Genomic DNA, 564070 nt, shown 5'->3' with positions numbered 1-564070 from the left:
CACTAATAAGGCTTCTCTCCTCATGATACTTCAAAAACTATGTGTCAGTATGCCAAACCTATCTAATGGTTGGGGGTGAGGGCAGCTTTTAAGTTTCTAATCATGACAGCCAGAGTTTATAAGAATGTAAGAGCACTACAAGATAGAATACTGTAGTTTAAAGAAAAACAGACTCCACAGGAAGATTTATCCTTCATTGAGGTAGGTCACAATAACAGAATCTTGCAAGTCTGTCTGAATTTTTCACTTCTTAATAGTCCAGGGAATCGAGCCAGTCAGGTTTTTTTACCCTAACATATTTTCATTTCCATGGGCTTAGCACATTTCTCAGTACCTGTTGTTATCCTAATAACTTCTGCCTTCACCAACATCATTTCCAAAAGCTCCCTGCAGAATTATAACTGACTTCCCAGAGTGGAGATATATTCATCTCAAGCAGAAACAAACTTGGCGAAGGCATGAAATACTGTCACAGAAAGCAAAGGCAGATGCCTTAGCTCATCCCTCTCTTGGGGTAGGAAAAAGATTTTTCTTTTAAAATCAGAAGCGGAACTGTAGGGAAACACAGTTGTGTGTTGGTTGTTTCCCCACCCATACACTTCAGTTTTACCATCTCCTATATTATAGATGAGGACGCAAGAGCCTAGCAAACATTACTTTGATTCCTGAGCAGCATGCAATAATCTAGATCAGTGCAGGCTGAGGAATTCTGGAAATGGAAGTCTACACATCTTAAACTTGCTGAAGTTGAGAAACACTGATCTAGAGGTAAGCGAAAGAGCACTCAGGTTGCCAAGCTTCCCAGCTTAGACTTGGCAGAAGCCACCAAGATACTTGACGTGGCACAGCTAGAGAAAAATCTTTATTACATAGTAGGATAAAGACACTTAAAGCAATTGGTTGCCCTCTGTCAACACGAGAGAGCAATTTCTCTATACCTCTGCAGTTTAAATCTGGTACTTTTTGTCTCTTTTTCTTTCCCATAGCTTAACAAACATTTGTTCTGTATTTCTCAACTTGGTGCCAAGTGCCAGTTGTTTAACTGGCATTCCTTCTTTGGGAAATTCTAAATCTTACTGTAATTCCATAAAGAGGAAAGTATAACACTGGCAGGAAAAGCATGCCAAATAAGGGAGGTGAGAGATATTGAGCTTCTCGTCTCTTCTGGTTACTTCCTCACCAAAATGACCTCATATTGGTCGGCCGTTGGCCTGAAGGTATTGCCAGATTGGTAGATAAAAAGATCTTTCTCATCTAAGATTTGATTGTGCATGAAAGGACCACTCTACTATGTTTCACAGACACCTGAATTGGATAACTAGGGAATGTTCAATACAGCATCAAAAAAAGAGCAAATGGTCAGGGAAGGGTAATTTTTGGAATGTGTATATATATATATCTTTCTCTCTCCAGGCTTACTGTCCACTTAAGTATCAGTCTAAAATTTCGATATCTTGTTTTGGTTATTCAGAAGAAAATGTGGATTCTTCTGGTATACCATCCAGTCAGCTACCCATCTGAGTTGATGGAAGTGGTCTCAGATGTAGCTCAGAACTCCTAGAGGATGAATTATAATTTGAACTTCCATACTAGGACTGCTTTGATTGGGGCTGTCCAGGAATTCATAGCTGCCATGCCAACCATGGATTTCTGTCACCTTGTTTCTGGCCTAGCAGATATGGCAGATCACACTGTGAATTTAATATTATATAATTTAATTAATATAATTTAATTAATATTTTAATTTTTAATTTTATATTGGGTAGAAGGATAGCGGTCTGACAGATTTCACATCTAGTCCTGTCATTGTTGAATCAACTCCTACTGAGATTTAGATTGGTAGCAAGTATTTCCCACCACAGAGGTGCAGAAGCTATTAGAATGATGCCCATGGAAGCTGATGAATTGGCAATTCTTTGGTATTTTCTGGTTGGTATGTTTTGTACGTCTGTCAGAGATTTGAGTTCTCTGAATTCAACATATATGCATTCTTTCATATATTGCAGATCTTATTCAGGTCCTTATCAGCTGAGAATAGTGAAGTATATTGGTAACTACAATGTAGGTTAAAATTCATATATTCATATAGAATTATGTCATAATTGATACAACTTTATGGCAGTAATGGAGGCAAAAAAGTGTTTCTTTTCCATTACTGCATCCTTACAGTGTCACCCAGTAGATCCCGGGCCTTAGGGATCTGTTCAGTTAGAAACCATACACTGTAAATCCTTTGGTAGTTCATTTTAACAACTGGGCTAGCAACTTTAAAAGCAATCAAATTCATAATGACTTAGATCCTAAAATTCCAGCAAACCTATCTATAGAAATATACTCAAATTTGTCCGGTCAAATTTCTTTGCATAAGCTTCATTGTTTAAAGCAGAGGTCTCCAACCTTGGGAACTTTAAGACTTGTGGACTTCAACTCCCAGAGTTCCTCAGCCAGCAGGTTGGAGACCCCTGGTTTAAGGCACCACATTGGTGGTGGGGAAACTGTGCTTTGAGCATCAATACAAGTTTAACTGGTGCCAGACCTGTCCAAATGTGATACCTGAATGTGAGGTGACCTTGATGGTGAGAAAAGCCCCGGATGCTGCTGCACAATGCCATCAAGTCTTATGACAATGGACCTAGTCCGCTCCCTGTGGGGCACTGTGAATAGTGCATGAGCATGCACAGATCTGACTGTCAATCATCAACAGCCAAACAACCTATGTATTAACTTTGTATTAACATGGTAGTCTCCTGGATAAATAAATGTTAAATAAAAGAAGTTTAACTATATATGCTTGTCTAGCATTATAATTTTTTCACTTTCCAGAATTGTGATTCTATTGTGAAAATCTTTTGCTTGAATATTATCATATTATTAATGTGAATTTATTTACTGTACTTATAATGCATTATATGTCTGAGATTGTTAGATGCTTTATTCAAATACAACAGTTAGGAATCACATACTTATAATCTAAAAGGTACAAAAAAAAATATAGTAGGGGAACAGGCACACTTATATGCACTTTTATGACATTTGATTTGTCCTGTTAAAGGAATTTACGTGGCAACGTATTTTGGGGCTTTTTCATGTGGACTAAAACAATGATTGTATTTTATTTCAATTTCTGATTAGTCTCAAGAGAAAAAGCACCTTTGGAATAACCATGACCTGGATGACTGAGAGCCTCTATAGAAATCAATTGCTGATACTTTCTCATAATGATCAAGAAATAGAAACCATGTTTTTTGGTATAGTAATATCCCTTTCAGAGATGTATGAAAATTAACTTATTAAAATTAAGTTATGAAACTAATTTCATGATATTAAGACATCTCCTTTGACTCATATTTATTTTTATATAATAACAGCATCATGTGCTTCTAGGTCTTCTCCATAATTGGGTAGTTCTTCATAATATTAGCATTTTGATAAGAGTTGTGCTCTTTCCTTCTTGAATACCTGTCATCTGAATAAAATCAATGCAGATGTGATGTTCAAACATTCTCAATAGCTGAACAAGTGTTAGTAAACAGTATACCAAAATGTTAGCAGTCCTGGGCATATTCAACACCACACTTGATGGCATTCTATGTGGATAGCAGCTATATTAGAATGAGTGAGATCATCATAACAAGAATAAAAAAAATGCTAAAGTACTTAATGGCCTCAGATAAAACCATAACTTAATGGCCTCAGGTAGATGACACTAGAATCACCAACCCAAGTTGACACTAATTCTGTAAAAATTAGTAAGATTAATTTTGATATTAAGAAAACCTAAGAGTTCTAAATTACAACTCATCATCAAATAAGTATCCCGAGACAACATTCACTCATAGTAGCTTACTTTACAATGGCACAGAGCTGTGAGAAAGGGTCACATAGAAAGTTTGGTAATATCCTCCCGCCTTTTAATTTAATTAATTTTTAACATTGCTTGCCACTTTTTAAATTTTATATATGATTTTTAATGTTTTTAATGACAGGATTCTGGCACTTAACCCCATTTAAATCATGAGTCTTGAAACAGACTTCCAAAACTTCAAAATGATTTATTGGGAGTTAAAAGTTTCATCATTGCCTGAGTGTAGCTGACTCTGAGACACATCATTCATTGTCAGCCTTGACCCAGGTTTTGCCACACCCCCTGGATGTATCATAATTCATATTCTCCAATGGGACACATCCATATCCAAGAGTCATCAATCATGCTCTCCAGTTACAATTTTGCCAACAGAAACTTCAGTCACCGAGTTACTATCTTGAAAACATTTATGGAATGCAGTTTCGGTTGCAAGCTGTCGCATTGCTCCCCCCTCCCTTTCTGCTGGCAACTCTAAAAAGATCACAGAGTTATTTTATGAACTGACATTTAATATATTATTTATACACTGCCCAGAGTTCCTGTGTGGAGATGGGTCATTTTAAAATTTGGTGAATAAATATGTCATCATCAATTACTATACTTTGAAATTATTTCTTACAGCTCTACTCTGTACACTGCATATAAAAATAAGTTTCTTCACTGAGTTCAGTGGGATTTATTCAGAGCTATTAAAAGGGAAAATTTAAAGTACTGTTTAAAAAATGTGTTGAGTAAGCTTTAAAAATGCCCCAATCATCTGTGTTTCATGTAATAAAACTACTCTAATTCTTACTGTCTAATGCCTTTGGGTCCTGTTTCCTTTCAAAAATTAGCAGCTTATCATCCCCCACTAAGAACATTGTGCCTCCTTTGCTATTTCTACTTTTATTCATATTGCAGGACCTCTAGCAGAATCTCAAGTAGAGATTGGAGAAAACAAAAACTAGAATAGATCTTGTGGGAGATAATTGATTAATGAGCACTTCAATGTATCTCCTTATGGTACTGTGTATTACCTCAGACAGAAAAACATTCACTGACATATAATTAAATTAAACAATTATATTTAATTAGGCACCACTTTTTATCCTATTTTATCTTCACTTTCCATTATTTGATGAGTCCAAGCAATAAGACACATATTAATAGCTCCTTTGTGATCTACACCAAAGCACACAACTTAAGACTTCTGATCAGGAAATAATTCTGCTGTACTGTTACTGAATGGGATGCAATATGCAGTTATGCTAAAAATAGTATAGTCTGCATTTGTAGACTCAGTCATTTTCTATGAGCTGATTGAAACAAAAAATGCAGTTTTTCTCTTGGTGACAACAAATATCATTTCTCAAAATCTGGTCACTAAATCAATTTGCTGGAGGAAAAATTCAAAAAAGTCCACTACCACTAATAGTGCATGTAGGACAGGTAGAAACCGGATCTAATATGATAAGATGCAGCATTTGGAAAGGCTGAATCAGGCTGCTAATTAGATTGTTTTCCATAACTTGGCATTCTAGTGTTTTTTTTTAAGACAAACTGTTACTAACAATGTGGGGAATTTTCTCAGACTAATACAGATACTTGAAAAGGAGGATAACATTTGCAGACTTATCTTCAAAAGAATGTAAATAATCACAATTGTGCAAAAATTGTTTGGAATGAACTGATATTCCTCAGGGTTAATAAATTGTTGGAATACATGAGGCTGAAATGAACCTGTACGAGTAAATGTTTTCTTAATTGTGTTGCACCCACAGATCTAATGCCAGCAGTCTTGAACAGAAGGAAAAAGGAAGGCTTTTTTCCCCTCCAACTAGTGACCCCATCGCAGCCCTCTATTCCTTACTGCCATTAGCATTGGGTAATCAACAACATACTGGGAAGAGAGATGGATAACAGATCTCTCTGCATCCTTGCAATTTTAGTCAGCTATAGGGAATATTTGAATGAAATGACAGCTCTCAAGACCACAAAAAGTTGTTCAGTTTTATTGCAAACAAACATGTATTATGATTCAAGAGCATTTATAAAAAATATGAGACTTACTGGACTCAAAATGAACTACTGAAGGCCTTTCCTTGCTTATCCCTAACGATGACACAAAAACTTATTGGCAACATTTTTATTTATTCTTCATTATATTGTTTTCTTTTATTCCCCAGACCATAGGAAAGTCTTAGCTGTATTGCCAGTTTTAAATAAATGCTTTATCCATTAAGCTGAGAACTTTCACTGATAACAGCAAGGTTAAGACAAGGAAAAGTCCTTTGACCCCTGTAGTGTCTATGAAGGAATCAGAAAAGGCAAAATGTTAGGAGAAGTGTCACAATTCAAGTTCCATCCTTTTGTATCTGCCTATGACATTGATTTGTGGACTTGCATCCCAATACTGTCTTGACATTTTTGCCTCCACTCCAGTCTATTTGCCACCCATTGAATCAGATATGAAATCAGAATACTAGTAATGTGGCATTTATTGGCCCTTTTAGGTTAATGCAAGCCTGTTTCAAACTCTGATCCCTTGATAACCATTCTGCTCTTATCTTGGTAAGAGATGGACACTGCGACACTATGCAGATGATCTCGTAATTACTCAGTAGTGTCAAACTGGCTGCTAGTACTGTAAGCATCTTAATTCTGTAACCCCTGTTCGTTTAACACAAGTTGAAGTAGTAAACAAACCAACCAACCAATCTTACTGTCTATAAAAATAACACAAAGGAACTTAGAACTTGGCATGCGTTTCCTATATAGAGAAGACAAAGAAAAAAAGCATAAATTCTAAGTAAACTGACTGCTTGTGAGTCAGCTCCCTTCATGACTCAAAGCTGTTTATTTTTTAGCTTTTTTCAACTTGGTTACAACAGAATGTAGTTTAGGATAGGCACCGGAAAGGAGCTTAGAGATGATGCACAGGATCCCTTTTGAAAGCAAATTCAAAGTGTTGTACAACATTTTTCAAGAAAACCTGGAGATTTTCATGCTTGCTTTGTCCACTAAACTATGGAATTATCACAATAGTATTTCTGCTTATTTTACAAATATAGATATCCTAGTGCTGACCAGATAATTTCCGATCGATCCACATCAGTCAGGTCAATAGTCTAAGAATTCAAAGATATGGAGGGCATCATGCCATTTTCCTCAAGGATAATATATATATTTTCTTTACAAATGAGTGATTTCATACAGTGACTTACTGTATACACTTGTCTGTAGGGAATCGATTTCTATTGATACAATATCTTTTAATGGAATCTTCTTCATATTGGATTCACCATAATGATCTAACTAGAGGAACACATTATGCCTCCTAGTTGTGTTATGTTACCTTTCTATATATATTAATTGGATATCATGGTTATCTAATTCTCAAGTGATGATGGGTTCCTTCCATGTAGAGCTAATATGGGGAACAATAGCATTCAACAATACTGTTGCCATGGTCACTCCAGGAATGCTGGAATGTTTATATGTTTTCTTTTCCTTAAAAAATAGCATTGATGCACGAAGTATATAGGTTCTTTAAAATGAAGGCGCACTCCATCCCACACATACATATATTATACCCACCCACACAGTTACTATTTGGGTGGCAAATCAGAGTGTTGCTAATTTCTACAATAATGACTATAAATCAACAAAAGGACTTCTGGGAGGGAAGATGTTCTAATCAGCCATCCCCTTCTTTGCCAATTTATTCTACTTCTTCTCATATATAACTTTGGAAGCAGTTCTCTTGAAAAGTGGAAAATAAGAATAATAAATCAAATATGTGATAAGTAGATATAGATATATAAGTAACCACAAAATCATTTAGCTATTTAGTTCATTAGGAAGAAACAATAATTGAAAGCCCATAGCAGGATGTAACCATCATCAGACTGAATTATCACAAAATTGTGAACAGATGGCTGCCTCTATCTGAAGGAGCAATCTGATGAAACCCAGAGGTAACCTCTGAAGAAAGAAGCATAGGATGAACTTATGTATCCAGTGGCTACAAGAGGGCACAGGGCCAGGACTCTGCAGCACATTTACAAGAAATTGGCACAGGAGACAGCAGCAGAAAGCAAATGCATCATCACTAGCATGCAGAGGCTCAGAAACAAGGTGGCATATATGGCTCCAGCTTTGGCAGCAGGTTTTTATTAAATAGCCCCTACAGTCAATTAAGCATCTAAAAAGAAAAAGAAAAAACTGAAAGCACTCCCCAATGTCCAGAAGCTGGAGAGAAAGAGAATAGGAAAGAGGGTGGAGGTGGACATTGAAAAGCTGGGGAAATCAGAACTACAACAGGAACACAATAGGAGAAAGTGGGGTGACATGTGAAGCAAAAACAATTTTCTGCAAAAAGTTAGAAAATGTAGGGTTTGGCTTTTTTAATCATTCCTCCCCTTCTGCCAGCTTTTTAATTTAATTTAACTTAACTGAAACTGGAGAATTTGGAGAGAGCAAAAACTTGTTAGGTATCTCTATCATAGCGAAACTAAGTTCCAAGTACAAGGCACAATATAAAAATAAATAAGCAAAGTAATATGAATGACAATTTATTCAAAATTATGTATATTTGTTATCTGTAGGTGCATAATCCTTCCATTTCTTATTTGGGAAGGAAACTACTAAAAACTTTAATACAATTCTGATTTATTATTCTGGATAAAGCAAGCTTCTCGGTATTTAGGGGAAACGTGGAGATTTCCATGTAAATTATTTACTGGATTAATAAAAACAGGCAATCTAGATAGGAACTAATAATCAATTTCAGACATTAATACTGAACTTCATTTCACATACTACATTTGGATGCCACCATTCTCAACAGCTTTTTACATATGCTTCACCAAAGAGGGATCCAGAAATACTGCCCACATATCCCCATTTCTTAAGAGTTTGTGCAGAAGGTTATACATCATTATGCTCTGTTAACTGAGGAGGTATTGTGTAAAACCTTTGTTCTTCTGAGACCTTGACAATAAAAATTTTAATGAATAAACTTCATCCAGTGAAGGCAAAATGACAAATTCTTCACTAAGAATTTACAACATCTTACAGGATCACCCAAGAATCACAATGCTGTTGTTTCAGTAATAAAGACAGTCTTTTTTTTATTTCCACAGATTTTGGGGTAACTCTAGTCTAGGAGGTAAAACAGAGGTGAAAAAATGGTCAATAAGGTCCAAGTTGAGAAGCAGTGTTTAGCAGCAGTATTGCCTAGTAAACATATTCTGCTAGAAAAGTGGCTCTCCCACCTAATTGTGACAACAGGCACTAAAAAGACACTCTGACAAGCCTGAAAAGTTGTACCAAAGTTACACATGAACCTGATTGTTCTTTTAATATCACTATTTAGTTTTTCAATCACCAGATACCATAATATCACAGGTGAATACTACAAGTGATGGTGGAAGAGGGAAGTTCCCCAAAGGCTTAATTTTATCCCTATCCAATCCAAGTCATGCTCCGTTTGTTGACAGACGCATTTCTTCCTTTCTGGAACGGCAGAATCTCGAAGCATCAAGGCCAACCTGGGAGGAGTGGACCCCATCGCTTCTGCGAGTAGAAGGCAGGCTAGGGCTACGAAAATACGGACGACCTAGGCTCCGAGTCCTTATTCACTTACCCCAAATCCCTTTACGCGGCGTGCACTTGCGATTTCAGTCCGATTTCCAGCCGACAGACGAGGGTTGGGGGGAGACCCGGAGCGTCAAAGCAGAGTATCTCAGCTTTTCCACCGGCCCCGAGGAGCAGGAAGTGCCCGGCCATTGCGGTTTGCGACTTCGTTCCCAAGACAGCTTTCCTCCTCGCCTCTTCTGATAGGCTAATCCTGGTTGAAGAAAGAAGAAATGCCCCTCAAACCAAGCCAGGCATTAAAACCAGGGACTTGTTGGAAAAGTTGCTTTCTGGTTCCGATGGTAAACCGCGGTTAGAAACGACGGGAGGAAAAACCTCCCTCCCCGGCCCTTCTCTCCCAGGTAAGCCATTCGGGCGCTTCGGAACAGTTCGCCACACAGGAAAGTAAAGGAAATCTCGAGGTTTGCGATTTTGAGCCACACGCGCCCCCAAAAAGATTTGCCCAGAAAAACCGCCGCCCTTCGCTCTCCTGTACCCTCCGGTCGCCTGGCCACCCCGCAGCAGAGGTGCAAGAGAGAGCCATCGCTTTCAGGCATCCGGTGGCGCGGACCTTGGTGTGGGAGAGGGCTTCCTGACACGTGCGAGTGTCCGAGAGTTACTCCAGCTAAAAAGTGAGAAAGGAGAGGGTTAAAAAAAATAGCGGTAAGAATTGCCGCGCGAGCTTCGGAAGAGCCTTCAGGCGCAGGGTGGGCGCGAAGCAAACCCCAATCGAGCACGTGCCTACGTGTTTCTGGCTAAGAGGAAAGGAAAAGATAGGTGGGGCTTGCTTGGCCGTAGCGCCGCTCGTCCATCTCTCTCGCGCGCTCTCTCTTCCTCGTGTGTGTGTGTGTGTGTGTCGTGAACCGGCCGAGTCTCTGCAGGATAACTGCTGCCCCAACCGCCGCCCCCTATCCGTCCCGGGCGAGACAGGCGGGACTGAGGACCCGGAGAGCTGGAGGGAGGGCTTGTGCGGGGCTGGGCTCGGCTCCGCCCGTTCGCTTACTCGCTGCCCGCCCAGCTGCGGGGCGCTGTTGTAAGCAGCTAGGAGGAGCGGCTAAGCTGGGTTGGGCCGGCCGACGGCGGGGAGGTGCTGGGTCTCGAGCTTCACTAGGTGGGTGGGTGGTAGGAAAGCAGGAGGGGGTGGCCGCGGCGGCCTTGGCTTCCCTCCGACTCTTCCCCCTCCTGATAGGCGGACGATGAAGAAGCTATACATCGGCAACCTGAGCCCGGCCGTGACTGCCGAGGAGCTCCGGCAGCTCTTCGGGGACAGGAAGTTGCCTCTCACCGGGCAGGTCCTGCTCAAGTCTGGCTACGCTTTCGTGGACTACCCGGACCAGAACTGGGCCATCCGCGCCATCGAAACTCTCTCCGGTAAGCCACGAAGCGCGGCGCTCAGGACTAAGGAGAGGGCGTGCGGAGATACCTCTTTGCCTTGACCTCCGCCCGCTTTCCCCCTGCTGGCTCCTGGCCACTATTCCGCCTTCCGTCTGGACCAGGCCCCTTGGAGCCGGCAGGGCAGCGAATGTCTCGGGAAGAATCTCTGCTTGGGCGAGATGTTGACACAGCGGGTGGGGGACTTTCCCTTATTTACTAAGCTCCCCCGCAAGAGACGGAGAAAGGGGGCCCGGTGCCCCCCTCCTGACCAAACCGAAGCGATCCCTGGTGCCTCTCAGAGGGTGGTGGTGCTGCTGCCAGAGCCTCTGAGCCGGTGCCCGCGCCTGGGCGCCCTTTCCCGTTCGCCCTGAGCGCGCTGCGCTTCAGCAGGCGGCCCGGCGGGCGAGGGAGGGATTTTTCGCTGATTTTTTTCTCCGATTTTATTGAGCGGCTCCCGAGTGCGGGGTACCGATCCCTTTAGTTTTCCCGGCTTCCGCTAGATCTGGGGCACCTTTCTACGAGGTGCCCTGTCCCAACTCGCCGGGAGCCCGGAGCAAAGAGCCCCAAATCTGCCCGGGGGCCCGGAGTGACGCGCAGCCCTGAGGCCGGCTAGTCATACCGGGCACGAGCAGAGCGCGGCTTGAATTGACGAAAGGGGACGTTTGGGCCAGCCCCAGGAGGCAGACAGTCCATCGGGTTTGAGCGGGCCGGCCTGGAGCCGCTACGAAGAACCGCTTGGAGTAGTTGGCCCTTCGCTCACAGACGCGCGCCTCGTCGCTTCGTTCCGGAGGCTGAATGTTAGCCGGAGCCCAGCTTGTTTAAGCACCAGCCCTTTAATATGGCCATTTATCTGCCGATTCCTCGGTCGGTTGTTCGCAGTCCTAGGAATAGTTTGGCCAGAAGAAATGTACCTGAATGGGCCGCGGGGGAGGGGTCAGCGTACGCACCAACGGAGCAGGCTCCGAGTCTTGGGCTGAACCGCGGTGCTGGCACAAGAATGCGTGTGAACGGTCCCAGTTGTAGATCCTGACGGGCAGAAGGGCACCCCCACCCCCGTCAAATGTTTCCAGGGGCAGGGGATGAAGTAGTTTCTTTGGCCAAATAGTTCACTTGAGGAAACAAAGACGGCTCTCCCCCCACCGCATGCCTGAAATGCTTTCAAAGCCCATTTCTGCTTAAGGGAGTTTTACTCCCAAAGGATGACTTTTTGCTATTTTTCCCCATCAAACTTCTCTCATTTTCCATTCTCTAACATCATCTCTGGGTAATCAAAAAATGAGATGCCCACAGTCAGTTGCAACAGAGTTTGGATGCTTAGCAATCAGAACTCTCACTCTTAGAAATGGATTCTTTTATGTTTACTTTTAAGGTAAAGCAGAGTTGCATGGCAAAGTCATGGAAGTGGATTATTCAGTCCCCAAAAAACTAAGGTAAACTATTTGTTCTTACTGTTATTACAAATTATTAGTAAGTTGGAGAAAAATAAGTAGCAGAAAGTTGCATCTTGAAGTTTAAACTGCAGTTCTGAAAATACTTTTAATAGTTACATTTTTGCTTTTGTTGTGTGAGTTGTTTTTGTTTCTTGGAAATCATGAGAGTTTCCTCCTGTATGGTGGTTGTGACATACACTTTTTTTAAATAAACCTGATTATTCTTTTTAAGAGTCTCGATGCTGTAAAGCAAAATTTCCTCTTATGTTAAAAAAAAAACTTTTTCAGGATTCTCAATTGAGACCCTGATTTTCACAAGGATTAAGTCCTATAAGCTTTTTAGTATCCACTCAGCCAGAAGTAAAGATATGGCCAGGGACATATATATTAGCTCTTAGGTCAATAAAATAAATATAAAAACAATTTTGGCTGAAGATGATGGGAACTGTAATTCAGCATATCTAGGAGAAGTTGTACAACTGCTTCATTGCTTCCAAGCCTCAACTATGTGGGGAAGCTTTATTTCTAAAAGCTTCTTTTATGTGACTTGTATAAACCATGTCTTATTTGTGGTACTTTTTCAAAAAGTAGTAATCAGTGGCAGAAATGCGAGTTACATGGGATGATACTAGTGTTTTTTAATTTGCTGTTCTCATTTTCCGATATTCTATGTTGGCATGATATTTTCCACTGTTCAAAGTGATGCGTATTCTAAAAAGTTGTATTTTTGATGAGAGGGTAGTGAAATTGTAATGTTTTTAAATAATCATTTTTAAAGTATTTTATTGATATTGTTAGATAATTGTTTCATCATTATAGCTGTCTACACAATTTTGAAATGCTCTCACATTTAAAGTTCTGCAGTTTATTTCCAAATTACTAAAACAGTGGAATGAATGAAGTGTTATTGGTCTTTTTTTACTTCTTTTTGTATATATAAATTATTTAAAATTGTAAGTTTTGTACTAGTCCTTCTATAGCAAATTGGAAAACTGACTACATCTCTGTTGCTCTGGAAAATTCTGCCTTTATAGTGCTTTGTAATGAAATCAACAATTTTTTGCACTTGGGAGTGTCAGATGATTTCCAATTTTCTGAAGATCTTAATTTGCTGGTCTATAACTGAATAAAAATTTGATTTGATCTGATTTAAAGATCTTAAGAGGATTCTTTGTTCAGTTAGAAAACACCAAATATTTCAACAGTATGTTTGCGCTTCTGTTTAAGGAAAAGTTTTAGTGTTTAAAAGTGGAATATTAAAATTTAAATTCCAAAAGTATGTGGTACCTGAATATGGTTTTTTTTTTAAATTGTCTTAAATCTCAATATAGTATAAAAAGTTGATTTCTGAATTACATGTGTAAACATGATGGAGTTTTTCTTTGTTTCAAAGTATTATCAAATCACAAGCATAAAATGTGTAATGTGATTCAGAACTTATCTGTTCATCAGTGTGGCTTTTCCAAAATACGTTCAATCTATTAGAACTTTTGTTTGAAAACCCTTGCTCCTGTGTCCCATGATATGATCCTGGCCTTCATAATTACTTTTCTAAAGGAAGTTCAAAAAGTTATTGAAGTTTTATACTCACAAAAGTAAGATTCACTGTACTTATTAGGACTTAGGCAACAATGATTAGGGTTTTAGATTTAGTTGAATCATTTTTAATGCAGAAGTAACATGCTTGATGCTATATGGTTAGATTCTAGCATGATGTTTTGTATACAATGCAATAAAATATAATTGCATATAGCTGGAAATATTTTGAATTATATAAATTATATGATAAAAATATTGCATCTAATTATACAAACATTTTTGTGCTACAATGTGATCTAACATGATAGAGTACAAAAATATGGGAATTGGAGAATCATAGTTATTGCTACATTAATTGTTGTAGTGACAACTGTTCAATGCTGATTTTATGGGGAAAATGTTGATAATTATACAATTTGTCTTGTTTTATGTTCTTTATGTGGTACTTAAATTCTTAAATTCACTCTTATCAGTTGCCCCAAAATTGTAATAATTTTCAATTATATTTTTTGATTACTCCAGTCAGAATTATTTTTTTCCATCTAACCATATAGATACATGGTGTGTCTTTGTCTAAACTTCTTCCATGCTTCAAAATTGAAGAATAGAATCTTTTCAATGGGAATATTATCATGCTTTTTGAGTTAAGTTAGAAGTTCAGAAGTCCTTGAAGTTTGCATTAACTTTCATGAGGTGCTCAAAATCTAAATTACTGTCCTTTGCTTTAGATGATTTTTTTTTTAAAAAAAGAGTTAAGTTGATTGCAAGGCAACTTTTTTGATCAGATGCAAATATTGCCAAATTTAACTAGGTTAGAAATATTCTATTCTTCAATAGATTACTTTCATGCTGTGAAGTTAATATAAATTAATCCTTTTAAACAAAGATAAATTTTGTATTTGGGGTTTATTTTAACATTGTTGATATTTGACTAAGTATGGCATCAGAATGTAAAATTTATAATTTTGTGTATTGAGCTTGATTATTTAAATCTGACCAGAGAAATAAAAGTGATGTATATTGCAGTGTTGTCTGGAAATAACTTGAAATACGCATTCTGTAATTAAAATGCCTACACAAAGCACCCTCTGAAAACCAGAATTCTACTTAATTTTTAATGAGCCCCAAATACTCAACATTTCTGTTTCAATACCTATTTCATTAAAACAGAAATCATCAAGTACCTTTATAGGCAGATGGGTGTATTGTACACAAGACAGTTTTGAACTTGAGTACATTCAGGCAGATTATCTGTCAAAATGTTGCCATGATCAGAATTATGGGTTTTGATCAGCATAGCTTATTTCACAATACAGTAGCATAGCTAGTCTTTTAGATGCTGCTGGATCCTAATTTCACAGCTGCTCACTCCTGTTGCATATTTCCCATTCAACACATTAGATGGGATTTATAAGTTAGCAAATATATATTTATTGCATTAAATGAATTATAAAGAGAAGTCTTGTAAAGTATCATTTTTCTTGGTGTTGCAGGTATGAATTAAGTTTGAATGTTCACTTTCCATTTTTTTATTAACTTTGGCACTGTTTTTTTTTATAAGAATCACCTAAGCTTTGAAAACAGTGACAGCAACATGACAATACTGAAGATAAGGTCAAACAGACAAGAGACCAAAGACCATATTACAAATTTTTAAAAATGACAAATTTTCTATCTTGTAGTTTAAAAAATAATTTAGATAATATAAATTCATGTCTTTGCCTTCACTATATATTACATTTGTGGAGAAGACAAGTAGTATGCAGTATATCAATTCTCAATATCTGTTTTAAAATAAAATGAAGAACATTTAATTAGGTGAAGAAATAATTTGTTCAGTAACTCTATGAATTAAAATCTGTATATGTAGAATAATTATTGGAATGGGACAATCTATAGAATGATTGTGTTTCTAATTTTGATTTCATATTTTTTATGGAAATTTCATATATATTCTGATGTATTGATATATTCTGAATATATTCTGAAGGTGCTGTTATAGAGAGTTTTTGTAGAAACTAAAATGTATGCATTTTAAAAATACTTTCAAAATTGAAAAATATTAAAACAGCTTATTCAACATGTAAAAACTTAATGAATTATTTACTTTAAAAATAATATTAAAAATTAGAGAATAGTTTTATAGTCTCTATCCTAAAAAGCCATCAGGTGTAATTTATTGAAATATTTGAAAGAGAATTAGTCATATTTGGTTTCTAGTTAATTTATATGAATGGGAAAATACTTTTAATCAATTACAAAAGAAAAGAATACTAATATTTTTTATCTCTTAAAAAGATTCCTCCAAATCTTCTAATTTTACACAAAGAGAAGAGCAAAGTAACCTCTGTGTAAAGCAAAATACATGAATTACTGAAATACTTTTTGTGGTGTGTGTGCTGTGAGGAGGAAACAGTTATTCAACTGATGTGGCAGGAGTTGGGTACCATCAACTGATCTTTACATTATGAATGGTTTTGTATACTTAAAATATTGAAGACGGTAGACTTTAATAATATAATATAATATAAACTGTTATAAACTATAAACTATATAATATAAACTAATATAAACTATTATGTCATTACTCACCTCTTCATCTTGTCAGATAGGTCGTAATAGTTTTTAAAGTAGCTACTTTCCATTTAATTTATTTTCTGTTCAGAATAATTTGCCAAAACTGTTTTTAGTATTTTCAAAGAATTACAGCAGGATAATTATACTTTATTGCACAAAACTAAAGTTTTTCTTTAAAAGGGAAATAATACACATATTAGAACAACTTTTGTTTAATAATTATTGAATTAACTATCATTTCTATCTGACATACTATTAAAAAATTATTAAATTGTTTCCCCAATAATCACTTTAGTGATACATCTGGATTTTGCTGCTTCTATGAATCACTTTCATAGTAGCTTCTGAATGAAAAATAACTAGCATCTTAAAAAGAGTGTGAGAAATATAGATCTAGATCTTTCATGGTAATTTTCAGGATTGTAAACATGATGTCCCTGTTCTTGAGCTTTTTAAATGCAAGGTAAATGAAGAAGCAATAATGTATACTGGGAAAAGAATTAGAAAGAACAAGTTAGTGATCTTAAAATTCTGTGGGAATTGTGGAAAAGAGTGTTGTATAACACTTTAGTTGAAAAATGTGTGGAATGAAATGAGTTTTTTTCATCCTTATTTCTAAGAAAGACTTGCTGAATGTACTGAGAATGACCACATTATTTATATACTGTTTCAAATGATTTGATATAAATAATTGTTATCAATTTTGAAATGCCTGTTATGCATATAAATTCTTCAATTTCCTAAAGATACCATTGATATGCCTTCTAAGGTTATAAATCACTATATAGACCCAAGGGATATTTTTCAGAAATATTAGGTTTGCTGTATACAAATATTCATAACACCCTTAAAGTCATTAGACTCCCTATATTTCTCTCAGTAAAGATGGGAAGAATTTTTGTGTGTGTCTGGATGGAACTTCAACCAAGTGATAGAAGATGGAACAGAAGATGTTTATGCATAGCCTCTAGTAGGAAGAAAAAGAAGCTGCCAGGAATGGTTTTATTTAATCCAAATGAAAAGTCAGTCTATTGATTATAGGAGTCAACAAGTGAACATGGAAAAAGAAAACTAGAAGTAGAAAAAAAATGCAGAATAACATTTGCCCACAATTGAAAGAGAAATTGGGAGAGAAAGGGACCATTTCCGTTTCGGCATGATTAAACATTTTTAGTCTAACATCTTAGATATAATTGTAACTGATGCTGTACCTGAAATTAATATACTAATGAAATGTGTTTCTTCCAGTCAAAAGGAAGTGTATGGAAGGAAGAAATTTCTGCTTCTGAATGGATACAAACTATTTAGATTTTTCTAAACTGACAGTATCCATTAGGTATAGAGAGGGAGCTATTTTAGACCTTATTATAGACAGCCATTTTTTTTTTACAAACATCTATTATCTGGGGTTTTTGTGTGTGTGTGTGAAATGCAGTCCTGCTTTTCAATGTCCTGTGTTTCATTTTTGTATTTACCTGTAACGTAGTGCTGATGGAGTTTCTTGCTTTATAAAAGAATGTTTGTATAGGTAACTGATGACATAAAATTTGTATATGCCAATTACTCCTATAAGCATCTACATCAAAGGCAACTGTATGATTTTGTTTTGTTTTTGACCAATTCAAAACTGAATTTTCTGGGGGGAAAAAGATGCTACCCTTTGAAGTCTAATATTAAGCTAGGTTTTAGAATATCTTCTCAGCAGGTTTATCACCAGTCATCAGAAACACATTGGAATTCTTTCTCTCTCTCTTTTAATTTTTACTGAAGTGATTTGTTATTCATACTATCTTAATATGAACTTGCATCATATTTCCTATATTATATAAATATGGTTCACCCTGAAAAAGATCAAGGTCTTTCACTGATCTCTGTGACTGAATTCATGTCATCCAGTCAAGATTTAGCCTGTCCTTTGCCTGAGCTAATGAAAGTGACCCTGTCTTTTATCTGAAATACCGTCTCTTGTGTTTCCCTTTGACATCATATCTTTTGCAATGGCAGTCACCCTTGTAATAGTGCTCTCTTTGAGGATTTAAATGGCATGACTCAGGTTTGTCCAGAATCATGAGACTGCTTTGCTCATTACATTTTACTGTAATCTACTTGGGGTACTTATTGTTCTGTAAGAAATCATGCTAGCCTTTTCTTTGAAAGTACGCAGACTATCCACAAAAGGCTATTCTTTTGAATGTAAATCAAATGCCGTATCATTTTTCAAATGCTAAAGCTGACTCTGAGTGCTGATAAAATTGTTTGTTATTCAAGTGTGAATTATTCATTCAGCCATATTTCTAATCGTGGACAATCCAAGTCCAGTCCCCAGCAAACCATACTTAGGGATGAGTTAAAATGGAATACTTCATCAAAAAAGGGTCACATTGAAAAGTCTCACGCTTAATCTTCCAAGATTCCTCTGGTAATGAATAAAAAAGGATTCAAAATATTTTGCCTATTTAAGTTATTTTATGTGCCCCCAGGATATTATCTCTCTCACATATAAGATAAAGGTAAGATAAATGCTGGTTAAGAATATAATCAGTGTCCTGTTGGATAAGACTCCTGACCAATCTAGTACAGCAGGGAATTAACCAAACACATGAAGAATTTAATCTCTCAACAATGACTTTCATTGAAGTCACACTGCCATCAAGACTAATAATCATTGATCCACACAATTTCAATTAATTGTTCCAAGCCAGCCAACCATGTCTTATAGCAAATTCTAAAGCTTGACTATGCATTGTGTAAAAAAAAAAATCTTTTTGACTGTCCTTATTCTTCCAGGATTCGGTTTCATTGGATGACACAATTCACTAACACAGTTCATAATTTAATCAGAAGTTCTTTTCCTCTGGTCAGACCCTAAAACTTAATCGCATCATACAATATCAAAAGATGCTTAAATTACTGGATAATGTTTCAGTGTTGAAACTCACACTGAGGTTTTCAATTAAGTATAGGTAGATCTCATTTAGTGACCAAATTGGGATTCGCAACTTGGTCATTAAGAAAACTGTTTGCTAAGTGAAACCAGGACTGTGCTTTTGATCTTGCTTCAGCTTTCTTTTGGTTTACTGACCTACAAAGGTCATAAATGTGAGGATTGGTTATAAAGTTACATTATTGTCACAATTGTGAGCGGTTGCTGAATGAGATACTTACTAAATAAAGACTACCTGTAACTTCAGGCTCTGGATTGCCATCACCTACCCAGGTAGGTGTTGATCCTATGAGACAGAAATAATAGAAGATGGCTTCCTGTATTTGCTGACATCTGTAAGGAAATTCAATCAGATCATTAACTACACTCTTCATAGTTTTTTTTAAAAAATAGTCAGTCCTAACTATTTCCTAGATTGGGGTCGCCAACCTTTTGTACCTCAGGGACCACCAAACTCATAATTTTAAATCCCACGGACCACTAATATGAATTTTGACTGATGGTGGCTTGCTGACGTTGGTGGGAAAGTCAGTCCCATATTCCGGAGCTGCAGTAGTCACAGGACTGGCCCTTTGGTCATTCCGTAGCAGTTCCTCCTCCACCCAGGTGCACTGGCCTACCATGGACAGGAGGAGCTGCTCCGGGATGACCAAAGGGCCAGTCCTGTGACTACTGCAGCTCTGGAATATGGGACCGATTTTCCCACCAACATCAGCAAGCCACCCCGGGGCGGATTTCCCTCCCCTGCCATTAAGTCTTACCTTCCAGTTCCAGCTTGCATGGCTCTACTCAAGGTAAGGTTTGTGCTCAGCCGAAGGGTGGGGGCCAGAGGGTGGGCGGGCCATGTGGGCAGTGCAGATTTGTGTTCCCACGCACCCTGGATTAATTGCTTTGGGGGAAGTGTTTTGGGAGAGACATTTCTCTGCAGACCACCAAAATTTTCTTGTAGACCACCAGTGGTCCCTGGCCCACTGGTTGGTGACCACTGTCCTAGATTATATGGAGAAATTGCTTTAGCATTCTTCCCTGCTAGTCTGGATTATTCTGCACAAGAATCACCAGAGATAAACAATCTGTAATTCTGCCACCCAAATAAAATATTTTAGCTCCAACCATGAAAAAACTGGTCTCTAAAAACTGGAGTTAATAATTTCCTGGTTAACTCCAGAGGTGCACATAAACTACAATCACAACACAATATCCATTCAAGCTATTTCTCTCAGGCAGCCTTTTGGCACCTTTCAATCCCTTTCAATTTCACTCCCGTTGGTAAAAATGTTCTTCCTTAATACCTGATAAATATGGTAATTAATATGTATCCAGAATTGAAATGATCTGAGGTAAAGTTCAGTTCTAGTACCCTGAATTAGATATTTCTTTAGGACAATTCCTATGACTGGTAGTTTTATAAATAGATAATTTTGCCGCCTTGCATATTTGAAAATCTATCCCAGCTTCATATTTTAAGATGAAGAATAGAGAGAGCATTTTGCCATATCAAGCACATAGCATTACAAAAAAGACATTTCAGTTCAGCTTTATGTTGATTTTGTTCAGTAAAAGAAATGACTTTTAGCTAGTTAGTTCCATGAAGACCCAATTTATCCTGTAGCAATAGCTGAGAAAAATCTATATTCTTCCTTATTCCTTCTCCCCAATGAGACAAGATTATATAAATTCTGAAAGTGTCAATCCAGAGCTATTCTTAAAGATAAATTATTTGAGGTAGGCTTTTGATACCCACAGTGTACATAGAATATTGGATTCTGAACACCACTGAGGCATCCTTGGCTGGCATGCCAGCAAAAATGAACAAAGAGGGAACAAGTTGAACCTTGAATGAAATATTTTTCTACATTTTTATTTTTTAAAAGAATGGGATTGTAAATTGTTTCAGGTAAATTGTAGGTAAAATTTTCATACATTTATTTAAAACTTTTATATAGCCACCTATCTTCTAACCAGCTCTGGGCGGCTCCTAATCAAAAGTTAAAACAACACATAAAATTACATTAAAACTATAAAATTAAACATTAACACATTAAAACATTGAGAATAACCAAGTCACTTCAAATTTGGAATTATCCAATCTTATCCCAATGCCTGGGTGGGAAAAAACCCAGGTCTTCAAAGCTTTATATGGAAGGCTAAGAGAGTAGAGGCCTGCCAAACTTTTTGGGGGAAGGGGGCAGAATGTTCTAGATCAGGGATCTCCAACCTTGGCAACTTTTAAGACTTGTGGGCAAGTCTTAAATGGGACTGTTTAATATACAAATGTAGGACATATAAAGAATATTGACCATTCAAGTCAAAAATTGATTTCCGTCACAACTCAAAAACCAGTAGGCCAGGGATGGGGAACCTTTTATAGCTCACTCAGAAATTCTGGGAGTTGAAGTCCATAAGTGATAGAAGAGCCAAGTTTCCCTACCCCTGTACTATACATCTATTAAAACATTGAAGTTTGCAGATGATACAACAATGTTTGGTCTCATTCGAGATGAGGAATCCGCATTCAGACAGGAGGTTGTTCAACTTGCCTTGTGGTTTAACCGGGACAATCTGGAACTGAACACACTCAAAACCATAGAAAATAGTGGTAGAATTTAGAAGAAACACTCCCATACTACCACTTCTTACAATACTAGACAATACAGTATCAACAGTAGAGACCTTCAAATTTCTAGGTTCTATTATATCACAAGACCTAAAATGGACACCTAACATCAAACATCATCAAAAAAGCACAACAAAGAATATTCTCTCTGTGCCAACCAGTGGTGGGATTCAAAAAATTTTACTACCGGTTCTGTGGGCATGGCTTAGTGGGTGTGGCAGGGGAAGGATATTGTAAAATCTCCAGTCAGAGGTGGTATTTGCCGGTTCTCTGAACTACTCAAAATTTCCACTAGTGGTTCTCTAGAACTGGTCAGAACCTGCTGAATACCACTTCTGGCGCCAACTCAGAAAGCTCAAACTGCCCAAGGAGCTGTTGATACAGTTCTACAGAGGAATTATTGAGTCTATCATCTGCACCTGTATAACTGTCTGGTTTGGTTCTGCAACCCAACAGGACAGACACAGACTTCAGAGGATAATTAGGACTGCAGAAAAAACAATTACTAGCAACCTGCCTTCAATCGAGGACCTATAGGTCAAAAAGAGGGCTGTGAAAATATTTACAGACCCCTCACGTCCTGGACATAAACTGTTTCAACTCCTTCCCTCAAAACGATGCTATAGAGCACTGCACACCAGAACAACTAGACACAAGGACAGTTTTTCCCTGAACGCCATCACTTTGCTAAACAAAGAATTCCCTCAACACTGTCAAAGTATTTACAAAGTCTGCACTACTATTATTATTAATCTTCTCATCACTCCTTATCACCTTCCTCTCCCACTTGTGACTGTATGATTAACTTTGTCGCTTGTATCCTTATGATTTATATTGACTGTTTCCTAGTATGATTTGATTGCTTATTGTACCCCATTAACCTTATGATTCTTGACAAATGTATCTTTTATGTACACTGAGAGCATTTGCACCAAGACAAATTGTGTGTCCAATCACACTTGGTCAATGAAGAATTCTATCTATCTATCTATCTATCTATCTATCTATCTATCTATCTATCTATCTACATAATTAGGTAAAGTAATAAGTAGCAACAAGATTTACACTTCAGAAAAAAAGCTTCTAAATAATATGCACAGTGCTAATTTCTTCCATGAATTTTGTCTATAAATATCTGAGTCTTGGTCATTTTTCATAACTCTGATTAATATATGTGTGTCTTCATATCAAACCTTCCCACCATACATATTGGTATTACAAACATAAACTTAATGGCAGAGAACAGAGAAGAAGAGAACTTGGAGTCCAGTAACACATGGTAGAACCAGGAAAAAGTGTCCAACTCATCATAGTGAGATGTTGTACTACTTAACATTGATGCATTTAGCATTTGTTCCACATTAGTTCATTACTGCATTGTGAATAGAATAGAATATGCTTTATTGCCCAGGTGTGATTGGACACACAAGGAATTTGTCTTGGTGTAAATATTCTCAGTATACATAAAAGAAAAGATACATTCGTCAGGAGTCGAGAATCATAAGGTATGATACTTAATGATAATCAAAGCGCACAAAAAGCAATCAATCATACTAGGAAACAGTCCATATAAATCGTAAGTATACAAGCGACAAAGTTACAGTCATACAGTCACAAGTGGGAGGGGATGGGTGATAAGGAACGATGACAAGATTTAACAGTTATAGTAGCGCAAACTTTGTAATAGTTGAACAGGGTTGAGGGAATTATTTGTTTAGCAGAGTGATGGCTTTTGGGAAAAAAACTGCTTAAAAGGGAAGCCTCTGTATATAGAATGAGTAAATTAAATGTCACTATAGTTGCAGCATATTTATGAGAATTCCCCTCTTCTTTCAGCTTTCCCCTAAAAATGTATCGTAATGGAAATGGCTTGAAGGGCTTGTTGAGAATGCAGGGAGCATTTTTTCAATATTTGAACTTAGTTTCAAGTATAGAAGATCACCAAAGTCGGGGATTCTCAGTGTGGTTGCTGGCAGTGTATTTTGGAACTTTTCCAGGGGAATCCTTGCTCCTGCAGCAGTGCATCCATTGATATTCAGGACACTGAGATAATATGAGGCTGTGAATCAAATGGTTTATTTCTTTCCAATTGGCAGCCATCTAGAAATTGAACTTTGAGGCATGCCACTCCCCCACAGATCTTTCTGACAGCATGTAAAAAGAGGTTCTCCCCCCCCCCGGGGGGGGGGTCATTTAACTGCATTTGATATGTGAGTGGGCTAGAGATAATATGCAGGCAGCTCTGGGAGGCTGACTAAAATGATGTTTAAGCATTTAATGTAGAGAAACTAAGCACATTATACTACCTATTGATCTAGTTTCTTTTTGCACACATGGAGTTCTTTATGCAGAAATGGATAAGAGGAATTTAAGATTAATTTTTGAGACCTGGTGGCAGACATTCACAAAACTGTAGGATTTAGATATGGAATATGAGGTTCTCAAAATGTTGCTGCTCCATACTTCACAATAGCCCCAGCCAGTATAGCCACTGATGAGGAATGTTGAGAGCTGTCATTCAGAAATGTTGAGAGGGCAAAATCCCACTCCTTCTCCTCAGATATCTAATCCATTAAGAAGGAGGCTATATAATTAGGGGGACAGATGGTACCATGACAACAATAGGCATTTCTGTTCACATGGTTCATATGAGACATAGCTGGGTTAATGGAAAATTGCAATAATCCTGAGTGTATAATATGTCTTTTCATATTTCAGATTCTAAAGTCCAGGAAATCTAACTTTTGCTCTCCAAAAAAGGTACATTGGACATATTATAAAAGTTATATATTTCCAGATTCAAGAATGGCAAGTTCAGGTTCTAGTAGATCAGGCTTTTTATCTATTCATCATAAAATTGTCTGCCTGTGGCTAGATTAGACAATATTAGGGTAGATAGGCAAATAGTTTGATCTAATAAAAGCCTTTAAAAAGTTACTATGATGTTAAATGTACATAGACAATGTATTTGGATCCAAGCCTCAAGCCAAATCATGTATTTGCCAACAAAATACTGTGCAGAAAACAAAACCATCTCACTGAGATTTGGAGAAATAAGAATGTACTTACAGAAATAACATACATATGCATACAAGCCCTCAGGCAAAAAACATATAATTTTAAAAAGAAAAAAGCCCTCCTTATTTAACTCAGTATACATACACTGTAGTGCACAGTGTATGTGTATACACTGATATCCCAATGATCAACCTCTTTGGATCTTAAACACTCAACTATCTGCTATTTCCAGTTTGTTTGATTGTTTCAACTGGTCACACACTTTAAAATGAAAATAGGTTTTAACATTCTTCTCCTTTGAGGAAATTCTGGGTAGTAGAAGTTGAAATTCTTTGAAATAAGAAACGTGCTGAAAAGGCTGGTTCTTTGCTTTATAACAAGTTGATCTTATAGTTTAAGCCCAAAGCTAATCTCTTGTGGCACCTTACTTAATGTTTCTGACTAATTTCATGAAGAACCTATTCAACCAATACTGACTGGAAGTTCATATTATTAATAATACATGCCAAATGGCCGACTTTTGATCATGTGGATGCTGCAATGGTTATAAGTGTGAAAAAAATTATTGTTTTCAGTACCTTTGTAACTTCAAACGGTCACTAAATGAATGGAAATTTGAAGACTACTATAGTGTTAACAAATGACAGAACCAACATCTAAGGCTGCTGTCGGCTATGGCGCTAAGTTTTATAAGCTGACAAAATAGACTCTTTGCAAACATGTATAGAGGTCTAACACTAATGGCCCCTGAAATGGAATTTTAAATTTCTGGATTATTAATCTCTATCCAGCATCTCTGAATAGATATTACTTCATTGAAAAGCTTGGCTGTGGGTAATAACTTTATGAAAGCCATAAGCATATAAATACATACAAAACTAACTAGGATTCCAGTTTAAGGTTGTACTTATTTATCCATTATGTAGAGGTACACATGTATTTCCTGAAGTCTTCTGTTGAAATTGCAGTGAAAGTTACTACAATCTTGATGGAACTTCACCAGGGCCTTCTGCCATTAACCCGGATAATAAAGATGTCATCAATGTTCTTCAAGTAGTGAAAAGAGCTTTTGGAACCAGAACTGAGAGAATATTGTTTGCTGAATAATTATTGTTCCAAGCCACCACAAAGATGTTAGTGTATTATGGGGATGTATGAGTTCCTGTGGCAATGCCAGTGATTTAGGGATGTACATACAGTCCAGACCTGAATTAATTCTGAATGGATAAATGTGATATGACAGAATTTGCTGGTTCTGTATTCTATAATCAATTATTACATTTCAGGTATTTTTTATTTCATCTGCATAAAAGACATTGGTATAAACCGCTTCAGTGCCATTGATATTCAGGGTGATTCTTATGGAATATTGACAATGAATATTATTTTTTCCAAAAAGTGTTTTTTCATATATGACTTGGAATATTGATGCCATAAGACTGAAGAATGAATTCTATGTAATTAGATACCCTCATTTCTTTCCAGAAGCCAGTATTACATAGAGTTTTGTTTCGGGAGTGATTTTATCTCCCAATTTTCTATCTATTGTAAAAAATGGTGGTGGGAGTGTTTGTACAACCTCCCAATTGTGCCCTAACTTGGTGACTTTCTAGTTGATTTAACTCCTTTGCCTCCACTGCATTTCAGTGCAAATTAACTTACAAATTATTTGATATCAACTTACTGCCCTATGTGGAAGAATTTGTAAATAGCAGCTGGATCAAGATTCTTGCATCCATGTCTTTAATAGCAATAGCGCGTAGATTTATATACTGCTTCCTAGTATATTACAGCCCTTTCTAGGTGATTTATAGAGTCAGCGTATTGCCTCCAACAATCTGGGTCCTCATTTTACCGATCTCGGAAGGATTGACGGCTGAATCAACCTTGAGTCAGTAAGACTTGGTAAAAACTTTATAGTCTTGCTTTGTTTGTGAACTGTAAAGAAATAATGTTTTGTAACTCTTATTAGTTTAAAATAACTAATCTTGCTTTATATAAAAGTTCACAGTATGTTTAACATATAATAGGGGCTTGAAAGTGGTTTCTGAACATAATTGCTATGAAAATTACATTTCTTTCACTTGAAAGAAGTGCGCCTGACTCTGAAAACCCATTACTATAAAGATATTTATAGAATAACAGCTATTCCAAGACCAAACAATCTTTAACTTTGCTAGTTATTTATTTATTTTGTTTTCTTAAAAACATTGGAGCATTGTTTGTAATGTTCTTATGTATTGCTTTTAAATGATGTTGGCTTTATTAATTTTCTGAAGATCAACACCCACCACCATTACTCTGATGTCAGTATAAAACAGACAAACAAATAAAGCAAATTGTGGCCTTGAAATATATTTTAGTAAGCAAAGCAGCAGCTTATAGAGGCAATATTTAGTATAGATCTTATTAGATAGTTTCATATTTGGCAACTCACATATATTCATAGAGCATACGGATGATTTTTTGTTTATTTAGGATAGGACCAAACCTTCCATTCTAACGATCTCTTTTCACCTCATTTCAAATCAAATTTGGAATCTTCCCAACAACTGATTTTAAATTTAAATAAAAACATTGCATGCTATGACCAGAAATGTTCTACATGGTATATAGTTTGGTCCCATAGGAATTTATTGTATTATTTTGTCAGTCATGTATTTAACTTAAGCAAACCAGCCCTAGAACTCAGGGGGAGCTTTTGGGTATTTTCCTAGTAGGAGACAAGAAGCTGCCTCAAAGAAAGAGGGAAAATTAGTACTGAAATTGGACAGAAAGATTTAGTGACCAGACTCAGCTATTGCACTAAGCTATGGTATACTTAACCATGTTTTATTGAATGAACAATGAAATGTCTTATTTCTGCTGCAATTAAATTTGGGGTGTGATATATTGTGGAACTGTGCCCTCTGAGTGAATATCAGGGAAACCCCGGGGATTTTCTGTATGCAACTTTCTGTATGCAAACATGAAATTCAATGTAGAGAAAACTAAAGCCTTACACTTAGGCAAGAAAAACCAAAAGTACACATATAGACTGGGTGAAACCAGGCTCAATAGCAGTAACTGTGAGAGGGATCTTGGAGTCTTAGTGGACAACCAGCTAAATATGAGCCAGCAGTGTGCAGCAGCAGCCAAAAAAGCTAATGCAATCCTAAATTGCATTAACAGAGGGATACAATCGAGATCAATTGAGGTATTAATACCACTCTATAAAGCCTTAGTAAGACCAAACCTAGAGTACTGTATCCAGTTTTGGCCACCACATTATAAAAAAGATGTTGAGACTCTAGAAAAAGTGCAGAGAAGAGCAACCAGAAGGATTAGGGGACTGGAGGCTAAAACATACAACGAACAGTTGCAGGAACTGGGCTTGGCTAATCTAGTAAAGAGAAAGACCGGGGAGACATGATAGCAGTCTTCCAATATTGAGGGGCTGCCACAGAGAGGAGAAAGGAGTCAAGCTGTTTTCTAAATCACCTATAGGCCAGACAAGGAATAATGGATGAAACTGAACAAGGAGAGATTTAACCTGGAAATAAGGAGAAACTTTCTGACAGTGAGAACAATCAACCAATGGAACAGCTTGTCCTCAGAAGTTGTTATCAAGAAGAGATTTGACTGCCATTTGTCAGAAATGATGTAGGGTCTCCCACTTGGGTGGGGGGTTGGACTAGATGCCCTATAAGGTCCCTTCCAACTCTTGATTATCTGTTATCTGCAACTCTGTCATGTATTGACTATATAAATAGAATAAATATTTTCACATCCATATAATTGTGATGTGCTTTTGAACGTTTTTGCCATATGCGAAGGAAAGAAAGGTGTGACTGTTTTTAAGCTTTCTGAAAATATATGTAGCTGAGTTTAAAGGTGTGCTTACATTTTGGTACATTGTTTTTCCCATCATTTTGGAAGCCTGCACAGCCCCTACCTATGATGCTTGCTTGTAAAGTAATACTATATGGACTCAGGTGCATTGTGGAAAATTGTGGTGGTTCCACCTTTTCAAACATGGTATTCCTCTTAAGTCTCCATCACCTCAAATCAGTATTCTTAGGGCAACCAGTCCTTGGCATTTATAAAATAAAATGCCATGTGCTGGCATATATGGGTATAATTGTTACAATGAGATAACACAAATAGCCCAGATGTTCAATTAAGCTACAGGTATATTGTGCCAAGTGTTACAACCATCCTCAAATCTGCAAAGATCAAAACCCAGGATTAATTGTCAGGGTATGTTATTCACTTGGCTCTCCGCTTTTCTTGCCTTGCACTGATGAAGCAGAAGATACGTGGCACATTCAGCCAGCTTATTTAATATGGTTTACTCCAAGATTTGTCTTAATGTGGCTGATCAGAATTCAAATCAGGAAATATGGATGTTTCAGCAGATCAAAGGGGCGATTTGTAAATGATCCTATAAGCACTGCAATAATATAAATATTTACTAACAATGCTGTTGTTGCCAATCATTACTATTTTAGATCACTTAGTTTCTATTACCGTTTAGTGTGCTGGATATTATACATATCAGAAGTAATGTATTTTAGTAATTTTCACTCTTCTTCATTAGTATTCTCATGAAAATTTGAAAGTATTTCACTGCTTTTGACTTTTGACTTACTGAATTGAATTAAATACTATAAGTGCCCACATTGATAAATAAATTTAAACTGTTGCTTAACCTACTGGTTTTTTAAAATAAAAAATACATGGAGGAAGAAGAAGAAAAGCTTATTCTGCTTATGAGACCTGTTCCTAAGCAGTATGTTAAACAAAAACCTGCCCCATCCTCAAATAATTACAAGTTGCATCTCGGTGTTTTTAAACTTGGCCACTTTAAGATGTTTGACGATTTGTAGTATTATAACATGCTTATAGCAGAGTGGAGAAAAGGCTTAAAGAGAGATAACCTGCAGTCTGGCTGTGCTTCCAATGAAATTTTTGTCTGAGTTTCTATTCTGGCATGTGCCAGGATCTTCCCAAGTACTGCTGATAAAGGCTTGCTGAACTTACGTCCAAGTTAGATTTCAATATATATGTGCTGCTTTTCAGGGGAAATTCTATTCAGCAAATTGAAGGGAATGGTGTGTGTGTGTGTGTGTGTGTGTGTGTGTGTACATACACGTACTATTGGAGTACTTCCAGAAAAAAAGTCCTGAAAAAGCATGAATTATGCTGATGCATCAGAAACATCATATTTTAAAGCGCGCTATGCAGCTTTTCAAATGTATTAACATCTACTGCAGCACACCATTGCAGTTGATGTCAATATGTAAGTTGCACCTTGGTACTAATTTATATAATTGTAATTAGCATATGTAATGACCTTATAATTTATATAATTGGGGATATTGTATATCTCCAATGCTCTCCCCCCCACCCTTTTTTTTTTTTGCTTGAATATCTATCCAGAAATGCATGGCTTCCACAAATTAGGTTTGTAATGCTTTAGTGCGTCTTTGAAACAACTGCTAGACTATGATATATACTTCTTGGTCTCTGTTTTTAGTTACATGACCATTACTTTTTCATTATAGAATTGTAATTTGGTTTAATAGTTGTATTAAATCAAAACTTTAATCCAAGATTTTCAGAATCATGAAATACAATCTCCCTGACATTTACAGATAGTCTTCAACTTACGATCACAATTGAGACCAAAATTTATGTTTCTAAGTGAGAAATTTATTGAGTTTTGCTCCATTTTGCAACTTTTCTCACCACATTTAATCAGTGAATCACTGCAGTTCTTAAATTAGTAACATGGTTGTTAAGTAAATCTGGTTTCCCCATTGGTTTGGCTTGTCAGAAGTCACAACAGGTGATCACATCACCCTAGGACACTGCAACTGTCATAAATATGAGTCAGTTGTCAAGCATCCCTTATTCCAGTCAGTCCCTGCTGGTGCCCAGGGGTATCACAGTGCACTCCACTCGTAGTGTGGCAACTACGGCGGCCTGGGCTACGCAGGCGTCGATGGAAGAGGTTTGCAGAGCAGTCACGTGGACTTCGACTTTGCCTTTCATCCATCACTACCATCTGGACTCCTTCACTTCAGTGGATGCGACATTTGGACGGGTCTTTCAAAGGGTCGTTTGGACCATGAAAGCCAGGACTAGTCTTAACCCTCCCGAGGACAACCCTGCTTTGGTATGTCCCATCCTGACCTGTCGCAGCCTTACAAGGGAAAATGGGCGTGGTTTACCTGAACGCCACCTTTCCTTGTTAGGCAAGACAGGTCGGCCCCACCCTGAGGGTAGGTTCCCTTTGAGGGACCCATGGGGGGTGGGGTCCTGATAATGTTTTTGTTCTTCCTTTCTTAGAGGCAATCTGGTTTGCCACACTGACTTCGCAGAAACTGGGAGGAGTCATCCAGAGTGGGCGGGGCTAGGTTAATAAGCCTTTTGCACAGATTCAGTCCTAAGCAGCTAAAGAAGAGTATCACCCATTCTGACCTGTCTTGCTTAACAAGGAAAAGTGGTGTTCAGGTAAACCACGCCCATTTTGATCACATGGCCATGGGGATGCTACAACAGTTGTTAGTGTAAAAAATTATCATAAGTCACATTCTTTTCAGTGCTGTTGTAATTTCGAATGGTCACTAAACGAACTCATAAGTTGTAAGTTGAGGACTACCTGTATCACTATGAAAAATGCCCTTAAGTGTAACGAATGCATGACATTCAATTGCAAGAGCATAAAGAGAAAGGTAGATTGGGCTGATATACTGTACTAAACTATTACCTACCGTAGTGCCATTCAGGATCATTTTTTAAAACCATGACTTATGATCAGTTGTGATTTACACCATAAACTGTGCTTATGTACCATGGCTTAATACAATGTACAAGCCTGATACAATTGTAGTTGATAGGGGATTGTAGATAATCACCAACTTAGTTGCATTTTCATCACAACGGATACCCATACTTAATATAATCACTGTTCTGTTAAATTTTACTAGTGCTATTGGGTTTATATGTTACCTTTCAGCCTGAGAGTTCAGGAGAATTTATAGAAGAGCTGACCTTAATTTTATCTCCACAGCAAAATCATATAAGGTACATTGGATTAGTCTGAGACAGAGTTATTGACCCAAAGTTACATAGTCGTATGGAACTTGAACATAGGTCTCCCTGATCTAAATACATTATCTTTATTTAATTACATTATTTTGAAGCTATTCCTCTTCTCATTCCTCTGAAGGAAGTGTTCAGTTCAGGAACCTGAAAGTAAGCATCCTGGCAATTTGTTTTCTGTAGCAAAGAAATTAACTCTACAGTAATTCTTGTATTAATCTCATAGTTATGAAAACTCTTGATGTTCTAGCTGCAATTATACTGTAACTGTTCTCCCATTTGTTTCTGGTTGTTACTACAAGATTTGTAACCTACTACTTCTCTTAAATATCTAGTGCTAAAATCCTACTTCGAATAAAATGAGAAGGTATGAAGAAACCTATTATCTGTGCTAAAATGGATCAGATACTGAAACTGAGAAGCCAGGCTCAAGTCATTATTTAGCATTGGCAAAGGTTCACCATGGGATCAATTACAAGACCCATGAAATGTCATGTGTCAAAGCTTTGATTTTGAACATCTACAAATTTGACCACTTCAAGAGAGCAGAGGCATGCAGAAGAATCTGGTCACACATCTTAATTTTATTTTCTATTTCTGATATATTAAAGTAATCTGTAAAAAAAAAAAAAGAGTGTGAGCTGGATAAAGGAAAAGGCACTTTCTATAGTGAAAAAATGCAAGCAAAATTAAGAGAGAAAGGGAGAGAAATATTACATGCTTTACTGATACTGTGTATGTCAGATAATAGCATGGAAAATGTAAAAGCTAGCAAGTATCTTATTATTGATACTTGCTATATTGATACCTACCAGGGATATTGATTTCAGCCTACTGATCCAGTGAAAGTAAAATTAAAACCACTGATTTGTGTAATTTGTTTATCCTATTCCTCCTTTTGCCGTTTGGTCTCATTTGTTTGTGAATGCTCCCACTGTGTGTTGCCTGCTTCTGCAGATCATGTGTTAGAGGTTGGTTCTTTTTCTCAACAGCATTATCCTGCAACTGGACAACATGTCCTGCTATGTTGTCAAATTCCTCCTCCTTTCACTGCTAGCAAGCAGATTTAGGCCCAACAGCCATAGGTTTTTCTGCAGAGAGTTACATCTCATTACCTGAAACCATCCCTTCAAATGTTATGACATGTTCCTATCAACTTAACTTTAATTAACCCAATTTTCTGTCTTTGCATAGTATATTGAACTACAAGATAAATAAGATACAACGTGCACTGATTATACTCTAAGATATGATTGACAATAACCTCTACTCAATCCAAACCATCTCTTCCCATCCATCCATGACAATAATTCTATGAAGCTGAGGGGGAGGGAAGGAGAGAGGGGGGAGGGAAGTAGGGAAGAGGAGAGAGAGAGAGAGACTGTCCTCAGTGGCTGAGGATAGATTAATCACTATACCATACTGACTTTCTTCTGTCACAGACATTAAAATTGGAGTTGACATTTTTCATAGCAGTGAGAGTGTCTAAATTTCTCACAATAACATAAGATAGGGAGTTTTTTAAAGAAGAGATTGGAACTACATAAACCACAGATTGATCTTAGAACCGAGTGGCAGAGATTGATTCATACATCACACTAAGTCTTAATGTGGTTGTTTGCTTTCAGTTCGTGGGGCCCAGTCATTGTTACTTGTAAACTCTAGTTTATGGCTGCATTCAATGTGTGAACTCAATGATTGTAGCTTATTCATTAAATCACTGTTTAAACAGACCATGTCTTCTTATGATATGTGAGCCCATTGAATCCTGTGATTGAGAAAAAGAAGGAAACGGACTAGATCTAACTCAAACTCCAGGGCTATTTATGTGTAGAGGTCAAAACCAACACAAGAGTCAGTCGCTCTGGGGATAAAATCAGCACAGGGTAGGACAAAAGATTTGGTTGTTTTGAGAAATAGCAGGAACTTCAGTGAGCTTTTCTGCTATTGAACCAAATTAAAATTAGTTAACTGAGCATCCCAGTAACTGGGAAACAGGTGGAGCTATACAGAACAAAATCCAGATTGTACTCTAGTCTAATCTGGAGTGGGAATGCTTTTGAATTGGGCTCTACTACTTCTTAATGTTGTGGATCCGCTGTACTATAAGTGACTATAAGGATAGTAGGAATTTGTGTCACTAGAAGATGCACATTTGAGCAGTAGATATTGGCTCCTTTGTTATCAACTGATGTACTCCTGTACCTTGCAGCTTTTTAAGCTTCTCACTCATTGACATTTGAAAAAGGCAAAAATCCAGGGGTGGGATTCTACCAGTTCGCACCTATTCGCTAGAACCAGTTGTTAACACTCCAAGCAGTTCGGAGAAATGGTTGTTAGAAGAAATTACTGGCCTAATCCTGCAAGGAAGGCAGGAACGAAACATTCTTACAGAAACTGCCTCTCCGTTAACCCTTATTACATTATAGGCAGGACTAGACTTCCTGTCTCAGGAATGTTTCTGGAGTTTTTTCCCCCTCCTTTGTTGGTACTTTGCTTGTGTAGAGTGACCGCTCAAAGTTACAATGGCACTGAAAAAAGTGACTTATGACCATTTTTCACACTTACGACTGTTGCAGCATCCCCACAGACATGAGAGGCCAGGTGAGGAGATGCGTGCCTCAATGTGAGTGATGTTGAGTTAGCCACACCCAGCCAGTCACATGACCAAGCTGTGCCGACCAGCTAAGCCACGCCCACAGAACCAGTTGTTAAAAAATTTGAATCCCACCCCTGCAAAAAACTAAAATTCTCAGCTGCTGCATTAAAACATGATTGCTTTGTGCCCAGAAATCTGTAGTTTTGAGTTTCTTCTATGGCAAGTAATCTGGATTATTTTTTTTCTTGTGAGAAAAAAAGAGGGCTAACAGTGAAGAGGTATTACTAATTTATTTATTTATTGCTTTTATGTTAGATATTATTTGTGAAGACTTATGCATCTTAGGTATAAATGCTATAGTAAAGAGGTATTACTAATTTATTTATTTATTGCTTTTATGTGAGATGCTATTTGTGAAAACTCATGCATCTTAGATATAAATGCTAAATTACAGTTGCCATTATCTTTTATTGTAAATGACTCATTCTGAAACAAATAACTAAAGACCTAATACTATGTTTATATCTCAGTAATGCACATAAGTAATGTGTAGCATCAATTTTAAATCTGTTTTGTACTATTTTCTTTGAAGAGTTCTCCAGACTAGGAACAGAAACTGAAACAGAAAGGAAATTTATTCATGTTTGTCAATGCCTGTGTGTCTGCATATTCAAATTAACTATTGAAGTCTGTTAACCACATTAGTTTCCACAGGAAAACCCTTCACTTTTCTAGAGCTTGTATTTTTGTTTCAGTAAGATTTGTAACACAACTCTTGCTCTTCATCTATCTTTTGAATTTGAAGAAAAATGGTTTTTTAATTATTTATGTTTTGGGTTATTTATCGGGGAAAGGAAAATAGCTCATTCTCCTGAAGTGACCGTCAGATATTCCAAGAAAACTGCTGGTCAACAATTAAACCATCGTAGGACAATTACTTCCTCGGAAAAGCAGTATTAAATTGCTAGTCTAAATGAACTTTTTAAAGAAGCATATGTGTTATTAAAGAATTGCATAGGGTATAATCAGTGAAGAAATTTGTGTGAGCAAGCTGGTGTTCATATGCCACACACTGGTCTGCTAATTGTAGTTTAACTAACTGCTTTGCACTAATCAGCATGCATGATGAATGTTCAGTCTGTTACATAAACTAAAAAAAAATTGTTGATTGACTAAACCATGGTTGAATTAGACAAGAACAAACATATACAGACATTTGCAGAAGAGGACCTTATAATAGTAACCATCACCTATTTGGACTACTACTTTGTGGAAAGCTGTCTAAAGGCACACAATTTTGAAACTGCGATTGGAATAAAATGTAATGGCTCATATCCTAACTGATATTAATAGATCTATATTGCAGGTCCTTTAACACCATATTTCCAGATTCAATTTAAAGAGTTGGTTTTAATCCATAAAGTTCTGTATGATTTTACATAGAGGCGTTGTCAGCCATCCTCCTTAAACTCTTTTGATATAAATAACATGGGTAAAAATGCTGGTGTTTTTCTGCCATCATGAAATCAAGGAGTCTCAGATTTGGAAGAGGTACTTTTCTACTATGTTGTGGAATAGTCTTCCATTGGACATCAAAGCAGGTCAAAGAGGAGCCATTCTGGAGGTTTTTTTTTTTTTAAAAAAATAGGATAATTTCTTAAGAAAAACTCTAGCTTTTAAATGAGGGATGTTTATTCTGATTTATAATTATTACATAAGTGTACAATGGCTGTTTTATTTTTATTTTTTTTGAACTGCTACGGGTCCCATGACTGTGAAGGTCTTAAAGCTCAATAAGTAAATAATTTTATAAATAAATCCAGCCATTTGTTTGTATTTAAAGCATTTATATCCTGCTTTCCTGTTCCTAAAAACATCAGTAACAAATAACGTAATTGTTAAACATGATTTTCAACATAATATCAAGCTAAGTAAGATATCCCCATAGAAACATCTGAGATTACATTTGTCTTCTAGTATAAAGTGTTTTGCATTAACCTAAAGGAACACTTTATTTTTAATTGAGTTGATTTTTTAAATAAAAAGATGAGGCAAATTTTTCAGATGTAAAAAATGAGAAAAGTCTTGTTCGGAGTTGTATAGCAGAGAATAACCCAGTAGCGTAGTTTCTTATGCAAGATGTAGCCTGACCTCTTCCCCATCTAGGCTGTTTTGTGTGCTCATGATAAAACAAAAACATTTGCTTTATTTGCTCCCCAAGAAGTTCCATTATATGTAAACTTCTTCACAAAATTAAAAATCATGCTAAAAATGATTTTTAAGAATGGGATATGAATCAGATTAAGTGAAACTGAAATAAAATATCCCCTTCAGTTTATTTTCCTTTGTTTAAAGATTACTATATAGTTCTTAGCAAATTGGACAGCATGCTATTACTGGAACCTTCACAACTGCTAATCTAGTTCTACAGACAATAATTTGTCTGTCATCTGCACCTCTATAACTCTCTGGTTTGGTTCTGCAACCCAACAAGACAGATACAGGCTTCAGAGGATAATTGGAACTGCAGGAAAAACAATTACTACCAGCCTACCTTCCATTGAGGACCTGTATACTGCATGTGTCAAAAAGAGGGCTGTGAAAATATTTACACACCCCTCACATCCCGGACATAAACTGTTTCAACTCCTTCCCTCAAAAAGATGCTAGAGCACTGCAAACCATAGCAACTAGACACAAGAACAGTTTTTTCCTGAAAGCCATCACTCTGCTAAACAAATAATTCCCTCAACACTGTCCCAACTATTTACAAAGTCTGCATTACTATTAGTGTTCTCATCACTCCTTATCACCCATCCCCTCCCACTTGTGACTGTATGACTAACTTTGTTGCTTGTATTCTTACGATTTATATTGACTGTTTCCTAGTATGATTTGATTGCTTATTATATCCTATAACTATCATTAAGTGTTGTACCTTATGATTCTTGACTCTTCGACGAATGTATCTTTTATGTACACTGAGAGCATTTGCACCAAGACAGATTCCTTGTGTGTCCCATCATTCTGTTCTCTTCTATTCATGAACTAGTGAAAGTGTTCGTAACACTTCGATATTATCAGTATTGCCAGGCATAATGCCTTGAAAAGAAAGATTAGCTGTATCTATGGGGCTAATAAGAACATGTGATTCTTATCCACGCGCCGAGAGTCCAGGATGGGTTAGACTCCTCCCTGTGATGTCATAGAGCTGAGTCTGCCACTTTATAAAAAGCCAGCCCCTAGCTGGCTCCCCAGTTTTGACTCAGCCCCTTGTCTGTTGACCTAGTGTCTTGGAAGTAGTCAGAGTGTTAACAGCAAGGACAGCTAGGAAGAAAAGAAGGAAAATAAATTTTTCTCTACAGCTCCCGGGGCTCTGGTGGAGCTTTGCCATGAGCTGCAGCGTTGAGGATTCAGCGCTGCTCTCGAGAGGCTGTAAGTACGGGAAATGCTCAGGGATCCTCCCATGCAGCTTTCCCTAGTGAAATTGGGCTGCCACTCCTCAGCGATTCAAAGCAGTTTTTTTCAGCGCCTCTCACCTGATTTGCTTGATGAAGCTGTTCTTTTGCTTTGTTTCTTCGCTCGGGGCTCGCAGAAGCCTAAAGAGCGATTGAGGCTAGGTGGCCATTCTCCTGGGATCAGAGCACATGCAAGTGGCCATTTTGAAAGCAATCAGCCATAATGCATGTGGAGATCAGCCATTTTTAATTGGCCCAGCTACAGGAATGACCATTCCCGAGGTGTTTTTCAGCTGATCCAGATCACCTTGCCCAGACAATAGGCAGCACATACACGAGGGTTGCTCCCAGCACCTCTTGTATCGTTCCTATTTACAACATGGAAGGAGACAGGGCCAGGCAGAACTTTCAGGCCTAGAAGACCATGTTTAGGCCACAAAGAAAAAGAGAAAGAGGCAACAAGGCCATTCTGTGCAGAGAGAAGCTGCAGCAAAGGTCAGAGCCAAGGCATTGGTGCCCAAGAAAACTTCTAAGGCTGAACTCAGGGCTGAGAAGAGAAGGCATGTTGCTTTGGAAAGGCAGTTTGAAAAAACCCGGGAGCAGATGAGAGGGCAATTGCAACAGGCTTCCCAACCAGGGGAATTGCAGGTTTGCCCAGTGGTTGTCTCCAGGGAGGGGGAGGCTGAAGCTGGCACCATCGGTCACCTCCAAACTTGGTCCCCTGAAAGAGTAGAGGAAGAATTCTGTCTCCAAGACTTGACTGGACCTAACTTTAAGCAGGCTCCTTGGGGTCCCCCTCAAGGTCAGATCATCCAGGGTGGACCTGAGGCCCAGGGTTGAGGTCAGGTCTCCGGCTGGAGTTCCTCTCGCCGCCTCTACATTTTTTTGTGTGCTGTCCTGTTTCTCAGCATAGTTCCAAACAGGTCCTTATGGAATCGGCCATTCATCACCTTGTGGACATAAGGGCCATACAGCCAGTTCCAGTGGATCAACGTGGGTTAGGCTTCTACTCTCGGCTCTTCAAAGGCCTCGATGGGAGGGGTGGCGAGCCATTCTTGACCTCAAGTTTTTGAACAGATTCATCACATACAGGCATTTTAAGATGCAGACTCTGCATTTAATCCTAGACAGCGTTTGGGATGGCAATCTCCTCTCTTCCATAGACCTCACAGAGGTGTACCTCCATATTCCCATCTGGCCCCATCACCACCAGTTTCTTCGTTTCTGTTACCAGAACGAGCATTTCCAATATCAAGCCCTTCCCTTCAGGCTCTTGTCGGCCCCCAGAATCTTCACCAAAGTGTTAGCGGCATTGGTGGCTTCTGCACATTGAGACCTCTACACTACATTGCAGTTCCTACAGGACCACAGTTCTATCAACTTCAAGAAAAGCCATCTCTCTCCCACGACCAGATTACTTCATTTGGATGCGATAATTGATATGTCCCTCTGCAAGGTATTTTCCCAGATCGTGGGGAAAGCCTCAATGAGATCATCCTTCAGATTCACCAGCATCGCACAGTCCCCTTGTCACATCTGTCCAAACTCCTTGGGAAAATGATTTCCTGCATTGGCATCATCCCGTGGGCATGGCTCCATTAGCAGGCTCTTCAAGAGTTCCTATTGCCATTTCAATGGGCAGGAACCAGCCACACTTCCTCCAAGGTTCAGGTTCCACCAAAGATCCTTCGCTCATTCAGGTGGTGGCGATCTCCGGCAGTCTGGAGGGGACATCCATTCAAGGAACTGGACAGAATCCTGCTCACCACAGATGCTGATCTTTAGGGTTGGGGGGTCCCATCTGGCCAGCGAGAAAGCCCAAGGGAGTTGGTCTCAGGTAGACAGGGCCTGCCCCGTAAATTGGCTAGAGCTCAGGGCACTGAAACATTTCTGGACCAGGATTGCAGGGTCCCACGTGTTGGTGATGACAGACAATGTGGCCGTGAAGGCACATGTCAACTGTTGGGACAAGGTCCAGGGTGTTGATGAGGGAAGCCAAATGCCTGGGGCGGTGGGCAGAGAGGCACCTTTTGTCCACCAGGGCAGACCACATCTCAGGGGTTGACAACACCCAGGACAATTGGCTGAGTCAGAGCAAGGTTGACCATTCGGAGTGGAGTCTCCACTCTTCCCTCTTCAGGGGCTCTCTCAGGTTCGGAGCACCAGCAATAGACCTTTTTGCCACTCCCCTAAATGCTCAGGTAAGCAGATTTTTCACCAGATTTCCTTTTCAGGAAGCGGAGGGGACCAATGCGCTTAGGAACAGATGGCCCCTGGGTCTCCTCTATGCCTTTCCCCCTCTTCCTATCATTCTGGTGGTCATTTGGAAGATGTTGGAGGAAAAGGTGGAGCTGATTCTCCTGGCACCACATTGTTCCAGAAAACCTTGGTTTGTCGATCTGATGAACCTGTCTGTAGCCCAACCGTGGAGGATCCTGGCCAACAGGATCACCCTCCATCAAGGAGCCTTGTTTCATCCGCACCCCCATTGGTTTTACTTGACCATGTGGTGCTTGAGTGGCAACATCTGAGGGACTCTAGCTTTCCTGATAGAGTGATCCACACTATCCACACTTCCTGTAAACCTTCAACGATTCACATTTACGATGCCATCTGGAAGATTTTCTGCAATTGGTGCTTGAAGGAAAACTGTGATCCCACCTCAGCATCTATAGCTGATGTGTTACTGTTTCTTCAGGATGGGTTGGATAAGGGGCTCTCACCTAACACCCTCTACTGTCAGGTGGCAGACCTTTCATCCATGCTGTCCTGGGAAAAATATTCTTCCCTGTCCCATCATCCATCAGTTTGTAGGATTTTAAAAGGGGCTTCCAATCTCCTTCCCCCAGTTGTCCATAGGTATCCCACCATAGGGACCTCCCTAAGATGTTGCAGGCCCTTACAGGGCCTCTGTTTGAACCCTTCAGATTGGTGTCACTTCAATTCATGACCTTTAAGGTGGTTTTTCTAGTGGCTATTACATCAGCCAGGAGAGTGTCAGAACTGGTGGCACTCACAGTCAGACAAGATCTGTTAGGAATGATAGTCACCTAACAGTTGGGTTGGAAATATATAAACCAGGATAGTAATTTAATACTATATCTTTAAGAGAATGCTGAAATTGTAATTGGCTGAGGTTCCTCCAATGGCCATAAGATGGAGCCAGAAACCTGGTTTGCATTTCCTGTTTTGCCGTGTTGCCTGATCATCGTTCTGCTCAGATTGCTGTGAGTTTTGCAACTGTTAGCAAACTCCGTTTACTGAACTCTGTTTATGATACTTGACTTCATTTCTGGATTATTCCTGGACTGATACTAACTGCTTTGACTGTGTATGATTTAGACTGTTTGTTGGACTTTATTTACCCATTTACTGGAAGTAAAACCTACATTTTACTATTCAGTGTATCTGTATGCTGGTTGTGCGTTATTCAACATCACTCTAACTACGTTTCCCTGAGTGCACTCATTCTCCTAATGGGCAATACCTCAACAGGATCTCTGTATTTTTCATGAGAACAGGGTTGTCCTACGTTTAGATCCTATCTTTATCCCAAAAATTAATACCTGTTTCCATCGGGCCCAAGACATTGTGTTGCCAGATTTCTGCCCTCAGCCACACCATGAGTTGGAGCGAAAGTGGCATACGTTGGATGTAAAGAGAGCCCTACATATCTACATCAAATGTACTGAGGCTATGTTTGTGTCCTTCTCTCCAAACTCCTTGGGGAGCAAGGCCCCTTCTCCTACTCTTAAGTAGATGGATCAGGGCATGTATTTCTAATGCCTACCAGACCTTGTCTCTTCCGGTGCCCAAGAACCTAATAGCTCACTCCACCAGAAGCTCCACGACCTCTGCCGCCTGCACCACTCGGGCCTTGCTTGAAGACATCTGCAGGACGGCTACCTGGGCATCTCCGTCACCCTTCATCTGGCACTATCATCTGCACTCATTTGCCTCAGCAAATGCAGCGTTCGGCAGATGGGTGCTCCAGAGGGTTGTACCGCAATCGGAGTAAGCTGACCAGACGATGACCCTCCCGTAGACATGCAGGCTTTAGTATGTCCCATCCTGGACTTTCAGCACAGCGTGGATGAGAATGGGCATTGGTATAATTACCTGAGAATGCCCTTTCTATCTACGCTGCAAGAGAGTCCAGCCCCACCCTTGTTACGTCTGATTCTGGTAAGGGGTAGTTGTTTCTAATTGGTTTTTTTTTTTTTTTTTGCTTCCAGAGACACTCTACATCTGTCAAGTATCTTCGCCTAAAGCTGGGGAGCCAGCTAGGGGGCTGTCTTTTTATATAGTGGCAGACTCAGCTCTATGACATCACAGGGAGGAGTCTAACCCATCCTGGACTCTTTTTGCAGCGTAGATAGAAAGGGCATTTTCAGGTAATTATACCAACGCCCATTTAGTTTATTCCGACTTGTTTAATTCAAATGTATTCCTAAGTACTACTTTAGAATTATGTTTTGTAATCAGTGATAATTACAGTCCATGCATTTAGGTCCCGCATATTTCCTAACCCTTCCTGCCTTCCTCGCTAACTCCAAAACTTGTGTTCATTCACAAATAAAGTAACACAATCCACAATGAGTTTTCCTTTACTGTACGCTGTTTGACCATTGTTCTCAAATATTAGCAATAAACCAAGAGGTTTTGCCACTTCAAGCCCTGGGGCAAGATTGAATCTAATGATTGATGTCAAGACAAAGGTTATAGTAAAAGCAGCATTTGTAGGACCATCCTGATCCTGAACCAAAGGGCTGTATGCCCCCTTGTGGCCAGCCAGAAAATAGTTTTAGATTCCAGCTACAGTACCTAAGAATCTTCTGTGCCACACAGCAAACATTACTAAGGATTTTGCTAAATAAGACTTTAATTTTCTTTGAAACATAAATCTTACCAAACAGGTGCCCACATTGACAGGCCTGTTAAGATTTTGCATTGATGTCCTACTATTCTTGAACCTCTCTTCACTTTCTCCTGAGATGCATATCTAACCAGTTTCCAAGAGAACGGAATACAATATTTCTCTCTCCAGTTTGGCATTCCCTCTTTGAGGCCATTGTGAATTAGATAGCACTAGAACTTAGATGTGTATTCCACAGACAGGATAGAAAAGCAGATTAATTTGTAAGCATTCAGGTTTGCGTTGATGCATTTGTATGTCCGAACTAGAGATACACCCACAAATAATTTAATAAATCTGATTCTCCTTATCCTTAAAAAGTAACACAACTATTCTACTGAAAAATGTTTTAATGACTGGCACAAAATATAGCCAATTAGAATGGCAATTGATCACATATACCCGTCAAGCAAAATAATTTCTATTCCATGAAATTTTACATGATAATAAATCAATCTTTGCAGAGATACAATTGACCAAGATAGCTACTCTAGAAAATTGTCAGGGAGAACTAATTCTGGAATATGCTTGCCAGACAAGGAAAGAAGCATCCGTTTCTCAGATTAATAAATGTACACATTTTGCTTTGGAAAAAGCCAGGAACTTCTTCTATAGATTGTTTATGTTCTATTAGGCTATAGCTAATTGCACAAAACTTAAATATTGCTATCGTCTTTGACTTACGACCTTTTTGGAAAAGCAGAGTTATAACCTGGTTCTGAAGTTCTGACAGTTGGCAGCCTCCTCTCAGTCAATTCAGGTGCTTGGCAACACAGCTGCATTTATGCTACTACTAAGGCTTCTGTCTAATATTTCTTGTGGCTATATAAGCAAGAAGTCCTGATAAAATTTTAATTCATTTTGTATTGGAAATGCAAAGAATTAACTAAACATTTACCAAAAATTTTGAACACATTGGAAACAACATGGAAGTTATCAATCATTGTCATCTTCATGCCTTACTACCTGATAAAAACTGGAGCATTAAGTCAAGTAAAAAGATCCAAGAAATGCTCCCTTACAAAGAAAAAATGCAGTGCTTGGATTTAACTTAGAAGGCCAAGTATAGGAAACATGATTCATAAAATTATTGCATAGGAAAGTTAGTGGGAACACACACTCTCTCTCTGTCTCAAAAGTATAGAATTATGGGCCAATAAATCTATCTGAAGGGTGAGAGATTCAATACAGACAAATTAAATATTCAACTCTGCACATATTTATACCTATGAATTCACTATTGTAAGATATAGTACTGCCCAACATGAATTGGATTAAAGCCCAAATTAGACAATTCATGAAGGATAAGTCTACTAATGGCTTCTAATTATAGAATTGTTTGATTTCCCTTGAATCTATTGCTACTTCAATTGACTTGGGGTGAAATACAATTATGAGATATTATTGGACTCTAGAAATTAATTTTCCGGTAGAATCATAAGAGCGGTAAATATAATTAACCAGAGTATCACAGGTGCTTTGTACTAACTGGAGAGAAAATACACTTAAGTATATGGGAGTCCTTTGCTAAAACGCATAACAAGAAAACACTAATAGAAGTTTTCACAAAGAAGCTTCTTATGAAAATGAAAGTATCGGAAGTACTTAATAAAGAGAGAAGATTCTTGAGTGACACAAGCTGAAACTACTGTACACAAATCATGCATTGCTGCTTGTGTGTCTGGTGGTAACCCAAGGCTGACTGTGTGTTGCTTTATCAAATACAAATTAGCGTATGTGACATTTCCTATTTGGATACATTTGAATACATATATAGAAGTGACCATGAAGATTTTATTACAACTTAAAAAGAGCTAAAATGTGTGTCAGAGAATGAATTGTTACCTAAATTGTCAGCATGTGTATGAAAGATCATGGAATAATAGTGGCATATTATGCTTCAGTGGTTGATGAAAAAGAAAGATTCCCAGATGAGTGTTGGCAAAATTGCACAACATTCTGAATAAATGTGTTCTGAGGGAAAATATAGATGGGTAAATGAATGGATGGACGGGAATGAAACAAAGAAGTATTTAAACAGTGAGTCAACCATTCAGAGATCTAAGAATGAATCAGCAGTGTGACTGGCATCTGCTTAGGAAAAGATACTATTTGTTTCACTAAGTGGTTTAAGTAAGTCTATTCCTGCGTACACATGGCAAAAACTAAAGGCATGCTTGATTTGATTGGTTATGATAAAAGATTAAGAGGATAAGTGAAGAATGCAAAAGTGATAAGAGCCTTGGTTAGGCAAGTAATTTTTTTGATAGTGTCAAGAATGGATCTTGATATAACAGGGAAAATGAAACAAATACCAGAAGTGAAAATAGTGTACATGTTTTGTGTGAACAATGTTAAATGTTAAAAAATAAATTAATCCACTGACTGAATGGAAAATGATGATAAGGCAATGATTCTCAGACTGTGACCCACCCACCCCAAAGCAGGGGTACAAGGCGGTCCACTATAATCTCACTGTGTGTGCCACCAGTCACCCTTATCAACAGTTAAATGAGTTGCAGAAGTAGATCAGTGACTGAAATATGGTTCATTGAAGCCTACACATGAAGATTAAGTGTATTCGTATAAAAATTCAAAAAATTAACAGCAGCGAATAACACTTGAGTGCAGGTAATATCCCATACTAAATGGAATTGAACATCTACAAAGGAAAAATAAGGGGTGAATGCAATATGGTTACACATTTGTGAGATGTTTGGCAAAATCTGATTGAAAAGGTACATGAGGTGACAGTGTCCACAAGTTTTGAAGCACAGTTATGTAAAGTATGTGGTGTCCATATTTTTGCTTTGTGGAGTCCTCTCTGAACTTGGTTGTTTGCTTGCAGACATTTTCTTTCCCAACTAGATAATATATTTTATGTTAAAAGGGAGTGGAGTTTTTTCTCTGTTTTTATAACTTGCCCCCCAGTTTTTGGTTTTCAGAAGATCATTGAGAAATGTATGAAAGTGAGGAAAAAAAGGTTTATTGTATCTTTATTCATTTAAAGATAGCATGTAATAAATAGGCTTGAATTACCAAGTGTTTTGAATGATTATTTTTAATGTATAAAGTATGGTTATGATTATGTTAGGTATATTAGTCATTGGCGTCAATGTATATGCATTTTTGTATGCAGATGATACCGTGATATTAGCTGACAGTGAGGAACATAGATCTGTTTCAAAGAACAAAGTACTTTAGTTTGACAGGGAAAATGGAATGTTTACAAATTATACGCATATGGTGAAAAATTAGAATACGAAGATGTATGTATGTATGTATGTATATACATACGTACCTTGGCAGAAAGTTTCCCAAAAGAGAAAAATTGAGACATTTTAAAACATGCAAATATTGGTAGTAAGATAATATACATTTTTTGTGAGCAATAATGTTGAGAAAAGCAAAAATAGCAATGTATAAGCATGCTTCTTGTCATCGAGTTACGTGGAATGAGAATTGGTATAATGCAAACTAAATAATGCGGTGGGAATTGGCTATGTGTAAGTAAATACATGTATCAAACAAGGAAAGGCGGGGTAAGAAAAGCAAGGGGGTGAAGGAATGGAGACTTAATACAAAAGTGAGTGACCAGTGTGAAAGAACTACACTGAAGTAGCTTGGTCAGATAAAGAGAAAGACCAAACACAAAATAAATATATAAAGAAAGGATGAATGGATCAAGAGAAAAGGGGAAAACCAAGCAAACTGTGTTTGAATTAAATTGATGAAATTCTCAGGAACAAACAAAAAAAATTGTTATGAAGCTGCATGTGTAGTCAGAGCAGGCAAAGGGTGCTGTGGAAAGAGAGAGTTGATTCATGTAAGTAATTGTATTTTGTTCAAATTAGGTTTTTGAAAAAACCTTATTGACTATCTTTCATTTCTGTTGCCTGTTACTTCTCTTTCTTTTTTTCTAGCTTTGCATAATATAGTTTGCCCCAAAAGGGAAATATGACATATATGAATGAATATGCACACATACACATGCACACACACATACATTTTTCTCATCAACTCTTTCATATTAATCTGACCAAATGTATCTCCAACAAAAGAGGCACACCAAGTACCAAGATGGTCAATATATTCAAACAAATAAATAAATAAATAGGCTTTAAATTGCAAATAAACCATAGCACATTGAATTTTGGAGGAACTATGGCCAGAAATGTAACTGCCTCTGTTCATGTATCTAATTATATGACAGACATTACTATGCATTTGCTTTTTTGGATGTACTAAGAAATGTAGTTTCTAAATCTGAATTTATGCTGTATTGCCATATAAAAGAATTCATAGGCAAATATAATTTTTTTACCCTTCCGCAGGAAATTTGTCATACATGAAATCCTCCTAAAGTTTGATGTTTCTGCACTTAAACAATATAGGTTTTTATCCTTGAAAGTATTGAGTCAGAGAGTTAGCTTACATTAATATAGGGCCAGAGCTTCTTTCCACCATTGGTCAAGAGCAAAAGATAGCATTGCACAGAAAATCAGAGGAGGACAAGTCTCACCCTGGATGATGTGCCATTATTGCCCTCTGCCTGCTATATATCCTTTGCCACTGAGGAGAGCAAGTCACAATTATGAATGAGCAATGCCACAATTCCCATGCTTCACTTGCACAATAAATATCAATACATTTATACCCCATATTTCTGGGATTTTTAATCCAATACTCAAAACAGCTTACAATAAACATATGAAATAGAAAGCAAAATTAATTCAATTAAAATTATTAAAATTATTCACAATTACATTTTATAGAATATAGAAGAAAACCCCCCAACATATTTCTTTTTAAAATTTAATAACCAGAGGATTCCAAGGAATAGCAATCATGTGATCTGAAATGCAAGAATGAGAACTACATTTTCTTGGGGGGAAAGATAAAGTAGAAAAACGCTTGTTTAGAAACTTGCTGATAACTGAGATTTGTTTTAGCTTTATTATCAGTTCAACTTATGGTTCTTCTAAATGCAATCCAAAATTAACAGTTCAGATTCTAAATCCTCTGTAATTTAAAGTTCCTCACAGTTCAAATCTATTATATTCTAGAGTATTATGCCCATTTTTTTTTGGTAACGATTATAATCTATCCTGGGATTTTTTTGTGTTAAAATAACGTTCAGCTGTTAATGAAGGAAAATGATTTTTATTTGTTTGTTTTTTTCATCCAACTTGAGACAGGATAATTAAAGTTGAATATAGCATGCATTTATCTGGAAACAATTTTTAGTGAACTGAGTGGGACTTTATTATATGTAGATAAATATGAAACTTGAAACTTTAATACAGCCAAAGACCAGCATTGTACAATGCCATATGTATGTTCAAGATGTTAACGCTGTACTGTCATATTTGAATGCATCCTACATTTTAGACTGCACACCTGAAACATTAAAAACCTCATTTTTAAAAAATGTCAATAAAATGCTTTGATGTTGATATCTTGGATTATATATTTTATATTGATTTATTATATGTTACTTGCTAAGAAAGGATTGCTTGTAATTCCAAAATGTATTGAATTTGGCATATATTTCTTAATCAGGAAGCGGGAGAAGGGTGTAGAATTATATTCTGGACTGCTTCTGTTTTTTGTCTATTGTGATTAAAAAACAACTAGAGGTTAGAGGTACTTTGCAGGAACCAAAATGCATGAGGTATTTCTGTGTTATCTTAGTTTGGTTCATTGCATTCAATTAGAGTTGCTCGAATTTTATGTAACACTAAATAGACCATATTCTGTTGGACTATACTAATCTGATCTTGCTTTGTGGACTTTTTCTTCACAGAAGCAGGAAGATTCAAATCCGGAATATTCCTCCACATTTACAGTGGGAGGTAAGATTAAACAAGATTAATTATTTTCTGCTGTCTATTTCCCCCAAATTTTGTATAAGAATTAGTTTTACTATTTCTCGATAACATTACCCAGGATATTATAGTAGGCATACAGAGGATGAAGTATTTATTGTAATTTGAATTGAGATTCAATGCTAGTAGTATATGCAAAAAATTATGAATTTGAAGCCTTTAAACTGAAATGATCCATTGTGGTCAACTCAGAAGTATTCTGATTTCAGAAACTTCTGGAAAGATCAGAACAGCTTTGGGACTTTTCTGTAAGGTCAAAGTAGCCCATGAAAAATTTGAAACATTGTATATGCCTCTATTTTATGTCCAATAGGTAAGCTTTAAATGATACTATTCTAGTTTGCATATCAACATAGGTGTTATGAGCATACCTTGTCAAATTATCTCTATAACTTTTGCTGCTTCTATTTTTTTATATGAATGAGTTAATTCAATCTGTCATGGTTAAAGCTGTATGAAACTATTTACTGCGATTTAGTACATTTGAACCCGTGTTCTTGTTCTCTTTTAGTTTTGTTTCATATAGTAGGGTAACAAAGTGTAACTTAACAGTTGACATTTATATATGATGAATGCTACTTCCAAATGTACCTCAGCTACAGTGAGGTCTTAAATCCATCGATTTCCATTGAGGTATCAAGTAGAGGAATTATAGTTCAATGTTAGAGCACATACCTTGCATATAAAAGATCCCAGATTGTATTTGTGTCATCTCTAGGTTTTTCTAAAATTTAAGGGAACTGCAACACCAAACTAGATGGAACAATTATTTAACTGGAGAGAAGGCCACTTGTTGCAGGAATTCTGTCACCAAATTTCCAGGCTTTTAAAAAGCTGTCCATAAGTGCAGTTATGAAACACAGAGCAGTTTATAGATTAACCAGGTTGATTGTCTTGGTCTGCTTTCTTAAATTGGCTGGGGTAATAAGGGCAGTGGATCATGTTTGGCCAGCCATAGTTTGAGAATGAAGTTATCTGGAAAGCATCAGTTTTTGGAAAATGGATCTGTAGAGAGATTGTGAGTGTAATTTGTGGCTTATTGTTTCCTTAGTATTGTATATTGAAAGACTTAATTAAACCAAAGGATGAGCCAGTATGATTAATTTCCATAGTATTGGAGTCCTAAAATTATAAAAAGATACCTTCAGAACACAGGTTGATAGAGGAACATTTAGTGATGGAACCGTTTGTATCAATTGTCTCAGTTGCAAGACTAGATTATTTTTCCACTCTGGACACAGGAGTTGGCTGCAGGGATGACTACACATGAGTATTTGCTTTTCTTAGTCACCATTATCACAGATATGATGATGTTACTCATTAGAAGGACTGCTGTGCTGCTTTTATATAGAGGCTATTGTGCTAGTAAAATGACTCGCTGGCAATAAAAATCAGGTGATTGAATTTCTGCTTTCGGGTATTGGCTGAAGGGGACAGCTTAAATGTTCAATTCTGGGAAAGGGGGTTGCCTGGCAATCTGTGTCAGGCAATTGGGAAAGAATGAAGCATCTGTAATTGTGTCTTGCCAAGGTGACTATAGATGTATCTTTATTGAGCCACATCGCCTCTAATATTTGTTAGTATCTATTCCTCCTTAATATCCCCTATGCCATGAGTAAGTTTGATTTTATGCATCAGGAGCCCCAGTTGTAAAATATGTTGCCACTAAACTACCAAAAATATGTCATATTGGGATTGGAAGTTGTTTCAGCATAACTTGTGTGGCTGACTTAAAGTAGAAAGCTGCATGTTTCTTTACTAAGTCATTGAAATATCCCAGTTACCTGAAAATGTGAACTCCTTTGGTGGTTGCTTTGTTTGCTGTAAATTTCTGTACCTTACTTCCAAAGCATTCATTGTTCAGTGTGGCTGTAGAAAATATGTTGGGTCTTAATTGAGGAATATCTTGACACTGCCTGGCAGATTTTCTGTCACTACTTTTTGTAATATAGAACAGCTTCTCTCAATTTGATGCCCTTCTAATAAATTGGAATATGATTCCCACAAATACTCAGTTTACAGTAATTGAACTCTAATGCATCTGAAGAGCCAGTTTGGGGAAAATAATTCAGACAGTTCATATGTTCAGACATATAGACAATTCTATATTTCTAGAGCTAAGGGAAGGCGTACCTTTGATTTTTATGTTCTGTGGAAGACTAGAAATTAGATTGGTTTGTTAGCCTAGCGTAGGGATTGCATTATATTTTTCAGCTCAAAGGCTGCACTAACTTCATGTGGAAGAGAAAGACTGATATACTAAACTGAGGTGTGTGCAAGGCCAATTTTTAAAGAAGACTCATAGATTTTATGGAGTGAAATAGGTATCTTTCATAAACTTCAATTCCTTCCCCTCCCCAGCAAAGAAAGAGGTCAAATCACTGTTTCTGCTCATTATAGGGCAGTCACATATTGACCACCCCCCAGTCCTCTTTGTACCCATATAACTTCTGTACCTGAGCTGTACCTTAATTTTAATTCTCTTCAATATGAATATAGGTTGGGAATTCTAAACATTTATAAAATCCCTTAGAGCCATTATTTTATGAAAGTCTTTTTTTTTTTTTACTATATGAAACTAACGGGAAAACAAAGAGGAACAGAAAAGTTTGGAAAATGATATCCTAAAAAATATTTCAAAATATTTTTATCACATTCCTCCTATTCCTTATCATTCATTAAAAATAGGCTGTTTCTAAAGCTGATTTCAATCATCTTAATCAAACAAGTATCGCTTTCCATTCTGACTGCTAATAAAGTTAAGTTGGAGTGAATTGAAGAGAGTGCTAATTTGTGCTTTATTACCTTAATTTGAATGACAAGTTTTCAAGATTTTGTTACCTATATTTTATGTCTGATTTCTACTTCAGGTGCTAGATGGTCTTTTAGCTCAACATGGGACAGTAGAGAATGTAGAACAAGGTAAAGATATTTCCTATTGCGTTTTGTTTTTATATAATTAAAAATGCTTTATTAACATTAAACTTTCTTCAGAGACCAAAGTTTGTATTGAATATCTGCTTTATAGTACTTGAAGATAATTTACTGTTTACTGTTTACTGTTGACCTTGTGATGTTTAAGGAGATTTTTAGTGAAGTATAAATGCTTAAACATTAACAAAAAGCTTTTCTTGAAGTTAGGACTATTTATTCACCTCAGCATAACCATTCAAAGGAAGACGATCTAGGGCTACTTCCTGGATGGTTCATATCTCTTTAATCAGATCAAAGGCTTACTTGCTGTGACTTCAATAAAGCAAACATATTCCTTAATCATGTTCATTTTGTTACCAAATTCAATATATAAACTTCAAAAATGACTTAATTCAAGTAATCAAATCTGGGACTCCAGCTATGATATATCACAGGAGAAGATCTGAATATCATAATGTATGAAGACATAGGTGCTATGTGGGCACTTGAAAATATTTGATTAGCAGGGGATTCGCAGTAGTTGTCTCCAGATTTTCTACATATATCTCAAAAGAACCAGGATATTTTATATTATTCTGAAATATGTTGCTTTGTCTTTCCAAGAGTCAGAAATCCTGTTAGCCTATAATAAAACTATGGATTAAGCAATTTTTAGGTCACCTTAAAGAATTCTAGCATACCTTTTATAAAAAGTATTTTAAAAAATGCTTAAATGGGAATTTTCTTATAGATGTTTTGATGACTGATAGGTGCATGAGGTGGTAGCCAAGTTATTTCCATATTTCTGACATTTCTCTCTGTGATTCTAAACCAATTAATTTCAGGTGAGCATATATGCACTGTTTAGAGGTGGGAAGGGAATTTCCAGCCTGTTAATTCTATTTAGATGATTCAACATGGGTTACAGTAACTATAACAAAAAGGATTTTGAACAGATGATTTGCTTGTTCATTGCCATTGTATCTAATTGTCCTGCATTTGTGTATGTATCTTTTTATTCATATTTATTTGCTTTTGTTCAGAATGGTTATCATCATCCTGGTCTGAGACTCAGTTATTTCTTTGAAATATAAAAAGTTTTCTTGGGATTGTAAGTTTTTTGTGACTAGAGATTTTCAGCCTGATTGTTACTTGCTATGATTTCCTAACATTTAGAATGTTGTCAAATTAAATGTCTTATTATAGATTATTTCTTTCTTGCTCTTCAGGAAATGCTAGGTCAATGAACACAGTATCTTGTTACAGAAATGACCACTAACACTTCATATTTTGAGCCTGCATGTTTCATCAGTTTATGTACTGTAGCAAGAAACTCAAAGCTGGTTCTAATTAAAAGTATCTCTTTAAACCAGACAATGGCTGTAATGAAGGTACTAGTTCATAGCATTATTTAGATCATGTCAATAATGGAAACTAGCTGGCTCTCAGACTGTGTACAGATGGATTCACTTCATCTTAGATACAGATTGTGGCATGCCATTTTATGATAATGTGGAATGGTTAGATACCCAACCTCACTCCAATTTGAATTCTATTTCCCATGTCATATGAACTAAATAAATAATAAAAGAATGATAATGTGTTCTAAGTTTGTCAAGTTCACATGAATTTTGTAAAAAAAAATTCACCCAGAATTTATTTTCAGTTTTTTAAAGAGATCCAATTATGAAAATTCTATTTTTTGTTTTCTCTATATTAAATATTCTGTGCAACTTTCTCGAATATACTTTAAAGCAATCTTAACCTAGAATCACATCTCTAAAATGACAGAAATATACAATCTGAAGGATAGATATCTTCTAAGTAGCCTATTGTGAGCCATATTGGGGTAGTAGTTTAAACATTGGACTAGAAAACAGAAAACCTTGAGTTCTAGTCCCATTTTAGGCATAAAGCCAACAGCGTGACCTTGGGCTGGTCACACACACTTTCAGCCCTAGGAAGGAGGAGGCAATGGCAAATCACTTCTGAAGTCTTGCCAAGAAAGCTTCGGATTTGTTCAAGCAGCTTCCAAAACATCAGCTGTGATTCAAAGTCAGCAAAAATAAATTAAAAAAAACCTGCCTGCTAATTTGAGATGTGCAGACTTTACAACTTTGCTTTAAAAAGTTGGCCATGATAATATTTGCCCTATTCCTGTTTTCTTGGATTGAAAATCTACACAATCTGTATTTTCTTGTTCAGCTGCTATTAACTTTGTCTTTGTACAAGGTTCCTACAGAAATGTTTGTCCTGATAATATTTAATAAAGTACACATTTTCTGAAATTTTCCCAGTTGGTTACCACACAAGTATATTTGTTTTGTTTTTGTTTCTTAGTTAACACAGAGTCAGAGACAGCAGTTGTCAACGTTACATATGCAACAAAAGAAGAAGCTAAAGTGTAAGTGGTTACGACAATTTCAGTTGCATTTTTCATTTCTCCTGGTCTTTGCCATTTTAGTTTTATTCTCTTGGCGGGTTCTCTTAAATTTTCTTTCTGAATTTGCAAGTTTAAGATGTGATAGAGAATGTGGTGGTTATGTCATAAATTTCAATCTGCTGCCATCTCAATTTTCTGCTGAGTCAGAGCTGATACTAATCAGCTAATGATCTTTGATTTGGAGAATAAATATTATAAGATTGGAGTGCCATGTATGAGATGTTAAATATTTCTTACAGCGCTTCTTGAAAAAGAGAAATTCTGTGCCAAGGAAAGGTCTGGCAGATACACTCCCATGTGTATCCACAGAAGAACAATGGGCAACCTTGGTTTGTGTCCTACTTATGAAATCATAGAACCAAAACAAGCTATTTGGGTCATCATGTGTAACTCTGCTCAGTGCAGGAATTCCAATTAAAGCACACCTGACAGATTTTTATCTAGCCTCCAGTTCAACATACCCAGTAAAATGGTGTCTACAACCTTTCTAAGCAATTCCACTCTTAAAATTGCTCTTATATAGGATTTTTTTCTAAAACCTTCAGCAATTTTAGGCTGAGATCTCCAGTAATTTGACAACTACCGTGTTTCTCCAACAATACGGCCTCCACCAATAGGAAGCCCCACCATGTTTTATTGGCATAAAATCAAATTAAGCCCCTCCCCCCAAATTAAGGCCCATATTAAACATGCAAAATGGAGGGGAATGGCAGGGGGGGCTTGCCGTTAGGAAGTACTTTTGTTGCATGCCCGGATATGGTGCTGCCTGCGTTGGTGGGGCACTTCATAGCGGGAGACCTTCCGCCACCATTGCTTTCTCTTCTCCCTTGTTGCCACAGCATTAGAGCAATGCCGCAGTGTTTGGCACAGCCACATGTGGTCAGCCAGGGCTCCTCCCTGCAACCGAAGCCCTGCGGAGACACTTGGCTTCAGACATTCCTGTGGCCGCCTTCCCTTTGCCTTCGAAGGTAAAGTGGATTCTTTTAAAAATGACACCCTACTACAACAAAGCCTCCCCTGCCCAAGAGGGCAGCCCAACCCCACATGGGGAGACAAATCTCCCGGGGCTGCAGCGCAGGATCAGCCCACCCCAGGAGAAGCGCCCAGCTGCCATCCCTGCCTGGTGCTGGGCAGAGCACAAAGAGCTTCACCTAGGGCTCCCAGCACAGCTGACAGGCGGGCCCTCCTGCCTGGCGGCAGAGTTCTCACCAAGGCAGCGAGCGCCTCCCCGCCGGACCCTCTGCTCATCCCACCAGGGCCGCGCCAGAGCCGTGTGGGCTGGGCAGAGCTGGGAAAGCGAGCCGTGGGTGCGCGCCCGCCTGCCAAGTGAAAGAGCTGGGCTGACCCACGCTTGGCTTCCTTCCCAAGTCCCTCCAGCCCGAACCCGAAGGGGCCACTGGGAGAGGCCGCCTGAGGCAGTGATAGCGCCCACCCGTCTGTGGACAGGGTGGCAAGGCGATAGCCTGCGCCGCGTTCTTCAAGCTGAGCCCCGCCGAGTCAGCGCCTCTGCCTGATGCCTGTTCCGCTGCAGCGTTTGGAGCTGCCAGCACATTTGGAGATGCTTGGGGATGGGGACGGGATGGGTGAGGGATAGAAACGACCGGGGGCTTTGGGCTCTCTCTCACCACGGATGGGTGGGCGCTATCACTGCCTCAGGCAGCCTCTCCCGGTGGCACCTTCGGGTTCGCGCTGGAGGGACTTGGGAAGGAAGCCAAGCTCAGGTCGGCCCGGCTCTTTTGCTTGGCAGGCGGGTGCACACCCGCTCCTCGCTTTCCCAGCTCTGCCCAGCCTGCACAGCTCTGGCGCGGCCCTGGTGGGATGAGCAGAGGGTCCGGTGGGGAGGCGCTTGCTGCCTTGGCGAGAGCTCTGCTGCCGGGAAGGAGGGCACCAGGCAGGGATGGCAGCTGGGCACTTCTCCCGAGGTGGGCCGATCCTGCGCTGCGGCCGTGGGAGATTCGCCTCCCCACGTGAGGTTGGGCTGCCCTCTCGGGCAGGGGAGGCTTTGTTGCAGTAGGGTGTCGTTTTTAAAAGAATTCGCTTTACCTTCGAAGGCAAAGGGAAGGCGGCGACAGGAGCGCCTGAAGCCAAGTGTCTCCACAGGGCTCCGGTTGCAGGGAGGAGCCCTGACTGGCCGCACGTGGCTGCGCCAAACTCCGCGGTGTTGCTCTAACACCGTGGCAGCAAGGGAGAAGGGAAAGCAACGGTGGCGGAAGGTCTCCCAAACATCCAAGCTGTCGCCGCCTGCCCACCCAAGGATGCAAGAGGGGGAATTAAGTCACCCCTGAAAAGACGGCCTAGCTGCTTTTTCGGGGGTCAAAAAAAAAATAAGGCCCGGCCTTATTTTGTGAGAAACACGGTAGGTCTTGGGTTCAGGGCCAATGAGCCAGAAATGGAAATCAACACCAAATTATCAATTCTTCTTTGCCAGGAATAGCACACTTGCCTCATCTTCACTACAGCTCTGATTATCTTGGCAGATTCAGTGTTAAATCCACTCCCTGCATTTCCAAGGGAAAATAGCACTCTCCCAATCTCACAAATTAACAGGATGGCCCACAATCTAGTGATCTATTTGACACTTTCTCATTCATTGTTCATTCTAGTATCCTAAATATCACAACATTAGGAAAGGCCAAAGCATAGCAACCTCTCACAGTGCCCCCCACTCAAAGACTTCATGTCTGCCCTACATTTTTACCTTAGATTAGGCATCCCTCAGACTTTTAGGAAGCCAAACAAAACAAGAGTCCAACTTGCACCCCTTGAACTCCTTCTTCACAATTGATATAACCAACTTTGGGGTGCTGATGTTACTGGATGCTCCCAGTCAGGTGTGAATCACGGCCTCACATTCTGGACATTCATATTAGATCAGTCCCTACTTGGCTGCTACACTGTCTGCCTTCTGGTGCCAACTTTAACCTTAGCTCCAGCCAAATGGAACAATGGCAGCTATTGAATTGCACCCTGTCACTGCAGCCTCCATTACCATTCTAGATCTAAGCATAGCTCACATGTTAGTTCCCGGACTTCATTTCATTTTGCTACCAAACCAGAGAGCTGACTCAGCTGGCAGTCAGCCTTTTTAACAACCAGCAGACAAGATGACCTTCCAGATTAACAAATCCTTTAGAAAAAGAAATCTTCCACCATTTCTTCACAGCTTCCAAAATATTCCAACAAAACAGTGCTATTCATTTCCACAATAATTTCAGCCATTGCTTGTTTATATCATGTCTCTAAATCTCTTAGTATTTCTTCAAAATATTATTGCCCTACCATCTAACCTAAAATGCATCCTAAAATAATCCACCCCTTATAATTAAAAAATCAGTAACATTTAATCATAACTATCATATAGCTAGATGTAAGTCATAAATTATTTATATTGATTCCTAATAATTCTTGGAATATATTTGATTTCATAAATTATAAACAGTCACTCCACATGGTACCTGCTCTGTAACAATATTGTTGAATCAATCGCAAATGCCATTCAGACAGTGATTTGACAAACAGGATCCACGTTCAAAGACAGCCGGTGTCTAGAACCGCTAATCTAGTGTCGTGCCCTGCCTTCTAAACAAGATGTATTATTTGTTTTCTTAGAATTATTAATAATTTGTATCAGCAATGTGCACTAAAATATCAACTATTTTTATTAGAATTTACTTTCTATGTTGTTTTGGAAATGCAATATATATCTGTGCATTTTTTTTGCTTTACATAGAGATTTTTCATCAAATCACTCACCTAGATGTTCCACTGCCTTTTCAGCATGTAATATTTTGAAAGAGCTAAACTGCAGTCCGTACTCTTGATTTCATAATTAAAGAATTTTGATTAATGTATCTTTAAAAATAGATGTCAGAAGAATCTTTGTTTTGTCAGTGAAGTGAAAGTCTCTGAACCAAATGGCTGAAGATTGTCTGAAACCAGATTTTTCAATGTTAAGACAGGACTGGATAACTGCCATGCAGAATAAAGATTGAAATCTGCTTTCTGCTTGGGCACATAGAAAGATGTTGGGGTGGGGTTTAAAGCAACGTTCTTGGTTCTTCCTCTAGAATCCAACCCTGTATCTAGACAGCCTATAATAAAAACACTAATAAAATATAATAAAATACAAATAAGTCCCAAATACCTGGGGGCAAAAACCATTCTAACCACAGCTGAAAGAAGAAATACCGAAATTCCACCATCCTTCAACCAAGTTTTGGGGAAAGAACCATGCTTTCAAAGTTCTTTTAAAACAGTCAGTATGGGAGACAGATAAATTCCAGAATTAATGGTATCTGGGGGCAGATGCTGCAATTGAGAAGAAATTTGCTATTGGTCATATGATATGAAGTGGGGAGTTTGCACTTCCTACGTTGTTCTGCATGAATTGTTTGAGCAAAATGTGGAATGATCAAAATATAGATGCCACTTGGTAATAGAAACTAGAATGCCTGCAAAAGATAATTATTGCTTGTTCTCAACACCTTTTATCTTCCTCTGTAAAGTAAGTGCTCCATTTGGGAGGTGAGAGACATGGATTGGGGAAATGGAGTCTCATTCAAGTCCCTGTTGTCCCTGGCATGAAGTTTTACATACCTGCTTCAAAGAAATGTGCATGTCTAAGCTACTTGTGATTGTTTCTTATATATGTGAAAATTCTGTACTATTAAAGCACATGGCAGCCAAATTATGTCTAAGGCAGGATTACAATTATAAACATCAAAATTCCATTTAAATAAAAATATTGGCTCCTGATAGATACCTACTTTTCCGATCATATACTCATAATATTTAGATATTCGGCAATAATTTGGACTTTTGTTCTGATTTTGAATGTTCAGTGTTTCAAAATTCCTCTTGTATTTTATCATGGGATTTGTGATTTCCAAAAGGTGAAATCAACCATTAGGATTGAGATATGCATTAGGAATGTCATATGCATCTATTTTAGTAAGTATTTTGTAATAAAGCATCTCAATGTTAGTTCTCTAATTAAGTCTAATAATATCCTCAGTGATCTGTTGTATTGGTGATAGTACAAATGTCAGCTAGGGAACCAGGAATGTTATTGGCATGATTTTCTTTCAAAAAACATTCTCCAAACTATAATTCCCATAATTATTTGGGGCATATGGGTAGATGGTGATTATGGGCCTTCATATGCAAATGCCACATGTTGAGGCAGGTTGTTACAAAGGCTGGTGGATTGAAATAAACATTTCTTGTAGTAATTATTTTCCCCACCTCTTTCTTCTTATTTCTAGAGCAATTGAGAAGCTTAGTGGTCACCAGTTTGAGAACTATTCCTTCAAGATTTCCTACATCCCAGACGACGAGGTGAGCTCCCCTCAGCCCCCCCAGCGATCCCGTCGTGGGGGCCACTCTTCCAGGGAGCAGGGCCCCTCCCCTGGGGGCTCCTCACAGCCCAAACAGCTTGATTTCCCACTACGGATCCTGGTCCCCACGCAATTTGTTGGTGCGATCATAGGAAAAGAGGGCTTGACCATAAAGAACCTTACTAAGCAAACCCAGTCCAAGTAAGTATCACAGATGGTTTAATTTCCTTCTAAGGGTTCTGTTTGCAGCTTTTATATCCCTGGCTTGTGATCTTTGGACCGAATGCTGACTTGTGAGCTCTTCTGTGGCATTACATGGCAAACGCTTGTTACCTTGTTTTAATAGTTACTGTGGTCCAGTTAATGTTTATCCTGTCAGCTTCACTCATCTTGTTTTTCAAAATTATGAACAAGTTCTACTCATCTGTTCTGAGAAATTACTATAACCCAGTATGTTTTCCCCATTCCAGATATATTTTCTGCTTCTTTTCAGCTACCTCTAGTTGATTTCTACTATTCAAAGAGAAATGTTTTCAACCAACTGATGAGATTAAAAATATGTTTCTCATTTTGTCATAAATAGTATAGATTATTGTGAAATTACTATTTGATCATCTCAATGTTAACTCTCTAATTAAGTCTAATAATATCTTCAGTGATCTGTTAGCTTGGAGGCAGTACAAATAGGCATGAGCTTGGGAGTTACTTTCTTACCTGTATTTAAATATTAAATTTACCTCCATAACCACTAGAAACATCTTGCATTACGGTGCTTGGTATGTTACTGAAGGCAAATTGTATGTCAACCTGCATGAAATAAGAATGCCATTTATTTACTTAATATTTGTAGGCCACCTTTAAAAGAAAACCTTCCCAAGCTCACCTATTGAGTAGATTTTTGAGGCATTTTTAATAGTTCACTCTGGCAGTCTCTTTCATGTCAAATTGTTCTCATGCAGAGTCAAATAGTTGGGCCTGTTTCCTTAAGGCCTTCATTGGCAGAAATGTATGGCAGTGCACAGAACTGAGGGTGAAGGTTTGTTCTCCTAGCTTGTGGGTTGGTTTCTGAACATTTCATTACCAGAGTAGCTAACATCTTCAGTGGAGTTTCCATCCCCTAAAGTCAGCTGAAGATGTTACCTACTCTGGTAATGAAATGTTCAGAAACCAACCCACAAGCTCAGACAACAAACCACTCTCTTCCTATATCCGAACTGCAGATATTCATCTGCTATTACACGTGCAGAGAACAGCCTAAACTATATGATGAGTTATTGGTCATAGACAATCGGCCATAGTCAATCATGGGAGACAATCATTTCTGCATTTTTACATGCATTTGCCTTTCTCAGAAACCTTATAAGATCTTCCCCCTTCCCCCCCCCCCCGAAAGGTGAGTTACAATCCAAAATTAATATCAGTGCTTGGCTTTTCAGTACATGTACATTGTGTTATTATCAGAAAAGCATATGTTCTTAAAGTCACACACATTTGACAAAGGACAAAAGACATTTGGTGTACTTGTGGCCTGGCTAGTCATAGAGGGGGTGTCTATCTTTTCCCTGATTTCTATTAAAGAGGTACTTTTTATATGATGATGTCATTAGAAAGCGGGAAATCTCACTTTAGTTCCCATAGAGATGGTTAGATTTGAGTGTCTCATTCAAACACAAGTAGTTGTGTATTCTTTCCTTCCCCTTTATTTATGTTAGGCTCTATTTAAACAAATTACTTTTTGAACTTGTGAAAAGTGCAAGCTTTTATGGACAATGGATGCAAACCAGCAAATGCTATTCAGATATAATAATAAAGTATGATTTCTCATGGATCAGGAAGTCAGAGAATCAGAGTGGAGGAAGGACCACACAAATTCACACCATTATCAAAGCAATTGGTTTTGAATAACATGTGAGCCAAATCCATTTGATTGTATAGTCTTAATACATCCCTTGCATTAGGCTTGAAAGCAAATTGATAGTTTTCTGTATCCTTGTAATACTATTTTTTTTTGGCCTGTTTTATCAAGGTGTCAAGTTAGGCACCATCCTCTGATCGCTAGCAGATTTCTTTGTATGCACTCTGTTGCTGCAGGGTAGACATTCATCGGAAAGAAAATGCTGGTGCTGCCGAGAAACCAATAACCATTCATGCCACCCCTGAAGGGTGTTCAGAAGCATGTCGCATGATACTTGATATTATGCAGAAGGAAGCTGAAGAAACAAAATCGTAAGTAGTTCTTGTGTTGTCAAGGAGGTTGGGAAATGAAAAATGTTTCTTTTTAAAAAAAAATATGCAAGAGAAAGGTGATCTCTAAAACTGTAAATAACAAACAACATTTATATGAAACCAGTTATCAAAACTACATACAAAAAACTTTAAGGAGTATAGACTTTCTTTTCTGTTCTTGTGTTGTAGTGTTACTTGATAGTCTTTGCAAATATTTTACTTAGTTACAGGAGAAGTAAAAGCTCTGAGGAAAACCAGAAAAAATGCACCCTAAAATTAACCACAAAGGGAATACAATTTTTGTAGAGGATACTCAAAAAGATTTTGGTTAGCATATTTTTGACAGTTCATAAATTGATATTTCCTTGCTATTTGGACAAGATGGCTTTATGTTCCTTGATGTGTCATTTATCAGGGAAATTTGTTTGCTATAAAGCACAGGTGTCAAACTCGTCATGTCATGTTGCTGTCCCATGATGTATTGCGATGTTCTTCCCCTTTGTGGAGCTGGGGTGGGCGTGGCCTGCACTTGACACATCTGGCCTGTGGGCCGCCAGTTTGACACCCCTGCTATAAAGCATGAGGTTCAAATCACCAACATTTTAAATTACATTATTTTAAAAGCATGAATAACATAAAACTAAAACCCCCTGGCAGCTAGAGACAAGATTCTGCAAAGTCACTAACTGTCAGAGTATAATACTGTTTGGGAAGGATTGCATCTGTATGAGGTAATGAATACACATGTGCTTGAATGCACTTATAGATGTGTGCAGATTGGTCTAACAGTAGAGGTTTTCACCCATGGGTTAGGCAAAAAATTGTGTATCTAGTATACACCCACACAGAGAGTTCATGAAATGGAAAAGATCTTCTTGGAGCTTTGGTTATGTAGAAATTGCTGCCAGTGTATCATTGTAAAGCAATCTAAGTAAAACTGTATTTGTAATATGTTGCCTCTCTCTTCTCTGCCCTTTTTGGCTGTTTCTGATTTTGGCTTTATCGTAGTTTTGAGAAGTCATGCATTTCTAATGCCAGATGTTTGATTTGATGTACTTGTACATGGCTCGAAGTATATTTATTGATGAAATTTACATATTGCCTCAATCCAGCTGAACTCTAAGAAGTTTACTATAGACGTAAATAAAACACAACAATGATGATATAAAATGTAACAAACAAATATACTAAAAAGAAAAGAAGGCCTATGTGGGTGGCTCTGGCTGGGATTAATAAAAAAGGTCGTCCAGAAAAGCTATTTCTTTCTGGCTTTCCAGTAGGGCATAAGAATGGAGACCCGCCTCAAATTGGAATGTAATCAGATCCACTGGAGGGGAACCCCTACCGAAACTGTCCTTCAATCCCCTGCTGTTTTCCAATACCACTTCATAAATTGGGACCTTGAGCCAGAAGTATAGAGTAGGGAAAGATCAGCTTTTAGTACTTTATTTATTAGATTTATATCCTTCAGGGGCTTAAGAAAGTTACCCCCCCCCCAAGATTGATTGATGATGAGATACATCCAATGGATTTTTGTGGTTGGACTTAGACAGGATTGTGCTTTGTGACTATAGTGTGTTATATCGTATGTTGTTGCAGTCATGGATGCTTATATTCACATCACTATATACTGTTAGACAAGTGTTTTTGCTAGTTTAGTTTTGGCTTTTTCAGCCAGAGAAAAATGTCTCATCCTTTTCTTTGTGGAGCTGTAAAATGAACTTCAGCTTCCAGCACTTTTCAGCATTGGCCATGGTTGCAGAAATCATTGGAAGGTGTAGTACAGCCTCAATTGGGAAGCATAAATATAAAAGGTGAAGTTAGAAAGATGGGAAGCTACAATATTCAGCCCATTCTAAATTGATTAACTCAAAGAAGTGACAGAAAAAAGTCTGGGTAGGTACGTACATACATACGTATGTACATATGTACGTGTGTGTGTGTGTGTGTGTGTGTGTGTGTGTGTGTATCCAACCCCACATACATACATTCATTGTTGTAGGCTGGTCTTTGTAAATAGAGGTGAATAAATTGGTTGATGGACATTCTATAAATCTTTTAAAAATTTAATAGCTTAATCAATATAACTTCATTTAAGAAGGCTAGAGCTGATAATGGAGGAAGAAGCTACTGGGAGTCAAGTAAATAGTTTACAAGTTATAACCATAAGCAAAGTAGATCTGAACAAGTGCAAAGTAAAACTTGAATATGTCTCTGTAAGACTGATAAAGGTACTTCTAAAGCAAGAGTCCCCAACCCTCTGCTAAGCCATGGCCTGTTTAAAACCAAGCCACATGAGCGGCAGGCAAGTGCACATACACGCAAAGTGCCATTCATGCGAGTAGCGGGTCCTTGTGCTCATGCGCAAAACTCCACTTGCGTGAGTGGAGGGAGCTTGTGTTTAAGTGTGAAGCTCCACTCATGAAAGCGGAGGGCCCTCATGTGAACTTCACATTTGAGCATGCATCTGCCATTCACATCAATTGAACTGTGTGCCTTCACCTGCCACTCACACACACACACTTCTTCGCTGGGTCGGGCCATCAATAAAAAAGTTGTGGACCGCTGCTGTAAAGAGTAAAGATGTATGTCCACATTGTTTTATCAACTACAAGCTTGTTACTTTGTTCAGTACAGAGAAATGTTAACTTAAATTGAATAGTAAACCTTATTATCTTACTCTTATGTTTAAATTGTGCACCATTAATTGAGCCTGTCTGTATTTACCCTATGTTCCACTGACTCAAATTACTAGAATAAATAGAAGGGTTTCACATCAGGAAATGTTTTGTGGGTTGTAGTAATACCAACAAGTATATCTGTAACTCCCCAGAAAAACACATCTCCATTCATTTTTAAAGTCTACCTCAGACAACCTCCTGCTTCCCAACAACATGATTTTCTTCTCGTAGTAAAATTGCTTATTGATACTATTCTGCTGTTAACTAATTGCAGAATATACAGGTTAGTTTTTAGAAAACTGATTTTTCATGCCCGGGGTGAAAAAGTCTTAACAGTAGGTTCCCCTTCCTTGGTTTTTACAGTATTGGGTGATGGTGGTGATGGTCGGAACATTTTTTGGAAGTGCATCTCCATATGTTTCTGTGACCTTTGGTATGTTTTTCATACTCCTTAGGGCTGAAGAGATTCCTTTGAAAATCTTAGCACACAATAGCTTGGTTGGAAGATTGATTGGCAAAGAAGGAAGAAACTTGAAGAAAATTGAGCAAGATACGGGGACCAAAATCACTATTTCTCCGTGAGTACCAGTGAATGTTGCTGCCATCAGGCAAGACCAGCCTTCCCCAACCTAACACCCTGCAGGTACGTTGGACTTTTAACACCCATTCTCCCCATGCAGGACATCAAATGACTGTGTTAGCTGGGGATGATGGGAGCTGTAGTCCAGCACTTTTAGGGGACACCTGGTTGGGAAAAGCTGGACACAACTCTTACTTCTTAGCCTGCTTGCATGGTGCACTCTAGATCCATAGCTTGCTCATCCTCCTTCTATGCAGAACTCACATGTACTGTCTTGGCCTAGTTGAGAGAGAGAGACATCTAGATTTCATTGAGCCCAGAAACATTGTAGTTTTATAGTGCTAATGTTTGAATTGTAAATTTGCATTGTATGTAATTCTGTTTGCCACCCAGAGTCCTTTTAGTACGTGGGTAGCTTATAAATTGTAATAATTCATAAAACACATCAGCTTTTAAATACAGTAAAATACATAGTACGTCAGTAAACACCACATGTTTATGTATCTTGGAAGAATGAATGAAACAGGAAAATATCCTTATATGAAGGAACATAGTAGCACTATAATTCTATAATACTAATTTATAAGGATGAGGGCCTGCTTTCCAGCCACCACTGTCTTCCTGTCTTTGTCTCATCACTGTTTCCAGTCATCTATCCATCCATCCATTCCACCAAGCTGTCTACTTACCTCTCTGTATTGAAGTAGTTAGTGCTAATTAAAATGATTGAAAATAATAAAACCAGAGTGGTAATCTTTACAGTGGGAAGTATTTTACAGCAGATGTATGCTAAATTATTCCCTTTCTTCAACACAAGTTATGTTGCTGTTTCTGGTTTGGGAACAGTTACAAAGTTCATCTAAAAACCCCAGTGATTTATTAATGCAGTAAATAGCTTAGGAACCTTAGCCTATCTTTTTGCAAATGGCATTTCTCAAAATCTTCAGTTCATAAGCAACTCTACCATCCTGTGTGATTCAAGGTGTTGGAGTCAGAAATTAAAGCCCTCAAATCTCCTAGTATAAACTCAAGCACTTTTAAAATTATTGGTGACTTGTTGATTCCAATGTCAACTCTTCCATTCACTATTGCCTTCTGCCTAAAGAGGGTGTTTTTCTCATTTGCTGGGTTTCACCCACCCAGCAATATAATTTAACTGCTTGGATTTTATTTAAAAAGATTCATTCTGACAAACTTCCCCTATTGACCACATTTTAGTGCTGGCTATAAATCCTTTTTTTTTTTTGTATTGAAAGGATATTCATCTATTATTTTGCGATTGTTCAGTTTGCAGGATCTAACCATTTATAACCCTGAAAGAACCATCACTGTGAAGGGTACGATTGAGGCCTGTACCAATGCTGAAGTAGAGATAATGAACAAACTGCGGGAAGCCTATGAGAATGACGTGGTAGCAATCAATGTAAGTTCCTCTCCTAGTGTATATGTGTTTCTTTTGTCAAAAACCAAATAATTACAAATCATATAAGAAGTCTTAATAAAGACAGAAGTGAATGTGAGACACTCCAGAGCTTGCTAAATAAAAATCTAATTTTTTTTTCCTGCCCCATCAGATTACATTGCTTATCCCATTTTTCTTTGTGTTTTTTTCTAGCAACAAGCCAATCTCATCCCTGGACTTAATCTCAATGCATTAGGCATCTTCTCAACAGGTTTATCCATGCTTCCCTCAGGAGCTGCAGCCCGTAGACCTGCTATTACTGCTCCCTACAACCCTTTTGCTGTAAGTAGACAAACATGTCCATCTGTACATATAGCCAACAACATGGTTCCCAAGTTTCCAGCAGGTATACAGACTTCTGCCTTGAAGATTGCCAAATTCCCTGCCCCAGGTTGACTGTTATACATACATATGTACAGGGGTGGTATTCAGCAGATTCTGACCAGTTCTGGAGAACAGGTGGTGGAAATATTGAGTAGTTCAAAGAACCGGCAAATACCATTTCTGATTGGAGATTTCACAGTATCCTTCCCCTGCCACGCCCACCAAGCCATGCCCACCGAACCGGTAGTAAAAAAATTTGAATCCCACCACTGCATATGTACATATGTACATTTAAGAATCTTTATAAAACAGATTCAGTATCACGCTTGTTTACAAGAACAGTTCTGGGCTCCTGAAACCCTTGTAGGCAATCTTAGAAAATAAACATGATAAAAGAACTGAAGACCTGTCATGCTTATTTTCTAAGATTGTCTACAAGGCTGCATTTCGGTGCTTTATTTGGAAGGGTGCCTATCTGCCAAGCCCTTTTCTATAAGAATCTCAAATGCTTAGGCTGTTTGCTGATATGCTGGCCTTTAAGGGTTATATAGTATTAGGCTTCCTTTCTTTCCTTGGCTGTGTATAAGAACATGTTTTAATCTGTAAGGAAAATATCAGGTTTGTGCTAGGTACTATCTTTACAGAAATGCAATCTAAAATTGTAATTGGAGAGAAACAGGAAGTTCAGTTGCAGCAGAATGGAAGCAAGATTTTCACAGATGACAATACGATAGTAGAGGTCCATCTCTCAGATTACTTTTAATATAGCAAAGGAGACTTTCAAACAAGGATAAAACAACATATTTCTTTAGCGCCTCTCCTTGAAAGCCAACTATCATGAGGGAATCTGCCTTTTGTGGTGTCAAAAGTGTTTTTTGAGTGGCATTTCTTTGTAGAAGAAAGGTTTCTGAATACTTTTTTTTGTTTTGCATGAACTTAATTTTGAAAATAAAGCATATAAAGTCTTCTTTTGTAGATCTGTGACTACATTTGGGGAAAGGTATATTCTTATTTGGTTACCAGTATGCCATTCCATGCAAAGAAATATGGTTTTCAAATATGAGAATCATTTCTGATTCTCATATGTTAAAGTCACTTTCTGAGTCTTACATTGGCCGCCAGAATATATGGAGGGAACGATCCAGTTGCTTGATGGTAGGACATTTGCTCTTTTGATTACAAGGTATCCCCTGTGAAAAGGGGATCTTAGACAGATCTTGGAGAGCTACTGCTACCACTGATCCCGTGGTTTGATTCAGCATAAGACTGATTCATATGTTACTTAATTTTAACAGATTGTACAATGGTTCACAACTATGACAATAATGACCATAGTTACATGGAGAACTCGTCAATGAAGCAATAAAGTAGTACAAATGTACAATTATAAAAATAAATCAATATGAGACAATAGAAGCCATTTAATAGATCTTAATATCTATTGATTAGTCCAATATCTCTCCAAAAAGCCTCTTGCATACATTTCCCTGGTACCTACGCCCATAAGCTTCTGGCCTGCCCCCACTGATGTTAACTTTTTTTCCTGCCGTAGAGCCAAGCAGCATACCTTTCAGGCCTTAATGGAGCCTCGCTGACTGGCACATATCCCCATCTGCACTCCGTAAGTGCATTACCCTCTTCTGTCTGGATGCCACCTTTTCATGCATCTTGCTTTGTACCATGCCTGTCTTTTGCTTTGCAGGCTTTTAGGCTGCCTTCAGATGATTCTGCACTATAGCAGTTTCTAAACATTGATTCACTTAGTCCTGTTTAGTGAAAGTAACTTAGCTGTGTGATAAAGCTACCAAGCAGATCTCTCTGTACTTGCATGTAATATTCGCTTTACACATTTTGCTTACAGTTCTGGAAGTACCTACACCAACTGCAACACTTTGAGTCTCAATGGGCGGCTCGCCAGTCAAGATGATGTATAGAAGTACAGTGGCCTCATAGCTTTCCTCAGGACAATTGATAGCAAAGCACTATTTATCGTGTCTCAGAATCAGTTTGGCTACTTTGATAATGTTTTACACATGAACATATAATATTTGTACTGTAACATGAACATATAATATTTGTACTGTCAGCTATTGGCCTTAACCCAAAGTTATCTAGTTTAATTGGTAGTGGCTCTCCAAGGTTGTGGAAAAGTTTTATGAGACCCATTTTATTAATGAGAAATGGCAGGGATAGAACCTGGTTTTTTTCTGCATGTTATATTATGCACACTACTGCTTGTCTATGTAGCATCTTGCTGCCTTCTCAGACAGAAACTTCATCAACTGCAGAGATCAATAACTAAATCTCTGAGCTTCAGAAAGCTTCACTTGCTACATTTCTGTTATTGCCTAGCCCTAGTGTTCATGTGCTTGGTCTCTCTTGCTCTATAGTGGAAGTGGATAATGTGTTGTCCTTCAGATTTATTTTTTTTTTGAAATTTTAATTCTCATTCGCTGTCACTATTAACAATATTAGCTAAGAGTGATAGCAAAGGTCAAAAACAATATGGAGGGCTGTTTATTATTAGTAGGCAATCAATGGTCATCGTTTCATAAATACTTCTTTACCAGATTCCTCAATGCCTTCAACAATGACAAAGTTTCCAATGTATGACCTTCACTGGAAAAGCTGGGATACATTCAGAGATGTATCCGCCTAGAAAATAGTCCATGTTGAATTTTATAGCAGAGTCAAATGTCAGCACGAGAAATTTTTATGACATTTTATATTAGGTTATAAAGTGTTTCATGATAATTTTATGTCATAAAATGTTTGATAACATTTGCCAAATTTCAATTCCACAGGAGTCATGGCTCCCAGATTTTGGACACATTCTATAAGCTAACTCATTTGAGTATCTCAGTTGAAAGGTTTTGCCTTATGGTGCACCATTTTGGCCAGTTAAAGGTCATACAAATCAAAATTTAGTAATATATAGATCCTTGCTCAATTAATCCATTTGAAATTTGTCAGTTCTTGAAAAATGACATTCAATAAGAATGGAAAATTTCCCCTTCCTGTCCTACTTTTATGCTTTACTGTATCATTCATTTTTAGTAATGATGATCCTTGTGGGACATTACAGCATTTTCAGATAAAACTGCATATATTTATCTGGGAGTGGGGTCCTAAGACCATTGGTTATATAGTTCTTCATTTCATAAAGTTGTAGAGCTGTGAATTATCAGTCTTTCCACTCTGTTTGTATCTGTATGTGTTAGGATCTTTTTCTCATTTACAGTTTAGTCCTATTGTCTTAATATAAACTAGAAAATAATTTTAGTGAGGCTTTACAGCCTGATATCTCTGGATATGCATTTCTATTATAGAAATAATTAGAATTCAAAATATTTTCTCTAAGCAAAGTTGAAAGTACATAGGAAAAGTAGAGGAGTCAAGCCTTCATGGTTATCCTTTCAATAATTGCCTGGCATAGTATTTAGTATTCACGACTCTCAGTGACTAGGGGAAACTTGTTGTCATTTAAATTTGCATAACACCTGACTTCCCATGACTTGGTTATTGGGAAGGAAATAACATTGAAAAGACTAATATTAATTTATTAATTATTGCACTTGTATGCCCTATTTCCAATGATTCTGGGTGGCTTACAATAATAAGCAGAAGTTACAATAAAATCAGTAACATAAGTAGTGAACTATGGACAGTCCACAGTTGTGACTGACAACTCAGTTGCTAAATGATGTGGTCTCTAAGTGGGAAATCGTGTGACTGCAACTGTGCTTATGATTTTATTTCTATTTTTCTTTGCTTCATAGCATCAGAAGATTTGATCCCAGACAGCTGGGTCAGCTGAAAAGGCAGGGAAATTTTCCAGAACTTGAACTATGAGGAAACTGGGTAAAAGGGCAACTCTTATAGCTCTTTTTCCCTACTCATCCATCCTTTGGAATGCTTACCTCAGTGCCGGGATAATTAGCAAGAAGATAATTAATGTTTACATTTTCATTCATCAGAGAGGAAGGGATTACAAGACAATAAGCAGACACACAATGAGAAATACACATTGAAAGAAATGGACTAGCACTGGCTGTTTGCTTAGCATGTTTGCAAGTGAGCCAAAGGTGGGAAAGTGACTAAAGTCCTTTCAGTTAAAGGCAGCAGCTGCCAGACAGGTAATTAAAATCACAGAGCTGAGCTTGTTAACTTGCAGTTAGCACCTTTTGATTTAAGTGCTGTACTACAGAGAAAAACAGCTCAGGAAGACATAGCTTGTTTCTACAATCTCTCTGCCCTGCAAAGGGGAGGGAAGAAAAAAATGGCACAGAACATTGTGTACTGACTAACTGTAATAATGAATATTGACTGAGAAGACACTACAAAGGTCGTAAATGAAGGCATGGTTGCACTTTTTCATTACCATTACAACTTTGAATGGTTGCTGTCTGAGGCAGTAGCTAAATAAGGTCTGTCCATACTGAAAATTCCTGATCTTCCTTCTTGCTGATACTTGACTTCGATCTTGTTCTTCTATCTCCTACCCTATAGAAGCTGATATAGTGTTTTTAATGTGGTTCAAGAGGATGATGATCAATAATATACAATGTGAATTGGATACCATTTAATAAAATACTTATCTGTTATATTTTATTAATAATTAGGATCATAAAAGAGAGTTTAATGTATATTTATACATGAAATGATTGTTTTAATTTGTGTATATTTGTGTAGAAAATACTTATTTTCTAGGTGTAGAATCTTGTATAGTAGCCAAGGTCCTATGTGCTATATGATTACTGAATGCAGTAACAAAAAATTGAATGAGAGATAAAGGAATACAGGAACTATGTTATAATCTTTTTTCTTCCCCTCATCTTCATAATTTTTTTCAGGATGAAGTAAAGCTGAAGCTCAACTAAGCATTTGCTTTTTTCCAGTAATATTGGACATTAACAAGCTGGCTTTCCTTCCTCTTTTTCTCTGTTCCTGCATGCAAACCATTTCAAGTATACAAGATAATTCAACTTGGGAGGCAAAAATCATTGTCAACTCCCTATCTTATCCCAAGGTACATGATGTCTCAATTTGTTATCCACAGCTGCCAGAGCAAGAAGTGGTGAATTTGTTCATCCCAACACAGGCAGTAGGTGCCATTATTGGAAAAAAGGGCCAACACATTAAGCAGCTAGCAAGATTTGCAGGTGCTTCAATCAAGGTAAGAAGTGCAAGTGTACCATCACCTTCTTTCCTCTATTGCTGTGTTTTGTTTTGCTTTTCATCATATAAACCAAAATCTTATACTGAACGTTGGTCAAAAAATGTCCTAGTCCAGGGTGCTGGACTAGGATTGGGGTTCAAATCCATTGTCATCCAAGAAAGCTCCTGGCCAATCATTCTTCCTCAACCTAACCTGCATTACAGGGTTGTTTTTGTAAGAATAAAATTAAGAAGGATCCCATGTAAGCTACCTTCAGCTCTGCAGAAAAGGCAGGATATAAACTAAAAAAGTAAAGAAAAATAATTAACCAAGACTAAGGAATTTATTGAGCTTCAAATATTGAAGAACTAGCAGCTCCAGCATACATGACCAAATAGTAAAGGAACACTGGATGTTCCAAAAAAACAGTTCATGCTGATATATCGAGGCTGGGTAATCTCTGGGGGACTACATGAGATGCTGGGGCTACATGTATGTACCTGCAAGAACTTTTCTGTAAGAATTTAATATACAAGTGATCAGTTACATGAAAATATATTACATTGAAAACCTATCCAGTCCAAGATTCACTGTCATGACAGCTCTACTCACAAAAGCTTTCCTGCAAACATTTGTTTCTTGCTGTAATAAACAAGATGAGAAACATTTATTTCAGCAATGCAACTTTCTTTAAATAAAGCAGTAATCTGCTGAGACCTTTAAAAAAATAAATTTGCTGTTTTTCCCACTCTACTACTTTCCTGCAACTTTTGTGATAAGCAGGTAAGGAAACAATGAATTATATGTATCTTTTCAAGCATTTCATATTTAACTGTTTCTCCACCGTATATATGTTTATCTATTTCTACAAAACCTATGCCTACTCAGAGTTAAGTAAGGACGTTAATTACACTTGGCTGCCAACCTGATAGAACTGGTGAGACTTAATCATCAGTTCTTCAACTTTCTCCCCAGGTCTATTGTCTAAAGAAAACCAAGTCACTTTCTGCATCTCTCTGCTTCTTTGTGTCTTTGGGCATTCTCCTAACAGATTGGTTGCCATTTTCTTTCTTTCCAAAGCACCAACATATGCACACATACATATCTGTCTACTAAATTGTAAGCAAGACTGCTAAGAAAGCAGGGAAGACTTACTTCACATATAGCTCACTTATTCTTCCTTCTTTACATGCCTTTTCATGTCAGTAGACTACTTAGAATAGTGAGCTATTGTGGTGAAAGAAGTAATTTTCTCACCTGACAACTATCTTAACACAACAGCACTTTCCAAAATCCTTTTAGTGAGCTTCCATACAGTATACTTACTATTCTGAGAAGGCTTCCCCCCCCCCCCAAATTAATAGTATTCCTAGGCAGAATAGCTGACTGGTAGACTGAACAAATGTTAGCTAATGTTGAATATAATACACAGGTTAGTTATCCTTTTATACCTTATTGACACTAAACCTTTAAAAACCCATAAAAACCCTTTTCATTCATTTTATGAATTGCAGTTGCTTCATAGCTATCTTCTGAGTAATGTAAATTACTGACTGCTGCAAACAACAATGTACTAGTGAAAAAGATGAAATATTTGTGGGGAAAGAGAATTCTTCTGTGGAGAAATAACTGCAGATCTTAGCTGCAGACATCTCTTTAGAAGGCAATTGTTTTCTCCCAACTTTCAAATACTGTAGACAAATGTAGAAAAGACAACTGGATGAGTAGACAGAAAAGCTGTCTATTTAAGAAACGATTCATTGTGAGAGACTGACTCAAATAACTTCTGGGACTCTCTGATGAGTTGGCCTGACTTGTCCTGCATTATATGAGCAAAGCAGGTTCAGGTAAAGTTTCACCAATCAGAGTAAGCTGTGAATGAATCCCCATGAATTAGACTCATGATCTATTTGGATTGCAACTGCACCAAAACTACTGCTGAATGTATTTGAATATATACTGTGTGGAATAATTGCTAATTTAAGAACTAATTATTTTTTTAATATGGTATTCACTCTGAATCTCATTCCTGTGGTAAAAAATCAAGAAATGATACATTTTCCTTAAGAAAAAAAAAAGAGACTTTGCTGAACTCCAATCATTGTGTTTTGATGTGAAATCTTTTGCTTTTTGCAAAAAGGTCTCTCTCCTATTTCTTTGTTCTCTTACACTCATCTTCTTCAACTAGTATTCAGATGTAATTATTACATACTACAATAATTATTCTATACTATATTATTACAGGATTACGATTCCCACACTCTCCTATGGTAATGGCTAGGATCTTCATTGCTGTCCAAAATATATAACTGTTGGGAAAAGGTATCAAGTTAATTGCAGCAATGTTTTATCACCAATGAAGGAAGAATGGAACTGTTCCCCCCTTATTTTGAGCAAGAGGCTCCATCTTTGAAAGATTCCAGAAATTGTTCCAGAAAAGTCACTCTTAAGAAACAGAATAAAATCTGTATTGTTAAAAATTAAGCAGTTTTTCAGTTGCACCCCTTTGTAGTTGAAATTACTACTCAAAAATCAAACACATTAAAAATTTCTTTAAAAACTAGGTACGATAAAGAATCCAGAGATTAATGCAAAAACCAATCTAGATTTTCAATAGTAGCCACAAGTTTTCAATGTAATGGAATCCACAACAGTGTCCTTTGAACTTCAGAGCTGCTTCATTAGTTAGTTTTTGTATTGCATCAAGAGGCATTGATTGAAAGCTGAGGGAAAAATAAATTTGTTATATGCTGTCGTGTTCCCTGTAACTTGCAGATTGCGCCAGCTGAGAGTCCAGATGCCAGTGAGAGGATGGTTATAATTACAGGGGCCCCAGAAGCACAATTCAAGGTCAGTATTAATAAGCCTATATCATGAAAAGCAAGACAGTTGCCTGCTTCTTTATTCCAGATACTGAAATGATGCGGGCAGCAGCTGTTCAAGAGGACTGATACACTGGTTGACCAAACAACTTACCATTTTTACTGCTGCTTACCCCAGTGTTATAGGGATATGGACTCAGACGATCCTCACAGCCATATCTTTAAACACCTTAGTATCCAGTCACTTTTTTCAGTGCCATTGTAACTGTGAATGGTCACTAAATGAATTGTTGTAAGTCGAGGATTACCTGTAGTTTTATATACAGGTACCCACTTTCATATGTACCCACTTATAAATAAATCTCGCTGTGTTTTGTGAGACTATTCCTGGTATATGTGCATTGGGTTAGCTACCTCAATTTCATAATGCTAGAAAGTTTCTTTTTTGCTGCAATTAAAACAGATTTGTGCCAAAGTCCTTTACGAACGTACATAATTTTACTACCATTTAAGTTCCAAAATAGGACAAATCATGCTTTAAATACTAGATGTTACAAGGTATTTCATGAGGAGGATTATAACTTTTCTAACTGATAAGGAAAGAATAGCTGGTCTGTGTTCTTTTTTTAAAAAAAAATATGACTGGATTTTCTAAATAAAATTGGTTTTTAGGAACAACAGCCATCCTTCCCTTTGTTACTGTAGCTAAATTTGGTATTGCACACAGGCTGGGTGAATCCTCAACACAGCACCCAATACTGGTGTCATACTGGATAGGTTAAAACTATTCAAAAACTCAATTCTTTTCCCATGAAACTCCAAAATGGATTCTTTGTATCATGAATATATGCTATAAATTAAATTTTATCTTTTTACTCAAAGCTTTCTTTCGCTGATTGATGACTAATAAAGAGACTCCATTTACCTAATTTCTACCTTAGGCCCAGGGACGGATATTTGGAAAACTGAAAGAAGAAAACTTTTTCAATCCAAAAGAAGAAGTGAAGCTTGAGGCTCACATCAAGGTGCCTTCTTCTGCAGCAGGTCGGGTGATAGGAAAAGGTGGCAAAACGGTAAGTGGGATAAATCTTACATTGAAGGATTTAGTTAATGATTAGTGAATAAAATACAGTACATTAACTCTGAAATAAGAAAGTGTTCTGTTTGACATCGAAAGCAAATGAGAGCATCTTCACTTTGTTAGTTTGACAATAAACCACATTAGAACCTTTTTCTGTATACTTGCTGTTATAGGTGAATGAACTACAGAATTTAACTAGTGCAGAAGTAATTGTACCACGTGACCAAACTCCTGATGAAAATGAGGAAGTTGTTGTCAAAATAATTGGTCACTTCTTTGCCAGTCAGGTATAGTAGTACTATAAAATAATTTGTTCAATAAATAGCTAATCACTCTTCAAAGTGCTATTTGGATGATATGAAAATGCATGCTCACAGGTTTATGTGTACGGTGGAAGCAGTCATGCTCATCTTCATCAACATCTTCTACCTCACTCCAGAAAATGCCCTACAGGCACTTCTGCTAATTGCAATTGGCTATTTTCTTTGAGGACAAAGAGCCAAAAGAAAACAAGAAAACTAAATCTCATTTGCAGCAACACCATTTGCTATACCTCTCCATCCATTCCTATTATTGCGAGCCAACTCTGCTTACAGCATAGTTGTTGAGGTAATTCCCCGTTAGGAGAATGAGCACATACAGGGAGACGTAGTGAGAGTGGTGAAGAATAACACACAAACAGCACACAGATACACTGTATAGTAAAATGTAGGTTTTTACTTCCAATAAACGTTTAAGCAAAGTCCAAGATTAGCAGTCCAAGTCATTCACAGGTAAAGCAGTCAGTTTTCAGTTCAGGGATAATCCAAATATCAAAGTCCAGTATCAAAAACAGTTCAGTAACAGACTTACATCAACAATCAGTAACAGTCATTAGGAGGAAGGACAACACTCTCCAGAAACAACAGAAGAAACAGAGACTCCAAACAACCCAGGTTTCTGGCTCCATCTTTTGGCCATTTGCGGAACCACACCCAATTACAGTTTTAGCATTCTCTTAAAGAGACAGTATTAAAATCTGTATCCTGGTTTATATATTTCCAACCCAAATAACTGTTAGGTGACTTACATTCCTAACAATGGTCACACAATTCTTCATACATCGATGCTTTTTGTTCTGTACTTGTTCCCCCAAAGTATATACATGCATATTGTTTCTCATTTTTTAAAATAAATCCTAAAATACTTCGCAAATACTTATGTATTAGTTGGTATTTAGGAAAAATAAATTCTTTAGGAGATAATTGTAATTTTCTGCTAAAGTAATGTTTACATTTCTCCCTTTCTCCCTATTACAGACTGCTCAGCGCAAGATCAGGGAAATTGTTCAGCAAGTGAAACAGCAGGAACAGAAACATCCACAAGGCACCCAGGCCTCACAGCGCAGCAAATGAGGCTGCAGAGTGCTGGCCAGCAACAACTGATGAATGTAGCCCTTCCAACACCTGATAGAATCACCAGACCAGGGAGCAAACCAAAGACTATCTGACGGCATCCAAGTCTGCCCAAGAGGCTGGGGCTCTATAGAGGACACCAGTACCCAGGGACTGGGAAGGGATGGGCTTCAGCCAGCAGGAACTGCCTCTCTCACCCCATAGTCTCCATGGAGTCTCTCTAACAGTACAACGCTATCCCTTTAGTTGGACTAACATAGGCAGAAATTTTGCAAAATTTTTCTGTACATGTATGTACATACTAGGAAAGCATTTTTTTTACACAGTGCATGAGCTGCTGCACCAGATAGCATTAATATATTTTAGAATTAATCTAGCTAACTAAACTAACTCCAGTCTTTAATTTTTTTAACAATTACATTTTTTTTAGAAAAAGCCAGCTTTTCTACACTAAAATTAAAAGGCTAGTCCGTTATGGGTTTCTAACAGAAAGTTGGATGGGGTCAAAGGATAGCCAGAACAAAATTGAAACGAGACTCAAAGGTGAACAATACTTTGAAGGACTTCAGGATGATTAATGGTAGCAGCACACCATCATAGATTGCCTGTAAGTGCCAACAGAAGGGATACCGTCTAGTTAGCAGAGGAATCTCTATGCATTTCTTTCTCCAGCTCATGTGATCTTCTCTTTGCTTCACAGATCTCAAACTGGTTTTTGCATACAGTCTCTCATTTTGTACCAGGGTGCAATCCTCCAAGTACATGCGCAAGTGTGCATGTATATATACATGCATACATACATACACACACAGTGTATGTGTGTATGTGTTATATATGCTCAGACATATACAAAATGCCAAGCTTTATATCCGTTTCCTGAAAGGGTGGGGGAGGGGAAAAACTTTTACCCTGCTTACAGGAAAATAGAGCACACTTGGTACTTTTGCATGCAGAATGCTGCCACCAATACTTTGGGAAATGGATTTTTAAAATGGGATTAACAAGAGGGTGTTGGCCCAGGGCATGAAAATTGCAACTTTTTTCAAAAAAGAAAAAGAAACAAACTACCTCAGGTGTTTTCATACCTCAGCACCTTGCTCTTGTGTGTCCCTTTTTGAGATTTTGTATGCCTTGTAAAACTGAGAGTTGGAGCATTTTTTTATTTTTTTAATAAAACTGAGTTGGAAATAAATTTAGACAAAAGACAGCTGCCAGGTGGAAGAAAACATCATTCTGTATGATGATTATTCTGTATTATTCTTCTGCTAGATGTGAGTCAATAACCTTCAAACATAGTAATAAAAATAGAAGTGCAAGAGACACTGGAGCAGAACTCCTGAGTTTGACAGGTTAAATACACTATTAAAGTTTTTCTGTGCTAACAGATGGATGTTATACTGGTTGAGAACATGCCATTGTACCATCGGATTGAAAACCAGTTTTCTCTACTTTAAACAGTGTTTTGTGGAAAAGCAAACAAAAAAACCAAAATACATCCAGCTAACAAGACCTGACCTCTGTAGTTTTATTTAACTACAAAGTTGGAAAATAGATGGGGTGCAACCCTTCCTCTCTCTAATCTATATCTTCCCTTGCTTTTAATTAAAGAACCTTTTGTGGTCTTGTGAGGTCAACGGGTGGAACAGAGACAAAGATGTGTTTTGTACAACTACCTGACTCAGATTCATGTAAATTATAGTGGCAACATCAAATCAGATGGAAATGCTATTTCAGCCATAAAACCAACATATCAGTGGAACAATCCAGTTTAAAGCATCCCTCCTAATTTATTATGTCCAGCCATTGTTTGAAGGCAAACACTGAAAGGAGGGTCTTTTTAACTAAGATGCCACTTCTACGGGCTTCAAAAACACATTTTTCATCCGAAATTTGAGGAGACATTTAACAAAGCCTTTACAAGTAAAATGAAAGACATAGGATTAAACCAAGATGATCTGATCACTTAAAACATTTTCTGTGTTATCTGGATAGTTACTGTAATAGGAAAAATATTTTCTAAGACGGGACTTCAAACTTGACAGCTTTAAGACTTGTGGACTCCCAGAATTCCTCCTCCAGTTATGTTAGCTCAGGAATTCTGGGAGTTGAAGTCCACAAGTCTTAAACTTGCCAAGTTTGAGGAGCCTTGTTCTAAGATAAAATTTACAGACAGCTAATACCTTACAACAGAGGTTCTCAACAGTTGGTCAGGACGCCTGGAAATCATAGCCAATTTAGGTCACAGTTGCTTTTAAAATCTGATCAGGCTTGTGAAAACAAAGAGCATTGTCAAAAATTACTTCAGCCTTTTGAAGCCACAAGCAGGCAGATGCAGTACCACAAAGTTGGAGCACTCCTTGATATATAAAATAAAATATAATAATTGAAAGCAAGAAATGAAGATTTTCTGCCCAAGTATAACCACAGTGAAATAATATATTTTATTCATGGATGATCATATTTGTTATCATTTTAGTGGGTTGTGGGTTAGGGAGAGTTTGAGAGCCTGTTGTACAGAATTAACTGGGCATTTTGAAAGATACATGTTTTCCTTTGTAGAGCTAAACTTGGTCCTATTGGGAGCTTCTTATAAATGAAGCAGAGCCAAAGGTGAACAATTTTCCATTAGCTCATCCCCAAATCTCATTATTCTGGGTCCAAGAAAGATCCTCACACATTAAGAGGGTATATTCTCTCAACAGAGCCTCCAACTTGTTGCCTGCCTGCCTGCCTGCTTCCTGCTGCTGAGGCAACCTGAAGGCCATCTGCATTCTGTCCTATAGAGCCACCTGAGAGGAGACAACAACCCGCTGGGCTCCAATTGGATTGTTGCAGGATTGTCCCCCCCACAACCAACCACAGGGCTCTCTTGCTTTTTATCCTTTCATTGAAAAGACTTAGTGTCCAAGGTCTTAGAAATAATGATCTCATGAAAGGCCTTCAATGCTCCAAATTCTATTCTAGCCCTTTCCTCCATTTAATTGTCCTGAATTTAATTCAGTTTTCTTGCTTGAAACTTCCCAGTCTAGAGCATAAAGATAGGAGATTCAAGCTGGTACTCAAAGCTAGAAACACCCATTTACCCAAGAATTTGCAGAATTCTGACTTCTGATCTGCAAAGACAGTTTCATGGGTCTGCTTCCTCACTCCCAACAAAACTAGCCTTCTATACATAGAATAATAGAAAACTGGGCAGTAATATTACAGGTAGTCCCCAACATAGAACAGTTCATTTAGTGACCAAACTTACAATGGTACTGAAAAAGTGACTTATGACCATTTTTCACACATATGACCAATCGCAGCATCCCCATGGTCACGTGATTTACATTTGGATACTTGACAACTGATTCATATTTATGATGGTTGCAGTGTCCCGGGGTCATGGGAGCATCTTTTGTGAATTTCTGACAAGCCAAGTCAATGGGGAAGCCAGTTTCACTTCATAACCATGTTAGTAATTAACAACTGCAGCGATTCATTTAACAAATGTAGCAAGAAAAGTCATACAATGGGTCAAAACTCACAACAAATATCTCACATAGCGACAAATTCTGGACTCGATTGTGGTCGTAGACTGAGGGCTACCTGTACTTTGCAAAACAATGGAAAGCAGCAATAATTATGGTTTATTACTTTACAAAGAGGTTGCTGTGATTAGGCTCTGAAAACAGTAAATAACGGGCCCGCAATTATATGTTACAGCATAATTCCACGATAGGCTGTTTGTTAAAAGAAAGCTTCCTTTATGTGGCATAAGAATGCTTGTTTTTCTCTGCCTCAGCTCTAAAGTGAGTAGCCTAACATTGTGCCTAAAAATCTTGACAGTAACGAAGGAATTAGGATTGTCATTGCGGAACAGAAAATCATTAATCTTGCTGTTCCTCATCCATATTACATTGCAGAATAACACAGTTGAAAAATAGTTATTTCAGTTCTAAACAGAAAAGGCAATGAAAGTCACATCAATTATATCATTTTTACTAGATGTTTATTTCCATTTTAGTTAAACTATCTTGAAATTCCAACATATATCCAACACATTCAAGAATACAAATAAATAGTCTCATACAACAGTTTAATTTTTAAATAAAGAATAATTCCCACCTAGGGTTTTTACAATGGATTTGTTACAAATCAAACAGAATTTTCCATTTTTCAGCATCACTAAGATCCAGTTATATGAAAATATAAACTCAGGAACATACTATGGGTAAGCACACTCCTTTCACTGCTTGCAAAATACAGTCATAGATTCCAGACCAAATCTCCCAACAGAAGTATACAATAAAACTTCAAAAATAAAACTCAAAAGGCATGCTTTTTGCTTATAATCAAAGGGCGAGTCCTAATTGTATTTTGGTTTGAGTAGATCAGTTAAAATTAATGGGATAAAATCAGCTACAATTACAATTGCATTACTTATAAGCAGTACTAAGTTTGAATCCAATCAGGGCATTGAAACCATAGACAACCTGGCATTCTTTGGAAAATTGCAATATATGTATATTTCTTTTTTATATGTCACATAGGTCATATTCATCCAAAAACTCAGCATTAGTCTACTTAAAAATACTTTTTTTATTCCTGCCTGCTGCCATATTTTTTTCTTGGAAAGAAAACTTCAAGAAAGCAAGCTTCAATGAAAAGCTTCTACTATACTTCTGGATAACTCCCATCTCTGAAATGGAACTTAGCCAGAAGAGGGTATTTCAAACCTTTGCCTTTAAATGGGTACAAGTCAACTGTATAACTGGATGGTGTTTTATAGCACATGAATCATAACAGCGGTCTGGCATCAAAGCAACTGCTGATGAAGAATCTCCCATACCATTTTTTTTCGATAATAAGGCATGTGAAACTGCAAAAGAAATTGTGTTAAACATATTTGATACTTACATACTTCCATTTAGCAAATATACTGTCCATTTTATTTTTACTTTCCTTAATAACAAATTTATTTCAGTAACTGACAAAACATACATGTATATAAAAGCCAAACTATGTTAAAACATTAAAAATGAGAATCCCACCCTAGGATATAGAACACAGCAGACAGAAAATAGCTATCTGACATAAAACTAAGTCTACAATTTCTTGTGTTAAGTATCTAGAAAAAGATAAATTATTTGCTAACTGTTGAAATATGGGCACTAAGCAAGGCTCCTTTGAAGAGTGCATTCACAGAAGGCATAACCTAGCTTAGAAAGCTCTCCCTGATGATCATTCACTCTAGGTAGACACTAGGTAAGAGACAGACATTAGATATTGGCCTCATATTTGCATAGGGCTGGAAAAGACTGGAAGCCAGTGCAACTATTAAGGTACACCTCATGATTGTATCAATAAATACCGGTTAAAATATAAGGCCAATATCTAATGCCTATTCTAGCCTCTGAAGATCCCAAACTTTTTTCAGGAGGTACCCTTATATACAACACATTTCAATAATCCAACTAGAAAATGCCCCCCCACCCCCCCTTGAGATATAGGCTGCAACTGGTAAATTAACCAAAGCTGATAACTGGGAGCTTCTAATCACTGAGGCAACTTGTGCCTTCAGTGATAGCATAAATCCAGGAATAATCCAAGTTGCACATTTGAATTTTGGAGGAAATTTAACTTCTCCCACTGCCAGAATAGATTAACCACCACTAGGTTAACCATCTAGGCAAAGTAATCACCTTTAGATTACTGTCTCCTTGTGACAAAAAGTAAACTTTAGTTTTTAGCCCTCCCCTAGTCTGTTAACTTGCTCAATGTAGATCACCTACTGCCCTCTCAGATTAAGTAAAACAGTTAATATCATCTACATACCAATAACATGACCAGCAGCACAGTGTTTAGCAGGTACTTGCCAACATGAACACGTTACATTTGTGCTTTGAGACCTTAATTGGCTTCCAATTAATTCTTGTATGCAATTCAAAGTGCTCATTTCACCTTTAGAGCCTACAAAGTCTCAAGAGTGTTCTCCACTCAATTTCAACTTGCTGAATACAAAGCTTCCAAGAAAATCTATTAACGGTCTCCCTTTTCTGACAGACTAGGAGGCCCCTGTTTTTATGTGGTGGTGCTGAATGCTATGGAATAGCCTGCTGTCTTAAATCTGATCAGTTTCCACTTTGTTTGGCTTCAGGAAATTATTAAAACAGTACTTTTAAGACTTACAGATGTCATCTATTATTTTACTGATTTTTAATTGTTTGTTTTATCATATTATTCATGTTTAATTACTCTTGTTATATAAAGTCACACTTTATTAAGATTGTAAGTCGGCAAAAGTTCCATGATTGCAACAGATTTTTAAAAAACCTAATAGCTAATTCAGGTTATTATGTTTACTGGTATCAAAAGTTTAGTGAAATCCAAATGAGCCAACTAGGTGATATTTGCCATCTTCTTACCTAAGGGAAACCAATAATTTCTGTCTAAAAACTAATCCAAAGATGAATCCAGACAATTAGTATCATCTAAAAATGCTTGAAAGTAATTAACAATTCCAAGCTTGAGCATCTTATTCAGTGAGATAATAATAATCAGCCTACTGTTTCCACCACAGCACTAATAACAAATAAATACCTATCTCAAGAGAGAGCAGCATGAAAATTGTTTCTTGAAGCATTTCAACTCACCTGTGTAAATGCAATGGGTTTATCCCTAGAGACAAAGTCTGCAAACTTGCAAGTAAACATTCCACAGTCACTTCCATTTAATTGCTGAGGAATTTCCTAAGATTAAAAAAAAAGAATATATAGGAAAGCCTATTAACTTTTTCTTGTTTTATTTAAATTAGAGATCACTGAAACCTAAGAGATTATAGTATAGCAATTCTATAATCGATCATCAACTAAACAGGCATCTAAATTGATTGCTCAATTTCAGAAAATTTAGGTAACAACCTATACTTTAAGAAACAGAAAATTCCTCCTAAAACAATTAATATATAAAAACAATTATTTTTAAAAAAGAAAAACCCATGTCTCAGAGAGAACAACAGATTTTAACAACCATGGAGCCACTTCAATATCTCATTAGTCTCCTGGGATCTCCAGGCCTGATGGCATAACCACATTTTGAGGGACTTCTGGAAAATCAGGGACAGAGCCAGTTCATTCGAGGGGGGAGGGGAATTTCCATAAAGCAAGTGGCACTCACCAAATGCAGCTCCCATACAGGACCCATAAGCATGCTTCTTCTGCTGAATCTGGTGGAATATTCAGGGAGAGACAGTCCCTCAGAAAACCCAACCCATGCCATGTAAGACTTTAAAAGTCAAAACCAGCACCTTTAGTTGGAGCCAGAAACAAATTGGTAACTAATGCAGCACATGGAGCAGAGGTGTTAACTTGTATTGCTCTAGAGATACATATAACTGCCCTGCACTGCTGCATTTTGCACCAGCTGAAGTTTCCGGATACTCTCAAGGGCAGCCCCATGAAGAGGGCATTACAGTAATCCAATTGGGAGGTGACTAGCGCATGAGTGATGGTGAGTAGAGCCTCCAATCTTGGAACAATATGATAATATGAAGTTGTGCAAAGGCTATCAGGTCTGAAAAACCACATCTGCACCTGAAGGTTCAGATTAACTGATTTTTTTGCTAAAAGCTTATGCACCAGGAAACAGCACCTGGTTAGAGTTAGATAAGGATCAATGGAATTTGAGGGGGGTTAGTGCACTTGTGGCTATGTAACAACTCTAAGCTGATCCCTCTTTTAATTCCTCCCCCTGGCTCAGCCAGTCCTAATTCCAGGAAGACTACGAGATTACACCCAGAATCCAGCAGCAAAAATAGAATGAACCTGGAACTGGCACCGCCCAAATCCCAAGCCACACAGTCTTTCCAGAGTTCGGTTGAAGTCTGTTTTACCCATCCAGGCTCTCATAGCTTCCACGCAACGAGATAAAATGTGCACAGAAACACTTAATTTGTCAGAGGCAGAGATGAATAATTGGGAATCCTCAGAGTACTGATGGCATCTCAACCCATGGTGACAGATGAGCTCACCCAGCAACTTTGTGTAAATGTTGATGGTCAGTGAATCAAACCCGTGCAACACCCAACACAGTATGAACTGAAGGTGGGATCTCTCCCCGCATCACCAATGACTGGAATATCACGTGATGTTTTAGAAAAGGCCTGTTAAACTGGTGGCCTGTGGGCAGGATGCATCACGTGCAGGCCACACCCACTCTGGCTCCGTAAAGGCAAAAAACATTGCGATACGTCACGTCACGTGATCAAGTTCGACACCCGTTTTTAAATCACCTAATACAAGATATTTTATTTTTGATAAACAACTGTAGGTTTATGCTGGATATTCAGAAACTACACAAATATCCATTTAAATAGAACTTCACTGCATCTATATTTTGCACTCAAATCCAGTCTAGATATAATAATCCTAGTTAAAAATCTATGATTTCGTAAATCAGCCCTGAACACCTTCTCTTACCCAACACATCTTCCGATGTCTCTGAAGTGCTTTAATTATGAGTTGTTTTTTAAACCACAGACCTATTTCATATGCAATAAGGAAGCTGTGGCTTGAAGAAGCCACAACTCAAGTAATGAAATCAGTATAGAAGGGAAATTGTGTCTGTGTGAAGACTAAATATTTATTCCTAAATGAATACTTGAATCTTGCTGAAACTACCGTTTTAGAAGTTTAGAACTTGAGATCCACAGTAGAAATGAAAAAAAAAAGTTGCACATACATGAGGCTTCATACTGTAAAGTGTCCAAGATGAAATATTAATATCCAGGTTTTTCTTCGCTTTACTTTCCTCTTGCAGATATTGTCTGTTCAATAAAATCATAGCAAACAGTGATAACATTTTCCCTTAAGGATTAAGATCATCACTCTTTAGAGATAATAAAGTTTTGCATGGTGCATTTTTAATACATAAAAAGAGAGAAAAAAATCCACACCAAGTTTACAGCGGTCAAGAGAAGTAATGGTTTATTCTATCAATCTAATAGAAAAAGTAAAAAGGGATATTTTTGTACCACTAGACATTTACTTACAACAATCTCATGCAGATCCTGGTGCCATTTTGTCCCATTGAATCAAAATATTTGATAGTTTTTCTCCTCAAATCTATAACCTACAACAAAGTGAAGATTTTAGTAGAATCTGGCAGGCAACCATCACATTATATCCTCATCACCCAAAGAATTTCAGAAAAGCCAAAATGTATTTACCGCTAATGCCCAATGTAGTCTGATATGAATAGGCACCAAGATTATGTCATGCTGGAATAAGTCAACTTCTTTGGTCCATCTTTTTACTGCATTATAACCCATAGAACTTAGCTTGGAATAGAAGAAAGTACTGAACGCGTAAAGTACTGGAAATCCCGGCATTTTATTTCTCTCAACCAGAAGATTCATATAGAAATTAATGACCTATAATCAAAGAGAAGAGAGAAGAGAGAAGAGAAGGAAATGCACACATACATATACATATATCTACTACTTCAAATGTACGAATAAAATGCTATTAATTCTCAGGCCTATTTTTACAGATATTCCCACAAAGCCTTTATTGGAATATTTCTATTCTTGAAAAATAGCCCTGAGAATTGGTTTTTATTAGTATGCTTGAAATAGTGTACAGACAGTCCTCATTTAATGACTGCCTTGTATATCGATCATTTGCAATTCTACAGTAAGAAAAAGTAACCAATCCTCACATTTATGACCTTCACAGGCCTGTAAAAAAAAACTGATGTAAAATCAGAAGCAAAGCTGTGGTTCGACTTAACTGCTTCACATAATGACTGAAGTTAAATCAGATTATTTTGATTGTGGTTACTAAATGAGAACTTCCTGTAAGACATACAAAGGGCTCAGGAAGTTACAATTCAGTAAGGTAAAAAAGGGAAGTAATCCAGTCCAGAGGGCAGTTCCAGTTCCCACCTACCCTGAATAAGGTATGATGAAAGAAGCTTAAAAAACGATCACATTTTCCTTATTTAGGAAGATGCACAGTGGACAAACTGTCCTGAAGCAGATAAAGTGGCACTGTGCTGCCTTTCCATCTGTCTCTTATGAGGGAAATTACGGCAAAAGCAGAAAGTGACTGAGATGACCTCACTCAACATTTTGCAAGCCAGATATACTGGTCTGATGGGCAATTTAGGCCTCTAGGTCAGCTTTCCAACCCTGTGATAGCGCATTACAGCGATTTCTACAACAAAGGACTAATGAAACTTTAGCTATTAATGAGAAAAATTATTTTACCACATCATTGAGCCACTGCTGGTTTCTTAACGTTTGAATGTCTCTTCGTGTAATATTCAGCTTGAAGGCGCTAGTCAAAATTTCATCATCCTGACCATAGCTCAGAGCATTTGTTATCTCTTTTTCCATATCCTGGAAGAACATTTTATACTATGAAGGTCATAAACAGTTAATTTTAAAACTAAACTTACTCATTTTGAGGAAGTGAAGCAAGGGTAGAAACAACATATTCAGTTTGTTTTATCTTGTAAAGAAAAATGTGAATACAAATATCTTATTTCTTGCATACTTTATACTGAAAATAACAGTTTTAGTATAATCTAATTTGAATGACTATTTCTTGAAATAAGTTACATCCCTATACTGGGGACAATAAAGGCAGAACATATCTGGACCTAATTTCAGGTAAACTTAGTCTTACCTTTGTAAACTCAGGGAAGCACTCTGTAGCTTTTTCCAAACTCCGATACTTTTCTCTTATTTCAGCCAGAGAATGTCTTCTGCATGATAATTCTTTCTGGACCAAGCTTAATCTAAGTGATACTTCTTCTGATAGATCATTTCCCATCAATGGCTGCACTGACCTCTGTAAAGAAAATGGGGGGAAAACTGCAAAATCAAATTGAATTGTTCATGGAAAGGAATCCTTCAAGAAACAAAAGAATCCCATCAAAAGCTTCTTTATAAAACAACAAACAAGGAAATCCCTTTCCAATCAAACTGGTAGAAAAAAAGGATCATTCAGTTGAGACACTGTGTATTTTTCCCCACAGTGAACTCTTTTGGCTTATAAACTATGGTAAACTTTAAAAGAGGAAAGGGAAAAGTAATGAGTTTATGGTTCCCTGAGGTTGAGACATGGGATAAAAAAGAAGGCTTGGTTTTTCCCTTGTAGCATGAGGTTGACTTTCAAGGAAGAAAAAAAATTGAAGGGTTTATTCTTTCCTTTTCTCACTCTTGGAATATGCCCGGCTACCTGACACATAGTAAAATGTTCAGGTTAGGGGCTTGCAACTGCTTCTTTAGCACTGCAGTTAACGGCATGGAAGGTTTTAGCAGAGTTGAACATAGGAAACTACCTCATAACAGACTGTGTACCAAGTCCAGTATTATCTATTCCAACAGTAAAGTTCTAGGGTCTTAAGTCATGATTGTCCGCATCGTATCTGAACTGATGTGGAACGGGAATTCATCAGGGACTGAGCTTAAATCTTATACCTGCAATTAATGAAATTCATGTCACTGAGTTATAATCTCCTATTTATTTCCTTTTCTTCCCCACCCTTCGGCAACACACATTTTAAACCACCCTGAACCTATACAACTAATTTCCTAGAATGGTTCCTGACTGTACAATTCCAGCTGGTTTGGAATGGAATCCTAAAAAATACACTTATAGATCAGTTACAAAAAATCTAAACAATTTCAGCAAGTCATTAAAAAAATACAACCATCATTCTGGTTTTTACTCTACATTATACATTTAACAATGCAGATTATCCATGTCCAGAAAAGGTAATTTCATTTTAATCAATATACTTCTACATGAAAAACAGGAAAACGCTCTATTAGTACAGTGTATATTACAATATTAACCTGTTGTATTGGAGATAAAACAAAAACTTGGCATCTAACAATTTTACTTGTCAGAACTAAACAAGTTCTCAGACTCCATGATGTTCCTTAGAAGTAAACATATACTTACTATAACATTATGCCAAGTATTTAAATCTTAATTTATTAAGATTGACAAATTGTTCAAGAAGAGAATATTCACAAAGGTTACTCAAAGGTAGCTAAGAGATTTTAAACAATAATCCTTCCCTCCCTCTCTGAGATTATCCCAGCCTATCTTTGAGATAAAGAGTGTGCTACAGGCCCAATCTATGAAATATTGTGATCTTTCAGGACTGGGAAAGTGTATGACATCTCTATCACAGACTCTGCCTTCTGGAACAGCATCTCCCTTAGAGATATGGACAGTGGCCTCTCTCCTGAAGAGTTTTAAGACCTAGGGTTAACATGATTGTAGAAGCCTTGTTGTAGTTTTTTGTTGTTGTTATGGTTGTCTTAGCCTGAGTTGTCCTTATGTTTTAAACTGTTTTTCAGATTTTGTAAGTGGACCAGAATCTGTTCAAGTAGGTGGCCATAATGATTTAAAGATATTTTTTTTAAAATGGAACTCTACCATTATAGGGTATAATAATAGAATCTTAAAAGCTTAACAGAGATTCTCTCTCTCTCTCCCTTCTCTTCTAACTAAATAAATCAAGCTAGGGCACTCTTGAATTTTTTCCTTGTTCCATCCTCTCTATTTGGGCTAAACTAGTAACTTTAATTTGGAAATTAACTTTTATCTCATCCAATTATACAGCAGACCACTGGCATCTTGGAATTTGTCTAAGGTGCTGGATTTTGAGGAGAATAGTTCCTTTTTACTTAAATTCTCAGTAGTATCATTGTAATTTGAGAGTTCTGTAATTTGTCTTTCTCAAAATTTTAATATTTAAAATTAGGAAGGATTCTTCACATTTTTAAATAAGTTTGATTTTTTAAATTTCTGGTGACATTGTTCTATTTCCCAAGGAGGGACAAAGGTGCTTGTTTTTTGTATATTTACCACAGCACAGGGAGTGATAGCCCTCTCTTTCTGACACATCAGGGATAGGGACTAGGATACCAGATGAGGCTACTTTAGAAGGCAATGGCAGCAGGATTTATCAAGACACTATCCTAAAGCAGAAGATAGACCCAGGCTGAGAAAACCCAGAGGCATTCTGACAGAGGAGATTTGAGACTGCAAGCTTTCTATTCTATGTGCTCATTATCATTATTGTTAGGGAAAGGGTTGAAAAGGAAAAGTTAAGATTCTGAAATGCAAGAAAAATACTTGGTTGAAAATTTTCAGAAGGCTAGCTTGAATGGTGCTTGAAAATTAATGATGGCATTTTAACCAACATAATTGTAATGTATTTCATTTCTTGTAATTATTTTAATGACATTATGTTGGTTACAAATTTAATTGAATTCCAAAGTAATTATTAATAAAATGTAAAAGAAAAAAAAGAAAAAAGTATGACAATAAAGAGCGCATCTCACCTCTTTTTTCTGTTCAAATACCTTTTCATGTTCTGTTATTCTTTTTGCTATTGTTATTGACCTGATAGAAACATACAGACAAAGATATTACTGGGAGTATTACAAAAGTAGAAAGAAACACTTTTATTATCAGAAAGAATTTTACAAGCATTTTATATCTGCTAAGCTAATGTTGTCCTACAGAATAATCCTATGAATGCCAATTATAGTGGAATACAAAGAACGAAGCAGAACTAAATTACACATTGTTCAGTGGCTCATCCTTTTACACAAAAATGTTATTGCCTAAGTATTAGAAAATCACTACAACTTTATAAAAAGGATCTAGAATTTGAAGTTTGGTTAAATATTTAAAATCTGTAAACATGTTAAGTAGTACAGTGATGAGAGAAAGCCTGTTGACATGTTAGAATTATCTATGATCCTACAACACTAGGCTCTATTAATGAGGTGAGACCTTCATCTATTCTAGACTATCTATATTTTTAACTAGAAGAGATTCTGGTTAAGAACCAAAACACAATAATTCCATGTCATGATCTACCGAACACACTATATGCCAATACTCATTTTCTTTGTGTCTGCTTTTCATGACACAGGTTTATGGAAGTGAATGATGTCTTGATCCAGAGAGACTCACAGAATTTGAAAAATAGTTGTCAATGGTCATCAGAATGGGAGGTTTACAAAATTACCATCAATGGTTAGATAGCAAAATATAAAAATGGAGAAAACACACTGTGATGAATTTCCAATAACAGGTGTCCAACAAAATTCACCACAAGAGCAAGGCATACAGTATTCCAAAAGGCTGCAAAGAATGCCAGAGTAACAGCAAAGGATCTACAGGTCATTCCTCTGTAACCTGATGTCAGCAGTCATAAATTTATCATACACAAACCACTGAACAAAAGTAATCCAAAGGTGCTTTTTCAAGAGCCAACTGGATTTTCTGGATTTTCTTTGGAGAACAAAAGTAATGTTTACAGGAGGATATCAAGGAGGAAATCATCACTATCAAAAAGCACATCCATGCCCATCTTAAGTTTGAAAAAGGAGTTTCGCAATGAAAAATTGATTCTGCAATGTCATTGAATCAATTGAAAATGGACGTTTTATGCATTAAAGTAAAACATGGTATTAGGACAGAATCAAATCTTGCAGTCCAACAAAAGAAGTTAACTAGCTCTGGAGCATAGCAGTGGAAATGGTATGGTTTGCAGCTGCTTTGTAGCCTCAGGATCCAGAGACCTTGCTCTCATTGAGGGAACAATGGATTCATTGAGGGAACAATATAATTTACTAGCCAATTCTACTGAAGGATGTCAGGGTATCTGCCTGTGAGTTGAATTTTAAATGAATTGGGCTCAAGCCACACAACAATGATCCTAAACAGAGCATGTACATTTATAACAGAATGGCTAAAGTAGAAAAATTCTGTATTTTGAAATGGATGAAACAAAGCTCTGGACTTAATCCAACGGAACTTCATGGCATAATCAGAAGCAAACAGTTCATGCAAGAGGGCCCAAAAATATCAATAGGTTAAAGCAATTTTGTAAGAAAGATTAAGCCAAAATAAATATTTGCATGCTCATGTGCAGGTCTGATTATCAGGGACCGAAAATGTTAGGTAGAATCAATGCTCCTAAAGAAAGTGCCACCAGTTATTTAATCTAAACTTTACTTTCTCCTAATAATGTGTTCACAAAAGTTGTAACACAGAACATTGTTTTTGTGCTTTTTGTTTAATCACAATCTATCAATTAACAGAACCCAGTAAAGCTCAGATATCAATGTTAAGTCACAGTACTACAGGATAGCTCTAGAGTTTACAAACATCTAATTACTGTGTCTTTCACTGGAAAAGTTCCAGAACAGTATTATCAAATGAAATGTTTAAAATTATACTACATGAACTATATTTTCAAAATATAGAAAAATATCAAAGAGCTTTTCATTTTAATTTGTCTCTCCAAATTTTTTGTTTTGTAAATATGTACTAAAGCTAATATGTAACATCCAATTTCAAATTTACTTCACCCTGAACCAGAATGTCTCTATCTATAGCACAAATGCTCATGGCTCATGACACAGATAGATGCCAAAATATGATATATAGAATAAATGCTCACAGTAGCACATAACTATTTAGATATGAGAGCTTTGTTCTTCCACTTATGACACTTGATGCTAAAGGGCACTACTCCTGAGAAAAGTAGAAAAATGAAACCTGATGCAAATATTTCCTAGGTTCCAATCTTCTCTTAACACCACAAATTATAAATCAATGAACTTTCACTTACTTGCTGATATCATTTTTAGAGCCCAAGTGACCGAAGTTCTTGATTCCTTAAAGAAAGGATATAATAAACATAACTCAGTTGCCCTCCCTATGCATTGGTAATATTTTAAAGCAGCATTGGTTGTCTCACACATTTTACAGATGTATTCTTTCAGTTCTTAGTAATTAGCCTAGAAAAGAAAGCTTTTTTAAAGAATTCAGTTACTGATGCAAACCAGTAACTCATTCCCTACAAATAGGAAGCAATTATAATTATGGTTTTTTTTCTTTTTCTGCTGCTTCGGCTAAAATGAATGTGAGATCAATTTGTGCATATAAGAGAGAATAATTGTTATCTATAAATGAGAGATCAATTACATTTGTAGTGACATTTCATAGGCCTTTTTAGTTCTTTTTCGATAATGGTTTCTGATATATAGATACATACATATAAAAGTGCATAAACTTGTATGGCAGATGTATTTTAATATTAAAAATTGCTCAGAATTAAATTATATATATTTAAAATAGTACTAAAAATCAAAAGGCACTGTTACACTTTTTCAGACTAACACATTTTATTTAAAGGCATATACCTTTGTGAACTACACAACTTTAGATGAAACAAAATTTACTGAAGCTTATGATTTTCAATTAAATTCATTTGAAAAGGTCCCACCAGATTCCTTTTAATTTTTAGCCAACATATACTTGGACAGCTCCCTTCCTACAAAATATTATCAAGAAATTGAAATCATATATTTTAGGGAAAAAAGTATTTACCAAAACAGAAACTTACTTAAATAATCAGGATTACCTAGACATTAATATATTTTTGCAAATAAAACTTTTCAAATATTTAATTAAAATATTTTATTTTAAAAAATGAAGTAATTTTGGGGAGCTATTTTAAATTTTGACAACACATTAGAATGACAAATATGGTCAACAGCAAAAACTTCCACTTTTTTATTTCATTTGATTTATAACTTGTTTTTTGTCTAAGAGATGAAGAGTAGTATATATAATGCACCCTCCTCTTATTGTTTCTTACAACCTCCACCCTGTAAAATAGGTTAGATTGAGAGGGAATAACTGGCTCAAAGTCACCCAGGAGCTTTTCTTTCTTTCTTTCTTTCTTTTTTTCTTTCTTTCTTTCTTTCTTTCTTTCTTTCTTTCTTTCTTTCTTTCTTTTCATAAACATTTTGAATATAGTGTATTGTCAGGGCATATCATTTACAGAAGAAGAAAAAAAGAAATAGTAACATATATACTAATAACAATAGAAATGGTGCAACAGAATAATTTTAACTAAATTTATCTTTATGTTAGCTTATCTGTAATCCTGTTGTTATATTGTAGTTATAAACCATCTTTATATGTAGTCCATACATAGTAAGAATCTTTCTTCATCTTATTTCTATCTCTTATCTCTAACCACTCATAAAATCTATCCCATGCTGAGTAATATTCTGTACCCCCTTTGTCCTTTCTTTTTAATGTCAATCTATCCATCACTGCACAGTCCAAGATTTTCTGAATTACATCCTCATCTGATGGAATGTTCTCATTTTTCCAATATTGTACAAATACAATCCTCGCTGCTGTCAATACATGCAAAACTAGGTATACAGTTCCTTTATCATAGCCCTCCGGCATTATACCCAACAAAAACATTTCTGGCTTCAGATCTATATATTGCTTGATCATCTTTTCCAGCCATGTATGTATTTTTGTCCAATATTTTCTTGCTTTCATACAAGTCCACCACATACAATAAGTACCTGGAATCTGGTTATACTTCCAACACTTGACGGCAGTGAGCTTCCCTTTTCAGGGAGGATTAGAAACTGTGTCTCCCTGCTCCTGGCCCAATCCTATCTTCATACCAGGTCTCATGGAAAAAGCAAACTAATGAGCATCTTTTCCACTAGTCTATCTAGCTTAGATATAGCTAAGTATCCTTAGGTGTGTGTGAGCTGCAGCCCAGGTTGGGTACATTAGAGGTATGGCATGAGTCAGGGAAGATGCACCAGGGATGTGTCAGTGGCTGGTGTGAGGATAGCAGGGAAGATTGCAAATGGTGATTTGTGAACACCAGTCATAAGTGCGAATCTATGGCCAAGTGCCCAGATCACCATCATATGACCGTAGGGTGTTGGAATGACTGGGATTCCAAGGACTGTTCATAACCACCATTCATTCAGCACCACCGTAATTGAATGAATGATTGTAGGCTGAGAACTACCTGTGTTGTCATTAACTTTCCTTTTTTTTTAAATTAAAGGAATTAAAAAAAAAAGATGAAGCACAAACCTGCTGAGAATCAAAAGTGATGTCTATAGGCAGCAATATAAGAATCATCTTGCCTACTTCAAATAAAAATTAATATACCCCTTTTCTTGTTCTTTTGCAATGAAAAAGTAATAAACTTCAAAGCTACTCCCCTACAGTACTAGAATCAATGAGAACTGCAGGCCAGATTCAAACTGAAAAAGAAACCCCAAAGGAGGCAATGTCAAGCCACATGTATTTTTACTAGGGAAACTGCATGGTTGTGTCTATGAAATTATTGGGAATTGAGCTTGACTTGAAGGATATATTACTTTTTTAGAAAGTTTATATGATGCTTGATACTATTATAATGCAGTAGAGTTAGGCAATGTTTTGATTTGATTTGATTTGGAAAATGTATTGGAATATATGAAAGTACCTCCCTCCTAGCAACTATTCAATCTTGAAAAAAATGTAGCTCTTAACAAGTTGCAGAAAGATGCTGGATCCACACTCATGCTTTCCAAAACACCTCTTCCAAACTGAATCTGCCTTGTGATTAAGTTAAGAGGGATAGTTAAGATGACAGAAGTCATTTTAGATGTAGAAATGGAAAATTTAGATACCAGTGTGACGTAGTATTTAAGCTTCTGGTTATGGGTTTAAATCCTCACTAAATGGCTGGGCAAGACACTGCCTTTCAATCGTGTCTTATTCATTTGGTAACAATTGTGTGGAAAAAATAAAGAATGAAGAAGTTCTTGAAGAAAAGATAGCATTAAAAAAACTAACAAGTTAATTTAGACGAGGTGTTGAGATCATTTGAACTAGGTAATTAATGTTATCTCCATTGAATAGTTTATCTCAATCCACTGGACAGATAACTTTAAGATACTCATCTTAATTTACTCAAATATCTCAATGAAAGTAAATGCTTACTGCAAGGCTTGTGAGAGAAGTTTAAGAGCGAAAATACTGTAGAAGGGTTACAGATACAACTGGAGACCATTTTTATAAACTAACAAGGGCAAGTGATGGACCCTGAATTATATAACATATCAAATGTTTACCAGTATGAAATATCAAGACAAGATTACAATTTTTTTAAAAAAATACTGATAACTAAAGTACAAAGGTAAATATGCCACTCATCTTGCAATTATATTTTGGCCAGGGATACACATCATCAGTGTTTTATTATACTGTAATCTATTTTTTCACTTATAGTAACTATATATTATTAGAAAGATTCCAATCCTTCATTTAATATCCCACTTACATTGTAACTTATTTTGCTTCTATAAACATTTTTTCACTATTATTACTTACCATTTCTTGGCATTTCAGATGAAGGGATGAGATCAAACTTTAAGGATCCAGTGGCATAATCTTGGACACTTTTATTCAATGCATTTGAAAGAACAAGTAATGTTTTGTTAAGGAAAAGGTTTTGACAACATATTTCATATCAACATATTTAATACTAGAATTTAATCATTAATAGGCTTATACGGTAGATATTCCATAGATTTCAAAGATAAAAATTTTTATATAGGTAACAAATATTTCACATTTTAACAGGATAATATCACATGTAATAATTGCAAACAAGTCTGAATTTACAACAGCTTTAAATTTATCTTAGAAACACATATCTGCAGTTCAGATATCATTTCTAGAAACAGGTTATATATGATCCTGACTTGTTTTATCACATGTATGAAGAGTGAAGTGAAATGGTAAAACAGGACCTCTAGTGGACATTCTAATTCATTAAATCATGATTTAAACTTAGAGTGGAATATGAATGCAACCAAAACTAATATATCATATACTTTAGGATGGTATTTCTAATCACAATATCCAGCCTGAAAAATTCCAATAGCTTTTCCAGTTTATTTCATTGCCTCGCTTTAAATGTTATTTTTCTGGAAGAACTTACTTATGGTATTTTGCTACTGCACCAGAAGGGTGAATTTTAAGACTCTTTTCTTTTTCTTGCTTAAGTAGTTCTTTGTATTTCTCTTGCTCCAGTCTCTGAACTCCCTAGGATAAAACAATTATTACTATTGTGTTTAAGAGTATAATAAACTTAACACTTAAAATTCATATTTTAAGTGTGCCCTTTGGTACTATGCTTGAGATTTCATTCTATAAAACAGGGAAATCATTTTATCTACTTCCTACCCACCAATGTCAATGCAGGAACCAGACAACTGGATTGCTAGACCCTCCAGCCTCAAGCTCAAGTTTTTGATTGAAATCTCCATGCACAAGACATGATTGTGGATGGGGCTGCAAACCAGCATGTGTTTCTGAGATTTAGTTGGATGAACAAAAGGTCATCCTTCCTGAGTATGATGACCCAGGGTGGGATACAAAATAAACAAAGTCCCAAAAACAGATGAAGCTCCTTTTATTCCTTCACTTTGCTTCAAAGCTCCAAATACCCTTGACTGGGGACAAAAAACTCCCCCACAAACAATTACGGAAAGGAGAAAATGCCGTTTAAACTAAAAATGCTTATAAATTAGAAAAAGTAAAAACAACACAAACCACACTGAAACAATTAAGGAAACCAGGCAAGATAAGGGCTTGAAGACATCCACAGATATCGGAACACACACTGGGAAAGATGCCAAACTCAGAAAGGAACAACAAACTAGAGATATTTCCACACTTTATTTCCACCACTGTCCCATACGCATGTCTGTCCTTTTAACCAGTTCTCACAGCTGCAGCCCATAGAGAGGATCAAGGCCCTTTCCTCCCCTGTAGACCACACCATTCCCATCTCTCCCTTATCCTCTCCTCCCTGCGTGCCCTAGGATGGAGAGGGGATGGGCCTGGGTCTTCCTCTGACTGCCCAGCTGGCCTCTGCCCTTCCCCAGCCTCCTCTACAACCTCCAGAGCCACACTTCCACTCCCTGTTGGTTGTTCCTCCTCTCCCTCAGAGTCCGTCTCCAACAAGGGCGTGACACTGAGATTCCTTCAGTAAAGTTCTCTACTTGGCATCCGTCCCAATTGGCATATATCCGAAGACCTTTGGCATTGCAATAAACACTATTCTGCAGGTTTAGCAGATGTGATGTTAGTTAGGACTGCCAAAGAGGCAGACTGAGGTTGCTGCTGTTCTACTGTTTCCCCAACTACATGACATATCTTTTCCCAAACTGTTTGATCTTAGTGTAGGTGTGCTTATGGATTATGTCAGACTATTGATACTGGCAAATTTAATCTCCTCCTGGATTTGAAGAAAGCTCAAAATTTTCTTGACAGCCATGGCTATCTTATCACTGGCCAGCCTACCATACTAGCTACCCATTAGATCTAGCCTTTTTCCTGTAGCAGATGGGGTAGGATTGGACTTTCTAATGATCTTTACTTTCTCCTGATGGTGAGTTAAGTAGAGCCACCAGATTCAGCAGGGAGGAAAGACTTGTTCAGATGGTTCACTTTAGAAGCCTTATGGATCTGCAGCGGTTTCAGACACTCTTTGGGGTCTTCCTAGAAATCTGGAGGACATATATGTTGAGTCCCGTTTTAATTTCTGGAACATAGAGGCAACCAGACCCTCAGACAGGATTATCTCTAAGCAGCCTCTCTCCAGCTACTGACCCTGTGCAAAGATCTCTACGAAATTAAGCAGGCAAAGAGATATCTGGACTGATGTTAATGGACAATGAGAAATTGAATTTGATATGGGTATGATGTCAAATTCAAGCTTGTGCTGAGCTGATAAAGGAATTGGGGCTGAATTACTTCTGCTCTTTTATTGAATCTGCAGAATATCAGCCAACTGCACTAATTAGAATATCCTGGGCCCTGGGAAGGATGGGTATACCTGCATTGGTGTATTTGTGCACATATGTATACAAAAAAGCACACATGTAAAAGATGAAATTGGACTATTTCCTTAAATAAGCACCCTAGTATTAATACTGCCAATGTAATTTTTCACTATTAGACATGAACAGAATGTCAGCAGCTTCTCTCAAATATCCAGATAACGGAGCCACTTGAAGCATACACCATACACCCCCATACACACACAATCAGTTACAAAAATGAATGGCCCAAAATCACACTTACAAAAGTGAGAGGCTAAAGGCAACAAAAAGAAAGTACAAAGTACTTTGTCATGGTAAGATATTAGTTTGTTTGAACAGGAGGTGGAAGTGTCTTGACTTCAATCAAAATTCTTCGTGGGATAAGTATTACATATATTCTTCTTCTAATATAGCTCAATCAATTTAATATACATTCTGCCTGAAAGAAACTGCTTTCACATCATTGAATCAAGCACCATATTCAAATATTTTGTAGCAATGTATCTGCTATAAAAGATGGTTTAAAATACAAGTTTATATAGCTGCAGACTTGCCTCTTCCACGGTAGAATGAGGTTTCCTTAGATACCTTCCAGTCTCTAAAGCAGAAGCTTCTAATGAATGTCTGTGAGTAATATGCCTCCATGGCCGCAAATCCTCTTGAAGCACATTATGAGTTTTCTTATTAATGTTTTTGAAACTAAAGTCATCTCTGGTAGAAAAAAATAAGATCAAGTTATAAATACACTGCTGACATTTGCATTTCTATTTGGATAATATGTCATTTTGAAAAAGGCATATATTTGAGGATTGCTAAAGATGAATTATTCTTATTTATATTATTTCAGTGACAATGATTCAAGCTACTGTTATTTTGCACATAAAAAATGTCAGAGAAAACCTAATTAATTATAGTTCCCCTTTCACACATTTCCCCTGATTATTCCATTTTTTTTCTAAGTTCACATAATGTTTGATGGCCAAATGTATAGAGTTGATGTTGAACTCTATACAATTTAGAAACATTTTTTCTGTAGTATTTAATCTACATCCATAAATGAAAACTCCTTGTAAGGCAGGTTTGTGTCTCATGTAGAATGCCCAATAAAGAATATTTTGCAAGAGTATGCATTAATTCACCTTGCATCCTAAATTGAGGATGAGGATAAAGCCAGATTGGTCACTTGGTGGTTAAGGCACTAGGCTAGAAAGCAGGAGACTGTGAGTTCAAGTCTGCCTTGGCCATGAAAGCCAGTGGAGGGGTCTTTAGGCCAATTACTTACTCTCAACCCAAACCACCAGAGTTGTTGGTGTGTGTGTGTGTTTGTGTGTAGATAGATAGATAAGTGTGTGTATGTAAGTATGTATATATGTATATGTGTATATATGTATATTCTTTTAATAATAAACAATGTAATGAATACATTCAATATATCTGTGTGCATCTGTGTGTGTACAAACAAAACACTGCATTTTGAAACTTAGTGAAGTCAACTGAAATGATTACTCACAATGAAGTCCATTTTTATTCCTCAAAGTTCTACTTAATAAATTAAACATTCACCTGCATAAAGGTCTGTATATTAGGAAAAGTCTATTTTTCTTCTCATTTTTAAAATAATCATCACACTTTTAACATTAAATTAGAACAAGTTTGCAAAGCAATGAATGCAAAATCCTTGAGATTACTTCAATCCCAATGGAAATTTTAGGTAGCTTGTTAGAAAATGTTTTCTAAACTGCAATACTAATTTCAGGAATGAAATAAATAATATACTAGTATATTATTAGTAATATAGCAATGGCACTGGTAGGTCCATATTTGGAATACTGAGTCAAGTATTGGGCATAACAATACAAAAGATCTTGAGATTCTAGAAAGAGTGCAGAGAACAGCAACAAAGATGATTAGGGGAGTGCAGGTTAAATTGTATCATAAACAGTTGCAGGAACTAGGAATATCTAATTTGACGAAGAGAAGTAGGGGTGACATGGTAGCAGTCTTCCAATATTTAAGAGGCTATCACAGAGAGGAGGGGGATAAACCCATTATCCAAAGTCACTGAGGGCAAGACAAGGAGTAATGAATGGAAGCTTAATAAACAGAAAACCAACCTAGAATTAAGGACAAATTTCCTGTGACTAAAAACAATTATTCAATGAAACAACACCTTTAGAAATTATGGGTGCTCCATTATGGAAGGTTTTTAAGAGATAGCCATTTGTCTGGGACGATATAGGGTCTCCTCCATGAGCAGAGGTTGGACTAGAAGACCTTCAAGGTCCCTTCCAACTGTTATTCTGTATTTTGTAATATGTCATATTTTTGCCAGGTTCAATAACTAATTATTTATGTTAGAGTAGACAGAGAAAAAACTTCAAAGGGGAGTACTGTAATGGCCATGTGTTCTTAGAATCTCATTCTCTGTTGGCCACCAAAGAAAATAAATTTTTTTACCTCATATAAGTCACAGGAATACGAGAGTCAGATGCTACATCTGGATGAATACAGGTACCATAACTTGCTTTTTTATCTATGGAAAAGATAGTATGATTCATCACAACTAATTCCATAGACAACAATCATCATTTTGATCTTACATGGCTCTACTCCAAGCAATTATTCAAGTCTGTCATATCAAAGACATATCAAAACTCTTTGACATGGGCAAATGTATTGGCTAGGAATGGTTATATGATGCAATCCACTGAGTCTGCCAACAATTGACTTATAAGGAAACTGCAGCATTCTAGAACACTTTTCATCAACTGATCTAAACACAAACAATACAAGAGATACATATTACAGCATCAAAGACCTGGAAAAGCTCAATATATACGAAGCACATTAGGGAAGGAAGTGGTAAAAGAAGTGCCCATAACTAGCTAAGAACATTCAGCGTAGACCCAATACCTATAAGCAATGGAATACCATGTATAAGAGTAAATTGCATCTTAATGCAAGTAAAGTCAATAGCACACACTAATTTAAAGGAATTATAACATGAGTTTCTTCTCAATCAAAATCAAAAATCAATATTTTTTCAATTTATAATATGCCATATAAGAGTTAAGTACTTCACCAAACACAAAAATAATTACAACTATTGTAAAGGAAAATGAATACACCCATTAGAACAGAGTCAAGACCCGGGGGCCGGATCTGGCCCGCAGGATGCTTAGATCTGGCCTGGGAAGCCTGGAAACAGTGGAGGATTGGCCCATGGTGCCTCTGCCAGCGAAAACGGAGCTCGGGAGGGCTGCGTTGCAGCTGAAAATGGAGCTCGGGAGCCTGTTTTTTCTAGCAGACCACTTGGTCCACCACAGGCGCCCCCGATATGAGTGATGTTGAGCTGGCCACACCCATCCTGGCCATGCCCACTCCGCCCCCCCCAAGATCAAACACAACCCTGATGCAGCCCTCAATGAAATCAAGTTTGACACCCATACATTAGAATAACTAGATCTGAAATATAGCCACATTATCTATTGACTTACCAAAGTTACACAACTGCATCTCAGAGTTAGGCTGCATCTGCTTGTCAGCCAAGGCATCAGAAGCATTTGAAAGAAACTTGAAAATATTTGCATTAGTATTACTTCAGTTATGTCAAATAAACAAAGGCCCTCAGCCACAAAAGCTTGGTGATCTTAAAACTATATAGGTGCCATTCGTGGGAGTTTTCCCTTTAAGATCTCTAGAAGAGTAACATACTTGCTTTGCCTAAAAATGTAGACCACTACTCTGAGCTGCCACCAAAAAGCTCTAAAAGAGCCTGGCATTACATTTGAAAGAATGTTACTTTCCTGTTCAACTCTTAACAATGAAAGCTTTTTCCCACTCACTAGCACTTATTTCTCATGCATTCATTCAGCAGCTCTTAAGGACCAGCAAGAAGAGCACTTGCTTGCTTTGTTTCTTTCTGAAGAAGAGAAAACTGAAAAAGTTATCCTTGCTCAGAGTTTACTTTGCTGCTTGTGAAATAAGGTAGAGATAGTTAAGATAGTAACACTAAGACTAAGGACACAAGGCTGACATCAATTCCCAAATACAGAAGTTCACTTGGTGACTTGGGCCTCTATTTCTCAGCCCAACTATTTTTACTGGGGAGAACTGGAGAAAATATATATGTTAGCTTGAATAGTTTCCAACTTCTGGAAATGATATATTCCATTCTCTGTTTAATTTAATCATGTTACTATTCCAGAAGACAAAAGGTCACAAACCTAAAGATTTAATTTGCAAACAAAATACTTTCACTTTATTTTTATCTTCTCAAAAGGCACACAAACCTCTTTTGTAGTTTCAGCATATTGATCTCCAACTTGAAGATATTTAGCTGTTAAATGGGATGGTATCTTAATCAGACTGGCAAGTCCTTGAGTTAGTAGACCAAAAATATCTGGAAAAAGTTAAAAGTATTAAGATTATAGTCAGAAATACTGACCTTCAAAACAAAACAACATCCTATTTATAAACGAAAGGACTCCTGAGTTCATTTGATTCAACTCTGGCAAATGTAAAAATAACATCTGGAATAAAATTTATACAACATGAATTTTGTTCCAAATGTTATTCTTACTTTGTCAAAATTCATATGAAAGATCAGAAATCTCCAAACTTGGCAACTATGCTGCTATGCTGGCTGAGGAATTCTAGGAATTGAAGTCCACAAGTCTTAAAGTTGCCAAGTTTGGGGAGCCCTGTGATAGATCAAAACAAACTTTGAGACCCAAAAAACACATGTAGGGTGATGTCATTGACTTGTCTTATTGTACTGGAAGGATGTATTTGCTATGACAGCATTTAGCACTTTCCTATTTATAACATTGTATTGGCTTAAGAGGTATATTTATTAAAGTAAATTTTCCTCCTGTTCTTTTATTCTAACATTCTACAATCTATTGAAAGTACTAAGATTTAAGGGAAAAGTTTTTATTTTGTATTAGTAGAGATCACTCAAGGTGATCTTGGTTCAAATATGATATTCATTTTATTTATTCATTCATGTATATAACACCAGATTCCCAAAATGATTCAAAACATTGAAGTGATTATCTTTTTTTATTAGAACCACCTCACCTGCTGTTATAGAAAAGATATCCTAACTGTGGGAATCTTCAAAAATTCATTATAAAAGTAAATCATGAGAAATGGATGTTGCTGCTTATTGTTAAAATCCTTCAGTGAGGATTTGGACAAGCAGATACTTGCCTGTTTTAGCACAGGCTTGTCTTCTCCATTTCCTAATTTTTCTTAAAATACTTCTGATTGCACCAATTTTACACTTCCAATCTAGTGTTCTTCATTAGGTGCCTTTTTTATTATATTGCTTTACAGCAGGGCTGTGAAACTTGCATCCCACGGGCCAGATGCATCATGCACTGGCCATGCCCACACCTGGTTTAGCAAAGGGGGAAAAATTGGGATACGTCACATGACGATGATGTGACAACATCAGTTTGACCCCCCTGCTTTACACTAATTCAGTACTTTACTCCCCTTATTCTGTTTCCATATACTGGATAAGACAACCTCCCCATATGGGCATTAATTTTAATAAATTTGCTTTTTGTTCTAATTAAATTATGCAACAATTTCCTATGATTCTATATCATAGGATGTTTTTTACATGCAACAAAGTAGCTTCTATTACCCATGGCTTTAGTTGTTTCAAATTCAAAACTGGTTACACATTTCCAAAAGTGTTACAGCACTGTTCCAAACATTCAGTTTGAAACAGCATTGTTTTGACTGTGAAACATTCTAAGATGATTGGGCAGCACTAAGTTTAATGAGTTGAACATTATTCCTTTTAGTTCAAAACATTTTCCTAATTGCTAATTATTACGATTTGCTTTTGAAATAGATGTTAAACTTTGTGAAAAAGAATAAAATCCTTTCAAATATTTATGAAGTTATATTCAGTCATGACAAACTGCCACAGAAAGTAGATATTACCAAGTTTTTGTCTTTTTGCTTGCTCCTGGTCAGGCTCTTCTACACAGGACTGAGAACTAAGGAGAAAAAAAATTATGTTTAATGAACAGTAGTTCTGACAAAAGAACTGGTTCACATAACTATAAATTAAATGCTAATATTATTTTTTAAATTCTCTACATTAATAACTGACACATTATATGATCTGTGATATTCATAAAAATTAATTCATTAATACTCTGCAGTAAAAGAATTGTATGCATGTTTAAATCACATTAAAATAACTTTTTCCAAAATATTTGCTCTGAAATCAACAATATCATCTTGGGAGTTGAACTGCTCTAATTTTTCTCTCATTCATTCATTTAATTTTTATGCTGCCCATTTCCCTATAAATTACTTCTGGGTAGCTTACAGATTATAAAACAAATTAGAAAAATAGATACAATATACTTCTCCGTGTGGCTCCCTTTCTTTGGAATATCATCCCCGCAGAGATTAGGCTGGCCCCCATTTTGACACTCCTTTGAAAAGCCCTAAAAACCTGGTTTTGCCAATTGGCCTGGGAAACCCAGAATGGGACGCAGCCCATCAAATGGCTCCATTTGATTGTCACCAAGGGGATTGGGAGTTATAGTTGTTATCCTTCTAATATTGGGTTTTTTTACTAGTTGTAAGTCGCCCAGAGTCACTGAGAGTCATATAAATCTTCTAAATAAATGAACAAATGAATATATTAAAACAAATGAATATGAATATATTAAAACAAATGAATAAATATTAAAACTTGCCGATTAAAATTTTAAGCTATATAAAACCCCAAATTAAGAGATGACAGAGGAAAAAGTCCTCTTACCCCAGTTAACTACCTCCAGTGATGACCTCCAGTGATGAGTGTCCCAAGCCAAGTTTTAATACCCTTCCAGGAGGCCAAAACGATGAGAGCAATTGTCTGGTGGTGAAATGTTCCACAGGGATGAGGCCATTCTGCATCCACATAAACACAATGTCTTTCCCTCCTCCTCCCCACTCAACCTCGTCCCAATCTTACCTCGGTTCAGTAACTCTATGCATTTCATGAAGTGAGTTGCAGCTTATAAACTGTACGCCTTTTAATAAAATTTTATTAGCTGAAAAAAGGTGCTACCAGACCCTCTATTTGGGGACTTCATCATCCAGCCACAATTTTCCAATTCTGTGAATCCATCCCCGAAGAGGGAATCTATAAGGATGGAAGAGCCACTTTGGTCTAGTGGTTAAGGCATCAGGCTAGAAACCGGGGAGACTGGCAGGTGTAGTTAGTCCCACCTCAGGCATCAAAGCCAGCTGGGTGACTTTGGAGGGGAAAGGTGTATTAGGTATTTTCGCCACCTTGAATTATTTATACATTTAACAAAGGCGGGATAAAAATTAATAAGTGCAAATCAAAGATATGAAAGGAAAAGCGAAGGTTAGGCGAGAGAAAGGGAAGGCTCAGGAAGTCAAGGCTGAAGGGAGCTGATGTGACGCTCACTTTAACTCCAGCTCGCGCTCTCATGCAGGCGTTCAGCTCCTTCCCCGCATCCGTTGAGTCTCTCTCGACTCACGCCGAAGTCTGTACAATTTTCGGGGCGGCATCACGGAAATATTTTGCCTTCACCTCCTCTTTCCGGGAAGCTTTCCGATTGCCCAGACTAGCCTACTATAGCCCCGAGATGGGTTTCGTGCTCTCACCTGCGATACCGTCTCTTCCGCGGTCGAGGTAACGAAGGCTCCACATCCCGGTGACAAGAGGAAGGGGACGATACCCAAGAACGCAGAGTCTCGCAGAACCACTTGTACATAGGCCTCAGCCACCACGGCCAGGCCGGAAATACGTCACGGACAGCACGTACTAAATAATGAAAGCCCTTCCCTCATCCCTCATCACCGTGATGAAGAGAGGCCGTTTTCAAAGCATTCTTATCGGTCCCGCGCAACTGGCCTCGTTCTGACAGTTCGGATGGACTTTCGCCCACATCAAGCACTCTCAACGTGACTTCCTCGACCCAAACCAAACGCATTCTGGTTCAATATAACTCGTCCTGGCTTCCAAACTCTGATTTTACGGTTGATGAGTTCTATGTTCATTAAGCTATTATTTGAAATGTCACGATTAAACCGCGGTTTAACGTAACCCACGTCTTTAAGTATCTGTTCTTTTGGGTGACACTAATGATCGGAGCGGAATCGTAGGTTAAGCAGATCCGATCCTGCTCGCTTTCGTTCACTCGTTCCTTTCTTAATAAAGGGGCGACCTACAGCCAATAAAACAGCACAGAATCAACAGCGACAATTAAAAGCTTTTCCCCAAGATTAGCCCAGGTACAGCTCTGTGTCTCTGGACAAAGAACTCAACGGCAGTACAGGCAAAACGGTCAATGTCTGGAATACTCTACCTGATTATGGTTTTTTCCCCAAACCCCAAAAACTTTGGCCTTAGACAGTCTACTATTGACCTCACCCCTTTCTTAAGAGGTCTGTAGGGGGCATGCATAAGCGCACCAACGTGCCTACCGTCCCTGTCCTATTTCTTTTATATATATATATATATATTTTTCTTATATGTATCCATGTATTCATAGCTATGTTTTACTTAAACCTATTATCTTGTAAGCAATTGACAAATAAAAATAAATAAAATAAAATAAAGAACACGACACCTCTGGCTTTAAGATCTATAAGGCAGTGTTTCTCAACCTCACTTTTTAATTCTGAGAGTTGAAGTTTTAAGATGTAAAAAGTTGTCGAGGTTGGGAAACAGTGCTATAAGGGCAGGGGTCTCTAACCTTGGCAACTTTAAGACTTGTGGACTTCAATTCCCAGAATTCTTCAACCAGCTTTGCTGGCTGAGGAATTCTGGGAGTTGAAGTCCACAAATCTTAAAGTTGCCAAGGTTGGAGACCCCTGCTATAGGGAAAGGGAATGGCGGTGGACGGACCAAGCTCCGGTATGTACTCTTGGCACAGGAAGTTTCGCCATCTATGGAAGGAAGGAGAAATCGTGTCACTCGCCAGAGTGTGAGTATGCGGTTCCTCGGCCGTTGCCTTTAGTTCCTGCTCCTCTTCTGTTCCTCTTAGTCTACCTTATGAGCGGCGGTGATGCGGTCGTTGGTGGGGTTCTTACTGGTCCTGGCAGCGGCCACCTCGGGACTTTATTTGCTAACTGCCTGGTTGCCTGGAGGGCCGCGCGCGGGAAGCGGGTAAGTTGGCTGCCTCCTCTTTATTTCGGGGTCGCTGTCAGGTCGGGCGCTCGGGTCCCGAAGCGCACGGAGAAGAGCCGGCGAGTTTTCCTTTAGCGGCGATCAGGCAGTTGAGTTCTGCAAGATATCTCCGCTCACGATGGGTCTCAAAGTCCAAAGGCCGGCGGTCTGGATTTTTGCTGGAAGTGGCTAATGACTCCGTACGCCGACTGGAGTATACATCGCCATCGACACTTCACAGACGCGGCAATGGTGCTGCTAGGATCCCGAAGTTGTTATGCAACCTAATTGCAATGGCGGTCTACAATGATTTGACGACCCTGGCGAGTGTCTGATCTCCTCGGGCGCTTTGAACGACACTATTGTGTGTAGAAAAGCGATTGAGTAATTGCAGTAAACTATATATCCTTCTGCCTTGATGTAGGCAATAGATGTCCTCCAAGCTGATTTTAAAATGCTTTTGGCATAATAGTCTATTCAATGTTAAGGTCTCTTAATTTGATTTATCCAGCAAGGATGGTCTTTTGTATTATAGTTTGAGAAATTACAGAAATTATGTAAAGGCAGCAAGGTTCATACTTATATGAATAAGTATGAACCTTGCTGCCTTTACATAATTTCTGTAGCAAAGATTACAGATCAAAGATGTCACTTTGTCCATACCATTCCACGGGCAAAGTAATTGCACAATAAGAATTAGGTTTAGAAACATACCGTCCTTTCCCTGTAGGATCCTCCCCAATTATTTTGCATACCTATTGTTGGTTGCTCTACTACTAGCAACAGCAAGCTTCCTCTATAGAAGCACTGAATAAAAACAGCATATCTACTCACATTTTGCCTAAGTAATTTAAAAGGATTAAGTGAAGTCCAGCAAAGCAATAAACATAGAATGAAATAATCTTGGTGTTTCATTTACTTTCTCTGAGAAAATCAGGAACATTTCCTGGTGCCTGTAGGTTTTTTATTCCATTCAATTGTACCTGATTCTTGGAGATTATCTGGAACTTCTTTCTTTTCCTCAGAAATATATGTCTTTTTTTCATGTCATCTTTTTCTTTCACATGGCATTTTTTCCCTCAACCATATAACTTCTCTTAGGAAAAAATGTTCGGCAGGCACCATTTAGTGATACTATAAGAATTTAAGAGAATAATACAAACAAATCTACTAAATTTAATTCAGTTCAATTCACAGTAATTCTGGGGGTTTAGAAAATATTGTAATACAAGAAAACATTAAATGAAAAGGAACAAAAGGTATCTAACCCATATAGGAACAAAGAAGAAGGGCTTCATGCTTGCCAGAAGAGCCATAACTTGGGAGCCCTTTTGATGCACCAGTAGGGTAATTTGAATCTGTAGTGCTACAGAGAAGGCATCTTTTTGGGGTCCATTGTTTAACAGAAGAATTCTAGTACAAATTATCAGGGGTTAAGTTACTTTCTAGAGAAAAGACTAGATTGTTGAACTACAGAAGTTTTTGTTTTCTCTTAAAATTCTAAGGGTCATTGTATTAAATTGACAGCACAGACCATCTTTTTTTTAAAGAAAAATTAAGATGACTTTTAATTTGGTGTTTCCTTCTAACCTCATAATACATGTTAGGTAGCAAAAAGGTCAATATTTGTAAGATTGAACTGATTTATTTTCTTGAGAGAGCTCCATGTTGCAATAAACCTGTTAATCTTCAAGGCTAATCTCATAATTATCCTCTGTTCCTTCTTTTAATCCAATCATTTTGCAACTAAACTAATTATGCTCTTTATCAGGTCATTAAAATTCCCTTCAGATCTAGAGGAACTACAAGAACTTGCAGACTTTCTACAGTACTACAATAAAGAGCACCATGCATATGTGATTCTGCTTTTCTGCAGTGCTTACCTGTACAAACAAACCTTTGCCATACCAGGCTCTAGTTTTTTGGTATGTATATATTATATAAAAGTTGTAGATTGATTTCACAGTATGTTGCAGAAACAATTATTCCTGTACTTGTGTTGTTAGATATACAATTCATCCTTCCATAACGTATATATTCTTCCTGTTATTTTTATGGAACCCTTTCATGAACACATCTAGAAATGTGAGTATTATTTTGTCCATTTCTAGGATATAATATGTGGATGTGTAAGAGAGTTGCCTTGGGATTTTATTGTTCCTTTTAGGAGGTACTGTTTTTATTGCCTTGTGAGCTGTCTAGCGTTGTGATTACACATGGATAGCAGTATAAGTATTAAAAATAAATATTCTATCTTGCTGAAAAGTCAGAGTAAATATTTTATATTATATATTTTGTAAATGTATCATTTAACCAATCAGGAACATATACTAAACTCAAGGAATCATCTGTCAGAAGGTTGTAAGGTTAAAAAGTAAATACTACTCATAGTATTTCCAACCTGGCCTAAGCATGTACAACAGAGACAAAAAAGCAAGCTTTCTTTGTAGCATCTGTTGCCACTGAGCAGAATTTCAGATGAGTCATAAAAATAATTCATCCTCATTTCTTCTCATCACCATGATTTCAATCCAAGCTATGTTTTATTGGACTCTATTTTCAAGTAAAATTGGTTCAGTCTTATAATTCTGAATTATTTCTACTGTTCCATTTATTATTTCAACCTGATGTAACATGACTTTTTTGAGTTAGCTGGGAGGGAGGGAGGGAAGTAAACCAGATCATTTTATTGAGGAACAATAGAAAAAATCTTGGTGGACAGCTGTATGTACACATTCAGGCTCACAGTACGGTATTCTGTATTATATTAAGAGCAGCAAACACCTCTGTTTTATACCCAGTTTATGGATTTTGCAGGGACATCACTGACCACTGCTATTGATAACTATGAAGTAAATGGACCAGGCAAGGCTGTTCTTATATTCTTATTGTTCATAAAGCCCTTAATGCTTTCCCCACAGTTTTTAATGGACTGGATCACTATCTAGTTTTGCTCTAACAGAACATCCTTGCTGGGGCTCTCTTTGGACCATGGATAGGACTTCTGTTATGTTCTACTTTGACTTCTGTGGGTGCTACTTTTTGCTATGGACTATCCAATATTTTTGGGAAAAACTTTGTTACCTACTATTTTCCTGATAAAGTCACCATGCTTCAGAGGAAGGTAAGAAAAAGCTAATTACAGTTAAATTTTATTTAGTAATAGTTAAGAATTGTATATAATAGAATTCAATTGTATATGGCTGCACCTAAAATGTCTCAGGTTCAATTTCTGGTACTGCAAGGAAAAAATCCTATCTGAAAACTTGAAGACCTGCTCCTAGTCAGTATACAAAATTCGAAACTAGATGGCCCAGTGGTCTAGCTTGATAGAAGGCATCTTGCCATGCTTCTGTGACCATATTCTTGCTGACAAAGTTTACTGCTAGTGATTTAACATGCATTGACTAAAGTTCTAAAAATATTCCTTCATGAGTGTTACATTGGTTTATAAGATTTTAACAATCCAAGTTAGAAAGTTATTAGAATCCAAATTAGAAGATTAAAAAAATGATTCAGAGAACATAATGCCACAATCTTGACCTCCGTAGGCATTTCTTCAAACTTTTCCAAGTGTATAATTATCTATACAAGCCAGGAAAAGATGCAATTTCTTTTAAAAGGTGTGCAGTAAAATTGCTGCATAGACTTATAGTTGATATTTTTTGCTAGTATGGGCCTATACCTAATTAATAGAAAACAAACAATAACCCCATGGTAACTATACCTTCCGCAAGCAACTATTTATCTACTTCATTTATGCCAGTGGGGAATGTCTGCTAGTCTTAGATCCTAATTAGTAGCCCACATTTGGAAGGACTCCTTCCAGTCATAGATGGGCCCAAGATGCAGGGGGAAAAAACCCTGCCTTTAAAAGGCAGAAGGCAGCTTTCAGGCATTCCTCCTTCCTTCACTGCTTTCTCAGGCTCCTCAGATTTCAAAGAAAGAAGAATTAGCAGAAATACAGTGTTCTTCCCTCATCCCCATTCTCTTGTGGATGTGTTCCTTAGAGGAACAGTTGACTAATTGAATATTGTTTAGAACATATTTTTGTATTACAGTACTGTACCTTTGGGAGAAAAAAAGAAAGCAGTTTGATCCTGCCTGATTTTTATCATCTTTTGGTGGGGTTTTCTTTGACAGGTAGAAGAAAATAGACATTCTTTGTTCTTCTTCTTGTTATTTTTGAGACTGCTCCCCATGACTCCAAACTGGTTTCTGAATCTTGCATCTCCAGTCTTGAACATCCATGTGACTCAATTTTTCTTCTCTGTTCTCATAGGTAAGAACAAAAGCAGCATATTTACATCTATAGTGTTTAGTGTATTATTTGGTCTTTCTTCACTTTTGCATTATAATAGATATGTGTTTTCTATTATTCAAATTCAGACATTTTTGTTTTTGGCTACACATAGCTGAAAGGATTCTTAGGGTTGTTTTACAAGGACTATGGACACACCATAGCTTAAGAAGATTGTACAAAATATTTATTCCTGCACACACCTTTCCTAATAATAGGCTGTTGCCTTGGATTCATCCCACCTTCCTATGCCTTGTAAGTTGATGTAGTCATGGAAATAAGCCTTTGATGGTTAGTCCCTATAACAAACGAAGTTTTTAAAGTGCATGCAACTTATGCCTCCCTCCAAAATCTCTTGTTGGAATTAGGTTTGCCTCAGCATGGCTGCTTCTGTTTTAGTTGCTACCAAGTTCCAAGCAGGAATCATACCACTATGCGCTGCTTAGTGGTAGTCCTGGCAGTTAAACTGGTAGGCCTTCTAGGTTGCCTGTAATAGCTGTACAATCCCAGATGTCACCACACTTCCTCCTCTGTTTGCTGCCATCTTATCCTTCTTTCTCCTACACAACTACAGACTTTTGTAAGCTAAAGACCTAGATAGGGTTAGGCTGTGTATGGACAACAGCATGTTCCTAAAAGCACCAGGCGGGTGGATTGCTCAATTAACCAAACACCTGGAATAATGGTATGGATGCCTGTAAGTAAATGGTGTGAATGGAGGAGATGGATGAATTAATGAGACCATTTTCTCTCAAGTTTCTGGAGCTTTAAGCCTTTATTGTCCTTTGACATAAAGCATCAACTGAGCTGATTCTTGAAGAAATGGGGGTGAGAAGCATTCCTGCCTGGTTATGGCTGCTTTTGGCAAGTGCAGATAGCAACCCCAACTTCATTCCCTTACAGGCCAGCCCAATGACTACACAAAGCAAATATATAAATAATTTACAAATCACATAGCAAGAATATATTTTTCTATGGTTCCCTTATATTTTGCCAGAAAGTGGTAACAGAAAAACAATGAATTTTTTCGTTGTTGAATATATTACTTCTTATTGTGAAAATTGAAAAGTATCTCCAAGTTAATGCCATAATTTCAACTATTCTCCTTAAAGTGATTAATAAAAACTTATCAGTACCATTTTTATAATGTGATTTAGGATGTTAAACCAAGTTGTATAAAATGTTTGTGGAGACAAAATAACAATTATGCAGGTAAGCAGAAGATTCCAGCTTGTTCATATGTAGAGAAATTGACTTATTACATCAAACTTGCAAATACTTTATTTTCTCCAATGACATTTGTAAATTTATGGTTTTTATTCTCCTTTGATGCTCAGATCTATTCCCCTCCATTTGTATATTCAAGACTTTTTCTGTGCAGGCTACAACTTATCACAGACTTTGTGAAATGTGTACATTTTTCTAATCCTAGAATTCTCCTCTTTCACTTACAGGATTGATTCCTTATAATTTTATCTGTGTCCAGACAGGGTCAGTACTTTCACAGATATCTTCCTTGGAGAACATTTTATCCTGGAGTAACTTATTCAAGATGTTGGCTATAGCCATGATGGCATTAATCCCTGGGGCTCTTATTAAGAAGTTCAGTCAGAAACATCTCAATTTAAACAAAAGTGAACAAAAAAGTCACTTGTTGAATGGAAGGAAATGCAACTGAATAGACCACCCCTAAACAGATATGAGACAACGTGGAATTCTATTTAAGGCAGAATTGGAAAATAGGTATTTTGAATCAGCAGTTCTGTTGTCACTGGACTTTGGACTTATTGCTGTTTTAGGCATCTTCCTTTGCTAATTTATAAAGATGAGTCTTATATTGTTTTTTTAAAAGAGCTGAGACTGATATGTCCAGTTTTATAAAATTACTTATGATCCAGTTTATCCAGAAGTCAGAATTTGAGGGACCAAGTAGACCTGCATCTATTGATTTGAGAAAATCTAAATCCTAGCATCACTGAAGAAGTAAGCCTGAAATTGCTTGCCAGATGAACAGCATTTGTTTTGCACATGAAGCAGTTACAGTGTAGCATTTGGGGCAAATATTGATTTATTTAAATAATGGCAATGAATTGTATTTCCTCCCAATGTGAGGAATGCAGTGAAATTTTGTATTATTTCCTTTCACCTGTTGGAATATCACAAAGAAGAAAAATGATATAGAGGAATGGCTTGCCTCTTACCTTTCTCTTTATTAAAATGTTTAATAAGTAACTTATTTTATGATTTTCTATATAAGATAACATGAAATGTCAGTGAGGTCTAGAAGATTTCAGGTTAAGTCTGAAGAAATTTTCTAACATCATGCTCTGAAAAATTTGCATTTCTTACTTTTCAAAATTTTCTAACAATATGCTCTATGGAAAATTGCATTTTTCACTTTTCAAAGTAAAATCTTTATCTTTACATAATTGTTAGATTAAGCAGAAAAGAATATACTTTGAATATAATAATTGAAATTGTTATATTACTTGTTTGTTCAATCCAGTGTTTCAGTTTGGAAAATCCTATTTTAATATGGTCTTTGTTCTTAATCCAAGTGTTAGTTAATCCCATTTTCCTCTGAATTTCCTATCTGAAAATGGTCTTGACCTTGCTTGTCTCTGCATCAAGCTGCAGCTTCAGAACCTTGTTTCATCCTTTTTGTACTACAACAAAAAAATGGATAGAAGATATTAAGGAAAGTGTAAGGTTTCATTTGCCTGATGTCCACAGTGATGCAAGTTTGCCATTTTAGCAATCAAAGCAAGCAGAAGGTTCAGTATTGGTTATTGGATTTTCTGTGAATATTCCCATAGTTTATTTGAGGTGGTCTTTGTCATACTCTAAATCAGAGGTGAGGAATAATGGTCCCTTTATGACTTGTGGAGTTCAACTCCCACAACTTTTTGACTTGTGTACTTCCATGGCTTGCTTAGGAATTCTGGGAGTTGAAGTCCACAAGTCATAAATGGGCCATCATTCCCCATCTGTTCTAAATAAATGTCAATATTGTATTAAACATATCAGTCTTCTTAGCAAACTTCTTAGGATGGTTTCTGTTAAATTTTTGTACATGTGGTGTGCCAACAAAACAGTAATAAAAGATTATCTGAAAAATACACTGCGGCAAATTATAACAGATTGTCTGGTTTGCATCGGTATGAGTAGCAATTCTATCTTAAGAACGCTATTTCCCCCCACCCCCAATACTTCTCGCGAGCTAAAACTTCATAAAAATTGTAATCTTTGTGTGTGTGTGTGTATGTGCAGAGCCGAAGACAGAAGCCTGAAGATGATGAATGAGACTTCATCGAAATGTTGCCTAGATACTGCCAATCTTACGTGGGAGAAAACCCGAATAACCAAAGATCCACATACAAATACCCGCGAGAACCTCAGAAAACACACACACACACACACACACACACACACACATATATATATATATATATATATATATAGAGAGAGAGAGAGAGAGAGAGAGAGAGAGAGAGAGAGAGAGAGAATATTTCCTTCATCCAAAGTGGTCAGCAAACCATCTTAATTTGAAAACTAACTGTACCATACAGAAAAAAATAATGACTTTGAATACACAGTTATATCTTTGAGTCATACATTTATATTCAAAATTGAAGCTGCAAACACGTAATGAGGTACACTGGCTTTTTATTCCATGCATCTATTTGATAGTCATTTGTTCCCAATTGTTATTCACTGTTCAATACAAAAAGAAATCAAGTTCGCCTCAAAGTAGGGAGAAAAGACAGCACAGAAGATAAAATTATAATTCTGTATGACATATAAACATAATAATTTCTACTAACCATTAGCCAACATATTGATTGTACCATAACTGGACCCAGCAAGTAAGAATAGAGAGTAAGAATCTTGAAAATATGCCAAAGAAGGCTTTTCAATCAAAAGCTTATCTCTGGTTTGCATTGCTTATTCTTATCCTGTGCCACTGTTGACCTGACACTTTCATCAGGTAATTACAATATTGTAATGCCCTTGCACAGAACAGTCATAACACAGCAAGAAAACGCACACTAATTCACACATGGCAATACTGTGTCATAAACTGAATGAAATGATTTATGGCTTTTGGTTTGAAAAATTTAAGAACTAAATCTAGATTCTACTATTCCTTTGTATGTAAAATTCTATCAAAGAATTAATACAACAATAACAGTACTATTTCCCTTTCCTATTACAAAACTGCATCATTTTTTGTGCTAGCTGGTTCTGTGAATGAAATTAAGTATAATATGTGAAAAAACATGGTGGCTCCCTTCCAGTAAACAGAACTCTTGCTTTCTAGGAAAAAAGAGTTAATATTCTGTGTTTCTTAGTATCTATTCCCATAGTTCTGATCATATCTCTTAATATTTAGTGCTGTGAACTAATGCTCCAATAGCCAAAATAGTATTTTTTATTGGGGCGACAGAATACAGCAAGCTTTTTAAAATGCCCAAATTTACCTGAGAATGTTTCCATATTTAAAAGAAATGTTTAATCTTCACATTTAAGAGAAAGCTTTAAAAAGGTAACCAGCATATACTAGAATATCAACTATGTATGTTGGACCAATATTTAAAATGGATTTTATCAACATCCAAAGTTTAGAATTAATTATTCTATCGTTCTTGAAACAAAACATGCACAGGTCTGTTGTAATAACACAACAAGCAACATCTCTGCTTAGAGTCAGGCTACATCATTGTTGAATATAACTATTGCCTATGTACCTAACTTTATAACAGAAGGAGAACTTTTTGTATTGACTGTATTCCCACAGTGATTATAACATCTAGCCCAGCTGTCAGTTTAACTATTATCAGCAATGACACTGCTTAATTTGAATCTCTTTGCTACTGTGAGACTATATTTGTTAAGACATTTTTAATTTGTGCTTTAGGGAATGCTATGAAGTTAGAAGTGATAAATAGAACAATTGAACTGGGAAAAGTAGGATGATCGCTAAAATTATGGCTAAATTTTCAGTTTCAAAAGTTTTTCTGCTTGTTCACAGTTGAACAAACTTTTTAGACATAATTTGGTAAAAATGTATCTAGAAGAATTCTTTTATTGTATTTAATAAACCAAACCATGGATTTCTGGCCATTTGGAATGTTTGTAAATTGATCAATAACAAATATTAAGACTCATCCAAAGTTTCTGCTAGATATTACATTCTTAAATTTATTTTGCTTCTTAAACCAGTGCCTTCTAATAAATAGACTCTTTGGATATAAGCAAGTTAAAACACTATTTCTTCAGTCTAATGAGATACACAGGCTACACATTAGCAGGAGAACATAAGACTTTGAAAACCCTACTGGATACTCATCCTAATTATTTCTTGAATCATAAAATAGTGTCTTGAAGACTTACATTGTACAGCATGTCATTGGATATCAGGATAAGTGCAAATACCAAAAAAGAAACAACCAGTATCTACAACAAAGATAATTAAATTGGACACATTCTCCACTAATGTAGAAACTTCTGGGAAGAAACTACTAGATTGGTAAAAGACATGCTTTGCATGCATGAGATTCTATGTTCAATATCTGCAATTAAATTATCACAAGAAAATCCTTTTTCCAGGATCCCGGATAATTTTTGCCTGCCAAATTGATAAGCCCTACACTACTGTACTCTTTTTCAGGGTAGCAAGGCATTAGTGTGGAACTTCTCATAGAAGAAATAGTGGGCTAATGTTAGCACTGAAATAGCAATCTTAACTGCTTCATATCAGGGGAAAAACAGCATGTAGCATTTTGTCAATGCTGACGCTTGTATTTTGCCATTTTTTAAAAAAAGGCTGTGTGATAGTTGTTCTTGTCAGTTTAAAAAAATGTGCCTAGATCAAGCACCAAATAATGTTTCTAAATTAGGGATTTGCCATGGACTTGGCAGCTGCAGCAATCTTCCTAGACAGTTGGGCCCATATATAATTGGAATGGCATTGATGGGGAGTGTAGTATCAACAGCATATAGTTCTCCCTAAAAAAGTAGTTCCTCTTTCGGAAAATAGGCAGAGAATTCACAACAAGCAATTTTGTTCAGAACACGCAAAACTCGGTTCACTCTGATATAAATCTTGAGGAATCTCTTATTTTAGCAGGAGATGCCACTTCAAGTGAGCAGGTATGAATTCTTTTATATTTCAATCTGACTATCTCACAGTGTTATGGACTGCAACAGGGAACCTAATGCATGCTGAAGCATCATTTGTTTCTTATATACTTTACACTCACGGCACATGCAATTTTTATCAGACTATGCCACGTTTGCTTTCCATAGGCTGCTGCAATTGAGTAAAATCAGTGTGGCCTGTGTTAGATTATTAAATTGCATTATAAGTAGAGCACTTTGGTTACTATTCCTCCTGGAATTAGGCCACAACATAGCTGAAATAGGACTGACATGCTGCAGTACAACAAGCCCTATCATCAATCTACAGAAATTATAATAAATAATGAAATAATTTATGATTCATGTAGTCCAGCTACAGAATTTTTAAAAGTATGGAATAATTTAACTCATACAATACTGTTCTTCGATATTAGTAAAGAATTTTCCTACATTTTGTCACTAGGCTATTAATCTTTTTTTACAAAATCATATCAAATCAAATGTAAACAAACAGCAGCACAATATCAACCCATGCTTGCCTTTCATTCTGCAGATGGGCTGAAGGGTGCATTTGATACTAACTTAAATCTTGCTACACTCGCCAAAAGGCTTTCTTTCTTAATGTCATTCTTTAGCCAACATGATGAAGGAAGGAAGCATTGAAAGATAATGATTAATACTTTGATTTGAAAGCCAGTGCTACTTGCTTTGCTCTTCTTGAACATTTTAATTATAGGAAATTGAATGAATGATAAATCATATTTGTAAAAAAAGAAAAAGGCATACCAGTCCAGAATCCACAATACAAATATGACTTAATATTCTTTCAAGCCCATCTCAAAGAGCATTTTCATCAATTGTCTTTTTTTTTTAAAAAAAGTTATGTAACTTTTCAACAAGCTTAATAAGTGACCAGTTCTCTCCTATCAAAACCATATTAGTGAAAACAGTAGGAAGACAAGTGGTGTGGCCGAAGCTGGACCATCCCCCAGCTACAGGGGGAAGAGTTCTAATTTCTTTCTTCAGGAAAGTCTTCAGGATACATAAAATATATTTTCCATGGCTTGTAAGTTCTTCAGCATTGACACGTGTATTTTTAATTGAAGGAACCAACTAACCATTTTAACATCTATCCATCAATCTTTCAGTACTCTTATCTGCTGTCCTCACACTAGTATGATGATGATATGGAGAGAAACTGTAATTGCAGTTGTAAGATTTTGCAATCGACTAACAATAAAATAAATTTTAAAATGAAAACCATTAGTTTCCATTTTCTTATGCTGAGGAACAGCATGTCAGATACTTTTTCCCTGGAATGTGAATATTTTATTTTGAAAAAGTTACACTGGTTATACAAATGACTTTTTACTCATAGATTATCACATGCACTGTTTTAATGAAATCAATGAAGTTGCTGTGTTTTTAACCTGTCAGCCCTTCGGAGCCATATGGCCAAGTAATGACAAATTCTATTCTGTCTATATATGCTCTCTTAAAAATCAAAATGATTCTTTTTCAGTTTTCTTTCTATTTTTGTAACCAATTATTTGCCTATGGAGAGTGATCATTTTGTTCAGTAAAAAGTGTTAAAATGCCAAAAATATGGTACAATAGTTCAATTATTCAATAAAATACATCCCTGCCATTCATGATTGAAATGCTCATTGAGAAACCAATTCATCAGAACATTTCTCCAAAGATTCAAGTTATTGCAGATCATTTAGTTGATGGGGTGAAGAAGCAACTTCTCAAAGATGGAATGAAAAAGTTTTTTTCTGAGTGGAATCAAAATGCCAGTTGATTAATGAGGCTAAAGGAGATTTATCATTACAAGGTTGCAGAGTTGCAAACTTTACTGGTTCTCACGGTCGCATCAGAACAGTCTTCTTCTGAAGATTCACCACCTGAGTCTCCAAACTGCCCAGGATTCTGTATTACAAAGTAATAGAAGCAATTCAAATTATTTTTTGGCATTTCAGATATACAATATTTTTATTTGGCAGGTAAAGTTTCCCTTCCATGCAGGATAAAAATATACACAAGCCAATGATGGAAATCAAGATGTATATCCCCCTTCCCCCATTATCCACCTACTTTCTATTCCACAATGCTAAAAAAAAAGAAATCCTCTGATCATCTGGAAAAATTTTCTGAATGCTGCAAATGACAGCAGGGAATGGGGAAAATTATGTCCATGAACTTTCTAAGGTTAGTTTATTTTAGGATCTAAGCCAAGACATAAAACATTTAAGAAGCAGGTAGGTGATCAAGCAAAATGATTTAATTAAACACAGACAAACCGATGCTGCTGAATTCTATCTCCCATAAGCCATAGCAAGTATGCTCAATGGTGACAGGTGATATAAATCTCAAGAACATACATAGGATTACACATTGATCATCCATGCATTAATTGGTTGACAGATCTGGTTACAGAACGACTAAATAATGTGTAATATTCCCAAACAGAGGAGAGATGGTATTTCTAACCTCATAACCACGATCCTCTGGACACAATTTGCCAAGTGACATCTGTGTTTTCACCCTGCGTACAGCACTCTCTTTATCTGAAAGTCCATCAGACTGAGTAGATATCTCAATGGGGATTTCTGGAGTTTGTGACAGCATGTCGTCAAACTTCTCAGCCAAACAATCTTCCCGTCTATTAGCCAGCTCATCCAGACTGTTGGAATGGTCACTGGTATTGCCCTCTTCCCCATCAGAGACGGAGAGGTTCTCAGAACTAAAGGTCGAATAGGACTGGCAACTACTGATGCAACGATGTGGCCTGTAAATCCATTAACACTTTAGTCAGTTTTGGTTCAAATGTTGCATACAACTGATTTTATGTACTGTATATGCAAATCAAATAACAAGTAGAAGGCCAAATTTACATTCTTAAAATATATATTATATATAAATTCACAACTATTAGGCATAAACATGTAATTAATGTTCCTCTTTGTGAAGAATACACATTTCCAAAGTGTATCCATCAAATGCACAAAAACAATGTATCATGTAACAACACACATTTTATTTTCTTACAAATTAATAATCTTTGCTTTTTTGGTCCACTCCCTAAGAATCAATGTATTCACTATCTTGACGTAGAAAACTTTCCTGGGCCATAGACCCCAATTAATCACATAACTCACTACATTTTCCATTATCATTATTACATGCTATGCATATATGCATTTTGATATAGAGAAATCTTACTCATAACCTGCTCTAAACTTTATATCCAGATTGGTACTTAGATGACAATTTTCATCTAGTGTATTTTCCTTTCTGTTGCAGAAACCTAGATACATTTATATCCACAGTCTCCTAAATTTATTTTTGTTTCCCAAAATTAATTTCTCTTCTTTCTCCAAATTTTGTCATATCCAGCTCTATACTTCCATCAAGAGAAACAACCATTAACAGCAGACAGTGTAATTCTCAGTATTTATTAGAGAATGCATACCCTAAAGGACTCTCAACATTACATTATAACAGCTATTCTTAAAGAAATCAGTAACTATCAACTGGATGGCTGAAGAATAAATTTATATTTAATTTCTCTGAGGATATCAATCCCACTAGATCCAGATTGCATAGAATGAGCATGTTCCAGGTGTCTTCTCTATAACTATAACTATATAAATACTTATACTTCATAATAAATATGAAAATCTTTGCAGTTTCAGGCAATAATCCTTTGGTCCCCAAAAAGGATTACAGTAGTTCTTTCCAAGCAACATCTTTTCTTAGAGTTGCTTATACATGTACATATTGGTAGATGTGGTAGAAAGATCTTTCCCAATATTTCATCTGAAAATTTTATCCATAGTAGTGAGTTTGTACATATATTAAACTGTAATTTTTCTTTTCATGTCTGTCTATTCATCACTAATCATATTCCAGTGCTTATCAGAGAGATCAGTGCAGTCCTGTGATATGCAACAGTTTGTTGCTAAAAAAAAACAAGTGGTGGTGTACCTGCCTCTTACTTGCCACACGTCTTAGGTCCGATAAAATTCACACATTTGACCATATTGTTTTATCCTATATATACTTTGTTTCTAGAATAGAGACGGAGAAGTAACTTTTTGGATGAAAAGCTTAGCTAACAATGTCAGACTCAAAAGTTTTCTTTATGTGGAAATGAAATTAAATCATATGAAGATTCCTTAAATGAATTGCTATTAAATAATTAGTAAAATAGTCAGACTGGGCTTTCTACCTCTGTCTCCGTGGAAATTCCACTTCACTATCTACTTCTCCTTCTTCTTCTGAAGAATCATCACCACTCTGGTAGGACAACAAAAGAAATTGTTATTTGCCAAATAATTACAAATATGCAGATTTCAATTAAAAGTTATAATAAATATACAATTGTCAGGAAGAAAAATCTTTAAGTTTCATTCTATTCAGTGTAAACAATAAAACCTTGAAACAGTATAATTAAGCAAACAGCAGGAATGAGAAAACAGAACACAGGGAAACAAGGTTATTCTTTCAAAAATTCTGAAGGCCTCACCTTCGGAATGGATCGAGTTTTACCCAGCAGTCCTGGAGTGCTTGCAAGATGAGAGGAGCCAAGAGGAGACACTGACCTGTGGCTGCTGAATTCACCTTCTTTATTCTTTGCAGGAAACTCCGAATTTGCACAAACTGAATCATACAATGGTCCTTCAGGCTGTTCTAGCCCTGGATCAAGGGATTGTTGTTGATTTGAGTCATTTGCTCCCAGTCTGCACTGCGGACAGAGATTATATGTATCTGTTTGACAGCATTCCCAATAATCAGCTTTATTCTCTCCATCTTTCTTTACCTCCAGATTTCTCCTTGAATCGGCTTCCATAGCAGCAGAGATAAGATCAGGGCTAGAGCCAGACATCTTCCGTTGGGCATGATTACTAAGAGGGCTGCGTAGGGCAGCAGCAGGACCAAAATATCGTAAGTTGTTAGCGCAACTGGCTATATCTTGTCCATGTATATTAAGTCGAAGGTGATGATGGGGATGGTGGGGATGATGGTGAGTTGGCTGGCCCAAGTCATCCTGTGCTGGCTGATTTTTCAAGACTCCAGTGAACTCATTGTAACTGCCTTTGCTATTTCCTCGCCGGTGGCGTGGTTTGCTGCGATAACGTCCTTTGCTACTAACTGTTGTCATTTTAGGACTCCCTGAGAGAGGAGAGCCACTAGGGGCCACTTCAGTGTTGGATATGCCATCAGATTTTAGCAAGTCAGGCCTGGAAAAAAAGGCAAAATCATTCAAATTATACGCACTCTTGCTTTTCAACCATTCATTCAGTCATACGGAGTTATAATGGTGCTTATCATGAATGAGGGCAAATGTACGTGTCCCAGGATAATGTTGCAGGATCCAATCTGGGTTGGTCACTGGGTCACCATTAAGTATTGTCATGCTTAACAATCCACAGTGATTGGCTTAATGAATGAAGCCAGAATTTATGTCATAAGTGGGATACAGACATGTGATTGTTTTTCACTTTATAATTGCATCACTTGGTAACAGTTATATAAGCTACACAGAGTACACTGGTAACTCTGTTACCAACTGATGCAATTATAAAGTGAAAAAAATTGCTAATTGCAGTTATTAAGTGAGGACTACAAGCAATATATTCCATATTCTTCCTAATGATCTATGCAGGGAAGTGTTTAAATTTGCATCGTAATGCAAAGACCATTCGTTAGAACTTGCATCAAATATCAGATAGGATAGAATCTGCATCATGACATTGCCCCATGGGTGTCATCATTTTAATGCAATTTTGATTGGCTAAGGAGGCCTCTGGTTTTATTATTATTGCCAGTGAGTCTACTTTTATGTTTAGAATAAAGAAAATTAAGTTGTACATATTTAATTAAAAATAAAATTATGGATATCATGTAGGAAAGTGCATAAATGAGTACTAGGAATGGAGGTATAGAACCATTTGGGGTGTAATCAAAGATAGATGTTTGTTTTTTTGGAATGATGTTGACCCAACACTGAGTTGGTTGGTTCCAACCATGCAGCTTTTAGAAAAACAATTAGGACTGGCTCTTTCCCCAAGCAGTTGGTTTAGGATAAGCAGAAATCCCAATTGATGAGATACACGATTGCCATTTAATTATTTTAGTTTGCTTTACTGGTACATGTTGTTCTTCTTTTCTTTTGTATTTTTATTTAATGATTTTATACACCATCCAGGGTCATATGGCTTGTTCTGAACATCCATTTAAGTGTTTTAAATAAAGTTTATTTTCTCAATTTAGAACATATTTTATTCTTCAACCTTTAAGACACCTTAATCATTTTATCTGGTTATTTTAATATATCCATTTGTGACTATTAAGATCTTTTCAAAGCAATTAGATAGCAAAGTATACTAATATTCATACATTACTATCTAATTAATTGCACATACGTCAGCACGGCTTCAGTGATGAGAAATTGAAACAGAATTCAGGAAATCATTATGAAAAGTGACCCTTCCCCTTGAACATACGATAGTCATTTGCCTCACCGTTTAGTCTGCCCACCAGGTTTGTGGGAGAGTCCTCTTCTCTTCATTAATTTTTCCATTGCATTAGCATGGATGATTGGTCTGACAGGATGACGCTTATAAGTTCCAGGATACTTTTTTTCCACAGCCTGTTCCCGTCTATATGTAACATTTAAAAAAAAAGTCTTAATCTTTTCTTAATCAAAGGTTACTCAAATATTTACAACCTGCTATAAACAAAGTATGTTAAAATATACAATTGACAGTTGGAAAAACCTAATTATTCTATAAGGCATCAAGCAAAGTTGTCAGAAATTCCATATATCCAATAACCCAACAGAACTATCATTTTCTGCAAATGAATAGACCTTTCTTATTCACAACCTTGATCAGGAGAATAAAGTGCTTAACAAGAAGAATAAAGATTCCCCCCATTTTGGAGTAAGTTACCCTTGGTAAGAAAACTATGTTTTTGTTAAAAACAGAATTCTTATAAAAACAAAACATAGATGGATATACGTACTTGAGGAGCTCTTTTTCACGAACTTCCAACTGTAACATGATGGCACTGAGTTCCATGTACAGATTATTGGCTCTTTCAAGTTTTCTTTCATAATGTTCACGAATGTCCAAGGCATGCCTAAGAAAAAGAAAGAGCTGACAGCCTCAGCTGCACAATCCTATAATCAACAGCATATATTTAGGCAGCATTATTCTCAAGCATGTTAACTGTTACTTTTAAAACAGACAAAAGTTATGAAAACATTTGAATGCTGTCAAAACAAAAACATGGTTTATTTAGAAATAGATAATAGTACTTGGTCTCTTTGCCAAAACACAAGAATTCATATCCAACTAGCAAAAGCAATGTAGCCTATGATTCAAACCGATAAAAACTCAGTACTGACAGAGTAAAATTGACCTTTCCTAATCTGGCAGTCATTGGCAAGACAGCACCCAGAAATTAAGGAAGTATAATCTCAATGCATCTGGTAGAGACTGAATGGAAAAGGGTAGATTAGACACTTTAGGGAGGGCATATTTATCAACAGACAGTTGCCATGATAATTAAATGCATCTTCCAGGTTCAGAAGTTATGTATTTGAATGGGTGGCACATGTGGGAAAGATATATTAAAATAGATGGATTCTTAATCTAATCAACTTAACCTCTTAAATAAATACAGACCTGAGTTCTTCTCTTCTACGACGAATAAGTTCTTCATCTAACCGGTGTATACAAGTTCCTTCACTTTTAATCTTTTCAAAGTGCTTCTTTACTTCTTCTCTCCATTCAGCCTATTCAACATTTAGATGGTTATATTTCATAACTCAAGAGCTTCAGTAATTACATCAAGTTATATTGCACTATTGTATGAGCTACACTCAATTTGTTTCTCAGCCTTCAGTTACTTATATAAATTAATACAGGTGGGATAAAAATATAATAAATAAATAAAATATTATCAAGGCACAAAAAAGTATGTATATTACAAAGAAAACCAGTAAGGAGTTTTTAATACTTCTCTGAAAACCTTACATGAAGGGATCTCCCAGTGAAGCTATTTGAAAGAAAAAAAGCTCTACTTTGCCCAGCATATCATTGACTCGTAGAATTTACAGATTAATATCATTAGGATTAGATATATGAGGGTAACTAACATGGACCTAGAAAATAGATCTGTTATGCAATGTTAGTTTTGAATAATCAATTATACATTTAAGGTAGAGGAAGCAAATATCCAAATACCACTTGCAAGACATCAGTAATAGGAGAGAGGTATATCTATATATATCTATCTCCTGCTTATGAACACCTCAGAAGCACCAAGCTGGCTACAATGAGAGACAAAACACTGAATTAAAATGGGCTCTGGCTTGATCCAGAAGTCTTTTCTAAAACTCTTATGACAAGCTATCAAACTGAATTTGTTGATATCAATAGTTATTGAATTACCTGAGACTTGAAATAAGTCTCCTGGGGAGTAGCCAAAACATCAGCAGATGCTATGTCAAGGTGCATAAGTGTCTGTCGAAAAGAAGGTCGATTCCGTGGCTTGCTTTGCCTGCCAAATGAAGGAAAACAAAAGGGGTACCATCCAGCAAACAAATGTTAGCCTGTATTGGGGTTTTTTTCTTTGAAGGTTAACGTACAAAAGAATATTATTTTCTATATTTATTAGAATAACCCCAAAAGGATGACTTCTAACTAAAAATATACCATTCTAAAATAACTAAATAATAAACTTGCTTTTCTCAGTGCCTATAGTCTTTTTTATGAATGGACAACTATTCTTTCTTCTCTTTAATACTCTATATAGTCTGTACCTCCATTATTCTTTTAGCATTTTTATGTTTTCTATGTCACACTAATACCTCAATATTCATAGTAATCCTTCTTCATTACTAATTTTTACTTCAAGCCACATAAATGCACTCTTTACACCTGGACATCACTGAATGGACAGCAACAGAATACAACATGATACATATTGGAAAAGTCAACAAAGATATTGTGCAGATTGTGGAACGTAGCACCAAATGTTAGTTTCAAATATTTGGGTTGGACTTAAAAAGTTAAATGACTGAGAACATATAGTTGAAATGTCAGATCAATGTAAGTAATTGTTTCAATATATTTAGAAAAGCTCAAAAAGGCATAAGTATCATTGTGAAAATCAAAGCAGGAAAAATTAATCCCAAAATTTCAAAGACAAAAAGATATAAGTGAAGTGAATAAATGTGTGCACCATGTCAGAGTGTGAAATTCATTGAGGTTAATGGAAGCCATGATCTAATAATTTTTCTGAGAAAAGTTACAATATAGAAGAAGCTACTGTAAGAATTAAGTTTAGAGAAACATAGTTTTTCAGAATAGGAAAGGGAATAAAACAAGGGTGCATATTATTCTCATAGCTACTTAACTAATATAGCAAATATGAGACTGACAGGATTGGGTTTTATCAAGCCAAGAAATGATTTAAGATCTTATTGTTGTAATTTATGTAAAACAGATAAGATCATATTGTTAATAATCCATTTTACATGCAATTTCTATCTATATTAAAGTACAGTACAAGGAAGTACAATAGTTTTAAGAAGAGATTGGATAATCATTTGTCTGAAATGGTAAGCAGGGGGTTGGATTAGAAGTTCTCCAAGGTCCCTTCCAACTGTTCTGTTCTGTTCTGTTCTGTTCTGTTCTATTCTGTTCTGTTCTGTTCTGTTCTGTCAAATAAATACAATTTTTACCATGTTTGCTTCATAAGGATCTTGAATCCATCTGGACAAGTGGAGGGTACAGGAAGATGTAAACTATTACTACCTACACCCCAGATGATGGCTGAAGAGTCTACATCTTTGTATGGAATTTCTCCAGTGAGAAGCTCCCACAAAACCACTCCAAATGACCTAATAAAAATAGGGAAAAAACAATATCAAAATCAGGAAAAAATATTGAAATTTTATTTATGGTCAATAACCAGCAAAGTAGACTCAAAGGTTCTTTTTCAAAAGGCAACTAGACTTTCTTTTGCCTTTTGTCTTTTTCAAAAGTACCTTGGGACAACCATGACCTGGATGATTGAGAATCTCCATAAATAACCAGCAAGTAATTACAACACTGGAACAACATATAACAGCAGGCTCAAATACAATAAAAGCAATAAAGTCCTAAGGACCTACTAATTAAAATTTACAGATATAAAAACAAATTAAGATAAAGGTTAGGTCTCTGACAGCAGAATTATTTTGCAGAAAGCATAGTACAGAAAAATATTTATCAAAAAGAAAGCTTAATAAAAATTAAATCTGCCAGCAACCACAAAACATGGAAACACAAAATAATACATTTTTAATAGAAATATTGAAATAGGTGAACAATTATAATAGTATTACTTGCCATATATCTACTTTTTCAGAAACAGGTTCATTACGAATCACTTCTGGGGCCATCCAAGCAACTGTTCCTGCAAAGGACATTTTTGTACTCTTATCGCTGAGTTCTTTAGAAGTACCAAAATCAGAAATTTTCACCGTATCATTGTGGGTAACTAATACACTGAAAAGAATAAAATGCACAGGAAATCACATGAGAGACTCATAGTAATTCCATCCTTATTTCAATTTCCTTTATCTCCTCATATTGTATAAACTTGTCTACTCACTTGGGTGACTTGAGATCTCTGTGGATAATTTTATGGAGATGCAAATAATTCATTCCACTAGCAATTCCAGTGGACCAGTCTACAAGCAAACGAGGTGTTATCTTTCTACCTGCTCGCAACACTTCATACAATTGTCCATGTGCACAGTATTCCATTATTATACAGTAGCAGGGCGCCTGTGTGCAAACACCCCTAGGAGAAAAGAGAAAAATACATATTTTAAAAAATCAAAATCAAAGCAATAGGGAATTTTTAAAAAAACTAGTAAAGAGAAGTTTCTGATTCACATTTCTTCAGAATAATCAAGAGCACTTCCTAAGTAACCACTATTGCTTATTTGCCATTTGGTTAAATTAGACCTAGTATATGCAGAAAATTAAACAGTAAACAGTAAATGATTTCGCTAGAGAACAGATTACATATATCCTTGAAGTGCATGAAATAGTACTGACTGCATCAATGGTAAATGTTTTTGTCATGCTCAGCAATGACATGTTGATGATGTGAAGAGAGAAAGAAAAAAAATAAGTTCATTATAATGAAAGATACAAAGACTCCCCAAAACCCAGACATTTACTATTGTTCCTGGCCAGAAGTGTGTAAAATATTTCAAGAGTTGAAATGGGTTATATCAAGATCAAAACACTAAGAATTGTTTGAGCAACATTAGAACATTTCTGCTTAAGTCTGAATTAGTCAAGGTTTCAAGGTTGGGACATTTTCATTTCAAAAAGCTTTCTGCATTTCTATTCATGATTAATAGTCTTGTAGTGACTATTATTTATACAATGGGAAAGCAACTATAACATTTCTCTAAAAGATTTCATTATTCTTGCTCTTTTCACCAATAATAGATTATTGTTTTTAATTGAAAGAACTCATGCACATGCTATTACAAACTACTTTCTTACTACATCACAAAATCCACTTACAACAAAAGTAGTGATTCTATTGTATTACCAGATAACACTTTTTCTATTAAGAACTAAAAGTCAAAGAATAAAGGAAACTTCAGTACTGTATTCTGAATTGCTTTCATCCAGCTCTGAAGACTTATAGCACCAGTTTGAAAAGGTAGCCCTAGAATCAGAATAATTCCATGTCCAACTTACTTGAAAGCAATGATGTTTGGATGTTTCAGCTTCCTCAGATGTTTGATATCAGTTTCACTCTGCTCTCTCACTTTCTTGATGGCCACTTCCTCTGTTCGAAATTTGCCTAAAAAAACAGCTCCTTGTGCTCCACTGCCCAACCACTGCAGCTCAGATATTTCTTCAAAAGGAACCTCCCATGTATCTGATAATGGACAAGCATGGTTATGACAATTGCAAGTAATTGCCTAATGACAAACCACAAACTAATAATTCATCTAGTATCTTGGTAGTTTGCAGGCTTTTTAAGAACATGCAAAATATATGCATCTTCAAAAGATTTTGCTTCCTACATAACAATAGATATGTAATTGAATTCTAAAATGTGAATATTTGTTTTAATTCCATATAATGGATTTGAGGAGTTTTTATGCCACTCAATTGAATTGGTCTCTAAGCCCTGCAAAATAATAATAAATAAATATTTTAAAAGCACCTCTTTTCTGCCTTATGCCTCTATTAGCAGCAAAGTTCATTAGATAAATCTTTACTTTCTCCACAAAGCCTGGATTGTGACTGAAATCCAGTTAAATATTCAAAATGTATTTTTTTATTTTTTATTGGGGAGTTGTGGTTAGTTAGAACAATGAAGTACAATTTATAGTTTAGTTTTTGTGATGGTTATTTCCTCTATGTCAAGGGGGAATTTCTTAGTCACTCTGGTCAACTACAATAAAAAATCTTTTCCTGAGTATTTATGAGGCAAGCAATGTCCAACACAGCATATGCTCTATGACTTGTTCTTCATAATGGACTTTTATTCGGAGAAGGACATAGAAGACCCAGCCATTTTAATGAAGATGGGCAGTGAATTACAGCAAAAACTTCTAATTTACTAATACAACTCTAGAGAATATAATCCTTTTGCCATAAAGCTATGGGAAGGGGCAGGGGCAGAGTTTACCTTGTTGTTGTAGTTTGTAGTCAGTAGAATAGGCTTTCCCTATAATATTCCATACTGGCTTTAAACAGCCAAAAAGTCCCTCAAGAAAGCCACCATTTCCGCTTCCTTGTCTGTTAAATTGGATTTTGATGTCTTCAGTTCCATGGTTGTTCTGTCCACTTATATTGTTATCATTGCCCTGATGAACAGTAGTTTCTAAATCTTGTTCAGTTAACTGGAGCACACTATTTTCAAATTGGTCCCTGGAATCTTCACTCACGCTGGTTAATACTGTTGTGGGCACTGGGCTATTTATATTGTCTGATGCATTGTTGTGAGGCAACCCCCTTTCTCTTCCCTCTTCTATATCTTCAGATGAAGGATGGACACCAGACGGTATGCATTCCCCATGCATCCCACTTAAACATTTATCTTCATTGAGACTCTTATTGATAATCGTTGCAGAAGAAGACCAGCTCAGGAGTTCCTGAGAACTGGTCATTGTATTGTGGGTATGCATGTGTATGGAGCAAATAATCAGATATACTGTTTTAGAAGAAATGAATGTTCATCCTTAGTGCAGAAAGTGGTCACAGCACCTGTAACAAAACCAAGGAACACTTTACAAGAATCATAGAATCAGGGAGCACATCTGGTGAGGAGATGGCAAGCTGAACTTCCTCCAAGGAGCATGGATGGGACTGCTGCCTCTTATGAATCTGGCTATCTTCCTATAGGCCATCCTATAAAACGGGAACCCAGAAGCAAGGCAGCACAGTGTAAGTAACATGTGTAGGAAATAACTTTGTGTTACAGTGAGGTACTAAAGAATATGCTTAGAACATGCATCTTTTGAATTGCCCACAGATTTAAGATTTAGAATTAAGGGTTTTTTAAAATAAGCAATTATTTAATTTATTTACAAATTTGCTTGGCTTTCTACTACAAACCCATTCAATTATCAGCAGGTTAGAAAATGAACTAAACTATCCTAACTTAGTTTTGTATGGTTACTGCCAATATTTTAAAAGTGGCATCTGGCTAGTGTACCATTTATGTATGACAGGGCATGTTTCATATACTCTTCCCAAGAAGATAAGACTTTACATCTTTTAGAAGAATGTTAAAGACTTCAGCTGAGTTTATGACTTTTGCCATCTTGTATTCTTATATTTATTCTTTGCCTGTTTTGTTTTTGTGATTGTTAAGATGATTCTTGATTTATGATTTTGATTTTTAAATGTATCATGGATTTTAATTAATTGTCGATATCATAGGAACTATTGAGAGTCCTTAGATTGTGGTAGGTAATAAACAGTTTAATAAATAAATAATGATAATCTTAGTTTGATCCAATTTACAGGGTTTAAGTTTTGAAACTAAATCAAGTTTCAAAAGTATCCTCTTTATGATCAGCTATTATTATAGTTGCAGAAACTAGTTCTAGCCTAAAACTAACATTTAACATTAAAATATGTTTTCCATCAAATTAAATCATTTAAATTAATTTTATGACAACTAACATTTGAGATAGCATTTCACATCAGTTCCTCACAGCATAGTATGCTGAGTAAGTGCATATTAACCAACTAGGGTGGAAGAAAGAAACAGTAATATCAGGTGTTCAGGAGAACATGCCTCAACTTGAAGAAAAGCTAATTTCTCCAAATACTGCAAACGATTAGTTTTTATATTGTTGCCTTCTGTTCTAGATACAGTATTGAAAAGACAGTCTTACTAATATTTCCAATCAGAGCAATAAATGCAGGAAAATACTTAAGGACAAAGAGCAGCTAGAATTGTTCCCTTTAAAGTAATTATCTGACATTGCTTCTTCCATTTCTATACAGTATCTATACAGTACTTTGGAGCATAATCTTCAAGGATTGCCAATGGATGGCCCCTTCTTTTCAGGGATTATTCACAATGAATTTTTACTGACTTGAGTAGCTCCTACTGCAAGCAATTCCCAGAAGGAGCACCACATACGGAGCATCAATAAATAGAAACAGATTGGAATTATATATGAATTACAATGCTAGAACCTATGAAAACAGTGGGAACTGACAACATATTGAGATTTAGAATTCATTTTTTTTAAAGCTAATGGTGTAATGCAAAATATCTGCTGTTAAAACCAGCTGCTTACATATGAATGAAAGAATCTAGCCATTAACCAAAATAGTTAAAAATCAGTTTGTTTATAGAAATGAAACATCTTAAGAAATAAATGTGTAACTCAGAGTTAAACTGGGTAGCATGCTTTTTCCCTCCATCCACAACATACTGTAAATAATGTTAGATTTTAAACTGTATTAAAAGGGTTCTGAAGCCATTTCACCAGACAATCAGATTACATCCTCACAAAGGAAAGAGAGGGGGGTAGCCTCTGTTCTGAAATCAATTGCAGTTATTTCTCTTGATATTCTCTTGAAACCCTGCATTTTAATTAATTATTAAAATTCATTCTGTTCTGTTTTAGAAATGGATAAAGATCTATGCATAATGTGCCAAATTGCAAATTCAATATATCTATACAAGCTCCACAGAGAAGTAAAATACAGACTATATTCTTAGCTTTTATGTCTTCCAGCATTTTTTCTACTGTACCAACAGACAAATCTATCCCATCTTTTGAAATGAACGAGTAAAACATAATATTGGTCCTTCTGCAACTACAGACCTTGAAGCAATACAGATTTTAACCAATATACTTACAACGACAGGAACATTATACAACTATGCTCCATATCCTCATTTTATGGAGTTGGCAAAAGACAAACCTGCTCAATAAAAGACAGAAAGGAAATTCCACCCACACAATCCTGCAACCCCACTGCAAATACAGAAGCTACTAACGTCACAGATTCATGAATGGATGCCTACGAGGCTGTTTTAGGTCTCCGAACAAACCCTGCGGTGGTGTGTGCCCTAGAAGGGGAGGGAAACAGAGGAGCAGCCAATCAAAGGCAGGCAACTATAGCTTGCCTTTCTTCAGAGGAACCTCATCACAGAATGGACAGTCACCACCAATCAAACCCAGGCAACAGAGTCTCAAAGGGTTATCAAATAAACCCTGCCAGCTGGAAGGGGTGCAGAGCAAATAGAAACAGATGACAACATAAACAATTCTAAGGCACAAAGGCGAGTATTAGAACAACATATGGAAAGCATAGAATTGTTGTTACAAAGCTGCAAAACAGAAAAGCTCTATAGCTCCATTATATAGTGAGCATAAAAAATAAACGAGAGAGAGAGATCATTATATTTATTTATCAGGAACACTCTCCATTTTGTTTTAAAATTGCATATAGAGCCCATGAAACGTAGTTAATTTTAAAACATGCATAGATTAGATGTCTATATAAAAGCATATTTTTGTTCTTGCACAGCAGATCCTTCTAATTTAATGTCTAGTCCAGATAAAGATAGAAGAAAACTATTGTTTTTTAAATGTCAGTTCCCCCAAAGTCACAAATAGCATTTGAAAACTTCATTACAAATAGTTTTTGCATCTGATGTGTATGTCTGTGACTCTGTGTATTACATGTCATCGTTTTCACATTCCTCTATGACAAAGAAAAAATCCTCCACGTTGCATAAAATGTAGCATCATTTTGTATAAAATTAGTATTCAGAATTTAAATAGTAACACACATATTAAAATAGTATCACACTTATACGATCAATCCTTCTTAATGTTATATTGGGTACTCCTACACAGCAGGAAAAAAATATGGAAAAAGCGGTGGGAAAGAAGAGGAAGGTTACCAATATAATATTTCATTAATGAGGGTGAATTGCCCTATTAGATTTTTATTTGAAACGTTTACAGCTTTTCAGAAATATACCAATACCACTCCTCCTTATTTCAGATCTGCTTGAGTGCATCCATTTTCACTAAGTTAGACTTGAGAAGCACATAAATTAAATGAATGAATGAAAGGGGGTCACAAGTATTTAACAGCTTTTGATACCAAGCATGGAAATTTTAATATATGGAAATACTATTTAGCCTAATTGTGCTGCAATCTTCTCTAGGTTCATGAAGGAAATTTTTGCTTATAACTTGGATGAAGTGATGTACTTGACTATATCCTGATTCTTTTTTTCAGAAAGCCTATCTTTCCATGACACTCATGCCAGAAAGGTCTTAGATTGATTCCCCAAACAAGAACTTAACCATAGTTTCAATTGGGAAACCATGACCATCCTAGACCAAGACACGTCCAAAAACACTTGAAGCCTGGCAATCTGACAAATTGGCTATCAACAGACACATAGGCATAAACATCTACATACTGTGCAAAGGAGACAATCAAGAAACCGAAAAGGGGACCATAAGACTGAAACACCTCTCTACCAGTAATCAACAACTATTTGAGTATAGATGAACACCAAGTTTAATATCAGATCAACAATCAAGAAGTAACCTATACCCCAATCAAGGAACTGCCAAACAAGCTAACAGTAAACATCCCACCAAAGAACCTCCAAGACCATTCCCACCAACACTGACAGGGCAAGCCACAAGAATATAAATTGAGAGCAAACCCCACTCAACTACTAGAATAATATTTGAGGTGCCATGTCCTTTATCAGTAGGCCAATTGATCTGAATTGTTGTCTCTTCCAGAATTTGCCTATAACAGCTTTGATATATTCCTTTATGGAATTTATAGCTACTGGACATCTTGCCTTCCAGAACTCCACCTCCTTTCCTCATTCCTATCAGTTCCTTTAAAAGAACAATTAAACTTGGTCAAGGTTGCATAAAAGCATGCCACAGATGCACAAAGGCAAGAAGACATTTGTGAGAGATTTGGTGTGGCTTTGTTAGGAATATAAGTCACCTAACAGGTGTTTGGATTGGAAATATATAAACCAGGATAGATATTTTAATACTGTCTCTTTAAGGAAATGCAAAAACTGTAGTTGGGTGTGGTTTCTCAAACAGCCATAAGATGGAGCCAGAAACCTGGGTTGTCTTAGTCTTAGTTTCAGAAGTGAGTGAATCTCTGTTTCCTTCTGTTGCAGAGTTTTGCCGTTCCTCCTAATTGACTGCTATTCCTGGATTTGATGTAAATCTGATACTGAACTGTTTTTGACACTGGACTTTGTTATTGGATTATCCCTGGACTGAAAACTGACTGATTTAACCTGTGAATGACTTTGGACTGTGTTTGAACTTTGCTTAAACGTTTCTGGAAGTAAAAGCCTACATTTACTGTACAGTGTATCTGTGTGCTGTGTGTGTGTATTATTCAAACACTACTCCCAATACGTCTCCCTGTATGCACTCTTTCTCCTAACAGGGAATTACCTCAACAGGCTTTCCACTAAGTTTTGCCTGTTCCTGGAATGGATAAGAGAAAGATGAAGTGGAATGAATTCTGGATTCTAAACATAGAGCAAAATGTATGAGTGTGTCATTCACTGGAAAGGCTGTCCCAAATCAGCAAAATAGAGGGAGACGACAATAGATGTTCATACTCCACATTCGGTATTCCAGTTCCTTATGAAATTCTTACACAATACTTGGGGTAGTGCTTCTGTTAATTGCAGTTACTATCAACAGACAATGAGTTCTAGAACAGAGACACTTTTAAAAGGGGGTTAGGTTCTCTGGAGTTGGGAGGGGAAGGGAAGAACTTTCCAACTCCATCAGAGTCTACTCTGCCAGATGTATGCATTGACTTTGTTAAGATGCCAGGCCCATGTGTAAGTGAAACAGACAGGAGGAAATCTGTAGCCATTGAGAGTGATTCTAACAGTGAAGGTTTATAGTTGTCCTTGAGGAAGGAAGGAATGTGTCACTAAGGAAAGAAGCTGAGATTTGAACAAGATTATTATGCAGTCCAGAGGTCAAAGTATATCTGAGAAAGTCACTCAAAACCCCACCTTGATTTTGTTTACCATATGATGGATAGAAAGTGGCCAGCCTTGTAAAATTCTGTTGCCTTACAACAATGAAGTGTCTTTCCTAGTAAACATGCTGTTTCAGAGAGAATAAATGAGGATCAAATTGCCAAACAAATTCATGAAGGAAGAGTGAAACAATCAAGATGAAAAGGTAGACTGGAAAAGCTGAGGTTTGACAAAATAAATGAGATACCCAAGACAGAGGTGAGAAATTTAAAGGAAAAGCCAACTGTTAATCTAGAACTATTGATATTAAAAATGTCTGTGACACCACCTTCCTTACTTGTTCGTTTCTCAGGGAAAATCTTTATGTTTATTCATCACTGTACTTGGTTCATTTTCTAGAAAAATTCATATACCAGTATAACAGTCAAGTGAGTTGGAGACAAAGTATTCTCTTTATTTTAAACATTATTTGTTGTCAGGCTATTTCTGTTCCACTGATTACCTTTAATTAATAAACTTTGTCCCATCAGGACTCACTTGTCTGATTTTTCTACACAATTTATCTGATTTCAAAAGCCTTGAGGATTTTCTGTCCAATTCAAATTTATTATTTTAACTGCTGGTTGATAAGTCTTATTTAAGGGAACAAAGGTTGAGTTCAACACACAGGAAATCAAAGAATATTAGAAAAGCCAAGAAATTGTGCTCTATATGTTATTTCCTTATGTTTAAGTCTCTGGCAAGTCATCACATTTTCTTACTATCAATCTTCTGCCCTTCTCTTTGTTTTCTAAGAACAAATATTATAATAGATTATCAACTGCAGCAAAACAATTTTACAACCAACACAAAACAACAATCTCAGTCTTTCAAGCTACTTTGGTCAATGGAAAGTCTTCAAGATTGATTTGTAAGATTTTAGAGTGATATCTCTAAAATCTTAATCCCATGTGATTGGTTTTTTAAAACAATGCCCTTATGACAAAAACAAAAACACAAAGAGAAAATCAAAATAAAATGAAAAGGGTAAATGCACTGTAAATGTAAATGTAAATGTACTGGTTATTTTGGACAACGAGGTTAAGAGTTTCTAGGCAATATCTAGAAATACTCCAATTGGCACAACTCAGTTTAGTTGGCTAATTTACTGTAGCTTGGTTCTCATGCTTACCTATCATCAATCTTGCTTCAAAGGCCTTTCTAAATCTTATCAATACTTTTATATCCAACGTATTTTATTTATTTTATCCTCTATTATAATTAGATCTTTCACTACATAAATATAGGTTACTATATATTAACACTATTTAAGGAAACAGTTATTGTTCATCACAATGAATCATTATGCCCCCATTTTTATTTAAAATTTCCATACTGATATTTTTTTGACATAAAGAAAAAAGCCAAATATGCAGTATTTAAAAGCAATTCTTAATCTGAAGAAATCAAAGAGAATTCCTATGCTAATTTGGTCTGAGCTGACTGGGGAGGGGTGCCGTAAGTTTTCAATAATTGTATAATTAGTTATTGTTTTGTGGTACTGATTCAATCATACTCTCTACCGGTACTTAGATGTCGGTTTTGCTGAAAAATGTGCTGAAAAACTCGGCTTATACTCGAGTCAATAAGTTTTCCCAGTTTTTTGTGGCAAAATTAGGTGCCTCGACTTATATTCGGGTCGACTTGTACTCGAGTATATACGGTAAGTTATTTTCTTAATATAAGGAAGCCTTGATTAGCAAGACATTTAATCACATAAAATAAAATCCAATGAGATTCCTTTCATAACTTGTACAAGTAGACCTCAACTAACAACAGTTTATTTAGTAACTGCTGGAAATTACAACGGCACTGAAAAAAGTGACATGACTATTCTTCACATTTATGGCAGTTGCAATATCTCCATGGTTAAGTGATCAAAATTCAGACCCTTGGCAACTGACTCATATTTCTGACTGTTGCAGTATCCTGGGATCATGAAACCATCTTTTGCGACCTTCTGACAAGCCAAGACAATTTGGAGAAGCCAAATTCACTTAACAATTGCGTTACTAACTTAAACAATTGCAATGATTCACTTACCAACTGTGGCAAGAAAAGTCATGAAATGGGGCAAAATTCACTTAATAAGTGTCTCAATTAATGACAGAAAATTTTGGGTTCAATTGTGGTCGTAAGTTTTATGCATATAAAGCAGTGTCCCTTCCACATCTGGAATTTTCAGATCATTTATCACTGTTCCTTATACCAGCATACACCCCCCTCAGAAGGAAAACTAAGCCTGAAATCAAACTCATCAAGATCTGGCTGGAGGGAGTACTTGATCAGCTGCAGGATTGTTTCTCAAATACTAATTGGAATTTATTTGAACAAGAGGATTTGGAGGAATATACAAAAACTGTACTGTTTTACATCTTGACCTGTGTGGATATGCTTACTGTGAATAAGCGCATCTGGATTTTTCCAAACCAGAAGCCCTGGATGAACAAGGACGTGCAATTACTTCTCAAGACACATGATATGGCATTTAGGTCTGAGGACAGGGTTTGGTATAACAAGGCAAGAGCGGAACTGAGGCGGGGCATCAAGGAGGCAAAAAAGGACTATAAAAGGAAGATTGAGGACTACTTCTTAAATAATGATCCACGACGGGCTTGGCAGGGATTTAAATGCATCACTAATTACAGGGGCAGCAACCCCACATCGATCAATAAGGACACATCACTGGCAGAAGAACTGAACTGCTTCTTTGCCCGATTCGAACTGAATAGGTCTTCGAACACACTGCCTCTACAAACCACTGGTACTCAACTGTTCACAGTACAAGGGTATGATGTGAAGCAGGTGCTTAGAGCAGTGAATGTGAAAAGGGCTGCTGGCCCTGATGGGATACCTGGGAAGGTACTCAAAGCATGTGCTGACCAGCTCGCAGGTGTGTTTACAAGTATTTTTAACCTTTCTCTTACACAAGCCATTGTTCCATCTTGTCTCAAAGCTTCCATTATTATTCCAGTTCCCCAAAAGCCCTCTCCTGATACTTTAAATGACTATAGACCAGTAGCTCTCACACCCATAATTATGAGGTGTTTTGAAAGACTGGTCTTAAAATATATGCAGGATTTCCTCCCATCAACCCTTGACCCATACCAGTTTGCCTTTCGGAATAACAGATCCACAGAGGATGCTATTGCCATGGCTCTCCACGTTGCACTGAACCATCTGGAGCATAGAGGGAGCTATGTAAGGATGCTTTTTGTTGATTACAGCTCGGCTTTAAAGACCATCATTCTGGATATACTGATAAAGAAGTTGCTACAAATGGGCCTCTCCTCTCACATCTGCTGTTGCATAAAGGACTTTCTTACTAACAGACCCCAAACTGTTAGGATTGGCAGCTATTTTTCCTCCACTCTTGCTCTCAGCACTGGCTCTCCACAGGGTTGTGTGCTGAGCCCCCTTTTGTATTCACTCTACACCTACGACTGCACTCCCTCTTGTCCCATTAACTCTATAATAAAATTTGCAGATGACACCATGTTGGTGGGACTCATATCAGGAGAAGACGAGATGGCCTATAGGTCAGAGGTTCTCAGATTGGTCTTGTGGTGCAAGAGTCATCACCTCGCCCTGAACATCAAAAAGACCAAAGTATTGATTATAGACTTCAGAAGATGCAAAGCAGAGCCTCTCCCACTATATATCAATGGAGACTGTGTGGAAAGAGTTCATAGTTTTAAATTTCTAGGAACTCATATTTCTGACAACCTTACTTGGTCGGTCCACACTATAGCCACTGCAAAGAAGGCCCAACAGCGCCTGCACTTTTTGAGGCTGCTGAAAAAGAGTGGTCTGGGTGAGAAGTTGCTGGTTACTTTTTACCGTTCTACCATCAAGAGCATTTTGGCATACTATGTAACGGTGTGGTATGCTGGATGCTCTGCAGTGGATAAGAAGATGCTCCAGAGGGTTATAAACACAGCACAAAAAATCATCAGTTGTTCTCTTTCTTCTTTGGAAGAGATTGCGAAGACCAGACTCCTCTCTAGAGCACTAAAAATCTTCACAGACCGTTCTAATCCTGGTCATTCATATTTTGAATTGTTATCATCAGGGAGACGTTATAGATTAAAATGAGGACTAATAGACTGAGAAACAGTTTCTTTTCCAAGGCAATAATTGTCTTGAATCAAACAATGCATATGCAATTTAGCCCTATGCATATAGTGGCATTTTTAAACTATCTAACTTACTATATGTTTTAGATAGGTTTTAGACTAGGTTTTTAATTATTATTTTAATTATTTTAATTTTTAAATACTCTGTAGCGTTATTGTGATGTGGTGTTTGGGACACTGTGCTGGAGTAGCTTTCAAATTTCATTGTATTTGTAGAATGCAATGACAATAATGGTATTCTATTCTATTCTATTCTATTCTATTCTATTCTATTCTATTCTATTCTATTCTATTCTATTCTATTCTATTCTATTCTAAGTGAAGGACTACCTGCACATTTACTTTTCAAAAGATGTTTTATGTCTCTAGAATATTACACCAAGTAAAAAAGTAATCACTTACCATTCTCAAATCGTGAATTCCAATACACAGGCAACAATTCATGGCTCATTTTATTGCATTCCTGCTGATTGCGTCTGCCTGACACTCCCTCCCAAAATGTGGATTTGGGCAAACTAGAAGGCAATTTCAATAAGTTAAATGTATGTAGAGTTAGCCAAAGATATTACCATGTAACATTGTCAGAGTTTGCTTTATTTCTTTATAACTTACATATATTATTGCTATGACATATTTCTGTGCCACATTGTTATATTATACATCTCTAGATCTGTATTTCACAGGTCATTCTATTCGGACTTGGTTTTCTTATTGAGAGAGACAATGTGGTCTGAGAGATCACAGTAATGGTCAGATCACACCCTGGTCACTTTGAGATTCTCTTGCACTCCCCCCACTCCATATGGAGACTGCACTCATTCAATTGATGCACGCCTGTTGACTAATGGATCCAACTGGATTTCAAAAGAAGTTGGGAGAAATACCTTCCAGTTTGCTACATGGTCCTGAAGAGGGCTGGGAGCTGCCTGGAATAAGGGATCAGCCAGAGCCTTAGACAGGACCGCACCTTGGCAGTCTCTTCTGGCCCATCACTCCCATTACACCCCGTGGTTTGCAGAGGAATGGAGATAGTTGAAAAGAGATGCCTAAAAGCACCACTGAGGGAAAACGAAGAACAAATTCAACCAAACATGAGTTAAGGCTACTATTAAGGTTTACGTTGTGGCAGTAAGAGCAGCCTAGTATCAATACTTCACTCTTATTGCACCTGTAGAATGCTACCCATTGATCCACTTTAGGGTCACCCTCTCCTTAGAAGAGGGGGCCTAGAAGTCCATCTACAGAGTCATGCAGAGGAATTGTTCAGGCATCTGGAGGATAAAATCACTTGGATTTCTTCCAGTTGAATATCAAGTATGGTGCAAGTTCTACAGAGATGCCCAGAGAGCAGAACTATCTAGTTATCTGGCAATGATTTAATTGGACGTAAGGAAATGGACAAAGTTCAGTGGAATGCAAATGCTACCAATTTTAGATACATGCTCCTCCTGGCTGGTTAAGGCTGCACAAAAGATATCATGTGGTGGGTCCAAGCAATGAAAAATTATTCTTGTTGGAGGAAGTGTTCCCAGCTTGTTTTTTTTCCAATTCAAGAAGCCATCACTGGAGCCTACTATTCTGGACAATTTTTGTCCAATTTCCTATCCCTCCTTTTTGGGAAAGGTGGTTGAGAAGATGGCGGCATTGCAACTCCAGAGGATCCTGAAGGAAATAGATTCTCTGGATCAGGCTTCAGTCAGGTTTCAGGCCCGGATACGAGACCAAAATAGTATTGGATGATCTCTGATGGGAGTGGGATGGTGGTAGTGCATACATCTTGCTCTTCTTGATCTCTCAGCACCTTTCAATACTATTGACCATGGTATCCTTTGGGGGCCACTTAGAAAATAAGGGAGAGGCAGTTTTGTGCGTCTTTATCTCCTCTCTCTGAAGCCAGTCCCAATCAGTATTAAAAGGAAGTGAAAGGTCCAATTCACAGCTCCTGCTTTGAGGAATATCACAAGTCTTGATATTCTCTCCATTCCTTTTTAACATCTACTTGAAACATCTAGGTGAGATCATCTGTTGCCAAGGGATGAGGTATCACCAGTTCTCTCTATATATGTGTGTCCCAGATATATGGGTGAAATGTGTTATTGGGCATTCTTTTGAAGTGCCTGGAGGCTGTAAAGACCTAGATGGGGAACAACGGACTTCAGCTGACCCCTGCTAAGACAAAGTGGCTGTGGGTGGACTCCTCTATATTCAGGAGTTTATCATCTTGGTCTTGGATGGTGTTGCATACCCCAGATACACCTGGTGCATAACTTGGGGAACATCTTGGACTCCAGTTCTTGCTCAAAAAGTAAGGTAGCCCTGGCTAGGAAGGCCTTTGCTCAACTCCATGTTATGTGCCAGTTGTCTTTGGCAAATAATTTTAACAGGGTCTAATTATTCTTGCCTCAATTATTTTTAAATTAAAATTTCTAATTGTAAAATTTTAACTCTTAAGATTTTAGTTTTTTAATATTGTTTTTATATTTTGATGCTTTATTATACACCACCCATAGTCCCACTTGAAAGGAAATAGGCAGTTCAGAAATGTGAAAAATAATTAAATACATAAAATATATTAAATTGTATTAAAACATTCAAAATATATACACAAATAGCCATTAGTAAGAGTGTCAATGTGCTTCAGCGATTGAGGCCAAGCTAGAAACTACAAATTGTGAATTCTAGCCCTGCCTGGGCCAGTCACTTTCTCTCCACCGTAGAAAGGAGGCAATGGCAAATCACTCCCAAAAAACCTTGACAAGAAAACTGCCAGTCAAAAACTAACTCAACCACACCAATTTTTTTAAAAAGCCATTGTATTGGAGACATGGCATCAAACATATAATAGGTTAACTAATTTTCAGTGCAATTAATTTGAAATAAAGTTAGTGCATGTTTGCCTCTAGAAGCAGAATATTTTCAGTGTAAGAACTATAGCAGACAACAGTGTCTTCCTGGTTGATACCGAATACCAATATGATTCAGCAAGCTCAGACAGTTCTCCACTGCTACAAAAGCTGCTTCATGCAGCACCATGGTTCCTTGAGTTCTTTATATAAACAGGGGTCTTCAAACTTGACAGCTTTAAGACTTATAGACTTTAACTTCCAGAATTCCTCCTCAGTCATGTTAGCTGAGGAATTCTGGGAGTTGAAGTCCACAAGTCTTAAACTTGCCAAGTTTGAAGACCCTTGATCGGGGTGGGTTTCTACTGGTTCTGTCCACCTCTGTAGAACCGGTAGCTCTGAAGAGCAGCAGAAATAGAACCGGTTCTATGTCTGCTGATGTTTTTGCCCACCCACCCACCTGGGCTTTTACCTGATCTTTATTTCCTGATTTTTCAACTTCAGCTGCCGAACAAGGCACAGCTGCAGTTAAAAAAACAAGAAAAAGGGGCTTTTTGAAAGACTGCTTCTCTGCACGCAGCATGCTGATGATGATTTACAGGCACACGCCAGCAGCATGCAGGGAAGCACATCGTAAATCACCGAACCTCGTAAATGACCGAACTTGTAGTTAACCCTGTCGGATCCCACCCCTGTCCTTGATACAAAGTAACCATGTTGCTATGCCATTGCCTCAGGTTGCCTGAAACTCCTCCTAGCTTTCTCCTGCAGAATTTGTGCTATGAAAGAGAAGCTTATTTGGTAAATGTTGTAGAACTTTAATGCACCCTCACACAGCATTAGTCAAAGCATTTCTAGATTTGGCACTTTAAGAAAATGGTGCAGGATTGTCCTAAGTGTGCATTGAAGGTGCCTAACCACTGGCCTCCAAAGATATTCCAGACTTCATAGCTTTACCAAATCCCTCAGGGAATCTCAAACTCATTGAGCTTCAAATTACCAGTACTAGTGGAGATGGAAAATTTGACAAAACAAATTGGGTGACCAAACCAAAGCAAATCCATTAATTAATATAGGCATACTATTTACTGTATGATGTCTTACTACCTATGCTGTGCATTATGTGATTCTGGGTTTCTTTAATGAGTATGTATTTTACCTGTACTTGGGTGCACACACATAAAATTTGCAAAAGTATTGCAGGATAATATTTTAAGACAATATTGATGCAAATTGTGTACTGTGTACATGATTTTCATCATGATATACCAGGTGTAAATTGCATAATTTGCGCTATTTACATATTTTGTGTTACAAGATACGCAGTAGCTTTTACTGGAGCCTCACATGCTTAGGTAACCTTTTCTCTTTTTCTGCTACATACAACAGCTAGGAATTTACGTCTATATTTTATTAAAAGGACCTGGTTTGGTAAATCCATCTTAAAAATCTGCTTGTACAAAGTGGCAGCATATATACATGTTATTCGTCAGTCAGTGGATGTGCTTGTGGGATTTTTACATAGGATATATTTTTCCTGAGTATATTTTTCTGATCACTATTATTTGTTTTCCACAATAACTGTTTCTGTTATACTTTATGGACACAATATTTAAGTTTGGAAGTCATGACTCAGTGAAAAAAGTCAAGTCATGAATTATTGTTAAGAGGATAAGGAATCGAGAAAAGAAGCAAGAAACTGTGATTTAGCTGAATGTTTTCTTTAACAGCTCATGCAGCACACTCCTGCAAATTAGGAAAAAACTTAAGAATAAATCAAGATTTCAGGTTCAGCTATAAACAATATAACCATTATATATATTGACAATCATTTTCTTACTTGGAGTAACTTGAGAAGTTTAAACAAAATAGAATTTCTAGCTTAGTATTTGTGCATTAATTTAGATCTTCTGAACAGAATTATAACAGAAAATATAGCAAATAAATAATAATCCTTTTGCCAAGGCAATAGGAATATATTAGCTAGCATTTAAAATTGTATAAATAAATTCAAGACAAAGGTTTCCTTTAAAAGTATAATAGATGAGTACAGGATCAGAACAAATTAGAAAGTCATTCTCATTTTATAAAATTACTTCTGTTTTGCAAGCATACTGGAAAAAGCATTACAAAATGTTCCAGAGATAATTGTCCGAGTTATTTGGGTAGTCATATTTGCATCACTTTCAAAATACAGTTTCAGTGGAATATACCGAATGCTTGATATAATTTTTTGTGCCTCCCTATATTAAAAATGCTAGCTTCTCTTTTACAGTAGTACTCCATTTCAAACATAACTCACATCCTTTATCTTGTTTAGGTATTCACTCACAATAGAAAAAAAAAACAAGGCAGTGAGAAAACACACAATAGTATAAGTAATCTCCAATTCATTTATTTTTGCTCCAGGTTTCATGTCAAACACAGACAAAATCTTGGATTTCGTTAACCTAGGTCTTGTTAGAACTGTGAGAATATAGCTAATGTGGGCCAATTCATATACAACGATCAAATCATGTTCTATCAAAACAGAACTATTAATTAAACTAAGTTTCTTACTCATACATGGACATGTTTTACCTTACTCTTGCCTTGGAGGAATATGTGTTATGCTATTCCTGCTAGGGAGCAGTATTCCTTCATATCCCAAAGTTTTATAGAGCAAGGACGTTTAAGTGGAGTTATCACCAGCATGCATTTTATTCAGCAGATAAAACGTTCTGCATGCTTACCTAGGAATTAGCCCCACTGAACTTAGTGAAACCTATCGCTACAGTTTGAACTACCTCCCCGCCCCCAATGGGGTTAAGATAGCTATGCTTTCCTTATACTACAGAATAACATATTGTGGGATGTGTAAGGCTTTATAACATATTTTTATTCTCAAATATAATCACACCTCTACTTCCCGCCGTCCGTTTCCCCCGACCCCGCAAATCCGTAGAAAACGGGCACGACCGCTTTCCAGCAAAGATTCCTAACTGTGCAAACAATGTCACAAACATGCTTTGGTTTCAGTCTGATCAATAACGGGCACAGGTGATGATGTGCACCTGGTGGTGCGAATCTGCAGACCCGGTGCTGCAATGACTACGGCGGTCCTGCCCCTACCACGTAGCCAGGTATCCATGTCAAAGGTGAAAACGCTCCTTTGGCTAACAAGACACAGCAAAGCCAAAAATAAAACAGCGCAGGTAGCCCTGAATATCCCGAAGCGCCTCCCGATGCCCTCGCAAACTGAAGCCGCCGGCCTCGGCCATAGCAAGAGAGAGGCGCGTTCCCGAAGAGCTCATTTCGCGGCGCCCGTTACTTACCGCCTGGACGCCGTCTTAAATCGGCCACCGTCGGCCATTGGTCCTCCTCCCACCTGCCGGGCCGTCAACATTGCGTCACTTCCGGCATCACCTGACAGAAAAGGATACAGCTTTTGCGCTGCCTCCTATAAATTCGCGTTTGATAATGTACTTCCGGCTATGCCCTCACCCCGTAGCTAAGGTTGCAGGAGTGTTGTGGTCGTTTGCGAGGGGTGGAATTCAGGAGCGAGGCTTGAAGTGTTTGAATTGAATCACTGTTAACGCAATGCCAAGCCCGACAAGCTCTTCACTGTAACCCTGGTGACACATTCGCATAAATAAACCCGAGATATCCTCCTAGTCTCACGAACCAGTGCAAAAGATCTGTAGAGATTCTCAATCATCCAGGTCGTGGTTGTCCCAAAGGTGCTTTTTTTTTTTTCAGGAGGCAACTTTTTTCTTTTGAAGACGTTTCACTTCTCATCCAAGAAGCTTCTTCAGCTCTGACAAGATAGTAGGGAATGGAAGTATTTATGTTCCTTGCAGACAGCTGGTAATTTATTATTTATTATTTATTTGTTATTACCATTCCCCACTATCCTGTCATAGTTGAAGACGCTTCTTGATTGAGAAGCAAAACGTCTTCAAAAGGAAAAGGAAGTCCAGTTGCCTCCTGGAAAAAGCACCTTTGGGACAACCATGACTGACAATCTCTAGACTTTTAGCAATACAATTTGGGATGAACACCTTTTGAATGGTGTGGAAGTAGGAATGGATTTCCAGAGGAAAAATTGCAGACTACAGGAACCAGGAGCATTACTCAGGTGACCCTGAGGATACAGGTAAACCTCCAAGTGCCTTTATAAAAGGATGCAAATAACCAGTTGTCTGCAAGAAATACAAATCCTTCCATTCCTCTGTATCCTGTCAGAGCTGAAGAAACTTCTTGGATGAGAGGCGAAATGTCTTCAAAAGAAAAAACAAGAAAGTCCAGTTGCCTCCTGAAAAAAGCACCTTTGGGACAGTGCAAAAGATGCTCTCTTGTCTTCCAAGTCAAAAGGTTATAGTACTGTACATTATAGTACTGTGCCATGTTGTCTGAGTTGATATTTTTTATGTTGATGAATTTGAAAACAAAAATCCTTAAATGTAGAAAAGAGAAATGTTGAGTCAGAGGTGTTTTTATTCCTCATTGCTGATTTTCAAATTATTGAGAGAAAAATATAAAGCATTTACCTATGTGTGGCTTCCACTCTCGGCTCAGACTCCTAAGTTTTATAGTGTCGCTTTGGAGCCAAATTGCCTATTTTGGTGCATTTTGGGTTTCTACGTAATAAGAAAGGTGAAGTGGAATGGGCCTCAGCAAGAGTTACTGACATTCCTTTAAGTGACTTGTTCAATTTGATCAGTTGTTTAATTCCAATCAACTGGATAATTAAAAATAAGTCTGCACTTGTTTTGTGTGTTCCAGTTGCAAATAACCCACTGAACTCAATAGGATGTTTATCTACACAATAATACCTATAGTATATAGCTGTTATATGATATTAGGGAATCAAAAAGATAAAGGAGTCCCTGCGGACTTTACTCCGAAAGTCTACCAACTGCAGGGGGCGGTGCTCATCTCCGTTTCTATTAGGGAACAAGATCTTCAGGATTTAATCTAGGAAACCTTTACAAGTACTGGATTTACACTTTATCTTTGCAGTCTAGTAAGTTCTGCACCTATGTTTGATAAACTGTCTGAAAAAGTTAGTTGGCCATTCTGAACTACAATTAATGACTGGAATGATTGTTCTCAGCTGCAAATAATACATTTCAGTCCGAACAGTCATAAGTGCAAAAGCTGCATCCCTTAACATGCATAGGTATTCCTTCCTCTTAAATTATGTATCTGTGCATTTTAGATGGCCTAAAATGACTTCAAAATACTTGTTTTTTAAAAATGAAAGAATAAACATATTAAAGAAAATATCACTATTACTATTTTATTTCCATTTATTCCGTTATTTAGGCATATACAAGCAGTAAATCTAAGCTGTTCACCATTATCCGAAATCACAAAACCACACCAAAAAAATCCAAGAAAATCTTTTTAAATAAAAAAAGGCATACGAAGACATTTACAATAGAAATACCCATATGATACATCATCCCATCCCATTTCTTATTTATATGTATTTTGCACTGACTTTAATGGAACAGACATGTGATCTTGTAATTTTTCAGTCCCCATTACTGTTCTTTCGATAGATCTCTTTGCTGGAAAGCGGTCCCGGTGTAAAAAAAGAAGCTGCCGCCTTAATTTAAAATAAATAATTTTCGCGTTAAATCGACTCCAGAGAATTTAGACTGCTCTTAAACATAGACTTGCCTTCGGCCAGGATTTCCTGCTCCAGTTGGAACCTCCCTCTTAATGCGCGCGCGGCTCTAAAACAGCAACGCCCATCTCCAGCTGGATTTCGTCCAAATTGTGTGGGTCTCCCCCTTATTGCCCAAATAAGTTTGCAGCATTCGTTGTTGCTGTTTGGCAACAATCTAAGGAAGGTTATGGCTGAATATATGCGGGGAGCTTCTGAAGTGGCAGTGATTCGAATGTGTAATCCTCCGCTCAACACAATCAGGTAACTATGGGGAAAGACTGGAAAAGTTACCAGTTTAGTCCCACATCTGTGTAATAGGAAGCGATTAATCCTGTCCAGGAAGAGTTCTCGAGAAAGTGACACACACTTTTGAGTTAATTTTATGGGTTTTAATAAAGTATCATCCACCTGTGGTTTGGGATGGATTTTCAGTGTTTTCTCCAATGAACCAATAGTGCTATGTGTCATTCAATTTGCTGTTGTTTACGATAGAAGTATGCAAAGGAATATTGTCCAGGTGACTAGTACTTTTGCATATTTGGATTCAACTAGATTTATTCCACATAGGAGCCATCTTTATTGCTTGTCTTATTATCTTTGTGTTAAGTTTCTTCCAGTCAAGCTTGGTTCTTGGTGATTTACATTGACACAGCAGTGTAATTTACTTGGTCACTGTGCAGAAATGTTTGCTTCTTCTAGCCTATAGCCCAGGTATTTTTGTTTTGTTTTGTTTTGGACTAACATCCAAGTACTAATCATTCAAGCTGTGCTGCACACTGGATGTGATGAGGAAAAGTGTACTGGAAGCAAACATACTACCTGTAAGTAAATCCTTAAACCAAGTCTGTGTTTTTCCCTGAAGAGTCTAGAACAAGTCTTAAAACAAAGGCCAAAATAAGATCATGGGAAAGAACATCAAAGTTTCATGCCCATTGCTGCACAGTGACTTTGAACTTTAAATAGGGCATCAACAACATTGAAAACAGTACATGTTATGGCCCACCTACTTAAGATTCTTCAGCCAATGTAAACTAATTTAGATGCCCAGAAAATATATACTTCAAGTAAATTATTAATCAACTTATCATCAAAAACTAAATTCTAACTAGGTAAGGGCAGCAATTATTCCATGGATTTTACCTGTGAATGGGGGGGAGGGGATGCTGATCTCCAACAGTTCCTACCTAGAAGTTATAATTCTTTTTAAATCCGTATCTATTCAATTGCCTTTTATCTTATTTTTCTGAAAATTGTTTCTTAAAATGTTGTTATCCAAACATAGGATTGCACAGCACCCTATGCACAACCTCAGAAGTAAGAATGAGCTCCACTAAACTTAGCCCGTCACCAAAAATAGTTCAAACTACAAACAAGCTTTTAAAGAAAACTATTAGTTCATCCATACATTTTTACATAATAACATCTTGTGGAACATATATATTGTACTACATACATACACACACACACACACACACGCACACACGCACACATATATATATATAATTCTCTCTCTCTGTGTGTGTGTGTGTGAGAGAGCAATGTACAGAATTTTCTTAAAATAAAATTATACAGTATTATACACACACACACACACACACACACACACATATATATATATAATTCTCTCTCTGTGTGTGTGTGTGTGTGTATAATACTGTATAATTTTATTTTAAGAAAATTCTGTACATTGCTTGGTTTTAAATCTGGAATGTGATCCGATAGATATGCAAAAATGAATTTCTATTTTGCCCAGTTCCAACAAATTTATCTACTGTTGATATTCTCAATGGTGGGATTCAAACATTTTTATTACTGGTTCTGTGGACATGGCTTGGTGGGTGTGGCAGGGGAAGGATACTGTAAAATTTCCATTCCCTTCCCACCCCACTAACTTGCTTTCCAGCTCCATTTTCCTGTGCAGGCCAACAAAAGAAGACCCAGCCGATCAGCTGGGACTTGGGAGGCAGAGAAGAGGGGGGGGGTCGGGGCCAGTCAGAGATGGCATTTGCCGGTTTTCTGAACTACTCAAGATTTCCGCTACTGGTTCTCCAGAACTGTTCAGAATCTGCTGAATTCCACCTCTAGATATTCTACTGTTTAAGAAACAAAAAACAACAAACTTAATTCATTGTACAGACTAATATAAATTTTAAAAAGAAGAATAATGCCTTTCAATTTTTTCTTGATAAAGTAATATGTGGAAAATAATTATATTTAAAATGAGGTAATTTATATAAATTCTGCTTTCAGAATACATAGTAATGTTATAATGACAATAATGGTTATGCAGGGGAAAAATCTATCATGGAAAGAGCTCTGGTTAATATATAAACCTTGGTGTTTTTAGGACTTTGGATTTTATTCAGCTGACTCAGAAAAGTAATCACATTATGAAATGCTCAATTACTACATATTATTAAATGAACTGTTTTTATTTTTAATTAATTAACTTTATTTTATTTAATTAATTTAATTACCTCTAGAGTCAGATGGCGTATATAGCATATTAAAGCTTGTCAAAGTTTCATAATTAATAGCTGATATCCCAATCATCTTTACTTGGCCTTTTGATTTTGTTTTGCTTTTTAAAATATTACAAATAATTAAGTTGGTATCAAACTTAGTGTGGACAAGATGAAAATTGAATTCCAGTTTTAGTCTCCAGGGCCCAGAAAAAAGGCATGAATAATAAATTAGGCCATAATAAATTATAGTTTACAGCTTAATTGATATTGTGGATTGTATACTTGCAGTGACCCACAAACAGGTCTAGAAATACATTGTTTCTTCTATGTTCATGTTCCTTCATCGTGCCCCTACCCCCTTCATCGTGTCCCTACCCTATGTATAAATCTGGCTTAAATTATCCTTAAGCGTACCTGTATTAAAATAGAGTTTCTTATTTCAATACCACCCAAATGCAATTTCGAGTTTTGTTAGATTTTGTTATGGAAGTCAGGTAACTGCAGTGAATTAAAATACAGGCAATAAAGACATTTAAGGAATCACAAATGCAGACAGCTAATAAAATACGCTGGTGCAGTTTTCTGCCAACTCAAATGGCACAAGCTAGGCAGTGAAAAAGGCATTGCAACATGTGGTGAACAATACAGTTATCTTTCATGCATCAAACACCTGGATTATGAGGTCGCCTTCAATTTCCATTAATCCTGGAAATGAGAGAAAAAATCATTCAATTCTTTCATTTAATATATGATAAATTCTTGGTAGTATTATAGCTACCTCTAGTGGCAATTTTAATCTTCTCAATCTTCGTGTATTAACAATGTGTCAGATTTATGAATTATTTTAAAAACACAAAAAGGCAGAGAAATCTAAGCCACACAGAAGAAAGATCTTATCAGAATGCAGGGATAGGTTTGAAACGGGCAGGGAGAGATAAATAAAACAATAGTTATAATTTTTCAGGTTGCAATATTTATCAAAGAATATATTGCAGTAATTCTTGACCTTGATAAATGAAGTAAATAGAAAATGACAGAGATATTACTACAATTCTCATAATTGAAAATAAATATATTATTACCATATTATGATGAACTGTGTAAGAGGCCATTGTATAGATAGTGTACACATGAAATGGGAGCTCATGTACCCAAGATTTAAACTATACTTATTAGATATACATGTCAAAAATCTGGATGACTACTAAATGGCAGCAAGAAATTATTGTTTGCTTTATTCCTTTGCTGCAGTCTAGTTGTCCAGATTTGTTTTAACATAGACGTATTAAGTCATTTTAAAGAAGTCAAACTATGATATTACTTCTGAATGAATCTGTTTTATGAATATCAATTAACCTTTCAAGCAGATTATTGTTGCTGAAATAAATCATAAATATTTTGTCTTGTATATCAGACTACTTGAATTATTACTTGAAGAATTCTTTCTTTTATATTGATACTCAGGCAGATGTATCTTTTTTCTTACACTGTAAATGATTTTCTTACACTGTAAATGATTGGTTTTAGTGATGTGACATTACGGGCTTTAAAACAAGAAGTAAATCGTGCAAATATTGACCCCACTGTGAAAGCTGTTGTGATTTGTGGAGCAAATGGGAAATTCAGTGCAGGTAAGAACTTTTGATTCAATTCATTTTTTTGTTTAGGAGCTATATTCATACATTTATTGGGTAAAAATATTGATTAACTGGACAAGATCCCAAAAGCAAGAATTACATAGATTTCAGTAAGATATTCTAATGTCAGTCCTTGAAAATTAGCAGAAGAATTTCTTAGCCACGTTTAACATCTCTTTCAATTACTCAAAATCCTTCTCAGATTTCTTCTTACCATGGGTGAGTTGCTGTCTACAAAAAGGTCACCCTTTACTTTCTCATTTTAAGTCAACTTTCACTTCCATTCTCAGCATTCCCACATTTTTTCTCAAAGTCCTGCTTTTTTGCACTGCAAAAATTGACATATATTGTACACTGCTGAGGTTATTTTTTATATTTGTTTGAGTTGAGTTGTACAGAATTTAACTTATTGTACAAATATGACAAATCTATTTCCCTCCCCTCTAGGGCTATTTCTGCCTGATATTTTCCCATAAGCTTCTCTTAAAATTGAGAGATGCCCAGATTGGACATAGAAAGAGGGGTGGACAAATCACTCAAGAGAATCCCAAAAACAGTCCTGCAATGAGACTTATACCATTAGCATTATCCTGCCCCACTTGTAGATTTCTCTATGATTCAACTAGAAGATTATGAGAAATCTGTAATACCATCATGATAGCCATTATGTTATAATGGTTTTATCTATCCTCAAAAGTTTCCAGGAAGTAATTTTATACTCATACATAGATTGTAGAATCTAAAAGTTTATGGAGATTCTCCAGGTCATAGTTGTCCCAAAGGTGCTTTTTCAAAGGCAACTGGACTTTCTTGTTTTTCTTTGAATTCAAGCACCTTTGGCACATTGTAAAATCTATTTAGCATTCCTCAGCCAGCAGGAGTCTTCCATCAGGATAATCTGAAGGGAGGTAATAATAGAATAGAATAGAATAGAATAGAATAGAATAGAATAGAATAGAATAGAATAGAATAGAATAGAATAGAATAGAATAGGACAAGAGAGTTGGAAGGGACTTTGGAGGTCTTCTAGTCCAAACCTCTGCATAGCCAAGAAACCCTTTACCATTTCAGACAAATGGTTGTCCAATCTCTTCTTAAAAACTTCCAGTATTGGAGCATTTAAGTTGTTCCAGTTATTAATTGTTCTGTCATAAAATATCTCCTTAATTCTAGGTTGCTTCTCTCCTTGATTAGTTTCCCTCCATAGCTTCTTGTCTTCCAACAGGTGCGTTGGAAAATAGCTTGACTCCTTCTTCTTTGTGGCAATCCCTGAGATATCGGAACACTGCTATCATGTCACTCCTGGTCCTTCTTTTCATTAAGTTTGAGCAATTTTTCATTAAGTTTGAGCAATGGGAGCTCATGTACCCAAGATTTAAACTATACTTATTAGATATACATGTCAATGAACCCCAATCTTTTCTTGAGCACTATGCTCTCTCCTCAAATTTTCATAGAAGATTTAGGGGAAACATGAAATACTTTGCAAGCAGGCAAAAATGCTCCTGCTTGTATTCCATTGATTTTTATAAGCAGAGAGTCTAATACGAACCAAAATCTTGAATTAAATCAAGGTTACCTTTCCTATTTGAAGTATGTCAATCTTCAGTACATTTTGGTTTTATGCTAATTAGCACAAGGTTTTAATGAGGTGGTTATTTAAAGCAATCATGGAATCTCAGAATTTGGTTCAATTTTTTTAGGTGCTGATATCAGAGGATTCTCTGTTGGTATTCATAAATATACCCTAAATTTGGAGTCTGTAGTTGCTTTTATAGAGAAGAGTGAAAAACCATTTGTGGCTGCTATTGAAGACCTAGCTTTCGGAGGAGGCCTGGAGTTGGCACTGGGCTGTCATTATAGGATTGCAAACATGAAGGTAAGATGTCTTTAAAGTATCATTATCATCTAGAGTCCCCTGATGTCTATGTATCTCTCCCAACCAAATACCTATGAATTATAAAATGTTCTATTAAAAATTTAAAGATATCAATCCTAGAAAGCAACATGAAAAAACTGAAGATTATGTACATTTGAGGCAGGGGAATGGTGACACATGTATCATATTTCCTGCTGCAATTACTTTATTGTGGTATTTGCACAGTTGTGCCATTGTGTGCATAGTATCATTGTAATTTACTGTGGAAGCTATTTAAATAAGATTAATAATTCCAATTGAATAAAAAATACCTTATAAAATGAATAATATGTAATCAAGGCAATGGATACTTATTATAGAACAATACAGGCCCAAATTTAGCAACTGCCTCATTTAACTACCATTTGCAATTACAACAGTGCTAAAAAAGTACTTTACTTATTGTTATATATGATAATACCTATAGCAGCATGACTTTTGTATACTCAGCGCTGGAAGCACCTATGATGCCAGTAGTAGAGGAATGGTTAATAAAGTTGACAGAGATGGAATCACTGAAGGAATTCATCTACAGTTCTAAGTCTTTTGTGGAAATTTTGTAGGTGATGGAGAAAAATCAAATTTTGACATATGGATTTGATAATTATTACAATTTTAAAAGGGGAAAATATTTTTTATTCTTTGAATATATTTGTGTTTTCCTTTCTTTTTATTTATACTTCTTTACATTTCTATCTCTATTCTGTTTTTATTCTTGATCGTTTCTTTTGATTGATAGTTTAAGTTATTTTTTTATGTTTATGCTTTGTAAAATTTAATAACATTATTTTACAGAGGAAGCCCACTTTGATAAGTAAGATTGTATTACTGATCCAGGAATCAAAGTTTGCCTGATGATACAACAACTATAAATATAACTTTAAATTTAGAAGAGGAATAGAGAATCCAGGATTTTGAAATACAACTTTTCTCCAGATTAGTTCATCTTTTTCAACATTACTCATATGGCTTACAGGCTTATATAGAGCATTTTAAAAAAAGTTAGAGGAGAAGATGCTATATGTTCTATATATTGTAAATATTTAGAAATATTTCATCCTCACTCCAGGCTCAAGTTAGTTTGCCAGAAGTCACAATAGGTTTACTTCCTGGAGCAGGTGGGACTCAACGGCTTCCACGATTGATTGGAGTACCAGCTGCACTTGATATGATCATCACAGGTAAATTCTTTCATCTGTGAATACACATATGCCGTGTGCAAATATTATATGGCATATTTGCATATGTTGCAGTTTTTATGTAATACCTTCCAGAAATATAGGATAGCATGACTACAGTAAAAAAATGTTTTATACTTTCTGGATTTGTTAGATTCATCATCTGAAATATTACCTAGCTAATCTTAGGTAGCAGCTAGAAAATATCTGATAAATTAGCAACACTTTAGATGGACTTTTCCCTAAGATGTGCACCTGAAAATGAGTGTGTTGATAGAGGAAATTCAGGTAATTTTGGGAATATTACTTTTATATACAATCCTACAGAGAAGACTGAAAAATATGCAGTATTTTGGGAGTTCTGTTATTCCAAATTAGGTTTGGCTTTCCACTTTATTTTGAAGGATATTGTGCTTCTCATGCAAATACATGATTTCTGAATGTTTCTAGATTTAGCACTATTCTGTTACATCATCACTGTATTCTGTCTCACAACATTCAAAAAAGCAAGGTGAAACAGTGAATTTCTTGGATATTATTTTAAAAACTTTGATACTGCTTTGGCCTTATATTGATTATAATATTTTATTTTAAAACTTAAATATTTATTTAATAGTTTATATTAAAAAGTTTGTACCCATGACAGCTTATTTGTGACACTTAAGACCACCAGTTTTGTGATCTGAAGTTCAGTGTGATGTTAATTGTACGAACAATCAAAGCCATTTAGCTAATCCCTGAGTGACATTGAAAACTAGAACCTAGGCCAGAGCCAATTATTTTATAGGGTTCTGTTTGATTTTTCTGTCACCTGATCCCTACTGATTTGTTAGTTATCAATTCTAATGTTTCAGCACATCAGCCCAATAATCAGCTGACAAGCATCCTTATTCTCTAACTGGCTGCTGTGCTATAGAAGCTACCTATAGAATATATAGGCCACTTGTGCCTTACAGTTTAGTAGGCAATACTGCCTTGCTGACCCCTTTCTGCTAATGATGTTAGTGGATTTCCCTTTATTATTTTAGCATGCTTTTCTAATAACTGATTGTGGGATAAAAGATTTACCAATTTTGTCTAGTACTGGGGTTTTAAAAATTGTCAAATTTAAGAGTTGTGGACTTCAAATCCCAGAATTTCTCATGGCTGGCTGAAGAATTCTGGGAGTTGAAGTACACATATCTTAAAGTTGCCAAGTTTGGAGACCCCTGGTCTATGCTCAAAATAGTCTACCAATAACATACTTTGAAACTCCCAAGGAGCAGATGGAATTTAAGAGAACCCTAAATTAAAAAGTAATATTTATTTTTGTTAGGTAAACATGTACCAGCTACTGAAGCATTGAAACTGGAGATCTTAGATGAGATTGTTGAAGAAAATCCAGTTGAAGCAGCTATAAAGTTAGCACAAAGAATATTGGGTAAGAACATTCAGTTGTACCGAGCAAAATTTAATACAACAAATTCCCAAAAGAAAATACCAACCAGTGGAAAGAATTATTTAGCTGATATTACTATTGGTTGGTGCAAGGTTTTTAAATTTAAAATTGTAGTGTACTGCCATAGGAGTTGGGGGTCAAGCAGAGGAAAAGTTAAATAAATAGCCATATATATTATAATTGAAAATCAGATTTATTGTCTGTCGATCTGTCAGTCTGTCTGTCTCTATCTATATATTCCTCTACCTACCTACCTATCTATCTGGTTATCTGGCTATCTTATCATTTGTTGGCTGATAGCTTTTGATAAATTGGTGTTTTATAATTCGCTATACCTGTCACGACACCCACTTTGTGAATAGGCAATCGTTTTATAAGAGCATTCACAAATACCAGGTCTACAAAGTATGAAATGACCATTTTAAAGTGTTTGTTTTCTACCTTCATAATTTGCAAATCTGTTTCTAGAAATTTCTGCTTGCATAATTCCTTCTTGGCAGTTAGACAATTAACATACAGTGATATAATATCATAATGAGACAACATGGGAACAGAACATAGTGTTCTTTATGCAGTTCAGTCATGGAAATTTCTCCCAACACAAATTGCTCAATATGATACAACATACACTGAGCAACATCAGGAATTCAGCTCATTCAGGTTTGTTTTTATTCTTAAGAAATAGTAAAATTATAGTTGGTTCATATGCAGGTGACTATGAATTGTAAGACCAGTCAAAACTTAGTTGTATTTATAGTTATATATACAAGTGGTCCTCAACTTACAACCGTTCATTTAGTGACAATTTGAAGTTACAATGGCACTTTAAAAAGTGTTTTTCACACTTACATCTGCTGCAGCAACCTCATAATCATGTGATAAAAATTCAATCCCTTGGCAACTGTTTCATATTTATGATGGTTGCAGTGTCTCAAAGTCATGTGATCACCTTTTGTGACCTTTTGACAAGCAAAGTCAATGGGGAAGCTAGATTAGTAACAATTGTGTTACTAATTTAACAACTGCAGTGATTTTCTTAATAAATGTGGCAAGAAAAGTCGTAAAATGAGGCAAAACTCACTTAACAGATATCTCACTTGGGCAATAGACTTTTTGGGTTCAGTTGTCATTGTAAGCCAAGGACTATGTGTATTACAAATTGGAGAGAGGAAGGAAGATAATCTTGACATGAACTTGTATGATCTTTGCTTAAGTGTAAGGGGCTATAAGCCTTTTTAAAGTCTGGAATGAGCATACAGTAGAACCTCTGGTCACGACCATAATTCGTTCCATAATTTTGGTCACAACCCGATTTGGTTGTGACCCAAATCTAATTTTGGAAATTTGGCACTTACAAAAACAATGGCGCGGAAGGGGAAATCAGCTGCAGAGGGGGAAAAAAGGGAATTTTTTGGTCGGAACTCGATTCAGTCGTGGTCAGAAGCGTTCGTGACCAGAGGTTCTACTGTATTCAGAAATGGTCAGTCAGATTCCTCCCTAATTCATTGAATTTTGAGAAAGGGGATGAGATACATCAGACTTGCAAGATTCTGTTATAGCCAATTTTTATAAAAGTAGCTTTAATGTTCTTGTGGAATTGATTCCTTAGTCTTGTGGACATTTTGAATGACTAAATTGTACCACTGGTTTAAATGAAATAATTATTTTGTAAAATAGAAGCAACCTAATGGACACTTTGTAGAAGTTGAGACACCAAAAGGAACTTAACTTTTGAATAACAAAGCACTGGTTTAGTCAATGTTTTTCTTAAGTATCAAGAAAAAAAGCTAGCTCTAGAAACTGTATTTTCCCACATGCCCATAAAATTGCCATGTTTTTCACTGAAGAAGACAGTGATTAATGACATATACTTCATATAGTCAAGTTTCCACATTTAACCAGTTAGCTTGTAAACACACAGAAGTAATGATATTATCTATATTTACTGGGTTTTAGTCAATTGGCATTTCTTCTCAAAAATACATATTGGGTTGCTCTGGGGATTAACTCAGATGCACGAAAATACAGATTTCTCAAATGCAATTTGTATTTCAGGAAATATTATTTTAACTCAGTTGTGAAGAAATAAAAAATGTTTGACCTGAGTGGATGTTTTACATCAGTTGCTTTTCTCAACACACTCTGCCGTTTGTCCACATGATGGCGCCAAACTTTGACAAATAATGTCACTTTCTGCAATCATTCTCAGTGTTCACCAAAGCAATGATTGCAGCTTAAGTTCCAGGAAGGCAACTGCTATGCCATTGTTAAATAAAATCTGGACAATGGCTGGCTTCTTGTTAATACTATAGCTGTTCTATGCTTCTTAATAGAAGAGAGTGACATACAAAAAATAATCCTGTCAAACCAGGAATGTTTCAAATCTTACCTCTATTAGCAATATTTCCTTAATGCTTCATACCATTTTCATTCTATAAAAGCTATTTGCAGATAATTAGCAATCATTTCCAAACCTGCCAGCCATGAAATAGTGAGTAAAAGGAACAGAGTACACTGCCTCACCAGAAGCAAGTCCACTCGTCCCCTACTCCATATGAAAAAGTAATCAAATACTATAAATTGTTGGCCCACGCACTATCCATATCCTTATTTCATCTTGTACACTTTTATCTTGTATACAAAAATAAAATAAAATTAGCTCACAGAGATTTCATTAGAGCAACAGAAAATGCTTTAAGCTGCTTCTTCCTTTAAAAGAGAGAAATCGTAGCAACAGGGCTGCAGGGCAACACAAGCGTTCCTGCTAATGGGGAAAAACCGTTTTCAAATGCCCTGCAGATGGACCAAAAATAAATATAGTTCAACGTTAAACACATCTGATATCACAGGGTCACAACAAGCTGACACATGGTCTTTATACAGAAACGTACCCACATCTAAGAAAGAAAGTACTTCTAGAAAGGCACATTTTGCTGGCATTAGTTTTCTGTCTTTACCGATGGTGCTTTAGGAATGAGGAGATAGGGAAATGTGGCTTGTCTATCTGAGTGCCACAGACTATAAAATGGTTACCTACCATATGGCTTCTACAAATAGGCATAGATTGTAATTTAAATCCCATAAATTCTATGATTCTCAAATCATATAAGAAACTTTTTTCTCTGAACATCTTGTTTGAAGTCAGTCTCAAAAATAGGAAAACTCCAGAAAAAATATTTAACATCTTTCAAGACACACATGCATCTTTCAGGGTGTCTTGTTCTATAGAACATAAGCACAGTGATACTTTTTTCCAAACTGATACAGGAAAATAACTTATTACATTATTTTAATATTTATTAGCTATGGTTTAAATTTTAAGATAATTAAAACATATGAAGTAGTTTTGTTTACACTGTTTTCCTTTTATACAAAAGGCAGTCTCTACTGAAATAATGTTTTAAAGTTCTCAGCAAACATGAAAGGCACGATTCTTTTAAATTTAAATTACTACATATTCTAAAGTACTCTTTCTATGAATAAATGCCATTAAATCATTTTTATAATTAAAAATGCTCAGCAACTCTCAGGATTCTTTGAAGAGCAACTTATTTCATAGCTCTAATTTGGGTTGAAGATAAGGAAAAGTGGTTTCGGGAGGCCAGACGGAGGACTAGATTACTATACAAATTGAATTCTTTGCATTAATGCTGATCTAAATTGCCAATGTGCTTAGCAGGAATTATTTGCATTTCCAAATAAATACACATGCTATTAAACAGTACAAGTAGTTCTTAATTAACCACGTTATACCATAAATGACCCCAAAATTTCAGACCTGATTTTACAACATTTTTTTGCTAAGTGAATATATGGTTGTTAAGAGAATGCCTTGGTATGGTCATTAAACAAACTCGTTGTCTGCAATGGGCATTTTTTATCAAAAACTGGAAGTAAATGCCTGTTTCCGGCAAAAAGAATATAAAATGTGGTCAGGTGACTGCAGGATGCTGCAAACAGCCATACATGCGGGCCTTTGCTGAGCACCCAAAATGCAATCACATGACCATGGTAAGGGCGGCCATTAGAACCTTGAATTTGGTTTGTAAGTACCTTTTTCAAAGTTTCTGTTGTAACCTCAAATGGTCGCTAAGCAACCAACTGAAAGTTAAGGACTACCTGTATACTGCAATCCTTTCCCCCCTACTTAAAGTAAACTTCACCAAATACCATTATCACAACACTGCGCATGCACACTTCACATCACAATGAGTACTACTACTGTATACAGTGATATTAAATATATTTAAGAATGGGCCACAAAACATTTACGTTGTTATTGATTTTCTTGTACAAAGAAAAAGAAACTGATAAACTGATAAGCTAGCCTGTTTTATGAGATTATTTGTTTGCGCTCTCTAGGTCAGCCATTGGGACCTCGCAGACTCTCTCTGAAACAAACTCCCAAACTCCCTAACATGGAAGCTATTCTATATGAGGCACTCTTGAAGGTGAAGAAACAGGCTGCAGGGTGCCTCGCACCCGAAATGTGCTTTCGAGCTGTGGAAGCTTCTGTGTACTTGCCCTTTGAAGAAGGAATTCGCAAGGAAAAGGAGCTTTTTCTCCTCCTTTGCACTTCAGGCCAGGCTAAAGCCTTGCAGTATGCTTTCTTTGCCCAAAGAATTTCAGAAAAATGGATGTTGCCCAATGGGGCATCCTGGAAGACTGCACCCCCTCAACCAATCCGGAAAGCAGCTGTGATAGGTAAGTTTGTGAACATCTTTGAATTATTCAAAGTTCAACTGTTGTTTTTGTTGGGGAAAAGAAACATTTTATGCAGAAAACATGAAAAAGACTATGCAAGCATTGCATAGTTACTTTAAGGTACCTAGTTTGTATTTTAAGCATTGCTTAATTTCAATAGATAAAATGCAGAGCTAGATTGTTAATTCCTCTTACAGTCATTTTCCTTTCCCAGAGGTATATTTCAGAAGCTGTAGCCTCAAACATAATACAGTTACAAGAAAGATCACGATTCTATTTTCATCAATACATAATTATAATTAATTAAAGATGGATCAATTGATGCAGTTTTCTGAGATCACATACTAAACAATACACTAAACAAACAGACTGAGTGCACACAACATTCCGGAATACATGTGATTGGTTACTGTAGTGTCCATTGTATCATGCAAACCCAAAATAGGGCTGTAAACAAGTAAATCTTTTCTTTTAAATCTCCCATGGAAAAGGCAGAAAAGGTAGTTGGTGACATACTAAATCCCTTCTGTATTTTATTGCTTTTAAATAAAAAATAGCTGTTGATGAAGAATGAACATTTTGGTGATATGCAGCAATGAAAGAATTTGTAATTTATATTACGCAGTTTTGTCACTGCAATAATAGAGATTGTTCTGCTTTCCCTCCTGCCACCCTGGGTAGATTCTCTCTAGAGGGAATTAGCAAAGAGAAAAATTGTTTTCTTCCTTTAATTCACATATTTAATCATTAATCTCAAAATGTTGTGTTGACACTTGCCTTTTAAGAAGTTTTAATTTTCATTGTAATGATCCACTGCTTCCATTTCTCCTTGCCTATCCCCAGGAAGATAATGCACTCATTAATTTTTTATAAAGGCATTAAAATTAAAAAAAACCCTCTCTTTGATGTACTGTACAGTTTCTTCAAAAGCCCTTTGTTGCTTTGCATATTGATTGGTTTATACTCAGTGGGAAACTCTTCCCTAAGTAGCCCAGTCCTTGGTAGTGCCCTCTTTGATTTTAAGAGAGTGACAGTCACATTATACTTTCACTGTTCTCCCCACTCCTTCCCCCCCACAGTCTGACTACTATGTACAAGATGTGGTTTGCTGCAGCGTGTGCACGCTGAACTCTCTGAAGCTCACCTGAGCAGGAAGCAGCCTTGAGGGACCAGTCTTCATCTGTCTTTTTCCCCCTGCAACTTTGCAGCCTTAATTATGCTCTCTCATGACTGATATCCCTTTAGCTAAAAAAAAAAGTGGCAAATTAAATCTGCTTGCAACCTTGAACCTTTTTAAGTTGCTGTGACTTATTGGAGAACTGACATTTGTGTGAAGTATCATGGAGTCTAAAACTCAGTACATGTGGAATATCATTATTTTGCTCCATATATGCACACATAATGTGCATGAGCCTAATTTCCTTTACCATGCAGAAGGAAGCGTCTTCTTTATGAATTTCACAGAAAGTCACAAGTGATGAATATGCAGAAATTACTATCTTAAAGAAGCACAGATATAGGTTCACCCTTTTTCCAGGTTACTATGTGGAATGAAGCAGAGCTAGTAGATGCCATGGCCCCATTGGAGCCCGGTTCAGAGGAAGAGGAGGAGGAGTTGGAACCAGGCCATCCATTGGGGATGGCACATCTCTCCTGGAATATTTGGAGAGGCCAGGGGCTGAGGACGATGCTGTCTCAGGTGCCTCAGGCATTGAGAGAGGTGGGCAACCAAATGAAGAGCTACCTGCCCTCATAGATAGGCGGTGGTGCTGATAGGCAGCAGCCCCTCTGATGAGGAACAGTTGCCTCCCCTATTTGCTCCAAGGGCATGGAGAGCGGAAAGTAGGCAAGCTCAAAGAAGGGCTGTGAGGCTACTCAGGAGGAGGTCATCCTACCCCTCCTCACAAGGAACTCCTGGAGTGGATTGACTCAAGAAGAAGCTATGGGGAGTCTTTGCGAGGAATAATTGTTTGTTTTGGCTTACATTCCCCTGGCTTGAACTTGTGCCTTTTGCCTCGCCTTGCCTTGAAGACTTCCTTTTGCCTTCCTTTTGCCTTGAAAACTGCTTTTTGTCTTGTACCTTGACTTTGCCTTGAGGACAATAGTTTGCCTCAGGGACTCACTTAGCTGGATGGATTGGATTTGGGACCCTGGACCTTGCCCCATGAGCATGCTCCTACTCTGTGGACTTTCTTTGTTACATATGGGCTGTTGTTTGGGGCACTGAGGGTGGCTGCCTGCAGGATAGCATGGGTTGGAGCCTTACCAGTCATTGGAGGGCCACTTGTTGGAACATTTACTTAGAGCAATAAAGGACTCTCTAGAGGCCTACCTTGCCTTGAGGACCTGTGTCATAACAGTAGAAGGTCTAGTATCAAGCTAAGAGCAGGTTAGTATGTGGAATGAAGCAGAGCTAGTGAGGGTCTTATATCAAACTAAGAACACTTTTACAAAATGTATGCCTTGCTTAGTGGACTGGTGCTTTATAGTACATTGACTTTGAACATTGAGATAATTTAACAAAGCAAACCATGGCTGGGAGAAGCTTGTTGACTGCTGGTTTTTTTACATTGTCAACTCATCAGCTGAAAATGTACTAACTGCCTATTGTTCATTGTATTTAAGGTCTGCAGCAGCAAGAATGACTATGAATCAGCTTAAAACTTGTTTCTGAGGAACAAGGAATTTAATACTAATTCTAGGGGCCATGATGTAGAAGTATCTGGGAGAGTTCTGCTTTAAGAAAAACGGCCATATAGATCTTTTAGAATAAATAAACACTGATGTCTAATCAAATCTGTGCTCATGTTTGGAAGCCTCTCAGCATATTATTAACAGAAAATGTAGATAAAGAATGTAGATAAACATTAATACTTTGAACAATTACAGTGAGTATATTTTACACCTCCTGAAATGTCCACAATAAGCTCTCTGTAATTACTGAAGAGCATGGATCACTTTGTGTTGATACAAGCCTGATATATTGCTTCAGACTAATAGAATCAGATAAGCTTCTGGGGCATTGGTAAAATACATTTTGGTAAATTGATTGCTGCATGAGCATTTCTGGTGCTTGGCTATGCAACACATTGATGTTTTGTTGTAATAAGTAAGCATGCAGTAACCCAGTACTAGCTCATAAAACTGTGTATGTTATGTATACCAAATATAAATTTCATTTGTTAGTGCTTAACTTAACCATGTACTAATATTAATATTCATTGGTGCTTACAGTTTTTAAAGAACTGGAATTGGGTTCTTTCAACTTCTGCATAAATACTTTTCTCAGCATACAAGTAGGCAAGAAATTGTTTCAAGGAAAAATGCTTTTCTGTCCCCATAAAAAGGGGTATGCATGTGTGTGTGTGCATGTTTTAAAATGTGATCGTTTCCATGGAAATCAATGATTCAGGCTGGGATTAAGTTCTGGGGAAACAGGACTCAACCTTTTCTCCATTTACATTTTCCCAATTACAATTCCTCCTCCAGCTATTTAGGGGCCTCTGAGTTTTTGGAAGAAAGACATTCTTCTAAAAGGTCACATGGGTTTTGAAAAAAATGATATAAGAAAAAAATTTCTAACCAGCAATAAATAAATGGACTCAAACCTCACAATAAGCTATGTTGCATTCAAATCATGGTTTGTTGAATGACCCATAAGTGCTGGGTTCATATACTATGTTAAGCAAAACCTAAACAGGTACAATCCGTTTGTAACCAAAGTATAGAAATGACTATTAATTATATTGACATTTTAAATAAATTTATTATCTGGCTCATTTAGCATATTCTGCAAACCCAGCTTTCTGGATTATAATTTGTGATACATGCTTTGGTGATGCTTTGCTTAGCCTCAGGCTGCTCCAGATACCCAGAATTCAGTTCACAGAATTCTCTGCAATGGCGATGCTCGCTGAGAATTTTTGTGTTGATATCTATATATATGGAACTTGGGAAAGACCAGTTTTATGTACTTGTGTGAAATAAATCATTCAAACAACAGTCTTTGCTAGGGGATGAAGTTCCCTATATGGAACTTCAATGTAGTCACCAAAACCTACTGTTCTTGGTGCCTGCCAGTCGTCTTGTCCCCTTGATTTTTTTACATTAAAAAACACCTTTAATGTAATGAGAAGCTACACACTGTTTCATAATATGAATTTCTAAGAACCCTAAATCAACTTTCTTAGAAAATAAAAATAATGAGAGACTGAAGTACAATGCATTATTTAGAACAGTGTTCCCCAATCTTTATGGCTTGGTGGCCTGGCAGGAAGGAGAGGAGAACTGGCTCGTGCAAACGACAGGTTGGTGTGCTCACATATGTATACCCAGCTCAGCAGGTGCTCACACAACTTGAACTGCACACAAGCATGCACCAGCCAGCGCTTACATGGCCCAGTTCTAAATGGGCCACGGCCCAGTGATGGCCCTGGCCCGGGGGTTGGGGATGCCTGATTTAGAAGTCAGCTACTTACCCTGAACAAGGACAAAGATAAACAGGATTAATAGAACTGGATGTTTTTACTCAAGGTTTGTAATTGATCATATTCCAATAACTTTATTTTTGAGAAGGTACAAATCACCCAAAATTACCATTTTGCTAGTATGCTCAAATATCATCAAAATTCTAAATTATATTGCCTGTTTAAAAACTTTGGAGATCTTAGAACAATCTGGCTTTTCTTACATGTATAGTATTAATATTCCCTCTGCTTTAATATCAGAGTTAACTGAGGAGTGAAAAATTTGCCTACATTGTATTATATCAGTTTAATAAACATTAGCCAGAATGTTCTAATAATTGCTTCTTCTTTCTCTCTCTTTCATCCAAAAGGTTTGGGGACAATGGGCCAAGGCATTGTGGTATCTCTGGTGAAGGCTAAAATTCCTGTTGTGGCTCTGGAGAAGGATAAGAAGCATCTTGAAATAGCAAAGAAAGCTATCAAAGCTTCTTTGGAGCGCAATGCTTTAAGAATGCAACTGAAGGACAAAATACTGGATATCCATAAATCTAAATTACTTCACTTCACTCTGGATTTTGGTGCACTAAAAGATGTAGATCTAGTTATTGAGGCTGTATTTGAGGATATGGTTCTGAAAAAAGAAATATTCTATAAATTATCAGAAGTCTGCAAGCCAGGAACTGTTTGGGGCACTAATACTTCTTGCCTGGATATAGATGAGATTGCTTCTATTACTAACCGTCCCCAGCAAGTCATTGGTACTCATTTCTTTTCACCAGCACATGTAATGAAGTTAATAGAGATCATTCATGGACAGCACACATCTCCTACTGTTATTGCTACAGTTATGAACCTGGCCAAAATTATGGACAAATGTGGTGTTGTAGTAGAAAATTGTTTTGGCTTTGTTGGCAACCGGCTACTCTTTCCTTATAATGAACAAACATATTTCCTCTTAGAAGAAGGCAGTACTCCAGAGGAGATGGACAAAATTATGGAGGAATTTGGTTTCAAACTGGGTCCTTTCAAAGTAGCTGATCTTGCTGGGCTTGATGTGGGCTGGAAATCTAGAATAGGGCAGGGCCTGACAGGAGCCAACCTACCTCTTGGAACACCTCCCCGCCAACGAGATGGTAGACGGTATAGTCCTCTTCCTGATATCCTATGTGAGAAGGGGAGATATGGTCAGAAAACTGGAAAGGGCTGGTACCTATATGATAAACCTGGGGGAAAGACAGCCAAGTTTGATCCCTGGCTTCACGATTTCCTTCAAAATTATAGGAATGCTCACAACATTACAATTCGCACCATTACCCAAGAAGAGATCTTGGAACGTTGTCTGTATTCACTTATCAATGAGGGTTTCCAAATATTATCTGAAGGAATAGCATCTTGCCCAGAAGCCATTGATACCATCTATATCAATGGTTATGGGTGGCCCAGATATAAGGGTGGTCCAATGTTCTATGCTTCTGAGATTGGGCTGCCTAAGATTCTAACAAAACTGCAAAAATATGCTGAGGCTAATCCTGACATACCTAAACTACAACCCAGTCCCTTTCTGCAGAAACTCGTCACCCTTGGTAGCCCTCCATTGAAGAATTGGGCATCCCTTGTGAGATCCCAGCAGAGCAAGTTATAATTAATGTTTCCTGAAATTCATCGTCTTTACATGCAAGTGGGAGGGTTTTCTTTTCCTCCTTATTCTAAAAAAGCTTTGAGATGCAGGTAAATGTTCTTACTGGTCATTTTTAAGCTCTCTTGTTGTTATAACTGGGGTGCTACTGTTTGCACTGTTTTCCATCATTGTGAAGCCCATGCATCTAAGGGAGACCCAATGGGAGCAATGCTTTCTAATATTCCTTAGCATTTAATGGAAGCCTGGATGATTGTGTAGATGATTGGGAGAAAGGATACTTTCACCATACCCTGGCAACCTTTCAGTAAATGGCAGAATATAACCTATGATAAGTTCAGTTAAATCCTTTTCTTCTTCTAAAGAAATTTACAAAGCAAATTCTTTTTTATCAGATAGAATGAGAGCTGATAGGAAAATAAAACATAGAATATTTTTTTTACACAAAAGTTATTCAATATAAACAGCCTTTATTCTGTTCAGATTTTTTAACTGATTGTTTTTAGGGTTTAATATAAAACAGGGTGCTATAAAACAATTTCTCAATTTCTTTTCTCGTTTCAGAAATGAGCCCACATTCTCTATTTCCAAGTGATAAACTGTTGCTCACAGAGTGCCTTTTATCATACCACTTGCTTGAAAGCACATGCTAGTATTAAGCTGCCCTGTCTTTGAATATACTTGACCAAACATCTTACAAAAAGAAGAAAAAACTTTGATCTGAAAGATGCATACTATTCTAGAAGTAAATACATTCCTGGGCTGAGTATATTCTTTGCTTTTGCTTCACCTCAGTCTCCCAAGCCACTGTTTTTATGAAATGGGACTGCTGAATTCTGGTGTTTTTTTTTAAGTTAAACAAATAACTGTTAAATCTTTGTATGCTTCCACTAATAAATTAGATAGTAAAGCAAGTTTCTCAAACTTGGCACCATCCAGTCTGCTATAGCAGGTAAGGTATTAGACTGAAAAGGTCTAAGTATGTGTCTATCCTCAGCTAGGAATCTGTCCTGTTCCATTGAACCAGTTGCTGTGTTTCAGTCCAACCTTAGGCTAAACAAGAATTGGAGAAGACCATTCTTATAAGTGCTGCTGTGATTCCTGAAAATGATTGAATATTCTGACACATCTGGAAAATACCAGGTTGGGAAAAGCTGCCCTAAAATTCTAAGTAAGATTTGTGAAATTGTATGATTTTTCAAGCTTATCAACTTGTTAAGGTTTTTTTTTGGTCATGGAAATAAACGTGTCTTCCTCAAGTTAATGCGCCACAAAAAATGTTAATTCTCTAACTCCCTAATTTGTGAATATCTGAAGAGAGTTAGCTTGGAGAAGGCTGCTACAAGTATTCTATTGGTTCTAGGACATGTAATGCAAGGGAAGATATTAAAAAAGGTGATAAAAAGAATAATTCTATGTGACACAGAAGAAAACAAGAATATTTATTGTTTAATTAATAATGGCAAGACTTTGCAATTTATAAAGTTTTTCCCCCCAAACTTGCTATTTTTAGAATCCAGCAAATTAAAAAGTGCTGATATCCAGAACCACCACACTAACATTTTGAAACATTTTATCAACCCTCTTGTGTTTTGCTATAATGTCCCTTTCTCCCACAAATATTGTAGAGAGAAATTAACCATGGAGCTAATCCTCACATTCCATTTACCACAGCATGAAGGTGCATGGCTGTTTTTAAGGGATGTGTACTCACAATGTCTTCAGGTCTTGCCAAGTCTGTGTTTTGAGAGCAGTCATCTATTAAAATTCTTCCTTTTTTTCCTGATGTGGGTTTTTGCTTTATGAACAATGCAATGCTTCAGTAATGAGGCTGGCAATTGCATCAGAGTCAGGAATAATCCCATTTCCTATTGACTGCACAGGCCCTTCCCCATTTGGTCACTGCCTTATTCCTTCATTTGGTCTTGGGCTGCAAGAAAGACTGTATAGCTTGCACAGAGTAGACTTATTGGCCTGGATTGTTTTTCCTTTTTTTAAACCATAGGACATCAATTTCCAAGATCAATAATCGCAGGAGATTAATCAGTAATCTGGTTAATGGTTAGTGTGGCGTATGAGAGGAACAAGCAGGAAGGAACAGTTAAGACTACTTTGTCCTGATTGACAGGTTGTTGTTGTTTTGTTGTTGTTTTAAACAAAAGATTATCTCCTAGGATACAGTCTTACTGCAAAAAAAGAAAAAGAATTGGATCACATCCTGAATATCCCAAATTTCCCCACTATATTTTATAATGAAAAATTGAACTAATTAGTTTTGCTTATCCCCAAAAGAAATTGAGGCTGGGTGGGATAAGGATGCTTGAGAATCCATTAATTACTACCTTAAACTGCATTAAATTGTGTAGAGGTGGCAATACTACTGGCCTCATTGCTGAAGCTAGACTGTGAACACAGTAAAATTTACACTGACATATTTCTCTGCTGACACAAAGATATAAAGAATGATCTGAGTCCACTGGCACATGAGAAATCTAATTTGTTGAAGCAGCATGAGATTAGTGATTAGAATAGCCTTCTTCAGCCAGACGATTACACCATCAAATGAGATGGACTACATTCATTGGTTACTGATAGTGATTGGAGTTGTAGCTACCAGGTATGGGGAGGCTGAGTTAAAATATAGCCCCCAAAATTATTGAGTGAGCTCTTTTTCTAACTTACCTCACAGCTTCTACATGGATGGTTGAGACCACTTCTACACTTCTGAGTATCATGGTGAAAATGATAAAAATATGGTATGCATTGAATAAATAAGTAATAATTCATATTCCTATATCCCATACTATGCAATTTAGAAATGCCTAACTCTATTCATGGGTTTATTATGACCAGTATTATCATATGTATGCACATGTTTATGAACTAATATTAATCTGTTAAAATCTTGGAACAAAATATTAACCTTTCATCTCCCGGTGTGCATTTTTAGTTCAAACTGATTTGTGAAAGATATTTTTTCATTACCTTTTGGTTCTCATTATCTTTCCAGGATATTGAAATTCAACCTTTAAGAGGTCCCTGTACTTTCAGACTGGACTAGAAAAAATGATTTCTTAAACAATTATTTTTTCCATTATGGATTACAGTAATCAGAAAGCAAGTACCCAATGATATGTTTTGTTAGTAGCATGTTTTCTCAGTGAATTTCTTTAAATTTTAGAAGCCCTCCCAAGGCTGGAAATGGTAATGTTTTATCCTCCACTATTTTCTATCCCACAGTTGTTGGACTTCTGATGTCTTTTCCAGTCCTACTAAAGCTACTTCAAATCCATATCCCTGGAGTCTAACCCCTTATATTCTCTGTCTTCTTCAGATCAATGACTGAGTTAATGTACACATGTCCTAAGTCGTAACAAAAGCTCTGTTTGTGTCCAGGATATAAAATGTTCTACTATAGTGATACATATATCCTCCAACATGCTCCTTTTGTTAGGCCCTTTTTAACGTATCATGCTACAGGGCATGAGTTGCAAAGTTTTATGTCAGCTGAAAGCCTGAAACCATCTCAGGCACTGACCCTTACAAGCAGTTTGTCCCAGTGGGAATACACTGGTGATTTCTTGAAGGTAGGTACAAGTAGCATCTTCTATTGGTTGGCATATAGGCTACCCTTTTATTTTCCAAACAAAGAAAATCAAAATGTTACTAACTTTTGGTGGTTTAAGTGCTGCTGTCCAGTTTAATTGCCACCTTTGATTTTCTTACAGACAGCTACTCTGCTGGAATGCTTCCCCCCTTCAATAACAGATAAAGAGACAGAGCAAGGACAAGAGGCTCCGCAGAAACCTTCCTGGTTTCTCTGACTGTAAAGGAGTTGGGGGTGGTGGAAGAACTGTACCTTCAGACTTGCAAGATTCTGTCAATGTAGCTTTACAATAAAGCAGAATTAGCGCATCTGAGGTGATTCCTATCTGGTTTATCCTGCAAGGCTGACAGAATGACTGAAGGTGTTTCTGTTCATACTGTGATTTACTATTAGCTTTGTCTGACACACACACTGAATCGGTTAACAGACATATGCCCCTCCCCAGTTATTCCCAGAGAAGGTTGTCCAATGTATTATCTGCACCATAGTCTGGCAGAAGATAATGAGATCACTTGCAGCTCGAAATACTTCCTTGTACTCTGCTTTTGAAGTAGCTAAGGCATAAAATCAGTGTCTGAATTCACAATCCTTTATAACTTATTTACTAAGTATATAGCCTATTCTCCCCCCACCCCACCCCAAAATGAGGATAAGATATCAACTCAGTCTAAACCCTGCCACAGATGCTTCTGACACATGCTTGCTGTACCAATGGAGATTATCTATATAAACAGTGTAGTGATAAATACTTGGCAATTTCTAATAATGGTTTTGTTTCAAGAATATTTTTGTTCAAGATCACTTTGTCTAGTTACAAAGGTTATTTGGGACTACAAAAACATTTACTGTAAATACATACACTCAGACCCAAATGATGTGATAACTGTTTATTCCTCCCCCCACCCCCCAAAATACCATCTGTTTCTCACAGAAATTATTATTGATGAGACAAATATCTATACAAAACCCAATTCCAAGGCTCGCTCTTACTACATTTTAACCAGCCACACTTATTACTAGTTTTTATAGTGTGGTCCTATGAACAGGGTCAAAATCCTCCACTTTAAGAGTATCAAATCACAATCTTTCTCCGTGAAGAGCCAGTACAATATGTGTTCTTGACTAGGAAAGTATTTGCAAGGTTTGGTTACATCATCGTTTCCTTTCTCATTTGGTAGGTAGGCAACAGTAGGTCTGGCTTGCCCACTGCAGCTAATCAATGTTTAAGACATTCTAAACTGCAGGACCTTAGCAGCGAGTTGTCATGGAATTGAGGAATGTGATTGTCAGCCATTCTAGATTACTTGATTGAGTGAAGTTAACTTAATCCTGGCTATGACTGATTGAGTTTGGAGTTAAATTTAAGCCCCTGTGAATTAATTACTTAGGTCAATTAATCCCTATTTGCTGTACCTATTACATATGTACTATATGTGTTATAAGAACGAGGCCTAAGGGCATGACCCTACTCTGTTGCTTGGACATCTGAGAAGCCTTCTGGATACAATTGATTGGATAGATCAATATAGTACAGAACTTCATTAATTTTTACTTCCTATCCAAGTAAAAGCTGGCAGCTCCCTGGGAAAAAAGTTACCTGATACTAACTATTGTTTTCAGGGAATGTAACATATGGTGTAGCTATGGCTGAGATTAAGAAGTGTATTCTTCCATTTTATTGAAAAATTAGATAAAAGTCCTGATTGCATGAAAAAGATTGTGGTCAGGACCATTTGTCCCAAAGGTGTCAAGCATATGGTGAGGTGAAGTGGAGAGGGGAAAGAGAATGGAAGGGGAGAAGAGATAGGAAAGGAAAGATGTAAAAGCTCTGAATTATTTGTTGATACAGCATATTTTTAGAATCACCTGACTCCGTAATGGTTCTGGGCATCTTAACAATTAAAAAATGGAAGATCAGTATCAAAAGGGAACAATGAAAACTTTTCCTCACACTCCTGAACCAAAAGGGTTCCATCAACTACCTTTGACCATGCCATGAGGAAAAGGCCAGCTTTTCAAGATTTGGTTAAAAGCACAAATGATAATGGACATTTGGATGTCTTGGGGATATTATTCCACAGGGCAGTGGCACTGATAGAGAAAGCATACTTCCTCATCTTGCTAGATGATATTGTTTAATCATTAGAACCAAGAGCATATAAATTCATCTGGTCATACAGGATACATAGAAAACAAGATCAAAAGTTGGTCTGGTCTGGTGTAGTACAAATGAAGGTGATTGTAACAACTAAAATGTATGTCATTAAATATGAATTCTGTTGTAGTGGGTGTACATGAAAGTAGGAGTTCCTTTGTTGATGATAGTTGCCTGTTATGATCCACTGAATAGTAATAATGGCAGACATCTAGTATGCTTTTGGGGAGATATTATGCAATATTCTGAATGACTAAGATTAAGGGGAAATGTTACTCTGCAAGATGAACATGAATGGATGGGTAGGTCAGAGAATGCAGAAAAAGTGTTGGGCCATTCAGAAATTAAAAAATGGGATTTTCATACATACTCGAGTCATAAATCTATTGTTTACCCAAGGCAAGGGAATGAATATCAATCTAAAAGCATAATTAATATCCGGATTCATCATGAAATACGGAGTAAATTAGTGCAATATACAAAAGTGTTATGTTTCTGAATGTCAAACATCATTTTTTGGCAATGTTAAGAATGGTCTTGCTAAAAAAATGAGTTTGGGGGAAAAATGAAAATAGAATACCTGAAGAAAGAAAAGGTATGCATCCTATGTGACAAAGGATTAGATGATAGATTAATCTCCCAGGGGAATGAAAGAAGAGTTGACATAAGGAAATATGATGGAAATTGCTTGGAAGAGACTGAAAAATCATGTGACAGAAGTACAGGGAGTTATGCCACTGGGAAATGGTGGAATGGTGAAAGATTGCTTGCTGCTAAATGCAGGGAATGAGGAGAAGTTGTAATACAGAAAAACAATAGTTGTGAAGAATATAGCCAAGTAGAACAAGGAATTTAAAAAGCAGAGAAAATGCAAGGTGATTTTCATGGAAATTGATAAAAATATTTTGGAAGGGGCAAAAAGGATTGGTTTTGTTTGTGGTAAAGATAACATTTTGAGGATGCTGATTATGTGAAAGTCCATTAATGGCATGCATCCATTTCTTTTTCTCCTAAGAAACAAGTATTTTTCTGGAAAACTACAAAGGACACAGCAAGTGAGGAAAGACCTATGCATAATAATCCTTATCTATGAAGTCTCTCTATGCCCCATCATCTCAGAAGAACCTTTTTAAATTGCATCAAGATCACGGAAAATAATATCTCTCTATGTGTGCAGTGAGATCACACTTGGAATACTGTGAGCAATTCTGGTCACCATGATACAAAAAAAAGACGCTGAGGGCAGAGAAGAGAAAGCTTAGGGGAGACCTGATAGCCGTCTTCCAAGAGTTGAAGGGCTGTCACAGGGAAGAGAGTGTTGATTTATTTTCTCCATAGCACTTGAGAGTAAGACAAGAAATAATGGGTGGAAGTTCATCAGAGGGAGATCCAACCTATAAATAAAAAGGAATTTCCTACCAATGAAAATGATTAATTAATGAAACCGCTTGCCTCTCTGATTCATGGCTGCTACTCCATTGTTGGAGTTTTTCAAGAAAAGATTGGACAACCATTTGTCTGGGATGGTATAAGTAAGGATGCCTGGCTTGGGCAAGGAGTGGACTAGAACAAGAGTCGCCAAGCTTTTGGACCTCAGGGACCACCAAACTCATAATTTTAAATCCCAGGGACCACTAACTGGTTCTGTGGGTGTGGCCTAATTTGTGAGTGTGGCTTGGTGGTCATGTGACTGGCTGGGCATGGCTTGTATGTAAATATAAATATATAAATATTGAATTTTTTATAAAAAAGAGCAACTTTTACCCAAAAATCAGGCAAAGAAAGCAGGCAGATTGAGTTGCTCACAGAATCACAGATTCATTCAGAAATCTATCTATCTGCCATTGGCTAGCTCAGTCTGTCACATAAAATTTGCTTGCAAGCAAACTCATAAAATTTGCTAGCAAGCAAACTCACAAAATTAACTCACAACACACCATGCATGTAAATATTGATTTTTTTTATTTAAAAAAAGAGCAACTTTTACCCAAAATTAGGCAAAGCAGGGCAGATTGAGTTGCTCACAGAATCATTCAGTGATCTATCTATCTGCCATCGGCTAGCTCAGTCTCTCAAATTTGCTGTGAGTCTGCACTGAATAATAGAACCTTCAGTCCTAAGGGAGGTTCGGCTGTGCTTAAAAGCAGAGCTGGAGATCTAAAGACTAGCTAGAAAGCAAGAAATCCAACCATTTCCTGCTTCCTAGCTAATCTAAATCTCCCGGCACAGCAGAACAGCTGTGTCAGAAAAAGGAAAAATAGCAATTTACCAGACAAGTTTGCCAGATAAGGAGTGGGCGGGGAGGGTTCCTGCAGGCCATGTGGGCTATGCAGCCTTGTGTTTCTGTGCAGCCTGGATTAATTGCTTTTGGGGGGGGTGGGGGTGCTCTGGGGGTGAGATTTCTCTGTGGCCCACCAAAATTTTCTCACAGCCGACCAGTGGGCTGTGGCCCACCAATTGGCGACCACTGGACTAGAAGACCTCCCAGATCCCTTTCAGCACCAGGATTACCATAAGTGTGTAATATGAATTCTTTTAATCTCTCATCTGCAGTCTATGTAAATTAAATTAAAGCATGTAAAATTATGTTTACTTTTATTGTTTTATCTTGTCTGTTAGTCATTAATGAAAACCAATTTAGCTAAAGAAAGATAGCTATGAAAAGCTTCATGGTACAGAAATGGTTTCTACACAAAACATCTGGAGCAAGCGAGCATCATCTCACCAGTGAAGTCTGATGCTTAAGTGCTGGTGAATCAGGTCATAGAGCATAATATACTAAGGGAGGTTTATGTAATGGCATTTATCTATTTCCATAACCTCTGGATTTCTGCTCCAGTGCACTCCATGCCACCAGTTCAAAGAGGAAGACTTATCAACTGGCCAAATAGAAATGGTTTTATTCCTAAACACTAATGGCACATTTATGAAATCTATTTTTTTTTAGAAGAAAACCATGCAAATATATTATTTATCCTTATTTCTTGCAAGGCTACAGGAAGGTATTTACATCCAGGTATTTGGTCCAGACACCGAGGTGGGGAGATGGATGCAAATTGGAAAGGGGGAGGTGGGGAAGCAAACATTGGACGGCAGCTCTGTGCCCGGCGGGTGTATTAAAAGAGAAACAACTGGTCACAATATATTAAAATCCCGAAGGATCCATCTAGGCCTGGGGTTACGTGAATAGTGGGCGATGCCTACGGTTTCCAAGAGGGGTCCGCGTGAATTTGGGAGCGAGGCGCCCTAGTGACCCTTCGCTGGAGAGGAAAGTCCCCCCCCCCCCGGTCCTTTGACTGGCTGCGATCTGTCCCTCCTTTCGCCTCGCCCACAGGCGCCGTCTGTAAGCGCTCTCTCCAGACGGACGGAGGGAGGGCGGGGAACGCCGACCGGTTTTAATCTCCCGGGGAGGATTCCGCAGCTCTCCTCATCCTCCCCCAACCTTCCTCCTCCCGCCGCTCACGAGCAGCACTTCAGCGGAGTCCCCACGGCTGACTTCCCCTCCCTCGTTTTCCCCGCCCCGTCGCTAGCTGGAGGGGGCGGGCTGGGGCCGGGGCAGGGGCTGAGGCGGAGCTGGGCGGCTGGCCAAGGTGGCTCCAGGCGGGGCCGGGCTAGCCCGTGGCGTTTGTTTCCCCTGGCAAGAAGAAGCGCTGCTTCTCGACCCGCTGCGCTTTGTGTGCGCACAAGCGGGAGTGACTCGGCGACAAGGCGTGAGCTCAGAGCGGGCTGCAAGTAAGAGGAAGGCGGCGGCGGCGGCGGCGGCAGCGGCACCACTATGAGCGGGGTTGGGGCGGCGGCCAGCGTCGCTGCCGCTTCTCTTCTGGTCGGGAAAAGCGAGAAACTGGACGAGGCTCAAGCGCTGGCCCGCAGCTGCGCTGGAAGACCCGACTTTCAGCCTTGCGATGGGCTGTCGCTGTGCGCCACACACAGTCACGGCCGCTGCTTCCGTCTGCACTGGTGCTGCCATCTGGGCTGGTGCCATTGTGAGTACCGAGGGCGAGGGGGCTGGGATGGGCGCGGCGGATGGGATGGGAGAAAGCAAACCGGGAGAAGGAGGGATTTGGCGGGTCCCCGCAAGCTGCTGTGCCCTGCAAGATGTTCCGCGCTGTTGTAGGGAACCCCTGAGCTGAAAGCTGCAAGATCCGTGGCGAGGCGGCGGGCGGAGATGTGTGGAGCCTTGGGAAAAGGGAGAGCTCGGCTAATCCCCTCGGTAGTCCTGAGGGGGAGAACCGAAACCCTTTGGTGGGCTTCGGATTGGGGCTTTTCCTCACACCGCTTCGAGGGGAAGCTGGGCTCTTGCCTGCTTTCTGTCCCCGTCGTCTCGAAGCCCTGATGCCCGGAGGGAAGATTTGACGAGGGATCCGTCGTGACAGATAGCACAGTGGCCTCAGGAGCCCAGATGGGTTTTTGTGTTCTCCCGGGAAAGAGCCTTCTCCTGAGGGCTTTGGACGAAGACAAGCTAAGGAAGGAGTGGACTGAATCTGCGGTGTGTTGGGGTTGGGTGGGTGGGGAGGTAGGTAGGTAGGTAAAACGTCTAAGTGTAGCGGGGGGGCTCAGCGCCGATCGCACCAATCGCGCGGCGCGATCGGCTGAGTGCTGCGGGCATCCCGGGGCCCCGATCGTCGCGCAGCGTCGTAGCGGGGAAGACGCACCCGCTACTTAAGGAATACATTCCTCCTCTTCACCATTTACCTTTTCGCTAGATCTTGATGGGGAGGCAATGAAAGGTAGCAAACCACTTAGTTAAGCCACCCATAGCTATCAGAAGCAGCTTAACTTTTTTTTTTTTACACTATACTATAACTGCTGAAGTCATAAATTCCTGTATTAGACAAGTAGAGTCCTCCTTCAGCACTAAGGGCCGTAAAAGGGCTTTTCCCCATTCAATTCTTTTCTTTATTTAGAGAACATATGCGGCCCTCCTGATGTAGCTCCAATCAGTATTAATCAACGTTGAGGGATGATGGGAATTGCAGCACTCTAAACCTTGAGCCAATTGTTGTAGTTTGCATAGAATAATGTAAATAATAGTAAGGGAAGCTTGATGTTGGATTATAAGAAAAAGGCCATTCACATCTCTTCTGTGGCTGCATATGTAATTTGATATATAGCTTGAAGAATTGGTCTGAGATTGTCATAGAATGGTTTTATGCTTAATACTAGCTCTCTAGTTTTCAAGTTACTGCTTTCCCTGATTCCCTTAGTTTGAATGTAGATAAAGAATGTTGTTGGCTCATCTTTTCTTTGTGTCGAGATTAAATTTTCTAATTGGCTGATAGCTCCTTAATGGTTTATGATCATCTAGACTAGAGTAAAAGATGGGACACCAAGGGGGGGGGGGAGTTACAAAATGTAAACATATAACTTATTCCCCACCTTTACCTGCAGGGGAAATGGCAATAAACAGAAGCAATGTTATCTGTCTGGAGCTAGTCACAAACCAAATGTCAGCAGCTTGCTGTAGCCACTTCATTGCCCAGAGCCAGAAAACTGGAAGTCGGAGCATGGGGCTTGTTGCAGCAGATAAATAGCACTTTATGTTTTCTCTGTAAGGATGCCATTGTTCTCATTCAAAGTTCCAAAGGTTTTCTCCCCATTCATAGGCACAGCATCATCTGCTAGACTCAAATTCTAGGACTTGTGCAAATTATAATAATGTACACATTATTTTGTTTTCTGTTTTTTAAAGTATTTTTCATTTGTAAATTAGAAGTTATTTTGCCTCTGTCTGAAAGCTGCCTATCTCAAAAGAAAGTATACAATTATCAGTTAATTGCACCTGTCCAAATCTGAATTTCTACTTGTTTTGGTGTTCTTATGTTTTCATCAGTTTTTCTTTTCTAGTAGTGCATCGATATGCTAGCAAATGGCAATAAAACATACAATTCTTCTGAGATGATGAGTAAGGGCAGGATGAAATTTGACATCTTCCCTGTGTCTTGATTGCAGAAGTATCCTATTGATTACTATTCTTGAATTATATGTTATCTTCCTTTCTGGTACTATGTTCAGCATTAAACTCTGAGCAGACCAGTTTTCTTCAAAGAATGAATTATGTAATCCATAGTAGTGTTCACTTGATTGCTCAAGATAATGTTTTTATTTGCAGGCTATCAAGCAATCAAACTTACCTGAATTTGCTGCTTTAATGCTTCTGATCAAAGGGCTGAGTTTATTTGCTCCACTTTCAAGAACTTATAGTCACAGCAGGATGGGCATCTTCTAAAATCCAAATTGTGTTCCTGTAAGGCAAGGCTGTGTGAAAGCATTCAATACAAGGGATCCCATATATGACTGGATTTAGAATTTCTGCACAGGCCTCCTGCATCTACTCACTAAGAACATCTCAGGTTTTCTTTTACCATATATATCCAAGTGGAATTCACAACAAAAATTATGTCAGATTTGGCTTTTTGCTTTTGGTAGTACTATACTCCAATGAGACCAACTGATTATGTGCCATTAAATTAGGGTTGATTTTTATCAAAAACAGAGAGAGGCAAAATGGTATCTATAGTGGTCCAGATTATGCCCCTCTCATTTCTTGGAAGAGCTAGAAAATAGGCCTGCCCCAAACACAAGCACAATTACCAGGAATTGTAAAGACTTTGAACTAAATGAAGCAATAATGTTATTCAATTTTGAATTGGAACATGTTCTCTTATTTCTGGGATAGATTCCATGTGTCTGTTCACATATTTTTGTAAGGACGGAGCCTTGAGAGAGGGTTTGCCAGTGAAGAGGCAAAAATAGATGTATAGAATGATATGTCCTGTTTTGCATCCCTCCCTGGGGAAGAAACAGGGCTTAAGCACAGCTGTAACTATAGGTCAAAAACAGCAAGGAATGCAAATGTCTTCTTACAGGGTTATACAAAGGCAACACTTTCTAGGAACTTCAGGGGAAAATGAAAGATAATAATATTCAATTAAAACTTTGGGTTTGGTTGGTTGGGTTTTGTTTTTAATCTTATATGTGAAGAAGGTTCCCTTAGGAGATGAAAATGTTCAGAAATCCAAGGAAGACTTTGAAGTACCACAAAGTCTTCCTTAGATTTCTGATTCTTCTTTTAACCTCTTGAGAAAAACAGATGCAAATAGTTATAAAATCTTCTCATGGGTTTAGCACGTAAACACAGTCCCCTCAGGAATATTGCATAATTAAATATATTTTTAGTCAAGAAATTATTTACAATTTCCAGATGTGGGTAATAGATAATCAGAATATATGTATGTATTTATTCAATTACAATTAATTTTTCTGCTTGGAGTTAATTGGGTATTAGTTTTGGAAAGTTTTCAAGGGATAGCAAAGGAACATTTTTACTTTACTTTTTTTTGGGGGGGGGGGGAATGGGGGGGGACAAAGCTATGCCTGACTAATTTTACAATTTTAATATATATTGCCTTTAGGGCTCCATAAAATTTTTCAGGTCTTTTTTTAGAAAATTGCATGTTAGTTTCATATTATATGGCCTCAGCATGCCTATAGCCTGGCAATATAATCCATCTGGACCCATGGTATGCTGAGCAGAGAGATATTTGCTATCAACTAAGAGGTGATTTGGGACCAATTTCATATTATTTGAAATGATCTCTCAATTTTAATTTATTATAATTAGAAATGTAATTGAAACCAAACTAGAATTAGAACTTTTTAATATTTGAATAAATCATAGAACAGAAGTTGATGGTTGGAGTTAAACTGAAAGACAGATGGAAATAAAGCTTTTATCTCATTTTGCTAATTAATCTCCCAGGTATTATAAGTGTGCTTTATAAACATGAAGATGCTATACTGTAATCCTACTATTTATGTGCAGCATTTCTGACATGGTGATGTTTTCTGATTTTTTTGGTATGGAACATTTCTTATACGGAAATCCTATGTTGTAAATATTTGTTTAAAATACTTTTTGATTGCCTATCTTGTAATGGCTCACGACAATAATAAAAACCAAACACAATAAAAACACCCAATGCACCTGATTTACAGTCTGTAGCCCATGAAACAATATAGGTAGTTAATCTAAAAGCTCAAACTTACTACTGAGTTGTAGCAGAGTAGGAAATGTGTAACTCTCTAGCATTTCGCAGCATCCTTAATCTTGAAGGGCTGCTGGGGGGTGCTGTTTATGAAGGTTTGGAAGACCAGTGATTACCGTTCTTGGATTATGAGGTTTATGCTAGGAATACACTTTAGGATATTTCTGATATATTTTTGGTCTCCAGAATCTGAGATAACCAATAATCTTTGCATGTTTTAGAATGGCCCCAAATGTTTGCAGGCTTGTATTTTATTTTATTTTTTGCCTTGTAGTACTACAATTCACTGGATGTAATGGGTTTCCCATAATGAATGTTCTCTATTGCAGAGGGCACTTCGACACTTTTTGATTTTGTTACAGTATTACATATATTTTTTTTATCTCTTAGAGTGGCCTTTATTCTCCAAATGTGTCAGATTATATTTTCTGTGTATTTTTCAGTGATATTTTCCTTATAGAAGTTCTATCTATTATAGCAAGTTAGGAAAGATTGCCCCCAAAATATGTTATGCTTCATTCTGTTCGGATCTACTCAGTTCTGTTATAGTATTTAGGCTATTAGAAATAGCTGTGTAAGGTAATTTTTGAAATATTAATAATCACCTGACAATTTTGAAACACATCTTTGTCTGTGTATTGCACTTTTTCAATTCATGCTATTAAAGAAAGAAAGCTCTTATTTGAGCAAATTTTAGAACATAATTTGTCTAACAGTTATTTAAAAGAGCAAATAATTCTTATTTCAGCTACCAAAAATCTTTTTCTGCTGAGAATTTCCAACCAGTGCAAGGTATTTCTAACTGGTAGATTCTTAATTTATATGTGTTATTAAAATCTGATTTGGTATGTTAGATTGATATCCCACCCTTTTTCTTGAAGGGCATAGCATACCCTCCCCTACTTTTCCCTCACAAAAACTACCCTGTGAGATAGACTAAGTGGTGAGGGAGTGGCTTGTTCAAAGACAAACAACCACTATACCACACTAGCTCTCATAAAAGTATATTTTTGGTTGAAACAATGAAAAATGCAATTAATTGCATTAATAAGGTAACATAGATATGTTACCTTATTAATGCAATGCAGAAATATTTTTGGCAATAGTTTGATAATATTTTGGAAGGTAATTCATAGCAATGTTTCCATCCAATAATTTACACACTCGACTAATAATAATATTGTAAATTCATTAAGCTATTCCATGATATTGCTGAGCAGATTCTTGAACGTATATAGTAGTTATAAATTGGAAGCAAGTTGAATGTGGAAACTTTTGGGAATTAATTAGAATTTAACTGATCGAGTGAATATCTTTTTCACAGCTCACACCTGCTTATGCTATTCTGTACTTCCGTTTACATTTATGATGAAGGAAAAGGAAGTGGGGTTGTACAAGTGGCAAGTATGAACAGATGTGGAACAAAATCAAGGATTAAAATCAAACCTCCATTTCATTTTTCCATAGAGGAGGATTAATTTTACATAATGCATTGATTTTTACTTTAGAGTTTGATAATAGGTTTTTCTCCAAGTAAGAACCAGGGTTTTTTTTTTTGGTAAATGAACACAATGGTATGCAAAAAACTAATACATTTCCTGTACTAACTTTTTCAAATATCTTTTATCAATCCATTAGTAAAAAGCAGCCTTTTAACATATTCAACTTTATGCAACTCAAGAATTTCATATTAGACATTACTTTGTTTAATTGTAAAACAAATACAATTATACAATCATGTATAGCTGTTATTTTGTTAAGGCATTTGTTTTTTTTCTCTCTCTCTCTCATCTATCCATGCATATATACAGTACATGTACAGGCATGCGCACACACACACACACCGATAAACATATACACACAGAGAGACACTTTAATATATTTCTAAGTTTGGGGGATGTTATTATGATTTTATAATCATACTAAGGTTACCATTAAAGAACCTACTTTGCAAAGATATTTAGCAACTGTGAATTCAGAAAGCATTTTTCACATGTATAAAATTGAGTTCAGGAAATATTTTAAAGGCTATCTGGTCTGTTTCAAGAATGAATGCATTTTAAGACTTGCAGGGAACATTCTCACCACACATCAGTTCATTATTCACTTGATGGTATTCACTTCTGCTACCTGGATTGAAATGCTTGTATTAAAAAAATGCAGTGATTCTTCATTCAATGTATAATATAATGGCTCAATGGTATTTTCCTTAAACCCTTCCCTTCTACTAGTTAATGAGCCTCAGTATTACAAAATGGCATATTAATTACTTTTTCACTCTACTATTATTTGAAAATATGTTTATTTTGATACACTGAAAAATTACATTCAGATAAACACTTCTGAAATATATGTAAATATTTTCTTATTAAATTATCCATTTTTTGGTGAATATTTTGAACAGATTGAGGTCATGGTAAAACCCTGTTAGCATTTAGCAGAACCAGTCATGACATGAAACTATTAACATGACTAAAGAAAATAAAACAATAGAAATGTGAATTAATATAATGTCTTTAATTTTTACTTCAGAATCTCACTTGTGATCATCTAACATTTTAGTTTGGATTTAATTTTATGTGTCTGTTGCTGAGACAATAAAGATGTCTGCAAGGATTCTTAAGATTCTTCACATATCCATGATTTCTCAAATGTAGACAAATGTATAAGATCTTATTTTACAAGTTACATATTAAAACACTTTACCTTTACCACAAAGATGGCAATATCAAATGATGCAAAATAAAAAGGTTGTAATACTTATCATCCTTCTGTACCGGTAATACTAACTGGCCATGGTAACAGAACAGATGGATTTTTTGATTGAATAAACAAGGAAATTCTTTTCACACTTATGTTGCACTTAGGCAGCCTCTTGCCCTACTTTTTCATAAATGTTGCATTTTTGCTATTCAGATTCATAGCTCTAGAAACCATAATGTGGAATAAGAAATCACAACCCTGCTACTTTACTCAAATGCATCTGAAGATTCCTCAAAGATATTGTAAGGTAATGTATGGATAGTTAAAATGTATGGTATTGGAATATATTAATTTAGGGTATGTATATATTTATATCTTGGATTTACTTTTATTGAGAGATAATCTGATTAATAATTATTATTATTATAAAAGACAAGCATTTCATTTTTGTCAATTAATGCTCAAATTATTGGGTTTCAGCATACTGATATCTGGCCCTGTGCTGTTGTGTGACCTCATCCAGCACACCCATGTATGTAGCCTGGCAAAGCAGGTCTCAGTTGACTTTATTCTGAAAAGATATGTTAAAAATTGCACTGTAAGTGGAATCATTATATTAAACTTCATAGATTTATATAGCAATCCTGCTATATTCAATTGGACTTGTCTCTTAATAACTAAGGTAACAGTTTACATCTATGATCATGTCCATATAATTAAAATATTGTTAAGGAAAAGGTATGCTTTTGTTCTGTATGTGACATGTGTATGAGAGCAAACAAGCATCATTTTATAAGAGATATGCTACACTTCGAAGGATGTTTTCATGGGACCTTATGTTTGGGGCGAAATCAGTTTTATCTCCAATTTCTTCAGTATTGCATACATGAAAATGAAATATTAGAGACTTTTTAAATGAATATGTTAAAGGGAATAACTATTGATGTAATTTTAAGAGTCCTGCCCTAACCATATCATACAGACCCCACTGATACAGAAAATTGTCTATTTTCTAGGATTTGTATAGGTAATCAGTGCATGTACCTACAGTAATACAATTTAAGGCCACAGGTAGTATGGGCTTAGAGTGAGGGATTTGGTCATACAAAGTGGGTACTGGGGGGGGGGGGGGGGGGGGGCCGGGGGGGGGGGGGGGGGGGGGGGGGGGGGGGGGGGGGCCGGGGGGCCGGCGGCGGGCCGGGCCGGGGGGTGCCGGGGGGGCGGGGGGCCGGGGGGGGGTTGGGGGGGTGTGGGGTGTGGGTGGTTCTCGGGGGGGGGTTGGGTTTTTTTGTTTGGGGAACGGGGACCCGTGGGCCCCCCCCCCCCCCCCCCCGCGTCTCCCCTCCCCCCCCCCCCCCCCCCCCCCCCCCCCCCCCCCTCCCCCTCCCCCTCCCCCCTCTCTTCCCTCTTTTTTTTTTGTTTGTTTTTTTTTTTTTTGTTCCCCCCCGGGGGGGCGGGGCCCCCCCCCCCCCGGGTCTGCTTCCCCCCCCGGGGGTTTTTCCTTTCTTTCTCCCCCTTCGCCTTTTCCCTTTCCTTTCCTCCCTTTCTCTTTTTTTTTCCTCTCTTTCTTTTTTTTTTTTTTTTTTCTTTCTTTTCCTCCCCTCCTGCGGGGCTCTATAATATAAAGGGAGATAATCTATATTGATTTCACCTATATATCGGGTATCTTTTTTAAAAAACTGTATTAAATCAAAGTTAAGTCCATCTTTTTTTTTCTGCTTCAAACTATGCCATTAATTTTACCTGTTTTGTTTACAAGGGATTATGGTAATGTAAAAATTTCACCGGAGACTATATAGAGCTTTAGGGCCTCAAAAGTTAGTTGATAACTGCAAACATTTCAAGGAGAACTAGAGTGGTCCAAGAAGGTAATTATAGAAATGAGCTGTTATGCTTTCCCCTCTTGCTTTGATGGGCAATAGAACTTTATAGGAAGTTCACATATTCTGAAACTGGATCTCAGAAGACAGCAGGGAGCTGAGTGTGCTAAATGCTTGAAATCCAATAGCATTAAAAGTTCGCCATAATTATTAATGGGAAACTGGAATTTATCAACTAATGCTGTGAAGCTTCAGTTGATTAACTCAGCCTACATCATATATTTATGGTGACTCTTTCTAAGGAAACTAGACCTCTTGTGAACCCTTGAATCCCTAAAAGGTCTCACTATTCAGAAATGGAGTCCATGTGCAAAACAATACAATTTCTCAATTTTCACATTCCCACAAGCCCCCTCCCCTTTCCTCCCTGTTTGCTGTCTATCTTCAATCCAAAAAGTAAAGGGTCTCCTTTGGAGACATAAAATTATCCACCGTTTTCCAATTCAGGCTTGTACACTTTAGTGTTCAAAAGTGTTATCTGCAATATTATGGAAATTGCTCTGGGCACAAACAGTAATTCGCATTTTCTTTGGGTTATTTTCTAACTTTTTCCCGGTGGGTCTAGAGGGGCAATATTGAAGTGCTTTCTCCACACAGAAAAACAAAACATCTGTTTATGGAGAAGGAAGCAGAGCTGCATTTATCATGTTTGTGTTGGAAAACAATATTTTCATTGCAGGGCAGAAGTGGGAGGAGAACACTGTTCTATAAGGAACCATAATCTAATCGATCCTTTTAAACATCATAGAATCTCAGAGTTTTCATCTATGAAAAATATTCCGTCCCGTTTATGCCAAATTACAAAAGACTTGTGGAAGGTAGGATATGTTTCAGGGAAAAAGTTGTTTTTAGGAAAAAAGCATACTCTTCCAAATTGCATTTATTTTCCAATTACTTGTAAATATTTGCCCATTTTTAAATAATCAGATAGTAGTAATTAACTTCTGCTTATCTATCTAGTTATTGGAGGGGTTTATAAACAAACCCAGATTTTCCCAAGCCGTAGCCATATGTCTGCTATTCTTAGAGTTACTTTTAAATCAGTATGTTCTCAGTGTCATCTTCCGCTGTCAGATCAGAAAACATACCCTTAGTTTCTATTAAATTCTACAATATCAGAATGAGCATGCATTTATATTGGGTCATTATCAAAATGTATTCTACCAGCTGCCCTCGGTCATCAGAATATCCCACTGACAACTAGACAACAAGGTCTTCTTGATGGTGAACCCCTGCATTTGGACGTCTTTCTATTTTCCAGTGATTCTTGCCTGGTAGCCGCTTCGTTATCCTGCCACCAGACAAGAATAGTTTTATTTTGTTTTTCTAGGTACCTGCACTAAGCTACATTTTTTGTTTTATATATATTACAGTTTTTAACGTCTGTTTTTCCATATCACATGTTTGTCAAATGTTCCCTAAAAGCAAAGGGTAGCATTTTCAGTTATAAACAAAAAGAAGGAACTGTGATCGTGTAGAATGCACTTTTACCAATCTGAAATAAAATGTGTAGTGCCATCTGTTGGATGGTACACAGATAGTCAATTGTCATCTTTCTCTTATCATGAAAGAATAAAGATAATTGTCATTTATGTGGACAATTTATATCAGTGTTTGTCAAACTGGGCAACTTTTAAGTTGTGTAGACTTTTGTGCCCAGAATTCCCTAGCCGGTATGCTCCATTATTTGTGTAGGCTTAATGATTATACAGGTGCTTCCTCACAAGATTTTTATTACACAAATACTCTATGTTTTTCACAAAAATTAACAGTGGTTCAGGCAAAGTTGTTTTCCATCTGTAACCCTCCCAGTTTTCCCCCTGCTTCTTCCATCAGTTTTCTTTTCAGAAAATCCATTAAAAGGAGAATAATAAAATACCCACACAATTCTTTTTATTGATAGGAGCTTTTCTACTGAAAATTTAAAAAGTACCGTGCAAAATTACAGTTATTTTAAATAATTATAAAATTGGAGCCTTCTATTGAACTGTGGGGTGAAACAATTTCAGTGCCATTCCAACAAAATGTGCATAAACGGACTGTTATTGTGCCCTGTCAGCAGGAAATCCTGCCTGTGTTATGGATACAACTGAATGAAAAAAGGGACGTGGAAGAAAAGGAAGTGAAAGAAATTTGGGATAAAAGCAGAAGGACAACAGGAAGAGAAACTATGACTCTTGTATGAAAACCTGTTAAAAGATTACCCAACAGAATGAATGGAAATATGAAAAAAAATGTTAAAGTTTAAGTTTAATGTTTAAGTTTAAGAGAAATACATTGTGTATTCTATGTAGAGAGAACTGCAGAGTAGAAAGACTAGTAGTGGTATTCTAGTAGTTAAGGCACTAGGTAAGAAATGAAGAAAATATGAGTTCTAATTCTACCTTAGGCATGGAAGTCAACAAGGTGACTTTGGACCAGTTGTTCTGTCTCAGGCCATGAGAGAGTGAGGCTCAGTGACACTTGGTTTTGATCCAGGAAAAGGGAAAAATAAAACCTGAACTTGTGGCAAAATGCTAGGAAGAAAAAGAAAGAATAGCTACAAAGAACACACAGTAGTCAAAGAGAGCAAGGACTGTTAAAACTGAATGATGCATATAAAATACAGTACAGCATTTTTGATGAAAAAAAAACTTTTGGAAGTGGATGAAAGAACTAAATACTTCAGCAGAGGGACTAGAGTTAAAATGTAAAAAAAATATTATGAAACTGAAGTGAGGATATGCCTGCTGGGAGTATGTTAGACATGGAAACAGGATTAAAAAAGAGTAGAACTAAAAAGAATGATGCAAATGTGTTAGTGTATCCAAGAAGTAAAATATTGAAAAAGAAGCCATACACAATTAATTTTAAGACTACAAGCATAGCTGTTGTAATTGAAGAAAAGTTGACATATGGATGTGGTTTGCTTATAACTGTGTATCTTGTTTAATATGTGTGTCAAGATTATTTATATTTGATGATTGAGGAATGTGATTACTGCTCTGAGAGATTGGGGAGAGCATGAGTGAATATAAAAAGCTCAGGAACAGGAGGTTCAATTTATTAAGTGTGTCTGGGAAGATGTTGAGCAGAATTATGATTCTGTCCAATTTTTATGTAGACGTATGTTTTTTGTATGTTAGGAGAAACCAAAAAAATGAACCCAGTAAGAATATGTTATTAAGCAGTGTGTGTTAAATCAAATCATATAAAATAAAATAATAATTTCTGAATGTGGTTTGAAGATATAAAAGTGAGGGACCAATGCAAAATAAATGCAATGAGTTCATTTAATTATTTAGATAGAATGAATGACAACCAAACCCTAAAACAAATTAATGAAAGAAGACCAAATGGTTTCAGAGGAAGAGGAATATAATGAAAGTTATGTTGGGATGAAGTTGATAACATATTCAAGGAGAAGTGAAGAAATTTAAATGAATTGATGTTTGGACATCCTGGAAAAAGGGATGCTTTGTAAGGATAGGAAGGTATAGAGAAATGTTGACACAATTTTGTTAATATTAATAAATTTATTTTGTTGATTGGGGAAAAGTTATTATTTACATTTATTGGTGACTGATAGCCACTTACAGACTTTCTGGATAAAATTAGAAAAATGATTTTGGGATTTAGGTTTTTGATGATTAGGACAGATTATAAAAATAATAGTACAGGTTTGATGTAACCTTATAGAGTGAGTTCTATTTATAATTGCTTATGAAAACCCTCAGAAGCCGCTTCTTTGCATCTTATTCTTTCTTTCATTTCTAATTTGAACTTTTTTCTTGCACTTTTTGCTTTCTCTTTGCTTTTTTCCTCTTTACTTTATATTGCTTGTTTCAGTCTTTACCTTTTTATTTAAACATTTTAATAAAATTATATTAAAAAGGTGAAGATATAGAGAAATATAGCAATCGTTTGTGTAAATTACATTGTTATTTTTTCCCTTTCTTTTTATTGTATCACCCTTTATTATTTTATTTTAAAATACTACTACTTTATACTTTTCTGTGCTTTACATAATGTTGCTTGCACTGGCATTACTTCCTTCTAGGTATTGAACGTTTTTTTTAGAACATATAATAAGAAGGGCTACATACATAAGCAGAAGTATGTGATTCTATTGAAAAGAAACAAAAATCAGCAATAACTCTATCTACTACTACTGCCTCTGCGGAGTTTATCATTCTTGCTACCAGATTCTGGAAGTTATCACTCCTACTCTCCATTTATTTTTCATGTTTCTACTCCAACTGTAATCCAGAGATTCTCAGCTGCTTATACAGATTGTAAAACTCAAGTAAACATTCATGGTGTAATAATATACATAGACACAATAAAACTATACTGTCAAAACATAAAGCTACAAACAGTACAAACAGAAAGTAAAAATGGTATGATCAAATTAGGAGAAGACCAACTCTGCCTTTTAAAGTTTCTGAAACATCAACAAGGAGGGGGCTACTCTGAATATAACCAGGAGGCTGTTCCATAGGGTCAAAGTACCATGGAAAAGCAGTACCTTTTCACTGCAATAGCGAACACTGCCCAAAAATGTGGGAACAATAACAGTGTTCCTCCCTTTGCTTTAATTGTTCAGACAATATTGGTTGGAGGTGGTGATGCTGCAAATATCCAGGCACTGAGTCTTAAAGGGATGTATAAGTTAATACCAGTACTTTAAATTGTACCTGCAAACCAATTAACAACCAATGAAAGATCTGCAAAATCAATATTATATGTTCCTGACAATGCCAGAAAGCATGTGAGACCATTTTGGACCAATTGTAATTTCTAACTAGTTTTTAAGGATAGAGCCAAATATAACATGTTACAGAAGCCCAGCTAGGTAATAATAAGAGCATGAGTTACTGTAGGTAAACACTTCTACCTCAGGTAGAGTTGCAAGTTGCAACTCACGCACTACCAAACATGGGCATAGTCCTCTTTGGCCACAGTTTCTACGTAGCTGCTGTTCCAGCAGGGGCTGGGAGGCCAGAAGGAGCTCCAGGTTATGAATCTGCTCCCCTGGTAGGCATTACTTGCTAGTCAAGGAGCAACTCTGGTGGTGACAGAGAACCCTGAAATATCAACAGAAAATTATTTGTTCCCAGTTCTTTCTGTGTTCACTGTACAGTCAGCCAGGTATTTAGATTGTATTGAGCCCTTCCCAAGGACCAGGAATAGGCAGATTTTGCTTGATGGCATTAAAGGTATATGTTCAGGATGTTCAGTTCCGAGTAAAGCTGCCTTTTGCAATTGATGGTGATTTTGTCAATTGATGAACGCATTAAGTGGTGTTCCTGATGTTTTGGGATTGCATCTGAGGTGCCTGTTACAATTAGTATATTTGCTTTGTTGCCACAGGCATCCTATTTGCAGGTGTTTGTATTCTATGATTTTCTCCAGTTCTTTCTCTTTTATTCTGCAAATCCTCCCAGAATGTAAGCTGTTCCAAGAAAAGCTGCCTTTTGCAACTGATTGATGGTTCTTTTTTATTTCAATATCCTTTTCCTTGATCATGCTTTTATACGGTATAGTCAATGCAATCCTATTTTCCTCTTACTTGGCTTAATTATCAGAATACCAGTGGCTTTCACGGCTTTAAAATCTCTTCATTTCCTGTCTTAAAATGTCTTGTTAACAACTGCAGTCACAACCACCACTGGTGGCATAAAGAAAAAAAAAACACTGACAAAAGGCTTAGTTGTATAACAATTTGTCTAAAATGAAAGAATGTCAGGGGGGCCGGCGGAAGGGGGAATCTACTATTTTATAGAATATTTATTTTCTTGACTGAGAGGAAACAAATGATAAGTGTGTGGAAAAAAGCTAAGGAGCTGCCAGCCAGATGCCTTCAGGAGGCCTATAAGCTTGTTTCGGCATCTGGCATTCAATAGCACTTTTTTCATGATCTAATTAATTTCTATAAAGTAAATTTTAATTGTAATAATTCTTTTCATATCTTTTTCAGGTAAATATGTTTATCAGCCTATGACTCCAGTAGAACAACTTCCAAGTACTGAAATACCTATTCGGCCTCGAGGAACCATAAACACTATTCAGATAGCTGTCTCCCTCACAGAACACTTTTTGAAGTTTGCACCTGTCTTCCAAGCTCCATTACCACCAGACTCCCCACGGTTTTGCACAATTTCAGACCTCTTTATTGACAATTACCGTGTGAAATGCATCAATGGGAAGATGTGTTATGTGCAGAGGCAACCTCCTGCTCTCTCCTATAAGTTGAAGCCCCAGGAGGTCCCCACACGCAATGCCTTAATTTTGAGAGAGAATAACACACCAAAAATAGATCATTGCTCATCCCCTTCCAGTTCTGAGGATTCTGGGATCAATGCTGTTGGGGCTCATTATGTAGAGTCATGTGATGAAGACACAGAAGAAGGAGCAGAGCTAAGTTCAGAAGAGGATTATAGTCCAGACAGTAGCTGGGAGCCAGATGAGTGTCCCCTTCTATCACCTTCACAGTGTGAACTAGAAGTAATTGAAACCATAGAAACCACAGTGTGAAATTTGGAGCTGGGAGCTAGTTAGGCATATTAAAATAACACTGGTTTTCTAACATTTATACTGGCATTTTTGACAGGTCCTTTTTTGCAGTGTACTTGATATCCCTCAAGGAACACAGTGACAATATTTAGCCATCTGTGAATTAATTCCTTGATACTCATTCTATCAATGAATGACCAGGAACCTTGCTGTATAGCTCAAAAGATACCAGAATTGACATCTTTAGTTACAGACTAACCCTCATCATCATGAACAACAGCTAAATTGCAATGGCCAGATTATCCTGTAAATGAATGATTTTCAGACTTTGGTCTCTAGTTACTTTAGCAAAACCTGGATACCAGCACGATACAAACACACACTTTTCCCCAAGAAGGACATTTGTGTGTTTACAGGCATTCTCTTATTATCAATCAGTTCAATTTTATTATGGTCATAGACTGCATAACTGTTACTATATTATGTATGGTAGTCTAGAAATTAAGAGTATCAGTGGCTTACACCACATCCTACAATCTTTTCAGGTAACCTGTGGTCTATACATACCACTGATTAAGAACCCTCTTTGAAAGTCATCATCTACTCTGAAATAAGCAATTGGTTGAGGATTTCTCATTTGGAATAAGGATTTAGCCTTTTGTGCATTTGCTGAGTATCAATAGGAGGTTAGCCATACCTTTGATGAGCAGAGCTAAATCCATAAGCAAATATTCTTTATCTATGTGTATTATTTTACGTAGGAGACAAGAAGCCATGGCTCTCCCCACTAGCTCAGATGTTAGGTATATCTTTCAAAATGACCTGTATACACTAACCTCTTTTGCCAGCTACAGAGTAACTCAGGAGATTGCCAGCATAAGCACAATACTCAGCCAATATAACTGAAACTGTTTCTATAATAAGAACACGTCAGAGAGGCTTGAATTAAAATCCTTCAAGGGATACATTATTACACTGCCAACTGACCGTTATATATCATTCCACTGATATATAATCTGGCTTTAAATATTTAAATTATTTTCTGTATTAAAACAGAGAACAAGCTGGATTTTATCATAGAAACAAAGCATATATGAAAGAGCTGCTCATCTGCAATAGGTTATACAGAGATTGCAATTTCAGTGTATATTCTCATAATGAAAATTAGGATTATTTTTTAGATCAGCCAAATATAGCCTGGCTTGGTATTTACCCATCGTAGGACAACAACAACAACAAAAAAGCAGGAAAGGGAAAAGGGGGGGGAGGGGGAGGTTAAGCCTTCTGCTCCCAGCAAAGGGCAGCCATAAACTTGTGAAGTTTAGGAAAACCAGGAAAACTAATCAGGATATGTTGCAGTATCTGTTTTAGAGAGATTAACACAGCCTTTTTTGCTATGGATATATTCAATCAATGCACTTCCAAGCTAAGAACAATTGTAAATGGTATATGAACTGACTTAAGAAAGTATTTCAGTATAGACCTAGGGCAATACAATTTAATAGTTCCATTTATTAATCTGTACATTTGATGACTCGGGATTTACATTTAGTACTGGGTCTATTCTATTATCTGTTTAAAAATTATCCACTTGTGCACAGTAGGTTTGAGTGTAGCTAAGTGAAAAGAAGGTGTCATGGTAGTTTTAGCCTCTGACATGCAGTATTTTGATTTAAAGAAACAATCTGAAAAAAAGTAGCTGATTATTTTCTTCTAGCTTTGCTTAATCATTGTTTATGTTATTCAGTATAAAATAGTGAAAAGTGTACAGTGGAAAGAGATCTTTATATCCCTGATGTATTTGTGCCTCCATTTTAAGTTTACACAATATGGTTATCCTATCAGAAGAGCCCTGCTAATCAGTTTAAGGATTATGGCCCTTTGAGCTGTAAATGTGCATTTCCCCCCCAATATTTTAAAGTAAGAATTTCAAATACACTTAAATAGTCATGTACCAGTGGATGAAAATGTTTTACCTCCTAACATTTTTGCATTCGCCTTTGTGATACATAACTACTTTTTTTTCCTATAACACCAGGGCATCTATTAATAAATACAGCCCTGTTTTATAATGGTTTAATTAACTCAATTTCCATTAAGTTTAGCTAAGAACGGGAACATATAAATATGTACAGTTGTAACTCTCAGTATTAGATTATCTTATGCTGTGTTGTTGAATGCTGCTCTTTATATACAATCCTGACACATAACTAATAACTGATTTTTATACATACACTCAGACATAGGCACTTTTAGAAAAATATTTAGATTGCAGTGTATTATGAATGATAAAATTAATATGTACTTTAAAGTATACAAATATTACCTTAAGAAGTAAAAAAAAACCTATTTATTCTGATAAGTGATACTAAAATGTATTTCTAGTCCCCATTCCCCCCCAAAAGAAAGAAGAAACACAGCTTTAGCTATCATAAGAGCTAAATACTGTCTTAGTAGTTCTGAAAAATTACAGCATTCTTCTAATTTTTAAAGAGAACGTTGTTTCACTATAGAAGTGTTATCTCGGGATTCTTAAAGATTTTCTCAGGTGATGTTAAGAATTCTTATGGATTTTATAGAAGAAACTGCATAAAATACAATTATATACTCAAATTATTTGGAACTGGAGATTTAAAATATAGCTTGTTTGGCTGTGTTAGTTTGTGACTGACTATCTTGTGTTTTTTTTTTTAAAAAAGACGGAAGAACTGGGAATTTTTGGGAATCCCAGAGCTGACTACAGAGGAATTGGAAATTACATTTGAGAGCAGAAACAGGGCAGGTTTTGAGGGAACACTTTTAGTTACATTTATTATACTGAAGAATTGTGATATTTTTTGCAGGGCAGAAGGCACAATGATCTAATTGGGCTAAGATTAGATGAATGTATTCTGAACTGAGAAATGAGAGTTGGAGAAAATCAGTACAGACTTACATGAGGTATTCTTGATCAGACTATTAAGGAGCAATAGCTGCACACAATATCAATCTCTTAAAATTACTCTGTTTCAAAATCTTAAGCACAACAGTCAAAGTTGTCTTGTTCCTGGCTTCTCTGGAGATTTCCTCAGTGGAAGCCATGCAGGATTGGGTTGGCTGATTCAGCAAGTAAATACTGTGTCTCAAACTACTCTCAAGAGCACATCATTGTTTCATGTAAACTTCTCACAAAATAATAAATGTGAAGATTGTTTTTGCACAACCATAGAGTAAAGTGGATTTCTTCTCCACAGTTTTGTGGCACTACAAATGTTCATGTCTTAATGTGAAACGGTGTGTTTGATGTTATCTTTCATCATATGTGAATGTGCATTGATATGTAAAGTAAGTTGAATTGGACATAGCATAGCAACCATCACTTGAGAAACAAGAGTTGTGTTACAGGTTCAGTTACCCCTCTGTTTCATTAATACCATAGTCTATAAAGTTGTTCTATAAATTTTTGAAAGGAAAATTTTTCATTAGTAATTATTTGAGTTCTCATACAGGTAACTCTAGAACCACTTTGCCTTTCCTCTAATATCTACCAGACATTTTGTACTTCTACCACATATTATTTACTTCCAAAATAGATGAACAAAAATGCATAAAGATTTCTGTTCTCTCTAGAGACTTAAGAGTCTAATAATAAATTTAAAAATCATATACAAAAACTATATATATTTGAGCAGGATCATCTGGAAGGTTTAAACGAGAGTTTGAGGAACATTTATATGTTCTAGAAATATTTGCCAGGTCTTTCATCAGCTTTATATATAGTGTAGCAATTCAGAAGGATAATGTACACTGAATATGAATGACCTCTTGCAACTGGATGAATAAAATAGTGGCATAAAGTTGATTTTACTTGAAGCTTCTTATAATCATAAATAGATGGCACTACCAACTACATTTTTTGTATTTAATCAAAATTCACATCCATGGTCTAAACAAGGCCTAAAAGCTTTAAGAAATGTTAAATATTTCTTTGCTACAATCCCAAAGGATAATAGTTGTAGATTAACAGCCTTCTATTGCTACCGATATTTATTTTTATAAAATTTTTCAGGGTTCAACTTTTATAGAAGGTTCAATGTATTGGAAGTTTTAATTTATTTGCCAAATATGGAAAGTCACTAATCCAAACCCATAATTAATAAAGACCCTGAGAATATTGAGAATAGAATCTTTTCTTTCTGCTACTCACATTATTTAAAATGAAACAAGGCAGGTGAGTTCCTTCACTGAATCTTCACTTTGGATAAAGATTAATATTAATATTTGCCTTGAAATATTCCTGTTTTTATTCACCAAAAAGTTTGTTTGTTTAATTCAGTTTGTATACTGCCCAACTCTCATTAAATCTGGGTGCTCTGGAGATGTAAAGCTGAAATAATCTCTTTTTCATGAACACTTTGCAAGATTTTGATTTCTTAGGGATACTAACAAATCACTTAACCTATTTAAAAACTGTTTTAGAGAATAGCAAGACAAAATGTAAGAAACTGTCTGGGCCACAAACATTAAATGGCAACACAATTTCTGAATCACATCCTCGATGTAGGACTCAGATTATTCTTCATATAAAATCAAAATTATTATGGTGTTTCAGTATGTATAGAATAGTACTAGTATACACTAGTACATAGCATAAAATTGAAACTGCAAATGGCCTCAAAGCTTATTACATTGAAGATCAGTGTGAATTATAGTTGGAGAAAGATCCTCATCCCATTGTGAGAGGTACATATAAAATAAAAGGAACTAGTAATATATTCACAACTATTTTCTACTGTTGGATCTCAAACTTTTGTTTAATATAAACATTGTGTAGAAGCTTCTTGGGAGGTCTAAAGGCAGAACATGAGCATATTAATTCTCACTGTTGTTTCTCAACAACTTAAATATTAGAAATATACTGTTTCTGATCTCAGAGAAAACATGTGCCCATCAAGTAGCACTGATAACTCTATTCTGTTAATTATTATGACTAATCATCTACTTTAAAAGCCATCATCTTATCTCGTGGCAGAAAATTCCATAGTTAAACTATATGATTAAGGGTTTCCTTTTGTGTCTTCTGAATATTTTATCATTCTACTCATTAAGAATGTTTAGTGGAAAAGGGAGGGGGAAAATCTTTTCAAACTATATTTATCAAAACGCCAGCATTCATTTCTTTCATCTAAAGAACTGCTCACACTCCTGGTTGATCTTTTTTAGAACTTTTCTAGCTGATTATGCTTTGTAAAATACAGCAAGCAGAATTTTTTTAAACAATATTTTGTGTTTGGCATATCATACTTTTTCTTTTGTTATTGATAACTCCAGTAATTATGTTCTTTTCTTTTTGGTTTCTGATTGTAAATAAAATAAAAACAATGTTCAAAACATGGATATGACAGGGTTTTTTTTCATTAAAATAGCAACTAATGAAAATTTTGACCATTTATCTGTGCATGTGAAAATGAAAAAGTAAAGGTTTTAAGTGTCTTCAGAGACCTTTCCTTCTTTTATATAAGCTAAATATGAAAAGCAGCCACTTCTCTTTGCCACGGTTATTAAGCAAATCAGTGCAGTTAAGTGAACTGTGTGATCATTAAGCGAACTCAATAGAATTTTCTCTATTGATCTTTTTGTCACAAATGGCAATCAATGACCCCAGGGCTCTGCAGCCATTGTAAATAGGTGTCTGTTGCCAAGCACCCAAATTTTGATCACAAGTGTGGGGATGCTGCAACAGTTCTAAGTGCAAAAGATCAGTTGCAGGTTGTTGTTTTTCAGTGTCATTGTACTTTCAAACTATTGCTAAATGAATGGTTGTAAGTCAAGGACTTTCTGCATTCTGAATTACCTCTCTTTTGTGACCTTCTGACAAGCAAAGTCAATGGGGAATCCAGATTCACTTAACAATGTTACACACTTAACAACCACAATGATTTGCTTAACAACTGTGGCAAGAAAAGTCATAAAATGAGGCAAACTTGCTTAACAAATGGTTCACTTAGCCTCATAAATTTTGGGCTCACTTATGGTCCTAACTCAAGGACTACCTGTATTGGCTTAGTACATACTTAGTACATAAATTCATAATTTTTGATAGTCTAACTGTAAAAAAACATATTAACTTGTTAAGGTAATATGGAAGTGGACAGTAACAGATATGATACTTTTGGTGATTTATAGAAAAATATGTGCAAATATGAGGTAACAATTTTCTGACAAAATAAATTCAGCCATGAAATAGTCTAATATAAGTGTAATTCTGGTTTTTATATATCTTTTAATTTATACTTGCTCCTGTCTATACAAATGGTAAGTAATGGAAAGACAAAAGGTTATTAAATATCATTTACAGGAATCAGAAACATTCATTTTCAAAAATATATTCCTGCACTAGATTGTTTTTTTTCCTGTGGCAAAGATAAGGAGGAGAAATAACAACATGATAATCCTTTAGTGAATTCATAAAAATAAATGGGTAAGGTTCAGGAAACTGGCAATATATAATGGAAGAAGATATCTTTTCCATGCAACTTGGCAGCAAGAGAGCAGCCATCATAAATGAGTAATGTGCTTGTTTCTTTTGGTACACTGGAAACAGTTAAGCTCTCCGTGGAAAAGCTGGCACTCATGAAAGTACTCAGAATATACACAAATTGACATCAAATATCTAGTTGGCTGAGTGGTATATTCTAATGTGTTTCATTAACAGATTTTTCTCATTTATGATGTTAGCATGTTAAATTTCCAAGGCAGAGCATCTGTCACAGCAACATTTCTTGAGTTGCAACTGGAGCAGCTAACAGATTTTCAGAAGCAACTGAGAGCATTAGAGAAAGCAATCTCATAAACGTTCTGGCAGTTCTGTCTTGCATTGTAGCCTTTATAACCAATAACCAATGTAAAGTTCCATTCTTTACTCTGAGTTTAAATGAAAAAAGTATAGGATTCATAGAGCAGTTTATAGCTTTCAGCAAAATCCATTGGACATAAGGACTAGAATATTTGACAATGATGTTCTGTTTTGTTAAGGATCAAAACAGGTAGTTCTCACAAAGATTGCATTGTTGCAGTTAGTCATAAAATACATACTGCTACCTTTTCCTTTGGATCCACCAGCAAACATTTGCAGTATTTCCCCCCCACAATGCTTGATACCCAAGGATTAGTCTTCTAGAAGAGGAGGAGGATTGAGATGAAGCTGAAAAGTCTCATTTTGGAAGACACTATTTAGGGCAGAATCCCCCTGGGAGACTTGGACAAAACCATGTTTTTCACCACCATGATCTCGAGACAATTCAGTCAAAAGTGCCAACTACAAAATAAAAGAAATATTTTTCTTACCAACTGTGTTAAAACATTCTTGGCTATATCACAACAAACATGCACGTAAATTACACATATGTAGGAAAACAATCCTAGTAGAAGTCAGACATGAACTTGTGGAAAAGACAAAAAAATAGCTTTGACTATATCTATTAGGATATAAATATATATTTATATTGGTTAATAATTTAGTATTGTGGCATTTCATGATGATTGTTCTGAAAACAAAGAGTGTTTAAAGAATAAAAATGTAAATATGGTATATACTTCAGGAGAGTATGAACTATTTCTGAAGGAAACTTTAGACATTTCTACCAATCAGTGTCTGTCTGATGCAAAACAATTGAATGTTTTATTTAAAATATTATTGTGCATCAAAAGGCATGAAAGAAAACAATCAAAATGGGTCAAGATGCTGGAAAAATCTTCATCTGAGAAAATGTAGTTTATCTAGGGCTGTTTAGCTTGAAAAAATAGTTAAATGAATTATGGCAAAGTTGAAAAAAAATCAAGCAATGTATAAGAAAATAAAGACAGATAAATTTTTCATCTGCTCTGACAGAGCTGTATACTCTTCAATGGCAGTTGCTACTGAAAATAAGCAGGACAAAGCAATTGCACTTACTGCACTTCCTACTTATGGGTGTCAAATAAACATTTAATTAGTCACAATAAGATTTAGTACCTGATAGGACATTGATTTCTTTCAGTGTGTTTTAAATGCCCATGCCTTGTTTATTTTCCATCCAAGACAAATACAACGATAGCAATTATCTTTATGATAGCAATAGCATTTAGACTTATATACACTTCACAGTGTTTTACAGCCCTCTCTAAGCAGTTTACCCCCCAAAATCTGGGTCCTCATTTTACTGACTTCAGAAGGCAGAGTCAATCTTGAGCTATTTAGAATCGAACTTCTGGTATGAGCAGTGAGTTAGCCTGCAGTACTCTATTCAAACCATTGTGCAATTATGGCTCTGATATTTCAGATATATAATGTCTGAAAGCACATCAGAGTTTGATCCAGTTTGTATTAAAAAGAAAATACAAAATTACATTACCCTTGATGTTCCACGATATAGACGACAGAGCTGGTCAAAAGCTTGAGCTTGCTGTGGATCCAACAGACACTCTGTACTAGTCTAAAAAAAATAAACACCATCAACTTAAATAACAGAGTAGCAAGGGACATCTGCACTTCTGAGCCCAATATCTGCTCAATGCAAGAATCCAAATAAAGTATCCCACAGCATCCAAACCTTGCTTGAACCCATCCATCGTCAAATTGCTCTTAAGGTTAGGAAGTTTTATTTTCTAATATTCAACTGGAAACTTTTCTACAAACTTTTATGTATTTTTTGTGTTATACCTTTTGGAATAATGAGAAACACCAAGTTCAGATGGGTAGACCAAAAAATTTAACAAAAAACTGGCATACTTTTATAACCAAATTCAAACAATATGACATAATTCCTTAAAGGTCTGAAAATGAATAATGCTGTAAAGAGCCAAGGATTATGCCAAACTCTTTATGACAAATTTCTAAACCTGTATTCTTTACAATAAACAAATGTTAACTATCAATGTAATTTCTCCTATGGAATTTCAGTTACATTAGGACTTTGTCAGGTTTCTATAAGTCAAAGAATTATAAAATTTAATTACAGGAAGGAAGGAAGGAAGGAAGGAAGGAAGGAGGGAAGGAAAAAAAGGAAAAATAATCCAATATATAAAAATCAACACCATGGGTAAATGTTATGTCTCCTCTTGGAGATTCAAACAAACAAACACAAAGCAGCCGTTTCACAATCAACTCAAACTGAAGGAAAATAACAAGATAACGACTGGCAGAAACTGTTAGAACTCCCCTTCAAAATTCAAACAAACAGAGATCTCTTTGCAGTAACGTCCTCATTCAAAATAGTCATTTTGTTTCTGGCAAAAGGCACCAGCTCAGCTGTGTCCTTTTATACCCATTAAGGCAACGTGCTAATTAACTGGCTTGCCCTTCAGATTAACATTTCCTGGTTCTGACGTCAATCCACGATCTAACAGTCATCAGATTCAAAACTCCTAACAGGACCGATCCTTCCAATCACAACACTATCCCCCACCGCAGGGCCCTTCCCCCGAGTCTGATGATTAACTTGACGATGTTTCGTTGACAACCCCACTCTGTCTCCCACAGCCAATGGAGGCGTCGCTCGTTCCAATTGTCTCAGGTGGTCTACACATTGGAGACTTGGAAAAGAAATACCATTCTGCGACCAAGCCACCAACGGATTGTGCAATCGCAACCAGGACATTCCGAGCACCAAAGGGAGATGAAGGTTTGAGGTGATATAAAAACTTATCGCCTCCTCATGATCCCCAATGATCATACGCATTGGTTGGGTGGCGAAACGAATGGGCCCAGACTTGAGCTCACGCCCATCCACGGTTTCCACCTTAATGGGTGGATGTACAGCAACCAATGGGATCCCATAGTGCGTAGCAAAAGCTCGGTCCATAAAGCTGGTTGTAGCCCCTGAGTCCACCAACGCAACAGCGGAATTCCCTCCTTCTGTGACTGTAGAAAAATTGAGTGTCCAAAAGTAAATGCCGAGGAGGGCCAGGATTTACTTCAGCAATTTGAGGTGGGGATGTGAAATGTGTCCGACCTAGGGTTTCCTTGAGGTCAGGTCTACCCTGTTTTCCTGACGAGCCAAGAGTGGTTTCAGGTACGGATCTGCGGGTCCCTCTCCGTTTGCAGGAACTAACAAAATGTCCCAGACCCCCGCAATAAAGGCACAAGCCTTCCTGGAACCTTCTCGCACGTTCTCGCACCGTTAAATGAGGGCGGAGTGCGCCTAACTCCATTGGCTCCTCAACATTAACCGTGGGTTGGAAAACTCTCGGTGGCATGGGTTGTGCACGAGAAAACGAAGATGGTTCCATACCGAGCCGTTTGCGTCCACGTTGCTGTAAACGAGCTTCAATTCGTAAGCACTGAACTATCAATGCATCCAAAGTTAAAGCCCTCTCTGCATGGACCAGCTCATCTTTGATGGCATCAGACAAGCCTCCTGGAATGCAGCCATATGAGCCGGTTCGTTCCAATTGGAGTCCAAACACAGCACACGAAATTCTGCAACGTATTCCTGCAGAGAACTTTTCCCCTGATTTATGTCCCATAACCGTCTGTCCACAGTTTGTATCTTAATTGGGTTCTCAAACATCACTCTCATTTGTTGAAGAAAACCCTGGAAATCATTCAACAACGGGCTATCTTGAACTAACAAGGGAGTAGCCCAATTAGCAGCCTGCCCAGATAAAAGGCTAAGAATGAATCCTGTCTTGGCCCGATCATTGGGAAAGTTTTCAGGCCTCAAGGACATAAATAATTGACACTGCCCCAGAAATGCCGGAAACATGTCCATTTGCCCAGAAAATTTCTCCGGCATGGATACTGGGCTTTTCCTCACAGGAGGGGCAGGGGAAACAGCAGCAGGGCTTGGTAAGCTGGAAACGTAATTCAGCAATTGTGTTACCTGATTCTGAAGCGTCACATTGCTTTGCAGTAGCTGATTAATTTGCTGTTGTTGCTGCTCTACCAAACGCTGCAGTTGATTTGAATCCATCTTGCTTTAAAGATGGTTTGTTTAGGCCAGAAACAATAATGTTATGTCTCCTCTTGGAGATTCAAACGAACAAACACAAAGCAGCCGTTTCACAATCAACTCAAACTGAAGGAAAATAACAAGATAACGACTGGCAGAAACTGTTAGAACTCCCCTTCAAAATTCAAACAAACAGAGATCTCTTTGCAGTAACGTCCTCATTCAAAATAGTCATTTTGTTTCTGGCAAAAGGCACCAGCTCAGCTGTGTCCTTTTATACCCATTAAGGCAACGTGCTAATTAACTGGCTTGCCCTTCAGATTAACATTTCCTGGTTCTGACGTCAATCCACGATCTAACAGTCATCAGATTCAAAACTCCTAACAGGACCGATCCTTCCAATCACAACAGGTAAATAACGCTAGTTAGGCAGTACCACCACCAGATGGATTTGCAGTTGGTTGACCAATCACATCCAGCATGTACTCCTCAATGGAACTACATGTTCACAAGAGGAAAGCACAGAGTGTGGTATCTCAAAGTTCTGTCTGGATCCAGGGCTCTTCAACAGCTTCATAAATGACCTATATGAGGGGACTGAAAAGGAGCTCATCAAATTTGTGGATAACACAAAGCTACAGGGAGTTGCTAACACTTTAGAAGATGAGATTCAAGAGAAGAATCTTGAAAGAATTGAACACTGGCCTCTATTCAACAAGATGTGGTTCAGTGGTGAGAAATGTAAGATTTTGCACTTAGGCAGGAAAAACCAGGTGCACAAGTGTACGATTAGCAGTTCAACAGTAGTGCCTATGAGAGGATCTATATTCTGTACCTGTCAATAGTGGTGTCCCCCAAGGCAGTTTTCTAGGACCAACTCCCTCCATACTCTATATAAATGACCTCTGTGATCATATTAAGAGCAATTGTGTTCTCTTCGCTGATGATGTTCAATACCACTGACAATACTGCTATCCTTCAAAAAGATCTTGACTATGTACCAGAATGGTCAAACAAATGGCAACTTCAAATCTCAACCAATAAATGTTCTGTCTTACATATTGGCAAAAAAAATCAGAAAATAAAATACAAGCTGAATAGTCAAGACTTTGTTGATGATCCAAGCTCTGTAAAGGACCTTGGAATACTCATCTCTAATGATCTAAGTGCTAGAGCCCACTGTAACTACATAGCCAAAAAGGCATTAAGAGTTGTTAACCTAATCCTATGTAGCTTTTTCTCTGGTAATATCACACTACTAACTAGAGCATACAAAACATTTGCCTGACCAATACTCGAATACAACTCATCAGTCTGGAACCCACATTATGTATCTGATATTAGTACAGTTGAGAAAGTCCAGAAATATTTCACAAGAAGAGTTCTCTACTCCTCTACTCGTTGTAGAATACTTTATGCCATCAGACTTGAAATTCTAGACCTAGAAAACCTTGAATTATGCCGTCTTCGGTCTGATCTAAGTATGGTATATAAAATCATACATTGCAATGATTTACCTATCAATGAATACTTCAGCTTCAACCATAACAACACAAGAGCACGCAATAGATACAAACTCAAGGTTAACCGCACCAAACTTGATTTCAGGAAATACGACTTCAGCAACAGAGTGGTCAATGTCTGGAATACTCTACCTGACTCTGTGGTTTCTTCCCCAAGCCCCAAAAACTTTAACCTTAGACTGTCTACTATTGACCTCACCCCTTTCTTAAGAGGTCTGTAGGGGGCGTGCATAAGCGCACCAACGTGTCTACCATCCCTGTCCTATTGTTTCTTTTGTTTTTCTTATATGTACCCATTTCATGTATTCATGAAATATATACTTATACCTATTATCTTGTAAGCGATTGACAAATCAAAATAAATAAAGTAAATAAATGGTTCAGTAACAGACTTACAGTAATCCAAGAAGTACAATGATCAGCAACAGTCAATAGGGAAAAATTCAGAAAACAGCGAACATCAGAACATTGACCAACTAGCAACTATCAACAACAGAACTAACAACCCAGGTTTCTGTCTCCATCTTATGACCGTTTGAGGAACCACACCCAATTACAACTTTAGCATTCCCTTAAAGAGACAGTATTAAATGTCTATCCTTGTTTATATATTACCAACCCAACTGTTAGGTGACTATCATTCCTAACAAAGAGAACTAGGCATGTTTAGTCTAATGAATGGAAGCTGTAAGGGACATCTGTGGGGGATGTTTTCCAATACTTAACGGACTGTCATAGGGAAGTGGGGGTTGATTTATTGTCCACAGCACTTGAGGTCAGGACAAGAAGCAATAGATGGAAGTTTATCAGAGGGAGATCCAACCTGGGAACAAGGAGGAATTTCCTAACAGTGTGAACAATCAACCAATAGAACAGCTTGTTTCCCAGAGTTACAGGTGCTTCATCACTGGAAGTTTTCAAGAAAAGATTGGAAACCCATTAGTCCAGGATGATATTGGTAGAAGGACTCTTGCCTTTGGGCAGGGAAGTGGACTGGAAGATCTCCAAAGTTCCTTTCAACCCTATCATTCTGTGAATGTTAATTTTATCTACTATTAGCTATTCCAACCAATTTTGTATGATCCACTACATGATAAGCATTCTCTGAATTCCAGATTATATGTCACTAATGACAATTCTGAAAAAAATACACTGAAGGGTAGAGGAGTCTTTTTAAGAATCCAATTTTATACTATGACAAAAAGTTTTACTATGATAAATGTTATTTGACATGATTTTTGAGAAAGCTGTGGATCCACATGTCATGCCATCAAGCCCACAGTTAGCTAGCCTGCTAACCATCATTATCAGAGATTACTGTGCCAAATGTTTTGCTAAAATTAAGAAATATGTTCTTATCATCTATTGAGAAAGTTACCTAAACAATTTTTTAAGATAAAAGTACTCAGGCAAGATTTGTTCTTGATAAATCCACCCTGACCTCTAGCAAACAGTACATTGTTTTCAAGGTAATTTTAAACCAATCTCTTTAAAGAGGTCTTTTTTAGATGAATCAAGCCCTAGAATCTTCCTGGGTATCAATGTCAGACCAAATATTTTGCAGTTTGTTGGACTACACTTATCCTTTAAAGAGGGAGGACATTTGCCCTCTTCCAGTCATTTGGGGATTTCCCCAACCTGTGATAAAAGATTTGTCAAGGATACTTAATAAGGGTTCGTCCAGATCACCAGCTAGTTCTTCCAATACCATAGGATGCAAATCAATGTAAAAGGATATTCCCTGACTATATTTTTAATCTACCCTGCTTTTCACATTTCCTGATGGAACACATAATAGTTGTTCCTTTGAACATGATGATCAAATAAAATATTGAGTGGCTTTGCCATCCCCACTTTTCTGGTTACACATATTTTGCTATCTTCATTGAGCAGCTGGTATATTGATTCTTGTCTTTTTCTTTTCTTTTGAACAAATCTAAAGAAGCCATTTACATTACCATCCTTTGCTAATCTCAGCTCATTCTGAGATTTCTTTTTTCCTGACACCAGCTCTGCAATTCAAGGCTGTCTGTAATTTTCCTTTGTGATTTAGTCCTCTTTCCATTTCCTGTCTGTATTTTTTTGTTTTTAGATCTTTATGAATGCTCTGAAAAATCCTTAATGTTCTTGTTGCTATATTTTGAGCAATCGTCTTTTTAAAAAAATATTTAAATAACTAATGTAACCCTCCCTATATTGTAAAGGACTTCTGAACTGGTATTTCATTTAATACTTATCTTTATTTATTTTCCAAAAACTAAAAGCAATTGAACATGTGAGTTTACCTCTCAGTGTGCAAGTCAATACACAGTTACATGACTTTATATGTTGATTACAAATTATCATAATTAAGCACTACCAGGCTTTTTCTTTAGAGTTCTATGCACAATAATGTAGAATACTTGGTTCCTATCTAAAGACAAGATATGTCTTCTCCTTTGCTGTATTTCATTTGTACATATTAATCGATCAGATAGTTTTTAAGGATATTTATTGCAAGTAATTTTGTTATTGCCATGGAAACAAATGCTGCAGGCATTATTTTTCTTTAAAACTAAAGGAAAGCTCTGTAAGGAGGAATCCTTTAGAATATCTATCATCTATGTTATTCTGCCAATATTAATGCTCAGACTAAATTGGGATATATCTTTTGCTTAAGAACCAGCAGCTGGCCAAGCAACTAATAGTTTCACCCAAGAATATTCTTGCTCAGAATGCTTATATATCAGATTGAATGTGATTGAATCCTATTTATGAAAAATGATTACTTTTATACAATATACAGCTTTTCTAAAATTTACAAATATAAATATGGTAGCATGTAAAAGTTGAAATCACATTCTGAACTCTATACATTATACTACACATTATTTCTGAGTATTATACATTATTTCTAGGAACAATCTTTTGATCAAGTAATCTGACAGAGATATATGTTTTTAATTCTATGAATGGTAATTGCAAAAGGTTTGCATTATAAAGCTACCACATCTATTTTCTCAAACTTACAGACACAATTGTATGTTGTACCGAATCACCCTAATAAAAATCTTTTTTTCCCCATGGAAATAGGAAATAAGTTTTGATGTCATACCATTCTAGTTCTGAGGATATGGTTTTATGCAAAGTTCATTGTCCTGAAGCTCAGCTGAACCAATCATGATGGTCCTTGGACTCAAACTCACCTCAACTTTGCATTCGGAAAAGCTTCTCTAAAGAAAGACTTTAGCGTTGAAAGTCGATCTCCCTCTGGAGGCCTGGTTCCACTATAATTTTTGTACAAGTTTTAAGGAACAAAATGATAGCCATCCTTCTTGCACTCAGGGAGAAGAAGTTGACTTCTGCAGAGCATATCCATCTAAGAGACATGCTGTTGCTGCTACTTTTGCTCTTAGTTTGGGCCAAAATGATTTTTCTGCCATCTGTTATTTTGGAAACTGATTCTTCCTAGCTGCATGCAGCTTTTATTGGAAGCAACCTCTAAGCAACCTCCAACTTCCCTCTTTGTCTTTCTTGGTCTGAACTGAAGAGGAAATATTGTATGAAGCATAAAAATACAGTTCCTGTTGTTTAAAAATATTTAAAAGGCAGACTGAGCTGTAGACAGGCAAATCTGTTGTTGAAATGCTGGAGGATGAGATAGAATTTGAAACTTAGAAGAACTCTTAAAGTTCTTCTATTCAAAATAGCCCTTGCATTTTATATTTATAGTAATCATTTTCCCTGTGTATACACTTTATTTTCCAGCCTGTTTCCTGAGCAGGTTGCTCACAGAGAATAAAGGAGGGGGAAGGGGTGAGATAGTCAATAATGTGTTGCACTCCTGTCACTTCACATATAGACCTCAGCACTACTTCAACATGCATGCTGACAGTACTCTTCAGAAGAGCAAGAACGGCACTAAGGAACTATTCTCCAGATGCTTGGTGGCATTTTTTAAAGCATCAATCCATTTTTTGATCAAAGGAAAATAAAATAATGGAAGCCTTGAATGTATATGTTAGAAATGAAATGGCCATTTAGGCTTCATTAGATGTACAAAAAGGGTTTGATAAGGTGTACATTAAGGTTTGGGAGCAAGTTATGAAGTAATACTACTTTTCAGTTCAATTTGTTTCTTGGATAAAATATTACTATTTGAGTCCCTTTAAAACAATAAATTATTTCTCCTATAATAAAGATGAGATACATAATGTGTCAAGGATGTGTCTATCTACTTTAATATTTAATTGTATGGGAAACTGACATTCCTAATATAACCATCTGGCAATATTTGAGATATACATGAAGCAGAAATTGAGAATTTGCTTTTATACGCAGATAAAACTTTATGCTTCCTAAATCAATATTAAAAATCATTACAAAGATTTATGACAATGGTACAGAAATATGGTAACTATTCTGGCTACACAAATGGGTAAATCTAATATGTCAATTGACAAAAAAAGAAATCTATGGAATTAATAAAGTTTATTGTTGATTCTACTTGGGGATAATTATTCCTAGGAAGATACTTTGTTTAATAGACATAAATATTTCAAGTTATAGATCAACATACTTATGACTTTAACAGGAAGAATAAATGCAATGAAAATAAATGTTTCAAGAGTATATTCTGAGAGGGTTGCCTATCATATTTCACCTCAACATTTTAGATTAATTTCTAAAATATTGGTTATTTTTTTACAAAATTATAAAATGTAAATGTTACAGGTTTCTTATGACAATGTTGGTTTTAATTATCCTGATTTTAAAGTATACCATAATAGATATTAACTTCTGTAATGGTATGTAATTCTACATTCAGAACCTAAGACAGATTCATATGCTGACACGTAAGATATTCCTAAATTATTACTTAAAAGAATAGTTGCCTCATCAGATTATAATCTTTTGGTATTTTGGTATAAAGCTTTGAGTATATAAGTGAAAAAGACTGCCTTAGCAACTTGGGAGATAAACTAGCTGCTCCAATTTCTATACTTTTTTCCCTATTATCTTTCAGGTACATCTTGTTAAAAGAAATGGTGAGAGAATCTTGTTTTGTTGGGATGAACTATTAAGAGCTTAATTATTGATTGACGTTTTTCCCCAAAAGGTTTTGCTTCCTGAAAACCTTTTAGTGATTATGATAGACCCTTTTAAACTGAACATAAATATAATTTCAGAATGACTGTATCATGTAGAATTCTTGAAAAATATATTTTAATAACTATATTTAATCATGTTTCTTACACACTGCGTGAGTTCAACAGAACTAAAAGGGTTTTGCTGCTGATTTTCATTTGTACTCAGTGTCTGATGTATCTCACTGCAGCATCCAACAACTGTCAGCCAGCACTTATGGATTCCAGTTCCCTAATATCATTCTTCTATCGTGACAATGTTTTGGTGAAGCCTTTCATCATGTCTGTCACTGACTGCACCTAGATTTTGGGGAAAGAAGTGTGAATAAATCTTCAGTGACATGTTGCACTTCATAATCTTGTATACTGTAAAAAGTTTGTCAACAGTTGAATGTAGTTTGGTGCTTTGTATAGTTGCCAAGAAAATTCTCAATGACAGCTTTTGGTTTGTCCAAAGTCAGGTAATTTGAGCCTGTCATTTGTCCCTCTCAAATGAGAAATTTGGGTTGATTTATGTGATGAAGTTATTTGTTTTATTGGCTGTTCAAGATAGTCTGAGGAATCTTCTCCAATATCTATATTTAAAAGCAACATTACTCTTTCTATCCTGCTTCTTTAAAGTCTAACTTCCATAGAGATTCACAGGGAATACCACTGCTTGCAGTATACTGATTTTTGTAAGCATAGACATATCACTGCATTTGACTATATTTTCCAAGGCTTTCATGCTGCTGTACCAGTTTGCTTTCTTCTATTATTTGGAGGTGTCTTTTCACATTCATCCTTAACTTCTTTTAAGTTCATTCCACAGTTTCTATGGTTGTTTGCAAATGAGGCTTAGGATTTCAAAGTGATTCCTGATATTCTTTTTAAAAGTAGTGGGTATGTATTTAAAATTATGTTGGGAGAACTTGTTGATCTTCATATTCTTTATCTTAGCCTGGAACTTGAACAAGAACAATTCATGTTCTGTTCCACAGAAAGCAGTTAATCATGTCTTGGATGTTATCACTGAGCTCCTCTACTTCATTTAATCAATAATATAGTCAATTTAATTTCAGTTAACTCCATCTTGTGATTTTGATGTATACAGACATTGTTTTAATATGTAGATAGTGTTAGCTCTGAAAAAAACCATCGGAGTATCAGAAATTGCTTCGTTATTTTCATACTTCATTATTTCAATTTCCTAAGCCATACATTCCAAATATATCTTCCTCCTTAATATTTCCAACAGTCTCCAATCATAAGCAGGACATCTTGCTTGCTTGTTCTATTGATATCAAATGAACTTGACTGGAAAATTAATTAACCTATTCTTTTTCTGCTTCAATAATTGCAGCATAAAATGGAATGATCTTCAGATTGTTCACAAAATCTCACTGATTTTATCTGATCACTTATTGCACTGTGGCCTATACTCTTCATAACTATTAAAGGAAGACCATTCCTTTTTTGTGTGTATTTCACGTCTTAAGTAATAAACAATATGACTTTCTGATTGAAAAGTGTCCAGTCCCACCTCATCTCAATTTATTATGTCTAAGATAGAAATTTCTATTAATTTCATTTCATCTTTCACTGTTGAGCTTTCCCATATTAATGTTTCTTAATGTTAGCACATGTTCTCAATAGTCTTTGCTTATCTCTTCCAGAAACATCCCCTTGCCATAATGAGGCTAGGATTTGGAGAGATCAAGATCATGACAACCTCAATAATGTATGGAATGAAAATGAATATGTACCACTATGTAACACTCAACTGAATATATACCCTGGAATTTCAATAAGTACCTACTTCTCATTATTATAGGAATCATCTTTCAAGAAACTAAGGTAGTTAGACATATTAAAGCATGACTGGGTAAATAAATTAAAATTTAATCTCAGCTAGAAACTGTTCTAGGTCTTGCTTTGAGCATAAAACTAATTTGGTGATCTTGGGCTAGTCACTTTCTTTCAGCCCTAAGAAGCTGGCAATAGCAAAACATTTTCAAAATCTTGTTAATAAAACTGCAGGGACTTTTCCAGGCAGTTGTGAGGAATCAAAACTGGCATGTTCACGCACACATATGAAAAACTAATGATTTAGAAGAATAATTAATTTAAAAGCTGAGGGAAATCCTTTTGCAGTGGAGGAAATATAACCAGAAAATGGGATAATCATTGTTAAAAAGTTAATTAGTAATATCTTTTGGCACAATAAAAAATAAATATAATTTATCAAAAATCAATAAATAGTAAATAGATATATTATAGATATAATATCCTCACTAAGGTAATTCACCTTCATTCTCTATTGGTTCTCTATTTATCAAATTCACATAAGGAAAACTGATATATTCTGAGTGAGCATTTTCTACTTTGCTCTAGCAGCTAGAATACTTAAAAGCTTCTGAATTATATTATAAAGCTTGCAATCAACAAAGGAGTCAGCACTGTGATACAAAGTATGCAAGTGCAACTTTCGAAGGCATTTAGAAGAAACACTTAAGATCCCGCTTTATGTTCCAACTTTCAACCAAAAGCGTATTCTTTCTTTCCTTCATACTTGCAGTTATACAAATACAACCACTCATGGAAAGGATTTATCTTTGTTTATAGAAAATCATGTTAGTAGGCACAAAATCTGGGCAGGGCTCAGCACATTTCTGCTCACACAACATGCCTATTATTGTTCGGCATGTGACTGTATAATCTTGGTGGCATCACTAGTAATGAAGTACAATTCTTCTGTATAAAGGTTACTTCACAAGATGGGCTCTTTCTCATATTTACTTGCAAGTAACTGTTATGTACAATTTTCTTTCTAGATGTTATGTAGGTATTCAGATCAGTTACATACATTAAATAAGTCTAAATTTAGAATTTTAAAAATATAATAATTAAATCGACTAACAACATGAAACAAATAGTTACGAATTGGAGAAAACCAATGCTTACAGAAGGCATAAAGAAAAACCCATTTTTATCAGATTAAAGAATACCACAACAGACCTTTGGTTTTCATTGAATCAGGAATGTATGCACTACTCACTCAAACATGCTAGCATTCAAACATGGTAAGGACTACATCAACAACATTTTGGATGGCTGATATAACATCTGTTTTAGACTAGAGGAACAGTTTCATTCCTGTAGCATTTGACCTAAGCACCCCAAAACATCTGGTGGTGCTCTTTGGGAGGCTTTTGTACCTATAGATCCCAAGAAAGTCCTCTGCAATCTTAGCTCAGCTACTTGCAGTTTGGATGCCTAATTAAAGCTTCCATGAAAAAGTCAGGAATTGAATCTGGGTCGCAGTTAACCCTTGAAGAGAAGGAGAAATACCAGAAGTGCTCAAAAAAGCACTAGATTTACCCAGTCTTGTCCATTTAAGTAGGCAAGACCCAAATCCAACAAAACTGGAACTTCATCCTAAGTCTCTTTTAGGAAATGTTATTGTGGAAGTGGTTTTAGAAGGATATGGAGGATATGGAGGATATGGATTTTCTGAACTCCTTCCTGTATGGATACAAGTCTGGGCATGGATCAGAAACCCCTTGGGCCAACTTAATGGATGATCTGTAGCAGGGACTGGATGAAAAGTGGTATGAAATTCTTTCCTCCAAATCTATTAAGAGCATTATTGCTGTTGACCACAAAATCCTTCTGTGGATGCACATTGTTATGTTGGCTCAGGACAGGTCCTGTCTCAGTATGCAGGGAAGAAAATAGGGGGGATTCTATAGGTAGAATAGAATTCATTATGGAATGTCTCAGGGTTCACTCTTTTCCCGTTCTGTTCAACATCCATATGAAACTGTTGGGAGAAACCTCTCAGTGGTTCAGGGTAAAGTATCTTAATGTGGATTGTCCCCATACTCATGGAGTATACATGAATGTTTGGACGATTAACTGTACCCCCATAATGCTATTTTCCATAAATTCATAATTTAGCCATTTTCCTTGTGGCTACTTTAATTAATAATTATTTTATTGTAACTTTTGAAAACTAGCTAGTTGGTTTCAAGTGGCAGACTAAATCTATCAATCAGTCAGCATATCAACCTTTTAAGAATGGGTCATTTCTTCAGGTCTTACCTGAGCAAATGATACTGGAGTTCTTTTCTTCTTCTCCAAGGAAGTCAAACATACTTTGTCTCCTTTATAACTTGCACTGCATTTAAAGCAAGTCCACCTCATCTGTCCTGTTGTTTCAGTGCCACACTCTTTACTTAGCAGACAAAGAGAATGGTACAAATGGCCACAACTGTTATAAAAATAGATTACATATATTACACTGTATGCCCACATAACATAAAACTGAATACAGTATACCTAACATCTTAAAATGTATAATCAAATCTAAGAACTTTTTTACAACAAATATTAAACTTCTAAAAAGTATTTTAATGTTTAAACCGTTTTTAGACATTAACAGTGTAATGTTATAGTTCCTTATTCAGAAGTCCATACAACTTCCTACCACATATATATGCATATATGTATATACACTTATTGCCTGCTAATCAGATAGTACCACATTTCACTATTAAAACCTTTATTATGATAATTAAGCCATGAGAATAATTCTAGAAAGAGATTTGATTGTATTATTCATAGAACTATCATCAATATGTTGACCAGAATGGATAAAAGTCAAGTCTTGAAGGCATCTGAGATGGGGCCCCTACTTGAAAGCAGACTTTTCAAGAAATACAAATTTACCCTAATATAGAACAAATTTTTGTTACCCTCAGATAATAACTAAAGCTATATAGAAATAGAAATTCCCTACCTTATTGTGCTAAATTTCCCTTTTCCCTGCCCTCTTCCCTGAAAAAAAATGACATCATTTTCCTTTCCCAGTCAAGCATGTTATATCTTCTATTTTAATAAAATGGGATACAGCATTCTGCCCTATTGTCTTCCTGCACAAGAAACAGGAATGGTAATATGACTGTAAGTAGCCTGCTCTCTAATCATATTTTGGTTTTTCTACGATATAGATGAGGTTTTTGTCACCTGCAATGTATGAAAATGTTAAAAAACAAATTTTATATTTATTGCATTTCTTAGTCGATAGTAGCCACACAAGATTGTGCTTTATGATGATTAGGCACTATTGCCCTTTCATTGTTGAAATTCAACTTTATGTAAAATGAATTCGAAGAAGAACCAAAATAATTATTTATAGTATTATATTAGGCAGTTCCAAATAATAAAAACCCTACACTAGCATTACCTATGAGCTGTAATGCTAAGTTTTGTGTTTGCGGTTCAATCCATTTATAATTTTGCTTGTCTGGTGAATAAAGGATAGACTGCCCCGTATTTAATAATTTCCACTACTGGTTATTACATAGTTTTGTTTTCAACTGAAAAAACTATTATTATTAGTAAGGCTATAGCTTGGACAGTAATAGACCCAGGTGGACATGTACATACATTGAATTATGAGTGATATAGCAATAGAACACTATGTGCTCAGTATCAAAGTTCCTTATCTTCATTAATTAGTGAATCTGAGCTCTCCAGAAGTCTTCAAGTTCTTCCTTGCAAACCCATTCATTGTTGAAGCTATTCACTAGTCTAGACGTACCTGAAGACTATAATTTGGTCACCAGTCTGTTGTCTTCTCTTGTACTGTTGCAAACAAATACAGCAATAATCTTGTTTGGGATTGAGCCCTCTAGTCATAGATGCTTTCAAATTACGTAAAGACCAGTGGAGATCACGGTTAAGTAAGCTTGTTGTTGTCTCCAAAAGAGTCTAAACAGGCAAAAGAATAATATAGAAATCATTTAAGTTGTTGTCACATTATATACGTTGTGCACGTAGAAAAGTATCTCCATATGAATATTAATTAATACAAGACAGAAATTACAGATCTTAATATAAATTATACAGATAACAGATAGATAATCAGAGTTGGAAGGGACCTTGTAGGTCATCTAGTCCAAACCCCTGCCCAAGCGGGAGACCCTACACCATTTCTGACAAATGGCAGTCCAATATATTCTTGAAAGTCTCAACTGATGGCGCTCCCACAACCAGGCTATATGCTAGCCTAGCTTTCTAGCAAGTTCACTATTTCTTCTGTATTACAAAACTTCCATACTATCAAATGCCTCTTGTTTGATAGCATGTTATCCCAATAGTTCAATTTTAAATTTTGAAGTATTCTAATGGTCCAATATAATACTTGTGTTTTCTGATTTAATTTTTGCCATTTTAGTTCATTAATTGTTTCTATAGCACTTGAATAATTTTTTTCCCAAACATAGGAAACATTAGATCTGCCCATCCCAGATCCAGCAGAGATGACACGCTGTGAGTCCCATTGGCTAGAGATCTATATTTGGCACTGAAAGGAAAGAAGCTGAAGAACAAGACCAAAGAATACCTGATTAAGAAAATCTCTTAGAAACACGAAAGATTAAGGAAATACTGGAAATAGTAAAGGAACAGATAACCACTATAGACAGAAAGATCAGCAGATATGCTTTTTAAAGAGGCAACTAGACTTTTTCTTTGAACATGTTTTTCTTCCCATCCAAGAAGCTTCTTTAGATTGGACTGGATGGTTGAGAATGGAAGGATTTCTATATACAATAAACACAGTGGTGGGTTTCAAATAATTCTACCACCAGTTCGCCGAAAACATGAGTGTGCGCCAGAGGTGGTATTCAGCAGGTTCTACCAGTTCTGGAGAACCGGTAGCGGAAATTTTGAGTAGTTTGGAGAACTGGCAAATAGCACCTCTGACTGGAGATTTTACAGTATCCTTCCCCTGCTATGCCCACCAAGCCATGTCCACAGAACCGATAGTAAAAATATTTGAATCCCACCACTGGTGTGCGCACATGCACGCGTATGACTTCCATGCATGAGCATATGCATGGTTTCCATTTATGTGTGCATGCATGGTTTCCATGCACGTACGCACACACGGCTTCCATGCACGCACACACGGCTTACACTCATGCACGGCTTCCGCCACGTGGCGAGATTCAACTGAGCAGCCTTCCGGGGCCTGTTATTCCAGTCATTAGGTATATATCTGGAATAGTGGACTGGACTCAACCACAAAAAGCCCTAGATGAGAAAACCAGAAAAATGATAGCAATAAATCATGCCCTTCATCCACACAACAATGTTGACAGACTCTACTTGTCAAGAAAATAAGTGGACATGAAATGTTGCAAGTACACCAGACAGCTGAAGGAAAAAAAGGGCAGTGGAAGAATATCCGAAGGACAGTGAAAAAAATCCACTAAAGCTAGTATACCAGGAAGGCTTATTGAGTACTGGAGAGACCACACTAGCCTACAAAGAGAGACTAAATTTAAACTAAAAAAGAGACATGGCAAGGCAAAATATTACATGACCATTACATAAAAAAATTAGCAGACCAGTCAGATAACTAGAACTGGCTAAGAGAAGAAAAGTTGAAGAAAGATATAGAAGGACTAATTCTGGCCACACAAGATTGGCCCTTAAGAACTAATGCATACAAAACCAGAAATGAAAAGAAAGCAACAGACAATGTGCTACCTCAGAAAAGAAGCTGAAGAAACTGTGATCCAGTTGGTTCCTTTAACACCATGAAATAATAATATCTGCCTACCTCAGGTCCTTGGGAAGGACTTGATAGTGCCAGAATGAGTGTAAATATCTTGTTGACTATGCCATAAAGCATAATAATAACATTTGTCTATATATTATAAAAAATATAATATATACCATCACCCCCACTTATATATATATATATATATATATATTGTGTGTGTGTGTGTGTGTGTGTGTGTGTGTGGTGTTTGGTGGTATATATTTTACATAGAGTTTTAGCTCTATTATTGTATGCTGCCCAGGGTCACCTATTTGTGAAATTATAACATATATATTTATAATAGGCTAGGTAACATCTTCAGGGGAGTTTATGGGATGTATTTTTGAATCCTTGTGTTCACACAGGATTTGAGGCCTGTTTCATAGAAGGCCATTACACGCCTACTGTACTACGCCTACTACTACTGATGATAAGGCAAAAATATAAAGAAACAAAGAAAAGACTGAAAACATATAGTTGCTACAGTATTGGGCAAGAAATCTCTAGTTGATAATTACTTACACACATACAGTACAGATCCGTTTCACTTACTATAATTTACAACTCTGTTTGTAGAGGCAGAGGCACTGACAAACATCCTCCAAAATAGTACTACTTTATTTAAAGTAAAATGTAACTTAAAGACCTGAGAATACCTTTTTCCTATAAATGGATAGCTTCATCCTTCTTAAGGAATTGAAGAGGATGTAGCTGAACCACAGTTCAGAGGAATCTTAAATTAGCTGTTCACAAAAACAAGGATGCATTGCACCCAGACTCCTTTAAGCTAATAAGTGAGGATAAAAACTAAAGACCCAGTGAGTGTTGGAGAGGAAGAACGAAGAGAAAGAGAGATGATCTGGAAAGAAAAAGAGGGAGAACTGACAGATTTCTAAAGGGGATCTGTGCAAGGTTCACTCAACTCCATCCATTGCATGAAGGGAGATAAAGATCCTCTCTCTCAAAAAAAATTCATAAACATGTCCAAGGCCAAATATTACTAAATGAAAAACAGTCCTTCACTGATTAAATATTTCAGCTGATAATAAAACCCATAAATTATTTTTAAGCAGGTAAACATAAGCAAATATACATCTTATTTAGTTAATGTGGTGCAGTGTACAATTCTAAAACTTTTTACCTTAAATCAATTTCCATCACCAGGTTTGGAAATAATAAAAAGCTGTACTTAGGTATAAGAATACTGAACCCCACTTTGAAGCAATACAAAAATTAGTAAAGATTCAGGAAGCTGCATTTAGGAACTGAATATTTACAGACTAAATCACCTATTGAAGTTTAATGGATTTTATCTTTTCAAGGACAGCTTTTCAAATCCCAATTCAATGGCAAGGACAAAATATTTAGCTAAATATAACCTTGTTATAAGTCGTGAACAGATAACTAGGGTTTGGGAGAAATAATGGTGCCTTGTTGTTCTACACTCTTGTTTTTGCTTTTAAAAATCTAACTACACAGCTTACAAAAAGGGAGATACAATGGAAGTAGAATTGAATTATGAAAAACTAAAACTTATGAATGCAATTTATTATGAATGCTATTTGTTATTGTGTCTGTATTGATAAACAGAAGATGGTAGGCAAAGTCAGAGTTCACCATCAAAGATGATGCTGGCAAAATATATTACCATAGTTTACCTTGAGGTTATTTAATGTGAACACCCAGGTAATTGCTCACATCAAGACCCAGGATCAGCACTGAGTATAGGCACATACTTGATGGTACAGCCATTTACCACATAGAACTTCCAAATGTGTATTGATTTGCTTAATTGGTGTCCAGGAAGAATCAAGATGGAATTCACATAATTATGAATAATGAATTGGCCTAATTTTTACTTAAAAAACCAAATATATTCATCTGAACATAGTTATGTTACTAAATTTTTCACTGCACTTTTCCAAGTAAGGTACTATATATATTGGGAGGAATTGAAGCTCAAAATTTATGCAATCTTTGTGCATTAAACAGATGGGACAACTTTGTGCAGAAAAAAAACTGTATGCTATAGAAAGCAAATAGACAATACAATATTAAGTGACAAGTTAATACAATGGTTTTAGCTTGCTAAAGTATTCTTGGTTGAAGCTCTTAGAAGCTGATAAGGAACAAAAAAGAACAAACTCTAAATCTTGGACAATTGCCATTTTAACCAATAAGAAAAAAATCCCCACATTCTACTTACTTGCTCATAGTTAAAGCTGTCCAGCATACCTAGCACAAGACCCTGAATTTCTCCAAGTTTTCCTCTTCCATATACTGGATCCTGTATGAAAGTTATTATAAGATGATCAACATTAATTAAAACAAATAAAAAGAAGTGTTAACAGTTCAACTGTTAAATATTTTTTCCTCTAACTACGATAAAACAAGTGTATCTCATGCCTCTTATCCAATAAAACTGATAGAATGCAAGAAATAAACAGTGCTATAATTTCTAAACTGAGTTCAGCTTTTTTCAACAAAAATATTTCTGTGTTTATAAATTTGCAGAAGATAAATTCCAAAGGGGAGGGTTTTGTGAAGAGAGATTAAATCTTCCTTCACGGATATACACATGGTTTTCTACTAGTAAAGGTTTTCTTAGAACACTGTAACAAAAATAATACCCCATCAGAATGTCTATGGAGTTTCTCAGTCATCCAAGTCGTGGTTATCCCAAAGGTGCTTTTTCAAGAGGCAACTGGACTTTCTGGTTTTTCTTTGAAGATGTTTTGCTTCTCATTCAAGAAGCAAAGAAGCTTCTCGGATGAGAAGCGAAATGTCATCAAAGAAAAACTAAAAAGTCCAGTTGCCTCTTGAAAAAGCATCTTTGGGACCCCATCAGAATATTTAAGAGCCTGCACAAGGTCACTTTGAATTAATACTTCTGTAGAAGAATTGTATCAAAACTTACTTTGGGGGTTTTATAGTCTCCTATTAACTTGCTTTACCAGAAAAGGGAAATGCCATAGTGCATTTCCTTTCAGAGGTATTTCCTTAACAGATTTCTCAATGCCTTCAATAATGACAGAGCTTCTAATATACTTCCTTCACTAGAAAAACTGGGATACATTCAGAGATGTATCGGCTCATGTTGAAAATAACTCATGTTGAACTGTGCAGCACAATCAAGCTTCATCACAGGAAACGTTTTATGACATTTTGTATTATGTCTACAATGTGCATGGAATCTATCTTACAAATATTCTATGAGCTAAAGTATCCTACTGTATACGCTTTCAAAATGCCTTGTCTTTTGCTGTGTCTTCTCTCAATGTACAACTTAGTCAGTGGTGGGATTTAAATTTTTTTACTACCGGTCTGTGAGTGTGGCTTGGTAGGCGTGGCAGGGCAAGGATCAGAGGTGGTATTTAGCCAGTTCTGACAGATTCTGGAGGACTGGTAGTGGAAATTTTGAATAGTTAGGAGAACCGGTAAATACCACCTCTGACTGCCCATAGAACTGGTAGTAAAAAATTTTTGAGTATCACCACTGGGGAAGGATACTGTAAAATCTCCAGTCAGAGGTGGTATTTGCCAGTTCTCCGAACTACTCAAAATGTCCACTACCAGTTCTTCAGAACTGGTCAGAACCTGCTCAATACCACCTCTGAATTTAGTGCTGCAGTATTAAGACATAGATAATTGGCTTTATTGCTTGAACAGGTTCTAAAAAAGAGACAGCTATTTTTTTTAGAAATGCATTATTTTTTAATTCCTGAACATATTCCAATGGCAATGAAGCTTTTTAAGGATGGGAGGGAGGTCATATATGGTTTTAAATAGATACTTTTCATTCTATTTTTTTTCAGCATGCATAATTTAAAAGCAGCAACTTAGAAAGTACATCATGCTGCAACACTATATAAATTATGGAGAACAACTGGGAAATCTGAGCTCTTAATGCAGCATGTACCTGATCCATGACATAGAGCAAACTATTTTTATCTGCTAGATAGCCAACTACTTTTTGGAGATACTCTCTTGGAAAGGATATGTCAAAGAAAAACAGACTTGCTAGAGAATTGAAGACAGAAATGTAAAGAAACAGCTACTTAGTAAATTCAAGCTTTTTGTTTTTAATAAATGCATAATGTTAAATTATTTGGTCATGGTTATTATAGTCCACCATAGCAAGTAGCAGTACTAAGCCAAACCTTGCTGACCTTGTAAAAACTAATTAAAATCAGTCCGCCCACAAAGGGCCAACAATTAGAAAACCTCAAGACTGTGTAGACTGTAAGACATCAAAAAATATATTGGAAAAAGACAGTGGCAAACTGCTTCCATATCAAACGTGGTATTCATCGGGTTCTGACCAGTTCTGGGGAACCAGTAGTGGAAATTTTGAGTAGTTTAGAGAACCAGCAAATACCACTGGAGATTTTGTGGTATCCTTCCCCTGCCACATCCACCAAGCCACGCCCACAGAACCAGTAGTAAAAAAAATTGAATCCCGCCACTGTACTTAACAAGAAAATATTGAAGGTATTCACAAAGTTGTCATTAATCAAGCTTGATTTAAAGGAAAGAGCTTTGGGGAAGCTTTGTGGGAAATGAATTCCCAATAGAAAGCAAATCAGCTACAAGACTCTTTTAAATGGCATGACATTAATTCAAATTTCTGATATTGTACTGATCATTCAAGCCTTACTGGGAAATTAAAATAAGAATTATAAAAGGAAAATGGCTACAGCTGCTTATTACAATGATGCCAAACATGAATATATGTAAGACAGTGTGAAGGCAGGAGCCATCTCCAGTTCCAACTTTTCACAAACACAGATAAGATTTTTCTTTTTAAAAAGTTCCTTGGCTACCAGGTAATGGAATAAAGGCTTGTCACATGCCTAATTATTATACAGCTGCCTTAAATGTCCAGTTACTCAATTTTATAGTAGCTGTTGCTGCTCTTCAATTTTTAATTTTGTTTTGTTTTTTAGATTCCACAAAGTGTTATTCGTTATATCCTACTCATTGCTTGAATTAAACTGTAATTCTACCTAACCTCTAACTTACCATGTTTTATTTTATAGCAATTCTATTACAGTACTCCTTTCATACTGTCTCATACCCTCATAGGTTATAAACAAATTATTTATGTTGCAATTTTTAACTCCATAATCTTAATGATTTTACATTGTGATGGTCAAAGATCAAGATACTGTATTGAATGAGAGAAGCATACTGAGTTGGGCTGAATTATAGTAAGAGAACAAATAACACTAGAATTGCAAAACAAATAAAGGAACAAAGACAAAATAGATCAAGGTGAGATTTTATAAATCTGTGAACAAGGGAGAGAAGAGGTATTACAGGAACAAAAGATAATGTATGAAGTGATGGAAACAAGATAGTTTGCAAGTACAGTAAATATGGAGAAACATATTGAAATGTGGCAGAAATCAGTTTTAGATGTGCTTCTTTTTCTTATTCTTATCTAATGTTTATAATTTCCTGGGATTATTATTTGTTATTCCTTTTTTTATTCTGTATAATACTGTTTGAAAGAGAATAGCATATTTACATACATTAAGTAAAGCAACAATGCAATGTAAAATCACAGATCAGATGTCGATCATTCACAACGTTCAAACAGCATTCAGATTATTCCTATTATTTTATTTATTTATTAAATAAATATTATTAAATAAATAGTGCTGGCTGTCTCACCACTGAACAACTCTAGTAATCATAGTTTCCACAATGCAATAAGAAAACTTCTCTCTTTTTAAAAGTGCATATTATAAAATCTCTTATCAAAAATAAACATTTATGTTTCTGAGATTTTATTTGATGCAAATAGACAATTAATACATATAATTCCCTTGTCCACAGAACAGGCTCAACGCATTTTAGATAGTGTGGTGTTGCAGTATATCATATTTTGTATGTATTTAATATATTAGATAGGTGACAATATTATTATTTTCATCAGCACTTAATAGCAATAACAAAAGTGCTGCTTTAGCAAGATGACATATGCTGTTTTCTGAATATTATCATTAAACAACAGCAAAATCAACTGTAGGAAAAGATTTCTATTTCATAAATGTAACTGGAAAGTTAATTGAACTGTATTTCTATGACTTGAACACCCTTAATAAGGCTATTTTTGTATATAAGTGGTCTTGTTATATGCACATAGGAAAAAAAAGTGCTACATGACAATTTAAAATAAAACTATAACCAAAAATCAACTGAATTAAGGACAGAATAACAGATATGTCTTCTCTTTTGGAAAAAGACACATTTTATTGCAGAAAAACAACTGTAAAGAGTGATTATGATGCTGTGATTAGACTCACAGAGTTTCATTTCTTCAAAGTATCAAATGAATAGCTACTTAACAAATATATTATCTACCCAGTTGTCTTGAAACTTAGTATAATAAATCACACGCCAGGAAACTGAAACACCCCACAAAGCAATTATATGGCTAATATAAACTGGAAAGCCAGTCGGCTTTTGTTGAAATAGATTTATTTAATCACAAATCTGGCAATAAAAATGCTTTTTAAAATTTCATTTCCAGCAGGAACACTGATTTAGTAAGAAGTACAAAGTTTTCCAATAAAGCAAAATACTTTTGACAAAAGTGAATATCCGCAGTGTATTGAAATGAAAATGTTATTGGATAAAAAATGACAAATAATAACTCTTGTTCTACGTCTAAAAGGCAAGCAGAGCTTAATGAAATATGTTCTGTTTATTCTGTGTTTCAGTTCAGCATAGAAAAGAAAAATAAAGAAAATACACTTCAGGTTTCCTTTAACTCATAGGTCGGGTAGTCATTGGTGAAGTGTTAATAAAGCAACTAACACAGTTTTGAATAGATACTTTAAGTTTCCAAAGAAGAGATTAAGCAGTATCTTTGGTCCTTTCCATGCCCCAACACAGATAACCTATTCAAGATAACCTTATATTTTATAGATAAGGAATCTGTTTTATGCTAGGGCAGACTTATGTATCTACTTATTCCAGGGTTATCACATTTTGATGAGCTTTGGCTTTTCAAATCTTCATACAGAGGTCTTTCATTTCATCAGATTTGCGTTCTTTCTAATTTGAGATGTTAGAAACAGGAAGCATGTGCTCTTATCAGTTATTTTGAAAACTCACATGTCAAAACATATAATTTTAAAAATATACTGAGTTTCAGTCCCAATTAAGCTTTAAAATTTTTAGTTACATTAAAATTCTCATTTGGACCCATTCTGAAATTAATTCCTACAAAGCCTACTTAATCTTCTCAAAATTCCAATCTGGTACAAGTATGTCTGATTAAGTTTTTGTTTTTCTACTGTAAAAAAAATAATTTATCTAATCTCTTCCACCACATTACTCACCAAATCAGATCCAGAACAGTATACAGAATACCAGATTTGGAAGGGATCTAGCCCAACCCCCTTCCTAAGCAGGAGAGCCTATACCATGCTAGTCAGCAGCCAATGACACAGCCAGCCATCAACTACCCCAATCAACCACTAAAAAGACACACACAACCAGACACCATATAAATACCACACACAGAAAAGCCAAAAGCACATAGTCTGCTAGAGAAATTCCCTGAGGATGGGCTCCAGCAAGTCTGAAAGCTCGGAAGACTAAACGTGACTGACCCAGAATGGATCCTGCAACATTATCCTGAGATATATTCGCCTTCTTAAAAGCCTCCAGTGATGTCCTTGGATGCTTTGAAGAATAGGTTGATCCCTCTTTCTTGTGACAGCTCTTCAAATATTGGAAGACTGTTTATCATGTCAACCTCTGTCTTTTTTTTCATTACACTAGACATACTCAATTCCTGCAAATGTTCTTCATATGTTTTAGCCCCCAATCGTCTTTGCTGCTCTTCTCGGCATTCTTTCTAGAATCTCAACATATTTTTTGTATTGTGGTGACCGAATGCAGTATTCCAAGTGTAGTCTTATCAAAGCAGTCCTAACACCTCATATGATCTTGATACTATCTCTGTGATGCAGCACACTGCTGGCTCATATTTAAGTGGCTGTCCACTAGGACTCCTAGATCCCTCTCACAATTACTGCTGTGGAGCCACATACTATTTATTCTATAATCGTGCATTTGGTTTTTCTTGTCCAAGTATAAACCTTTACTTTTCTCACTACTGGATTGCACTTGGTTCAAAAGGTTTGCAGTACTGTTCTGACATCATCTTTTAACGACCCCTTAACCCCTGGCAAGGTGGAGTCCAAAATGGAACTGAGTGTTTACTGGCTGGATGCCCTTCCTGTTGCCAGTGCAGAGTTATATTCAGCAGATATATTCTCAACATGCCCAGAGAGAGATCTGCCTCTACTTAGGATCGAACTCGCAGCCTCTAATTGTGGGATGTGAGCTCCACCTCTAAGCCACCACACCATTCAATACTGTTCTGATATATATTATTTCCAATATCAGTATGAATTTGAAGCAATATCATGCTTCAAATCAAGCAAAGGAGAATGCAACATAACATGTAGCTTTACAATGCACATTAAGAGTTTTTAAGATAACAATATTATTTGTCATAACTCACCTGTAGGATTCTCTGCAAAATTAATGGCAGAGCAATGAATGTTGTCATATTGTTCAATACTTGCATTGTCAAGTTCTTCAAATCTAAAGAACAAGTATGACAATAAACCTCACAGTAATGAATGTGATTTAAGTCTGTTATTTTTGTCTCAATGGGGAATACAATTAATAGGAAGGATGTATTGGCTAGTGAATTTTTCCTTTTGTGAATAATTGAATTGGAGTCTCTCTAGTGTCTTAAATCAGGGATAAGCAGCCTTCTTGGTAGCAAATAGCACAATTTCACAGTTTCATACAACACAAAAAATAATGTTAAATATTTAAAATGTAAAAGTGATCTCACTACTGAGATTTGTGGAACTTCACATGATAATGCTGAAAGCTGAAATCTTACACAATTTAATTTGAGAACACTGACATTTTGCAAGATATGGTGATACTGTGAGATGTTGGCTACTTTTAAAAATGTTTCAAATTAAATTTGCATTTCATGTTAGTGTTTTATGGTGGCCTCATATACCTGCCTCAGATAAATGCATTTCAAATTGAAGACATTTTCAAAAAGATTTCCCAAAATTAAAATCGTTTTGGAAAGGGTAGACTAACTTAAATATCAGTTAGGTAAGTTGAATAATGTAGAAATTTGATAAATAAATTCAATAGCTACATTTAAATGCAAAAGAAGATAGCTCCAGAAAGTTGACTGATGAAAAATGTTGCCAAAATCATGCTTCAAATATCAAGTAATACCAGGCTGAAATTCATGATTTTATCACAGAAAAGTAAAAGTAAAGAAATGCTATTCAGAAATATATTCCTGATATGACATACAAGTGAGTTGCTCAGTAGCAAAACTAATTCACAGCTTTCTTGTTATTTGTCATTTTGTCTTGGATATCTCTTCTTGGACAAAAAAGGAGACAAACATGCTTACATTCAGAGTAACAAGGTAGCAATGTAGATCTTTGGGGTGACAACATTGCCTCTAGGAGCGGAAACCACAGTGCCTAAAAACAAGAGAAATCTCAGAATTGTACAAAAAATAACTTCCATCAGTCTCACACAGAGTATCTGGCTTCTGTCCCTGGATGTGCCCAATGCCTGTACCTGCTGCAAAGCAGCATCAACACCACCACTATAAACTGAAAAGGATATAAGCGTCTGGCTGTCCCTTGGGAAACAGACTTTCTCCCTCATCTAAGTGATAAATGCAACGGACCTTCCAATGCATTGTTCCCGATTGGGAGAGCTATTTTAGAGACTGTTGCTACCCTAATTTCCCAGTCTCTCAACTTGCACTGCACAATGCACCCAGGAAATTTTGATTGCAGACAATCTCAACACAATTTCTCTATCTCAACCAACTTCACTGTTAACATTTAACAGCATACCTTTTGGAATCAAGTCTAGCAGGGCAAAGGCATGCTGAAATTAAGATGGACTGGGGAGGATTCTGCTATAGAATATATAGTGTAGTATGGCAGAGCCCAACAGTTTTTAATATTTCTTATTAAAATACAAATTAGCTTTTTCTGGGCTTTTTATAGGATAGTGGAAGGAAAGTATTTCTAGTAAAGGAGAAAAACATGTTATGTGGCTGCTATTTAAAAGACAGACAGATCTCACACATTTGTCTCTTCTATAGTAATTGAGTGGAATTACCTTAATTGAGATTCTTTGTTTCCTACCTTGTGAATCCAGAATGTTCTGGACAATAACAGATCAGAAAGACTTGGGGTTGCACTTATCTCAACAGGAAATATTATTACTGACTTTATAAAAAGGTGATAGGAAAATAGATGAAATGTATGATGGTAGCTACAAGTCTACCTTAATGTTACAAAAAGTGGTTTTATGGGAAACAAATGCTTCCTTTTTTTAAAACCAGAGTATAAGGGAATACTTACTTCTCGCTCCTGCTGATTAAATTTGTGTGAATTCCTCTGGCAAAGTGCAATTGTTTTTGCTAAGGTATCTTCAATATCTTTTAGTAAAGGAAGTTGCGCTGAAACTTGGATTAGACAGAAGTAGTAATTAGATATTATTTTGTAGTTAAACTAAGGCAATTAAAATATATATAGAAGAATATTAATCACATAAACAAGGAATGTACATGTAATACCTCCTTGGAAATGATAAATAAACATTAATAAATGTCTACAAAGCCTGGTCTTGATTCTGACAGAATAACACAGATATTTAATATAACATTGAATTTTGTTCAAAATGCCCAAATAAATCTATTTTGAAACTTACTTTTATCTCCAGAAGTCAGTGTTGAAAGTTTGCTTTGTAACCACTAGGAAAAATATATTTTGTGTTATTTGAATTCACATGGCATTTTATAAACTATCTGTAAGTACCCATTCTATTCCTCTCTCATTCACTAAGACTTCCACATTTTCCTCAACTTTTGTAAGAATTGGTTATATCTCTGTATAGTGGGCCACACTGGGGAGAGCAGCCATTAAGTGGGGCCATCACATCAGGCATTTTATTTTACTTTCAACTGTAATGGGCAGGCTCTGTTACAGGCACTGATTGAGGACTATGTATGCTCTCAGTAAGAACTACACTGACAAAGTGACAGTTCATATATTTACACACATAATAAATCTAACAAGTCTTACAAACATCTGTTTTCAATTTTAAAATTATGATCAGATATGAGTAAGAATAAGAATCATAAAGCTTCTTCTAAAGATAAAATCAACTTGGCAGCTTAATTCAAATTTGGCAGATATATATATAGTACATCCAATGAATTCTAGATTTTCAGTGCATACAACATTGACCACCCCAATGTTAATATTTGATTCAGATTAATTTTTCTTCTAAATAAAAAGAAAAAAAAATCCCCCATCCCATTTCACAGTGAAGTTTCCACTCTGTTATACCTCAAGCATAATTAAGAAGGCACCAGGAATGTCATCTTTCTTTTCAAGCAAGTAAGAAGAAGCCTCATGGAGCTGATACTTTTGGGTGACCTGCGTAAAATGCCAACATTAATTTTAGCGATTTGTATGCAGAAAACATTCACTATTTGGATATCCTGGGTCACCTCCGAGCAGGGGATACAACCTCATATCTCTCATTTTGCTAAGCTAAAAATTTCCTGCACAGTTAACCTTCTATATTTTTCATTACAGTAGAAGAAAGGGAAGCAAATGAAAGAGAAGGAATTTCAAACGCAAGGTAACAATTTACAAAAGCTTAGTTACTTTGCATCCTCCTGAATCCCTTTTCAATTGCTTTTTTCATTTTTCATGAATGAAGGCGAATATACGTGTCCCACAATGATGTTGCAGGATTCAATCAGGGTCAGTCATGAGGACCAGAGGTTTTGCCTTCCAAGCTTTCAGACTTGTGTTGGAGCCCCTGTTCAGGGAACTTCTCTCTTGCAGGATGTATGTATGTATGTATCTATCTATCTATCTATCTATCTCCTATATATATATATATAGGAGATAGATAGATAGATAGATAGATAGATAGATAGATAGATAAGCACAGAGAAGCACAGAGCCGGAGACAGAAGCCTGAAGATGATGAATGAGACTTCATCGAAACGTTGCCTAGATACTTCGAATCTTACGCGGGAGAAAACCCGAACAACCAAAGATCCACATACAAATACCCGAGAACCTCAGAAAATATATATATATATATATATATGGATCTTTGGTTGTTCGGGTTTTCTCCGCGTAAGATTTGAAGTATCTAGGCAACATTTCGATGAAGTCTCATTCATCATCTTCAGGCTTCTGTCTCCGGCTCTGTGCTTCTCAGAGTAATGGAGATTGCAGCTGCTTCCTCCTTTTAACTGCCAGTGGGGTGGGACTTGATTGGGTGGGGGCTTGGCTGTGTTCTGATTGGGTGGGGTGTGTTCTCATTGGTAGGGGTTTGGCTGTGTTCTGATTGGTTGGGGGTTAGCCGTGTTCTGATTGGTTGGAGGCGTGTTCTGTTCAGGTGGGGGCTTGGTTGTGCTCAGGTTAGTTTTAGTTGCTGGGGATTTGAGCTGGTGAGTTGTGATCTTGCTGTTTGGCTTCTAGTACGTGGTCCTGCTGCATCTTCATAGTGGGTGTCGGTTTGCTTCATGTATGGCTCAGAGGGGTTTACATTACATTACTCTGAGAAGCACAGAGCCGGAGACAGAAGCCTGAAGATGATGAATGAGACTTCATCGAAACGTTGCCTAGATACTTTGAATCTTACGTGGGAGAAAACCGAAAACCCATAAAATATATATATATATATATAGATATATATATATATATATATATATATATATATATATATATATATATATATATATATTCCCATGCAGAATCTTGTCTTTATATATATATAAAAGGAAGTTATACAGAACTCTGTAACATGTACCAAGAGTCTCTGATGCCTTCCCCTTATAATTTCAGGAGCCTATCTTCATGATTCAGAAGTTGTTGTTTCCTGAATTGTAACAATTCAACATTTCATTGCCATAGAAATATAACAAAGTTTTGAAGCAAAAAAAGGGATCACATCTTGAATGGACAAAGCTCTTGCTAAAATTATACCAAGCTAAACAATGGTAATGTAACAAGTGCCTGTATAGAATTTTTGAGAACTTAGATTCTCGGATCATGTTCAAGTTGCTTGGAAATTTCCTACTTAGAAAACATTTAGCTGTAAACTAGTTCAGATTAGGCACAGTGAGGGAGTAGGCCTCATCTCAAAGGTTGCAGTTTCCTTTTGCCTAGTGCTAGACATTCACATATTAGAGATATCTGAATTTTGCAACTGTATATATGTAAACTGATACAAACAAGTTTAGTTTCCAGAAAAACTAGTACATAGGATTACTATAGGAGCTTGATAATGCTGAGTTCCATAGATAAGCCCATGCTTCACACATAGACAACATACTAGGTCTGAGAGAACTGTATGATGTGGTGGAGATGGGGCCTACAATACTGCATTAATTGCGTAAAGGTCTAAAAAAATATAATTGATTTTAATAAATTTTATAAATCTGAATCTAGTTTCATCCTATTTACCCACGTTACCTGAATTGTCTCTTCCAGCCTATAAGACTCCAGGCACTTCAAAGTCTCTAAGACCTGGTCAGCATCATACCGACATAGTAAATCAATAAACTGTTCAGTAATAGAGGGAGAAAGCTGAAGCAAATCTTGATTGATACCTTCCCTGGAATAACAAATATTTCTTAATATTAGTTACTAACATATTCTAAACACTTCAGATGATACAGACGTCATATATTGTGATAAAATACAAAGCTACCATATTGAAAATATTCATATACAGAGAAAGTATTTATTAGAATTCATAGAATATAGAGTGTCCATAATTTTTAAAATGAGAACTCTATGGAAAATATATATAAAATTGCTTTCTCACCCCTATGGGTGGTATTTTCCTCATGGGTGTCTTCCTCATTCTCTGTCAAATACCACAGGTTCTGTGTAGTATTTCATTTTTTTCTGGCTCTTTTCTATCTCTGCACTCTTTTGGACAGAGAGCTTTCCTGGGATCTGTTGGAGCTACTCTCCCAGTTTAGGAATCATAGCTTTGAGAGCTGCTACAGCTACTGGGACCTCTTTGGTCTTTCTTTCCATATCCACTCTAGTTCTACCTTTAGGCCTGGTACTTATATAGTTTCCCTCCTGATACTGCTGGTACTACTACATGTCATTACTGCTGGTCCTTGTCTACTACCATGAAATATCTGTCTCCCCATTTGGAACTGAAAGCCCCACAAGATCTTAGTTTTATTATTCTCTATGATCTTCTGTGGACTCCCCCATCTGGACTTGGAAGGGTTTATCCCATACACTTACAGATGTTTCTATACACAATGCCAGACATTTGGTTATACCATTCAGTATATGCTGTTCCTGCCTGCATTGTATATCTGCTACTGAAGCACTGAGCATAGCAGCACAAGAAGCAGGGGTCTACCACACTTTGTGTTGGGCTGTTTCCAAGGCCTCTCTGCATAGTTTGCACTCTAGATCCTGTCTGGTATGGTAAATCTCTGCTTCTATAGATGTGGTGCTTAGTGCCTATTCTTGTGCTGTTAGTGCTTCAGTGCTGGCTTTTAGTCCAGCCCCTTCCAAACATTGGAAGGATTTCCCAGTGGCAGACACCTCAGTTATCTGTCAAGGGTACATCCCATGCAGAATCTTGTCTTGCTAGGGCACTTCCTCTGCTTGATCTTCATCTTACATCTGCTGTTCTCCCAGGCATTCTTTCAATACTTATATTTGGGTCCTGTCTTATTGATGTACGCCTGAATGCTCTGAGGACAATGGCTTTGACACTCATCAGACCCTGCCTGCTCTCTCTCTGGATGGTGTATAGCCTCTGGTTATAAATGTTGGACTCAAGATGGAAGCCTCCATACATTGTGAGGAGCTTCCAGGTCTTCACATTGGTAGCCTCCCTGTCCTCCTTTGACCAGCTCACTATACTGTGCAGGTATCTGATGACTGCATAGAATGACTGGCTTCTACTGATTTCTCTAAAACTGTGAGAAACCAAAGAATTCGGATTGTTAAATGATACACAAAAAAGAAAAAAAAGACAGGCAAAGAATAAGAAATTGAAGCAAATTGTGACTTAATTGTAATTTTGTTCAGGCAAACATAATTAGCTATATTTTAACAAAGTGAGGAAGTAACATAGATTGATTTTTAAGTTACTATAGACTTCACCAATTTGACATCTTCCAGATACATTATAATTACAATACCTAAATTCCTAGCAAGAGACATTCTCTGCTATTGTTTGAGAAAAACTTAATAATGCAGATATTAAGAACAGAAGATATTCCCAAGCAAAAATCCACCTTCTTTTCAATGTATACATTATTTTATTAAAACAGATTTTATTCTAACAGCCTGTAGTCTTTGTAGCAGAGAATCTAATGACAGTAAAAAAAATCCTCTTGTGATGTAAATATATTGAAAGGAATGGAATTAGAAGGAGATTAGGTTGCAAGATTTAATTTAACTGAGAATCTGTTTTAAACTAGACATAAATTGGAATGGGCAAGGGAGAAATGTGGATCTGTAGGGTTGCTTTGGTATATAAAGAAAGCCAAGAACATTTTTGCCCATGACTGAATGAGTGGTTATACAATGTCTTATAAGAATCTCTCACACTATTTAGGATCCCTGTAACAGAGTATCAGTATGAGATCCAGCAGCATCCCTGACATACAAATGGCTTTATGAAATGCTTTCTGTTACTTTTCAATTTTTTTATAGTGCCTTGTATGTTAAAATCAAGTTTCTCTGCTAAGTGAGATGAAACTAACTCTCACAAGAAAAGTCAACTGATTTCACTATTAAAGTGGGTCCAAGAATCAGAGAAACTGGATGGTAGATCTGTTTAAAGATTCCTTGTAAATGGAATATTAATTAATGACAATCATCATCAGTTACCACAAAAGTCTAATCTATACGATAAAATACCATTTCAAGCCACAAATTTGTTTCTTCACAATAGGATTGTTTAATGAGATTTCAGGAGTTAAAATGCATACATACCTTGGATCAAGGAGACTCTTCAAAAATTGGAAAAGCAAATGTTCATCCTGATAAGAAAAGGTAGGAAAGCAAAGTGAACACAGTGTTTAAGATTCAACTATTCTTAATATTTTAGCATATTTAGTGATTCAGTCTGCTTATGATTTCCCTATAAATTTGGTATACAGGTAATCCTCAATTTACAACAGTTCCTTCAATGACCTTTTGAAGTTACAGCAGCACTGAAAAAAGTGACTTTTGACCATTTTTCACACTTACAACCTTTGAAGCATCCCCACGGTCATGTGATCAAAATTCTGACGCTTGGCAACTGACTCATATTTATGACGGTTGCATTGTTCTGGGGTCACATGAATCACTTTTGGTGACCTTCTGACAAGCAAAGACAATGGGGAAGCCAGATTCAATTAACAACCATATTACTAATAAATACAGTGGTTCATTTAACAAGAAAGGTCATAAGAAAGAAATCTAACAAGGGCAAAACTCACTTAACAAATGTTCTACTTTACAACAGAAATTTTGGGCTCCATTGTGGTTGTAAGTTGAGGATTGCCTGTACTTGATCTATTATAAATACGAATGACATTCAGCAGTTACAGAACAAAGTATTCCAAAGCATTAAATCCATTTAATATTCACTGGCTAAAGATAATAACATGTCTAGATTCAAAAACAGCTGCTTCTACAAGCACATTACATTATTCAACATCATCAAGCTATTTTAAATTGGTACAAACAGCAGGCATTCAAATATATGGCAGCATAACTCAGGCTTCCTATTACAGCCACTGTCTGTCACAGAACACCTGAATACTGCTGGGAATTCTGGAATATATGCAGGAATATCTTCTCAACTGATGTTCAACCTCGCACTCTTGTGTCTTCTACAATGTGTTTAATCTTCCCTAAAGATTACATTATGTATCGAAAGAAACCAGACCCATTTTAATGCAACTTGTTTGCTACTGCCAATGTTCTCACTGGGAGGAACACCAATAAGCTTCCATCTATCAGTTCATTAAAAAAACATTCTTTTTAATAACATCAAAGGCAGACTTCTTTTAAATATCTTCCTTCCAAATACAAAATATTGTGGTTGAGTATGAAATTTTTAAGAAAGCAGCATAATCTTAGATACTGATAATTTTGCAAAATTTGATTTCTTATCCTTTGTGACAACTCTCCTCAGAAACTATGTTTATTAATAGCAATAGCACTTACTTATATACCGCTTTACAGTGTTTTACAGCCCTCCCTAAGCGGTTTACAGAGTCAGCATATTGCCCCCAACAATTTGGGTTCTCATTTTACCCACCTCGAAAGGATGGAAGGCTGAGTCAACCTTGAGCTGGCGGGATTTGAACTGCCAAATTGTAGGCAGCTGGTTGCAGAAGTAGCTTGCAGTACTAACCCTATGTAGTGCCCAGTTGACTGAGCAATCTGTATTATTTTAACTTATCCTTGAATTCTATTATTTCACTATGTTGTTTACATGTTCTCTCTTGCAATGATTGCTATGTTTGGTGTCACAGATGTTTGGGTTTGGTCTGTGGCATGTCTCGTGACTTCTTGTTCTTTTATTGTCCCAAAGGTGCTTTTTTCCCCCTAGGAGGCAACTGGACTTTCTTGTTTTTTCTTTTGAAGATGTTTCACTTCTCATCCAAGAAGCTTCTTCAGCTCTGACAGGATAGTAGAGAATGGAAGGATTTATATTCCTTGCAAAATAAACAAACTGGTGGAATTCATCTTGGTTTAGTTTGACCAGGAATGAATTTTGATTGCTGAAAATCAGTAGCATTACAAAAACACAGAAAAGGATGAGTGGGAAAAACAAACAAGGGATTTTAATTCCTCTGACATATTTGCAAACAAATTATTGCAACTTCTTTAAAAGAGCTGTAGAAATATTTTGATAGGCAATCTGCTTGATTTTAACAGAAATAGATGGATCTGGATTTGTTGAAACTGGCACAGTAAATCAAGATTTAAAAACCTGACCTTTGGTAAGTGATGCAGATTTCATAGAACAGGAATTTGTATAGAAATAGATAAATCTAAGAATTGTTAATGAATTAATTAGCTATATTTTCATGGCTAAACGTTTCTTGTTACACAACAAATCTAAGAGGAAATCAGAAGGATAGTTATAAAAAGAAATCTAAATAACAGTATTACTCTTAATAACGATGTACCCAATAGCTTTTGTATATAGATATGGATGTGTACATTATAATGACAGCATGGATGAGTTCTTATGAAAAAGTTTTTTAATACAACACCATCTTCTATTTATTGTTACAAATAAGCTACTATTTTAAAATATAGACAATGTATTTTTGCATTCTGAAATGCAAAGAAAAGAAGCCATAAGACTGGATGAGATTTGGCATATGACAATATGTTTCCTAGGTTGTTAACAATTTTTCTTTAAAATGGGAAATGTACCTTTAATATTATTTAAATGCATAATTTATGCTGTTAAAAATTCTGAGCATTTTCCAGGCTTGTCCTGCTGCAATTTAAAACACACACACACACACACACACACACAGAGAGAGAGAGAGAGAAATCTAAAGTTGAAAAAAAATCAGGAAGGAACATTTAGCAAGTTCCAAGGGAAGTAAAAAGATCAATACACAAGACGTAAATATCATTTGAAGTTAGCTTCAAACACATTTCTCCTAAAGGCATTTCATGATGCTATAGATTTTAGCAATATTGTACTACATCTGAGCTCATTTTATGAACTGCTCTGTAAGTGTTTTATGGAATGGAAGGAGCTGAAATTACGGTTAATACAGAAGCAAGGGGAACAAATCTTGTCAACTAGCCAATAAAAAGACTTAGGATTCCCTGCTTTTCTTTAGAATGAAAAGAGAAGGAGGCAGAGACAGAAATGTGAAACTGGTTGGAATATGGTGAGCAGGTTATTTAATGCTATATTTGTATCAGATTGTTGCCTCAAAAGACCTAGTAACTACGAGAGGGATCTCGGAGTCCTAGTGGACAATCACTTAAATATGAGCCAGCAGTGTGCTCAGATACCATAAAAGCCAGCACAGTCCTAGACTGCAACAATATAGAGGTAGAATCAAGATCAGGTGAAGTGTTAGTACCACTTTATAATTCCTTGGTAAGAACACACTTGGAACTACAGTTTTGGTTCCCATAATATAAAAAAGATGTTGAGACTCTAGAAAGAGTGCACAAAAGAGCAGCCAAGATGATTAGGGGACTGGAGGTTAAAATTTATGAAGAATGGTTGTAGGGATTAGGTATGCCTAGTTTAATAAAAGGAAGGATTATGGGTAATATGATCACATTAATCCAATATCTCAGGGGCTGCCACAAAGAAGAGGGGGTCAACCTATTCTCCAGAGCACCTGAAGGGAGGACAAGAAGTAATGGATGGAAACTAATCAAGGAGAGGAGCAACCTAGAACTATGGAGAAATTTCCTCACAGTTAGGACGATTAATCGGTAGAACAACTTTTCTCCAGAAGTTTTGGATGCTCCCATATTGGAGGTTTGAAATGTCTGAAATAGGGTGTAGGGTTTCCTGCTTGAGCAGAGGGACTAAAAGACTTTCAAGGTCCCTTCTAACTCTATTGTTCTGTTAAGACTGCTTTCTTTCCTATCTTATTTTACTTAAGTCTCATTTTTCTATCCTCGCAGGCACTTAGGTCAGCTAATAAAAATTTAAAAATAGAATGCAATTTTTTAAAAAATTCTAAAATAAACTAGCCATTAAAAGTCTGGCAGAAAAGTTACATTTTCAGAGATTTGCCACTTGTAAAGAAATGGTTTTTGAAGTATGTGAGTGCAGAATACAAGCGTATAGTGCAACTGTATTATAGTTACTGTATGTTTTATATGTCACCTTTATTATTTTTACAAATAACTCAAGGTAGTTAACATATTCAACACACTTTCCTCCTCTTTCAGAGGCATTAACTCCAAGTAAATATGATAGAAACTTGGGTTCAAATTTTGAACATACATTCTAGTAAAATGCACACCCAATTAACCATTTTTTAACTACAACAGAAGTGGGAAAGAAATCAGCAGCAAACTATATTGTGATAAGGGACAAAAATATTATTTTGTAAGAAAAATTACACTTTTCTCCTAAAAATTCTGCTTCTTTCTAATTTACCAGTTTTTGATGCCAAAATAACAAAAGTATATCAGTTATTACATTTGTATGTGTGCGTATGTACATATGACAGTGGAGAGGGAAATGTACTTTAAATCAGTCAATTTCCACCTTTGAATTATAGTTACAAAATGGTTTGAAAAATGATCTATTTTTTGTAAGCAAAGCTCATTGTTTTCTGTGGGATCTTGTATTGCTTTACTCAGAGACATAGTATGTTGATTTAAAAAAGAACAGTGAAATTAGTTCATAATATTTCTAACCCATGGGTATCAAAGGTGATTAGAATCAGTATCTAGGATATACAATTAAGCTTTCATTTTAAAAAGCTGGCAACAATATTTCACTTGGAGTTTCTACTGAAAGAATATCAAAGTCAAGGTGGAAAGCACAGCAGTATATAGAATTTAAGATCTTGTATGCCTTAATTCAGGAATACTTTCATCATGGCGCATCTCTACCAAGTATTTGGGAAAACTGTGCTTGTTGACTGGACATATATCATCCCTTTTTTAATTCAGAAAAAAAATTCTCTAGTTTTACTTATTATAAGTAATTGTACACATCTAGACTTTTGAAAGATAGGCTCTTCTACGTTTAGGAAAATGAAGTAATATTTTTTGTGATAAAGCACTACACATCAATTTAGTTGCTTAATAAATCTTTACCTGTAGAATCTGAATTATTTGTTCAATCTCATTACTGAAATGAATAGAAATAAGATCTGCTGTTTTAAAAGGACTCACTGATGTCAGCTCCTAAGCAAAAGAAAAAAAGACTTTACAGATCCACGAATTTCAGGATTAAATACATGAAATTTTAATTCTGTTTGCAATATTTCAGAATTTACTCTGAATTCTATTCCAAATGTTTCTTTCTTGTTATATTAGTAAGGTAAGGATATAAAGGACATTTCTGTTATTATGTTTCTTTTTCTTCACTGAAGAATAAATGTTGCCTGAGAATACCAAATTCTCTATTCTGAATTTTTCATAAGTGTCTTGTTGGCTTCTATGTACATTCAAGCAGTTTCTTCTAGCTTTATACAAAATAAGTATTCAGTAGGAAAGTGTTTTCAGAACCCATCGATTTTACTACAATTAACTAGCTTTCATATGCATTTTTATATTACATTTCAATTAAAGACCACAGTCCAATTAAGATTAAAACACTGGGTGCATAATTGGTTAGTATTGCTATTTTATGCATATTTCCATAAAAAATTATATTGGAAGTATACTGGAAAACCATTGTCAAGGGTGACATTTTAACACTTTACTAATTTACAGAACCAATTTTTAAGCATATATCTGCAATCTGTATATATAGTTTCTATCCAATTAATGTGGCTAATAAATAGTAATACATGCTTCCATATTTACTGCATAAAATAAAAATGATTACATGCATAATAATTAGGCAAACCAAGAAATCTCAGGTCTGTTTTCATATTTTCAAGTGTCCTAGAGGCTAAAAAGGAATTAGAATTTTCCTTCTCTGCCACATTCATACATCCTATTTACTGCTAATGCTTTCCTCTAGCTGTAGTCAACTGAGTCTATTTATTAGTTTTTTCTCCTATTATAACTCCCAAGTTGGAAAAGTCATATTACAGTTTTTAGAACAACCGTTATCACTCCTTATTATGTTTCTACATACTAACTTTAGGTTTTATTTTTTGGATCACTGTGTAGCATGATTGTTCAGGAGCATCCATATGCCAAACCTGGAGTCTGTATGTATGTAGCAGGGCTGCAATGGTGTTCCAGACTCGTGAGACTTTCAGTTTGAACCAACACTTTGAAGTCATCATCCTTCCTTATCCAGCATGATCTGTTCAATGTATGAAAGGCTTTCTTCTTTAGAAAACATACCACTAGGGAAATGGAAAACTATGGATCTTATAATCCTTGAGGACTATAGGTGGAGATAGTCCTTGAGCTATGACAACAACTGGGACAAGAATTTGTATTGCGGTCATAAAGCACAATATCACATGACTGCGTCGCTTATCAATACCAATTCCTGCAGCCCATGTTGCCGTTGCTAAGCAAGGAACGGGGGTCATCCAGTGAACATCTCCTCACAACTTCTCATCAGCTTTCAACAAACTGAATCAACAGAATGTTGCTAGTCCCAAAGGCTTGCAAGCAGGCCAAGCAATGCTGCTGGATGGGAGAGGGAGCCAAGGGTGTGTGGGTGACCAAGAAAGCACAGAGCAAGCACAATGAGGCTTGGGTAGCTGCTGCTGGATGGGAGAGGAGGTCTGAGTGGTGGCATGTCATGAGTATGGCAGCAGTTGGGTAGCTGCTGCTGGGTGGAAGAGACTGTGTGAAGGTGTGCGAATGGCAGGGGAGGTACAGCACAAGTGCAGCAAGCCTTGGGGAGTGACGGAGTAATGTGCTGTGAGCACAGTGGAACTTGGGTAGCAACTGCTAGGTGGAAGAGGGTATGTGAATGATAGAGGAGATGGAGCACTTAGCATAGTTTGGGGTGGCTGCTCCTGGGTGAGTGAAGATGTGTGAGGGTACTCAAGTGGCAAGGGAGGTACAACGTGAATACAGCAAGGCATGTGGAGTGGCTGGTGCAGCAAGGGAGGGTATCTAAGGAGTGGCAGCAGAGGCATAGTGCAAGTGCAGAGAAGCTGGTAAGGGTGACTTGCAACCTTCCCTGCTGGTTTTCCCACTGACTTTGCTTATTAGAAGCTGGCAGTGAAGTTCACAAATTCTGATGGGGTGACCTTGAGATTCTGCAACTGTCATGTGAGCTGGTTGCCAAGCAGCCAGATAATAACCATGTGATTGCAAGGGTGCTGGAACAGTCAGAGCTTTGAAGACCAGTTGAAACCACCACTCATTCAATGTCTTCGTAATAACCCTTAATGGTGGATATTGAGGAAACTTTCAGAGAATAAAAACAACAGAGAAAGGGGAACCAGGGCTTTTTACGGTGAATCTTGAAATTCCATTAAGAATAGTCTTGTTCATCTGTGGATATTTGATCACAAATGCTTTTAAACTATTCTGCATAGTGACTGATCCGAAGAACCAAACTGTCTAATTAACTTTGTCAGTTAATGCATGAAGTTTTTTATCCTCAAAAGTAATTATTCTTAATCAGATCAATTCCATTTAGAGACAAAATTAATTTAAATATTAGAAATATGGTCTTATTCTGTTTTCATTTATATTATTAGGATCAGCAATATTACTATATATAGAATTTAAGATGTATAATCACTTTATTTAAGACATACCTCAATATGTTTCATAGTTTTCTGCCACACAGATTGCTTTTCTTCTGTACTATACCCAGGAATGGAAAGAATATTGTGGATATAGGAGAAAACTTCTTCCTTTAAGATATATATAGAAATGGTTACAAAAAAGAAAAATACATAACAGAAACATTTTTTCAAATTAAATGATTGATCCTCATATATTACATGCTAAATCATGGCATGAAAATGTATCATTAGTAAAGGAACAAGGCACTGAAAATGTATCGTTTATTTTAGTATTTGCCACTATTGTATTTTAGCATATTTCTATTAAAAAAACTATTTTAAAAAGAAAGTTAATCCAACCCCCCCAAACATACAGAAAAGCTGCTGAAAAATGAAATAATGTCATCTGAATTTTCTTCTATAGCTTGTACCATGTCATTACCTTTCTCAAGGGATCATGCAAGTAGCAATCAATTATCCTATCATAGCGGTGTTCCCGTTCATATATAAATTCACAGATTTGGTAACTGAAATAAAAGAATTATAGCTAAGTGCTTTTTAGACATAAACATCCTTAAAAAAGAGCAGTTTTATAAAGCATGTCATGTTTTTCCTGTCTTAATATTTGATATTAATAACATACTGCTATTAATATACTGCTATTGATATTAATAATATACTGTTATTAATATACTGTTTATTAAACATGAGCGAACCAGTTTGGTGTAGTGGTTAAGGTACTAGGCTATAAACTGGAGACCATGAATTCTAGTCCCACTTTAGGCACAGGCAGCTGGGTAACCTTGGGCCATTCCTCTCTCCCACAGCCCTAGGGAAAAAAGCCACTTCAGAAAAACCTTGCCAAGAAAACTTATCCAGGCAGTAACCAGAAGTCAATACTGACATGAAGGCACAAGTGATATTATAACAAACTAATAAATAGATTACCTTGAGCTGTATCCGCAATTTTTAATGTCATACTTGATAAACATATCTCCTGTCATTTTTTTAATCAAAAAATTATCTTATAAAAAACCAAAGCCTTCTAAATCAGTGACATCTAACATGACAGTGAAAGGGGAGGAAGGGAGTCACATGTGTTTCCTTTACCTAATCTAAGATGCTTCATATATGGGGTTGCTGTTCATATCTTCACTTTTTTTTTAACTTCAGTATCTGTTCTATCTGCTTTTTTTGCTGGAAATATCAGTTAATTGTCTTTGTGATGTGAAGGAGCTTAGTTATGTAACACTTGAGAAAATTAAAGAGAGTTCAACTAGCACTAGAATTTTATTACATGAATTACATACATGCAATATTTACATTCTTTCTTTTTTAATTTAAAATTAACAACCCTCAAGCCAGGCATACTTAAAGTAACACTAATACCAAAACTATAAAAAAAGGAAGGAGACAAGCTTGATCCAAAGAGAACAACAACAAATGTTTTATATTAGCAACTCAAATCCCTGCTAAAGACATGAGTGCATACAATTTTTTGCATTGTTTGCTTAACCAAAACAGGAATTAATAGAATTTAAATGAATCTCAGATCATAATGGTGGTCACAGTACTGCAGGATTAAAAATAGTTTCAAAGGGTCCAGAAATTGTCTCTCATCGCTATGCCTCTCTACCTCTGCATTTAACAACTGGAATTTCTATTTCCAAACAGTGGAGGAGGATCAAATATTAATTTGCTTTTTTAAAAAACAGTAAATTTTGGAAGAACTTTCACTTTAATCTGACAATATTCTGTATTTGATAAAATGCACATGCTTTCCTAGTGACTCTGTAATGCTATCTGATAATGTAATCAGTATCTTCAGAACTGCCAATTTCTAGTGGATTCTTCCTCTCATTAACATCTAAAAGATGATGTCCCTGTGGGAGCTGGCTTTCACTGCTGCAGCTTCCTGTCTCTGATATACATCTTCCCAGCGATCATGCTATCCTTTCTTTTGGGTTTCCTTTCTGTAAAGCCATTAAAACTTGGCAGTTTCAGTATGTGGATGAAGTGGATCATTATTTTAGGGAAGATAATGTTTGGTTAAGTATTCTGACTGGCGCTAAAAGTTTGATGGGGGGATCACTTTTTATGATTATTGTACAATTTTTAACCTATTACTGAATGAATTATACAAACTGCTCAGTGAGCTATGAATAGAAGTAAGCCTTGTAAAATAATACAGGACAAATAGATTTATAAATAATCATTCTTCCTATTTTGTTTTCCTGACTTGAATTGCCTGAAACTCCAAAGCAGAGATTTTGTAAAAGTTTGTTTGCTGTAATCATTGCTTCAGTGAGATTTCATGCTTAGTGTACAGTTTATATTTATTTTGGGGATATATAAAGGTTTAGAAAACTAAACTGTTTATATTAATTTTAAGATAAACTTCCATTAATTTCATTGATAAATTGGCTTATGCAATACAATCAAAATACCATAAATATGATATAAATAACAAGCAAGTTTGGTGTAGTGAATAAGGGGTTGGCCTAGAAACCAGGAAACTGAGTTCTTGTCCTGCCTTAGGCATGAAAGTCAGGTGGGTGATCTTGGGTTAGTTTCTCTCTCACACAATTCAACTCACAGGGTTGTTGTTGTGGGGAAAATAGGAAGAGGAAGGAAAATTAGGTATATTGGCCTCTTTGAGCTATTTATAAAGATATGGCAGAATAAAAATCAAATATATAAAATGTACCATATAAAAATATTAAAACTGATTATAAATAAAATTGTTAAATGGATATAGGTAAAATAACTGTTAGTTTATACAATAAAATATTATGGAAAGGATAATTGGAAAGGCCAATTTCTTTGTGAATATAGAGCTGAAGCCATGTCATTTTCCAGTTTATATTATGCTATTTACTATTGTAAAAAAGCACCTGGATAGGGAGTTAGTCAGACAAACTTGTTCAGATATTTTAATCTCTTACAGCATAAAAGTTGCTATGATTTCCCAGCAGCCTGATAATAGAATCAGACAGTTATAAAAACAAATCTTAAAGCTAACAGACTGAGACTGTTTCAACATCTGGAGAAGTAGGATGTAGGTCAAGTTGTAATCACCAGAAACTTAATCTCATGGTCACAATTTTATACAATATAGTGTGCTAAGTACTGAAGTGCATCTGCAGTGACAAGGCAATGAGGATGAACACAGATTTCACAGCTGAAAGCAGTTGCCAAGCAACCACCTCATGTATTTTTTTCTTCTGGTTCTATTTATCTTCTGCAGATAAAGGATTTCAGCCTCTATTTGGATCAAGTTAAAGAAGCAAAAGATTCCATCCCAATAAAAAGAAAATGAAATTATAAGAAGAAGAATATTGTCAGGCTTCAAAGGTGATATATAATACCATATGATATATGGTAACATCCTCACAGATAATCCTCACAGATATATCTTTTAGAAGGCCAGAGATGCACGATTCTTTTGGTTAAAATGCTGACATAAAAATCAGATAGATCTCAAATCAACGTATTCAACTGTTGATTAATACAATAATATAATTGTAAGCATCCATAAAAAGTGGCTCCAGACATACTTAAAAAGGCAGACATTGATTTATTGACCAGGTCCAAAACATGCTCTCTTAGCCAATTTGAGTGTTACAGGATACCTTCAAGTGACACGATGGCATGACGAGATAAATGGGATTAATATTTTGAGCTTTTTAAGGTGTATAAAAACTGGGAATAGGAGTTGAAGACAATACATCCCATTTCTACCCTTAACTCCTCAAAACTGTGAACATGCCGCCAAGCAGCCTCTAACTTCTATTCTTATTCTCAATTCTCACAAAAAAATATGTCATTTTACTGCCAATGTTTGTGGCACAATCCTGGTCAATGCCCTATTTGGTTTTTAATGTAAAATTTAAGCAACCTAAGTTTATTAACATTAATATTCTGGAGTTCATATAGTTGATATAAAGCTTTTTCTTTTATTTTTAGAGGTTTTAGTTATCTAATTTGTCAAAGCATTAATAGTATCCATTCAGAATAAATATCATTGTACTCAATAATACAATGTATCATTTGTGTTTTAAAATAATATTTGCATCTTACAATAATACAATGATTTTTTTAAAAAAAAATCCTGGATTTATCAGCGTGGTTGTAAAGGAGTAAAACAAATTAGAAAAGGTATACAGAAACTTACAATTCAGCTTTTTCTGCCATTTGAATGAGCCTGTTTTCTTCAAACTGCACTATACCTCCAGCCTGAAGCAATTCTAACAGAACCTATTAGCACAATATAATTATAAATATTGTGTTAAAATCCTTCAGAGACAACATTTATCCTTTGCAATAAAAGATTATGCCTACATATGAAACAAGCATCAGACATCAAGGAGTAAATTATGTTCTTCCAAGCTTTGCTTGTTCATTGCAATATACATATTTACATAAGTAGAGACCTTCTTTCTGACATTAAATTTATTTTTGGAATTTCTTGGTTACTACCTGAGGACAACATATAATTTCCTTGTTCTTAGGTATGTATCTTGCTCAAGACTGAAATCAAGGAGAAGCTATAATTTTGGAGTAGATGATTAAACATGATAATTTTTGTCTCAACCACATTCTGCACTTATAGACTCATCTCATTTCCATACTTTAGCCTTCTAGTCTCTTACACTTGCATGTCTCCCCTTTTTCTTCCTGAACTTCAATTGACTAATAAAATCTAGAAAAAAAGAGTAATCGAGGCCCAATTCACTACTTTTCTGATATAATCCAGCACTGTCATCTCCATTAGAGGGGATTTGGAAAAAATGAAGTGAAAACTGTTATTATATACATAGAAATATACACCTCTTGAAAATGTAATCTACTTTTTCAATCACTCTCTAAGTATTAGCAACCAAACTATGTAAATTATATCAAAATGTAACAACATCAAACTGTTATTCTGGGCTATATTTGATCATATCGAATCTCTGTAGTTTTGATGTGAAGAATCAGAACTGCTACAATTTATGTGATTCTGAAAACTATTAATATGCCCTGATTAAATATATAAACTCTTAGCAATTTTCTAGAAGCTGGTTATTTCTCAGCGTGGAGTTCTAGTTTTAGCATTTCTGCTCTATAGTATGGTCATTTTTAGTAATGATCTTTCTTCCTTAGCCATGAATCATTTTCACAGCATGAATAATATTATCCTAACAATTCATACCTGCTGTCTTTCAGAATGTCGTGAATCATCATCAGGACTGCAGAGAAATTCAAGGACCTGAGCAAAAATGAAAATGTTATTATATACATATTTCTGTTCCATTTCTCAAGCACAGTACTGTGTCATATTTTACAAATTTATCTACTGTAGAATTTCCCACTGAAGAAAAGGACATAGACATCATAACATTTGGGAATATGAGCCCAGCTTCTAAAATACCTTAATGCTGTGAAATGCAAATGCAACATCAAAAACCCAATATAATATGTGTTTACTCCTTTTAAGCATTTCCTACCAGTAGTTTCCCACATATCCTTTCTAAAATCATTGCATTCATATCTTCATAAATTATCTCAAACTTTTTGAAATAGTAGATAGAATAATTACAAACTAGACGGCATCACACTAATGCAATTATTTTATAATTCAACATAGACTTTGCCCATTCTAGAATAAAAATTCCATCCAATTATGGTTATTCATATTACCTGGTCAAATAGCATCCTATTCACAAACAATGTGTTGTTTGGCTTAGCAAGTTGTTGAGCAAGGAAAGTAAAAAGGCATCCAACTTGTGATGGGGTAAAATCAGAATTCTCCACCATAACCTAGAAGGGAGAAAAATAGATACATTTATTAATCATAACAATTTAGGTTACACATATCTTCTCCTGAAATGGAAATAACAACAAAACCCAACACTGTATTTAATAAAGTAGTAGAAAAATAATTTAAAATTTTCAGAACTTAATTACTGTAAACATGTCTTCCCTGACACACTGTCAAAAAATTTAAAGGGAAATTTGAATTCACACAAGGTTTCTAAGACAATGTTCCCCAAGCTTATCGCTGTAAGCAGATATAGCTCCATCACTAAAAGGAAGCAGTGTTTTTCTACCTTCTAGGTCACAGTGACATTGTTCTGAACTTATCAGTGGGATAACACTGGGCATTGCTTGAATGATCTATGAAACAATTCAACCACCATAAATAACTGAAGAGTGGGTAGAGGCAGGCAGGAGATGAAAATGAATAATAGGGGAGGAAATCTCATCTTTTCTCACTAAGGAGCGACGAAGCATTTTATCTTATGGAACACAACATTTCCTCAATTCTTACAACAAATCAACTTTATACCTCATGTTTCTGATACCTATTCCTTTATTATGCAGAATATATTTTGAAATATAATTTCAAAATATATCCTGCATAATACTTATATAAGTAATAATGTTTATAAAATGTAAATAGTGTCAAATATACTTTGCATAATAAAAGAATAAAGAATAATAGGAACAAAAGAATAATAATTATAAATATAAATATATTATGTTGTAGAATTTAATAACATATTTTGTGAAAACCACAATACATCTTTTTTGTACTGTATATTTTAATTTATAATTGATGATAGATTGGCAATATAGATATAATTATGCAGAATGGTCATATAGTTATCATCCATACTCAAAGACACAGTTATTATGGTCAATTTGCATTTTACATGGTAACCAGCATGTTATGGCAAAAACAATACAGTATATATAGATATTAAATAGTTATATCTTGGAAAGAGTAGAAATAATATGAATTTAGGGTAACATGGGATTTGGGGTAACATAAACATAAAGGGGGCAAAGAAGACAGACATGTAGCCTGACCGCCTTCCCCAACATGAGGTCCTCTTCAAAAACTAAGTGTGCGATAGGTGATACTATGTAGGCAGTAGGTCCTAGGCGTGTGGGGTCCCAGAGGATGGGATGACAGGAAAGAGAAGGAGGGCCATTGCAGCATTGCTGTGGGCAGTTGTAAGAGCAAATGACTGCAGGGGAGCTGCAGTAGCCGTAACTTTAAAAAACAGGTCGTAAGCAGTCTTGGGGGGGGGGGGGGTGTCTGTCATAACCTTCAGGTGGAATTAACTGACTGATCAGATCACAAAGGCTACCGTTAGAGGTGTAAAATATTTTGACCCAAATTATGCAAAATTGCATTGCATCAGATCTTGTACATCCATTCCCATTGTACTTGATATCAGCTCCTTAAAATGGTCTCACCTTTTCCTGGATTGTGCAAATTCTGAAAAATTATATTTATTAAAATTATATCCCACCTATCATTCTGGAACTCAATGCAACATATAGAGCTCTTCATCTCCCAATTTTTTCCATAGTTTACCATAGTTTACCTATAATTGATATCATGATATGAATTTGAAATCAAGCAGAAAAAGGCATGACTCTTTTAAGGAGATGCCAATTATAATAGTAAGGGTCAACAAGATCAGAGGCACCTGATCCAAATATTGTGGATTTATAAGAATAAGGTATTAATGAATGTAGTTTGTTCATGTTTCATCAATCAAAACAATAATTTAATGAAAATAAATAATGAGATAACAACGAATAAATAAGGTGTAGAAAATATTTTACTATATTTACCACTAAAACAAAGGAAATCTACCTTGAGTAATATGTCCACAATTCTCTGTTGGTATTCCACAGCTTGCTTGTCATTCTTAAAATCTTCAAATGTCTTTATCAGAAAAGAATATTGGAAGAGAAAAGCAAAACTTCACATGCAATATTTTTTATATATTCCAACATTCAAAATAAAAACTTGTCTTGAGAAGTTACAATATACTGTTTATAAGTTTTATGAAGAAGCTACAATTATGTCTGAAACAAGGTAATAATGGATGGTCTCCAATTAATTAAGAAAGAATTTATAAGCCAAGCTGAAATTATCGCAGAGACTATTCAGCATTGGAAACTATTAACAGCAATGATTAGCTCTAGTTTTCTCATTTCTCCATTCAATTCAAAGGGTTGCCTACAATGTTATACTAGTCACAATATGCTGGTCAAAACTATTGCAAAGCTGTTCATGAAGAACAAGGGGACCCCCTTGTATAGGTGAGCCTGTCCCCAAGGTAGATATGAAAGACAATATTTTCAAAACCTTTACTGAGGTTGGAAAAGACCGCACATCGGGAGGGGGGGGGAGCACTAATTAAGAAATAATGTAACTATTATGTTATCTTCCCCCTTCCGGGGGGAGGAGAGACAAAGCAAGTCACAGCTGTAAGCAAGGGAGAGCAGGACCCATCCCACTGTGCCCATGCAATGCTACTCATCATGACTCTGCTTCGGATTTCCTTATCTTGTCCCAATTAAGGACCCATATACATTTTGCAAACAGTAATGTTATCTATAGGCCTCTAAGTTCCTTTCAGGAAGGGGAATCATGGTAAAGGACAATACTGACCAGAGGAGAGGAAATCTAACAGAAAATGTGCATTCATGAATGAATTTAGAATATTAACATGAAAGAACAAAAAAAAAATCCTTCTGTTCCATCCCTTCAAGCACTTAAGAGACTCTAAGGATTAAGCCTTAATCATATATCTCCAATTCTTCTTGAATATCAAAAAGAGTAATTAAAAGAACATGACTGTTTCTTTTCTGCTCTTGGATATAGTGATAGCTTACGGACACCAACTGCATTTTATCATGTGTTAAAATCAATCTCTCCAACCTCCAGGTATGATAAAGATGCAAGTCCCAGAATTTTGGTGATGCTGTTTTAATGTGTTCTTCAACCCATATGGAAAACATCCAGATTGGAAAAGGTACATTGTTAGGAACCATGGTGGCGCAGTGGTTTTTCAAGCTAATTCTGCTGACTGCCAGAAATTCAATTGCTTCAATTCTCACTGGCCCAAGGTTGACTCAACTTTCCATCCTTCTGAGGTCAGTAAAATGAGGACCCAGATTGTTGGGGGCAATATGCCAACTATGTAAACTACTTAGAGAGGGCTGTAAAGTACTGTGAATATGTGATATTGCTATTGCTATAATGTTTTTTCTTAATTCAAGCAAGGAATAAAGTAATTCATAACACTGGTAAAATGGTCACCAATATAATAGAACCAATATAACAATGGCAATATGTGAACACACATATTTAACACTATTTGAACAATATTTCTACTAAAATATAAATGAACCACATGCATTCAATATAGGTAAACTGATTAAGTTGAATAAATTTAATGTTTTTATAATGGTTTTCAATACTATAAGAAATTAATGTGACTATAATTTGGGTACAACCTGAAAAGCTTTTCATTAAAATCCACATCTGAGGTTTATGCTGGTATTACTCTATTATTAATGTCCATTGGTAATTTTTAAGTTTATAATTTTTAATACCATAATTAATTTATTTTGAGAATTGTACACGGCCTTGAGATGACTTCTATGATAGGTGTCATAGAAACATTTAAAATTAAATAAATTTTAATAAATAAATAAATCACTGATTCCTGAAGGAAAAAATAATTATAATTACCAACTCAGCACTCTACAGACATGTTGCATTTCTATTCCTAGAATCGTCAGCCCTGCGTAATTAGGCAGATAAAAGTATACCATATACTCCTTCCTTGATAGCCTTTACAACCACAGAAAAGATTACTTCAAAAGTCAGGATATTTTGCTAAGTGGGGCCAGCAATGTACTGGTAGAAAAGGAGAATTCTCCAGAACTATTTATGCATACTACACAAGTGTCCTTGTTACATTTAGAGTAGATTGCTTCTATTCTTCTTAAACCACATCTATTCCATCCTACTCAGCGAAGTTCTAGTTAGGCTGCGTAGCATTTTTGGAAGATACGACGTTTGTGAGAAGGAGTGAGAACCGTGATGAGGAACTTCCGCAAGTCAACTCTATATATCTTATCTGGATCCAACACATATGTTTAAGACAAAGGGTGGCTGTGCTATCACAAGCAACCATCCATTCCCACTTATATTTCCCCCAAAATACTACAAATCACCAAAGAAGAAATAATTTCTCACTATTTTCAGAAGATAAATAAAAAAATAGGTGCACAAGGCATTAAAGTCTCCACTTCGCACATGCATAAATCCACTCTAAAAATTAACCACGTATCATTTGGACAACCCTATGATACTATCCCCACCTCAGTCTTAAAAAGTAATAATTGCTTTTTAGTTGTCAAAACATTATCCACCATTGATAATTTACACTTTACAATTAGTGTTTCCACTTACCAGTGCAAGAACATTAAGGAACTCTCGTGTATCAAAGTGCAACAGTGTACGAACGTAGGGATACACTTCTTCATCTGTAGGGGCCTCAGCTGAATGCAGACGGATGAGGAATTCAAAAACCTGCATTGTAAAATGAGTATAGATTTTGCTCAATCTAAATGCCAGAATTAACACAGTTCATATCAGTTCAGGAATTTTTCCCAGGAATTTTCCAACATTAGTAATTTAAAACAAAAGAATAGTCAAGATGTTTTATGGTTACTTGCATTAGTATTCACAATCACTAGTACTTAACTACTTCATATAGGTATTTGAAAGATTATTACCACTGACTTCCTAAACAATGAATTCTGATAAAACACATAACTGCATTTTTCTTTCAGTTTATTTCTCTGGATTAACTACATGAATTAGTTCATTGGGATAAACAAGAAATTAAGATAAATCATGGCTAGCAGCAGGATTTAAAACAGGAAGAAAAAGAAGAATTTGCTGAAATACAGGTCAAATATTACAAAAAGAATATGTCAAGCCTGTAAGAAAAGTTCAACATCATACTCACATTAATTTACCTTTGATGCTCCACTTGTGTTTGATCAAACTTTCACAGCTTGAGACTCGTGCTGTGATAGATCTCCAAAAAGAATATTCCAAGACTCTATTTGATCTACTCTACATGATCAAACCCCCAAGAATTAGGAATTTTCTTCCAGTTGGAACTTATTAAAAAATCACTGGGGACAAAAATAAAAAGGTAGATCCCTCTAAATTTTATAGTGCAAGACCTTGGGTAATAAAGGGCCCATCAATTCACTCCCTGATGCTAACTTACAAATGCTCTGAAATGTATGCTGGAGTTTTTGAGTGAAATTGACAGCACTGTGTTTAACATGACAACACTTCAAAGGGCCTCAAAACAAATTCTCTTATAAGCAGTGGAGAAATGCTGTAGTTTAGAAGCATGGATTGAGAACATCAATTTGTCTCATCTCCGGCTAGATTACCTGGGCTATGCTAAGAACAAAAACCCATTGTGGGCTTGAGACATCCCAACATGGTCCAGTTTATGACTACTGAAAACACAGACTGAAATATCATAGCATTTATGTCAAAGTTTTATTTACGGTAGAGAGTTCCAACTGATTAAATACAAGGTTACATATCAGTTGTACAGTAAGATATAAGGTAGAGGTGTCTTATGTGCACATAAGAATGGACAAGGCTTCAATCACACGATTGCAGCCACCATTTTTAACTTTTTTGACATATCACATGGACATTCCAAGGTATAATATTCTGAAGAGTTCATTCATTCATTCTATTGTGATAGGCAAGTTCAACAACTTGCCCTAGTTAATATGCCATTTAAATATAACTTACAATCTTTCATTTCATATTCACAACCACCTTAGTCTTAGATACATTCTTTCATACATACTCCCTCCTCTACTATACTCAAAATTAACTACCACTCATCTAGATTCATAGATTTATATCTATATATCACATTATCAAGATTGGTTGGGTATACAAAATTACTTGTACAATATGTCCAAACCAACACATCTCTAACATTATTAAAAGAATTACCGTAATTATGCGTTATCCATAAATATATTTTAAAAATGCAATGCTGAAACATTTGCTCACTATTCAATTTATTTTCCAGTGTTTTTTAGTTGTACCAGACACTGCTCTAGCACATTCATTAAACCAAACTTCAATTTTATATTCACACAAAACATTCCAAAATTCAAGGTTAGTATGTTTATTGCAGATATTTTCTTAATAAAGCATTTCCTACATTCATATGCTCTAATAAGTATAAAGAGGATGTTTCTAGTGTTATACTCAATTTCATTTCAAAATTCAAATAATTTTATGCTTGTAATAAAAATATTCTAAATTGTACTTAATACTGATAAATATTTGTAATACTTATCAAAAAGATAGACTGTCAATAATTTTAACTAATACTGTATAAGTAACAAGTAAGTTACAAGTAAGCCTCTGTGGTGCAGTGGTTAGAGTACAATATTGCAAGCTACTTCTGCAGCCAGCTGCCTACAATTTGGCAGTTTGAACCCCCCAGGCTCCAAGTTGACTCATCCTTCCATCCTTCCGAGGTAGGTAAAATGAGGACCCAAATTGTTGGGGGCAATATGCTGACTCTGTAAACCGCTTAGAGAAAGCTATAAAGTGTTATATACGTCTAAGTGCTATTGCTATTGTATCAAAACAATACATTTTAAAATTTACAACAATATAATAAAAAGGGAGAAAACATAATAAAAATATATAAACAGAGTGTTCAGGTGAAACATGAATTTTTAAAAATGTGCTATATCTCTGCTCACGATTTATACTGCTTAACCAGCATTACAGTTTCAGAGCATCTTGCTCATATATGAATACAATTCTAAACATGAAACTACAGATTAGGAGTTAACCTTAGAAGGTTGTTAGTTCTACATGATAATTGGGGCCAAAAAAGAATTCCTCTTAGTGTTAAAGGAGATCTACTGCAAAACTACACCTCTAAGAAAATGTTAATTTCTTATCAAAGATAGCAACTTGCACAATTTTTTTCTCTTCTTAAAGTATATTTTTTTCTGGTAATTTTAAAAGAAGTATTTTTTAAAACTCACCTGGTTTTTAATCAATGGTACCAGGTCTTCAGGAATATTGCCCAATGGGTAAGCTCGGCCTGCCAAACAGCAACTGTAAGGAAATACAGATAATAAGAACTACAACTCTATGTTAAACAACAGTTGGTTTTACTACTTCTCTGGCTATTCATATTTGAAACATTCTTGTTCAGAATTCCAGGCACTCTGATTCTCACAGCTCCCCCCACCCCATTCAATGCTATATTCTTAGTTCACTAAATATAGGCACCCTAACTTAATATACTGAGAGAACTTTGCCAACAAAGGGTTTGTTAAATTGTTTCTACAGATTCTCAGTATCTTTCAGACTGCTAATAGTGTTTATAGCCATAGTATATTATTGGCATGCAAGAACAGTCTGCTATTGGTTTATATAGGTAATCGTTAACATACAACCACAATTGGGAGCAGAATTTCCATTGCCATAGTTGTTAATCACCACAGTTGTTAAGTGAATCATGCAGCTGTTAAGAGAATCTGGGCTTTCCCCATTGTCTTTTTTTGTTTGCTTTGGAAGCTGGCTGGGAAGGTGGTAATGGAAGTCACGTGACCCTGAGACACTGCAAATGTCATAAATACAAGCTGGTTACCAAGTGCTGCATTTTGATCATGTGACTATGGTGATGCTGCAATGGTTATGTGAGGGCCAGTTGTAATTCACTTTTTTCAGTGCCACTGTAACTTTGAATGGTCCCTAAACACATTGGCTTTAAGTCAAGAGTGTAACCACTAGGCACTAGGCTAGAAAGCAAGAGAGTGTGATCTCAAGTTCCGCCTTAGCCATGAAAGCCAGCTGGGTGACCTTGGGCCAGACTTTCTCTCACAGCCCAATTCACCTCACAGGATTGTTGTTCGTGGGAAAATAGGAAGAGGGTGTATTGGATATGTTCGTCCCCTTGAGTTGTTTGTGAAAATTAAATAAAGGCGGGATTCAAATGAATAAATAAAAGTAAACTTTATAATCTCTAGTTTTGCAAAGTAATTTCAGAAGTATATTTTCACACAATTAAAAAACAGGGAAAAATAAGAGAGTCCTTTCTTGAAATAGTTCTTGTTCATGTACCCTTGTTCATGTATTCCTTGCTACCTGCCTACCTATTTATTTTAATATGTAAAATAAATTTCAATGAACAATCTAAATATTACTGGAATTACTTCTTACCATTAGAACATTGACATGCATCCAAACACAAAATCCTTCAGTACAGTAAATATTTTGCCTTTAAGCTACTACTAGATTCATTAAAAATGTTGACAACTTAGCACAGAAAGTAGAAGGGAACAATAGTACTTTGCAAGAAAATCAGCTACTTTACAGATTACTCCTCCACATATCTTACGAATAAAATCAAAGAAACATTTTACAGTTTCAGTGAACAAACTGCAGTTCACTCAAAAGTGTTCATGTACAGAGGCAGTTGGATCACAGCAACAATATTATCAGCTTTGTATGATAATGTATTTTAATTTTAGCTATTTTCTTTAACTTTGAACCCATACAGAATCCCTTATTTTCTCTAATCCTACTATTAGACTAATATATGCAGAGGCTGATTCAGCAGCTTTTACTGATTCATTCATTATTTATTAATGAATTCAATCAATACTTTTAAAGGTTAATAGCAATTGTTAGGATATAAGCAAATTAATAGCGCCATCTGGTGTCTTACCTAGCCTGACTGAGATTTAACCTTTCAACTAAGACCTACGGTATATGGTAAAAATATCATTTCCAGGATTGCATGCTGCAAGCCATCAGAAACACACAAGTATATTCCGTTAGGTTCAGCCAGCAAAGGTACAGAAATGATCAGAAAAAGAAGGAAAGATACTTGGACTGGAACCTCAGTCAGTCTCAGACCCAATCTGCAGTTCTATATGTACTGAGAAACAGGGCAGTAAAAGATGGAGCTCCCACTCGTAGTATACCTGTCACGATATATGATCTTATCAAGCAATCCACTTAATTAATTAAGGCTTACAGGACAATGTTTTTCTATTTCATGTGGCTATATAACATATTTAATTTATGCTGTTGAAAAAAGCATACCTTATATAGACAAGCAGTTTGTTGCCCATAATGACTTGTTCATCTAAAAAACAGCAAAAAAATACATACATAATCTTGAAAACTGAACACATTTACTAAAAGCTCTAATGTATGCAGACTTAATAAAGCTATATACCAAAAGCAAGATCTTATTACCTCTTTAAGCTGATAAATCGAGAGATGTCTGTACTAAATTCAATGTATGCAAATATTAAAATATTCCCAAAAGTTCATGCCGAATACAACTTTCTAAACCTGACTGATAAAGTAAAAAAATAAATTCTACTCTTACATGTAGTAAGTATTATAGCTATTACTGCATAAAAAGACACATTAGTTTGAGTCCTATTGTTTCAAAAACAACTATTATACAAAACAGTCTAATATATCGGCTCATCTACCTCAGCATCTTTTCCAATTAATAACAGTGACCCTCATGAAAAGGATTAGCTTTTGTATGTCTAAGATTAGGCACTCATACAAGACTACGTATAAAAGTCATTTTTTCAGATGTTATTGTTGGGACTATCCAGTGAAGTAGTTCTCACACACAACAAACCAATAATCAATAAATGAAAACTGTCAGGTTGAGAATATACTGAATAAAAAATAGTAATGAGTAGTATTCTACATAAGCATTATTAGAGGAAAAAAGGAATCCACAACAGAAGAAGGACACATTCCACAAAAAGTACTGATATACCTGAGAGAGATTTTCCAGCACTAAGTGGATGAGCAATGGCTTTGAACAATTTCTAAAAAAAAAATTAAAAGGAGAAAAAATTAGCACATCAATAGTTCCTTCTGATTTTGGTTTTTCATTCTTGAAAATTATTACATCCTAAACATTTTCACACATTACCATGTAGAGATATTAGTGGACTTGACAGTAACAGAAAACTTTGCAAAAGAAAAAGAAAAGCCTACAAAGTAACTTAAATGGGTACTATATCAAGGATCCTGTAAGGATGGAAAGAGGTGTTCAAATATGGTAACCTTTTTTAAACAGTTAAAATCATTTTACAGAAGACTCGTTTTTTCCTGCATAAAAAATGTTTTTTTTTTAATAATGCAAGAAAAGAAGAATAGGAGGAGGAATTTAGTCTAGCAAGATTGATGTCAGATTAAACTCAAGAAGAACATGGAACAATTCAGTCAGAGTTCAGTTCTTTATTTGCTTACGCATAGCAGACAGACTTTTGCCAGATTAAACAAGGATATACCCTGGGAGATTCTAAGAAGTGGCTACCCTTGCTCTCCCCCTGCCTTCTATTCAGCTCTACACTGTGCTGTCTCTTGTCACCCTCAGCTTGCTGGAATGTACTCCCTCCTTCCTGGGAAACTGACATTTCTTGTAGTTCATCTCCCCATCTCCTCTTCCATGGACATAATCTCTTAGAATAATTTTGCTATTTTGAGCTCTCAACACTTGCTTATAGTCAAAGGCACAACAATTACTCCTATGATCTCAGCAAGTGACTTTTATTTTTTCCCCCAGAAAGTTTTGAAATTGCTCATTTATCCAAACTGAATCTGCTTTAATTGAATTCCTTTAATGGAATATTTATTTGACTATATTTATTTGATTGTCTGTTTCTCTGTTTCTCAAAATCTATAAGCTATTCTAGCTAATTGTATTAGGGAAAAAATTATTAAAAGAATAATCCTAATTCAAAACCATCAATTATCATTCATGATACATCTTCCTACCTCCATCGGAGTAATGTAGTCATTCATTCCACTGTTATAGACATATATCATGGCATCATACAGGTGGTTTTTCCAACACATAAGGACAACCTAGAAGCAAAACAAAGTTGAAGATTTTTAAATGTGCTAAAAACCACATGCAAATTAATCTTAGCAGATACTTCACTTCAAGGTATTACATTTGTTAGCAATATTTATATAGATACAAGAGATAAAAGGCCTTCCTTTGCCCATGGATAGAAAATCCATAGCTTGTGAATTATATCCATTCCTCAAGACTCTTCAAAAATATCAGTCTTTTTCAGGAGGCCTTCAACCTAGGACTTCAAACTCTGTATTTTCTCTGAATCCCTTTCCTTAATGGGTTGGATAATCTGCATTCATCAGGTGTGTGTGTGTGTGTGTGTGTGTAAAAGGCCTGGTTTTTATTTATATGAAAACTGGTTATTTCAGTATTTTCTCCAATGCATTCATCAAAGCAGGCCTGAAGAGCAGCTGGCACTATTTGGGACTTTGTTACCCATGTTCTACAAAGTTCAAAGTTTCTATAACTAAGGAATTATTATAAGAATCTTCCTCTTGTTATAATCACAAACCATCCCAAAACATAATTTAGGATTAATCAAGTGACAGATTAAAACACAGCATTTGGTTACCAAATATAGGGGCACCTTGGTACTTACATGGTTCGAAACTCATCAGATTTGAGAGTCAACTATTTTGACACAAATTTTGTCCCGGTACTCAATCATTTTTGATACTCATCACACCTTCTGGAACTAGTTAAAGATGAGTATGAAGGTACCATTGTACGTTATAGCATTAAGGAAAACATACAATACAAACTTTTTGAATATTTCTCTTATTCATCAATAATATGTTATAAGCTACTAAAAATTATCACCTGTTGTATATCAAGGCTGGTAATATCCATATGTACAATGCAGGCTTCCATATTTGCCATTAAATTTTTATCTTGGAAATGAAGCAGCAAATCCTTCATAATCTGAGCTGTGATTCCAACCAATTTATCACTTAAAATGTATGGCTCAAGACATTCTAAAAACACTCCCTTTGCTACAGAATTTTCACTCATCTTGTCATACATTTGACCGAATAATATATCTCTGTGGAAGAAAAGACATGGCAGGTATTTGACAGAGATTATTCTGAATATCTATAGTTTTATGTGAGCTGGATAAATTTTTAGTAATACATCTGTTTAATCATCTGCTATTTTGTTCAAAAAGTATTTCTAAACATAGTACTACTATTCAAAATTATCAGGCAGGACATACACAGATATGGTTACCTTAAAGCTAGCTATAGAACAATTATCCATTAAGATTATGCAAGTCTATTAATAAGGTAGCTTTGGGGCACCACATCCTCTTGGCCTGGCCACTCTAACACCCTCCCTTCCTAGGTTCCATGAAAATACACAGGAGTTTCATAGGAATACTTCAAGTATTGCATGAAGCACTTCTTCAAGTGGTATGGCACAGGTAGATTAGATCTCACTCTTATTAAAACAACCTAGACAAGCACAGACTGCAATCCAGATGCAGTCTACTGGAAAAATTGCCATAATTCATGAGGCATGCTGTTACTTACGTTCGCTGAAGCAGAAGACAATAGTCAACAATGACAGGGACCATAGTCTGCAGAAAAGGAGCATGGAAATTCTAACTATTTGCATATACCAAGGGCCTCTCCTTAGTAGACCAAAAGATTCTTAATGGGAGAGGTGGACTCTTAGATAGTCAAGTCCTATGACTATTTTACCAAATTTAGCCAAATCTTAGATTGTGCTTAATAAGAAAGCAACCAGTACAGATGTTGCAGTACAGTACTGTATTTTACAATTTAGATGCTGTATTTTGCACCAATAGCAACATGGATATTTTTCAAGAACACATTAAATACAGGCTAATTTTTTGATTTCTGTATTGTGTGAATATCACCAATAATTGCCAAATAATAAAATTATAGTAAACTACTTAAGGCTGACAGCCTGAATGGACTGAAAACAGGGCTTCTTGATATGTGTTACCTAGTTATTCCCCATTAAAACATGTAAAGTGATATGGGTATTTCACATTTAGTCACCTCTTAGGCAACATATAGTTATCTTCCCTTTTATCCTCATCTTTTTCTTCAAATTATAGTTAATGTTATGATGTTTCTCTGGAAACTCTTGGCTGTTGCCAGGATTCTTTGCTAATTTTGCTGTATAAGATTAAGACGACACACATCATGCTAGTTTTATTCTTGCCCACTATCAATGTATTTTCCTTCTAGTTCCTCAAGGAATCACATCTGTTTTTACCATCCCCTTTATTCTTTTCTGTTTATTTTACATCTTCCTACAACTATATATACTTACAAAGACTCTTCAATATGAATTTTCCATTTATGTAATAAATTGGATATGAACAGAAATATGTGTTAATATTGGTGCCTAAGACCACAATTCCTTTTTCCTCTTGAAGATAATCAAGAGGAAAGATTATTGCTCCTGCTTCTTTTTAATAACCCCTTTGGTAGTAAGTCTAAAGTAGGATACCTGGAAATGTTGCTCCATAACTTGGATTTTACCCTGCTCGGGACATTTCTTCATAGTTCGATCAGCACAATGAATAAGAATTTCAACCATCTATAAACACGAAAGATTATAGTATGTCTATAGTCCTAATATAATGAGACATGTCTGATTAAGAAAAGTACTACAAAAATATTGGTACAATACTTCTTTGCCCAATAGGCACCTGTATTTTCTATGAGGAAGTTTGCTTCTGGCATATTTTGAAATTATTTCCTAAGGGCTCATTGCAGTGGACTTGAAGCCAAGGCAAGGTAAGGTTCTCCAATTTCCCAGACCTTCTTTGGGCTTAGATATTGCTCCCCAAGAGAAGCAGAATGTTCCCCTTCTTTATTTCTGTTAAAGTGACAAAAGGGTTGCAGACCAATTTTCTGAGTGCAGATGGAGGTCTGGCTGGAATTCCATTCCTACATTCCAGGTCTGGTACTGCAACCTTTCTCTCTCTCTTTCTACTCCAGAGGTCTTAATTAAGAAATGTTGTACTTGCTTATCCTAAAGGATGGGGGCCAAAAATAGCTTAATAATAAAGATTATTCCCCCACCCCCAGAAACCTCTTTTCATAGAGGCTCAAAGGAGCAAAGCAACTCCATCTGTTCTACCAGGAATATAGCAGGAAACAGGAGTACTGAGGAACCCAGTTCTGTGCTTGCACAAGGGCTGGATTCCCTAGTCTGTCCTATTTTTAAGGCATAAGACAACTTGTACATAGTTCATACAGAGCAAAATCAAAGAGCAAAATCCATCTGCCAAAAGCAAATTTTATATTCATTTGGAATTTTTCTTGACTTGGAATTGTTTTAGAAAAAACAGTTTTGAAATCATTTCATTATTTCTATGGAGTCTGAGAGAAATTGTCCCAATCTACTTTCCAGTAATAGAAATGTGAGCAGAATGTGGGCATATTCAGTCATAAAATCATAAATAAACTGCATCACAGTACAGTATCCAGATGCTTCTACAGGAAAACATTTTTATTACAGTTTTTAATTCTGCAGTAATACTGAAGTGGTAAAACTTTTACATTTAATCCAATATTAAATTATTCTAAGTAACTGCATATAGGATTCTTGTAACAACTGTACACTAACATTACCTCAAAGTAAAACAATCCTGAGTTTAAGATAATTAAGAGGAAGATTAAATCAAAAACAGTAAAAAAAATGCGCCCCACATTTCTTCTTTATAATACTATTAGAGTAAAACAATCCTCTCATTTGAAAAGTAAATTATTTGGACTTAGAAGAGTCCTCCTTTCCAGTGCAGGGAACTAGACACCAAGTTCAGAGAGGAGAAATACAGGATTAAACATTCTTGAAGTTCTATTGCCTCAATTTTACCCTCTTTTTACTGTTTAAAAATGTAGAAAATTAATAATCATCTATAATGTGAGTAGTTTGACCTAAATTTTTATTAAAATATTCCTTAAATATCATGTATAAAGATGTAGGTATACAAACAAGGAACAATTATAGGAAACCGAATGGCTAAAAATCAACCTTTTTGCAATGAAATACACACATACATATTTCTTAGAGGGAAAATATATATATATACAAAAGGAATTTAATTCTAAAGCTGAACACAAGTTTAGATTAAACAAAAGAAAAACTCACCCTGTCTGCAACAACAGCCTTCCGTTTTTGTTCATCCCCAGACAAGCCTGTTTCAAAATCAAAAGTCTTTCATTTTCAAACTCAGGGTACACACAGAAACAATTTTCTTATTATCTCCTATAAAGTTTTAAGTATAATAACAAAAGTTTAATGTTTTATAATTTATACAAACTATCCAGGTGTAATTGAATTACTATGGAAGAAATGAATGTATATGCTATTTCTTATGTTTAATGTTTCCAGTCTTATAATTGAACTCATATTGAACTCAGAAGATGGAATTTTTAATATCATGATAAATGATCAAAGACAGTATAACGTCTATTGACATAATGCATGCTAAATTCAGAAACAGTGGCATACAACTTGAACTTCCCAGTTTTTACAACTTTTACATAAGATAGCAACTGTTTCAATCACCTCTAGCTATTCACATATTGCAACTTATTGTATGTCCTTTCAAAAATGATATGCAAAAGCTTGATTGTCCAAAGCCTTATACAGCCATGGAATGTGACTTCATAGGTAAGATGAGTAAATGGTACAGTACATGAAGTAACAAATGACAGGAAGAAATTATGGCAGCCAAGAACAGAAAAAAAAATGCTGTTACTTGAAGTAAATACACTTACCCACAACAGCTTTGGCTTTCCCTTCATGAAAGGACCATGACAAAGCCAATGCTTCATTAAGACATTCTTGCTTCAGAAGGTGATCGATTCTCTAACATAAAAAGTACAAAAATTACATTAAAAATATAAATAATATTTAATGAGAATATGGATAATATAAACTTAACATAAACTTGTAGCGATCCTGTTGTTGTCTTCAGCATTCTAAAGGCTTGTTCTGAAGAAAACAGTGTTTTCTTTAAAATTCAAATTGAAACCATCTAGTTAATTCTGTTTTAAAAACAATTACTAATCTGGACAGATTTAAATGATAAAACCACATCTTTGTTTTGCTGTTTGTTGGTATTGATTCAAATTAATTAGTTTTAACAATCACTGTTTGATTATAACCCTCATCTAAGGATGGATTATTCTAAAAAAATATTTTCTTCTCAGTCAGACTGAAACTTAATGTTTAAGAACCATTTTAAACTAAAAATAAAATCCAGATGTGCAATACACACATTAAAATAATTATATATGTATTATTTTTCAATCTGAAATAAAATTTACAAGACAAATTCCGAGTGGAATTGACAGATTATCAGTCGCAGATAATGGCTGGCTGGGGAATGCTGGGAGTTGAAGTTCACCTGTTAAAACTGCTAATTTTAAACATAACTTTAAAGTGTTATATTAATAAAAATGATATAGGATACTGGTATCTTTTTCAACAATCTGTACATTTAATCTGAAAATGTTTCTCAAGGACAGCTCTATTCATCAAGCCATGAAAAAAGGTAACTTATTCCTTCTCTCCTCACTTACCTCCCTCCAGGTCCTCAGTGTTAAAACATGAACAGACTGAAAGCAGATGAGGGGAAAACAGGTGAGCAACATATATTTATTTAAGAGTATATTAGCAATAATTATAGCATCTTAAATAGTAAAAGGGTGATGAATCAACTTTTCACACATATGCTAAATAGCTTTCTGCGATTTTGGCTGAGAAATTACTGAAGTTGAAATCAATGTATCTCAAAGGTGTCCGTGTCAAAGAAGACTATGCTGAACTATTTTTCAATTGTTGACAAAAACAATTTTGCTGACAATAATAATCCCCCCAAATAATCATACATTCTTTCTCTTTCCTTATCTACAGCAGCTACAATAAAAAGTTTATCATTATTCATTTTGCTTAATTCAAGCTTGTTGTGTTACCTGAACTGAACAAATTATGTCAAAATCTTCACATATGAAAATGTATTTGAATTAAATTACCTGTTTAAAGGACAGGTGATTTACTGAGCTAATAGGTCTGATAAAGAAGAATAACTTCCATCCTTCTAAGGTCAGTAGAATGAGGACCCAGATTGTTGGGGCAATGTGCTGACTCTGTAAACCACTTAGAGAGGGCTGTAAAGGGCTATAAAGCAGTATATAAATGCTATTGCTATTAACCTGGACAAACTTACCTTTGTACCCAAATAAAAAATCTGACCACCACAGTTGCTGATTGACTGGTAACAAGCCTTCTCACCCACCAGTGCCTAAAAAACACAGAACATTTTATTTAATGCAGGAGTACATAGGTTATGTTGTTATTGGGTAAAAGCCAGATATAATAAATACCCAGTCATTTAAAATGAAGCAAGACAAGTCAAATATTTTAGCAGTTTATCATCAGTGTCTTTGAATTTGCCACTTATAAAATATAGTACATAAAACAAACAAGAGCTTTAACATTAATCTACACCCTACACTAGAAAATAGCGACTATACAGTACTGAATTATGCCATAAACATGACAAGAGTCTAGGTTATTTGAGGGCCTGCCTCTCTCTGATCATACAGTATCTACTCATCTCATCAATTCTGGCAGGAGATGTGCGCTCTGGATCTATTGTAGACTGACATCTAGTGCAGCCCAGGAAGACACCCTTTTCTGTTCTGACACCTACCCTTTGGAACGCCATTCCCCAGACATTAGATGTCTAACTTTGAAGGCGCTTTAAATAATTTCATAAGTCTATACTTGAACAGAAAAGGAGGAGGGGGAAACCCTTGTTATCCTCTTAGTAACATGTAGCAGCTGTAAACTGCCTATGTCTTCATTCACTGAAAAACAAAGCTATATTTCAGAAATATAAAGTGAAGTTTGATTTCTTTGGTCAGGTTATACATGTCATATTCCTGCAACTTTATAATTCCAATAAATATTATAGCTACATTAACATCTGAAAATCACTTACAGACTGGATGTTCCCAGCTGCATAGATAACTTTATGCCAATGCAAGCAATAAGGCTCAATAAAACTAGGCTAATCTTTATGGTAAAGGGCTTTTAAAAGTTACGTTTGTCATAATGGATACAATGGCTATACATCAGCAATACATTGTAAAATACTGTATATAAATGCAGCTACCATATAAAATTATATTAAAATCATTTCCTGTACAATGCTTTGAAAGAGTAATGCCTTTATTACTACAACTGGTAATAAGAGTATATTACATAGCAGATATAGCAGCCATGATATAAAGAGAGTAAAAAGAAAAAAGTAAATTATACCTGTAACATTTCAATACAACTCAAATTTCAGAAAATAATATTACAAAAAAAAAGAGAACAGAATAGAATACTACAATAGAATATAATAGAATACTACAGAAATAAAATAGAGCCATACCAGTGCTTGGCTAACATTGCCTCCTGTTGCCAATGATTTGAAGTGGCTGCTATTATATACTAGCTGAACTTCTGATATCTCTGCAGTCTCAAGTTCCTCCTGTGTATGACGATCTATCACATGTAATTTTTCCACACTATCTAGAAGTACAATTGTATGGGAGTTTATCCACTAAAGGAAAGCAAAAACAAGAAATTGGTATTATAGCAGTGATGTCATTGTATATTAAAAAAGTCTTCCAAACCACAGTATTCAAGAAGTTAGCAGTACTATACAATTAGATCTAAAAGTTGCACAGTAATGTCACAACAAACGAGTCAGAAAAACTGCATCAAGAGAATTATAGAAGTAAGACCTCGCCTCCAATACTGTGTGTAGCATTCTAAGCACTGTAAGTTAATGGGGGGGGGGATGTTTCAGACAAACTGGAAGGGATGTAAAGAGTGGCAATGAAGATGATCAGGGAACTAACTGGAAGCTAATTCCCATGAGAGAAACCGAGGAAGTTACACTCAGGCTCCAACAAAAATGTAACTAAATATAGATGTATGACTTATCAGCCACCTCAAGTTAAGATCAACATATACAGCATTTAATTCTTGAAAGCTTAAAAATTTACACTCAGTTTTGTGATAAGGCATCCTACTAAAGGTATTGTACTAATATAGGTTCCAAACATTCTTTACAATTGACATAGCAATCTTGCTTATTATTCTTATCAGCTGCCATAGCTATCTTGCTTATTATGTGTATTTTTGCATACTCATATAATTTCATTCTAGACTTTATATGAGTATCTTTTTCTTTTCTATTACTATAATAGAAATTGTTATATTGCTGCCAAGTAGAATTTAGAAACACAGGAAAAATGGCATAAGTGGCAAAAACATATCAAAAATTGCATTTATTTTTTAACAATTATTCAGGAAACAAATAAGAATCCTCAGTGACATCTCAAGTCACTTTAATTTGAGATATACTGTACAGATTTTCTTTCAAGCTAGAAAATACTAGTATTCTCCAACATGACAATTGGAGAATCCATAGCTGGGTTGGCACATGCCATTCTGCCTGGAGTCTGAGTCCATAATTTTAGCCACACCCCTTGTCAACTATCACTTTCTCCAGTTCATGACTCAGTCTTGCCCTACGAGGTTGTGGCTTGATTGGCTCCTCAATCTCTAGACAGAAGTGTGGATTCTTGAGTTGTTCATTCTGTGCTGTCAGGTTAGCTTTTGCAGTGCTTAAAAACGCTGCTGAGGCTTTTTTCCCTTTCCTTTTTGTTGTCCTTAGAGTCCCTGTAGCTTTCCTCCCTTGCAGCTGCTTTCTGTCAGGGAGGGTTTTTTTTCCTCCGCACAGGCGCAGCTTTTTTGATGAGCCGCTAAACAGCTGTTTTTCCGCCTTTTAAACGTTTTTTTCTTTTTTTCAGCTTAGCAGCTGTAGCAGCTTTAGCCTTTTACCTTTTACCTTTGCAGTTTGGCTTTTTAGCACCACTTATGTTAAGGAGGCTAGTCTTTTCTACTTTATAAAATATGAATACTTACTGTAAAATTGATTAAATCATAATGCAAGTGTAGCTGCTTCTGCTTTGTAACATGTATTGCTCCAGATTCATCTCTTTTTACCTAATGGAAAAGTTTATCCCATTATTTTTTGATATCTCCCTTGCAAATAAAGGTTCTTTGGTGTTAATTTTATAACTTACTAACCTTTGCAAGCAATACTTAGAAGTTACAATATATTTGAAGATATCTATACTGTATTTAATACATTTACATAATGGAATAAAAAGACAAATGCAAAATATATATTGTAATGCAAACTTTGAATCATCTAGAAAACAATTGTTCTAGGCATTTTTGGCATGAATATCACAACAATCCCATCTTATGGTTTACAATAACCTTTGTTAATAATAGGATCATTCTAATTTGTAACAAAACTGGCACATATGATCACTCATTTTAAAATACAGCCATTTCCACCTCAAGAGCCAAGCACAAAAATTATTTTCCATTCATTTTAAGGGAAGACATTTACAAAAGCAAATTTCAAACTTTATGGATAGCCTGAGCCTTACCAGAAGGAAATGGACCACATCTCCTCGACAGAAAGCAAGCACTGGATTCACAGATGTTTGGGCAGCAACAAAATACCAGGCAAGCAGTGGAACACTAGATGGTTCCATCTTTAAAAGAAAAAGGGCAGGGGGAAGGGAGCGATCCAATTGTTACCATCACAGAAGAAATAAAAAATGTAAGACCTTCTTAAGAGTAAAATATAAGTGTACAGTATATAATATCTTAGATTTTAACATTCATAAAGATATGGTTAGCAATTTAATATTATTAGCTCAAACACATCAGAAGATGCTCTAATCCCACTGATTTCAATTAATTTAGGTATGTTTAGCAGCACATGATCAGCAAATATACGTGTCCCAAGATAATATTGCGGGATCCAATCTGAGTCGGCGTTAGTGACTGACTCAGACTGGATCTAGGACACGATCAAGATATCTACAGGAGTCTCAGGACAGAACAAACACAAAATGATGTTCATATAAATCAAATAATTAAGATCAGCTTAGAGTACAATATAAACCAAATATACACTAGAAAAAGAATCTTGTAGTGGAAGGATCAGTACAATTGAATATAGACTAATATTCAATGTTTAGAATGTTTAGAAACTTTATGCTCCATTCATTTCCAAGCCTGCAAGTTCTGTTCTTTATATATGGCAATTCTATAATAATATTGTTCTACTAAACCTTCAGAAAGCAGCTAGATTTCAAGCTACTTTTTCCTGAAATAATGATTTCATTTAAGTACTAAAATTCCCTTTTCAGAGGCCCATTTCACTTTCAATATTTTTTTTAAAAGATGGTAGAGGTCTTATCCGAACTTCTAATTAATTGCTATTTTTAAATCATTTTTATTTCACAGTTGCTGAATTTTATTAATGGAAGCTTTCACTCTTTAAATGTTTACAACCCAATTCTTGACTTACAACCCAAAATTTCTGTTGCTGAGACAGTTAAGTGAATTTGCCCCATTTTATGACCTTTCCTGCCGCAGTTGTTAAGTGAATCACTGCAGTTGTTAAGTTAGTAACACAGTTGTTAAGTGAATCTGGTTTCCCCATTGACTTTGCTCATCAGAAGGTTATAAAAGGTGATCACATGACCCAGAGACACTACAACTGTCAAAAATATGAGTCAGTTGTCAAGTGTCTGAATTTTGATCACATGACCACAAGGAAGCTACAATGGTTGTATGTAAAATGGTCATAAGACATTCTTTACAGTGGTGTGATAAGTTTGAAGAGTCACTAAATGAACTGTTGCAAGTCAAGAACTATCAGTACTTGTAACTAAATATTTGTAATTCTTGGGAGAGTAGGAGTATAAATATTTTAAAAGAAGCAAAAAATTAACCGAATTACTCACACGACCATATGGGAATGTCATCCACACTTTCAAAGATGGCTTCAATCCAATCACAAGAATCTGAAGTTAAGAATAGTAATAATAATATAAAAAATCATCCTTAATGTCTGCATTTTACTATCTTTTTCAAATATTCATTTCTAAATGGAGTGAAGGGAGGTTACCTTTGTCAAGGAAGCCATAGCTAGCAGAGAATATTGGGTGATAGGATGGTCTCTCAGCTCAGCCTTTGCATGTAAAGGCTCAATGCAGCAAACCTCTCCCTTCGATCCACTGAACAAACAGCGAGATTCACACGTTCTCACACCCATCACTCTCCTGAATGAAAATGGGACAAATTTAGATACATGTCATGCAGCAACATACTTAAATGTAGCATTTTTTTAAAAAAAATGTATAAGCCACACGATTTAAATAGGGTAGATATGATCCCAGGAGTGATAGGAAAATTGTGTCTGAGTCCTGCAGTTAATATGATAATTTTTCCTCCTGCAGTTACTTTTTATATGGTTCTGATAGCACTACATCTGATCCTATGAACAGTGGTACAGTAGTTAATTATTGAGGAAAAAAGTAATAAAGGAAACATTATTTTGCCAAAGAGTATACAAACTACAATCAAAATTTAAATGTCTATGGAGATTCTCAGTCATCCAGGTCATGGTTGTCCCAAAGGTGCTTTTTCAAAAGGCAACTGGACAGTCAGGTGTGAGACCCAATGGCTAAAGTTGGGTTCTAGGAAGCAGCTGGTTTTGTTGCTCTTGTATCAGCCTTCCTTTTGCACACTGACCTGCCTGCCTGAGATGCTTGGCTGTCATTGGTAATGGAGCCTAATAGTTCTGGAGATTTTAACTTGCCCTTATGTGACATACAAGCTGGAGTGGCTCAGGAGTTGGTGGCTGCCATGGCAACCATGGATCTGAGCCCACTCATAAAGGGCCTGACTCACAGAAGCAAGCACAGATTAGATCTGGGGGGTTTTGTGGGTTTTTTGGTCTTAGGGCAATTGTGACACAATTTGAAGGTGAAAGTCATCAGTCATGGTTATTCTCTGCTTGTGTTTCAGACTGCTTTTCATACAAAGGTACCACTCCCCTCCAGAGATCTATTAGATCAGCCCACCCCAAGACCTGAACATTTCAGAGGAAGCTTTGGGATTTTCCTGAAGGCTTGACAGGCAGTCTGAATGAGACTTTTGATTTCTGCCTAGAAAGGGCTTTTGCAAGTGCCTTGGATCAGAATGCCCCTGTGTAGCTTCTCCCAGTACATCAGTCTCAGGGGCACCAAGAGAATGTCATCTGATGGGACCCAGGAAGAATGCCTTTTCTCTAACCATCTCCAAAGATATTTTGAATTGTCTTAGCCCTTAAGTTAACTTTAAAAATCTGGCTTCTTCCTCGATGTCTAAAATAGATTGAGGTATGTCCACCCAGATTGTATTACATCCATTTGCCATGGAATATATTTGTTCGCTTCTGTTCTGATCATTTTGATTTTTGTTTCACTTTCAAGTACCATGGTTTATGCTGCCAATAGTCACTGTTGAGTTAGATGGCTAAATCTGATAATCAAATAACTAAATAATGTTATAATAAAATCAGATATTCTTACTTGAATGACAGTTCAAATACTGAACCACCACTGTCATTGCAGATTGCGAGAGTTGGATCATCTGTAAACTAAAGAAATTATTATTTTCCTCAATTCTTTATAAAGCCTACATATTTTCTTTTCATTTCTCCTAATGTGACTTTTCCCATATACTAAGCATGAACCTCTTATGCCAACTACAATAATACAATTCATCCTAAAATTAGAACTATATCAGCTGTTATAACTAAACACAATTTATTTTAGTAAAAAATGTCTAATCTCCGTAACCTTTTTAATAGCAATAGCACTTAGACTTATATACCACTTTATAATGCTACATATATAGTTTACAAGACAGAACAATTACCTTAATGTGCAAAATTGCAGTTCCTGGAGGATGTGCATCTATTATTGATCGTAACAATTTTCCACTGGCCAGATCCCACATTGTAATCTATAAGTAAAATATTATTAAATTTCTGTAATACAAATCTTTACTATTAAAATATGAAAACTGTAGGACATCTTCCAAGCCATCTATAGATGAATGAAACTAATGAAACTAAAAATTACTGAATGAAAATCATCCCTTTTATTTCTTTTCAGAGAATTCTAAAATAAAACATATGATAGATACAATAGAAAGAACAATGGGAAGCATTTTTCAAATGTTAATGACAAACTATATATTGAAAACCATCCTTCTCTACAATCAAATTGACTCTGTAATCCTTTGCAATCCCTTTATATGGGACTATATCTGTGTAAATGTACTGCATATAAATTATTCTTACCTGTCCTTTTGCAAAGCCACACAGAAGCCTCGAACAGTCACTGTTGATGCTAAGAGCAGATATAGCCCCATACTGTGCACCAACAGCAGTATTGCCCAGGCAAAGCCGAAGAGCCTGGTTAGGATCTAAACAGAACATAAATTTATTTAACAAGAGGAAAAGAATCATAAACTATGTAATCAATTAACATTTCAAACTGAGAAAAGAGTAAATCCACACAAACTGAATTGGCTCAATTTAAAGACATGCTCATTTGTTCAAATCACAGTTTATTGTTGCAGATTTGAATTCACCAGGAATAACAGCTTGTGCTGTTAAATATAAGCAGGGTACTGGAAAGAATACTGAGAAACTAAGTAGCAGAGTCCCACTGATAACAGGGCTAAGCTCAGATTCTCCATCCAAGGCCACTATATTAAAAATGCTCATAACCACAGAAGATTTTAAAAAATACTAGATTGTGCAGAAATGGATAGGTTGACATTAAAGATAAAAGATAAAGAAGATACAGAATATTTTCAAACATAGGACTTATTTTATCAATGGATGGACAATAGAAGTAGAAATTGGAAAAATACTATTATGTCTTATATTTAATGTATTATATTATATACTATTATGTAAGCAAATTAGCCCAGACGCTGTTCATAAAGCACTTATGTTTGTTAAGGAAATTAGATAAACTTTTTTTAAAATGCTCATAACATAGTTGGTAGAAGGCTTCTGTCTAAACTGCATCTTGAAGAAAGGGAAGAAAGAGAGTCTACCTCGTGAAAACACAAGCTAATTTCACTAACAATAGGCCAGGTTAGAAACAGACATAGGGCCAACCTATGAAGACCTTCCTTCAATCTGTCTTTCATCCTTCGCTCTATTGGTCAAATAGGCTTCTAGGAGCAAAGTGATGAAGCAATCTTCAACATTTCGACAATACACTTTCATAATTTCTCTTTACTTTTCTGGCTTGCATAATCATAGTTTCTAGAGATGTCTAAACTGGGCATGAACTTTAAGGTGAAAGAAGCATTTGCAGAAGGTAAAAAGTGAAAGCAAACATTGTACTCTATTTGCAGTAGTGACAAATATCTGTAGCTTGAGTGTAGGATGAAGGTGAAAGTTCGTTCTCTGAGCTTGTGGGTTGGTTTCCGAAAATTTTGTTACCAGGCTAGGTAAACAGAAGCACATCGACACTGACATCCCCTAAACTCAATTGAAGATGTTACCTAACCTGGTAATGAAATGTTTCGGAAACCTACCCAGAAGCTTAGAGAACGAACCTTCACCTTCATTATACACTGTAAAGGTGAAAGTCACCAGCTATAACAAGAATATAATATATAAATCAGTGAGACAGAAAATAATCCTAGCCTTTTAATCAGTGCAGTAATTCAAATACTTTTGAAAAATTCACCTTTTGAAATTAAATTAATTAACAGCTACAGGTCAGAAGCCAATAGTAGATGATCAGCTCTAGACAGTTTTTTGTGAAATTGTTTTTAAATACATTTCAATTGAGAGTAATTTTGGATGACAACTGCTCCAGTCATCCTGTGAGACACACTCAGTGGGGAGACAGATGGGGAGGGAGATGGAGAAGTGACTTGTTTTTCCTGGATCTGCCGCATATTTTTTTACCATATATTGTTCTAATTCTAATGTCTAATCTCTTTCAATCTTAAAGTTACAGTATCTTTCTAAATTTGCCATTGACCTAGAAACCATATTAGATGTATCCAACTTTATCAATGAAATTGCATGAAAGATGAAGTATCAAAAAAAGTTTTAGTAATGTATTATTTATGTGCAACGCTATATACTTTAGACTAAATAAAGATCAGGCATGCATATACAGGTCTTAATACTTAAATCTAAAATGTCACTATCATCAGACAAAAATAAATCCACAGGACACTACAAGCTGATTGAACAGGAGTACTGCAGGTGTTACTTTATAGTCAGCTCCCCTGCAAGTATATAGAACCTCAAATGCAAAGATAAGTTTTATTTTACTGTAATTACTAATACCAAAATGTAATTAAAAGAATTGAGGGCAATTTACACTGTTAAAAGACAAAACCCTTCAACTATCAGAAATTAAATACACAACATGCAAGTCTTACATGCTCACAACCATCACACAAGACATCAATTTTACTCTATACCTGCTTTATAAAGTATACATCTGCTTTATAAAGTATACTTCAGAACATTTTAGGATTTTCAGAAAAAAGATATAAAATGCTGATATTGACATCTACATCATGGAAGATCTGTGGGTAAGTTACAATGAAAAGGCTACAAAGAACAAATTTATTTTTATTTATAATTCTAGAGCCTCTACAAGAAGTTATTTCCTCAACTTTTGATTCCTTTTAATTTATCTCATTTTTCTTGGTTTAAATTATTGTTCTGTAGTAATAAATCACAGATACAAAGTTGAGAAGGCAAGTAAAAGCAGGAATTCTTACTCCTTCCTTTATGTCCAAGAGGTAATAGCTGCTCCTGAAGCCATAGGAGCTGCTATAGAAAAAATAAATTTCTGTAGAATTGCTTTACTTTAAAAGATCTTGCTTCACTGATTTTGCCTTTTAGATCTGAATCTCAGTAGATGAAGACTGCAGTCGATCAAATGAAACAGACTTCATAGGAAAGAAGAAAATATTTGATTCTCTGAATCAGAAAATGTTAAACGCCTTAGACTTTAGTTATCAATTCTTATGAAAAAAAAAACAATTATCCAATTTGCAGATTCTGACCAATAATGCACTGCAGGTATTGAAATAATTTCAAAATTATTATTAAGGTATTTAGAACGAAATGAGTACTGTATGCATAAGTAATGGGGCTCATTTGACTGCAATTAATTTTTATTTTCTTTTTTGAAGAGTTTGTTCCTGGATTCCAGGCGTGAAGAAAAGTTTTGATTCAGAGGCTGAAGAAATGTGGATTGAACTGTTTTTTTTCTTCTTAAGATAATACTTTTCATACCTGAGAGGGTGATGGGCCATCATGAGTTTCTGAAATAATATTCCAGGATATTTGTTGTGGCAGACCCTATATACTAAAATGTTTTTTTCCATTTATATACTATAGCTTGATATCTTTTTAAAAACAGATTGCTAAACATTTACTAATGGGTCTGTCACAAACTTTAAATAATACTATTTGCTTTTATAAAAGTGCAATGAACTTTGGATAAATTAGTAGCCAATAAATTAGAAATATAATTTAAAAACTGGATCAAAAAGTGGTAATTTTAGTGGATGCTGAAACACCCTTTAACACAGGTAGTCCTTGACTTACAATAGTTCATTTAATGACTGAAGTTGCATTACTGGAAAAAGTTATTTATGACCATTTTCCACACTTCACCATGGTCATGTGATTAAAATTCAGATGCTTGTCAACCGGCTCGCATTTATGACAGTTGCAGTAACCCCGGGTCATGTAATCACATTTTGTGATTTTCCGACAAAGTCAATGGGGAAGGCAGAGTCACTTAACAACTGTGTTAATTTAACAGCTGCAGTGATTCACTTAACTGTGGCAAGAAAGGTCATAAAATGGGGCAAAATTTGCTTAACTGTCTCGCTTAGCAACAGAAATTTTGTGCTTGACTGAGATCATACATCGAGGATTACTTATATAGAATAGTGCAATGGATTTATTTATTTTTTTATTATTAAATGGATTATGTGGCAGTCCAATCTCACAACCAGTTTATTAGAAGTGAAATTATTTCTTCATTTATCAGAAATCTTCAAAAGATAGTCTTTATTGCCTTATATTTCACTGGCTGCAATTAACCAGTTTGTCGCCTGAGCTTGATGTCATGTGCTGGGATAGAGAAAGACTGGCCTAAAGTCACCCAGCTAGCTTTTCTGCCTAAGGACAGACTAGAACTCACAGTTTTCTGGTTTCTAGTCTGTTGCCTTAATTGCCAAACCAATCTGTCTCTCTCAGACTGTTAAATTAATTATATATTTCATACAAAAGTATGAATTAAAAGGATATTTCGTATATTTTCTGAGTCCACTAATATATGTATGGAAATCAGTAAAAATGGTATTTTACTTCATTCTTTTTTAAAAAAAACTAAAATTATGATTTCAAATTTGAAAGCTGCAAAACATATTTGAAAGATGCTGGGAGAAAAGTATAATTTGTTTCTTATCTTTATGGAAAAAGTATTTTCCTATAAGAATTCCTGTAAGAATTTGAATTGTTTAAAAATGCAGAACTTAGACAATGGCTTCGCTACCAACTGCTGGAAGAAAAAAAATAGAAGTACACATATATCTATAACATCCCTTTATAGCCTGTTACAGTATCTTAATTTCAGAGCACTACTGTATTGCAGCTTAACTAGTGTAGCCATTCATGCAGATTCCATGCAAAATGCATCATACTATACCTTTGCCTTCTCAGTCCATAAGGAAAAAGGTTGAAAAAGAAATGCCAAAAATAATTATGGGAAAAAAAATAGACAGTAACCATATACTGTTATTTCCAGTAAAATATCTCTAGACACTAACAGATTTGTTGAAAGCCTCTCTGAGGCTTCAATGTGTTTGTAAAACAATGAATGTAAATAATGCATCCCAAACAAGACAGTTTCAAAGTCACTAATGGAAGCAATGGACCAAAGCCACCTCTCATTTCAACATACGCTTATTTTTAATCCTGGTTACCAAGAAATCTTTTAATAAGATATCACTTATATGTAGCATTTTCTATTAAATTCAAGATCCAGATAATTGACCATACTAATTTGTGTGTGGTGGTGGTGGTGGGGGTGTATGTGCTGTTCCCATGACATGATTACCCATAGTTACCTGTACCATACTCAAATGTCTGCAGTTGCATATTTCAATAATAAATTAACCTTAAAGACAGTGCAAACCATACTAAAGACTAAAACAAGGATTTTATTTATGCTTCAGCATGTAAGCAAAGCCAGAGTAAGCTTCAAGTATTAGCAATCACTTGTACTTACCAAATATTAAAGCTAGACCATGGGATGTTCCTACCGCTATCAGACTTGATGCTGCCTAAACCAAGCAAAACAATTAGATTGAAAAGCAATATATACTCGATGTAGTTTAAACAATTCATAAATATTAAAAACCATAAGTAGGAACTGATTCTAAAAGCAACAAATCGGGGGGCTGTGCAGAGGAAAGTAAATATTCAATATCAGCTAAATCAAAGATACTTTATATTAGGCATTCCAAAATAAGAGCCAGTCTGATATCAAACTCAAGGCATGTGGGCTGGATCCATCCCACAGAGTGCTTAGATCTGGCCCATGGGGCCACTCTGGAAACAGCGAAGGACTGGCCCACAGTGTCTCTGCCAGAGAAAATGGAGCTTGGTGGGTTGCAAGTGGTCCTACCAGGCTCCATTTTCGCTGTCAGGGGACTTCAGGAGGCCGCCACAGACAAAAATGGAGCCCATGTTTTCACTGGCAGAGCACTCAGACCATCACAGGTGCCCCCAACACAAGTGACATCAAGTTGCCACCCCCACCCTGGCCACACACACACCAGCCCTGAGGTCAAACACAACCCTGAGGTGGCCCTCAATGAAATTGAGTTTGACACCCCTGGGTTAAGGTGTCAGGCTAGAAACTGGAAGACTGAGTTCCAGTCCTGTCTAATGCAGAAAGCCAGTTTGGTGACCGTGAGCCAGTCACTTTCTCTCAGCTCTGAAGGCAATAGCAAACCACATCTGAAAAATCTTGCCAAGAAAACTGCAGGAACTGATCCAGGCAGTCTCCAAGAAATGATTAATTAAATTTTTTAAATAAATATCAAGCATAAAGAATTCTAAAATTATTTTCCAACTTACAATTGCAGTGGGTAAACCTGCATCCACTTTGGCCTACAACAATAACAAAAAACAGAGTGAGAAGATTAGCAATTGTTTTTAAAATGCAGAATACCTAAAATGATATAACTTTAAACTTGCAGGATCCACTTTGTTTTTTTAATCTGAATGCCCAAATCTATCAACCAGTCTGGAACAAATTATACATATCTGAAGAATCCTGAGACTAGGAAAAAACTGAACAAGTATTGCACATTAAAATAATCCCTCGTACCAGCCTTTTATCTTATCAACTTAAAATAAGGACAATATATTTGAAGCAGTTGTTTAATTAGAAATTTAAAAAAATTAACTATTGAGATATTAATCAACACACCCAAATAATTTTCTGGATTATTCATGGATTAAAGGATTATGAGTCTTATCATGAAAATAAAATATCTTCATATCAAGTAATTTATCTGAGGTTTACCAATCTGCCTTTTCAAATCTACTCTCTCTGATCATATAACTGTTCAATTTTTTTCTTTAGAGTTAAACCTGCAGGATGAACCATCTTCAATGGTTACAGAAGGTTTTATAAGTCAAAAACATTGCTTTAGTAATGTAATTAGCAGGTGGAAGATGCTTAACCAGCCTCTTTTCCAAGAATCATGATCTAATCATAGATATTCTAGACTGAAATAAATTACTGTCCTCCCAATTAAAATAGGTTGCTTCTTTGAACTACACTTTTCAGCTAATCCTCCTTTCCAGTCCCATCAATTTCAGGAGGACAATAGAGTGTGCAGAAGAAATAACTTTATCTGAGCATAGATTACCTAGAATATTGTGTAGCAGTAAAGTATCTCTGCCAAAATTTGTAGGAGTAACTTCTGTTTTGGAAAGCATTCAAACGAAAAATAATGATGTAAATAAACTGCCTTTTATTTTTTATTTTGTAAAGTATTGTTTATTCCATTAATAGTAGCTCAATTTTGCTACAACAGTAAAACTATAAAATAAAAGACTTGCAGTAAAAAGGAAATTATTTTACTCCAAATTAGTGTATTACTGATATTTATTTGCTACAAAGAGCAAGCATAAAGAAAGAGACAAAAAGAACTTACTGCTGCAGATACTATTTGGGTAGAAATACCCTTCAAAAGTGACAGCCGTATAACTGAGCCATGGATGGAGAAAGAATCACGGAGTTTCTTCTTTCTATGTAAACAATAAAATCAGAACAGCATGTTATTTTATTTGCAAATGACATGCTGAAACAACAGAATTTCTGCAATACCTCTGAAATTACATCTACATAATCACAGTGACAAACACGAGGGTGAAAATATTCAGGCACTTCTATATGTGTTTAAAATAATAATTATGATGCAATAGTTGCTCATAATCCTGTCTAGAATCCAAGTCAGTACTCATAATTTCCACAATTCTGATTCTCAAAGTTTCTAACTGAATTGATCTGCAAACAGTTACCTTTTTAGGTGTGATTTATCTCCGCTATCAGAGCTTGCTAATGAAGAAGTATCATATGAATGAGTATCAATGTTATCAATATTCAGAAGTGAAGGATCCTCAAGAACAAATGGCTCTTCTTCATCATCAGTCTGAAATAAATATATAATTTACTTTAAATCTATATCTATACTCCAGCACAGTAGTACTGTCATTTAAGCTAGCATTGATTAGATCAGGTTTGAGAATGTTTGAATATCTCAGGCACACATAAAGCACCTTGCTGAAGACAGGGCATAAATACAGGACTTGCTTATGAAACAGTACATTTCAGGAGGAAAAAAGACAGACAAAAACCATAAATAAATGCAATCCTTATTAAAATAGTGTACATCTTTTAAGGGTCCTGTTTTCATTTGCTAAAATGTCATAGCATTATATTCTAGGCAACAAAAAAGCAGGCATTTGAGAAGCTTGTCTATCTGTTTTCTATTTTTGTAGCAGAAAAAGTGAAAGGGAAATGGATACCACACTGGGCAACTTACTTCATTTAAAATACTTTCTAATGTTGGAGGAGTATCAACTTGAGGAATATCAAATTCTTTGTCATCAATCTAGATGAGGAAATGAAAAAAAAATATTTAAACTTTATTATCAGGATGTAAATTGTCAGCTTTTCTTAACACGATTCATCATACTCCTAATACTGTTCTCATTCTAAAACTGACATTTCTAAAGAAAGCTTTAAAAGACATATAAATAAAAAAAATCTAAGCCAAGGAATGATATAGGCAACTTCTGAATTTTACAGGTAGTCCTCGACTTACGACCAAAATTGAGCCCAGAATTTCTGTGCTAATTGAGATATTTGTTTAGTGAGTTTTGCCTCATTTTACAACTTTTCTTGCCACAATTGTTAAGTTAATCATTACAGCTGTTAAGTAATAGTTCCCCATTGACTTGGTTTATCAGGAGGTCACAAAAGGTGATTACATGGCCCCAGGACACTGCAATTATCATAAACATAAGTCAGTTGCCAAGCGTCTGAATTTTGACCATGTGACCATAGAGATGCCACAATGGTTGTAAGTGTGAAAAACGGTCATAAGTCACTTTTTTCAGTGCCTTTGTAAGTCAATAAACGAACGGTTGAGAACTAGCTGTATTTATGCAGCACTCTGAAGCCCTGTTCATTTGCCTTTTTAACGGTAGGTTCACACGTCATTCAAAGTCATTTTGCTACTTGCTTTGAACATGTCTCGTGCGAATGAATTATGATTCAAGATATTCTCTGAGAGAGCCATCTGATGTAGTGGTTAAGATAGTAGGGTAGATATTGGGAGACCATTAATTCTATTCCGACCTTAGGCATGATATTAGTTGACCGACTTTGGCCCAGTCACTCTTTCTCAGTCCTAGAAACAAAGCAATGGGAAACCACTTCCAGAAAACAGTATGGAAGAGTCTAGGGCCCTAGGCCATTGCCAGAGTCAACAGACTGGAATCAAGTCAAAAAAATAAAGAAAAGAAAGGAAAATCATATTTGATAGGATGACAATTTAGGCAATAAACTATACTTAAATAAATCATGGTGTAGCATGTCATATGAACACAGACTAATACTTTTTCAAAAAATTATCAGGTTATGAACCTAGACTACTCTTCACATGTATGGCTATTTACAGCTTCTTTATGTGAGACACATATGAGCAGTACGTATATGCAATATCACATTTCAAATAGCCATTGCGGGAAAGCTCAGTTACATGCATAGCATTTTCTCTGTGTGTGTGTGTGTGTCTGTGTCTGTCTGTCTGTTTGTACCTGTGTTTCTGTGCATGTCTGTCTATTTATGGTTTGATTCAAATGTTTAAAGAATCAGGAACATTAAAAAGCAATTAATAACAAAAATGTGAAATGAGTTACTCAAATAAAAATTATTCTATTATTATGAACACTTACGAACCAAATTTGAGCAAATTACATATTGTAATATAAAAGCAGACAACAGAACAGATGCCCCTCTCCCCTGCAAAAAAGCTGTGAAAAAAGCAGAGTGGACTTCAAATAAGATCTATTCTGCCAATAGTAATAGACAGCTACAACTTACCAGCTCACTCTTTGATTCTAGATCTTTGCTCAATTCAGTAATAGATAATTTGGGAGAAGGGGCTTCTTGTTGACTGGATTCATCCATCATAGAGAAACAGCCTTGATCTGGATCAAGGCTTTGAGTCCCAGTTTTGAAAGCTTCTTCCATCTTTCCTATTTCCAGCAATATTAATCAGCCAGTTGATAGAAAGTTTAAAGTGTTTCTGCCCATCAGTCTTTAATTGACATAGCCTGCAATTAGCAATATAGAAACAATTGATCATTTATGGCACCCTAATTAAGATAAAAGGTCAGTACTTCTACAAAATGCAAATTGTAGAATAGTAATACTAAAGTCCATATATATTATGAATCAGATGTGTGACAATATCGAGAAGTCAGCTGTGATACTACACCCACAGCAGTGGTTTCAGATGAAATACCAGTGCGCCTGGGCAAAAGTGGGGTGTTTCATTCATTCTTTTAATTTTTATATTTAATTTTTATATATATATTTATATATATCTTATAAGATTTTCAACTTTCAACAACTTACAAATCAGAATGTCATAGATACTTGGTTAAATATTCTGTTGAAATCAATATTGTGCCTACAGCGATGTTGTAGCATATAAAACATGTAAACAATAAAATATCCATGATAAGCAAAATAATAGTAAAACATCCACAGTAAAAATAAATAAAAATAAAAAGTATAAGAAAATCTTTATTCACTGATGCCTTCAAACCCAAACGGCATCTGAGCAATCAACCAATCAACGTGAAAGAACACAGTTTTGAGGCTCCTTCATAGTAAAATCAAAGTGGGACCTAGTCTGCTTACAAAAAAAGCAACTTAAAGAACAGGCCAAGTAATGAGTCCAGGAGGACTAAGTCATCAACTCATTTCTGGAAGAATAGTACTTCCCCATCAAGAGAATAGTGTCCTTAAAGGAATTTAGAAATGGCTTTGGGGAAAATATGAAAGTCACTTAGTGGAGACAATAGGAATAATGAAAGAAAACAGAGTCACAGTGAAACAAGTGTGAGAAAGTAATTCAAAATAATCCCATTTTGATTTTCTCTGATGATAGATGGGAGACAGAGAAACTTGGGGAGGCTTTCAAGGACCTATTACTATATCCTATAAAAACCAATCACTTTCCTGACATCCTTGCGATGTCAGTTTCTTGACCTGACCTATCTTGAAGGACTGACACAGACTTTAACAGGCACCATGCACATCGGCACAACACCAACAGTATCTCCAGTCTGAGGTAGTGCTGTAACATTGGATATCATTGATGTATTAATATTACACCCTGAACTGATGGTCTCTACCAATGTAATGGAAAACCAGGAGGAAGAGAAGCTAACCCTGAGACACAACACAAGAGAGCACCACTGGGATGAACTCTCCTTCCATCCACAGCTGATTAGTATATAGTATAGTATAGTAACTCCAATCCACATAACTCAACAAAAAAGAGGTTTGCACTCCATAATTCATTCCACTTTGATAAAAAACCATTAACGACTACTCTTTGAGCACTATGGTATTGGTTTTCATATGCGCAAATACATTCAAGGTATGATGATCTCAAAACAGAAGGATTTTATGACAAATTGACTGACTTAGATAGGATTTTGACAGGTACTGATGAAAAGGTGATTAAAAAATTGTATGGTTATTTATTGGAAACTAAACTAGAGGAAGAACAAGTTAAAGAAACTATGATTGCTTGGGGGAAGAATTTTGGATATGGGATTGATCTAGAGAAATGGCAAAAATTGTGGATTCAAAACTGTTGAAATCAATATTGTGCCTACAGCATCTGCACATAAAAAAATGTGGGAAGTTGCCTCATTAAAAAAATGTAAGGATAATCTTCCCAATTGTTGATATCATACTGACAGATCTGTAGTTTCCCCAGATCCTTCTTTTCTCCCTTTCTAAAGATACAACAATCCCTCCGTCCCATCAATTTGTCTGACGCTTCTTCTGTTCTCTAGGGTTTCTCAAAGATACTTTGGAAGTGTTCAGCCAGATCCTGAGCAGGTTTTTCAGTACCCTAGGATAAGTATTCCTCTACGTTTATATCGTGTCCCATTCAATCTTGCCAGTTTCTCAGAGGCTGCCAGCCTACAAGCCCCTGCAGTTTACTTGGCAAGATTTTGTTTTCCGGAAGCGGGTTGGCTATTGCCTCCTTCCGATGCTTAAGAGATTTAAACAGGCTCAAGTGAACAGATATTTTCCTTCAGCGTGTTTTACACACATGGGATTTTACAGAACCGTTTCACTACGGAGCATAAGGGCTCGGCCTGCGCTTTAGAGGCCACTCAATCTAAGCACCCGCCGAGAGCAGCCATCCACGATTACAGCATCAACGCCGCGTAAAGTCCAGGAGTCTCCAACCTTGGCCGCTTTAAGCCTGCAGGACTTAACTCCCAGAATTCCCCAGCCAGCTGGCTGGGGAATTCTGGGAGTTGAAGTCCTCCAGGCTTAAAACGGCCAAGGTTGGAGACTCCTGGCGTAAACCAGCCAAGATAAGGATGTAAAGGCTGCGGAGGGCGGAAATAATACACGCCATACATAACAAAGATCGACACCGACCATTTTCCAGCCGCTTTAAAGGAAGGTCCGCTGTTTTTACGTGGAAGGGTCGGTTTCCAAGGGAGTCCCGGCTACCGTCAGACAGCTATTACTCTCCGGAGAAAGACTCGGGGTTCCCCCGTCCAGCCAAGGCTCCCTGACGCGACAGCGAGCCCTCCGGTTCCCTGTCCTTAAACGCGCAGAGAAGAAAGCGGACTCACCCAGCCACTTCCCGGGAAACCCTTTTTGACACTTCGGTTGTTCGTGGTAGCAATAGCGGCCGTCACACCCCCGGCCCCTTTCCGGGCTTCACTTCCGCCCGAAATCGAAGAAATGGCGCTTTCTTAAAGCGTCCACCCTGACTCGTATCAACCGAGCCTATTTTATATAGCACTCTCTTCTGGCAGCAACGAAAGATGCAAGTGTTTGCGTTGAAATTTGCCGTTGTCAATCCAGCATAGCCATTAAAGGCATTTTGAAAGACCGTTTTTGCAGTGCATTAAGTAGTACGGTACCTAAAGATGCATGCAATAGAAGGGGGCACGTCTTAGGCAACAAATCCTATTCTGTCTCCCTTAGGGATAACGTAAAACCATTGTCAGGATGCCACACTGTACTTAAAATTGTCTCAAAATATATCCCATTGCTTTCAATATATTTCAATTTCAGTTATTTCTCAAAATGGGAATGGACGGAAACAATGCCATAATTAATATATTGGCACATTTTAAATTTATAATTTAAAATTTATGTGCATAAACATAAATCACTATTTATACAAATGTTTACAACAAATTCAGCAAGCAATGTACATTTTTAAAATATTCTTCTTTTTCCTTGTTTTCTATTCAGTTGTTTTTTTTCCAGTAAATATACTGCTTTAGAAATGTTTGTTATGAATACAAAACGGTATCTATATATGACTAGTTTTTTATATTTCACACTGCTATCACATGAGGATCTCTTTATTGACTGATTCACTCCTGTTTCATATGACTTATTTTGTGATTCAGATCCTTACCAACCCAATTTAACATTTTCTTTTGTACTGGTCACTTGCTTTGGGAATTAATCCACATTTACCCAATCACTCTTGGTTACTCTTGAAGAAAGTTATCACCCACCTCTAACTATATCCATAGTTAGGATCTTCTACTGATATATAGGCATACTGAAACTATATTTAATCAAAATTTTGTATAAAAGCAATGTAATCTTGTAGCTTTTATTCCAGGTATTCTGGATGTAGGAGACCAGTAATCTGCTGGCTTTGGAATTAATAAAATAATCATTTGTATTCTCTCTGGTTGTTGATATAATATAGCATAATATACAGTATAGCATAATATAACAATAAATGAAAAATGTTGACAAGAAAAACACATGCATAAATCATTTGTACTTGTTTATTGTTTACTTATTATATAACAATATAAGAAATCACATACAGGTAGTGGTTGATTAAAAACCATTTTTTTAGTGATCACTGAAGTTACAACAGCACAGAAAAAAGTGACTTATGACTGGTTTTCACATTTACGACTGTTGCAGCATCCCCCTGACTGTGACAGCCTCAATTGACCAACTTTGGGTTGAAAAACAATAATCAAGAAACCATCAAGGTACCCGCTACCAACATTGGCAGGGCAAGCTATTGTATATAAGCTGGGAACAAATTCCATACTTACTAGTACTGATGATATTACTTAATTTATATTTTGACCAATATTTTAGACCCTGTGAGAATAATGCTAGAAAATTAGTTAGAAATTTAGTTCCACTGATAAAGCCAAGCTGCTATATTATAACAATTATGTTCTACAAAACAAATTTGATTCATTACTCGATTCTGTTAGGTCTGCAAAACTGTACCATTAGTTCACTTCTGCTGAAAATCTCTGATCCAGGTTGTCTGTAAGAGAGTTGCACAATATACACAAGATAGTAACTAATACAAGGTATTTCCTTGCTTTGAAATTAATTTTTAGCTTTTCAGTCAAGATACACAATTGAATGAAAGATTTGTAGAAAGCAAAGCTCAGATGAGATAACTACTTATCTGACAATGCAAAAATATTGTTTTTGCATGTATGATCCCTGAGAGAAATAATAATGCTATGTAAAAGCAATTATTTTCATATTTTCTAAGCATCCTAGACTGCAACATTCATGATTTCCAGCCAGCATGTAACACACATCTGGAGGATACTGTATGCGGGCAAGAACATCGATGGAACCTGAAATATCTAAAATTCTGCTTAACTAGGCAGCATTTTAATGACAATGGTGATTAAGTCTCTGTATAAGATAGACAAACATACCTGCTTCTTCATTCTCACTGTCTTCTTCCATTCCTTCTCCAACAGTAACATTTTCTTCTTGTTTAGGAAGGGCTTCATCATGAATCTAGCCTCATAATATAAAATATTGCAGCTATTTTTAGTAATAGTTGGTGACTTTTTCTCTTCCAGAATGCAAATATTTCATATATTTACTGTAAAATATACCGAATTTAGTGAGAAGTTTAAGTAATTACCTCACTAGATAGGGCCACAAACTTAACCTGCCCAACCATACTAAATTTAATTCATTAATTTAAATTTAAATTAAATTAAGCTCTAAGACAGACTTCAATCTAACATTCTGAATTCAGAATTCAAGAGTTCCTATCCCATGATCACTAGGAACTATAGCTTCAATACCAGCCACTATTAAAAATACCACTATTTTTCTAGACAAGAAGAATACTCTTTCAAGGATCTCCATTTCTTTTAAAGGCCACCATTACTCTCTTACTTATTTATCTGGCTAATATGGTGTTCAAATCAGTAACTGTCTCTGACCATCTTATAGCCTACTCACTAAGCAAAAAATATAAACATACAACACCATAACATTAACATTTGAATAATAAATAATCTAAAAAGAAAAACCTATACCCAAGAAATAATTTAGTCAACAAGCTTTTATCTAAGGGATGTAAACATCCAATTCTTCAGCCCCCAATGGCCTGTTGAACCATAGGTGACGATAGGTCTCTAGGGAAATACTACTCCATAGAAGGAGGGCAGTAATTGATAAATTACCATATTCCAGAAGGTTACTAAGGTCTTAGCAGAACTCCCACCATAATTTTTTTGCTGTTGTCACTGAATTGATTACCCCCACCCCTGCAGCATCTTCCTAAATCACTATTGCCCATCAGTATGTGTTTACTTTATCTTGGGCAGCTAAGATAACCTTCAGACCTGAATGATTCTGCTGGATATGCATACTCTTGGCATATACTTCTGGAATTCTTTACCCTTCTAGGAATATCACACCACCATGATATAGCAGTAGAGCAGGACTTGAGGGAATCTTCCAACTCTATCATTCTAATGGCAATTAAATAGCAAGACTTGTAATTACCACCACTCTCTCTGCTCCATGATCCAAGACTCTCTTTTCTGCTTGTAGCTGCTCCAGAATGGTTTTCTGTAACAATGGTGCATTCGCTCCTCTTACAACAGCTACCAGTTCTCCCCCCTGAATTCAAACAGAAAGAGGTGACTTTATTTTACATATACAGTTCATGTCAACACACAGACACTATTATTGTCAATAGAAGACTTTTGATTATCTTTTACCATTGAAAACATGATATTATAAACATTGAAAGGGTTGCATTTTCGATTTGTACAGATATCGAATGAGGAAAACAGTCAAATTTAGCAAAAGATTTGAGAAAATAAGGCATGGAAAAAGAACTGAAGATGTAAATCTTTTTCCTACTTTTTAAAAAATTGGCTAATATATAAATGTCTGCAAATATAACCAGTGATAAATTAATTGATAATTTCATAATAAAATAAGCAAATTTATTTGAAAAAGTTTTGTATAATGGCTGGACTAGAAATTGTGATACCATAGGGAGTTCTAGACCTCCTTTGGCCATGGAAGTCAGGTGGGTAACTTTGGGCAGGTCTCTCTCTCTCTCTCCCACTCTCTCCCTCCCTCCCTCCCTCTCCAATCCAAGTCCCCAAAAATAAATAAATAGGGAAGTAATTTTGCATAAGAAATTCTTGACAAGTCCCATGTAATTCATAAAATCAAGAAAGGAATATTGAAATGGTTTTCAGGAAAGTGAATTCTTAGCTTTGCGTAAAAAGAGAATCTTCAAAACTGTAGGAATAAAATTCCCAATCTCATAAAATGAGTTAAGATGGAGTTTCTTTGGATGTTTTTTCCCTCATCTTTCATAGCTATACTATATTTTTCTCAGAAAAACTAAATACTTCATCACATATTTTTATAATTTATTATCCAGCATCACTCTTAATAAAAAATAAATATATCCTGCCCTATAGGAAGCAATTCAGTAATATTTCAATAGACTCCCTTAACTGTCCAGGACATATTTAACTGAGCACTCTTTAGATAGAATTTTATATTTATATTGTAGGAAATATAAATGATTCAAAGGAGGCATTATTTGTAGTGTTCACAACATTTAACATATAGACTGACTTAATACGCTATACTAAGTTATAATATGATTTGTTTTAGTTTAGTGTACTGTGTGTCCTAAATCATTTTGTGATCCAGCCTGTGGTGTTTGGCAACTATAGGTGCAAATCAGACCAACTGTATTTTATTCAACAAAGCATGGGTTGGCGACATAATGGCTGGATCTGGCTGTGGTATATGACACTCCATTCTAATAATATATATGAGCCATATTGGGTAGTTAGAAACTGTTGCATAAGCACTGAGCATTGATGACTATAATATTTTGCTTCTGCAGAACTTGTTAATTAAATAACTGTAGCTAAGTTTCGTGTTGTGCAAACTCAGTTAATTGTCATTTAATTAAAAAAATATTTAAATGTCATGAGTTACTGTGTTATGTGACCCCTTGTCTAGATGTGCTAATCACAGGCTTGCTCATCTATGTTTAAGGTTTATTTCTCTCATTGATTTTAGCTAAATTACTTTAAGAAAACATTATATAACAAATGCAATCCTTTCAAATCTTGCTAGCATTCGAACATTTGTCTTGTTCAGGATTATAATAAAAATAATATATAATTATAGCTCATAACATTTCAGAGTGTTATTAGTTACCTACATAATACTCACATATTTTATTTTTTATATTTATGAATTTATTAACCACTTTCAACATATCTCCTGGTGGTATACAAAAGCAACAGCAATAGTCAATGCAAACTGTAAAATATATTAATACCCCATCCTATCATATATAACATATTACATATTATATAAAACATAATGTAGAAATAATGCACTATTTCTGGTATTGGGAGTTCTATGATATGTACAAGTTGCTTATCAGGATAATATATATAGAATGCAATGCTTTCCAGCCAAACTATGCATCTCTACATACAAGTTAATGAGAATAATCAAACTAGCATGTTACATAGATATTTCTGGAAACATACATACTGTCTTTTAAACAAATCTGTCAAGGTTTATTAGAAAAAAAAATACTGATGGGAATATTGTCTAATGAAATTGGCCTTTCATACTAACTTACACCATAAAACAGAAATGTCGGCTCACATTTTCCACGATATTTCTCTAGAGCATCAATTGAATCTACTTCAGCCTAAATGAAAGCAGACAAGAAAACAAAATAAAACAAATCTCCATAACTTCACAGCATCCAAAATTTGGCATCCACTGCAAACAAGCACATATTTCTTAATAAGTAAAAGCATTATTGCCTATCATGCTACCAATACATCAGTGTGTCATGAAAGTATTTTTCAATGTTCTGCTGCTTAAGTATACTGTTCTAACTAATATGTTGACAGTGTTTGCACAACATATTGAACCACAAATAAACTAACCATATTTATACCACAGTATTTGTTTGTTTAATTTATGATGCACTGCATTTGTGGACCCGGAAAATTTGATTTATTAAATTGATAAAGTATGAGCATGCCATTCAGATAGCCAAATGGCTCAATTACACGTGGGCTTCTGAATGCAATTCAAAGTGTAGGAGTTCATCTATAAAACCTTTCTGGCATAGGATCTTAATTTTTTTAGTAGCACCTTTCTCTATTTCGGTCTGTTCTAGACAATACACAATACAATACAATACAATACATCCTCAACTTACGAGCCCAAAATTTCTGTTATTAAGCAAGATAGTTGTTGAGTGTATTTTGCCTCATTTTACAACTTTTCTTGCTACAGTTAAGTGAATAACTTCAATTGTCAAGTTAATAACATGGTTGGTAAGTGAATCTGGCTTCCCCGTTGATTTTGCTTGTCAGAAAGTCTCAAGAGGTGATCTCATGACCCTGTGACCCTTCAACCATCCTAAATATGAGTAAGTTACCAAGCAACTGAAATTTGATCACATTACCTTGGAGATGCTGCAAGGGCCTTAAGTGTGAAAAACGGTCCGTAAGTCACTTTTTCAGTACCGTTATAACTTGGAATGTTAAAAAAAGGGATGGAGATTTGCTCATATGGTTGCACTTACCATCTTAACTTTTTTGATCCTTTCTGAGAATTGGTCTTTGCTAAGCGTTTTAATAGATCTGAAGCTTTTTCTTACCACAGCAAAATGCAGCAGGTCACCGCCAACTTCATTTCTTATTTTCTTGAAGAGATTAACAACTGTTTTACATGGTCCACACCAGCCTTGATAAGCATCTACTACTGCAAAGAAATTAACCTGTATCAGCAGAACTGTGGCATGTCAGAATAATTCCAGAAATCAATCAAATATCTAGAATTGAAAAGAGTTAATTATTACAATAGTCTGATAAAACTAATCAATGCCTACAGACACCCTTTTCTATTTGTTACAAATTTTATATAGGAATTTGCTTCAATGGTTTGCAAGATACCACATAAAATATCAATAAATTCTGTATCAACCCAAAGAAGGATTTTTTGTTGATGCTTCTCCCTACAAATGGGTGTCCCCAAAGTACTAATTGAATTGGAGAGTTCAGGTTTAGCTATAGCTTGCTGTTGCCAAGGAAATTCTTCCATTTGTTAGCATGTTTGTTCACAGATATTATTGTGTAGCATGACTTAGCAGAGGTATGGTTCATATTTCAGTAATGATCTGAACATTAATATTACTGAACAACAAAAGAGAAAACGAGCCTCATAAAATAACTGTAATTCAAAATCTTACCAATCAATCCTTTGGATCCCAGAAATTCTTCCCAATGTTCTTGATTATTGACAACCATCTATGTGAAAATTAAACCATATTACTGAGAAATCAGGCAATAAGGCAAAATAGCTTTTTAAAGCATAGCTTCATGAAGAAAGATTTGATGGATTAATACACGAAAAAATGCATATTTGTGTTATTAAAAATTACTTGTAGAAGATGAAGTCATCATTTAGTAACATTAGATTTTAAAAAATCTTTGGTCAAAAATGCAAACTGTTAATGAAGAAAAAAACCATTGGAAATATTAGGATATAAAGCAAGAATATTTGTGAACATTTTTCTTGCTGAGTGCAGGAGTGTTATTGGAAAGTGGATATATTGAAGCCTAATGTTAGGCTGCTGATAGGCTGATGAAAGATTAGCAGTAGTCATGTCTCTATTGTAAAAACAAAAGATTAGTGCTGAATCAATCCAAATCTAAAGTAGCAACTTTATAAAACTTTATTTACAGGACAAGTATTTCTGTTGCATTAAGGTAACAATATGGAAATTAAAATATAAAATATGTATCTTAATCTGTAAAAGAACAAAGTATTTCAGAAACATCACATGGAATGTAATGGCATTCATCATAAATAATAATAAAACATTTATTGTGTTACAAAGTTTACATTGCATGGTCAGATGCATGACTCTGCCTATGGAACTTTTAGTAAATGCTTGTTTTTCAATGAACACTAAATTGATGAAATAGTATCCATCTCTGAAGTATAAATATTACTAAGAAAACCAAAATCAAAACATGCTAATGAAATTATATGATACTGAAATTTATATCATATATGAAATTATCAAAACCAAATTATGCATTAACTTATATTGCTAACAGAAACACAATATGTATGATAGAGTTGTACAGAATTGTCACTGTCTTGGAAATTTAATCCTATTCCAAAGTATTTTTACTTTTTCTCAACTTTTTCTTAGTCATTGACAAGATTAAGCTAAGCATGTCATGAAAAGAACAAAGCAGTTCAGCCAGTTTTCAATAATCTATCCTCCAAGAAAAATAGGACAGAAAGTGACTGAAAGTATAGAATACATTTCCCCTTCCCAAAAGCACTGCTTTCCATCCAGCCGCTAACCATCTCCCCCTGCTGCCTGCCTAACTGTCTGGCAAGTCTGTCAGCAGGAATTACGTGATAGAACAGAAGGTACATAAAACTAGAAAATGAGTTGTGCTTCTATGTTCCAATAAAACAGAGAGTTTTGAGCAAATTATTATTTTTTTATGCTGCCAAACATCACTAAGGAAATGTGGGTTAAGCACATTACAGAAACATGTTACTTACAAACTGACCCATGGAATAAACACAATAAGCACAACTAAGATTTGAACAATCTATATATAGTATGGCAAAATAATTTATGTAGAATCAAAGGCAAAGACTATTTGTATAGTTATATTATTGGATGATGTCGATGTAAACATTGCTATATTCCTCATAGGAAGGAACTTTTGTTCAACTAATTTTGTCCTGAACAAAAAAGTTAAATCTCAGAACATCAAATCTCAAAGCTTTAACAATCTGAATATTGCATTCTGTACATGGCAGATCACTTTAAGATCACTTTCTAAGTAGTTGGCTCAGAGTCACCTGGAAAAATTCCACCAAAGCCAACAGGTCTTTGATCGAAATAGTTGGCAGAGTTGAAAAATAATCAATTTCTTCTTCTGGCCACATGATGGCAGGATTTATAGAGATTATATCCCTTATGGAATTATTTATATACATAAAGAAATCACAAATATATTCCTATAATTCCAGACTTAAATATTTCCAGAAGAGTAGCCCTGTTACTCTGTTGAAGCAAAGCCAATAAAGAGACACGTGCACCTTAAAAAACTGGTACATTGTATCATAACTTGTACTGACCATAATTTATCAGAATAAGAGGACTGTAGTGTATGGATGTTTATGCCATGGTCAACTTTTAACTTTCAATGTTCTGTGTCACAATTTCAAGAAGCTGTTTAAAATCAGTTTTTAAACAGTTGAACAGCCCTGGGGAAAGTTGTGGCTTTTTCAAGGAGCTGCTGACTGATGCAAGCAGAGGGTCTCTACTCATTTTAATGCATCTTTGCTTGATGCATTAAGGTCAACCTTAATATGTATATCACTAAATGCTACTAGCATGTTTCAAATATACTGTGGTAGAAACAAGCATTTAGAGTTACAGTTTTTGTATTATTTCACAACATTCTCTAAAACCCACTGCTTGGCACCATCATAACACTACTTCTGAAAGGTTTGTTCATCTTCTTAGCCTTCTCTTATTGTTCATCTGCTCTGGACTTGACAGTATGAGATATTAGCAAATACATCTGAGTTCTCTTTGGGGAGGATTTTGAGGACTGGGCTTGGGAAAAGCCACAATATTTGTGGGGAGGAGGAATGAGACATAATCAGGCACATACTAAAGGCATTTTACTTAAAAGGCTTGCAATGACTAAAATAAACCAGCAGGATTTTCTTCAAAAGTAGCTGTAATATTTTGGATCACATTATTTTCATGAATAGCTTAGATGAATGTCAGAATGCATGTGTTAGGAATGTGAGTCACTTGACAGCTATTTGGGATGGAAATATATAAACCAGGATAGACATTTTAATACTGTCTCTTTAAGAGCATGCTAAAAACTGCAATTGGGTGTGGTTACTCAAACGGCCATAAGATGGAGCCAGAAACCTGGGTTGTCTAGCCTTAGTCTCAGAAGAGAGTGAATCTCTGTTTCCTTCTGTTGGAGAGTATTGCCGTTCCTCCATTTTTCCTAATTGACTGCTATTTCTGGATTTGATGTAAGTTTGATACTGAACTGTTTTTTGACACTGGAATTTGTTATTGGATTATCCCTGGATTGAAAACTGACTGATTTAACCTGTGAATGACTTTGGACTGCCTATTTTGAACTTTGCTTAAGCTTTCTGGAAGTAAAAACCTACATTTACTGTACAGTGTATCTGTGTACTGTGTGTGTATTATTCAAACACTACTCTCAAATACGTCTCCCTGTATGCGTTCATTCTCCTAATGGGGAATTACCTCAACAGCATGTATATTGGACTGATCCTGAATGATTGACAAATGGATCAGGTTCGCCCATATGTGCTAAAACACAATATGGCTTGTTTGAGTTTGGTTATCAAGTTGTGTGAACCCAGCCCAGTATGGTTTATTCAATGCATCATGGCTAAACAAGCCATGGCTTACCAAGCTGTATATAGCAGACAAAACTCTCTAAATAAGAGTCTAGAATTATCTCCCTCAATGACAGGGGAGTTTAAAGGACAATTTTCATGAATATTAAACTGAACAAGACATTATGCCTGCATTGAAATGAGAACATTGGTTAAACTACAATACCGTTTAGAATAATGTCTACTTTTGATCTGAAAATTAAATAGAAGTTTGTCAGCAATTTCTGCACTGCCATGTTTAACATTAGTTCTTGCCATTTATTTTCTGAATCATCAAATTAGATTAAAAACAAAAAACTTCATGTTTGGGAGACTGGTGATTTAGCTTTCTGTTTTACAGCTACAGTTTTATCTGTAGATTTCACTGGCAAGATATACTGTACTAGGGCTTTTTTGTCCTCTCCATACAAGCAGAAAATACAGAACAATCGCACTGGGTGAGTGATACCTCATACTAACCTGCAAGGCTAATTCCCTTTTTCTGCTGGCCATTATGCTGTGAAACAATCAAACAAAAAACAGGCATTACATTATGTAGCACTACTGTCCAAATCTAAAATATCATTAATATTCACTACTAATAAATGCAACCACACACACACACACACACACACACACATTACAGATAAAAATCCTCAATTCATCATTTGCTTAGTGATCCTGCTTCCCTGGGTTAAGTGTTCACTTCCATCTGGAGACTTCATAATCACTGAATTTTTGCAGAAATCCATGTTAAGCATTAAAGAATTGTGTGACCCTTCTGGCAGCTCATATTTCACTAATTTTTATTCTATGACATGATTATAACTTGCTGAAAAACCATCAGCCATTATTAGAAGAAGTAAACCTGGGAGGAAAAAACTGGAGCTCTAGCCAGGAGTTTAGCATCATTCTTCATGCCCTAAACTCAATTTTAGTTATTCTTGTTTCCAACCTGAAAGAGGTATTCAGTATTCTCTGGAAGCAATGAATATGGACTTCAGAAATTTGTTAAATGTAATCATTGGTACAAAACATTCACGGTGACATGTAGCGTGAATGCTTGCTTAGAATTACGTCTCACTCTGTTAAAGGGATTTTCTCTCTTTTAGATATGCTTCGACCTGGCAGTCTTTTTTAAATAAATGGTATGGCAATAGCCCTTATACCAAGTCTGATGAGTAATAGGCCTGCCACATTTATGATTTTCTTATGTATTTCTTATGATATTTATCCCTTTCAATCTGGTCAAATCTAGGCAGTGTACAAGTCAAAATATAATAAACAATAACCATAAAATAGCATAGTAACAATATCAGAATTTATCTACAAACCCGCTGCATTTTTATCCAGGAAATAATAATAAGCCCCCTTTTCCCCCCGAAGGGCTTGAAATAATCAGAAGAGCTAATCAAAGGAGCTATGTTTGTATGTTTGCCTCTGGGCAACTTGTTCCACAGGGGAATGAAAATGCCTGTGTCCCATCCCACCAGAATTCCTAAGAGGTAGGGGCCTTCAGTTGAATCTTTGATTCTCTCTTGATAATATCCATATCAGTCATGTATGACTGAAAGGTTAGTGGCACCAAATACTGTGTATTAAATCTTGCACCCTAATATGTATGCAGGTGATTGCCACTTTAATTAATTAGTGAAAATTCCTTTAACCAATTTAAAAAGTTTTCCTGTTAACCAAGTTGTGGGTTTTTCTTAAGCATTTGTTTTTAATGATAAAATCTGAATTATCTGTAAAATCTTTAAGAAAATATTGCCATAATAGAAAACCCATTTATTCACAGTCTCTTTCAAGATAGGATGCTGCCAAATGTGGCTTTAGTGGTGCAATTGTTCTCATCAGTTTATAAACAAATTGAGTTTTATCTTTTTTTTTTGTTAGTATGAATAAAGTATCCTGAAATATCTGTTAAGACATCAAACGCTCCTGAAATCTTGCGAGTTCCCTATTATTTTTTGATGTTTGCTGCTCTTTCATAGCTGGCTGGAGAATTCTGGTAGTTAAAGTCCACAAGTCTTAAAAGTAGCCAAGTTTGGGGACCCCTGTTGTAAAGCATCAACATCAACATAATAATCTGGCTACAGTATTTTCCAGAACAGGGCAGATTTATATAGATTTTTAAAAACATGGACGAGAAATGAGACGGGGCTAATTCTATCTGATCAAGGGTGACCAGGCTCTTTTGATGACAATATACAATGCTCCTGGTGAAAAGCTAGCTCTAAAACATGGCTGAAAAGTGGTTGTGTGGTTTGGCAGAATAAGTACTTATGAAGTATTGTTTTTTTCAGAGCTAGCAATGCAATGCTAATCATACCAAGAAAAAAAGGCACAGAAGATTAAGAAGCAAAAGCATAAAAAGGAAAGGTGGATTTGAAATATCAGTTCTTAGAACGGTAATAATTCAACATAATGTACCTGTTCAAGGGTTCGGCAACAGCTCCCAGGCAAACAACAGCGTCTCTTGTTACCATAGCAACAGGGGAGGCAGAAGAGAATCAGTTCTGACAAGCATGTCAATTCTTTCCCCACCTGCTGTTGCTGTCGTCCCTTTTTGTGCAGTCAAATAACATGCTGTCTTTTGTTCCTCAACTGGATGGAAGAATTGAAGATCAGGAACAAATCTTACAACTGAACTTCATTTTGGGAGTACATGCTTGGCCAGATAATGAAATCTGACATTAAATATGTGCTTTCTAAAATGGCAGAACTGGTGAAGATAATGAAATCAATAGTGGTCCTCACATTTTCCAGTTTACCTGAATCAAGAAGGGTAAGGTGATTGCTCCCTTTGGACATTGATTGCTTTTGTTTTAGAGCATTATTCTTCAAGGATTATCCATTGAAATTTGCTAAATGTCTGAAGGCTTATTTGATTTTGGAAATTAATTAATGTTCAGAGCATTTAAAATATAGTGGTAAGAAGAGAGAAGAATCCTGTAATCTATCATTATTTGTTAGTTTATAATTAACATTGTTAATTATACTTTTACCAAGGAGGAAGTATATTGCAATTTATTAGAGTATATACATAGGATTGTGGCCAAATAAGTCTTGCAGGGGAGAAGAACCTAAGCATTTTAAATATAGTACAGCAGTTAACAGTCCACCAATGGAAATGAATAATGAACAGTCAATGAATTTCAGGTCAAATTATTGACAATAAAAAATGCCATATTCAGTTGAATTTTGATTCTGTTGGTGTATCAAACACCTATGGTCCAAATTCACCTTTACAGATTTTACTGGATCCTTCATAAATATGCCTGAATTGTGCTGGGTAGGCTAAAGGCTCACCTAGACCAGAATTGATCTTACAGAGCTAAGAGAGGCTTGTGGGAATACATACAAAGAAGGAACACAATACACTCCCTGTCATGTTCCATTCCGAGCTGATAATTGATTTTGGGAGCTATAAATAGAATAATATGTTCTCTTAGCTCCTAGTTTAGTCAAGCTAATGGAAATAAATTAGAGACCTAACTTTTTCTGATAGCAGTGGTCAACTTATTTAAAGATGATAATGATAATACCACTAGTATACCATAATAAGATAAAAGATAACCTTTATTGTCACTTTTGTCTGTGAACACACTGGCACACATTAAAAAAAATGAAATTCTGATGCCCAATCTCAAAAGTATATATACATACATATATATACATACATGCACACACACATTAATCACAGTCCATTTTGAATACATAGCAGAAAAAAAGAGTCTTGAGAGTTAACAAGGTTGATACCATATGGAATAAAGCTATTAGAAAAATCTAGCTGTTCTGCTTCAGATACCATGAAGCCTCCTCCCAGAAGGTATGAAAGAAAACTCATAATGGAGAGAATGTGTGGTGTCCCAGACAATACTGCGGACCCTGGTCAAGAATCATTTATATGCAATATCCTGGATAGAAGAAAATGAACTTCCAATAATCTTTTCTGCTGTCCTCACCACTTTCTGCACAGCCTTCCTTTCCAAAACAGTAATATTTCCAAACCACACAGTAATATAATATGACAGGATGCTTTCAATTGTCCATCTATACATTCTATAGAAAGTGGTAAGGATAAGGCAAAGAAGATGTGCTCTTCTCATACGATGTAGAAGATGCAGGCCCTGCTGTCCCCACAACACCAGCATCGTGCTATGTTGAACGACCAAGCTAACCTGCTCATAAGCTGCACACCCAGAAACTTGATACTACCTATTTAATAATACCTATGATTTTTGAAACATTACATAACCTAGAAGACAGTCTAATCCTTTTGAACTGGTCATAACCCATGTCAAATTGCTTTAATTCCCTTGATGGATATTGTATCCTGCAAATAGGAAATTATTTAATTACTGGACTATTCAACTTTTATCCTGTCTTCTTGCAATAATAAACTTCATACTGTTAAGTAAAAATATGTCTGATATTTCAAGTTAAATCTTAAAATATAAAACATGAAAACTAAATAAAATTGTTAACTTTATAATTAATGTAAATTCTTTAAAGGCCTGGTTACCATACCTTCTGAACATATGATTTGATTCTCTGGGTTCTTTTAGAGTACTTGCTTTTGGAACAATTGATCATGTTGGCAATATGGAGACAGGCATTGGGTAGTGTTATCTACTTTACTCTTTGCTGGGAAGTTCCATTGTTCTTGTATCCAGTCTTAATTATCCATTATCTATTTACATTTTTTAGAATTTTGGAGTAATTTCTCATCATTAGGTATATGAGACTATATTTCTGCTTTTTCCATGAAGCCTGTGAGAAATATTTCCAGGGTTCTTTTTAAAGATTGAAAACGGATTTTATGACAGTGACGTAGTTAAACTGAGTTTAGATAAGGCTGCTCTTTGTGATGGATTGTACTAAGAAAAAAAAGACATTCTTGTTAACAGATCCGATACAAACTCTTATAATACTGTAAAAATTCAATTAAAGCTTCATATGTTTTATAAACTGCTAGAAATTGCTTTTTTAAAATAATCTTTTATTTAAAAAAATAAAATCAGATTCATATCATTTGGTGGATACTCCATTTTGATACTTTTAGAATTGGCATTTCAGGGGAAAATGGATTTGTTTCAGATACCTCAGGTAACTTGGTCTCAGTATTAGTTTCCATATTTTGGGGTCATTATGTATTTTTGTGAGGGAGCATGTGACTGATATTTTTATCAGTTGTAAACATACACATACAATCAAAAATATTCAGATGGGGTAACATAGAGACTTGAAATATTGGAATTACAATCACATATAAATATTAGGTAAAGTAAAAGTTTCCTTCCAGTCAAGCTCAACTGCTAAGACTTCTTGGCAATAGTGTGGCAATGGTCATGGGTAGGTTTTTATTTCTCAGCTTATAGCTCTGGTATTTGCTGGTCGTTTCCATCAAAATTAATTGGGCCAAGCCCAACCTAGCTACTGAGCATAGATAAGGTCACCATGTGATGTCACTGGTAAATCATATAATCACAATCAGAATAATCAAAGTATTTGAATTATTCATACCACACAATTACCGTAAATCCTTATGTCCATCTCTGTCAAATATTTGATCATTGTAATCCTAAACACAGAAGCATTTTTAATAAAATATTACATGTTACAAAGTTTACATGGTTTTCATTAACATCAATTGTCTTCAGACTACATATAATTTTTTTGGCCTTGAATCAAGTAAAATGGTAACTTGAGTTTATCTGTTCAAATACCAAATTGCTCATTATCACTACATTTTATTTAAAAGAAGAACTGCAGTTACACAATTCAGGTGTTATCTTTAACAATGAACCATATACCAAAGATCAAAGACAAAGTCTATACAATTGTTTCTGTAACCAGTAAAAGGAATAAGATTGTTATAATTTACTTCTATTCTATTCCACACCAAGATTACTGTGTTATTTTAAACACAGAATAAAATTACGTTTTCTAGATTCCAAGGATAAAAAAATAAAGACTCCATTGAACTGAGATAAGTTCCTGATGATTATATAGATATACCATTTTCATAGCAAAAACTGTCTATTAATCTTTGGCACTTTCTGTATACTATCTAAGAATATGATTTTCATATTTTTCACGTTTTAAAACAATTTTTCACATATCTGAAAAATACATTTTCATACAACTCTACTGAACTGTATTAGGGCTGATTTGATGTCATGTACCTGAACAACAAATCATAGTATGCTGTTAACAGCACTATATACACACACAGTCATATTAATTGCATACTACACTAATAATACAATAAGTTTATAGTCATTTAATAGAAGAATCTAATATTTCCTGGTAATCTTGTTTTTTAAAGTTTTTCCAAGATAGCTTATAACACGCAAGGAAAATTATGCTAATAATGATTACAGCTCCTCCAATTATATCATAAACGCTGGGGAAGATGTGTAGTATAAGAAGCTGAAGAATCATGGCTATCACAATCTCCAAATGTTGCACTGTGCTAACCAATGCTGGATGGAATTTGCTCAAGGCATAGTAGACACCAAGAAAAGCCACAGTGGAACATATACAGATGCCAATGAGATAGCTCCAGCTTTCTCCATTCAATGGAATTATTGGCTCTTGAAGGAAAAACATAGTTGAAGCTCCCCATATTGTTCCAGTCCAACCAAAAGTAAATAATGCTGTCCACATACTGACATTATCCTTCAGGGATCTATATACTATCATGGACAGAGCTGTGGTTAAGCCTGCCATAACTGTCATTGTATATCCAAAGACTTCCTTCCAGATATTCAACAGAGAATTTTCTTCATCAACAATGTTAGGGATCATGACCAAACAAACACCAAAGATACTACTCACTACAGTAATTACATCAATATAAGCCATGCGCTCATCCACTAGTAAAAATGCTAAAATGGCACTGAAAACAGTGGTGGTAGCTCTCCACATAAGAGTCCCATTGCTTGGGGGAACAATTGCAAAGGAAGTATAAGCACAGGTAATGGAAATAACATTACATATTCCGTAGAAGAATAGCCGCAATCTATGGCCTTTTGGTCCAAAGGGGTCTTCATGGTAATAGCACACTACTAAAATAGAAAAAACTTGTAAAACAGAACGAATGAAAATCAATTCAAGAGATGGCACTTTGGAACGATCGGCAGCAAGTCTGGTTATCAAAGCTACACAACCATGGGCCAAAGCAGATCCAAAAAGCACAGCCCAAGTTTTTCTGGACTGAAAAATGCTTCCTTCTATAAAATCTTGGCCTTGTTCATTCTTGTTGACTTCTAGTTTCTGCCCTGTCTGAAATGGAATGTCAATTGTTCCAAAGAAGGACTTTCCTGTTCGTTGTCTATCACTCAACAATCTTCTTTTTGGATTATCTTCTGTAAAACTCTCATTATCTTCACTAGGTTCCTCATACCCTTCTTCTCCAGGCTGTGGATAATAAGAACTATATTTCACTGTCACAGTGTTGGGATGAATTTTCACTCGTTTTTTCACAGGATATTGCTTGGAAGAATCCATTTCATCAGATAAGAAGGACTGATTGCAAAGAAAAACAAATATATATTTATATATTTGATAAAATTGTTGCATATCTTACTAGTGGTATTTAGAATAATCCTAATTCATTAGTGTTCTAAAACCATATTACATAAACTGAAGTACTTTCAGAAGAAATGAAATGTCTCATTCTAAAATCCAATATAGTAAATAAATTGTAAGGAAAGAGTCTGTCTCATCATAATAAATGCATTTGCTGTCTCTTTTTTGGGAGGGAGGGGGGAAGTCCCTTTATGTCAGTATTGACTTCTGGTAACTGTCTGAAAAAGTTTCTGCAGTTTTCTTGGCAAGATTTCAGGAGTGGTTTGTTATTGCTTGCTTCATAGGGCTGAAAGAGAGACTGACCCAAGGTCACCTAGAACTCATGATCTCCCAATTTCTAGTCTGGTGCCTTAACCACTTCAAACTTCTAATTTAGACAATTTAAAATATAGGCTTGATATTTATCTTTCTTTCTGCATCTACATTTACTTTTATCCTTCCAAATATTTTTAGGAAATGATTGAATCTAAAATCAAATTAGAATTAATTTTGCTTTGAATCTGAATATAAATCAGTTTTTATGCCTGTATGTAACAGCTCAGATGGTGCTAGTAAACATATTTTGACATAGTTAGGATTGTTAAATATGTGTAGCATTGAGGGAACTAACGAACAATATTATATATTTACAATGGCTTCTTGAAAAACTGTAGATTATTCTTTACATTTAAACATGAGAGAGCTGGATCAAAGCCCTAATTAATGCTGAATTTTATTTCCCATCAGAGGCCCATGGTAAACATAAAACAGATCCTTTCCACTGTTTTTCCAAGATCTGATGTTCAGAAGCATGTTGTTTTATATTCTAAGAGGCAGCATATATCAGCTAATAGCCATTAATAAGGGGGATACATCTAAAAATGTCCATTGTGCTCCAATAGCATTGGTTATTTGAAATACTATATTATATTGTTACTGTGTTAATAGAGTCATATCTTTAGCTTCTAAAAATATTATATAAAATATTATAAATCACAGATTGTGATTTAAATGAATTCCTTTCAATCTATTTAAACTCAAGCATGACTGTTTATAATTGAAAAACATTTATAAGAGATAATGTTATTAGAATGTTATGAAATGCTAAAGAAGAATTATGAAGAAAAAATATGCTAATCTCTCTATCAACTGAAAATGAAGGGAAAAAGATACACTCTAGGCTATGCTGATTTATATATCATTGCTTCTTCAAATAGAGAAACATGATGTTCCTTGTAACGTATAGAACATAATTCTAGGCTATGTTAGCTGATTATGGGAATTTATTTAAATTATGATTATTCTCTGTGAAATCTTTCCAACTGGAATCACTTTAAAATTGCATGCACATTAATAGAAACAGAAAGATTTTGCTTAAATAAGCATGCAGTGACATCTAGGAATTAAATTTGTAATGCAAGAAGAGAAACGAGAATACAATCAAAATTGAAAAAATAGTCCTTTACCTTTTGTTAGAGGACGTTGTATAACAAAATAACCAAAGGCCAATTATATTAGGGATAAGGAAGCTGCTCTGCAACGTTCAGCCATGTATCCATTTCTGCCTTCTAAATTCATAGAAAATAGACCTCAGTATTGTTGCCTTTGAACTGGAAAGTCAAAAATAGAGCAAATGGTATCATTTCTGGCCATACGTTGAAGCCGTAGTATAGATCTTTTTGCTACTCATCTACCTTCACAGAAAAAGAGAGGATAATACAACTAAAGAGTCAAATGCACTGAAGACATTAGAGGAAAGTGAGCATGCTCAGCAGAGCTCAAGGGCATTTGACAACACCTTCATTTTGGACTGCGGAGTGGAATCAGTATTGCTTTTACTAGTTATTCCGGCAGTGAAACACATTTTTACTGAGATGCTACCTATTGATCAATAGCAGGACTTTCCTGAACTAAACATTGTTGAGAGAGATTGGAAACAAAAGTGCTTGAGAGAGTTACTGATTTGTCCCTCCTAGTCAGTTGGTTAATAAGTGAATAGGATTATTAAATAGTATTTTCTCTTGCTAGAGCCTCACCAAAAGTACCAGGATTATACTAAAGCGCTATGAGGCAATTAATCTGAATACCTGAGAAAACGCATAATGTTAAAGATTGACATAACCTTCAAAATATTGTACATGAAAAAATTACCTACCCTTGATTTTCAATTGCCTTATTCATATACAATTATTCATCAATTAACAGCTTTACCCATATAAGTCTATGCAAAAGTACCACCAAATTCATTGAGTTTACTCTTCCACTTATATAGATTTTAACCTCTTGGTACAATGCAAACCAGTGATTTGGAAACTAGTAAAATCAAACATTGTTCTTAAAATTATTTGTTGAAAACATTTCTATACTATTTTTGTTGAAATAAATATTAGAATGGTTTACCATTAAAAATTACAGATATTAATAAACTAAAACAAAGCAGTAAAAATATACAATAAAGCATTCTATTAAATAAACAACTTACATTACTTACATTCAGATATCAGAGCTCAAGTAAGTACACATGGGCAAAGTACACACTGTGACGTCATGTTCCCATTTTCCCATCCCTGTGACTTGCTGCACACATGCCCATGGCCCTGATTGCTTTACATATGCTGTGCAAACGAGAAACTGTCATCTGTTCAATAAATAAGCTGTATCTCAGGATGAGTGAAAATACCGCCTTTTTCAAGAAAATGTGAACAGCTTAATTATTTCTTCTTCCTTCTTTTAAACTGCCAGTCCTGTCCTCTAGCCCACAACATCTAAAGTCACGAATGTAACAAGACCAGACAGCAACCCTGGATTAGTAACTGCTATAGTTCTACCAATACGGTAAGTTCAGTAGCATTTTTTTTTACAAGTTAACACACAATATTTCTCCCAACACACACAACGTCGATTCCAAATGAATCAGGCCTTCCTTTCCGCAGACAAACGGTCCTTCCGAGCGTGCAAGTGCCCTGTCAACTGTCAATTGCTAATCACAATCACAGAGGCGGTAGCAATGCTCGCTGCACAGCACAAAACTCAGCCGCAGCCTCGGGGCAGTGGAAGGAAGGGAAGCCTGATACATCTGGAAGAGGTCAGGTTGAGAAGACTATGAGAATAAATCCTCTCGTTGGAAAAGCTAGGGACTTCTGAGGTGTGAATCCGTCATCTTTTCTCGCTAATTTCCAAATTCAGAGCCCGAAGGACGCGAAGCAAACCGATTGCCGGCCGCACAATAAGGGAGCGAGGCGGAGTCGAGGAGGCGGCCGCCGTCTGGAGGGAAAGAGCGCATGCGTCTTCCCAGTCCGCTCAGTCATGGCTGCTTTGCGGGCGGTTCCTGCCTTCCTTCTGTCGAGAGCTCTGTTGAGAGGTTGCCGCTCGTTTAGCGGCAGCGGTCCCCGGACCCGGGCCGCCACCGTGCCCGAGCGTATCGAAGAGAAGCGTCGCGCTGCGTTGCTCGGAGGCGGCCAAGCGCGCATAGACGGGCAGCACAAGCGGGTGAGCGAGCGCCTCCTTTCCTGTCGCTGCAAGCGAGCGAAGCCCTTCGCGACCAGTGGCAAGCTGGCTGCTCCTGGCGTGCCGTGTCACCGATTTCTGAGGCAACACCTGGTCAGGACTAAGAGAATGCCACTTGGGGCACCATTGAAAAGTCCATATACATGACCTATAGTCCTACCCCCCCCAACACAATTCCTCCTGCCATCCAGCCGAGGTAGAAAAGAACCCGACACCTTCGTCCGGACTTCTCCACCGCGGTGTTAAGGTCGTCTCTCTTGTTTTTCTTCTATTTAATGAAAACTACAGATGCGAGAAAGCAGATCGCCCCCGTCTATTCCTTCGCTGAAGTTAGCAGTTTGTGGAGCTAGGTGGTCAGGAAGAGGTCCAAAGAGACCACCTTTCAGCTTTCTCTCATGCTGTGTTTACAATCTCTAAATTGAATAGAGCTTCAGTGATCCATCAGACTTCATCTTTCCTTTCTCAGAATTAATGCAAGGCAGACAGGCGATAGCTTCCTTGGTAAGGCTAGAGAGTCATTAAGTATAATGGGAAAGGCCCTGTCTCGCAGAATCTTCTGAACACCCCTGTGATATGCTTCCAGTTTACTTTGGAACAGGAGATAAATAATGTTGGAAATGCAATAAAAATACATTAATTAACTTAAATATTGTACATAAATACCTTTGGGGCCTTCCTATTTCCTCAACTCCTGGTGTCGTCCTTTTTTGAACCTGAATGAGAAGTACCTGAGTAACGCAAAGTGTGTTTACTACTCTTCGTGTACAAGGTTAGCTTATTTAATTTGCCATCTCTTTTCCTCCCTCTTTCTCCTGTGAGGGATGCAGAAGGACGGAAGCTGGAGGATTTTCCATACGGTCCTGTGCGACTCCATTATGTAAACTTATTGCAAATGAAGCTGGCTAAAGAAAAATGCCTTTCCAAATGTTAACTTCTTCCTCTACTTTGATCATAATAACACTGTAACTTGCTGTCTGGGTTATCCTTATTAATCTGTCCCCAGATCAATAGATTTCCTGCTTCTTTACTTTTGTCATCTATGCTGGAAGAGCACACACCAATTGCTTTTCTTTGTGCAGGAGGTTCTTTGAGGAGATGTGGTAATTTATTGACATTTTGTATGGGCCCTTTTTATTTGCTCCTGTGGGGTCACATATTTCTGTCTAATGCATCCATTGGTAGATAAAAACCAATAACAATAATTGTGCTGTTGTCATTATAGCTAGAAAGAAAACAAGCAAAATTTGTGTTAGTTTCACCTGGTTAAAAGAAGAAAAAAAAACTTGTTTTCACTGTTCCATTAATGAACATGTAATAAATAAATCTGGCCTTTCATTCTGATAGACTTTGATTCTTTTCTACCAAACGAATAATTAGCCGGTAGGAATGAAAATAGCAAAACATAACTGGAAGCAAAGATGAAGGGGAGAAGTGAGTGGGGAAACACTTGAAAGGTTCACTTTAACCACTCCACCTACTGGTATTACATGAAGAAAAAGAAATCACGCCACTAGTCAAGGTCTCTTCAGAAGGGCACAGCAGCCTGTGAAAACTTGCAGTGAAAGGCACTGACCAGCGATTGGAGGGGAGGAGTCATTCCTGCCAGAGCATACAGTAGTCAGTTGGAGTGGAAGTGCTTGCCTACAGCACAATGAAGTGCAATGGATGAAATGCACAGCAATCTTGGGGAGGTACAAACTGTGTGTACCAGGAAAAGACAGATAGAAGTTGCCTTTTTAGTGGATTTGGGATGATTAGAGAATGACACAATGTATTTCTGTTTTGGGAAATAATGAGTGGGGCAACTTGGTTGTGCAAATTAGCACTCTGTCCAGTGTTTCCAAAGCTGATGAGACAAAATACAATTTAAAAAAATGTCCTTTAAAATATTGATTTTTAAAAAATGTTCTTACCTCAGAAAAGGAAAACAAAATAAAAGGAAGTGACTATCTTCAAGATATGACAAAGGAGTCTAAGATGTTGCTAATAATTGCTGTTCCTGGTACCTCTACTGTGCTGGATTTTTTTTTATTTGTTAAGAAAGATTAAGTCAATTCTTTCAATTACTTTTAACTTTAAGAGACTACACAGACACATCAATGTTATATCTTGGCAATAACAAACTGGCTTTGTATTCCATCTTCTGGGATGCTTCTTTAACCTTTTGAATCAGACCTATAACTCTGGGATTTCTTCATGGATTGCCATCCCAATTCAACCCTGTTTGGATTTTCAAGATCAGTCAAAGTTGATTAGGTGCCACCATCCACTGTAATATGGAGCTTGCAAAAGGATGGGAAGATGCGAAGGTGTAGTCTTTGCATTAATTTCAACTGTGACTGGACCATCTGTTTTCTTTTCTTCCAGCATATTTAAAGAATCTATATGAGTTGTCTGACTGGATATTAATCAATCTGGAGGGCAGCCAATGATTTGCCATGTGTCTAGTATGTCATGGATGGATCAGCACAAGAACAGATAAAAATACTTTGCACACATTCTTTCTGCATTTCTTAGATTTAGTCTGCCACATAATGCATTATATGATATAGCAATAGCAATAGCACTCAGCTTATGTACTGCTTCGTAATGCTTTATAACTCTTAAAATTAGTAAGATTTCTTATTGTGGCTGGCTTTTTGTACTTAACCATTCTATTGCATTGTGCAAGAAAAGGTCTAACTATCATGTTTTTTACAGAAAAAAATTGAACAAGACCTTAAATTGGGGGTCACTATTGAGTGCATATTTGTTACTATGCTTAGCTTTGAGTTTCAATCTGAAAAACATTTATATAAATATGCTATTATGTTAAGAACAAGGCTGTTCAATGTTTTTTCTTGTTTTTTAGGGAAAATTAACAGCCAGAGAACGTATACTATTGTTATTGGACCCTGACAGTTTTGTAGAATATGACATGTTTGTGGAACACAGATGTGCAGATTTTGGGATGGAATCTGAGAAAAACAAGGTATTGAATATTTGTTTGTTTAAATTCCAGGACTCTTTGTGAGTGGGAAACAATGGCTGTGTCAACTTGTAAATCATTCCTATGCCTGTTCCTGATTTAATGCCCTGATTCTTTTTTTTTTTAATAAAGTTTTATTTGGGTTTTCACACACAAAATACAAGTAAAACATCTTTTTTGAAAATAGCATGGTCCTGGGTTGAATTTCTTTATACAGACACAAAACTCAATTTCATGCTCCTTTTTGTATTCTATTCCATATCTTATACTATTTTACATTTTCTGTATAGTTTTTCCCCTTTTAATTTTCTCAATTTTATTTTGAATCTCATCTCAATTCAAATCATTATATTTATACTTTTGTCTGTTTTGTTTCAATTTGATATTATCTTTTCTCATTAAACAAATTTTCTCCTGTAGTTACTAATTGCAGTATGACACCTTTATATCTTTTAATTACATCCATTCAACTCTTTTTAAAACTTCAATATATACCTTAAGTTTATGACCTTCAATATAATACATAATACATAACTTCCAATCGAATTCTGCTTGGTACATTCTTATAATACACACTATATTCTTTAAAAAAAAAGAAAGATTGTAAATATATGTAATTATAAACCCTCATTCCATTCCAATTCAGTTCTATCATTAATAATCATTAAAATCTTAACATCTTTAACACTTCTTTTCAATTAAATATCATACTTCCTTAAAAACACATATAATCTCCATAATTAATTTTTCCCTTATTTCTCTTCACATATGTTTTATAAATCATTAAATATACCTTTTGTTACATTTATTTATTGACAAGCATTCCACTGAGTTACAATAGCTATTTTATCAGACATTTTAATCATACATTGTTTCATATTTTCTAAAATTATTTCTGCTTCTAATATAACCATACTATCTTATGTACCTTTGCAGAATCCCTTTTTCCATTAAGTTTTCACCCATTATCTCTAAATAGGCCCTGTTTCTCTATATTTTGCTTCTATCCTTTATAACTTCTTTTCCTTTCTGTCTTCCCTCTCATCTTCTCCCTCCCCTTTTTATCCCCTTGTCTCTCTATTTCTAATTCTCTCTTCTGCATTTCCCTCTTCTGTTGCTTTCTGATTTTATATTTATTTTTCACTCTTTTTTTTTGGAGTTGTTTTTCCCAATCTTAAACTTTCCATTCTCTTTCCCCCCTTTCCTTTTTCCCCCCATCTAAGATTACTTGTTCATTAAAGGTGGCTTCTTCTTTGTCGCAATCTTCTTGTTCTGTAAGCATTTCTTGTTGTTTCTCATAATTCCAAATCTCCATTTCTAAAAACTGAAATACGAAGCCAAAAGAACCTCTCCCTTCTTGTGCATCTTCTTTGTACTTTTTAAGTTCCATTTTCAGTTCTTGTAAAAGTGCAGCTATTTTAAACAGTTTTAAACAACCACTGGATTGATTTTAGTCATTCAAAACAATAACCAAGAATCCAGAAATCATCAAGTAATCCAGATAGTTCCAAGTTATATCGTCTTATTTCTTTTTTCGAATTTCTCTTCCTGGGGTTTTTGTTGCGATATTTCAGTTAGAATGTATCTTTTGGAAGTCTTGTTTAGATTTTGCTATAAGTTCTTTTTTAATTCCAGGCAGTCTCCTGCCTTCCAGATCTTACCCTTTTATTCTTTTTCTCTCCTTTCCTGTTTTCAAAAGCTTTTAATTATCCAGAAATCTTTATTATCCCTTTGACTTTTTATTTTCTGCATTAAATGCCTATTGATGTCAAAGTGGATTTTTTTCCAATTTCTTGCTTAAGTCTCTTAGCTGTCAGTATAGGAAAAGGAGAAAACCAAATCTTTTCCCTTTTCTTTCTCCTTCGCAGCTTAAAAATCTTCTTAGGGAACAATGTTACTGTTTTTTAACAGTTTCAATTCCAGGGTACCTTATTTGTTGCTTTTGCTGTTTGACCCGGTCAACCAAAACTTTCTCTTCTTATCTTCCTCCTGCACATTCTTTTCCAGTCGAGTTCTTCTTTGTGGTGGCCATTTCTGACCACCGCTGCAACTGCCTTTGGGAAAGGGAGTAATGGCCAGCTGGGTAGGAGAGATGCGGCTCTCCTCAACCCTGCTGGCAGTCTCCCCCCTCTTCACCACCTCTACGGGGTGGCTTAGCCCCGAAACCAGCCGGCTCGGGGCGCTCCAGCGGTGCGCACGGATTGAAGCCTCGCAGAGACGAGGTTTTGGTCTCTCTGAAGAAGCTCCTTAATGCCCTGATTCTGATCTCTCTGCAAATTGAGATGTCTCCTCTCTATGCATTTGAAATAATTATCTAGATATTTCATAGATTTAATGAGAGTTATTTAGAAGAATAATTTTTCCCCCAACCAATAAACATTATTTTTTACTCATTTCACAATTTGCTGGGTTCATAATAAAGTAGAACTGTTAAAGCATCAAGGTGTTGTATATACATTATGTAGTTGCTTAATTTGGTTTATATAAGTTATGTCAGTTTATGAATTATACTTTATTTGTTTTGTTTTGCAGTATCCTGGGGACAGTGTGGTTACTGGCCAGGGTAGAATTAATGGCAGACTGACTTATGTCTTCAGTCAGGTATTATTGTTTGATTTCCAAATTATGAATATATTCAAGTGATGTTTTTGTGATTTCTCCATTTTAACTAGTAAAGTATTGCTTTTGCACCAAATGTGCTGCTTGTGCTCCCACATCTTATGCAGAATACTATAAGAAGGAATAATCTTAAAATTTCATACTACTTAGGGTGTGATCTAGTTCTGTCTAATGGAATTAACATGTCTCTTCTGTCTAAACCAGGGGTGTCAAACTCAAGGCCCATGGGCTGAATCCAGCCTGCGGGTTGCTTAAATCTGGTCCGTGGTGCCTCTGCCAGGGAAAACGGAGCTCACAAGCTCCATTTTCACTGACAGAGGGTTGCAGGAAGCTGTTGCAGCCGAAAATGAAGCTTGGGAGCCTTTTTTCACTGGCAGAGTGTTCAGGCTGCCAAAGACGCCCCCAACACAAGTGACATCGAGCTGGTCATGCCTACCATGGCCCTGCTCACTCTGGCCCCCTGAAGTCAAGCAACTCTGATGCGGCCCTCAATGAAATTGAGTTTGACACCCCTGGTCTAAACATATTTACATATAGGCTATTTTGATATTTGTATTTTAAAACATTTTACTTTGATCTTAATTTTTTAGGACTTTACTGTGTTTGGGGGAAGTTTATCTGGAGCACATGCTCAAAAGATCTGCAAGGTAAGTTTATAAGGTAGTGCAGGTGGCAGATCTGTCAAAGTTCTCAGTCAGTTGCTATGTAGTTTAAATATAGAAGCATTCTAATATCGTTATGTAAATATTTTTGGTCATCCTTCTCAGATTATAATAATTCAGTTGTTAAAACTGTGGGCGTTCCACTTATGGGATGTTTGCTGAGCAGCTCTTTTATTGGTGGGAGACACGGATCAAAGACTTTTGGTTTTTAAAAAAGTTTAAAATATCATTTTAATTTATGTAAGATTGTGATCCAGTGACTCTTTTTTTTACTATACTATGTAGTGCTTATTAATAGCTTAGCAAAACATAACATTAAAATGCAATGCAAAAATATCACTATTGGATTAATTGGGTTGATTTAATCCTTTTTTGGGGTTTCATCCAAATTTAGCAGTTAGATTTTTATATGGGGAAATCATCTCCAGAGTTATTCCTGTCCCATCCCTGGTAAAATAAGTACTTACATTTGTTAAAATTAGTGTCAAAGCACAATTTTTGTAGTATTTGTGTTGGTGGGGTTTTCTGCTTGCCTCAGTGCAAATGTACTAGATCTAACTATGATGTCAAAAATATTTTTTCTTATAAACTCTGCAGAGAGTAAGATTGAAGAAAAAAATTCCTGTAATAATGAATCATAGATATACATTTATTTTTAATAATACTTAATAATAAGTATAACTGTCTTGATTGCTTATATTATAGAACTCCAAACACCTAGTAAGTATTCAGATATGTAGAAATATATGTATTACGTGTCAAAAGCTAACTGAATATTTTAAAAAATATGAATCTCTTTTGACTCAAGCTTAAATATATCCACATAATATTCTTGGCAACATACTGTAGATGCAGTAGCACAGTTTAGAATTTAGAAGTTGGACAAGTTAATGTTCATGTTCAATCATGAAGTTCATTGAATGACTTTGATCAAGGCAAGTCACTATCTCTCAGTGCAGCCTATTTTACAGGTCTGTGGTGAGGATAATCTGAGATTGAGTTCTGTGTGTATTGCCTGGCATTCCTAGAGCTGGGATATGAAGTAATAATACTAATGTTACCAGGTGCTCATGAATGATGGACAAACCAATAGTTATTAGGAAAGAGAGACTCAACTTAGATTCTGATTATAAACAAAAAGTTATTTAATACAAAAATTGACGAATTTGGTAAGCCATGTAGATGACTTATCTACATCGTCTGCAGTGATATTGTACACACTCATGTGCTTCTGTTTTCCCAGATTATGGATCAGGCTGTTATGGTTGGTGCTCCTGTTATTGGGCTGAATGATTCAGGAGGGGCCCGTATTCAAGAAGGAGTGGAATCCTTGGCTGGTTATGCTGACATTTTTCTAGTGAGAAATCTTTCAGTTAAATATGTGATGACCCAACAAATCATGATATGTATAATACTTTCACCTTATAGTTTAGTAACCACTTTAAATATTCAGTAAAAAGGCACTTAAAGGAAGCATCATTATTTCCTGCTGTTTTTAGATTTTATGCAAAGACGAGGAGGGGTTGATGTCATGATCCAGGGACAAGATGTATATCTTCTTTCTCTTCGTGATTTACTATTAGGGAGAGGTAAGCAGCTTAATGTCCTCCAAATGTTTTGTGTTACAACCCCATAATAATTTACTATTGCCTGTAGCACTTGGCAGTTATGGTGGTTCAAAACATCTGCAGGCGTCAAGTTGCCTATCTTTATGTTACCAAGTTTCCAAGTGGTGTTAGAAGTGACAAAAGAGGTCACCTGAAATAAGTATGTTACTTAAGCATTCATCTAGCTTTGAGAAAGAGAAAGTTATAAAGTATTCTTGGTGCTATTGTCTCATTCAACTATTTTTGCTAATATTGTTAAAAATCCCTCCCCCATCATCAATATTTTATTTATATGTGAGAATATATTTACATTTATTTTTTCTTTATCATTTTTAAAAGACAAAAAGAAAACAAGAAAAGAAAATAATAATATATAAATACAGTATCAAGTGGGCAAAGAAATTATTGAAATTATATAGTGAGTGCTCAATATATTATTGATGAAAAATCAACCATAATTCAGGGTACATTAAATTATTTTTACAATAAGAAAGATGATTTTTGAATCTCTGGGTTGAGTGCCAAAATCAACTCTTGTTATTTTGTTATTCTTCACTGTTTTATTTAAGAATACAATAGGAAGTCCCAGCATGTTTTATAGGCATGAAATGAAATTAAGCCCCTCCCCCCAAATTAAGGCCTATATTAAAACATGCAAAATGGGGGGAATGGTGGGGGGGCTTGCTGTTAGGAAGTACTTTTGTTGCACACCCGGATATGGTGCTGCCTGCGTTGACCCCGATACTAAGTGCCCCACCAATGCTGAGGTCAACATCCAAGCTGTCGCCGCCCGCCTGCCCAAAAATGCAAGGGGGGGGGAATTAAGTCACCCCCAAAAAGACGACCTAGCCATTTTTTCGGGGCTCAAAAAAAAAAAAAAAAGACCCGGCCTTATTATATGAGAAACACGGTAGAAAGAAGAAAAAACTATAAAAACAGGAAAATATTTATTTTCTAATTTCCCCTTTCTACACCTGTCTGATGTACAATATTTATAAACATTTAATTTTGGGTTTTTTTTAGTTTTTGGTCAATATTTGGTGAATATGGATTGATACTTAATGCATTTTCACTGTTTCCTTTTATTTGTATTTTTGCCCTTATGATTAAGTGCCCAGCAAGAAGGAAATGACTACACCCATCATCATTCACATATAAGCCAGGCCAAAAAAAGAAAAAAGTATGAATGAATGGACTGAATCAAGTATCCGTGACAGATGCATTGTTCTTGCTGGGAAAACTATAGGGGCAAAAGGGCAGAAAAGCTACAAGGCTTTTCGTTTGTCTCTGTCTATAGCAACTGTCAGATGTAGCAGCTGTTATTCATGAAGCAGTCAGGATATGTAGAAGCTTGTTGAGTGACAGCTACATGAATTGGTTCATAATGTGGATTCTTAAAATAGGGGGAATGAGAATTTATGACCATGCGTAGTGATTGAATCAAAAAGTCCAGATAGATCTGGTTTATTTTCTTTCTATAGAATTAGTCTTCCTTCCTGCTCATTCTTTTATTTCTGTTTGTTTATTGTAAAAATATTAAAATCTAATACTGTAATTTTCTGCAATATGAATTTCAGAAAGATGGTTGGCAAATATAAAAGATGGTTAGAAGCTTTGGAACATAAAGATATAAAAGATGATTTCTTTTCTTTTATAGAGAAATGTTTTATGTTCTGGAGTAGTGCCACAGATTTCTCTTATTATGGGTCCTTGTGCAGGAGGTGCTGTCTACTCTCCTGCTTTAACAGATTTCACATTTATGGTAAAGGTAAGGATGCAATGTTGTTGGGGTTTTTTTGTAAATTTTATTTGAGTTTTCACAAAAAAAATACAAATAAAACATCTTTTTTGAAAGTAGAGTAATCCTGGGTTACATTTCTTCGTACAGACACAAATTCAATTTCATGCTCATTGTTATGTTCTATTCCATATCTTATTACTGTTTTACATTTTCTGCATAGCTTCTCCCCTCTTTTAATTTTCTCAATTTTATTTTAATTATCTCGTCTCAATTCAAATCATTATATTTATATTTTTTGTCTGTCCTGTTTCAATTATCTATTACCTTTTCTCATTAAACGAAGTTTCTCCTGTAGTTACTGATTGGAGTATGACGCCTTTTTATCTTTTAAGTTTATCCATTTAACTCTTATTTAGGCTTCAATATATACCCTAAAGTTATGACATTCAATATAATACATAACTTCCATTCGGATTTTGCTTGGTACTTTCTTAAAATACACATTATATTCTTAAAAAAAGAAAAAATTATAAATATATGTAATTAAAACAACACATTCCATTCCAATTCAATTCTATCAATGTTAATATTCATTAAAATCTTAACTTCTTTAACATTACTTTTCAATTAAATATACTTCTATGGGAACAATTATAAGCTTTCCATAATTAATTCCCCCCCTTCACTTATATTTTATAAAACATTGACTAATTAAAATGTTCCCATCCCTTCCAAATTCAATTTTCTCATTTATTTTATTTCACTTATTTTATTAACAAACATTTCACTAAATTACACTAACTATTTTATCCCTCATTTTAATCATACATTGTTTCCAATTTTCTAAAGTTATTTCTATTGCTAATATAACAATACCTTTACAGAATCCCTTTTTCAGTTAAATTTTCACCCAATCTTGTTCCGGTCCTTTGTAACTTCTTTTCCTTTCCTTCTTCCCTCTCTTCTTCTCTCTCCCCTTTTTACCCCCTTGTCTCTCTACCTCTATTTCTCTCTTCTGTATTCCCCTTTTCTGTTGCTTTCCAGTATTATACTTATTTTTTAAATTATTTTTCTTTTCTTTGGTTGTTTTTTTAAGTCTTAAATTCTCCATTCTCTTTCCCCCCTTTCCTTTTTCTTCCCCACATAGAATTACTCGTTCATTAAAGATGGCTTCTTCTTTGTCCCAGTCTTCTTGTTTTGCAGACGTTTCTTGTTGTTTCTCATAGTTCCAAATTTCCATTTCTAAGAATTGAAAAATGAAGCCAAAAGAACCTCTCCCTTCTTGTGCATCTTCTTTATACTTTTTAAGCTCCATTTTCAATTCAACCAGAAGTAGTGCCATTGTATAAATTTTTAAACAACCACCCGATTAATTTTAGTGATTCAAATGCAATAACCAAGAATCCAAAGATCATCAAGTAATCCAAATACACGCAAGCTGTTTCGTTTTGCTCTTTTTTTTCACTTTCTCTTCCTGGGGTTCTACTGTTAAGTTACAAAGTTTCAGTTAAAATGTATCTTTTAGAAGTCTTGTTGAAGTTTTACTGTAGATTCTTTTTAATTCCAGGCAGTCTCCTCCCTCTTTCCAGATCCTGCCCTTTTATTCTTTTTCTCTCCCTTCCTGCTTATGAAATTTTTTTTTAGTGTCCAGAAATCTTTATTATCCCTTTGACATTTTGTTTTATTTTCAGCTTAATTGCCTGTTGATGTCAAAGCGGATTTTTCCGATGTCTTATTTAAATCTCTTAGTTGTCAGTATAGGGAAGGAGAGAGAAGAAAAAAAAAACCAAACCTTTCCCTTTTCACTTTCCTTTGCTGCTTCCGACTCTTCTTTGGGAGCGATGTTATTTTTTTGTAAATTTAAATTCCAGGGTACCTTAGTTGTTGCTTTTGCAATTTAACCCGGTCAGCCAAAACTTTCACTTCTTCTCTTCCTCCTGCACATTCTTTTCTGGTCGAGTTCTTCTTTGAGGTGACCATTTCTGACCACCGTTGCAACCGCCTTCGGGAAAGGGAGTAATGGCCAGCTGAGGAGGAGAGATGTGGCTCTCTTCAACTGTGTTGGCAGTCTCCCCCCTCTTCACCACCTCTACGGGGTGGCTTTGCCCCAAAACCAGCCGGCTCGGGGCGCTCCAGCGGCGAGCCCAGACCGAAACCACGCACGATCGCGGATTTCTGTCTGTTGCCGAAGGAACTCAAACCAGAAGGGCCGGTAAGGATGCAGTGTTAATTGCCATTAGCTATATTCTAAAACATATTAAGCCATGACCTTTAGCTTGATTTTGAAGCTTGATTCTTAACAGATATAATCAGGATTTTGATGTTCAAGTTGGCTAATGGAGACTTCTAAGCAAATCATGCCTAGAATAGAAGAACTATAAAATGAAACAATCTTGCCTTTTTACATTTTAAAATCAAGGAAAAGTAGAAACAGGAGACTATGAGTTTTCGTCCCATCTTAAACATGAAAGTCGGGTGGATGACTTGAGTCATTTACTCTTAGCCTAAACCACATAATCTTCCTTCTCCTATTTTCCTTTAACAACAATCTAAAAATAAATCCTTATGGTGTAAAAACAAAACTAAAAACGTAACTAACTTTAAAAACCGATATAACACCTTATGCTGACAGATAAATGCAGAATGCACCAATTATCGCTGCAAGCAAGAGGAAAATCTTATACGCACAAAATCCATCTGTGCCTTGTATAACTTTGTAAACACCAAACTTAAAAACTCAAAAAACATCCCACCTCTAAAAGGTCCTAATGGGAAAGACTATAGCAATGAAGCCATTAAGGCAAACCTCTAACACGTTCTTCAGTTCAGTCTTTGTAATCATTAATGGCTCATGCCCCACATTTCCTAGTCATACGACAACTAATTGCAATGATCTACAAATAGACTTTACTGAAGATAACGTAGAAAATGCACTACACCAACTAAAACCAACCTTATCTATTGGCCCTGATGGCTTATGTGCATTCTTCTTAAAAAAGCTCTCCACTACCATAGCAGAACCACTAAGCATAATATATGAGAAATCATTCAGAACCAGCTCCTTACCAAACCTATGGTCTTTAGCAATGGTCATTCCTATTTTCAAAAAAGATGACCCCTGCCTGGTTGAAAACAACAGACCAACCTCATTGTGTTGTGTCACGTGCAAAGTTATGGAATCAATTATTAATCAATGCATTACCTTCCACCTAGAGTCAAACAACTTACTCTCCAATAAACAATTTGGTTTTAGAAAAAAATTCTCCTGCAATTTGCAACTTCTACACTGCAAAAACATATGGACTACACTACATGACCAGGGTAAAGCAATAGATATAATTTACATTGACTTCTGCAAAGCCTTTGACTCAGTGGTACATGACAAACTACTATTAAAATTAAATTCTTACAGCATTTCCAGATTCCTTCACAAGTGGATTGCTGCCTTCCTCTCGAACAGGCAACAAATAGTAAAAATAGAAAATGCCCTATCAAACCCTGCACCACTTATCAGCGGTGTCCCCCAAGGAAGCGTTGTAGGACTCACACACTTTACATTCTATATAAATGACCTTTGTGATCACCTTATTAACAACTGCATCCTGTTCGCTGATGATGTATTCAACACCACCGTCAATGCTACCATCCTCCAAAAAGATCTTGATTATGTGTCTGAATGGTCTAACAGTTGGCAACTCCAAATCTCGACCAACAAATGCTCTGTCCTACACATTGGTAAAAAAAAAATATCTTTACACCAAATACAAGCTAGGTGGATATGACCTTATTGATGACCCTCACTCTGTCAAGGACCTTGGAGTTCTCATATAGAATGACCTAAGCGCCAAAGCTCACTGCAACAGTATTGCCAAAAAGGCTTTAAGAGTTGTATATTTAATTTTATGAAGCTTCTCCTCTGGTAATACTGATTTGCAAACTAGGGCATTCAAAACCTTTGCTAGACCAATACTTGAATTCAGCTCTGCTGTCTGGAATCCGCACTGTATATCAGACATAAATACAATTGAGCGACTCCAGAAGTATTTTACCAGAAGAGTACTACATTCATCTGTTTGCAACAGAATACCCTACACCACCAGACTTGAGATTCTAGGCTTAGACAACCTTGAACTACGCTGGCTAAGATTGGACTTAAGCATAGTACATAAAATCATATGTTACAACGTCTTACCAGTTAATGAATATTTCAGCTTTAACCACAACAACACAAGAGCACACAACAGATATAAACTTAATGTAAACCACACCAAACTCGATTGCTGGAATTCACTACCTGATTCTGTTGTCACCTGGTCAAACCCCCACTCCTTTACCCTCAAACTAACCTCTATTGACCTCACCCCATTCCTAAGAGGTCTGTAAGGGTATGCATAAACACACAATGATGCGTACCATTCATGTCCTATTGTCCCCAATTATTAGTTCTATTTCTTACATTTAAACTTATGTTCTTATTTCTATTGTATTGTAAGCTTTTTACAAAATAAATAAATAAATAAAAATAAATAAAACACTTACACCAAAACTATTATTTATAGTTATAAATACTATTATTTATCCAATGAAGGGAAACAAAAGCAGAGGTGGAGCACAGATTACCCACCTATATTGTGTGGCATGAAAAGGATACCAATGTTCCCTGGGTCGTTTCCTAGGGCAGCAGAACAGAAAAAAGATGAGACTGCAGAACTGAATGAGCCTAATTTTGTTCAAAGGCTATCAGTTCTCACAAGTGCCTCTAAGATACCCAGCATAAAGAAAATATGACAATTTAGGCTGCAAGTTTAAGGTATTCAGCTTCACAGACTGTATTCTTACTGCAGTTTTTCTTTTTAGTGCTATGATGCATTTGTTAGGACCTATAAATTGCCATTGTTAGAAATTATAGAATGTTCAGATAGGAAGCATTCAGAAGTAACATATCTTACCTAAAATTGGTTTTATACTTTTTCATAGTTTTCAAATATTTTGAGAAATATGTGTTAAAAATTAGAGATAATGTAAATTTATGTGTTGTTTGAATACACATTATTTTTTTCCATTACGTTTTCCTTTTTTGTAGATACTTGGAATATTAGATTTGCACCTCATTCTTTTCCATTTGTTTTTTCTAGGATACATCCTATCTATTTATAACTGGTCCTGATGTAGTCAAATCAGTTACCAATGAAGATGTAACTCAGGAACAACTTGGGGGTGCGAAGACGCATACTGCCGTATCAGGTCAGAACTGGCTAATTTATTTACCATTACTAATTCTGTGATTATGACATTATAAATTCATGAGTTCTGGAAAAATACATTTATTCAGGATAAATTAAGATTTAAGTGGAGATTCTTTAGAATGCTTGCTTATTTTTTTATTTTTTGGGCCACTGTATGAATTTTGCTTTGATTATGTATTCATGAACTGCACCTTTTTTCCACTTTTTTCTCTGTACCATGGCTGCATTCGTAATTTTTAGCTATTTATCTCATACTATTGAATGGCATATTTTACTAATTTAAAAAGTAATTCTCAAATTTTCCATGAGGGAGAGTGATAATTATATAATGATAATTATTAAAGTTTCTTTTCATTTTTGTTTTTTATGAACAGCGAGTAATTAAAATGGAAGAATTCAAAACATAGGAAAAAGTTTTTTCTCTGTGTTGGAGAATCCATTTGAAGCATTTAGAATATTCCTGAAGGTATCCTTTTATTAGACAATAATAATAGCCATTTATCATGCAGTTCATGCTACAACATCCAATCCATGCCCTCTAGGTTCTGGCAAAAGTCATTTGGATGGAATTTTATTCAATTTTTTTTTTGGAGTAGTTGAAGAATCTTTGAAGTAATTTGCTTCCAAAATTTGTCAAAAGAAATCATGTTTCATGTTTTAGATTAGTTAATTTTGGTTGCACATTGCTCTTTGGTCATTGCAGGTATTTTTAAAATAGTATTGTAACTGATTTTTTGAATTTGAACTTTGTTCTTTTTCTTTGTAACAGGGGTTGCACATTGTGCTTTTGAAAATGACATAGATGCTTTGCTCAACCTTAGGGAATTTTTTAATTTCCTACCACTTAGTAACAAGGAGCTAGCTCCTGTCAGAGAATGCCATGACCCTAGGTAAGTAAGTACATTTTGCATAAGTAAAAACATCCTGACACTCAGAGAAGTGTTGTTTCTTTATTCATTTTGAGAATAACATTCTTAGGCAGCTCCATTATCTTGAGTGGTGGGATGGGTAACTGCTAGACATTGTGGGAACTCTTCCAAAGGGATGATGGCCATAAAGCTAAAAAGTAAAAACTCAAAAATTCTTATTTTTACAGCAATAGAACAGTGTGGTTTATTACATTGTTGCTGATATGATGTGTCTATTTTTTCCTCTTAATTCTAGGCTTTTGTTGATAGTTGTTTTTTTAGTTGATTTGGTTGGAGAGCTAATAATTGTTAATGGTTGGAAATATAAATATCCAGATTCTTAGTAATATTGGGAGGATGAGTATGTACCAATTTAATATTTTACATTCAGTTTTGTGGAGTGATCAATCAATAGTTACTTCATCCTCTCAACAGTCTGAATCAATATGATTAAATTTATTGAAATTATCCTTGATTATACTTATGAGTTACAGGAATATTTCTTTCTCATGGTATATTGTAAATGTCTTGCTTTTCATTCCATTTCTTTAAAGTAACCGTTTAGTACACGAGCTGGATACAATTGTCCCAATGGAATCAACCAAAGCTTATGACATGTTGGATATTGTACATGCGGTAAGATTTGTACACCATAATGTGACAGTGCTGTGAGAAAGGAATATGGCTTTTTTTGCTTTTTCAAATGATCTTGTAGTGTAAATTATATTTGGTAATTACTGTGCAATATATACTGTGCTTCTGTCTTGATCAAGGGCCTTCAAACTTAGCAAGTTTAAGACTTGTGGATTTCAACTCCCAGAATTCCTGAGCTAACATGACTGGAGGAGGAATTCTGGGATTTGAAGTCCACAAGTCTTAAAGCTGTCAAGTTTGAAGACCCCTGGTCTTGATTTTACTGCACGTATGATATATAACAAAGGCTATATTAAAGTGCATATGAAGATTTAGTAAATTCCATTGTATTTAAATGATAACATTAAATGAACATACACCTTTTGAGGGGTGGAATCTAGAGCTGCTTGTTGATCTTTCTTCAACATTTTTTAAAAATAAAAACATTTTTATTTAAATGTAACTGAAGAGAACATGTTTGAGGCATGGTTATTGAAAAAGAGATGGGAGAACATTTTGTTTCTCACTTAGAACAATTAGACTTTAATGCTGATTGCAGAGAAATTTACAACAGTCAAAACACTGCCTGACACAGCACAGAATGGCTCCCAAGCTTGCCTGGCAGTAGTAAGAGGATCCTGTTGACTTTCAGTCAGTCAAGTGTATTTCATTATTTATTTATTTATTTTATTTTATTTTATTTTATTTATTTATTTATTTATCAAGCAGTTATAAGATAATATGTATAAGTATAAACATAGTTATGAATACATGAAATGAATACATAGAAAAAAATAAAAAGAAACAATAGGACAGGAACGGTAGGCACATTCGTGCGCTTATGCACGCCCCCTCCAGACCTCTTAGGAAAGGGGTGAGGTCAATAGTAGACAGTCTAAAGTTAAAGTTTTTGGGGTTTGGGGAAGAAACCACAGAGTCAGGTACAATATTCCAGACATTGACCATGCTGTTGCTGAAGTTGTATTTCCTGCAATCAAGTTTGGTGCGGTTTACTATTGCTCTTGTATTGTTATGGCTGAAGCTGAAGCATTCATTGACAGGTAGGACATTGCAATATATAATTTTATGTTGTGACTCCGGGATTTGAATCTGGTCCATCAGCAGATATGAGCTCGAGTGAAGAGGATCTGGCACTGAGATTTGAGCCTGCATTGTTGAGTGATTTTGAAGGTAGCCAGGATGAGGAAGTGGACTTACCTATGAGAGACGAACTTAATTTATTGAAGGGGTCAGAGTCCTCCCTCGAAGATCCCTCTCTGATTGCACAGCAGCGGGGAACAGATAATCAGAAAAACGTGCGAGAGGTTTCAAGTGAGGAAGAGCGCTTTGAGGGATCTTGGCTTGATGTGAGAAATAGACGGAGATTGAGACGTCAATCTCAATTGGGAAAGAAGCGTCAAGCCAGTGATTAATGAGACTAATACGCCCTCTTTAGGGGATAAAAGGAAACGGATTGGCTTGAGAAGTTTTCCCAGAAGCAAAGTGTATTGTTGGAGCGAAAGTACTGTGAAGATTTTCTGAGGCATTGTGGTTTATAGGCACTTCAGGATTGCCAAACATTTCGGAATTACTGCTGAGGACTGGAAAAACCTCAGCAATTTTCTTTGTTGGGGTTTGCTTTCAGTTGCTTATATTTTTGGAACTTTAGAGTTTTGATTGCTCACCTGTGGATACAGGTGAGACATAACAATTTTATGTAGTATACTTAGATCAGACCGAACGTGACGCAGCATAAAGAGATTGGTCTGTAATTTTCAACTAGGCTGAGGTCTCCCTTTTTGAAGATGGGGATGACCGTGGCTTGTGATCATAAGTTTGGCAAGGAGATGGTCCTGAAAGATTTTTCAAAGATTATACTTAGAGGCTCGGCTATGGCAGTGGATAGCTTTTTAAAGAAGTAGGCAAATATTCCGTCTGGTCCAATAGAGAGATGGTTTTAGATTGCGTAGTGCTTTTTCAAAAATTTTCAATTTGCCCTCTTTGAAATTATTCCTTCATTTAATTGTTATTTCTGGACTGTATAAACATCCAAATAATAACCCTGTTGCTAAAAACTGCCTTTTCTGTGTCCTTGACTGAGCCAGGCTCTTATATCAATAAACTGATTTGTAGAATGGCAAGTTTGATACCAATGAAACTGTATTTATCAATGTCTTTGGATCTCTACCCAAGAATGAGGAACAGATTATTTTACAAAAGCTAAATAGACTTATGAGAACTTTGGTAGCAGTTGTTGGCACAACTGAGCCACTTTGAACTTGTATCACCTAAAACTTTGTGTCATCTTTTCTCATGAGATGAGCTGAATCCATGATATGGAATCTTTTAAATCTTGTTGGGCCCACCTGTACTGTGCCTTATATCTTTAATTTTGGATGTTCCTATAGAAATATATTGGTCTACTTTCCAACTTAAAAAAGGGCATCAAACTCTACAATAATTGAGACAGTTCCATGTGTAAGTTCATGCTTCTTTCAGGTCTCTGTTGCTGCAAAGGAAATTCCTGATATATACCTGCCATAATTGGAGATCTCAGAGGTTTAACCAGATTATTAGTTTATTTATTTCTCACATGTAAAAACCAATAAATATATAAATCATTATAAAATATTTTTAAATCATCATTAAAAATAAAACTATTAAAATCTGTATTATACAAACTACACAGAGAATGTAAGTATTTACTACAATGGAGCCATGTAAGAATGTTTCCAGATCCCTGAGATCCCAAGGCCCGATTACCTAGTTAGAGTTCTAGGTGCCAGTAATTCAGTATCCATTCTTTCTTGCAATAATCCTGGCTATAAAATGAAGAATTTAATTGTGTTCATTTTGGAATATATTAGCATTATTGATAGCTTTTTTTTCTCCAATAAATGTGGGCTATAGATGACATATTTCTAGCTGAGTAATTTCCTTATATAGTTAAAGCATTACTCGGTGTACAAAAATGGAAGCTTAATGATCGCCACAAAATTTAAATTTAACAACTTTGCAATTCCCACATTTTTTCCTCTGCTTCCTATTCAGATTTGCTAAAGCTCACTTTTATTCCTTGAATACTCTCAAAAATTCATGAAATTTGGTGTTGGAGAAGACTCCTGAGAATATCATGGAATGGTCAAGAAAGCAAACAAATGGATCCTAGAAAAATCAGTCCAGAGTTCTCAAGGTTGCAAGTCACAAGGATCAAATTATTGCATTTTGGACACATTATGTGAAGACTTAGCTCTCTTGAGAAGTCTATAATACTGGGGAAAGTGGAAAGAAAATGAAAAAAAGGATCACCACCAGTAAGGTGAATGAACTCAATCATAGTGATAGTGGAAGATCTAAGAGACTAGTCAAAGACAAATTAGCAGTTACTAAGAGCTGACACTGTTATGATACCGTAACACTGAATCATCTATCATACCTCTCAAAATAGAACTCTGTTAGTATGGGGGAACAAGGTAATTTTAATCCACTGGTGTTTTTCAGTGTTTTAAAAATTACAGGAATTTTAAATAATTACAAATATTTAAAAATAGAGATTAAATATTTTGAAATAATTATCAAAGTAATAGCTGCCAGAAATTTAAGGATTGGTCTTTATAAATGTTTGCTTGTAGTAGTGTGAAGAGAAACATTGAGAACAGTATGTTGAAAAATATTTTTAAAATCTTATTTTTCTTGATTCTGAATCTTTCTTGAATCTTGATTTCTTGATTCTGATATCTGTAAGAGCACATTTCATTATTTTGCTGAATATTTGAATCTAATTTATGCAGGTTGTTGATGAGAGGGAATTCTTTGAAATCATGCCTTCCTATGCCAGAAACCTAATTATTGGATTTGCTAGAATGAATGGAAGAACTGTTGGAATAGTTGGTAACCAACCTAAAGTAGCTTCAGGTATGATTCTGGCAGCTCTGTGTTTCTAAGAAATGAAGTTAGAAAAGTTCCAATTTCTGTAATCTGGATAGGAAATTGCTGCTAAAATATGTTGGGAGTTGTTGGGATTTTCATCAGTTGTGTTTTAGCTGTCTTGAATTTCTTCTAACATGAATTATCTTTAAAATAATCCTCACCCAAGGTTTTTTTGGCCATAGGTCAAGGTTGGTTCAATATTTTCCATGTGGTAGTTTAGCATAGAGAAATTGCTTTATATCTTGCTTTAATGATATTTTCCAAATATTCTTGATATTTGATATTTATGTTAATATTGAATTATAGGTAGTCCTGATTTATTGACTACAGTTAAGACCAGCAATTCAGTGATTTTGTGAAATAGCAACTGTACTTATGACCTTAGTCCAGCTTCCTTTGCTTGTGAAGGTTGTAAATGCGACCTAATGGTCGTAAAGTTACTTTTTCATTACTGTCATAACTCTGAAAATTGCTACAAAGGGAAATGTTAAATGAGAACTACCAATATATTGAATTGAAGCAGACAAATAGTGACACTTTGGTACAAATGTTTAGAACATTTGAGTTTCCAAACAAATTATTTTATTCATACACTTTGAATAGTAACAGCTAGCTGCTTCTTCTGCCAAATATATTTTATTGGTTTAACTTTGGTAGCAAAGAATGTGTGTTCAGAACCTAGACATTGATAAACCTAATATTTTAGAAATGAATCATAGGACCAGTCTCCAATTATATTAGGGTCAGTTTCAGTCATTTCATCTGGGTACATAGTAATGGCTAAAACTGTCGACAAAAGTATATGAATAAACTTAAAAGCTGAACTAGAGCCAGAAAGCTGACAAAATATCTGATAGCAGGAAATATTGATAATTAGTATTGATAATACCATTGAAGTTGGGTAGCTATAACAAATTTGAATAAATGAATGTATAATTAAAATTCCTGGATAAAAGATAGCAATAGCACTTACTTATATACCGCTTTATAGTGCTTTACATCCCTCTCTAAGCAATTTACAGAGTCAACATATTGTTCCCAACAATCTGGGTCCTCATTTTACTGACCCCAGAAGGATGGAAGGCTGAGTTAACCTTGAGCCTGGTGAGATTTGAACTGCCAAATTGCAGTCAGTCAGCAGAAGTAGCCAGTAGTCTGCATTCTAACTATTGCGCCACCGCGGCTCAGTGGTTCAAAGATCAGTACTACTTAGTGTTTGGTAGTGAAATAGATGATTTTGTTTACATGTTATACACCTAAAATTTAACAGGCTGTGTGTAGAAGTTTGTTTATTCAAATAGTTGTTGGTAAAAAATGTGTTTGCTACTTACCAAGCTCATTGCTTAAGCATTTTTGTAAACAAGCAATTTTGTGCCATGATCACTGACATATGGAATTTTTAAAATATTCTGAAATGATATTTTACAATATTTCCTTTCTTTTTTGAAAATTAGGCTGTTTGGATATAAATTCTTCTGTGAAAGGAGCCCGTTTTGTTCGCTTCTGTGATGCTTTCAACATTCCTATAATCACATTTGTAGATGTGCCTGGATTTTTACCAGGTAAATTGTTCTGCATCTCCCTTGTTATCTAACTGATTTAATTGAAAGAGTCTTGTATTTAAGAAATATTTACCTTTTCTTGTAATTGTGGAGATAAACACACATTTAAAAATTTATAAGAGGCATATTGATTCTTTGCTGGAGCAATATGAAATTTTCTACATTCATAATACAAAAGGATTTGCCTCTTCATTCTTCTGAACTGCCATTTTTCATTATTCCATAAGGAAAAAATGAACATTTATTATATGTATACTGTATTTCTATGAAAGCCTTATATGCAGAATTCTGTTCTAACTTTATAATCTAGTAAAGAATGAGCACCTGTATATAACTTTTCATTTTATTATTGGCATGTTTTTACTAAGGCAGAAAAAAAGAGACTGGACTCCATGGTTCCATCTCTTTTTATGAGGCAGTGGAAATACGTATTTTTGTCATGGGAATTAAGTGACAAGGGCCTTTATTTAATCAATTTTGGCAGAAGAAAAGGCCCCAGTGGATGTGGAGAAGGACTAAGGTGGGTAGAACAAAGACATGCCCATAGCTAAGGTCAAATATTGCTGGTTGTAGTGGCTGGAAGTTTGAATACTGGATAGGGAATGGGGAAGAAAGACCAGAATAAAAAAAAAAATAAGAAAGCTCTTAAAATAATTCTGGATACTAAAAAGGGAGAGTTCTCTTCCTCACCAGTATACAGGGAGGAACTCTCCTATGTAAATATCCAGAATTATTTAATAAAGCCTTGCTTTTATTTTTGTGTCTCTCATCCAGCTCTTCAACAGAATCCTAATCTATATTATGACCAGCAACACTAAGAGTTTCTGGTAGAATATTTTACTCTATTTTATTTTACTATTAACTGATTTTAGAGTTAACTTTGCATGTTTTCTAATTCAAAAAAGGACACTGAAATAATAAACCTGCAAAAAATAATTAGAGGGTAGGTCGCCCATCTCAAAATTTTAATAGCAATATTTATTGAACAAACATGTCACTGTTGAATCCTAGATTAAAAGAGCTGCCCAAAAAACTTTCCTTTGAGTGTAGATCTGTTAATCTTACGTAAAAGTGTAGAAATGCAATTATGCATTCCATTTATGTTATAGTAACTTTAATAACAGTTGTGACTTCAACTCCTGTTGTTTCTAGGGACTGCTCAAGAATATGGGGGAATTATACGTCATGGTGCAAAGTTGCTTTTTGCTTTTGCAGAAGCAACTGTGCCAAAAATCACTGTTATCACGAGGAAGGTAGGTTATTTATATATTTGACTGCTCAACTCACTATAAGGCTGGGTGTTATGGAGGCTAAAAGCGTCCAATAAAATGTGATTTGAAGTTGTATTTTATTTATTGCTATCTGCTGTAACTTTGTGAATATGTTAACATAATCACGACAGATAGTTCTTTGATTATCTTTCTATTTGCATATATATTGTTGTGCCCAGTAGAGTTTTATTAGAACATTCTAGAAGTGACCTTTTAGGTAGGATCTGGAATAGTCACCCTCTCACTGCACAAACTGAAATCTACAGGTACTTCACATGGCTACTACAGGATACTACAGTTCCTTCACATAGCACCATGGTCCCTATCCAGACCGTATACTGGGCCTGTATGGGGAATAAGAACTTACAAATGAACAGATAATTTCTGGAAGTATGACCAAAAAGTTAAGATCTTACAAAAGGCTATTGGGAATTTTTGTGGTAGGAAGAGAGAGATCAGAGATGAATAAACTGAGAAATGTCTAATAGTTGTTGAAAACATTCATTTAAATCCCAATGCTACAGTGGTAAAAATAAGAAAAAAAAAGTTGGCTCTGGGATATATGCTACAAGGAATAGAAGATTGACAAAATAAGACTACCAAAATATTTAACTGTAAAACCAGTATTTACTTATTCGTCATATACAGAAACCAGTATATTCTACTGTAATTAAAGTACTTAACCTATCTCAAAAATATTACCTACTGTATGGAGGAGCATTAGGAAAAAATGTTATGGTCTATTTCAAGGTTCTATTGTGTCAAATAGCATTGGGATACAAAAATTCTGTTTCCTAGTTACAATTCAAGGGTTTCATGCAACAGGATCTTAGTTATATAAAACCTACTAAATATTTTACTATTGATTTATGACTAGTGTAGCCACTGTTCTGAGTATTGTTCTGTATAGTGCTTCCTTGTTTCATACTTAGTGTCAAATGTATCAGATACCTTGTACATGAAATTTTGTCCTTTGTGAATAGAGGAAGATGAATACATTTCAGAAAATTGGGGTAAATAATGAAATTAACTTAAGTAATATTGTAGTCTCATTATTTATGCATGTGTTATCATTCTGTATTTGTACCTGCTATCAAACATAAGGGTTGAATCATGGCAGTTTGTGACTGTTACCCTATTTCTTGTTCTAGGCTTATGGTGGGGCCTATGATGTCATGAGCTCAAAGCATCTACGAGGAGATGCAAATTATGCTTGGCCAACGGCAGAGGTAGCAGTAATGGGTGCTAAGGTAGATACGTTTTCCTGCAGTATTACAGCAATTTGTCTCTCTTCCCTTTCCCACTTAAGACAACTTACCTACTTTGCATGTGGGAATTGTTTCCACTGAGGACTTAAAAGAAACTGAATTTTAGTAATTTTATATTATTGTCTGTTACCTTAGGGAGCTGTCCAGATCATTTTTAGAGGAAAGGGGGCACATGCAGAAGCAGAATATGTAGAAAAGTTTGCAAATCCGTTTCCCGCTGCAATCAGAGGTATGCGTCTTTTAAGAATTTTACTGAAAATTTGAAATTTTTGATTTTGCACTCAAATTTATTAACCATCTTTTTTTTTAGTGAACAAGATCTGATTATTATAATGGCTGCTTTTCAACTAAGTTTTCTTAGCTTAACATTTATCATTTGACAATCCTCTATTGAAGGCTTGTGATGGCTTCTCCTTTCTTAATCGTTTGAGCAGGATGCAGAAATCCCAGGGAACTTAACTAGCAGCAATATTTCATTCCGGGATTGACCTATATTAGTGTCATGCCCCTGGTGGAGACTGACTCTGAGGGAGAGGAGGAACAGCTGACGGAGTGGAAGTGTGGCTCCGGAGGCTGGGGAAGGACAGAGGCTGGCTGAGCAATCAGAGGAAGACCCAGGTCCATCCCCTCCTAGGGCACGCAGGGAGGAGAGGATAAGGGAGAGACATGGTCTACTCGGGAGGAGAGGACCTTGATCCTCTTCATGGGCTGCAGCTGTTACAACTGAATAAGAGAATGGACACGCGTACAGGAAAGCACTGGAAACAAAGTGTGGAAATATCTCTCGTTTATGGTTCCTCTCTGAGTTTTGCATTCTTCCCAGTGTGTGTTCTGTTATCTGTGGATGTCCTCCAGCCCTTATCTTGCCTGGTTTGTGTTGCTTTTTTCCTCCTCCTTGTAACTGTTTGTGTGGGAATTTTTTGTCTTCTGTCAAGGATATTCGGAGCTTGGAAACAAAGTGAAGGAATAAAAGGGGCTTCACCTGTTTTCTGTGACTGTGTTTGTTTTGTATCCCACCCTGGGTCATCACAATTAGTTATTCCATGTGTCACAGGATGTTGGGTATCTATAAAATCCACTGCCCTTTTGCCAAACTCTGGCTATTTCCCTTCGCAGCCTTATACAGAAAACAAAAATATGACAAAAAAACCTTTACTTCAGAATGACACATATCTCAAATTTATTTTGCTGATTATCAGGTAACATTGTACTTAAGTTAAATAATGCTGAAATTGCTTTTGAGTTCTGACTCTGGAGAATACTGGCCACCTCCAAAATGTTCACTGAATTGTTCACTGAAGGTAGTCAGTCAGCATTGCCTTGGTAGTTGTTAAATAAGGAGTTAGTTGTAAGGTAGAACTTACTTTTTTAAAAATGTAATATGACCAGTTATGGGCTACGTATTCAATAGACCCTCCTCCCCAGAAGCATAATTTTAGCACATGGGCAATTTTTTATACCTTCATTCAAGAGCTGATGTAGTGAGAACAGTGTTAATACTCCGGCTTATATGCTGCTTCGATATTTGGATGTATAAATTAGTCAGCATATATGGAGAGCAAGACTTTCCTAAAACCCAAATGACTACATTAGAGGATAGTAAATGTGTTCATAGATCATAAGTACCATAACAATTATGCACTTATAAGGAATAAGGGTCCCCAACTCCAGTCTGCTTAAACTTGATCTGTCAGTAGATGATGCAGCTCAAATTGAATTGGGATTCATGATGTCCTTCTTAGAGGTTTGAAAAAATTGTATTTATAAAGAAAAAGCTATTTTCAATGATGCTCTTTCAGATATGGAGAAAAAAGAAATTGAATAGTTTAAACCAGGGGTTGCCAACCTTTTGGACCTCAGGGATCATCAAACTCATACTTTTAAATCCTTAGGACCACTAATATGATTTTTTTAAAAAAAGGTAATATATTTAATATAAAATTTTTATTTTTTTATATTAAATATAAATGTACTATTTAAACAATTTACATATGTGTGTGTGTGTGTGTGTGTGTGTGTGTGTGTGTGTGAAGTTTTCGCAGGTATTTATATGTATGGTATTTGTTCGGGTATTTTCCCATGTCATTATAATTGTGCTTTTAAAGTTGTAGCAACGTTTCAGCAGAATCTCATCTGCCATCATCAGGCTTCTGTATAGTGTTCGTCTGAGTCAGACTTTCACAGCCGTTTCTGTTTTAAATTTGGTGCTAGCCTACTGCTGTGCCAGAATGCTTTTTCTTCATCCTGATTGGTTGGAAGTCTTGGTCTGTGTTTATTGGTCTTGGAGTTTGCTGTGTTTTGCTTGATTGGTGTTTCTAATATCTTGTCTGTTTTGTAGCTTTTTTTGTCTTAATTGGCTGGCAACATTGTGTTTCCTGTATTGGAGGCTTTTAGTGCAGCTTGGTTCCAAGTAAACGGATGACTATCATTTATTAGGAAGCTAGGTTTCATCTAAAGCATGAATAGATGACTCCACCAGACTGTCAATTATCTGGAAGCCTGCACTCTCAAACAAAAAAATCTCCACACCACAAGTCAGGCAAACACCTGAGCCCAAACAGACTCCCCCTGATACCTCCATCTCAAACAAACCCAACCAGGCACCCAGATGAAACCTAGCTTCCTAATAAATGATAGCCATCCGTTTACTCGGAGCCAAGCTGCACTAAAAGCCTCCAATACAGGAACACAATGTTGCCAGCCAATCAAGACACACACACAAAAAAGCCACAAAACAGACAGAAGATATTAGAAACACCAATCAAGCAGAACACAGCAAACTCCAAGACTAATAAACACAGACCAAGACTCCCAACCAATCAGGATGAAGAAAAAAACATTCTGGCACAGCAATGGGCTGCCCGAAATTTAAATCTGAAACAACTGTAAAAGTCTGACTCACAGACGAACACAATACAGAAGCCTGATGATGGCAGATGAGATTCTGCCGAAACGTTGCTACTTTAAAAGCACAACTATAATGACATGGGAAAATACCCAAACAAAGCTGAATACCATACATATAAATACCTGTGAAAACTTAACACACACACACACACACACACACACATATATATATATATACACATACATACATATACATATATATAAATTATAACAAAAATATATAAGCAGAGCCCCCCTCCCCCCCAAAAAATCTGGTCTGCTGTTGTTTCATATCTTCCCCAAGTCAGAGGAAACCTCTCCCTACTTTGCCAGGTATGGCTACCTGGATTTGGGGGAGGGAAGGAGGGCTGGCCTGGAAGCCTCCCCCCACCTGGAAGCCTCCCCCACAACTCCAGGTCTTTAACACCTGGCTTGCTTCTCCAGTACTGCCTCCTCCTCCTCTTCCAGCATCTCCTTCTTCGGGTAGGGCGATTATGAACTAACCAAGCAGCTACACTGATACCCCAGTTGCTCTCTTTCCCATGGTAACACTTGGTGCGTGGAGAAGAGTTGGCAGCTGCTACTTGGTGGTCCCGCGGGCGAGGCGAAGTCATCCCGGTCCCAGTTAAGACATACCAGTCACAAACCCAGAGGGGTTGCTTCCCCCTGCCGGGTAGAGCGGCAGGCATGCACGGTTCAGCATAGTGGGCAACCTCCACTCTGGAGGCTGACGAGCTATGTGCTGAAGACTAGATGGCTGCCAGGAAGGTGGGGCAACAGGTGATACTAGTGGCGGATGGACTCATACGTGCGGGAGATTGCGGCATAGGCCTGGCTTGCAAGGAGATGGGGGAAAAGGAACCTCTGACCTGGTGTTACCTCCTGTCTCTTGCCTCCATGTATCAAGGTGGTTGAGCGACTGCCAGCGATGCCCTTAGGGAAAGATGTCGCAAGTGGGAGGCTCGACCCCCCCCTTAGGAGTTTCTCTTCCTCCTCGCCAAAAGTGCTCACATGCAAAGCGCTCACTGCCCCTTTGGCCCCTGACAAGACTCCTCCTTCCTGCTGGGCATATGAGCACTTCAAGGAGGAAGAGAAGCTCCTGAGGGCAGGGGCACAGGAGATTGCGGCACTGGAGCCCTTCCTGGGTGTTTCCTGGCCTGCGAGGGGAGGGCGCAATCTCCTGCACCCCCCAGGAGCTTCTCTTCCTCGCCAGAAGCGCTCACACACAAAGCGCTCACCACCCCTCTGGCCCCCGACAAGCTGCCTCCCTCCCACTGAGCATGTGAGCACATCTGGCAGGGAGGAAGAGGGGGGGTCGAGCCTCCCCCTCGCAACATCTTCACCTGAGGGCAGCTGCTTCCTGCAGCTCAGGAGGTCCGCACTCTTCCTGCTGCTGCTTGGCCTCTTTGATGCCCTGAGGCAGGAGGCAGCAGCCACAATACAGATTTGCTAGGGAGACTGCAGGATTGCCCCCCGCCTCAGCATGCTGCGGCCCACCAAAATTTTCTTACGGCCCACCAGTGGGCTGTGGCCCACCAATTGGCGACCACTGATTTAAACAATCTCTCTTCCAATTACAGGAAGTAATTATCCAGTTACACTTTTAGGGAGAAATGATAAGTCCTATGCCTGCATATTATTTAATTAAAATTGAATATTAATTTTTATTAAAAATTAAAATTCCAGGCATATTAAACCATTTTCTTATCTATTCTTATGACAGTATCAAATAATCTAGAAATAACCTCTCCCCCCCAGTTATAAAGATATTATTTATATTTATTAGTGCATAATTACGAAGGATTGATCCCTGTAGATTAAGATCAAACGTCTGTAGACATATATACATAAAACAGCAACTGAAATAAATCATTCTGAAATGTGTTAACAGGATTTGTAGATGACATCATTCAACCTTCAACAACTCGACTTCGCATTTGCCGTGATTTGGAAGTGCTGGCAAGCAAACGACAATCCAATCCTTGGAAAAAGCATGCCAACATGCCACTCTGAATCTGCTTCAAGTTAACCTAAAATCGATGGAAGGAAATCCGTGCACTCCTGCCGAATTTATTGATTCAAATTCTGTGATATTTTAGGATATTTCTATGGGCAAAAATCTATTGAGAATTAGGTGCTATAAGATTTTAGTCCATTAGAAGGGCTTATATTTAAGTTGACATGATTAAGGTTGAACACACATTCACAAATTCAGAAGTATATTGTGAAATAAAACATACTTTAAGCAAAATATCAGGAATTATTCTAGGGCGATTGAAAAATATAATTGTGAAAAGCAGGATATGAATTAGAAAGAAAACAGACAATATACAATTTTACCGTGTTGTTATCTAGTTCTGGTAAATAGAAATAGCTTGTAAATTTCTACAGCCTCAGATTGATTACCAATTTAAGCCTCCTACATGTATGGCTCCTGATCTACTTTCTTCTTGCTCTCAAGAAACTTATTGAGGACAATAGGCCCCACCTTGTGACGCTGCTTCATCACAGACCTGTAAAATGTACACTCTGTTATATCTGGAAGGATGGGTAGAAACCAATGGGGACAGGCCACAAGCCTGGCCTACATTTATAGGACTTTAAAGGTGAAAATGGACACATTGAATTGCACTCAGAGGCTTAATGGGAGCCAGTGTGGATCATGTAACAGCAGTGTTATGTGAGTGTACTATGGTGCCACTGCATTTTGGAGCACTTTAAGAGTAGTCCCACGAACAGTATGTTGCAGCAGTACAGTTGGGAGATAACTTAAGGCATGTATATAGACAGCAGTGCTTATTGACCTAGGAATGGATGCAGCTGATAAAATTATATTTGTGAACTCTCTCATAATCACAGCTGCAACCTGTTCCTTGAATAGGAGACATGTCCTCCAGGACAGCCTCCAGATTGTGTACCCAACTAGCATGAAAGATGGCAAATCACTAGATAACAGGAGTATCTAGAACTTAGTCACTCGTTTTTTTTCAGGGGAAAGCTAAAGCTAGTTCTTCCCCCATTCAAACCTGAATACTCTCCATGCATTAGAAAAACATTTTGATCTTAGATGGGCCCTCTAGGCCAGAGGTTGCCAACCTTTTGGACCTCAAGGACCACCAAGCTTATAATTTTAGATCCCAGGGACCACTAACTGGTTCTGTGAGCATGGCCTAATTTGTGGGTGTGCTTTGGTGGTCATGTGACTGGCTGGGCATGGCTTGTATGTAAATATTATAAATATTTATATAAATATTGATTTTTTTAATAAAAAAGAGCAACGTTTACCCAAAAGCAGGCAAAGCAGGCAGGGAGATTGAGTTGCTCACAGAATCACAGATCCATTCAGAAATCTGTGTGCCATTGGCTAGCTCAGTCTGTCACATAAAATTTGCTTGCAAGCAAACTCATAAAAAATTAACTTACAACACACCATGCATGTAAATGTTGAATTTTTTATTTTAAAAAAGAGCAACTTTTATCCAAAATCAGGCAAAGCAGGTAGATTGAGTTGCTCACAGAATCATTCAGTGATCTATCTATCTGCCATTGGCTAGCTCAGTCTCTCAAATTTGCTTGCCGTGAGTCTGCACTGAATTTGCTTGCAAGCAAACCTTCAGTCCTAAGGAAGGTTTGGCTGTGCTTAGCTAGAAAGCAAGAAATCCAACCATTTCCTGCTTCCTAGCTAATCTAAATCTCCCGGCAGAGCAGAACAGATGATGGTCGGAAAAAGGAAAAATAGCAACTTAGCAGACAAGTTTGCCGGGTAAGGAGTGAGTGGGTGGGGAGGGTTCCCGTGGGCCATGTGGGCTGAGCAGCCTTATGTTTCTGCACAGCCTGGATTAATTGCTTTGGGGTGGTGCTCTGGGGATGAGATTTCTCTGCGGCCCACCAAAATTTTCTCATGGCCCACCAGTGGGCCGTGGCCCACCGATTGGCGACCGCTGCTCTAGATAGAGGATGGCACATGACAAAGATGTATAACTGATAACATTTGGCAACTAAAATTTTGTTCCCTGAACACTTTGGGGTATATCTTACAGGTTTGGGGCAGCTAATCACAAAAACAGAATATTCTTGGCAACTATAGACCACCAAAATACATTCAGCTGGTTAACAAACTTCTTAAAGCATACAAGACCATGAAGTGCAACATGTCACTGAAGATTAATTTTCTGCATTCACACTTGGACTTCTTTCCTACAAATCTAGGTGAAGTCAAGTGACGAATATGGTGAAATGTTTCACCAGGACATTGCCACAATAGAAAAACGGTTATCAGACAACGGGAACCCATCAGTTGGCTGGCTATTGTTGGACACTGCAGTGAGATGCATCTGACACAGAGTACAAACGAACATTAGTAGCAAAAAACTTAGCTCTGCTGAATGTAGTGTCACAAACATGATTAAATACATTATAGTTAATTTCACATTTCTCAAGATTCTTATGCAGTACAGTCATTCTGAAATTATGTGTGTATTCAGTTTGCAAAACTCATTGAGTTTTTCAAAAAGCAAAACTTGTGAAAAAATGTTTTGAAAAAACTTTGAAAAAATGGTGACAGATTACCTCACTTGGTGATTATACATGTATGTTAAATGGGAGCAAGGAAAAAGCTGAAGTTTGGCAGGCTACAAAACAAAAGCCTAGGGCTGAATCTCTACTTGCCTTCTCAACAACAAAGGAAACCAGACATGGAGGAAGAGAAACACTAGAGACCATGCCTCTTCCTCCCAACTTCCTCAGCTAGTCCAAAAACATACCATGATTGATGGGGGACAGCCACAGAAAACACCAAAGCTAACAGATTTTGAGCTGTCTGTGACAGACTAATGACGACATCTCCCAAGTCCAAATCGTGTCACCACTTCATGGAGACAAAAACCAGGACTAATGTATGACCTTTTTGTGAGTCAGGCTGTCAACAACCTGGGACAGGTCTATGGTTGCCGTGAACTGCCGAACTACCCTCAACCCCAGGCAAAGCAAAGGCAGGCTGAAGTTCCCCATAAGCCTGAAGAACACCACTAACAAGCCTGCCAGAGTCAAGCAGTTCAGATAGGGAAGCTGTTGCATTACAAGAAAGCTGCTACATAAGTGACTATCTCATCAGATTCCAATGGCCCAATTTTACAAATGGTGTGTCCCCCTTGGAAGCCAGATGTTAAAATGTTCAAGAATTGATAGAACAGAAGATCTCTTAAGGCAACAAAATCTGTTTAAAAAAAAGAACAGTACTGAGCAAAATGCTTTGCAATACAAAAGATAAAGCCCACTATTACAGTAATCGCTTTCAACATTTTTCTTTAACCATTAAAAGAACTACAGTAAATGTCCATTATAAACATTTTAGAGAAGAGCTATAGAAATGGATATTTACTATGGCTATCTAAAAGAGAGAGGTTAAAAACAATATCTGAATTAATCCAATGTGTGTGCAAATATTTTAATGCTCCTGACCATTTCCACATATGGGGTGAATGTGCAACGTTTTTTTCTAAAAAAAGCATCTTAGTATGTATATACCTATGGCATTTTTAAGGCCCAGCTTATCAATGTCTTCATTGCTATTGTAGATCAGAGAAGAAATTTAGGGACCAATTAAAACACAATAATGTAAGAATGGAATGAGGAATTCATACAAATAATTGAGAACACAACACAATATCCCAAAGCCAACAAGTCTGTTTAAAATGTCTGCATTATATGCAGATGAAAAATATATTCCAGAGTATGAAAAAAATACAGGTATTGCCACAGATGTTTTGATGAAAGCAGGACAATTAATTAAACCACCTGCCAGTATAGCTATCTTATACAAGATGTATTAAACTAATCTTAGAAAAAAATCAACAGCTGTGATGCCAAAACAATATTAAAAGAACAGAACAATTCAGGCTGATACAGGTAGAGATTGTCATTTCTATTAGATCAAAATTATAATTCCAGGACAAAAATTAGCAACTTTGTACTTGAGTAAGACTTACTGAATTAACTATGATTTACTCATCAAAATATCAAAGATTACATTATCCTGACAAACCTAGCCATTGCTGCACCAGATTTCAAGGCTCACATAATATACCCAACTGAAATATGCTAGGTTAATTTATGGTTCAGTATATCATGTGAACACAGACTAAATCTTATTAGTGTATACGACAGAACTGCTACAAAAGTGATGTAAGAGCTCACAAGGCCTTTCTGAAGTCTAATACAAACTGTTCCACTTTTAATCAGCTGGAAGAAATTTGCATAATCAGCAGAGACGGCAGAAATGTCATGAAAGTCTGATTTTTTTGCTCATTGAATTGTCCAAATTGTATTCTTCTTTATTCAATTCATATTCTACCTTTCTGTCTTGAATCAAGGTACTTGTAATAGAAAATGTAATTATACCACCTTCTCAAAATAAATCTGCTATGCTTTGTTTACTCGCTCTTCCCCATACTGGTAACTTCCAGATACATTGGTCTAAAACCAAGAATTCCCACCCAGCAAATTCTACTTATTCTCACTGATTTGTACTTTTGCAGAATTTGTAAATTTCATTACTTCTTGCCATTATATATATATTTTGGGTTGTGTGTGTGTGTGTGTGTATACACACACACACACCAAAATTTGAATACAATTAAAGCACACTATCCATATCATTTTAAATCTTTTGTGCAGTTAGTGCAGAACCACCTGACACATACCATTAAAAACAGATAAAACAAAATATATTATTTCTTCCTCCAAACTGATCTAAGTAATTGCCCACTGTTTTTCAATATATTTCTTATGGATTGAAAATGGAACAAAGAAAATAATATAACATTTTCAGCCAAAGAATGACAAAGGCAGTCTTTTTCAACAAAAATATAGCAACTGTTATCTACCTTTCATCACTGCTGAGAGTATCCATTTTCAGCCTTTAAACTAAATTTTTGTTGAGTCTTGTAAAAGTTATATGGCCTAACCCTTTTTATAGTCCAATTTGAACTTGTTGATATGAAGGAGAAAATCTAGTTAAGTTTCTTATTTCTCTTAGATAAAAATATAATTAAATTGTTGTAGTTTCTTAAGGTTCTAAATTAACAGTTGACACTGACAATGAATATTTATTCAACAATAATTTTTCTAACCTGATATGGACAAAACTAGAATTTTCAACCAGCATGATTTCATTCAAGCAATTTTTCTGCAATTTATAGAATTTGCAATTTTGGCAAAACTGAACTAGGGCAGAGGAATATCAGATCTTTAGGACACTGGGAAGAACTAAAGAATAATTACAGAATACTGGAACCCTTTTGTAAAAATATATGAATCTTATACCATAAAAGTCAGAGGTTTGCTCCTCTAGTGAAAACAAATATCTCATTGTTTTCTACCAGCTCATGAAATGTGTAGTGTTTGGACATATTTCAGATCACAATTCCATTTGATTTCACTTTCACATAGTCCTTGAAATGCTACTGATTTGAACATGTGAGCAATGGGAAACCTTATTTTTCAAAAGGGTAACCAATGGACAGAACAAGAAATTGCTTATTTGTAACTAGTTACTGAACAGCTCTTTGAATTCATACTGTATGAAATCTGTGTATGCAAACCAATGCTGCAGAAATTTTGGCAGAATGTCAATTTCCTGAAAAGCTAGATGTCCCAATTCTTGTACTATCACTGTGGTCCTAGGAAACCAAAACCAAGACCTGGAAAGTTGGTAGTTCATATGGATGTACAGATTGCCAGGTTACAGGTAAGCAATTTATTATTTCCATCATGATTTCTCTGCATCAGAAATATGGGAGAGTAGATAGAATGAGGTTCAATTACGATATCATGAACAATAAGGCAGCATTTCTAAACTCTGCTTTTAGTTTGAACATCTAGTTGGTTTTAGTTTACAAAATGGCTGGTATCAGGATAGGGGATACCACCGATGAATGCAGTCAACCTAACTGTTGCTCTAGTGGAAAAGGTATGAACACTGGGGTGATACTGGGAACCATACTGGTAAGACAATGTAACAATAGTAAAGTAGCAACAATCTAATGACAAACATGGTAACAGGGTGTCCACAATTATGCCTTGTAAAATAAAAAGTCCTGTCCTGGCTAACATTGAAACCGGAAATTAGGCTATATTAGTACAAAGTAGAATACAAAATTAAGAATGTGGCTGTAAGATAACCTTGTCTTCATGCCATGATATAGAGTGAGCCATTTCTAAAGATACATAATTCACTATCACATCATATAAATAGGTGTTAAAATTACCACTTTCGAAGATAAAAATAGAACAAATCATTACCTGAGGATTTGAAAGATGTGGCATTAGCACTACAGAAAAACTCCACTGAGCAGCAACTTTTGTTCAATTGTACACACAATCATTTGTAGAAAAAATCCATTTTTTAAAAAAGATGACAATTCTAAAATCAAATCAATTGACTGTGATGAAACTGGTACTTTTCTTTTAACGGCAGGCCATTTGCTCTACAAAAATGGGATTGGATTGATAACAATGCTGGCTGAATCAAGGTGTAAATATGGGATGGGAGGAATTGTACTTGGCAGGAGTATGCATGAAGAATATCTACAGATAGTGGAAAATCAGCTGAATATGAACCAACCTTGTGATGCTATTCCTGCTATTTTTCTCCCACTCCCTCAAAAAAAGGAAATGCAACCCCAGGCACTATCAACAAAAATATAACGAAGAGTATGAAAATCACTCTTTTAAATGCTGCATCAGAATGTTCCAAGAACATTGTATCCAGTTTGGGGCACCATAATGTCCATTAACAAGCCACAGAACCTTTAAAGGAAAATAACTATTATAACCTAACTCTGAGGGTGGTCAAAAGTTAAAGACCAAAAGATAAAAACGTAGTCAATGAAAACTAATAAAGGGAATGAACCAAATAACTTAAAACATGGAATAAATATGGAAAACTCTGGAAGAACAATGATTTATTTATTACTAAAAGATGTTTCTTACAATGTTGCTATGTGATCTGGCTTTTAATAAGGGAAGACTTCCTGTGAAAACTGAGCTACAGAATGTTCCAGAGCAATGCTAAGCCCAAATTCCACATCTGTGATACAGAGGGATCATAAACATTTTTTGTTTTCATTGAGAAAGAAAATTTTATATTTTCCTAAAAATGTTGGGCATGCAGTAACATAAGTAATCATGACAAGTGCAATGAATCCAGCTTTTTAAGCTTCACTATAAGATTTTTTTAAATGGAAGGCAAACGGAAGAGAAAGCACTAGTTTGAAATGCTTTTGTGGAAAGGACTCTACTGGACATATGATTTTGAGGAGTTTATTAAAGGAAAAGTGAAGCATCAGTTTTAAATTGTACAAAAGGAAAAAACCCTCATGTTGTAAATGTACAATTTACAGAATTACTACCAAAACCAATCAAGGAGACACATTAAAAAAAAAAACCTTACTGACTGAAAACTAAACTGGAAACCCACTGGAGGTAACTTGCTTGAAAACAGCTTTTGTTTTACAGTATTCTGTAATGATCAATGACATTTCAGTTTTTCATCTAAGGGTGGTGGGGTGCAAGACTTGCCTATGTTGGGTTCAAACCAAGGACAGTATGATTCTGCCCATCAAACTGAAGGGCTATTTGCAATAATTTTTACCACTTTTTCAAGAGAACTTGCACTTTGTCCTGAAGCACCAGCCCAGTGACTTTAGCAACTTTAAACTTTTTTAAAAGCTACAGTAGAGGAATGGCTGAATTAGTAGGTCAAATGTTTTTGGTAATCATAATTTTGAGACAACTACAAATATTAGAGGTAAAAGTCTCAACTGCTAAATGAAAGTAGCGTTATTTGATCTTAAAATTTTAAGTTTCAACAGATATGCATTAAATATAATTTAAATTCATTAAAAGACCTTTTAAAAAGAGAGAAGACTACAGTCGTTTTGCACTTGTTATATAAAAGCACTTCTACAGTGGATGTATCAAACATGAGTTAAGGTCAGCTTCTGAGTTTCTTACATTCAAATTCCCCCAAAAGAGGAAAAAAGGGGTTATTAATTTGGCCTCATTTTAACAGATGTTCTTATTAGCTGGAGCTACGCTCACAAGAAGTGAAGAAAAAATCCTTTAACTATATTAGCAGCTACCAGGAAGAATTGTAATATTTAAGCAGAATAAAAGACCAGATCACTGAACACCATGGAAAATTTCTTAGAACAATGATTCAGCTTATTACTTTTTGGATTGAACTGCTTAAAGATCATATAGTAATTACTCTTAATAATGCACAGTTAACACTGAGACTGTAGCTGTATTCCATTGTAAGCTTAAAATGTCACCATCTAAATACAATTTCTATGCAGCACATACAATAAATCTAATTGGCAAAATTAATTTACAAAAATAGCACAAAAGGATATTTACGGCATGGAAAGATAAACACTTCTCTATGGTACAGTTAAAATTGCTTTGAAAATTAAGTGTCCTGTCCCGCTCCTGTCCCACCCGCACCCCCCTTTTCCCTTTGTGATTTATGCTTCATAAGAAAGTTGCTGCTTTTGTATCTCAGGTCTGATGGGGAGTGAAATAGGTAGTAGAAACAGCAAATAGATTACTGTAGAACCACTGGTTTATTTTACTGAGAATATTTTATTTGCTGGTATAAGTTGCTAAAAATGCACAGAACAAGTACCAATAGAAAATGTGCTGTTTGTGTGTTCCCCTAGTGCTATATAAAATGAATGTTACACAGCATCTGTTGGAAAAGTGGCTTCATGGACATCTCTTATTCTTATGCCCCATTATAAATAAAAATAAATCTTCTCAGAAGTATAAAATCTGTTTTTTTTTTCTTTTCAGAATCTGACTTTTTGGCAGAGATGCACACATCTGACTTCTAACATCTTTTGTAAGACTGTTCCGCTCTCAATGGTCAGAGAAGATCTAGAAGTGTACCATACTGCTTGTCGTATTCAGTGTGTTTAACAACACTTCTCCAACCAGGATGGCTTGCTGATTAGCATCGCTGCTGGTCAATGGCTGACAGGCATAAATTTAATAAAAATGGCTAGCTTCTAAAACATAAAAAGGCAAATGTTAAAACATTTTGAAGTTGTACAGCAGAAAAATAAAGTTAAAAAGTTTTGTTTTCATTCAATGTTTTCTGAAAACATATGTAGAACAGTATAGTCTTAATTTAAAAGCTCCTCCCTATCCAAGAAAAAAACCTGTATTAGGACTGTCAAGGACAGAGAAAATAAATGATTTGTAGGTCAGCCTTTCTGAGTTGACTGATTGGCCAATATTTGTTTCATTCAGAAGCTCCTCTTCTCTGTCATTACAAAAAGGAAATGACCTTAATCATTTGGTTAAAAATCAAACCAAATCACATCAAAATGTGGTTTTAATATTAGCTATCACAGTATATAGGCCTTGAGCTCTAAAGAACAGAGTTCCAAATTTGTATAATGTCTTCACCAGATTTTAGAACATTGGCATTCCAAATCCCTAAAAAATACAATGGAAAATAAGGTTAGGCTGTAGAAAATTATTCATTAAATCACAAATAATATTGTTCAAATGCTTACTGAATCATCTTCAATGATAGCTGCAGAATCAAAAAAATCTGGCCTCAATTCAGCTCTTTCCCGTCGGTTCCTTGAAGGAGGCTGTAAAAAAAGCTTTTGTCAGTTGAGTTTAGGCATATACATTTATATTTGTACTAATCCTTCATTTCAAACTAAAAGAGATAAAAGAAGTTGCGAGAATTAAAACCTATGATTTAATATAAGCTTCAGAGATTCCAAGGCTGAAGTAACATGAAAAACACCCATCTATATATTGGTTGAAAGGCTCGTAAGAAACATAATTGCTTCAACAATTATTTCTCACTCACTTCCCATTATAGCAGGATACTTAGCCAGTACTGTTTATATGACTTTAAGTTTAGTAGTAGCCACATTATTAACAAAAAAATTGTAATGATAAAATTACTGACCAAATCAATAACCATGGTATCTTCAAATTCTTCATTCATATCCTCGAGCTGACCTCGGGAAGACATCATTACATCTTCAAAGATGGGTTCAGCATCATCCTCCATGAGTCCCCGCCTTGTTGGGAGACAGAAGAAAATACAAAAGATCAATAATGAATAACAAAGTCTGACATACCAGACTGTGTTCATTTAGTTATGCAAAGGGAAATTCCTTTCACTCCTTTCTTTTATGCTGGTTTTCAAATCTGTTGTAGAGGGTTTTTGACTTCCTGAAAAAGATCTAGCATGGGAAGATGTGTAGAAGGAAAACAGAAATCTCATCCACCAGCCGTGTTTATTCTGCTGAGAAACTACTGAACATAATACTCTTGAATACTTTTAAAAATATGAGTAGATATTGACTGCAGGACAATATTAGAAAGCTTGTTACTGTCACTGTCCCCGTAAGCTACTTTTGGTTTAGTGGTTAAGGTTCTGGATGGAAACTGGGAGACTATAGGTTCTAGTCATCAATTATATATGAAAGAGGATGATTTGTGCCAGTCACATTATCAGCCCAATCCACTTTACACAATTGTTGAGTGGGTGTATTATATGCAGCCTTGAGCACAAATGCTTGTTCTCAAAAATTCCTGTATGTATTCAGGATGTTTTTTCATTTAAAGTACGACTCTACAAAATATTCTGAATATGTACTATTCATGCTTGATTATAACACGTTTAATGATTGAAATATTTTCAGCAACTGCAAACAGAGTTTTCGTTACTGCTAATACAAAAAATTGAGATAAATCCAACTAAAACAGGTTTGTATAGTTCACTATAGACTTGATAAGTTAGCAGCTTCTAAAATAATGGTCATGTTGCTGTTACTGAAGAACTCAATATCAGAACCCAAACCTACTTTTTTCTGTTAAAAACTAAAGGGAAATTTAAAATATCTATAATCACTATACAAGAATTTTGGAATCAAGAATTGAAAACTGGTTCTTTACAACCAATGGATTTAAGTTTTGAAGAGTGCTAATTTTATATTCTGTGATTTAAACCTGAAATTAATTCATCAAAATATTGTTTTTTGTATCTAGTGGAAACACCTAGAATTATTCTTAAAGGACGGACTAATGATGATTTACGTTAGCACTACAAGAAATTTGAGGTCATTGTAAGTCCAATTTTATTGTGGCCATGTTCCTTACACTCTTTTTAATAATGTTACACAGTTGACAGAATTAATGAGAAAATTAGTTTTTAAAGACATGTACATTGTATTGAATCACATACCAATTATTTGAAATTTAACATGTTCAGAACAAAAATGACTTTTTCATGCTCTAACAATAGCAAAAAAATAATCCTTAGGAAATGGGAAAACTGTAATTCCCAATATAAAGGAATGGGTTTTAGAGATGTGTGCTTTAGCATTTTTTTTTAGAAAAGCATATCTTTGGTTAATGAAAAAAAATGTTTCATTACTTCTCCTTTTTGGAAGAAATTCTGAACAAATTTAGTCCACAATGAAAGCTTACTTTAAAGACTTACAATATCAGCTGAATTTGAGATAAGTTAAAAGGTTTTTTTGTTCTTTATATATACTTTCTCATTGTGTAACATTATTGCTTTTGTATATGATAAATTATTTTTATTTTGCATTTTTAATGTATATCTGAAAATGGATCCCTAAAACTATTTGTTTTTTGTTTTTTAAAAAAAACACAAATATATTCCAGTTGTTTTATTCTACACATAATCTAGAATATTGTTGTTCTAGACATAAGTGTTTTGAATGTTCCATCCCATTTTGGTGTGCTGGGATTAGAAACTGTGTTGTGTCTTGTGAATGGGATATTTTTAAAATTATCCTATCAGGCTTAATGTAGAAGGAACTGCTATACCAGGGGATCTGAGGAGTTTCAGAACAAAGCAATAGGCATTTAAAGAACACATAGCAGAGAGGAGATATTTGCAAAAGATGTTAGAAAAGGACTGATTGGAGAAACAGCTATGGAGAGGAAGCTGCTGCAACAGACCTCTGGCCTTTATGCTAGACTAGAGTAGTAGTGACCATCTAAAAGAACTTGACTGCCTGACTCTAAAGTAGCCTTAGTAGCCTCAATCCCATTTTGTTTGTTCATTTACATTCATCTGAGTTTGATAATAATTTAATTAGCAAGGCAGAGATAAGGATTCTTTCATCTCTTCCATTCTCTTGTTTTTAAAACCAGCCCCATTTTTGACCCCTAAAAAAACTACAAATCCCTTTTATCAAATAAGGTCCAATTGCTTAGCTAACATTAATCATTCATTCATTCAAGCAGTTTCAGAAGTATATTATTGTGGGGCTACATACAGACACAAATACATACATTAAGCAGAGCCTTTCTTTTTCTGCTGAAAGTTTCTTGCTCCTCCTGCATTGCCCAGCTAAATGCTAGGTAAGCACATTATCAAAATGATATTCCCCTTGACTAGTATTTGCTAGTCAAGGGAAAGATTTTAGTATTACACTTGCTCTTCTTGAGGCAAGAGTGGTGGTATCAGCCGGCACTGTGAAGAATGAATTAACAAAGTGCCCAAACCTGGAGAAGTTCTTTTCTCTATCTAAGTAGATGAGATACTCTATTTTTCCCCAGAATGGCACTGTGGAGGAAATAATGGATCAAAAGTTTTACATGTATGAAAGATCAAAAACAGACTTCCTCACTTGCCCTTTAAATATAATATCTAAACTCCTAGAGAAATTAGTTATTTAGCTTCATGAAGTTCTGCGCTACAAATTTCTAACGAGAGTTAGAATTGTTCAGATCCTTGAAGCTGTAAAGGCTTATTCTGAATTCTGCTTATTTCACATTCAAAACATTTAGGGGATTTTTTTTTTAATTTGGTTGGGGGTGTGGTATCTTGTTGGAACTCAGAATACAGTTTCCATTATATGCACATCCTAACTTAAAAGTTCTATTTGCACTGCAATTTAGAGACTTGCTTTGATATTTAAAACAAAGTTAAAACTTTGTTTTAAATAAATACTTTGTATTATAAATACTTTGTATTTTTATATTTTAAACTTTATTTTTATAAATACTTGTAATCATATTTAGATAAATACTTTGTTCCAAAGATGCAGATATTTCATAATTTTGGCTATGACTTCAAGGTATTTTAGACAATCCAAAAATATACAGTATATATTAGAGAAACTTTTATCCACTAATTGTTAAAATAATTTCACACTTAAATGTATTCCTGACTCCTACTGAATACTTACACTGTATGTCTCACACCACTTCTTCCTTTCATGTAGTTCATTCCCGTCCTGTCCTTTCGACTTAAATCTTCCAATTTCTGCTGACCCAACCAAGATATTTGCATCTGAGGACTTAAGAGTGAATTTGGAAAATCATAATATGAACATTTACATTACTTTATGTTACCGCACAATGAAAAACTATTCAGCTGGTTCAGAATCAGGGATCTTATACTTAAATCCTTATGCTTGTAACTCACTGAATAATGTTGACATCTCTTAAACTAAACCAATCACTATATTATTTTAATTATTTGAGAGTAAGTAGGGAGGAGAACCAAGTGCTCCTTTGGGATAACAGACTGGGTATAGTAATGTAATGAGCTAAGTGCAAATACTGAAATCTGCTAATTTTTATCATCACTAAATATTAAGCAATTTGTCTGAATTTGTCATCTGGGAATTGGTGATAGTTTTTTGAAACTTCTGTGAATATACAGATATACAATATTTGCACTTGTACAATTTCTTCTTTGGAAAATTTTAGAGTTTAAGGACTGTTTTGGCAGGACTTCTACTGCCATCAGTGGTGGGATTCAATTTTTTTTTACTACCAGTTCTGTGGGCATGGCCTGGTGGCCGTGGCAGGGGAAGGATACTGTAAAATCTCCAGTCAGAGGTGGGATTTGCCGGTTCTCCGAACTACTCAAAATTTCTACTAACGGTTCTCCAGAACTGGTCAGAACCTGCTGAATACAACCTCTGGCTGCCATGTAATATACATAAAGACATGGCTTACTCCTCATGTCTTTGACCATCTTTGGTGGTGGTTCCTTTGACCACTGGGATCTGCTCCCAGATCCTTCTCCAGATGCGAGTTCAGAGGAAGAGGGCAAGTTTGAGTCTCCAGAGGAAATTGTGGAGCCGAGTATTGGTCAGGATCAGGGTTCAGAGAATGCTGCCCTGATAAAGCAGCCTCAGCTGGGTCGATGGGACAAGAAACAGGCCAAGGCCCAGTGAGGTGAGCCACAGCTGCAGCAAGTTGGCCAGAAAGCTCCATACCTCCTCCTGATCCAAGAACACATAGAGCAGAGAGGAGACAGGCACAACACTAGTCAACTAGCCTGACTATTCATGAGGAGACAACTTCACCTCTCATGAAGGGCTGCACTGGCATTGTCTATTCAACTCCACCCTGAGGACTTGAGTGTTGCTGGACTAATGTGTCCAGTTCTGTGCCTTTTGTGTTTGTGCTGTAAATCCTGGTCTGTCTGACTCCTGCACTGCTTCCCTGGACTCTGGAGTTCCCTTGGATTAGGTTATCTAGTGACTCCTGCTGTACAAAGCTTGGAATTCAGACCTCCACAACAGGAGTGCTTTTCAAGAATCTGTTTGCGGGGTTTGAATAAACACCTGCCATACGTGTGTCAGAGTGGGGCAGCACAACTACCAAGGTGATTCCACAAATAAGAAATCACATTAATTGGGGGGAGGGATTAAAAAAGGCAGTTCACAAATGACCATTCCAAGGTAGGAATTAAGAGATATATAACCAACTACTCAACTGGAACGCTGACACTCTTCTTTATAATAATCCTGGGAATCATCCATACAAGTTAATAACAAGGTTATTACTTTGGAAGTGGATTCAGGTTATGATAAAATCAAGAAAGCATGGGACCATTGTTTTTAGATTGTATGTCCAATTGATAACATTTAATAAACATCTTACTTTGACCCAGGTTGCTGCTATAAATATTTCCTCAAAGTAATGTGATTAAGAACTGCAATCCAAATGTATATATACTTCTTAATAGCATGCCCTTGCATATTTCAAAATCAGAATGCACATGCTAGCTGGCAACAGAAGACAATTGTATTAATTACCCACTTAGAGAATCTTTGGAAGAAAACCAGTCTTTGTGAAGCTTGTCATACAATATAAATCTGTCCCTATATTCAAAAGATATTTGGGTTATGCAAGACCTGTTCCAAAATAATAAATTATTTAGAAAAGAGTTATCAAAAGTATAAACTCCTCATTCAAAAGAAATTAAGAAATTATCATGGGTGAGAAGGATGGGTAAGAGGAGGAGTAATCTTTTCTCCTGAAATGTCAAACAGGGAAAACCAAATCTGAATGCTGCAAGTTCTCTCTCTTAGTTTCTTGTTGGAAGTTATGATTCCCAGGAATACAGTCTTTGACATAAATAGGTGTGACTCAAACTTGAGGGGCTTTTTAACTGGCACTGAAAGTACTAGAAATGAGGTCCATAAAAGCACTGGCTGTCCAAATGCTTAACTGTAGGATGCAAAAAACAAAAAAACAAAAATGGAAACCTATTAACTGGTGCATGAAAAGTAGCAATATTCTCATAACGTCAATCCTGATAATGATGAAATAAGGTTTTTATAATGCTTATGGAGATGAAGAATGAAAAATCATATGAATCACAGCAAATAAGAACTGTCTCCATGTAAGCATTCTGTGTGGATTGCCTACTGATCAAAATCCACATTTGTTCTATTTTATCCCAATGCCATTAGATTTTCCTGGCAGACAGGTTGAATGGGGTGAGATCTGGATTACAAAATTAGAATAAAATTTGGCTTGATAAGAGATTGGGAATAACTGGGAGATGCTGGTAATGATGTTGGGACAGACCTATTATGGAAGTAAACCAGGGTAGGCATAGCCACTGTGAAGAATGACGATATTTACTTCAATCAATTTTGACAATATATAACTAGGAGAAAAAAATGGAAGAAGTTAGAATTGCCTTTCCACTTTTACAGAAATATATCTGGTAGAGAATGTATACCATAAACATCTCTACTGCTGTACTTAATGCAATGGTGATTGTGTTTAAATTAAAAACATGAACTATGGGGTGAAACTATGAGATTACCTCTTCAACTGCTACTTCTGCTGACTGCCAGCTGCCACAATTTGGCAGTTCTATTCTTAACCGGCTCAAGGTTAACTCAACCTTCTATTCTTCTGAGGTCAATAAAGTGAGGACCCAGTTTGTTGGGGACAACATGCTGACTCTGTAAACCACTTAGAGAGGGCTGTAAAGCATTGTGAAGTGGTATGTAAATCTAAGTGCTATTGCTGTTATAGGCATCCACAATGGACTCTCAACTGGAATGGGAGGCATTTAATGGAAGGACAACACAAGACGATGGATGGGAGTAAAAAGGTTATACTAGAGTCTCTTTAGAATATATGTTATGAATGAGGCTGTGTGGGATGTCTAGCCGAATAGGAGGGAACATTTTGGTGAATTTAATGACTGACACCGAGCCATAGCATGCCAAAAACTGGGCCATGCAAACAAGCAGAGCCTGATCTGTGTGATGCAGGCAGCATGTGAAATAACGTCTCCTCTGGTTAACAGAAAACCTCTCTCCGGTCCCTGTTGCCCAAAACGTTAGGGGCTGCTGCACTAAATATTCTGCTTGTAAAGATACAAATCTACCTATGTAACAGTTGTTTAAACTTTTGTAGTTTATGCAGAGGACGATCAATGTTTTCATTAAAGAAATCATTAACCTCAAATGGAAGAGCTTCGTACTAGCCTCTTGTTTTAATCATGAAGGTTGGAACTACATGACTCCAAAGAGCTATGATTACTGACATCCTCACTCTGACTTTCATGTCTAACTGTATTAATTTGTTGCTTCCTAGTATGATTTGATTTCTTATTGTACCTTTGACTATTATTAAGTGTTGTACCTGATGATTCTTGACTCTTGATGAATGTATCTTTTCTTTTATGTACACTGAAAGCATTTGCATCAAGACAAATTCCTTGTGTGTCCAATCAGTACTTGGCCGATAAAGAATTCCGTTCTGTTCTGTTCTATTCTACTGTTGTGGCCCGCCAGCAGAGTTGGCAGCAAACTCAGACAGTGAGGAGATTAGAGAGGAACATGGGCCAGTCCTGGAGTCTGGGGAAGCCTCTGGTGAGTGCTCTGCATTGGAGGCAGAGATGAGGCCAGGGCTGTCATCTGCCTTTGGAGTCGGAGATCAGTGGGGCAGAAGAACAGCTGAAGCCTGTTCTTGATGTGCGCATGTGCAGAGCTATCAGGAGAAGAGAACAGCTAAGGAACAAGGGTTGACTCGGAAGTAAAGGCACAGATGGACGGTGAATGGCCCCTCCCATACGGAATAAATAGGAGTGAAAAGGGAATGGTGTTTGCAGGAGACAATTAGTTCGTTTAATGGTGTGAAGATTTGTTTGTGACTCACAGAGAGTCCTTGCTAAGTATTTCCTTGTACAGTGTTGCACTTGGAAGCTATCAGCCTGGCAATTCTCCAAGCCTGATAAGGGTCTGTGGTTGCAATTCACCCTTGAAGACTGTTTGCCAGGACTTTGCTGGATGGGAATGATAGGAATTCACATTTGCCAAATAAAAAGGGGTTTTGTCAGGACAAGAAATCTGTTTCGTGATTTTGTGAAGCCTAAGTCAGAACAGCTTGGCCACTGCAGGCCTAAGGCAAAAATATATGGACAATTTCTCTGCTATCATCTAGCAACTACAAAAAAATAATAATCAATTTTTCCCTAGGAAAGTGCTGGTACTTGGCCAATTACAATTAGTAATTTTTATCTGTGCAATATGTCAATCTCATTATCCCCATTCTATCTCCTCCTTATTTACAGACATTAAGTGTGAGGTTTTCTTGGGATTTTGCTAGCTCCATAATACTGGAATTTGCTAACAGATGAGGGATCAAATATTTACACTGATCCCTAACATGATGAAAAGTTTCAGTGACACAGAGATGATTCATTAAACATTACCAACTTAAAAGTGCAGTCATGATAAGCATATAAAACAAAATCCTACAATTCCTGGTTACCTATAGCCATAGTTGAATTCATATATTCACTTACTAGAGAAGGTGTAAAGGAACCTTTTGAAACAAAGTATGAGATGTCAGATTCATAATCACTCTCATTAAAGAATTTCTAGGAATTGATACCAGTAGCTAGGTGAGGAATATTCTTATGGAGACAGGATATTAAGATAGCTGTGAGCATGTATGGAAAAATCTGTCTTCGATTCAGCTTTAGAATACATTCTAGAATACAGGTGACATATGGAAGAGATATGGTCTTATCCCAGTCTGGGCCACCTCTTGTTGGGTGAGAGACTAATGTAGAAAGAAATATGGCAACTATGATATTAACAAATAGCACTAATTGCTTGTTGTTGTTGTGTCCAGCACTTCGGACCTCAACCTCATAGACCATAGCACGCCAGGCTCCTGTATCCTCCCCCCTCTCCTGGAATTAATTACAATGCAAAGAAAGGTTGTTTTTTTTCTTTTAGTAGCCTTAAGGGTAATAGTAGGTACCAGTAGCTATAAGGGTATGCTTTCAACTATGAGTGTGTCTGGAAAATGATATCTAATTGCTTCAGAGGATCTCATTAACCTAAATCATATACTCTAGTTTTATGTATTAAAACAGCGGTCCCCAACAGATTGGGGACCCCTATTTGAAAACACTCTGAACTTCACAGAATGACTGCATTTGAATAATTACACTTTCCTAAATCTAAGATATTTTTGTTGAAATCTTAATTTCACTAGTATTTTAACATTAATTTCCTATTATTGCAGAAATATTTCATTAGTACATACTTGTTTAAAAAATCTTGCTCAGATCCAGGTTCTGATTCATGCTCTGGTATTTGCTCCCCAATTTGTCGAGTGTTTTCTCTCAACACTGTTGATGTGAGCTGAGGTGTCTGTAGAGCACCTGGGGTCTGGATGCTGTCATTTCTATTCAGCCACGAGCCTTCAAGATTCTCATCTGATATATAACAATAAATTATTATAGTAAGCAGTGATTTTGTGCAGCTATGTGGCTAACAGTATATAGATTGGAGAGATTTTTTTTTTTAAAAGTCAAAATCTATTTTTTTTATTTTTTTTAACATTAAGATGAATTTATGTAGCACCTTTTCCAGATTTTATTCCAATATACACATCAACCTTAATTTATTATTGGTTAATTAAAGCAAGCAACTAAAGCAAGCAACTAATGAAATGCAATCCTAACAGGAAAAAGTAGTCTAAATTAGGGGTTGCCAACTTTTGGGACCTCAGGGACTACCAAACTCATAATTTTAAATCCCAGGGACCACTAATATGAATTTTGACTGACGGTGGCTGAGAGAGATCTGATCTAACCTTCCTTCCTCCCTCTCTCCCTCTCACACACACAGAGGCAGAGGTGGGATTCAAATTTCTTAACAGCTGGTTCTGTGGGTGTGGCCTAATTTGTGGGTGTGGTTTGGTCATGTGACTGGCTGGGCATGGCTTGTATGTAGATATTATAAATATTTATATAAATATGAATTTTGTATTAAAAAAGAGCAACTTTTACCCAAAATCAGGCAAAGCAGGCAGGCTGATTGAGTTGCTCACAGAATCATTCAGAGATCTATCTATCTCCAGTCAGCTACCTGAGTCTGTCACATAAAATTTGCTTGCAAGCAAACTCATAAAATTTGCTTGCAAGCAAACTCACAAAATTAATACACAACACACCACATATGTAAATATTGAATTTTTTATAAAAAATAACAACTTTTACCCCAAATCAGACAAAGCAGGCAGGCAGATTGAATTGCTCACAGATTTATCCAGAGATCTATCATCCTGCCATTGGCTACCTGCACTGAATAATAGAAGCTTCAGTCCTAAGCAAGGTTCGGCTCTGCTTAAAAGCAGAGCCGAAGAACTAAAGATTATCTAGAAAGCAAGAAATCCAACCGTTTCCTGCTTTCTAGATAATCTAAATCTCCTGGCACAGCAAAACAGTTGATGGTCGGAAAAAGGAAAAATACCACATTAGCAGACAAGTTTGCCAGGTAAGGAGTGAGTGGGCAGAGAGGGTTCCTGCGGGCCATGTGGGCAGCACAGCCTTGTGTTCCTGCACAACCTGGATTAATTACTTTGGGGAGGTGCTCTGGGGGTGCAGACCACCAAAATTTTCTCATGGACCACCAATGGGTTGGCAAACGCTGGTCTAAATCATCATCTATTTCAGGGGTCAGGGAACTTTTTTACCTCTTACCCCCCAAAAAATTTATAAACGCAGACGTTACCCCTCCCGGCCTCTCCCCTCCCCGGCCACCTCAGGCTGCTGACACATAATTTGGAGGTCGAGGCGGGAGGAGGTGCCCTCCCCGCGGCTGGGAAGAAGGCGGGATAGCTCGCTCAGGGAATGAAATGTCACCAGGCTTCCCGAGGGCTTCTGGGAATTTTCTCGGGGCCAAGGCGGCAGTTGCAGGTGCCTCTTCGCTTCCTGTGTGCCTGGCAGTGACGAGAGGCTTCGGGGAGGGAGCCGGGCTGGCTGGCTGGTTGGCAGGCAGGCAGGGCCTGGGGGCGAGGAAGCGGGAAGGGAGGATGATATTTGGGAGCCACGGTGACACAAACTGCGCAGCGGCGTGCGGTCATCTGCAGCGGGAAAGCGTCCCTTTTCCCAAAATGCTCTGCCCTATGCCAGAAGCTCGCCTTCCCCTAAAAAAGGGCGGCGCGGCTCTTGCAGAATCTAGCCTGGAGTCATTTCACCCAGGAAACAAGGGTGGGGTGGAGGGGATAAATTTTTGCCTCAAGGGTGTTTTAATAACTGCTGCTATGCCGATAGTTCCGCCATTGGCCAGCGCAACCTCCTCATTACCCCCAGATTTTCACTTTTACCCCATTTGGGGTAATTTACCCCTGTTCCCTGACCACTGATCTATTTGAAGACTTATTAAATATAATGCAGCATACACACACACACACACAGTGCATTCAGTAAGTTTTCAGACCACCTTCACTTTTGTCAATTTTGTTATGTTGCAGCCTGATTCTACAGTTGTTGAAATTCATTTGTTTCCTCGTTAATCTACTCAGTACCACAGAATTTCAGAAATGGGGGGGAGGAGGTTCTGAACTTTCTGAATGCACTGCAGGTGTGGGTATGTATGTATATACAGTATCTCACGGAAGTGAATACACCCTCTCACATTTTGTAAATATTTAAGTATACCTTTTTATGTGACAACACTGAAGAAATAACACTTGGCTACAATGTAAAGTAGTAAGTATACAGCTTGTATGAAGTGTAAATGTGCTGTCCCCTCAAAATAACGCAATACACAGCCATTAATGTGTAAATCCCTGCCAACAAAAGTGAGTACACCCCAAAGTGATAATGTCCAAATTGAGCCCAAGTAGCCATTTTCCCTCCTTGGTGGCATGTTACTCATTAGTGTTACAAGGTCTCAGGTGTGAAGGGGGAACAGATGTGTTAAATTTGGTGTTATTGCTCTCATTCTCTTATACTGGTCACTGGAAGTTCAACATGGCACCTCATGGCAATGAACTGTGAGGATCTGAAAAAAATGAATTGTTGCTCTACATAAAGATGGCCCAGTCCCATGATGTCAAACCTATGGCATGCGTGCCACAAGTGGCATGCAGAGCCATTTGTGCCTGCATGCAAGCCACAGGCAAACTTACCACACTGCGCATGCGCGTGCCTCACAGCTGATTTTTTTGCTGGTTTCAAGCCTTTTTCGGCCTCCCAGAGGCTTGGAAAAAGCCTCTGCAAGGCTTTTCAGGACGAATAGCCTGTTTCGTCAAACCAGCTAAAAAATCAGCTGTGAGGCGCAGTGTAGGTAAGGGGGTGGTGGTGATGAGATTGCATATGCATGCGCAAGGGGTGTGTGGGGCGCACTGCATTCTTGGTGCTGGCACGCCAGTGCGTGTGCGCTAACACATGCAAAATAATTTGGCACAGGAGCCCAAAAAGGTTAGCCACCACTGGCCTAGGCTATAAGATTGCCAAGACCCTGAAGCTGAGCTGCATCATGATGGCCAAGACCATACAGAGGTTTAACAGGACAGATTCCACTCAGAACACGCCTCGCCATGGTCGATCAAAGAAGTTGAGTGTCCATGCTCAGTGTCATATCCAGAGGTTGGCTTTGGGAAATAGACGTATGAGTGCTGCCAGCATTGCTGCAGAGGTTGAAGGGGTGGGGAGGGAGGTCAGCCTGTCGGCGCTCAGACCATATGCCACACACTGCATCAAATTGGGCTGCAGGGCTGTCATCCCAGAAGGAAGCCTCTTTTAAAGATGATGCACAAGAAAGCCCACAAACGGTTTGCTGCAGACAAGCAGATTTATGGACATGGATTTCTGGAACCATGTCCTGTGGTCCAATGAGACCAAGATAAATTTATTTGGTTCAGATGGTGTCAAATGTGTGTGGCGGCAACCAGGCGAGGAGTACAAAGACAAGTGTGTCTTGCCTACAATCAAGCAGGGTGGTGGGAATGTCATGCTCTGGGGCTGCATGTGTGCTGCTGGCACTGGGGAGCTACAGTTCATTGAGGGAACCACGAATGCCAACATGTACTGTGACATACTGAAGCAAAACATGATACCCTCCCTTCAGGGACTGGGCCGCAGGGCAATATTCCAACATGATAACAACTCCAAACACACTTCCAAAACGACCACTGCCTTGCTAAAGAAGCTGAGGGTAAGGGTAATGGACTGGCCAAGCATGTCTCCAGAACTAAACCCTATTGAACATCTTTGGGGCACCCTGAAGGTGGAGGTGTGCAAAGTCTCTAACATCCACCAGCTCTGTGACATCATCATGGAGGAGTGGAAGAGTACTCCAGTGGCAACCTGTGAAGCTCTGGTGAACTCTATGCCCTAGAAGGGGTAAGGCAATGCTGGAAAATAATGGTGGTCACACACAAAATATTGACACTTTGGGCCCCATTTGGACATTATTGAGTCTGTCATCTGCACCTCTATAACTGTCTGGTTTGGTTCTGCAACTCAACAAGACAGACACAGACTTCAGAGGATAATTAGGACTGCAAAAAATAATTACTACCAACCTGCCTTCCACTGAGGACCTGTATACTGCATGAGTCAAAAAGAGGGCTGTGAAAATATTTACAGACCCCTCACATCCCAACTCCTACCCTCAAAACGACGGTATAGAGCACTGCACACCAGAACAACTAGACACAAGAACAGTTTCCCTCCGAATGTCATCACTCTGCTAAACAAATAATTAACTTAACACTGTCAAACTATTTACTAAGTCTGTATTACTATTAGTATTATTATTAATCCTCCCATCCTTCCCTTTACCCATCTCCTCCCACTTATGACTGTAACCTTGTTGCTTGTATCCTTATGATTTATATGGCCTGCTTCCTCGTATGATTTGATTGCTTATTGTACCCTATGATCACACCTGACCAATAAAGAATTCAATTCAATTCAATTCTCACCTCACTTAGGGGTGTACTCACTTTTGTTGCCAGCAGTTTAGACATTAATGGCTGTGTGTTGCGTTATTTTGAGGGGACGCACATTTACAGTTACACAAGCTGTATACTTACTACTTTACATTGTAGACAAGTGTCATTTCTTCAGTGTTGTCACAAGAAAAGATATACTTAAATATTTACAAAATGTGAGGGGGTGTATTCACTTCTGTGAGATACTGTATATACAAGGCTAGAAAAGAATGAAGAATAAATGTTACTGGTGGTACATTACTTGTACTAAGGTTTTCTTTTCTTTTCCAATTTTAATTGTTTTTGCTTCTTACTCCTTTTCCATATTCAGCATTACAGTTCGTGCCGAAAGGCAATATCTTAATGGATCTTCTGCATAATTTAAGTGCAAAGGACTCCTAAGATCACAATCCTGTCTATAGTCCTTGACTTGCAACCATTTGTTTAGTGACTGTTCAAAGCTACAACGGCACTGAAAAAAAAAGGAATTGTGACACATTTATGACCGTTGCAGCATCTCCATGCTCACATGATGAAAATTCAGATGCTTAGCAGCTGGCTCATATTTATGATGGTTGAAGCGTCCCAGGATCATAAGATCATCTTTTGCGACCTTCTAACAAGCAAAGTCAATAGGAAGCCAGACTCACTTTTCAACAGTTACTAGCTTAACAGCTGCAATGATTCACTTAACAACTGGGGCAAGAAAGATCGTAAATTGGTGCAAAACTCACTTAACAACCATCTCAGTTAGCAACATAAATTTTAGGCTCAATTATGGTCGTAAGTCAAGGACTACCTGTATTGCTTTATTTCTGTCTGAGGAAAGCATTAATGAAATATTTCACTGTGTTGTTAGATATACTGGTTCAAAAACAAATGTTAGCTTAATTTTCAGAAACCATTTGAACCAAATAAAATCATGAATAAGACATATTATTATTTAACATTCTGACTACAACACATAATCTTTAAAGCCACATTTACCTTCAACTCTTTTTTTATGAAGTGGAGGTCGGCCTTTCTTATTCCGGACAGAAGAAGTTTTGCTACTGCTGCTTCCACTATTCACAGACATCCTATCGTCCTCACCACCTGTCACTAATGAATTTCTATAGGAAATCAATGGGAGCCATACATCTTCCCTCCTTTCCATCATTTGTTCTGTTAGGAATTTCTCCAAATACGTGTGACTGGATTGGGTAAGAGAAAGAAAGAGTATAAACAAATGACTAAAATAGCTATCTATACTATAGCTACAATGTAACTTCTATTTTTAAATAGTTACTAGTTCCTTACATCTATAATCTATAGTCCTGATTTAAGAGTTAGATCTGCTCTGATTTTCTAGGGGGCTAACAATATAACTCAATTATTTGTGGATAAAAATATATTCCTCAGACACTACATATTTGGCATTTATTTTCAGAGCTAATACAATAGCAGCTTAGCGAAACATATTAACTTACATAAGAATTGATTGAATAAAACTATTAAATAATCAAGGAAACTGAAATTAAATGGACATGTGTGTATTAAAAGATTTATTGCAGAATAACACTCTAAAGTCTTCAGAACACAATTGCAAAGGACTCTGTTTTAAGACCAAAGAAGTGAAAGCTCCGATATTTTTTTTTAAAAGTCCTCCAGGTCTTTTTTTAACTCAACAAATTAAAAGGGGATAACTGTATGAGAAAATAACTTCACACATATTGCATTGTAGGCTCTCAAAGCACAAACTGAATTTAAATCAGTAAATAGTGTTATGATATAATAAGGAATATCACATATGTTTCTATTTTTTGAGGGGGAGGAGAGGGAATGAAAAATAAATTGCAGAAATTTTACATCTATATTCAGACTAACATGAAAAGTGCTCTGGAAAATACATTTTTCTCAGCAGTCAGACAGTGACTTTATACACTCTTTTCCTTTATGTCTGGAGAAATTATAACAATAGAAATTATAGCAATTATAGTATATAAGTATGGAAGAGAGCTGATGCTTTTATGTTTTGTCTGTTTTTGTTTGTTTGTTAAAAAAACCAATAAAACTGTTTTCAAAAAAAAAAAGAAATTATAGCAAGCACAATTATTTTCTTTAATAATTATTGTTTTATATGTCTCTAGATTTATTTATTTATTATATGTATATGACTGCCCATCTCACAAATGAGTCTGGCCAGCGTACAACAGATTTATTGAATGCTACAAGGCTTGACAAAACCATATGTGAAAATGTTTTTTAAAAAAATACATTTTCTGTCTAAACATCTACAAATGATTTTGTTTTCTTTATAAGATTTTTTTTGTAGCAACTATTTTTGACACAAAGTATACAACACACATAACAGACTAAATATACGCAAAATTCATAATGTAAATAATGTTTTTCTTATGCTAATAACCCCATGTCTTAAGTTCTTTAGCAAAAGGTTTTTTTCTTGCCAATACATATTTATTGGAAAGATGGCTTTTCTCAATGGTGACGTGCTATCTATCAAATGCCCTCTATGTTAAAATATTTATTGGCTATGATGCAATAACTTCAGTGCTAGGATAAATATTTTAAAATTTCCAAGACATGTTAAAAGCCAATGTAGTCTGTTCTGATGTTTTTATGCTTTGTTTTGTTTGAACTTGTTTCCAATTTTAAATTGACTATTTTTATGCCTCCTGCATATTACTCAGAAGTTTTAGGATGATGGTGGATTAAAAAAAAATATTATGCACTTCCATAAACAGATTGGCTTTCTCAGTCTGGTGAAGGAAATTAAGCAAAATAACATGGATTCAACCCAAACACTTGAAGGAACGTTGAAGTCTATTCATGTAATATAATATTTTCCCCCTTTCCCAACTCTTCAGAGCTTAAATTCTTGTCTTCTACACTGAGTACGTGATTATTACAGTGGGGAAGAGAAACTGCTGAAGGAAGCATTCCTACCCATAAATTAACTCAATTTGATTCTACTTCTCATTACAAATATCTATCTCAGAAATGTTAAATTTTCCTATCTGAATGTATATGCTAGACTACAATAAAGTCTACCTCCTCTCTAGTGGCAAAAGATATATAAATGTTCAGAGGATGAAAATTGGAACTTAAAATATGGTAAAACAAACAGTGAGATTTTGCTCTGAAAATATCAGAATTGTATCAATTTAAAAGACAATGATGCCAATAGTTTAAATAAATTTATAAAAATTGAAATTAGATATACTATTAAACCAGACTTTTTACTTCACATACCACTTACAGTCAGCAAAATGTATTACTTACACAGTTTTCTTGTCCTGTCGTAATAATTTAGATGAAAATTCACTAAGTACTTCCAGGAAAGCAAGGTTAGGAGGTGGATATTCCTGTCCTTTTTGATTTTGATATTTAAATGCAAATTCTATGCCATCTCTGTAATGAGATATTTAGAACTAAATAACTGTGTCAAATGTTATAAACTCTATATAAACTTCAAATAAAATATCAGGTGTAATGAAAAAGAAAGGATGATTCAATGCATCACTATCCATATTCAGTATAACATCTTTACGTTTCTTAACATGCTACTATAAAGACCAAGAGAGCTTCAAGATCTGAATGGATTTTTAAATTATATGTCAAAAAGTTAAGATATTATGAAGCAAACAAACAAATGGTTGTTTTCAATATTAGAAATGTGGTGTGACCACAGATTTATAATTCTGGACAAATATCTGTGCTAGGTTTCGCTTGATAAATGGTTTTCCACAGATAGAAATAAACAGACTATTCAACATTATTTTTGTGGTTAAATGGTTAAATTACATGTTTAAATTATTTTCATTTCATATAAAAAAAAATATTTTCATTTCATATAATAAAAATTATTATTCATTTCATATAATATGTATTTTCACTGTATCCTCTTCCTGTTTTTGGTTTTTTCTTTTTAACTTTTTTTTACAACTTTTCTTTTTATACATTAAAACAATTTTAAAGCATTTATTACTTATACTAGAGGTCATACACATAGTGATAAATAATATGTAGTGATTGCTATTTATGAATCATTTCTTCAACTTGCTTAGAAGAAATGTAATGCAATATAGAATGCTGTTAAGAAAATGTGACTAATATTTAAACAATCAACTTTTATAACTATTTATTACAAAAGCCTAATTATTCTCTGAAGTACCAATGCTACCCTTCTCTCTGTCTGTCTGTCTGTCTGTCTGTCTCTCTCTCTCTCTCTCTCACACACACACACACACACACACTCAATAAAACAACCAGACATATTTATACTCTATTTTAAAAAAGGCATTACTTGACTTCAACACATTCATTGTCACTCACTTGTGTAACGTGGCTACGGCTTCTCTCGTCTTTATCTGGTCCAGACCAAAGGTAAGAGCAAAACGACGGGCCAGCTCCTTAATACCACTGACATGGGCAGATGTTCTGTCCAAGTTAGGACCTTGCTCTTGAACAAGCTCATTAAATAGCTGCAGAAAGAACTGAAAGTTCAAATCTTTACAAATATAGTGGCACATTCTCTATCAATATATAGGGCTTCGAGCTGTGGTTTCCAACAGATCTTACAAAAGAAACAAATGAATAATGTAAACTATCTGATAAACTTACCATATATATGTATAGTCTACCCTTTTATATGGAGATTACTATGCAGGGCAGACCATTATAATGTTTGATTGCATTAGCTAATCAAAGCAAAAACTTTAGATTTTAGATTTCTTTTCATCATTAGCTTAATCTTACTCTTTAGCTTTCAGGTATTTTCTCAACATCATTTGTAAAATATGGACATACATTAATGTAAATGCTTATTAAGAAGACTTGGATTGCCTTTGTTTTGTTAGAGGAGCTTCTCTCCCTTTTTTCTCTGATTCAATTATACTCAGCAAAGGGATTTTGTCATACCTAGTCAGAAGTATTTCTGACTTTATCCCCTATGTGAAAGAGTATTAATAACTCTACTTGTAATATCTTTTTTCTCAAATTTCTTTAAAAAAGAAAAAAAATGGGAGATCTTTATCTAAGCTTGCAATGCAACAAGTTTTTAACTCATAACCCTGACCTAAGTACTGTATAATAAAATTACTGAAATTCATACTAATTATGTATACTGAAGATAATAGCTGTAGCACACAGTTTTTCTATTTTAACTGTATTGTATGAATTGTACAGCCTTTTTGTTCACATATATTTTGTCAAAAATGATTAATTAAATTAATGTATTCTGAATGAGAAGAATAAAGTGATTAAGATGCTGGGCTAACATTGGAAAGATCCAGGTTATAGTTTAGTTCTAGGTGATACTGGGCCAGTCTTTCTTAGTCCAGCCTACCTCATGGGGTGGTTGTTATGGAGAAAAATAACAGAATGTTGCCTTGAGCTCCTATAAGGAAGGGGGTGCTATAAATTAACAAATAAATAAAATAATTTTATGATGTAGTCTGGAGCTGATCATAGATGACAATTTTTGACTGTTCCAAATTATCCAAATCAGAGATTCTGTAATAGTTGATAAATATTCATATTAAACTCTATCCTATGGTCACATGATAGCATCAGAATATTCAAATATATGAAAAATGTTATCTGTATAGAAGACACATTTAAGAATTAGTGGGGGCTAAAGATTTTTACCTGTTGTAAACTGAGAATGAGAGTTTTTGCACATTGAATTTTATCGATTTGTCTTGTTTTACTCAATGTCTCCTTAATGATATCGCCATAGTCATTGTAGTACTAAAAGCAAGAAAAGAGCACATTTTAATTAACAATGCATTTAATTTTTATTGATCTTTTTCTTAATCAACCTTTGATGTGGGGTTTTAGATTGTCTTACCTACTGTAATAAATCATCTCTCCTACACTAGAATTAATAAATGCTAATTTTGAATAGTGTTAAGCTGAATAGTTTTATACTGCCAACTGAATTTCTCTTTGTACATAAGGAGAAGATTCCTCCCTACTTAGTTCAGCCTTGAATACTTTATCTTATTTTGTTTGAGAGGATCTCTTCAACACCCAGCAGACTTAAGTAAATGGAGGTTCTTTTAAAAATGCATGCCTAACTTTTCACCAAAATGAAGTTAGCCTTAGAAATACCCATATATTATGGCAAATCTGATTTATTAGGACAAAGTAACAGAGCACAGAATCATACCTTCATGTAATGCTTGAAGATATCGGCTGCTGCATGCATATCTACAATATCATAAATTATAAGTTTGCTAAAGGCAGCCAAAAGGTTCCTTCTCTTGTGTAAAGCTTCGATTTTATTAGCTTCATCTTCTTCATCTCCCTCTAAACAATACATGAAATGAAATACAGTTGCTTTTTAATGTCATTATTTCTCATTTACCTAATTGATACATTCTACAGTTCTCTAAAATATGATGGGATAGTTATGTTGTGATAGTTACTAACTAGCAACAAGAGAAAGTTATTAAAAAATAAAGTACCGGAGTGTTTCTGGTCAAGATTTGATTTGCAGAATTCTTTCTAGATACTCAATTACATTCAGTCTCCCTGCCCCCTTTCCTCCCTTTGCTCCTGAAACTACAGGTAGGCCTCAAGGTACGACTCTTAATGGAGCCTGTCCACTTGATTCATAAGTAAAAAAAAAAATCATCAAATGAATCAGACTCAATTTTACAAATTTTTAAAATCAAATTCATAAACTGAATCAAATGGCTCATTAAATGAATGAAGCTCTGATTTACTATTTCCTTCAATTCATTTATTGATCATTGCCATCGTTAACTGAGGTGAGAGGCTTCCCCCACCACTACCTATCAGCTGTTTTTGGTTCAGATGAGGAACTAAATTGCTTCCAAGCAGGCTTGCAGAGCTCTGTTTGCAGTTGCTTTTTTTTTATTTAAAAAAAAAACCATTTGCTGCTAGTCAGCTCAAACTTCTTCAGACAGCTGCCCAGAAGGGGGTGAGGCGGTAATTTACAGAACTCTCTGATTGCAGTTACTTTAAAAAAAACACTTGCCAACTAATTAGCTTAAGAGTCTCTAGCCAGGTACTCAGAGGGAGATGTGGGGAGGGACTTACACAACTGTGATTTTCTGTAGTTGAAAGAACTTATTAAAAAAGCTGGGTTTTTTTTCCTAACCATATTTATAAGTACACATCAACATAACTAATACATGCCCATGCTCTGATTCTCATCATCTTGGTCAATGAAGACATGATCCATTACAAAGTTAAGGAGTTCAGTCTGGAGCCCCGAATCTGGATTAAACACCAAAGGTTGAAGACCCTCTCTGCCTCCACTCATCAGCTGATGGCTAAAAATCATCAAGAGATCACAGAGCAACATAAAAGCCTGAAATACAAAAAACAATTTAATCAATTATGTTACAGATGTCAAAAAAGGCTCAGGTATATGACATTCTAATGTAAACCTGTATGTGTTTAAGTTTTTACAATCTAAGAATTTTAGGAAGTTATGGATAATTTGTAGGTTGTGCATAGTTGAACTCTCCTCTGTTAGGTGCAGACAACTGGACTGGTGAGGCTGGGTGTCAGGAGGTCCAGAATATTGCAGCATTTTCAAATAGCTTCTGGAATGTCAGAGAGCCAAAGCTATTAATTGGTTTGGAGGAGGTGAGAACTGGTTTGCTCTATGAATTGGAAGCTGCTGCTTTTGTCACAGGAGCAGAAGCTTTGGATGAGGCAGCCTTGTAAGTGGCTTATCGGCTGTTTGATGATGGCCTCTGCCTGTCATCTGCTGAGGATTTTTTTGCAATGCTGCAGCAGCAGCAATTCTGGCCTGTTTCTCCTAAGCAGCAATTACAGTGACAATGATAGTGAGGAATGGGCTAGGACTGCACTTCTGGGTTGTTGAGGCAGGATATTATAGGAGCTGGATGAGGCTTTACCTGGTTTTTCAAAGGATCTTGTGATAGTATGTGGGAATGGCCTTGAGAGATAGAGAGTCTGCAGCCTAGGAAATATTCTGATAAGAGGAAGCTTAATCAACAGGTCAGGGGAAAACATGAGACATGTTACAGAAGAGACCCTCCCTTATTTTCCAGAAAGTGGAGGGGAGAAATACTTTCAGTCTTGCAAGATTGAAGTTAATGCTTCAGGGTAGTCAGGACAAGAAGTGCAACCAGGAACATTAATATTATCTTTATCATAACTCGAAAACTCAAGACAACTTGATGCCCTAATCACTAGACCAAACTGGCTTTTGCAACACTGAATTGAATCTTATGAAAGTATTTCTTCCCTTTTCTCTAAGAAAACAGTGGTTGGATTTACAGTTGAGGTCCCCAGGCTTATGGAACTGATAGACTTCAATTTGCCCTCCTTGGGCAGAGATTTGGAGGCAGTTTGGGAATTCGTGGCTCACAAATTATCTCTAGCCTGACTCATAGAGCAGCCCATATATTAGACCTGGATTTTATTTTGGGACAGTTGCAATGTGATCTGAAGCTGGAGGATGTTACAATCAGTCTGCTGCCATGGATGAATCACTCTCTGTTGGCTATTGATTATTTGATGACACACTTTCCCATAGGGAGTCTGCCCAGTCTTCCCCTAATTACTTAATGGCCCCCACTGGAACCATGTGGTTATTTCTGGGGCTGAGGCTTTAAATGCCACTTGGAATGAGAAGGCAACTTGGCCTCAGATTAAATCATATCTATATCTGTTAAATGAAAAGAATTACATGGATATTATAGGTAATCCTCAGATTGAGGCCATTCATTATTTCAATGACTGTTCAAATTTACAGTGGTGCTAAAAAATTGATGTATGACTGGCTTTCAAAGTTCCAGTTATTGAAGCACTCTCAATCAGATGATTGTCATCCAAGCATTTGTGTGACTGGATATTCCACATGGATCCACAGTCACACGTTCACTATTTAAGAAAGCCAATGGGAAAGCTAATGAGGATGGTTGCAAGTTGTTTCAGTAAGTCAGTACTTTTTCTCCTGCCCTCAAAACATGAAGCCTTTGCTGGCCTTCACGGGGCCTTCCTTGGTCTCTCATAATTTGTGTATGGCCTGCACTGGCCCTCCCCTGCCTCCTACAGCTTGCATGTGAACTGCACCAGTTCTCCCCAACCTCCTGGATGGATTCTACTGGCTCTCTCCTGGCCACCCACACAACACCCCTTACCTGAGACTCTTGCCTCTTTCTTTTTAGGGAACCAATGAGTCTTGGGATTACAACAAAAACCAGGACTACAATTGCTAACTGATATGATCAAGCAACATCATGCTTTACAACTGCATTGGTTAATGACAACAATCCTGGCCCAAATTACTGTCGTAACCTAAGGACTATCTGTATTGTAATTAATATAGCTCTTAATCTCATGTCAAGATTTATACTAAAATGATTATTGGTGTCTTTAAATATTATTGGATGTTAACAATGATTTGTTTAATGATTATATACTGTAATGTATTGAATAACTTAAAACTATTTAATGAAACATAGAAAAATGTAACCAAATTCTATGAGGCTTGCAAATCTATATAAGCATACTATGTTTTATTTTTATTTTTTGACTTTTTCGTTCATGTCTTTTTTCTCAAAAATACTTTAAAAAATGTAATGTTAAAAAATAGGGACACTGATGATTCTATTATTAAATTAAAGGATCTTGACCTATATGTTACATCCTGTACTAATATTTCCAGAAATAATTCTTGTAGTCTGGACCAAAATTAAAATCAGTAAAAGATAAATTACTGAATTCATTACACCGTAACCAGCTTCTTGGGATTCCTTTTCCTTTCCCAGAGAGGTTACTGGGACCAAGAAATGTCTAGGAAAAGAAGCAAGTCTATTTGCTTTTTTATACTTTTTATTATACTGTCATGCAATAGATATCAGGAATAAAATATAGGAAAACTAATATGAAAGCATAATTAGAAATAAACTTTGGAACTCTATTGACCCAATATCTAGCCAGACATAAATTTTAATTAACAATGAAATCATATTAATTGTATGGCTAATTATATCTAATTACATCTTCATAAAAGACTCCCAGAATAGGCAAAATTAAATTAGAAGAAATATTAAAAATTTACAAATTATTCAAATTGATCAAGAAGGTTAGTATTTAATTTTTGTAGGAAGTAAGATATATATAACAGTTTCTAAAATACTGTCATCATTGTTTTATGTGTTTATCTGTTTTTTTTGTTACCTGCTCTTTTACTGGAGTGTTGACATTTGACAGACACTGTTGGCAGACAGCCAGAAATGATTTGACTGTTTTCCTTAATATCAATAAATCTTCCTAGAGGAAACATATGAACAATTATCCAATTTTCAGTATCAATCAACATTTTCAGGAAAAAAATATTCAGAACAGAGAGAGAAAAAATACAGTGGAATAATAGCTGCAGATGGCGCCTCTAAATTGGCTCACAATATCACAATTTAAATAATGAAATCCAAGAATAAAATAAAGACCCACAGTAAGAAGATTTGGAAAGTGATGTGACAGAGTTATTGCAATACATAGTTTTAAAGTTGTGTCTCACTGCCTAACAAGGGAATGTTTAAGATATTTTTTTCTATTACAAAGTGATAATACCAAGAGAAAGAATATACCAAGAAGAAATAAAATAAAATAGACACATAAACCTAAATAATATACTATTAATATAAATCACCACAATAAATCACTTATTCATATAATCAATAACAATTTATCAAAATATACATAAAGGATATAAAAGAGATACCATGCCCAAAAATGTATTGTGCCCATTTTTAATTAGTAGAAAAATAATTTCAAAACTAGACACATTAAATATTTCTGAATCAAGACTATGATATCTGGTTAACAGTACTTTTCTAACCTCTCAGTATAACTCTTTTGGTGAATTTACATGCCCAATATAAACAATCTTTTTCAAAAACAGTTCATTAACAACTTTTACTTGAAAAGTCTATCTATATATTTATCATATATCTTACAATATAGTTCCAAAATGAAACCAAAACCAGACATGATCAAATCATATTATTCAATGTACAGGTAATCCTCAACTAATATTGTTGGTAATTGTTCAAAGTTATGATAGTGCTGAAAAAATGGACTTATGACTGATCCCCAAAGTTATGGCCATTGGTGTATCCCCATAGTCATGTAATCAAAACTTGGGCACTTGGCAGCCTGCCCAGACTATCTTTCCCCATCTCTGCTCTTTCTGGTGACCTACCAGAAAACATCAAAAGGGAGGGGGGGAGTAAACATACAGGTATCCCTCAACTTAGAGCCATTTATTTATTGACTGTTTAAAGTTGCAACAGCATTGAAAAAAGTGACTTATAATCAGTGTTCACAACTATAGTCATTGTAGTGATCCTCCAATCACATGATTTGGGTGGTTGGAAACTGGCTCTCGTTTCCTATAGTAGCAGAGTCCTAGGGTCACATGACTGCCATTTGCAATTTTCTCAGCTGGCTTTTAACAAGCTAAGTCAATAGGGAAGCCAGCAGGGAAGGTCACAAATCATGTGATGTTTTACTTCATGACAATTGAGGCTAAAAGGTCATAAAATCAGGTATGGTCAGTGAGTGCACCACTTAACAAATTTTCTGGTCCCAATTGTGGTCACACATCAAAGACTTTCAACAAAGATTTTCAACAATATCTAGTAAATCAGTAGTAGCATTTCAGAAAACAGAATGGATTTTTTGAGTATAGAATAATAGGGAAAAACAATGTATCTGGAAAAAAGATTTCCAGGCATTCTTCTATTCTAGTTATGTTAATAATAGCTGATTAATAATAATAGCTATTGTGCAATAGCTAAGAACAGATATACAAGTGCACATATGCAGGTCAGATGCAGAAAAATAAGTTTTCCTTTGTATGTAAGTGGGAACTAAGAAGCTAGACATGAGGGTTGTAATCTTACAGCAGGCTTAAGTGGAAACACATTAATACATCAGTTAAAATTCAAGAAAAATCCCAGCTCAAATTATATAGAATAGTAATTCTCAACTGGAGCCATATGACCCTTGCAAGTTCTAAGTTATTTCAAGGAAGCCACAGGTGAAAAACATATAACATATGCTTAGAGGGTCACTGAAAATCAAAATGTATTACAGGTAGTCCTCGACTTACAGCCACATTTGAGACCAATGTTTCTGATGCTAAGCAACATGGTTGTTAAGTGAGTCACTGCAGTTATTAAGTGAATCATGCAGTCATTGAGTGAATCAAACTTCCCTCATTCACTTTACTTGTTGGAAGCTGACTTGGAAGTTGCAAATGGCCATGTGATCCCAGAATGCTGCAACTGTTGTAAAATACATACTGGTTACCAAGCACCCAAAATTTGATCATGTGACCATGGGAATGCTGCGACAGTTCCAAGTGATCATAAGTCACTTTTTTCAGTGCTGTTGTAACTTTGAACAGTTGATTGTAAATTGAGCATTACCTGTATACAATAAATATTGTCTTGTTGATGCCAGAAGTAGGGCATTTATGAAAGAATGTAAGGACAATCATCTCAACTATCTCCCAGTGTTAGAAGTACTGTGATCCATAGTATCTTACTTTTGAAGGAGATCCTTCTGTAATTTTTACCAGCTGCCAGAGAATAGAATAATGGGAACACTGAAGAGCCTGAACCACTATCTGAAACAAAATTCACAGCAGACAAATAAGTATGAAGTTTATACAGTTTGCAGCAATTATGAAACAACGTATTTAGAGGATTTTAAGACTGCAAAGGACCAGTTTATTAATTCTTGAGGAGGAAAAATAGTAGCTACAATCAACTGAAATTTCAATTGCATAGTTTAAAGCCAGGAAAGCTCAAATAAAAGCCTGAGCATCTCAAATAAAAATATATAAGGTGTGGTTTAAAGTAGCACGTTCCAAACTTGAAGCTATTTATTTTGATAGCATGCATCTAGTTTGTTACAGCACATTAAAATGAAACATATGAAACTGATGTTTTGCTTAACAGCATGACCGTTTCTCTTTGCTTTGATTTTTATCCTTATTTTTGAAATTTAAAAAAATCTTTAAAAATAAAAAGAGTCAAGAAACCTTATCAGTTGCCAAGGACACTGTGTATAAGCACCAAGGTGCTAATGAAACTTATACTGTTTTCCATGGATTAAAGTAGTCACACTTCTATTTAGCAATAAAGGAAATTTGAAGGGCTAAGGGCCACATTTTATCATTTAGCCTAACCCACTCGTACAACAGTTGTGAAGGTAAAATTATGGAAGATAAAAAAAAAAAACTTTATACTTTTGCACTCCTCAAATGAAAATAGGATATGAATGCAAAGAGTGTTAATTAAAAACATCTCACCTTTATTAATTTTATAAATAACTCAAAGCAGTGAACATACCTAATACTCCTTCCTCCTCCTATTTTCCACACAACAACCCTGTGAAGTGGTTTGGGCTGAGACAGAGAGAGAGAGAAAGAGTGGGTGGCTCAAAGTCACCCAGCTGGCTTTTATGCCTAACATGGGACTAGAATGCACAGTCTCCTGGTTTCTAGCCTGGTGCCTTAATCGCTTAAGTCCAACTCAATTTAACGGACTTTTGGTAGTCACGAAATTCATTCATTCATTCATCCATTCGACCATTCATTCATTCATCTGCCTAGCCATCTCAATTGTCAAAGCAACTTCAATAGTATTGTAGTACTACAGTATTAAAATAACACTAAAAAGATGAAAAGTAGCAATATAAGAAAATTACATATGGTGCTTTATCGGGGAACAGCCAAATCCATTTCATATAGTATTATATGAATAAAGCAGCACACATTAGTTATTATTTACCTGTTCTGGCATAGCTCCATGTTCAATTCCAGTCCTCAATAACCTGTAGCAGTTACTGAACAAATCCCATTTTGTAAGATCATGAGCGCTTCGAGAGAAATTAAAAATGCATTAAATAAACAAACAAACATGTAAAGATTGAACAAATGCAGTAATAAAATTGCTGTTATAATTAGGAGTTAAGTACAACATATAAACTATATGATTTCTTAAGCTATGGAGTTTCTTCCCTACATCTTGCATAAAGTAGCTGTTCCTTTATTTACAAACACACACACAGATTATCTCTACCTCTGTATTTAGTCTAACAATAGAAACCTTCCAATCTTGCTTAATTTTTTGCTTATGTTTTAATGGCAGTATAAATGACTGACAATATTTAAATAACTATAAAACCTCATAAAGCCACATACTTGTGAAATGATGTTAATCTCTTTAAAGTAGAAAGAACATTGTATACATCATCATCATCAGCTTCTTCTCCCTGGAAACAGAACAAACAGGATCATGGGCTGAGCAATGTTCATATTAACTTATGTTTAAGAGTGTAGATAGATTCCTATCTATGTATAGCAATGGCTGCTGAGAATTTGTATAAATTTGTATTTCAGAAACTAAATTCAAGAGTTTACAAAATCTCAAACTGATTCTCAAATCCCTGCCTTGCTGGAGAAGTGACTTAGTGTGACACCTTGCAATTTTTAAAAAAATTTCACCAAAGCTACCCTTTCCAAGTATTCCAATATCCTAGCATTACACAGATCCTAATGATCAACAGGATTTATGAACTACATATCTGATATATACATACCTTCATGATTCAGCACTGAACCACAAGTAAGGTTTTCCTAGGTATTGTTATATGACTGACCAATTTAAATATAGATTTGATCTGCCTAATATAGGTATATATATGAAAAAAATGGTATATGCATGACAGGAATTAAGAAATTAGATAATATATGACAATACATGCATGCATGACTAATGGTTCTAGAAAATAAATTCTCATTTTAATTCTGAGGTGCACAAGTGAACTTTCTGCTTTTGAAAAAAAAAAAGAAAATAATTTGTATCAAGTGCTGAGTAACCTCAGGAATTATTGAAATATTGAAGAAAATAAGTTGAATATTAATACTAAAATTGAGGACTACTGATTAAAATTGACTTATAAAAGAAATATGGGCTTGTTTGGAAGATTATGTATATTGTTGGAGATAAGTTGCAGTTTTAACATAATACTTTTATATTCTTGGTCCACTTATAATATTGTGCTGATAGATATAAATTAAATAAATTAAATAAATAATTTAGTATATAATTTAAATTATATACGTATTCCTATTTCACGAGTAGATATTTACAAAAAGTATGTATTTACAAGTTAATTGAATTCTAATTCTGAAATAAAAGCTCATGTTACATGAATCTTACTCTCTCCAAATAAAGGGGTTCTATGTACAGGTAACCTTCATTTCATGACCATTCATTTAGCAACTGTTCAAAGTTACAACGGCGCTGAAAAATGACTTAATGACTGCTTCACATCCCCAGTTACATGAACATGATTTGGGTACTTGGCAACCGTTAGACATTTATGATAGTCACAGCATCCTACAGTCATGTGACCGCCATTTGCAACCTTGCCAGCTGGCTTCTGAGAAGAAAGTCAATAGGGAAGCCTGAAGGTCACAAGCAGTGATCAGATGTCTCTTATAACATGGCTGATTCGCTTAACAACTGCAGCAAAAAAAGTTGTAAAATCAGGTGCAGTCATGTGATGCCACACTTAACAATCACTGCTTAATAACAATTTTTCCTATCCCTCTTATAGTCGTATATTGAAAATAATAGAAACTATCCAAAATTGAAACAAAGTATCTATTAGAAATATGGTCAGAGTTCTTGCCTATACAGATGGTTTCTCTTCCACTTTCAAATGTAATGGAAGCAATAACTATTTGAGGAACTATTTTCCTTATCCCACCTCATTTTAGAATCACAATATCATGAACAGCAATAGCACTTAGGCTTATATATCACTTCATAGTGCTTTACAATACTCTGAACATTTTACAAGAGTCAGTATATTGCCTCCAACAATGGATTCTAATTTTACTGACTTTGAAAGGATGGAAGGCTGAGTCAACCTTGAGCCGGTCAGGATCGAACTCCTGGCAGTGGGCAGAGTTAGCCTGCAATACTGCATTTTAATCACAGTTCCATCACAGCCAATTGTCAGAAACTAAATTCCTTGCATCACCTCACTTTATAATCACAATATCTTTAAACAGAAAAGGATCTTTCTATTGTTCTCCGTGATAAACATATTCATGTGGTTTTCCACCCACCTCTGTCTAGGCCTCTTATATACCATCAATACAATAGAAATTTAGTTCTCATTTGATGTTCTGGGATGCAAACAAAAAAAAATTAAAAATTAAAATAATGTTCTGGTACTAATGTGTAGGCAGATATTTTACTCTAAGGTAAACAGGATACAAGCAAACCTCATTTAATAGATCCTCCACAGAATGGTTGAATCGATCCACAAATTCATCAATGAGCTGGCTGTGAGCTATGTCAACCCTATTCTGAATAGTATATTCTTCACTGCACAGAATGCTGTATGTTTTACTGCAGGCTTCAAGAACATCTGATTCCACATGCTTCTCTACAACAAATTTAATCTGTTTCAACAAAGCATCCAAATGCTGTGGAACAAAGAGAAATTTTGGTCATTTCTTGAAGCAATTACCCTAACAAACATGAAAATAGAGCACAGAAATGTAAAATTCCAAATAATTACAAAACCTTCAACATAACTTAGCATTATTCAGATTACTTCTCCATTTTGGTGTACTATACCTTCTCCATTCTTCCTGTGCTGTAAATTTCTAAGTCAAAATATTGAGGAATTTGAAGAAGATTTGCCACCTTCTCTGCATCAGCAGAATACTAGTAATAGGGAAAAAAAGAAAATTAATACAGAAATTAGAAAGAGAGTCATATAACTATTACTGCTGAATCACATTCTATTGACATACCTTTGATAGGAGCATGGGAAGTGCAATAATAAAGTGTTCTGTTAGCTTGTTCCGGTCATCTATCTGAGTTTTTCTTTCTTTTGCTGTTAAAACCTGAAAAATAGGGGGACTATCACATCATAAACCGTTGTAATATAAATATTGCCAATCAAAATACAAATTGTGCCTTCTTTATACAGCAGTCTAATTAATCTCCAAATTAATATGCTGGTTTTTTAATAGGATACTATTATTATAACCCAAATTGAAAGTAAAATTTTCCCACTGAGAATGCTGCAATAAGAAAGAATATAAGTAGTCCTCAGTTGACAATAATTGGATGGGCAATTCCATCACCAACTGATATCATAAAGTGTGATATCATGTGAGAACTCTGTTTTTATGATGGCAGTTATGGTGACAGTCATTAAGCAAATCCTATGCAGCTGTTAAGAGTGACGTCAGGTTTCCGCCATTTATGACCTTCTGCCAGTTTTGCCATTGACTTTACTTGCTGGAATCCAGCAGTGAAGTTTACAAATGACAATCACATGACCAAGGGACACTACAATTATCATAACTGTGAGCCAATTGCCAAACTCACAAATTGTGATAGCATGACTGTTGGGATTCTGTTATATCTGCAACTTTGTGAAGTACTGGTAGTTAGAAGCCTCCTTATTTAACACCGTTGTTAATTTGAACAGTAATTGAATTGATGGTTATTTAAAGTATTTAACATCTTTGACAGATTTTCTATCATCTTAAGCCATTTTGTTACAAGGATGTGTGTCTCCCAAAAGTCCTTTAAGTATATCTCCAAATGTTTGAGATGTGCAACTCCACATTCTCATTATGAGTGTTCATCAAGGCAAACATTTTATGTTCTGGACATGATTACAAAAAACATCTGAATTGTCACTATTTTAGAAAACAATCCCAATAATTTGCATGTTATTAAAAAAACTCATTAAAAATAGAATATTGAACTCAAATATCATTTGTGATAAATGTTTACCAATCATTTTTCCCTATTGAGATATTATTTAAAATCACTGAAAAAACATGTGTACAAAAAGGTCAAAGAGAAAAGTTTAAAAACAAAACAAAACCCAACTTACTCTCTTGCCAGTTCCTCTGCCCACTGGAGGGTGTGCTTCTGCAGCTTGTCGAATTGTACATACCATTAATTCTATAAGTGCACTTTCCTGACGATCAGACATTGCTACAGAGATAAAGCATATAGATGGACTAATGAAATGTACAACTAATCTTTGCAAATAATGCTACGTTTGGCTCAATATCCTGAACAACAGGACATTTTATCTTCTAAAACCTGTAGCAGTAATAGTAGCAATACCAATTATATCACTAAAAATAAGAAAACCACATTTTTTTTTAAAAAAGTAACTGTTTCAAGTCACTAAAGCACTGAATACAGTGACTTCACATTTATAACTGTCACGATTTCATCACAATTTGGGTACTTGGCAGGTGGATGGTTACAGCATCCCTGGGAACATGATCAGAGTTTGCAACCTTCTCAACCAGCTTCCGACAAGGAAACTCAATGGGGGAAGCCAGATTTCACTTAACAACGCCGTGATTCGCTTATCCATGGCAAAAGGTTGAAGACTTGAACACGGTCACATGACTTTACAGGGTAAAGTGCTATCTATGAGCTGTTTTGTTAATTAATTTTGATGGAGTTACACAAAATTTACATATTGCTGATATATTTTTTAACATGCCCATAATGTTTGACAGAAGTTGTTTCCAAAATGCTTATCTCTTATGTAAATAATAAAATTCTTTGTAAAACAATAATTCTGTCATTTCATGCATGTTTTAGAGTTGCCAAGAACAAAAGTGGGGGGAGGGGAGAAATTTGAAAGCAGTTTGGAACCGAAAGTGTATTCCATTTTTATCTTGCAAAGATATAACTAAGACCGGAGTTTCTGCTGAGCAAATCTCTAATTGGAGAACATGAGTGATGACTCTTGGCTATGAGCGTGTTTTGTTGGAGAATATGAATTATGATACACCCACAGGGGTGGGGGAAAACCAGGGTCAAGGGTGACAGTGAATTACATATCTTAGAATCGGCTACCTACAGGTCATGCTGACATGTTAGCTCTGAATAAATCCTTTGAAGTTTTTGAAGCTTAATAGATGCTCATGATTAGCTGATCCGGACAAATCGTTTCTTTTAACTTTATCATCCAATGGAATTTTTCAGAGACTTTTCAAAAAAGCTGCAGACCAGATCTTAACATGCCATCTAGCCATTGAAATATTATCCATTTATTTCCACTGCTTAGCAATGACTAATTTGGCTAAGTAATCTAAATTTTATAGTTAATTTATCAATGGCTTGACACTATAGTTTTTTTAAAAAAAAATATACGGTACTTTAAGAAGTCAGTTCCAAGCTGATTTAATTAAATTGAAATCTCAAGTGCTCTTCCAATATTTTAAACATTTTTAAAAGTCTATTTTATTTGGCTTTATTTAAACTATGTAATATGTACATATATTTATTTTATTTATAATTAAATTTGTTTGCTGCCCACTTTGCTTTGAAGTGACTCTGAGAAGCTTACATTAAAAGCAATAAAATCTCAAAAGATAAATATTTCTAAATACAATATTTCTAAACACATTGCTAATAAAAATAACATTACAAATTAAAGTACAATGGATCATATCTACTGCAAGACAGCTCTATCTGTACATATAAAACTGAAGTGGTTCCTGTGATTCTAAATAATATGAACTTTAGGAGAGGAGGAGTTGGAAACTGGCTCCTGGCATGTTGGAGAAGTCAGTGGTTGAGGACAATGGTGTCAGACAGAATTGTCCCAGGCCCTCAGACATTGGGGGAGGTGGTTGACCAAGCAGAGACCTGCCTGCCTTCACAGATACAGGGGAGGATCGGCTGCACCACAGGGAGTGGTGCAGATAGACAGTAGGTACCCCCTGATGAGGAACATCTACCTCCTCCACTTGATCCAAGGGCACGGAGAGCAAAGTGTAGGTAAACTCAGAGAAGGTCTGCAAGGCTATTCAGGAGGTCACCCCACCTCCTCACAAGGAACACCTGGACTAGACTGACTTAAGGAGAAGCCTTGGGGAGTTAGTCTTTGCCAGGAATAATTGCTTGTTTTGGCTTACACTTTCCCGGCTTTGACTAGTGTCTTGTCTTGTCTTGAAGACTGTTTGTCACCTCTTGCTCTGCCTAGCTGTGAAGACTGCCTTCAGCCTTTTGTCTTGGACCTTGCCCTTGTCTTGTGGACTGCTTTTGTCCTTGCTTTGCCTTTAGAACTGGCTTTTGCCTTGTACTTTGTCTTTGCCCTGAGGACTACCATTTGTCTTGTGCCTGGACTTTGCCTGTTAGTCATAGTTAACCACAATTAGCCATAGACTGGAATTGGAATCCTAGGCCTTGCCCTGTGAATGTGGTCCTACTCTGTGGACCTTCTTTTTAATATAGGGGCTATTGTTTGGGGGACTGAAGGGGCTGCCTTCAGGGTAGTGTGGGGTGGTAATTGGAGGGCTGGTTGCTGGAACATTTATTGAGAGCATAAATAAGAGGCCTGCCTTGCCTTGATCACCAGGGTCTTTATATAATTATAACTTGAAAATTGGTAAGGATCTTATTAACTATAGAAGCTATAAGCTGATATCTTTGTAAAACGCTACTGTCAAGACTCTAATAGGAATCTTGACAAGAATATTATAGAAGTCACTACAGGTAGTACAGGAAATAGGAAGAGGAAGCTATATTAAGTATCTGATAAGGATAAAAATAGTCCTTTATGACTTCCTAATTAGACTACTGCAATGCACTCTGTATTTGAAGTTCTGAGAGACCTATCCAGGAGATCCTTAAGACTCAGATTCTGAAGGTTGCCTCTCTGAGATCTTGTGATTGAACTTTTGGGCACTTAGCAACTAGGCTGCATTTATGACTGTTTGCAGTGTTCCACGGTCATGTGGCTGTGTTTTAAGGCAGTTTTCCCAGAAAACTGGCGTTTACTTCTGTTTTTTGACAAAACCTCACCCATAGCAAACTATTAGTTTGCCTAATGACTGCAGTGTTTGTGTAACGATCACAGTGGTTTACTTAATGCCCATTGCAAGAAAGTTCATAAAATCAGGTTGGTCATGATTGACCTGTTTTACAACCATCACAAGTTACAATCATGATGGGCAGCTCCATTATGGCCATAACTCAAAAACTACCTGCAATGGAAAGACAAAGGGAATTTAGTGTTCTAACTGGATTTAAAATTACTAAGGATAAAACAAAGGTGTTACTAAAGAATATGGAAATTAAAACAATAATTATTTTAAAAACTGACTGACATTAAGGATTGATTAATATGGGAAAAGTTACAACTATCATTAGGAAGAATTTCAGTAGTAAAAATGAATATGTTGCCTAGAATGTTGGCTTCCTTCCAGACAATATTGGTTTTGAGAAATGATGTACTGTTCAAACAACAGTAAACAGATATACCCAGATTCATATGGCAGGGGAAATGCCAAGAATTAAACATAAGATTCTCCAACATGCAAAGAAAATTGACTGGGATTGCCTGATTTTAAATTGTACTTTGCTGCCTGCTGTTTGGATAAAGGAATTAATGTTATTAAGAAACAAGAAATTGTTAGAAGAGCGTGGTTTGAGATTTGGGTACCATAGTTGTTTTTGTTATGACAAGTAACAGATTCTGGAAACCATTATAACTGAAAATACTTAGGTTGGTCTTAACTCATCAAATGTTTTATAGAAAATAGCAATAGGCAAAGAAAAATCGTTAACATGTGTAGATTTGTTAGAACAAGGAAATGCAAAACTTAAAATGAAAGCAAGAAAACAATTCACTTTAGAAGGGTTTACTTTTTGGTAATTTTCATATATTATATTTCAAATGATCATAACTTTAATTAAGACAAAGATTCAATATGGACAGAATGTTACCATATATAGAACAATATGTAACAGAATTTCAAAGGGAATTTTGTATAAATGTTTTTCCTAGTGGTTTTCCTTCAAGTACAGGGTCGACAAGTAGAGATCAACTGACCGTCAACCCATTGGTTGTGATAGGAATTAACTGACCAACTTGTTACCATAGCCTGATGTCATGGACTGAGAGATAACGAGTAGCCCAAAGTCACCTAGTTGGTTTTCATGCCTAAAGTATAACTAAAATGATAAATGCTAGATCACTGCTAACAGGTATAAAATGAGATTTGAAATGCACGAGCAAGTTCATGATAAAATGGGACAAGAATTTAGGCAATGTACAGATGGATCAATGTGAAAGAATGTGGTTACAAGGCCTGACATTCACATTGCAATATAATTTGAGATATTATTTTATAAACTGATGTACTTTTGTTACATGTCACCAAGGAGACTAATATTATAAAGATTCTGAAATATATTTAGATATTTTTCTTTGCCTTTCTTTTTTTATTGTTTTTCACCTTTTTCAATTTTCTTGCGTCTTTTTCAAAATTGTTTCTGTAGTTTTTAATTCTGTATATCTTTTATTCGAGAAATATTGTCTACAGTCTCTCTCTTTCTCTCTCTCCTTGCCCCCCTCTTTACATGGCACAGGACTAGATTACTTGCAAGATCACTTCTCAAGAATAACTTGCTTACCCCCATGCTCCTGAAGTCATGCTCCAGGATCTCTCATCTGTCATCATATGAGACTTTCAGGGTGTTTCTTTTTGATAGTTGCTTCTATTCTTGGTCCCCCTCATCCCAATTATATGATGGCCTCAATGCTGCTTGCCTTTAAGATTTGGCTTTTTCTTCCAGCATTTGGATTTAGCTGAGTGGAATTTGTTTCTGGTTGTTTTAATTAATTTTATAATTAATTAAATTTTGGTTTATCATTTTATATGTTAGAAGAGGGTTTTTTTTTAAGTTAATGCATGGCTATTTTTTGCTAATGTTTATTTTTGTTGTTGTACACTGCCCAGAGTCACATTGATTGATTTGGATGGATGCAGCAATGCAATAAATTCATGATTGTGGATTTGAGTATAAGTAAAAAGCTAGATTCTGACTAAGACTCTTAAGTTGATTGTAACTATTTTGCTTCATTGATTTTAATGGGACCAAAACCTTATAAACTGAAAACACAGATTAAATAAGCAGCCCATTGCACTTCACTGCCTTAAATGGAAGAGACTAGACAATGCTCTCTTGTTTTAATCAAATAAGTAAACCTGATGAGTACCTTCTTCACCTTGGACAGGTTCTTCTAGTAGCAATTCTGTCATGCATTCCCAGTCTTTTAACAATTCTTGAGAGCTTTCCCATAAACTGTCCACCAAATAAGCAGCATGTTCATGTAACTAAAAAGTAAAACAAGCAAAACTCTTCATAGGCATTTTCACAGACACTACTTGTAGTATTACTTGCAGCATTATGTAAGAATATGTAAAAAAAAATGGAAGGAGTTTGAGTCTTGTTCAGAGAGGGTAAAATGTTGAGCTGTTACAGAAAAGATATCTGAGTCTTGGGAAGGTAGACAGTATTAAAAATGAAGTCTGCCTTGGTTGGATTAGTTGTAAGTTAAAATGGAGAGAGGCTCTGACATCTTTTCAAGATTCTATTATTGTTCCCCAACTGCATTAAAATACATTTCAAGTATTCTCATGCTTACTGACAAGTTCAGTTTGATCTTCATCTCTTTGTAGACTGATAGTACAATTTTAATTTCAGATTGTCTCTGCTTCCTTTGTGATTTAGCACCTTGTCATATTTTGTAACCACATAGTCAGATATTTGAAAGTACACTTAATACTGCACTAAAGAATACATCTGTGGGTAACGTAATACCAGAAAGTGAATTCATCATATTGGGATATAATAAAAGGCTACAAAATGTAACAGAAAAACATATTCAGTTTTAAAGTCATTTTTAGTTAGTAGCATGTGCATTATATTAGAAAAACACATATTTAATTGTAAAAGTCTAAAGCAAGTTCATTTCCTCTCTTGCTTTTTATTTTAACCTGATCTTGCATCCTGTTAAAACACATGCACAGTTCTAATTTATATTTTTCCTCAATAGCACTATAATGAATAAGGTGACTTACTATATCTCAGTGGTCTGTTCATTATAAAAAGCTTGCTTATTTCAAGTTATAAATTATGAAAAATCTTAAGATTACAGTAAATTGTGAAGATCAAAATATGTTCAAATTTTACCATAAGGCTTATTCTCTGAAAACAGATTTTTAGCCACAAAAAATAGATTTGAATAGAACTAGAAATAGATGTGAATAGGAATAGAAGAGAACATACTTTACTGGCCAAGTGTAATGAGACACACAAGGAATTTGTCTAAAATAATGCTAATTGAAAAAAGTTATGAAAACTGATTAGTTTAAATAAAATTGAACATAAATTAATTTTACCTCGCTTTCAAGAAAGAAAAGAACCAGCATCCTAATAAGATTCCCGTTTGGACTATTCCGTCCTCTCCTTTTGGCTAGTGCTTCCTCTGCTTGAGGATCGTGCCGACTAAATAGTCTATAAAAAGATAACACCTTTTATGTTAACATATTTTCTTTTGTCCATTTTTTATGGAATGCTCTAACAACGAATGTATTTCTTCATTAGAGTCAACCAAGGGAGATTCTTCAGAAAGATTCTTCTCCAGTCAAATAAAGAGAATATGCAAATATCACCCAAACTGCACTTTTTTGTTTATGGAACTTTTATTTATTTATGGAACTTAAACTGTGGAACACTATTCATGGTTATAATTACCATGGTTAAAATTACCATAAAAATGATGAGAATCGTAATACTGCTCTGCAAATTCCCCATAAAAGACTCTTTATAAAAAGTAAGATAAAAGATGTGCAAAGAGGAGAAGAAAGAAAGGCTTGGTGAAAAATGGAAACATAATTTATAAATACTCCATCTGGAATATTAAGATGGTGGTCCAGTTTGAGATTGCAAATATTTAATGATATATTACAGAAGGAAATATAAAACAAAATGTGAAGATCAAGATGAAGATAGACTTAAGACATCTTGGTCTATCAGAATATTAGGTTTATGGAATATAAAATGTGATTCATATTACATATGCGCTTTAAGCAATCTCAGAGCCTTCCTTTGGGAGAAAATTCAAAGTAAAACATAAGGAAAATCTTTGGGATTAGTTTTTTTTAGGGGGGTTCTCAACAGCCTTTTGAAAAGTAATGTTCTAATATATTCTGTCTAATATTAGTGGGTATTCTTAGGTTCATCCTATGGCAAACAGATTAGATGTACGTTTATCTTATCAAATGTGGGATTGTAAGGATACAAATGTGACAGGGTAAAGACTATAACTATAAAATACTAAAACTGAACATTCTGGTTCTTCCCATGCCTATCTCATTATTTTTGAGTCATTGGGGTATTTTCAGGACCTCTGAACTGGAAGTGGTTTGTAGTGGGCTAGACATTCTTTCCTGAACCACCACCACATTTGGAACTATATAAAACCATATTCCCACTCAGAAACCCTGGATAATGAAATAATTCACAATGGTAAAGAGTAATTTGCAGGTCACATTCCAAACTATTAAGAGTTCTTTATTTAGAATGTTGTTCCTATCACCACAACTGGTGCTGAATCCTAGTTAGGGTAAACAACCTGAATTAATCCATCTTGGGCTGAGTCCAGGACAACTCTAAAATTCTAGATCTGCTTTTCAGAAAGAGGGCAATCTTATTGAGGGCTATCACTGGGATTGTTAATGAGTCAAGGGAGTTCAACTGTGCACATAAAGGGTCTCACTCAAAACTAACAATTTAATATGAAGCAACATCTCAATATAAATTGCATCTCTAAGGTGAAATGTTAAACAAAAACTAACCTGAAAACAAACAGCTTTAAGCAATGGTTCGCCATTGAAACATTAACATTCACAGTCAATACAGGCTTACTTTTTGTGAAGGAATTCCCCTGCTGCTACAGCAACAGGCCGATGTGCTGAATATACCAAATGATAAACATTCTCACAGTCTTCATTTGACAAAGCTTCTTCACTTCCACTGAATGAAGAAATAACACATTAAGTTCAAGAAAAGTACTCAATGTTACCATCTTTGTTAAGTTACCCTTAAAATAAATAATATCTACAAAATTAAAGTAGGCCTCATAAAAAATTGGCTGACTTTAGTCCAGGATTTTATATGGATAGCAAGCATTGAAATATGCCATGCATATTACACTAAAGGATAATTCCAAGCAAAAAATATTATAAATGAGACGATAATACTTTACTTATGCCTATATAAATACCATCAAAGATATTCATTAATCCAAAATGGTCATGGAAGATGCTTTTCTATTAATGAAAGAGCATTGAAGCCTGTACAGGTTCTCATTACCGGAAAGAAAAGAGCTGATTTTCATCAATTTTCTACTATTTACCATATTATTTAGTTTGTGAGAGATTTTTAGGACTGTTAGAGGAAGCATGTCTATCTAATGTTCTTCTCTAAAGTAGGCATTAGGGCACATCATTTCCATGAACTGAACTCTGTTCAAGCATTGTCTGGATCCAGAGTACACAAGAGTATATTTTTACAAAATGAACCTGAATTTGCTTTCCTAAATAAATATTGTTCTATGAAGAGAACATTCTGTATATAATTTATATGCAAGATAACTGGAAGTTCCAATGAATTCAGAAAATAAAGGTGTCTGACATGGGACTAAAATTTTAAATTACATCAAAATATATGCTGTAACTAACATTTCGTTTCAGTTTTAAACTAAGAGCATATAAAATATGTATCTGTGTTGTGCCTTAAATCTAGTGATGAACATTCATGAATGAACAAAGCTCAGCTAGAACCTGGGGCGTATTATTCTAATGCCAAGCCTCAACAAGAGAAAAAATTATTATGAATTGCAGATATTATAGCAAATAATTTTGAAAACTAATGAAAAGCTAAATTTATCTTAACACCTTTATCTAAAGTATGAAGTTTTTAAAGGTGATGGGAGTACAGCACAGCAGAGGTACAAAGACATTTATGTCTGGAGTAGCCTCCCAAATTTGACTTACTATAATTGAAGGGGTGGCCTGTAGACACAATTATGTCCAGTACCATAAATTAATTTTTAATTTTCAAGTCAGTACTACTCAATTAAATACTAGGGGCTTTGCACAACCTTGGCTTGATTATGAATGATGAGGCTAGGAAGGAATTAATAACTGCTTTAAAAAATAAAGTCAGTATCATGTAATTTTGCCTTCGTGGTTAAGAATACAGGTTTGTTTCACATCTTTCTCTTCTTTTTTTTACAACAGTTTCAGTGTGGAAGAATAATTTAGGGCATTATATTTGTAGGAAGATATAAATGAGCTCAACCTGCAGTTTAATATGAGATTGTTTTCACAGTGGATCTTGCAACCAACTTAAAATGTGTTGCTAAACAATTTAGCCATGGCAAAGCTCATGGCAACTACTTTATCAATATTGAAGTTATTTGGGGTAATCTAGATTGATGGACATTTGTCCTATCTACCTACTTATATTTAAAGACAATAAGGCACCAATTCCAAAGGAGAGTTCCAATGTTTAAAAAAGGTAGCTAAATAGCTTCCTTAGCATAATAAGAAAACTGCATGCTAAGCATTTTCATAATAAACTCTCAGAATGAATTGAATCAGAAAACAAGCAAGCAGGTTCTAGTGCTCAGTCTTTGATTATACTCTTATTTTTTAGCATCTGGTAAAAAAAAAAATAATTTTGGACCCAGGATCTGTACTACCTGCAGCTTTTATCGATTTCAGATTTGCTTTTGACTTTTATTGTTAGAAAGAAAATACAGCAGATATGTCAGGCAAAGATGCATCTTGGTAGCAATACAGTTCAATCTATATCAAGATGAATAATCAAGCTCTTGATCTTTCAAAATTGAAAGTGAGAAAGTGAGACCCCTCCCTCAATTCCATCTGGCCATCTTTTATCTTTTATTTTATTCTTAACAGAACTATAATTTCTTTGAGTGCTGTGAGAGTCGGTTAGCGTACACATTTTATTATTATAGCTGGATGCATACTCAGCCAGATGTTTATAGACTAGATTTGGCATTTTTATTCAACTATTGAGTCCTTCCCAAAGAACTGGGATAAGCAGATATTGTTGTTTAACAATAGAGGCACTGTTTCAGGGTGTAAGCTGTCCCACATGAAGCTGCTTTTTACAATTGATTTATAGTGATTTTGTCAAGTGTCAATGGTATTCAAGTGATGCTCGAGTTGTTTTGGGATTGCACTCAAAGTGCCTATTATTGGTACTACCTTTGCTTTCTTTTGCTAGTCATTCTATTTCTATTTGCAAGTCTTTGCATTCTTCTCCTACTCTGAAGTCACCAGGTACTGCCATGTCTACTATCCAGGCATTTTGTCTTTTTTATCAGAAATTGTTAAGTCTAGGGTGTTAAGTGTCAGGTGCCTGTCTATTCTATTCTGTTCTTTTCAAAGTCCCAGAGCATTTTACTGTCTTCATTTTCTATTACTCTATTTTGTGGTCCCAGAGTTCTCGCTTGAAGGCAAGTGGCATTTCTTGCAGATATCCAATGTACGATTGTTGCTACTTTGTCATATATATTTAGTCTGTGTGATCTTCTTGCAGGAGCTATGTAGGTGGTCCACTGTTTATTTAGCTTCATTTCAGAGAAAGCATTTCTATTCTTTTCTAGTCTTCATTTGGTCTTTCTTGTCAGCTAGTTTGGTCTCTCTGGTATTCAGTAAATCTTCATTATATACTAACTTCAGTGCATCTTCTTCACTGTATCTTCCATATATTCTTCCAATGGCCTTTTTTCTTTCAACTGGTGTTCTTGAAACATTCCATGTCATCTATTTTCCTTGGTAAATAGAGTCTGTCAATATTGCTGCAAGGATGAAAGGAATGATTTTCATTGTCATTATTTTTGTGGTCTTCCTGTCCAGGACTTTTAGTTCTGTTTGCATCCAGTCCACTATTCCAGATGAATATCTAATGATTGGAATTGCTCAGTTGTTAATTGCTTTAATGGTATTTCTGTCATTGAGTTCAGACTTTTGAGATCTTCACTCTTCTGTGTATTCTGTCAACTCGTAAAACATTCCTATGCCTGTTTTCAAGTTTTTGAAAGTTGGTTTCAACTGGGATAATGCCAACATGTTGCTCCTAATAAATCTTTTGGATTCTTTTGAAGCTTAGCTCGAGGCTCATGGTTTAATTAGGGCAATCTCCGGAACCCTGAACATATTCACTACTTACCTTCTTCTTCTTAAGTATGCTTGGTGTTGTCAGCCTAAAACATACCCAGGTATTTGTAATAATATTCTTCATTCAGATTATTGATATTATATTTACATGGAATCATAATTCCTTTCTGGCAAGCACCAAAGCCAGAAGTCAGTGAGGCCTGTTTTGCCTGTTTCTGTGGCTGGGCAGCCTGGCTATGGTTGGTTTGCCTCTCAGGCAGATGTAGAATCTGTGTGTGAAGCCAAGCGAGTCACTCTGGGAAGGGGAGTGGGGAGCAAAGTGCAGCAGTCTGGGTGGCCCTGGTCACCCTCTTGTCAGTCTCCGGCCATTGTGCCACTGGGCCTGCTCCCCAAAATAGGCCAACTCCATATCTAGACCCTGGGGCCAGTGTTCCTTCACCACTGCTGAGGCACGCACCTCCTCTTGTATTGAAATAGGAGCTGGAACACTGCTAAAGCCTGGGGGCCCTCTTACCATACTTGAAGGCAAGTAGCTATTCTCATCTTCAGCTCCAGTGTTTCAAGATGGCTGCTCCTCCACCACGCAATTGGGACATCACCCCCAGCCCCTTTTAGAAAAAGGCTGCCCTCCTTCGAGTGGTTAAATCATACCACAATGAGGATAGCGGATTGTTGGGGTGGATAGTGGTGGTTCCCCACAGCCCCAGTGTTCCAGGCAGAAGAGGCCACTCTGGGAGGAAGAGGCCAAGAACAGCAGATGTGGCCTCTTCCAGCTGGTGCTCGGTGTGGTGAAGACGCATTCTGACCACCCACTTGCTGTACCTGCACGCTCTGGCCACCCACTCACTCACTACATCCCATATGTTCTGCCTACCCATTCGCTCGGCTCTCCCTCCAGCCGCCCTGCGGTCCATCCTCTCACTACACCTCTGTATGCTCTGCCCACCAGGATGCTTGGCTCTGCATCCAGTCATCTGCGCAGTCCATCTTCTCACCGCACCCCCTTGCGCTTTGCCCACCTGCTCGCTTGGTGCATACTACACACTTTGTCACCTGCTTGCTCTCCCAGCTGTCCCTCTAGCCACCTGCTGCAAGTTGTCCCTGAGGCCAATTGGTGTGTCAAGTTGCCCTGCACCAATTATTTGGCAAGTTGGGGAAAGCAAGCTGGCAGCAGCAAGTTGGCCATGGCAAGTTTTCCCATTCTGGGGTGGCATATATGTTTAGCCTAAACTCCATTGCAACATCTTGGCTGCATATTTCGACACTGTTGAAGAGTGATTCCATTTCAAATGGTGTTTTTTCCATTCAGTTTCAAATTTGTTCATGTAAAGGTCATGGAATAGTCTGGAAGGCTTTTTTGATATTTGATAGCCATGACCTCACTTATTCAGTATTTTTGAGCAGGAATATAACAGACGAATCAATGCAATGACCAATACTGTAGTAGTGGTGATAGTCAATCTACTTGAAAAATTCCTCCTTTAATATTAATCTTCTGTTATCACCATTGATCAGTAAATGTGCCTTCCGCTATGTTCTAGGTCAGAGGATAAGATATGGTCTTTGCTTTATTTTTAACCTCAGAAAAAAATGGTTTTCTTCAGTATGGCACATGATGTGTAATAGAGCTAAATGCAGATGTGTTGTTGTGGTAACTTAAAGGGAGCTAAGGAGATAAGTAGATCCCCTGCCCACAATAAGCATGGCTCTTTGACAGATGGCTCCTCACATCCTCATTCCCCAATCCATCTTAATGTCAGAATTAGAAATTGGAAATCAGGGTTAGGTCCAAAATAAATACAAGTTTATTTCATGCTACCTCTAAACAATAATCTGAACTACTATTTGGCAAGGCATATTGGCAGTATATAAGAGTCAATTGAATCCAAGGAGGACTGGAATCACAGAATATAGAATAGGGAAAGTGTCATACACACACACACACACACACACACACACACACACACACACACACACACAGAAGCCTGATGATGACAGATGAGATTCTGCCGAAACGTTGCTACAACTTTAAAAGCACAACTACCATGACGTGGGAAAATACCCGAACAAAGCTGAATGCCATACACACACACACACACACACACATATATACATACACACATACATACATACATACATACATATACTGAGGTTTTCGCGGGTATTTGTATGTGGATCTTTGGTTATTTGGGTTTTCTCCCACGTAAAATTGGAAGTATCTAGGCGACGTTTCGATGAAGTCTCATTCATCATCTTCAGGCTTGTGTCTTCGGCTTTGTGCTTCTCGGAGTGATGTGAGCTTGCAGCTGCTTCTTCCTTTTAACTGCTAGTGGGGGGGTGACTTGATTGGGTGGGAGCTTGGCTGTGTTCTGATTGGGTGGGGGTGTGTTCTCATTGGTTGGGGGTTTGGCTGTTTTCTGATTGGTTGAGGGGTTGGCTGTGTTCTGATTGGCTAGGGGTGTGTTCTGTTCAGGTGGGGGCTTGGTTGTGCTCAGGTTAGTCTTAGTTGCTGGGGATTTGATCTGGTGAGCTATGATCCTGCTGTTTGGCTTCGCGTTCGTGGTCGTGCTGCAACGCAAAGCCAAACAGCAGGATCACAGCTCACCAGCTCAAATCCCCCAGCAACTAAGACTAACCTGAGCACAACCAAGCCCCCACCTGAACAGAACACACCCCCACCCAATCAGAACACAGCCAACCCCCCAACCAATCAAAACACAGCCAAACCCCAACCAATGAGAACACACCCCACCCAATCAGAACACAGCCAAGCCTCCACCCAATCAAGTCACACCCCATTAGCAGTTAAAAGGAAGAAGCAGCTGCAAGCTCACATTACTCCGAGAAGCACAAAGCCGAAGACACAAGCCTGAAGATGATGAATGAGACTTCATCGAAACGTCGCCTAGATACTTCCAATTTTATGCGGGAGAAAACCCGAATAACCAAAGATCCATCCATCCATCCCTATCTATCTATCTATCTATCTATCTATCTATCTATCTATCTATCTATCAATGTGTAAATAAAGCAATGAACCCTCTTTGGTCACATGGTGGAGAATGTACTGTTAGCATAAAATATTGCTGCTGAATGAAAATTCGACTCCCTTAAAATATACTTACTGAAGTATAAGTGTGACTAATCGAATGGCTTCTACAGCAACATCATATTCTTTATCAAGTGTCATTGATACAATGCGATCCTGCAATGATAGAATGTAACATGTTTCCAGAAGAAACCGGAATCATAATATACTCACATTTAATAAGCAACCCATGTATTTATTGCATATAATGTTAGTTCCTCCAAAACAATGCATGAAATATTCCTATATAATGTATTACATGAAATAATGCTTTATATACACCAGGTAAAAATAGAGGAACATCATAAGTGATGTCCACATAACCAAAGGTGTATGTTACTCAGGATTCAGTATGAGATTATTTAAAAAGTACAATATATCCTATAAACTTCCTGTGTAATTTTTACATAATGATCTTAGTAAATGGTGAAGAACCCTTTGTCTAATAATCCCATGGAATATATTTTCTCTACAAATACGTTTCACAAATAGCCAGATCCCTGTTTTTAAGTTAGTCTTTTAACTTTAATAATCAAATTGATATAGATTTGCTTTAGTTACATTACATTACATTACATTTTAATTTGCAATGCATTATGCTTTAGTTCCAAGCCTGAAATAATGCTTAAGGGCTATTGCATGTATGTACCTGGCTGACTTGTGAGCACCTCCCTATAAACTTGTTTCTTGGTTTTACATAATTGCCACTCAATTCCAGGAAAATAAATATACAAAGTGGTTCCATCAATGCACCAATGTATGCTACAAAATACCCTTATTGCATGATGTCAATGTCTACTTAATTAAAAATGTATTTTTCTAGATTTCAGATCCCTATACTTTTTATTATGTTCCTTTTAAATTAATTCTTATATGTACTGCTATTGTCACTACACTGAGTGTCCCTCTCAGCTGGGGATTTAAGATACATGTGGTAGTACTAATATTATACTTTTATATCACTTTTAAAAAACAATGTTTTAAAAGATAATATATACATTATAAATTTAACATTACAATTTTTTCTAATACAAATAAAGTGAGCAGGTAAGATCGCTCTAGTTAATTTAGAATATAATCCCACATTAATCAAAAGTTAATTAGAATTTCTGTCTTTTAACTCAATTTAAAAACAAATAACAAGGGTTTTGTAGCTATTGCTCTCCCCCTTAAAATTGGACATTTCACAGATTTCCTTGAGAAATATATGAAGATCACTGAGTTTTAGTTATAGTGAAACAGAAATTTAAACTAACATAGTCCTTTAAAAGTAATGAGCTGTGCTTTTGAACAAGGTAGCCAATTTGCTTTATGCCACAGTACTATAGATACAAATAGATATAAAAAGATTAGAACAGAAGAAATGCAATTTAATGTGGAACATAACTAATGAACCAACCAAGCAATTTTAGGAAGCAAGAAAAATGTTTGTTTCTGTAATTCTGGGTAAAATGAATTAAACTCTACCCAAATGTTTCTTTTTTAGAATCGCAGGTTGTGCCACATGAAGTATATTCATCTTAGCTGAATCAATACTAAACTGTTTTTATTTCAAATGAAATTACAAAAACTACATTAAAGAACTGGTAATCTAAACTATTTATAGTTATAAGACATATTATAATTAATATTTCATCTGCAGAATTAATACAGAAAAGCAATATTAAGGGAGCATAAATAGATATAGATGCATTCTGTATGTATATATTTATATTCGCATGTGTATGTGCTTATTAGCTAAAAAAAAGACTATACTTTTATTAGGATACCATACATTTACAAAATTTTTTACAAGCTTTCAAGTTGCCACGATTTTTTACAATAAAGCAATGTAGTTTCTTTTTTTTTAAAGTTGGAAAAATATAAATAGTGTTTAAGCCACATCTGAAACAAACTATAGTGTGGGATATGTTTATAGTAATGCTACTTTTAGACCTACTATGGAAATGTTAAGTTGTACTAGGACTCTGCCAAAACTTACTAAAATAAACCTCTTCTCTATGGAATAATGATTTTCACATACTCAATGCAAGTATAAGTTTATAAATCATGAATTTATAAATTTTATACATTTTCATGGTCCTCAATCATTATAGAGCCCAGAAATACATAAATATATTTATGGAAAACAAATACAAATGCTTACATAGGATCCATAAAATTACTTATGAAGAGGCTCTTGTCTCCACAAGTTCAAATAAAAGAATCTGCACAATTTCAGGTAAGGAGTTGATTTAGTAGCTCAATGCAAATGAACCTTTTTGCAGATGGTTGACTCATTTAAATGTTGTTACACCCAGTTGTGTGGCAACTACTCATAGAAAAGGTTTGTTTGTTTTAAATGTTTACATTTAAAACTATGATTTAATCTGTAAAATGAAGAAGATCTAGAAATCCCTATCTATATGCTAAAGGAATAGGAGAAATATTGGCATAGCAGAAGCTGGAGATTTCTCCCAGTCCAATCCCACTGTCTAAAACCAAGGGTCTGCAACTTTAAGCACTCAAACAGCCATTTGGACCCATTTCCCACAGAAAAGAAAACAACACTGGGAGCCACAAAACCTGGGTGAGCGTGGCCAACTTGATGTCACTCATTCCCACCCAGTCACATGAACCCTCCCAGCCATGCCTACCCAGGTTTTGTGGTTCCCAGTATTTTCTTTTCTCTAGGAAACTTTCTCTCTCTCCCTCTCTCTCTCTCTCTCTCTCTCTTTCCTGCTCCTCCCTCTGTTTCTCTTTCTCTCCTCCCTCTCCCTCTCATCTCTCTTTCTCTCTCTTTTCCATCTCTTTCTCTCTCTCTCTCAATTTTCTCTCTCTCCTTTTCGCCCTCTCAAAAAAAATTAAAGAGTGCTGAGAGAATCCTGCTGTTAACAACTCATTGGGTGACAGAAGGTGGGCATGCATGCAGCACTGAGCAAAATGATAGCACATGTCCATCACGGAGTGAGACTCCAAATGTCAGGTGCAAAGTGAGTGGATTGGAAAGGAAGTTTGGGAGGTTTCTTCAGACTTTTCATTCCCAAAGAAAAATATAGCAAGTAAAGCTTCAAGAAGGTAACTGCTCACTTGTCAGCTGACGCTTTGGTATATAATCCTTCCACCCAATATGTTTGAAGGCAGGGGAGAGGGAGAGTGAAAGAGAGAGTGTTATAACCATGCTGAGGTTCAACCTGTGAGATTGAGGCAACCTGCCTGCCTGCTTTCTCCACCCGGTGGGGCGATTCTCCCCTTCAGCCCATGTTATGGTTCGCCGGCAGCAGGTGTGGACGGCTGAGGTCTCTCAGAGCGAGGACTCGGATGAGGGGCCTGCGTGTGATGCCGGGATAGGGTCACAACTATTGGAGAGTGAGGTGCTGCCTTCGGAGCTTGTGGAGTCTGGCAGCAGTGATGCAGAGAACCCCGAGGACCCTGTGCCCAATGCACGTGCGTGCAGGGCTGCTCAAAGGAAAGAACAGCTGAAGCAGCTTGGGCAACTCGGGAGTAAGGCAGCAAGGTGATGGCCTCTTCCATAAGGGATAAAAGCCAGCCCTCAGGGATGGGGTTCTTTGTAGGAAGCAAAGAAGTTCTTTCAACTCCAAGTTCTTGTGAAAGTCCTGTCTATTCTGGTTTCTTTTTGGAGACTTTTGGTTTTGGATATTTCCCTGCAATTAATCTTGTGTTCTTGACAGTCTTTCACAACCTTGAAAGGCTTGCTCTTATCTGGGACAATTAGTTTTAATGACTCTTTGCTGTAAAGGAACAGAATTCACAGAGACAGAAAAAAGGTTTGCTTCTATACATACTTTGTTTATTTGATTTGAACGAGGCTTGAGTCAGAACAGCCTGGATGGGATTTTTATCACCAATTCTCCCATGCTGCATTTAAGTGCATAGATGGCCGAGGAGTGCGCTCAGCCGGAGGATCCTGCTAGCCCCTTCCCCTCTCAGGGAAAGAAAAAGGATGGCACTTCTCTCTCTCCCTTTCCCCGACTGAAACAGGAATCAGCGCGGGGGGGGGGGTCATCTGACATCCCGTAACTTGCCTGGCAAGACAGGTACCGCTCTTCTTCCTCTTCCCTCTCCCCGCCAAGGCACACAGGAGTCATTGAAGACTCTTTAGCCCCTGCTGCCCCACTCACCTCTCCACGGTTGCCCATTGTCTCTCTCTCTCTCTCTCTCTCTGTCTCCCCCCTCTTACTCTCGTGTGTGTGTGTGTGTGTGTGTGTCTGTGTGTTTGTTCCCTCTTGAACCATTTCCAAAAAAAGGCAAGGGTTGGATTTTGTTTTTTTGGCTGATGTTGTTCCTTCTTCTTTTTTGGGTGCTTTTTACCATATGATTTAAATCCAGAGTCATTTCAGGTTCCCAGATAAATGAAGCTTTTTCATTCCCATTCTCTGTCTGATAATCTCACCATTGGCTGGCCCCGCCTCTCACCCATGCCTCTCACTCACTCTTCAGCTGCCCTGAGAAGAAAAGGGCAACGGCAGTGGATGGGGGCTTGCTCCATATTCCAGAGCAGGAGCAAAGCACCGCACTGACTGCCTCTTCTTCCGGCCCTTGTTGGTGCCGTGTGCACCTTGTGCTAAGTTTAAGTGTGCTGCACAAGGCGCTGCAAGAGCAGCGAACAGCTATGGTGGTGGTGAGAGGAATACAGAGAGACTTTCTCTCTGCCCCGAGACACTGTCACTGCTGCTCTCACCGCATCCATGGCTGCCCGCTGCTCTTGCAGTGCCTTGTGCAGCACACTTAAATTTAGCGTGCTTCACAATGGGGGAGACTGCCTTCCTTCCTTCTATTGGAGCCCATTACCACACGGAGCATTGGCTGCAGCCAGCCTAGCCAGTGTCTCAGGGCAGAAAGTCACACGTCTCCCCCAGTGGCCAAGGTGTGCACAGCACCAAGGGCCAGAAAAAGAGGCAAGTAGAGGTGTGCTTTGCTCCCACCCTGGAATAGAGAATGAGTCTCCATCCGCCACCATTGCCCTTCTCTTCCCAGGGCAGGCAAGGAGTGGGAAGAGAGGGTGAGAGGCAGGGCCAGCCGGTGGCAGGATCATGCAACAGGGAACAGCAGGAGAGGCCCAAAGAGCCACATGCAGCTCTGGAGCTGCACATTACCGACCCCCGGTCTAAACTAACTTATTCTCCCAATAAAGAAACTTGTTCCTATTGAATGAAATGAAAAGCACCTGGGTATTCTGGATCCTTACATAGTGGGAAGAACACACACAAATGCTATATAGATTAAACATAGATAGGATTACTCAGTAAATGATACTCTAAATAGGTGATTTCTGTTTGTACAGCTAATGATTAAGGAATAGCAATTCCATGAAGGATGCATATTCAGTGTCCAATCTCTACCCACCTGGTTGGGTCATTTCAATTATATGCTTAGCTGCCGTTCAGCCATTCAAAGAAAATAAGTCATCATGCAGCTAGGAATGTTTCAGTTCAATTTTGAGAATGTGGTAATAAAAAGTGTTGTGCTAAGATTATAGGTGAAAAGGTGAAGTGTTCTGAAGGTAACTTCACATGCTGTAAATCAGAGTTCCCCAACTTTTCTGGGTGGGCGGCCAAAAGGGGGGCTGAGGGGGGAAAGAGGGGATGGATTTGTGGGAGCAGCAGTTGCATGCATGTGCATGAGCCACTTTTGCAAGCGCCCACAGTGCTTGTGTCAGTGGGGCTCTGTAGAGGTAATTTCCCGTTAGGAGAATTACACAGGGAGACGTACACAGGGAGACGTAGTGAGAGTGATGCTGAATAACACACGACCAGCACATGGATACACTGAATAGTAAAATGTAGGTTTTACTTCCAGTAAACAGTTAAGCAAAGTCCAACAAGCAGTCCAAGTCATACACGGTTAAAGCAGTCAGTATTCAGTCCAGGGATAATCCAAATAACAAAGTCCAGTATCATAAACAGTTCAGTAAACAGACTCACAGCAAGCCAAGAAGAACGACGATCAGCAACAGTCAATAGGGAAAATGCAGGAACCAAAAACATCGACCATCAGAACATCTAGCAACTAGCAACTAACAACAACAGAACAGAACTAACAACCCAGGTTTCTGGCTCCATCTTATGGCCATTTGTGGAACCACACCCAATTACAATTTTAGCATTCCCTTAAAGTGACAGTATTAAATGTCTATCCTGGTTTATATATTTCCAACCCAACTGTTAGGTGACTATCAATTCCTAACATTCTCCCCTTTGGGTAGGACAATATATAACACCTTACAATTTAAGTCCATATCCTTCACAGCAAGCCTTATGCTTTACAGAGCCTTGGGCTTTTGTAAAATGATCTGCAATGTTATTCTCTGACATGCAGTACTCCAGTTTAATCATTTTACTCTGCACACATTGTCTCACATTTAAATATCTTAAATCTGTGTGTTTTGATCTTGTCTTTACAGCGAGATTGGAAACCATCTGTATTGCTGATTGGTTGTCTTCATAAACAACAATAGAATCTGTTACATCAATTTCCATGTCAATCAATAGTTGCTTATAACAAACTAAAACTGTACATAATAAGGGCAAACATGAGAATTCAGCCTCCATTGTTGATAAACTTAAATGTTTCTGTCAAATAGACCTCCATCCAATCAACACCTTTCTTAATAATACTACAGGACCTGACGTAGATTTACATGTATTTATGTCTGTAGCGAAACTTGCACTGGCATATGCAGTTAAACTTAGTTCATCCTTAGGCTCCAAATATAATGCATAATGCATTGTTTGTTTCAGATATCTTAACACACGTTTAGCAGCTTGTCAGTACCTTTCAGTTGACTCAGCATTAAACCTCGCTAATTGGTTAACACTATTTGCTATATCTGGCCTCGATCAATTACTGAGATAAGATAAGCTACCAATCAAGGACTAATAAACATCGTTATCAAAAACAGGACTTTGTACATCACTGTGACTAAACTCCTGGATCATTAGTGTCTTAGCTGGTTTACAAAGTTCCATTTTAAAATTCTTTCATAATTGGTTAATTTTATCTGCCTGTGAGATTTTGTATCCTCCCCTAGTTTTATCTATCTTTAAACCAAGATATTGTTTAATTTCACCTAACTGTTTTATTTTAAATTTCTTTTCTAAAAGTGAAATTATTTCAGTAGCTTCTTGTTCAGTTTTGATGATTAATGCTATGTCATCAGTGAACAATAGCAATAATGAAACTACACCATCACTTTTCCCTCTTGAACAAACATGGATCAGCCATGCCAGCTACAAAACCTATCTCAGTTAAATCCTTAACTAGACACTGGTTCCACTAGTTCTGATTGCTTCAAGCCATAAAGACTCTTTTTCAATCTCCAGCAATCAGTTGTATTATCATTTTTGATACTTAAAGGTTTCTTTAAATAAATAGTGTGTTGCAACATTGCATGCAGATATGCTGTCTCTACATCTAAATGATTTACAATGTATTTCTCCTTAGCTGCCCTTAATGTAGTAGCATGCAGAATAGGCGCAAACTCCTCATAGTAGGTAAGTCCAACAAGCAGTCCAAGTCATACATGGTTAAAGCAGTCAGTATTCAGTCTGGGAATAATCCAAATAACGAAGTCCAGTATCATAAACAGTTCAGTAAACAGACTCACAGCAAGCCAGGAAGAACGACGATCAGCAACAGTCAATAGGGAAAATGCAGGAACCAAAAACATCGACCATCAGAACATCTATCAACTAGCAACTAACAACAACAGAACAAAACTAACAACCCAGGTTTCTGGCTCCATCTTATGGCCATCTGAGGAACCACACCCAATTACAATTTTAGCATTCCCTTAAAGAGACAGTATTAAATGTCTATCCTGGTTTATATATTTCCAACCCAACTGTTAGGTGACTATCAATTCCTAACAGGCTGCAAACCCCCATGGTGCTCGCACGAATGAGTCCCCAAGCCCATGTGATGCTTGCGCAAGTGGGGCCATGAGCCCCCACAATGCTCATGCAGGTGGGACCATGAATGCTCATGCAAGAGGTGCTGCGAGTGTCCACAATGCTCGTGCAAGTGGGACTGCAAGCCGCCGCATGCACGTGCACCAACCAGCCACTCATCCTGCCCAGTTGCAAATAGACTGTGGCCCGTAGTGGGCCATAGCCCACTGGTTGGGGACCCTTGCTGTAGAAGGTTTCTTGTTAGAATTAATGACAAAAACAAAGGAAAGGGTAGGAAATGTCAGCCCAAAAAACCAACAGGCCAAAAACATTTAAAGAAAGCACAATCTTAACTGATCACATGTTCTATACAACTACTAATTTATTTTTCAGACTTGTACCTGGTTACTCCCAGCAAAGTGAGACAGAGTTTAATTTATGTCATTAGAGCAATTCACATCTGTACATTTGATTACTGATAATTATTACTTATATGGTTCATAAGCTTTAGAAATGTATCAATATATCTAAGAAATTTTCTCAAAGAAAACAAATTCCACATTTGCAGCATAGCACATTATGCTATGTATTTGTCACAAAACATTACTTAAATTTTAAAAGAGTAACTGCCACAAAATGTTCTTTTCAGTAACCAGAATTATCACTTATATTTAAGTTAACTTCTTAGCATTTTATAATTCTTATCCTTACCTTAAATCTATTTGTAAATAGCTCCAATTTGGGGAACAATTCTCTGTTGGTATACAAACTCTGCAAAGCTTTCAGACATTTCAACCTCACTTCACCTTGCTAAATTAAAAAAAAAAGAATTTAGTTTGTATAATAAAATAAAGAAAAGCATATACCATCATTTTATTAAATTATTTTCAGTAATATTTTATAATACAAAATTATATTTTATATTTATTAATTGTCTTTTTATTAAATATTTAGAATGATTTGCAACAGTACAATACGACAAGCCTTTACAGTGACAGTATGTGTCTGAAAATAACATCACCAATAATAATTTTGGCTTGGATTCAGAAAAGGTTTTGTTCCCATTACACTGCCTTTCAAATTTTCATATTTTATTATAAACAAGTAAATCTTTGAACAAATCTTTTCTTGTATACCTCTGTCAGTTGATAACTGCTAAAGTCATAATTTTAAAATGACAAGGATAGTTAATAAGGATAAAAAAGTAGCAACCAAGTTATTTCATGGAGTGGAGACAATAACTTGGTCCTCAAAACCAGTAAGACCAAGGAGCTTATAGTGGACTATAGAAGGAACAGATCAGATATCCAGCCGTTGCTTTTCAATGGAGACAGAGTGGAGCAAGTGGCCAGTTTTAAGTTTCTGGGTGTTACCATAAAAGAGGACCTGTGTTCACATTGCAGCACTGGTCAAAAGGGCCCAGCAGAGATTATACTACCTAAGACTTCTCAGAAAACAATAACTGAATGAAAAACTGCTGGTGACCTTCTACCACTGCACCATAGAGAGTATCTTAACTTACTGCACCTATGTATGATTTGCCAATTGCACAGTGGCAGATAGGACAGCACTCCAGATGGTTAACATCATTGTCCAGAAGATAATTGGTTGCCCTCTCCCCTTTATAGCTCCTGCTGCCTTAAAAAAGTTTAAAACATTCTCAAAGATCCTTTTTTTTTGAACTATTGCCATCTGACAGATGGTACAGAATAATAAAAACAAGGACAAATAGGCTGACAAACAGCTTCCATCCCAGGGCAGTAGCTCTGTTGAATTCTACTATATAGTGAGTGCAGTGTTGGTGCGGTGTCGAGAGATTTCAGTTCAATGTGTGGAGTGTAAAGGATGTGTGCTTGTGTTTATTTTCATGGTCATGATGTGCACTGAAGATGGTGTTTGATTTCGTTGTACGATGTGCAATGATAATAAAGTAAAGTAAAGTAAAAGTAAAGATTACTTTCCAAATAACTGATAAATTATTTATTTTGAATGAATAGAAATAAAAGTCCCCTTTCTGATTCTGGATTTAAAAAGGAGACAAAATCTTGAATAAGAAACCCCACCCACCCCACCCCCCAAAAAAGATCTGAACCCTCTAGGAAAAGTGATTTGACACACAGAGGTCGTACTGTCCAAATTGTCTGCTGATCAAGATTTAGGACTTTAATTGGAATATAAATAACCTCCGCAGGAAGCATCATTAGGTTTTCAGATCAGTACTATAATCTTAAAGAAAAATGTTATTCAAGTTATTTCAAAAAGCATTACACCTTTTAAAGGCACAAGACAAGGTTGCCCATTATCACCTTTGTTATTTGTATTGACTTTGGAAGTGCTGAATAGAAACATTAGAGAGGATCCAAATATAAAAGGAATGAAAACTAAGAAGGAGGAATTTAAATTACAAGCCTTCGCGGATGATTTGGTTTTTATTTTGGAAGATCCTCTAGGAACAGCTTTAAAGCTACTGGAAAAGATAGAGATGTATGGTGAGATGGCGGGCTTGAAAATAAACAAAGATAAAACAAAGATCTTGACAAAGAACATGTTACTAAAACAAAGAGATGAACTGGCAGATTTATTGAAAATTCAAGTTACGAATAAGGTTAAATATTTGGGGATACATTTGACGTCAAGATGCACTACATTGAAAGAGAATAACTATATTAAACTTAAACAACAGATAGCATCTGATTTGAAGAAATGGGAAAACCTACAATTGTCATTGATAGGTAGAATTTCAACAATCAAGATGAATATTTTACCCAGAATTTTATATTTGTTCCAAACCATACCAATTAGGCTTGGTAAAGATTACTTTGAAGAATTAAATAAAATTGTGTTGAAGTTTATATGGCAAGGTAAGAAAGCCAGAATAAAATTAAAACTTCTACAAGATGCTAGAATTAGAGGAGGATTTGGCCTTCCGAATTGGGAGTTGTATTACCAAGCTGCAAATTTAATGTGGGTTAAAGAATGGATAACATTAAGAAAGACTAGACTGTTGACATTAGAAGGACATGATTTATTACTGGGATGGCATGCTTTTCTGTGGTATAAGGGAACTAAATCGCAGGGCTATTTTAGAAGGCATTATATAAGGGAGTCTTTATGGTTGAATTGGGAGAAAATTAAGAGAAAATGTTATTTGAAAATCCCAGTCTGGCTATCAACTATTGAAGCCTTTTCTTATCCTATATTATATGAGAAGGAACAAACAGTTAGATATAGGGAAATATTGGATGAAAAGAGTGAACTTAAAACAATGCAAAAACTAGAAGAACAAGGCATAAAGATGAATTGGTTTTCATATGCGCAAATACATTCAAGGTATAGATTCTAAAGCGGAGGGATTTTATGATAAATTGACTGATTTAGACAGGATCTTGAAGGTACTGATGAAAAAGTGATTAATAAATTATACAGTTATTTGTTGGAAATTTTATTAGAGGAGGAATAAGTTAAAGAAACGATGATTGTTTGGGGGAAGAATTTTGGATATGGGATTGATTTGGAGAAATGGGAAAAATTGTGGTCTCAAAATTATAAAATGACAATGTCAACAGCTTATAAAGAAAACTTGTATAAGATGTTTTACAGGTGGCATTTTCCCCCGACAAGAATTGCAAGAATGTTCAAGAACAAATCTGAAAAGTGCTGGAAATGTCATCAGATACCTGACTCATACTACCATATGTGGTGGACTTGTGAGGACGCTAGAAAATACTGGACTAAGATTCGCATATGGTTGGAAAAAATGACAAAGACACATATAGACTTGAAATCAGAGATTTTTTTATTGGGAATCTTACCTGATATATATAATAAAAATTTGAAGTATTTGATTGTAAATATATTAACAGCGGCTAGGATTGTATTTGCTAAAAACTGGAAGAGTGAGAAAACTCCATCAGAGGAAGAAATTATTAAGAAAATATTGGATTGTGCTGAAATGAGTAAATTGACATTTGAAATTAGAGAACAAGAAGATAAACAATTTTATGAAGTTTGGGATCTTTTTTATCAATGGTTAGATAATAAAACATAATAATAGAACATTCAGATTTAGCATTAAAATTTTTTTTTTTCCTTTTTTTATATTATCTTTATAAAACATTATCAAGATAGATTTGGTATGATCTTATGATTTATTGCAAAATAAACTAAGTAAACTATAGTTATCTCGTTAAAATATGAATTAACAAAATTATAGATAAATGATCTTTTTAGTGATGATGTTAGGTTATACAATTATTGATTGATAATATGAGCTATTATGTAATATAATTATATTAGTGACTAGGAAATGGATGCACAAAAAAAAGTGGTAAACCAACCGATGCACTGTTTGTAAATTTATGAAGAAGTATGATATTTTTATGTTTTATGTGGTATGTCTATGTTGTTTTGTTGTTAAAATAAAAAACTTTTTTTTAAAAAAAGCATTACATCTTTTATATAGAAAAAATTATAAACAACTACAAATTTTAATTGTACTGGCAATTAAATATTTTTTCCTTTCTGTTTATCAAGGACTGTTGTAGCACACTGCTAACTACAGACAGCAATATTCTAGTTCTTTTTAATGTAGTAACATTGATATTTTGTTTAATAGGTTGAATAGATATACACAAAATGTATTACTTCAGATCAGGGGTGGGATTCAACCAGTGTTACTATTGGTTCAGTGACTACATTTTGCGTTCCGCATGTGTTTAAAAAAAGCTTTAAGCTGTGCCGCCCAGACAGCTGAAAAGCGCTGCACGCAGGTGTGCAGCGTTTGAAAAGCCACTGTTTTTTCAACTTCAGCTGTGCCACGCAAAGGAGTTGAGGTTGAAAAAGCAGGAAATAAAGGACAGGTAGGAGCCCGGGTGGATGGGTGGGCCAAACAGCAGCAGACACAGAACCAGTTCGGTGTCTGCTGCTCTTCAGAGCTACCGGTTCTATAGAGCTGGGCAGAACCGATAGCATCCCACCCCTGCTTCAGATATATAAAGATATATTTCCATATGATGAATAAGGAAAAAGAACAACAACAGAAGAATTAGCAACAGATATAAGCTTATCAATAATGGTTATATATAAATTAACGAAAATGGATTTGATAGACTATATCTTGTTGAAAAAGTATGAGAAAGCAATATTCTCTTTCAAATCAAAAATGAAAATAGCATATTTACAGCAATGCAGCACTTACTCTGTCATGAAGTGTCCAACCAACATATTTTAAATAACTATCATTCAGGAAGGCATCACTGTACATTTTCATCCACACTCCAATTTCTTCAATACAAACAGCTCTAATCTCAGCAATAGCATCACTATAAAAAAAAATGGTGAAAATGTATTGCTTAATTTTATGCATAGAATTACAGCAATGTGCTTATTTTTTTCTTAGCATTTTTCTCATTTAAATAATACTGGTATTTGTCCTTTATTGTCTCTAATGCTAATCAGCAAGGACGGTTTGAAATCAGAGTTATTTCATGATTTAAAGCATACAATGAAGAATTTACAGTTCTATAAAGTACCTGCACTTTTTTCTCAAATGCACAGCAGACAATCCATAAGTCCCATGTCAGGCTCAATTTTATTTTATTTTTTCAAAATCCATCTTTTCCATTAAGTTTTAAGCATATCCCTTAGTCTCCATATCCTGCTGTTGGAGGAGCCATATATATAACATTCTCTGCTCAAACTTTCTCTACAATAGCAACTTGGTGGCGTATGTGCGTGCGCTGGGTTAAAAGGAAATGATTGGCCCAAAGCCATCATGATGTTTCCATGAGAATGGGAGGATTTGAACCTTGGCCTCCCTGACTGTAATCCAACAATTTAAAATGCATAGTTTAAACAATTTTACTACACAGAGTCTTATAAAATGTCAATTCCTGGAGATTTTATTCCATCTATTTGATAACTTTTAAGCAGGACAGAGTAAAATGTTATTTTTGGCTGCTAATTAGGATTCACAATGTCTTTTTACTAACTTACCGATATCTATGGACAAATATTCCCTTGAAAATGGAATTCATCATATTTTCAATTTCATCCTGATTTTCTTGCAACTGAAATACAATTAAATATGCTTACTTTAATTCTATTTTTAAAAACTTATAAACAAATTACTGCCCTGGGGCATATCAACAGTTAATAACATTTTTCATAATCAAGACTGACTGAAATACATATTATTCATAACTTAAATATCACAGCTACAGTAGATTAAATTCATTTTTAAAAATATTTTATTGAAAATATTAATTATAATAGTAAAAGAAAATATGAGCTAACCTCAAAAGGAAAAGAGAATAAAGGAAAAAAAGTTATGTAGAAAGAAAAGAAAATAAAACAAAAAAGAAATATTTTAAAAATTATTTTCAATTTTCATCATAAGTACAAATTTGATAATTCATCACTCCGCTATAAAGTATCTTTTTTTCCTATGACCCATGTTTGATCCAAATGCAAGTCTATATATCACTAACATTACAGGCTTGCTGTCAGCAAGAAGTCCATAAAGAGATCCCAGAGTTATACATAGATTTTATTTTAACCTTGATCAAACAAATCAATTACTGTATATACTCGAGTATAAGCTGACCCAAATATAAGCCGAGGCACCTAATTTTACTACAAAAAACTGGGAAAACTTATTGACTCGAGTATAAGCCTAGGGTGGGAAATGCAGCAGCTACTGGTAAATTTCAAAAATAAAAATAGATACCAATAAAATTACATTAATTGAGGCATCAGTAGGTTAAATGTTTTTGAATATTTATTTCAAAGAAAAACAGTAAACTAGCTCTGTAAGTGGAAAAGAGAGTCAACAAAACCAATATGGTATCAACAATAACTTTAAAAGTACAAAAACCTTAGCTCAATCAGCAACCAAGCTAAAACACAAGAGTTAAAATCCTTCAAAACTGGATTCCTCCTCATCTGTATGTCCAAACAGAGCTTCAATTTTATCTGGTGTAAGGCTATCAGCATAGACATTGTCGTCGTCATCATTTAGTTCGCAGTCATCACTATCACTGCTGTCGTTCTCATACAAAGCGCTGTCTTCACTGCCATGATAATTGTGATAATAAAGTGCATGATAATTGCTAAATTAATTGCTAAAGTGCATGATAATCCTTTTTGTAATAGCATGTTAACTAAAGAAGAAATGAATTTGAGGGATGGTGCTCATGGCAAACTTTCTCTGCTTGGATTTTGGCTCAGAAGTCCTGAGAAACAATCACATTCCAATGGGCTTTAGTATCTGGGATATTAGACTTCCAGTATTCCAATATATTGGAGAAGAATAAAGGGTCTGAGATACTTTGTTGATAATGGTACTTTTCATCAATCAGGTGGTGGGCTATGAAGCAGGAAACAGACCAAGTGTACAGAGTGAGAAAAAAAGTTTCACCTAGACGTCATGATCCAAATCAGAAAATAAACCAGGATAAGGCTCAATCCAGGTTTTAGTTAAGAACCAAAAGTTGCAAACTTCATATTTCAACTTTTAAATTTTCTTCAGGTTTTAGCAGCCCCAGTGATAATGGTAACAGCACTGAAGTAATAGTAGACTTCTATGAAATATAACTAAAAAGGCATGTTGCTTTCATTAGTGTCAAGATAGCATGAATCAACATGGCATAAAACTCAATTGCAAGTTAACTTCATTCACTCTTGGCATTAAAAAATGCCACAGGGGGGGAATTATTATCTAATTAAAACTTTTACTAGGACAGTTGAGAATAAGTTTGATGTTCACAATTTCCTCTTTGAAAGAGACCAGTAAATAGGGAACAAGAAGATGAAGAAAAAGGCAAGAAAGACTGACTTACGAATCTTTGTATTGCCTTGTTGCCAATTCATGTTATTATCAACAGAGAGGGTTTAAAAGCATTTATAGCAAATTAGCATCCTTGATTAAGTTCACACACCACAAACATGTTTATCAGTGCTTTTCACACTGCAGTGAACAAAAATGGCATCATAGGAACAGGCTTATTCTCAGTCCAAAGGTTTGTTTCTGATTTCTTCCCTGATTTAAGGGAAATTTGGGAAACGATCTCACTATCATGAAAGGTTTAATTGATTCACTAACCCAAAAGAAGAAGATGATGATGACAGCGGGAGGCAGGAATCACTCTCTCCCTTGCAAGCCCCCCAGCGCCCGGGGCTGGCAAAAAAAGCAAGAGCCGTTCTTATGATCTCTCTCTCTCTCTCTCTCTATCGGAATACAGTCAAGCCCTTTACAGCATGCGCGATCCGCCGCCGCCGCTGCTTTGCACTTTGCAAATGCAAACACCACGGAGGGCTCCGGGATTTTGTGTTTTTGTTTTTGCAAAGAGATTGTTGGAAGATTGCTTCCAACAATCTTCATCTTTACTTCATTCAGATGCTGTTGTAGGATTTGATCTCTCAATTTTTCTTTTTCCTATCTAGAACGTTTGTCAGGTGCAGAAGATCAGTACCACATGTGTTCTAATTAAACTGATTTATTACTGCAGGATCCAATCTGGGTCAGTCGCCGGGACCATAGGTTTAGTCTTCCGAGCTTTCAGACTCGTGCTGGAGGGAACTTCAGGGAACTTCTCTATAGTAGAATGTATGCTTTGGGCTATTCTTTATGGGTATTTATGTGGTGCCTATGGCTTTTTAATTTTGTTTGGGGTGTTGATGCCTGACTATTAATCCTTTGGCTGTTGTTTGCTTATGCTGCTCAACTCTTGCCTCCTAAATACTTTATAAGCTGGAGATAAATCAGCATTCCTGTTAACTGGTAAGGGGCACATTTCCCCTTCAATCACTTTCCTGTCTGTATTTGTGTCTGCTCATGCAGATCACTGATCTCATGTAAGTGCCATTAAGGACTACTCATTGAGTACTGTTTGTCATCCAGTGACAAATCCATCTAGTGTGGTGCTGTCACCATTCTGCTGTTCAGAAAGAGGCTTTAAATTTGGGTCATCTTAAAAGAAATCTCCCTGTTCCAAAATGGGAGATTTTGGTGTGTGGTCACCTCATATACAAATACAGTAAATTGCAAGGGACTCTCATGAAGCTATATAAGCATACCTGCTTTAAGACCTCAGATCATCCTCTTGCCGGGGGTGGTGGTGTAACACTCTATTCAAGGTATGAATCCTTGCTTATCAGGAGACCTAATATTATACATAGAAAATGCTTTTCCTCTCTATGCCCAGCTCTGAATTATATATGGTATTCTGCCTACTTACATCTTTTTCTCTGTCAGCATCCATCACTTCCCTCCTCACCACCCATCTCAGTAAAAAAAAATCAGACATTGAACCAAACCAATAATTTTGAAATAATGGCCTCTCATAGTTTATTTATAAAACAATTTTAAATATTCAAATAAACTTTAAGATTCAAAAAAGTATAAAACTTCAAACAAAAAAAATTAAATATTGTTTTTTTTTAAATGAAAATATATTTCATTACAGAAAGATAAACAGCTTTAGTTTAATCTATCAAAATTGGAAAAAGTTAATATGCATTATTTTATATATGACATTTTATAATATTGCCACACTAAGTCAAGTGCTATGGAACCTGCCTTCTATTGAATTTGTGAAATGGAATTTTCTAGATGTTAGATACAATGCTTTTTCTGTTAAATTTACAGATTAAAAATTATATCTTCAGTTTCATAACATTCTCTATTCCAGATTACAAAAAAACCTTTCTTCCATATATTACACAATAAAATTCACTCCATTTTCATGGAGACCAAACTTCTTTTTTTGTGGCTCCTTTTCATTGGAACTCCCAGTAAAGACAGTGAAATTCAACAGAAAGTCACCAATGTCAACTTGCTTGTTTCAATTTTTGGCTAGAAACTAAAGACAACATTCATACCTGATTAATAATTGGGACAGTATCTCAAAATGGAAAGAGAGATTCTTAGATCCTACCCAATAATTATATCATTATACTATTTGTCACTTGATTAATAAATAGTTACCTATATCCTAGATAACTTGATAGAATATTTAATTTAATTTGAAAAGTGCATTAAGGACCATTTCCACTACATCTTGCATTCTACATCTTGCACTCACTCAAATGAATCTATTTGACATAATCTTGCATCCCATCAATATCATACTGTGCAGTATTTGAAAGATCAGTTCATGTTATTTATTTTTTCCTTCAGTTCAATAGCGCCTGCTTCTTGGAGACTGCCAGGACAAGTTCCTGCAGTTGAACCTTATGGATTTGTGAAATCCATAAGTGATTTGTTGTTTCCTCCTTCCTAGGACTCAGAGAAACTTTTTGCCCTACTGGCTTTGTGCTTAAGGCAGAACTAGAACTCATGGTCCCTAAGTTTCTAGCCTGATTCCTTAAATACTACATATCATGCAGCTTTATACCATCTAATTGCAAGGAATGTTCCCTAAGTTTCTAGCCCGATTCCTTAAATACTACACAATCCTGACTGACATCAGGTGGGTAGAAATCTGGCAATGGATGTGATAAGTATTTGGGATGAAATGATTTCCTAACAATTTCACTGTGCCTGTCTGTCCCACCAAATCAGCCCAAAGCTTTGGGATATCAATATCTGTGGGTCTATTCCAGTGCTAAAGTCTAGCATAGTTATGTGAATTCTATCCACAAGGAATCAGCCAGAAATGACTTGAACAAAGGTAATCAATAACATTCTCCAATATACCTTTTCCTCCTCCCCTCTTGCCTGATCTACGCACACATATTTGTGTACTGCATGTAAACTATTTAACAAAAATGTGGATGGGTGAAGGATAATATTTTGCTAACCCAGACAGACTGTGATTAATTACTATCTTATTCTTAAAGACCCGGCTGTTCTCCTAGACCTTGAGGTAGAGTGGGTGGAACCCTTTATTAGATATATTTGTCACATGCTGCAAATGTTTTGATATTAGTTCTCTGGATTTACTATTTGTTTATTTTCCTTGCTGCCCTTTTCATTTATCTTATTGTATGCACATGTTTTCATATTGCTCACTGTGTAGGGATGGTTTGGGCAGTGCCCAACTCCAATTAAATAAATAAATAAATTTCTCCCTCAACTAGCCAAAATGAAAGAAAAAATACAAAGCAATGTTCACTGTAATTATGCTGAGTAAATAAACAAAATGTTATTTTAAAATGAACTGAATTGTATAGATGAGTGTTTACCTATCCAAAGTGTTATGTCAATATGTAAAATCTTGAAAATTTAAATTATTAATATATTATAACTTAACAAACTACATATCATGAAGCTTTATACCATCTAATTACAAAGAATGTTTTAATTCTTATTCACTATAAAAAGGCTGCAGGATTTCTGTTAAATATTAACCAATACAGAATGATACAAAGAATCATTTGTTTTAATGATGCTTGAAAACCGATCGAATTTTATTTATATTAAAGGCACAGTTTATATGCAAAAATCAATTGCAGTTTCATAGTTTTGAGCCTGCTGGTCTGAACTGTAAAGATACTGTTAATTTGTATCTTTTCTGAATTGCTTTTTAAAGGTGAAAAACTATGACAATCATTCTAAATAGCCATTTACCTCTTTCCGTTTTTGAAGAAGCAGCTCCAGTCTTTCATTAGCTCTTTTACCAATCATTTTGTTTCTTTCAGCTTCATACTGTCTTTGTGTATTATCCTGATGAATACTCAGGTTTAAGGCAACATTCACAAGAGCAGTCATAAGCTTCATAGCTAGGAAAATTACAAACGAAAATCAGTTCTTCTTTTCCATGCCCAAATGCAAATTTTTGAAACAATTATCTGCTTAACACTAACTAGAAGCCAAAGATCTATTTGAGTTGAGGTAAAATTCAATATAACAATCAGCCAGAATCTGTAATTATGCCTTACTCATAACAGTATATCAATGAACTTAAAATTAACCTCTTGGCAAATCCTATGTATAATATTGCATTGCAATTTTCCACAAATCCATTATGGAAATCAGATGGCTTATTATTGTTTTCAAAGTAGTTCAGTATGTAATCCTGAAGCTTATATCCAATAGTTCTGATGGCAAAAAAAAAACAACCCACAGAATTTTCTGATATGGATCCCATTAAAAATGTAGTCATTAATAACAAATAATAAAGATACCAGTACTGTTCAGGATTCATCAGAATCCATGCCGGGCTTTAGTTTATGCAAGTCCTAATTGCATCAACACAACGTGCACTTCTGCTTTATCCTAGGTTTTGACAGAGCTATACTCAAGTTCAAGGAAATATGAGTACTGTATAACATTCTAAAGCCTCTGACTGTCCATGCATGGATGAGAGAGAAAGGAAGGGATGGGGTTGCATGTACAACTTTCTTCTCTATTCTATCTGCCTAAATATGGCTATTGCTATTTTACATTCTGATCATCAGCAATTCTTTTCCAGAATAAATCTAACCATTAATTTCAATGGACATTACTAAGAGTAGGAAAATTTATTCCTTGCAGAGCAATTATTTCATTTCTGAAAAAAAGTGAGAGCAGGAAAGAAATATACTTCTTTCAATGAAATGGTGTAAATTTTCATTTGGACTTCCTCGCAAAATAGAGGACATGGTGACTTCATTCAAACTATTTTAATTTAAAATTTAATTATATTTATATTACTTTACATTTTACATTTCATGAGATCCAATCCAATTTACCTTATTTGCAGTGTTGTCATTTGCAGTAATTTATGTAATTTGCATTACACACACACACACACACACACACACACACACACACACATATATATATATATAATAGACATTAAGAAATTACAGACAAGCCATCTCCACAAGTGGTATACCAGTAACAGACTAGTCCTCTACCAAATTAAAACATGTCTATATATTAAAAAGTTTCTTTCTAAGTTTATTTGTACAATTTCATATAAAAAATGTAATACAGGACATGTTTATAAAAACAGATATTATGTTTTATGGCTTTTGTAATTCTTTTGTAGGAAAATAGATTAAAAAGAAAGTATATGCAAAAATTTTTTTTACAATACCTTGTTTTCCCCAGAACTAGTTGATCCAAGCATTTGTGCAAGCGTACTGTTTCAAACCAGAACAATCATACATTCTTTTCGAATTCTCACACATAAACACTCCTCTGAATAAATTGTTCCAAAGATAATAAAATACCAATAACAACACACAGATTTATCATAATGTAATGATTACTTTGTATGCTTTGTCTTTAAAATATACCTACCAGCAAGTGTACTGGTATGTCTGAAAGCTCGAACCTGCGAATCTGACAAACCAGTCAGCAATGAGATCACTGTGTCCATCATATATTCATCATAGATGATGCTATATTGACATTGTCGTATTAGTACTCCTATGAATTCACAAAAATTTGATCGGAATTTTTTCCACTGTGGCCCAGGCATTGTAAGTGGATAATCACCGCTGTCCTGCAGGAAGATCAAGCACATACTGTCTTTAAAAAAAAACATGTTCAAGCTTCTGGTCAACTTCTTTTCTAATTAAAATATGAAGTTTTAGTGCAGCTTAAATTTTATCTGAATGATCAAAAACATGGTAATTTCAAATAAAGCTACATTGTGCTGATAACCAGGAAAATAAAAGTGATGAACATGAGGCTTATTTTTTAAAACACAGAGACAAATGGAGAGATGTGCAAAATATTACATATGAAACAACTTCTGGTGGTCTGTATCCAGAACATAGCATGCTTCTCTGGGTGTGAAATTTGTATTTCAGGTAGAAGTATTCCAATATGGGAAAAGCAGAAAATGGCACTGCAATCAACAACAGCAAAGGGAACAGAAAAAGGAAGACAGTGGAAAGGTCTAGGAAGGACAAGGGAGCTAACTGGATATGTTATGTTTAATTTCAATGATGGAGTTGTCAACAAGTTAAGGAAACATTGATGTCACACCATCCTTGCTCCTGAATTCAAATGTGGTATATCCAACCAGTCTATCTGCCCCTTCCTCTAAGGTTCCCAGCACTATTGGAATATTCTGCTCTTGAACTGAAAGATAGTGGTACCATAAATTCTTTAAAAATATATTAATTATATAAATAACTCAATTAAGCTAAAGAGGTGGTAAAGAAATAGACATCAGGAAGACTTTTGGACGTATAGGTACACAGGTCAAGGGAATAAGAAAGGGAGAGACCATCAAACTTATCCTTCATGCTCTGAATGATCTCTACAAGCGTGGGTGGGTGGGTGAGAGCGCGCGCGCGCACACGCACACACACACACACACAGGAATAGATAGCTGGCTGAAGCTTACAGCAACCAACATTTTGGAGGTTTTCGTGTGGCTAAATTGTAACCTGAATTACAATTCTGTTCAAGCACAAAACAAAAATATTTTACTTTCCTGATATCTCTCATATGGAAAGACAAGATAGAAATAGTATTTTCAATTCAATTTTACTGCATTTCATATGATGTTTTGATTTTCGTATCTAACCTCACTTTCACTAATTAAAAATTATATTTTAATAATTTCCAAGAGCTCATCATTGTATCTTTTAAGTGTCAGGTAAAACACTTGGCATGTCTCTATATTTTAGTTGGCTACATTATCACAATACACTCTATATGGAGGTACTTATTCAGATTATAGGGCTTCGATTAGCTAGAAAACAGTAGCCCAGTTAGTAGCTCACATTTGTTACTCATAAAGCCATACATAGCTCAATAAAAAGGTAGGAACTTTTACATAACTGAAATAGATCTAACTGATTTGTGTCTTGGAAAAACATGCGGGCAAGTCAAATTTCACAAGAAAAAAAACACAGTAAAGTACAAGAGAAGAAAAATAGTAGAATAGTTATCCACAGAAATATTTTGAAATTTACCAGAATCTGGCAGGGAACAATCAATGTTACGATTTAAAGAGATGGGTAAAAACAGCAAATGGTTAGATTTGTTTGGAAGAAGAATGCTGGAACGATATTAGGACTTAAGGGTCTTCAGAGCTGAGCAGTAAAGAAGTGCTTTGGAGCATGCCAGAGCACTTATGTAGTAGCTGTCTGTATATCTTTAAATAAAATGACTTCCTTTGATCATACGTGAACTGTGGACAGCAGCTGCATAATCCCAGGAAAAGACATGATGATGATGTTATCCATTCAGTCATGTCCAACTCTTGGCAATTCTGTGGGCCAGGTCTGTCCATATTTCTGATTTTGCACTATTTCTTTAAGTTATTCTATGCTCGGCTTGTTGTCAGCTTTGATGGTGGGAAAAGACATAGCTATTTTAAATGTACTCTTTAGCTCTGGATAGTACCTCAATGGGTTGTTTTAAATACAAATTTTAAAACAGTGGCAGGGTCTTCTTTAAGATAAGACACGATGAATGTTGGTAGTGATACAGAAATGTCACTGCCTCTATCAAAACAAAATATAGGAGCCTTCATGCAATCTATGTATGTTTACTGAAAAATAAATAAGCTAACTATACAGAAATGAATGAGACTACTAAATCTTACACATTACACCATTAAAGTTATTTTCAAAATATTTGAATTAATATGTGTTCACAACTTTCAGTTTATTGTATAAGAAAATACTGCAAGTATTATATCATTAATACATATTTTATATACCAAATACGTAGCCTACAATTTTAATTTCAGAATTAGTTGATACATTCTTTAATTGCTGTCAGAATAGAATAGTTTAGTTTAGTTTACTTTGTCATTACACTTCATACAACAAAATTAAATACCATCTTCAGTGTACATTAGGACTATGAAAATAAACACAAACACACATCCTTCACACTCCATATATTGAATGGAAAACCCCTGATATTGCATTAATATTGCACTATACAGTAGAATTCAATAGAGTTACTGCCCTGGGATAGAAGCTGTTTTTCAGCCTATTTGTCCTTGTTATTATTATCCTGTACCATCTTCCAGATGGTAATAGTTCAAAAAAAGGGTGCCCAGGATGAGATGGATCTTTGAGAATGTTTTGAACTTTCTTAAGGCAGCGGGAGCTATAAAGCTCTTCCAAAGAGGGAAGAGGACAACCTATGATCTTCTGGGCAATGATGTTAACCCTCTGGAGTGCTGTCCTGTCTGCCACTGTGAATTGGCAAACCATACAATATACTTCCTTAAATAATTAGATCACACAATAACATTCTCTACATGTCCAATTTTAGAGATGCTTCAAACATATTTTGTGTATATACAGTACCATACCTCATCAAATTCTTCAGTCATTTTCCTGATAATTTCTGCATTTTGCATGTTTCTAAACATTTCAATCCTCACAGTTCCTGAAATAAAGTAAGTATAACCATATTTTATTATATTTAAATATATCTTTATTTTGAACACAAACAAACATGTTAAAGAACATAATGGAAAATGAGTAAACATATAGGATTTTCTTTCTGTATTTACATTTAGCAGCCGATTATAAAATTTGATGATATTGCCCTGTTTTTTTTAGAACAACTGATAGTTCTGAGCGAAGAACAGGCGGCAGCTGTAGCCAGGAGGCTTTTGTAAATCTATTTTTGTGCATCAATTACATTCATCATTCCTGAACCATGCCTTACTTACACTGCCCTTGAAGACTATCTGGAAACTTTATTTGATCCAGAATGTAGCAATGTGGATATGACAAGAGTTGCTTGAGTTAAGTGAAAATACTTTTGTTACAAAGTGCAAAAAAATTAATTATGGAATTCTTTGTTTTATTTAGCAAACATATCATCTCCCATCTTAATCACGTAACTCTTGTGGCTAAAATGGATAAAAATAAAAACAGAGTAAAAAGTATTAAAATAAGTAAAATTATGTTAATGTTTAGTTAAGTACAAAATTATGTTAAGTACAAAAATGGAATTTTGGTGCAATTATGATGAAGTACATTGTGGATAAGAAAAAAATGTGTAAAATGTATAAAAATGAATGTATGTCAGTATGTAAGATAACTAGAAAAATATAGGACTCAACGTATCCATTCTTTATAAGAAATGTTTATTATCATGTAAGAACTTTCTTATTGAATATTAATAACCCTGGTATGCAGAGGATGCTGTGTTTTTGGCTGAGAATGAATTGTAGGGAATTACAAGTAGACAAATATATGTTGTTGTTACAATGTTTACCAATGAAAGGAAAATGAACAAATATTAAGTTTGAAAATACTGGCAGAAAGGTGGTAAACCTGTTCTATTTGTCAAGAGAAGTAACAATAACTGAATGTGATTCTAGCCAATCTGTCATATTGATGTGAAAGATAAGAATGTCAGGAGAAACAAAAAATGCAGTGAGAATTAATTGCTTAAGAAATATTTAATAACAAAATCAAGGCTATAGTTAGGAATAAATAGTACTTACAAGTCATCCTCATCTTACAACTATTTGTTTAATTACTGCTTGCAGTTAACACGGCACTAGAAAAAGTGATTTATGACTGTTTTTAACATTTATGATCATTACAGCTTCCTCGTGGTCACATGTTTATGACAATTGCAGTGTCCTACAATCATGTGATCAGCGTTTGCAACCTTCTGACAAGCAAAGTCAATGAGGAAGCCAGATTCATTTAACAACCATATTACTAACAGAACAACTGCAGTGATTCACTTAGCAACTCTGGCAAGGAAGGTTGTAAAATGGGGGAAAACTCACTTAACTCTCTTGCATAGTAATGGAGATTTTGTAAATAAATATGGAAAACAAACTAAAGGTTAGGAAAGCCAAAAGTTGGGGTTCAGCTTTTTTGGCTATATCAGCAGGGGGAAAAAAAGATGAAAAGTGATATGGTTTAACAGCTAACAGACAGGATAATCCTGGTAGGATTGAAACAGAGCTGATAAAAGACAGTATTAAGTGTCAAAATTCTGTAATGAATTATTTAAAAAATAGTTTTGTGAACAAAATTTCTAATTTATGAAAAATTAGTCATGCCAGATCAACCTCATTGTTTCATGATCAATTTAGTTGACCATGAAAATGTAAGAGACATAACATATCCTGTTTTAGTATAAATGTTTGACAGTTTTCATGAAACTTTAATAGGCTGGATCGTACTATTAGATGGACACAGAGCTGGCTGCATCCATCTAATACCACCAAATCACTGTCTATCAATGGTTCTTCGGCATCCAATAGGAAACAGTATTGCATGGTTCTATTTTAGGCAGCATGCTGTTAAACATATTTTTTCATGATCTGAGTGAGGGGTACAAAATAGGATTATATAATTTGCAGATGACACGGTGGTAGGGGAATAGCAGACACCTAAAAGAACAGATGACACAGCATCCAGGTACCAGGATAAGATGGTCATGGCATTGCTTAATTTGCAAAGGATAGAGATTTACAACTGGTTATCATCATCATATTTCACCCGAAGAAAACAAAAGTGTTTATCCGGTAGACTTGTGTAGATGTTAAAAAGGAAAGGAGAAAGCACCAAGCTCTGTAGCACCCTATCTAGTAGTAGAGGCTGTGGGTGGGACCTGTCCTCCCAATCCTCTTTGACTAGAATCAACCCTGAGGAAAAGAGGTGAACCAGTGAATACCACCTCCAGTCCTCTGAGCTGATCCAGAAGGATACCATAGTCAATGGAATTAAAAGTCACCAAAAGGGCAATTAGTTTTGTCTAATATAATGGGGGGCAGCAAAAGCTTTTTAAGAAGAAGGCAAACCATGGTCTCTCTAAGAGGCAAAGAAATAACCCCCTCACTCGAAGAATTAATATGACCAGAACCCACTAACATTACTCAGGCCACTAACTAGCCAGGATGGATCTAAAAACAGGTGGCTGCAGTCACAATCTTAAGAACCCTGTCTATTTCCTCAGGTCCAACAGGTTCAAACCAGATAACTTCTTTAAGCATCTCCTCTGGACCTGTAACAAAGCCAATGTCCAACTGGGAACGAAACAGTGACATTATCTGACAGATGTTATGCAAATTCTTCTGCATGCCCTGTAAGAGGATCTTCATGCCCCTTATCCAGAGGGCCTATGTCACCCAAAACAGGACTTTGGATGCATTAAGGATGAAATACTGGCGCTTCATCATCCTTGCTGCCATAAGATAGGCCTTAATAGCAGCTCTAACCTACATTTGGTTGAGTTTGTTGAGCATCAATGGCACTCAAGATGTCTCTTCTCCCATTTCTTCTCCCTTCTCTGTAAACCACAAAGGTGACAAGATCCTCAAAAGGAAAGAATTTACACAGGTACAATCCAATCTAAGGTCTCAGCTGCTCCATTATTCCAAGTGGCAACCAAAGCCTCAGATGAACCACATAGCAAACCAAAATGGATAACCCACAACTCCCTCTGAAGCAGCTAAGGGTCACACGGTTGCTGGAGGTGGACCAATCTAATGATCCAACTTCTGTGCAATAGGAAGTGACACAAGAGAAACCCGTGGAAGTCAAATAGAGAATAGACCATGACAAAAGAAACATCAAAAGCTCCCCCAGTTTCAGATCACATTGCCAATAGTTCAAAAGGAACATCAAATCTGAAGAGTGAATACTATCTTGAATCATGCTTGAATAACCTAAGATAAGACCATTTAGATAGGACCATAAAATCCCAAGCCACCTCAGATCCTACTCAGAAGCAAGATAGCTTGGGGAACTCCACTCACAATCCAAAAATTGTGTCAAAGAACTCAGGCAGGGAGATTGCAACATGAAGGTTGGTACAAGAGCAACAATCTCCATTGATCCCTACAGCCCAACTTAAGAAAAATGATCTCACAACTGGGGTCCTGCAGAGCAGGGCTCTGGAATGCCTTAATAATTTCCTGAATAACAAACAACATACCCTGACTCCTGCCCTGGAATCTGGTTGAAATTCAGCTGGGCAGATTTCAGAAAGGAAAACCCCTACTTTCAGAACTCAACCAGGTCTTGGTAACTTAGGTCAGCCTTCGTCCACAATCAAATCACAGGTCCATTTCTTTTTCAATTATTACAGTATAATCTCTACATAGTAAAAGTTAAGAATGACATCTTTCAGCAAATTGGAATGTATATTACATAATTTTCTGGAGATTCAAAAAAGAAAAACAGTAAAATGATACACACAAAAATTTGGATACACTTTGTGTCAGTCTTTTTAACATATTTTTGGCAGAAATAAGTATTGCCTATAAAGTGTAGTCATGACAGACTCTAGGGAGTGCTGCTCATTTCCGATTCTAAGCCAAAGTGTCTGAGACACTTTCATACATTCCAGTAGCTGAGAGCTGAGAGAGTCTGAGAGACACTTTCGTCATAATGTGGCCAGCCTTAAAATTCAGACACAATAACCTTCCCACCAAACCATTACCTATTTATCTACTTCATTTGTATGCTTTTGAACTACTAGTTTGCAAGAGCTGGGGCAAGTAACGGAAGCTCACCTTGTTGTACGGCACTCAGGTCTCATATCCAAGTTGGCTGTTGGCTTTCCAGCTGACTAACTGACAAGCCCAGCATCTTAACTCTGACCCATCAATAATCTTTTAATTCTTGCTTTTGGAATCTTCTCCCATTTTCCTAATTCAGAAATATTTTAGATTTCTTTGCATATAACTAACTTTGTGGCTTAGTCAATACACACGTAGGGTAAATAAGTAAATAATAGTTTATTTTAAGGTAGTATATTATAATTGAAATCACAGACACCACTACTGAATGCAATGGATACCCAAGTGGCAAAAAGGAGGAGAAATAGTAGTAGTTGTTTATTGGCTTGTTCCTGATTTCTTTAAGAACCATACCAAAACCACTAACTAAGCCACAGAGGAGAATCCCCAAAATTCTCTTGTACAAATAAGTTACTGAGTAAATAATTATATTGCAACTAGGGTTTTTTTGTTTTTGCTTTTATATGTTCAAAAATTAGATTTATTTAATTTCAATATTCTCCTGTATATTGGAGCTGGTGGATGAAACTTTTTCAAAGTTATTTTCTTTGCACTTAGATTTGCATTTGGATAAAAGGTTACTCTAAACAAACTTGCTTGGAACATAGGCTGAGATATATATCTACATAATTGTGACAAAATTTCTCATTTCCAGAGACAATATTAATTAATTAATTAATTTCTGAGTAAGTTTGCTGAGCTATTTATGAGGCTAATTTACTTCAGTGAAACGACGTTTGTTGTATATTATATTAGGTAACATTATGACAGTTGTTAGATAGGAAGCAAGACAAACCAGAAATAAGGGAAAGTAAAAGAAGGGACCACAAAACTAAAATTACATTGATAACAGAAAAGATAAGGATCAAGTTTAAATGACAAAGCAGAAATGGCAAAGGCATTGTAAAGAGGTTAAGATTAATTTATGGGAAAATTTGTAAAAAAAAATACATATTTTCTATATTTGGTCTTATTTTGATCTTGCCAATTTTATACCTACTTTGTTTAGAAAACTCTACTTCCAGAATTAAAGGGAGAACTTTTGATAAGTATCATTTCAAATAATGAATATCAAGTAACATATTTAGATTAATTCTAGTTCATTATTTAGAGTCAAATGCAACAATATATTTTAACAAAGATTATCTGCATTTCAAAGCTACAGCAGCACAGTGATCTTTTCTTACATTTAAAAAGTGTCCTAATTTTAATTCTAACAAATGTATCCAGATATGCAGATATCCGTCATATCAGGATAAATAATATGGTTCCAGAATAGAATGTGAAAGGATATGTTGGACATTATATTAGAAATTACTAGTTCATAACTTCTGCAACAATAATAGTATGTTACTTTTAAAAAAGTCTTTCCATTTTAGAAAGTAGGGATGAAATCACAGAAGTGTTTCTTTTCCTTAATGTTCTACAAATACTGTCATTTTATTTATTTTATTGCACATATAATTTTAGACTTTTGCATCAGTCATTTTTTAATTATAAACAAGTTTTCTAATTCATGTAAGGAATACATAGAACCAAAGTAGTTTTATAATACTTTTATGCCTTTTACCTCGGCATCCTGAACAGTGGATGAAGAAGTTGATTAAATCCAGCAGTGCTATATCCCTGTCTTGCTTATACAATTCAATCCAGTCATCTACCACGGACTGTCAATAAAAGAGAAAGAACAGTCAAATATTCAAGAGAGAATTCAATGCTCCATCATACTACATATAAAGAACACTCAATTTTCACCAGTGATTTCAACTTTGTGTTAAATTTCATCCTGTGATTTATGAAATATATCATAGACAAACAGCCAAGAGTAAAACATGAGCCTATTTCTGAAAAATCCTGTCTAAGAAAATAAATGCCATAAAATAATACCTTCAACACTCTTCTGTAGCAATGTGTTTCAGAAAGATGACATAATTAACTGAGGCGAATGGTTCTTTTAAAATCGGTGCACAGATAGTTGTCAACTTACAATCATTTGTTCGGTGATCATTTGAAATTATAGTGCTGAACAAAAGGACTTATGACCTATGCCTCAGGTTATGGCTGTTGCAGCCCCCCTGCAAACATATGATCAAAATGTGGATGCTTGGAAACCTGCCCACACTTATGACTTATATATTCCCCCATTTGGCTGTCTCCCTTCTCTATTTGGGCTTTATCATCCTGCCTTTCTGGGTGGCAAACAAACCCAAAACTTTATTCCTGTGTTGCAAGAGAAGCTGGGTCCTAAAAGGAGTCATACAAACGGCAAAAGAGCAAAAGGAGGAAACTGGCTTACTGGGATTGGTAGCAGACCTACCTTTTAGCCCCTTGCAACCAGAAGATGGGCAGACAACTAGCACTGACCAGGGAGGAAACTTGGTGTTCTATCCACTGATGGTTTTTGCAAAAGAATGAAGCCAGCTGGCAGCCGAGAGATTGCAGGCCTCTCCTAGTCCTTGCTTGACTTTGGAAATGAAGGAAGCCAAAAGGAAAAAAAAAACTTTGCAAAGGCAGTGAGGGCCCAGCATGTGTAGACATGGCAGATGCTGAGTCCTAACGGGAATCAAATAGGCAACAAAAAGTTGAGCTCTCACAGCCATTGCCAAGTATTTTGTTCAGCTCTCCACAAAAACAACCTTCTAAAGGATTTTGCTTCCTTCATCCTCCTCCTCTTTAAATTAAACTCTCAGGATTTTTTTTTCTACGCTTCAGCCTGCCAGTCACTCATCAAGGTAAGTCACTTACAGAATTTGTCACCCTCTTTCCAGAGTTTATAGTAAATTTAACAAATTAAGTTAAATTTACTTAAGAATCAAGACTTCAACACTGGAATGGAGTACTTGGAACTAGCTGGACTTTTCCTCTGTTGGGCTGTTTTTTGCTTTGCAAAACTTTTTGCTGCTTGCCTGCCTTCTGTTCAGACCCAGCTGGGTGGTAGGCCTCCTAGGGTTCTCCACCCAAGTACTTCTGTATTCTGATTAATGACAATCACAGCTCAGAAAGCCAGGATGAAGTTGTAAAGTCAAGTCAGATCACGTGGTAACTCGCCTTCCACAAATAATTTGGGGTTCAACTGTAGTTATAAGTCAAGGACTATCTTACCTAAATTGTACTAGATTTTATGTGCTTTGAAATACAGGCAGTCCTCTACTTACAACCATTCATTGAGCAACAATTCATATTTATGATAGTACCTAAAATGGACTTCTGACCCATACCTGAAGCCACTGCAGCCCCCCACACTCACGTACTTAAAATTCAGGTCCTTGGCAGCCCACCCACACTAATGACTATAAGGGGCATTGCAACTCTCCCCACCCTCCTATCTCTCCTTCAATCCTCCAATCTATGTATGCCCCATTATTTCTCAAATAGTGCACCTGTTCTCGCAAGACCTTGGGAAAACTAGACGTTTCTGGTAGGAACTTGAAAATGGGACATATAATTTGGACAAAGATTGGGGCACACAGCTTAGAGGATGGTGCACGGTGGCCTGGTGTAGCTAGCAGCTGCCTTGCATATAGTCTGATGCACTTCTTGAGTGGCAGAAGAAAAACGATTAAGATCAGCTGGGTGCAGCTGAGGTTTCTATGGGTAGCTGTGGTTTGTGCTAATCTGATACAGCTGCATCAGGCTTCCCATAGCTTCTTTCATTTTCCTCCAGCACCTCATGCTCCTTACCTGGGGCTCCCTCTGCTTAACAGCATACAAACCTCGGTTAACAATGGTAGCTGAGAGTAGAAAGATGGGGTTAAGCAACACAGTGACATTTTGCTTTACGACTGCAAAATTTAGAGACGAGTACCAATTGTGGTCATAAGTCAACAACTACCTAAACTAGATTCTCTCTTGAATTAATCAAAGGCATTAGATAAATATAGTGGGCAACATCTTGTGGCTAGATATTAATCCTTCCAGGTATATCAGTGCTGGAGAGGCAAGGTGATTGAAGAATATGTAGAGGTGTGTGAGACTATGAGGGAGGCATGGTGGGGTTTGAAAAGGAGAGGTGAAGGTGTGTGAGGAAGGTGTGCCAAGATACAGGGAAAGTATATGGGAGTGCATAAGGGTGTGAGGAAAGTGTGGTAAGGCTCAGGGAGAGTGTGCAGGGGTGTGTGTGAGGGGGGCCACGGCAAGGTTTATGGAGAGTGTATCGGTAATAGGGGAGGCAAGGTGATTGTCAGAGAAGATGCACAATGAGTGAGATGATGCGGCAAAACTCAGAGTGGATATATAGAGCTATATGAATGGGGGAGGGGACAAGGAAAGACTTAGGGAGTGTAGGTGTGTTGCACAAGTGGCTAGCATGACATGAATGTAGAAAGGCTGGGCAGGGTGCACAAGTGGGGGAAACTTACACCAGAGATTTGTAAACTTCCTTGCCACCTTCTCCACTGACTTTCTGGGGAAGCCAGCAGGGAAGTTCACAAAGGGCGTTCATGCGATGGGCACTGGAACCAACTTTAAGTATAAACCAGTTGCCAAGAAACCAGCCTACAATCACATGACTGCAGGGATACTGGGGCAGCCAACATTCAGAGGACCACCATTTGTTCAATACTATTTTAATTTCAAAAGTTCATGTTTTCATGTGTTTTATAGTTTTAATATCTCATTTTAACTTTTGATTGGGAGCTGCTCAGAGTTGATTAGAAGATGTATGGCTATATACAAGTTGCTGAATGAGCAATCCTACATCAAGAACTACCCTATAAAGCAGCATTATAGTATTGCATTTCCCATGGTATCCTGACCTAGTGTGACTCAAAGAAGTAAAACTATTGCTATTTGGTGAAGCATCATGCCTTGCCTTTAAATGTGAAGATGATGTCTGTTTTTTGGAGCACTCACTTTACGAAGTATTATTACAGCACCAACAGCAAATGGATTTACATTTCTGCAAGTTTAAACTTGTTTAACCATATAATTCCTTAATATATATTGGATTTTCAAGTATTTCTACTCTCAATGTTCATTATTTCCTGATCAACCCACTAAACCTCCTTGCCTCACAGAAAATATGCCACTTTTACTGACGTTTTTAGGGAAAAGAAGCAACTGCATTGCCTCTTCAGTAGTATAACTGTAGAATCAACTTGAAGCCAGGAGTCAGATTCCAGTAAATTACAATATCCATGTCTACTTGAAATTTTGGTAATTTACAGGAATATATGATGATAATTGGAGGAAAGGATTTATATGCCCCATCCTTTGCACCCATATTGTTCATCACTAAGGTATAATTCTGTACTGAATGTGTATGGCTATAGGTTCCTTTAATGTAATCATTAAATACTTCTCCCCATTGCCTTTCTTTTCAGATCTGCTGGCTGGCTTAAGGAGGCACTCATTTTCAAAATTGGAGTTGCTTACAATTAAATCAGAATGAAAGATATTTAATTTCATTTGGTCTGAGATATGGCAATTTTTAATACAAAGTAGTATTTTTTGCTTAATTGTGGGAAGATCCTTTTCAGATTCAAGTATGAAATATTTTCTGATATGTGTAAATATTTGTGTACATACTGATCTTTTTCAGAAGGTCCATGTCAGCACAACTCTTGTCAAATATGTGTTGCAGTGATTCTGTAAACATAGAATTTTTGCTAAATTGGAAAAATGAGATTATTTTGTCTCTTTTACTGGATTTCTAGAGAAGGAATACAAATGGATTTCACAGAAAGCACCTATAAATTAAGGATGTCTAGTACTTCTGAGCTTCACAAATTCTTATAAAAAGCTCATCCTTAACTTTCATCCCCACTGAAGTGCCCTTGTACAGGGCACAAGGATTTTTATCTAGAAGAAAGAACACATGTTCAAATGATCAAAGAGAAAACAGTTTCAGAAAGTGAAAGTCCTTTTCTATTCACAGTGGTTGCTTAAACATCAAGATCACTCCCATCCTTTTGTGATGTAAACAGATGCCTCAGATTTTGCATTAGAAACTGTTCTCCTTGCAGCAAAAGACATCTCCTGCTGTGTGTATTGTATTCCTAATTGCTTCTCCCAGCTGAACAGAACTAAGATAATAAAGAGTTGTTTGCAATAAAAGTAGTGTTCTAGCTGCGGCAGCACAGATTATAAGAATTTGAAAATTTTGCAAAAGGCATACTCTTTGCAAAATACCTCATCAGTTCAGGTGGGCATAACTGGTCTTTCATTTCAGTTTTTATATCATTTATATGCACGCCTCACCAAATAAATTACCAGGTCCACTATAATATAAGCTGAATATCAATTTCCACACTTATCCCTCCCTCTATAATTCAGCAGCCAAACAACTGTCCCCTCCCTAGAATTACATTCTCCAAAAGACTTAAGGACAGGGAGACAGGTTGTAGATCTGTTATACTGAATTAGAGTGCAAAACCAGGAAGCCTATGTCAAGGCTGAGATGGATGACCTTCTGTAAGATCACTGAGCCTTTACCTTTCTGTATAAATGATGGGTGAATCTTCCATAAGGAACATTTATTTATTCCCCTTTCTTTAAGGGGAGATGTATTGTATCTATATTGTGAAAGATATTTTATGTTGTCATATATGTTGCCAGATAAAGACTGTTCAGGGAAAACTGGTTGGTTTGCTTCTCCAATTGTACAATGGAATTCCATTTCACTAGATTTTATCATCCTTGTTTCCTGTTTTCAGGGATTTACATCCATTTTGTGGTAGTGGATTTATTATACCAAATGGCTCGTTTCATTCCATATGGGCCTTCCTTTGCCTCAGGTAATTGCAACTTTATTTTAGACCATGCTTTCAGTTAAAAGGACTTTTACAGAAAGTGAATTAATTATGATATGTAGGGGAATTAATTATGGAATAGATAAAACCTACAAATAAATCGTAGCTGGCTATTGAATGGCCCACATTTTCTTGGGGTATGAAAATAACCTACTTTTGAAAACATAAAAAGGTCAATTGGATGGCACTGTAGATATAGTGATAAAGAATCCTCTTTGCCACTATTAACACCCCAGAGTGGGATTACAAATAGGCTCACTTGACTGACTATATTCAGTCAGACCTGTTTGCTATCAAATTTGTTTTATTCATCATCTCACTCATTTCATCGCCCAAGCTTTTGGTAAAAACAGGAGTGCTGGTTTCATTCTGCTAAAACAAAAAATAACACTAAGAAGCATTTCTGTCAACTATCCAGCCAATTTTTCCATGCAGGAACAAACATATTCAATGAAATCATCAATCACAATGACAAGAAAAAAAAATCAAAAGAATGAAAGCTATTTCGACCCTTTAGTCTTCCAGTAGATCACTTTGTCTAAGATAACACACATATGTGTAACACATACAGATGCTAAGTTTTATCATGCCATTCAAATTTTTATAGCTGACATTTATTGCTTGTTCATTTATAGGATTTATGTGGCATCCCACCAAGAAATCTTTTGCATACAACTTCGCATTAAAGTGGTAGCATATAAAAGGCAATTAACACAAGTTCCCATAGGCAACAATGGTTTTACCTGCATAGCACTTTTGCCCATCTTCACAACATCAAACAAAGTAACAGGATCCCCTTCTCCATTCTGCTGAGGATGGCCATTAGCTCTTCCTCGACCTGTTCCTCTAATTCCAGTTTCAGAGCGAAACTTTTCTCCCGGAGTCTTTCGAGGCTTCTTATTGGCAGACTGGGAGATAGAAGATCAGGAGAAACAGTCTTGATACCCTTACATCTTATTTAATATATTATTATGCTTTTACAAATGCTAGTTTCAAAGAACAGTAAAAAGTTATATTTCAAGTCTCAACATATAACTCAACAGATTTCAAAACAATTTTACAGTAACACTAGTTTTATCTAAGGTGCAGAAGACTTCAATAAATTTTCAATGTATTTTAAACTTTATTTCCTAAAATATAAAAATACTTTTTTTTAAAAAAAGAAAAGAAATCCAAAGCACTCCAAAATTAAAAGAAGCACCAAACCAGTAATACAAAGGTATAACATTTTTATATAAAAAAGGGGGAAATTATAGTTTACAAGATTTACTTAACGTTTAGTTAAAAAGCTCTAATGTTAGCTCACACACATACATATAGATACTGCAACATTCTTTGAGGGAAAAAAACCTGATATTCATGCCTAGTCCAAGTGAGCAGGCAGGTAAAATTAGTTCTAAGCTCTGTAAATCAACTGCCAAACTCATATCCGGAAAAACAAATCACACTAACAAAATGGATAGCAAGTAGGCAACTACAAGGGTAAATCTGCATGGGGGATTCTGAAAAAATGAAATAATTTTATGCATCAGCTTCTCCTTATTCTCAAAACCAAAAATGTTGATTTAGCATAGGATCAGTCCAATCTAGCAGGTTAAATAGAGATGTGTAATATTCTGATGCGAAGTGGGAAATTTCCAGGAAAAGTGATGGGATTGAGACAATTCACCTTGCTTGCAAATAACCCAAACATACATACCTAAATATACACGGATGTGATACTGTTACTGTGAATAGTTAAGTGATGGTTTATGTAATAAACCTACCTTTCATTGTAATGTGTTACTTTACTTGGTAAATGACTGTAATAGAGATAGAGAGGAAACAAAGCATAAAGTGGCAATAGAAAAAACACAGTAACAAAGTTAGTTGGAATTGCTGCTGAATTTCAGACTTTGGGCAGTTGTAGCTGAAGTTTATGAAAAGAAGGCAGGAATTTGTTGACTGTGACAAAGCAGAGAGTATGATATGCTGCTTGTTATACCATAAGTCATTATTAAGAAACTGTGGAGGAACAGATGATCCAAAGATGATTGTATTAAATTGAGAGCTAATTTGATCTAGTGGTTAAGGCACTAGGCCTTAAGTGTACATTGTGAGTTTAAGTCCTGCTTTAGCCATGAAAGCCAGCCAGGTGACTTTGGGCCAGTTGTTCTCTTCCAACCCACCTCATATGCTTGTTCCTGTGAGGAACAAAGGCAGCAGCTTCCAGATACTTTTCAAAGGTGGCCCCATGTAGAACACATTGCAACAGCCCAAATGAGATAACATAAGACATAAATGACTGCAAAACCAAACCAGGAAAGGGTACAACTTGCGCACAAAGTTCAGCAAAGGCCTTCCTAGACATGGCTACCACCTGCTCCTACAATAGGAGTCATGAGTCCAGAAGCGCCAAATCACACATCCAGTTCACTTGTGGTCATGAAATCCCATCCAAGACCACAAAAATGGCAATCACAAAAGTACAGAGATTTGAGGACTTTTCTACAGTAGTCGCCATGCATACTACCTCAAAGGCTACATTAAGCCCTGTCCTCTTTATATTTCACAAGACAGTATAAACAATATCATTTCACAATTTCTTCTGTCCTGTTTGTATTTGTTCCTGTTGGATATGTACCAAAGTTATCATTTTCATTTTTTAATTTTGTATTTTGTTCATGCTTTGATCTCCAACCAATCTTAAGGAGATTTACAAATACTGTAAATGAATTAATTTTCTAGTAAAATCAATAATATTAACATGCATATAAGATTGGTCCTGAGCTAACTACTTAATTACTGTAATTACTGTACATGTCTCACTTTCCCTGTATCTGTAGTAGCAGCAAAAATACAGCAACTATAAAATAACAGTTGTAATAAACATTTGCACATTAAAAATTCAGAAATACATCATAAGACAGCAGTGAAATAACTTATTTAAGTCAAATACTGGTTATAGGTTTTACTAAAACTTATTCATCTGCATATAACAGGTATTATAGCTATTGAGTAGCTTCCTGTTATGCATGCTCTGGATAACCAGGCATGGATTTCATTCTGAATCAGTGAAGTTTTCAAACATTCTTCAAAAGCAACTTCATGTATGAAATGCAACTAAAGTATGTTCCCTTTTACTGTACTGATATCACTGCTATGATCTCCCTGATTCAGGGTTGAATCAAGAAATACTCTTCTGACCTGCATTAAGTTAAAGACTGTGAGCATCATAAGCACAGTTAATATACAAATATTGTAAAAGGGCTACTGTAATTATGCCTTCAAAATAACAAATGAATAGCCAGCAAGTTCCATCAGAAACTTACAGCCAACCCAGTGCTAGACTAGAGAAGAAAGATCAGGTTCTGATCCTATCAAGAAAATCCTGTTAAGCAGTCATAATTCGAGGCACATAATACTAACCAATCATATACATTCACAGAAATAAGAAAAGACTGAACTGATTACTATATGTAAACTATTAATGTTTCATGCAACCATTCCCATTCTGCTTGGAATGCTCGGCTTTATGGTACTGTATGCCTCAATGTAAAAAAGCAAAATACTGTCTTAATGTCTTCAATGAAAATAAGCTGATTGCACAAAAGACCACAGTACCAACACTGACAGGCAAGCCACCAGAATATAAACTGACAGCAAACTGCATTCCTTAGTAGCACAGATGATGTTACCTAGTTTGGGTAATGAAACATCTGCAATAAAACAAACAAGCTCAGAGAGCAGCCAGGACCCCTCATGTCAACCCTGAGCTACAAATTCTCCTTTATTAGTATTAGTAGAAGCATATTACATAGGACTATATGAACTTTGCCCTGGTTGGTACACAGTTATCTTGCAGGATCACATTTTCCCATCAGAATTAACCCTAATTAAATTAACCCAGGAAAAATGCTGCTCTTTAATGATTTATTTAACTGCATCCCACTGAAGAATAGCTACCAATCATGAAGCACAGCCTACCAATGACATGCTAAATCTTCTGTACGTGTTATTTATCAAAGACTGCCAAACCATGGATTTTACCAATCATCTGACATAATACACTACTGATAAGCATCTTTTATTTAGTTGGGTCATAAATTATGTACTGGACCAAGCTGTCAAACACCCGGCCTGCGGGCCAGATGTGTCACGTGCTGGCCACGCCCAGTTTAGCAAAGAGGAAAGAAGTCCTGATATGTCACATGATGCTGCCATGACGACATGAGTTTGACACTCCTGTATTGGACTACGGAAGTCTGATGTAACAGATTTCTAAACATGGAGAGATGTATAATTTATGGAAACAAGGAAAAAACTAAAGCATTATTTGCAAGAGACAGAAGACAGATAGTCATCACTTATCAGCTGCCTCATTCAGCAACTATTTAAAGTTATGATGGTTCTGAAAAAGTAGGCTTATGGTTGGACTAGCAACCACCACAGTGTCCCCACAGTAATGCGAACGCCATTTGCAATCTTCATAGCTGGTTTCCAACAAGCAAAGTCAATGGGGAAGCTGGCAGGAAATTGCAAATCACCTGATGTTGCATTTAATGACCTCTGAATTCCTTAATGATCACAGCAAAATTGATGTTATAAGTCAGGTGTGGTCAGATAACATTTCATTAATTCACTTAGTGATGGGGTTGCTGGTTCCAATAGTGATTGGCAAGTGAAAACTATCTGTACAAACAATAACTTTTTCTGTACAAAGGTAAATATTAGAATCATTAAGAATAATTGTAAGTGCATGGATTTAGATGGAATACATTTTCCACCAAGCTGTTAAAATTATAGAGTTCTTGGTGTTCTTTGAGTTTGGTTCTTTGCTTTTATTACCCAACTGGGTAACATTATCAGTGCAAGTTAATCGAGCTTGCTGCCTGTTTATTTATAGTAGTTTGCCCTGCCAGTTTAGTGGCAGTATGGTTCCCTCCTAATGGTTCCTTGTTTGGAATATTTTCTGCCTGATTGCGTCAATTTGATCCCTGGTTATTAGTGTTGGCTGCTGGAAAAAATTTATTGTAGTCTTTTAATTTCCTTCCTAAGTCTCTTTTGAATGGTGTGCAAATGTAGTTTACCTCTATGTATCTATTCTTTCACTGTTTAAATTTTTTACTGCAATACAGGAAAACATTTCACCTTGTAATATATCTAGCAATACTGTTGAGTTTCTGTACATATAAAGTACAAATATTTATCTAGTAAGGTGGTTGTATGTATTTGATTTTACAGCGGTGAGTACTGTGTGCTATCATAGGAAAGAGCATTAAAAAAGGATTTTTTTTCTAAAGAAGAAATTTCTGCTCCTTATCAGATTTAATGATTAAGGAGCAAGATGGGGAAGCAGTGACTTTGAAATTGCTCATTGACAATTGGATGTCTGACCTTTGGACTTGTACACACTTGATCAGACAACTTTCAACTAAAATGACATGTAACATATTTCTATTCAGGTTACAGTACAGCAACGATTTGATTTAAAAGTCTTCCATGCAGCAGACTGTGAATGCAATAAAAAGCTGTCCATAATTCCACTTGGAATAAGAGAAGTCCACTGTATCCAAAATAGTTCAGATGGGGCAATAATATTCTCCTTAATTTATCACATTCATACTATGTAGAATCACATAATTCTCACACTTACAAAAATTGCAGCTGATCCAAGCATTTAAACAAAATATCCATGCTATGAACTACAACCATAAAACAAACAAATGAATAATTAAAAACAACAACCAACTGTGTTGTCCTATCTCAATAGGTCATCTGGGATGATTCACTTTTGAGTGTTTATGAAAGGCTAGGACACATAAATTAAATTAGGCTAGGGGCATAATTTAATTTATAAAAGGAAACTCTTCCATAAAACAGGTGTTGTTATTGATAAGCATCTCTGTGACTCAGCAACTACAGCCAGCCATTTCGTTAACCCAAAATCAGACCAGGGCTCAGAAAGGTATTCAAAGGTCAGTGCTTCCCCAGACAAGCACAATCCAAAGTGCACTGAAAGTGTCTCCTCGAATGGTCACAAAATGCTTACAAACAAACTGCCAAGCTCAAAACTCAAATCAACAACATAACTACCGACCCAAACTACTAATATTCAAAGACACTTCAATAAGCATCTCTTTTATGGAAAGAACCTATGAACCCCAACCCAATACCTTGCAGGTGACAGATTGTCAACTATTTCTCCTGGAAGGTGCAGTCAAATTGGTCCTGCAAGTATCTCAGTGTCAAGTTATGCAGGGCTTTATAATAAAATAACCAGTACTTTATTGCAGCTGGAAGCCAACAGGTAGCCAATGGCAGACTTGGACTACAGGTGTAATGTCTTCATAGTGCCAGCTACTACTTGGGTTGCTGTATTCTGGACCAACTGAAATTTCTCAGTGGTCTTCAAACACAGTGGTTTTCAGCAGAACACTTTGCACCAGATGTTGAGGAAGGATTATTTTCTCTTTTGTTTAGGTGTCTGTGATATGCAAGCAGAGTCAAGGCAATTTCCAAGTTTTTAACATGCCAAGCCCAAAAGGTTGCCATCATTGTTCTAGGATATGGCTATATGCAGCAAAGCTACCAAAACACACAATGTGGCACAAGTAGGGAAGAATCATTTTTACAGTTTAGCTATTTGAAACAACTGATTGCTGTCTACTAATGTAAGAGTATTAACTTCTCAAACCAACTCCCCTTGTACCAAAAATCCAGAATGTGCTCCATCTCAAATTCTATCTCTAGTGAACATGTGAATGTGAACCTGGAACCAGTTCATTTCCAGTATTCTGGAAAAATGAAAGTGGAGACCAAATACAGGCAGTTGAAGGAATTCTTGGTGGTTAGACCATGGTGAATTGTACTGATTCACTGTACTCCTGAAGCATAAGAGCTAGCCATCAATTGCTTCAAGGCAGAAAATCTTAGCAGGTAGAATAGAATAGAATAACAGAGTTGGAAGGGACCTTGGAGGTCTTCTAGTCCAACCCCGTTTAAGCAGGAAACCCTGCACCATTTCAGACAAATGGTTATCCAAACTCTTCTTTAAAAACTTCCAGGTAAGGCATATCTGTAAATAATACAGGATTCAACTCTGCTTTCAGTAACGTTAGTGACTATACTTGGATTTTGATGCTTGCATAGGGAATGTCACTGGAATATTTAAATGCTAATGAGTAGTTCTATTGGTTTGGGCTCTGCTTACTTCCCAGTTGCCCTGGGAGATGGGGCTGCACTATTTACTGCCATATCTGATTGGGAAAATGCCTCTTTACAATGATGATAGATTGCTGGTGCTGGGAGAATGGTGCTCACTCATCAGTAAGTACCTCAGCCAGATTCTGCACAATACAAAGAAACTCTATAAATCTAGCCTCATAAATACAGCTTATGAAGTTATCAATGTACGGGAAAAGGTGAAGGCAGAAAAAAAGTGAAACCAAATATTTAACTTTCTGTCTACACTTGTTTACAGCTCTTCAAGCCTTCCATTTATGCCAAAGAAGATAAATATGATCATTATGTCTGGGATGTTTTGACAAAGTAACTGTTCTTTTATTTAATCAGACAAGGCCTCTTTAAACAAGTCAATCAAGCTGTCTGATTCCAGTTTACATCTTATGCTAACAGTTGAATTCTGTAATAAAAATAGTCCTTGAGTTACAACAGTTCACTTAGCGACTGTTCAAAATTACAACAACTCCCATAAAGTATTTATGACCTGGTCCCGAAATTATGAATGTTACAGCACTACAGCAGTCATTTGCTCTTACCTACCTATCCCTCCCCACCCCCCATCTTGCCCTTCCAGGTCTCCACAGATACTGGGCCTTCTTTGCTAACCCACAGGGTTCCATGTGCTCATCCTCACCCTTGTCACTGATTGCTCACTTACCTTTCAAAGATCTCCAGAATTCCAGAACATGCTGGGCTACATGGCAAAAGTGAAGCTTTTTTTCTTAGACCTCGCATTCTTACACATGCTTGTTTTTGCATAGAGGACAAAGCTGTTGGTAGGAACATAAGATTCATCATGTCCCAGCAGGTTTCATCTGGTCCCGGTCTCAGCAGTGCCTCTGGGTTACTCTGCATGCTACTGAGTGGCTGATTCTAATGAGCTGCTTCAGGGATTACAGCGGAAAGGCAGCAGCAACAGCCAGTCAAGGAGGAGCTAGGACTGCAAGGCTTTTGGGCAGCCAGCCAGGATGGCACAGGAGAGCTGAGCCAGAGTAGTAGTGCCACTGCTGGGGACACCCGAGCTCCTCACAGCAAACCAGGCCAGTGCAGCCACCAGGAGCTACACCTGGGAGCCCCACACTATCTACACTCATTCTTCTCCTGCAGTGTCCTGGGTGCCGGAGAACAGGATGCACTCCCTAATGGCAGCAGGCAGGCACCCCCATGGTTGCCCATATCCTCGGAGAATCCACTCCCAGGGACTTCGCAGATGACTCCAACCCACCCAATCACCCCCATGGTACACCCAGCAAGGAAGGGGTGTAGAGCAGCTAGTGTATCAAATTCTCTATCTCTCTATCTTGCGATGACCAAATGTCAAGGTACAGGTGCCAAACCTCCATCCTTCTCCAGCCAAAACCAATCTGAGATGGAAACTAATGCTGAGAGCTCTGCTGCTTGATATTCAACAAGATGAGGACTGATTAATGGGGACTGGGAAAACTGGTCCATCCAGATAGCTTCCTGATGATGATATTGGTACAAGTTATTGGTCAAAGGGCAGCAGAATTCATAGGAGGTTGGTTGACATTATTTTGATTCTTGAGCAGCATGCAAAAAAACATAGCACAAACTACCCAGACACTCAACACACTAAGCTATACTTGTGGCATATTAGAATGAAGTCATTTAATGCAATTGACTGTCCTTTTTAGTAGAAACATGCAATCTCTTCTCATATCAATTAGTATCAACTTTAAATCCAGCACTTTCTCCATCTTTCCCACTGTTTAACAGCTATCTTGTGCTACATTTCTCAGACTTGGTGCTAGATAGTTCATTTACCAAATGTATACCCTGAGAAACTCAAGTTTCCAATGTAGCTCCTACAAAAGGGATGAAATCTACATGGGCATCTACATGCAGAAAGCAGAAAAAATGGGCATCACATTTATTTTGTAGGTGTTGAAGTTAAGAGTATATTTCTTTCAAAACAGTAGGCCTAAATGCCCTTTTAAATAGTCCTACCCATTTTTTCTTTGTTCCTATTTCTTCCATTGAAACTTAATATTTTTCTTAAAGCATAATGTGTTTGCTATCGTGTGTTTCATAAACTCTTAGACTATTAGAAACAGATATTTTTGTTGATATCTTAGACTTTTTGGGGGGTGGGAGACAAAGGCATTTTTATTATTTTTTCCTTTCTTCTATGGAGGCAAAAAAGTGGCAGCAAAAGCTATCAGTCGATACTACTGTATCATCCTGGGCTGTCTTAGTAGATATGAGAAATCATGCAGTTTATAGACCTTTACAAATGTGTAAAACAAAATTGACAGCTTACATCAAAGCTCAAATTTAAAATAACTGGAAACGTTTTCTACCTGTTCCTATGCATAATTACTTCCACATCAGCACCTCTAACTACAATGAGTTCCAATCTTATTCCCAAAGAGTAATTCCTCATTTAATTTTAGCTAAGAGGTGCCTAAAATCACTTAATGTTTGCAATCTTAGCTACAAAATAATCCCAAATAAACATGATGGTTTTGTACAAACGTATAAACATAATTTGTTCTCTAAACAAGAACTTGAAGAAATTAATATTAAAATAGCATGTCTGTTACATTTTATTGATGAAATAGTAGCTTTATACTCCTATCTTAAGTAGTAATGTACAAATTAAACTGCTGCCAAATGAAATGAGTCAACAAGTAATAAACTGGTACCAAAAACAAGTAATGTATGCTGAATCCTTTGCAACCATGACTAAGAAAACTAGTAAAAATAGTAAACGCAAAACACCAATTTGTTTACCTTACCATCTTCTCAAACTCATAGTAGGAGTCAATCAATATAAATCGTAAGGATACAAGCAACAAAGAAACAGTCATACAATCATAAGTGGGAGAAGATGGGTGATAGGAACGATGAGAAGATTAATAGTAATAGTTATGCAGACTTGGTAAATAGTTTAACAGTGTTGAGGGAATTATTTGTTTAGCAGAGTAATGGCATCCAAGAAAAAACTGTTCTTGTGTCTCCTTGTTCTGGTGTGCAGTGCTCTATTGTGTCATTTTTATGTCCAGGATGTGAGGGGTCTGTAAATATTTTCACAGTCCTCTTTTTGACTCGTCCAATATATAGGACTTCAATGGAAGGGAGGTTGGTAGTAATTGTTTTTTCTGCAGTCCTAATTATCCTATGACATCTGTGTCTGTCCTGTTGAGTTGCAGAACCAAACCAGACAGTTATAGAGGTGTAGATGATAGACTCAATAATTCCTCTGTAGAACTGTATCAGCAGCTCCTTGGGCAGTTTGAGCTTTTTGAGTTGGCACAGAAAGAACATTTTTTTGTTGTGCTTTTTTGATGACGTTTTTGATGTTAGGTGTCCATTTTAGGTCTTGAGTTATGATAGAACCTAGAAATTTGAAGATCTCTATTGTTGATACTGTGCTGTCTAGTATTGGTAAGAGGTGGTAGTATGGGAGGATTTATCTTAAAGTTTATCACCATTTCTACGATTTTGAGTGTGTGCAGTTCCATATTGTTCCGGTCACAACACGAGGCTAGTTGTTCAACCTCCCATCTGTATGTGGATTCATCGTTGTCTTGAATGAGACAAATCACTGTTGTATCATCTGCAAACTTCAGTAGTTTAACAGATGGGTCATTTGAGATGCAGTCATTGGTACAGAGAGAGAAGTGGAAAAAGCATACAGCCTTGAGGGAGGCTGTGCTAATTGTACAGGTATCTGATGTGATTCTGCTTAGCTTCACCTGCTGCTTCCTGTCTATTAGGAAGCTTATGATCCACTTACAAGTGTGTTCAGGTACCACTAGCTGGTTTAGTTTAGTTAGAAGAATGTCTGGAATGATGGTATTGACTGCTGAACTAAAGTCTACAAAGAGGACCCTTGTGTAGGTCTTTGAAGATTGAAGACGTTGAAGGATGTAGTGCAGAGCCATATTAATAGCATCATATCTATTTGCTTGGTATGCAAATTGCAGAGGGCCTAACAGCAGATCCATGATGGTTTTCAGGTGGGACAACATTAGCCTTTCAAAGGTTTTCATAACTACAGATGTTAGAGCAACTGGTCTGTAGTCATTCAGTTCCTTGATTGAGGGCTTCTTCGGCATTGGGATGATAGTAGAGCATTTGAAGCAAGAAGGAATATAGCACATCTCTAGTGATTTATTGAAGATTCAGGTGAAGATGGGGGCCAATTGGTCAGCACAGTAATAACAATAACAATATTATTAAACATTTTATATTTAATAAAATATAAGCAACATACAAAAAGTTGAGATTACAAATTCTGGGTTATAGGATTCTTGAATGGAGAGAAGAGGACTGGTTTGCAGCAAAACCTTCACATTTCAATGAAAATGAACAGTGCTGTTAACATAGTATATAACATACAATAAAAGCATAATAAAAATAGTATGAATCATTGGTAAATATAATATGAATTTTAAGAATAGTATAACAAAACATTTGAAAGAGAATATATCCTTCATCCCAACAGCTAAGCCAGGTACATTTTCCTCAAATCACCAATATGTATCACCTTTTCTACAAGATGAGCATTTTTTGTACAAGGATTACCACCATGTAACTAGTAGCAGACATAAATAAGGGACCAAAAGCTATCTCAATGCCATTGAAATGCAAATGCTCCATTGGATATTGGGCATCTCCCTTCTTGATCACATCATAAATGACACCATTCTACCACATTTTAGTGTGGCACCAATTATAAAGAAGGCCAGTTCTGCTGATATGGACATATCCTGAGAGCAGTACCTTCTACTGTTGCCAAACTGCCTACCAACTAGAAGTCTTTGGCTGGTGACCTCATGGGTGGCCAAGAGAGATGGCAAGATACCATCAACAAAGATATTCAAGCTGCAGGCCTGTGCCTTGGAGATGCAGCTGACTATGCAAAGTAGAATTCAATGATCCAAAAAGCAGACCCTGCTCTTGCAGGAATACGCTAGGAAGAAGACATTCATTCCACCATCCTTATAGGCATGATCCAGACCTGAATACGGATTCTTATTTGTATTCAGTCCAATCCACACATGCTCTTTCTTCAATGACACTCTAGGCATTGCTTCTAGTGTTTCATGTCTTGGAGGTCTTTGGAAAACCAAGGAGAACCCCAATTAGCCACACAGGATGAATCCAGTCCAGGGCCCTTGTTACATACCTATTTGATTGAGGCTGTTAGATAAGGACACAGCCAAAGTGCCTGTCAGCTCCTTGGGCAAAACCTGTGTGTGTGTGTGTGTGTGTGTGTGTGTGTGTGTGTGTGTGTGTGAATGGAACAGCATTATGCAATACCAAGTCAATCAAATGCATATAAGCAGGACTCTATTCGATAGGACCTAAAGTTCAGGTGTACAAAGAGGCTTCAGAGACATAATGAGACAATATACAGTGACAAGAGTGTAAGACACAGGCAGGAACAGCATACACTGAATGGCACAACCAAGTAATGGCATTGTGTCCAGGAAGATCTGTACAAATCCAGATGGGAAATTCTGTACAAATGGGAAATTCCACAGAAGGTTGTGAAGAATAACATGACTAAAATCCTGTGGGACTTCCAGAGCCAAATGGACAGGAAAGTATTTGCCAATCAACCAGATATTATGATAGGTAGACAAGGACCAGACAGTGATGGTGGTAGATGTAGGGTACCAAGTGACAGGAAGAAAGAGTATGATAAGCTGGAGAAATATCAGGGCCTGAAGGACCCAAGACTAAGGAAGATACATGCCCAAAGAAGTGAGAAGCAAATTTGCTGGATGTCACCTTTACAGCCTTTCATGATCTGGAGCTGGGACCATCTTACTTATGGAACCATCTATCCCTATCCTCAGTTGTTTCTACCCATCATATCTGCTGTGACAGAAAGGGTGTTTTTCAGTTAGGGAGACCCAGAAGAAGAGCCTTTTCTGCCATGGTACCCACTCTTTGGAATATAATTGGATTTGGCCCATTCCCGCTAATGGTTTTTAAGGCCTTAAAACTTCACAGGTTACATCATGCCTGAATGCTTTTTATTTTTATTTATGGCTACATATTTTGTATTTTTATTTAATTGTAAGCTGCCTAGTCACATAAAAGTGAGGTGGGTAGCTATATAATTGAATTATCTTTATCTATCCATCCATCCGTCCACCCACCCAAACACACAATTTTGTTTCTGAAGAATCTAACCTTCCTGTCAGGCAAGGAGATTATAGAGACACATTTAAAGTGAGTTATCTGCAGGAAAAATCCACTAGGTTTCATATGCCCATAAACTGTGTAGCAGTAAAACATTAATAAGTATTTCAGTATCTGTTTGCCCATGAAAATGCTGGGGGGGGGAGGGGGAGGGGGAGGGGAAGGGGGAATTATCATACTGGGAAACCTGCCAAAAATGTTGGGGTGGGGGGAAGGAAGCTAATGATGAAAGCTAAAGAAACGGAAAAATAATTTAGGACAAAAATTTAAAGCAGCAAGGGAAGAATAAAATTAAAGGCTTAGCTGTTTTACTGGAGTGTCAGATTCTGCACATTTTACAGATTGATTACCCAGTGATTTTTTTTAAACTTAGAGTTAGGGCCAAATGCAGGTCCTCTGGGAATACACTGCACAGCATTGGAATTACGCAGAAGATCCTCTGGTGCATGTCAGATAAATAAACCTTTGGCAGTGAAGATATTTTCAGAAAGGCATCTCTTACAGATCTTGAGCCAGTTTGTAACAGGAAAGAGTTCCTCAAAATAATATGCCTTATATCTCTTAGGATATCTTAAAGATATCCTAAAGAACAATTTTACATTATGCCTAGTAAACAAGTCAATTAAGTGCAGAGCTTTTAGACATCACTATATCATCATCACCATCATTACCATAATCTAGCAAAGCACTCAGAATCCTAGTGGTTTACAAAATGCTAAAATAAAATAGAAAATACATAGTAAATAAAAGTGATTACAGTACACAATCATAAAAAATAAAATAAACAATCACTATAACAGCACAAAAAAAACAAACTCGTTGAATCTATTAAGAATAGCAGTTACAAAAAGCAAACAAAAAATTAAATTTTGTCACTGTAACAGTGACAAAAAATTACATCCCAAAAGCTCAGTGGAAAAGTTCAGACTTCACTAACTCCAAGAAGACCATTATTGGCACTGTTCCAAAGAAATACGATAGAAAAGTAAGGCTTTCTAATTTCAGCCTCCTTCAGCTCCAAAAGGAGTTCCAGATAACAAAGTCTGACAACTCTCTACTCACATCTGATTCTTTCTAGGAGGAGTCAAAACTCTGAAAATCCAAATACAATCACAGAGGCTAAACAGATTGTCTTGGTCAACAAGCCCTCAACATAATTGGGAAGAGAAATAATGACATTTTGCCTTCCTTATTGCCACAGTATACACACAGATTTGGAACATATGCATATGTATACGGTCGGTCAGATTCATTTTTGGATTTTCTTTGCCATTTTCTAGGCATTTCTGATACTTTATCATCTGGAACTTTCCCTGGTTGGTAATTTAGTTGTTGCATATACACAAACTGTAACTCCCAAACATTTTCTAAGGGTAATTCCATGTCTAATGTTCTTGCAAAACTTGTAAATATTTTTTACATGCCCTAAACAGTCATATTGGCATACTAATCGTTCATACAGTGCCTGCCAAAGCCACCACCTGTTCACCTAACAAGAGTTGAAGATCAAGGATTATTTCCATACAGTGAACTTGCTATTTTAGGAGAAGTACAACCCCATTCAAACAAAGAAATTTTCCAAATTTACGTTTCTACATGCCAGAATATTTCTGCTTATCTGGATTTAATTTTAGATATTTTTCTTCATCCAGCCCATTATTAAACGGACGCATTCTTCAATGATATGATTGCTCCCAAGTATGATTAAAAAGTAACAGATGATACAAATTACAAATGATATTCCTCTGTGTAGGAACCAGATGATAGAAGACAATGAATTCAGTGCATGCAAGAAAAGGAAAAGTTTAAGGAGAGTCAATTTTAACTGGTATGCTATAAGCTTGCCTGAGGACCTACATTTATAGTTTTTCAAGGTATGTTTTTAGCGTTAAAGATACTTTTCTGTATTGCATAATGTTCTCATTTTTTAATTTGCCATGAATTATATGAGGTTTCATATTTGCCAGCAATTTTATATATGTGCCAAAGAACATAATGGACAAGGAGGGACATCATTAGTTTCATTACATCCCATTGTAGCTGAACAGTAATTCTCCAGCATTGTTAATATGGGCTACACATCATACAAGAGAAGTCAAATAGTATTAAAAGCTGTTCAGGGGATCAGAGACACAGAGCTACTGTATATTCTTTTGTTCCAAATTATCAACCACCCAAACAACTATAGTATTCTTAGTATGACATCCTGGCTGAAAACCTATTTAAAATCAGTCCCAATATTCAGTATCATTCAAGTGCATCTGAAATTGAAACTGCTTTTAGATAATCTTTTCAAGAAATGCGTTATTTAAGAATTGCTATTGATGTAAAAGACAAAATTTATGTCTTCCTTACCGAAGGGGGGGGGGGCGCATGGCAACAGGAAAAATCCATGTAATATTCTGTCTCACCCCCCAATAAATACATGCACCTCCTGTATATATCTGTATGCCATATTTCACACCACAGCTCCAAAGAACTATTTAAATGTTTAAGTATTTCTTTACATATTTAAAGAGAAAGCAATAATTTAAGAAATCATTACAATTAATTGCCTGTAAACTAAAATATCTCATTTCTAAATTTAACTGTTCTCTACCTGCCTAAAACACCCATTTTTTCAAGCTCAAATTACTGTCACCCCTACTCTTTATCCTTACTTTAGAAATTTTTTTGGAAAACATTAAGAAAAATGAAGAAATTAAAGGGGCTTTAATTAAAAAGGAACACTATAAAGTACAGGCCTTCGCTGATGATATAGTATTTTTCCTGGAGGATACTGGAGTAAAATTAATAAAGGAAATTGAAGAATTTGGCAGTGTCGCAGGACTTAAGATAAATAAAAACAAAACAAAGATATTGACCAAAAATTTAAAGGACAAGCAAAAAAAAAAGAATTGGAAGGAAAATTGGGAATGCAAAGTGTGAAAAAGGTAAAATATTTAGGCATCTGGCTAACATCAAGATGTTCTTCAATTAAAAAAAAATTATGATAAATTAATAATACAAATTAAAAAAGAGTTGGAAATGTGGGGGAGCTTACAGTTATCACTATTGGGGAAAATTGCAGCAGTCAAAATGTCCAACTTACCAAAAATACTGTATCTTTTCCAAACTGTACCAATAAAATTGGATAAAAAGTTTTTCAGAGAATTAGATAAAATAATAACTAAATTTGTCTGGCAGGGAAAAAAGCTAGGATAAAAATGAAACTATTAGAGGACAAAAGAGAAAGGGGTGGCTTTGGACTTCCTGACTGGGAATTGTATTACCAGGCAGCAGCTATGGTATGGATTAAAGACTGGATCAATTTGGAAAATAAAAGAACACTGTTGATAGAAGGTCACAATTTGCAGAAAGGGTGGCATAGCTTTCTATAGGATGGAAAAAGCAAACATGCATATTTTCAAAGACACATGATCAGAGAGTCACTAATTCAGATATGGAACAAAATTAAAAAGAATCATTACACCAAAATACCATACTGGTTGTCAACTATGGAAGCACAAATCTACCCAAATGCAATAGATCTGGAAAAAAGAGGAGTTATAAAGCTTTATTAGATGCACAAGGAAGGCTGAAAATAATACAAGAATTACAGCAACAAAACATAAAGACAGATTGGTGGCCATACATACAAGAAATAAAAAAGACAAAGAACAATGTGGATTTTATATTGAAAAACACCAGTTAGACAGGATTCTACAAGGAATGGGAAAAAATGATTTCAAGAATATACATTTTTTTTACTAGATTTTAAAATGGAAGAGGAGGTGGTGAAAGAAACTATGGTGGTATGGGCAAAAACTGTTGGCCACAATATAGATTTGGAAAATTTGGAAAAAATGTGGGGACTAAATTACAAATTAATCATATCCACAGCATACGGGAAAATCTGTATAAAATGTTCTAGAGGTGGCACGTACCCCCCCCCCCATTGGCAAAAATGTTTAATTTAAACCCAAATTGTTGAAAGTGCGGGAAAGAAAAAGGCACTTATTTTCATATCTGGTGGACATGCCCAGAAGTAAAGAAATACTGGAATATAATCAGACAATGGCTAGAGGAAATTATAAATCAGAAAATTGAATTTAATCCAGATTTTTTTTTATTAGGTATAATAACAGGAAAATGTAGTAAAAAAGATAGGTACATTATATTACATATACTAATAGCTGCAAGGATTTCGTATGTGCAACTTTGGAAGGAGAAAAGGATACCATCAGAAGGCATGGTTATAAAGAAAATAAGAGACTGTATAGATATGGATAGGCTAACGTTGAAATTAAAAGACAAAGAAGATTCAACATATTATAGAGCAATGATGGCTAACCTTTTTGGGCTCCTGTGCCAAAAACTGTGTGTGTGCTTGCACAATTGCGCTCACGTGCCAGCACCTAGAAGGCAATGCACTACCCCCATACCCTACGCATGTAAGCGCCTCACAGCTGATTGTCAGCTGGTTTGAGGCCTTTTTCAGCACCCCAGAGGCTTGAGGAAGGCTTCTGCAGATTTTGCAGGCCGAAAACTAGTCCTGTTTCGTCACTTCCAATATTTTTGGAAAAACGGGAAGTGATGAAACAGGGCTAGTTTTCCGCTTGCAAAGCCTGCAAAAACCTTCCTCAAGCCTTTGGGAGGCCAAAAAAGACTTCAAATCAGCTGAAAAATCAGCTGTGAGGCACTCACATGCACAGTGACGTAAGTTTGCCTGCAGCTCACGTGCCGGCACAAATGGCTCCGAGTGCCATCTGTGGCACACATGCCACAGGTTCGCCGTCACAGTTATAGAGCATGGGATGCCTGGTATGAATGGTTTAGAAATAAAAATAAAATAAAATGGCAATTAGGAAAAGAATGAGGAAGTATGTAAATATGTATATATGTTATAGAAAAGATTGAAATATAAGATTAAATATATTTATTTGTAACAAGAATAATATGTAATGGTAATGGAATAAGTAACCATACGTAAGGAAATGTAAAAGATGTCTTGTGTTGATAACAATGCATATAGTTTTATTTTATGTTTTTAAACTTTGGAAAATTAATAAAGTATTAAATAAAATGAAATAAAATGGCGCTTCCACCAGATCCATGGTCAAAATGGCAGCGGGGAGAGTGCTTTCCAACAGAGCTTCAGAAGACTGATCTTTGGGCCTGACCGCTGCTCGTGGACTGTCTCCCTGAAGGGCAGGCAGCCCCAAGAGCCTCCTAATTGCGCCGCTATCCCCTGTCGCAAGCTGCGCTCCCTCTCAGGACAGTCAGCCAGGCAGGCACACCAATGTTCACGCTCTGTCAGGAAATGCCCCAAAATCGCCGCAAGGAGATTCTTTGAGCCCACCGACTTGAACCGAAGGCTCTGGTTGCTGAACAGAGATGGTTTGCAAAAAAGACAAACGAAGGTTGTACAAACACTTTTCAACTCCAATTCTGAAGAACTTGAGAGTGCTAAAAAAATATGTCTGCAGAGCTCCAGACTGCGTAGCAAACGAGGGACTGTTGGAGAGCAAGAGGCGTGTCCTCAGTTTAAACAACTCATTCTAAAGAGCTAGCAGAGCAGAGTCAGTCACCCCAAGCTTCTGGATCCTATCGACACCACTCTGCAGAATGCCCTATTTCAATAACCAGTAGAATATTGTTTTTAAAATGTAACTTATTATTACCTTAACATGAATAACACCTTAAAAAGTGCTTAGTAAGCATTGGTTATAATTGATTACCTGTCAGAAATGCAATTCAAGGGTAGAAAAATTCACTCAATACTTTTTCCTGCTATTTCCACATTTGGATTAATCTCCATAAGCCTGTTAATATGAATGTACACTACTAAGTAATATGGACTTACATATCCTTCTTGGCTATAATTGCCTTTATTTAGAATCTATTGTAAAATTTTTACATATAGGGGATTGGTTTTGTTGTTATTATATAACACTTTACAGAAGAATTACAGTGTAACACTGGCAGAACAACCTGATTTGGAGCACTGATAATGCGTTTCTTATTAACATATGAACTGAGGAGTTGCTATATTTTGTTCTGGGTTTGTTTATTCAATTAAGAGTTAAAGAAAAGGGCTGTTGGTACTTACCTGATACACCCATTCTCTGTGAGCTGTGAAGAGCATCCAGTAGTCGGGGAGGTGCTTCAGTCTCTCATTGGATAGGATAGGCTTAATTGCAAGGATGCTCATCCTCCTCCATGGGACTCCTCCCTAGCATCCCCCAGTTTTGGCCAAGTCTAAGTGATGAAATCTCCTTTTCCTTCACCCTAACAGTTGGCTGGAATAGGACCCCACCAGATGCTCTTCACAGCTCATAGAAAATGGGCATATCAGGTAAGTACCAACACCCCTTCTCCAAATGAGCTGTTCAGAACATCCAGTAGTGGGACATACCAAAGCTTGGCTTGTCCTACAGGAGGGCCTCCATCTGGCATGGAGTCCCCTTCTGGTCCCTGTGGACCTACTGCAAAACTCTCCTACCAAAAGAAGCCTCAGCTGAGGCAAAGACATCTATTTTATAGTGTCTAATGAAGGGCAGTATAGAGGCCCAAGTTGCCACCTGACAAATTTCCTCTACTGGCACTTGCGTAGTCCATGCCACCAACGCTAGAGTGCTCCTGGTTGAATGTGCTGTTATGCCCCTCGGCACTGGTAGCGATTGAGTCTTGTCGTCTTAGCAATCGTGGCTCTCAACCACCTGCTGATTGTTGAAAAAGATATCTTGCGCCCCTGAGTGGTAGGTTGAAAAGAAACAAAAAGAGCCTCCGTTTTCCTGAAAGGTGTCATGTGGTATAAACCTGTATGTAGAGCACGTCTCACGTCAAGCTGATACCATTGGCATTCAAGGCTCTGTGTCAGCCTCAGACAAACATTTAAGAGGACCAGTTCTTGTGCCCTGTGGAAAGCCAAATTAATTTTTGGGATGAACGTTGGATCTGGACGAAGAACTACTCTGTTGGAATGAAAAATACAGAGGTCTGACTGATAAGGTGGCTAGTTCTGAGATTCGTCTTGCTGATGTTATTGCCACTAAGAAAACCACCTTGTAGGTTAGGAAGTGGAGACTCGTGGTCTTCAGGGGCTCAAAGGGGCACTTTGTGAGCGAGGTGAGAACTTTGTTAAGGTCCCAAGTTGGATAACAGTGCACCACTGGGGGCTGTAAATTTGTGGCACCATGAATAAAGCTGTGCATGGGTGATGGGCAATTAATCGCAGATCTCCCCAGGTGATGACCAAAGCTAGGGATGCCACCTGTCTTTGCAAGGTTTTCAGTGAGAGTCTCTTGTCCAGGCCTTCTTGTAAGAATTCTAATACTTGTGCCACTGACAGAGAGGTGGGGTCTATGCGAGATTTAACACACCATCTACAGAAAATATTCCATGTGGCACTGTATATGCGATTTGATGACGGGTGCCTGGCTGCTTGGATGGTAGAGATGACTTTGTTTGAAAGTTTCTTGCTTTTCAGATGTCTCCGCTCAATCTCCATACAACTAGGTGGAGCCATTGTGGGTCCGGATGTTGAATTGGACCCTGGGTGAGCGAGATTCTGTCCAACAGAATTCTCCATGGTTCTTCTGACAACAGATCCCTGAGATCCGCAAACCACAGCTGCCTGGGCCAGTATGGTGTCACCAACAACAGCTCCGCTTTCTCTTCCAGAAGTTTTCGGACCACCTTGGGACACACTGGAAGAGGGGGAAATGCATACAGAAGTCCTGGGGGCCAACAGCAATGGAGCGTGTTGATATTCTCCGCTCCTTGAGACAGATACCTGGAGATGAACCTCAGGAGTTGTGAGTTGAGGAGAGAGGCGAACAAGTTTATGACCGGTTGACTGAATTTCTGGATTGCTTCTTGAAACAAACTCGGATGCAGGCACTACTCAGACTGATTGATTGTGGCCCTGCTCAACCAGTCTGCCTGAATGTTTGACAGACCTGAGATGTGCTCCGCCTTGATGGAGAGCAAGTTCTTTTTTGCCCAAAGACACAACCTCTCCACTTCCCTCATGTTGCCTCGAGTGGGCATTTGTTGTAACGTTGTCGGTTAAGATGAGGACGTGCTGGGCCCGAATCTATGGAAGAAAACTGTCAAGAGCCAGATGGACTGCTCTGAGCTCCAACCAGTTTATGCTGCACGATTGTTATGTTGTGAACCAATGCCCTTGAGCCGCGAGGGACTGGCAGTGTGCTCCCCATCCAAACAGGCTGACATCTGTTGTGATGGACAATCTGTGGGGGGTCCTTGAAATGGCAATCTTTGTTGATGGTCCACCAGTGAAGGGATATCAGGACATTTGATGTTACTTTGCCCTGGGACTTGGAGTTGCTTCTTCCTGATTGTTGGTATGGAAGCAGGTACTATTGTAGGGTTCTGGCATCAAGCCAGGTCCAGGGAACAATAGAGATGCAGAAGATCATTTTTCCCAACAATTTAGATAAGTGGGCCAGGAGTACCCATTTGAGTGTTCTAATCCCCTGAGCTAATTGTTTAATGTTCTCTTGCCTATCTGGACAGAGGAAAAACCTTCCCTTCCACTGTGTCTATAATGGCTCCCAGGTGAATTAAGCGAGTTGATGGAGTTAAGGGACTCTGTCCAGTTTATGGAAAACCCGTACTGTTGGAGGGTCTGTAATGTGATCTGAGTGTCTATTATGGCCTGTCAGGTGGATGATGACAAAAGTAAAATGTCATCAAGATAGCACTGTAGCCGGACAGGTTTACCCCTGAGATAGGAGGCCAGGGCTGCCAGAACCTTCTTAAAGGTCCTGGCAGCGGATGCTAAACCAAAAGGTAGGATGATGTACTCAAAAGTGTTGATTATTGTAACAAAATCTGAAGAACCTGCTGTGTGAGGGCCTAATTGGGATGTGTAAATATGCCTCTGTTAAATCTATAGATGTTAAAACATCACTCTGTCTAATGCTGAGCAGAATAGATTGCAATGTGCTCATTTTAAACTTTCGGTAGACCAGAGAGCGATTGAGGCGTTTTAAATCTAAAATTGCTCTCCACCCTCCCGAACTCTTCCGAACCACAAAAAGATGTGAGTAAAATCTGTGCCCTCGTTGATCTGGTGCCACTGGTTGAATGGCTCAGATCTCCAGCAAATGGTGGATAGCTGTCTCCATAAGAGTCCTTTTAATACGATCCCTAGAAGGTGGGTATGTCATGAAGAAGTTCGGGGGTATGGATTGGAATTCCAGAGCTAAACCGAATCTAATGGTATCTCTGACCCACGAGTCTGAGGGAGAGGAATCCTATTGGTTTGCGAAGAGTTTTAGCCATCTGCCAATGGGAGCATTGGCATTGTCCCTATTTGGGGCAGCGGAATGCCCTGCTTTTGACCTTGCCTTCCCCTTCTATTACCCTGTCCCCAAAGTCAGATCTTTCTGACTGCTGCCCCTACCTGTATCCAGAGGCTCTCTGGAATCTTGGGGAATATGGACCCTGATAAAAGGGATGAAAGGAACCCCTCTGAAAGGACTGGGTATTCCTGTTATCTGATTTGCGAAAAAGAGAGGGGAGGATCTTTTTCTTATTTCTGGTTTCTATCAGGAGCGGATCAAGGGCAGTGCCAAACAACTTGTCTCCTGAAATGGGGGATGAGGCAAGCTTCCATTTGTGCTTAGTGTCAGCTTGCCAATATCTGAGCCATAGTAATCACCGTGCTGTAACCTGGGATGCTAGGGCTCTTGATGAAAATTTAACCGAATTGAGTGTTGCGTCTGCTGAGAATGCATTTGCTATTAGTTTGGCTATGTCCTAATGCATCCTGACATTACAGGTCAGGAAGGTATCCCTCAGGTAAGGGAGCCACCTAAGGGATGATCTGGTAAAAAAAGATGTGGCTGTGGCTGCTCTTATGTCCCATGCATCTGACTGGTGTGCTTTATGAAGAGCTAACAGCTCTTTTATTCTCCTGTTTAAGCACCTCCTCCACCTCACTGGGAATAGTGGAGGGGGGGGCGCTAAAGCTACAACAGGATCACCAACTTCTGGTGTGTTTAGTGAGTTAGAGAATTCTGGTGCCAGATTGTAAAACTTCCTGTTGTATCCTGTGGGGGCAGGGTATGCAGCTGCAGAAGTCCATTGTTTTTGTACCAGAACAGTAAACATCTACAGGACTGGGATTACGTCTACCTCAGTAACTGGTTGAGAAAAAAATCAAGTCCTCTGACTCCTCCTATATTGTTGCTGGTAGGGAAGAGGGGGTCGATTTGTAAAGGCGTGCGGTGTGTTTTGTCTTGAACAGGAGTTACTTAATTAATTGAGGGTGGAACAGACCCGTAAATGTCAGCTGATCAGGCATGAGACCCTCATCATCCAACATGCCCTTTTCTAGGTGTTCTGCCTCTGATAGGGCTGGGTTGCCGTCATGTGAAGACCCTGACTCAGCTTGTTCCATTTGGTCATTTTGGCCTTCCTCATCTTGCATGCCCTGGGGAGGTATGTCTGGAATCATAGAACTCTTCCCATTGGGGAGGTACCTGTGGGTAATGCTGTTCTGTCCTGATTAGTGACCGTACTGATTATGAATCACAGTCAGAAGCTGCGGATTGCCATCTGGCCAGAATGGTTTGTTGTACTCCAGCTACGATGCCCTGTTGTATTGCTAGCTCCATCCATGCTCTCATTCTAGTGGGAATATCTTCTGGGAGGGACTCCTCTTGATAAAGTCCAGCTGCTGTTGGGGTAAATGTGGCCTTGGGGGCCCTTCGTGCAACAGGTGCCGCCTTGAGGTGCTAGGATGAACTTGCATGGCAGAGCTGCACCTGGATTGTAGAGACAGGTCCAGGGGAGGAGGCTGGGGACTTTGGGCCTGAGTGACCCGAGGAGGAGACGAGGCTGAGGTAGCCTTCTCAGTCTCCCGCATGCACTTCTTCATGTGCTTTTCTAATGCTTGGTGGCATCTATGGGCATTCTTTTCAGTGGCCTTTGAAGGTCTCTTGGGACTCTTTAGACTTGCCCTGGGCCCTGGTCATGACTCTGGAGGTTGAAGTCTAGAGCTACTACTGCTTGTCATTGCAACCAGTTGGATTATAGTACAGAAAAAGGAAAAAAAATCTGTATATACACAAACATACCCCAACCAGGCACCCAGATGAAACCTAGCTTCCTAACAAATGAGCCAAGCTGCACTAAAAGCCTCCAATACAGGAACACAATGTTGCCAGACAATCAAGATACAAAAAAGCCACAAAACTGACAGAAGATATTAGAAACACCAATCAAGCAGAACACAGCAAACTCCAAGACCAATAAACACAGACAAAGACTCCCAACCAATCAGGATGAAGAAAAAACCATTCTGGCACAGCAGTAGGCTAGCCCCAAATTTAAAACTGAAACAACTGTAAAAGTCTGACTCACAGACGAACACAATACAGAAGCCTGTTGATGGCAGATGAGATTCTGCCGAAACGTTGCTACAACTTTAAAAGCACAACTATAATGACGTGGGAAAATACCCAAACAAAGCTGAATAACATACATGTAAGTACCCGCGAAAACTTAAGAAAACAAACACATCTACACACACACACACACACATGGTATTCGGCTTTGTTCGGGTATTTTCCTACGTCATTATAGTTGTGCTTTTAAAGTTGTAGCGATGTATACATGCATACATACATACATACATACATACATACATACATACATACATATGTCTATCTATGAGGCTGCAGCTTAGGGTGGTTGGCACACCCAGGGACTGCTCCAGAAGCGGACAGGGAACCCTTAAGAAAAAATTCAATTCCCCCTTTTAATATAATCTTTTTTTTTAATAATAACACAGAAGTTTTAGAAATTATGAGTATTGTTAAATTCCTCAGTATCTTCAGTCAATTGCACTGATGAAGACCAGATTAATTCAAATTTGAGAACACCTATTCAGGCCAGAAACTCTAGCAATGGGCCTGCAACAGCTGCCCTGCACAGGCGGATTTAGGCCTTGGTGCTCGCTGTTGAGCTGCTGGAAGAAATATGCTGTGAGATTAGCCAACTAATTTCTTCCACTACCCCAAATGGATGGGGAAGCAGAGATGTAAGTCCCCTTGGCCTGTGAAAGGAGAACCCTGATGGGGAAAGTGCCTTTCACAGTCTAATTATTCAATGCCGAATTGGCGCCACGCGGTCTTCAAAATGGCACTGGCTACTTTCTTTGCATGGTGGGAACGATCCAGCAGCTAGTTCCCGCCTAAACCATGGCTAAGAAGTCACCAACAGATCTCAAAAGAAAAACAAGACAGGGAGGGGTAAAAGACGCTGATGCCTCCACCCCCTTCAGCGTTCTGCAGGGGAAAAGCCTCGAGCTGTTAAAACCGTCGCAAGCTGTGTTCGCTGTTCGGAATGGTGCTGCTTAAACTCGGAATAGCAATGTCAAGAGTTTTAGAGTCGCAGTTTAGAGGCTGCCGCCTCAATCCACTCTCGGGACGCCAAGAGTGCTCTCTGAGAAACCTGAGGTTTTAAGAAGTTTTAGGTTCTTTGTTCCTATTCCGGCCAAGGAAAAGAAAAGCTGCCTATTCCTACGAAGGCTGAGCAAAAACTGGGGAACGCTAGGAAGGAGTCCTGTGGAGGAGGAGGAACGTCCTTGCAATTAAGCCCAGCCTATCCAATGAGAGACTGAAGCACTCCCCGACTACTGGATGCTCTGAATAGCTCATCTGGAGAACGGCTTTTAAGCATTTTTATCAAATTTCTTATCTTTTTTAATGATAAAAATGTCCAGATCTTATTTATGTTCTCTTTTCCACATTTTTAAAATTGCATATTGTATTGGATCATTAACACAATTTCATGCAAACATATTAATTTGATATAGATTTTTTTTAAAAAAAGAATCAGTCTTTACAAATCAGTTACAGGAGAGGCTGCAAGGGGCTGGAATAGAGATTGAGCTTTCTCCATACTGTTTTCCTTTACAACTCCCAAGGCATGTGAATGAGCTATATATTGATATTTTAGCCCTCATCTACCTACATGGTGCTTATAAGGTTGCTCACTACTGGGCAAAAACAATTAGCAGTATGTAATTTTTTAAAATGGAATATGAAAAGTCAATTCTTCTTACAAGTTGATTTAACTGTTGTAATAATCAATATTGCTGGCATGCCACTTCTATAATACACAGTACAAGTCTTCAAATAGGTAGCAGCATCAACAAATGCTAACGTGAAAATTAAGAAAAAGAAATGGTACAATCTTAACAGGTATTCAGAGAAAAAAAATAGCATACTGGAGGTCTACCAGGACGACCACGTTTTCTTTTCCCCTTCAGTTGCGTTTCTTCCAATTCACTACCAACATCTGAATGTGCAGTAGTTTCATTTGTAGAATCCCTGAAAGAAAATGTCAATTAAAATTAATTAGTAAGCATAAGTACATAAACAAAATAAAAGTAGTAATAATTAGTGCTAATACAAATGATAGACACTATAAATTGAAACAAATTCAGTAAATTGAAATTACCCACTATATGCACTCAAATTATCTCAACTCATAAAATTACTAATATGAAAACCATATAGTCAACAGTTCTTTTAGGTTATTTTGCTGAATTATAATATCCAGTAACCATCACCACTGACCATAATGCTTTGATTTGAAGGAAATTGGAATCCAACATCTAGAGAGCTATAAATTTTCAAGACCTGAATCTAAGCACATAAAAGATCTGTAAATGGATTATTTATTAATTGATTTAATTATTGATTAATAATGACTTGACTATCATCCTTGAGGTATTTATTTATTTTTAAAGATATTTATGTAATTCGCCATCTTAAATCAAACTCCCAGATAGCCCATCAACAATTAAACATCAATAAAAAAGCATAATATGTATGTCTATTAAAACCATAAATATTAAAAACCAAAGTTAAGCTTTCAACATCCTTATTAAATCCTCTCATCCACCTCAGTGCTATCCCAGTGCTAAGGACAGTGCCCATCCAATCAGATTGGATAGGATGAAGTAGATGGCCTTAGGTTCCACGATATTCTGGCCCTGTACCATATACAATATATGCTGGACTTCCTGTTTGGGGTTTCATTCCTATCTATATGAACCTCTCAAAAATAATATATGTAGTAATATTAATAGTAACTTCATTTTCAAATTATCATAACTATGCAGTTCTTTTAGAGATGGGGACGGAATCTACAACTTGTCACAAGCAAATGGTTACATTCAGTTTATATAACATTCAAAAGATAACAAGTCTTTTAGCAAGAAAATAAGAACCAAAAATAAAAATGTGAAAAGATTCAAAGCAAAAGCAAGCTCCACAGATACATCCACCCATGCATACACACTTTTCTTGATGAACTTACACATAGACTTCTAACAGATTTTGTATATATGTATAGAAGTCCCAATGAATGAATCTTTGGGACCCTGTTTTGAAGGTTGCTTTAGAATGACTCAGCAGAGCTGTGAGCTGCAGGATGGATTCTGAAACAACTGTGGGGCTGGAAATAGCTTTTTTCATGTATGGATGTGGTGCATATTGTTAGAGGGGGTTGGGGCACATATAGGTAGTAATTAAGCATTAAGACATGGTGAGGGTGGCACCAGGTAGGGATTAGTGAAGGTCAGAATAGGTTAGGGATGTAGACATGTTATAGGATTAATAGCATTTAGAGATAATAAGTTAGGCGTGGCCAGAACTAGAACTGCGTATAGACCTGGGTGTGGTGTGGTGTGTCTCATGATAATGGTAATAAAAGGAAAGAGAGCAAACTCAAACCCAACTCTAACCTTGCCTGGCTTATAGTCATTCTTGCCGGATTAGAGTATTTGTTGTTTGGTGATATATTGAATAAACTATCATTGTCCTAAAGAGGAGCTGGAGTTTGGATTCATTTAAAGACAAATCTTCAATACTCAAGGACTGGCTGAGATCAACCATTTTGGTGCGAGGGACCAGTTTCATGGAAGACAATTATTCCACAGACCATGTGTGTGCATGATAGGGGGGGAGGGAAAAAAGAGAGAGAGAAAGAGATGCATTGGAGCTGGGTTGTAAGTAGCTTTGGGGGAACCTCAAACAATTGCTACGTGACTAGTCATAAGCAAGAACTTCCTATATATGAAACCAATTCTTTCTTTCTTTCTGACCAAGGAGCTGCTGATACAGTTCTACAGAGGAATTATTGAGTCTATCATCTGCACTTCTATAACTGTCTGGATTGGTTCTGCAACCCAACAGAACAGACACAGACTTCAGAGGATAATTAGGACTGCAGAAAAAACAATTACTACCAACCTGCCTTCAATTGAGCACCTGTATACTGCACGAGTCAAAAAGAGGGCTGTGAAAATATTTACAGACCTCTCACATCCCGGACATAAACTGTTTCAACTCCTTCCCTCAAAACGACACTATAGAGCACTGCACACTAGAATAGTTTTTTCCCGAAAGCCATCACTCTGCTAAAATAATTCTCTCAACACTGTTCAACTATTACAAAGTCTGCACTACTATTACTGTTAATCTTCTCATCACTCCTTATCATCCATCCCCTCCCACTTGTGACTGTATGACTGTAACTTTGTCGCTTGTATCGTTACGATTTATAGTGACTGTTTCCTAGTATGATTTGATTGCTTATTGTACCCTATGACTATCATTCAGTGTTGTACCTATGATTCTTGACTCTTGACGGAGAATATTTGCACCAAGACAAATTCCTTTTGTGTCCAGTTACACTTGGCCAATAAAGAATTCTATTCTATTTTTATTAACAGAGAAAATGACAAAGAAGAGGGTAAATGTCTTTGCATATAAAATTAGTACTGCATCACAAAATGAGTACATTGATCTGCAAGCTGCTGTATAAGGCAACTGCACTGGACTGTAAGACACATCTAGATTTCGAGGACGAAACAAAGAAAAAAAATGTTATTTATATGTAAATAACGTAGCTGGGTTGACAATATATAAACTACAAGTATATGTTTGCAGCTTTAAGGAAAAATACTGTAATGTATTATGCTGTGTTCTGGTTGGTTAATTATGCTACAAGTTGCCATAAGAGGGAGCTATAGATCATGGTTTAATTATCTTTCTCTTGCTCTTTTTCACTGATGATCTCTCTTGATACTGATACTGACTACGGACCAATACTAATACTATTTATTTTGATATTCTGTTGATATCAAAGGTTATTTTGTTGTATTATGGTTTGATATTTGTCTGCTGTAAAAGACATGGAATCGGTAAGAAGACTTTATAACTGGATATTTCTGGACTGTTAAAAACGTGTATGACATGGACTGTTTATTGGACTGTGATACTTCTTCAAGTAAACATTAATGCAACTTGTTCAACTCTGTGTGGCTGTATATTTCTTCATAACTGTTCTCATAAACCGTTTTCCGTGTGCATATCCTTGTTATACAAGGGTTACTCTGCACATATCCTATCAAAAAATATGAATCTGGACCAATGACTCACTGTGTATATGGAGCGCCAAATATGGAGCAGCAGTGTTGTGAGGGCAGGAGGCGGAGCCTGAGAGGACCACAGATAGGTGTCCTTTCATGTGCCAGTTCTGCCTATTGACTCCTGCACTCCAACAGTGTTCAGCACTGTAAAAGGATCCCGCCGCAACGTGGCTGCAATATTTGCTCCATAATACGCACAGACATCTTTTCCAATTGTAATTTCTTTAGATACACCCTGGTTTTAACATCATGTTTTGAAGCTTACTTTTGTCTTCACCTACATTTTTAACTATTAAACATATGGCTGAATGCAGATTTATCTCATAGCCCCTTGTTGGATTATGGAAGTGAATTTTTCATATCGTTTCATTTTGGATTTAAATAACATCCACTTTTGCTGCATGGAAGTCAACAGCATGAACACTTTCCCTTTGGTAGTGAAAGTGATTGGATTTCATTTAGATTTCTATGGATTTCTATTTAAGGATTTGGTATTTCATTTATTCTTAAAATAATTTTGTTTTTTTACTATATTTTGGTATATATATCTGGTCTTTTTCCTTTTTATTTCATTTTAAAAGAAACAGGGACTTCCTTTTTATATTTATTGTCCACTGTGGGAATTAATATCTGTTTCTTCTGTGCTTACTCTGTTATGTCCTTGAGATGAAATTGCTTGTTTTGCAACAAGGAAGTTCGGTCATAAAAGGAAATGGGATTATATTAAAATTACAGCAGTAATAAATAATAACAAACTCTGAATACTATACACTATACATTCTTTACAATGCCTCCCCCAAATCCAAAAAAACCCCATGTTTTTCAATTTGCAAACTCTATATGAAAATCAAAATAAAATATTTGATGAATTAACAACTGCTTTACATCAACCTAAAGGTGACACTCAGATACAGGTGACATGTAATTAAATCAGACTTGCAATTGGGTGGACCGGAATTTAATCTGTCATTCATAGATTTGAAAGAGAAGTTTAGTTTGAGAATTGTAGAGTCCCTAGAGGAGACTGAAAAGTGTATCAATATAAAAGATTTAATCACAGTGGAGATGATGGTTGATGGACTGAATCTTCTTAAGAAAACTGAAGGAAATTGTGAGAGAAATTATATGCAACCAGAAAACAACTGTTAAGGGATACTGTGATTCGATTCGTGAGAAAACCTATTGAACAACAAGTGATGCAAAGAACTCTCATTGAGATCTATGACTTTAAGGATTGAGGTGCAACTATTTGGAAACAGTCCAATTATAATTTCAAGGGAAAGTTTTATTATCAAAAATCAATCAAGGATAGTTGATCCTGGATAGACCACAGATCATGATTGCAATGGATTTATGGTAGATTAGAAGCTGTCTGTGAGTTAAACGTAACAGATTGTTAACAGAGGGCTTTGAAGTTTAGCTTGTTGTTGGGGTTACCTGTTAACTGATTTATTTTATAGTAGATAGATGGTAGGTCAAATTGATTGATGGATAATAGATTTTGGTATTTGTAATGTGTTTAATGTCATATAATAATTAAGCAACTAGAGATGTAGAAGTTCATGAAATGTGGACCTGTTTTGCAAAGAGCGGAAGGAAATTGACTGTTCAAATATAATTATCAATATTCAACTGGGGAGGGGGAATTTATGTGTTATCTTTGTTACTTTGTTTTTATGCACATTTTTCTGGCTTTATATTGTTTTGTTTTTGTCTTTTTTCTTTCATTTCTTTTTTGAATTTTGTATTCTAACGTTGGAAATCAAATAAAAATCTTATTAACAAAAAAGAAAGCAGGCAGGCAGGATTTGGTTTTCACTTTTTGCCTCTATATGACTAAACCACCTCACAGTATTTCTTGTACAGGCATTGTGATGACCCGTAGTCTCTCAAAATAACCCCAAACCCAAAACATACATTAAAGTCCGGTAAGGCCTTCAACTTCACTGTTTTATTAGGCACAGTTTAAAGTCACAAAAGTAAATAATGAGGCAAAAAGAAAACCAAAACAAACCGCACTGACGAGAGTTTCAAAGCAAGCCAAGATAACTAATAATAAACTCTGGGAAAATAACAGAGGAGAGTCCATGGGAAGAATGCCAGCAAAGATAAACCTCTTTCAAAGTAAACACTAAACTTTGACTCCAGCAATTCTAACTGCATAGTTACAAACTTATATACATAGCTCCCACCTGCAAGCCACGAGGAGGATCATAGTAATCTCCTCTTGAGTAGACCTCGCTTTTTCATGATCCTCTCCTCCCTGCGTGACCTAGGATGGACAGGGGATGGGCCTGGATCCTCCTCTGACTGCTCAGCCGGCCTCTGTCCTTCCCCAGCCTCCTCCACCACCTCTGGAGCCACACTCCCACTCCCTGTTGGCTGTTCCTCCTCTTCCTCAGAGTCAGTCTCCACCAGGGGCATGACAGGTATTCTTTACTTAACAATAGTAACAGGGACTGAAATTTCTATCACTAAGCAATGTAAATCATGATGTCATGAATCATAAATCATGTCATGTGACTGCATTGCTTAGTGACAGTATTCCCAGCAGCCCTTGTTGCTATTGTTAAGTGAGGCTCACGGATTGTTACATGATGATGTCATTCAATAAGCAAAGTCAATGATGAAGCCAGTAGGAATTCACAGGTCCAGGGCAGTTGCAAGCAGCCAATCAGTAGGTAAGCAGCTTCTGCAGCACAACATTAGCATAGCTAGGCAGAGGTTCACTGCTGTTCAAAGCGGGATGGCTGCCATGGCCCTGCACAAACATAGCGAGAGTCTGGCTGCTGCCAGGTTCAGGAGGAAACACCAGAAACTGCTACAGTACTCTACAATAACTGCTGGAAATTGTGGGTGCTGCTTTATCTTTACAACAGCCAATCTTCTTGGGAAAAAACGTGGTCAGAATGGGAGCAACTTGTGTACTCTACAATAACTGCTGGGAAATTGTGGGTGCTGCTATATCTTGTATACAACAGCCAATGTTCTCAGGGAAAAAAGTGGTCGGAATGGGAGCAACTTGTGAACTTCCCTGCTAGCTTTCCTATTGATTTAGTTTCTGGGAAGCTAGCAGAAAAGATTGCAAATTGTGGTTACACGACCACGGGACACAGCAAGTTGGTTGTCAAGCACCTAGATCATGATCGTGTGACCAAGCTAAGATAGCCAGAACTTTGAGGATTGATTATAAGTATCACTTATTCAGCACCATCATAATTTCATATGCTTGCTAAATGATTATTAACAAAAAACTACCTATGCTAATCACTCACTCTTCTTTCAAATCTATATTAATTCATAATCCATTTTTTTGGGCTCTATCCTTACATTAACAGCTCCATTTCTTAAATTTACCCATTCTTGGTGTATTAAATTTAGTTATATACTGTGTTTCTCCAATGATACGCCCCCCCTGCAATAGGAAGACCCAGCATGTTTTCTAGGCATAAGGTGAAATTAAGCCCCTCTCCCCAAATTTAGGCCTAGTTTAAAACATGCAAAATTGGGGGAGCAGGGAATCTTGCTGCAAGGAGCACCCCGCGGGCAGCCACGCCTCACCACCAGCCGCTCCTAACGGCTGATCATGGTGAGCGTGGAGAGCTCCCTATGCCCGCCAAGCCCCTTTGCTGCAGACCTGGGTATGGTGCTGAGTACAGGCCAGGTCAGCGGGCAGATGGCGGTGGTGGCGTGGATGTTGGCCTTGGTGGCAGTAGGACACTTTGCATCGCGCCTGCCGCTATTGCTTCCTCCACAGCTGTTGCTTTCCCTTCTGCCTGTGCACTGCCGCGTTTGGAGTGCTGCACATTCCTCCACCGGCAGCATTTCAGCTGCTTCTCGGGGAAGCCATAGCTTCTACGGTTCCCACTGGCACCTCTCTCACCAGCGCCATCTCCAACAGGAGCAGCGGTAAGACAGACCCCGCTGCCGACAAGAACCGCCTGCCCTCCTGCAGTGGCATCGCTTTGAGTGACAGCAGCTGCGTCAACAAGGACCTGCAAGTCGGTGAGTCTTTTGGGGTTGGGTAGGTGGAAGTGGCGTAGGGTGATGTGATCGTTTCTCCGACACACACACACCTCGCTTTGCTTCCCACCCCAGAGCTTTGGGTCATGGTCTCGTCCCTTGTACGGTCAGGTGCTCTCCTCTTGCTCCAGCCGCCCAACCCCCCCGGTGTACTTTTCCCCCCCTCTAAGTTTTCTTTACTCTCATTCCCTCCGTCAGTTCCCTAAGAATACAGACTGGTCGGGCAGCTTCCTCCCCACCCCTCCCAGTAGTCTTAAAAAGGAAACCATGTATCCACTTTGCCCTTAGAGCAGAGGCAAACCTTCTAATCCAAACAGAAGAGAAAGGGAATCATCCCACAGACCCTTAGAATCAAGCTTCCCAGAGGATTCTCCCAAAGGATCCACGCCAAAGGAGGATTCACCCCCTTAAATGCACTCCCCTCCTTTGGGGTGAATCCTCTGATGAATCCTCCTTTGGGGGGAATCTTCTCATGAATCCTCCTTTGGGGTTCTCCCAAAGGAGGATTCATCAGAGGATTCCCCGCAAAGGAGGATTCATGCACCCCAAAGGAGGGGGTGCATTTAAGGCGATGAATCCTCCTTCTGGGTGGATCGGCTGATGAATCCTCCTTTGGGGGAATCTTCTCATGAATCGTCATTTGGGGTTCTCTCAAAGGATCCACCCCAAAGGAGGATTCATCAGAGGATTCACCCCAAAGGAGGGGTGCATTTAAGGCAATGAACCCTCCTTGGGGTAGATCCTCTGATGAATCCTCCTTTGGGGTGGATCGTCTGATGAATCCTCCTTTGGGGTGGATCCTTTGGGAGAACTCCAAAGGAGGATTCATGAGAGGATTCACCCCAAAAGGAGGATTCATCAGAGGATTCACCCCAAAGGAGGGGAGTGCATTTCAGCGGGTGAATCCTCCTTTGGCGTAGATCCTTTGGGAGAATCTTCTGGGAAGCTTGGTGCTAAGGGTCAGTAGGATGATTCCCTTTCTCTTCTGCTTGGATTAGAAGGTTTGCCTCTGCTCGAAGAGCAAAGTGGATACATGGTTCCCTTTTTAAGACTACCGGGAGGGGTGGGGAGGAAGCTGCCCGGCCAATCTGTATTCTTCGGAAACTGATGGAGGGAATGAGAGTAAAGAAACCTTAAAGAGGGGGGAAAAGGCACGCGGGGGGGTTTCGGGTGGCTGGAGCAAGAGGAGAGCACCTGACCGTACAAGGGATGAGACCATGACCCAAAGCTCTGGGGTGGGAAGCAAAGTGAGGTGTGTGTGGGGGAGAGAAACAATCGCATCACCCTCCCTCCGCCAATTCCACCTACCCAACCCCGAAAGACTCACCGACTTGCAGGGCCTTGTTGATGCAGCTGCTGTCAATCAAAGCGATGCCTCTGCGGGAAGGCAGGCAGTTCTCGTCACCGCACTCTAGGCGAGGGTGGGGGGGAGAAATTAAGTCACCCCTGAAAAGACAGCCTAGCTGTTTTTTCGGGGGTCAAAAGAAGATAAGGCCCGGCCTTATTTTCTGAGAAACACGGCATTACTTCTTATATACTTAACTCTCACTTTTAGAAGCAAATTTTTACACAGCTATTTTTTATTCTTTAACAGGGTGGATTTGATTTAAATCAGGTCAATTTAAATCACAATTTAAATCATGATTTAAATCACTAGTAAAAAGGCTTGATTTAAATCAATTTGATTTAAATCATAATTTTTAAAGAGCAACTGTCATCACTGTCCCGCAGCAGCTCCTCCTGACCCGCTGTTGACTCACCGACAGTCCCCTTCACTTTAATGGGATGGCTGGTGATGCGGCAGTGACACAACAAGGTGAGGGACATGGCAAGCAGCAGGTGAGTGGATGCCCGCTAACAGGCGCTACCATGAGGGATCTGAAATGACAGGTGCTCTTTAATATTATATTTATAAGCTGCTGAGAAGGTTTCACTTTCATTTTTATTGCTCGCCTTCCTCCTCACACTGGTGGTTAGATGCATTTCTCTTCAAACAATCATACACTTTGTAGTGTAGATAGATTTGCAAAACAATGGGATAAAGTAATATTTCTGAACTTTATTTTATGATTTATCTCATGGTTACTGTGAAATTGTGTGAATGCATCAATGCGGTGCATGTTATCTGAGTTTGCAGAGCTTGGGTTCATTGAATGAATTTACTCAATTGTATATATTGCAGAATATACAGCCTCGTGTTACATTATAAAGCTCCATTTCATGCTGAATAAACTATATTATTAATGTATTTTAAATGGAAAACTATCTTTAGAGCATTTTATTAAAGCATTTTATTAAAATAAATTTGATAAAAATCAAAACAATCCATTTAAATAAAAAATCCATTAAAAATAAATTTTTATCTGCTCTGTCCTTTAAACAATAATCACAACAGACCATGTACTTACTGTTCACTAGATTTCTATCATTTATATGATACTATTTGTCATAATTTATAACAATCAATGTGTAAATTTATTTTTCCACATGAAATAACTTCAACTCCATATTTACATACGATATTTCATAATTCAAACCAAGTCACTAACACAAAAAATTACATTTGTAGATTCCTTAATGATCTGCTGAGCAGCAATTATCTCTTGTTAGCATTTCATTTGTACAACAGTAACAGTAAGTTTTCCAGTCATGAACAAATGCAATACATTACATAATTCACTCTGTATAATAAAATAACTACTATTTTTACAACTGTACAGCTGACACTGGATACTCAAGTAGCTTTGCCATAAGTGTCTTTGCACTTAAGAGTTTTCTTCAATTTTACCTGAAAATTAACATTTATAACATTTATATCTTTTTTAATGCTTCATATTAGCGTAACTCCATACACTTCAGTGGTACTGTGTGAACTAATTATTTTGCTATTCCACGCTGTTCCAAGAGATTGCAGTATCCTTTTTCCTCATGTCCATATCCCTTTATTCATCTGGCTGAAAATTTATTTTCTATTAATTTAAATGTAATGTATCTTTTTTTCTTGCTATTATTTTTTCCCCCGCTTTTGCTTTATTTTGTAATTCTCCCATATCCATTTTTATAAGATTCACTCTTGACATTACCTGTCCTACATTCAAAACCTATTTTGCTTGTATTTTTCACTAATCCTTTTCAACATAAACAATCAAATCAAGTATGTTTTTATATTTCCTTGCCATGCACACACAGAGACTTACATTTACAATATGTAAACAGGAATTAACAGACATTTTTCTAAGCAGATATTCACCAAACCATCAACATTCTCACTTATTCTTGGGGCTCCAGATCTTTTCTTCAGTCTCTCATTTTCATCCATCCATTCATATTGCCTGACATAATAACTTTTTCCTACATGTCACATATATTCAGAATGTTGCATAATTTCCCCCATAACTCATTAATGGTTCTTTCACTATCATGCTTCACTGAAGCATAACATGCAACTAACACAGACCTATTAATTTCTACTTTAGCAAACACTCAAAATAATGTCATGATGCCAGTTGATACTCAACCATAAACTTTAGCTTTCTGTTTATAATTAAAACCTACATGTTTATTTTTCTGCCTGCATTCAGCATTTATTCCAATCTATTTACCTCCCTTTCTTTTCTCTTAATTTCACAAACATGGAACATATGTATTTTCATGCCAATGTATTTGTTAATTCTCGTTTTCCCCCATTTACATTATTTATTGCAATAACCTGTATTCATCTGCCCTTTTCAGCAGATCAAACAGGGTCCACGCCTTCCAGGTTCCATGGCTACAATATTATATGAATGCCATTTGATGGGGCTTCAAAGGGGGCTATTTCCAATAGATTCTCCCACACTTTGGAACTCCCTTCCCTTAAAGATTCAGTCAGCCCCAATCTTTTCCGGGCTTTAGGAAAGCTGTCAAACCCATCTGTTCTGTCTAGCACAGGAGGAGGGGAGGCTTAGACTGAAAACGGATTCACAAGCACACATTTTTGGTTTTCCTTTCTGATTTTTTTTTATATATATAGTGGATATAAAAAATCTACACAACCCTGTTGAAATGCCAGGTTTTTGAGATGTAAAAAAAAATCAGACCAAGATAAATCATTTCAGAATTCCTCCCATCTTTATCACATAAGTTGTACAATTCTTTGAAAATAAACTTAAACCTTTTAAGAGGAAAAGATTAATAAAACATACGTTTAGGTGGTTATGTAAAATATACAGTCTTAAACTAATACTTTGTTGAAACACCTTTTGATTTTATGATAGCATTCAGTCTTTTGGGGTAAAAGCCTCTCAGCATGGCACATCTTGCCTTGGGAATCTTTGCCCACTCTTCCTTGCACAAGTGTTCCAAATCTGTCAGACTGAGAGGGCATCCCCTATGCACAACCTGCTTTAGGTCACCCCACAGATTTTCAATTGGATTCAGGCCCAGGCTCTGGGTGGGCCATTCCAAAACTTTGATCTTCTTCTGGTGAAACCATTATTTTGTTGATTTGGAGGCATGCTTTGGATTGTCATGTTGAAAGGTGAAAATCCTCTTCATCTTCAGCATTTTAGCAGAAGCTTGAAAGTTTTGTGCCAAAACTGACTGATATTTGGAACTGTTTCTAATTCCCTCCGCCTTGATTAAAGCATCAATTCTAGCTGCAGAAAAGCAGCCCTAAAGCATAATGCTGCTACCACCATGCTACACTGAGGGTATGGTGCACTTTTTGTGACATGTAGTGTTGTTTTTGCACCAAACATGCTTTTTGGAATTATGGCCAAAAAGTTCATCCTTGGCCTCATCAGATCATAACACATTTTCCCACATGCTTTTGTCAGACTTGATGTAAGTTTTTATGAAATGAAACCGGACTTGGAAGATTTTCTTTGTAAGAAAAGGGTTCTGTCTTACTATCCTATCTCACAGCACAGACATATGAAGAGTACAGGTGATTGTTGTTACATACAGTACATGATCAAAGCTTTCGGAATGTTTTTGTATGCCTCTTGGCGACTTCTCAGTTTTCTTTTTGTTTGTTTTTTCACCAATATGGAGGAACATTGAGGTCTTGGTAATGTCACTGTTGTGCTGTATTTTCTCCATTTGTTGTGACTGTCTTCACTGGGTTCTATGGTATATCCAATGCCTTGAAGATTTTTTTGTATCATTTTCCTTACTGATACCTTCCAACAATGAAATCCCTTTAATTCCAAAATTCTAAATTCCAAGACTCCTTTCCACCATCAAGTTAAAATGCTAATGACCATCTTAAGCTGGCAGAAAACAATACTAGCTATAACAATTAAGTAATAACATTTTATTGTATTTATATCTCATCTTTCATTAATTTTTACACATAACTGCAGGCAGTGAACATATTTAACACGCTTTCCTCCTTCTATTTTCTCCACAACAACCCTGTGAGGTGAGTTGGTCTGAGAGTTTTGTAATCTTTGCAGATTATGTCTTTTGCTGTAAGAGGTAACTGAGTAAATGCCAGAAAAATCCTAGCTGAACTTTATATGGGCTTGATCAGTCATTAATTGATGGCAGTTTTTTAACATCAGTTTGAATGTGATTAGTTCTGAACACAGCTACATTCTTACTTATAAGGTGTGTACACTTATGCAACCCCATTATTGTACATTTTTATTGTTATTAACTTGTACAGCTTATGTTATATAAAAAGTGGAAAAAATTCTGAAGTGCTTTATCTTGGTCTCATTTTTTACATATCAAAAGCTTTTCATTTTAATAATGGTATATAGAATTTTCATATCCACTGTATATTCAAGCTATTTTTAATAATTATTGTATTTTCTGTTCTGCTTAACTTTATTTTTTTTCTAATAAGTTTTTTATTTTTTCTTATTTCAATAAACAAATTATGTGAACAGTGTGGTACCAGCATGCCTTACATTTTAAAACAAATATGACAATACTCTGTATGTTAAATACAGTTGACAGTCTTTTGAAACTTAATATTAATACACTTTACTTGTTAAATTATCGTTCTTAATTACCAATATTTGAGTATAATATTTTGGGTCAATCTTTATATTTTTTAACATTGCTTCTTTTACTACATACAGCATAGTAATAATATTTGCAGTGTTTAACAAACTATATAGTTCTTATAACAATTCAAATTTGATATTAAGATGTAATTTTCCATTATTTATCCTTTTAACTTTTAATTATGCCACTGTCTTTAAAAATTATCCCCTTTCTAATCACATTTTAATACACATAAAATAATATTCGTATTTATGTTTAACAAATTGTATAGTTCTAATAATCAGTTATTTTTATTAAGTTATATTTTCCCATTGTTATGCAATATTTCAATGTCTTATTTTTGTATCAAATTCCACATGTCATTCCTTTTTCTACAATAAAATGTTAATATGCATTGTTACATTTAACTATTATATGTCTTAACTAATAATACATCCGTGTATGTTAAATCATAATCTTTTTTAACCATTCCCTTCTCTCATTTTCAAGTTGTCTACTCTTACCTTTAACTTACTCCCAAAAGAGTCTCCCGTCAATTCCAATTCCTGTTTAACTTCCCTCAATACTCTCCCCTTGGTTTATTTCATCAATCATTCTCATTTTTATTTTTATATCCTTTTTGTTATTTCTTTCTTTTTGTTGTTTTTGTCTGTTCTGCTTTTCCAGCTATTCTTTCAGTTGACTCCTCCTCTTCCTGAACCTCCTGCTTTCTTTTTGTCGTTTGTCTCAACTTCCCACTCTAAATCAATGCTTTGAATTTTTATTTGTATTTTATTCAAAATCTCCTCAAATCCTCCTCAGTGTCTTTTAGATCCTGAATTTCTGATGCAATTTCTTTCCAGATTCCACTCATCTTTGTTTTTGTTTCTTTTTGTCCAATATACAACAATCTTTTATTCAAGCCAACATCACTTTTCAAACAAAAGATTCACTGTTCATTATCCAAGAGTCCTTATATCCCAAAATTAATCGATCTGTTCTTTTAATTGATCCAATTGATCACAAGTCCCTCTACCAATTGAGTCATATATTGCAGCTTTCAGGGGTCTTATAATAATAAAGTTCACTTATTTTTTTATTTTTAATTCTCTATCAGACAGGTCTTCCAAAACTTTGGGAGTGTGTTGTATCTTCCTTTGATAGCAGGTGGGACTCTTAGATCAATTTTCACTTTATCTTGTTTCTCTTATTAAACTTTACTGATGCATTTCAAAAGTAAATATATTGTTAGCTGAATTCAGCATTTTAAAATGCCTATCTACAGCCAATATCTGTTCATTGTAAAAGTCTAGTTTTTTGTATTTTTAATAATTTTTTCATTTTCTTCCTTTAATTCCTTTCCCTTCCATTTATTAACTCCAGTGCTCCAGCAATTAACTCCAGTGTTAGGTCACCACCCCTTTAAGGATAATTATGAAATCTCTCTATTCTGAATATTCTTTGTTGGGATTACTCTTTAAATAAAAAGGATTGTTTTCACCTACTTCCAGGATTTAAATAAAAAAATCCTTTAAATAAAAAGCATTGTTCTCATCCTGTTACTAACTCCACTCCAGCACTCTTCTTCTGTGTTAAGCTGTCTCTGGCTATGTCTTTTCTTCACCAACGTGGCATAGAGCAGTGGTTGCTAAGTGGTGGGCCGTGAGAAAATTTTGGCGGGCCGCAGAGAAATGCCCCCCCCCAAAAGCAATTAATCCAGGCTGCGCGGGAACACAAGGCTGCACCACCCACATGGCCTACCCACCCACTGGCCCCCACCCTTCGGCCGAATGCAAACCTTCTCTTGAGTAAAACCACACAAGCTGGAACTGGAAAATAAGACCAATGGTGGGGGAGGGAAATCCTCCCTAGGATGGCTTGTTGACAGTGGGAAAAATCGGTCCCATATTCCAGAGCTGCAGTAGTCGCAGGACTGGCACTTTGATCATCCTTGGAGCAGCTCCGGGATGACCAAAGGGCCAGTCTTGTGACTATTGCAGCTCTGCAATATGGGACTGGTCCGTGGTGGGGTTAGAAATCTCCCCGTCGTCTAGGACGAGGTAATGGTGCTGTTACAGCAAGAGGGGGACATAATTAAACCACCATATATCTGTTCCATGATGATGCTTGCAGCCAAATTCCCCGCTTGGTCGTTGTTCTGGAAAGACGTGACTCGGGGATAAAGGGGCTTTCCTCTGTGTGAGCAGGCGAGTCGGCAGGGCACTGCCCAAACTGGTGCCTGGGGCTCAAAGGCCCTCTTCCTCCAGCCTTGGGAGGGCCGCTGCTTCCTACCCTGTCCTCCTTTGGGTAAACCCAGCCAGGCGCCACGTGTTGGGGGGTCTGATAGCGGACAGGAAAATGCTGCGCCCTCCCCCACTTCCTGCAGGGCCTGCTGATGAAGCATCCCCCTCATGCACCAGTTGCTGCAGTTGGGTGCATGAGGGAAACATGCTTCACGTGGGGGAGGGAGACACGCTCCGCACCCATTGTGCTGAGCCAAAGGGCACTGGTGGGCAGGGGAGCAGCTGCAGCCTGGTAAAGTGGTGATGCTGGTGGGTGGACTGATGTGTGTAGGGAGGGGACTGTGTGGGAGATGGCAGCATCAGAACCCTCCCTGGCTCTTCCCCGAAGTGCCTCGCACCAGTCGAATTCCCTGCCCTGAATGCTGCCACTGCTGCTTCCCACCTTGCTTGGAATGGTTGCGGCGGCACTTCGGACAGGACGGTGGCAGCAGTGGGGGGGTAAGCTAGTGAGGCTTCCCAGAATTCTCCCTGGTTCTTCCCTGAAGTGCCTCATACCAGCCAAATCCCCTGCCCTGAATGCTGCCGCCACCGCTCCCCACCTTGCTTGGGATGTTTCCCAGGGACAGGAGTTTGGCCAAGCTATCTGCAAAATCATCTCTCTCTTTCTCTCTCTCGAGAAGCACTCGCAGAGAGAAACAGCCGAAGTCACTCTCGTTTCTCAAGAGCCCGGCTGAAGTTGCCCGCACTGCTTCTGCGAGTGCTCCTCAATAGAGAGAGACAATTTCCAACACCAGGTGGTAGCGAGGAGGGGAAGCTAAGGAGGCTTTGACCAGCAGAGAGACGCACACAGAGCTAAGTAGAGATTTCTAATGAAAATATGAAGGAACTGCAAGAAAGTCATGGAGTACTTGACTCAAACACTGTGTGCTTACATACTTCATATTCTTAACGTATAATCTATATTGAAAGAATGAGAACATTTTGACCAGCAATGTACATTATTTTATTCATATTCATTTTAATTTTCTTTCTGCAGGCTAAAATTGATATAAACAATTACTAAAATAATTGAATAATTCAAAATAATAGAAATTTCAATGAACAATGTCTACAGAATTGATTATGGGCTTTTTAATGCAATAATGGCATTTTTTTCTTATGGTAACAAGAAATATTTCCTCATTAAGTCTCTAGAACAACTGTTAGTTGTAGAATGTAAATCTTAAATTCTCCCACAAAGAAGACAATGTACCATTTCAAATTATAACCAAACACTGGCACGATACTGACAATGGGGGATGACCATGTCATCTAAAGGAAAATTTTCTCTGCCAAAAATCATAGATCAAAAAATTCTTATTCTAGCTTTGAGAAAATTTCATTGTCAGAATAAAGAAGAAAGAACAATGAGTTTTCGTATCCTAGATTTGATCCTTACAGAAATGTTGAATGGGTTAAAGAAGTGAAAGCAACTGAAAGTGACATCCTTGAGTTTGAGATATTCAGAATATTATGTATGAAAAGTAAAAAGCGGAAAAGAAATAAAGAAATATCTGGCTTGTATACTAGATTTCATGAGTATATTTAAATTAAAGGCACGTCAGAGGCAATGCCTTGAAAACTGAAAGTGGTTATCTAGGAAAGATGGAAAATTCTGGAAAAAGCAACAACTACAGGTTCAATTGCAAACAATTCCTAACAGAACAAAAATGGGAGACATATATAGTCAATTGTTGAAAAAAGAAGAGAGACAAAAAGGAAAAAAAGGAGGGTAATCTGAAACGGAAACTATAGGGAGTGCTAAAACTCAGAATGAACTAAATCTTGTAATAATGCTCAACTCAACAAAAAGGCTTTTGGGAAGGTGTATTAAAAAAAAAAAAGGAAAAAAGACTTTTGTGAGGAAAAAAATGTGAACTATAATGGAGAGAATGAACATCTTAACTCAGAAAGAAAACAAAACCTTAGCTAGCCATCATTGTGCCACTAGTGGAAGGAGGGAGTTGTAACCCAGGATAAACAATGAGAGGATGAAAGAATGGAGTCTATTTCAGTGAGTTCAAGTCTCTGGGGTCAGATGAATGACATCCAGCATACTGAAGAAAATAATGAAAATTAATGCAGAACAGTAATCTTTCAGAATTTATGGAGAAATGGTAAGTTTCCTGAAAACTGCGAGGATCCAAGAAACTACAGATTTGTCACCTTGACATCTATTTTGGGCAAATAATCATCCTCAGGAAGATTACTGAACATTGTGTTTCTTGGCACTTGGATAGGAATGTAGCAATTGACAAGAACCAGTGTGTATCATTTGAGACTAATTTTATCTCCTTTTTTTTTTCAAGAGTGAAAAGCTTAATAGACTGGGGTAATGCTGTGAACATACTGTATCTTGCCTTCAGGAAACCATCCGACAAACTCTCATAATATCCTAATTCATAAAATGATAAAATACTATCTAGGTCAGGGGTCCCCAACCTTTGGCCAGTTGACTGGCACGTGCCAGAAACTGGTCCACGCAAACAAGCAAAGCCCCATCTTTGGGATGCAGGCATCATGCGAAACCACACCCCCATCGATCCACACAAAAACCTCTCCATGGACCACTGGTGGTCCATGAGAAAATTTTGGTTCTGCGGTGCACCTGGATGGAGCTGCTCCAGGATGACCAATGGGCCAGTCCTGTGACTAGAGTTCTGGATATGGGAATGGCCAGGCAGCTTTGGTGGGGCTGGAAATCACTGCCGTAGAGGGAGTAACGTGCAACTTGCAACTTTGCAGGAGGTGCAAGGAGCAGCACAGCCCTCACCAGCCAGGACGAGGTAATTGTTGTTATTACAGGTAGGGGTGGCAGTGCAGTTGGAGGCCGAAGCGTGACTTCCTCTCCACCCCAAAACACTGGCTGGCCTGGCTGAGAGAGGAGAGAGAGAGAGAAGGAGACTGAGACAGAGAGGGGAGAGAGAGAGAGAGATCCCGGTGTTTTGTTTTCTGTGGAAAACGGGTCCAAATGGCTCTGAGTGTTTAAGGTTGCAGAAACAGTGGCCAAGCCAAGTGCCTGAAGGACCCCATCCTGTCACTGGGAGTCCAGGCACTTCAGCGAGCGGCATGCTGGATTCATATTCATGGTACGTAGGATTTAAAATTATGAATTTAGTGCTCTCTAAGGTCCAAACGGTTGGAGACCCCGATCTAGATGATACAACTGCTAGATAGACTTAACATTAGCTGAATTATCACCTCAGAATATATTCATAAATGGCTTAATATCAGCTTGGAGAAAAAATTGAGTGGAATGCCACAGGACTTCATCTTAAATAATGTATCGTTCAACATTTTAATAATTACCTGGATGAAGAGAGTTGAGGAGATGATTATCAATTTTTGAGATGATAGAAATATAAACTCCAGTAGCTAATGCTCAGAGGCCAAAAGATTAGAAAGATACAATTATGATTTAACAATGGGCCAAAATGAATGGGGTGAAATTTAATGACTAATGTAATGACTTGTATCATTGGAAGAAAAAAATGAGGAAAAAAAGGCACAAGTTTTGGATCATGGATAGTTTGGCTTTGCAAAAGTACAAATAAAAAAATAACATAATGTTCTTTCAGTAACAAGTTCTTGCCATCAACTCTTGGCAAAATAGAGGTCTTCTTATTTTAGCAGCAAATCAACTCCTTTATCACCTTTACTTATTTTATGTCAATAGAAAACTGCTGTTTGATTTTCCTTGTAGTATGAATTTTACTGAGTCATATCCCACAATTGAAATGGGCATTGTTTCCTGAACGCCACTTTTCCTTGTTAGGCAAGATAGGTCAGATATGGGTGTTACTCCTCTTTAGCTGCTTAGGTCTGAGACTGTGTAAAGGGCTTATTAGCCTAGCTCTGCCCACTCTGGGTAACTCCTCCCCAGTTCTGTGAAGTCATTTTGACAGACCGAATTGCCTCTAAGAAAGGGAAAAAACAACAAGAATGTTATCAGAAAACAACCACCCCCATAAGTCTCTTGGCCAGATTACTTCCCAAAGGGTGGGGCTGACCTGTCTTGCCTAACAAGGAAAAATGGTGTTCAGGTAAACAACACCCATTTTCCCTTGTAAGTTGCGACAGGTCAGGATGGGACATACCAAAGCAGGGTTGTCCTCGGGAGGGTAAAATCGGTCCTGGCCTCCATGGTCTGAAATAACCTGTTGCAGGTCTCATCGTCCAAACACCGCATCCACCAAAGCGAAGGAGTCCAGCCAGTAGTGGCAGATGAAAGGTGAAGGGGACGTCCACTGGCTGTTCTGCAGACCTCCTCTACTGATATCTGTGATGCCCAAGCTGCCATAGTCACCACACTGTGAGTGGAATGCGCCTTGATGCCCCTAGGTACCGTAAGGGGCCGACTGGAAGAGGCTCGAGCTATACATGCCTTGATCCATCTACTTACCTTGGATGGAGTCAACTTCCCTCCCAATGTCGAAGGTTGGAAGGAACAAAAAGAGAGATTCCGTCCTGAGGAATTCAGCAGTCAGTTAGATAGAAATCTTTAAGGCTCTGCGTACATCCTAAGTGTGTCAAGCCTTCTCCAACTCATGGACCAGATGGGGACAAATCCGGGAGAACTAGTTCCTGAGCTCTGTGGAAGGAGGTGTTGACCTTAAGAATAAAGCTTGGGTCCAAGCGTAAAACCACCCAGTGGGGATGGAGGAGACAGAGATCAGGACGAACCAAGAGGGCAACCAACTCTCCTCACTGAAGTAACTGCCACCAAGAATGCCACTTTCAGTTTAAGAAGGTGCAGGCTGGACTTGTCTGAGTGGCTGAAACGGAGGACCGGCAAGGGACTGCAGGACCTTGGGCCAATCCCAAGTAGGGTACCTATGTACCATAGGAAGACAAAGGTTGGTAGCACCTCCTCTGAGGAACTTATGGACAGCAGGGTGCTGAGACAAATCTTCTAATTTCCCACAAGTCAGCACTATGAAATAGTCATCATTTGCCTGCGATGTGTGTTGGGTGCAAGACCCATATCCAGGCCGGCCTGTAGGAATTCCAGAACAGTAGCCACTGAGGCTTGCAGAGGTGACATGTGAGCCTTGGCACACCAATCAGAAAAGGATTGCCATAAAGCCTCATGAATACAGATGGTCGAAGGTCTCCTGGAGGCCTGAATGGTTTTAATCACCTTGGCGCCTTTTAAGATGCCCCACTCAATCGCCAAACTGCCAGATGTAGCCAGTGGGTCTCCGAGTGAAGAAGAGACATCCTCCTCCAAATCCACCAAGGGTGAGCCACTGAGAGGCGCATCAAATCAGAGAGCCACAGCCAACGAGGCCAATAGGGAACCACTAAAATATCACATCGGCTTACTCCAACAAGATTTGTCAAAAAAACGCCAAAAGCAGTAGCAATGGAGGAAAGGCATACAATAAGCTGGAGGTCAGCTGCAACGCAAGGCGTTGGTTCCTTCTGTCCCCTGGGTGAAGCATTTAGTGAAAAAACCTGGGCCAATGGGCATGGGAGGGGGATGGAAAACCAATCTATCCCTGGCAATCCAAATCTGAACGTAATTTGATGAAATAGAGGGGGATATAAACTTCTTTTGGTGAGATCAATGGAGGTCCTGCTAAGCCAGACTGCCTGCACATTATCCCAGCCAGAGATGAATTCAGCTCTGAGAGACAGAGGGAGCCACTCAGCTTATCTGCCCAGGGCGTTTGCTTCTGTCATAATTGATAAGGACCTGGTGGCCCCTTGGCTGTTGATGTGGCTTGTGTGGCAACACTGACTGACATGACAAGAACATGAGACCCAGAAACCTGATGCATAAACTGTCTAAGGCCAAACTGATGGCTCTGAGGTCTAACCAATTGAAGTTATGGGCCTGATCCTCCACAGACCATAAGCCTTGGGCCCCGAGGGAAGCCAGGTGAGCCCCCCAACCTGACAAGGAAACATCCGTTGAGAGGACGAGGCAGGTCCCCACTTTAAAGGATTGTCCTATGGACATAGCTCCAGAGAGCCACCAAAGGAAAGAAAGAAAAAGGTGCTTAGGCAGCTTCACTGTCCAAGGGGAATGACACGACCCCAACCTCTGATGAGGCAACAAGAACCACTTCAGGGACCTGGCATGAAGTCTGGCCCAGGGGACAATGACAATACAGGAAAGCATTTTTCCCCAAAAGGAGAGATAAATGGGCGAAAGGGACAGCTTACTCTGAATGCCCCTAATTATCCCCTGCAGGCTGTCCCACCATTCCTGTGAAAGGAAAACCTGACACACTCCTGTGCCAATAATGGCCCCCAAATGAAGGAGTCGAGTAGAAGGAGTGAAATGGCTCTTATTCCTATTAATGGAAAAACCCCAGACCTACAGAACCAAATTGTGAACTGCAGATCTTGCTGAATCCTTTGAAAGGAAGAAGACATGATTAATATCATTTAAATAACACTGCAAACGCACCGGGAAGGACGAAGTGGTGCTGGTAGAGGAGCCAAACTTTGGTGAAACTCTAGGGGCGGAAGACAACCTTAAAACTGTAATAAGCATCCGACATCTCTGCAAGTCCCCCTGCCGAACGCTCTCTAGAAAGGAAGAAGAGAGTGCATCTTAAAACACCTGTACCCAACATATCATTGAGTCGTTTCAGGTCAATAATAGTTCTCCACACCTCCTCTGAGGTCATGGGGATATGAAAATCCTGAAGTAGAACCCCATCCCCTGTTCGACTAGGGAACCTCTTGAATGGCCCTGAGCTCCAGCGAATGCTGGATAGCCGAGTCTATCAGACTCCTTCTCCCTGCAAGCCTAGATACTGGGCAGGAGATAAGGAACCTTGGAGGAGTGGAGTAGAATTCCAGAGAAAAACCTGATCTAACCATGGAGAAAACCAGGTGTTAGAAGTAAAACGTTCCCATAGGTCCGCAAACCAAGCTAATCGGCCTCCAATGGGAATAGACTGGGTACTAGCACCGGCGACGGTACGGGCAACTTCTTCCTCCTCAAAAGGGCTGATTTGCAGAAACTGCTACTTGCCCTTGCCTGAACAATCCGGAGGAGGTTTCAGACATTGGTAAGAGGTCTTGGATGGGCGGTGGAAGCTGGAACTTGTTTCCCCTCTGAACCGAGGCCGTTTGAAGTATACGAGCAGCCTGAAGCTCTGTCCTCTTGAGAAGCGAATCCTTGAGTTTGACCAAAAAGGGCTCTAGGGCCTCGCCAAAAAGTTTATCCCCTTGGATGGGGGTAGATGCCAACTTCCATTTCCTTCTGCCATCCACTTGCCAGTTGTGCAGTCAGGATATGCACCTGTCCACCACTGAGGAAGCAATGGCTGAGGTGGCGAACCTGGTCCCATGCAGGGTGAGATCAACTGTGAATTCCTTGGTTGCCATGATCTATTGATCCTGGAGGGCTCAGACATAGGTGTAGGAATTCTGTTCTGCAATTGTTTCAGCCACTTGAGCAACGTCCTGTGAAGAACGATGATGCAGTAGAAGCCTTGACCACCCAGGCAGCCGCCAGATGGGATCTTTGGAGTGATTTCTCCATTCTCTTCTCCTCAGCCTTAAGGACATCCTCCGGGTCTGACGAGGAGGAGGCCAAGGCTGCCTCTGGAGCCTTCACTATGGGAACTTGGAGCGTCTTGGTGAGTTCAGGCCCCCTGTGGTCTGAAGCCAGGGGACTGGGTCCTGAGGCTGGTGATTCAAGTTGTGTCTGAATAACTCTCAGGAACAGTCTAGGAGATGGGACCACTTCTTTCCTTACCTCTGGCTCGTCAAGAGAACATCCAACTCCCCAGGAGGAAGTGAGGCAGCTACCTCAATATCTGCATCCCACAGGGTGGCCGTGTTACTTGCCTGGAACAACCAGGCAAGGTTTGAACCAAGGTGGGTTTGAACAACCTGTGAACGTTGGAATCTCGTGGGAGGCTTCATCCGTCAACCTGTCAGATTCTGGCTTGTCAGGTTCCCCCACCAAGGATGGAGCCAGAGGGAGCAGGAGCGTAGTCAACCGCCAAAACAGAAACTGGTTCCTGGAAAAGAAACCTCTTTCCAATAGAAGAGCTGCTCGAACCCAGGACCATCTCTCTGATAAATCAGAAGCTGCAGAAGAATGTCAGGTCACTCTCTGCATGCTTCAATGTGTGAAGGGTGAAGGATGTGTGTTTGTGTTTATTTTTATGGTCATGGTCCTGATGTGCACTGAAGATGGTGTTTGATTTCGTTGTACGAGGTGCAATGACAATAAAAGTAAACTAAAGTGAGATGTCCGGATGGCCATGTCAAGCAGAATTTGCAGGTGACTGGGACATCTGATTCAGAAGGCTCAGCTGGTCTGAATCCAGCAGCAATAGGAAGAAAGGAGCATTCCACCACTTGTCCACTGCACCCACGCTCATGCCAATCAGGGGACCAAGTCTGGATGCTGGTTCAGAAGAAGGTTCAGGCTCCTCCAATCCACTTCACTGATGAGCGATGCTGGAGAAGTAGCACTTGAAGTCATTATGTGGATAGAGGTCTGACACCTTGGCTATCTGCTTCTCTATGGCCTGATGGTGCCTGGAAGCATCCTTTTCTGCTTTAGAAGCCTTCTTCACGAGCTGCTTTCTCTTGGTAGAAGCAGCAGGAGCTACTCTTGGAGGCTTGGCAGCCTTGGAGGCTCTGGTTTCCCTTGGGGCTTCAGCCAACTTGGAACAGCAAGGCCTATTTTGAATGGAAAGTCCTGTGCAAGGAGGAGAGCACACAAAGGGATTTATAATGTACTTCAGAAGATATCTTCTCCATCCCCATTCCAACCACCACTCTCTTCTGCCCTATGTAACTTCAGAAGGATGTTTTAACACTTCCTACTGGGACTCATATCCTCCTGGGCCTAATAGGGCAAATATAGACCAGGCCCGGCTGGAAGCCCAGGGGCCCTGGTCTACCTCGGGATAGGGAAACCAATCCCTCCTCAATCCCCCTACCCTTCGAACTCAGCAACAAACGGGAACCGGGCATGGTGGAGACAAAGGTGCAGGAGTGGCAGGAAGAAGAAGAAGGCCTGGCCTCTGCAAAATGGCCACCAACAGCCTGGGATCTTCAAAATGGCCACCTCTGGCCACGAAGCTTTCCAATTGGCCACTTCTGGTCACGAGGCTCCTTCTTCCTGTGGAAAGTTGAAGCTTCACTGCTCTGCAGTGGCAGAGGAAGCTCCAAAAGCAGTTGCTCGACCACGTGGCTGCTTTCTTCACTGCAGGAGTTGCGATTGGCCCTTCAGCTCTCCAGAAAGCTGTCCGGAAGAGCTTCCTCTTCGTCGCGGAGAGCCCCAAGCGGCTCCTGCAGCTCTGTTAAGTGGGCGGAAGCCTCTGCCCTTGAAGAAATGGCCGTCTGGTTGAACGTACTTTCTCTTCCCCCTGGAGGGTCAAAGCAGGCCCCCATGGCCCTTGCAGGTTGCTCCTGATCACCAGAGCAGCCCGCAGCTGTTAGGCGGTCCCGATAACCAGCTGAGAAGCAGAGCCACCAATTTTAAAAGGGAATGCTGCTAGAGGGTTTTTTTTCCTTTTTGAATGAAATTTCCCCTTGCAAAGTTGCCTTTGGCAAAAAGTAGCCCAAAGGCAGGAGTGGCAAAAATTTGTGTCCTACCTTAGCTAAGGGCTGAGTAGAACTGGAAGGAGTTACCCAGAGTGGGCGGAGCTAGGCTAATAAGCCTTTTACACAGACTCAGTCCTAAGCAGCTAAAGAGGAGTAACATCCATCCTGACCTGTTGCAGCCTTACAAGGAAAATTTACACTACCAGAAATTTGAAAATTCTGCTTGCAAAAAACACAAAAAAATGATCTTCAAAGAAAATAATGCCAGGGCTGGATTGGAATGTATATTATATGTTCTAACAGCAAGGTAATTGACAATCACATTAAACAGAATACCAATACAGATCATATTCTTCAGTTTTTTCTGTACTAGTTCTTAGTACCTTCTATTTTGCCCTTAGCAATTACTTTACTAATCTTAAACCAGTTTTTAATAAAATTTTATGGAAATCTGTACTTCAGAAAATGAAAAATACAAGATAGGAAAGTATGTATCTGTCTCGCACTGAATTTCATTAAAATTCAACTAGGAACAAATATGAATCTATGAAAATGTCAACTTAACAGAATTCAAAATTAGCATTAACTAACTATTATCCAGCTGATGTATATTTAAACTGGTATGTTCTAGTCCTCCCTTAGGCATGAGGTTAGGTGTCTGATTCTGGGATGGTCACTCTTTCTCAGCTCAGGGAAGAAGGCAATGGCAAATCACTTCTGAAAATGCTTCCAAGAAAAATAAAGGGACTTGCCCAGGTAGTCACTAAGAATCAACAGAGTCAAAAAGACAAAATCAAAACAGCCCCCACCCTCAAAAAAAAACCCTCGGCCCTGGTGATTTGTTTATGTCCAATTTGTCTATAAGACCTACCATTTCTGCTCTCGTCATCTTTTTATTTATTTGTAAAATTTATCAGCTGCCCATCTTATCAACAGCAACTTTGAGCAGCTTACAATATTATATGACTCGGTTCATCCAATTTCCTTCCTGGAACAGGATCTCCTTGAAATATATAATGGGGGATAAGGTGTGGCATCCAGTGTCCTGTTTGACTTTTAAATTGTTTGACTGTTTTATTTGATTGTTTGTTTGATTGCTTGACTTTGTAAAACTCCTAGAGAAGTCCAGGAAACGTAGCTGAAAGGGATCAAGACATAGAAGGAATGGCAGAACCCGGGGACAGAGTTAAAAGAAGGATCAGCATACAATCCCGATATAGCCACACACGGACTAAGTCCATCTCTCACCCACCCCTGGAATTCCATTGACCCTTACCTAACTTCAAGCCGGTGATGACACTTAGTTGAGAAGATTCCTATGCATAGGCATTTAATATAAATCAGTGTAATTAGATCTTCATGTGTGAACCCCGTCTTAATAATCTTTATTGTGTAAGCAGACTTAGATACTATTTGGTCTAATTATGTCTGTCTGTAATTCTTTAAATTTTCCCTATAGATGTTAATCTGTTCCTTTATGTTGCTGCAGTCTTATGTAGAAATATACTTTTAACTACTAAATATTTATTTATTTACCAACTGATATAGAGATGCTTCATAAGTAAGTTTGCCCTGCAGGTCTTTCAGTCCTGGAACAGATGGCTGGTTCTATAATCTGAAACCACTGGGGATTATACATGTGCAATGACTGTATGATTAGAGAACCGCTATCTGGATTATGAGGCAAAAGGTCTTATACTACTTCTCTTCTTTGCTCTTTTTCTTACTTTTGCTGCTATTAGTTTAATCAACATTCTACATTTAGAATTCAACCCCCATTTTCCACCTTAGCAATTTTTCTATTATTACATTTGGGGAGCATAGTTTTGGCTTGTTTTTTGCTTGTCAAGTTTTTATTTATTTTTCAATTACAGAACACTTGTTTTTCTCAACACAATAAGCTCCTTTACTATAGGATGTTATCAGTTTTATATGCGTTATTTTCTCTTAATATGGCACTGACTGTATGATGTGCTAGTGACATCTATTCTTTCCTATGCTTTTATCTGTCAACAATGGAAGTGACTGTAGATCCTCTCTTATCTTTAAGCATTTCAGATTCCTGTTTCCAGGGATCCTTGCAGTATCTACATAGAGTATGCACTGAAGTTCATGCTGCTGAAACTGAAAGCAAATTACTTTCAGACCAACATTATGTAAGAGTTGTAAATTTATAATGCCAAATCAGAATTTCTTTCAATATTTTTTATACCAGTCAGGCACAAAGTCTAATCAATATTGTAGAAGGAAAAAGTAATTGTGATTTGTTTTAATATTAGTATTCTCCAAGTGCTCAGATGAAATGGGAAAGCAGACAAATAAGAAAGGAATAAACCAGGATACTGGTTTTTAAAATATTAAAACAGTTAAAATAAGTCACAATTCATTATAGTTTTTCTGTAAAAAAATCTTTCATGCAATACATTTTCAATCATATAAACTTAGAAACAAACTACTGAATCCAGCTTTAGTAAATCATATAACTGGAAGCAGAATATTTCTGAGAGTTTTTATAGATATTTTCTGTAAATCTGGGAAATCTGGACCTGGGATAGGCAGATGTGGTTATTCGATGGTGTTACAGATATCATTGCAAGATGTAAACTGTTCCAAGTAAAACTGCCTTTTGCAACTCACTGATGATGAATTTGTTAATGCCAGTGGTGTTCAAGTTTTTGGGGATTGCATCCAAGGATCCTGTTAATTAATATTTGTATTACTTTTGCTTTCTTTTACAAAAGTTGTTCTATTTCTATTGCAGGTCTTTGTATTTCTTTTAATTTTCTCCAGTTCTTTCACTTCTATTCTGCTGTTTTCAGGTACTGTCACGTCTATTATCTAGAATTTTTTATCTTTCTTGTTGACAATCGTCAACAAGGATATTATGTGGCAGGTTTGAATTCTAAAGTCCCAGAGCACTTTAGCTTCCTCATTTCCATCACTTTCTCTATTTTAATGAACTCACCAGTTCTTGCTTGCCAGCAAATGATTTTCCAGCGCACCACTGTTGCTACTTTATCATGTCATTGTTGTCAGTAAAGAGTCTTAACTCCATTTTTCACCTAGGATGCCTAGGAACTCCAACACCTGCTGCTGTCCTTTATGACCCTTTAACAACTGAGCCAGTATGCATTTGTATAACTTACATCTCATCATATTTTTTATGGGAGAAACGTTCTTTGTCTGACTCTTCTAATGAGATTTGTCCAATATATATACATATATATCATCATCCTCAGAGCATGTAAGTCTCACAACTACAGCAAGTTGAGATTTGTTTTTAAAGACTGTTTTAGTCCAGGATGTCTATCTAGTTTTATATTTTAATTTTATTAAGATTTTTTTGGTTTTGCCCAGAGTCCATTTGAAATGGACAGCTCAGAAAAATCAGCATCATCATCATCATCTTAGGCATTCCCATCAAAACATGTATTTTACTATCTCAGTAAGAATACTTCTTGGCTGAAATGATTACTATTTGTCCAAATTCTTCCCAATAAATTACACCTATTCAGATTAAGGTTCAATGTATATGTAGTATTAAACGTCAGATTCTGTTACTTAGCACAGCATCCTACAGATACTAATTTGAAGTTGAATTAACTTTTAATAACATTTGCTTTATCACAATTAAAATATACTTTTGTTTAAAACTCTTCACAGAAAAGCCATGAGCAGTAGCAATATTTTACTAATAGGTACATTTTAACAAAGTGTTATAAAATCAACTCACGTATCCAATATGATTCATAACCCTGCCAACAGTTTTGATATTTTAAATTTCAGGCTCTCTATAGTAATCTATTTAAATTAAGTATCTAAATATCTAAGATACTTTTAATTTATTTTGAATTATTTCATACTTTATAGTAAAAGGTTCAATATAAACAATAAGAATATTAATATTAGATATTTGTAATTAGCATAATAAAAATTGAGCAACTTAAAACACATATGGTTTATTTCCAAGTGTATAGCTACCAAATGTCTACGATAACTTGTTTTGCTTCACCCAGTTGACAACTAGTTCCATCCATTTAACAATCCTAAATCAACTTACCAAATAACCACAATGTTTTTATTAGGAATAATTCCAGAAAATCACAACAGCTACAAGAACAAATCAGGCACAACACTAGAAAAAATTAAACTTTGGCAATAATATAAGATTGGGAGACCAAACCCGGAGCATATGCAGCAATGGCAAACATGGCAGTATTCATTCAAATAAAAGCCTAAATATTGTAAATTCAAGCAGGAATGACTCCCTTATGTATGACACATCATACAACAAGGCAAATTCAGACAACTGGAATATAGTTTTTAAGAAAACAATAATCAAATCAATCAAAAACAATAATGAAATTAAAGAGATACAACTAATAATCTCCAATGTTTAGTGTGATCAGCAGTTGGGGAAATAAATGAAGGGAATGGGAAGTATTAAAAGTTTTCTTTCGGAATATTTTTACTTAAATTTCACAAGCGATTGTTTGCATTTTACATTGCTTTTCTATCTTTACTATCTTCAGTACTGTGCAATTTCTATTTAAATAATATTGATGAAATAACAAAGTTTAAAAAGCTAATTTCAGACTAGAAAAAACTCACAATATATTTATTAAAAATCAGATTTATTTTTGGTGATATTAAGCATTCATTAACTTTTCTCCCCAATGATAGCGATGTTTCATGTTGATACATGACCATATAACATTTTCACTTTTACTGTATGACCTCAGAAGATAATTGTCTTAAATCAGTCAAATACCACCAATTCTTAGAACTTTGTTCTAAAATTGTACCTAGAGATTCCCTAAAAATAGTTTTTCAGTATATATTTTATCACAGTGTACATTTCTGCCTGTATCTGTATGAGAGTATACAATTACCAAAAACATTCATTTTAATATTTCAATATTTTTAATATGAGCTTGTGCTCATATTAAAATAGTTTTTAAAAAAGATTCCATTACTGGAATTAGAAAAAGGACATTCAAAGAGGGATTTGAATATCATTTTTCAACTTCCCAATATTAATTTCAACTACATAGTACTTATAAAACTGTAAGCAGATATATAAAGATATTGTTACAAATCCTATTTTTTTACAAGGATATTCTTGATCACCAATAATTTACTATATAGATTGTTGTGATTTACTTATAAAATTAATACTCACTGTAACACTGGTAACTCTGAAGTAATCATTTTGTTGCACACTATGACCTGCTAATGTAAGCAAAAAGATATCTTGTAGATGTATCTGTCAATGTCTTCGTAATTATTTTCAAATCCAACCTATAAATAAAACAAATATTAATTAAACATAAATCTGAAGTTAAAGATAAGATCCAAAACAACCAAAATTTAAAAAATCTGGAGAAGAAAGGTTTCTCAATCAGAATTATTTAGTGTTTGGATTGTTCAAAATCAAAAAGGAGCATTTAAGCCAATTTAGATTACATTCCAATCAAACAATAGGTACTGTAATTTACAGTCATGTGAAAAAGAAAGTACACTGTTTTTGAGTTCTATGGTTTTACATATCAGGACATAGTAAAAGTCATCTGGTCCTTAGAAGTTATTAAAAGCAGGTAAATATAGCCTCAAATGAACAACACACAACATATTACACCATGTCATCATTTCTTTTACAAAAAGAAAGACAAAACAGAGTAGTCATGTGTGAAAAATTAAGTACACCCTTACTGCTTCCATAGGTATGAAGAGGTTAAGTAGCAGCCAGTTGTTGATAATCAAGTTCAACTGATCATCAGCAAGTGTGACTACCTCTATAAAAGTCAAAGTTTTGGAGTTTGCTGGTCTCGAGCATTGAGGTGTGTGTTAATTTAATGCCAAAGAGTAAAGAATCAGCAATGATCTTGGAGAAGCAATCATTGCTGACCAACAATATGGGAAAGGTTACAGGCCATTTCCAAACAATTTAAAGTCAATTATTCTGCAGTGAGGAAGATTATTCATAAGTGGAAAACATTCGAGACAGTTAGCAATCTTCTCAGAAGTGGACATTCCAGCAAATCCAAGCTCAAACCGTGCAATGCTAAAAAAAATTGCAAAACATCCAAGTGTTACTTCTCAGACTCTACAGGCCTCAGAGTTAGCATGTTATATGTTAAAGTTCAAATCAGTAAATCAGAGAAAGACCAATTGGAAGAGTTGCCTGGAGAAATCCTCATCTCTCTAAACATGGCAGCACAGCTCAATTTGCAAGGTTGCACCTGAACAAATCACAAGATTTCTGGAACACTATCCTTTGGACCAATGAGACCGAAGTGGAGAAGTTTGGACATAATGTGCAGTGCTATGTTTGACGAAAACCAAGCACAGCATATCAGCACAAACATCTTATATCAACTGTCAAGCACACTGGAGGAGGGGTGATGAGCTTGTTTTGCAGCCACAGGACCTGGGCATCTTACAGTCATTGAGTCAACCATGAACTCCTCTGAATATCAAGGTATTCTAGATTCAAATGTGAGGCCATCTGTTCAACAGCTAAAGTTTGGCCAACAATGGGTCATGAAAAAGGACAATGATCCCAAGCAAACAACCAAATCTACAACACAATAGCTAGACATGAAAACAATCAAGAAGTTACAATGGCCCAGTCAATGTCCAGACCTCAACCTGACTGAAATCCTATGGCCCAACCTCAAGAGAGCTATGCAAATGCCTGCAAACTTCAACAAACCAAAGCAATGTTATAAAGAAGAATGGGGTAAAATCCCCCTACAACTATGTGAGAAACTGATAAATTCATACAGAAAACTATTGCTTAGTTATTGCTACTAAAGGTAGTTCTATTGAATCATAAGATGTACTTAGTTTTTCACACATGGCATTTTCATTTTGGCTTTCTTTTTGTAAAATAAATGATGACATGGTGCAATATGTCATATGTTGTTCATCTGAGATTGTATTTACCTACTTTTAAAAACTGATAAGGACCAGATGATTATGTCCTGATACATAAAACCATAGAACTGAAAGAGGGTGTAATTTATTTTTCACATGACTACATCACTATAATATAACCTAGACATTATTTCATGCATAACTATTTAATTCATTTATTATTTGTGTCATGCCCCTGTCAGAGTCTGAATCTGAGGAGGAAGCCAAACAGCTGACAGGGAATGGGAGTGTGAATCCATTGGCTGTGGAAGAAAATGGGGACAGGCAAAGTCTGGCTGGGCAGAGCAGGGGAGAGATAGAACAAGGAGTTTAGAGGAAGAACCAGGCCCACCCCCTCTTCATCCTAGGGCACACAGGAGGAACGGAGAAGAGAACAATGTGGATTGTGTGGCTTACAGGGGAGGAAAGGACCCCAATTCCCTTCATTATCCACAGCTGGGAAGACAGTTGATAAGAAAGGCAGGCTGCGTGAGCATTCCTGCCCACAAACTTGCACAAATGGAGCTGCATGCACATGTGTGCTTGTCTGCCATTCTTATGGAACCATCTCTCCCCGCACACTGCAAAACCCGAAAGTATGGGGAAGTCTGCCTTAGTTGCCTCCTGTATGGATTACTGCAATATGCTTTACATGGGTCTGCCTTTGAAGACCATCCAGAAGCTGCAACAGATCCAGAATGCAGCGATGTGTACAATTTTAGGTGTTCTGTGATTCACCTGGCTTCTGTACTCTTTTTCTTCACATATACACATATACTATTCCAAAACCAACTAGGGCATTCTCTTGGGAGTTGTGTTTGACCCCAATTGTGTTTCTTTTCCCTTTAGGAGAACAAGCATGACTCATTTCCTTTCTCCTGCTTTTAATTATTGTTTGCATAGCTTTTAACTTATTTCTTTGGGGGTGGGGTTAGAATCAAATTCAAAAGAGATATTTAAGGAGACTCTTTAAAGAAAAAAGCATCAATAGAATATGCAAGCTGAATGAAGATAAGATGGAAATTTAATTATCAATAATATTCAAAACTAGGAATATGTATAGTTATTATCCAACCTTTTCAATTACGTGTGTGTGTGTTCCCAAACCGAGTGTATGTGTGTGTGTTTGTGTGTGATTTGGGAACAAGTTCTCTTTCTATCTATCTATCTATCTATCTATCTATCTATCTATCTATCTATCTATCTATCTATCATCTATCTATCTATGGATGGATAGTTTGGGAACTTCTATGTTTAAATGAACAATTCTGCTGATCTACAATTTATCAGAAACCAATACTATCACATTGAAATTAAAGTAATTTTTTTTGTTTGTGGTATGAATTCTACTTAGAACTAACCATCTATTTTATAGCTTCTATATTTCTCTTTTCTTCATCAGGCATATTAGTGTGCATTAACAGCCAGATCATATATATACAACATTGCTTGTGACCTACTCGAAAGTTGCTATAGCAACCACTGCTTTCAGCAATACATGTTATGCATTTTAAGTACCATCAGAGTGAGTATAACATGCCTGTCATTAACAAGCATAGCTTATAATAGCTCAAAATAAAATATTCACCAAAAGGAAGTATAGTTTTTGATAGAAAAATCATTTAGTTTAATATCTAACTTAAATTATCTTAAGAATATCTACCTAGAATCAAAAATAAAACAATGTACTGGATATAAAAGTCACTTGTGACGGAATATCAACTAGTAGTAAAATTAGAAACTGCAGGTAAACAGCTTGAATTCGAACTCTGAAAGGAAAACAACTAGTGGTACTATACTACAAATAATAGTAAATAACAAGGAAGAATTCGCCTCTACAAATTGTTAGGCTTACATGTTCACTCTTCCCATGACCAGCAAACAGAACAACACTAGGCATTTGTGCAATTCCAGGCTTCCTTAATTAAACTCTATTAAACTACAAGAACAACCTAATATTTATAGTTAGTTGGCTAAACATAGTAACGTTTTTCCTAACCATGAGAGAGGAAAGAAGCTGTGCTCAAGCTTGACATCTCACATAGAACCATTTCTATGTATAACCATAATCATTTAAAAATATAAACACATTAATTAGTACTATAAAAGAAGTTGGGGGTGGCATTTTACTGCCACAATTACATTTAAAAACTGCCAAATTGAAGAAAGAGGGGTTTGAGTCTACCAGACACGAAACTGTATTTTGATGCATGCTGTCTGGCCTGGTCAAAAGAATGGGTGAGCCTTCAGAATAAGACGTTACTTGACTTAGAGGGCCATGAATTAAGGTTTGGATAGCATGGCTATTTATGGTATGATAAAAGTAAAGTTAATGTTGATTTTAATAATTGTTTTGTTAGATGTACCATACTACAAGTTTGGAATAAATATAAAACAAGGCTCTCTACGAAGTTGCCTCTTTGGGTGGCGCCCCAAGAAGCTTTATTTAGAAAAGAAATGGTGGCAAAGCCAAACTGGGTGATGTATGCTAAAATTTTATCTTTCAACTCCGGTGACCCAATATTAAAGCAGAGGAAAGAACTTGAACCAGAAGGTTATATTTGCCATTGGGTTTATTTATCAACAACTGAAAGAAAGATTTAAATTGGATAAAAAGTGCTATGGATTTAACTTTGTTAAAAATGAATTGGAAACTTTACTAATGAAAACAATGAACATATTATTGCTAAGATCTATAAAATGTTATTGAAACTCAATTTGGAAAATGATCATGTAAAGTATTGTATGATTCAATGGGGGATATAATGTGATGCTTGAACAATGGGAAAATATGTGGACAAAGGGTTTTAAATTTACATTAAATTATAATCTAAAAGAAAATCTCAGTAATATGATGCATTGCTGTTATTTAACACCAAATAAGTTAAGTTAAAATGTATGAAGGTATGTAAAATGAATGTTGGAAGTGATGGGACTTTTTATCATCTATGGTGGACATGTGATAAAGCAAAACAAATTTAGAGTATGATTCATATTTTAATACTGAAAATTTTGAAAATGAAGATAAAGATGAAACCAGGATTTTTCCTTTTGGGCCTAATGTCAAAAGACCTGGAGAAAAAAATTAGAACTTTTGTTACCATATACATTGACAGCAGCAAGATTTTTGTATGCACAAAAATGGAAAGACATTTCGATTCCCACCATGGACGAATGGCTGCAGAAGTTGATGGGAGTTGGCTGCAATGGCAAAATTGACTATTTTGATTAAAGAAAATAATGTGAGTTTTTTTTCCCACATGGAGACTGCTTCTGAACTTTGTGCTCCAGGTGGAAAAGAATGCAAGTTTGATTTTGAGTTTCACTGATTAAACTGATAGATCCTTACAGAAATAGCTAGTTTATATTATGAAAAAAAACAAAAAGTTGTGATTGATGTTAATGCCTTATTTTACTGCAATAGAGAGAGTTGAAAGTCAATGTTTCTTTTTCCTAATCCTTCCTCACTTCTCTTCCCCCCTTCCTCCCCAGTTTTCCTATTTACTTTTGTATTTTGTATCTTATTTTATCTTACAGCTCAATAAAAATGTAAAAGTGAAAAAAACCTGTCAAACTGTTGCTATTTGACAACTGCTCAAAATGAATCCTGAACCCCCTCTCTAGCTCCAAGGAAACTGATGTACCTAATCTATCAATACTTTTCATGTCTAGGAAGAAGAACAATGCTCCGAATTTGGTTGCTTTCTTACATATGTTTCATTACTGACAGACTAGATAACATCACCTGTGGGGGAGTGGGGTTTGCTCTCAATTAATATTATATTAGCTTGCTCTGTCAGTATCAATAGGAGTGGCGTTTGGGCCACTTACTGTTAGCTTGTTTGGCAGTTCCTTGATTGGGGTATTGTTTACTTCTTGATTGTTGATCTGATGTAATCTTGGTGTTAATCTATGCCCATAAGGATGTTAATTGCTGGTGGGGAAGAATTTTGATCTGTTATCTTTTTGGTTTATTGATTGTCTGTTTGCACAGTACTGATGTCCAATTTGTCAAAATGCCAGTCTTCTGAGAATTCTCTAGTGTTTTTGGAGTTGATTTGGTTAAGGATGGTCACAGCTTCCCAATTGAAACTATAGTTAATCTGTCCACATGCTATAAAAATAAAAGAGTTCATCGTGTTTTTTGACAGCTAGTTGATGCTCATTAATACATTCTGTTAGTCCATTCAACCCAAGGCTTTGGAATTTGGGCCTTCTGGTTGACAAGGTTCTTCAACCTTTAGCACTGTCCCAAGATGGACCTGGTGCACAATTGGAGATCTTCATCAGGACCAAGGAACCAAGAACAGCACGTGGAGTTGCATCTGAGTAATTTCTTGTTGTTTTCCTACAAAAAAATCTTACAAGACTAAAGCAATTATCTGCCCTATAATTTCTTGCAAACTGCTGTGGGGAGGGGGTTCCATCTTACTTTTTTCCTGCCTACCAGACATTCCAAGCTATGCTGTCTCTTAGCCCTCTGGGAAAGAGTTCTTTCCTTTTGCCACTCCATCACATTCTCTTGGTTTCGTAATTCTTGCTAGAAGAGCAGATGGCAGCCTTGGTTAGGAGGGCCTTTGCACAGCTTTAGGTGATACACCAGTTGTATCCATTTCTGGACTGGGAGGCTTTGCTCACAATCATCATGCCCTTATAACCTCTCGTTTGGATTACTGCAATGCTGTGGTAGAATGTAGTCTAGAGGCTTCCCAGAGGGCAAAGGAGTTTGAAAAGTCTAGAGGCAGAATGAGGATTAAAATGGTCTCTCCCTAGCAGTTGGTAACATTGTATCTATAGTTCTCAAATACTGGCTTTAGCCTGGAAAGGTAAAGAATAATGAAGAAACTACATAGGAGTAACTTCATGTGTTATTCCTTGGAGTTTGCCATCAATCTTCCCAGTAAGGAGAAAAAAATTAAGAATGGCAACAGGTCTGAAGCATCCACACCCCCCACAGTTTCAGACCACATTCCACCAAAAACATGGGTCTGCCCTTGAAAAGCACTTGGAAGTTTCAACATGTAAAAAATGCCTGGGGCCTCAAGTGTTCAAAGGGCCCCATTTTCTGGTTATATTGATACTTAGGATGGAATTAGAATGAAAATGAAGTGCATTAGAATGAAAATGAAGTGGGACAAGGTTGCATCTTGGTCCCTACATTATTTATCATCTATCTTAGTGATCTGGAGATGAGATTACTTCAGGTTGAGGGCCATTGTCTAACACTTTGTAAAAGGAATGTTTGTGCTTTATTATGTGCAAATGATGCTGTTCTTCTTTCATTTATTAGATTGGGCCTAAAATACCTTCTTGAGGCACTAAGTAAGTATTGCTGAGAAAATCAATTATCCAGAGTTCTAAGCTGTGTTCAAATTCTGTTATTCTGTTGGAAACTGGGCAAAACCCTTTGATAACAAAAGTTTGGTTAAGCATTATAAAGTTTTCATTACAGATTTTTTTTTAAACAAGGGAGAAAATCCCAAATGAATCCTTTGTCAATAGGTGGTTCAACCAAGTAACTCAAAAGATTAATCAAATTTGCATTGATCAAGATTATTTATTCTCTAGGGATATGACATAAGCAATTCATTGTATCAAAGACAAATCAGTATAGGAAATAATAGCTAAAGTCAAAGTATCATGTTAATCTGCAACATTTGGAAATAATTATAGATGTATTATTCACCTCCCTAAATATCTCAATAGCTTATATTTTAGTAAATACAGAAAAGCCTTTTCAAAAGTCAGATTAAATGTGTTTCGACTGAATATGCTATGTGGTAGATTTTTTTACAATTCCCATCTCTCAGATATTTGTCTCTATAATGGTACTAATCCTGAAACAGATCCTATTTTATTACACTGTGAATTTTATAAGAGTCTTCAGCAGGAGGTTAACTGAACTATTTTAAAATCTAAACCAGGAAGAGATATTTTTGAGCATATAAAAATTTTACTTGCACATGAAAATCCTAAGATTAGAGTGCCAACAGCCAGATTTTTTAACTATAGCTATAAAACAGGGCTCTAATAACAAATCAATGAGCTGGGGCTTAAAATCAATTATGTAATATTTATTAAATATTTACTTGTTAAACTATTTTATCCAGTGTCAAGTTAGATTATGTTAGTAACTTAGTCTTAGGCCTTCTAGATATAAATAAAATTGATATAATTTTAATCAGCTGCCACATATTTTTGTACTATATTGTAATCTGTTTTGTTTTTTAACTGTCATGAGCAACTGCATAAATTAAATAAATATAAAATATTTATTTCGTATATATAGTATTGTATTTAGTATTTAAATATTGCACACATGGATTAAAATGAAATTATATCCAAATAATTTAGTAATATCAACTGATGAAAAGGGAAAGGAAAGAATATTGAGAAAGCACCAAGGGCTTCTTTTAGCACAGTGGTTCCCAAAGTGGGCAGTACCGTCAGGGGGCGGTGGGATGCCTTAGGGGGCCGCTAAGAGGCAAGGGGGCCGGTAGGGGGGGCGCTAAGAAGCGGCAGGGGGGCGTTCGAGGCCCTGCAGGGTCACCCCATTGACTGTTGCACCGCTCCGGAGCCGGCGCCTCAAATGCGGCAGCTCCGATGCACTGCATTCTAATGGGCTCCAGAAAGAGGAGGAGGCGATGGAGTAAAGTGCACTAAATTTGAGTGTGCTGCACTGGTACTGCAAGAGCAGCGAACAGCCATCAAGTTGGCTGTGGTGGGGCCTGCAGGGTGCGCACAAGAGGAGAAGGAGGGGAGAGGGAGGAAGGAAGGCTCCGCCACGGCTTGCACTCATTCCTCAGCTAACCTGGATTTCCAAAAACTCGCCAAGAAGTCCTACATGCTCTGCTTGGAGTTCTTCACTATCCTTTTTTCTTCCTTCCTTTTGAAAATCCGGGCTAGCTGAGGAACGAGCGGAAGCTGCAGTGTAGGCTTCCCTCCTCCGCTTCCTCCTCCTCTCGTTCTTCAGCCAGCCCAGATTTCCAAAAGGAAGAAAGAAAAGGGGACAGCAAAGAGCCCCAGGGAGAGCATGCAGAGTGAGAAGAGACACAGACAGGGAGGGAGGGAGGCAGAGAGAGAGAGAGAGGGGAGCGGGGGAGGAGTAGGGAGGGAGAGAGATTTGGCTCCATTCAGCTCTGTCTGCTCCCCTCTTTGTCTTTGCCCAGTTTTGCAAGGATTCAGCAGCAATCTAAGGCAGCAACCTCGTAGAACTGTGAGGTAACAGCCTGACTGTCACTCCTTTTGGAATGCAAGATTTATTTTTGTATCTTTCCAGAGATAGAAAGAACATGGCCAAATTTCCTGACAGTTATTCCCTGGGTGTGGGAATTGGGAAGTGGGGTGGGGAGTGGGGAAGAAGGAGGGAGGAAGAGGCATAGAGAGAGAGAAAGAGAGAAAGTTAGAGAGAGAAGGAGAGGAAGAGAGAAAGAGAGAGAAGGAGGAAAAGAGGGACATAGAGGGAGAAAGATAGAGATGGGGGAGGGAGGAGAGAGAGAGAGAGCAACCTGTTCCCCATAGAAAACACAGAAAACCACAAAACCTGGGGGGGGGTGTCATGTGACTCAGTGGGAGTGACATTGAGTTGCCATGCCCACCCATGTCTTGGGGCTCCTGGTGTTTTGTTTTCTGTGGGAAACAGGTCCAAATGGCTCTTTGAGTGTTTAAGGTTGCAGACCCGACCTAGGGGGAGGCAGAGGAAGGGGAGCTTTGACCACATGCCCAATATCCAGGATCCTGCTGAGCCAAGCCCGCCCCTCTTTGTAGTTGCTGTGCCCGAAAGCAAGTTCACAGGGTGCCCCTCCTGCCAGGGATCAGCCTCCCAAGCTGCCCCCCTCTTGGGGCACTCACGTTGTAGAGGGCGGTGGTGTTCCCTCCTTCCTGCAGCAGGGCAGGGTTGAGGAAGCCCAGGGCAGGCAGCTTTGCTCTACTTTCGCAATGTGCTGCCACTGCGTTTGGTGCGCCGGCTCTGCAGGCTAACCCCATTGACTCTTTGCACCTCTCCAGTGCAATAGTCAATGGGGTGAGGTTGAGGTGCCGGCACCTCGAACGCTGTCGCCTCTTAACGCTCCCAAGGGGGCTGGCAGAGGGGCACCAAAAGGCGGCAGGGGGGCATTCAAGGCACCGGGACTGCAGACTCACCCCATTGACTGTTACATCGCTCCGGAGCCGGTGCCTTGAATGCAGTGACGGGGCTTTGCTTTGCCTTCCCAAAGTGCCACCGCTATCGCGTTGTCTGTCTGTCGGTCTGTCTGTCCAGCCATCCATCCAAAAGGTCTGTCTGTCTGTCTGCCTGCCTTCCTGCCTTTTTGTCTATATATCTATCTACCAATATCTACCTATCTACCTACCTACCCACCTACCTCCATCCATCCATCCACAAGGTCTGTCTGTCTGTCTTCACGCCTGCTAGCCTGCCTGCCTACCTACCTACCTACCAATATATCTATCTACCTACCTACCTGTCTCTGTCTCCATCCATCCATCCATCCATCCATCCATCCATCCATCCATGTTCGAAGCACCGGCCCCGCAGGCACATTGGGAAAGTAGAGCAAAGCCAGTCAGGGACGGAGGGAGGGAGGGAGGGAGGGAGGGGGAGGGAGAGAGAGAGAGAGAGACTTGATGCATCAGATTGAAATGAGGCCTAGTTTAGACCGAGGCCCTTTTCCACATTGAAACATCTTTGGCTTCTGTTAAAGGTTTTGTGGACAAAACATGATCAAGACTATCAGGAAGCTCTCACATTTTGTTGAGGCTTTAAACAGGATCCACTGGACCAGATCTCCACCCTAAAAAATTACTTTTTCCCTATGTTTTAAAGTGCCAATTCTGAAGAAGGCAAAACCAAAATGCACTGGTAAATTACAAGGAGAACACACACACACACTCCCTTCTAACCCTGCTAGAAGAAGTGATTGGATTAGAATAGATATCTCATTATCTTTCTCCTCCCTCCCTCCCTCCTTTATTTCTTTTTGTCCCTTCCTTCCATCCCCCCTTTCTTCATCTGTCCCTTTTTCTTTCTTTCCCTTTTCTCTTTCTTTCCTTCCTTCTCTCTTTCTTTTCTTTCTCTCTCTTTCCCTTTCTCAGGCTCACCCCATTGACTTGGTGCACTGCTTCGCTCAGACTTGCTTCGGCAGGTTCCTCCGGTGCAGTGGGCTCAATGGGGTGGACCTGCAGGGCTGGCACCTAAAACGCAGCAGTAGCGGCACATTTGAAAAGTAGAGCAAAGCCAGGGGTCAGTAATTTTTGCTGCAAAGAATCACAAAAGCTTCTGGACTGTGCACAAGAAGGGACACACATCAATGCGATTCAGCAACATAAAATAAATAAAAATAAAACAAATCAACAAGAATTGGCAAAGCATCTCTGATTAGATTTTATTCACTACTAGAATCTAATCAGAGATGCTTTGCCAATTCTAGTCCAATGACCTGCTCCAGCAGAGTTAGAAGGGAGTGTGTGTATGTGAGTGCATGGCTGTCAAAACTCCAAAAACAGGTCAAGTAGCTCTGGGGAGGCCAGTCATAAATTAGAACACTTGCAAAACAACCAGCCATTAAGTGAGGACCACTTGTATTTGGTTTGTCAGTCACCTGGCCATGCCCACCCAGTCACATGACCACCAAACCACACCTATCTGGTCATGTGGCCAGCAAACCACACCCAGCCAGTAAGCCACACCAGCCAGTCACATGACCAGCAAGCCACACCCTCAAATTAGGCCATACCCACATAAATTTAAATCCCACCCCTGGGTGGGGGGCATCGAGGATGAGTTTGTAGCACAAAGTGGGGGGGTGGACTGAAAAAGTTTGGGAACCACTGTTTTAGCATTTACCAGACATTTTATTTCCCTAATGGATAAGTGGGTTTCGAAGCTACTAAGTTGAAGGGGCACTGGTCTCACTGATATGCTCCTCCTTGGTGTGCTGAGAGAGAATTCAAGGAATGGGTTAACTCTGCTCTTCTCCTCGGAGACTGAGTCAATCAATTCTTTGGTCACGCCAACTGCGCATGCCCAGTTTTGATAAAGGCATAGTGATTGACTTGACATATTTCAGTGTTGATTCTGTTCACTCCTGGACTTTGGATCAGCCAGTCGCCAAGATGGGGTTGGATTCTCTTTCAGCACAACGAGGAGCATATCATGTAAAACCAACGCCCCTTCTCCAGTGTGCTGAGTAGAGAATCCAAGGAATGGGACATACCAAAGCCAGCAGTCCCAAGGGTGGGTAGCAGTCTGATCCCGAGTCCCCAAATCTATATGCACCTTCTGAAGCACCTGCCTGCCAAAGACTGCTTCAGCTGAAGCAAAGGCATCCAGCTTGTAGTGTAGGAAGCTAGGAGCAGGGTTTCTGCTTTCTCTGCCAGTACCTTCTTGATTACCCTCGGGATGAGCGGAAGTGGAGGGAAGGCATATATCAGGCCTTGAGGCCACGGACTGTGGAGTGCATTGGTCCCTTCTGCCCCTGGTGTTGTAAACCTGGAATAAAACCTGGGTAACTGGGTGTTTGATGGGGAGGCAAACAGCTCCAGGCTCAGGAAACTGAATCTTTCTGATAGGTCTGGGTGAAGTGCCACTTTGAGTGGTCGACCATGACTCTGCTGAGCCAGTCTGCCTGTACGTTCGCTGTCCCTGAGATGTGTTCCACCCTGATGGACAGCAGATGGCTCTCTGCCCAGAGGCCCAATTGATCAGCCTCTCGCATGAGTGATCTTGAATGAGTGCCCCCTTAGTGTTGATGTGGGCCTTGGTGGCCATATTGTCCATCAGAATGAGCACATGGTGTCCAGAGATCATGTTCTAGAATCACCTAGAGAACGATTAAGTCATTTTAAATCTAAAATTGCCCTCCATTCCCCCGAACTCTTTGGGACTAGAAAAAGTAGTGAATAAAAGCCTTGCCCTTGCTGATCTGGTGCCACAGGTCGGATTGCCTGGATTCCTAATAAGTGATTAATAGCTGTTTCCATCAGGTTCCTTTTCACTGGATTTCTGGAGGGAGGTCATGTCATGAAAAACTTTGGGGGACTGGGCTGAAATTCCAGAGCCAGGCCGAATCTAATGGTATCTCTAACCCAGGAATCCATGGTAGAGAAATCCCATCTGTCTGCAAAAAGCCTTAGTCTTCCGCCAATAGGGACATAGTCCTTGGACCTATTTTGGGCATTGGAAACCTCTGTTTCCTGCCCCACGAAAGGTTCTTTTACCTTGCCCTCCCCCCCGGAACCTATCTCCAAGGCCTGATCTATCTGGTTGTTGGTTGGTCTTAAATCCAGAAGCTCTCTGGAATCTTGGAGAGTATTGTCCCTGATAGAAGGGGTGAAAGGAACCCCTCCGAAAGGGCTTGGAAGGCCTATTTTATGATCTACAAAAAAGAGGGTATGATCTTTTTCTTGCTTCTTGTCTCTATCAGAAGTGGGTCCAGAGCAGCGCTAAGCAATTTATCTTCCAATATTGGGGAGGAAGCAAGCTTCCATTTGTGTTTGATATCTGCTTGCCAATGTCTGAGCCATAGCAATCGGCGAGCTGTAACCTAAGATGCCATGGCTCGAGCAAGGAACTTGACAGAATTGAATGTAGCATCCGCAGAGAATACTGCGGCAGTTATTAGTTTGGCAATGTCCTGGTGCACCCTGATATTAGAATTTGGAATGGTTTCCCTCAGATACCATAGCCATCTGAGAGATGAACTAGTGAAAAAAGATGCAGCTGTTGCTTCTCTTATGGCACATGCATCTGATTGATGTGCCTTACGTAGAGATAACTCGGCCCCTTTCTCTTCTGGCTTGAGAGCCTCCTCTGCTTCAGCTGGAATTGCAAATTATTCTTATTATTATATAACTATATAATAATATAACTATATAATATAAGGCCAAATTGAGAAAATCTTTCAGGGCCTGTATTTATTGCAAATTATTCTTATTATTATATAACTATATAATAATATAACTATATAATATAAGGCCAAATTGAGAACATCTTTCAGGGCCTGTATTTATAAATAAGTGATCACTGGCCCTCAACAGGTTCATGCACAGGATGACACAGGCGTTGGTGCTTGCTGTTGCTGTGCTGCTAACTTCTGTGAGGGCTGCCAACTTAATAACCGATATTAAACCTCAGAAAGAAGTTGAAAAATCGAAATAATTTGTCCCCTGAACCCTCATGGAGAGTGTCTTGGCCTCTTCAGATAGAGATCCCAATGGAATTTTTGTGAACAAAATGGCACCAGCGGTTATTTTCGGCGCCAAAATTCAGCAGCAACCATCCACCTCTTATTACAAGCCAATGCAGCGCTAACAAATAGAGGCAATTAAGGAAGAATTTGGGATCAGAAGCCCCCACCCTTTAAGTGTTCTATTTGGGGAATTATAGAAAACCCTCAACTGTTTAAAACTGGCCGCTCGTCTCCTAAAGCGGCTCAGGAGCAAAGTTTTGCTATGTCAAGCCAATCTGCTAGCTTTCACGATGTCAAGTGGTTGTGAGCTATTCCGATCACCACAGAAGCAGCCAATTTGCCATCAGAATAATGTTTGTGTGAAAAGAATTTAGAATTATTAAGTTGTAGTTCAAACCTGTATAATTCCTCCTGGTCCGGCCAAAGAACAACCAAGCTGCCTAGCTCATGAAGGCTAAGCTAAAAGGGGACGCTAAAGAGGAATACGTGGAGGAGGAGGAGGAAGAGGAGCATCCTATCAATCAAGCCCAGCCCATTCAAGTTAAGTCTAAGCATCTCCCACTGCTGGATGCTTGGAGTAGCTCATTAGAGAACAAGGAATCTGTTGCTTTACCCTAATTAGCTGCTGAGCTGGTAAAACACAGGAAATTTCGACTATTTCCTCTCCAGAGGAGCTTTCCCCATTGAGGTAATTCCCCGTTAGGAGAATGAGTGCACACAGGGAGATGTAGTAAGAGTGATGTTGAATAACACACAACCAGCACACAGATACACTGTATAATAAAATGTAGGTTTTTACTTCCAGTAAATAGTTGAGCAAAGTCCAACAAACAGTCCAAGTGATACACGGTTGAAGCAGTCAGTTTTCAGTCCAGGGATAATCCAAACAACGAAGTCCAGTATCATACACAGTTCAGTAAAAGACTCACATCAAATCCAAGAAGAACAATGATCAGCAACAGTCAATAGGGAAATGCAGGAACAGCAACACTTTCAACAACAGGACAGAACCCAGGTTTCTGGCTCCATCTTATGGCCGTTTGAGGAACCACACCCAATTACAATTTTAGCATTCCCTTAAAGAGATAGTATTAAAATGTCTATCCTGGATTATATATTTCCAGCCCAATGTTAGGTGATTATCATTCCTAACATTCTCCCCTTTGGGTAGGACAATATATACAACCTTACATTCTAACTCCATAATCCTCACAGCAAGCCTTATGCTTTACAGAGCCTTCGGCTTTTGTAAAATGATCTGTGATGTTATTTTCTGGCATGCAGTACTCAAGTTTAATCATTTTACTTTGCACACATTGTCTCACATTTAAATATCTTAGATCTGTGTGTTTTGATCTTGTCTTAACAGCAAGATTGGAAGCCATCTGTATTGCTGATTGGTTGTCTTCATAAACAACAATAGAACCTGTTACATCAATTCCCAAATCAATTAATAATTACTTATAACAAACTAAATCTGTACGTAATAAAGGCAAACATGAGAATTCAGCCTCTATTGTTGATAAACTTAAATGTTTCTGTCGAATAGATCTCCATCCAATCAACACCTTTCCTAATACTACTACAGTACCTGACGTTGATTTACGTGTATTTACATATGTAGGAAAACTTGCATCGGCATATGCAGTTAGACTCAGTTCATCCTTAGGCTCCAAATACAATGCATTGTTTCAGATATCTTAACACACGCTTAGCAGCTTGCCAGTGCCATTCAGTTGTCTCAGCATTAAACCTCGCTAATTGGTCGACCAATTTCTGAGATAAGATAAGCTACCAATCTAGGACTGATAAATGTTCTTATCAAAAACAGGACTTTAAACATCACTGTGACTAAACTCCTGGCTCATTGGTGTTTTAGCCGGTTTACAAAATTCCATTTTAAAATTCTTTAGTAATTGGTTAATTTTATCTGCCTGTGAGATTTTGTATCCTCCCCTAGTTCTATCTATCTTTAAACCAATATATTGTTTAATTTCTCCTGTTTTATCTTAAATTTCTTCTCTTACAGTGAAATTATCACAGTAGCTTCTTGTTCAGTTTTGGTGATTAATGCTATGTCATCAGTAAACAATAGCAAAAATGAAATTACACCATTACTTTCTCTTTTAAATAAACATGGATAAGCCATGCCAGCTACAAAACCTATCTTAGTTAATTCTTTAACTATACACTGGTTCCACTCATATCCTGATTGCTTCAAACCATAAAGACTCTTTTTCAATCTCCAGCAATCAGTTCTTTTATCATTTTTGAGACCTAAAGGTTTCTTTAAATATATAGTTTGTTGCAACGATGCATGCAGATATGCTATCTCTACATCTAAATGATTTATAATGTATTTCTCCTTAGCTGCCCACACTAATGCTGCCCTTAATGTAGTAGCCTTCAGACTAGGTGCAAACACCTCACTGTAGTCGTTTGCTATCTGATTGAACCTTTGTGCTACTAACCTGGCTTTATGGGTAACAGTCCCATCTACACCTGTCTTTAGCTTATAAATCCATTTACATCCTATGGCATGTTTACCGGTGGTAACTTAACATTTTCTATACCTCCAACCTTTCTAAGGATTATCCATTGCTTTCTGCCAAGCAGCCTGATCCTTAGCAGGATACAGTTCAGCTCATTAAAGTTACCAGGAACTGTATTCACTTGGCGTACAACACTAGCCTGATATCTATCAGGTGGTCGTGTTACTCGGGTCGAACATCTCGGTAATACAGGGCTTACTGGTGGACTCACCTCTTCCACCTGCTCCTGTTCTTCTACCTCCTCCTTTGCCTGTTCTTCCTCTTTAATGGCTATTGATGGTTTAACTATTTCATCATTAGGGGCTATTTGGGTGTCAATAATAACATCATTGCTGGATTCCTGTTCCAGTTTATTCCACCCAACATGCTCAAGAAATTTTGCACTAGTGCTACAGTAAACATTAGCTGTGCCTGGATCCCAAAATCTAAACAATCTATGGTTGGCTTCATAACCTACAAAAAATAATTTCCTAGCTCTATGTTGCCCCTTCAGTCTTACTTGTGAGGGGCTATGCACCCATGCTGGAGCTCCAAATATGTGTAGGTAACTTAAATTTGGTAACTTAAATTTTCTGCCATGCCAACAAGTGAATGGCAATTCACCAATGGTTGTGTTCACCACATTGTTTAAAACATGGTTGCTACACATTATGGCCTCACCCCACAGTGTTTCAGGCATACCTGAGTCAGATAACATAGTGCGAGCCATGGCTTGTAATGTTTGCCCTTCATTCTACAAACTAGTTATGTTGTGGTCTGTAAGGTGCAGAACGTTTATGCTCAACACCAGCCAATTTTAACATAGTTTGGAATCTATTATTAATAAATTCAGTTCCGTTATCAGTAACTAAAGTAATTACTTTACTCCTCGTTTTTATCTCAGCAAATCTTATTCAGTTAAATAAATGTTGGAATGTTTCTGTTTTGTTTTTCATGATAGCAGAAACCGTACCATAATGGTCCATTAAACTCAAAACAGAGCAGGCACCTCCCAAACTGGGTTTTTTAGGACTAATTATGTCAGCAAACACAACCTCTAAAGGTTCTTTGGTCTTAAACCCATTAAGTCTGTTTGCTGGAGTAACCTTGCTTTTTTCCTGGCTCCAAGCATTACAGTTTAAATACTTGCTACATGGTTTTAATTTTACTCCCTCTGACAATTCAACAGTTTGAGCATTTTGAAATTAATGTGCCCCAGATGTCTATGCAGTAAATGTATACATTCGTCATGTGGCTTAACATTGTTAAAAAACCGAGTTAGCCATCTGCAACTGGTCATATATCACATATAAATCATTCTCTAATGTAGCAGTAACACTTTTATCCTCTTTCTCTATTATACAAGTTATCTCCCCTAAAGATTACTACACAACCAAGATTAATTAAAGCCCTTACTGATAACAAATTAAATTTCAGTTTAGCTACATATAACATAGATAAATGCTCATTTATACATGAACAATATGCAGTACCTTCAACAGACGCTTTCATCTTCCATCCATTTGCCAATGATACATGTTGCTTACTCGTGGACATCTTTACAAACCTCTATTTCTTGTAATGCACTGCGATGCTCCACTATCAACAACCCACAAATCATGGTTTATAGTTGAATTGCTAGACATAGCTAAACTAATATTCTTCTTAGCCTTCTGGTGATTGCCAGTATTCTGTCGTTTTCCCTTCTTACAGAATCTAGCTGTATGTCCCCTAGCCTCACAAGAAAAACATTTCCTAACAGTATAGGCAGTTGAACACAAATCCTCTTCTTGTGGTTGTTCATTCCTCCGTCTTCTTGCTTCTTCTAACACCTTCCGGTTATGTCAGTCAGTGTCAGTTTATCTCTGGGCAGTACTTTCAGTGAAGATACATAATTATCATAACTTTCATCCAATGAAGAAAGAATGGTGCAAATTTGATGCAGCTCTGAAAATATCAGTTCCTTTTCATGTAGCTCTTGAAAAGTTCTTTTCATGAAGTTCAAATGAGTTAACATATCTCCACCTTTCAGAAGACGTGCTATAAACAGTTTATGTGTAAGATGTATGTGTGCATCTACACTGTCATGAACATAAATTCTCTTCAAATTCTCCCAACACCTAGCAGCAGACTCTTCTCCACGAATATGGACTAGCTGCTGGTCACTCAGTGTTAGTCCAATTATACAAAGAGCTCGTTCGTTGTTACGTTTAAAGTCAGCTAACTTCTTGGCATCGTCCTCATCATCTAGATCATTTTTATCTCAGCAAATCTTATTCAGTTAAATAAATGTTGGAATGTTTGTTTTGTTTTTCATGATAGCAGAAACCGTACCGTAATGGTCCATTAAACTCAAAACAGAGCAGGCACTTTACTATGAATTTACAAATATTTTAATTGCAATTAATCTTTTTTTAAACATGCCTTTAATTTTAGACCAGCCTTTTTGCAAATTTGACTTATTGTGTGCCATCAAGTCAGTGAAAACTATGAGCAACCACACACATAAGATTTTCTCTATAGAAATCTGTCCCTAACCTCATCTTTCATCAATATTCCCATCACCACTGTAATTAAATCCATCCACTCTGTTGATGGTCTTCCCTTCTTCTTTTTCCTCCCACCTTTTCCAACATCAGAGCATATTCCAGAGTTTGGTTTTTGCACAATGTGTCCAAAGTAGGATTATCTGAGCCTCATCATTTTGACTTTAAGTGTTGGAGCTGTTGATTCATTCAATGATCCATTTGTTTGTTTTACTGGTTGTCCATGATATCTTCCAACATATTAAGTTCTTTGCAAAACCTCTTATTTATATAGGAGGAATTTTGAGATGATTTGACACTGATAAAATGAATTAATTCCCCCCCACCCAAAAAAAGAGAGATCACAAAAAAGACAGGAATAAACATTTCCTTTGAATTATGTTAAAAATAACAATTGATATATGGGGTATTTTTAGGCTGGGAAGGATGATAGAGTATGGGTGGAGGTTTGAGCAGTTCACCTCTCCTGTACTCATTTGCATCCTAATTGTTATACATGCATTGCTGGAAACATCATATGCTTCACATATGAAATACTTCAGCATGAAGTATGAATTAGTTTGCTAAATTATCAGAAGAAAATATAAAAAAGGGTCGTTGGTCCTGACCTGATACAAACTTTCTCTTTGTGTGGAGATAGCATTCAGGATTGGGTGATCAGTCTCTGTCTGCGATTGGACTGAGTCTGTCAAAACTTTGATGACACTCCCTCTGCTGCTAGGGACCTCCCCAGAAATTGGCGAATCATAATCATAACATACACCATTACATTCAGAACGTACCAAAATGGGTGGGACTGAATGCTATCTCCACCCAAAGAGAAAGGTCATATCAGGTCAGGACCAACGACCCTTCTCCATTGTGGTGGAGATAGCATTCAGATTGGGACATACCAAAGTCGGCTGTCCTACAGGTGGGCCTAGTGTGGTCCAAGTCCCTTATACAGAATGGACCTTTTGCAGAACCCTCCGTCCAAAAGCTGCCTCAGCAGAAGCAAATGAGTCCAGCTTATACTGTCTGATGAACGGATGAGAGGCCCAGGTAGCTGCCCTGCAAACCTCCTCCAGAGAGACCTGGGTGGCCCACGCCGTCGATGTTGCCGCGCTTCTTGTTGAGTGCACTGTTATCTTTGGAGGAACTGCAAGTCCCTGTGTTTGGTAGGCCTTGGATATGAAAAGTCTTATCCATCTCCCCACAGTCGTTGGAGTTACCTTACAGCCCATGGTGGAAGGTTGAAAGGAAACAAAGAGAGATTCAGACTTCCTGAAGGACGATGTCCTCTGGATGTAAATCTTCAACGCCCTCCAAACGTCCAGAGTATGCCATCGTCTTTCTAACGCATGCATAGGATGCAGACAAAAGTCAGGTAAAATTAGTTCTTGGGATCTGTGGAACCACGAGTTCACCTTTGGCATGAATGGTCTAGTCTTAACACCACTCAATTGGTGTGAAAGGTCTTTCCTGACAGACAAGGCTGCCAGGTCCAAAATCCTTCTGGCAGAGGTAATCGCTATCAGAAAGGCTACCTTACAAGACAAAAACTGCAAGGGAATTGACCTCATTGGTTCAAATGGGATCTCAGTCAGCGACTGCAGTACTTTAGAGAGGTCCCATATTGGATATCGATGAACCACTGGAGGCCTCAAACCTGCGGACTGTGGGATGTCTAGACAGAGATTCCACTCCCCCCAAGGATAGAAGAGAGGACAAGGCTGCAACCTGCCTCCGCAGAGTGTTAGGTGAAAGCCCCTTGTCCGGGCCCTCTTGGAGGAAATCCAGCATCTGGGCAATCGAGGCCCCAGAAGGGACATCATACTTACACCATGCGCTGAAAGCTTTCCAGGTTACATCATAGATGTGGTTGGTGGAAGGTCTCCTGGAGGCCTGGATAGTTCTTATTAATCTGGAGGAATAATTGTCCCAGATCAGAGATCCCTGCTCAATCTCCCGACGGCCAAGTGAAGCCACTGGGGCTCTGGATGCAAGATTGGCCCCTGGCTGAACGACACTGTGTCATCCAGTATCCTCCAAGGTCTGGAAATGGAAAGGTTTACTAAGTCTGCAAACCATGGCCTCCTGGGCTAATGAGGGGCTACAAGGCTAAGCTCTGCTCTTTCCACCAACCGTTTCTGGATGACTCTATGGATCAGGGGCAGAGGAGGAAAGGCATACAGGAGCTCCTGTGGCCAAGGGTTGCACAAGACGTTCATTCCCTCCGCCCCCGGAACCGCAAACCTGGAATAGAATCTCAGGAATTATGTGTTGTCCTGGGAAGCGAAGAGATCCACTGCTGGGCCAAAGCGCTCCAACAACTCCTGGAACAAATCGGGATGCAAACGCCACTCTGAATGGTCAATGGTGGCTCTGCTAAGCCAGTCAGCCTCAACATTGGCCACGCCTGCAATGTGCTTAGCTGTGAACGCTACCTGGTGTCTCTCTGCCCATAAACAAAGCTGCTCTGCCTCTAGCATCAGAGGCCCGGAATAAGTCCCTCCTTATAAGTCCCTCCTTAATGTGTATCTTGGTAGACACATTGTCAGTCAAGAGTAGGATGTCCTTACCTGAGACAAAGTCCTCTAATTGTCTCAGTGCCACATGGACCGCCCAAAGCTCTAGCCAATAAATATTGTGGCCCAAATCTACCTGGGACCATTGTCCTTGGAGCATCCTGGATTGAATGTAGGCACCCCAGCCATGAAGACTGGCATCTGTGGTCAGCACTAATCCGTCCAGTTCCTTGAACATGACTCCCATGGAAAGCGCCTCAGATGACCACCATCTTAAGGACTTAAGGACCAACTGAGTTAATCTGACCTGTAAAAGGGAACAACTCCTGTCTTCTGATAAGGTAGAAGAAACCATTGGAGTGACCTGGCATGCAATCTAGCCCAGGGCACTATATTAATACATAATATTATTTTCCCCAGGATCTTGGAAAGCATAGCCAGGGACACCCTAGGTTTAGATTTCACCTGGTCAATTAACTCCCTGATACTCTCCTGACATTCTGGGGATAAAGACACCTTGCAGGAAATAGTATCTATTACAGCTCCCAGATGAGTAAGGTATTGGTGGGAGTGAAGTGGCTTTTGGCCTCGTTGACAGAGAACCATGCTCTTGGAACACCTGAATGGTGATCTCTAAATCCTCTACAGTTCTAGATGAGAAAGATGACTGGACCAGTATGTCATCAAGATAACACTGGACCCTAACTGGTATAGCCCTAAGGTGGGCTGCCAGGGCTGCCAACAGCTTAGTGAATGACCTGGGGGGCGGATGAAAGTCCGAAGGGCAAGGCCCTGTATTGTTACTGCCTCCCATTGTAGCAGAACCTGAGGAATTGTCGATGAGCAGAGATAATAGGGACATGGAGAAGGCCTCCGTTAAATCAATGGAGGTCAGGAAGTCTCCCTCCCTAATTCCCTCCAGGATAGACTGGAGTGAATGCATCTTGAACCGCTTGTATTTCACCCAGCGGTTAAGGTGCTTAAAATCCAGAATTGCTCTCCATCCCACCGAGGCTTTTGGGATTACAAATAATATGGAATAGAATCCCATGCCTTGTTGACCCTCAGGCACCTGCTGAATAGCCTGAATCTCCAGCAGATGCTGAATAGCTGTTTCCATAAGGGTCCTTCTCTGCATTCCTAGAGATAGGGCAACGAATGAAAAACCTCGGGGGCCTAGAGAAGAATTCTATAGATAGTCCAGAGCGGACTGTCTCCAGGACCCAGGTGTCAGTGGTTACTCACTCCCAACGCCTGGCAAACAAGACCAGATGTCCCCCAATGGGAGGGTTGGTCTCCATTTTATCTGGGGCATCAGAAGGGACAACCCCCAGCCCCTCGAAAGGGCCGCTTATTGTTAATAGGATGATTTCTACCTGTCTTGTCCTGGCTTTATTCCTGCCTGGGGCAAAAGACCTCTGGGGTCTGGGGAATCCCCCTCCCGTTTCAGGGGTCCTATAATAGGAGCGTCTGGCGTAGGGAGTTGGTCTATAATCACTTTTTCTGCACTTGGACAGCAAAACCTTCCCTTTGTTCTTGGAGTCCACTAGGACCTTGTCCAGAGCCTCTCCAAACAATTTATCCCCTTTAAATGGGGCCGTGGCCAATCTCCACTTGTGCCTCATATCAGCCTGCCATTGCTTTAGCCAGAGCAAGCAACGAGAGGTCACTGTTCCCCCTATTGCCCTGGATGCAAATCTGGCAGCACTCAGTGCGGCATCAGCTGAAAATTCCACTGCTGCCAATAGTTTGTTCACATGCAGATGTGATCTGACATCATCCAATAAAATTCTCTCCTCTAGCTCCTGGAGCCAGATGAGAGAGGCCCTGTTGAAGAAAGATGCGGCTGCGGAAGCTTTCACTGCCCATGCTGCTGACAGGTGTTTTCTTTGCAATTTTTGCTCGGCCTTCTTGTCCTCAGCCTTCAGTGAGTCCTCAGGCTCTCCAGGGATGTCTGTGTTGGCTTGCAGGGATGCAACTGGGGCATCAACATCGGGCACTTCCAGGGCCTTGGAAAGATTGCCTTCTACATTAAGCAATTTCTTGTCTAGGGAGAAAGGGCTTGGATCGGACCCGAGGGATGACCATTGTCTTTGGATGACTGTGGTGAACATCTTTGGCGCAGGGATGACATCTGCTGTGACTGTTTTCTCAGAAAACAATGGGTCATTAGGGTCTTCAGAGGGGTCTGCAGGCTCCTGCGATGCAGGGACTAAGCCTTGCCCCGTGGCCTTTTTGGCCTTAAAGAGATCTAAAAATGGCAGGTTGGAACAACCCAGGGATAGAGCCTTGGTCAGCCTCACTGACGCCCTCATCATCGGAATAGTTCCTGTCCATCAGCTTGCCACTGTCAGATGTAATGGAGTGGGAGCTTTCAGTGGGAATATACGCACCTGATTCTGTATGCAGGGAAAGATCATCATCATCATGAGACCTGTGTCTCCTACTGCATCCGGATGAGAAAGCAGAAACCTCTGATGGAGAACCTCTGGTCTGTCTCAAGATAGCTGACATTCCTTGTTTCACTGCCTCATTTAACATAGCCTGCATATTAACTTGGAACTCAGGTTCCTGTGCCCTAACTGGCCTCAACCCAGCTGACATGGGAGTAAAGGTTGCTTCTGGAGCCATTCTGTGCCTCTGATCAGTAACTGTCAGTTGCTCTGTTGCTGGGCAGACAGAGAAGAAATGTCTGATCTCAGAAGCCTCAATAGATTCCTGCTCTTCAGCTCCCCCTATGGCCGCTTCTGCTACTGCAGGCCTGTCAGTTTGCAGCTGCCTCTCTCCTCTTGATAACAGCCGTTCCTCATTTGGGTGGGAAATTATACAGGGCGCCATTTCTTCATCATTTTGCCCTTTTCCTCTAGCCCACAATTTATTCAGCATCTTGTCCCTGCGGCGCTCGTCCCTCTCTGCTGCCTTGGAGCCCTTTCGGGTTCCTGCAGCCTTGTCCTTTGGCTTGGGGCTGTAAAATGAAGCCATCTGTTCTGGGACTGCTGGGCTTAAAGAGTGCGACAGCCGTCGAGCTGCCCCTTCTGCTTTGACATCATGGCTAGCCTTTTGTGATTCTGCCATCTCTGACTCCAATGATCTTACTCTGGAGTCACCCCAATCACTCTGCAGCCTTTTACTTTTCAAAACCTACTCTCACTACCTGTACTCTTCGCTGCAGGTCTTCTGCCCCTTTAAAGGCTACCACAGTTAATCTCAGCATCTCCACTCCAGCGTAGTGTCCAGAACATGGAGGCGCTACCAGGAGACAGGCCAGTACATCAGGAGACGTGGAGGAGGCCATAGGAGGGGAACAACCCAGCATCAGGACCGCTACCTCCGCCTTTGTGTAAGGAGGGACAGGAGGAGCACTGCCAGAGCCCTACAAAATGACCTCCAGCGGGCCACAAATGTGCATGTGGCTGCTCAAATGGTCAGAAACAGATTCCATGAAGGTGGTATGAGGGCCTGACGTCCACAGGTGGGGGTTGTGCTTACAGCCCAACACCGTGCAGGACGTTTGGCATTTGCCAGAGAACACCAAGATTGGCAAATTCGCCACTGGCGCCCTGTGCTCTTCACAGATGAAAGCAGGTTCACATTGAGCACAAGTGACAGATGTGTCAGGGTCTGGAGACACCATGGAGAACGTTTTGCTGCCTGCAACATCCTCCAGCATGACCGTTTTGGCAGTGGGTGAGTAATGGTGTGGGGTGGCATTTCTTTAGGGGGCCGCACAGCCCTCCATGTGCTCGCCAGAGGTAGCCTGACTGCCATTAGGTACCGAGATGAGATCCTCAGACCCCTTGTGAGACCATATGCTGGTGCGGTTGGCCCTGGGTTCCTCCCAATGCAAGACGATGCCAGACCTCATGTGGCTGGAGTGTGTCAGCAGTTCCTGCAAGATGAAGGCATTGATGCTATGGAGTGGCCCACCCGTTCCCCAGACCTGAATCCAATTGAGCACATCTGGGACATCATGTCTCGCTCCATCCACCAACGCCACGTTGCACCACAGACTGTCCAGGAGTTGGGGGATGCTTTAGTCCAGGTGTGGGAGGAGATCCCTCAGGAGACCATCCGCCACCTCATCAGGAGCATGCCCAAGCATTGTAGGGAGGTCATACAGGCACATGGAGGCCACATACACTACTGAGCCTCATTCTGATTTGTTTTAAGGACATTACATCAAAGTTGGATCAGCCTGAAATGTTTTTTTCCACTTTAATTTTGAGTGTAACTGCAAATCCAGACCTCCATGGGTTGCTAAATTTGATTTCCATTGATAATTTTTGTGTGATTTTGTTGTCAGCACATTCAACTATGTAATGAACGAAGTATTTAATAAGAATATTTCATTCATTCAGATCTAGGATGTCTTATTTTTGCGTTCCCTTTATTTTTTTGAGCAGTGTAGTTTTAAAAAGATGGTTTCATCCATATTATTTATTCAGCAGCTAGTGGCAATGGTTATGTCACAATGAATAACTAAAGATGGATAATTAAAATTAAGTAGCAAAACTAAACATAGAAAATATTAGAAATATTACTTTAAAATCACAATGAAACAAAGACTGATTTAAAATAAAATAACTTCTACTCATTTTTATCAATTATTCTTCAAGGATTTCCAGTGAGCTAGCAAAATGAATCTGTTTAACATCTTACAAACTACTCTAGGAAAAAGGAGCATATGCATTAATGCTATGCACATTTTGAAAATGATTGAAAATAAAACTCTTTAGACCTCACAAAAGCTAGCATTAATGCTTACTAAGGCATGAAATCTTTTTTCAGGTTTAAATATAAGCCTGAAAAAAGATGTTGTTTTATTGTAGTGAAAACTCAAAATAAATGTATTGTTATTGTTTCTCTTAAAGCAATGGAATCTTCCTATGAGGCATCAAACACTTGTTCCAAATAATTGTCAAAGCATACACAGTTTATGGACTGGAGGGATCATAATCTGATGAGTCAGATTATAGAATTAATTAATTATAGAAGTAGCCAAAAAATGGTTGTCTATATATAGTAATCTCTCATAAAACAGGCCCTGTAACAAAAGCTCTCTTCATAATTTCTATTTAATATATAGCCTAAATTGGGACGTATAGGCTACCTTTTCTACTAATATTTTCCTTTAACCAGAAATTCCTATTGCAGTATTGTTACCTTAAATATTACAGGACAACATCATAAAAATTACATGACAATGAACATGTAATATTCCTCTGACAAATGTGTAAGCAGTATCTTTTTAAACGTTCTTGCTTAAGAGATAACCAGAGAAAATGATGTACAAGAAAGACATGTTACAATTAATTTAACTCTTACTAGCTGTGGATTATTGCCTTAATCACAAATCATGAAAAGTAGAAAACCAATTCTCCCTATGCAGCTGTTCAGCTGCAGTATCTGCTGAAGCAACACTCTTCTTTCTGGCATTTCTGAAAACATGAACTTATCACCGATTCAGTTACTCGTTTTGATCCACATAGTAGAATAGAAAAGATTGACACTTAATTAGAAAATATTACTTCCTTTAAAATCTTCCTGTAGGTTTCAAGGGCTTGAGGCAGCATTTCTTGGTGACACCTGCAGTACTGAGGCTAAAATAAAGTCCTAGGTGTCATGGAAACTGCTGAGACTGCTGAAGGCCCAAGGCCACTACTTCAGCCCCAGCCCTACCACCACAGATTAGGGGGAAGCAAAAGATAACCCAGAAGGAAGCTGCAGCACTCCTGCCATCTTAGTGCATACAGCCTACCAAATGTGTGCATTTTAACCACCTGACAGTGGAGATGCTACAGTGGCTATAAATTCAGGCATGGGTGGTAGGTTCATTTTTTTTTTTTTGCAGTACTGTCATAACAGTCACTGAATGAATGGTTCTAAATTGAGGACTACCTGTATAAAGAGGAAGGATTATTTTTCATACATTATTAGAAGAACTTTAAACTAAGGCCAGGAGCAGTATTTTTCATTTGCATAATTCTTTGTAATGAGAACAGTATGTTGTTAAAGTTTGGAATTTTAAAGAGTTGGAATATATATTAAGAAAAAAATACAGTGCAGCAGATAAGCTATTACCATTTTCCCCATCTCCCAAAAGGTAATATTTAAATAACTGTGTTAAGTAAAAACAAAAACATAGTATTAATTCCATATCCCACAGCAATGGTTTAAAAATGAATAAAAATATTAATCTGATATACTTGAACATACAAAAATATTTAAAATTCTTTTCCCTTGCACTCTGGTAAATGAACATTTCATATAAATGTATTTCAAACTTCTGTACATAATATATCCAGATCTATGCATAAGTTTTAAATGAAGTTAATGTTAGGAATGTAAATCACCTAACAGATATTTGGGTTGGAAATATATAAACCAGGATAAACATTTTAATACTGTATCTTTAAAAAAATGAAAAAATGGTAATTGGGTGTGGTTTGTCAAACAGCCATAAGATGGAACCAGAAACCTGGGTAGTCTTAGTCTTAGTATCAGAAGCGAGTGAGTCTCTGTTTTTCTTCTGTTGGAGAGTATTGCCATTCCTCCATTTTTCCTAATTGACTGATATTCATGGATTTGATGTAAGTCTAATACTGAACTGTTTTTGATACTGGACTTTGTTATTGGATTATCCCTAGAATGAAAACTGACTGATTTAACCTGTGAATGACTTTGGACTGCTTGTTTTGAACTTTGCTTTAAACCTTTCTGGAAGTAAAAACCTACATTTTATGTACTGTGTATCTGTGTGCTGTGTGTGTATTTTTCAAACACTACTCTCAATACATCTCCCTGTATCCACTCATTCTCCTAACAGGGAATTACCTCAATAGTTAACACACCAATAATTTGCTCTCTTGATTATTGTTTTCCAAAATAATATGTACCGTTAGGCACTATTAAGGTAATGAAGCAGATGGAATTATATATATATATCCCAGAGCCGGATGGAGCCCATTAAATGGCTCGTGATTTGATTATTATATTTATTTGATTTTTTAATTAATTTTATGGTTTTAAATGTGGTTTTTATATTCCATAAGCTGCCTTGAGTCACCATGGACAACTAGGGGGCAATATAAATTTAATTAATAAATACACATACACATATGTATGCATACAAACACACAGCAAGTAGATATTTTCTGGACACACTATATATGGTTTCACAATACAAAACTAGTCACAGGAGAACATGCTTTAATAAAGCAGAACAGAAGAACTAAGTATCTGCTGAAAATAATGAATACCAGCTTCATTTTTCAAGTTTTCAAGCAGTACAATTTATATAACACAGATCAGAATGTAAATGCATAGAATTCATAAATCTGTAATAAACCCAACTTTACTGTATAACTGCTACAAACTACAAAGAAGTGTTCTGCATAATTTCCATTAAATATTTTCCTTCAGTCTATTGCATTTCCCCAAAAGACAACCATGAATGTAAGGGGTTTTCTCCTGCTCAAGGGAATTTCAGACATTAAAAATAATAAATCAATTCAAAAATCACTTGCAATGCTCAATTTCTTCTCCTTGTCAATCTAAATGAATGCTCCTCTCCAATGAAAGTATATACACGTAGTTGCCACATAGAATACTAACAAAAATATGGCTAGGATCAGGTTTAAAAAGGGTATCCATCAAATTAATAACTTTTGAGTAAAATTAAATTGTTTACAAATAAGTTACCTTGTATATAATAAAAATAATTGTTCCTCACTTACATATAGCAATCAATCATTTTTTTATCATGCTTACCTACTACTTTCACATGCAAAAGTATACAAGTATGTATATAAGGACACTTTCTCTCTTCAAGTAGAAAGAAAAAAACAAAAACAGCATGAAGAATAAATGAAAAATACAGCTGGACAGGGAACAAAATAAAGGAGAAACAGGTATCCTGTTGTAAGTTGTGGAAACAGATAAATTAATCAGCTAAGCAGCAGCACCCAAATAGGATAATCTTTAAAGGCACAAATGCTTTGCAGTCACTTGTACCTATTATTCAGTTCTTTTTACCAGAATTTTAATCTCCAATTCTTACCAATAACTTCCTGTACATTTCGAAATTACTCTGCTATGAACTATTCAACTACTGACTTATATATGCTGACTTAGTTCAGATTTCAACTTAACAAAATTCATTCCGCAGAATAAAGGTCTTCTTCCTCTTCGTACTTTGATAAATCAGAATAATGTCTGGGACAAACTGGAAAACTAATGTTCAAATATCACATACAAGCCAGTATATGAAAGCAGGAACTAGCATGCAACCATAGCAATAAATAATAATTTTCATGGAGTCTTAAATCAAAAATGCATGTTTGGAAGCTATGACATTTTTACGGCAGGTTAAAAAAATGCTAATAAACACAAAAGAAAGATTATTTCAATATATTTATTGTACTTCTATGTCATCTGCTCATAATTCACCAAAATGGTATTTTCAAAAGTATTTTAAAGGTTATATTAAACTATAATGTATTAATAAAGAATGTCTTCGAAAAAAGATCCATAACCTAAGAAATTAAAATTTTACCCTCAAAAAATTCCCAAATATTTCCCTTTCCTTCCCAAATAAAGCTATTTTTAACTTCTAGAATTCCAATACTCCTAATCTAGTTACACATACCGGTACTTTCAAAAAGAGAAGTAGCCTTCCAGTGGCTAACAAATTTATTTTCCATAAATTTAAAAAATTCAATCCTTAGTTCCTTGCCATTTGATTTTATTTACAGGGGGAATATAAATGCAATCAAAAATGAGTTTATAAACAGACTAATGGCGTATCAGTCTAGTGTTTTCTATTATTCACAATTAATAGGCAAGTGCATATTTTGACCATATCATTTTGTGCATATTTTCCACCTCCCAAGCTGTATAAACTTGAATACTTAGTGGATATAAGCATATCAGGTGATGTGTATTTGTGAAATGAGGGAGGGTGTGATCTAAGTAGATCAACACCCTATATTAAGGTGTGCATAATTATTAGGCAGCTTCTTTTCCTCAGGCAAAATGGGCCAAAAAAGAGATTTAAATGACTCTGAAAAGTTTTAAAAATTACAAAAAGTCTTTCAGAGGGATGCAGCAGTCTTGAAATTGCTAAGATATATGGTCATTATCACCAGGAACCCATTATCCTCCATTGCTACCATATTCCAGAACTGCAAGCTACCTGGAGTGCCTAGAAGTACAAGGTGTTCAGTGCCCAGAGTAGTGGCTCAGTGCTTAAAGCAGTGGTACTGGAAAAAGTCTGCATCTTTCAAGACCATGATTTTTATGCAGGACAATGCTCCATCGAAGTACTCCACTGTGTGGCTGGCCAGTAAAGATGAAATAATGACATGGCCAAGGTAAGGAAGGGTGAAACCCAATCACCAGTAAACAAGACACATAAGCTAGGCCAAGAAATATCTGAAGATCGATTTTTCAAAGGTTTTATGGACTGGTGAGATGAGAGAAACTCTAGCTTCACCTGCTGCTTCCTGTCTGTTAGGAAGCTTATGATCAACTTACAAGTGTGTTCAGGTACTGCTAGCTGGTTTAGTTTAGTTAGAAGAATGTCTGGAATGATGGTATTGAATGCTGAACTAAAGTCTACAAAGAGGACCCTTGCATAGGTCTTTGGAGTTGCAGGATGTAGTGCAGAGCCATTTAACAGCATCACCTGTCAATCTATTTGCCTGGTATGCAAATCTATGAAGGTTTTCAGGTGGGACAGCACTAGCCTTTCAAAGGTTTTCATAACTACAGATGTTAAAGCAACTGAAGTCATTCAGTTCCTTGATGGAGGGGTTCTTTGGCACTGGGATGATAGTAGACCGTTTGAAGCAAGAAGGTACATAAGCACATCTCTAGTGATTTATTGAAGATTGGTCAGCAGAGACTTTTAAGCAAGAGGGAACTATCTTGTCTGGGCCTGGTGCTTTTCCTGGCTTTTATCTGAGAAATAGATCTTGCACTTCTTTTTCTGTGATCACCAGAGGTTGTGAACCCAATGGGTTGGGGTCAGTTGTAGGAGGTTTGGCTGTTTTTGATGTGTCTGAGATGGGGTCAGTTGTAGGAAGCTTGGCTGATGTTGGTATGTCTGAGATGGGGGTTGTAGTGATAGGTGGCTATAGTTTACTTTCAAACTTGCAGTAAAGAAAACATTTAGGTCATCTTCTAGTTGTTGATTTCCTTCTGCCTGGGAAGAAGTTTGCCGTAGCCGGTGATGTTTGAAGAGTTTTTGACATGTTTGCTGGTTCATTTGTTGAGAATTGATTCTTTAACTTTTCAGAGTAGCTTCTTTTTGCTGCTCTGATTTCTCTTGTTAATACGTTTCTGGCCTGATTGTACAACATTCTATCACCTTTTCTGTAAGCTTCCTCTTTGAAACGACATAGCAGCTTAAGTTTAGCTGTGAACGAAAGTATTGTTACTGTATATTCTCAGGTTCCCTGGTTGGCATACATAGGTCTTCACAGAAGCTGACATATGATGTAACAGTATCTGTGAGCTCATCTAGGTCTGCAGAGGTATCTTCAAAAACATTCCAATCAGTGCAATCAAGGCAAGCCTGTAGCTTTAGCTTTGCCTCCTCAGTCCAAGTCCTCACTGATTAAATTGTTGGTTTTGTGGCTTTAAGTCTTTATCTGTAAGCAGGTACAAGATGAATCATGCAGTGATCAGTGTCCCATAGCTGCTCGTGGTAAAGACCTATAAGCATTTTTTAGTGTTGTGTAGCAATGGTCTACTCTAAAGTATTTTTGCCTCTGGTGGGACAATTGACATGCTGGAAATATTTTGGAAGCTCTCCTTAAATTTGCTTGATTGAAATCTCCAAAAATGATGGTAAGGGAATCTGGGTGTTTGGCTTCAGACTCCATAATCTGGTCAGCTAGAGATCACAATGCCTTCTTTACACAAGTTTGTGGAGGAACATACATAGTTTTTAGGATAAATGAGGAGAACTCTTGTGTATCAGAAGGTAGGGAGGACATATATGATGAAAATACAGGTAGTCCTTGAGTTACAACATACTTAATGACAGTTCAAAGTTACGATGTCACTGTAAAAAGTGACTTATGGCTATTTTTCAGTTACAACCTTTGCAGCCTCCCGATGTGATCAAAATTCATACACTTGGCAACTGGTTCATATTTACAACAGTTGCTGTGTCTCAGGTCATGTGATCACCTGTTGTGATCTTCTGTAAAGCAAAGTCAATAGGAAAGCAGATTCACTTAATCCAATTACTAACTTAACTTCAGTGATTCACTTAACTGTAGCCAGAAATGTTGTAAAACGGGGCAAAACTCACCTAACATATGTCGAGAAATTTTGGGCTCAATTGTGGTCGTAAGTTAAGGACCACCAACTGTAATAATTATCAAACTTGAATCAATTGATTACGAGTAGTCCTCAACATACCACCACAACTGAGCCCCCAATTTCTGCGCTAAGCAAGACAGTCATTAAAAGTGAATTTTGCTCCATTTTATGATCTTTCTTGCAACAGTTGTTAAGTGAATCACTGAAGTTGTTAAGTTAATAACATGGTTGTTATGTGAATCTGGTTTCCCCAATGATTTTGTCAGAAGTTTGCAAAAGGATGAACACGTGACCATGGAGATGCTGCAGCCGTCATAAATGTGAAACATTGTCATAAGTTGCTTTTTTCAGTGCCATTGTCATGCCAGTTACTAAATGAATGATTGTAAGTCAGGGACTACCTGTACCATAACATCTATTACAGGAAGCTCTTCAATAGAGAATCAAAAATTATTTAACATTCTGTGCAATGAGTGAAAATAACGATGGTGATGATCATGTTAACAGATGCATTAACTTCCAATGTGGAAAATGGCAGGTTAGATGTCTCTAATGATCTTGGAGACGACATCTCAGTTCCTTTCCCTCCCTGCACAACAAGGGAAGTACTTTCTTCCTTCAGACTTAAAGAGGAATTAACCCATCTGACTCTCAAACTCTAGCTCCTTGCAAGTAGATTATGGAAACTGAGGTTTCCTCAATCAGCCTGTGTGTTAAAGTGGAGGGGGACTGGAGATCTTCATCAAGCCCACAGCTGCAACATAATCAAAACTATGGATACTAGAATCAGCATTCCTCATTTCTAAATCACCTTTTGGATTTATTCTTCTGCAGAGTTAATGAAAGTCTTTCTTTGGATCAGATAAGTATCTCTCTTCGGAGGTTTTTTTTTTATTTCTTGAGCTGTGTTCAAGAGCTCAAGATATTGGAAATTCTTATAGGCATTTGCCTAATCCACAAAAAATTGGGAATAAAAGATTAAAAAACAGGGTGAATAAAATCAACGGTTGTTTTTTTAAAAAATTAAATCTGATTTTTTTTATTTAAATTGGATTTTTTTATTTTTATCAAATTTATTTTAATAAAATGCTTTTGGAATAAAAATCTATCTAAAGATAGTTTTCAATTTAAGATACAGTAATAATTTAGATTATTCAGCATGAAATGGAGTTTAGTTATGTAGCATGAGGCTGTATATTCTGCAGTATTTACATTTTTGGTAAACTCATTCAATGAATTCAAGCTCTGCAAGCTAAATAGGAAATCTTCATTTTATTTGCAAATAATAATATTAAAGATTCTAACTACCAGCAAGAATGAGTCCTTACATTTAAAGAGCACCTGTCACTTCAGATCCATCATAGCAGCACCTGTTAGCGAGCATCCACTCACCTGCTGCCTGCCATGTCCCTCACCTTGTGCCACTGCTGCATCACCAGCCATCCCATTAAAGTGAATGGGACTGTCGGTGAGTCAACAGTGGGTCAGAGGAGCCGCTGAGGGACAGAGATGACGGTTGCTCTTTAAATTTTTTTATTTAAATTGACTTGATTTAAATCAAATGCATCCTACTAAACACAGATTGAAAGATGAAAACTTCGTACTACAATTACTTCATACTACTATAACAATCCAAAGTTTCATACTGGCTTTCCCTATTTTTTTAAATTAATCTTGCCACCAACTGGTTAAATTTACAAAGAGTTGCTAATATACTTATACATACACACACACACACGGCTATTCTTAGCGGTACCGGATATGGAGTTGAGCAGCATGTTTCGTTGTCCCTTATTAAAGTGAGGAAAATTCCCGTTCAGCACTTCTTCACTCTCCTACCATCGGATAGGAGATACAGAAGCACAGCCAGCCGCACCAGCAGGCTGAAGAAGTGTTTCTACCCATGGGCTGTCAGACTTCTGAACAGAAAATAACTAAATGTATGATAGACTTGCGGGGCCGGCGCATTGTGCAACGTCACCTAGTGTAATAAGATTGGGACTGGGTTAGAGACTTTTGTCCTCACTGTGAGTTGTGTTGGGGAGGGGTGCACAAAAGGAGGCTCAGCCAATCTCACTGTACACATGTTGTACTCTGACAATAAAGGTAATAATAATTCCAGAGGACTCTTTTGAAACTATAAGGCTTGTTCGGGCACTAACTGATTTATTGAGCTGGAAAGAGGAACAGATGGAGGGAGATCTGGAAAAGGTCTATTGCAGTTTTGTTGCAATGAGACAAATAGCAAGATATATTTTGGTAAATTTTTTAAGGAAAAGAATAAATAACTGTAATGTTATTTTGAGGCAAGATTGAAGATTGATAATGTTGATGTAATTGTTTTAAAGGAGATTCCTATTAGGATTCCGCGCAAGAAAAAAGATTACCTGTCTCTGCAGCATTGGTCATGTGACTGATTGGGTGTGGCCAACTCAACATCACTCGCACAAAGATACTGCACCACCATGCCGAGTTGGCCACGCCTACCCAGTCAATGACCACCAAGCCACACCCACCAAACAAGCCATGACCACAGAACCGGTAGTAAAAATTTTTTGAATCCCACCACTTTTCACAAGGACTCTTATTGACCAAAGATACTGAGAAAGAGGACTTTACTTTGAAAGCCGCAGCTAAGAACTTGAATATGGATTACAAAATTTTAACATGAAATATAAACAGAATTCCGGGTGCCTCTGCATAGTCATGCTGGCCACATGACCATGGAAATGTCTTCAGACAAAACTGGTTCCCTCGGCTAAGAAACAGAGATGAGCACCATCCTCTAGAGTCAGAAATGACTGGATAGGTGAAACTTTTACCTTTATGATAAAGTCAAGGTGAATATGCATTTTTAAATTTTATTAAAAATTCCAGATTGAGAATTTGGAATAGGTATAAGGCAAAACTTTCTTCTAAAATCCTTTATAGTTATTACCCTAAGAAGCCTTTCTCAGAAGGAAAATAATAGTTAAACAAAAATGGTTAACTTATGCTGATTTGCTGAACTTTTCTTGAGAATTTAACTTAAAAATAAGATAAAATTTGCAAGTTAGCTTTTACATGCCAAACGTTTTCCTGTACTCAACTAATGGAAATATTTAAGTTGGATAAGAATTATGAATTTGAAAAGGTAAAACTGAATGTGATGTGGAATTCTGGTCAAATTATGGCTATATTATTGATGAGATGTATAACTTTTATTGAAAATGAAAAATAAAAATAGAGAATGAACAAATTAAAGACTGCATGATAAAATGGGCAAAATTTAAATATATACATTGAATAAATGGGAGAAATGTAGAAGATATGAAATTTAAATTGAATTATAATTTTGAGAACTTTCATAAAATGATGTATCGTTGGTACATGACACAAGATGAATTGTATAATGTGTAAGAGAATTTCAAATATTTGTTGGAAATGTAATCAAACTAAATCTTTAGTACAGCATCTGGACTCATGGAACTCCAAATATGAATGATGAGGGATAAATGCTATTCCAAAGACAACCTGTTATCTGCAATACATTTTGACCTAGTCAGTCATTCAACTAAGCAAAATATACTGGAAAAAAATTCCTCGCAGTTTGTGAGTTACTCAAGCTGGTTGATAATGCATTTGTAGTGTCAGCAACAGCTTCACTGTTCTGAGATACATCCACTATCTCCTCCTTAGTTGAGACTACTCAACTAAGTCAAATAAGATACACTGGCTGATATCATACATGTTGTTAAGAATGATAGTCACCTAACAGTTGGGTTGGCAATATATAAACCAGGATAGTAATTTAATGTTGTACCTTTAAGAGAGTGCTGTAATTGTGATTGGCTGAGGTTCCTCCAATGGCCATAAGATGGAGCCAGAAACCTGGTTTGTTCTTTCTCCTTGCATTTCCCGTTTTGCTGTATTTGCCTGATCGTCGTTCAACTGTTAGCAAACTCCATTTACTGAACTTTGTTTATGATACTTGACTTCATTTTTGGATTATCCCTGGACTGATACTAACTGCTTTAACCGTGTATGATTTGGACTGTGTGTTGGACTTTGTTTACCTGTTTACTGGAAGTTAAACCTACATTTTACTATTCAGTGTATCTGTGTGCTGGTTGTGTGTTATTCAACATCACTCTCACTACGTTTCCCTGAGTGCACTCATTCTCCTAACGGGGAATACTTCAACACATTTACATCACATCTCACATAAAACACAAGACAATGCTCTGGCTAGTAGCAATCCCAAGGTAAGACAAAACTCTTCCTCACTCGAAAAGGGGTGTTGGTCTTACCTGATATGCTCCTTCTCATGGTGCTGCTAGAGAGTCCAGGCAAGGGTTAACTCCTTCTCCAAGCTGATGGTACTGAGTCTGTCAAGCTGTGTAGACCCACCTCTGTTGCTAGGCTTCCCCAGCTTTCAGCAAAGTCAAAGTGACAGACCTGACATATCCCTGAGGATGAGAGTAAGCACAAAAAAACCCTCTCCCTGACACAGGACCAAATACCCTTAGAGTCCGAACGTCTGAGTCTATGGGCGGAAATATACCTTCTGTCCCTCAGGGTATCTCTGGGGTGAGCAACGTGCAGGCACCCTTCTGAGTGGTTTATCTTGGCACTGCTCAGCCAATCTGCCTGCACATTGCTCACCCCCGAGATATCTTCCGCCCTGAGGGACAGGTATCTCTCCGCCCATAGGCCCGGACGTTCAGCCTCCTGTATGAAGGACCTGGAATGGGTCCATCCCTGGAGGTTGATGTGAGCCTTGGTGGCCACATTGTCAAAACGAGGACACGTCTTCCTGTCACTGTTCTGGAATTGCTGGAGGGTCAAGTAAATGGTCCTCAGCTCCAGCGAATTGATGTTTCAGCCCCGTCCTCCTGGGTCTACTGCCCTTGCATCATTGCCGACTGAAGATGGGCTCCCCAACCAAAGAGGCTGGCACCAGTTGTTAAGGTCGAGTGACTTGGCTCTTTGAAAAGGCACTCTCTGCTGGTGGCCTGGGACAGCCACCAACATAAGGACCGATCACTGTTTGTGGCACCCTGACCTTGAGCAAGGAGTGGCTCCTGCTGGACCTTTGGTATGTCAGGAGGAACCATTGCAGCAACCTGGAGTGCAGTTGTGCTCAAGGGATGATGGAGTTACAGGACACCATCTTGCCCAGGAGCCGCGATAGGAGTTGCAATGGTACTGCCTGCGCTTTTTGGATTTGCCCTGACAAGTCCCTGGTCCCGGGAGAGGTAGACCTCGCAGGAGATTGCATCTATCACTGCTCCCAGGTGAAGCAAATGGTTGGTCGGAGAAAAATTACTCTTCTTGGTGTTGATGGAAAATCCATGGGCCTTCAGGACCCAGATGGTAATCTGTCTTTCTTCGAAACACGAGTTCTGAGGACAACTGGATTAAGATGTCATCCAGATAACACTGAACCCACATAGGTAGGGTGTGGAGGTGCGCCAAGCTGCTAACAGTTTGATGAACACCTGTGGTGCGGACAATAGGCCAAATGGCAGAGCCCAATATTGGAAATGCTGGACCTCATAGAAAAACCGGAGGAACCGATGGTGAGACGGCCAGATAGTAATATGGAGGTAAGTCTCCAACAGGTCGATTGATGTTGGGAAGCCGCCCTCTCGAACGCTCAACAGGGTAGATTGGAATGACTGCATCCTGAATCGCCTGTATACAAGGAAATTGTTTCCTTCTGTATACAAGAAATTTCGAGGTCTAGAATTGCCCTCCACCCCACCCACCCCGAGGTCTTTGGTATCACAAAGAGTGGGAATAGAAACCCTTCCCTCATTGATCCACCGGAACCACCTGGATAGCTTGAATTTCCAAGAGATGTTGAACGGCGGTTTCCATGAGGACCCTCCTTGCGTTCTCCCAGGAGATGGGACAGGGACTGAAGAACCTCGGGATGTGGAGAGGAATTCGAGGGAGAGATCCAACCTCACTGTCTGTAGAACCCAGGCATCCATGGTAAGCTCCCATCAATTGGCAAAGTTTGCCAGACATTTCCCGATGGGAGGGACAGGGAGGGACTTGAAATGTCTAAATGGATGACTTTTTCCACCTCAAAAGGGCCATTTGCTCTGAAATTGTTGTCTATTTCTGCCCAATCAGGTTGCTGATCTTGTCAGGACATGTAGGACCTTTGAGTGCATTGGAAATTCAAACTGGATTCATCCACTCGAAAAGACAAACGTCAAAAGTATGAGGGATGAAAGTTGGTATGTCTGGAAAGGGAAGGGAGGACCTTCCTCTTATCTCTGGATTCCACTAGGAAAGGTTCCAGAGAGTCTCCAAACAGCTTGTCCCCGTGGAAAGGGGCAAATGCCAGCTTATACTTTCTTCTGGGGTCCACCTGCCAATGGCAACATCATAGCAGATGGTGGGCTCTACTGAGGCTGCCATTGCCTTAGAGGCAAATCTGGCGCATTAAGTGTGGCATCTGTGGAAAATTCAGCCGCAGTCACCAATTTATTGTCTTGATGGGTATGGACATCCCCAAGGGACATCCTTTTCTGCAAGCTGTCATAAGAAAGCCCTAGTAAAGAAAGCAAGCAGTGGAAGCCGTTACTGCCCAGGCTGCCATGTGATGAGACCATTGGAGAATTTGCTTGGCCTTCTTGTCCTCTGTCTTAAATGCCTCCTCTGGTTCAGTTGGTATAGCAGAGGAGGAAACCAACGTGATCACCGGAGCATCCACTTTAGGCATCTGAAGAGCCTTGTCCATTTCTGAACTTACACTATAAAATTTTCGGTCATTGGTACTAAGAACGGGGCCTGATGCTGGAGAGGTCCACTTCCTGTGTACTATGTCTAAAAACAGTTTAGGTGAGGGGATCACTTCTGCCTGCACCGTTGGCTCAGAGAACGTATCACATGGAGCCAGTATCTCCATGGCTGGATCTGTACTAGATTTGGGACCCAGGTGGGACGCATTTTTGGCCTTGAATAACAAGGACTTAAATAGGGGAGGACAAAAGAGCCCTGTGAATGCTGGCTGTTCCGGTTTATGACCCTCATCTTCAGAGAGGTCTTACTCTCTTTGTTCATGCTCTCCAGAGAAAGATGATACGCTCTGACTGGAATGGCTCAGGGAATAGGGCTCCTGGAAGTCTTGAAAGTCTTGGTCTGTTTGTGCTGGCCCTGAGGTAATCAGAATAGGCAGAAGAAGGGCTTCTGAACTGAAGAAGGCCTTCAGATATCCCCGGTCTAATGGCACTGGATAGGAAATGCCTCATGGCAGGGGTATGTCAGCCTCTGCTGATACCTCTGGAGATAGGCCCGTAGCTGTGCAGTAGGCCTCTGCCTGTAAATGGGCTGCTCCCAATTGCCTGTTACCGACAACACTGTTGCCAGGGAAGTTGAGCAGGTTTTGCTGTTGTCTTGTGAAGTCAAGAAAACCTGCTTTCCAGCACCATTTGGTGATAGGGTCTGGGCGTTGGGGACTGCTCCCAACTTCTGTGCAACATTCTGGAGGGAAAAAACAGCATTCAAAGTGGGGTGATGTCTGGCTCCACCTTTCCCTATCTTTCTGTCCCTTCATAAGCTTCTCTAAGGCCTTATGCCTTATCTTAGAATTTTTTTCTTCAGCTCTGGAAGTCTTTCTAGAAGCTACAGCCTTTGCTTTTAACTTAGCAGTTGCACCTCTAGCTGCTGATTTTGGATCCTAAGAAACTCTGATAGGGCTTTTGGCAGTTACTGTGGAGCCCACTGGGCCCATTTGGATGTGACTCCAGCCAGCTCTATCCTCCTCCATGTTGCTGAGGCTAAGTGGACACAATGCCCACTAACAGGGCCTGTCAACTAACTGTGTTAGGGCAATCGTTGCCTGCGTTCTTCTGAGCCACTCTGGCTAAGCCCTTGGCTGTTCGCTAAGAGGACCTACACTCGCCTCCATCATCTGACTCACCACTGGAGATCATACCACTCCCCGCTGTCCTTGCGTCAGCTCCGCGACCTTCAGCGGTTCAAGGCGCCACTCCAACCAGCAGAAAATGCTTCCAGATTCTTTTACCGCCTCCACAGCCTTTGTCGGCCTGGATCCGAAGCTCCTCATGCCAAAAAATCATTTGATGCAGGTGCTGCTGCAGTGGCCTTCAGCAGCTTCAGTCAAAGATTCCACGCCAGGATAGCCGGTTATGTTATGTTAAGCCTTGGCCTTCAATGCCTGGGGGCCAAAACCTCCTACGTTGAGAACGACAACAGTAATGGGGCCAAAGCCCATCACACCAGCTTCAGGCGTGGCTTGCCTAGGAGCCTGCCTGCTGAAAAATCAATGAATCACAATCTGGTGATAACTGTTAACTTTCAAATATGCAGAGAAAAGTAGACACATCTTGTCCAAGCGAGGGACTGAGTCGAAAGCTGAGGAAGGCTAGCAACAGAGGTGGGTCTACACAGCTTTGACAGACTCAGTCCTATCAGCTTGGAGAAGGAGTTAACCCTTGCCTGGACTCTCACAGCAGCACTGTGAAGAATATCTAATGTTGCTTCCTTTAAGGATTCTTGCTATGATACTGTACATACAGATATTTTGATGGGTTATATGTGTAAACTTAAAAGGCAGGTTGATGGAATAAGCATAGGATGCTGATAAAATGAAGAGGTAATGTATATTACTGGGCTTCAGTTTATATACAAGTGTTTAATTGCAATGTTGAATGCAAATGCAAATGATTGACTTTCTCAGCTTGAGGGCATTCTGTGCATGTTCCTAAGTCTCTCTGAAGCTATTCAAGATGCCTTTAGAGGTCAATCTTAATATTCAAAGACACCTTGAATCAACAGGATCTAATGGCTTGTGGTGTATATGTGCACGCAAGCAAATTCAGTAAATTAACTACAGTATGTCTCTTCCCCCCACCCCCAAAAAAAAAGGTTTATGCTGGATTGACTGTCCATTGCAAATTGTCCTTGCTTAACAACTTCAATTGGGAGTGGCAGCTCCAACCAAGACTGGCTAAGAAGAAAACCATGTCACCATGATGGGCTTACAATCTTACTTCCCCTTCAGTTAAGCATAGTTGCTAAGCTAAAAAATCACATCACCTCAAATTATGATGTTACTTCTGCCTTCTTTATTAACTCTGCTTATTAAAAGCCAGCAACCACGTGACTATGGGATGTTGCAATGGGAGGATTGACTGCAAAGTGTTGTTTTTTTTTGACACAGCTGTAACTTCAAATGGTGGCTGAACAAGACAATCAATAAACAACAAATACCTGTATATCTTTTGGAGCTTTGGACAGAATGGTTTTCTTTTACAAAGCAAAGGCTAGCATGTTATTTGGTTATCCTTTCATATTTATTGCACTCTATGCATTTCCTTCCATCCAATTATTTCTGGTGGTTTCAGAGCATAATTTCAAATTCAAAGGGTTGTGGCCAATTTTATTATGGTACATTGAACAATCTGATGTGTTGTACAATCTCTCCATATTCTTCTAACATTCCTGGTGAACTCCATGAGATGTGTTTGAACTTGTCACTTTGGCCTTTTTCCTGCAAATTTTCTGTTGTTTGGGGGCTTCAAGAGTTTTAAAAAGAATCCCCTAAGCATGGATGTTTTTGAAATATAATAATTATTTTGTTGTTCATTGCTTGTGGATGTTTCAGGATGCACGGACCAGGGAAACTTTTTTGTGTTTCTCTAGCAAGGCCCTTCTCTTGGACTTCTTTTGCTAATGTTCTAATTCTGTCAGTGCCAGTTTGTGGAGAAACAAGGAAAGTATGCAAAATCGAACACAAAGTATGTACTGGGGAAAATATTCTGTGTTGCTGACTGCTGGGCAACTTACATTAAGAAGCTAACCTCAAGCATTTTTTCTTGAAATCCCATTTGTATCAACAGTCTAAGGTTCATTTTCTGCCTGTTGGACTTTCAAATAGCTTGTCTTACAGGAATTCTATGAAATGTATGTAGATCAGCCTTTGCATTATAGAAGAATGCATAGCCCAATTTCTCTTATTCCTTTCAGCTAACATTTCTCCAAGAGAAAAAGAAGGGATACCAGGTTTCCAGCATAGGAAACAAATCGTTGCTTCAATGTAGTTTCTCTAATAGCTAGAAACTTTTTGACTTGTTTCCCTGCAAATCAATTCTGAATGGCTGACTGCTGTTGGAAGGTAGAGGATGAAACCAAGCCTACATTATTCCAAAATGGGGTACCACAGGCTCTGTTTTCTCCCATTTCTCCCTTCCAGTTAAACCCAATGGACGAAAGCAACAATCAGTTCAGGAAGAGGTATTATTAATATGCAGATATCACCCAGCTACATATCTCTGCCCAGGGCTAAACAGGAGATTCAGTGTATGTACAAACCAGCTATTGTTTCAGAGATTAAATAATTGTACAGACTCTAATTTTAGCTCTAACAATAATCCTTGAATCCTAGAGAACTTTGCAGAGCTTCACTCAATGCATAAATTATATCCTATTCTAGAACAGGATGTGCCAGTCACTAATATTTTTACCAACGTGTACTTGGATTATCACGATATCCAGAAACTTCAGCTGGCACAAAATATGACTACTTGTGTGCTCACCAGAATTGTGGAACTGTCACTTAATTTATTGCTACAGAATCTGCACTGTTTACCAGGTTTTTCCAAGTGCAATTCAAGGTGCTAGCTAGACATTATATACATAACTCTTACATGGCTCAGAGGAGTCAAGTTGGATCCAGCTCTGCATAATCGCCAGGCAGCTGGCAGGAGGGCCAGGAGAGAAAGCACTTTATTGTACCTGCACAACACTTACCCCTTACCTGGAGGATTTGAGGTGGCAGCTTAAGGATCTGAGGTGACAGTTTGAGGATATCAAATCAGGTTACATTGGTTTGGCCCTCCACAACAGCCCTAGCTTCTCACGCGGCCCCTTGGGAAAATTAATTGCCCACCCTGACCTAATAGCACACAATTAAAAGATTTAATTTGGTCTGGAATTTATTGTTCCTTTAAATGCAAATACCACAAAATAATTTCACCATTTAATTATCTCAACATTTCACTTACTAACATAGCATTTAACACATAATCTGCCTATCAATATACCATAAAATAATTCCAACATTTAATTATTTCCCTACCATTCATGCACATAGTATCTTTTTTTGAAAATCTTTCTCTTCCCTTTTAGTAGAATTCTATGCCAAAATTTAAAGACATTTTATTTCTGTTCCACAACTAGATTGTCATTATTTTTGTACTTTTAAATCTACGCTTTCCAATGCATTTTTGAAGTACATAAGAGATATAATTCTGATTGTACCACTAATCATATATTCATATCACTATTTATTTTGCAGTTCTACTTTCATACTTGACTAAATTTGAAAGATGGATTCTCATCCATATCTACATCAAACTTTTTCCCCCAAATAAGACACAATCCCTAGACATATAAACTGTAAGTTAACCTCAACACTAATACTAACCAACTGCATTTTTATAACAATTTAGCTTCTCGGGTTTTATGAATTCAGTAGAAATCTAAGACTTGTCTATACACATATTTCATTTAACTACCCTGTTTCTCCAACAATACGGCCTCCTCCAATAGGAAGTCCCAGCATGTTTTATAGGCATGAAATGAAATTAAGCCCCTCCCCCCAAATTAAGGCCTATATTAAAACGTGGGGAATGGTGGGGGGGCTTGCCGTTAGGAAGTACTTTTGTTGCACACCTGGATATGGTGCTGCCTGCATTGACCCTGATATGAAATGCCCCAACGCCAAGGTCAACATCCAAGCCGTCGCCATGTACCCACCCAAAGATGCAAAGGGGGGGAAATTAAGTCACTCCTGAAAAGACAGCCTAGCCATTTTTTCGGGTCTCAAAAAAAAATAAGACCCAGCCTTATTATATGAGAAACACAGTATCAGTTTCATGCTATTATTTACTATATGGTCAAACCTCTTTTCTCTCTTTACACCTCCCACTTTCTCCTGGTTACTTTCTCAGCCTGAATTACTTCTGCTTTCAGAATTTCCTGGGTACAGAATTCACTGCTGAGAATTTTGGGAATTGAAAACTGCATACTTAGATGAGGCTGGAAAAACTGAAATAGCCAGCAAAATGAATGACTGGGTTATTGATACATATAAAAACTGTAAGAATTGCAAATCTAATTGTATATTAAAATAATGTATTTTAAAATGGTAATATTGGAACAATTACAAAAGGAATATATTATATAACTGACCTTCATTGCTATTTCTCTAATTCAAAAAGTAAGAAGAAAAAAATGTGGAATCCACTATTAGTGAAAGTGTAATACATTCAAATGAAACCAAAGTGCAACTTTTTGGCACAGCTCAAAGAAAACTTAACATCATTCCAATTCATATAAAAATTTCATTTTTAAATGAATCATATTTCAATTGGCATTGTAATGATTTCTGTATCTTCAAGACAATAATTAGTAACCATCATAAATATTTCTTAGCTACTTTTATTGATATCAAAAGATCATTAAGCCTAGACTAATTATTAGTTACATTCCTGAAGACCTATGGAGTCCATTCAGTTTTCTTGGCAACAATATGGAAGTGTATCAATCGCCCAGTATGCAGCCCTAGAATTCCCGGTTATCCCAACCTTAATTCAAAATCAGTTGAGCACTATATTACAAACTATTCAGAAACTTCAGCTCAACACTATATGTAGCTACCATGCTTCTAGAAAGATATAAAACCAGTAATTTGCTGCATGTCAATAAACTACTATGTTTTTGTAATTTAAAAATGCTGGTAGTCCATGACTAACAACTTTTTGTTCAGTGACCATTCAGCTACAATGGCACTGAAAAAAGTGACTAATGACCATTATTTATACTTACAACCACTGCAGCATTCCCTATGGCCATGTGATCAAAATTCAGATGCTTGGCAACTGGCATGTATTTATGAAGGGTGTGATTTACCAATACTCTGTGTGTGTGTGTGTGTGTGTGTGTGTGTGTGTGTGAGAGAGAGAGAGAGAGAGAGAGAGAGAGAGAGAGAGAGAGTTTAAAGCAATTTACAGTTAAGTAATTTGAAGAATTGCCTGCATCTAAGGGATTCTGCCTAGACCTTAAAATCAGTTTTAAAGAACCTTCTTTTAATAGTGGCTCCTTTATTCCTATAATATTTTCCCCAGACATAGAATTATTTTCCCAAGGATCTATAATAAACCCATTCTTTACAGACTATTTTAAACTGAGCACTAATGCTTGCTTGCTTTATTTAGCATTTTCCTAAAAGGTTTTATGCTACCAGCTAATGATTCTATTAGCTTTTGAATTTTTTATAGATGTTAATGTTTTTAAAATTACCAGATGTAAGTCACCTTATGAGGACTTCGTTGTCACAAATAGAACATTTAACAAGCACATAATAGCATAATCCTATGCCTGCCTACTTGCAAGTTAGTCTTATTAAGCAGAATCTCCAACACTACTGAGATAGCATTTAAATAACAGTTATATTTTAAATTATGGACAAATCCTGAGAAAATAACCACCGTGTTTCTCATATAATAAAGCCGGGTCTTATTTTTTTTTTTTTGAGACCCGAAAAAATGGCTAGGCCGTCTTTTCGGGGGTGACTTAATTCCCCCCCTTGCATCTTTGGGTGGGCGGGCGGCGACGGCTTGGATGTTGACTTCGGCGTTGGTGAGGCACTTAGTATCAGGGTCAACACAGGCAGCACCATATCCGGGTGTGCAACAAAAGTACTTCCTAACGGCAAGCCCCCCCCCACCATTCCCCCCCATTTCGCATGTTTTAATATAGGCCTTAATTTGGGGGGAGGGGCTTAATTTCATTTCATGCCTATAAAACATGCTGGGACTTCCTACTGGGGGAGGCTGTATTGTTGGAGAAACAGGGTAAGTCAATCATATTGACTTCAGTGACTTATTTTCCTAAGACAGTCAGGCAACACTATGTTCTTAAAAACTAAATTATACGTCCTGTATCCTTGAAAAGTCATCACATTATAACATGAGAAGTTAGAATTTATTATTCCAAAGTGAAAAACTATTCTTCCAAGAAAATCAAGTCAAGCTGAACAAAATTATTCCAGTTATTATGTAAACAATTTGCATTTTATTACTATTTAGGCGTATAGTATTTGTTTTAATAGCTTAGTTACATGACTCTAATGGAAGAATAAATGTATTAATTCTTGTTTTTCAGTGTAATCTCACTAATTCCTACTCACAATAATACTGTCACAAGCAATGTATTTTTCAAAAATACTGAGCTATTAACAGTATTGAACAATTTAGTCTTTGGGGGAAAAAAATCACATCAACTCTTTTTTTTCCAAAACTTCGGAAATTTTAGCCAGATGCTGTGAATAACTTGAGGGAAATAACTTCACTATCTTCTAAGCTCATAAACTACAATAAAGGTTATCCAAAAAATGCTTATCAAAATAATTTCAGACAATATCAATATATTTATCTACCAATAATGTACCTGGTTGAACAAGAAATCTGACACATTTCTTGACTCCTAATTCCCATTTAATCTCAGCCAGGGCCATGCTGTTAATGTGAAAGTTTGCCTTGCCTACCTAAAACAACCAAAGGGCCATATGTTCCACACACTAGCATTTTTTAAAAAATATTTCTTTAGAACAGGGGTCACCAAACTTGGCAACTTTAAGACATGTGGACTTCAACTCCCAGAATTCTCCTTCTGGGAGTTGAAGTGCACAAGTCTTAAAGTTGCCAAGTTTGGAGTCCTCTACTTTAGAGTATATATCAAAGACCTTGAAAACAAAGTTTCTTCAGCTTCTTGCCTCATCAGCTTTCCCAAGTCTTGTGCAATATTAAAAATGGTATCCTGTAGTTAAAGTTAAGAGACAGAATTGTTTTTCTCCCTATAACTTGTACTGCTGCTGATAGGATTCATTATTTGCTCACTACCTCATTATCATTCATTTACTCTCTTTGCTACAGCATCTGTACGAGAATCTAAGAATATTCTTAAATCCAAAAAAAGCCACAGTTCATACGTATGAAAGCCCCGAGCACAAAACTTTTTGCCATGGCCAATGTGCAAGCACTCATTTCTTAAACATTCAGGAACTTCGCTAGGATCAACCCCACTGCCTGCTACAGTGATTTGTCCCTAAAGCATTTAAAAAGTAATACCTTTTTCCCCTAGACCCCAGGAGCAACAATCCCATCGGGAAGCTATTACTTCCAAACTCAAAACCTCAACGTTTTAGGTAACTCATCAAATTCCGTCAGCCAGCCCACCCACCCTCCACAAAAGAGTCACCGCCACCCCCGAATGGCCTCCCACTTTATGCCTTTTTCCCCGGCACAGGGATGCTGTCACGTTCTTGGCAATAAGAAATGGAGCCGCGGGTGTATTTGGTCGCCCCAGAGCACCCCACTATTTGATAACCCCTCCTTCCCGCCACCGCCAACACTACATAAGGCGGGGAGGGAGCGAAGATGGCACGGGAGTCCCTTTTGCTCAGCGCCGCCGCCCGGCCAAGACGAAGCAAGAAATGAACACTCGGGCGAAGGCAGGCCCTGCATGGGGGCGGGCACACAGCAGTGGGCTCCCGGCCCAGAAGAGGTGCCGCCAGGGCCAGCGAGGCGAGGCAGCCCGTGGGGCCGCCGCCCTTCCATTGTCGCCCGGGTCCACGGGGAAGTAAAAGGGCAGGGCCAGGGAGGGAACGGAGCTGCCGAGGAGCGGTCTCCTCAGGCGAGAGACGCCCGGGCGACCGTTCCCTCCCTCCACCTCTGACTCCCGCCCGCTGGCCCGGCTCGAGTGTGTGAACAAGGGAGCGAGAGAGAGAGAGAGAGAGAGGGCCCGCTGCCCCCGCCCCTCACGCCTCCATCTTGGATCTCAGCCTCGGAGCCCTCCCCCTCCCTCCGCCCGCGCTAACTCTTTTACCTCAGCTGAGGCAGCACCCCCGGGAATCCTACGGTGCCACGGGAGATGGGTCCAGGCGGGCCGGGGCCAAGCCGGGCCGGAACGAACAGGCGATGGTGCTGGGGGCCGCACCTCAGTAGAGCTGCAATCCTAAACCGCCATCTGGCGGCATTTCCTACCCGCCAATGGCGCAGCCGCCGCCACCGCCAACCAAACCCAGCGCGCCTCCTGCCGACCGCGTCCAAATATTACATACCGGAGCCCCGCCCGTCACTAAAGGCGCCCAAAACAGCTTTCGCGCGAAAATAGACGCGCAAGCGCAATTCTTTTCTGTCCCCAAGCACTCACCGTACACCTTTTGTCTGCGCGCGCAACAACTCGACCTCTGGACGGAAGTGGTTTACGTGACACTTCCGTTCTTCCTGGAGTAGCTTTTTTGTTTCGCCATTTTTTGTTGTTGTTTACTTTTGGGTAAATGACGCGCGAGTGAAAGCTTTCCCTCGTAATTTTTATGCTACGTTGTCGTTCACTAGGTCAACCTCAGAGGGAGCTATAAGCTTGATGACCTCAAAAACAGAAGATAACTTTAAATGTAACGTTCAGTTCAGGAATACAAAGCGCTCATTTAAAAAGTAGTTTGCTTTTAACCCAATGATTTGGGTACAAAAATTATTAAAGAACCGTTATTATGCTAGGAACACATTCTTGGTAAAGATAAAATTTAATGATGAAAAATATTTTTGTGCTTATAATGTATACCTTAGCTGCTTTCTGAAGGCAACTTAAAGTAAAAATACATGAAAGCCACTTCAGCATAGCCTCTCCGTGAAAAACATGTAAATAACTGGAAAACACAGCAATTGCAGTATGTAAAATCAACAAAGAGAGGAGCTATGTAATACTGTTCCAAAAATAAAAGCCCCATTTTAATTAAAATTAAGAAAACTAAACATAGTTTGTAGGAAGTTAGCACCCACCCCTCTCCTAGAAAAATTAAATATCCTGGGAAATATTTAAAAGGCAGAATATTTCCCCTAAAAAGAGTAGAAACTCAAAAGCGGAAACTCACCTCGGAAGTAGAAACTCACCCCCACCTTTGTTAATGGGGGGCCATTAAGGCCTGAGCCAGAATACTTTACATAACAAAGATCTCTAAGTAAAGCTATAGCAATTGCCAAAAGACTTTTCAGTGCATCATCCAGCAAGGCTCAACCAAGCCTGGAACTCAGGACAGCCTACAGAGTAGCTCCTGCATGGCCCCATAGGAGTCTGACAACCAATTAGAAACAAGCTTCAATTCAAATCTCAACAAAGTTTATAAAATCTAGGCACTCTCAGCACCTCAGCCCCTTCTTGACCTTCTCTTCTCACCTTGAAGCATGTGATCCATCCTTCCTTTTCACTCTGAAGCTCCAGGCCATGTGGTCCTGTCCACCATTAAACCTTCCAAACAGCCTCCATGTTTCCAGTGTCTTTCCCCACTTGGAACTGAACCCAGAAGGATATTTCTTCCAACAAGTTGTAAAAGTTTAATTTGAATGAGATCAAATATAAAATTATTATTTTTTAAACCCATCAACAGGGACTCCTGAAACATTCCTTTTTTCATTTTTAATACTGCCAAAAGGCTGAATAACTTTAAAAATGGAACATACTATGTAGCTGTATTTTGATGCATCAGAGTCAATATTTTTAAAGTGCCTTAAGAAATGTCAGGATCCAAGCCAAGATACTGTATATCATGTCCTCAGTGCATGTTATATCCTGAATCTAGTAAAAAATAGACTAATATTTTGACACTGATTCTGTATTTGAAGAAGTGTCTGGTGATAACATAATTTAAAAGTTTTCAGAGAACAAGCTCAATAAAAGCAATTAAATTATAACGTATTAAATTATGTTGAAAGGTGTCAAAATGCCTTTCTTTCAAGGATTCGATTTTCCCACTGGGAGAGCTCCGGCACAAGGATGCGGACAACTGCTTAAAAGCTGGATCTTTTTATTTTTTCAGGAAGGTGGAGAACAGCGAGAAGTCTGCGTTCCTGGGCTAGCTAGCTTCTTATGGTAAGTCCCTGGTTTTTTATACCCTTTTCTCCCTTTGTAAGTTGATTTTGTGTGAGTGTTTGTATTTGTGCCTAATGTTTCAAACCCTGTTTGAGTTTGTCTTTATTTCCTCCGGAGGGCAAACTCTGCGGGGTGGCCAGATTGTGTTATTGGTTTTCTGTAATCTCTTTTAGCTTTAAGATAGTTTTTCATATTTGTTCTGTGGTAATCTCCTGTCTGTCCCTTTTGTAATTTTTATTTTGTGTCTTTTGTCTGTTTGTTTTGCTTATTTGCTATGTCCTATGTTTATAAAGGTTTTCTAAACTATCTTTTGTTTCCTTTTCCTATTTGTCTAGTTTTCTTAATTACTTAGGCTTTTGTCTATAGGGATTCTTTAATACTTTTTATTTGATTCCTTTTCCTATGTAAGTTTGCTTTCTGGCTGACCTGATGTTCCCCTTGGGCTTTTCCTGTTTTTGTGACACTACTGTCTTTGTGAAGTTTCCTTTCCACAATTATAAAGTATATTGTTAAATTTAGTGTAGATATAAAGTGCCTGGAAAACCTTTAAGAAATGGGGAGGGGCAAAAAATGAAAAATGGACTTATATGTTGTTGATGATTAGATAGATTATAGAAAAAGTAATATAACTTTAGAGAAGTTGAAATATAAATTTAATATAAATGTGATAAATGTGTATATAACTGCTATGAAAAATATCAAAAGCCATTTATATCTTCTATTTTTCTTCATCATTTTTTCTCTTCTTGCATTTTGCCTTCTCTTCTTTTTTCTTTTTTATTTCGTACTTTACATTAGTTTGTTTTAATTTTTATATTCTTCAAAAGTTTTAATAAAAATTATATACATATCAGTTGATAACATTTGAAGCAGATCAATGATGATTTTAATTACAGAGCTACCTTTATCATTAGGCAAAGTAAAATAGTTTATTACACCTAAGTGTTTTTCTTGAGATAGAGAGAAATATTTGCAAGGAGTTTTGCTTTAGAGTCAAAATTATATGGCAAACAACACTTGGAAAACAACACATTAGTAGCAAAACCACTTAGACTATGACCGGCTATCTGGATTCATTGCTTTATTGACTGTTTGTTGATTCTAACTGAGCACATAATTTTTTTCCATGATGATCTGTCCTTCAGGTCTTCCAATTGTACACTCATTGCCACTGTAACTCAGGCTATCCACCTTTGCTGGTCATCCTCTTTTTTTCCACCTTTCCCAGCATTAGAACCTTGTTTAGCAACTGTTTGCATAATGTTTCTGAAGTTGGATAATTGGAGCCTGTGAATTTAAGCCTTAAATGAGAACTCTAGGTTGATTGGTTTGATTATCCATTTATTAGTTTTCTTGGGTTTTCAGTATTCTCAGGCATCTTTTCCAACATCAAAGCTCAAAAGCATCAATACTCTTCCTATCTTGCTTTGCCTACCAACTTTAGTTTTCACAGAATGTCATAAGGAGGACCACACTGCCTGCAAAATGTTGCTCTTATGTAAATATAGACACAACATGGCATGTAAGTATCTTTTTCAAGACCTTCATGGCTACCCCTACCTAGTGCTAGTCTGTGAAATATTTCTTGCTTGTTCCTTTACTGTTGATGATTGATCTAGTTGCAGGGGTGGCCTACGAGCCGGATACGTCATGTGCAGGCCATGCCCACCCAAAAACATCACGATACATTGCAATATGTCATGTGACACAATCAAGTTTTACATTTGAGATCTAGTGGATTCATCAAGGCCTATTTAATGGCAAAAGGGGCATTGGTCCTACCTGAACGCTTCTTCTCGGGCAGCCGAAGAGAGAATCCAGGATGGGTAGTCTCTAGTCTCCTAGCTCTGCAGACCGAGTTGAAAAACTGAGGGCACACCCCCTGGTAACGGTCCCCAGTTCTGAACGACGTTGAAGCGAATTTAGCTGCTCCTTGTCCTCAAACCGATAGTTCATTGATACTGCGAAAAAAGGGACATTTCCTCCCCATTACGACCAGGCAGAATACAGGGTGGGACTGGATTCTCCCTTCGCTCCCTGAGAAGAAGCGTTCAGGTAGGACCAACGCCCCTTCTCCGCTGAGCCGAAGGGAGAATCCAGGATGGGACATACCAAAGCTGGCTGATGGCTGTCCTACAGGTGGGATCTGGATTGGTCGGAGGTACCCACCTCTACATGCACACCGTGCAGGACTTGTCTTCCAAAGAACGCCTCCGCTAAGGCAAAGGAGTCAATTTTGTAATGTCTTATGAATGGGATCACCGATGACCAGGTCGCAGCTCTACAAATGTGCAGAATCGATGCCTGCATTGCCCAGGCTGTGGTGGTCGCTGCACTTCTGGTTGAGTGCACTGTGATCCTCCTGGGTACAGGAAGGCTCTGTAACTCATAGGCCTTTGCAATGCAGGCTCTGAGCCAGTGACCTACTGTGGAAGGTGTCACCCTGCGACCTAAAGTTGACGGCTGAAAGGAAACAAACAGGGCTTCCATCCTCCTAAGAGAAGAAGTTATTTTAATGTAAATACGGAGGGTCCTCCTAACATCCAAGGTGTGCCATTTTTTCTCTAGAGTATAGGTAGGCTCAGGGCAGAAATTAGGCAAAATCAACTCCTGTGGAATAAGGAGTTCACCTTGGGCAGGAAGGTAGGGTCCAACCATAGAACCACTCTGTCTGCATGGAATACGCACAGATCCTTCCTGATGGATAAGACTGCCAACTCCGAAATACACCTGGCCGAGGTAATGGCCACCAAGAATGTCACCTTGCACGTGAGAAGGCGAAGGCAGACTTTACATAAGGGTTCAAATGGGGGAGAAGTCATTGCCTGCAAGACCTTAAGCAAATCCCAGGTGGGGTAGCGGTGGGCCACCGGTGGCCTCAAATTCGTGGCTCCCCTAAGGAAGGCTTTCACCCTAGGGTGTTGGGCCAGAGTAGAAGAGCCCTTGACCGAAATCACCGAGGCCCAGGCAGCCACCTGTCTCTTCAAGGTATTGGGGGCGAGACCTTTATCTAACCCGTCCAGTAGGAATTCTAATACCTTTGCAACAGAAACCCCAGTGGGTTCCAGTTGGTGACAAGCACACCAACTGCAGAAAATCTTCCACGTTGCATTATATATCCTGATTGTGGAAGGTCTTCTGGCTGCCTGGATGTTCTGAATGACCTTTGTGGTAAACTTCTCCCGTTTCAGGATCCCCCGCTCAAGCGCCAGACGATCAACCGAAACCAGGCTAGATCTGGGTGCTCAATCGGGCCCTGGCTGAGGGAAATCTTGTGCAGGGAAATTCTCCAGGATCTGGCAACTGACAGGCCAACCAGGTCAGCGAACCAAGGACGCCTGGGCCAGTAAAGGGCTACCAACAGAACTTCCGCCCTTTCTATCAGTACTTTCCTGTTTGCCCCCAGAATCAGGGGAAGGGAGGGAAGGCATACAATAGCCCCAACCTGCACCGGAGAGCGTTGACCCCTTCTGCTCCTCGGGCAGGGAATCAAGCAAAGAACCTCGGGAGGTGCGTGTTCTCTGGTGATGCAAAGAGATCCAGAATTGGGTGGCCAAAGCGTTCCGTCATCTCCTGGAATAGACTGGGATGCAGTCGCCATTCTGACTGGTCAACTGTGGCCCTGCTCAACCAGTCTACCTGCATGTTGGATACTCCCGAGATATGTTCTGCTTGTAGGGACAACAGGTTTCTCTTCGCCCACCTGCACAATTGAGTTGCTTCCTGCATTAGAGATCTGGAGCGTATGCCCCCCTGCTGGTTTATGTGGGTCTTGGTAGCCACATTGTCCGTGAGGAGAAGCACATGTCTCCCCACCACCTCCTGCCTTAGATCCTTGAGCGCTAAGCGGGCAGCCCTGAGCTCTAGGCAATTTATATTGTGGGTGAGCTCCTCTCATGACCACCTCCTCTGGGTGACCTGGGCTCCCAAGTGGGCCCCCCCAACCATAAAGCCTGGCGTCGATGGTGATGGTAATCCCCTGAGGTTCCCTGTACAAGCATCCCTGATCCATGGCTCGGGACTGCCACCAATGGAGGGAATGAAGAACTGGCAAGGGGACGCGAACCCTCCTTGGAGAGTCGCCCCTGCTCCTCCTCTGGTAAGGGAGCAGGAACCACTGAAGGGTTCAGGCGTGGAAGCGGGCCCACAGGACAATCCCGATGCACGATATCATTTTGCCGAGAAGTTGAGACAGCAAGATGATAGGTGCCTCTCTGGAAGACAGGATCAGCGACGTGACTTCCCTGATACTGTCTTGATGCTCCTGTGAGAGAAAAACCTGTCCGGCCAAGGTGTCTATAATAGCCCCCAAATGCAAGATCCAAGTCGATGATACTAGGTGGCATTTGTCCAGGTTTATCGAGAACCCGTGCTCTCGAAGAATCCTGATTGTCAACATCAGATCCTCCTCCGCCTGGGGTCTGGAAGAGGATGCTATCAGGATGTCACCCAATAGCATTGGATCCTTATGGGTAAGGCTCTGAGGTGTGCCGCTACCACTGCCAAGAGCTTGGTAAAAGTCTAAGGGGCTGATGACAGGCCGAATGGGAGAGCCCTGTATTGAAAATAGTGGCTGCCATAGCAAAACCTCAGGAACTGACGGTGGTTGGGGTGTATGGGCACATGGAGGTAGGCCTCCGTCAAGTCTACCGAGGCCAAAAAATCTCCCTCCCACAGTCCCTCTAGTGGAGGGTGTGCATCTTGAACCTTCAGTAGATTAGATGTCTGTTGAGCCCTTTCAGGTTGAGGATTGCTCGCCACCCCCACGAGGCCTTTGGAATCACAAACAACATTGAATAGAAGCCCTGTCTCTCCTGGTCCATCGGAACCGGCTGGATGGCCCAAATGTGCAGCAGATGGTGGATCGCTGATTCCATGAGATCCCTCTTTGAGGGGTCCCTGGAGATGGGGCAGCTCACAAAGGCTCTTGGGGGGGAGGAGAGAAACTCTAGAGAAAAACCTGACCGTAAGGTTGACAGGATCCAAACGTCCGTTGTGGTCTGTTCCCACCTCTGCCAGAACAGTCCCAGACGGCCCCCTATGGGGGATGAGGCTCAGGCATCACTTGTTGCGCCTGAAGGGTCTGTTGGAACCCCTAAAGGACCTTCTGCCTTTTTGCCTCTGATGCCCTCTGGCAGCAAAGGCCTATCGGCCTGAGAGTATGATCTCTGGAAAAAGGGCCTACTTTGATGGGGAAAGCCTGCCCCAGCTTCCCCCTGTTTAAAGAAGGGCTTCCTATAGTAGGGATGAGACCTGTAATCAAAGCGCCTGCCCTGGGAGGGCAGGATCTTTCGCTTGTCCCTGGTTTCCGTCAAAAAGGGATCCAGGTCTGGCTCCACTGAAGACTTGGTCTGCAGGTGCCGCCATCAAGATCCCCTGAGGCGGCTCAGAAAAATTGTGAGAGGTCTCAGCCCTGATTTGGAGGTTACCCTGCAAATCATGGGTACTTGAGCCCCCAGGAGACCAGGCAGTCATATACTGCCTATCTTCCAGTTGGTCTGGCTGCCTGTCATCTTGAAGAGGCAAAGTTTGAGGGGTGGCTCTGTATTCAGCCATCCTGGAATCTCTCACTGCCCTGTCAAACTGTTTGTCTATGGCTTTTTCTCTATGCCTGGCCTGTCTATCCTCAGCCCTAGAGGATCTCTTAGGGGCTAGAGCCCTAGCTCTAATCCTAGCTGCTGCCTCCATACCAGCAGACCTGGGCTTAGGAGATCCCTTTAAAGCCTTCTCTCTACCCTGCTGAGGAACTGACAATTTTTGATCAGCTCCCTTGGCGGCCATCTTTGAGCCCGCCAAAAATAACTGTCACTTGACAGGGGTAGAGAAAGGGAGAAAGAAGTAAAAAATAAAATAAAAAATATTCAGCCTAAGCTGTCAGCTACAGCCACAGTAGCTGTCCACCACTTCAGGAGGCTAGTGCGACCCAAAGTGGTTAGCTTAGCCCAGCTCCGCAATTCAAAAGCTGAGTCAGGGGAAAAAAGTTGAAATTACAGCAAGCCCTGACAGGTCAGAGGCTTGCAAGCCTGGCGCTGGCTGCATCGCAATTATCAGGCAGACTCAAGAGTCTCGCAGCTGCCATGGTGCTCTGGGGACTGGATGGGGGGGTCAGGATTTAATCCCAAAGGCCCAACTTGCATCATCACGGCATTATCATGTGACGTATTGCGTCTTTTTCCTCTTCACTAATCCAGGCATTGGCGTGGCCAGCATTGAAGCATCCGGCCTGTGGGCCACAAGTTTGACAGTCCTGCTATAGAGTAACAATAGAAAAATGGGTGGTTGCGCATAGACACATACCTGTAGCACCATGAACTGCAGCATGGAGTTATTCTATTATGCGACTAAGAAATCTTCAAACAGTAATGGTTTCAGATAGCTTTAACAACTATCTAGTAATTTCTGTGCCTTTATGCTTATAAGCATCTTTGTTAAATTGCCTTGATTGCCTCAGTTTCTGTTGAAGAAAATTATGTTGTTTATCAAGGTTAATGATTTTTAAAAAAAATAACTTTAAGCAAAGTGATGTCGTTTTCAATGGGTACAACAGAATAGCATAGTGTTTAATAACAAAAGTTGGAAGAAAATTTTAACTGCTCTAAAATGTTTTAAAAATGTGAAAAAATAGTGTTAAAGTATACATTTTCAAAAGTAGACATCATAAAAACCATTCAAAATGAAGACCAGTGTAATAATCTTTAACTAGGACAACAATAGTGCTGTATGTCAAGAGGTCATATAGGAAAATGATGAAGCATAAAAAAGGACTTTGCAGAATCACTACAAGTGAACACATAAATTACTAAACACAAATATAACTGCTTTATTTTGTATGTTAGTGAATGTATGTCCCCCCCTCAACTCAATATGATGAGTGGGTAGTATACAAGAAACAAGTTTTAACCAGAAAAAAACCATGTAATATTAAAAAACACAATATGAATATGAAATTCAGAATATAAATAGCGACCATAATAAAAACAGCTAAAATAGCTCTAGCAATAGCAATAGCACTTACTTATATACTGCTTCCTAGTGCCTTTACAACCTTCTTTAAGCGGTTTAGAGTCAGCATATTGTCCCCAATCTGGGTCCTCATTTTACCAACCTTGAATGGATGGAAGCCTGAGTCAACCTTGAACCAATCAGGATCGAACTGCTAAACTGCAGGCAACCAGAAGTTACTATAAGCAGCCTGCACTACTGCATTCTAACCACTGTGCTGCCACAGCTCCACTCGTTGTCCTAAATGCTTGGTTGAAAAGCCAAGTGTTAATGGCTATCCTATAGGTGAGCAGAGTTGGAGGATTGTAACAGAGAGCAGAGGCAGCCACTGAAAAGGCACACTTCCCATGTTCCATAAGGTGACAAGATCTAAAAGAGGGAACTTACAGCATGATCTTCTTTTGGGAGAGAGTGGGGCAGGCAGATATTCTTGGGAAAAGGTGGTTCCACAAGTAATCTGATCCTATGCATTTTTAAAGGTGATAACAGCACAACCTGTTACGCAAAAACAATGTTGTATTTTTTTTTATCCCACCTTTACTGTTTTAAAAATAACTCAAGATAGAGAACATACTTAATACTCCTTCCTCCTTTCTTCCACAACTCCTGTGAGATGGGCTGGGCTAAGAGAATGACCTGGTCAAAGTCATCAAGTCAGCTTTCATACCTAGACTGAGATTGGAACTCAGAATTTCCTGGTTCCTAAGCTATCACCTCAACCACACCACCAAACTGGCTTGAACAGAATATCTTCACACAATATGCAAAAACAATGACAAGGTTCACAGAAAAGATTTATCCTTATCCTACCAGATGATCCTACCATTTTAGCCCAGACTACTATATTGTGAAAACCAGTCTGTGGATTTTTCTTTTCATTACGTTATAGGTGCAAAGTGGGGTGAAACAAGCAGAAAAGCGATGGGTGAGGATGTCACCCACTCACTCCATTAGTAATGGCTGCAAGAACCAGTTTAGATTTTTCCTCGTTTTATAATCCAAGGACCTTGCAAGGGAAGCTGGGTTTATCCAAGATGACTGCTTCTAATGACAACCCTAGTTATTTTTCAGTAATTTATAATCACCTGCTAGACTCAAGATTAACGTTAGCTGTTTTATGGAAATGAAACCACAATAACATATCTTTTCAGATTTTATTGCATTTGTTCTTGATTTATTCTTTTTATCTTAAGCCACTTTGGACTCATATCTGAATTTTCAGACAAAATGCAATTTGTTTTTATTCACTTGCCTATGCACTGACATTGAAGTTATGCAGGAAGTAGACATTGTACCCTGATCCAGAATTTATTCTTTTGAAGAGTGATAATCATATTAACAGAATTCATCCATGCGTCTTAATACAGATTTCAGGTAATTTGCGTAATGAACATTGTGCAGAGGGGAAGTACATACATTTAATTCATTTTATATTCATTAGCTCTCTTTATGTAATTTACAGAAACCCATCATAGACATAGTGCTGTGGTCGAATGCATTATCTTAAACCAAGTTGTTTTCAGCAATGCTTGGTTGTAAATAGTTCCTGGGATCAACACAGGAATGCAAAGATTCCTCCATACTGAGAGGCAAGGGCACTCTGTCCATGTTCAAAGAGGTACTATCATGCACTCAAACCTTCCATCCTAATAAGCAAGAAAGTTGATTATCAGACAACCAGCCTTTTGAGGATCTTTTGCTAAACCGAATGGGAAAACGAGGCGGCCTCTTATTTTTTCCGAATAGCGGGGCAAAGCTCAACGGAGGCCCCGAGAGGGCGCAACCCAGGGCGGAACCCCACCCCGCTTGCTCTCTCGGCGGCCGTAGTGTTCAAGAGGACGCGAAGGGGGTGGGTGCGATGAGGTAGAGAATGGCCGCGCATGCGCAGTACCGAACCTAAGCGGCCGCGGTGATGGCTGCGCAGTGACGGTTGGATCTAACGGTTGCTATTGACATTGGAGCTGGGCGTGTGGTGGATGGCTCTTGCGCGGAGGGCGGCTAGGAGCGACAAAGCCGTTAGCTCTGCGGAAGAGGCGCAGGGAATCCGTGGTAATATGGACGCGCTGAAACTCTAGGCGGAGCAGCCTCCCCCGCCCCTACCAGAGCCGGGCCCAGGCCGTCTCCCTGAGCCGGGCTCGCGGATCCTGCCACCGCCCCCCGATGCGGGGCCTCCCCTCCGCCTGAGGCCCCCGGGGAGGGCGAGGGAGGAAGGCCGGCATGGCCGGCCGCCGGGAGTAATCCGTGGAGAGCCGCCGCTGGTAGCAAAGAAGAGCTGCGGCGGTGGCAGTGGCGGGGGCGGGGAGGGGGGGAGTTGAGCAGGCAAGTGGAGAAAAGCAGGCCCGGCCCTGGCTGTGACGGCGCGTCGATGCGGGGCTAGGAGCGCAGCCGCCCCTCGGCTTGCCCTGCCTGGGCGCGAAGCCGCGCTTTCTTCTCAGCCCGGAGCCGTTGGCCTCAGCGTCTGCGATGAACCCGGTGAATGCTACAGCCTTGTACATCTCCGCCAGTCGCCTGGTACTCAGCTACGGCCCCGGGGAAGATCCGCAGTGCCTGGCCGAGATCGGCAAGCTGCTGCCCTACTTCCGGCAGTCGCTCTCCTGCTGCGTGTGCGGTGAGTGAGGCGCTTTCTATTGTTCTGGGCCGCGGGCGAGCCGGCACCCTCCTTCGCCCTCCTTCCCTCCCTCCCTCCTTGTCTCCGTCAGTCCGTCCGTCTAGCTTGCTCTCGCCTCCCCTGTTACACCCACTGAAATGGGCAGGGAGCAATGCCGCCGCCGCCGCTGCCGCCGCCGCCTTTTCGGCCAAACCTCGTCAGCCGAGAGACGCATGCCCTCCGGTCGTCTTCCTCTGGGGAGTTTTGAAAGTTTTTGCCTTCTCTTTTTTCGGGTTTTACAAACTGCTTCGCAACTGAACTTGCTTGCCCTTTTGAGAAGATTTTGTAAATGGAAACTGGTCTGGATTTTCACGATGCAATCAAACAAAACTACATACTTAGCATTTGTGTGCTAGGCGAACTCAACCCGTGTACTGTATAGTGTGTTTCGTGTTAATTCCTAAAAATAGGTTAATGGAATAAATTGTAATTAACTTACCTATGGATATATATGCGTGGATACATCCATTACTTACAAACCAAGCAAGATTCTAGCAACAATTTAAAAATGTACAACTGAAATACTATTATTTAAATCCTTCGGTATGGTTGATTTCTGAAATCATTCGGATAGGCAACCTTTCCATAAACCTTCAAAATTGGGCTCTTTTTTGCTGTTCTACAAGACAACTTATGTTCATGCACTCTTTGATGTAGCCTTCCTTGCATTTGTAATATCTTAAAATCTTTAAGTTCATATCTTTAATTACAAATAAAAGTTGTATGTGAGTTCTATGTATTATGTCAAGTAGAAGTAGAACAACAGATTGGAACAGTAATGTTCAGAAAATTATTTCAAATTTGTAAGACCATCTGCACTGAGTTTTAAGGGGCAGTTATCTGATTTCAAAGAGAATGATATAAATGGGTGAATCACAGTTTAAACCCCTTGGTACTTAATTTTATTTATTGAAAAGTGTTTAATATTGTACGCTTATATTTTGGCTTTTTTCTGTATACTGCCCAGATTAACTTTGAGTTAGACATTTCTATATAAATTCATTAAATAAATATGGTGATTTGAAATTACAGTATGAGGTTTTGTTCATAGTAGAAGTTTTAATTTATTTAAAATGCAGATTATTTGCACCTTCACTTAAACTATTGTGTAAACTTAATAATTTCAAGTTTGTTCTGTCAGTATCGCAACTTTATGAAGAGTCTGTGATAGTATCACTGCCACAGTGTCTTTTTCCTCCATATAATTACTTTTTTGTCTTCGTTGCTTCTAAGCCACCGGTGTCAAATTCGCTATGTCATGTGACATTTTGCGATGTTTCCCCCCTTTCACAGATCTGGGGTAGAGGTGGCCTGTACGTGTTTCATCCAGCCCGCGGGCCACCAGATTGACAGCCATATTCTAAGCCAAGTGTACACAGTAACACTTCATAAATTTTGTGAGATAGGTGTGAATCCATACCGTCTCACCCAACCCATATTAGGTGTCACAAGGTTTTGTGTCATTTTTTAGCATAATTCAAGAATTAAAACACTATGGCCAGTCATATCTGTATATGAGAACCAGTTTGGCATGTAGATTAAAATCTGGGAGACAGCTCTAGTGCTTAAGCACAAGTTCATCTGGATGGCTTTGGGTCAGTCTTTCTGTCTCTTGAGTCCTAGAAGGAAAGCAGTGGCAAACCATTTCCAAAAATGTTTCCAAGAGAACTGCAGGGACTTTTCCAACCAGGAATTAAGACTTGAAGGCGTTTCTGTATTTCCTTTATTTATTGCTTTAAGCTGCTTGGACTCCCCATGATTGGGCTGTAAACAAATCTTAGTTATAATAAGGAATTTTATATAAGTGAATAGAATAATATTTGGACATAATATATAGTGTAAAAAAACAATAAAGGTCACCCCATTATATTGATGCACTCTGCTTATTTTAGTAATTAGATAGCAAAAGAAAAAACAACATAGACATTTATAGTATTGAGGCTGTTACTATAAAGATTGTAGTCATCTGCTGAATCAGCTTGCAGAATGTAAATATTAAATTCTACTGAACAGTGAAAAGTTGTAACATTTTCGTATTTCATGTGATAATGTGTTATTTTGTGTCATGGCTATTGCATTTTAAAATGAGCAATGCTTGAATTAATTATTGAAGTAAAATACAAAATAGCTTGTTTTCAGGTTGAATTCAAAGTCCTAGTAATGACTTCTAAAGCTCTACACCAGGGCTGTCAAACTCATGGCCTGCAGGCCAGATGCATCGCGTGCTGGCCATACCCATGCCCAGTTTAGCAAAGTGGGGCAGTGTTACGATACGTCATGTGATGACGCCGTGACGATGCGAGTTTGACATCCCTGCTCCACACTGTAAGGACAGATTATTTGAAAGATCACCTCTCCTCTCTTACAACTACTTATCCCATCAGGGCTGGAAGAAGAGCCTTTACTACTGCAGCACTTATTGCTTGAAACATCATTCCCCTCCCCCACGGGTTATACAGGTAGTCCTCAACTTACAACCATTCATTTAATTATCATTCGATGTTACAATGGCATTTAAAAAATGATTTATGACTTTTCTCACATTTGCAACCATTGCAACACCCCCATGATCACAAAATCAAAATTCAGATGCTTGGCAACTGACTCATATTTATGATGGTTGCAGTGTTCTGGGGTCATGTGGTCACATTTTGCGACCTTCTGACAATCAAAGTCAATGGGGAAGCCAGGTTCACTTAACTATGTTACGAACTTAATGGCAGGGATTCACTTAACAACTATGGTTGTAAAATGGGACAGAACATAGTTCTTGTTTAACAAAATAAATTTTGGGGTCAATTGTCATAAGTCGAGGACTACTTATAGTGGCCCTGAGTCTGCTGGCCTTTCAGAAGCTTCTCAAAACATACTTCATCATACTGACTGGAGATCAAGTGGTGATGGAATGGAGCCTGTTTGCTGGTTGTACTGTCAATCATCGTATGGCTTGTACTTTTACAAATTAAATTTTGTTTGGTTTTTAGTGGTTTTTATCTGGGTCGTTTATTTCTAACCATATTCTGTTTTTAAGTGTATGAATCACATATTTGAGATGGTCAACTATGTAAACTGAACGAATGGGTGCATAAGTAATGTAAGTTTTACATTGCTTTTTATATATTGGATTTTCCATTTTTATCACCTTTTTGAATTCTTGTTTTTAAAAGAATTGTCCCTTATGCTGGAAGGGACAATTTAACTTTTATTTTGGTTAAAAAAGAAAAACTTGCACCTGAGAGTCACAGCTAGGTATTTATTACTATAGAAGTACCTCATAGCAGTTTGGCATCTCTGGTAGGGAACCTTAATTTTGCTTAGTCCTGATTTTTCCAATCTCGTAATAGAATAACATAAGATTCCGCTTTAAAACCAGTTATAAATGAATTAAACTATCAATTTTAACAGATCTATAGTAAACAGATTTCTAATATGGTGGATAAAATTTCCATTTGGGCATTACCTCAAAATAAAAACATTTGTTGCATATGAAATAATTCAGATGATTTGTATAAACTCTTCAGTCATTTTCATTAGTTTTATTATTTGTATAATTGATCCAAATACTTACATTTTGGACTGAATTAATATTTACTTGCAAATATTCATTAAGCTGAGGTTTACTGTATAAAATAAATAAATGTTCATTTGCTTTTCTTTCTTTTTACTACCCATAACTGTTTTTGAGGTTGGTTTGTGGGTCAACATATTCTACAAACCTGGACAGTTTAAGAAACTGATTATACAAAATTTTAGCTCATTTTTAAAAACACTTTATATATACCCCTTTAGCTGTAGCAGGTGTCTCTATTCATAGAATGTCCTTGAACCTTAAACAGATGTGAGAGTAAAATGGCAAGAAGTCTTGTATTGTAAAGGTAGTTTTTAGGTTAGCAAGCTAACCAAAACCCTAATGTACTTTTTTTCATAGTCCCTGATATTCTTTTCTTATAACCTTATATAGAAAAAAGATTTTAGAAAGCAGCACCTTTCATTCTAGAGCCAAACTCTTAGTGTCTTCTTAGAACAATCTTTATTTGCATATAATTGCTTGCTTGCATATTAGCCCCTATAAGCTTCAATTTGAGGTTATGAATTTTCTGACCAATGCTGCAAGGTATTCAGCCTGATTGATCTACAACCCATAAAGTCAGTAGAATTCAATGCTTTGGTTGAATTATGTGCGCTGATGGTTAGAGTCTTCTGTTTTATGATTCCTGGAAAAAACGTTAAGATGTAAAAACTGTTAACACATACTACTTTTACAAAAAAAAAAACCCTCAATGTATTTTTTTATTTCTGTAAGTATAACTGCTTTAGCTTAGTTTAGATCTTGAATTTTATATTCTTGACAAGCTGAGGAATTCCTAGGGAGTTAATTGTATTGAACACAGTAGCATTTCGTTTCATGAGTAGGATTGTGTTGGTGTTAACGACCCAAAACATTGTTATTTCTTCAACTCAGATTCATACTCACATTCAGTCTGTCTGTGTTGCTTAATATCGCCTTACTTCTGCACTCCAGCTCTTCTTCTTCTCCATTTTTTTCTGCTGCTCCCAACAATTGTGGGCAGATTTCTTAATAAAAAGAAGAGAAAAATATAAAGTAAATATTGCTTAAATTCATGCATTAGCAAATATTCTTGATACTTTTAAATGATACTTGACTACCTTAGAATCTATATAAATTGTTTTAGTAGCCTAAATTGTTTTAGTAGGAAAAGTGTTTTACAAATACGTGTTCATTTTTTAATTCAGGGAGAAGGAAAAGGGTGTGTCTCCTTTTTTTAAATAGTGAGATTGTTTAGATTATAATATTTTAATATTGTAGGATTTTTTCCCAAAAATTTTGTAGTTGATCAAATTTTATAACCCTAAAAGAGGCTTTACTGTGGCACCACCATTCTTCCTATTCTTTTGACCTATCACCTGATAGTAAACAAAGAAGGTGTAAACCATATATCGTGTTTCCCCGAAAATAAGAGCCAGTTATTTTCTTTTACGGTTGAAAATAAGCACTTGAGCTTATTTTTGGGTTGGTCTTTTACTTTTTTGACATGGAGGAGGCAGCCCACGTGGTCACCTCATGGTGGCTCGGCCCGTTAATGATGACCCATGGATCAGCTGGGACAGCAAGGGCCAGGAACTGCCTCATTTTGTCTCTCTGGCACCTGGAGATGTTTCTGGCACATTCTTGCCAGCCTCAGCCTGCCCACAGCGCCAGGCAACTTTGTAGCCGAGGGCCCATCACCTCTGCAGCACACCTTGTGACTCAAGTAGGTGGTGACCACGGTTTGTGCTCTGCCAGTAGAGCTCGGGTCTTGCTCAAGCTGCTGCCATGATGAGGCAGAAGGCTGTGTGGTGTGTCAGAATTGGCTCCCCCTCACCTCTGCCTGCTGGGTTTGCTGCGTCTGCTGATCTCGTGGGGCCTCATCATCCTGTCTGCACTGCTCTCAGCAGCCCTACTGAGTTGATCCTGCCTAGTATGGGGCAACTCAGCCAAGATCTCCGGAGCGCCTCCCCTGCCACCAGCCCGCCAGGGCCCCCTTTGCCAGCGGTTGCACTGCCTTATGGGAATTCTGTGGTGGCCCTGTAGTGGGAGGGAGAGGGAAATTGCCCCTTTTTCCTTTGCACCCCCAAATCCCGTCTTTCATGGCTGCTGAGCCTTCATAACTCAATGTTACCTGCGAAGGCCTCTCAGTGCAACTTCAGAGCAAAGCCTTACCTGTGCAGGATTGCAACACTGAAGGCTTTGGATGGAGCCTTTTTAGATGTGCATCTATGCTGGGCCCAAGAAAAGGATGACTGGTAAACCCCCCCACCCTCCAATTTTCCTGCTGATCATCCTTTCCTCAAGTACTACACAGATGCACATTCCAGGATTGCAAGGCTGAAGGTTTGGATGGAGTCTTTTTGGGATGTGTGTCAGTGCTGGACTCAAGGAAAGGACAACCGGCAGGAAGTCCCCCCTATTTTCCTGCCAATTGTAGTTTCTTTGAACCAGCACAGATGCAAATCCCCAAAAGCCTCTATCCAAAGCCTTCAGCCTTTCAATCTGTGGCAAGCTGAAGCTGCGGCAGAGCATTGCATTGGGAGGCCTCCACAGGTAACATTGTGATCCGCATCTTGATCCAGTGAGAGGGGTGCTGGCTGGGCATTCGGGGAAGATGGGATTTGGGGGTACAAAGGAAGGGTCAATCTCCATCCTACTGCAGGCCGCCACAGAGCTCACAGAGGGCAGGCTGGAGGCAGGGAGGTGCTCCAGAGATCGGCTGAGTGCTGAGAGCACCGCAGCCAGGAGGGCGATGAGTCCCTGTGAGGCCAGCAGGTGCAGCAGGCCCAGCAGCCAGACAGAATTGGGAGGAGCTGATTCTGACACACTGCATGGCCTTCTGCTTGATCATAGCAGCAGCTTGAGGAACACCTGAGCTCCAGGCTGGTGGAGCATAAACTGTGGTCACCATCTGCTCCAGCGCCCCAAGATGAGCTGCAGAAGAGAGGGGCACTCGGCTGCAAGATTGCCTGGTACCATGGGCAGGGCTGGGGCTGGCAAGAGTGCACCGGAAACACTTCCAGGCAATTAGAGAGACAGAATGAGAGGCAGTTCCTGGCCCTTGCTATCTCAGATGATCCGCGGGCCGCAATTAAGGGGCTGAGTGAACATGAGACAGGGGAAATGAAGGGCTGCCTCCTGTGTTGGCCATGCCCACCGCTACACTAGTTTAGGGCAGGGTTTATATTAGACCAACCCCAAAAATCAGGCTAGGACTTATTTTCATGGTAGGTTGTATTTTTGGGGTAACGGTAGTATCATTATGGTTTAATGTCTTGAATATATTATTCCTCAAAGGATTTTACCTCAAAGGTTCTGCTATTTTTGTTTGGTTTTATATATTATATGTTTATTCTATCAAATGTCCAAAGAATTGTGGCTAATGAGAATATGGATATACATGTTCATCTTCCTTGTTCATTTCTTGGCAATACTTATACAACAACTGAATAAAGTGTTGTAATACTGTTGATTCTGACCAATACAGGGTTTACACTAAAGCCCACACTTTGATTTGGATTAGTGGTTACTGTGGCTTATATGTGTGTTGTCATTTCTTGTTTTTTATGGGTTTTATACTAATTTTTTAGTTATTAGCCACTGAGAATTCTGAATTTGAGATGTGCAGTCTTTGAATTTAAATAAATCAACAAGCATATTTTGTTGGAGCAGAATCTGTGGGGGAAAAGACCAGTACTGACTATATGGGCTACTAATGACTGTGCACATACCTTACTGAGTCCAGGTTGGTCATACCACTCTAGTTTATTTTGAGGAAGAAAAACTGCCATTCTACTTGTATTGCTGCAGCTCAGCTTTGTAAAGGATCAAAGGAAGAAGCTGGTAGTGCTAGTGGGAATTTTTTATACTAACTTGTGCGTATGCAACACAGATTTAGTTGACTCTATTATTGTTGAGAGAAGTAGTTGTTCAATCTAATGTTCTTCATAGGATTGTGAAGGAAAATGAGAGCAAGGGGAGCTGCACAGGTAGCCCTCGAATTACAGTTGTAAGGATTAGCTAGGATAAGGATTAGATGAGAATCATGATAAATTGAGTCATGCGACTGGTTTTGCAGCATTTTTTGCAGCAGTCATAAAGCCAACCTGTTTACAATAGGTGGTTTTTGCCAGAAATTGGAAATAAACACTGATTTTTGGTGAAAAATCTAAACCAGTCCTGTGCCCACGGGATGCTGCAAACAACTATAAATGTAGTCTAGTTGCCAAGTGCCAAAATGCAATCGTGTGACTGGGGGGGGGGGCAGACATCAGAACTTAAAATCCAGGTCATTTTGGGGTACATTTCAAACGGTCATGAAACCAGTTGACATTGGTATGCTTCTCTAAACTCATATATTTTCATGAGTTTTTATAATATGCACTCAATTTTTAATAACACTTTACATTGAACAAAATCTAAAAAGAGGTGCTGTTACACTGCAAGTTATCAAATCAAAAAGCTCATTAAGTACTAATCCTCCAAGATGCATGGAAATTTGGATGCAGCTGGCGCTTAACCTTTATGAACTCAAGAATGACATTTGTGAAATTTGAGTTGTGAATTTGAGTTGTAAAACAGCAATGTTATTAATCAAAATTCAAATTTGTATAGCTGTCCATCTAAAGCAGCTCTGGGCGCTGTACAACTATTAAATAAACAACAGATCTTAAATAATAAAAATAAAAATCTATGTTAAAAATAAACATTATAAAAACAAATATAAAAACAAAAATCCTGGGCAGAGAAAGGGAGAGAACATTAACAAATATGTATTCATAGTTTCCATTGTTTTCAATATCAAAGATTATAGCTCAAATATGCTATTCACCAATTCATAATAATAAAACTGATAAAAAAACTAATTTATGAAATTAAGAACATACTCCTATAGTAAAAGATTTAAAGATTTTTAAAAAGATTTTTAATTTCTTAATTTAAAATTTAAGCAAGAAGGAAATGCACTAGAATTGAAAGATGTGCATAATTCTGCTGCTCTGTGAACAATGCATTTGTTTTTGTGTCTTATTTATTCCACACAATTGTGTATCTTCAGGAGGGTTGCCTTTATAGAAAAATACTGTTTTTCTAAAAGGAATATTCAGAATCTGGAAAAAATAATATTTCTCCAGATTATATGTTCATTAACAATGTGACTTGTTAATAAAAAGGAGATGCAAGAATTTCACTTACAACAAAACTTGCAGATGTTGCTTTAACAAATAGTCACAAGTTAAGTCATATATTTGAAGAACAGATGGAACTTGTGCTCCTATTTTCTATATCATCTCTTAGAACATATTTTATTTCAGGATTTTCTGTTCTTACGAATTTCATATGCAAGGCATAGTGATAGTAACTCCAGTACTTAATTGTTTAGCATTCATGCATCCATAGTTGTCAATAAATAATATATTGTAGAGCCTCTGATGTTCCTTTTCTCTGTGGTTATCTTTTAATTGAGGTTTTTGTGAAAGACTATGTGACTCCATCACATAAAATGTTTTTTTCTATGGGTCATTCTGTGAGTACAGCCTTGTTATAGATATACATTTAATATTATTTTGACAATATATTTGACTATCTATAAAGAATCTGTGATAATAGCCTATCCTTTATTTCTTTAGAAAACAGTTGTACATGATGCATTTGTGCAAATTTCAAGTTTTGTTGTAAGTGAAATTCTTGCATCTCCTTTTTATTAACGTCACATTTTTAATGAACATACAATCAGTTAAGTGTCTTTTAATTTACACTGCATTTTTCCCTCTGATACACATTGTTATTGTTTGGCTGTCAGCTACATAGTATGTTACATATGTGCCATGGGGATTTGTTTCGTGAGAGAAAGAAACTTGAAAAAATAACACCTCATTCTAACATTTGTCTAGCATTTACAGTAATATAGCATGGATGGTGAGCAACAAATTCAGTGCTTTGGAATGACTAAATCCAATTCCATAGAAATTTGTAGCAAGAATAAGCAGTTTATGTTAGAAAACCATCAAATGTTACTGAACTGAAACAGTTTAACAATAGAGAAATAGGGAAGAATGCCTACACACCAACAGAAAGATGGATTATTCATTACATGAAATGTTTAATTTGCAGTTTAATTGCAGATAAAGGTGGCACACTCTTTTAGTAAATCTAAGGGAATTATCTTTTCACATTGGCATATCACAAGTTGGAAGACTTTGTCACTGGGACATTATTGTTCATTGAGCCTTCCTTTATTAGAGGATCCACATGAAGCGCTGATAATATTCAGTGGCAATATGCAAGAATTTAGAACAAACAGAAGGGAGCAAATGGTTTCTCACAAGTATAAACTAAATATGAACTTACATAGACCTACCCATACATTTTTAATGGTATGATACAGAAGTGGTTTGCATTTTTCTGGGCTATATACTTCCCAGTCTGTATGTGTCACCTCTACACATAGTTCCCCCTCTACTACTGTACTACAGGTAGTCCTTGGTTAACTATAGTAATTGGGATTGGAATTTCCACCACAAAGCCATGCAATCATAAAGCATGATGTCATGTATGCATTATTTAGTATTGGCAATCTTAGCAGTCATCGTTGCCATCATTAACCAAATCTCACTGATTGTTAGGCAAGGACTCACCTCAATCCAAGGCATTGATTAATGCTTATTTTTTTAATGGATTGGGTAAAGCTTATTTCTGTTAGAAAACTTACGTATTTACTTGAGGTTTCCCTATGTGTGGATCATACTGGAAATAACTATATTAGTTCCATGTGGTGGTTATGTATTTGGTGGTTCTGTATTTATAGTAAATTAGGATGAAATAATTACTTAGATATTACAAGTGCTTCATACGTGTGTACCTAGCTCTATGTACAAGTATTAAGGATGCAGCTGAGAACTGAATTATTCCCTTATATTTTGCATATATTCTCAGTTTGCTTCTTATTGGAAATTTCTTTCATGTAATATTTTCATCAGTTTTATTTTGTGCCTTATCTAGCATGACATGAGTAACTTTCTGCTATAACCTCTGAGAAAGTATTTAAACATTTTGGCTTGGAAGTATTAATTTGCATTTGTATGTGTATTCAAAGGCATATTTTAAGGCAAATTGGGAATTTAACTCAGACATAATAGTGCTTGCTATCTATAAAAAGGTTTAAGATTTTCTCTAAGGTTTTCTCTGAAATCTAACTAAATGTTGTATTTGCCTGAGGTTTCCCTATTGGTAATCCGAAGACTTCTTACCAATAGACATTAAAAAATGTGGATAGAACCTTTTTACTTTCTAAGTGAAGCTCCTGATTATTGCTCATTATTTCTCTTATTATTAGTTGCCTGCTGAGTAGGGTCAATGAAACATGTTCTCTGTATAGTGAGATGACAATAATTTATTCCCCTATCATTGATATTTTCAGCATTGGGGATTCTCTGTATCCAGAATGGGCATAGATAATGGCTTACTGGTCAAGTAGTATGTGCAATGCATAGCCAGTTTCTCTGTTTCTGCTTTATACTTTATATTTGAAGTATTGGAAAGCACCATAGGAATATTAATACCTTAAATATGTATGTGCATGCATAGCCACCCTTCCACACATACATACAATTTGGCCATTTTTTAAAAAATGTTATAGTATAGAATGCATTTTTTCTCTTTTGGTGATTAATCTTGATTGACAAATGTTTTACATCTCTGCTTTGATTCAATTTGTGTATTCTTCCCTTTATTTCTTATAAATAGGAATATTACACATTTCAAAATTCATACTTCACTAAAAACTGAATAATATCACATGCCTATTTAACATTTATTTATTAGACTTAATATAGTTTTAATCTTTCTTTAAAAGTTTAAACTATCACATAATTAACCAGAGAATATATTAGAGATCCTTGAATCATTCAGTCCAGAACAACTGTCAAATGCCATTATGGAAGTGTAGAAATTCTTGTATTTTGCTCTAATACAGTATTATAAATACTCGAGTACTGATAGTGAAGTTGAAAGTATGTGCCATCATAGGTTGATGATATGACAATTGTTGCCATTAGCCTAGCTAAAACATACAGCAGTGGCATTACACAAAGTTTCTATTATTGAAAAACAATGTTTATATTACTTTTGATTTTTTATAATCTCCTTTTTTTTCCTCTTAGGAAATCTGCTGCAAGATCCAATTGCACCCACCAACTCTACATGTCAACATTATGTCTGCAAAACCTGTAAAGGCAAGAAGATGATGATGAAACCATCATGTAGTTGGTGCAAAGACTATGAGCAGTTTGAAGAAAATAAACAGTTAAGCATTCTGGTGAACTGTTATAAAAAACTATGTGAGTACATAACACAGACGCCATTAGGACGAGATATTAAGCAAGCTGTGGATAGTTTCCCAGATCTTTTGACTTTGCTTAAAGATGGCACCCCACTCAATGTTGACACAGAAAAAGTATCTGATGAATCCTTGGCATTGTGTTTGATCCATTCCCCTTCTCCTTCAACTTCAGAGTATGCTAATGAGCCTCCAACAAGTTGTTCTATACCTGAAAGCACCTATGATTGTGATGTAAAAGGCTCCACCGTTAATGGTCTGCCCAGTTGTAATGGGCTCACAGTTGATAAACTTGGAGTAAATATTCCATCTCCTGAACATGGAAATACAGTCAATGTATGTAATCCTGGACAATACATAAAAACTGAAGATATTTCTAGTAGTCTTCAGCCTATGTGTGACATAGTTTCCCCTGGTGACTTGTGTGCAACCGGCATTGATATTCATAGTTTCAGTGAAGACATCAAACCTGGTGACCCTCTTTTACTTAGTGTTGAGGAAGTGCTACGGAGTTTGGACTCCAATGCAGGAGTATGTAGCCCTAATCTACAGCACAGCTTGGAAACCAATTTAACAAATTGTCCATTTTTGCAGCTTTCTCCCCCACCAACTAGCCACAATGTGTATATATCAGTGGATGCTTCACCTCATGGGATTTCATGTACAGCTGCAACACCTAAGGTAGCAAAATTAAACAGAAAGCGATCACGATCAGAAAGTGACAGTGAAAAGCTTCAGCATATTCCAATTTCTAGCATTCTTTGTGGCCCAACATTGGGAGCCTCAGCTCCAGTAATGATGAAACAAGAATCAAAGATGTCTTTGCAGTCAATAGCAACTGTACCTAATGGAGGTACTGCTCCTAAAATAGGTAAAACTGTATTATTATCAAATAAAAGCATGAAAAAAAATATAGACCATACCACCAAGAAATCTCATCCAAAATCTAAATCAGGAATGCTAAAAAAGTCAAAAGAAAAAAATCCTAGTAGTCATGTTGTGCCAGGAAGTCCAACAAAAACTGTGTACAAAAAGGCACAAGAGAAAAAGGGGTGCAAATGTGGCCGAGCTACACAAAATCCAAGTGTTCTTACATGTCGTGGCCAGCGCTGCCCTTGCTACTCAAATCGCAAAGCTTGTTTAGACTGCATATGCCGCGGCTGCCAAAATTCATACATGGCTAATGGGGAAAAGAAATTGGAGGCATTTGCAGTGCCAGAAAAGGCCTTGGAGCAGACTAGGCTTACTTTGGGCATTAATGTGACCAGCATTGCTGTGCGCAATGCCAGCACAAGTACCAGTGTAATTAATATGACAGGGTCACCGGTAACAACATTTTTAGCTGCCAGTACAAACGATGATAAGAACTTGGATGAAGCTATGGACATGAGATATGACTGCTGAGTCTTTCTTTCTCCCCTCCTTTGGTAAGGGGACTGCTACAATTTGAAGGCAGCTATGGTTCTCTTTAACTTGCCGGAGCTCCTGCATATAGATCACTTGTATCAAGTGTTTTCATTGCTATGTTGTGTGTTAGTGTCAGGGAAATAGTTTGCTGGTAATTGCGGAATTATCCCAAAACTGTCTTTAGATCTTACAACATCTCATAGTTTGAGATCAAATGCTAATGTAAATGATTTTTTAATACAGAACTACTTTTTGGCATATACTGACCTTGTTGTACCAATTCATGCTTTGTGCTTAATCAGAAATTGATTTAATATACTGAAATTATTTCTAGTCAGTCCATCACAGTTGTGCTAATTTATGATGTATCCATGTTCAGTATCATCATTGCAAGAAAAATGACATGCTAAACTAATAAAAACTTCAACAGCCAATCTTGTAATACCACATTATTTGTGGATAGGGAAGTTAATAATTCAGCACCTAAACTTTGTTCAGAAAATATATTACTATAATTGTCCAACTACTGTATGCTGACCTGAAACCAAGAAATGATCATATTGGACTTTAGCTTCAGTTGATATCACTCAAGACGTTCAAAAGTTTGATCATCTTTTGGAAAACAAAATGTTGGCATTCCTGTTTTTTAATTTCACACCTTTTTTTACAGATTGATGTCATTAATCTGTCATGCTATGTCATAAACTTCACATTTATCATTGGAATATTTTTGCTGAGTTCATTATGAAATAGATACTGTATTTTTTAATTGTTATGCTAGTTGGCTAAAAAATAAAAATGGTTTAAGTCTTATGCCAAAGTTATTGAGACATCATTATATTTTAGATTTTAAAATCTGACAGCTATCTGCACATTCTTGCAGTTCAAGACATGTAACACTGTCAAAACATAGTTTTCACTTGAAATTAACATTCTTTTCCAAGATTAAGTTCTTGGTTTTCCCCAATTTATATTCAGTTTTGTTTTTGCCTGGTTGGAACCAGGATACACAAGGGGAAATGTGGCAGGCGCCTAGATTAAATCCTACTGTGCAAGAGTAGAATATGTGAAGAATGGAGGTTTTCTTCGTTGATAACCTTAAAGAGCTGATAGAAATCCTGCTGATTATGCAGGATTTTGAAATTAATTCTATGTTACACCATTGGAAAAGTCAACCCACACTGAAAGTATGTTAATTCATGTCAATATTATTTGTGCCAGGATTGCTGTTTAATACTTAATTTTTTATTTTGCATAAAGTATGGGCTGACTAGAATAGAAAATATTGCGTTGTAGCCAATTAAATCTCTTCCTTACAACCCTTAGGAAGGAGGGGAAGACTGTCAGACAGGAAATGTCCAATTGCACAAGTCAAAGGTTTCTTTTGCCCTTTTTGTTATCTTGCTTTATAAAGGACTATGTTCTGATTTACAGCAATATTTCAGCAGCTGTTGTAAAAAGACATGATGCCCTAGATTCTTAAACACCTTTATGTTTGCCATCTAATTGTTAACTGGTTAACGGCATTGTTAATGAACTGTAACATTAGATATGTTGGATTTGGCACAAAGCATGTACAATGATGGTTACTAGGTCTAAAAATAAGACAAAAGTTTTGGATACTGTTTGGGTGATGTCTCTTTTTTCTTCTATAGTGTACCAGGTGTCATTTTATGTCAATGTGAGCAAATAATTATTTTGTTGACTTTCAGATTTGTTTTTTCCCCGTCTTTTCTATGGGTGGGGCAGGGTGTGGGGGGAGGGTTAAAGCCATAGGAAGAAGAATGTGATGTAAGTGTTCAGTATGTTTTTTTTTTGTTTCTGTTTGCAAGAAGAGTTGAAAAATATTTTTGATAATGAGAGTAAATAGTGGAAAATGCTCTTTAGTATTCCTGTCTTTTTTTGAGGCTAACTTCTTGAATTTTACATTTAATTTGTAATTTAATATGTCCTATTAAATATATCAGTTCAATATGAATATGATTTTTATGTGGACCAAATAGGATATGCCATGATTTATTTTCCATGTTTGAGTCTTAACTTTCTAAAACAAAACTTTCTTTCAGTATCTTAAGAAGGCTAATCAAATCAGAAGTCTGGAAAATTATCCTCGCATAAATGGTGCTATGGAAAGCTCATGGAAATAGCCATTAATTTTTTTCTTTCTTTCTAAATACTTCTGATGGTTCAGTTATGAAGTTCTACTGTGTAATAAGTATACCTTTTCTCCATACAGAATAATTTCAGTATTTTGCAGACACACAATACCATTCTCTTGGTTATTGAAATATTCCTTGGAATTGTTTATTTGTTATTCTGTATCTTTGATGGTTAATTTAAGTTTGTTTTAATGAAACAAATTTTCTTCTTCACTGCTATGGAAGCTGAGGTAATAAATGTCAGTCTGAAAACTGAATTTTGTAAAATAACATAAAACATTTAATGCTCAGAGTACTTTTTAAAAGATGTCTGTGCTCAATTTAATTAAATAATTATACAACTACCACGCTAGCCACAAAAGATTATCAAGAATAGTAGTTTGGAATCCCTATATTCTAACAACTTTTCTTTGTTCTTTTGGTTACTGTAAAAGAATTTTAGGGAAGGAAATTACATAAATACTTTTTTGCATTCTCTAATCTTTTCCATTGTTGCCTCTGAGTCTGACTGAATGAAAATATCTTTTATACTTAACTAAAAGGTGAGGGGGAGGACTTTTTGGCAACCTCTGCTAAATCTAGCTGTTGCTATAACTGCTTCATACATGATTTTCTTCCAGAACAAACTTTTTGGTAGAAAAATGTGTAAAGTGTTGCCCAAATGTTTGCCACACAGTCACTATTTTGAGCATTCACAGAACAATAAAAATGCACTAAAACTGAGAAATAAATGTGGAAAAATAACTTGCATATTTAAGTTCCAGTTGGTTGTTACAAGTTGTCTAAAAATAATTGAAAATAGTGATTCCACAAACACTGAGTTCAGATGTTGGTTTATAAAATTTATAAAATCCATAAGCAGAGTTTCATAGGAAATAGAACAAATTACAGTGAGGTAGGAAGACTAGATATTTTTTTTCTCTGGAATCTTGCTTTGTAAGCATTGTTTCATTTTTCAAAAATGAAAGGAAACATATAATTTTGAAAAGTTAGATTTGTCATTTCAGTGGGTAAAGGTTTCAGTTGCAAGGATTAGTCTTCACTTGCAAAGGTTCTAGATTTTTTTTGAAACCTAGTAGTGTGCAGTGATCTCTGCCTTTGCTTCTTGGGGTGATGTTCTACTGGCATTAAGGTTCTTACTATTTAAATGTTGTGAAGAATTGGTATGTGGTTGGAGTTATTTTCTAAAAACTCATGGTTTAGGTTCTGATGTATTTCTTTCAAAATGCAACCTCAATATCTCTTCAATGATGTGGCTGAAGTCATTGGTTTTCCTAAAGGTTGCTGTGAGACTATCATTTCTAAGGAAAACACTAGTGAATTAAATAAAAATGTTATAGTCTTTTCTTATAATTAATGCTGTAATGCTGAATGGTGTATCAATTTTGCCCAGATGGTACCTATTTAAACACAACTGCAGGGAAGATCACACTTCCAATATGTTTGGCTCGTTAAAGACAATACCTGATTAATCAGTTGTACAACAATTTGTATGCTCTTATTGTGCAATCATGTTATGTAATGATACAGCATAATTCTATTTTATAATCTTTTTAAATTATTTCATATACATGTCAAATATGAAACTAGTGTTCACAGCACAAAAAAATAGCAAAGTATGGGATTCTGGTACAACAGTTACTAAAACAGCTGATATGGATTTTTAGGGAAAAGTACAAGAAAGACATATATATCTTATAACTTCAGTTTTTCAAAAGGAGAGTAAGTGGTCTTGTGTCTTTTTCTATCTGCTTTAATATTGCATTGATTAAACTCACACAAATGGGGGGGAGTTTACAAATTGTATTTATTAATTTTACAGCTGTTTCTATTAACCGTCACATGTACTTCTTGAGATTTATACATCAAACTAAATCTCATATTGTATCTTAGACATGAATTCTAATTTTAATGAGAAAACCCCAAGAACTCTTGTTTAAAGTAAGATGGGAAAACCATAAAATCACAGAGTTGGAAGCAACAATTTAGTCCAGGGGTAGTCAACCTTTTATATCTACCGCCCACTTTTGTATCTCTGTTAGTAGTAAAATTTTCTCTAACTGCCCACCGGTTCCACAGAAATGGTGATTTATAAAGTAGGGGACAAAACCCCTACTGCCCACCATGAAAGCTGGAACGCCCACTAGTGGGCGGTAGGGACCAGGTTGACTACCACTGATTTAGTCTATTAAAAGTCGACCTCCTTCTAAGTACTGTATTGAAATCCAAAGCCAAGTTCTGTACCATGTTGTTATCCAGCTGTGTTTCAAAACATTCTGTGAATGGGAGTTAATTGCAGCCTTTGGTAAGTGGTTCATTGTCAAACTGATATAACTATTAGAAAGAACTAACATTTGAAATCTGACTTCCAGTTCTTGACCTTTTTCTGTATGATACTTTCAGGTACTTGAAAACTGCTATTATGTTTCAACCTACTCATATTTTCTGTGGACTGATAACAGTTTCTTCAGACACTCCTTGTTAGACTTAATTTCTAGGAGACTGAACATCCCTCTTACCTATAGAGGTAGTCCATGACTTAGAACCATTGGTTTAGTGATCTAAGTTACAACGGCACTGAAAAAAGTGAGTTACGACCAGTTTTCACACTTGGGACCATTGCAGCATCCCCATGGTCACGATCAAAATTTGGGAACTTGGCAACTGGCATGTATTTACAACAATTGCACTGTTCCTGGGTCATGTGATCCTCATTTGTAACCTTCCCAGCCGGATTCCAACAAAGTCAATGAAGGAAGTCTGATTTGCTTAATGACCACATGATTCACTAACTCTGGCAAAAAGTCATAAAGTAGGGGAAAACTCAATTATCTTGCTTAAAACAAATTTGGTCATAAGTTGAAGACTACCTGAACTTTTCTTAAAATATGTTTAATGGGTTGAATTGAACTTAATATTTGAAATAGTGTTTAACCAATAGTAAATATATTCTATTTGGAAATAATATTTTTACTGCTACAGATTGTATTATATCAATACATTTTCATTTTTAGCAATGTTACCACACTGCAACTCAAGTTCAGTTTATGATTCAGTTTATTATTCCCAATATTCTTTTTACAGGTGCTAAATCACAGATACACCTATCTTGTATTAATGTATATTATTTCTTTTCTCCATGTTCATAATTATTTGGGGGGAGGGGGTTTCCTATATTTTCCATTCATTTGTCTAACCCAGAGGTGTCAAATTCACAGCAGCATCACATGACATATCGTGACTTTTTCCCCCTTCACTAAACTAAGTGTGGGTGTGGCCAGCATGTGACGCATCTGGCCCTCAGGCCATGAATTTGACAGCCCTGCTGGAACCTATCATGATTATAGAAATGGGATCTGAAGCTCAGAACAAAATAAATGGGATGGAATTTTTAAAAGATTTCGGGAACATAGAGGAGAAGACAATTCAGGGAAGAAACAGCCATTACAGAGGGAAGACTCAAGTAACTCTGCTTTAATTATGTTAAGCATACGTTTTTGGGAAAATTTGGTAGGCTTTCAGGATTCTGTTACACTACTCTATCAACAATAAAAATCTTTTCAGAAATCCAAGTGGTTCTTATTCCTGAATTTGCCAGATTTGGAACTAGACCAACCACACAAGAGAGAATAAAACACCAAGAAAGAGGAAGCAAGGATTCCTTTTTAACTTTTAAGTATATAAAAACAAAATAATCAGTAACGGAGAAATTAAAAATATATTGATGCTCAAAACAAGGCTTCTTAAAGGAACCTTTAGTAGAAGAATATACAAAAAAAGCTAAGCAACATATACAATGGTGATTGTTCCCATTTTGAATTAGCTTTGACTTAAAAAGGCTGCAAGTTTCATAAAAACACTCAGTGACAGTACTTGTACAGAGACAGTATTCCCCAGAAACAGGAAATTTGAGAGAACCAAACAAACCTGGATTGTTTTTTCAAGTAACCAAAGAACTTCTTACACATTACCTAGTTGTAATCCTGCTACAACAATCCTATAAAATCAATATTGTGTTTTGTAGGCTGATGTGGCGAGTGGTTTTAAGGTTGAGAGGGTTGCTTGCATAAGCAGAGATTAATTCACAGAAGGCTGCCCTTTCTCATTGAACTACAACATATTGTATATGTTTAATGTTTTAACCAAAATCTTTTCTTAAATATGAGACCACAGGACTTTTAAATCATCAGAAATTTTTAAAGAACTTTCCCTATAAAGAATATTGCTATAATCAGAAAGATAAGTCCATTTTGTTTACTATTTAAAAAGAACCTGGTCACTGTTGCTACTTGGGTAAGAATCAGGAGCTGTTGCAGACTTCAGATATTGCTCCTTAGAGAATAGAGTGAATTGCATTTTCTGCTTCTCGTAATTGCTCATCATCTTCATTTATATAATGTTTGATTTATCTTTATTTTAATTATTAATCTTATCCAGCATACTGTTTTGGGAAAGTATTGCTTCTCTTGAATTTGATGGAAAAGTAGAAATGTATCTGCATTTTGTCATTATTGATACCTATACATTAAACCAAGAAATGGTTTGACTTCACACTGTACTTTATGCCATAATGTAATTGGTTTGCTTTGGGCTTAGCATAGCTAAGGATTATAAACTCAGTTATTGGGATTTGTGAAAAACCATTTATGGCATAATATGGTGTTTGACCCAGTCAGTTGTAGTTTATATGATAGACCAGGGATAAAGCCAGAATCAAATTGAACTACTCTATGATTTAATGCACTATTGTATTAATCAAGTTTTACCATTGGTTGATTAATTAAATTTTAAATGCATTAATTACAGCA

General features: G+C 37.1%; 12 protein-coding genes and 2 long non-coding RNA genes across 27 annotated transcripts; 8 read left to right on the top strand and 6 right to left on the bottom strand.

Annotated features, from left to right (window-relative positions):
- Nucleotides 1-10590: 10590 nt before the first annotated feature.
- On the top strand, nt 10591-78858 carry IGF2BP2 (insulin like growth factor 2 mRNA binding protein 2). 2 transcript variants are annotated; one of them, XM_026701366.2, is made up of 16 exons: nt 10591-10852; nt 12225-12285; nt 48848-48896; nt 51800-51851; nt 54183-54246; nt 59550-59822; nt 61713-61847; nt 64984-65106; nt 66396-66531; nt 66724-66852; nt 68447-68515; nt 71954-72070; nt 74828-74902; nt 75816-75947; nt 76129-76242; nt 77254-78858. In XM_026701366.2, exons 1-16 carry the CDS (start codon nt 10678-10680, stop codon nt 77347-77349), a joined length of 1800 nt encoding a protein of 599 aa, XP_026557151.1. In that variant the 5' UTR covers nt 10591-10677; the 3' UTR covers nt 77350-78858. The 2 variants fall into 2 exon arrangements, with proteins under 2 accessions (XP_026557151.1, XP_026557152.1); XM_026701367.2 differs by lacking the exon at nt 68447-68515.
- A 2465-nt stretch (nt 78859-81323) lies between these two features.
- SENP2 (SUMO specific peptidase 2) lies at nt 81324-106870 on the bottom strand. 3 transcript variants are annotated; one of them, XM_087933074.1, is made up of 17 exons: nt 106739-106870; nt 105047-105102; nt 103378-103487; nt 102583-102658; nt 101543-101618; nt 99636-99796; nt 97198-97297; nt 96585-96652; nt 93004-93049; nt 90698-90758; nt 88020-88184; nt 87599-87730; nt 86558-86761; nt 86381-86460; nt 86071-86155; nt 83985-84080; nt 81324-82210 (listed from the first exon to the last, which is right to left on the bottom strand). In XM_087933074.1, the coding sequence occupies exons 1-17, from the start codon at nt 106846-106848 to the stop codon at nt 82148-82150; spliced, it is 1689 nt and encodes a 562-aa protein (XP_087789200.1). In that variant the 5' UTR covers nt 106849-106870; the 3' UTR covers nt 81324-82147. The 3 variants fall into 3 exon arrangements, with proteins under 3 accessions (XP_087789200.1, XP_087789201.1, XP_087789199.1); XM_087933075.1 differs by lacking the exons at nt 81324-82210; nt 83985-84080 and adding an exon at nt 84231-84556 and having other exon boundaries at nt 106077-106870; XM_087933073.1 differs by lacking the exons at nt 81324-82210; nt 83985-84080 and adding an exon at nt 84232-84556.
- A 1038-nt stretch (nt 106871-107908) lies between these two features.
- On the top strand, nt 107909-115664 carry TMEM41A (transmembrane protein 41A). Of its 3 annotated transcripts, none has more exons than XM_026701371.2 (5): nt 107909-108063; nt 110017-110170; nt 111208-111369; nt 112389-112527; nt 114000-115664. In XM_026701371.2, the coding sequence occupies exons 1-5, from the start codon at nt 107969-107971 to the stop codon at nt 114221-114223; spliced, it is 774 nt and encodes a 257-aa protein (XP_026557156.1). In that variant the 5' UTR covers nt 107909-107968; the 3' UTR covers nt 114224-115664. The 3 variants fall into 3 exon arrangements, with proteins under 3 accessions (XP_026557156.1, XP_026557155.1, XP_087789198.1); XM_026701370.2 differs by having other exon boundaries at nt 108051-108245; XM_087933072.1 differs by lacking the exon at nt 114000-115664 and adding an exon at nt 112635-112783 and having other exon boundaries at nt 108061-108245.
- Nucleotides 115665-116194: 530 nt separating this feature from the next.
- Nucleotides 116195-147649, bottom strand: MAP3K13 (mitogen-activated protein kinase kinase kinase 13). Of its 4 annotated transcripts, XM_087933071.1 has the most exons (16): nt 147595-147649; nt 141840-141952; nt 131416-131993; nt 130473-130656; nt 129361-129552; nt 129096-129254; nt 128447-128605; nt 127152-127260; nt 126384-126493; nt 125719-125835; nt 125217-125354; nt 123512-123932; nt 123218-123436; nt 122921-122988; nt 121180-121477; nt 116195-120618 (listed from the first exon to the last, which is right to left on the bottom strand). In XM_087933071.1, the coding sequence occupies exons 3-16, from the start codon at nt 131912-131914 to the stop codon at nt 120517-120519; spliced, it is 2775 nt and encodes a 924-aa protein (XP_087789197.1). In that variant the 5' UTR covers nt 131915-131993; nt 141840-141952; nt 147595-147649; the 3' UTR covers nt 116195-120516. The 4 variants fall into 4 exon arrangements, with proteins under 4 accessions (XP_087789197.1, XP_026557149.2, XP_087789195.1 ...); XM_026701364.2 differs by having other exon boundaries at nt 123218-123932; XM_087933069.1 differs by lacking the exon at nt 147595-147649 and adding an exon at nt 142322-142495 and having other exon boundaries at nt 123218-123932.
- Nucleotides 147650-149994: 2345 nt separating this feature from the next.
- On the top strand, nt 149995-170642 carry EHHADH (enoyl-CoA hydratase and 3-hydroxyacyl CoA dehydrogenase). 2 transcript variants are annotated; one of them, XR_015743544.1, is made up of 8 exons: nt 150024-150197; nt 153929-154032; nt 155742-155917; nt 157026-157137; nt 158450-158554; nt 162935-163276; nt 168114-169470; nt 169943-170123. XR_015743544.1 is itself a non-coding variant. In XM_026701365.2 (7 exons), exons 1-7 carry the CDS (start codon nt 150124-150126, stop codon nt 169382-169384), a joined length of 2184 nt encoding a protein of 727 aa, XP_026557150.2. In that variant the 5' UTR covers nt 149995-150123; the 3' UTR covers nt 169385-170642. The 2 variants fall into 2 exon arrangements, 1 of the variants encoding a protein (XP_026557150.2); XM_026701365.2 differs by having other exon boundaries at nt 149995-150197; nt 168114-170642.
- Nucleotides 170643-172039: 1397 nt separating this feature from the next.
- LOC148125837 (uncharacterized) lies at nt 172040-173293 on the top strand. The gene is made up of 2 exons (XR_015743545.1): nt 172040-172134; nt 173107-173293. It is a non-coding gene; the product is annotated as an uncharacterized LOC148125837 (long non-coding RNA).
- A 5205-nt stretch (nt 173294-178498) lies between these two features.
- C4H3orf70 (chromosome 4 C3orf70 homolog) lies at nt 178499-196947 on the top strand. The gene is made up of 2 exons (XM_026701363.2): nt 178499-179123; nt 193728-196947. Exons 1-2 carry the CDS (start codon nt 178916-178918, stop codon nt 194282-194284), a joined length of 765 nt encoding a protein of 254 aa, XP_026557148.1. The 5' UTR covers nt 178499-178915; the 3' UTR covers nt 194285-196947.
- Nucleotides 196948-200496: 3549 nt separating this feature from the next.
- Nucleotides 200497-285315, bottom strand: VPS8 (VPS8 subunit of CORVET complex). Of its 2 annotated transcripts, none has more exons than XM_026701359.2 (46): nt 285145-285315; nt 282350-282582; nt 280785-280853; nt 280261-280391; nt 279894-279987; nt 278806-278838; nt 277952-278006; nt 272956-273080; nt 272529-272615; nt 272180-272247; nt 270733-270886; nt 270569-270628; nt 269198-269305; nt 268662-268742; nt 267118-267288; nt 265903-265977; nt 265256-265291; nt 264449-264539; nt 263817-263863; nt 262167-262256; nt 261215-261261; nt 260505-260727; nt 259601-259690; nt 258594-258645; nt 257891-257933; nt 255820-255892; nt 253172-253291; nt 250556-250627; nt 248584-248703; nt 248096-248152; nt 247076-247158; nt 243344-243428; nt 242932-243030; nt 240344-240433; nt 235517-235563; nt 233009-233150; nt 230858-230947; nt 230217-230259; nt 229868-229971; nt 228895-228967; nt 227962-228044; nt 221623-221703; nt 217407-217576; nt 215906-216074; nt 202636-202716; nt 200497-201560 (listed from the first exon to the last, which is right to left on the bottom strand). In XM_026701359.2, exons 2-46 carry the CDS (start codon nt 282497-282499, stop codon nt 201411-201413), a joined length of 4212 nt encoding a protein of 1403 aa, XP_026557144.1. In that variant the 5' UTR covers nt 282500-282582; nt 285145-285315; the 3' UTR covers nt 200497-201410. The 2 variants fall into 2 exon arrangements, with proteins under 2 accessions (XP_026557144.1, XP_026557146.1); XM_026701361.2 differs by lacking the exon at nt 285145-285315 and adding an exon at nt 284945-285079.
- A 1000-nt stretch (nt 285316-286315) lies between these two features.
- NME9 (NME/NM23 family member 9) lies at nt 286316-297933 on the bottom strand. Of its 2 annotated transcripts, none has more exons than XM_087933885.1 (8): nt 297752-297933; nt 295799-295835; nt 292095-292152; nt 291504-291607; nt 290466-290537; nt 288335-288451; nt 287245-287334; nt 286316-286835 (listed from the first exon to the last, which is right to left on the bottom strand). In XM_087933885.1, the coding sequence occupies exons 1-8, from the start codon at nt 297805-297807 to the stop codon at nt 286803-286805; spliced, it is 567 nt and encodes a 188-aa protein (XP_087790011.1). In that variant the 5' UTR covers nt 297808-297933; the 3' UTR covers nt 286316-286802. The 2 variants fall into 2 exon arrangements, with proteins under 2 accessions (XP_087790011.1, XP_087790010.1); XM_087933884.1 differs by having other exon boundaries at nt 287245-287329; nt 297752-297925.
- Nucleotides 297934-298882: 949 nt separating this feature from the next.
- On the bottom strand, nt 298883-306162 carry SLC35G2 (solute carrier family 35 member G2). Its single transcript, XM_026701357.2, has 3 exons — nt 305388-306162; nt 304363-304506; nt 298883-302854 (listed from the first exon to the last, which is right to left on the bottom strand). The coding sequence occupies exon 3, from the start codon at nt 302834-302836 to the stop codon at nt 301604-301606; it is 1233 nt and encodes a 410-aa protein (XP_026557142.1). The 5' UTR covers nt 302837-302854; nt 304363-304506; nt 305388-306162; the 3' UTR covers nt 298883-301603.
- A 40-nt stretch (nt 306163-306202) lies between these two features.
- PCCB (propionyl-CoA carboxylase subunit beta) lies at nt 306203-338133 on the top strand. The gene is made up of 15 exons (XM_026701354.2): nt 306203-306385; nt 309255-309374; nt 311904-311972; nt 312581-312637; nt 313896-314009; nt 315917-316027; nt 321136-321244; nt 322016-322136; nt 322709-322790; nt 326579-326702; nt 328172-328279; nt 329432-329532; nt 330702-330800; nt 330954-331047; nt 335596-338133. The coding sequence occupies exons 1-15, from the start codon at nt 306203-306205 to the stop codon at nt 335715-335717; spliced, it is 1614 nt and encodes a 537-aa protein (XP_026557139.1). The 3' UTR covers nt 335718-338133.
- A 3232-nt stretch (nt 338134-341365) lies between these two features.
- LOC148125836 (uncharacterized) lies at nt 341366-344701 on the top strand. Its single transcript, XR_015743543.1, has 2 exons — nt 341366-341451; nt 344559-344701. It is a non-coding gene; the product is annotated as an uncharacterized LOC148125836 (long non-coding RNA).
- STAG1 (STAG1 cohesin complex component) lies at nt 343010-532402 on the bottom strand. Of its 3 annotated transcripts, none has more exons than XM_087933066.1 (34): nt 532355-532402; nt 483372-483490; nt 453168-453270; nt 427258-427422; nt 421336-421432; nt 415578-415654; nt 412589-412793; nt 410930-411081; nt 405355-405428; nt 404558-404681; nt 400072-400170; nt 391509-391588; nt 385097-385204; nt 383569-383683; nt 382383-382500; nt 377241-377344; nt 376141-376233; nt 375962-376051; nt 375604-375807; nt 373507-373577; nt 373094-373181; nt 371845-371925; nt 369471-369563; nt 366447-366621; nt 365452-365591; nt 364929-365030; nt 363615-363763; nt 362562-362690; nt 360267-360472; nt 354597-354768; nt 348962-349072; nt 345697-345811; nt 345287-345367; nt 343010-345206 (listed from the first exon to the last, which is right to left on the bottom strand). In XM_087933066.1, the coding sequence occupies exons 2-34, from the start codon at nt 483398-483400 to the stop codon at nt 345183-345185; spliced, it is 3774 nt and encodes a 1257-aa protein (XP_087789192.1). In that variant the 5' UTR covers nt 483401-483490; nt 532355-532402; the 3' UTR covers nt 343010-345182. The 3 variants fall into 3 exon arrangements, with proteins under 3 accessions (XP_087789192.1, XP_026557138.1, XP_087789193.1); XM_026701353.2 differs by having other exon boundaries at nt 532120-532361; XM_087933067.1 differs by lacking the exons at nt 421336-421432; nt 427258-427422; nt 453168-453270; nt 483372-483490; nt 532355-532402 and adding an exon at nt 419760-419895.
- A 9953-nt stretch (nt 532403-542355) lies between these two features.
- Nucleotides 542356-558725, top strand: MSL2 (MSL complex subunit 2). Its single transcript, XM_026701350.2, has 2 exons — nt 542356-543772; nt 555521-558725. The coding sequence occupies exons 1-2, from the start codon at nt 543628-543630 to the stop codon at nt 557098-557100; spliced, it is 1725 nt and encodes a 574-aa protein (XP_026557135.1). The 5' UTR covers nt 542356-543627; the 3' UTR covers nt 557101-558725.
- Nucleotides 558726-564070: the final 5345 nt, after the last annotated feature.

The sequence above is a fragment of the Pseudonaja textilis genome, chromosome 4, assembly GCF_049901715.1.
Source record: "Pseudonaja textilis isolate UNSWEBS1 chromosome 4, rPseTex1.2, whole genome shotgun sequence".
Taxonomy (NCBI): Eukaryota; Metazoa; Chordata; class Lepidosauria; order Squamata; family Elapidae; genus Pseudonaja; species Pseudonaja textilis.
The sequence above is the reverse complement of the archived record's forward strand: the minus strand, read 5'-3'. Positions and strand labels throughout refer to the sequence as shown.

What these genes read in the sequence shown, in the direction of transcription:
- PCCB (XM_026701354.2), top strand. Translation starts at nt 306,203, where the DNA reads ATGGCTGCTTTGCGGGCGGTTCCTGCCTTCCTTCTGTCGAGAGCTCTG. An exon ending in TAGACGGGCAGCACAAGCGG is followed by an intron (nt 306,386 to 309,254) that starts GTGAGCGAGCGC and finishes CTTGTTTTTTAG; the next exon opens with GGAAAATTAACAGCCAGAGA. An exon ending in TGGAATCTGAGAAAAACAAG is followed by an intron (nt 309,375 to 311,903) that starts GTATTGAATATT and finishes TTTGTTTTGCAG; the next exon opens with TATCCTGGGGACAGTGTGGT.
- VPS8 (XM_026701359.2), bottom strand. Translation starts at nt 282,499, where the DNA reads ATGGAAGAAGCTTTCAAAACTGGGACTCAAAGCCTTGATCCAGATCAA. An exon ending in GTATTTGAACTGTCATTCAA is followed by an intron (nt 270,887 to 272,179) that starts GTAAGAATATCT and finishes ATTTTCATTCAG; the next exon opens with GAGAGTGATGGGTGTGAGAA. An exon ending in AGGCTGTTGTTGCAGACAGG is followed by an intron (nt 262,257 to 263,816) that starts GTGAGTTTTTCT and finishes TCGTGTTTATAG; the next exon opens with ATGGTTGAAATTCTTATTCA.
- C4H3orf70 (XM_026701363.2), top strand. Translation starts at nt 178,916, where the DNA reads ATGAGCGGGGTTGGGGCGGCGGCCAGCGTCGCTGCCGCTTCTCTTCTG. An exon ending in CCATCTGGGCTGGTGCCATT is followed by an intron (nt 179,124 to 193,727) that starts GTGAGTACCGAG and finishes TATCTTTTTCAG; the next exon opens with GTAAATATGTTTATCAGCCT.
- EHHADH (XM_026701365.2), top strand. Translation starts at nt 150,124, where the DNA reads ATGGCTGAATATATGCGGGGAGCTTCTGAAGTGGCAGTGATTCGAATG. An exon ending in ACTTGATATGATCATCACAG is followed by an intron (nt 157,138 to 158,449) that starts GTAAATTCTTTC and finishes TATTTTTGTTAG; the next exon opens with GTAAACATGTACCAGCTACT. An exon ending in CCGGAAAGCAGCTGTGATAG is followed by an intron (nt 163,277 to 168,113) that starts GTAAGTTTGTGA and finishes TTCATCCAAAAG; the next exon opens with GTTTGGGGACAATGGGCCAA.
- TMEM41A (XM_026701370.2), top strand. Translation starts at nt 108,145, where the DNA reads ATGCGGTCGTTGGTGGGGTTCTTACTGGTCCTGGCAGCGGCCACCTCG. An exon ending in TACCAGGCTCTAGTTTTTTG is followed by an intron (nt 110,171 to 111,207) that starts GTATGTATATAT and finishes TTGCTCTAACAG; the next exon opens with AACATCCTTGCTGGGGCTCT. An exon ending in TTTCTTCTCTGTTCTCATAG is followed by an intron (nt 112,528 to 113,999) that starts GTAAGAACAAAA and finishes TTTCACTTACAG; the next exon opens with GATTGATTCCTTATAATTTT.
- SENP2 (XM_087933073.1), bottom strand. Translation starts at nt 106,848, where the DNA reads ATGTACAAGTGGTTCTGCGAGACTCTGCGTTCTTGGGTATCGTCCCCT. An exon ending in GATGCAGTTGTGTAACTTTG is followed by an intron (nt 101,619 to 102,582) that starts GTAAGTCAATAG and finishes TCTTTTCCATAG; the next exon opens with ATAAAAAAGCAAGTTATGGT. An exon ending in GCAGTAGCAAAATACCATAA is followed by an intron (nt 96,653 to 97,197) that starts GTAAGTTCTTCC and finishes ATTGAATAAAAG; the next exon opens with TGTCCAAGATTATGCCACTG.
- SLC35G2 (XM_026701357.2), bottom strand. Translation starts at nt 302,836, where the DNA reads ATGGATTCTTCCAAGCAATATCCTGTGAAAAAACGAGTGAAAATTCAT.
- STAG1 (XM_087933066.1), bottom strand. Translation starts at nt 483,400, where the DNA reads ATGATTACTTCAGAGTTACCAGTGTTACA. An exon ending in ACATACCAGTACACTTGCTG is followed by an intron (nt 411,082 to 412,588) that starts GTAGGTATATTT and finishes TAATTTTCCTAG; the next exon opens with CTATGAAGCTTATGACTGCT. An exon ending in TCATTCTCAGTTTACAACAG is followed by an intron (nt 363,764 to 364,928) that starts GTAAAAATCTTT and finishes TTCTTTCTGCAG; the next exon opens with CTATTTAATGAGCTTGTTCA.
- MAP3K13 (XM_026701364.2), bottom strand. Translation starts at nt 131,914, where the DNA reads ATGCATACCCACAATACAATGACCAGTTCTCAGGAACTCCTGAGCTGG. An exon ending in TCTGAAAAAGTAGATATATG is followed by an intron (nt 128,606 to 129,095) that starts GCAAGTAATACT and finishes TATTTTTATTAG; the next exon opens with GTCATTTGGAGTGGTTTTGT. An exon ending in AAACTCGATCCATTCCGAAG is followed by an intron (nt 122,989 to 123,217) that starts GTGAGGCCTTCA and finishes TTGTCCTACCAG; the next exon opens with AGTGGTGATGATTCTTCAGA.
- IGF2BP2 (XM_026701366.2), top strand. Translation starts at nt 10,678, where the DNA reads ATGAAGAAGCTATACATCGGCAACCTGAGCCCGGCCGTGACTGCCGAG. An exon ending in ACCAAAATCACTATTTCTCC is followed by an intron (nt 65,107 to 66,395) that starts GTGAGTACCAGT and finishes GCGATTGTTCAG; the next exon opens with TTTGCAGGATCTAACCATTT. An exon ending in CCCCAGAAGCACAATTCAAG is followed by an intron (nt 74,903 to 75,815) that starts GTCAGTATTAAT and finishes TTTCTACCTTAG; the next exon opens with GCCCAGGGACGGATATTTGG.
- MSL2 (XM_026701350.2), top strand. Translation starts at nt 543,628, where the DNA reads ATGAACCCGGTGAATGCTACAGCCTTGTACATCTCCGCCAGTCGCCTG. An exon ending in GCTCTCCTGCTGCGTGTGCG is followed by an intron (nt 543,773 to 555,520) that starts GTGAGTGAGGCG and finishes TTTTCCTCTTAG; the next exon opens with GAAATCTGCTGCAAGATCCA.
- NME9 (XM_087933885.1), bottom strand. Translation starts at nt 297,807, where the DNA reads ATGGTAACAAGAGACGCTGTTGTTTGCCTGGGAGCTGTTGCCGAACCC. An exon ending in ACCTGCTGCATTTTGCTGTG is followed by an intron (nt 290,538 to 291,503) that starts GTAAGAAAAAGC and finishes GCTTTCATTTAG; the next exon opens with GCTGAAGTAGATTCAATTGA. An exon ending in CGACATTTCTGTTTTATGGT is followed by an intron (nt 288,452 to 290,465) that starts GTAAGTTAGTAT and finishes GTTTGAATTCAG; the next exon opens with GGGGGAGAACTGGTAGCTGT.